The 576,716-nt window shown below is 38.6% G+C and overlaps 2 protein-coding genes and 1 long non-coding RNA gene across 8 annotated transcripts; all 3 read left to right on the top strand.

The window, feature by feature from the left end:
- The first annotated feature begins 25,237 nt into the window (after positions 1–25,237).
- On the top strand, positions 25,238–40,485 carry LOC128087918 (uncharacterized). Of its 2 annotated transcripts, XM_052697931.1 has the most exons (3): positions 25,252–25,323; positions 37,830–37,910; positions 38,498–40,485. In XM_052697931.1, exon 3 carries the CDS (start codon positions 38,523–38,525, stop codon positions 39,306–39,308), a length of 786 nt encoding a protein of 261 aa, XP_052553891.1. In that variant the 5' UTR covers positions 25,252–25,323; positions 37,830–37,910; positions 38,498–38,522; the 3' UTR covers positions 39,309–40,485. The 2 variants fall into 2 exon arrangements, with proteins under 2 accessions (XP_052553890.1, XP_052553891.1); XM_052697930.1 differs by lacking the exon at positions 37,830–37,910 and having other exon boundaries at positions 25,238–25,323.
- An 86,965-nt stretch (positions 40,486–127,450) lies between these two features.
- On the top strand, positions 127,451–521,104 carry LOC128087916 (uncharacterized). Its single transcript, XR_008210070.1, has 2 exons — positions 127,451–127,577; positions 512,876–521,104. It is a non-coding gene; the product is annotated as an uncharacterized LOC128087916 (long non-coding RNA).
- SLC35B3 (solute carrier family 35 member B3) lies at positions 490,972–511,216 on the top strand. 5 transcript variants are annotated; one of them, XR_008210069.1, is made up of 10 exons: positions 490,972–491,221; positions 493,704–493,979; positions 495,290–495,411; positions 497,043–497,197; positions 498,401–498,508; positions 501,222–501,319; positions 503,644–503,736; positions 504,141–504,252; positions 506,333–506,452; positions 508,734–508,803. XR_008210069.1 is itself a non-coding variant. In XM_052697920.1 (10 exons), exons 1-10 carry the CDS (start codon positions 491,027–491,029, stop codon positions 510,026–510,028), a joined length of 1,380 nt encoding a protein of 459 aa, XP_052553880.1. In that variant the 5' UTR covers positions 490,974–491,026; the 3' UTR covers positions 510,029–511,216. The 5 variants fall into 5 exon arrangements, 4 of the variants coding, with proteins under 4 accessions (XP_052553880.1, XP_052553882.1, XP_052553883.1 ...); XM_052697920.1 differs by lacking the exon at positions 506,333–506,452 and adding an exon at positions 509,878–511,216 and having other exon boundaries at positions 490,974–491,221; XM_052697922.1 differs by lacking the exon at positions 506,333–506,452 and adding an exon at positions 509,878–511,216 and having other exon boundaries at positions 491,057–491,186.
- Positions 521,105–576,716: the final 55,612 nt, after the last annotated feature.

The following is a 576,716-nucleotide window of genomic DNA, read 5'->3' as shown; positions in this document are numbered from 1 at the left end:
TTTCTGATTTTCAGCCTTCCTCTTCTACCCTTGCTGTGGACATAAGCTCTGTGAGCACAGCTGTGCCACCTGAAGTGATCATCTGCAGCTGCTTTCTCATCTGGGAGCTGCTCCCGTGAGAGCTCTCCCTCACCCGTTTCAGGATGAGCAAATGCCTTGCCTTACAGACATCCAAGCTTTGCAGGGCCATTTTAACTGAGACACCTGCGAGAATATTCACATGAATGGCTCCACCTGCAGATCTGAGTGCACTAATTTTCCAGAGAAGGGTGGTGAGGACTGGTGGGGCTGATGATGTTATTCCTTCATCCAGCACAGCTGCAGCTGAAATGGATTTCTGCTTTGTGTGCATCTCTGTGTTAAACGTGCTATTTTGGAAGTCTTGTGTTTCTTATTTGACTGCAAATGTTGTGAGTGGTAAGGAAGGTCTTTGAGGTGGGAGTTCTCACAGATGGTTATATGAGTGGGGAGAATACACAGATTTTAATGCTCATTTCAGATAGATGAAAAAAAAAAAGTGCAAGCAGTCTACGCCATGAGAATGCAAGGGAAAACAGCAGCAGGAGACTACTGTAGTTAGCAGTGGTACAGTACAGTAGGAGCAGATCCACAGTGGAAAATAGCTGGTGCTGCAGGTCTGGCATCCATGCCACACACTGTGGAGGTTTACTTCAGATTATTTTCATCTGGCCCTTTGATGGGACAAAATGATGCCCCAAAAGTTTATCTAAGTTACTAACGTAGTCACCTCCAAAGCTGCCCAGGACACGTGGGTAGGCAAGACACAGAACGTCCATCTAATTGATCAAAGCTGATGGCTGTCCACTATGGGAATTCTCTTGGCTCTGTAGTATTATAGTCTTATAGTCCCAGACCTACCACAGTTACCAGCAAAGTCATTAAGTAGCTCAGTGTTTTGAAACTCACAAATAGTCCCACAGGATTATTAGCTTTTGCTCTAATATCACTGGTGGCATGTGTCCTCTTTCAGCTTTGTCAGGATATATGGGGAACTTAATGGATGTTACTCTAAAAAAGGCAAACCTGCTATTGGCTGTGCCTCTGGCTTCTTCTAGTGTACTTGCTGGCCACTCTTTGTAGCAGGGATTGCTCATCTGCTGTAGATGGGGGAGTCCCATTCACCTTGTAGGCTGCAGTCTTTTGCAGCCCACTTAGCTGGAGCTTATGCAGTCCTAGCTGTGATATTCCCAGCTGAGATGAAACAAAAACATGCTGGGAATGATATTGGTTCAAGTGAAGGACCTGACCTGATGACTTCTCAAGGTTTCTGATAAATGGGACCTGAATGGCATCATACAAGGTCAGAATCAGGGCTGCAGTGATTTTACTGGATTTACAGTGTTCCTGAAAGGGGGGTGATTTGTCTGGGTAATTAGGTCAGGATCGTAATAGTTTGGCTTTCTTTTATCCTTGTTATGCGGATAACTGTTATTCTCTTATTTGTTTTTTTCTTTTGCACAGGCTCAGCTGTACTGAGCTCAGGCTCAGTACAATTTCAAAATTGACATGGTCCTTATCGGAAGTTAGTAATTGGATATTGCAACCTATTTGTTTGATAAAGCTGAACTGTTCATTTTTGGTTTCTAAAAGCTAATAGGCATTGTTCCTTCTTTGACATTTGATTTTAATGGCTGTAATGTTGCTCCTGTCTCAACAGCTATATGTCTGGATGTTTTTTCTTGACTCCCTGCTTTCTCTGCAGACTAACTCTTTAACTCTTCAGCTTCTGGCATTGGAGGTGGTATCCTCATTGCTCCAAATGCTGCAGTATTGTATGGACTTGTCACAGGCAAAGCGCTGGGATTCAGTGGTGAATTAAAGCTGAAAGCAGAGGTTTCGTTTTTTCCCATGTCTGCTCAGCTTTAGTTAGTTCAGAAATAATGTAATCATAAAAAATGCCTTTGCTATAGTTCTGCTTCATTGTGATCCTATGAAAGTTGCCGAGGTGGGAAAAATCTTTACTAAAAAAGAGGTACATAAAATTCCTCTGACCATTTTGCTTACCACTGATAGAGTTCTTTGAGGTACCATTTTTTTTCCTACAAGACTGGCTTACTGCAGTTCCTTTTCCTTCAGCCTTCAAGCAAAATCAATTCATGAACTATGCAACACTGCTTTAAGGCTCTTTTTATGAGGCAAGCCTAATCTACATATGGCATTGTCCTCACTTTACAGTCTTTTAATTGGCTACAAGCAGCTTACCATATTGATTGAAAAATTCTTCTTGTTACATTTAGAGCTATAGCTAATTATGATCTTTTTCCTCTCCTTGTCTTCTTGATTTGTAGTTCAAGTCCCCTTTTCAAGAACTCCCTCCTCTCTCTTTCAGCCCAGAATGTGCTCTACTAGAGCACGTTTCAGTGCTGGCTTTCTAACACCTCATGTTTAAGATGCTACTGTTAGCAAGACACTGAATAAAATGGACCCCTGCTCCAAGGTCAGATGGCAAATTCTACATTCCAAATAAATACAGGGATGCTTCAGAAAATATCATTGTGTTAGCCTAAGGTTGGATGTTTAGAGAATATTTCACCAGTGAAATAGAAAATATAAGTTAAAAAAAAAAAAAAATAGAGCCTAAGGGTTTTGTGGTTTTATGGGGGCTAAAGAGAGGTTATGTAGAAATGTTCAGTCAGTAAATAAAATGCATATTTCATTACTGTTAAATACAGGAGGATCCTCACTGAAAGGGTTGTTGAAAACAACAGTTGTCACTCTTGATAACTGTAAATATGCAGCAAAGTTAATTCATTAACTTATTATTATGGAAGGAGTAGCAGAATAAAACGTTATGATGAAGTATTATTTTCCAGCAATTTGACTGTAGTAATTTCTCCTAGAATATGATCCAATGATCTACGAACTTCTATCTCCAGCAAAAAAATGTGTTGAATATTGCAGAAAATTCATCTTATTTTTAAGACTGGGGCATCAGATTACTGTACAATCCCGACTGCTGATGCAATCAATGGGAAATCTGTCTAGAAAGATGTGAAATGGCATGCCACACTGTGTCATGAGTAAAGCTGATTGAAAAAAATTCCACTTGACACTCTGTCACAGAAATTTTAGCATAATTCAGGGACTCAAATGAGAGTTATTTAAAGATCTGGAAAACGTTGTCATCAATCTCTTTGGAATATAATGTGTGAATTATTTTTATTGTTCCATGTCTTTGAAATCTGTATTTCCTTCTTTTATGCCTTCCTTTATGTTCTTAATTCAAATGAGATCAAATACGTTCTGGCTCAATGTCATATACATACACATACACACTATATATAGTATATAGTAGAACTATGATTAACTGTATGAATAATTACTAGTTGCAACTGAACAATTCAGATGGATAGTTTCATTAAGAAAACAACATGGGGTCATTATAAGGTTCTGGTCCCCAGTTTTAGAAAAAAATATAGTTCTCTAAACCACCAATCTGAACTGGTGATAAAATATCCCAAGTAGGCTCACATTAAGCTGGATAATATGCAGGCTGCTTGATTTGTATTGAATATGTGTCTGGTGGCTGGAACCCACTGTAATGAACTAGCCCACAAATCACAGCTTAATGGGAATCTACTTATACATATTGCTTAATTAAAAGTTGTGAGCTTATTAACATGTGTCTTTGGCACTGAGCTTTGGGGATGTAATCTCTGTGCAAATAAGACTAGGTAGTAAAACTTTTATAGATTGACAATGATATTAAATTCCATACTTTAATAACCCATCATTTTCCCAAAGAATGGTTTGTATCTTGTATTTATTCACTGCTTTGACAAATCATTTGTTTGCAATCCTTTACGGTGTAACACTTCCTGTGCTTTTTTTTATTTTGAGAAGGTGGGGCTGCTGATATTTCATCTGTCTACTTCTGTTGCTTTTTTTTTTTTTTTTTTTTTTTTTGGATGTCAATAACTATTATGGCTGACATGCAGGCTCAGAAACTTTAGCTACTACAAATATACTACACCATTAGTTAGCGTTGTGCCAGTGTTTCTGTTATAGACTTCTGTTTTCAGGGCTTTATAACTCTACTGTGAAAATTTGCTTGGGGTTCAAGCTTGGAGTAGAAGTTCTGAAAATGGGAGAACATTTCTGAGCAATTAATAAAAATAATAAATCCATATTATGTTCCTCTTTGCTTAGTTACATGACTTTATTTTCCATTTCTGCATAGCCAGCTTAGAAACAATTTCTTCCAATTTATTTTTGTTTGTTGTACATAATATTCTTAGCAGGCTGCTTCTCCTCCATCATCTCATCATCAGCTAATTCCACAATGTTTAATATTGCTTTCATTTTACTTAAAATAATAATATCAGAGTAAAGCAATCTCTTGTAAGCCTCTAAAAACATGACTTCTAAATACTTCCTCTATAAAAAAAAAAAGTTAGGTTATTCATCCTGTTTGTCATGTCTCCTTAGATACTTTGAAGTAAGATGGTGCCACATGAAAGAAAGAGGTAGAAAAATGGTAAATAGATGAGCTTTCCAAAGTTTTTGCAAGTAGCTGATTGCAGTGGTTTTCATGAATGTACAACATAGTTATCCATTCCGAGAAGAATCACAGGTTTTCATATTACACTCTCTGAATCGCAGGCCCATGAAGGAGCAATGAAACAGAAGTCTAATTCTCACTAGCTTCAATGGTTTCCTCTTAAAAAAAATCAGAGGAAGGGACTAATAGCTGTGATATACATCCTCCATCTCACCCTTCAGCCCATGTCCCAGCTGGGGCTATACGTGATGAAGAGCTTTGGTTATCGCCAGCTGACCTCTGCCAAAAAGGGAGTGGAAACTACTTCAAATAATGTGCTTCTTCACGCAAGAAAGTTGTCTTTGTTGATAGTGTCAGGTAACTAAGTAACAGCAAATAAAATCAGCTTTCCTTGAAGAACTTCAGTGTGGGAGGTAAGGACTTGACTGTCTATGAAGCAATTGAATGTGGGGGTGGAGAGACCACTCTGAGGGGAAGTACAGTAAGGAGCATGATGTTTACTAAGTTCTTCTACCATTGAGGAGACAGGAAACTGTGTGCTTAAGGAAATCTTTGTCTCTGTTTCTTTGTGCTGTTCCTGAAAAAAATATAAGTGGTGAACAAACAGGGATGGTTCTCTAAATACACAGGGAAATGAGCATGATGTTGCTATAGCAGATCTGTCATATCTGACACGGACAGTTTGAGATCTGTACATCTGTATACAGCCTGGATACAGATCCGCATTAGCATGAGTACCATGCAGTACTGGAGCAAATCCTCCAAGTGCACCAAAACAGAATTTGTACTTATCTTTGAATATTGGTGCTGTTGCACGAAGCATGGCCTGACACCTCAGAAGGTCTGTGCAAAGGCATCTCTTCTGCTCTTGTATTTGTGGTCAGTCACAGTCTACTATGAGGCCTAAATGCCCTTGTGACTCCTAAAACTTTGGGCTGAAGGCTCTGGATTTCATCATTACAAATACAGGATTTTTTAGGGAAGAATTTCTGAAAAGGGTTCCTAGATGACCTCAATCTGGATTCTACTCTAAGCCTTTATCACTATGGATGCAGCAATGGGATCCCATCACAAAAAGCTGAGGTCTAGCAGACCAAGGAGTGACATTTCACATACCTGTGTTGTGACACAACAGTTGGTGTATGCATGAGTTGTTACAGCATTATGATGGAGTATCAAGCACAAATGACTAACTACTAGATTTTTATTCCTAGAATATGAAGTTTATGAATATGTAGTAATTTAAGAAATAGGAAATCGTTTTCAATATACATGCTAAGATAAACTGATAAACTAAGCTAATCCATATCCACTGCTTATGGCAACTGAATAAACTAAGGTATAATAAAACAGTCATGAAGGATTTCCTTTTTATAGCCCTCAGAGTTTGAGTCAGGACAGCTTTTCTTGCAGTTGCTTTTTTTTTTTTTTCATTCTTCGGTAGTTCTGACAGTTTAAAAAATAATTATTTCAAAGTATTTCAAGTTGGCAATAAGCTCAGCTACTTTGGCCAATTAATTGGAAAATATCAAGTCAGATGGGGTTTTGATTTCAGACTTTACAACAGTATAACAAAAAGGAATTTTGAAACAAGTAGTTGGTTCAACCTGAATTGTAAAAAATGTTTAATTAAAAAATGTAGGCACTGACAGAGCTGAATATTCTTGAGGGAAATTATTTTGACAAAGAAACTCAGCAACACTTCCACATATATTCATAAATCCATTTGATGGCACCTTTTTGTCTAACAAAATTTTTCCCTGCTCTAATCCCAAAGCTACACTCTTAGGACCTGACTCAAGAAAGCAATTAAATACCACTGAAGTCTGTGGAACTTGAAAAAGCATTTGAAGTCTTGAACATGTTAAGTTTTTGGCCTGATTCCTTCTGAACTTCATTCTTTAGAAATCTACTCTTTCTTAATTAATTTGATTAAGTAGCATTTTGTCTGAGACACTCTCCATTGTGAAGAAAAGTAAGAAGAGCTAGTTGGCAGTTAGACTAATGAGAAAATGATAATTTCTCTAATGCACTGCCAGGGTCCAGTAAAATACTACTCGCATTAAAATAAAAGTTATATTTCCCTAATCTTTTAGAGATATGTGATTCTTTCAAAATGATATTCAAATCAAAGACTTATTACTGTCCCAAGCTTCAGCTCATTTGTTCTAAGAGGTATGCTTGAATTCCAGCAAAGAAAAAGGAGAATGAATTGTATCTTGCCTGACTCGCTTTTTATCATACCATTTCCACAATTAATTTCATTTATTTAATTTTATTTTTATCAGCATAGACTTATATATGCCTTTTGAATGGTCTTGCTCCTTAGTCAGCTAAGCATTGCATTGAAAATAAAGTTTGCCCATTATTTTACCTGGATAAGAAGCCCAGAGCCAATAACCCCAGCCGTCAATGTGTATTGCAGACAGCTGAAGTGATTAACCCACTACTCTGGGTGGCTCATGTGGCTTTGTGGCTCATGGCTCTAGAACTACTGCTGTGCCCATCTACAGCTTCCATCCCACGGGCTGTGCCTGGAGAGGCCTATGGCAAAATCACATCCTCCCACGCTGCCACATTCAGTGGCTCACTGAGGTACTGAAGATACGTGCACTGGTGCCACAACAGGAAAGTCTAGTTCTGGAGCATGTGGGTACAAATACCAACAAAACACGCAAGGCTTTGGAGAAACTCAAGCCATCAGAATGGCTGTCTTGGCCAGTAGATTTTCTGCTGCTGCTCCTTCTGTGTTTCAGCGGCTGAGCACAAGGCGACACGCTAAGAGGTAAATCCAAACCTCAGACGAGATCATATTCACTAGCCTTCACACAGATGACACTTCCGCCAAATAAAAACAAGGTAAACAAGGTAAAGCCACCTTTTCAAGGCTCTAATTGATATTCAGAAAGAACATTCTCAGTCTTAATGGCATTCACAGTTAATCTTCAGGGGAAAAAAAAAATCAACATTTTTATGTGAAATTAGGTATATATTGCTAAATCAAGCCTTTTCCAAATTAATTTACTAACAATAAGTATTCATTTTGGTTCTCTTTCCAAAGTCCCTTGTTTCAATATAGCTAATAATTTTTACATATATACAGCTAATTATCAAAGAAAAACTAATGAGGCAGCTCATGATTTAGTGCAAGAAGTACTTCCTGTAAGATACTATACTATCTTTTCAGAAATACTCACATTATTTAGATTTGAGCTTTTTCCATACTGCAGGTATCCAGGGAACAAATAATGTTTTGTCTGCTATTCCAAGAGGGGCACCATTGAATAGAAATCCATTTTCCACAAAAAGCAAAACAAAACAAAAAAAACAATCCTCCTACATACTTCAGAACTTCATGGAAAGATGAATTACATCCTTCCTTCTTTAGTACCACGTCAGCTTTCTGCCCAGACACTGAGAACAATGGAAAAGATGTTATGCCATCCAGACCAGGATTCGCTGCAGAGATGTACTAACTTTTTTCTCCAGCTCCCAGAATCAGTCTTTAATTAGGAGTGTTCAGAGACAATCCTGGAAGACTGATAACCACAGGCATGCCATCATGATAGCAGGATAAAACTACATTGACTCCAGTGCCTAAAACCTGACACAGAGTTGGCTTCAACCAAGTTGATGTTTACCAAGTGTGAAGCATAGGAAGAGTTATGTCAAAGAATTTTGTCAGATAGCTATTTCAAACAGCATGCCTGACTGTACCCCCTTGAATGAAACCCCACCTACCTCCTAAGTCAGCCCATGTTGCCCATATGTGCTAGGGAGCCAACACCAGTACTGCACCCAAACCATTATACAGCAACTAAACAAAAAGGTTTGTTTGGTTCAGACTGCTTAAGTAATTAAGGCAAGCAAGGTGGGGCTACTGGTGTAATGCTCTGAGAAATGCCACTTGTGATAATAGTGCACATGCAAAAAAAAATAAAAATCCTACCTATATTGCCTAAATGTCTTGAGCTTACTGAGCAGGAACTGGAGAAATAAGAGGCAAATTTTCATTTATTCTCTAATGGTCCCAGAGGAAATCAGTGCAGTGAAGAAATTAATGAAAATGTTTCTTAATTTTTTAAGCAAAATTTGTGCTGAACTGAAATTGAATTCCAAAAAAATCAGATTATCTAGTTGTAATATAAGTCCATATACCCATCAGGATTTATCTAGAAAACATATTGAAGCGTTTACGTTATGTTATTGATTCCATTGTTATTTCTGGCCCATCAGGCACATACCCAGAAATGAAAGTTATCTCTATCCACTGTGCAAATACAGCTTAAGTGTTGCTAGTACAGGTGTTTTCTCCTTGTCCTGCTAATCTGTGTGCCTCTAAAGGTGGGATGACCAGGATTACCACTCATTATCTGTCCTAGAGCATCCTGGGCTCCAGTACTAAATGGGAAGAGGATTATGTGATCTATTTCAGAGCAACACAAATATCAGTATTTTCTACTGGCCACTGAGAAATCATCCAACAGTAACACACCTAGTGCCTCAGTGTCCATAGAAGACCAGGCAAACTTTTTGATTACCTTAAGTGGGATAGTTGGTGTATTCTTGGGCTACTGGAATATCTACTGGAATCCACTGAAGAGTTATCTGTTCTGTAATAGATGTCACTCTTCTAAAGCAACTACTCAAAGTTAACTATTTCATATACACTCCTTCATATACTTCATATACGTTTGCAGACATGGCAAGTGGTTTCTGTGGCTACCCTTTGAGGTACTCTATTTAGAGCTCTTTGGGGTGCTTCAAATCTGAAGTATCCAGACACATTAGCAGCTTTTGAAAATACAGTACTGATTAAAAAAAAAAAACAATTCCAAGTATCCATAGCCCAAGTCCAAAAAGAACCAGCTCAGCTCGTTAGATTAAGGATTGTAAACAAATCTTGTAAATACCTACAATTAAATTCTTCCAAGTTAATCTTTTTAAAAGAAAACATGTATACAAGACCCAGTACTTCATTCTTTCCAAGAATAAATATGCCAAAGTATAGGGGAAAAATTCTTATTGCATTTTACATTCAAGCTCAGTTGAGAGAGAAGCCTTGGCTTCTCACATCCAGTTTTCACGGGATTTCCTGTGTAATAGCACATGTTCAGGTGGCTTGAATAAGCATCCTAGCATCTGAGATTTGTTAATTGGTATTTATAATGAGCACCTGATGCTCTAAGATGATGCAGTTCCTTTTCACCCTTCCCTTGGGAGGTTATATTATATTGTGTTTCTCCAAGTTAAATGGAAGACAAAAAATTGCTACTGGCATAAGATACTTTGCAATAACTTGACAAGCAGTATATGTTACTGCTCTAGCTTTCTCTGCTCGTGGCATCATTTGAGGAGTTCTGTATGAGTCTGCCTGGGACTGACAGAGACGGACAGCAATCAAAGCAGCCATTCTTGAAGGAGCGGTTGTAAATCTGACAGAAAATGAATTTATTTTCTCCTTTGCTTTTTCAGACCTTCCCAAAACCCTATGGGAATTACACCAGGATGGATATGTGAATATGATCACTGTGAGTCTGTTTACTAGAAAAGGTTTCTTATGTTTAATTTTGCAGAAAATCAGTAAATGAAACTTTCTTGGGAACATGAGGTATTAAGGATCTTCCCTCTAAACATCTCAAAATGGAATAAAAGCAATGCTTTATGATAAGAAAGAGTACATTTAGGCCATGAGTTCACTTACTGTTGCTGACTCCGCATTTCAAAATTGATAGATCTAGAAGCAGCTACTTTCAGAAAGTGAAGCCTGCATTGGATAGAAGTCACGCAGACCAGCCTTGCTTTAAGGAGGGAATACCGCCTGTTTTCCATGAAGCCTAAATTCATGTTTGATCCAAGAGGCTTTGATTTAAGAATTACCAGCACTGGAATGGATCCCTTTGCTGCTCGTAAATTCTGGTAAGAGAACAAACGTGTCTTTCACTTATTAACCTTTTCATATGTGACCATTCTCAGCAGTGCTGCACATGACTAGATGTAGCCCATCAAGGAGGCAGTGTCCAGCTGCAGGTTCTCAGGCTTCAAGCAGCAGGCTTAGAGTTATGCAGGGGACAAACAGGTTCCATTACCTCCTCTCTGGAAGGAGAAACCCTACTCCAGTCTTTTACCTGTAGAGGTATAATGCCACAGTGCTATGTTTATGCCTAGATCTCCTGTTGACATACATAAATGTATTGCAGTTTTGACGCTACTGTCCTTTCCCAGTTTACTGACATGTTTGCATCAAAGACTGCTCTTGTAGTAAGCCATTGCTGAGTGCAGGCATCCTTATACAAATTTGGCTCAGTGAACATGACTTAGACATGGCTTTGCCTAAAGATCTCCATATAGGTGAAGTTATTCTAGCTGTTAGTCTTTGCACTGCTTAGCACACTGATGTTATCTGCCTCTTACTGATTTTTCAGTAAGATGCTTCCTCTGTATTTAATGATTTTTTTGAACTGCATTTCAATTGAAATTGTAGTTTAAAATACTTGGATGAAAAACATTTGAAAATGGGGTATGGATATTACTGGTTGTTTTTTCTTTTTTTTTTTTTTTTTTCAGTTTCTATGCATTTGAGATTCAGCTAAGTCTGCACATAAGAGAACCTGAAATGCTTTCTAGGTTCTCCTTGGGATTTGACTATTTACTTCTGTGTGTCAAGCTATTAGTGCATGTGCATATTGACATTCATTACAAATGTATTAATATCACAATTTTAGAATATGAATTGAATTACAGTGTCTTCTAGCAAAAGCAGTGTTATCAAGTGGCAACAGTGTTATCAAGCTTTGGGTACAAAAGAAAGGATGAGCTCATAAGTTCAGTTCAGTAACTACTGTAGATCTTAAAATCTTCATGTTGGTAAAAATCAAAATGCTCCTAACGAAACAGCTGATCTCCCGTTTCTAAAATTTCAGGCAAATCCAATGATGAATTCTTTATCTCTTCTTTTCTTTTACCCCTCAACTTTGTGTTTCTTCCTTTCTTTGTCTCTTCTCAGTTTACTTCTGTGTATTTTCAGCTCAAGCACCAACTTGGCTTTTTTCTTTTTTTTGCTCTGTGATTGATTCCCATGGCTTTCCTGATTCTTTAGGCCTGTTCCCTTCCCCCCTAAATTAACAGCTTCTCTCTTGCTCTGCCACCTCCAAAATGTCTGAGATGCACTCAGAAGGTCAGCTTAAATTCTTCAGGACTCACACGTTTCTCCTCATTTTTCTTGTGCAATTTACCCTTCCTCTGACTTTTATCCCCACTGCTTGGCCTCCGTGGGATATGTGTCTCCCCCGCACAGTTCTTCCTCCTGACTCCTTTACATTCTTCCTTGAAATTTCTCCTTGCTGCTAAAGGCTGCCAAAAAAATCCCAACAAAACAACAGCAACAACAAAAACCCACTGTGATCTGCAAAGTGCTCAGCACGAGTCTGACACGGATTTACTATTATTCTGCCAAAGAAAATGTTACTTCATGATGTGTCCCCCTTCTGTCTGACTCTACTCTTGTGTCTACCAATTGCATTCAGAGCCCACACATTTGTGTTCTGTGGTAGGGGCTGTGCCATTTTGCTACAGATATGCATCTTGTAGCAGAAATGCCTGGTTCTGGGAAATGCTGAGCCAGCAGCAGGTGTTGTTAGTTTAAAGGTCTTTGCTGTTCTCTTCTGTTAATTCTGGGGAGGCTCACAGTTTTGTTTCTTTCTTTTGCATTGTTTTCTTCTGAATTCAATCTGTTCATGGGGCCAAATTATCTTAATAGTTATGAATCCTACTGTTGCTTTTGAGACTTGTTTTTTTAGGTTAAATGAATGGAGAGAAGCGGAGTGCTACAGTGTGGAGTCTGCATGCTAACATAACTGGGTGCCTCTTAGTTGGCAGAATAAATGCTAACAGAGTCACCAATGCTGCCATACAGTATTTAAATGTAAAACATGATGTACATATGGAAAAACTATACATGATGACATTGCAGTTTTTTTTTCCCCCTCTAAGTCCTTCAGGGTAGCAGCTGGATTGGTTTTAAGATAGGAGCTTCTTAATCCAGGCAGATGTAGCTCTCATCAGAAGTTAATTTGCAGGGATATTCACATATGCAAATCATGTCACAATGTTGAAATGCAACCATGTAATGACTGGAAAATGTTATACCCATAAATCACGCTACCACGATCATCAAAATTTCCACTCAGCCAGGACAAATTCAACAGCATTTATGTCTTTCCAGCTTTTAGCCCATAAAAATTCTGTGTTTTTGGAGAGTGTGTTACACTGGTGATCTTAAAACTCCCAAGTCTGGTATAATGAGTCCTCAAGTGCGTTATAACTTACCAGTAATTACATTTCAACATTTCTGCTTTCAGCAGTTAGTGTTTTATTCATAAACATTTAAACACTGAATTAGGCATAAAATAAGTACGTTGGCAACAACCTGGCTTAATTTCATTAACTATTAGGTAAACGTAGTATTGCTTCTTCAAATAATCCTTGGTTTGAATGCTAAAGATGTAATGAACTTCATGGTTCATAGCATCTGACATTGCTTAATTAATGGGTGCATTTATAGTACATAGGCCTTGGTAATTGATTTATATGCATGATTTGCACATACAGCTGTTAGTTCCTGTAGGAAAGTCATAATTCAAATGTGTGCATATTTTCTAGATACGGGGATAGAGGGGGGTGGGGGGTACATCTCACAAACTTGTCAAGTTCTCAAAAAACATGATAGCAAATAAATAGCACAGGAAAAATCCTACTAGAAAAACAAAAAACATTGATGTTATAGGATTGAGTTTCCCCAGCTCACATGCTTCCAATGGAAAACATGACAAAATGCTTCTCAGCATTTTTTTTCTTCTTTACAGTAGATGTGGTTAAGTCTATATATGCCCACACACCTCTGTGAGTCTGCTTGTATTGCACTGGATGCAGGGTGAATGGAGTCCACATTTTCCGTTCCCGTTTGAGTTTATCACGTACACATAAACACACACAAGGTATGCATAATTTAGATTTAGGAGTGAGTACAATAAAGCTAAGAAAAGGTTATGCTTGATATTACACATGTTTAGTCTTGAGGCAAATCTTTTCCTAACCGAAGCCAAACATTGGAGACAAGGGAATTCAGTGCAGATTTCCTAGCCTGTCCAACAGATTACTTGTGAAAGCCAAAGTGGTGTGTTGAGAAGTCGATGCTGAAGAATAACTGAGCTCTGAGTGGAAAGAGGTCTCCTGTGGCAGTTTAAAAAAGGTTGAGGAAGAGAAACAGCTGTTTCTGGATTATCCATTACCTTGGAGCTAAGACTGCACCCTTCCTAGTCCTTTTCTCATTGCTTGGTGTATTCCAAGCAGCAGTCCCATGCACTGAGGCAAACATCCAAATTCTAACATGCAGAATTCCATCTTCCCCTTCTTTCTCCTTTATGCTGATGACTACCCTACATGAGTGGCAAACCTTATTTCAAGGACTCTCGCAGGAAGCACTTGCTGTTTTTAGGTCATTTGGTTTCGGTTATCAAAGCATTGTGTTGTACATTAAAGAATGCACAGTGCAGGCAGCTTGATGACTTTCACAATCCTGGCTCCATTTCCTGGTGCTCTGAGGCAACACTTAGCTTTTCGCTCTCAAGCCCCTTATATTTTCTACATCTGCTATTCTAATGCCTGCATTCATCAGTAGACTGGCAACAATAAATTTTCTATTTTCTTTCTCTTTTCTTCCCAAAGGCCCTTCCTTGTGCACACGTGTGTCATTTCTTAGCTATTGGCTGCCGATTGGTCAAAACTCTAAAAAAAATAATTCTATTATTATGTAAGCCAGGGACAGGACTGGCTTTATGATTTGACTGGAGGCAGGTGAAAGGGTGGAAAGGAGATTATTTTAAACTCTTAATCATCACTCATCTTTTTTCAATATTCATTGACAAGCTGCAGTGGAAACTATATATTTTTTTCTTATGAATCTGGGCGCTCTTCCAGACTCTTATTCCTAGTATTAGCCCAATGCTTTCCTTCTGAGGGTGTTACTGCAGCCTTCTGGATACAAATCTTTCCCACAGCATTAGTGGCCACATCCACATGGCCTTGCACTCAAAGTGGAGGGCTAATGTGCTCTACATCAAAATGTCATTCTCATCACCAAATCCGCAGAGGTGTGAAGAAAACGGCTGAGAGCCTGAATTGCAAGCCTTGTCCTTGCATGTTACAAAGGACTTTGTGCCATTTGGATGGAAAATCCAGAACTCGGTTTACCACTTAAGAAATGCTGAATGTTGCTGTTCAGTCTGATTTTTGTTTGAGTGCAGATAGGCTGGTTAACAGTTAATACCAATGGTGATGTAAGCTAGCCTATGCCTTTCTCCTGCAGTGAAGAGCAGCAGAGAGGCATTTTATGGGGCTGTAGAGTGGTAAGGGCAGGCTCAGCTGTTAACATGTCTGTTGTGCCACTGGTGGGCACAGTAGTGCTATCACAGAACCATGGAATTACAGAATAATAATTTACATTGTAGGATGGGGTGCAATTTTGGTATGACATCAATACTTCAAGGGCAAGATCACAGTGAAGAGCCAAGCTGTATGACTATAAATATGTCAGTGTTCATTTTAATGGTATGTCCATTTTATGGCATTTGTGTGAAACAGCAAATGCTGTACTAACTTTCCTGTAACTGGATGGTAGTTAGGATTCAGACGATGGAGGAAATTGCTTCAGTTGCTGTTATCTTTTGTAGCATAGGACACACAGAGATGTATTTAAGCTATGTTTAAAAGCAGTATTGTTGACTTTATTGACAGATTTATATCCTCTACATTCAAAGAGAAGTCATTTCAAATCCTCAAGAAAAAGAAAACAGTAAGAAGAAAACAGAATAAACACATTGCAGTCACGGAGGTTAGATAATTAAAGAGTATCTTCTAATTCTCTTCAGCTTGTTTTTACTGATCTGAGACACTTTTTGTAAGCATTTAGAAAATGGATTTGAATTTCTAGTGCATTTGGCCACTGAAATGATCTTCAAATCATTACATATTTTTCAGAGAAACAAAATGAGTTTTTTCTGGAAGACATAGGCAGAAATGGTAATTATCTAAGATAAGAAATAATCAGTAATGTAAACATTTTCTCCTAAAGCTTTCTCTTCTCCAGCACATAATCCAGTTCTCATTGATTTCAAGAGCAGTTGTTTCATCATCTGATCACTAGCTATTAAACAGCTTCCAAAGTCATAAAAAAATAAAAAATAAAAAATCAGACACTCTACTAGGAACAATTCTTGTTTTTCTCACAGACTGTAACAGTAACAACAATTATATATAAGCATGCATATGTATGTATTTCCTTTAGCTTTTATATCTTCAATCATCTGGAGTTCTTCAAGCATTTTATACAGGTGAGTAAAAAATAAACTTTGTTTTGCAGGCACAAAGGGGATAATAGTTAAAATTGGGAGAAAAAGGAGGAATATCATGAATTTCTCACAGAGATTAAAAAATAGTAAAAATAACCTTATTATCTGAAACATGTTCTGGGTTTCTGTGACCAAAAAAGACTGTTTACAGCCTTTTCACCCTTTTCCAGCATCATGAGTCTCCTTGAGAGGTGTGAACATATATGACATCCTGAGCTGTATCCTCAGTGTTAAGCTAGGCTATTGGTAGAGTATCTATCAGGTATGTGTTCTCTCTGTTCCAAGAGGATGATTTTTAGGGTTATCATCTATGGTATCCCATTTCCAATTTGCATGCTCTTATCTGGTGTGCTCTTCCATTCTGTGCCAGGTGCTGGCAGAGACACAGCATGGTCCCTCACTGCCTGTGCCCAGGCTGTGCAGACCAGCAGCATTCCCATCCATGGGCAGAAGTGGACTGCTGGGGCACATTATGCCCAGAAGCTCCTCCATTGGCTTGCACAGGCACCACCAAGCTGTCCCTTGTCATCTGCCCACGTGGCACTACACTGCTAGGAAGAGACTGCTTTTCCACAGCATGCTGCCACGGTCCTTCCCCTCCCAAAATGTGTCCTTACCCATGCGGAACTAGTGGTGTCCACAGGGATGAGGATAGTTGATGAACCAGCCAAGACTGAAGGCGTTAGCCAGTTGATTAATGTGGCAGGTTGCTGGTTAGTATGCATCTGGTAGTGCTGGAAACACCTGATTTTTCTGTCAGTGTTCATGCTTCTTATTTGAATGGTGAATCTTGCTTTGTGCATGTTTTCTTGAATGACTGAAGAAAGTGTTCTCACCCGTGCAATGGCTCCCAAATTTGTGGCTGTTTACACAACAGAGACATGTGCTCAAATCTTTTCTGGTCTCCTTTGGTCTATGTAAAATTTTTGGGATGTGATTAAAAATAAACTTTAATGTAAGCCAGTTCCTGGGGAAGTATTTGGCTATTCAGTAGTGGAATTGCAGCTAATTCTAACTAAGGAACACTTTAAAACTATTAGGAGACAGTCATTCTAGCAGTTCTACAGATGATTAAAAAGCCATTTTCTAAAATATTCTCACTGGAGGGTTTTTCCCTTTCTTAAAGAAAACATTTAATTGCTCCAATCAACCATAACTACTTCCTCCTTATGATGTAATTTGTATACACTGATCACAAGGTACACGGCTATTTTTCATAATTGTTTATGAATGTATTCCCTGCAGTTCCTATCAGTCACCTTTAATTGACTGTAATTCACTGGTCGTTAAAGAAGGAGGGATGAAAATGAGGTGAAAAGGGAAGCACTCAGTGAAATCTTCTCAGCTCCAAAATTATATGTGGCATTACCCACCTGTATATTACAAAGCCAAGCAGAAGAAAGCCTCGCAAGCATATGCTACCAATGTATGTTAACACTTGAAAAGGTAAATAGATCAATTTGATCTTCAGTGATCAAGGAGTGGGACTCTCTTTGCATCCTGGGAGACACAGATAAAAAGCTCCTACATCGTGAGGCAAGGGCAGCCATTCCCTTCACACCACTCGTTGAGGACATAACATAGTAAGTAGTGTCCACATACCTTCAATGTCTCATCAACACCCTATCCAAGCCCTCAGTATTCCTTGATAAATTATCACTGGATCATCTGAGTTGGAAGAGACATTTAATGCTCACATATTTCAACTCCCCCGCAATAAACAGGGATACCTGCAGCTACATCAGGTTGCTTCAGCCTGACCTTGAATGTCTCCAGGAACAGGACATCCTTAACACCCTTACTGTAAATAACTTCTTCCTTATATCCAATCTAAATCTCCTCTCTATTAGTTTGAAATAATTTCCTTTTGTCCTGTCACAACAGACCCTGTAAGGAGTCTGTCCCCTTCCTTCTTATAGCCCTCCTTTAGATACTGAAAAGACACTATTAAGTCTCCCCAGAGTCTTCTCTTCTCCAGGCTGAACAGCCCCTGCTCTCTCAGTGCTCAAAGGGGAGGTATTCAGTCCCTTGGATCATTTCTGTGGCCCTCCTCTATATGCGTTCCAACAGGTCCATGTCTCTCCTGTACAGAGGACTCCACATCCAGGTGAGGTCTTAGAGGTGGAAAGGATTGCCTCCCTTGACCTGCTGGCCATGCTTCTTTTGATGCAGTCCAGGATACAGTTGGCTTTCCCGGCTGCGAAGGCACATTGCTGGTTCGTGTCCAGCTTGCCATCCACCAGTACCCAGAAGTCTTTCTTAGTAGGGCTGTGCTCTAACTTCTAGTAGACCAGCTTGTATTCATAGTGGGGATTACCACGACCCAGGTGCATGACCTTGCACTTGGCTTTGTTGAACCTCATGAGGTTCACCTGGGCCCCCTGCTCGAGCTTGTCTAGATCTCTCTGGATGGCCTCCCATCCCTCAGGCATGTCATTATCTTGAGGTATTGAATGAATAGTGCCACAAGTGAATCAGGTTTCCAGGCAGTGTACAGCAAGCGCATCATCAGTCTTGCCTGCCTTTAAATCCCAGACGTAACAAATCCAGTCTTTTTTTTTTTTAATCGGTGTTGCATTAGCCAAATGCTGTTGTGATCTCAACTGCTATAATCGGCATTTTTTCATTAGAGGACAAGGAAACAGGCAAATTCAGTCATTTCATCTGGCAGCTCAGATTTACCGAACATTGACTGTAAATACAGTAAGCTCTATACTATAGAGCTGTGTGCAAGGTAGGGTGGTATGGCTGTCAGCTTGCTGTATCTTCTTCTCAACACAAACAACTCACTTTTATCATGAAAACAGAACATGACAAGTGAGTGCAGCTACAGAATTTGATGTTTATTCAGTATCAAAGATCTGCATTATCTCCTGTCTTGTCCATGGGACCAAACATTCTGTAGTGTCTTATCCATCATTTTATGCTTGTTTTCTTGTAGATTTGTTTCCTTGCTAGAGTAGACCCAGAAAATACCAGGTGTGTTTTCTGCAAAATAATTCTGAATCATTTTCTCTTTTTTGAGGGAATTGTTTTGCCCTAAGGACCATTGCAAGAACATTGAGCTTCTGCCCACAGTGGATCAGTTCAGTAAATGAACCTCTGGCATGATATCTAGCACTTCTGTTGCTATGGGAAATCAGCTGCCAGTGGTTTAATTTCTAGGACCACTCTGAGATTGCTTTCTTTCAAGGACCCACAACATGAATTTCTCTCAGCGTTTGAATTTTCAGACTTTCTGTAAGAGTTTCTAGAAACCAAAATTTCAGCTTTCCCCCGAGATCTCACAGATATTTTGAAAGCTGAAACATTTTTATTTGCCTTAAAATAGTTCCCAGGAGCACCTGGCAAAGACTGGTGTCATAAAAACATGAAACAACAGAGCATCTGAAAGCAAAAAGCAGCCTCGGTGCCAGGCAGCAGAGCACTGGCAGTGACTTGTTGGGCTCTCCCAACTCATGTTCATGGTGCCTGGAACAGCTTGGTTAGGCCTTTGAACTAGGAAAAAAGACTTGCTGCTGCCCAAGCTTTCCCATACATGCCTAGCCCTGCCAAGTTCGAAAGTGGCCCCTCCTTCTCTTGTAAACTTGGACAGGAAGAGCTCACAGTGTTCACACCGACACTCCAACCTGCGTTCATCCTACCGGAGTTCTTTATACTTTCCCTACGTGCAGCAACCTGCCTAGTCTCCAGGCGGTTCGCTGAAGAAGCAGTGCCCACGTTTGTGCAGCTGTGATGGTAGCTAAGCTTCTGCTGACACAAGCAAGACTGTCCGTTTGAGTCACCGTGAAAGATTGACCTCACCCAGGATGACTTTTACCTTTAACAGCTGGAGGACTCCTTGCTAATATAAGACTTGGCCTCCTTTTCTACCTTCCAGCTCAGCACACCACAATCTGATCATCAATAAGGGCAGAGGAAATAAACAAGAGATCCTGTTATTAGTCCATCACCTGTTCTTTCATTGCTGCAGGGCTGCTGCTTTCTGTGACTAAAAAGTTTTCAAGATGTTGTAACACAAAATATTGCATCTAAAAGGAGAGCAAGGCTAAGGAAAGCAGTATATTCCTCTGTAGTCCCTCTTTGTTGTGTAACAGTAAAACCTGACACTTTCCTGTGGTGAATGACTAAATAGTACATTTGTATTAACTACTTAGCAGAGCCATTCTTCTCACTGAAGACCAAATAATTTTGCAACATTTTAACCCCTGCATTTTGGCTTGAGATGTAGAATCCTCATCAACCTCCAAACCTTCATCGACCTTTTCATCAAACCCTTTGCCCTATGTACTTGTACCTGGTCTTACCAAAGAATTCTCCCTTCTTGTCCCTAGACATCTGCCTTTCCACACATCAGTTTATTTTGGCTTCATGGCATTTATGGACACTTACCTGACAAGCGTGAAAAGAGAATGGGGAAGAAAGAGCAGAATATAACACAGTGATAGATAGTTTAATCTAAAGCATGATGGAGTGAACATCTGACTTTTTGCTGAAATTAGTGCTGAGATGCAATGAAGCCAGGATTTCAGGTTAACAATCTTGAAAGAAGAATGACAGCCATGACATAGATTTCTTGACTTTTCTTATACACTTCTGCACCGGACTGTAAAAACAGAAAATGTAATTTTCTATTAGGGTTTACAGGATTTTTCAAAAGAACCAAACAACAAAAACACCAAACACCACCACCAATAACAAAATAAACCCCACAGAAAGAATAATTATTGATCTATTATGTTGAAAGATTTTTCATAAAGGAATACTTGAATCCTTCATTCATGATTTCACAGTCTTTCACACACTGCATTTGAAGTACATTGCAATGCTTCCAGAAAATGCAAAGAAAAACTAGAATGCAGAAATAAACTCTTATTTCCATTTTAATTAGAGATGTTTACGTGTTGATTCATTGAATCTATAAAAAGGATGTCATGCTTCAGTCAATTACGTGTCTGAAATAACAACTCCATCCAGACAAGTTTTGTCGTTTTTTTCAAGGGAGACAAGATGGCAACAACACAGGTGTGTTAAGGCACATGTGCAGAACTTCACTGGTCTCACCATGACTAAAAATAGGGATTTGGGACTGATGGCAGTTTTAATAGTGCCTAAAGTCTCTATTAGCCTAGAGCCTGGTCCAAGTCATGTAGATGTATCATACTTTCTGTATTCCTTGAGATCTTCAAGAGAAAGGAATTAGCAGACATCCAATTTAAGATGATCTTTTTTATAAAACAAGCTCCATGGAGAATCAGAATCTCTTCTTCCCCAGTTATTTTGTGTCAGACCTATAGAAAAGATAAGTCCAGCTAAATAGCTCACAGTTCCAATTTTCGTAAGGAATGATCCACACAGCTCAAATAATAACCTCAGGCACAAATGGCAGAAAGTAAAGCTTGTTCATGGAGAGTGGCAGCTCTTTGAGTTGTACATTCAAAGCTATTTGTCCACATAGTAAAAAGCACCATGTTAGTAGTATCATGACCAATATCAAAGATGGCAAAGGCACATCTGCAGTGCTAATAACATCCACAGTAATAGTATTTACCAATAAAAGTCTCCAAACATTCCCTGTTTTTGAATCAGATTATGTGCTAGAATAGCTGTAACAGACCAAACTGTGCATATCCAGTACCTGCTTATCACAGCCAGTCTGGCAAAAAGACAAAGAGAACAAATCAGCAAGTCTCTCAATCTTTGCATCATCTGTCAGCAACCAAAGCTGATGGATGAATATGAGGTAAAACTATCAGAATATTTAGCTGTATTACAGCCAGGGCTGTTCAGCCTGCAGAAGATAAATATTCAGGAAGTCCTAATAGTGGCCTTTCAGTATCTAAAGGGGACCACCATGATCTGGGTGTAGGTGTCCCTGTTCAGTGCAAGGGAGTTGGACTGGATGGCCTTTAAGGGTCCCTTCCAACTCGAGCAATTCTGTGGTTGTATGAACTCTGGTGGTTAGGACACTCAGATCTTTATCAGAATTTCATGTAATTGTTTCAGGAATGTTCACAGCCACTTGTTTTTTACAGTGATGAGACTGAACACTCTTAAGCTAAACTGGTGAAATTCATCCTGGGAAAATGTGCTAAACCAAGCTTGCATTTTAAAGAATTTGTTTCCAGAATGTTACTTGTTATTTATTGTATTGAATAATTTTGGTCCCAGGGACGGAGACAGGGTTTTGTTTATTTGTCTGAAAATCAGAATTTTGCAGAGCTGTGCCAAGCTATAAACTTTTCAATTCTCTGATCCTAGCACTCAGCACAGTGTCCAACAAAAGGCTGTACATAGCCAGAGACCACTCAGGCTTCGCAGTTGCTGGCTTCAGTTGTCTTTACAATTGTTTATGTGAATGCAGACCAGGGAACAGTGGCATTATGCCAGACCTTTCCCAAAATTGCTGAGGGCTGATGCAGCTTCTCATATTAATCCGCCTCTGACAGTGCCACAACTGAGAAAACCCAGAGGGTAGTTGTGCCCTGACAGTGTCCCTCTTGCCATGCCCTACAACACTGCTGGGGTTCTTACTTGATGGAAAAAAGGATTTGGCACAGACAGCCTTTGGTCATCTGGGGATGCCTTGCCTTGCTAAGTCTTGTATGGAACAGAGATGTGGCCCTTCATGAGTTTTTATTGTATTTTTCTGATAACATCAGATTCAACAAAGAAACACGGAATATTATGGCAAGGAAAAAAAGGAGATGGGTGTGAAACATCAATAAAACTGAAAGGAAATTCAGTTTTAGAAGTTTAAATGCTTTTACACAGCTTCACTGCAGAGTCTTGATAGTCAAATATTAAACATTACACCATCTCACTGAATTTTATGTCATTATAGTAACAATGTTATTAAACTTGATATGGCTTTACTTTTAATTTCAATGAAACATATTTCCTGATCTTTTCATGAAAGTGACCTTTGGGAACCATAACAATCTAGGTATTTCTTTATTTATCCTGCTGCATCAGCTAATACTTCCAATCAGAAGCTATATCAAAAAGCAAATGAAAGCCCTCACCATAATGTTGCTAGCTTGATGTTTTATTAGAACAAGATAAAAGTTGGGTTTTGTGAAATTACTTTGTGTTACTGTGAGCAAGATGGTGTCAGTGAATCTGCAATCTGCTTTTGTAAAGATTACTTTATACTGTTCTTGTTTCTGTTCTGTACTTGATACTACTTTTTCTGCCTTGAAAAGTTTACTTTTATAATACAGCCTTTTCACTAAGTAAAAAAAAAAAAAAAAAAAAAAAAGTAAGTACATTTGTATGGTATCTAAGCAAGCCATTATTTAAAAAAATATATATTTTTTCTTGCTTTCCATGGACTGAACAGTGGTATTAATTTCCACTGTTGGTTGAATTTTAGAGACAGCTGGTGTTGCTGAGAGCCTATGGAGTCCATTAGACAGCAAGTTGTGCAAGAATCAGAAGAACTTGAATCCTGCATTCAACTCAGTTTTCCCACTGCCTTTCTCTGCACAACACAGTGGAATTCATAGAACTCAGGATTTTTTTTACCTCAGTTTTGGGTTAATGAAAAAAATAAGCCTAAAGGACATAAAGAACACTGAAAGCATTGTCTGCACTTAACAGGCTTTGAGAATGCTTTGAATATTTGAAAATCAAACAGTTGTCTGAGCTGGACCCAGAAACTGCCAAGTGTCCAAAAATCACAGGGAACTGCTCATAATGTGGACTTTGAAATGCAGGCCAAGCCACATCGCAAAAGAAAACCACTCTAATATTCATAAATGGAAATGGAAAATAATCAGAAATTCATCTCATTTTTGAGAATACATAAAGTGAGAAGAAAAACGTTAAAAAGCAGAAAAGAAAGGATCCCAGCCATGCAGCATTCAGAGTAGAGATTGGTCAGGAGAAGAAAGGGGATTACATTCCACAAGCTGCATTGCATTATGGACTAGAAATAGCAATAAAGAAATAAAGCAATAAATGCATAAAAGGGAAAAAGAGAAGCAATTTTCAGAATTACTGTATTAATTTGGAATGAATATGCTCTAGCAAAGTTGCTTTCTAGCTTGCCAAGTGTCATAAGTACTAGGAATAGTACTGATTCGAATTTACACATGATTATTTCTTTATTGCATTCTTGGATTTAGTGGAATTTAGGATGAAGCTAAATCTCTCACATTTATGATAAGATCAACAAAATGAATTTTTGCTAGCATTTCTTTCCACAGTTGCCTTGAATTGGCTGGGTGATCATAAATGGAAATTACTCTATTGAAGTTCCGAGTAGAAAGCTGAATTTCTTGAAAGAAGATGCAATAGGAAAAAATCTGCCTTCACGTGTAAAATTTCCAAGAAACATGTTTCTGTGTCAGTGTAATAAAAGGAAGAATTAGATAATAATATTTTTCATAGTTTTTTGACATCATCATTTGATTTTAGGCCTGGATCTTTGTTAGCGCAAAAAATGCTAATTAATTTTGCTGACCACAACATCATGCTTAGATTAAATATTACTTAACAACCAGTATCTGGCTTATTGCTGGCCTGAGATCATTCCGACTGTTAGGACAAGTGAGGAGTTTGGAGATCTGCAGTACATAACAGTGGTAAATATTGTCATACAGAAATTTACTTTGATTTACATGAAGATGTATTATGATCACAGCCTGTTTTTTCACATTTGAGGCATACTGGGAGCAGCCTAGACAAAATATTTCTCTATGCAACAGCAGAGTCTCAGCAGATTCACAAACTATTAGCTTGTCAACTGCACAATTTTCAATAAAATTACATGGAAGTTTAAGCCACATGTATAATATGGTACAAACATACCCAGTCTGCACCCACTCAAGCACTTCTTATTAGGCCAAATTTCCCAACAACAAACACACAAATAGATTTTTCAGGAGTTGGGAATGCTTCATCAGACCATACATGTCTATGAATAACAACCTCAGATTAAGTTGTCAGGTGTAATGGGATTATAAGCACCAAAAGCATGGAATGAAGGCAATAGTGGTACAAGGTCTAACTTTGTTCTTGCTTGGTAAGAGATGAAATTCACTGAAGGAGGAAGCAGATGGCTTTCCTTGAGCCAGAATGTCATCCATTGTTTTCAAGCAGCAGAGGTGACTGATAGCACCCTTGACATGAAAAACTAAGGTACTTTTATCCTTCAGAAAAGGCTTGTTTTTCATAAAACAGGATAGCTGGATGGAAGAAACCCTTTCTGAGAGGTGCTGGGGGTCTGTAATGCTGCATTCCTGTCGCTGTGTGGTGCTGTTCAAAGTTATAAAGCCAGTCCTCTAGAAACTGCCTGCCTAACACTGGGCGCTGAGCAAAGGTTTGCCAGCAGGAGGTTGTGGTGGCTTCAGTGTGCACCATCTACAGCAAAACCACCAAATGCTGATGGTAAGCACATATTTCTACTCTTGGAAAGGCTTTTTCATATTATCTTTGTTAGTTGCATTCAAGATAAGGAGAGAGGTGAAGTTTGCTACAGTCCTTGGAGGTTCCAGCTTTCTCCAGAGCCTATGTGTTAGGTTTGGTAAGGGAATTTGGTGTAAGAAGATTTTAGGCGGATGCAGCTGTTTTTCTGGAATTTGAGTTTCTCTGCAGTGGCTGCAACAGGCCAGAAAGAAAAATGGGGAGATGTAAAGTTTCAAAAGTAAATGTTATGTTGTACCTTATTTAATATGCTTTTTCTTGGAAACCTCTTTGGGTCAGGGGTAGCTACTACAGCAAAGAGAAAGGAAAGGAAGAGAGACACTTACAGTATTGCAAACTCCTGTTTGAACTTGATAATGTGTTGAACTTGTACACGAGTTTTGTTTTGTTTCTCCTTCAAAAGAGACTACAGAATGTGTGGCATTTTAATCTGTATTCTTTGTCTACTTGGTCACTCTTTGTTTTCTAATGAGAAACTGATGATGTTTGACTAGCCTCTTTGAAGGAGGTGGGGCTGCATCTGTAAAAGCAAGAAGAATTTTTCAAGAACATTTTAAGTCGTATCGGAGTGCGTTCCTAGGCTATGGCTTGATAATCTGTCAGCCAGGAGTCAGTGCTGTATTCATCCTTACAACAGGAATAAGGAATGATCCATAACACTTGTGACGTGGGCACAGGGGCTCTAAGTATTTGAAGGGAGCTGACCTATGAAAATACTGATATTCCATTGCTGCTAGTAAAAAAAAAGAAAGAAAAAAAAACTTTTTTTTTTTTTCCAGAGATGGGAGTAGAAAGAAATATTACTAATACTTTAGTAAGATCTATGTATTCTAGTTGCAATGAAATGAGAAAGGTCAAATTTTCTTTCACATCTCTCCCTCTCTTTTTTTTCTTTCATATTTCTAACTTCTCACCCATCTTTGTTGTACTAATGAAATTAAGATATCCTTCATGATATAACTGTGAGCTAGGGAGATCTAAATTACCTTCATCTGGCATCATTCCAGGATACTATAAATGAGGTAATTGTCCTTGACTATAAAATTTGCATTTTCAAGACTTAATTGCTATCATTACATCTTTTTGTAATTCTATTAATTTAACTGAATGGAGCATTTGGTTTTATGGTAAAAATTTGCATTAAAACGTTGCACATCTAAATAGAATTTTAATATTTGTGTCAAAAGCTCAGTACAGTTGTCCCACAGGACCTAAATAATTTCACAAGAAGAGAATAGCAAGCAGTCACACTTTGGGTCAACAAACAGGTTTTTCTTTGGTGAATATTAATAGAACTTGCTGTTAGAGACAGCATGTACTGAAAATCACTCCTGTCCAAGTTCTGTAAAAGCCTCTGTGAGCTCTGAGCCGTAACTGCTAACAGAAAATGTATTTTAACAGCTACACTGTTTGTTCACAGAACAGAAATGTGCCCAAGAGCTCTGTAATCTTAAGGAATGGTCTTCCTCTTTTGAGTACTCCTACCCTACTTAGGCTGTATGCTTTGGTATGGCCTGAGAAAGCACTGAATGTGCAAGCAATGCCTTCTGTACGACCGTCTGTCTGTTCATAGTTGTCTAGCCATCTTCCACTGTGCTATAAAATGAGGTAATTTGTCAGTATGCTGGCATCTTTTTGGGAAATATTTACAACTACCACAGATTGATGACCCTGCCTGCAGCAGGGGGTTGGAACTTGATGATCCTTGGGGTCCCTTCCAACCCAGCCATTCTATGATTCCATGATTCTGTGATTTGAAGGAACAGAACGTCATATCTCGTCTTCAAAGGTATTTAAGTCACTAGATCCCATGAGAGGCAGATTGTGTGTGGGTCTGGAGTCCCTGTCCTGGCTGGGCACTGCAGGTAAAGTCGTGTATATGGATGTGCAGACAGAATTCCACGCTGGTCGGAAAAGCCTATACTATTCTCCATGCTGTGCTAACAAATGCTACTGAGTTGTATAATGTATTTGTGGAATTAATCAAGCTTTGTTTTATATTGAATGCGTCTGTATTTTTTTCTCTTGAGTTTTTTTCTGCAACATGTGAGTAATATTTCACAAGAGAGAGTCTGCTTGTGATGGAAATCTCATTAACTACTCTTAATATATGTCGTATTTACTGGACTTCATAATCATTGTGTAATTAAGCTTCGCAAGTCACTTGTGAAGCAGAAAAGATGAAGGATGCTTCCGTTATAGAGATTTATGGGATAGTGAAATTAAAGACAGATTTCTGCAAATATACAGGTACCACTTCTCATTGATCTCAGTGCCTAAATTCCTATGAGAGCATGAAGATCTTGCAAAACTATCTAGTGAGCCAGCAGAACCATACTAAACTCAGAACTGGGAGAACAGAATGAAGTCTTAATGTGGCATAATGACTTTAGAGCAAGGGGCACAGTTGTTTTGCCTTTTGCCCTTACGTCTTGAGTGGCAATCACGTTTCTTCACTTTGGGGATTGTTTGATACTTCAGTGTATTCTGAGAATACAATGTAAATATGACTAATTTAAGAGCAGGTAACTCTCTCTTTTTCTTCACTGGCCATTTACATATGCAGTATTTCTATAGAGGTTTTTGTCTCCACTGGATTCTGAGTTTCACAGGCTGGGGAAAAAGGGCTGCCGAGAGCTACAGCTCAGTGCTGAGTCTCCAAATCCTACAAGCACTAGATCTACAATGCAGTTAGAATCAGAGCTGTCTTTTTGGGCATGTGCACAGGGTAAGAAGTCTCACAGGGCATCTGTTCTACTCAGAGACTGTTTTTTCCACTTCAGGGAGGACCCTGTGTATATTCTTACTTAACGGGTGAATTTCATTTGATCTGAACATTATGCTAAGGCTGAATTTCTAGGCAGTTTATATTATATTGCATTAGGAAAAACAAAGAAACAATAACGCTTATTCCTTTGAAAAACCCAGGTCTTGCTGTTAGTGTCAATTATTTTAAACACCTTCTGAATTTTCTGGCATATATATCTCCTTGAATCTTGGGCATGATTTTATGTGCTTTAAGCATTTGATCACATAATCAGTTTCTGCAAAGCAACACACAGAATCCTGAGCATTGTCCTGGCGGATAGTCACGTCAAACCTGACACAAACAAACATAAGGGAACAATTGTTGTTAAAACACATTGCATCACATTGCATGTTAAAGCATTTGCTCTGGTAATCCACCATGCTGACGTGTCCCAATGCTGATGCTATCTGAGCAGGGACTGTATCCTTAAAGTTGACATGTGCATCACATTACAGCTGTGATTTTGTTATGTATCATTGGCATAATGGATATTCAGAAGAGATTCATAATCTTGAAAGGTGGCTTGAATCCACAGATCTCATCCATATTCTGGTGACTCAGAGCATTGTGGAAATTCATTTTATAACGTCTCATGCTATCTTGGGCAAAGTAAACAGTTGCCTAGGGCAGCAGACTTGAGAGAGAGGCTGTCCAGGTCTTGTTTTCTACTCCCTCTGTGCTGACGAAGATAGGAACAAAATCTCTTTAACCTCCTTCTCCTCTCTCCTGCTCCCATTTCTCCAGTTTAATTCTGGTGGAAATCCAAAGGCCTTTTTCTGCCCTCTCCCAGTCTCTTCTTCTCATTCACCCTTACTTTAAAGATTTATCCTGGCTTTTCTTCTCAGAGTCTCCACTGCTTCTTACTCAGGGTGTTCCAGCACTGAGAGGATTCACTATCCTTTCTGCATCTTTTTCTATTCCTGCAAGTGTTTGTATTTCTTCTGGTAGGGTGAGCTATGTGAGAAACGTGCATTCCTGCACCGAAGTATTCTGGTTCACTTGCCCATTGGTAGCTGTTGCACTGAAAGAGATTTTTCACACTGGAAAAAAACAGACAGACATGGAAATCTTTGCTGTGGTGCTCATGATTCATGAGATTAAACAAGACAAAAGTAAAATGATGTCAGCATATTACTGAATCCCTGGGAAGATGTGGCCTGTGCTGTTGGCAATGCTATTCACACGGCATAGAAGGCAATTGCAGAATTCATTGCCATGGGATGTTATAGAAGCCAAAAGGCATGAGTAGCAAATCATTCCATAAATGGCTATTAAACACAATTATCTAGATGCAGTATGATGCTCAGAAAACACCTTTAACAGCGGTTGCCAGAAAACTATTTGGCGATACCAGAATCACCCTCTCCATGCTCTGCCCTCATACTGTCTGTAGCACTGACTGTCGCTCCCTCAGCTCCTGTATGGGATATTCAACCAAATTCATTTTTGTCCGTGTCTGTATCATAGGCTTTTGTTCTTGTGAGTTGCATGACTAAAGAGACTAATAATTAAATCCATTGCGTCTTCATCATTGCGTCTTCAGAGACTTTTAAGTTCTAGCATACAACAAAGAGTTCCTGCTGTAATGGTGCTAAGGCTTGAGCTTTCAGTCTGAAAGTCAGATGTGCCTAATGGTTAAGGTGTACTACTGCAGACTTAGTCATCTGAAAGTGACTTTCATGACTTAAGTCATTTGAAAGTGAAGAGAAGCCTACTCCACATGGCACATGCATGTTGAAAACCATCCTTAACACGAGAAAAATTATCAAGATTGAGCCTTCTCCTTCTCTTATGACTTTTGTACTTTTGTCCAGTGAGCTTGGTAGCTTTGTCTGCAAAACGAGCAGAGTTCCTAGAGAAAATGCTATTTGTTCTTTCAAGCAAAAAAGCAAGTCCTTAGGTGGTTGCATGGGCATTGTTCATGCATGTAGTACGTGTCCTTCCTAATGGATTTCTTTTTTCTTTGTCTCAAAGCTTTGGGTTGTCTTAACTTGCTGTACTTGTCCAGTTCCACTTCCTTCTGGCATACATGTTATATACTCATTCAGACAACCTGCATCAAAAGAAGCTGCAGAGATGTGCCACCCTTTTACAATAACAAAACAGCAACTTTTCTTCTGCAACTTCCTTAAATCAGCAGACTGGCAGTTTGAATTATCACTTACCTGAATGGTGACAGAAGTCTGTGGAAGGCTTCTTCCACGTTGGTATATGTACAGCAACAATATACAAAATTGTATGTAAAAAAGCTGAAGATATTTCACTCATTTGACACATTATTTTTGCCTAAGGAAGTGGAGAACACATATGGAGGCATTTATATATTTATTTCCTGCTCTTGCTGTGTCAGCTCTCTGCTGGCAATTGTCGTTATCAATACAATCTCATGTAGGAAAGCAAGGAACTGCAGTATGCCAAGTGTGAGGTCAGACAGGATGATTTGGCTTTCTACTCTCAAAATCTTAATTAGTACAATACCTCCACTAGCTGTTGGAATCTCTTTTGAAGCAACTAAAAGTAGTGAGGCTGGTGCTTAAGCTGAGAAAGCTTGCAATGTGGCGAAAAGGCCACTGATAGCTGATGATGTTCTTGCTCTGCGCTTTTTATGTTGGTCAAATAGCTCTGAAGGAAGCTCTGTGGGCATAATCGAGGAGAAGATTTTGTCCTACTGTCACTGGAGTTTAATGGCAGATTGCTGGCACCTTCTGGGTATGACCAGGATTTAGGACTACAGATAACAAATTCTGGCAGGGCCTTTGCCTGGGGCTCAGGGTGGGAGCCTAGGGAGGTTCAGCAGGGGTTCAAGCAGGTAGAGCTGCCAAGAACTTCAGAACGTTACAATTTTGACATTCAATACCTGACTACTCCTTATTTCTGGGAAGCACTCTTTATTTCAGCTCGAGACTTCAGAAGGGTACTGTCTCAGATTGTTCTTTCTTATCCTATCTTCTGTTCAAGCAAGTCAAAATTGGACTCCCATATCTATTCTTCTGTTAAAAAATAAGTGCATGTAGATATGTATCTCTGAAATAAACCTCCAAACATTTGGAGGCTTGTCCTTCATTAACTGTATATGGCTTCTCTGCTACTTTCTAATCTTTTACTTAGAAGGAAGAGATAGGGATTTATCTGATAACAATTCTATAGGCAGTGGGTTGGACTCTGATAAACTGAGCAAAGGACCTCTAGATGTGAAAGTGTAATTAAAAGTGTAGAAGAATTTTCTTTGCTTAGGCTAACCTTTGGAAGCAGGGTGCAAAAATGCAGACTGCTGTGCAGTGCAGTGTAAGGACGTGGTTATGTACCTCAATCCCAGTGGTCCATGTGCCTTCTCTCCCCATTAGTCATCTGTTTGCTCTCCTGTAAATGAGGTTTATATCAACAACGCTACGTAGTGTTCAGTTTGTGGGTTTTGGTGATGGCTGTGTATCGTGTTTAGTCTCATCCATTTCAGTCACACTAACAGCTTCAAAGGTATTAAGGTCCTTCTCAGCCTCGAGTGAACTTAGGCAAAGTTTTTTATTTTTGTGTTGAACACAAACAGTATGTGGTGTGTGCAGTCACTACAAGTAAAGCTGGATGGCTCGGGGTGCTCTGCAAGGATTGACGTGTATGTTTAGCAGGAAGGCATACTGACTGAGAACACAGAATTTTTCAGATCTTTCCAGATGCAATCTTTTTTTTTACCTCTTGATGATAATCTGTGGAGTTGGGGCCTCAAGAGTGATCTTAAGAGTCACAGAAATTGCTAGTCTCAAAGAACATGAATACATTTTTTTTTTCTTTCTTTTGCCCATTTAATGTAGAGATATTTTTAACAACAATAACAAGAAACAATGCCTGTAGATATAATTTTCTTTGCAATCTTGCCTCTTAACATTCTGGCTTAACAGATAAGAGACAAAATGTACACAATTTTAAAGCAAACTTGTTAATTATTTTAAATGCATTTGACTTCTGAAAAGTTCTAAAAGTTCATTTGATATTGTGGTGGAACACCAAGCTATTACTTGTCTGCCCATTTGCAACTTAGTCTCACTGCCTCAGTTCTTCCCCCCACGTTTTTCTTCTCTTCCATCTCTCACAGTGCTCTGTTTATTGTTCTTGTAGCTTAGTTGTCTTCTTTCCTTAGCCATCAGTATGTCAGTTATGGTTAAATGTCAAAAAGAAAGTAAACGTAAACATCAATCATCAAAAATTACATGCTCTGTTTACATATTCCTCAGCAAAAAGGATTTTTCCCTCAGTGCATACCAAACATGAACCTTAACTAGACACGTGAGTCTATACTTTCATTTTCACATCTGAAATCTAGCAGCTGTGTTGAGTAATCCAGTGTTTACCTGCTAGGCATGGAGTTCTAACAATTTTTGAGCAATACTTATGAATCGTTTAATACTGGAGGTTATTCAAATATATTTCAAGTACCTTTTTTTTTTTTTTTCTGCATGAAGATTTTTTTTTAGTCTCTCTTCTCCATCCGAAGAACGAAGACTATAATAGCATGCCAGTTACCTCATCTTTCTGCTTAATTTTTTCTTTTTTTCTTCTCTTCCCATTCTCTTCTACATTTTCTTGATTGTTGAACAAAATGGTAGGCATCCCTCCAAATTAAGATATTTTTTTTTAAAGAGAGCAGGATGACCATCACATTGAAGTTCACCTTTAATTTTGATATCATTAAACATAACTTTTTCTTTATTCTATTATATGGGAAAAAATAATCAAATTCTCACTGACATTTGGAAATTTTTTCACTCTAACATCTGAAGGAAGCTGATATTTGCAATGTAGCCTTTTTTTCAGCTTATAATTGTATTTTCCTTCTTGGTACAATTGTACTGAATTACAGACAACCATTCTTTTCCTTGGAGGAAAAAGAACTCGCAAATTTTAAATGGGGTAAATCTGTTGTTCTCAAGATTAACGTTTCTTTCAATTCAATATAAAGTTTCCTCTTTTCACCTGTTACCTCACAGAGCACGTGCTCCAAACTGAGTATCTAATGCTTCCTCCTTTACTTTCTGTTATGGAACATTCTTAACTTACTCTAGAAATGCAGAGTTCACTTTGCGTTGAAAGAAGTCAGCCTGCTTCAGTCAGTGAACTGATGCACACTGAATCAAGCATGACTCCAGATCAGTGTGCCCATTGATCTTCCAATTCCACTTCAGCTTCTGTGCAGTGCTAAGTGTCTGCTGTTACAGCTGAAGATGCCTGAGTTCACAAGACTTTAGAAACTTCTTGGTGACTATTTCAGTGTACCAGCATGGCTCCATGGATCAGATGGTGGGATACACATACTGTGTACTTGCTTAGGCAAGGACAGCATTATTCTTTTCTTAGTTAAAATGGATTCAAATCATAGACTAATGTTCTCTATATAGACAACAGGGAGAACAGCTGTTGCCTCGAAAATCAAAGCATTCTGCTGTTGGATATCTTTATGAAGCCATATCAGTATATATTTCATTGTATGTCCCTGGGAATATTTGGGGCTCAAGCAGGATTATAAGTTGAGTTGCTGAAATACTGTGGTGAAAGTTGTCATCAAGCCCTATCTAGCATTCAAGATGTTTTGGTACCTGCTGTCATGAGATTTTCAAGCTTGCAAATTCAACTCAGAACTTAGCCTGAGCTACTCTTTCAGGGATTTGCATCTCTCATAGGCAGTTCTGCTAAAACTAACAGCAATCTTACTAATTTTTGCCAATCATGGCAGATTGTTTCAGTGGTTTTTTTGTACTTAATATAAAGATGGTTGATTGGATTCCTATATGTTCATTTTTGTGAAGGCGCTGAACTTTTCCCCACAGGTAAAATTTCCCACAAGTAAAATTACATATCCACTTTTTGTCTAAAAACTTCCTGGTTATCTGCAAATGTGATTACATTGCAGCTCTGTGCATATACCAGATTTTCTTCTGCCAGGCCATAGAAAACCATTGTGATGTCCCACCATGCTTCAGCCTGCCACTTGAATACCTATAGCACATTCCAGCCTCTTCAGTAGACTTAATGTGAAGCTGGGCTGCATTTATTTTGCATTTCTTTGTGGGTGTAAGAGGACTGAAAGAGAAATGATGAGGAATGGATGAAGGTGAGAACAGAACGTGCTGAACAATGGTAATCTCTGGCTGGCAAGTGACCCCTCTGGGTACTGTTACCGTCCAGTGTAATTCGGAGCAGCAGTAATAATTCATGTCTGGCTTGGGTATAGAGGCAGAAGAAAGGGAATACATGACTTTCTTCTATGACTTACTGCTCTGTAAAAGGATTTTAAAGAATCTTTGGGGAGAAATTTAGGTCTCAGACGCACACATGTGGATCTCATTGATTTCGTAGGAGACCATGCAAGTGTGTACATTAACAGATAGAATATTGCTTTTGATCTTTAAGAGCAATTAATATAAAATATGGAATTACACTACTGTGTAATAGGATATTTTTTACTACCTTGTTAAAAGAACTCCCCAAACCCAAATACAAAACAACGTAACATCCCAGGCCGAAGTCTTGTAAAGGCATATCTCCACCAACACTTGTTACTTTCTGACACTGCTTGTGTGTTTGAATGTTAGGCTTTGAACTTCAGTAAAACATTTGTACTTAATAAAAAAACAAGTCTTCCTGTCCTCACATCTGTCCAAGCTGGTGAATGGCCTTACAGTGGAAGGGGGGAGTTAACTGTTGTGACTCTGCAGGAATTCTCTTTGACCCTTTCCTGTCCCTGTGTGATGTGTTGACATAAACCCCAATCACAGAAATATGCAAGCATGGAACACTTGTGAACACAATTATGGTTCTGAGATTGCAGGTTACCAGGTACCTATCATAGCTAATAGCTCATGGAGGCGATGGATTAAAAAAATCACTGTTGCACAGACATTGCAAGGATGTATAGGACTGGTAGCTTAGAGGTAAATAAGTAGAGTCTACACCTTGAAACTACTGTGGTCACATCTACCTGTGAATGGTTAGTAATAAAATGCAGTGACTCTCAACTGGAAGTGTTTTTGCTTTCATTCTACCTACCTGAAACACTTGTTGTATTGGACTGACAGGTGAATTCACTGTGAAATTTGAAACAGCTTCTGCCTGGAAAGCTTCCCACAGACAGAACCTTGGAAAGCAGGTCCAAAATGAGCAACAGGCATTCAATAAAGGCTACCACAGATTCTCAGTTGGAGCTGCAAACTCTTCCAGAAGTTTCCTCATAAAGTGAAATGGCACAATGTGCTTCTCACAGAAGAAGCTTTTACAAGGTCTTTTCTTGTCTCTTTATTAACCTGTTGATTTGTAAATAAAAGAGAGCTAAATTTTAGGAGTTACTTTGTGCAATTTTGGGAAAGTAGGATTGTTGTCAAGAATTGAACAAGAATTTATGTGTTTCCATTTGAAGTAGACTGTGTTCTTCCTTATATCCCAGCTATAAACACAGAATGCACTTCTCCTGAAAGGTATCCATTGGTCTCCCTGTTTTCTTGAAAAGTCCTTGCTTTTGTTCCCGCTTTCGAATTTAAGTATCTCAATCCTTGTCTGAAGTGTTCAACAGATACTCACTTTCAGGCACCATGTGAATCTAGAAAAATTCAATCTGATCATATAGATGAAATTTTAGAAAATTATGAATAAAGGAAAACAAAGTAAAAAAAAATATGGATTGGATTTCAATACTACTCCATATCTTACAGTATTTTTGTTGTGATAAAGCTCTAAGTTTAAATGACTGATTTTTTTTCTTATGTTGAATTTCATAGATCACCACAGAAGTAGTCACATTCTGTAAAGAGCCATCTAGCTCAATGAGTTTTGATTTTGTTTATAGTTGTTGTTTAGGTGACTGTATCAAATCTCACTTATTCCATCTAGGTCTACATCTATAAAAAATGAATATTTTTTTATTTAAAAATCTGTTGTGTGGCTTTTTTAAACCCCTTCCCTTCAAAGAAAAAGCCTATGAAGATTTGCTGAAAAAAATGAAGCTGCAGAGAGATTTAAAGTTAGAAAAATATATATCCTCTTATCTATCATGTCCTGTTGGACTACTAGAAAATGTTGATTTTTTTTTAGCAAATTGCTGCAAAGGTAGAAGGGAAGAACAGAATATTATGACTGGTAGAAACATATTGGCACAGCTTGAGACCATGTATTACCTCACAACATCCATCCACTGTCCTCTTTGTAGTTGGAAGACAGGGCAACAAGTTACCCGGAGAGGTGGTGGATGCTCCATTCCTGGAGACATTCAAGGCCCGGCTGGACTAGGCTCTGAGCGATCTGATCTAGCTGTAAATGTCCTTGTTCATTGCAGGGGGGTTGGAAGACACCTTTAAAGGTCATCTAGTCCAACTCTATGGAGTCTATGGTTCTATGGTAAGACATACCTGCAGCGCTTTGGAGAGAGAGCAGCCAAAACTAGGCTTATGCACAATGCTGTATTCGAATGATCCTTCTTGGAGTAAAACTCCTGGTATCTGAGTTTTGTGCTTGTCAATTACCCTAACTTCTGATTCATACAAATGGAAATTACTAAAATACAGCCTTACAAAGTTTACTTACTCACAGTATGTTAATTTCTTCATAGTCTAGTTGCAGCATACTTTGGCGCATAAACACAGTAGAATTAGTTATTTCATTGATTCAGTGCAAAATATTTTTTAGAACACACAAGAAAACAGTGTTCAAGTAGACTTTGGTGTATAGATCTGTGTTAGCTGGAGTTCAGATGTTCCACCCTTGGAATTATATCTCATTTAACAGATTAATTAGAGAGAGAGAGATAGTCAGATGAAACATTAAAAAAAATAAATAACTAAAAAATTATCTCTGTTGTATTGTATATAGAAGTGGAGATAGAATCTACCCTCATTCTTTCCAGCTCCAGGAAGATTCTAGGAAATATTTTGGGTTGGTTCTTTCTTTTATTCATATTAAGAGAATAAAGTAGAGAAAGCCTCAGGGCAGCATAAGCCCTGTGGCAGATTCACAAAAGTAGATGCAGATAGATAGTTTTTGAATTTTGTTCCTTACAAGTGGGGGAAGATGCTGAAGATAGCTTTTCTAAACATCAAAGGTGCAGATGAAGTTTACTGTTCTATTAGATATTTAAGTTGGCTGCACTATTTTATTTTCTGAAAGATTAGGTCACCATAATTAAGTATAAGTGTGTATTAAACACTTAAATGTACAGCTTCTAGCTGCCTTTATGCTTACCATTTATTTGGTGCCAAAAGCTTGTTTCATCTTGGGTTCATGCATCTAAAGTTTATCTAAGCTTGTTTTCTCTGAAGAAAAACATGTATGCATTGGAGTCCAGAATGTCCTGCACTCTTCTGGGAGCTGTATTTGCTCCTTGCTGATTGACAGAGACAGGATGGGCCATTTGTATCATCCCCGTATATTGAGTAAATTAGGTGTGTTTGGATCTGTGGTTGAAAAATAATGTCATCCAATCCCAGTTTTCATTTTGGTACTCAAATATGACATAAAAGCTCAACACTAGGGAAGAATATTCTCTTAATAAGGAAGGGGGGAGGGGCAGGGGGGGTGAAGTCAGCCCTTCACTTCTCAGTGATTGGGATTCACTCTGTTGTTGCTGGGTGAAACAGAGTAGTGCTATTGCTGCTCCTGCTTCTTCACAGTGATGTTTCTGTTCCAGTTTTTGCTGACTCATATTCGGGAAAACATGATGCGCAGACACAATGCACTGTAACTCTTTTTCTTTCCCCCACTAACCTCGGTAAGTATTCTTTTTTTCCTGTCTATGGCTAGCATAGTACTATTATCGCTCTGCTGACAGAGTTAGTAGGAGGGAGAAAGGCAACCTTGTAAACAAACTGCTAGCAGTCTGATTAATCTCAGAGAGGGCATTTAAATGAAACCTGCTGTTTGTGGTACATCCACCTCTTTAGGGCAGATCAATCCTGATAACTCACCCGTCTCTACGAACTACACTTGCTAGAGCTGTGTTCTTAAATGGGAGAAGTGCTTACAATAGCCATTTACAACTGTATTCTGTTTAATTAGTCAGCAAAGCCAGTGCTGCAGGGATAGATCACTTTGCTTTAAAGATTTGAGAATGTTAATAGTACAGTTTATCATTTTAATTATTATTGGATTAATGTTGTGTCTCGAAGAACATCCAATGCAAATCACAAGAAATGGCCTGAAGTGACCCAAGGGTTGTGCTTTATTAGAAAATTAATAGGTCCATTGGTTAAATACAAGGAGAGATTCTTTCTTCAAATGTCACCCTGCATAGGTCTGCTGTGTGTGTGCCTCTGTGTATGTGGAAATGAAATCCTCATGCTTCCACTTTGTCCGCAGAAAGTTTCTGTAGCTCATGCAATAAATGGCTGAGGAAACATGTGCAGTAACAAGAGATGAAGCGGAGACCCAGAAAAACTGTGATGAAGACCCATTTCACGATGCTGAAACAGCATTCCCTGATTGTTATGACAGCATTAGTGAAGGCAACAGAGGCTCAGAGATGCCAGAAAGACTGTCTGTCCTCTCTAGCAAGGCTGTGGCCCAAGCACTTGCTGGACCATCAGTGGTCATCAGTGGCAGCCATGCACAGAGCAAGGCTTCTGCCTTGGCCAAGCACCACCTGATGGCTGTCAGTGCGTCAGCAGGAGGCTCATCCTGCTCTACAACAGTCTATAAACCCAAGGTTGGGGGCCTTGCCTCACCATGCTCTGAAAGCATCTACTGTAGCTGTGACCAAGATTCAGAAGCATCGTGTGTCCCTGGGGTGCCTGAGGAGGCTGGTGAGCCCCCCAGGGCAGTCGTGGCCCTATTGGAGAACAACCTCAGGTGCTGCCACGTGCCTGCTGATAGCGTGTGGCCTGTGGAGAGCTGCATTGAGGGCAGCCCTTGCGGTCTGAGTTCAGCCATCTGGATGAAGACCACAACAGTAATGGAGACCCTAGAAAGCAAGAAAAAGGAGGAAAAGGAGAAGTACCGACTCCAGCTAGCAATGTACCGAAGACTTGTGCTGTTGCGTTCCATCAGGAGCTTGCACAAGCAGCTGGAGCAGCAGCAGGCCAGGTTACAGGAATGCTATGGCATGGTCATAAATACCAAGAAAGAAGTGTTAAAGCACATTCGTTCAACCTTGCCCTCTCCTTCTCCGTAATCATGTTGCTGCATGCAGAAATGAGCTTTGTAATGCCACTGGAGCCGTCAGTAAGCTTGCATGCCATGAGATGGTTTCTTCTGAGCCAAGAGAACGTGCCCACATGTGCTGAGAGCAGAGAGGAAATGGCAACAGCAGAGCAAGAAGAAAGGGAAAGGCAAAGCATGGGCCCCTGAATTTGTCTGCAGGGAGCTGGAATAAGATTATATCTGCAATAAGGAAATGCTTGATGTGCACTCAAGGCTTCAAGCCCATGTATGACATGAAATAGAGGAAAAAAAAAAAAAAAAAGGAAAAAAACTGAGAACATAGTCTGACATGATCAGTAAAGGTGATTTGATGCCAGAGTTGCTGCCTGCTAAGCGTGTGATACAACACATCTCCCTTGGACATCTAGTGGTAATAAAATGAGCAAAATTAGGGTTCAGTTCTCTTCAGGATATTAGGAGCACTTAAACTCAGGCTTGATGATGTCCACCGAGCTGCCTGCTTTTTAGAAAACTGCTGAAGCTATTGCATGTTTGTGATCTCTACCCTCCCACCAAAAAGAAAAAAAAAAAAAAAAAGTATTCATATTGTCCAGAAATCTTTCAGGGAGGTAGAAGAGTCAAACGCATGTACAGAGAAACTGCAATTGCCTGAGCCTCATTAGAAAGGCAAGCTAAAAACAAAGGCCTCATAATCTGGCATTATGCTGGAAGCCCAGACTGTCAGTGCCAGGGGAATGTTCAAGGTCTGCACAATTATTAATCTGCTGCTAACTCCCAGTGGCACTAGTGTCTGCAAATCAAGCACATTTTGTGCCTTACTGCTGTCATTTAATGGAAGTTGGTGACAATTAGCACTTTTTATCCAGGTGTATTAGATGCCTGGAAAACCCCAGAGCAGTTTCTTCAGTTGCTAAGGTAGGATGCCTGCAGGAAATTTGATGTCAGTAAGTAACAAACAAACATAGAGAAAAATAAAGGAAAAAAGATGCAACTTTTCATGCATTAAAAAGCCAGTCTGGTCCCTATTATCAAACAGCAAATTGAATTGTTGAATGTCTTAGAGTCTGAAGCAAAAACTATGTAAGAAGAGCTTGAAAAGCTCCCCTTTCTGGGCCTTAGAGTAGCATAGAAAAATCTTTTTTTTTTTTTTCTTTTTTTTTTTTTCTTCAGATACCCATTTCTGATGATGCCAACTTTTCTTTTACCCTGTTGTTCTTTGTTACAAATGTGCAAGTAGATTAAGTATATGAGCAATCAAACAAGTTTTTGGCATGGATTTGTTTTGTTTTGGTTTTGGGTTTTTTTTTTTGAATGAAAAGGCAAGTCTGTTACTAGAAGTCCCATCTTTCTCAGAATAGTGTTCTAGATATGGGATTTTTTTTTCTCTTGGCTTTTTTGTGTGCTCAAAGAGGAAAAGTGTCTGTGTTTGTGTGCACACACATGCACCTACATACAAATGATCCCCAACGGGTGGCACTTCTTTTTCCGTAGTAGAAAAAGGAATAATCTCTCAAAATAATCTTTGCTGTCTTAGAGGAGTTGCTTGATTAGATTCACTTGCGCACATCTGTGAGCAAGGTATTGAAGTAATTTAACAATTGAAGTGCAGCACAACATTGTTATTATTCCATCTTTGTATTTCCTTGCACCCAAAATAATGGAAGCCCCCTGGGTATGCGCAACCTTAGATAGGCTTATTCATCTCCTTGGGCCCTCGTGCAGCCTCTTACACAGCACAAGCCTGTAATTTTGTATGCAGAATTACCATAGAAACATTCTTGGCATCAAGGAGATATTTGAAGGAGCATCCTGTACTGTCTCATTTGGGGGATTTGGGTTGCCGGTGGCTGTCAGTGGGCTGCTGAAGATAGAGCTGGGGATCTATGTGACTGGAGGACATTACTCCTAAGCCCTGATCCCACCCAGCTCTGTTCAGCCTTGGGAAAGCTGTTCTCAACCAGTAATGCGCATTTACCAAAGAACACTAAACTCACCTCAAAGGTAATCTGTTCTGTCTTATTATGCCTCCTAGGAAGGCATGGCATCATTGGATCATGGCCAAGAGGACTATGCAAATATTTGATTTTTTGAAAATTATTATTATTATAACATTTTTTTTTCAATTCCTGACTCCCCCGAAGTACTTGTTTTGTTTTCGTCCCCCTCCCCCCCCATTAATTAAGAGTGAAAATAAGAGTTCTATTAACACAGACATAGGCAAACCATTATTAGGCCGTCTCTCATTGGGAGGGAAATATTGGAAAAGGGGTGCATCTCTCAAAAGTAAATAAATGCAAAAGTACTGAATTCTGAAATTAAACGTCAAACTGTTTCTGTTAGGATGAAAATTTAAAAAAAAAAAAAAAAGTTAATTATTCGTAGATAATTTTGGCCTAATTTTATTTTTTTGTCTTCTGAATAAGATTCAGCTTTGCTAACACTATCATGCTGAATTTTCTGCTGACATAAAATACATATGCACAAAGGTAAAGTGGTATAGATATTTTGCCTCAGTAGCTGCTGAAGTAATGTCCTATCCATCACTATATAGAGCTATCAATTCCTTTTAAAGGTGACTGGAAGATCTCTGAAAAATATTTCTTACACCATACACAGTGGAAATAGTTGATTTGTCAATCTATATAACTGCGAATACTTTGAGGCAGAACTGTGACTTCTTTCTTGGTATGGCATCTCTTGTAACTTTTCTTGGTTCTTATTGGAATCAGTAGATGCTTCTGCACTATGAATATTAAATGTCAAGAGGTCTGTGCTTGAGCAATGCTGCCTGGCAAGAAAACGAAGCCAAGACTTGTTCTGTGTATACACAGTCTTTCCATGTAGTGATTTTATGGATACGTGCAAAATAAATGTTAACTGAAGAAATAACAAGAACACTTGTCTTTGGAACTGTTTGCTGGTTACCTGGTGGTTCTAGTGTGGCTTCTAATAATTGTGTTTGGCCAAACTAATTGAAAGCTACAGGATTTTAAAATAAACCTACTCTACAAGCTTGGAAAACATGCTTTAACAGCAATGCTTTTCTCCTGTGTATGTCAGCAGTTGAAGAGAAGCAGGAAAATGCTGAGTAAGTAACCCATGGAAGTATTTTCATGTACACCAGACAAAGCAACAATCTCAGTTTTAGTAAAAACACATCTTCTGAACTGTTTTTATGTCTTTGTATGGTTAAGAGGTTTGGTGGTTTGGATGAGGTTCAACTAAATTTCTTAAACTTTGTGTTTCTTTCTGAACCCAATCTACATGAGTTTAGTTCTAATCGAAGGAATAAGCTGGAACTACTGACACTTCATATATGTATGAAAAAACTGTCAGGTCTTGGGTAATGGTGACAAATTAATCAATTTCAGTAGGGTCTTTCTCCCCATTATATTACTGCCTGCCAGAGCACGTCAAGCTAACAATCTCTAGGCAAATCTCTTTGAGCCAATGTCTTGTTAACTACTTCCACAGCAAAGGTTGAAGTGAAATTGCACTGTCCGAGCCTTGAGGTCCTACTGCTCACCTAATTGCCTGATATGGCAGGAAATAAATGGATTTACCATGGAAGAAAGAGATGTTCAAAAGATACTGGCACCCTCAGTCATTACTATCACTAAAGAAATTGCAGCATATGCCTACCAAAAGACAGGTATTTTTAAGAGCTTTACCTTTTATAAACAATTAGTGATAAAATGCATTACTGTGTTGGTCTTCAATGAAAGGTCTTTTCTTCCACACCTCTGGCATTTTAGCTGCTGTCCTGGAGGCTTGTCAGAGCTGTCCTTTTTCTATTTCTGTTGTTGATTGCCATGATTCTATGAGCGGGCCAAGATCAATTTTGTTCATTCATTATTTATTGTGATGGAACATCATACTAGGCAAGGAGTTAGCTCAATTCTTTGAGATTTTGTGTCTTTGCTTAATTAGAACAATGGTGGCTTTACCCACTTATAGTACATTTGTGGGGTAAACTTGTGAGCTATGCACTACTAAATCCAGATCATCCCGTGTTGTTCTTAGCTACATGAAATGATGGACTCTGGTCATGACATAAATACATACAAGATTTAAAGATGAGGATGTTTACTCCTAGCTGATGAGTAGACTTAGAGAAATTTTAGAGAGTGCTTGCTACAGTTTCTCTATATGAATTCTGTGAAACTAGAATAAAAATGCTATGAAATGCACGTTCTGCTTATGACTCTTGAAAGCAGTGCATTAATGCAAAAGTGAATGTCAAATATGCTTGAATGGGACTCTACTGTGAACATGCTGGGTAAGGAGTAAATTTTCTTCAACCAAAAGCTCAGATGAACATGATAGCCAAAAATTCAGATATTGGATAGATAATAAGAATGAATGGAACTAAAATAAATAAATAAATAAATAAATAAAAATCAGGGTTTGATATTTAGTGTTGCTGAGATTCACACGTATGCTATTTGTCCCAGTTGGCCTGGCGTTTGCCTAGTTTGAAACATATTGAAGTCAAGCTTTTAGTCATGTTAGAATGCAGCCCATTACTTTGATGTGGTGCACCTTGTTGAATGCTCTTTTGAGGATTTATATGTCTCACTCCTGGTATCTCCAAACAGCCATAAATTTTTTGGATGGTACTCATCTTTGTCTTTCTGGGAAAAGATTTGGAAGCAGATAAAGATCATAATATGAGTTCCTTGCCCTGTTGAAGAAAGAGGCAGGTAGTCAGCATTTGTTCTTAATGAAAACTTCTCGCAGGAAAAATGGCCCTGTGAAAGCATTTCTAAGAGTTTACTGAAATATAAGTAGCTCTTACAGAAATAAAAATCTATCTGAAAACAAGTTTTTCAAGTTACACTGATTATCTTGTCTCAAAAATTTTAGTCAAGTTTCTGAAGCCATAAGTGTTGCCTTCATCTCTGAAAGGCGAAGAAGCAAGGAATTCTTGAGAATCTCAATAAAAGTTACAGTCTTCCTTTGATTAGTGGGGGTTGGAGAGGAAAGGGAATGTGTGACCATTCATCACAGCTCCAGCCTCATTAGTACCCAGGAACTTTCTACTCTAAATGACAAAGAGTTTCACTGTCGCCAAAGAGAAATTGCTGCTGACCTTAGACCTCTTTTTGGAAAGTAAAATAATGGAGCACAGGAGCAGAGTTTGATATTTGACTGAATTCTACACAATTATCATGCATGTGTATATAATAAAATTAATTCTGTGTCTCTGCATTGTAGCCTCCGGCAAGCAGCGTACAATCAGTTTTGTATGTATAATAGATCACAGAGTTGTTCATGAATAATACAAATGCATTGAGCAGATACTAGTGAGTGAGGATGTTTGTCTTTGCATGGAATCGAAGTGAACATGTAATATTGTGATAATATATATTTGATGAATTCAGGTCTGACTTGCCTTTGCCATAGCCTGCTAATTCCTTGACAAGGGTTGCCACAATAATTGAGTTTCCAATAACATTATGATTATTTCCACATGATAATTTAATTGTAGGTATTTTTTAATATTGTAATAATGTAGATTTGTGATTATTATGCATTTGCATGCAGATTTTCATGGTGACTTGGAGCACATCCCTACATTTATAACTTAATTTCCTATATTATTGCAAATATATTTTGGGATGAACTCATTAATGCAAACTAAGGGAAAAAAAGGCCTTTTTAGTTGTTTTGCCTTTATTATAAATGGCTGAAAGCTTTGCTCATTTTTTTTAGACCAGTCTAAACAAGTGAATAAACAAAAGACAACTGTAATTCACGGATGGATTAATTTAAAATAATAATATAATTACAAATCGTGGCAGATTTGTCTGAGGTAATCGGGCTGTAGACTGGTACAAATTTTTCATTTGTGAAACAAAACTTGTTTAGATGAATCACCAAGTTTCGTAAGGGCTGCTTTCCATTCTTCCAATTCCCCTATTTAAGGCATTGCCAAAGTAACTGTGGCTCAAAATTAATGCATTCCTGTATGAGTGGAGGTAGCAGCAGCAATGCCTGGGCATCTGGATCCAACTAGGTATTATTTTGTCACATGGTACGCCCGACAAGAACCAAATTAGGTGTAGGGCGTCATGATGCTAGCAGAGTTTTTAATTGTTTCTTTTGGCCTGCTCTGGAAAGAAGCTGGTTGCCTTGCTGCTATCAGCCTTTAAAGTACAATAGAAAATCTTTCTGGAGACTCAGAGAGGGGCAAAGGGACATCGCCATTTCCCCGAAATAAACTCCATTCTTACTAACTGGAGCGGATATTCATATCATCCTAATAGCATCCTGCTTCAGACAAGAGAGCTCTCTTCCAGTCATATCTAAAATTTGTTTTTAGCACAGTGCTTCTGTTTTGAAGAAAAACTTTCCAGAAGCAATGACATAAAGCTTATATGTTGCTCCTTCTACGTGTTCTTGAAAAAAATGAGAAAACTGAACATCTTTGGCACGTTTTATCTGTAAAACCTCAGGTCTTCAAAGTGAACCCAGAAGTCACAACGGTGGAAGAGTTCCTGGCCTCCTCCAGGTTATCAGTAGCTGACAAGATGTATTTTCATTGCATGGCAGGCATGTGCAATAGGAGCTCAGAAAATAGCCCTAATTTTTTAATGTGGATGTCTGTAAGTAAGGACTGAAAAATATAATTTACAGCTATCCTTTTGCATTGCTCTTCAATGTGGGCAGAATCTGTTGGTTTTGTTGTACCTGTGCATGCTTCTACTTTGGGTGTATTCTCTAAATTACCTATGCAGGTCACAGGACCTGTACAAGTTCCTTCTCTTTCATCTTTTCTTGCTGTGTGGTCTTAAGGCCTGTACAGAAAAATAAAAGATTAACCTAGACAGCAAAAAGATCAGCTACACAAAGGTTGGGAATTGCAAGAGTTCAGGAGTTTGGCCCAGAAATTGAAACTTGCAATTTCTTGACACCGGGGTTCCCTTCTTGAGGAGGGTAGAGGGCATTCAGTTCAACTCCATTCAGAAGTGGATTTGCATCCAGGTAGCAGTCAGTACCATGAGGGGTAAGATGGCTCTCTCTCCTCCTATGCCGTGACTTGAGGGCAGTTGTGTTTGCTGCTTTGCTCTGAGTACTTAGGAAGGAAGTGTTTAGTATCAGGTCACTTGGAAGGCTTGTTTTGATGTAAAGCTGTTTGTTGTTGCTGTTGTTACTTCAGTCAAGGGGAACAAAAAATATATATATCACGTTTAGTTTTCTCACAACTGTTTTTTTTTGTTTGTGAACCAGTGGGAATATATAACTTCTGTGTGAGGTAGAGGTATGGCCTCCTGTATACGCACTGACCTTTCCCAGCATGTTTTGAAAGAAAGAATTCTTCAAAAATCATTTGAATAAGAAGCTATTTATACATTGCTCATTGTCCCTCGTGCTTGAAAACAGATTATTCATGCCTACTAGCTGTTCTCCTTGTAATGGTGAAGGTTTATTGGCCATAATCCTGGAGGTTCCCCATGTATCAAGTGATCACTGATTGTATTGAAAAAGAATGCTTCTGTGGCAGCAGGCAGCTCTTGGGTTGAAAGAGGTGTCCCTTGTCCCTGAGCAATTACCTGTAAAGATGATTGAGGCTTGTTGATAGACCTCCATGGAAGGCTTGCCCGGTGGTTGGGGCTTAGCAGTATCTGACTCGGTGAGGGATCCTTCTGTGCAGGATATCTAAACTTGATGTGTTGCCCTGGTCATGGAGGGCATAAAAGTAGACAAAAACAGAACATGCCTTGAGGACCAGGCAGATGCAGATTTACTGCAACCTCTGTCTTAGGGGTTGGAAGAGGTAGGTAGAATTTACAAAGTACAATTATTGACTAATTGCTTCATCGCTGAGACTGGTAAGGAATCAGTGATACATCTCCTGAGAGATCAGTGGTGTCACCTCACATGTCCTCGGGGTGCCAAGTGGTTTAAAGAGCTCACTTTGAAAACACTGAACCGTGATAGGCTCCAACTCCCAAGGGATGCGTTGTGTGTACATTTTGTTATATATAATGATGCACTGAAAAGGCAATGAAACTGTTAAGGGAACTGCGTGCCTAAAAAGAACATATTTTTCTTTGAACTAATAAGAGAGAGAACGTCTTTCAGAAAAGCAGTTAAAGTAATATCATTTACATGTAACAAGTGATAAAATACTAGAGAGAATTCACCTGTCAAATGGAAAAGTTTAAAACATGAAGTCTTCTGTGTAACATATACATTTCTGATTGGACCATTTTCCTGATAAGGTAATAGGCCTCTTCCAAAAAGTTTATATATATAAATATATATATATATATATATATATATATATATATATATACAAAATTTTGAATCTGACACAACTGGCATAATGAAAACAATTATTTTAAAAGGTGGATATGAAGAATAAATCATTAAATATAATCATTTCATGTAGTCATTCTTTACATTATATGAGATGCTATGAGATTTAACAAGAGCGAAGTTGTGAGACTCTGGGAGGTTTTCAGCAAAGGTGATTTTGTAATAAAATAGCTCAGTGCATATAAAAAAGAATACCCCTAGAGATGTCTAACAACAATATTTTGAAATTAGGCTAAAAAAAGGCTCATGTTCTCTTCAAAAAAATTCCATGTGGACATATTCAAAAATTTTGTACGGCCTCAGTGTGCTTGGGACTATTTCCCTGTAGAAATGTTTTTACTTACAATATGTATGGAAATGTATGTGAGTGTTTTCTTTTGTTTCTAATGCAAAAGCAGATGCATTCCCTAAACTTGACACAGAATGAAATCTGAAGATATGAAATCCCAGCCAGCGAAGTGACAGAGCAGTTGGGCAAATGTGTTTTAGATGAACTTTAAATGCAAAATTCAAATTGTACAAATAATCTATTTGTTGTTATTCAGAAAGAAACAAAAACTCATAAGAAAAGTGAATTGGATAGAATAGCATGATCATATCTTCTGTTACCTCAGAACTGGCCATCAATCACTGTCAGTTAATTATCATTAAGATTGCATAAAAAAAGGCTCCTGTGGGAGCTGCGTGGTCTGTGGGAGCTGCATGGTCTGTGAGAGTTGTTCTTTCATTAAAACAAGGCAAACAACATAAGCTTTCTTCAGTATTCTTATTTTTTCTTCCTTTTTTTTTGTCTTTTTTCCTCCATTTGAGCCTTTTGTATATAAGGAGATAATGTGGGGAAGATGAATCTCGAAGTGAATAATTGTGCTGAGTTACCATATAGATTGTAGGGTCAAGGTATTAGAATAAAGGATTCAAAATTAAAATAGTCAATTGTCGGGAAGTTTAAAGGATTTAAAGGATTTTTTAAATTTTTTAAATTACTTTTTGCTGAAAAAAACACCCACAAAGAGAGACGAACAGTACTATCGCACTTTCTAAAGTCAGAACTTGTGAGTTCTTTCCTTAGTTCTCACTTCATAATTAACTGGGCTGCTTTTAAGCCTCTAGGGTTCATACTTATCAATGAAAATGAGCAGTTTGGAAACTTTAGTCTGAGAAAAGGGATAAAAGTTACCCATCTCCAAAGGGTGATTCTTTGACAGCGCGCTAGCCATCTTGAAAGACAGCGTGAGTTGCAAATGCAGAAACCTTCGGAGTTTATCAGCTAATGTGGGGGACTCGTGCACTTAGCTGCTTGACCATGGCAGGAACAGCAGTGTGCTAGCAGACAGAAGCAGCTATTGTTATTTCCAGGGTATTTCCCTGCACTGCTAAGCAGCAGTTACACTTTTTGAAGTGTCAAGTTTCATTGATGGTGCTCTTCAGAGTTACAAACTGGCTAGTACTTGAGTTCTGCAAAAGCATAACTAATAAATCTCAAAACAGAATGAAGACTTCAGCAATGGTGACCAATGAGAAGTAGTGAGTGACTTAAACAAGAGTGGAATTGCCCCATTTAGGGCAGCCCATCAATTCAATCCATCTGCCCCCTGTCAACCTTTCTCCTGGGGAGGCCCTTTTGTCTGCATCTATCCAGTTTTCAGACAGCATTTAGTGTATGATGAGCAGCTAGATGGTTGCAAGGTGCAGATACGTGTTAAGATTGGATCAAGTAACTCACAGTGCATGCATCTCAGTTTTCTTTATTGGCTATTTGCTGACCTGATGGGACAGATTGTACTTTGGTTATGATCTCATCAAGGAAACTGATTTATACTCTTATATGTTTGGTGTCTGTCATGTGTTGAGTTTCTTCATTCTTATTCAGCTATGTTATTAGAGAAAGAAGGTCTCCCAGAGTCTATTTTATTTTGCAAGTGGTGGGACAGTGTTAGCAAGTAGCTAGAAACTACAGAGGGGAGTGTTAGGCCACAGTAAGAAGGGACAGTGCATCTTGTAAGAAAACTAAGATGTAAACCCTAACCTCTTCTAATTTACATATGGTGACATTTTGCAGAAATATTGTAACATTAGCAGTGGCATAATGAAATTCTGCCTATCAGCTGTGGAAGGAATAATGTTACTGTAGAGGTAACCTGTTCACAGTTTGTTATTAAGAAAATATTCATGCCAAGAAACATACATTTACCAATGAGTGTTAAGAACAGTGTTTTCTTCCCTTATATTTTTTCTTCGTGGGCTATCCATCTTTCCCTCCAGATTTACTGCATGATCACTCCCTTTACATGCTAATTATGTGCAGCTCTGGTGAATTTGTTAGTAGTGACACTTCGGGCACCCAGTGGGACTGCAACTCATTATGTGGCAATGTCCAGATATATCAGATATTATTAGCTGTCATTAATCTGCTGTGGAAACATTGAGTGCACAGCCAGGAGAGAGACCAGGAAATAGAGTAAAAATGAAGTCTGCAACTGCCCTGGCCCCCAAAAGGTCAGAGAGCAAATCAGCAGGGGAGAAGAATACACCTTAAAATGGCCAGTGCTTAGTAGCAGATTTTTAACCCATTGTAAACCAATATTTCTCAGCACAGGAAAGACAAAAAGAAATGATACTGTTTGTTATGTAGGAAGAAGGAAGGCAGTCTCTCAAACTCCGGCTGTCTAAAGGGGCATCTCAGAAAGAACAGAAGTGCATGAAAAGAAGAAAGAATGAGCAAATAGCAATATCTGTCTCAATGTAGACAGAACCAGAGCTCAGATCTTTGAAATTACATGCAGTGTAAACTCAGAATCTGATTTGGCCTGCTCTATTTTTGAAGGTAATGTTATATGGAACCAGACTTGGCAGCAGCAAAAATCCTGCGGGAATCAAGAGCTTGCTCTTGCTCTTCATGTAGTTCTGGAATTATATGCCTGTGCTCACGACTGCTCACTAGCGTCTCTTATGCAGCTGAAAAACAAAAATCAGAGTACATTTTTGGCATCAATTCTGAAAAATAGTCACTTGTAGGAGTTATGCTTATCTGTTAATTACATTGTTTGGGTGGCAGCAGTAAAAATGAAAGATTCTTCCCAGAATGCTCCAGGGTATTTTCAGTCTCCAAACTGTCTTGCAACACATAGCCCGGGACTGCAGGAAGTCATGTCTTCTTTCTTTCAATCTCTAACAAGGTTTGAAGAGACCAGCAAGCTTTAAGACATGTAGAGTTATCTCTGGTCTGAAATAAAAACAGAAAACACCAAAGTACAGGCTGGAAATTGAGTTTGGTGGTGCTGAAAAAAGGTAATCATTGATTAGTCTGCATGCAGTTTGAAAATTCAGATGTTACTGACCTTAAAAAAAGGCAACTGTCCAATAGAGGGATTCAAGATACAAATTATAATTTATCTAAGAAAGTAAAAATAATGTTTGCTTTGCAAGGGAACAAGGATCCTCACTCCTTTGTCTAGAAGCAGTGTTCTTGTTAGCAAGCTTATGAAAACTTAGAGGAATGAAATCTCTAAAATGCTTCAACAAATTGCATCTCATACAGAATTGTGGAAAGCTGGAGTTGAACTTCTGGCAGTTTCTTGGAAACTTATAGTGAGCAACATGTCTGAGTTTTCTGAAGGAATTTGGGAGATAGTGGTTTTACTTTAGTTAAAAGAATCTAATCTGATGCTGTGCAATCTTTCTTGTACTGTGACCTTTGCATGCTCTAATCTTATCCTAATGAGGATAATAACAGGAAAAAAAAAAAAGGACTTGATGTTTTATTTATAGACCTGTCTTCAATTAGGCATGCTCTGATAAATCCATAGGAAAATAACCACCGTGCATCCAGTTATAGATTGTCTTAAATTCTGCACAATCCCGTGAAAAAGAAAACAGTGTATTTGGTCAAATGGCCCCCATTAATACTTCCTAAACTAATAGTCATTCATGACCTCAGATTCTAGGAAAAGACTTAGAGGTCATTTTGGTGGCATTGTGGGCTTTGTGGAAATGAAAGCATTATGGAGTACAGTGTTAGCCATGGGGCAGGTGGCAAGTACCCAGGGAAATAAACAAGAAGCAGTTTTATCATTGGTCTCGGACCTTTGCAATTCTGGTGTAACAGGAGAGTTTGTTTATTTTATCTGAGAGCACTGCGGTATCAAAGAAGAGTTACAGTCTAATGGCGTTAATGGGGAAAAAAATCACTAACACTGTTCTGAGTGCAGTATGAATATATTCAATAGGTCAATAATAGGTTCTTTTATAGTCTTTTGCTAGTGTTTACAAAATTTTACAAATATGACATGCGTCTCTGTTTTTCCAGAGGAGGAGAACAAAAATGCATTCCAGTTTCTTTTTCCTTTGACTGCTTCAGAGAACCGAACATGAGGTGAACTCTCTTTTAGTGGTAGGTTAATGAGTTACAGGTCAGGCTTATAGTGGAAAAACTGCAGTTGGCCTCCATGGTGCTGTTTTCCAAATTTTCACTGATGAAGCTATTATGACGGGCATGCTTTTTTTTTTTTTTTTTTGCCTTTTGCATGGTGGAACATGTTTGTTGTTTGCCCACTGACATTACACTGTCTTTTCAGTGCCCACATTGCTCCTTATGATCCTGCAGGCTCTTATTTTCACATTTAACATGATATGCATGAGTTACCCTCACTCAACTGGTGAAACTAGTCAGGTGTAAAATGCAGATGCATGAATGTCTGCAGGGCTGGGGCCTGAGCAAATTCCACAGAAAACAGAAGTGTGTTACATTTTACAGAGGTCTACATCATTTCTTACTCTGTTGTTTATAGCAAAATTAACAGTTACACAAATAAACTTGTGTCCACATTGCTACCTAGGATGTCTGCACGGATGCCTGTGAAATTTACAGAAAAATGATGTGTTAACTGTTTTCATATTTGGTCCTTTAAAAGGTGGCTATTCAATAGTAAATACTCAGAAGCACTTTCAAAATAAATTCTTGGAGATTATAGGTTTAAACTGAGTATAAGATGTAACATAACAAAAGAAGGCTGCCACATCGAATTTGGAGTGCATAGAACCAATAAACAGAAAGTGCCGGATTGCTCTTTTCCTCAGAAAATCAGGAAGTATAACATAAAAGCCCCAACAAAAATTACACCTCCTTGGGCAAACATGAGTATCTTTAGGTATACCTTAACAAACTTTCTTCTTTTAATGATCAGCTTTGTAAAAGATAATTATAGGTATAGATATGTACGGGGTGAAGTGTGCAAAATTAGCTGTAATCCAGATTATACTTAGTTTTCTGAAAATTAAGAAGTGATAGCAGCTCTGGATTGACTGACAAGTTTCCTCAGGAGCTGCTTTGGTGTGTGCTGTAATATTTCTCCTCAGAGGCTGTGATAGGGCCCTGTCTCCAGAATTATAGGGGAATTACACCAAGATTCTATTCTTCAGTTCCTTTGCAGATGACTGCAATCGGTAGGGCTCTATTACAGCTCTGTTCTTGTTAACTCATGCAGTGTTTTACAGCATGCAACATGTGAGTTGTAAGTGATAAGTGCCATAAGTTACACTACTTGGGGTAAAGGATTATCAATTAATATTTAGGGAGATGTCACTGTTTATGTGCTTACTGAGCACATACTGATGCTTACTGAGAAAAATGGAAGGACAAAAGAGTCGAGCTCTGGATTCATTGCAGTTTTCCTGATGTTCTTGGCCATTTATTCATTCAAGTTAGGGGATGACCTATTGTAGAGGAGCTGAGCCAGCAGCGTGTCCTTGCAGCCAAGAAGGCCAATGGTCTCCTGGGGTGCATGGTCAGCAGATTGACTCTACTCTGCCCTGGTGAGGCCACATTTAGACTACTGTGTACAGTTCTGGGCTCCCCAGTTCAAGAAAGACAGAAATCTCCTAGTATGACTGCAGTGGAGGGTGACAAAAGCGATTAAGGGCCTGGAACATCTCCCCTATGAGGACCCCCTGAGTAATGTGGTCTGTTCTGGGGAAAAGAAGGCTGAGAGGAGATCTGATAAATATCTGTACAAATCGAAAGGGAGGTGGGAAGCAAATGGATGAGACCAGGCTCTTCTTGGTGGTGTGTAGTGATAGGACAAGGAGCAATCACCTAGAACTTGAACATAGGAAGTTCTGTACTAACATGTGGGAGATCATCTTTACGGTAAGGGTGATGTTAACTGGAACAGGTTGCCCAGAGTGGTTGTGGAGTCTCCTTTTATGGAGATATTCAAGACCTGTTTGGACACCTACCTCTGTGACCTACTGTAGGGGGGTGCTGCACTTGATGGTCTCTTGAAGTCCCTTCCAACCCCTATGATTCTGTGATTCTGTGATCATTTGTTTGAGTGACTTATGCTCTTGCAGAATGAGACACTAGTTTGTGGGAGTGGAGGCAAGAATCTGACCTGAAATTTCGTAGCTGTGAGTTCTCATTAACATTTTACTTAAAAGCATACCTGAGTACACTTGATACAGGAACAAGAAAAATCAACCAGAACAAAACACCACCAAAACTCAGGGTGATGTTTCAAGAATATTTCTTGAAAAATCTGAAGACTGGTAGTGTACTTCCCAGAGTTGGGGGTGATTGCTTGTACTATTGGAAATTACTTACATTTTTATTTCATTAGCATGAGAAGAATAGAAAACAGCATCTTTTTACTGTTATTTTAGCAAGAAAAAAAACCAAGTCTTTTGGATGTCAGGAAAATGTATTTAAAATAAATGAAAGAAATTAGAGAGAGGCTGACGAACATCTGAGAGTTTGAGTTTCATCATCACAAATGGCTGCAGAAATTGAGCTGCCATCCATGTGTCTGTGTATAAATATGCTGAAAGTGCAGACTGTTGGATCAAGGGTGAATAACAACTCCAAAAAGCTTTACTAGCCAGTTGTAACTGGCAAGCAGAGTTCATTTCAGATGCAGACATACTACTCCACAACAAACTGTAGATAAACAAACCTGAAATTCACTATGTATCCTTTATTAAAGTTACACTGTACATCACCGAAACATCATAATTTCCTAGAGTTATTGTAATCTGTTTCTAAACATAGCAAGTCTTTATTGAGGTTTTGTTTTCTTAAAAACATTGCGGCTATGCGTTCAACTTTGAACCTCATTCTGCACAGTGAAGTAGAGTCAGCTGCCTCTGAAGAAAATAAAACAACAAAACCTTTCAAATATTTTCAGGGAGGAAAGCAGAGAGATTGAAGGGGAATTTTGCGATCCTCTTTAATGAGGGTAATTCTGCTTTGGTGGCCAGGACCTGGCTTTGGCATAATGCTGCATTAGGCAAATAACTCTTGTGTGTGTGTTAAAGAGACCACTGATCTGTCCTACTTTCTTCCTCTTCTGTGCACCTGAGCCGACCCTTGACAGTGAATTTTGATGGCATCCCTTTTGAACAGCCTTATATGATTACTTCCATCCACAGGTTACTGCTGTTCAAGTGGATTTGCCACAGAGCACTTGCCCATTAGCAATCTCTTCTGCAGCCTGCTTTAAAATCTGCTTATGGTTATGGCAAGATAAAAGCATGTGAGGTCAGTTTGGTGGAGCAGAGACAAATACTTTAACATAAGGTTTTCTATTCTGTGTGAACAGCTAATAAAAGTGCCCGCAGGTGTTGAGAATTATCCTTCTCTTGGAGATTTCTTTACAGTCTGAACCTAATCTTGGCAAAAGCTTTGGCTAGGATATCTGGCACATTAATTAAATGACTTTCCCTCCCCCACAGGTCTTGTGCTGTAACTTTGATTAACCACTTCTGTGCCCAGGAAACGAACTGCTGGGTAGGCATTATCAGTTCTGCAGGTGTATGGATGTTAGAGATAACATGGTATTCCTCCTTTATCTGGATGGATGCTCCTTACTGTTTCAGCGCCGCACAGCTTTTCCCCCAGCTGCAGCTACAGAGATCCTGCAGGCATGTGATGAGATTTTAGTACAAGGGCCTTTTCATTCAGTATGTATCTCTGAATGGCCTCTGCTGAGAAGTTTCTGATCCTTGGGGAGAAATGCCTAACTCCTCCAGAGCTTGCCCCCTATTTAAATGGCTTTTCCTTGCTGCAAAATCACACCTGCGACACATCAAAGCCGGTAGCTGGTGTGGCAGGACATACATTCCCAAATCAGCCTCAGTGACGAAAGGCACAAACACAGGTGATTTGCAGTGACGGGTTTCATATCGTATGGTGTCATTTTCATGAATGATTTGGTTAATTAAATTTAATGTGGAACAAGAGCTTGCTTACATTATGTCAGGCTTAAGATGCTCTTACTCGCTCCTTACTTAGAGAACAATTCCTACTGTTGAATAAGGTCTCCAGGATTTAGCCCTCTGTTAGCAGTCTTCCATAAACCCTTTGTTTTGTTTTCCCAACATGTTAAAAACCAAGTCTTAATGGGTTCATGATGACATCAGTTATCAAGATTTGTGTGGTGTTGGCAGATGTTGAATTTTCAGTGGAAAACCATTAAACACATTCGAGTCAATGCAAGTTTCACAACACGCACGTATTATACTGGTGGTTACATGTGTTGACTTCAGCTTTATTTATTACAAAGGAAAACAGGCCTGTACTTATACAACAACAGCAATGAGAAATTAATCTTCCCAACAGGAAAATCAGTCTTGTCTTGTTAAAGGTACTCAAAGTTACATGTTGAGCGTGCTGAGCTTGCAAAAACTGCATCTGCAACTTTCAGATTTAATAAATGTAAAATTAAATTAAAAAAGGAAAAAAAAAAAAAAAAAAAAAAAAAAGGAATCTTTATTTTCAAACATTCAGCATAAGGAAGCCAACATTTCAGAAAATGCTGAATATCCCTTCTTTGAGAACTGTCCTTGTCCACATGTCTCAACTTTTGAGCACCTTTATTTTTATATGTGGTCAATTTGCCACTTTTAAATGCTGATGGTCTATCAGCTTACAACATGTTAGTTCTATATTAGTTATGGAGTTCTCTTAAATTAAAAAGATTCCTTGTCATCTCACTGCAAAATCTGCCCAGTTATAGAGTCTCCAACAGTGATGCTGTGCAGGTCTTCACGTTTTGTGATGTGTACACGATAAATCTATGTACTGAAAGCAAATACATACGGAGGGATGATATTCTGATATAACAGTAGCGATGACAAAGCAAAATAAAATAAGAACAGTGCCATTCTCTGCATTATTATTGTGTAGTAACTTAGAATCCTTTCATTTTTTTTCTTACATTGTTTAGGACATGAATTTGTAGAGATAGTCACGGAATGCACCAAAACAATGTAGTCTGTTTCTGTTCAAATCTAAATGTACTGAAGGCATTATACTTTCTTGGAAAAGAAACCGTACTCAGTTATTATTTTTAATAAATTCAACTTCCTTTTGTGCAGAAGAAGGGCCTCTTACCATGGTCTTTGTTAGAGAATACTATTAAATTGGTTCTTATATTGAACTTTTTGCTCCTGAAGTTTGTTCTGAGTCATTGATTGTCAGTGCTGCTGTCAAGGCATGAATTTTTCTGAATACCAAAATTCTTTCTGACTATAAAGTTTCAAGAGGTAAAATCATTTTTTTTTTTTTAATTGCTTAGAGAATAATAAGAATAAGTGCAGATATTGCACTTCTGCATGTTGAAAAAAGTAATAAGTTAGAAAATAAAAGGAAGCAGCTAACTTTCTAGCTTTTTGTTATGGAGCAGAAAATAAACTCTCTTAAAAATCTATATAAATTAAGTCAATTAAAGGACATTGTTCATAATATGTAGATTTTTAAAAACTGAAGTCTTTTGTGAAATTGCTTTTATCCAAAAAGTCTTAGACAATTTGAAATATTGCTTCGATATTTCGTGATTCAAACAGTGTGATTTTTCATTTTCAGCAGCTTCTCTTTTCTTTTTCCTTCCCATCCGTCTTGTGCTATAGCTGGACAAAATAAGATCAAAGCGTTTTGAACCGAGGGTGGAATTTTTCCTCAAAGATGATTCCGTTATTTTAGGTTTTGCTCCAATTTAGAATGAGGTCAATTTTTCCTATCCTGCAATCCTGTTTTTCTTTATCAGGCAAGCACCCCCAGAATATCCTTTGTTGGATCTACATAAAACCATTGTTTCTTATCCGCAGTAACACTTCCAGTATGTTAAACCAACCACTTGACAAGAACGATAGGGCAGATGAGAAGCTCTGAATTAGGACCTCAGTTCTCAGCAGATCACGAACAAATGATCACCCACAGATGCAAGCGTGCAAAAGAAAAGCATTCCCTCCCAAACTTTTCAAGGAAAAAAACAAATGATTAAACATTGGATATTTATGATTTTATGAGTTACGTGATCTCCTAATTATTACAAATGTGTAAATAGAAAGACTGTGATTATTTGTACTGCTGACCTGTCCCTGTTTTATGCCATTCGTTATAGTCAGTAATGTTTACAGCAGATTTTTTCTTAACAATAACATTTATAATATTTTAACGTGTGTGTATGGAGGGAAATAGCACATGAAAGAATTTCAGTGCAAATAAACCAAGACTTTTTTTTTTTACTTTTGGAACTCTGCTGTATTATTTCAGGCTCCCAGTCCTCAAAACACTTGTGGTTAATTTTATTCACACAATTCCAATGGGACAACTCATGTGTAAAGCCAAAGTTTTTCTTAAGTGCTTTCTTGTGCCCTTTCCTCTTCCCAATGGGTGGGGTGGGATAGATGCATCTAAGCAGGTTCCTGTACACACTGAGCTTTCTTCATTCCCTTCTGCATGTCACTTTAATGATATAACGATATACGGTTTTGTGTGTGGATGAACCTACAGATGTTTGCGCAAGTATTAATTAATTTATTCCATGGGCATCAAGTAATTATCTGTTTTGCTGCAAGGGCAATTTGTTGCCATCTTAAGCAGAAGGCACTCTTGTACCAAACAAAACAAGCATAGCAGCATTTTCAGCCACGTGCTGAAATGTTTGCTTATTAGTAAGATGTGTTGAGTGTGGCATCATTGTTCTAAAATGAGCCACAGAGATATAAAATGCACCATGATATTGCAAACTGAGTACAGTTTGATTGTTGGACATTCGGGTAGAGGGTTTTTATATTAGAATATACATCATATCTATAATGCCTTCTCTAAAATGTAATTAGCTTTTTTTTTTTTTTTTTTTTTTTTTTAATGAACTGGTAAAATATAGTACATAAAGGACTCAGGGGATTTCCATATAGCCACATTTATTCCCACATGTCTTTCCAAATCATAAATGGTTGTCTTCCTTAGAAATGGATTAGGACAAATTGCATTAGGACACGATCGTGAATCTGATTAAGCTGGAACCACGATCAGGTTTTTTCTTTTGGGCAACCATGTTTTCTTATAACAACCAGAAGACAAAAAAGCCTTTGGCAAGATGTTTCAAAGACATTTCTCATATGCACATAAAAGCAGTTTTCATGGTAATTCAAAAATTGGTCCACACCTATAATTTCTTTATATAGCCAAGACAAAGCTTTGGGCAAAATTTTGCAGTAGTATATGTTTCAGATACAGACTTGTGCTTTCAGTAAAAGCTCATAAAAAGGAATTTCCATGCATAATTTCCTTAAGGAGAAGATTCTGAAGGCAAGCTGCAAGAGACATGCAAGATCAGACATTGATTCCAAATCGGTTAAGTGAAAGGAATGCTGAGAACAAAAACATCCCAAGTGGGAAAACTGATTTAATATATTGAATAAATATCTCTTTGAATGAACACACTCTCAGAAAGACCCAAACCCTTCTTTTGTTTTAGTATCTGACTTAAGCCAAGCACATTACATGGCATTATTTGACACAGAAAGAAACATGCACAGATATGTCGATAAATGTACAAAACTGCAGATGTTTGGGGAAAAAAAAATGCTGTTAATGTTCCTCCTCACTCCTTCCTTTTATTATTATTATTATTATTATTATTATTATTATTTTAAAAGACAGTATTTTCATAAAGCTGAAGGGAGCTTGTTTGCAGTCTTGATATCTTTGCATCCTATTCAAAGCCATTGGAGCTCTGCTGCTACTACAAGGAACTAGGAGAGTTAGGAAAGTTGCCTCCTTAGAGGTCCGTTGCCCGTGAGTACCTTGATCTCTTGAACTAACAGGGGATTTGGCTGAGAAGTAGAATGCCACTGCGTTAGGAACTGAAAGTCTGTATGAGGAAAGAAGGCCTCTGCCTCCAGGAGCTTGCATTTGATGTATGAAAATAGAGTGAACAGGTAGTGAATAAATTCTGGAAGCCTGAGGAGCTCCATAACCTTTGTGTTTAGTATAGTAAGTATCAGTGTTACTATACTACCTGAGTAACTGTAGTTATCTGCTTTATTTCTAGCCTTGCTGGTTTTAACAGATTTCTCTTTCCAGTTTAGGCTCAATAGGTCCAGTTAGGTTCAATGATGTTTATTTTAAATTGTTCACATTCAGTGACCTGATATTATCAGTGTGTTGGCAAATATGAGAAATAAAATAAATGCTTCGTGTCTCAGGCAGCCAGAGCCCAGATAAAAAGAACAGATCTTAAACCTGGTCCAAATTTCAGGGTGTACTCATCTGAATAAAATTGTGTTCTGGAGGCTGGGAAACATCTATTTATCTCTTTTCTGTTGTTTTTGGCTAATCATTGTGGTTTCATCCAGAAGCTGAAGACCTAACACAAATGTGGTTGGAAGCTAGAGCTAGTGACCCAGCGAGTGAATTCTTACCACTCTTCCAGAGTGACAATCATTGGGTAACCCTCCAGATTTTGCATGTTTATACAAACTGAATGTCTGAATGCATTATGAATCACTAATGTTACTTTATAGCCCAGTTACAATGACCAAATAACAGTATTTAAAATTGAAAGCTTTTTTTTTTTTTTTTTTTGGTCTTTTTTGTCCCCTGGCATTTCCAAATGGATTTGCTCATAACTAGGACTGTAAATATGTGTAGAGAATGACCGTATTCAGAGGGACTGAGAATCAGCAACTGTGGGATTCTCAAGTTCTGGATTCTTGGCCAAGCTGACTCAGTTCTGAAGCGTAAAAATGCATGTTCTCCCTCAGACAACTTCTAAGTGTGGGTTTGGCTACGTTACACAACATCCAGTGTAATGATGTCTTGTTGTAGAACTCAGGTTTTAATAAAATTGTTAGAAAGCAGAAAATAGAAAATAATCAAAGTAAACTGGGTAATAACTGGATTAATCAGAAATAAAACAAGCCAAAAGGGGAGAAAGAAGAGGTTGGCCGGTATTGTCATACTGAATTGTCTTGTCTGTTGGAGTTTCTCTCAGGTTTATCATTCAATGTGTGTAAGCACACTTACACTGCATATGTATGTAAAGAAGAAAATTTTAGTTCAGAAATCCAAAATATAAATTTTAATTATTACAGATTGTAAGAGTCAGACTCTTCAGTAAATTCCTGAGGTGAATAATCTGTAACAGCAGTTACTGTTTACAGGCAATTTAGTCCTCTTCTCTCAGTAATAAGTAGCCTGTTCATGCAAATGTTATTGTTTTTTAAGACTTAAAGATTTATCTTAAAAACAGAGCTGGTTCGGGAGTCAGGCATTGAAAAAAACCTGTCTAAAAATTATACATTTTTATATATATACCCAGAGATTTTCAGACTCTTCCCAGTTCAAAAGCTAACTGAGCTATTTGATAAAAGGGGAGAAATTTTACATTGTGTTTATTCTGCTCATTTTTCATGACCCTTTTAACTCTAATTTTAAATTCACAATGAACAATTTCAATAAATTCAGGCTCTTCTTTTTTATTCCAAAATGTAATTTTTATCTGAAATGTCAAATGGAGAAACAAATTCAATTACATGTCATGTAAAAAGTATTCATTTGATCTTCCCACAGATTCTCTGCTCGGAATATTCCTTTGAGAATTAAATACTTCATACAATCAGATTGGTTATCTAAATTATGCAGTTTCTTATTTTTTCTGATTGGGTAAGATTTTATAAACTGCTTTCACTTCTGCCTAGAATAAGGTTTATTTGTTTCAAATCACAAATAAATTAATCTCAATTCCAGAAATAAAAATTCACCCTCTCGTGGTTTAGCTGTTCTTTAATTTCTCTTTAAAAAAAAAAGACAAAAACTGAAAAAAAAAAAAAAAAGAACTGGCAAATTAGTCACCAGAAGGCCCTGCAATTCAAAGTATGTGCAGAGAATGATTGGAAAACCTGACTCCTGGTTGTAATTATTCGTATGATTTACCTACAGTCATGTCACTTTTATGGCACTTACAGATATGCTATGTCTATTTATTCAGTTAATTGTTTCATCAGTTTTTGTGACAAATGTACTTTAATCCAGTACAGTTGGGTGCAGGATTCTTAGCTAGCTTAAAGCTTTTCAGAAGTGGGTGGAAATGCAGAGGATTACGTCAGATAGAAAATCTGGCTGTGATGAGGTTGGAAAAGGGATGGGATGATCCTAATGGACACCTTTCTCTTTATATAAATATATTCCAAGGAATTTTTAGTGAAGAGAATTACTAGGAAGACGAACAATCAGAATAAATCAGGCTGAAGGGCCTTAGGACGTCATCAACTCACACGTACAGCTTCAGTCCTCAGCTCATCCCAGAGGTCTTCAGCAGCACTCCCCACTTCGTCACTCTCTTTCTTGCACTGGAGGGCCAAAAATTATATGTGGTGTCTGCTGCTTTAAGCTAATGAGCTCCAACCACTGCAGTAAGATAGATATGTTTGTTAGGTTTGTTTCAGAGACTTCAATGTAAAAAATGCTTTTAAGAGAGATGGCTGTGGCCTCTCTGACCAGGTATTACAGCTCAATGCCTCATTTACAGATGATCCATCCAACATTGCCTTGTGCTACCTGATCACACTCACCACTGAGGAATATCTATACTCTGCTCCCAGCATCTCTGGCAGCTTGCAGTCAAAGAAAGGCTCTGAATGAATTTGGCATCTAATGTGAGTCAATGGAGTGGTGGATCTAACACGTCACTTGAAATTGGGGCTGGACCTGGAAAAAGCATCCCTGAAAGGAAACTGATGTCCCAAAGGAATAGAATCAAATAGTTGACCCTGTAAATTTTGAAAATGACGGAGGTGAAATCATTCTGCTAAATGACTGAGTAAAAGCTAAGTGCAGTTATGTATTAAATATGTCTGTATAAGTATATGCAAATATGTGCACACATAAAATTTGATTTTTTTCTACAGTATTTCAGCATTTTTTTTCAAAACAGACAGCAACTTAGATTAACAAGTCCACTTAATTTAATCATTTTGCAATTGCAAAGCTGGATATCTTAAAGCTTAAAAGATAAGTCACAATTATGGGCAACGATGATAATATGATTAATACCGGAATTGAACTGAAGTGGTTCCCATAATGTCTTACAGCTATATTGGGTGCAAAGCAGTGGAGTTTTCTAACAATTGTGTTGTGGAATAATTATAGGATTAAAAAGCTGAAATAAGGTTATTTCAAAACCAGTGTAAGGTAATGTGAGCCAGAACTCTCAAAGTCCCTTAATAGGTGTTCTTAACTCAGTGTTAATACTTTATTTAACATAACGTGCTGTGCAATCTTTAAATTGTTAGCTCGGAGCAGATGATTTATGTTGCTCTTGCATCCAAACGAGAATTAACGCCGTTATCCTATTTGACTGGAATTGTTAAGCACTTCTGTTCTCTGCCCTATATCAGAATGATAATAAAAACATAAAATCAACAACCTTTTTAATGAACATGGGGTTAATTTGAAGTGCCCTGATTTATAGATATTACTGATCTCTTTCAAGTATTTACCAAGGTGTTAGATGGTTTGTGTTCCCATTCAGCTGAAAGAGTGCACTGCAGTTTCTTTGTTACCACAGTATTAGAAAGTGACAGTTAAGAAACCTATTGGAGCCAAGTTCCCAAACAATGATATATTTCCTTGTTTTTTTAAGGAAATACGAAGCAAATACTATAGCTAACTCATCTGATCCTATGCAGATCTTGTTTCTTCAGGTTTCTGTTGTTTTTCAAGTATTAGCTTACATTTTTCTGAGTAGTTTAGCTTATCTTTGTGCATTTCAGACCTGCGCCGTAGCTTACTCATCTGTAATTTTATTGACTAACCAATAAAACAATGGGATTTTCCCAGTATAAAGAGAGTCAGTGATTAACACAGTGAGCAACACTGTTACCTGTCAGTATTTCACTAACGGGTATGCAATACCATGTTCGTTGAACGGAGGGCTTTCATTCTAGTTAATTTTAGCTGCTGGGGTAAAAGTATGTACTTTGATTTCTCTTCTGGTTATTGCCCCTGTGCAGGTTCTGCTGGTGAGAGCAGGAGGAGCCATTGCTTGCACTGCTACTGCTGGCTGTTAGAGCTGCTTTCGGGTTCTAAAATGCAGGAGGTGCATTTTTATATGTGCAAACCTTTTGTCCAGTGTTTTAAGAAAAGATAAGCTGTTTAATGATCTGGTATGGAAGGCAAGAGAAGTTTTCATCTTGCATAGTTTTGACATAAAACTTAATGGAACAGCTATTAAGAACTATGTAGAACATTTAAGTGATGACATGCTTACATATCTTTTGGAAAAAAAAAAGAAAGAAGAAACATGAAGCAATGAAGGTTTCACGTGAATGGAATTGGCAGGAGAAAAATGAAAATGAAAGTTCAAGTCATGTCAATGTTAAATCACATTTCCTATGATACAGTAAAATGTAGGGCACACACAAGGAAAAATGCAATGAGAATCTTAAGATAGCATCACTGAAATTGTCCTTGAGGTAGAAATGACAGAATACATAAAGATGGTGGTATGAGACTGGTACCAGCAGAGACTGATGTTTTCTTAGAACACTTTAGATTTCTGTGCTCTGCTGGACTTGCCTGAAGATTCAGCAGAATGTGACTTCTGTTGATTGCATGGGTTAGTATCTCACCTCAGTCTGAATGCCAGAGAGAGGCTGGTGAAGGTACAGAGGCAGCACGCAGTGTTTGAACCTCCCCAACAGCTAAACTCACCTACTGAAAACTAAGAATTAAGGAAGGGATGAAACACCCACTTCTTAGTAAACATCTTTCTGTTGTTACATGCATCTTTTAATGAACTTGAGAAGGAATGAAAGTTGGTGAAAACATTGTGATATTTCAGAATTATTCTAGCTCCCACTGGCTTCATCTGATAGTTTACCAGTTTTGCAAAACTCTGGTAGTCCATAAAGACTTTCTGTACAGGTCAAAGTTCTGTGAGCTAAGTCCTGGAGCAAGCTAACATATCATGCCATATATACCTTACATCAAATAGCTCTGAAGACCTGAAAGGGTCAAGAACCAGAGATTCCAGGAAGTCCATTGAGACATTTACGTTTGCTATTGGTTATACATGCAAAACAGTCAGATACTCGAGAGATGAGAAGTAGAATGAAAGCCTGAGGAAATAGCATCCATTTCTGAAAATGTTACAATAAGTGACTTTGCCAAGGTCACTCAGGAAATGGGAATCAGACCCTATAAATACAAAGTTTTTAGTCATGCTAGCCCTCCAAAGGCAGCCCTTTCTTTTCCTTCAGCTAGATCTGCTGCAAACCACATTTGTATTCTAGATGTGATCCAAAAGAAAGGAGTAATGAATTTTCAAATTTTCTTTCTCTTGCATTGTCTGTTTATTATGTACAATGTTGTTGCACATAATGCCAGGATACAAAATGATTCAAGGACTAACATCTTCATTCATAATGTGGGAAAACAGAGAAGCAGTTGGAGAGTAATTTCTCACACCATTCTGCCATGGCAGTTCCTTCTGCTATGATTTAAGAAACTACAGGCAATGGAAAAGGTTCCCTTTGAAAGTGTTTTAAATGTCAAATATAAGATTCATTTCTGTACTACTTTAATCCAAATGCCAGAGTTCTGAGCGAAGCTATCAATCTGACCAGAGCTTCATGAGCTTTGCCTATCCAAACAGCTATCTCTTGAAGTCCTGCTAATGCATATTATCAACATATTTTTTAGGAAAAGACAATCTTTATTTCTCTGTGATTGCATGGGCTGGCATCCTCAGACTAGTTGATTGGAGCTGTTTGTGAGGTGTATTGGGGCCTGGGCACTAGAGCAATAGGCTGGGAATACAGGACTCTGGAAAGGGAAGAAACAGTGGAATTTTTCAGGCAGCATGAGAAAATTAAGAGGATCAGAGACAATTGTTATAGAAATGTTACGTCTGCAGCAATAGTGGCCATCATCAGATGGATTCATGATCATCAGATACAGCCTCTGGAGCTGATTCTACTGATGCTGCTCTGAGAAAACTGTGGAGCTCTCTTATCTGTATAGATGGATCAGTTATGGAACATTCTCTGTTTGACTGTTGCAAAGGAAAATGCAGCTCTGCTAAATATATGTTCCCTTTCAGCTCAGTGTTTGACTACTGACAGCAAATTCTGATTTCTCTTTTGATGCTAGGTGTCTTCCTCCAAGAGAATATTAGATCTCTTATTTTTGGCATATTTTTTCAGTCCTTTAATTTTGTGATTTTTCTCTTAATTTTTTTAAAACGATCTGTCCTATTCATTAATGAACACGAAAGTATATGACCTACTTGCTTCTCCAGGGTACTGTTCTGTATGTGCCATCAAATTAGCCTAGCTAGCCAATGCAGTATGCTAAGATCTCCTCCCAAAGCCATTCAGTATACTTTCTTTTGAGCCTCTCTTTTCCTTTCTCTACATGAGGGCTATGTTCTCTGAAAATATTTCTACAAAGAACAGTGAACTTTGGTGTCTACATAGAATTATTTTTTGCAAGATCATCCACACTTTTACATTTCAATAGAGTAAAAACTTCAATAAAAAGACGGTTCCACTCTGGTCTGTGAGTAGTCCTAGAACAAATAGCTCAGTAGTGTGAAATGGTTCAGCCACAGAAATTTGTCTGACATTTACTTCTACTGAATTGTAAAGCCTGCCTATCATGAGAGTCAGTGTTTTCCAATCTAAAGAAAATGATCTCAAATCATTGAAAAGGTTGTTCAGACTGGGCTAATTTACATGAATCTATCTATATATGTATCATTAAAAAAAATCTACCTCTGCATACAAGTTACCTAAATCATAGTGAGTTGATGATGGGTAGCCAGCCAGTCTTCTTCCAGGATGGGCTACTCACTAGTTTTATGTTGCAGAAATGCAATTACATTCTGTGGGAACCAAATTTTAAATCACCAGAGTGGCAATGGGAAAAAAATATCTCCAACCACATCTCAGAACCAGCTTGTTTGAAAGCCCTTTACAATGTCTTCTTTTTCTCAGCACCCATCTTCTAACGTGAATACCCAGGTGTGATTGTTTCCACAAATATTGCCAGGTAAGTGGTTTTTTCCTATGTTTTTGTTTGTTAGAGCAGACCTTGTAAAGCAAAGACACTTACTTTAGAAGAGACTGTGGCAGTGCTCTCTTGCTCCCATTTACTTCTCAGATGTGTTTTCACTTCCAGTAAACCCACAAAGCTATTACATGTATCTCTCCACCTCCAGTTACCACTGCTAGTCTTGTGGTAAGGAGTCCGTGGGATACCAGTTCTATCTTGCTCATCAGCAAACCTCTTGCAGGTGGTGTGAACATTCTTATTTCCACAAAGGCCAATTTGTTTCAGGTAAGCCAAGTTGTTTAAGTAGCAGTTAATCAAATCAGAGGTGAGTCACTCAGACTGAAATTACACTGACCACACATGGGCTTTGCCCTAGTTAACGAACTGAAAACCTAAACTAGTCAAGTTAAATTTAGTTACCTTTTAAAGCAGGGTCTATAAAGGCTTCCCATCGAAATTGAGAGAGCTGTTTTTTACAGAAGACAACTGGCCAAAAAGACAAAATGTTCTAGACAGGAACAGATGTGCTTTGTACAAAGGCTGCTCCAAAAGTAGTGCCTCCTACGTTATACTGTTGGCCTATAACATCAGAGGCAAATGATGGTGGTATGGCACTAGAAGTTGAACCTTCCAACTGATATTACGTTACATTTTGTTGTCGCGTGACAGATGGCAGCAGAGGGGCAGTCTGACAGAACGGCATCTGACAGCACAAGGAGTAGTGACATGTGAATTCCCCACCAAAAAAAAAAATCAAGCTAAAGATGAAGCCCTCAGTGGGTAAAGTGATGTCTTTTGGGATAAGAAAGGGATGATCCTTCTGGATTTCCTTAAACCCAGACAAGCCATTAACTCTGACCACTGGCTGCATCATGATGCTATGACTAAGTTGAAGGCTTGAACTTCCAGAATCAGGCCAGAGAAGAAAACAACCTTCTTCTTGCAACGCGATAATGCCAGACCCCATACCAGTATGAAGACTGTGAAGTATATTACCAGTCTTGGCTGGACTGTCCTATCACACCCACTGTGTAGTCTGGGTTTGGTGCCTTCTGACTTCTATCTATTCAGGCTGAAGAAAGATGGACTGTATGGGCAACAAATTCCCAGATGTCAAAGGTGTCATAGCAGCTGTGAAACAGGTTACCTCCTCTGGTGCAGATTTTTATGAACGCAGCATGGAGGCTCTTGGTCATCACTGGCAAAAATGCATTGCTAATGTTGGTGACTGTATTGAAAAACAGCGCTTTGTAGCTGAGAATTTGCTCTGTCAAACAGTGTTATTGTTCCTTTTGTGTCTGTTGTAATTTCCACGGAGATAAATAGGAGGGCTTTCAGAGTTACCTCTGTATAACCATGTGCAGGTAAAGTAACTTTTTCATCTAGAACAGGACTGTGCACATACAGCTATGCTCTAGAAAGCAGTTCTACTCTTGGACAACTAGTACCATAGGTAGGTATATGCTTTTTTTTTTTTTTTTTCAGGTAAAATCAAGTTTAAAAATTAAGTAAAGTTCCTTTCATCTTCGTGCTTTTTTAATAAGCAAACAAAATAAGTAAAATGGCTAAATAAAAGCCACATAGGCATGGTTAAAAGAGAAAAGGAAGGATCAGAATACTGCACAAGATGTTTGAAGTTCTCTTTTGATCATGGTTAAATTCGAGCCAATGACAAAGTTCCATGCAGCAGCTTTTCTTCATGGGAAATGTGTCAGCCTTGAAAACTAAGATGTGAAATATTAGTTCTGTAAAATAACTTTAAACATTTCAAATGACTTCAGGAAGACCAGATAATTATCCTAGATTTGTATAATGATGAGTGTTCCTAATTTTTGCTGAGTTAGGTAGAGCACTTGGCTGTGGAAGGAAGTGTAATCAAGACACTGACTTATGTGGGTTTTGGAGTAGGGACAGAAGATCTGGGAGCTTTCTGTTTCTTGTTTTGTTTTGTTTTATTTTTTGAAGCAGAGTTAATAAAAGTGAACTGACAGATTACAAAGCTCACCATTCATATTAAGCATGTTCCGTGTAGATATGTTTAACCTATATGATACAAAAATGCCATCAATACAAAGACTGTTATTGTCATAAAAGTATGGTAGTGTAATTTATGCTGAGCTAACATCTTGGCTACTTATCTTGAAAAGGTGGTGGTTGTTGAGGTTTTTTTTTTTGTGTGTGTGTGGGGGGGGGGGGTTATTTGTTTGTTTGTTTAATTTTTTTCCCATCCTCCCTTTAAACATGAATTTGTGTAACACAAAAATACTGACAGTAATTCCTCACTGCTGGCAGATGTGCTCTGTATGACTCAGTGTTCCATTCTTGTGGTCGATAGCTATTTAGTCTTGAAATGTGAACTCTGGAAAGACTCACAAGTTTAATTTTTTTGTTGTTGTTGATTGTTTGTTTTAATGTGTAGTTTAAATGCAATGTGGCATGTAGAAAGCCAGCACTCTGGGAAATCGATTCAAATAGTAAGAACAGCTATGTCTAAAATGGGATTTCTTTTGGAAGAAGATGATCCTATTCCCGCTGCTAGGGAGGAAAATAAATAGTCAGAAACATCTGATTTTTTTTTTTTTAAATCAGAATTCCTCTGTCAAACTAAGGCTATCCAAAATGTAATGTGAGTGATGAAGGGCCATGCCTTGCTGTTTTCACTCATATAAATAGTTTATTTGAGCCAGGTGATTATACTATGTAGACTGCACCAAAAGCAATGCCTCCTGTTTATTTCCATTGAAACTACAACAGATACAAAGAACACATTAACACTGTTTTGTAGAGTAAATTCTCAGCTACAAAATGCTATTTGCCAGCATAGTAGATAACATTAAATGTGCATTTTTGCCAGTGAAGAACAAGAGCCTGCATGCCACGCTCATAAAAATCTGCACAAGCTATTCATGGTCATCTGAAACATGGCTTGTGTTTCATGTTGCCACTGCTGAGACACCCTGCCACGCTCACAATGCCTCACTGTGCTCACATCCACAGTTTGGTCTCCCTCAACATTTATCAAGGATTGATAGATGCCAGTGGGTGCCATCTTTTTCCACAGGGAGGAATTCAGTTCTACCGCCTTGCTTCATACGCACTTCCCCATCAGATGCTACAGTGTCAGTGTGACCCTCTGCTGCCGTCTGTTGCGTGGCAACAAAATGTAATGGAATATTAGTAGGAGAGTTCAACGGCTGATGTCTCAGGCCAATATAATAAAACAGGAGGCATTACTTTCAGAGCCCTTATATGTGTAAACGTATTTATTTAAAGGCATGTGTGTGTACATACTGTGTGAAGATGTTGTTAGATGGTCTTTTAGAAAGCAGAGTAATCTTTGGCAATGACAGGAGTCCAAATTCCCTTTTTAACAGCCAGGCTAATCAGCAGCAATTAAAAGACAAAGTAGCTGACTAATGTCACCAGTTGTCATCTTAGTGAACAGTTCACACCTCCACGACAATAACATCAACCCTTCAAGTGCTCTAATGACCCTGAATCCCTAAAGTGACAGAAGGATTAGGGCAGCTATAATGTGCTAGAAAAGTGCTAATGAAGTGGTGGGGTTACAAGATGAGCTTCATCCTTTATAGACAGAAAAACAGAGTGTTGAGTCCCACTCTAGCAATGAAGTTCACATGGGTAGAGTCTCACTGACTTCCACATCTACTGATGATCAGGAACTTAATTAATTTAATTAATTAATTAGGGTTTTTCATTTCTTAGTTAGATCAGAAGCTCACATCTGTGGCGACTCCTTGTTTCCTGAGAGCCGCAGATATTTCTAATGCTGTTCACTCTCCTTTGTTGTTTTCTTTCTTTTCTTTGAAAGTTGCACTTGTGTCTTTGGTACTTCGTGTCATTTTAACTTCCTGCAACTAGTTCTAGAGAGATTTAATTTTTTTAAGTAGAAAGTTCCTAACTGCTTTACCATGCACTGATTGTTTTAAGAAATGAGAAATTGAGTATTTAATTAGAATATCGTATCATACACACGTTTTGTATCGAAAGTGCCATCTTGATCAGCATTACAAGCATTTGTGTATTTATAGTTAGATACTTTATACAGTAGAGATTTGAGACACTGATACAGAAACTGTATTCTCTCAGATGCTGTTGAATATGTATTTTAAAATGCCCGATGTGTTTACCATAAAACCAAAAAGATCCTCATCCATCTCAAATTAAAATGGAACTATATTCAGAACTCATGTCAAAAGAACATGTTAATATTGAAGAAGGGGGAAAAGAATACAACAGGCCATTTCTGTTATATTTTAAGCCCCTTCCTTCATTAGATGCTGCTCTGCTGCCTCACTGCAGCTAATTAACTTGTATATTGAAAACCCTTTAGAATGATTTGATACAGGGAGGTGTGGGAATACATCGTGCTGGGATTAGCACGTTATATCGCGCTGGCTGCATCCCTGCTGCTTGGGTGCTGGGGGAGGGAACCATTTACAAATTTAGCTGTATTAGTGTAAATTAGTGATATCAATTCTATTGATAGCAATTCTGTGAGAATCTGCTTTATTTCAGTGGGAGACATACAGACAGATAATTTGCTGCTGTGACAGAGTCTGACCTAAAAAGATCAGTCTTGAGAAGGTTTGCAGACCAAATAATAAGAAAATATACATGAGTACTAGCAAAAAACAACCTTGTTGCAGACAAATTATTGTAACTTCTTTGATAAGCCAAAATATATATATTTTAAATATATCTGTGTATATCTTTCTAGATTTTGAATTTTCTGCCCTTCAGCTTTACAGTTAAGCACTCAGATATCTTGGTGAGCTTGGTCTACAAATATTTCCTTTTGACTACTTTATACAGTGCTATTAATAAGTCTGTAAAACACTGTACATATGTTAATTAATTATCTCTTAGTGAAAAGCTCAGCTTTTTGTGGAAAATTGGCTCTCAGGACATTTTTTCCCTCTATTTTGGAGTAGAAATGAAAGCAGACTGTAATACATAGCACAGGTGCAAATTTCTGAATTCTGAGTTCAAGCCAAAGAGCAAGTCTCAGAAAAGTCACGAGCGATGTGTTTCAGCACCAGTCTGTGGAGCAGTGTGAACTTGAACCAGGAATGAATGTTGTTTTCTCTTAACTCATCTTTTTAATAACATGATTTACATTACATTATGTATTTTAAAATAAAAACAAACAAGGCATTTCCATTCCAGTCTTTAACCTTGGCTTGTAGCACTCGTTTTGAGAGGACTACTCTGATGCGTCATTTCTCTATACCTCTGGAGAGAAATTGAGCCACAACGACCCACTTTGCATAAACTACAATTTTTTTGGAGAGAATTGCTTTTTTGTCATCACCACCAAAGAGCTGGAAGAGAACTGACAGGCTAGTGTGGCAGAAGGTGGCACTCTGTGCCAGTTCAATTCCACAGGTCAACACATGCTATGGGATGTAAATTCTGAAGTGCAAATGTTTACTGAGGACACTTCACCATTGGTTTATACAAAGGCAGATTCAGATCCTCTCATTTATGTAAGGCTGCTGAGTTTGGTACATCCCAAATGTGAGAGGGACTCAGCAAGCAGAGATGCATATGCAATAGCAATCTTTACTGCAGGAATGTAATCTGAATATTTAATATCTGTACACGTGAACATGTTTTATCTCCCTGTAATTTTCTGTTGCAGTTCTTTATGGTTGCAGTATGCTGGGGGTAAAGACACTTTTATTTTGCTTTGATATAGTGTAGAGAGCTGTTCTGGAAACAAAGCGCATAGTCAGTCTTTTATTTATTATTTCCTTTTGTGTTCAACAGATTGCCTATTCAAAATGGAAGAGCATGAACACTGTTGCCTCCTCGGTCACCTTGCTGTGAAGTTGTAACACAACAAATGGCTAATGTATGCATACATGCGGGGACAGTTTTAACCCACATTTCACACCACCACAATCAATTCATTGGTTTGGGGGAACAAAGCAAAAACTAACAGCTCTTGCCCAGCTGCAGCAGGCAAGAGCAAGAACATATGTCAGTATCAAAGAGGGGGTAAGGCAGGAGACCCATACCCCAAACGGCAGAATAAAGGGCACCCAATTGTCTTGGCAAGGCATGGGATGACTTAAATGCTCTATTGTATGAAATATGAATGGGTCGGCATTGTGAATCGTGGTGTGGGGGGCTCCTCCTTGCTGCCTATTAGCCACATGATTAACCAGATTACACGGGGAAATGGCCAAGGTAAATAAGGCGAGCCTTCTGCTGCTTCCTCCCTGGGGCTGGAGAGCATGGAAGCCCACTGCTTTCCCCATGAGGAGGAGCTGAAAGGAAAGGGGTGGAGAGGATGGAGAACTGAGCTGTAAATGCTGCAGTCAACAATACGAAGGATTTCAAGGGCAACAGTGCAATCACGTCTTTCTGGTCAACTTACACATCACTATTGTTCCCTGTTGCCACACAACGTGCAAGTAAATTGCTTGGCCTTGTGTCCTCTCTATTTTTTTTCTGCCCTCCCAGATTAATGGAGACCCATTAAGTGGTGACCACAAAGTATGAGGCAGGCACTGCGCCTGTCCCCTCCATCACCTTCATATGGACAGATCAGCTTTCTGCTTCCTCCTCACCATGCATGTCTTATGGTACTGGGATAAAACTGCGACAACGATGTTCATCCATTCCAGGGCAGCTCAAAGTAAGGAAAGGCTGTTTTCCAATGCTGGAGCTTTATGGCATGTATAAACAGCTGTGACTCAAAATAAACATACGCCTATATTAAGGCAGGCCAGGCTGGAGCAATCACACTTTCAGCTTGTTCACCCTTCAAATTGTCTGTTTGCTACACTTAGAAAATCAGTGGTAAACCAAGCTGCAGTGCTGACATTGCCATCCTGTCTCCAGTTCTGTGCGATGATTTCAAAAGAAGCCACATTAGGAACTATCAGCAGTACATGTTCACTGTATGAAATGTATAATGCAAAATACATATGTATGATGTGTTATATATATATAGATGTCAGCTGCTTCGAAAGAGAAGAGGTTTATGTCTCAAAGAAGCTGTATGTTATTCTAGCTTTCCAGAAGAAAAGGCTTCTAATGTTTGTAGGGCATGGAGCATCAAGCTCTGCTCTTTGATCCTGTGGAGGGTTAAACTGGAGGCACTGTGTGACTCTTTGCAGTGTTACCGTCAATACCTAAACTAGGATGCAGCATCCTTGCAGGGAGGAGCCCTTATGCCAGGAGCTCTTTGACGCAAGCAGTGTGCCCAACTGCACATCACTCAAAGCTGTCAGGTTCCCAAAGGAGACCATCACTCCCTGAATGCTTTTAGGGAGATTTTGGTACCTGAAGTTGTAGATGCTCAGAAAGTATTTAAGTGGGTTAAACAGAGACCTGGTTCTGACTGGAACAGAAAAGAATTTAGAGATAATAACTGTAAATGTGGTTTTGAAATTAGGGGAAAAGGGGCAGTCTGACTTTTGTGAATTTCTTTCTTTTTAGTTTCAGGTGACCTACTAACAAAACTCAGCACAACTTTATGAATAGTTTGGCTTGGCCCATATTTGCATTCTTTCCTAAATAAAATATTCAGCTGAAGCTTTTTGCCCAAGACAACTTGGACTAGTGCATTGAGATTACCAGTTAATAGCTAAAGAGGTTAAGAAACGGAGTGGTGAATGAGAATGGTAAACTCATCAGTATTCCATGGATTAAGATCCATACATTTTCAAATAGTGCTCTAGTTACGAAAATATTTACAAATCTTAAGGTTTCCTGGATGTTTCACGGAGAAAATGGTGTAGTTTTTGTTTTCGGTTTGTTACATGGGTGGTATCAATACTGGTCATGCAATCAAGATATTAAAAACATAGTCTATGTTCGGTTTTATAGCCACAGAAAGAAAAAGACTGGAGTGGAAACCAAGTAACTCCAAAGTAAAAAGGGCACTCATCAAAACTTATGTGTAAAAAGTAAGTGGCACCCCTTTGCTTTTGGCTCTTTACAATCCTGAACTGTTGATAAAACTCCCAAAATACAATCTCACGTGGTTGGCTTCCTAATCATCAGCTGGAGTGTCCTATCGTAGTTTGCCTAAAATTTCTGGTAGAAGTCAGCTCTTTGCTCCTTGCACTTTCAATGCTGAGAATACTGATACCAGCATCCTGACCAGTAATCTAAACTCAGAATTTTCACTTCTTGCCCTAATCTGTGGTGCACTGTCATTTTGCTTGGTTATACAGTAACTGTATATTTTGCTCACAGATAGATGGATGCTTGCCTATATTGAGGCAGCCTCTGAGTTCTGTACATGTGTTTTGAATAGAAGATGTGACCTCTTAATAAACATGTTTTTTAATACCACATTTGATAACGTGTTTGATTTGCAAACACAATGAATTTACAGAATTTCACTGAAATGAAGAGCCCTCTGTTTACAATCATACTTTATCCCAATACATTATTTTTTTTCCGCATAGCAATCTTCATTTGCAAACTGAGGATACCTAGAGCTTTGTATATGGGCAACTTCTTGTTATTTTTATCTAACTAACTCAGAATAGCTCAGTGGAATATCATGGTTTTCTACAGTCTGTATACTGTCTACAAATGGCACACTTTGTTACTGTACCTTCAATTTTCCAGTAGTTCCTATATAGTGAAAGTTTGCATTCTCTTCTTGCTCATCATACTATTCCACTGATTTTTGAAGCAGCTGCAATGGTTTTGGGAATAAAAGCTCAGTTCAGATCTCAATGTTGACTTTAAAATTTGATTCTCTACAGCATCATTTTTATTGTTTTCCATGCTTTGAAACACCTGGAGTTGAGCCACCCTTACGTATGCAGTGTGCCAATTCAAAGGAGAGAAACTTCCTAGGCAGGTTTTCTTCTACTGGGCTGCTTTGTTGTTACACAGAGCCACAGGAGGAGCATATTGATTTCACCCTGAGAAGGAAAGGTGAATTGATCTGATAGTGAAGTGATGCATTTTTGCTGAGAAGGGAATTTTTTTTCCAGTAAGGAAGGAACAAATTGACTTATTGGTTAATTGAAGGAGAAAATTGACTGGGAGAGGCAGTGAGAATTTGATGAATGCTAACTGCAGGAAAGAAGGGCTTTTCAAATATGTGGACAAATATTTACTTCTTTCCTCATTTGTCTGCCTTGATGGTTAAATGGAGATGGGTCTTCACTGTGACTCCTTGTGGCATACTCTGTTTCCCTGGACTTCTGCAAGATAGGCAAGCTTGGCTTTGTGTGCAATATTTTTAATTCTGAAATATGACTGGAAACATTTCTCCATTTAAGTCTGCAAAACTTTGTTACTGCTCTTTTTTTTTTTTTTTTTTTTTTTTTTTTCCCTAGAGCTGCAGTTTAAGCTTCATTTGGAGGTTTCCAGTAAATGTTCTTTGTCATTAACTGCAATTGCTTAATCCAGGCCTGGATTGCAATGTATGTTAAGTACCTAACGCAACTAAAATCAATAGGAATTAATACTTTTTCCTTTAAATAATCCTCTAGACCTCACTAGGCAACTCTCAGCTTTGCTAGGACCAGAACTGCTTCCACAGATGTGGTCATTGCCCTTTAACTCTTTGGAAGAAGTGACTTGTTCTGCTCTGCAGGCTGCAATACCTGGTGCCACGGCCTTCTCATCTCTGGCTAGGCCTTCTAAGTGCTACATCAATAAAAATAAAAATAATAATAATAAAAACTATGAAGGTACTACCAACACAGTAGTAATAAATAGTTATATATTAGTGCCACATAAATATTAATTACTCCAATGCTTAATTCAATTTCTAATTAATTTAGAATCCATTTCCTAACTTCTATCTGGTGCAGTTGCCATAATCTTCTTTTCAGAGACCTTCAAGAGAGCAGAAGCATTTTAATTTCCATTTTACAGACCTGGCATGGAAAGGCTCAGAATACTGTCATCTGAGGACTTAGAGCAACCTCTTAGAGCAAGGAGGTGTCTGTCCTCTCCTTGGGAAAGCCATGTTTTTAATGGGGGTAGGGAAGGAGCCTATTCAGGGAATTTTCTGTGTTGTGGGACAGAAAACAGCAAAGTCTCCAGGGGCCATGGTGGTTATTGGAGCTCAGTGCTGTAATGTTACAATAATTTCCCTCTCGCAATGACATTACCTTAGGGACTGGGGGTAAATGGAATGCTGAGGACTGCTTTGACTTGTGAAGAAGCCGTGTTTGTCCCTTCTTCCCCTAGAAATCTTCTGGCAGGCTGAGACATGTCCCGGGCTTGTTTTTGTCACCGTTAGGTATAACTTAGTCGCCTTCACTGCGAGAGTATCATAGGAGTGAGTTCTGTGAAGAAATGATATTTAACTCTTGAGAAGAGGAGAAAAGGACCTTTAATTAGCAAGTGACAGAGCTTGCCTATATGCTGTCTCCCAAAAGAACTAAAAAAGAAAAAAGTCTTGAAGTAATTTGTACGTAAGAAAATTCTTGGGTGTGAGTCAAGGATGTCTTATTTTGAAGTATCACATATTCAGTATGTTAAAATCCTAGGAGCAGCTTTGCTGCAAGTCGCTCATCCCAGGCAACCAGTTCTACCTCTGCGCAACTGCAGGAGCACCAGAGGGAGGCGAGCGGGGGAAAGGTATTAGGGGAAGTTTGTGCAGCTGGAAAAGATCTTTAAATCTAAATCCTTAATGGGAAACTTATGAATGCTCCAGAGCTGACCAAATATTTCACAGTGAATAATTTATATGACAGTACTACTACTAATAGTGAGCTGCTATGGTTCATTGTCTGGCTGGGTGTCACCACTGTAGGACAGCCCTTGCTCTCCCCGTGCGCTGCCTGGGATAGCACCTTGGGCTGAGCCAATCCATCATTCTGCCTGGGGAAGAATAGCAGCTGGGTTTCTCCATAAAACAAGTGAGTATGATTGAAGGATGCTTTGCTCTGCTTTTCTCTCTAATAATTTACAAGTTTTCCCTTGCAGGAAGTGGAACTGGAGAAAGTTTCTTCCAAAATGAAAAGCTCGCTCGCAGATTGACTGTTAAATGTGCGCTGCGCGTTTGTCAGGGATGCTCTAAGTGGTACTAAAGCTGACAGAATACAAGCAGGAGCTGACAGCTTCACTCCAGTTACAGCTGATTAAAGGCTGCAGGGGCCTGGGGGCCCCATCTCTAAAAGAGGACCTCTGCAAATTCACCACAGCGCTTGCAGTCTGCGTGCTGTACATCAGCTGGCACAGAGTATGCAAAGTATAGTGCTCCTTAACTGACTTCTACCTCCAGTTTTGGAGTGTGTGATAACAGAAACAGACAAGTCATCAAAAATGCTAATGAGAATTGCATTATATTAGGTACTTATGTTGCATTGTACGTACAACAAACAACGGAGTAAGATGTAAGCACTGCAAATGTTGAACTTTGGTGTAGGTTTTAGAGAGTCCCCTCCCAACCTGCTCTCCATTTCCATACCCTTTATTTATAGCATAATAAATCCTATTGTTTCTTGGTATCAAAAAGTGCATAGTGCTGCCTAGTAAGAAAGGAGAAAGCACATTATCTGCTAACTTAGTCTGGTATGTGCACCTTGTGCCTACACCTATGCTGAGCCAATTTATCCCTCGGGAGAACTTTTTTTTCAGTTCTGTCCCAGGTCAGTTCACGACAATGGATTTCTTTATTTTTTAATTTTTGTTCCTTCACTGTGTTCTTCTCAAGTGTCAAGAGAAATGCTTCACAATTGCATATTCCCTCCCAAATATGGGTGACAAAATATAAGAGTGTATCAGTTTTTTAAGTTTTACTGAAGCCATTAGAGATTTTTCCTTGAATTTCTTCTATCAGGAACTTTCCACTAAGCAAAACAACAACAACTGTGTTTTCCCCTTCTGCCCTAAACTTCAGTCTTTTTTCATTAGCACCAAAGGCCAGATTCTCAGAACTGCTGATTAAAAAAAAAATCCATTCAATCTTTAGAATACTTTGGTAAGGTACTTTTTATAACATGTGAAAATAAATCACAGCTTGTGTCTTAAAATCGGAACTGCAAGCACAAAATAGGTCGAGTAACAGTCATTTGTTAGCTTTTTTTTTTTTCTCATTAATCCATTAATGCATTTTTAGAAATGCTAAATATTTAAAGCTCCAGACTGAGAGCTATTTTAGGATAATTTTTTTTGCTTAAGGTGAGCTCAGGTAATGCTTTGGATCTCAATTTTCGTTCACCTAATGGGAAATCACTTCCGTTGTCGAGAGGAAAAACAAGATGTATGTCTTCAAATAAAATACATTTAAAAAGCAAATCATTCTTTATCCCTTAGCGATGGGAAACTGTTTGTAATTAGTTTAAGCAAACGGTTTAACTGTGTAGCAGGGTATCACAAGATCCTATTCATATTCTGATCTTCTTGGTGACTTCTTAAATGCAGTCAGGAATACTTGGGGGCTTTTGAACTTCAGGACTCGAGGACTTTGTTGATTTTCTAGTGGTGATCAATGAGAACTTGTATACACATATTTCAGTATGTACTGCATATATTTATATATATATATACACATATGTATGCATTTAAATGTCTGTATATGTAACTACATGTAAGTTTATGTGTGTAGAACTTGAATACATGAAACAAATGCGTACACATATAGACAGTATTTGCCCTCATCTTCCCCTGGTTCTCCTTGAGATTGTCTTTATATTTATTTGTTTAAAATTATTATTTTTTTACTTTTTTTTTTTTTTTTTTTTTTTTGCTGGAACAATTACACTCAGCCTTAGATAGTATTTCAGGTTTATTTTAAAATAAAGATAATATAGAAGTTAATAATGAAAGTAGGAGAATGTAACTGCTATTAGCGAATGGGTTTATATATATACATAACGTATGGGAACTGCTGAGTCACGGCCTGAACCCCTGATTGATCACCTGAGGCGAGCAAAACCAGAGGAGCACAGGTGAAGGCAATTCACCTGTGCTGCCGGAAGGGGTGGAGCCTGGCTGCACCTCTCCTAGACCTATTTAAGAGCTGGCTACCAGTGGGGAAAGATCTCTTCTGGAGATCTGCTCTGCTGGAGTTTTGTAGATGAGCCCAGGATAGGGGTAAGTCTTCTATTTATTCTCTTTTTGTTATCGTTATCTGCTTTGCTAAGCTCTCTTGTTTATTTTGTAATTATAGTATCTTAATATTTATTGATTATACATGTGATATATATGTATGCATAGAAAGTAACACATAAGTTAGACTTCACATGTGAAAATTGTATGTGCTCTAGGAAAGATGCACTGGTCTATTGACAAGGGTTTGGAGTAGACGAAAATAGAGGGGAGAAAATGAGCGCTTAGGAGATACGGGAAAAGAGGGCTTAAGAAAAGCAATCATGTTCTGCAGAAATAGTTCAGTTTGTATAATTTATTTCAAATATGGATCCTCTCTGGTGTGTGAATGCACTGTCCCTTGTGCCCCCTCCCTCTTTCTCTTGCTTTTCTTGTAAAAATAGGAATTCCTGTACCGCTTGCATTACAGCATCTCACTTCAGATGGGGAGCCTGGCAGTAGCTAAGTACTTGACTACTTACTGCTGATGAGCCCTGTTGCTGGTAATCTAGATTTATGGTAAATCTACCCTTTCCCTTCATCTACAAGGTCCAGGGACATTTGGATAGCCAATCTGCCCTTAAATATGTCTCTGAGGAAATGGTGCTAATTAGTATTGGAATTTACAGCCTTCCATTTTATTGACTTGTCCTACTTTCTTCGATAATTAACTAATGAGTAAAGTAATGAGCTATGTTAGTCAGTCATGATGTTCAATTAAACAGCAAATCAATTATTGAAAATAGTTTCGGACAGCTCTTTTGCTGTCATAGGGTGTGTGTGTGTGTCTGCACAGCCCTGTCTCTAGTGCGCTCCCCAGATGTGGCAGCATCAGCCCTTGGGGGGCACCTTGCTGCAGGGAGGGGACTGTGTGGTCACAGCCACAGCAGCCTATGATCCCCTTTTGCTCGCTCTGTCTATCCTCTGCTCAGCTCTTCTGTACAGCGCCGTGATGCTGGGGCTTTCCAAAGTGATCTGCGTTGGGCAGGGAGAGATCACAGAAGTCTGAGAATACACAGAAGGGATGGCAAAGAATTTGGAATGCTTTCTCATTGTGACTGTTACATCACAAGTCTCTTGCACAGCATGCACCCAACCTGAGGGAACAGGATGTCAAATCCTGCAAGGCCAAGGGCAGGGCAGGTTGTGGTTCTTCACAGCAAAGCAGGAACTTGGGGCCTGACCTCAGTCTTTACAACACAGGCAACTTCATTTTCCATGGGCTGAGCAAAGATCTTTCTGAGAAATAAGTAGATATCATCTCTGATGTGGAACTGCAGCTATGAAATTTGAAAACTAACTTGCATCATCACTTAATCTCTTGCCACTTCTTCAGTATAATTGTTCATTCATTTGTCCTTTATACCCCTACTGCTTCCATCAGGTCCTTTGCTCCTCCTTGGCTGCTGCGCCAGCTGATATGTTCTGCAGGGTGCACTTGTCACCCTCCTTGTGACACCCAGACTGCTGCATTTGCTCTTTGGTTTAGAATCATAGAATCGTTAAAGTTGGAGAAGATCATCCAGTACAACTATCAGCCCATCACCACCATGCCCACTAATCCACAATCCTTAGTGCCAGCTCTGCTTTTGTTGTTGGGCTGGCTGCAGCCTTACTGCTGCATACAGCAGGCAGACCTGTCCAAAACATTCAGTCTAGGAACAACTTTCACCTTCCCACTCTTAAAAAATAAGTTTTGACTCTGTTGAAAGACCACTTTTCTGTGGGCAGCAGAAATTTTTTGCAGGTGGCGGCAGTACCACATTGAGCGGTTTGATGGTTTTAGAAAGGCAATAAAAAAGCCTAAGTTCTTAGTGGAAAAAATTAGGTTGGCCTTAACATTTTAACCTAATACTGTCAGACATGTTGAACCAGAAATAACACTCTTAAAGCCTTGACATGCTCTCTTGCGATTCTGTTTGCGTAGCAAAGTGGCACAAATAGTGACATGCCAGGCTTGTGGGCACTGCATCATACAGGTTTTCCCTGTAATTATTGGCTGTTAATAATAGTCATCATACAACTTTTTTTTTTTTTTTTTTCCCCCCAAAGACAGCAAGCGAACAGCTCTCCCCATCCTAGATCTGGGAGGAAAAGCAGGCCAGTGAGCAAGGTGCCTGAGTATGGAGATGAGAGGCTGAGTGCTGGCCATGACATCCAATAGAATGGAGAGAATTGGAGAAACAAGCCAAAACAAATCAAAGACAGTTCAAAAAAGGCAACATAAAGTTTTCATTTCCAAACAGTTTTAATTCACTGTTTGTGCTCTTTACTGAGAATATGCAATGAACACAAACATTCCCATATGAATTAAATTACAATTTACATATGAATTACATTAGAAATATGAGCTACACTAAAGAGATAATTAGTGCTGTCCTGGGTTATGTGAGCGCAAACAAAATTAAATAAGAACAATTTCAAAGCCAAGTTTTGCTTTGCCTTTTCAACTAAGCCGGTTTAATCAGCGATAATGACTGAAATAAATCCACTTCGTATAAAACAATGCACGAGGCAGCAGACTGTGTGAAATGCCATTACTAAGTCCTGTGCCTGGGTAAATCACGCCGCCAAGCAGGAGCACAATGGCACAGGGGCTATGGACAACATGCTTGCGCCGGATGCCAGTTCCTGGGGGTGGTGGTCCTAGAGGGCTGGGGAGGGAACCACAGGCCAGTACCTCTGCTCTACTGATAGCAGAGGGACAGGGGGGCTGCAAGGGGATTCTTTTAATCCTTATATAGGAGTGAAAAAGGGCTGCTACGGGAGCATACCAGCTCTAAGAGCGGTGAGAGGGAGGGGAGTGGGAGAAGCAGAGGAGGGGGGATGAGGAGCGAGCAAGGAGGATAAAAATACCCAGCAGAAGCAAATACCTGCTCATCGGTGCCTCAGCCCCTAAATAGAGCAATGCTTTATGACTGCCTCGCCTAATGAGCTAAACTCTGGTGACCATAAAACTGAAATATAATTATGACATTAAAGATGCCTATATTTGAACTTAATTATTAATTAATTTAATGAGAGAATAGGAGGCTGTAAAATTGCTAATTAAGCGGCTCTGTAAAACTGCAGACGGCGGAGGATTTACCAAATGATGAATCCCACAACAGTATTTGGGCTATATCAATATTCTATTAATATACAGTGTGCCAGAGGTACTGGCTAGCGCGCTACTCACAGTTAAGCCGATGTGACAGGCATACAGAGTGAAAGAAAATGAAGGACATAAAATTCCAGATGACAGCAACCTTGAAGACGATCTCTGCCCCCACCTCTGTGGCAGCTCCTGAAATCAGTTAAACAAACTCAGAATCGCAGGGTGAAAATCAATCTTGCCATCGCAAAAGCGAGCAGACGACGCACTTAAGGTTGCAGGCGCCGGGGCGCTGCGTTGCTGCTCTCCACTCGCATGCAGGGATGGTCAGAGCTGATCTGGACTTTGTGCCAGGGAATGGGAGAGGTGCAGCCCCAGCGTGTGCGCTGTCTGCATGTGTGCAGGGAGCTGAGTGAGAACAGAAAATAACTGTCCCTGTGTGATTAGCAAAATTAAGCTCAAGTGAACCTGCAGGGGCTGCTTGCGAACCTGCGGGGGACAATTTTAGAGATTCCCACGCTGCTCTGTGAGCGTACAAGGAGTTTCACTGCAGTGTTTGAATGGCAGTGCTGCCGGGATGACATTCGTTTTAAAATACAGGGAAGGAATGAGTGCAGGAAAATGTTTTCTTGTAGCACTGAGCCTGATTCAAGGGTTATCAAAAGAGAATGCGTGGGGATGTATCACAATGCATATGTGTTATGTCAGCCACGACTGATTAGTGAGGGGTAAAAAAAATGTAGGCATCCCCATATAGTTTCTTGGAAAGAATGAAATACTGCTGGGCAATGCAATGGAAAAACACCAGGTTAAATGTATGAGGTACATTTTAATATTAGCATGAATGCTTAAAACTGGTGCTTTTTGAACCTGCTGCATGGCATGGATTTTCTCTTACAAATTTTGCTTTCTCAGCGCGTGGCTGGCAGCAGCAAATGGTGATTTGACAGGAAAGGTTGAAGGAAGTATACCAACAAAATAGGAGGGGAGATGCATACCCTACTCGAAGGGGAATGTCAGAGGCATTACAGTAACATCTCCCAGTTCTGGAAAATTGATGGAGGATCCTGAGGTTAAGACAGGAGCTGTGTTCTTAGGTCCTTTATGAATTCTGAAAAAAGTACGTCAACTTTTTCTGCATCTGAGTTTCTGCTTTCAAAGCTAGGAATAACAGCAATTAGTTGCCACTTATTTTCAGGTTTTAGATCACTAAATTTATGAGAAGGTAATCTCAGGTAATCTCAAAGTGTCATTTCTTACTGACTGGTTTTGAGACAACTTTAGGATGCTCTACTTTTTTTTTTTTTTAATATCCATTTGAGACACACGAATGAATGTTAAGGAGCTTTGTGCTTCATGTGATGGTCTGATTAAACTGATCTCAGATACTAATGCTGCTCCTGGTCTCTGGACATTGAGAAACCTCACTGGTGGGTTTTATGTGAAAATCTGCAGCTGAAAGAGCTGCTGCTTTAAAAAATCTTGATCCCAATTTAGAAAACTGCTCTGGCTGGTTTCCATCTTATAATATGTGCAATTAATAAATATGAAAGCTTCTATGCATTTATTATCATTGTTTCATGCCCTGCAGTTTTATAGATCCAATTTCTCAAAAAGTGACTTCTACCAGAAATAAATCCAGGCAGATTTCTTCTTTTGTGAGCCCAGCTATCGAGCCTACTCCCATGGCTGCAGGCTTTGTGAGCTCTGAGCTGTGTTTCTCTGGCACAGGTTTCAGTTCCACGAAGATGGATAGTGACTGGATAGTTTGAGCTGGTGGGTTTCTACTAAAACTGGCTTTCTAGTAAAAATGAAATGCTGAATGGACTCATAATCGCTCTGTTGCAGGTTACGTTATTTGGACTATTGAAGAAAGTTACTCTCTGTCCCCTCTCACAGAGCTGCCACAATTGAACTTGATGACTGATAGCTCATACTCCTTGCCACAGGAATCCTACCTGCAGCACAGTGGCTGTCCTGAAACAGGAAAATGAGAAATATTTGAGAAAAGGAGAGTTACTGTCAAATCTAACGCCTGTTGGGGGTTTTCTGTGTTACTTTCTGCCATCCAATTGTGAGGAGGTCATGGGCAGGGCCTCTTCATTGCATGGATTGTGAGATGACCAACTGACAGCTCTGAAGCTCACAGTCAACTTCACAAGCCAACAAGCCCTCGCAGAATGTGTTTTTGGCTCCTTGTTCTGATCTGAGGGCTTCTGGCTGGTCACTGTTGTATGTCTGTGATGGTAGTAGAAATGAGCCTCTCTCTGGGTACCAACACCCATGATAGGGGTGCTGTTTCCAGCCATGTGCTGGGTTTGCCCTGACATGGACCACAGACCTCTGATAGCAGCTTGGCCAGTTTTTGCGTATGTCACTGTGTGCATCCCTTGGGGGTTGTGAATTCTGTAAGTGTATGGGTAAAATCCAGCTGCTGCTCGGAGCAAAAGCATAAAGAAAGGGAACTGTCAGGCTTGATTACCAGGAGAAAGATCCAAAGAAAGAACAGGCATCATCAACCACTACTGGGATTGTAGTCACATGCCAGGGCCTCACTGAGAAACTTGTGAAAAGCCTGTACAAGTCCCTAAATTTCACTGATTTGATTTAATTCCTGAGGATTTAAAATGTTTATTTTAACTGGGATTTAAATAATCAAGGAGGCTAACTTGGTTTAAGTTAGCTGTTACTTTTGTTTGCATTTGTCCTTTTACCCCCATTAGAAAGCTTGACTTTCATTGGTTCATAAGCAGTGAAGTATGTGGCTTACTTCATAATAAGCCTCCTACTCCATGCATTTGTCACTGATCATATGCATACAGTATATCTTTACCCATTTTTAAGTCAGCTTTTTTGTTTAATATAATTTAACACGTTCTTTCTTTATTTTTTACCTTTACATAATGTTAGCGTATGATGACTACATCACCTCCCCTTTATGAGGTGAATACTGTATACTGTATATTTTGGTGATGATTCTCTATAAAGGATGTTATAGAACTTGTAAGATCTTTCCTACTGCAGGAAACATACTATAAAAATAGACCTCACTAAGTAATTCCATCCTGAAATTGATGAGTGTGAAGAAAAGAAGCACAAATTCAATTGAACAGATTTTTTTTTTTTCATTTAAAGCCAGCATATCAAGTAAAAGAAATAATGTTACGACATGCTTAAACCAAGTGTTTCTGTTCATAATAACCGTCAAGGCCTTCAATTTGTCAGAGCTCAACTTTTTTCAATCTATGATATATATCACAATTGAAAGAAAAATACAAGCTCTTTCTTTTTTTTTTTTTTTTTTTTTTCAGTTTCCAGATTTCTCATTGTTAAAGGAAGTATATTTTGAACTGAACTAATTGAGTTTATTGCAACAAACAGCAAAATTTCTTTATAACTGAACGCAAAATTACTGCGGTTAAAAAGTACATTGATGTTCAAATAAAATTCAGTTTATAGCTCTTTACCATTGATTCCCCAAGTCTGGTGTTTTGACTCATTTTTAAAATTTCAGAATAAAACTAGCACTGCTTAAAATCATGTGGCATTGCAAAACTAAAAGATAGAGGAAACACAAGGCACAATTAATAAAAATGTTTCTTTCTTTATCTTGAAGTCTGTAGATTTGGAAGTTGAAATCTGAAGGGAAAGGATTACCAATTTGTCAGAAGAGAACAGAATTTGCATTAGTTCATCTCACTGCAATCTTTCTTTAAATCAGAAGAAAGGGCACAGAATGAAGAAGATAGGAAATGTTTGGATTCAACTTGTCTCTCTCAGGAAAACATGCCATTTATTATATTTGGCTTAAAATCTGAAAGCTAGAAGGTGTTCTGTCACATATATCTTTACCTTATCAGCATGATGAAAGTTTGAATTGTATTAAATCAACAACTCTGTTGTTCCACAAGATGAACATAATAACATGAGCTCTCAAGCTAACTGAAATAAGTGGGTTAGCAGTGATGAAATATCTATATTTTTTTGAACACACAGGAAGGAAATATGTGTAGCATGACGATATTTTTTGATAGATGTATGTATGATTACATAACATTGGAGGAGGTAAATGATCTGATTTTCTTGTTTTGTTGGTTTTTGATGAGATCTTTTTTCTGGAAGGAAGGTAAAAGAGACAATTTTGGGTCTGCCAACTACAGAAAGCTTGTCCTTGCTATTTATTTTGCCACTAGATTACACCTTCATTTTAATCTCTCTAGCCAGCATCATTCACCATTTATTTATGAATGCTCTGTGAACTTTTCCATACCCTGAATTAGATGATTATCATAAACCCTCCTCCAGATGCAAGTAGAGGACAGCGAATGGATTTCATCTGCTTAAGCAAGCTGCCATGACCTCTGTAGATATTTTGCTGCAGGAAATTAAACAGCCTTTCAGATGATGTCAGGAGGAAGGTTGAAGTCTGGCAAGCCTTTATGGTTGGCACATGCTTGAGAAATCTAACTGGATACTTTTCTTTTGTTCCCAATCAAAAAACCGGGCAAGCATCACAAGCAAGATTGAGTCAGTCTTTCTCGTCCCAAACTCTGAGTGTGTTAAACTTTTCCTTACTGTCAGTTTTGATTTACTTTGGAGGAAAAGGAAAGTAAGAAATCAGCCTGGCTGAGGTTGACTGCCCTCTCCTGCAAACCTAAATAACAAAGTTTGAGCTCTCCCTCTGTCTTCTAGCACCAGGAAGGAAACTGAAACACTTCAAGTGTTCAGAAATGGTGGTCCCTGCAAAGCCTTTTGCTAGGAAGCTTCTCTGCCTGCTGCTGCAATGTTAGAGTGCTTTGACAGTGCTTTATCCAGCTGAAGGAAGGCATCAGGAATAAAATCACCTTACAGGAAATCCAGGACAAGCCAGGAGTCAATCTTTTTTCTTATTTCTTCTCTTTCTGTGGCTGTCAATCGTGTTATGCTTGAACACAAAATTAGTTAAAAACCCAGTTTTTCAGAAAAGTGTTTAAAAACTGTTCTAAATAGAGTTCCCTGTCCTAGATTTCAGTGAGATCAATCAATAGTTAAGCCCATGCACCTGTTTAAGTGCTAGACTGTGTTTATAGGTAAATTTTAGCTTTTATCCCCACCTTAATCCTTTTGTTCTTTTTTTCCTTTTGATTTACAAAATAAGTAATTGTTATTTGTTGTATAAAAGGCTTCCCATACATGCTTTCAGAGAAAACCATAGCCAAGCATGATGAATACATTAACAAACCCTGATAAAAAGGAACGTAAATATAAAAACAAAATGGAAAGATATGAATTCTAACTATAAAATAATGTAATTATAGCAAAGGTGCCTTCTTTACATATACAATACAGTTCAAGGCGATCCTTTCTACTTCTGAAAAACATATTTTAATGTAGACTATATTTAGTTGAAGTAAATAAGTACATAGTTTAAGTAAATATTGCCTGAAAAAAAAACCAATCACAATTGTCTATGTTTTCAGTGTTTTCTCTTGAGAAACTAATGGTAAATCAAAAAAGATTAGCAAAGTATCTCAGAACTGCAAGTGTGGTAGCAGGGAAAAAAAAAAAAGATTAAAGATTTGTGAAGAAGTAAAGGAAATGACTGCAATGTGATTTTCTTTCTTACGTGTAGAGATGGCTTGAAGAGGGTGTTAGAGACAGGTATGTCTTCTGTGAATGGCTTCTAACATCATGAGTCCCATTGATCCATGTGTGACTTCAGATTTGTGGGTGTAAGGGAAGCCATAAGAACGGGGAGATAAGTCAGTCTGCATTCTAGGATAAGAGAAGAAACCCCCAGGTTCTTGAGTTCCTACCATCAACAACAGAAGGGATGCCTAAAATAGTAAATCAAATTGGAAGGATTAAATAACAATTTGGTCTTTGCATTATGAAAAGGAGGATGCCATCTGCTATGAGTTTGCTTCTTGTTTACAAATGACTTAGTCTGAATGAAGATTATAAAAAAGAGCTATTGCACATTCCCTCAAGCAAATGGAAAACCCAACTGATGACGGTCCTCTATCGTAGGCAGAATAGCAGTGTGCCATTTATAAATGGCCGTGGATATACTGTGGATGTTTCCAAAGATAGCCCCATAGATTGACATGCACTTAGCTATCCTTCAGCTTGAACTCTCTTCAAATATACCTCATTTCCTTTTGCATTCTGTCACTGTAATATTCTCAGTGCATCACCAAATGGTATTAGGACACATGGGCATAGCTACTGAACTGGATGACCTTATTGTGACCTTACTTTGATTTGGTTAAATCATTTCTGGTGACTCTGGTGTATAATGCAGTTCCCAAGAGTGGCTGAAAAGTTTGCTGAGCTGATCGTATGGGTTACATATGCATCTGGGAATATCAACTGCAGTGAAAAATTGGGCAGAACATGGCCAAAGTGTGCAAAAGATTTAAGTAATACTTCACAAAAATAAATTTCCCAAAACCATACAACCCCTAATCGGAAGTTTAAACATTTATTTTTCTCCCTGCTTTCTTGCTAAGAGGTGAAATTTGAAAAAGCAACCCACAATCAGAGCTTTAAAGATAATAATAGGTCTGTCTAGCATCCTTCTCATTAGAAAAATGTGAAGGAAAGCCCTCTGTGTACACATGATAAAGAGACAGAAATATAGTAATTGTAGCAATGCCAGCACAGGTTCTCCTGCTCCACTTACACACTTGTGGTGTCAATCAATTTACATTCAAATTTATACTCATATAAATAAAAGCAATTCTTTTCCTATGAGGAAGGAGATAATGACTGAATATTATCAGTTGCATGTTTGGTTCTGTATTATGTAAGCCATCATTAGGAGTAGTTAGGGAGCAGAGGGCCTCATTCATATTTACACTAATAACATAATAATGTAAACTAAACTTAAACAAGGGTGCAAATCAAATTTAAGCTGTTCAACCTGATACAAAAGGGACAGCAGTATAAATGAGAAACTGTCCCAGAAGCTCTTTCTCTGCAAATTGATTAATATATCAATGCTAGATGCAATTTAGGTACCCTGTGAACAGAAATGACCTAGTATTGTAAGAGGATAGGAGCTGCTTTTAAACTGCTAGACTTGAATATTGGGATAATAATAATACACCCATGTACTCTGTTTGCTTTTTTGTTTTTGTTTTTATCTAACAAGGGAAGTTGCATTTTTTAACAGGCTTTCCTTCGATCACTTTACAACAGCACAGCAGCTATAATTGTTGCAATAGAAGTATATTTTTTGTTTCAAAACTGCAGCGAGAGAGAAAATTTTTAAAGTTGCTTTGCATTCCCTTCTGTCCCTGTGCTCAAGTTCTTCTGCATCACTCCTTTTTTTCTTCCCTGCATGTAAGGTTTATTTCTACTGCAGCAATACATTCTAGAGGCGGGTGGATCAGTTGTGTGTTAAATCATGAACAAAACCAATCTCTCTCTTTTTCTCCCCCTTTCTTGTTGTCTGTCCTTTTTACTTAAAAGTAGCTTCTAGGTTAATGATTCATTCTTCTAAAAGGCTGCTGCGCCCACCAGATTATACTGTAAAATCTGTCATTCTGTTTATGTTTAAAATACATGATTAAAGCAGTGGTCATGCTGAGGGAAATGGTTCTCACACACAACAAGAAAGGATCAATCCATGTCTGTCTATTCCAGGCTGTTTTAGTAGAGGCTGCCATTTTGGTGTGCTGCCAGAACCCAAAGAAATATGTGTGAGCTTTGAAATTTGGTAGCCGCTCTTGCACTGAGCACAGAGAAGACCTAAAGTAGGGCTTATCACACACTAACGCACTTTTGAAAGCTACAGCAGCCAAGCTGTCTCTAAATTGCAGGGAAAGCACCAGAGAAATATATTATTCAGTCCTAATGGGAAGTGAAAAGGTAAAAAATTATATTACAAAGTGGCCTGTATGGCACCCTTTCGGGTATTTGGGGATAGGAATTTGCAGCTGGTACTTTGGAATCACTATTGGATCACATGTAGCCAAATTGTGAGTGATGCTAATGCCTCTTTATAGCATCACGCACTGGCATAAAGGAAAATAAGAGCCAAAAAAAAGTACATTCTTTTTGTTACTAGAGTCTGACTTATTCACCAGATCAAATGGGTTGATCCATAGAAACTAGTCGAGTATGTAATTCCAGCTAGATATTAGATTTGAGACTTGTATACACTTGAAAATTTACAAAAATAGCTCATTTGAAATAATTGCTCAGGAACAGCTATTTAGGCAGAAAGCTGTAGGGATATTTCTCAACCATTTTAGATTAGTTATCTCAGTAAATTTCTAAGTATAGTTGCTCTCATGATGTGTCCTGTCGAATGAAGATTGTGTTATTCAATTAGCTCTCATTAAGGAAGTAAGAGAAGGGTAAAAGCAGATTCTCACCGAGTACAAATTTTTAGATTTATTAAGCAGAAATGAGAATATACAAATTTAACTTCAAATGTATTTTTACCTATTGAGTGAAGCAGGCCTTCTAAAGAAACCACGAGTCTACTCACGGGAGACATAAGTGTTTTTGAAAAGGTTGTTAGGTGTCTGAGGGACCTAAGGTGGTATAGATGCTGCAGTTCTAAATGGGAGTCAGAGTTATGGCAGTGAATCATGATTATTAATTACAGTTATTCCAAAGAAAGGTGACTGTGGAAACTTTTGTTGCCCATCCTCAAAATTCCTAGCTCAGTTTTTAAGCAGGAGAGGAATTAGATCTTAAACAAAAGGCAATCTTTTCAATGGAAGGGTGAGGTGGAACTGAAAAGGCCATTCATCAGATGTCAACCTCTTCATAAAAGCCAGTACTGCACCTAAAAAGTGGGCATCTCCAACTGCAGGGTTACAAGCAGTGCATTTAAGCACTGGGGAAGCAGAGTTTCAGTAAGAAATCCAGGCTTTTGCCCCTTCCACTTTTCTGTCTGTGAGCGGAAAATGCCAGTGCCATTGTATTATATACATTTCTTTGTTTCAGTCGTTGGGATAACTGGTACAGCCTTCAAGATTTCTGTGTTCATGCACTGCTGACCACAACCTTCAGCTATTTCAGAATGCTCTGTCTTAGAGGAAAAAGTTCATAATCCTTTCTAAAATCCCATGACTAAAGAAATTACTACATGCGTATGGATTAAAAGCTAGACTGTTTGTTATATATATTTAGACCCTAATTGGAAATAGATTACTATCCAGGCTGGAATAAACACTTTTTTAATTTACCAAACCGCTGCTGACTATAAAGAGAGGGTGAAATAAATGTTTAATATATCCTATATCATCTTTCCCCAAATGGGTTCTATTTATCATCCAAATACCTAATCAATGCAACTACATATAAAATCCACAGATTTCATAGTGCAGTAATAAGTACATGCAAATTATGTTGTCATATAAGCATAAGGGCTCAGGAAAGATGTATAATACCTATCAGACTAGTTAGCCGTTATCTTAATTTTGAAAGGATTGTCCTTGTAAACGCAAGGCCATAATATAATAGGAGTTCTGAAATATGAACAATCTCTAGCTATGTTTACCATTAATGCAGACTGCACTTACATTCCCATTTCCCCTTTTCTACTGTTTATTTTTGTTAATGTTAGTGTGTCCTTTTCTAAGCAGCAATATGGTACAACATCCCATCAAATGCACTATGAAAGCTCTGAAGAGCCATCCTAAGTATATTAATTCTCCATAAAAATAAATAACCTATATGAGAGAGAGCGTTTCTATAAGGCTTGAGTTAGTACTGGCAGCTGGAGCATGAGGTGGTTAGGATTGTGTGTGCCAACTCTGAGATTCATGCATGAGATAACTCTTTGTAGTATTTTTTCTGCGATGGGTTTTGTTGGTGAACTTCTAATTTTTTTTATGCTCTTCCTAAAGGCTTTTCCATAATAAAGATAATACTGTCTTTTTTCCCCCTTGCAGTGGAAGTTAAAAATGCCTTCTGAAGGTCAGGTGGAAAGATGGGGGAGTCTGAAAGAGATCAAATCACACAAAAAAGACATTTCACAGCTGGGACTTTGCAAATACAGTATAGAAAAAACAACAAATATAAGAAGCAAAACCCCATCTCTTCGTAACATTACATTTGCTCTGATGTATTTTCTGAAAGCCGCCCAAGTATAACTATTTATTTTAACTAAAGTAATCAAGATTAATGTCAGCAGTTATGACACACGCTGTTTGCTAAAGAACACATAGAACAATTGCTCAAGGCAAGCTTCATTAAGAAATCAGATAAAATTAGTAAAACTGATTATATTTCAAAACTCAGCAGCAGCAGCAGCTCAAATTGCCATTCAGGAGCCTCCAATTAACACAATTGGTCTTGTTCACAATCAGCTTTGTAATCTCATTAGCCTATTATATTTTAATCATTGGGATAGCTGCACAACAAAACTTATTTTATTTTTGCACTGACTGCAAATGGCTTAAGTGAATGTGCAACATACTTCTTGCTTCTCTTGCTTTTCCTTTTCCTTTTCTTTTTTCTTTTTTTTTCTTTTTTTTTTCTTTTTTCTTTTTCTTTTTTTTCCCAGAGAACAATGCAGACTCTTTGGAGCATTAGGAATTATCCTGGTTACAGATTATTACCATACACTCTGTCAGTACTAGGGAACGCTGACAGCAGGCATCTAATTTGGCATTAATTGGCAGGGGACTAATTGCATAACTGACATTGCTAGTGATACTCAGTGTAAGGTAGGGTTGGTGCAAAGTATCAGGAATGAGAAAGAAAAAGAGAGCAAGCAAACGCCTGCAGACAGCTCTGTGGACACATGCATATAACTCGTTTGCCTCCTTGGTGTGCTGCCTTGTTTCATAAATGTGTTCCAGAGATATTGGCCCTTGTAAAAACACAAAGTCTTTCTGTCCTTTAGGTACTGGCAGTCTGCAAATACCTACAACACCAGTGTTTCATTGATACTGAGTACTGCCTGCTGCAATGAGATTATGTTCTATTGATGGGAACTGGGGTGTAACATAGCCATCTACAGAAAGCAATAGGTTGCCCTATTTTCAAGCTGAAAATGCTATGTATTTTATGAACTGCCTCTATCTTGCACACCAGGGATGTCTCTGTGGCTAAAGCCATAATAGGATTTTCCTAAATGATACAGAAATACAAATATTCTGACTGAGCACTTTTCTGGGTTCGTCTTATTTACCAGCAAGCTTTGATACAGTATTTTGCTTCCATCTTTTAAAGGACATTTTCAATTTCCCATTTCCCTTATGAGTGTTTCCTGTAAAGGTGTCAATAACCACTAATTGTGTTCTGCTTGGCCAGTCTGCAAATCAAAACAGCAGAGGCAGCAAGCCAATATGCATTCAAATCCCGTTACTTGGCTGCCTCGATCTCAACTGGAAAGATATGAGAAGGCAAATATTCATACAATTGTATGCTGAGAAATTCAGAGTTGCTTCTGTGATCAACAAAGATACCTGTGCTGCAGCTGTTCATTCTGAAATTTTAAGTGGGTTACTGCGGGGGGTGTATTAGTGCTGGTTCTTTTATCCTCAGTCCAGGAAATGGTGCATGTTAGGGCAGAGCAAATGCAAAAAGAAATAGTCCTACAATAAGAGCCAAGGGTCTGTAATGATTAAATTAGGATCCTGCTTGTACAGGCAGGCTAGTGGTAGAACATGGCTACTTTACTGGTATTGGTGGCCTAAACAAGTGATGGAATTTGGCACTGAATACTGTACAGTGAATAAAGTCTTGTATTTGATTAATTTTGCTCCTGTTTCTTGAGTTATATCTCAGCAGAGTATTAATTTTCTTCAATTGATTACTATTCCAATGTATTAACTGATTAATTTCTGCTTGTAATATTTTTCCTGATGTTTGGCGAAGAACAGTTTGTTGTCGGAATTTGCTACTGCAGTTCCAATTGCTTTGGTTGCACACTTTTGAGTGGGCCATTTTCCTTTACTGTATTGGGGAATAAGCTTTCCAGCATGGCTTTCTGCGAGTGAAGATTCCAGAAACATTTTGCACAGATGTTATCCCATGCAGGATTGCCAACCAGCAGACCAGGCTGCCCAGGGCCACATCCAGCCTGGCCTTGAATGCCCCCAGGGATGGGGCATCCTCAGCCTCCTTGGGCAACCTGTTTCAGTGCCTCACCACCCTCTGTGTGAAAAACTTCCTCCTAATATCCAACCTAAACCTCCCCTGTCTTACTTTAAAACCATTCCCCCTTGTTCTATCACTATCCACCCAAAAGAGAGTATGAGAGGATAGGATATCTTTCTTCTAGACTTCTGAATAGCATATCAAACTGCAATTATAATAAGGAGGTATTTAGAAAAGAAGAAAAGGTTATTCCATCACTTTCTTTGGGGTGGGGAGGGGGAAGGAAGCAATGGTTTGAGGAGATGTGGATTGTTTAATCAACTTAAATAACCTCCAATGCAAGTTGCCTTTAGTAAGCTATTTATGATCTTCTAGCCTATTTTGCTTGTTTTCTGTAAAAGACGAAACATACAGATTGGGTGAACAAGTGATATGATGCTTATTCTAAAACTGAAAATTGCTGGGAGAGGAGCATATAATATGGACTAAAATTCTTGCTTACCGCTCCTGGAAATCACAAGCATGGCACAGTGGGACAGCAGCTAAAGATGAGGCAAATCTGGCACCACTTTTCTGTTATGAGATATCAGTGATGTATTCACAGATGTTTCTTTTGTTGTCATCACAGATTGAAGAGTTGTTATTGGCTTCATAGTGTGTTTTGTGCAGCACCTTGGAAGAAAGCGGGTTCAGAAGGACACTGATTTCTAGACATGGCTAAAACATGGGTGCAGCTGCTGCCAGCTGTCCCCCTCACACCCTGTGCATTCTGCATTATTGCTTCATTGCACAAGTTGGTTGATGATGATTTCTGCTTTCCCGTAAAGGTTTTCTTGGTGGGGAGCTGAGGCCAGCTCATTCCTCATTCTCAGTATCAAGTGATGCTGTACTACGTAGATATTGCAGAGTGTCAGCCAAATCAAACTGATGCTGTTTAATGCTATAAGTCATGGTTTCTGACAGCTGCTGGCTTATTGGTGTATTTTGTTCATAGTTTGCATGAGCTGCAAAGGTGATGATGATATCAGTAGAAGTGTGTGGAACTGCAATGGCAGGCAGAAATGCACAGAACATCAGCAGAGCACTGGGAAGGTGAAAAGGCTTGGGGTGGGAAAGGGCTGTTGTAGCATTTTAAAGAGAGCTGAATTCTGCTTCAGAATTTGTAATGGAGCATTTCTGACCTGTAAAGGAGAGCTGCTGCTGCAGTTACTCAAACTGACCATGCCCTTATCTTTTCCTTTGCTCCAGAGGTTTAACCCTGCTGACCTTGAAGCAAGCTGCTTGCCAGCAGCTGCAAGTCACAGTGTGTGTGCATATACTCCATCACTCTATCTGGAGGGTGTATTGGAAAGGAAGTCAATGAGGTTAAGCTGCCAACTCCCACAGCCACCCATGAGACAAGCTAGCTACTTCTAGGCAGTAGACTGAAGTATTCAAAGCCATGGTACTGCTTCAAAAACATGCACCAGACAAGCTGGGAGTAAATTACATCACCTTTATGTAAAACACCACTGTGATATGATGTCAAAAGTCTCCATGGGTTAAGAGTTAAAGGGAATTTTCTACTTAGGTATTTTCTTAAAAGCAAAGTCTTTGCGGTAATTGTGAAAGGCTAGCACAGTGCACTATGTGTGGCCAGAGCTGGCTTTTAAAAGGCAGCCCACGTTTTGAAAGGTTTGTGCCCTACAGAACATTTGCCCCCTTCAGTCCTGCGGTGCTGGGGTGTGATGTGCCTTATGCCTGTTATCTGCTTTGCACGCCTGTGCTGCTCTTTTTGTCTGCCATTTTCCATCTCTTCCCTATTAGTCTGGGTGCACAATCACTCCAGAAGACCATAAGCAAAGCAAATTAAAATGATGAGCCTTGGACTGAACACCAGCGAGCCTCAGTTCAGCTTCAGAAGTTCCTTGTTAGTATTTCAGTGTGGGATCAGCTCCCTCAGCAGCTTAGGCAGCGGCAGCAGATGGGCCTAAGAGTTATACTCCTGCCCCTCCTTGTTCTTCCTGCTGGTCCATGCACTCACATTTTGTGTTGTAAAATCACACAGTGTGCATCCCAACACTACCCCATGACAGCCACAACAGCAGCACCCTGGGACTAGCAGAAAAGGCATCTGTGGGACCAAAAGATACCTCAGGATCCCAGTATCCGCCTTCTGCAGTCCCAGGTTGCATTCCCTAGTTAAGAACCATCAATATCAATACTTAATGGTATTCTCTCTAAGCTCAGGCAGTGAAGAAAATAGGGTTGTTATCTATCAAAGCACATTTTAGTTTTTGACAAGTAAAAAGCAGCATGGGGAATGCAGTAAGTCTGAAATGAAAGCCTAAAAGAAAACTCATATAACATCTGGTGTCATTTATCCCCTGTTGGCCTTTCATAGTGTGATATGATGAGCTTGTTCTGATTTAAGATCAGATGATGTGGTTTGAAAGAGGGGAGTGGGGGATGCAGCCAGTCTGGCAGCAAATTGGGATACAAAATCTGCTCAAATAATTGGAAACACGACAGATTTTCCTTAACTGATGCCAGTGGCATCTTAGTTTATCCATCTCTCTCAGCTGAATTTGTTAAGTGCATTATCTTATTGGTTTTAAAGTTTTCATCTCACTTATTTGCAGGGGAAAATGTGAGCAAATCAGTCATGATGGATTGCCTAATTTTCTGGGCTGAATAAACCGATTTTATAAGACTGTTGATTCCTGGGTTATTAGTTAATAGAAACATTTATCAATTTCTTTATAGAGAAGGGAAAAAAAAACTTTAACCAATGACTGCATTTTAAAACTTTCATTAATGTTTCCACATAGTGCTTAGTGTTAGACATGAATATGGTAATCACAGATTTAGGATTGGCTGCAAGCATAATTTTTTTCTGTCCTTCTTCCCTTTTCTCTCTCTCTCTCTTTTTTTTTTTTTTTCCAAAGAGACGTGAAAAAATAGTCAAAGCAAAATGATGTCATTAGATAGGTAATCATATTTACGTGTTCTTTGATCAAGAAGAGGGGCAGAGGAAGAAAAAAATCATGTCATAGCTAGCAAACATTGTGCTTGCTTCTATTACCAATTTTCTTCACAAAAAATGGGGTCTGGCTCTGCGCCCTGGAAAGCCATTGACTGAGCAGGCTCTGTCTCTTTATGGGGGTACTCAAATGGCACCCAGGCATCAATTTTGACTTCTGTGTGACTTAAGGAAACCCTGAAAGTTACCTACTGTTCCATCAGTCCCTTAGGGTTCTTTGATCCTAAATAAAGAACTAATTGTGCAGTTCACACACAACAGTGAAAATGTTGGTTTGTTCATGAAGATCCAAATGACATCAGGTCACCCTATGTAAAAACAGTGATGGATAATAATTAAAAAAATAAAAATAAAAAAAATATTTTACCTTCTAAAGAAAAGAGCTCTCTTTTCCATTTCAAAGTGTCAGGTTTGATTCTGTTTCATTTTAAATGTAATGTCTCCAAGCAGATGAAGCCACAGTGTAATGGGAAGGGCCACATAGCCTGTTGACTACATTAGATGTGGCAATACTCACCGACCCAATTAATGCATGCATGGAAGAAAAAGGTCCCCTTGCCCTCATCCAGGGTGTAGCTGTACCAATTTACCTACATGTTATAAAGCCCTTTGCATAAAGGACATTAATGTAACAAAGGATTCTTACACATTGATCAAACCGAAGTATCATTTAAAAAGACATCAAGTTCAGAGCAAGGATACATCACGTGTGGGCTGGTGAATAATGAGCTCATGATCTAGATGAGATGCAGTATGTCCATTAAATTTTTTAAACACCTCTATTTCCTTCTCCATCTCCTTTTTCACATCTCAGATACCTGTGTTGAGCCTTGGTTCCAGGAGTGCAATAGACACTTCCTTCAGAATAAGAATGAAGGGAGTTAAAAAACTTTTATGCAAGTAGACTTTGCTGTGAAATGTTATCTTTTGTTAGTTCAAAGGTTTCTGAAGATATAAATTCTTCACAACTGCCCTGAGGTACTGAGAATGTAAATTGAATACTTTACAATTTGTAGACTGTTCCTGCAGTAATGTGTATCTCCTCTGTGAGTGAGTGTTTGGGGATTTTTCAATTACTGTAGTCTGAAAACTCTCTGAGATTCTTTAGGGCAGAAAAAGGCTTCCTTCTCGAAGTTGAGTCACTGATGTTCAAATTAGCTGCCAAAAGCATTCTAATGATCTGTGTTCCAGATTTTGCTAAACAGTGGAAAAAAATTGGCCCATTTCACCAGGGGAAAGATAAAAAAAACCCAAGCCATTCCTCCCCCACTGTAAGTATTCAAGGGTTAGGTGTTCCACCAGAGTCAAAAATGAGGTGAATTGTTGACATTACATAAGCCTTGTTCAATAGGTCAAGGTCATTATTAAAGGATTCAAGTGAACTTCTTTACATTTCCAGAGCTGTAGTATATGTGTGGCCTCCAGGCTCAAAGTGTTGTTTAATAGCTTTAGCGAAGCCATAAGTTAAATGATAAATTGGTTGAGTATGTATTTAAACTCAGTACATTTCAAAATCTTATACAGGGCTCTCACATTTTTATATACTGTGATCAAATGCATTTTACAGAGCATAGTGTGAATGGTCAGAAATACCCGCATAATGCCAGCTGATTATGACTTAGCTGTGTTTACTGTAGTCTGCTGCTCTTGCTACACTTTATTGCTGCTAAGGTCAATAACTAATACAATTTAACAGCTACTGCATTTGTAATGAGTAAAAGATCCTGGTGTATTTCTAAGTGCGACATACACTGAAAATAGTGTGGTTAAAAACATCCAGGCACTAAGGGCAAGGGACTCCATAATATTAAGTAACTCCTTAGGACATCAGGAAGGAATCTTACTCTACATGATTGTCCATGGCCAAGCTGCTTCCCAGCTTGAGAAGGCAACAGTGCACCGATCATTTGCCTCTGGATGCAGCACTGACATAATTAATCCTCAGGTGAGCAGATGTGATTTGTTTGCCAGGGTCTGAGTTGCTCCTGCCCATGCTGCTTTGGCTGCACACTTGGTCACTTTGAGCCACTGCTGACCCAAAAAGAGGGGAATGTTCTCTGAAAAGAAAGTCATACAATCTAAATATGATGAGAGGATGCTTGCACTAGGGGTAACCTGTGGAATTCATTGATGCAAAGCAACATGTTCTGAGAGCTGGGTAGTTAGAAATGAAAGAGAAACTCAGTGGTATTGGAAAACTGCTTTTTTTCTGGCACCCTGGCTTCATTCAGGCTGTGTCTGCTGCCCTGACATTGTTTGAAACACATAGCAAGTATTTCAGATCTCCTAAATACTGTCTTTTTTTCCCCCCCCGAGCCAGTGGATCTCTGGCAAACCTTGTTTTCACTCAAATCTTACCTGTTAGAGTGCCTGTAGTGCCTTTGAAAGAGGAAAGTCTACTAACGTGGAAATCTACTGATGGTTCACTCTTTCCAGTTTAATTACAAACTATCCACCAGCACTGTTTGGTGGCACAATATCACTTGTTACACATCTGTGAGACTTTTTAGGTTTGCCCAGAGACTTTGTGGGCCATTTAAATTAAGCAACCTTTGTATGCTTTTCAAAAACAAAATACACGGCCTCACCTTTCCAGCCAGCTTGTGAAATTCAATTATTGTGGATTCACATCTTTAGAGTGGGTGAATTCAGTTCACTGTTCCTGGTGAACTTTGTTGTCCGATCTGTGCTTCTCCTCCCCCTGCCTCAGCTCTGCAGGCAGCCCTTTCCTGGACCCTCGGTGGGCTGGTGTGCTTTTGGCCATGCCAAAATTGACATTCACCCTTCCCAGAAGCTCTGCCAGGGGTCAGGAAGCCTTCCAGCATGCTTCATGGCCATCTGCACAATGCTTGGTTTTCAAGTGTGTGATCCAGTAGAGAGATTTGTCAGCACAGGAATCCTTTATGTGATTCAATGAATGCATAATGTAAGGGGTTTAAATGCAAGGAAGTATTAAAAAGATAACTCTGAGTGCCACGTTAGGGCTAAAAGTCGCAAATGATGAGATGTCCTTAACTGATCACTTCTTGACCTTCTCACTCCTCAGGTAAGTCTTCATCAATAGAATCACAGGATCATGGGGGTTTGGCAATGTAGGTTGAAGCAAGGAAATAAGGATTCTGACAGTTGCATTGTATGCTACAGGTAAATCCTTTGATGCACAGGAAATGAGGCGTCAAGAGAAACTTGGTGAAGGCCCTGCAGACATGTTGATATTTCCCACAGGGGTTTTTCTGCAACCCAGCTTTTTAACCCTTGCCTTTTCTCTAGCACTATTTACTTGTACAAATTACCCTGAAAAAACTGAGTGAACAGGCTGGATCGCACAGTTAGGTGGGCTTATTTCTTGGCGAGCAGTTTCTGGGTCCTGTCAGCAGTCATCAGCCCAGCATTGGTAGCACCCACTCTCCCCATCTCCTGAGCATGCCTGCGTTTCTCCCCACCAAGCCTTTGCCTGTGAGGAGCATTCATGCCACCGTCAGGCCTGTTCCTTGGCAACCATCCATTTCTCAGCTTTTTCAGATCTGTCTGAAAGCCCCTTCGAGTCGCCCTGCACATTTTCAGTGTATCAAACAGACACAGGCCTGAGTTAATCTTGTTAGCACAATGAGGCAGTTTTCAAACATTGCAGCAAATCAAATCATCCCTGAGGACCAGGAGGGAGGGAGGAGAGGGCAGGGGGAGAAGGATAAGCATCCTAGGTGGCATTAACACGGATGTAGCCTGGCTGCTACCTTCCATCAGTCAGCTCCTTGGCTTTGCCTGGCTTTCCCAAGTGTCACCTCCTCCCAACCAATCCCCATGTCTGTGCCATGTTCAGCACAAAGGCAGCAATGGGGAATGGGGGTGAGGGAGCCTATCTATATGCAGGGAAAGAATCAGCTTCGATGGCTCCCCAGCGGATGTAATTGTGCTCATTACTGTCCATTTACATTTCATCACTCGATTATCGCAAATGCCTCATTACTGTTGATAAGGGTGTGCTGTTGAACCGCTTGCTAACTATTCATTCCTGAGCTCTGCTGTCATCAGGCAGACCCGTGTGGGGCTAGGGGAGAGAGGGGAGCATAGAGAAGGCATGGTAGGGAGGAGAGACAGGAGGTGAGAAAGGTCTTCTATCAGATTTGATTAAAGGCTGTGATTTAAATCGATATTTAATAAAGTGGCTGCTGCCACATAACGCGTGCAATTCCCCATGCAGGCAGAATCATGAATCCAAGGGCCTTGCTGCCTGCTACATAACTCAATTGGGTTTTGTGCACTGGTCTGGCACCTGTGTCCCTGAGCACAGCGCCTCCGAGGTAATGGGTTTATGAGCTGATGAACAGAGCTGATAGGTTCTAAATGGATTAACTAGGTGTCTGCAGCCTAGTGATGAATACATAAAGAAAAAAAAAAAAGAAAGAGAAAGGAAGAAGAAGGAAAAAAAAAATTGTCTGCATAAGCAGAGAGTGATAGAATGTGTTGACAGCCACTGTGGCTGTTGTGAGCCCAAAGGGTGAAATGCTGCTCAGCTTCTGTCAGTCAAGTGGCCTACAAATAATGAGTGAAGATCTCAGGCAGTGTGGCTTTGCGAGCCTGCAGGTGCCAGGTAGCATCACCTTGCTGCTGCTGCTCAAAGGCTGCTGCAAAAGGCTTATGTGGGACATGACTCGTCTCAAAGCTATGGCCTGCTTGCACGTTTTCAGAGGCACTGCACACACCTCCTCAGCTGTCAGGCCTGCCTCCATGTCAGCTGAAGTGCATGCTCCAGCTAACCTGTGTTTGTATTTACATCTGGAAGTAGACTATTGTTGCTATTCTTGCAGTCTTGCAGTGATTCCTTGAGCAGGGTTGGATTTCTGCAGTGCCAAGCCCTACACGCAGGCATCCACTGTAGGGCAGTTCCTGCCCTTAAGTGCTTTAATACATGAATAAACCCTCAGAGTGACAAAAGAAGTATTACCATCTTCCTATTTGGGGAATAGGAACAGACGCATTAAATAATTTGCCTAAGATTCCATAGGAAAGCTAGAAATTGAACCAAAATATCTTAAACTCAAATCTAATGCCCTATGAAGTCATCCCTCCTGCTGTGGAAGGGGCCATGAAGTCTCATAGTCTGTGATTGATGTACAGAATATGTGGTAAGTGGAAAATGAAATCATATAGGCTTTAATGCTGACCTCTGTTTACTACTATTAAGCTACCAACAGTATAGTAGTAGGTTGGAGAATTTAGTGGAGTTTTATGTCTTTCCTCCAATGCTTCATATCAGATAACAAGATATGTGTTTTCCAAGTGCCGTAATCTGCCACAGTGCTGCAGAAACAAACAAACAAACAAGTTGTGCTAGTATATGCAAATATTGTACAGATAAAGGAGCTGGTGTCCACTGTCACAGTCACACAGGAGAAAACGAGACTGAATTTAAGTAGGCAGCTGTTCTTTAGAATATGCTAAACTTTCACCAGAAATTGAAAAAATACTTTTATTTAAAAAATACTTTCACAGAGCTCATGGGAGTTAAATTTTGGATCTTTAGCCCACCATTGTTCTTGCTGTGTGATGTTCCCTAAAAAGATAACATTGCATATAGTTTTCACGTCTCGCTGAGCTGCTGCAATGAATAATGGAATCCATTTATTTTCAGGGGGAAATGGTGTCTCAAATACCTGTACCCCACGTATTTACATAATGAAATTTTTGGTTTTAAAACAAATAAACAAGGAGTTTAAAAAGGCTAATTTTGCAAGAAACAGCAGATTTTCATTTTTTTAAGTGAAAAATTGAGTCATTGCTAACCTTGCATATGCACCATGTAGAACAGGGTAGGCAAACCAGGTAGCTGTGTACTGAGTTGGTGCATCTATACTGAAATTTAAAACCATTGCTATGATTTCAAAAATCTGCTCAATCAAGATGCCTTCAGGAGATCAAATTCTCTGAGGATGCTGAACAAGAACTCTTTATTTCTGATATTGCCCCGAACCCAGAACTACTGGTTGCCTTTGAAATTCTTGTTCCAAATTTTATTAAGTGTTCTTCTGAAAGGAAAAAAAATAAAATACAAGCTACACTTTTTTTTCTACAAAGCAACATCTACAACAAAACTGCCTGAATTAGAGTGGCCAAAATAATTTCATATTATTCAGACCATCTGTGTAAACTATATAATGCCGCTCTGTCTATAGTAAACTGCATTCAAAAGTATTATGGGAAGAAACAGATTTTTCTATTAGGATGCATTTTGGAAATGAAAGTTCTGGGCATGAAAGTAGTTGAACCATTAGTTGAACCAAAAAAATGGTTAACTTTGTACAAGACAATGCAAGCAAGCTCCTTTTTCTAATCATAATGCTTGTCTGACACACTGAATTTGTTAAGAACTACCTGCTCATTTTCACTGTATGTAATTCAGTTAGTTGATCTCATCTCTACAGGCCGCTTAAAACTCTGGAAATAGACATTCTTGGGTTCAAAAACCTCTAAATTATGTTTGTGACTATAAAGATAGGATAGTAGCCGTTGATTGTAGGTAATCTCATACAGGTCTGCATTTAACAGCAACCCATTAATTAATTACACCTGGAGTGCATGTTATTGTGCCCAGATCTGTTAGGAGTTTCTTCCTGGTGGTTGGTTCATTGTTAAAAAAACAGATTAAACTATAGAACTTCCTATTACTCTTTTAGGATATTTCCTCCTGGAAGTTGAGAGAAAAAAATTGAAATATCTGCTGAAAACAAAGACCGACTCATCAAAATGAAAAAAAGTATTTTATATTGGAAATAACAGTGTGACAAACTTACAACACAGTGGTGGACTCACTATGGAAGGATGTAGTGTACCATTGCTCATAAATTGGCTAGGGAGCAAAAGGCCTCAACATTAAAGTCTGAAGTTAATCTACAGTTTACAGTTCTCATCAGGTAATGGGGAGATTCTGAAGCAAAACTTTAGACAGCAACAAAACATGGATGTGAGCCAGCAGTGTGCACTGGCAGCCAAAAGGACCAACTGTGCCCTGGGGTGCATTGGGCACAGCACTGCCACCAGGCAAGAGGAGATGTTGTCCCACTGTGCTCTGCCTTGTGGGTGCAGGTTTGGGAGCCACAATGTCAAAAGGACATAAAACCATGAGAGTAAACCCAAAGGAGGGTTACAAAGATGGGGAAGGGTCCAGAGGGCAAGATGTATGAGAAACAGCTGAAGTCCCTGGGTTTGTTCAGCCCAAAGCAGAGGAGCTGAGGGGAGCCCTCATGGTGGCTGCAGCTCCTCACAGAGTGGAGGGTCAGCGCTGAGCTCTGCTCTGTGTGACAGCAACAGGACCCAAGGGAACGGCATGGAGCTGCATCAGGGGAGGGGCGTGGGTGAGGGAAAGGGTCTGCAGCAGAGGATGGTCGAGCCCTGGAACAGGCTGACCAGGGCAGTGGGCATGGCCTGAAGTGCTGGAGTTCAGAGATTGTTTGGACAATGCTCTCAGAGACAGAGGTTGGATTTTGGGTGATCCATACTAAGGATGTCCAATGATTCTATGAAAACGTGTATTTTTTATTTCCTGGTGCAATGCTGAAAATGTACCAAAATGCATTCTTGATATTTTCTTATCAGAATGACTCATCCAATTAAAAATATCAACAAAATATACTTGCCCTGCCCCTTTGCATGTGTATTTCCCTCCAGAATAAAGACTGTTACAAAGGAAGAGTAGCTGCCTCCTGGCATCAAAACATGGGCTTTGTGCACCCATCTGTTCAATGGAAATTATTGAGCCTTGAGTCACACTTAGTGACTCAGAATTAGACCAAAATGACCTTGAGAAGCTCTCCAACAAGCGCGCTCTGATGTTTTTGTTGTGGTTTGTGATCCCCGATCACACTCCATCTTGTCTCCTATAGGGCCTAATCTTTGTCTTCTGGAAAGTGCAGATACAGCCAGAATTAATTGCTTTGGGCTCACCAGGCAGTAATGTGCCATAAGGTGCCCTTTGGTTCTCCTTAATAAAGATTCTTCTTCTGTTTGCTGCTCTCTTTTGAGAGGGAAGTCCTTGGTCACCCTAGTACCTGAATCCCTCCAGCACAGGCCTACAAGTTTATCTCAGATGCTTTAACCAGCATTCACTTCCTCTTGCTCTCCCATTCGTGCAAGGAGCATGAAAGTAATGTCTCTTCTCACCTCAGTGTATGAAAAATTAAGGGTACTTGTATGCATATATGTTTATGAGGAGTGGTCCAAAAGTACTTCTTCTGTAGATAAATTTTTCAACCTTGAGATAATAGACAAAATTACCAATAAAATGGCTTAGGGTGCTGACGACTCACAGTTCTTCTTGCAGGAAGAACAGTGTTTGTATCCAGCTTCTCTGGTTCTTGGCCATATAGGAAGGGTTTACTCATACCTCAGCTGAGAAATCTTTTGCAGATGCAGCTCAGTGAAGGCATCTGGACCAAAGAAGATAATTAAACCAGGACAGAAACAAAGACAAACTCTTTTCATAACCTAAGGAAGATTTGACCGATCGAGACCTTTTGTTTGCATCAGCTAAACATTCATGCACAGAAATTCAATGGTTAGAATAAATATTTAGTGCCTACCTGGTAATATTCATGAAATGCATTTACTTGTTTAGATTTTTCCAAATCTGCATACCTAAACTTCAAGCATATGTGCAATCAGCTTCAAATTTTCCAAACAAAAATAGATCAAGAAAGGGGGAAAAACAGCATCTGCTCCTGAGTTAATCAAACCACCCAAGGAGATTGTCTGCAATTGCAACTACCATGCCTTCATGTTGCTTCTTATTCCTTACATGTCACATTGTGTAATAGTCTTTAACTGAAGACAGATCACTGGAGATCGCTAAAAGGTATTTTCCACCCCCAGTTGGTACAGTAATGATAAGTTTCTCTATTGAGTGTCATACAGCTTAGTCTTCCAAGTAAGGCAGTCTGGGCCAGATCTGAAGTCAATGTAAATGAGTTTAGCCTCTTTGAGATAATGGAGGTTTTGCCAGTTTTTGCCAGTTACTGTAGATTAGGCAAGAATGGCACTTATTTCCTGAGTAGTTTGTCCCACACCGCTCTCTCTTCCCTTACCACCCCCCAGAAATGTCTGCGCAAAGGCAAGCCCATTCCAGCCTCCTTGTTCAATTGCCTCCAGATTTCTGTTGGTACAGGCAGTCAAGACAGTGAATGGGAAAGGATGTCAAGGTTTTGACAGTAGGTACTGTTGGGCTGCTGTTTGAGATAAGAATGGGGCTGTCCTATGCCATAGACAGTTTCAGATGGCTCCAAAAGTCTCACCACATATCATGGCTTGGCTCAGCATGGTGTAGGAGGTTATTTCAGTTTTTCATCTTTGCTTCTCACTGTCCTACGCTTATTTTCACTGGTGATACATTAACTTTCAAGTCTGAGAGTAACTGGTAAGTGATCTTCCTGTATTTATCTTGATCCATGTGGGTTCTCACCCTGTCCTGGTGAAGAAGGAAAGTGACAGACCAGTTTAATGGATATCTGGACAAGGTCAGCCTAACAAGAGAAGGAAAACTGTGACAAGGAGGCAATGACAGGATTTTGTCACCTATAATGTTTTTGAATTGCAGGAGGCAATCTATGAGTCTGTAACATACTTCATAGTAAAATAAATTTTATTTTACATTATATTATAACAAAAAAGTGGGAAAAACCATCCAGTATATGTGCAAGGTCCTGCCTCGCGCTAAGCAGAATTTCATCTCTTCCTGGCATATTTGCATATCAACTAAGAAGACTTATCTGGATCTTGTTTAGTGAGTGCTTGTGAATCACTTAAAAGAAAAGGGGTCTTCTGTATTTGTGTTGTGAATGTGACATTTTGAGTGGCAACTGTGGCTGGTAAGCTCATACCTTCAAATGAAAAATATTTTAATTTACTACGTGACTATGTTATGTGCTACTTAAAACTGTATCCCATATAGCACTATGGGAAATTAAGATTAAGAAACGTCAGTAGAGAGAAAGATAAGGAAAAAGTGTGATGTGTGTAGTACAGCCTAGCTGTATTATCCATTCCTATTTCATACTACCAACAGCAACTCATTCACTGTTGTTTGTTGATGTTTTTCTTCTTCCTTTTCTTTAATATATTGCTCATATATTGGTATAAGAAAGTATAAGAAAGTATAAGAAAGACATTAAACTAAGCATCCAAAGGAGGACTATGAGTATGTTGAAGGGAGCAAGGCTGAGCGAAGGCTTCATGGCAGCCTGCAGCTCCTCACAAGGGGAGCGGAGGGGCAGTGCTGAGCTCTGCTCTCTGTGACAGCGACAGGACCCGAGGGAATGGCATGGGGCTGTGTCAAGGGAGGGTCAAGTGGGGGTCAGGAAATGGTTCTTCACCAGAGGGTGGTTGGGCCCTGGAACAGGCTGCCCAGGGCAGTGGTCGTGGCCCAGAGCTGCTGGAGTCCAAGGAGCATTTGGATAACACTCTCAGACGCAGTTTCTGAATTTTGGGTGGTCCTGCATGAAGCCAAGAGTTGGACTTGATGATCCTTGTGAGTGCCTTTCATCTAAGGATATTCTGTGATCCATGATTCTCATGGCACCATACAATGCATAACAGTCTGTCAGCTGCATATTATGTTTGTTTTTTTTGTTGTTTTTTTGTTTTTCCCTGGAGTGCTTCTGGCAGTCATGTTATCATGTCAAAAGCAGTAGAGGGAAAGAAATCGTCCTTACTCACATTGGAAATATTCAGCATTGAGCAATAAGCAAAATGGTTAGGGTAGAGCTAATGTGCATTTCCCCATTATAATTGTTGCTCGATCTGTTAGTCAGAAGAAACCCTGTACCAGTAAGGAAAGAGTGAAGAGGGGATAAGAGCTGCTGCTTGGAGAGGCAAGGAGTTACTTCACTTCCTTCTACCATGGTGGTGCCAATAATGTTGCAACAGCCCCAAATCTGAGTATCTGGCCATTGTCAAGTGTGCAGGAATATTATGTCACTTCACATTTCTTTCTCTTCACTTCACAATTCTTTCTCTGCCTGACTGGGATGGGTTGTTCTGGACTTGTTAATACGTGGTCTGCAATGGAAGTTTGTGCCTAAGTGAGATATTTCAGAGTAGAACCATCAAGTCATTCTTGCTTAGTGTAGCAGTGTGCTGTAACATACAGAGGATGTAGCTATAACTTTTATTTTTCTCTCTGTTAATGCCTTGCCACCTGACTGTGAGCAGAGCTTAAAAGCAGTAGCCAAGATGTATAGAGAAATTACTTCAGATTTATTTGCACAGACTCATTTGTGTTGAACTAGTGGTTTCCTATTGTGTCAGCAATTCTCTATTGCATTTATTTGTTACTGTGACATTAGGCAAGAGTACAATCCTATTAAACCTGTACATTACATTTCACAGAATTGTAAGCCTTTTCTATTTCTAAGAATGAGAAGAAATATGAATTCTCACTGAGGAAAATTCCCGATACAACACTGAAGAATAAAGAATACAATCATGTGTAATAATGTTTTGTACAGAATTGTTGAGTCAAGCTGGTTATCATTTTCTATTCCTTTATAGGTGAATTATTATGCAAACCTGAATGAGTGGACATGTGTCTTCCTTATTATTTTTTTTAATGATTTGCTGAGTTTGGAATTTCAAATCCTATATGGATAAATAATTACATCAACATATAGTCTATTTGCAAACAACTGTTCTGAATCACATGTGCTAATATGATAATTGTTTCAGTGTATTTGAATGGTTGGGATATTAGTTGACCTTTGAAATCATAAAAACCTCTGAAAGCATAACAACCTTACATTTAATGCATAGGAATGTCGTATCTTGAAGAAAGCTATATGTAACAGTAGGTAACATTGTCAGGATTCATGTTATGAAGAAACGTATATAAGACTACAGCATGTTATTTGCTTCCTTTGATTTGCTCACCTATTTTGCATTGCAGCATTTCACCACAGATATCCTGGGTATTAATGCAAGTTATTTTACTTTACTTGTATTAGTGTCTGTGTGAATAAGCTTATGCAATTCATCTATCTATATTTGACACCATATGTAGATAGCAGTTCACAGAGATAAGACACTGCAATACGGTGTTCAGTAAAAGAGATCTTTACACTTCTTTTTCTTTCATGATTTAGCATGATTAAGCACTTTTGTTAGGAAAGGTAGAGGACAAGTTTATTAATTTCTGCTGATGGTGAATCTGGGAGGTATGGTGAAAATTGTAACAAGTACAAAACCATTAATTTGTAAAACATCAGATACAACTTCATGAAATAAGGTTTTTTACAGAGTTAGAAACCAGATGCCAATCTGTGCTTACCTAAACTGTCATCTACCTCTCTTCACATAATGATGGGCTTATTTTTTAACATTTTGAAGGGTTGAGTTGTTGTTTTTTTTAATAAATATGCTTAACATAAGTGAAATGCTAAACACTGTTCATCTGGAAAAATAATAACAAAAAAAACCTGTTATTTTCTGAGGAAAACACTGCATTTTCTAGAAAGCCGAATTCATTAGCTAAATGCTGATGAGCAGAAAAATATAATACAACGTGTAAGAGACCATTGGGAAGACACAGATATATGCATAAGCTTTTAATAAAATAGACAAGGTAGTATGATTTAAGATTGTTTTGCAGAATTCCTTAGCTGAGAAAGAAAATATTTCAGGGCTCAGGGAAGGCAGATTATATCTTGGAGTAAAAGTGTAATAAGTCCAATTAATATACAAGAATGTTAAAAATTCTGTTAACAAATATTTTATTTTCTTTGCTAAAGAAGGGATAGGAGATGAGTTTGCTGAGATTTATAAAATAAAAAGAATTCCTCATAAGTTTTTTTTTTTCAGTACAAAATCGTCTATTTAAAAGAAAAGCTGTCATTAAAAAGTCTCAAAAACTTTTCTCTAATCCTGAGTATGTATTGGTCATCTGTAAAAGATCAGTTTTTACTAATAATCTTTTATGCAATAACACTTGAGATCCAGAAATAACGCTAGAATTTGGAAACCACTCTGCGGTGACTGCTGGCAAACACCTCCTTCCTTAGTGGCAGTCCCACTGTTACATGCAGAAACATATGCTGGGAGATGAAACAAAAATTGTGAGGACAGCTCAGAAAAATCCCAGCTTGTAATTCATTTTTCAAGATGAATTCAATTTGTTTGCTACATCAAAAAAAAAAAAAAAAAAAAAAAAAAAATCACCAAAAAGAATAGCATGAAACATAAAAGAAGCAGCCAACAATTGCAGTGTGGAAACATCGTAATTCCCCTGTGTATTTCTCAGAGAATTGCTCTGTTGAGAATAACAGTGTTGTGATTCTGTATCAGCAGTTCTAAGACATCACTGTAAAGTTTCACAGAGTCACAGAATGGCCAGAGTTGGAAGAGATCTCAAGGATCATGAATCTCCAACCCCCCCCCCACCACCACAGGCAGGGCCACTAAATTCCACATCCAATACCAGACCAGGCTGCCCAGGGCCCCATCCAACCTGGCCTTGAACACCTCCAGGGATGGGGCATCCACAACCTCTCTGGGCAGCTGTTCCAGCACCTCACTACTCTCACAGTGAAGAACTTCCCCCTGACATCCAACCTAAATCTTCCCTCCCTCAACTTAAAACCATTTCCCCTTGTCCTGCAGTTATCAACCCTTTCAAAGAGTTGATTCCCCTCCTCTTTGTAAGCTCCCTTTAGGTACTGAAAGGCTGCAATGAGGTCACCCCGCAGCCTTCTTTTCTCCTTTTTCTGAGGCAAATAATTTTACGTGACGGTAATTTAACAAGAGAGAGAAATGAGATTATCTTAATGATGAGATGGCATCAAAAAGGCCCAGAAGATTGCAAAGGTAAGAGTGATCAGTTCTGTAATAAAAAAAAACTAACACACTTGTAGAAGAGGTTCATGGGCAGAAGAATATCAAATACCAAACTGCTGTGGTCAGGATGGCACTGGAGTTGTTACTGAAGTAATGAATAGGTGACTCTCTGAGCAGCAGATCAGCAAGGATGTAACATCCAAAGCAGTGGAGCACGGCACAAATCTTACCCCAAACTACCTTTTACAAGTGATGTCCTTTTGTCCTTTACAGCTTATTGGCATTCCCATTTGTAAAAGAAGCCAGATGGAAACTGTAAATATTGACATCAAAGAATGTTCCAAAATTACCATGCCACAAAGGAAGTTATGTAACTGGAATAATCTCTGTGCCACAGACAGCACTCTCACCTGAACCAATGGCACCAGAGGATTTCCCGTGCTTATTGCCTTTGTCCAGAGATATTTCTTTTTAGGGCCACTTTAACTGATGTGTGATTCTAAGATGCATTTTCCCCACTTTATTAATTTTAATCCAAAATATACAACAAATATATATATATATTCATTTAAATATTATTAATTATAAAATACTCTATGCAGATTTGTTTCAAAGTTTAGAATTCCCAAATAAAGCAATATTCTCAGGAGCATTTTCTTAGTTCAAAATTATTCATATTACTTCCCCAGGATACTATGAAAGTAGATAGCAGAGGCTTTTTATGTACAGAGTATAACTGACAAAATCAGATTCCTGGCATCCAGATGAAGAAGTGTCTCATTTCTGCTAGATGCACATTCTGAAAACTTATATGGAGTTCTTTGATTCACTGTGGGCAGAATAAAGCTATGGCTTGCAAAGAACTGGGATAATTTTGGGGAGGGAAGAGGCTGGCCTTTCAGGAAAAGTGATTACATGGAATGCAGACGTCATCTGGGAACTGAGCAACAGAGAATATGGGTGGTCTGAGGTCAAGTGTCCCCACTGTTCCATATAGTTCCATGTTGTTCTCTCAATAACTAGTTTTTCTGCAAGCACTGTCTTTGCAATAGAGCCAGGAATAGAGGAAGGTTTTAAGAAGGCATCTCACCGGTGCTCACATTTGCCCCTCCTTTGAATTTCACAGATGCTTTACTATTGCTTTTGAAAATGATTCCCGCTTCTTCTTGCCCCTTTTGCCCTGGGAGGGATAGGAAAACCAGGGGAGGGATGAGCTCTTTGCTAGAGAGGTGCTGTGAGGCCTGAAGAAAAACATAAACTGTTGAGCCTGACTTGCATCATGTTGTACCCATCAACTACTGGTTATGCTTCTAAGGCAGCAGACACTGTATCTGGGGCTGAATTAGACTATAACTGAGTTATTTTCAGTTTTAAAAATGATATTGCTAGACTTTTAATCTTTTAACACTGTCTGCTTCTTTGGAGACACAGTGGTCTGTGAGTCGAATTATTTAACACTTTCTGACAAAAATTTGGGACCACAATGGCTAGCTGCATTAAATCGATGGGGCATTTGAGGGGTTTATTCTGAAAAATGCATAAAAGCCAAAGTTAATGCTACTCTGTAAATGTTTCCCAAACGTTACTCTGAAGATGCTATGTTCAGTTTCAGATGTTACCACAGGCACTTCTCTCAACTTCTGGGAGATACTGGATGGGCTAATTTTGTTGGAAAATATTGTTTCCTTGTTGGGAGACTTTATTTCAAAACTTTATTCTGAATATCTCTACTAGAACTTGTCATCCAAAAGCCCCTGGGCAGGTAGAAGCCTTCTATAAGAAAAGAAGGTGGCACATCTTTTTGTTTAATAGTTCTAATCAACTTTTCTTCTAGGTACCAATATCTAATTGCTCTTTTAACCTTTTTATTCTCTTTGGATGCAAAATTTCCTGTAGTGATAAGCTCCATAGTTTAATTACTTGTTAAATGAAAAAGTATTTCCTTCCGTTTTCTTTAAAGTGGCTGTGATAATTTCATGTTCTTAGCTAATGAGAACTAATGACTATCATCTGTTCATTCTTCCCATGCCATTTGTGGTATGGTTTACTTTTCTAATATCCTCATTTATTTATTTCTGAAGCAGTGGAGTCCTAAGCTGTTCTGACACAGGTCTACTGCAGTGCTGATTAGCTGTGTGGTCCCTTTCTTTTGGGAGGGAATGCCATGGTGAATTTCATTACCTTATGCTCTTTTGGTCTGTGCTAAACTTGGAGTAGAGAGCAGAAATATTTCATCTGATTTTAAGTGCTTTGATGTAACATAAGGATAAGGATAGTCCTGTATGCACTTTTCCTTACCTTTTAAGTTTCAATGCATTAGTGGAGCAGAACATTTGCGGCTTTCCAAGAAGAGTGTAGGTCTGATTCACACAAACCTGTCTGAACGGCGAGACAGCAGTCACCTTCTGCAGCCACAGCAGCTTTCTAACCAGTTTCAAGGAAACCTTGATGATGTGCAAATTGCAATAATCTGGTCTCTGCTAAGTGTACATAAGCAAATATAGGTTTATATTGCATATTGCATGACAGATTCTGCATAGTTTTAAGGTGATGTCTTACTAAAGGTGTGTGAAAGGGAAGGGAGATCAATATCAGGAAACAGTGAGAACCTGGCTAAGCTCCCCCTGTGCCACATTTCACTGTATAAGGACTTGGCTAGAGGTCTGTTTGGGTCAGGCTTCCTGCTGGAGTACCCAGCCTCCATTGGTGCACCCCTGGTGTGCTGTGCCATAGTAAGACTTTGTGTCAAGCAGATTGAAAGGATAGGAGAGAGCTGAGAGATGAGTAGGCTTCAAGAGTAAGAACAACTGCAAAAAAAAAAATAGAGAAATAAGATTTCAACATCAATTTCACTACAAATACAGCCTACTTTGGAGCAGAATTTCTGGATGCTTTAAAGCAAAAAAAGAAAAGTATTTTTATCATAGTTGTATGTCTGAGCTAATCTGAGATAAACAAATGCTTGGAAGCTAAGAATGCTGGACAAGGACATCTTTTTAAGGAAGTAATTTTAAAAAATGGATTCACAATGATGTTATTCTCTCATTTTAAGTTATTTGGGATCTCCTGGATATTACAATCCCCAGGTCCAACAGGTCAAGAATTGTCTATATCCTCTGCTATGTACTTTCAGTGAAATAGAGCCATCTGTTCAAATACTTCTTTTGGAGAGTTAGATATTCTTTAATAAATAGTACATGGGTTAATCTAAAAGTAATGCCTCCTGTTTATTTCTATGGCAACTACAACAGATAAAAAGAGAACAATAACACTATTTGACAGAGCAGATCTTCAGCTATGAAACACTGCTTTTTAACATAGTCACCACCATTAGCTATGCATTTTCAATAGCAATGAAAAGTAGCCTTCACGTTAAACCTGTAAAATCTGCATGGCTGCCTGGAAAATGGCTTGTCTTTCATATCACTGTTGCCACTACTGATACACACCATCCACCACCTCACTGTTCTCACATCCACTGTTTGGTCTTTAAAAATGTTCAGCAAGCATCAATGAATGCCAGTAGGGGCCATTTTTTCATCCATGCTTCCATGTCAGACACCATTTTCTCACAGTGCCCCTCTGCTGCCATCTGTCACACGGCAACAAATATAATGGGATATTGGTGGGAAGGTTCAGCTTCTTCTACCGTACCAACAACATCTACTTCTGATGTTGCAGGAAAACACAATACAACAGCAGGCATTACTTTTGGAGCAGCTCTCATACACAAATCATCCCTATTCAGATTTTCTTTTCTGAATCATTTCTTTTTGGGAAGCAGAATGAGGCAAGAAGGGAAAGAAGAAAGATAAAAATAATCACAAGTTGAAAGTCAGATGATTATTTTCATTTTAATGTGGGGAAAAAATCAGAACTTTAATAAAGTTCTTTATTTCTGTCATAAGATTTCCTTCTAATTCAGAGCAGGACTTTGCAGAGCAATACAGAAGGACTTTGCCTTCTGTATTGATCTAAAGCAGTGAAACAAGCCTAGTGCAGATTTCTTCATTGGACCACACCGATCATTCAGCAGACAGAAAACTGTACTTGCCTGAAACTAAAAAGGTAAAGGTTTGAGCCCATGAACTGAGACAGTCACATGAATTCTTCTAGAGTTGTGGTTGTTTGCATTTTTGCATTGTATTTAATTTCTCCACCCCACACAGCAAGCTAGAGAGACAAAAGGGACACAGGTTGGAGATACGTTAGAATGCCACCAAGGTAAAACACTGTAGGTCTGCCCTCTTCTGGGCAATAGGGCTCCAGAGCCTGCTGTGATGGCAGATTTTGGTTTCCCTCATTCTCTGCTAGAGCCAGATATGAAATATTTGAGGGTCAGTGCATGGATGTTGAGGGATGTTGAGCAATCAGAGCTATCACCAACCATTACTCATGCTGTCACCTCCTGTCTGTACCCCATGTTGTCTCAAACAGTGAGGCTGCCATTCCAAAACCTAACAGGAATTGAAGAGATAAATGAGGTCATTGGCACATGAGTTTGCTGAGAGAAAAGGTCTTCTCTGCTCTCCTGTACTGCATGCTTCTGTAATACTTGGAGTGCTCCTCAGGAGCTGCTTTGGGATGCAGCTAACACAGATCCCAATCTCTCCACGTGTCACGCTTCCTGTACGATAAAACTGATCTTGAATTCCATAATACAGCAATTGGCAGATATCTTCTGAAAGTTAACATATATATCTACATTAAGACTGGACCAACATCAAAAAGAAAATAAAGTTCAAAAAAGGAAATCTCAACTGAAAGACACCACACAGAAATAGTCTGTCTAATTGTGAGGTGCAGTTTCACTGGGCATAAATAACTGCATCCTGAAACCCAAAATGAGCAGTCACTCAGAGCCAATTAAAATTAACTCTTCCTGTCTCTTCCATGGGTAAGTGAACATGAAAGCATTTCACTGTGCTGTTATTTGAGGAGCTTCCGTTCACTGGATTCTCTATTGCAGCTATCAAAATTGTCAGTGGTTTACCAAAGATAAAGGCTTGGGGATTTTTTTTTTACATTTTTTCCTGCCTGTGACCATCAGGCACTTGGTACCACCTGCACTCAGCTGCGTTTGCAGGCTCTGCAGCTGATTTGTGGCACAGCCCATGCTGTGCGATGGCATGGTCAGCCTGCCTGGGTTTGCTCGGAGGAACATTGTTTGGGGCCTGATTGTGGGATTATCCCAGCATCTGCAAGGGGCTGTTGGCCATTCCAAATCGTGATCTCACATCTTGTTATAATCTACCTTACTTCTGCACATGTCATCAACCCTTGGCAGTTTTCTTCTCTCTGAGACGCCGTTTGTCTATCAGACTACAGATGTGGATGTCTGGAACTAAGAGCATTCCCACCCCTCGTTTCGCTTTTGTAAAGCTCAGTTTTCATGGTCGCTTTCCAGAGAGACAATTTGCATATTTCATCCATTGTTAGTAAACAGATTATAAGGCATTCGTTTGCGTGCTAAATCACAGCAAACTGCGCTTTGCGAATCTGATTCTCATCTCCCCTTCATTTTAACCTGGCTTAACTCCATTGATTTCAGTGGAATTACTGCTGATTTATGCTGTGAAAGTGAGAGGAGAATCCAATGAGCAAATTTCCCTTTTGTACATGAGCATGCCAAGAGAAGTCCTGATTTACCACCATGAATCTCATCCAATATTATGCTGGCTTAACGTCTTTTGAGTTACTTCACTGTTATGCTACTGCAGTGAATCACAACCGGAATCCATATAATTCCCTTTTGTGTGTTTCTTTCCTCTCTTTCATTCTTTTTCCTTCTATGTTTTCTGAACTCTACTGTCTGGTTTGCAGGTGTTTTGCATATGACTCCACAAAAAAATGTGTTTTTAAATCACAGTGTCTGTTCAGCAGCAAATGACTGCTACAAACGAGAATTCCAATAGTACAAATCCTTCTGTTTCTGGTTATGTCATTATGAGATCAAAATAACTACTGAAGAAGATTGAAGAAAAATTACAGGTATCTCAGTGTGCACTGTAATTGCTGAATATTATGCTATAACATACATTTGATAATGACATGAAAATGCTGCTCTGCCTGTCCTTTTATCCCAAGTGGGTAACAAAATATAGTTAAGTAAGTGATAACTGCTTACCTGCAATCACTTGTAGCCAGCCCTAACTGCAGAAAAAGTACTGTTTTCAGCACTTTCTTATGGTTCTTCTATCTCTACGTACAGTAAAAATCAGTCCAACTTTTAAAATCCAAGGGAACTGTACACACAAATTAATTAATGCCACACTGAAATCAAATCAGCAGGATTTGAATCCATGATTAAGGCTCTCAGAGCTCTCTTGGTCTCTCTTTTTGTGAAAAAAGGACCAGCTGAAGAAGATATTAAAATTGAATCCCACTAATTTGGCCATTACAGCGTGGACACTAATGATTGGAAAGAAGTCTGTAAGCACGGAAAGATGAAGAGCACCCTCACCCATTGGCAGTGGGGAAAAATAGAGGAATCCTTTGTAACTAGACTGTCAAAGAGTTGGTCTTCTACAGTGTTAACATTATAATAAAAAACAATTTAAGTAGAACAATTTGAAAACAATATTAACATTCTAACTGAACACCACATGGTGAGTAACTAAGGACAGTACTGCCCCTTCATAGCCCAGCTTCACACAACAGAACTATTGGAAAATAATTTTCCTGCAGACCACTGCCCCAAAAATGTTTTGTAGTAAATGGCAATGTGAACATCTTTAATTTAATTTTTAAATCAATAATTGCATATGCTATGGAGGGAGAATAAAAACATATTTGAAATGGTAAATACTTTTAAACATTTCCTAATTCAATGTGTCAACACTATTTTAAATACTGGAATACATTTTCAAAGTAATGTGGTTTGTTGAGTTACACCCAACTTTGCACATTAATTGCACATTATTTTCTCTCTCATGTACTCATAATCACATCTGAATTCAAGAAGGGAAGACATTTTTGCACAGAACTGTGGATGGAAGGCTATCTGGTTCTCTAAACAGCCTGTACAAACAGAATGTTTGTAAAAGGAGTGGAGGAACACAATTAAAATGAAAACCCAATTGTTCCTAAAGAAAATAAACACTCTGTGGTAGAATTGCAGTATCAGTTGCAACACGCTGTTAACTGTGTGTTTCCAGTGCCAGAACAACAACTACAAAAAAAAAAAAAGATGAGAAAGTGAAGTATAATCTCAGTACCATTTGGAAAAGTCTGATCTGTCTTATGGTTCGTTCCTGGAAAGTGCAGGGCAGTGCTGTTCAATTTTTGTCTGCTCCAGGACAGCATCTGTCACACTTTAGGACTGGGCCATCAGTGCATAGAGAGGATAAGCAAGAAGCAGTCCAAGGGAAATGAAATTGGCCTAATGCCAGTTTGCAATGCTTGAAAGGAATGAGCTACAGTGCAAATACAAAATCAAATGCCAGGACGTGCTGTGGGACGACATGCAAGCTGGAGGGTCAACTTACTCCCTCTTTACTATCAGAACTAATGGTACAAATATACAGCAGGTTGTTAGTTTAACACAGTCACTTTCTGCTTGATGTATTTACTAGCCTGAGTATCAAATTATATTGTCCCCTAAAGTGTTTGCTGTACTACCCTTTGTGCTCCCTCTGTTCCAAGGCCAGGCTTAATCAATCAGTGCAACAAACGCATGCATCTTTTCTCACAGCATCTGAGGTTTTACTGTGTATTTTACAAAGGAGAGCAAGGCATGTAACAATGAACAAGAAACAACTGACATGCAGTAGAGTAAATAGGCAGTGACATGGCATAGAATTCATTCCACCAACTTCAGTCACCTATGAAGTTAGGTGGTGGTGAGTCCCAAACACTTATATCTAGCCAGTGGAGAGGGAAAGCTCCCACAGTAGGGCAGTTCAGAGAAGGTAATAAAATCTCCCATTGATTCTATTGCTTGCACAAGGTAAATTCACCTGGATATTATGAATACCATCTATACAAGAGCAATAGGACAACTGCTGCAGTAAGTGGAGCAGGGATCATGACACCACATCCAATTATCTTCCTTCTAAATTAGGGGGATAAATATGTTTTAATTAGGTGAGTGATACTAGTTAAAGCAGAAGATTCTGGAGAAAAACTCCCTGCAAATGCTGTAGCAGATTCAGAAACAAGACGAGCACAGGAAATTCTCTAAATGTATGCAAACAGGATTTCTAAGTGGAAGAGAAGATATGCCTGCAGGAAGTATATGGTGTTAAAACCAGAGCCTTGTGATAGCTGTACGAGCCTGGGTTTTAAGAACAGAAAACTCCACAAAGCATAAATAACTCCGTAACTTGGATTACTAGTTTTATCTTGAACTGAAACAGAAGAAACCAGTTCCATGTTGGACCAGAAGGTGAAATCATGTGTCCATTACATCCAGTCTTTTTCAGATTTGCAGTTTGAAAAGGAGGAGAGGGGGGAAAGAAGGGGAATGAGGAAAGGAAGTCTGGATTTGAGATGTGAAAAAGGACAGGACTGAAAGAATATTGGTACTGTCCTTCAAACACAACCAAGGGAATATTCTCCATCACTCATGCTTGGACTAGCAGGAAAGTAATAAAAGGAAAAAAGTGTGGAAAAATCGGGGAAAACCTTGTGCACAAAGGAGTCTAGATTGGGGATGCAGCAGAAATTGTGTAAGGATCAGCTTCAGTTCTTACTGTTGAGAAGTAATATCAGCAATAATTTATGTGACTGCCTATTTCTGCCAACTCTGCCTTCCATTCAGGCTGGAAGGATATAATAATACTGGCCAGTGCTTTAATGGCACAATCTGGCCCAAGGTGGGCATTGATTCAAAACAACCAACTCAGAAGTGAAATACACTGAAAGGGAAAAAGCAAAACAAAACTCCATGTGAAAGGAAAAAGATCCAAACAACTGATGGTCTTTTTGATCTCTGAACAGCCTCCAGTTGTCCTGAGGCACTGAAGTAGCCAGCAGACAATCCCAGGACTTTGAAAGGCATCCATATCATCACTCAGTCAAGCATAGGAAAAGGAAACAGCATGTTAAAAAAAAAAAAAAAAAAAAAAAAAAGGTTAAAAAGAATCCCCAGTTCTCTGGGATCAGAAACCTTAAAAAAAAAAAAGCCCTGCCTCTGAAAATAAAATGGACCTCAGGACAAATTTCTGTTCTGTCAGCCAAAGCCACATTTACCCCACCATGCCTGCTCCCTGCTCAGCCCATGTTTATGCAGCAATCCTCATGACCCAGGAGAGCTAACTATGCTAAGTAATGAAACTACAGTTTGGTAAACTGTGACAGTGAGCACATGGGGCACAATCCACGGAGGAATCAGCAGAAACTCATGCTTGGCCATTTTGTGTTTGCGTGCTTGTTGGGGGAAGAGGCGTAATCATCCACATTTGCAGAGAGAGTGAGCAAGCTTTCCAGATCAACTGGCTCGTTCATGACGAGAGCAGGACACAAGCCAGACATGTCACTCTCACTTTCTGCCTCTTTTATCTCTCGCCACAACTAGGGACTGCAGTGAGGAGATTGTTCTGGCTGGAAGCTGAGGGACACAGGTGGTACCAGCAGCTGCAAGCTCTTTAGCTCTCGTTGGCTCCACTTATTAGAACATGCATTGTATGTTTAATGCATCACATTTCTTTGTGTTGGAATGAGAGTTGGAGGCTGGTGGTGCTGTGCTATGGTCTTCTTGTATTGCTGGGCAGGGAAGGTGTAGGCTGCTCCTAGTTAGAGATAATTAGAAGCTGGGGCTCCTGAAGAGAATTGGGTAACTCTGCAAGACAACCAGCTGTCCTTGATTACAGTGATAGATTAGTCACTCTAAAATAAGCCAGTTAGTACTTTGCAAACAGCAAATAATGCACTGATATTTTCAGGGTATATACATGGGGATCAAGCTTTATGAGTGGTCTTGAAATAGATTGATTTGTATGTTTGTTTATTTTTTAATTGATGGCCTTAAAGAATAATAGATTTCTGGAAGTCTCGGTCTAGCATCTTTCTTCTATTTGCATTTTACATGTAAGCATTGCCATGTTTTCGCTCTTGCCAAAATTATAGTGTGTGGCAGTGCTGTTGACCTATGATGCATATGGGGAACGTATTTCCAGAAATAATGTGATTAGATTTAATAAATCAACATGTGTCTGGACAGTTAACAAAAATTATATCAACAGTTATTGTTAACGGCGTGAAAATGTTTTCCATGCTTCTTACTTCTGGTAAGCTCTTAACTGGTATTGTGAACTGTTTCTTTATAATCTTTATTTTAAAAATTAGTGGATTTTGATTTGTTATTCTTATTAAATAAAGATTTTAAAGCAGGAATCTGGGTAACTACAGGTCTACCACTTAGATTTTGCAGTATGTAAATCTTTAGAATATTTTTTTGAGAAAAAAAATAATAAAACATGGAAGCAAATGGAAAACAGGAAGAAATATGCACCACAGACTTACTGATGTACGTGATTATTAAACACAACTGATATTGCCCTTTGATATCATTTTCCTAGAGAAAGGAAGTGCAGGAGATTTTATTTGTCTGGAATTTTGTGAAGCACAGATACCATATTGATGGGAAATTACTGATGTATAAAGGGTGGATTGGGTCAAGAACTTTGAGGTGGGGCAGAACAAATGAAAGGCAATATGACGGTACTTTGTGCTGAAAGGAAAGATGTTGCAGTCACAGGTTCCTGCAGGCTAAGTCTTAGGACAGGTTTTATTTAATACGTTCATGATTGACCATGTCATAAAAAAGCAGAAGGGCACTAATGAAGCTTTTGAGGTTTCCTCAACCCTGGGAAAACCTTGTCCAGGCTGGAGAGAAATAGCGTACATAACGAAGAGGCAGAATTGGAGTCTATCTGTCAAAATAGTCACTGATAATTCATTGGAGTTCTCCAGATTGCCAGATTTTATTGATTTTATTTAATCTTTTATTGTTATGTTAAACTTGAGTACGGTCTTAAGTGCTTCTTCGTTTATCTTGCATAATCGCTATGAATTTTCCCCAAAAAGTGCTTTTATTTTCATTTCCCCTTTCCAGTTCATTGCATACCTAACTAAGCAATAGGAGATGATTGTGGAAGCAGTTTTGAAGTATAAAGTTGTTTATAGATAGTAAGAAGGCACTGGTGTTTGATATCAAACTGAATCTCATAATGGGTTTTGCTAGAGTTTCTGCAGTGCCACAGTACTTCCCTTGCTACATAAACAAGACAACACACATCCCATGAACTTCTTTCAGTCTGCTCACACTGTCAATCAAGCCACTTCCACAGTATCCAGCTTATTTTATTTCTGGATGTAATGTGCAACTGTGTAATTTACTGTGGCTTGAGACCTAACATATGTATTTCTCTAGGAGACTTTGAGGAAACTGTACTTGAACATTTACAGTTTCCCTTAATAATGAGGATGGATCATAATGGTGATTATTTAAAACAATTCTACTACAATGTGTATTCTCAGCAAGCAAAGTGTTTTTCTAGTTTAGCAAATTCCAGACTATACTAAAATATATACTGCCAGTATAGTGTGCTTTAAGTCCAACACAATAAAAACTCCCACGTAAGTTAGACCCAGCTTTCTCTACTTGCTGCAAAGGTGGTGTTTTTTTGTTTTTTGTTTGTTGTTGTTGTTGTTTTGTTGTTGTTTGTTTGTTTAATACTGTTCCTATGCTCATCTAGAAGATAAAAAAAATGATCACTTTCTAACTTTTCTGCTATTTCTCTTAGCCCCACCCCACAAGAGGAGACTAAAATGCACAGCTAGTAGGAAAAAGTAAAAGAATCATGGAATCATAGAATCCTTAGAGTTGGAAAGGACCTTTAAAGGCCATCTAGTCCAACTCCCCTGCATTGAACAGGGATATACACAGCTAGACAGACTGCCCAGAGCTTGATCCAGCCTAACCCTGAAAGTTTCTATGGACTGAACATCCACCACATCTCTTGGGCAACCTGTTCCAGTGCCTCACCACCCTCACTATTAAAGAGTTTTTCCTTGTATTCAACCTATATCCACCCTCTTTAAGCTTGAAGCCATTTCCCATTGTTCTACTGCTACAGACTAGAGTCTGTCCCCTTCTTTCCTGTAGCTCCCCTTTAAATACTGAAAGGCTGCTATCAGGTCACCTCAGAGACTTCCCCAAGGTGAAGGTACTTTAACTTTTTACTTAGTGTCAGAGCATCATACAGTCTCTAGAACCAAGCTTTCCATGTGCAGATTAATATTTCTTGGGATGTTAAGTCAAGTCATTCTAAACACAGCTTGATTACTAGATGTAATCAAAGCCAGGCTTGCTGTTTGGACCAGTTTTTTTCCAGCCAGAGTAAGCACTGTTATTACCAAGTCTTGTTTTTCCTGGTTTTCATCTCATTTACAGGGTAGAAAAACAAAAATGTCATAAGCAACTGAGGGAAAGCTAGGCTAAGTAGAAACTTGTCAGGGACTTGGCCTCATTTCACACACACCCTTTCCCAATATTGCAAATAGACTCCTGAGAGCAAGCATCAATGGCATGCAAATCTAATTGGAAAAGTAATAAACAGAGACCTACATGAACAGATTTCTTGTTGCTTATAACCCAGGAAGCAACCTAAAAATTGAATCTGTTTCACTTAATCCCTGTCAACGTTAAGAAAAAAGGGAGGGGGAAGACATCAATTCATTTTCTGAGGCCCCCCAATATTCATATTTTTTGTTGCAGTTGATATTCAGGAGAGAAACGTTAGCTGTATCTGTCTGCAACTTCTTTGCATTTTCCCTGTGTCCTATTCCTGTGCTATTTTATTCCTATGGAAGATTAAAAAAAAAAAAAAAAAAATTAGCAGTCTGTAGATCAAGTAATTACAATCATGAGGCCACAGGTTGATAGGGCCTATGGAGAAATGTCTACCTTTAAAAATGTAAGTATAATTACTGCATTATGCCTTGGAATAAATGGGAGAGAGGGGGAGCTGCGGACTTCTGTCAAGGATATTGAATCAGAATGAGGGAGAAAGGAAATATCACCAGTTAGGGCAGAAATTAAGCAAAAAAAGAAGGTTTAAAGAAACTGCGCATCAGCTTTGGTTCATCACCTACCTTTACAATTATGCTAGCATTTACATTTTGTAGTTTCGTAAGATGTGAGAGGCTAATTTTGCATCTGTCTCAGCTAAGAAGTGTTACATGTGCTGCAAGAATAATAGTGCTGTGGCTTGCCCACAGATACAAGTAAGTCAGCATTGGGGTGAAATCTTGTCTCCTTGCTCCATTATTCTCCAGATGACTGGAGCCATTCATGATCCATGTAGGAGGATTAAGGTTCCAATCATTTACAGTCGATTCCCAGATGACTAGTATGTCAAAGTAAGATGGCTGTTCTGTTTTTTCTCTGTAAATAGTCATCCATCCTGATTGTGCTTATTTGTGTGAAGGCTTATTTTGTCTGCATTCTCTAGAAAGAGTAATTTTCATGAAGTCTGAGGAAGTTTAAATGAAGTTGGTATATTTGGAAACCATTACTTATTTCTCTCCACCTGAGGTGACTTTTCCAAATTTAAGGGACTGTGTATTCATTGAAGTTTTTTGCATGCTATATACATATGCAGAATCCTGAGGGAATTTGCTGATGTAGTTGCCAAGCCACTCTCAATGATATTAGAAAAGTCAGAAGTCCCCAGTGACTGGAAAAATGGCACTGTCACACCCATTTTTAAGAAGGGTAGAAAGGACAAGCCAGGGAACTACCAACCTGTCAACCTCACTTCTGTGCAGGGGAAGACCATGGAACAGATCCTCCTGGAAGCTCTGCCAAGGCACATGGAAGAGAGGGAATTGACAGAAGAACCAGCATGGCTTTACTAAGGGAAAGTCCTGCCTGATAAACCTATTGATGGTGTAAAGCTGATCTGATCTATCTGGATTTCAGTAAGGACTTTTGACACGGTTTTCTGTAACATCCTTCTCACCAGTAGATACAGATTTAAAGGGTGGATATTTCAATGGACAATGAACTGCTTAAATCAAGGCAGGAAGATGGTTAATTCATGGATTGTGAATTTAAAATACCATAATATGCGAAATGCAGTAACACTAGTTGCTGGAAGTAGAGAAGATAATTTGCATGATGTCACACTAGAAATATTTATTGCTACTGCTACTGTTAATTTCATTACCTCTCTTCCCTTTCTTCTGATTTGTTGTGTAACTTTACACAAGGCAAACAACGTGCCAAGGCCTCTGCTCATTAGTGGAGTAGGTATAGTAGCATTTAACCTCCACGGTTAAATGATTGAAGCTTAATTAATGCTTTCTTCTGCAATCTCTTTTCAAAGATACTACACAACTACAGTACTCCTATTGCATTATTACCATTCTTAAATTTCATTATACCTTCCTAACCTTTAGGCTTTGTTGTCACCATGCTCTCTTGGTATTTATTTCATAAAAAGCAGCTTGAGAATACTTCCAAAACAGGAACAAAAAAATAATTATGTAGCAATGAAGAAGCTATAGAATCACAGTAGGAACATTTCCATGTGGTGGATTCTAAACAGATACAGATCCTTCCAAGGTGGGGCTGAGATGGGATGTGCGCAGTACTCATCTAAAGATGAGGAGGCGTTTATCTTGCTGTAATGCCCATTTGTACAGTGCAAGGCTGCAAGTTGGGCTATGAACTAAAATCTCAGCTTTTTCTTGGATGTAAATATGTACGAGAAAGTTTGTCTTTGAATATTCTTACAAAATTCCAAATCATTGACACCTCAAGTCAGTAGCTTGAGACTTGTGCTTCTTTTTCTCTTAATTACAAAAACCAAAGAAAACAAAGACCATAGTACATGAATGGACACAGAAAGATGTAATTCTGGATATTTGCTTTAAAATTCTAAAATAGGAGTGGGCTTTACAATATGATCATTTTTGTTCCTGATGGAATTTAAGCTGTACATGCACTGGATCATCTGGGCTCTTACAAGACTTGACCGTGCATTTCACTGCCACATACCCTGTTCCCAGGAGCATTAAGGGAACAAGCCCACTATCCCAGCAGGCATGGAACCATGGAATAAGAGAAGTGAACATCAGTAGTTGCTAGAGGCTGGAATTGCATTCATGGGAAAAAGTTACTACAAGCCTTACCCCTCACTCCACATATGTGCATGAACAGAGCTGTACTCTTTACTGTTGGGCACCTATAAGAAAGCAGAGTACCAGTTAGTGAAAGGCTGTGATCAGGAGGATTCAGCACATAAAGAGATAGTAAAATGGGCAACTGAAATCCTCCTTGCTCCACTGGATTAATAAAGTAATTAGTAAAAACTGAGCTGGAAGGAATATTATTATTCTATTACTAGTGTTAATATTTACGTATTACAGAGAGAGTAATGCCATCCTAGAAACTAGATAGCTTGGATTGAACTGGAAGAATTTTCTTCTTAATTTCTGATTAAATTTGGAAGAAAGTTCTTTACAGAGAGAATGGTGAGGTGCTGGAACAGCTGCCCAGAGAGGTTGTGGATGCCCTGTCCCTGGAGGTGTTCAAGGCCAGGTTGGATGGGGCCCTGGGCAGCCTGGTCTGGTATTAAATGTGGAGGTTGGTGGTCCTGCTTGTGTCAGGGGGTTGGAGATTCATGATCCTTGAGGTCCATTCCAACCCTGGCCATTCTGTGATTCTGTGAAATTAGTCCTCCAGATTTTGGACGGTGTTCTGCCACCAGAAGGAGCAGGTGAAATCAAAACAAATCTCATGGGATTTTTTTGTTTCTTTTGTCTGGATCTTTGAGATCTTTCATTTCTGGAATATTTTTGAAAATGTTTCCTGGTTACCTATGATGCATGAGTTGAAGCATACAGCATGCTTTTCAGTCCTCTTGAGATTGCACTGTGCTGGCATTGAGCAAAAACCTTCCTTTGAACCTCAAACTGAGCGAACTTCATACAAAACTAACTGAGATAGGATAAACATAGAACCGCACTGTGTCATTTTTCCCAATCACTTTTCAGAATATAAATTAACTGAAAGATTTCCAGAAACTAGAAGGGCATTGCTGCCATTTCTTTCTTTGTGCGCCACTAAATAAATAAATAAATAAATAAATAAATAAATAAATAAATAAAATAAAATAAAATAAAATAAATCTACAGTGAATCTATGCATCTGTGCACTCAACCTTCTGGTGATTATTTTATGATGAAGGCACTGGTCTGAATGAGACCTGGGAGATGCGTGTCAAATTTCTGATCGTGCCACAGACCTCCTCTGTGACCTGGGGCGAACCAATTAATGTTTCAGTGATTTCATTCTCTGACTGTTAAATGGAGATGATACTGCCTTTGCCTATCTACAGGGGTACATTGCCAAGCACATCTTTCCAGCAACAAGATAACATTTTGGAAGGAAAATTGCTCTCCCCTTTATACTCCTCCTCCTCCAGACCTGTAGCTGCATTAGTACAAGTATCTGCAGGATGAAAAATGGGGTGGGGGAAAACTTAAGGCATTTAACCTGGATTAGATTACTAATTTGATGGATACCAAACACACTGGTAGTGCTGAAACATAGTGGTAGTGCTGGGGTCTTTGCTTGAAGCAGAAAAGACTCAACTCTGCATCTTTGCTGAGAGAAAGATGCATGGTTCTGTACTCTGTCTTCTAGTTGTACATGAGCCCCAGAAGCACAGTTGTTATTTACATCACAGTAGCTAGACAGCCAAATTGATATTGGACTCAAATTGTGATAAACTCTAGAAATGTGAGCATTTGTTAAATGGCTATTGTCCTGAACTGCTACTGTAGAATTAGATATGTTGAACAAAGGAAATGTTATCTCTGTTTTCCAATTGGGATAGTGAGCAGAGGCTAATGAAGTAATTTGTTGACAATCAAAATTGCGACGATGCTAGGAAATGAAATTGGTTCCCTGCAATCTCTGTTTTGTGTTTCTCTCACAGGACTCTCTTTTCTTCCTACTAGCTTAAAGATTGTATCCATACTTTGAATGGATTCAAACTGTGCCTTTTGTGGAATACATAGCTGTTTCTGTCATATAAATAGTGATCTCCTAGGATTTTGTTTTGGTCAGCACCTCATAGTATCACACAAACGCAAAAAACAGTAAAACTAATTGAAGTATATAAGGTTATACTCAAAAGTCAGAGAAAATAAAGCTTAGCAGATCCATAAAGCATAAGCACTCCCATTCTGCAGACCAGCATAGCAGCTTCCAAGAGAGGGAAATAGCTTAAAGGCAGCTTTATTGGGTGGAAGTTTGTGGGTTAAGCAGTCAGTGGCAATTCCCACTCAGTGGTTCTGATGCTCCAGACCATGAGCTTCTGCCACCATCTCTTGGCCTATACCGAGGCTGTCTCAGTTCTCTTACTGCACTGCTCAAGAAAGCTCCAGGATTTCCATAGCAGCAGTGATACTATGCCTTCCCAAGGGCTTCCTTTGATGCCCTTCCCCATGTGTAGGCCAGGCAGTAGTAGCATGGTCTAGCAGGGTTGCCAAGACCTGCCCTTCTGCCCCTTGAGCAAGGCCATGATGGTGTTCCTCTTCCAAAGCACGCTGGCAGAACTCTCTAGGCTGGAGAGCCAATGAGTGGGAGACAGGCACGCCAAGGCACGCATGCAAAGCTAACTGCTTTGCTCTTCAACATCCATAGCTGAAGAAATAGCTTCGTCAGTTGATTCCCGACATAATTACAGAGTGAGTGCACAGGCACCTTCTCCTCTGGTGAAGAGCTAGAACCTACTTGCAGTGTTATTAGTATTCGTGTATGGTTGTGTGCTGTCTGCTTGGGCAATTATATTGCTTTAATTTAGGTCACTAATGATATTATAAGATAGTTTGTTGATGGTGTAATTTCTTTTGATGTTTGTTGTTACTGGATATATCAGCTGGTTTTGATACTATAAAACACAACATTTTGTGTTCTCCCAGGGAGGAAAGAGGGGGAGAAAAAGGTTGGTAGCAAGGAGGCAGCTGGAGGGGGGTGAGCGGAGGAAAGGGAAGTCATTCAGCGCTTGCCCGATCTGCTATTTGGAGTGAATGATAATCTCTTAGTACAGCAAAGCTGGCAGCAGTGCTTTTGCTATCAGGATTTTTACCGTGCTTCTCTGCTTATCTCTCAGCGTGACCACTGAAATCTGTGAGATCACACTACGAGCCGTGGTATCCTGTCAGGTTTGAAATTATTTCCGACAGGCTACAAAAACAATTGGGCCCTCACTTTGGCTGCTTTTACCCTAGTTGAAGTCTAATTTATAAGATAGATCATTCGCTTCACTGGGTCTGTCCTTGATACTTTTCTAGCTACGGCTGGTGTTGGTGACTTTTGTTTTCTGCTTCTTACATACTCTGTGGGATTTTTTGTGTTTTTTTTTTCTTTTTTTCTAGCTCATATCTTTATTTGGTAGGGGCAACCTCTTCATTCAAATACATTATTTCTATGCAAGTAGCTATCTCATTGTTATATCAGCTTTGACCTTCACGATACATCACAGCCCGACTGTGCTGAGATTTATTTAATAATCTCTAGAAAGCTCTTGAGTTAGATTTTAATAATATTGTTCTACCTCTGTGCATGAAAGAAGAGAAAGCTTGTTTTCCCTTCAGAACACAGGGCAAGGTTACAATTAATGTTTAGGGACAGTTAAAATGTTAGGCAGGAGTCATTTAAATCGACAACGCTGCTGAGCCCTGTTAGACCTGTCTAGTTTTTAAAACCTCTCTTTTCTGGAGAAATGCATACTGAGACTGGACTTAAAAAACACACAAACTGTCATACGCTGTTCCTACCAACATGCCTTTGAAAATCTGACCTACAACTGTGGGATGGAGCATAAGTATTTGATACTCCTTGTGGTCCTTGTACCTCTAGCATGGAAGATGGTGACTCTTTCAGTAATATGCCAGAATTAAAACTTGCATCATGTTCACATTCCTTTTTGAATTGAAAATGTGCTAGGTTTTCATGACTATTGAAATACACCTATAATTTCAAAATGTTCCATTGTACAGTGCAGTATTACTGGTGATATTATGAACACTTGTAAGGTCAGATGGGAAGTGATAGCTGTCTCGATAAAACAACTTTGAACTAATGTTCCACCCTCATTGTACTTTAATCATCCCCTACTTTCTAAAAAGCCAGGAGTCCATTCAACATCCACAAAGTTGAATTCTTTGCACCTAACATCTTTTAAAGGTTGTACAGTCATAGCATCATCTGGCCTTCTGATTCTGCACTGAACCCCACATTTAAATACAATGTCCTAACAGTCTCCACAGCTTGCTCTTCATATGTGGAAGGCTCAGTGGAAGGAGACTGTAGTCAGATTGAGAACATACAGGTTTTTTTCCGTGTTCCTGCATTTACTTGTCATTTTGCTGGACGGAGAACTCAGCTCCACAGAGCACCTTGTTCTGTTTGAGAGATTATGCTAAGCCGTGATACAGTTCTTGAGTTTCTGGTTTCTCTTCCACAAAACAAGGAATACATTACTTAGCATTTTAGCAAAGTGCATGGACAGTTTTCTGATGAACAGCATCCCATAGTGGGTAGCAATTACTCAATGCTGGATAGATCATTATGTACTATGTGATATGTTCTGTACTGTCCTCCCTAAAATCAATGAGAAGACACAGGAGCTTGAATATATTCTTTGCTAAAGAACTTCGCTGTAACATGGCCAGAGTTTTTAGTGTTAAATAGGATGTTAATCAGAACACAGAAGATGCCATTGAAGACACTGTTTATTACAACACAGACAGCCAGTTCTGAGACCATTCCTCTCACAGGCAAGATTGTTCAGCACAAGAGACATGAAATTTTTGTTTCCAGACTTCTCTGTCTATAATGTGTCTGACTGATTCCAAGATGACAGACGACTGGGTGGCAGAATGTATGATGGATAGCTTGATTATTTTAACAATTAAATATGTAATGAAGAGCTGGAAAGGTTCCATGTAAGTCTCATTTTCACCCTGGTTAAATATGGTGTGCATAATTAATTTTCAAATATGAAAGGGCTCCAGCAAGAAAAGAAATGAAAGAAAGTTGAAGAGATAGTGAATATTTTATTAAACGTCACTCATTCAAAACTCATTAATATACATAGTCCAAGAGCAATCATCTCATTTAAAGTTAAACACAGTAGTGCTTATTTTCTTGGCAGATTACCTAGTTTATTGTTAAATGTAATAGCTTAATAGGGGACACAAATCCCACCCTTGGCCTTTTCCTAGCCAAGAACATCATTTCCCAGGTTACTTCTTCAGCTTGATGCATTTGGAGACAATTATATCCTCATTTGCTTTCTGAGACCAAAATTCATTCACACAGCAACTGGTAAGAGAGAGAGAGAGATGGCACAATGCTCTATCACAGAGTATTGGACTTAACAGAGTTGTTGATGAAAACTTGGATGTTAATCTTGAAGGAAATTCCATTACTTCAAATTTTATGTGTTCCATATTAATATTAAAAAAGCTTTTCCATTTTTTTTTTTCTTATTTAGCCACATAAAGTTTTGTGGGTTGTATTTTTTTCAAAGAATTTCCAAACAGATTTTAACAATAATCAACTAAATATTCTATTTCAAAAGTTTGAGAACTTTTTACATGTCGTTCAATATCCTTCTCAACACCTCTCAGCTGCTTGGATGGGCATATTATGGACTTCATCTGTTCCTGCAGGAATCAGGTTGTTTTCTCCCAGATATTTAGATTCAAATATGGTCCAGAAGAAACTGTCCATCTCCACACCATAAAATGTTTTCCTTCAAAAAAATTCTGGCTAGTTCTATAACTAAACTTGTGAGCAGTGTGATTCATTACTAGAGAATGCTTTGAAGATACAAAATGTTATGTAAATGCAAAAACATTATTATTATTATAATTAGAATATTATTAACTATGGGAGGAGAGAAGATTAAACAACTGGGCTTCCTTACAAAATCCATTTGAATGAACTAAGGCTGAGGACACTTATTAAATGCAGTGCTGTTCCAACTGCAAAAGAATCCTTGCTTCTGCATGCAGCTTTCTGATCTTTGTGAACATCTTTACCCTTTCAGCATGAATCAGATATGAGCAAGAAGCACAGTATAAGGAGAAAAAATGAATGTAGTAACAGAGGCACTATTGTATTCTTGCTGCCAAGAGGAGCCTGATTTTACTCTCCATTACCCAATCATGGCTGGCCACCAACTTGCTAGATGCATAATCCAAAAGATTCTGAGCCTCTCAGTGCAGATGAAAGCAACATTCTCATCCATATGAAGTATTCAGGATAACTCTGCATGTTGATTTTTCCCTATCTTACTTCTTTTGACCTGCTGCTATGGACAGCAATTTCAATTTTTCAAGAATTTCTTTCTTCTTTGATTTTCTTTATATTTGACGATGTAAGAGACACAACTGGTTGCTATGATTACTATTTACTAACTTTGTTTGCTGTCCTTAGAAGCTGTAATCGAGCTCAGAACACCACTGTGCTATGTGCTGGTTCCCAAAGGGTCAGATAAACCGCTAATTATCAGATTGCAAGAAAAGTGACCTTTACTATCTTGCTAAAATAAGATTTCAATTTCAAATCAAGGGAAGCAATAATACTTCATATCTTTTTAGTCACTGTCAGCCTACCTGTTATGGACTCCCTAACTCTGGCAGTTAACTACAGCTGCACAAACCCTCTTGGAATAGGGTTTTGTTCTGCAACTCTGCAAACAGCAGATGGAAGAAGACAACTTCACCAAAAAGAATGTGTAAGAAAATACTGCACTGGCCCCTGCTAGCCACTACAATTCACCTTTAAATGCACTGCTGCAGTAGGCAGAAATCAAAAGGGTAATGTAGGTGCCTTAGAAGCTATTCTGTTTTGTGTGAACAACTGCAAATGCATGAAATATGGCCCCTGTGGTAGTCAATAGCATCGACTTCAATAGGCTATGATTTCGCCACAGTTGCTTATTGTGTCGTATAGCCCAGACACTAATTGCCTGTGGCTGATGGACAAAGACCCAGTCCGGGTGTGGTGGGCCCAAAGGAGACAAAACTGGGAGGCAGTGTGTGGAGAGTCTGATGGCTGACTTGGCTTTGTAGCTTTTTCTTTTTCTTTTACAACAGTCTGTGGCCCCATACGTAGCAACAATAACTGAAATTATTTGTGTCATACTTTAGATGGATAGCAAGCTGAGATCTGGTGTTCTTCTGAAGTTATTTGTGTCATACTTTAGATGGATAGTTTCTGTGGTGTTTCTGTGATTGGTTAGATTCTCATTTTGCTTCTCTGTCCTTAATGAGCCTTCTTCTGCTACTACTGAAGTCAATAGTGAAGCTTATGTTGATTTCTCAGAAGGCAAAGGTAAACTCTCATCTGCTAGATGAGCACAGTACATTAGAAATTTTGATTCATTTTTGTTAAATTGTGTTACACAGCAAATATTCTGTAGCCTCAGAACAGTTCCTGCTCAGGCATCTGATTAATGCTTTGGATCTCCAGTTCATTACTGGTTAAGATATAATATTGAAGGATTTGTTGATCCTCCACATAACTATCTAACATTCCTGATGTGTTTCTCTAAAAACTGTTATCTTGTTTTTAGCATTTTTTTTACTATATTTTATCTGAAATTATAGTGTAATTATTTGGCTTTGTATAGAGAAAAAATACCGAATGCCTTTTCATCTACCTTTCATTTCAGTTCAGAACTCCAGTTCTGGAATGTCTTCTGTTCTTCAGAGTATCTTAATATGTGCTGAAATCCTTACAGGCAATTGACCAGGAACATTCATCTATTTTCCCGAATGGGAAGCAATTTATAGAAAGGCTTGTTATTTCTTTAAATTCAGGCTCAATGAAATGAAATTTGGCCTTCCCTTTTCCATCCTTGCCTCTCATGCAATTCTCTCTATTGATAGCACATACAAAATCAAGGATCATTTTGACTGTATCTGAAATGATGACGCTTTGCAATATGATTGTAATTTCTGTACCTTGGAAGTGATTTTTTCCCAATTTTTTGTTGTTGTTGAATTTAGGACCTCTCCAGCTCATTTCATAATGAGGCTCCCATACACTATTATGAACAGAATGTATGGTGTTACCTTAATTAGAGGCAGAGAATAAAAGCCTTCAAAGATTTTGTATGAACTGAAGGATGGGAAGATCCTATTGTTGCATGCATTATAAAGTATATTACGACAGCAGAGACTTTTAGAAGTTACTTATTCACATTTGTTCTTGAAAAAAACCACCAACACATGATACTTGAATAAAAATATAATTCACACCACTGATCTTCAAGAAGCAGCTTTGAACAATTGTATTCAGTTTCCCCATGTTTGTTATGTGACATTGAAAACCATAATGAGAATTATTAGTCTACAGTTTTCAATAATATTTTGTTGTTAGCATAGCAGACTACATTAGAAAGTCAGTTTATGTTTTTTGCTTGAAATGCTTTTGGGATCTTGGACTGCTTTGCTCTAAAACCCACATAACTTCCATGCTCAGATATAATAAGCAGGTATGCCTTGGGCTTTTGATACAGCTGACAAATTGCAGCAAAGGCATAGCTGTAGCATAATGAATCTGTCTAGAATTTCTCTAGAAATGATATTTAGCAAATAATTCTATTGATTTGGAGTCTTTACTGACTCCAGCTTGCTTTCCTGTAGCTACATGGACTTTGTTGTGGTTAATAAATAAATGTAAAAAATAATGATCTTAATGATGCAAATAGATGAAGAAATCTTTAGGGAGCTATTTTTTCAAGCAAGATGGTGCCATTTTTTTAGTCAGTACCATGTGTAGCCATATTGGCAAGAGACTGTGCAGCCACTGGCTGTTGGTAGAATGGAGATCAGTGGCTCTCTGAGTCAAGGTCACTGATGATATAGTGCCAAAGACCTAGCAGCAGGGACAGAAGGCCTAAACATCAGATCAGTTTCTATGTCTTTCAGAATAATTTCAATATTTAACTTCCTTTTCTGCCAGAGCCTTTGAGGTCCACAGAGGGTAAGAAGTCACTCAAGTTATCGTCTTCGTCAGTTTTAAATCATTCTGTGAGATGCAAATTGCTTCCTAACAGGGGCCCCTCCTGAGCTTTGTTTGCATTTTGCAGAATAATAACGAGGACTTTTTAAAGCTTTCTACTTGGCAAGGGGGCTAACATCTTCTGTTCTCTTTGTCAAGTGACTTTTGAAAGAATATGTGGTACCTTTGGAGCATTAAAATGAAAGATAAAATAATCACTTATTCTGCAGGGATTTTGACACCAAGACATAGTAGATTAAAAAGAGCATCTTGAAGAGATTTGCTGATGTGAGGCTATTACAAAACATCGTCTTTACAGAGTTTGGGTTACATCAGAGCCAGTTTCTTTACGATTATTGATCAATTCCAGCTATGCTTCCAGTTTGTTTAGTGGTTTTCTGTCATTATATGTAAAATATTCAGATTGTGCCCAGTCTTGATTTGATGCTCTTTTAGAATTCAGTTGGCATTTTTGACATAACGTGCATTTTCGGACTGTGCCAGATAACAATGGGCAAACATTTGGACAAAGGAAAGAAGTATACCTAGTAGTATGCCGAATGATGTATCTACTCTAGATTGCTTTTAAATAACTGTGTTTAATCACAATGGCAAAATCTGAGCTGTGTACTGCTTACAATCTTCTTAACTGAAACTGGCAGTAGAGGAATAAGATCCATTTAGCAAGAGTTTCCTAGTCTGATGGAATAACATAAAAATTCCAATAAAAAAATTTATTTTCCAGGAGCATTTATACTAATCATAATAAACCTCTTCTAACTGCATCCCAAAAACAAGATAGTTTGCCAAGCAGATGGTGGAGAAAAGTTAGGCTGGCCCAAAACCAACAAATTCCATTTAATGACAAATTCTGAGGTTTCAAGATCTGTTTTCATTCTAATGTAGAATGAAACCAAAACCTTCAGGAACTTTTCTCATGCACACACAGACATTCAAGCAAAGACTGCTTTAGGGCTGTAGAGAGTCAAATTAGCAGTTTCACCTGAGATGTGAGGAATAGAAAAAAGTACAGTGTGTTAAAGAAAAAAATAAATAAATAAAGGAGGAAAAGAAAATAGTACAGCAGAACCACAAAGGAACAGGCAATAGTGTCTTTACCCATTCTGTTGATCTATCTGAGATTGGATAGTAAAGGGGAAGAATTCTGGTCCCATACAATCTTTATGAGGGTTATTTTTCAAGAACTTTGTCTAGAATTCAATGTGCACCAATTTTAAGAGTAAACACAATCTGGATGTGTGGTAGATTTTAGTGATATTTCAATTAAATGAATATAATTCGTCAGAATTGTATTTTTCATGTTTTCAGACATTTCTGATGGTGAGCATCCTTGGAGATTCAAACAGTGTTTCTGCTGGCCTGCAAGGTTTAAAAAATTACGAATTAACTGACTTCAAAATTTAAGTGCTACTATATGTTTGTACTTCCTTAACATCACATAAGAAAAGAATTTTTGGCATAGTCTTAGAAAAATGCACTTCCTAACTAGAAAAAAAGTCGTCCATTGTCCATCATATTTTCCATAATTTCTGTTTTGTGCTATGTAGGTTGTAAGTACTGTGGTGTTGTGATTGTCTCTAATTCTATAAAATACTCAGCAGAACATAATCCTCATTAGAGCCTAGTGCTGTAACAAATATCAGATTGTGCAAATAAAGAAAATTGCCAAGTAAACAATAAGATTCCCAAGTAAGTTGTACATGTATAAAGATATATGATTAAATATACACTTTTTGCATTTGCATGCAAGTTGTAGATTTTTGTTATATATTTGGAGAAACAGTTAAGGAAAAGAAATGTACCTACTTGCCTCTATCTCTGGTGAAGAACCATGCTGAGAATTCACAGAGGGAAAGGCAGAAGCTTGAGTATCTTGCTTAGCTTAGAAGAAAAGAAAAAAAAAAATCAAAACAAACCATCAGCTCTAGGAGACTTAAAGGCCTGCTGTATGTCAGAGGAAGAAGGTGGATTTAAGAACCTGCCTACAAAAAAAAAACATTTTCATCTAGTCAGAAGCCTCCTTCTGGATACTTATAATCCAGATATAGTTGTCTGAGAAGTAGGAGAGTATCTTACTGTCTCACTTAGGACACCACCTGTGCCACACCATAAACACTGAGAGAAGATCTTCAGCAGCAGAGGAGCACTGTGCCCGAGCAGAATTAAGAGGGCAAAAAATTACTTTTATCAAGTAGATGACCAGCTGTCTTCACAGCATCTTGGCTTCTGTCGGCCCTGGTAGAGTTAGGATGCTGCAGTGCTCTACAAAACACTCCTTCATCTCATTTTTGAAAGGCTTCCTTGCGCCTTATCACATCAAAGCAAAGCATCTGCATGTTTCAGTTGTGGGGCATCATGTGTCTGGCTCCCCTCTGGCTCTCACTAATCCCCTGGATTATCACAGCTCTCTAAAGCAGCTCTTAAAAACCCTGTGAAAATAGGACTCCAAGTGGGTGTGTGAGAAGCAGCAACTGAAGCAATAAGGCTGCCTGCGCCTGTGGAATTCATATCACCCTGTTACTCAAAACAAGGTGTTGAAAAGTCTGCTTCTGCACAACCTGATCCCAAACAATATCAGCTCCCAGAGAGACAAAACAGAGTCCGAGTCTGGTTCATTCATTTGCCATGGCTCATCCAAATGGCTGGCACAAGTTATGGCTCGTGCTGAGCACGGCTGTATGCTGGTCCTGAGTGGGCTTCCATCCTTTAGTTTTTTCACTCTCCTGCTCAAAGTTGGGACCAACTGGACCTGGTGCAGGCTGTAAAGGGAGAGGAACTGGGAAGGCCTTTCCATGGAGTCAGCACACGTTCCTTTAGTTCAGAGGGGAAGAGACGACCTCACAAGGTAGGGCAGCTATCTGAGCAACTCAGGTATGAATAAATGGAGGACTCCAGCCTGTACCATCAGCCCAGCACCTTACTTAAGTCCCAGATCTTCTGAAGAAAGAAGCAAAGTAGCAAACAGGAGGTGGGTATGTATAGACGAGAAATTCATGCAGAGAACATGGTGCTTCTCTTCCTTAGCTCTCTTGACTTTTCATTCTCAAAGAAGATGTTGTAATTCCCATGAAAGTCATGGTATTGAGAGCTAAACAATAGTAAAACCTAAAATCTTCAGTAGTCCCTGAGATTTCTTTTTTTTTTTTTTCTCTCTTTTTCTCTCATTTATAAATAAAAAAAAGATTATGCGTGTCTGACTTTGACATAAAGTCTGGAGAACTGACCCGTAAAGTAATTAGAAGAGGAATTCACCCTCTTGTCTGCCCCCTCCCCAGCCTTTCCCATCTCAAAGCCAGATCAGATGAAAGGCGAGCTCTGTTTACTTCCTGATCTGTCTAATTTAAGTAACAAGGACCATCCCAACTTCATCCTCCTGCAGCTGCTAGAAGTGAAACTCAAGAGGCTGCCCCAGGCACTGCAGCACCTTCTCAGAACTGCTTGACCTCAGTGGATTAGCTTTTCCCTGAGCAGGTGGCAATTTAACAAGAGGAGACAAACTTTTTACACTTAGGAGACCTCTGGTGAATGGCATCAAATATCAGAAGATTGAAACAGAGCAGAGATTTAGGATGCCTTCCCACCTTAACCCTGTGCCACCTTAACCCCCTTGCTGTGCTCATAAGTTACAGCTTTCCAGTTAGGATCTGAAGTCCATTTACTAGTGAATCAAAGTAAAAATGGCCTTATTTTCTTAACATGTCATACCCTCACAAATCCTATTGAATTAAAGGAGAGCAATTGATGCTTTGATTTCAGTCTGCTTATGTCTGAGTGTCTGAACAGAGTGTTAGGAGTAATGCTTCATGTTCTTTATTTTGCAAGTATGTGCCACAGTAAATACATCATAGTAAAAGCAATAATAATATCCTTTTGCTTATGAAGATGTAGTTCTACCAAATAATTCACAATTTAAACTATCAGTGCCAAATGCATTTATTGTCCTGTGTGTTTTCAGTAGGTAGAAAAGGGCTGCAGGTTGTAGGTTTGCATATAAAACAAAACAAAACAAAAGGCACTGCTTATTGATTCTTCTTGCAGACACAGGCCCCAGCAACAGACAAGTTTCTACATTGTTCATGTGTGTCTCCACTGTCTACTATGATCTGTTTGTTTAAGGATTTATCATAATAATTACAAGTCAAAACTGTCAAACAGATGTCCAAAACCTGATAGCCAGGTGTCAGATACCATATCAAACCTGAAGATAGAGATAGATACCTTTACTTAGCCTTCTCTCTAGTAGGTCTGCATTTCCATAGGAGCTCAGTACCTGCAGCTCCCATCACAATGATTTACAAGATAAGATTTTGTATGTTTTGAAACAGAATGGTGCCACTTATGACTACATTTTCTAATCAGCAGCTAAGAGTTATGGGATTGATTTTTACCATGGTATGAAGGAACATTTCAAGGGGCCAGGAAAGAAGGTTAAAAAAGACTGAGTGACTCAATTATAAATGTCTTAATTGTTATAAATAAACCTGCTATTTTCTGAATAGTTTACTCCTGTCAAAAATCCATAGGAATATTACAGACGTGCTTATTAATACACATATGTTGATGATTGGACTTGAAGATTTTTTTTCAACCTAAGTGATTCTCTGATTTTATATGCATATTCGTGTTTACAAATGTGCTTTTCTACATGCATTTTTGTGTAGCTGTATATACATTTAGTACCAACGCTCAGTAAGATGGCAGATGATAAGAATGTAGGTCAGAGTGTTGTGTTTTTGGGTAGGCAGGCTTGCAGAGGAATCTGGATAGGCTGAACCAATGGGCCCTGTCCAGGCAGGTGACATTCAACAAGGCTAAGAGCTGGGTGATGCACTTGAGTCACAACAACCCCATGAAATAATGTAGGCTTAGGGAACAGTGACAGGAAAGCTGTCCAGCAGAAAAGAAGCCTGGGGGTATTAGCTGACAGTGGGCTGAACATGAGCCAGACATGTGCTCAGGTGGCCAAAAAGGCCAGTGGTCTCCTGGCTTGTATCAGCAGGCCAGCATGGAGCAGAAAGGTGTCTGTCCTCTTATATTCAGCACTGGTGAGACTGCACATCAAACACTGTGTTCAGTTTTGTGCCTCTCACTACAAAAGCATGGACTTGCTCAGCTGTGTACAGAGAAGTGCAACAGAGCTGGGGAAACAATAAGAAAACTACACTTAGAAGGAATGACTGAGGGAACTTGGGCTGTGCGGTCTGGAGAAGAACAGGCTGAAAGGTGGCATCATTGATCTCTACAGCAACTAACAGGAAGTTGCAGCAAGGGTCTCTTTTCTCAGGTGACAAATGATAGGATGAGAGGAAATGGTGTTGCACCAGGGGAGGTTTAGGTGCGATATTAGGAAGAATTCTGCACAGGGGAGGATGGTCAAGTATGGGAATGGTCTGCCCAGGGAAGTGGTGGAGTGCCCACCCTTGGAGGTAAAGAGATGTGAGGACATGACACTAAGGGACATATGATGGAGCTTGGTAGCTCAACCTGATAGATGAACTTGATGATCCTAGAATGCCTTTTTCAGCCTAGATGATTCAGTGATTCTGTTTCTATATACTTACACCTACTCATGTATATACCCACACATACAAGTCTATGTGTAAATCCATAGGTATATGTGTGTATAAGAATATATAGTGCTACAAGATATTTATTCCTGAGCTCCACTAGTTTATGCATTTCTTTATCAGTGGAACAATTTTGCATGCTTTAAAGTTGTCATTTCTAATGATTTCAGTGTGAAAGTGCTGACATACTGTTAGCCTGTATTCCCTTAAAACATACGGTCATTCAAGATCAAGGATATTACCCTTATAACAAAATAATGTGCTGGGAAGCATTGCTTCTGGGAACACAGTCATGTGTTTGTTCAGTGACATCCAACTTCTCTGAATATATCTGGCTCTGTATTGTCCTGTTCCATTATACCATTCATGAATATTAAAAGCACGGTTATTCTTTTCACCTCAGCATAGCTCATCTGTCTTTACAGATCTGTATGTCAGTTATTTTAACTGGAACTGTCTCCCTGACTAGTACCTCACATACTCGTATGGTATTTGCATGGCTTTCTGAATGCATCAGAATTGTAGTGTTGCATGTCCTACTTCCACATTTGTGAAGTTTTTCAGTACTGGTGAACTCCCCAAGGCCTATGCAAAGCAACTGGCAAAAAGATCAGCAAAGATGAGATCAGTGGATTTCTCACCCATTGTGGCGGGGACCCCTTAGTCAGCATTTGTTGTTGCCATGTTGTGGCCATGATGGTTTTGTGGGAAGTGATGCATAGTTTTGCAGTATGACCACACTAAAATATCTCCCAACATCTAATGCAAGAAAACTACTGTAGAGAACAGCAATAAAGAGAACAGTGAGTTTCATTTTTTCCCCAGATCACTTGTTTCTCTTCCCTTCACAATGGATTTGTGCTCGAGGACTCTATGCCCTCAAAGACTACTTTTGTGGACAACTCAATTATTACACCTCCAGCTTGATGTACTCTGGTTCTTAGTCAGCTGTAGATAGTAAAGCTGTTGTGTAGCACAGAATATTACAGCTGTATGTCCTGGGAGATGGAGAGGAGAACAAATAAACAACTCCCTTCACACGTACTCAAACAGTAAATAACACATTTTGTCTTTCACAACAGAGAAATTAAAAATACCTCTTTCCCACAATTGAAACTAATTTGCATCAAAGCTGTGATTTCCTAAACATCAGGAAAAAAAAATCAGAATTAATGGAATGTAAGAAAGATGTAGATTGTTTTGTCTCATGTCAACCAGAATAATAGTGAAAAATAATCCCTTTAAATTAGCCTGGATAAGATCCTGTTTTAGGAAGGTAAGGGCATATACATAATATATGTATGGATAATTTTAACTATAAATTTCCCTTACACCAGTGAATCCGGACACAAGTTAGTTATGACAGATTAAAAAGCATCACTAGAATTTAATTTCTAATCAGTCAGTTTGTTTCTATCCTCCAAAGTGTAAAATCAAGCAAATAACCATGCCTTGAAAATTTTCAAGAGCTAATCCCTAAGGTGTAGATGACATGAACCAATAACTTATTTATATTAATTTTAAGCATCCATTAATGTGAAGATGGGAGAGGTTATATCAGTGAGGTGAGAAGCCTTATTTCCAACATCCAGCACATAGTTGTGGCTCCATCAAAAATTTCATCATCTAGCAAGATGCATTTGAACAAATACTGGGAATTCTTTACACTCCTTTAGATTTTGGGATATATAAGCTAATTAATGGGTGGAACTGTTTCTAGCACACAGTAGGTAGATTTTTTATTTGTGGCAGATATTATGATGATAGTTTCTTTCATTAACTTTTAGTAATTATCTTTATTTAATAATTAATAGACATAATTTAATACAGCACAAATTAAAATTATTATTCATTTTTCTGTAGTGTTTCAGAAAATACTGTCAGAGGACAAATGACAGTAATTGCTTACAAAACATGCATTAGTCAAAGTCTACATAGACATTGTCTTTGCAGTACTTAAAGCCCTGATCCTGTCGATATTTTACAACACAGTTTGCTATTTTAAATACTTCCTCTCAATCTATCAAAAGAAGATTTTGATCTATGGCAGATTTGATCTATGTTCCTGTAGATTATAACTTAAAATACCTGCAGTTATTTTTGGTTGGTACTTTACGCTGTATTTTGAATTGAACAGTGGTCAGGTTTCACCCAGAAATCTTTCAGTAGTCACCATTTAAATGATGGCGTAAGTTTTATAGAATAAAGTAATAGATGACTCTTCCATAGTTAGATAAACTCTGAGAGTTCTTCTCATGAAATTAGTTATGTGAAATGACCTTCTCATGAGCTACGTAGAAACTTCCCATTAGCCACAGCTTTGCTGACTAACACTTCACCTTATTGAATGGGACAGAGATATTCCCTGAGCATCGCTGCTGTAGTTATGCATTAACCCTGCAGAGTCTTGCAGTATTTACTTTAGCACAGTGGAAAACTCATTCTGTTGTAAGACTGCTGCATCTTTCTCTCCTTAGGAAAATTGAAGCTTCTGCCTTCAACCAAAACCTTCATTTAAGCCAAAAGCGAATAACACTCATATGTAGTAAAGCTACTCTGACACCAGCATTTAGTAAGGCCTACATACCTTCCCTTAAAATATAATTTGCTTCTCAACCTGTCTTCCAAAATCATGACACCATAGCAATTATGCTGTCCCAGTTTATAATTTTGGTAGAGGAAGAATAGGATCAGGTAGTTCCATATGACCAAAGAAAATTAACAAAAACTTGTTCATTCATCCCAAAAATTAAAATGGAAAATATTAGCACTTTTGCAAGCTTAATTTGAAATTCTCATCGTTCTGTCACATGAAGTACTCTCAAGTGAAAAATGTATGATTGCACATACAATATTAGGATGGATCTTCCAGTGCAAGTGAGTACTTGCTGTCTTTAAAAGTGCTAATTATCAGAGTGCGTGTATACTGGAATATTTGTGTTTTTTTGTGTGTAACTATTGGAGACCATGGCATTTTCAGTTCAGATGTTTCCTACCCACAGATAGTATCTACATTCTGGCTGTCTTTTCAGTCAAAAAAACAGGAAAGGAGTGGCAAAGGCACTGAACTTTTATTAATAAGAGTATCAACTTTTCATCTTCCTTACTCAACAGTTGGAAAAGACTGAAACATTAAAGAAGCATAGGGTGAAGGTGTAGAAAACCTAGCAGGGAAAAAAAAAAACAAACAAAACACAAAACAACAAAACAAAAAATAAGCTTCTCTTAGCTGTCCCCTTACCAGGTGTTCTGTTTTCCAGGTTCAGCCCCAAATCTGCAAGTAGTTAATAAGATGAGGATTTGCAGATTTGGTACAAAAGGACCTTCTGCTGTAAGAGGACCTTCTGGTTAAACCTATTGCTTATTAATGAATATGAATGTCTCAGGCCACTTGGATTTCAGCCCACAGCTCTTCCACGGTTCTTATATTTCTCTAGCTCTTACTGTTTGGAGCGAAGAAGAAAATTACAAGAAAATGACAGTATCAATTCTGAAATGGAAAAAAATTGGTTATTATGGCTTAGTTGCTTTCCTGGGGACATTTGACTGTTTTGCGTAAACTTCAAATGCTGCAAAGCAGGCTGTTGAAACAAGTGTCTGTGGGGAAAAGGCCTGACTTGGGAAGGAAATCAGAGAGCTTTGTAAAAGAAATGTCTTTCCTCACCTTGGGAAAGATCCTTATTGTGACATGAGCAACTCCTACATGTTACACCATACGTGCATGGCTGTCCTATATGAAAAATGTCTGCTTCCATTATGTTGTTAAGGAGCCTTGTCTCAGGCCTAATTAAGTTAGCAGAATACCTCCTCTGGCTACTACAGATGCTGTTGCAGGGCCTCTGTGCCCTGTGGATTGAGCTGATCAAGGTAGTGGCTGCAATTCTGAGAGCTTAAAAGCAAAAAAAAGTACATCCCTAAAATTTATAACCTTAGGGCTCTACACTTAGATCAGCAAAAAGCTCAGTACTTGTAGAAGGGACCAGGTCCTCAGATGATGCAAAACCTCCTAGCTGAGATTTTTAAAAACTTGTTAATTTGATATATCCAAAGTAAACACAAACTGAAGGACTTGTCATTGGTGTGCGTATCAGGCCTTAAAATATTGCATCTTAAAACCCTGTCTTCTATACGTCCCAGGACATTTTTGGTTGTTTCATATGTTTACTGCAGTAAGACGCTCTTGTGGTTTTGCTTTGTTTTTCCCCATTCTGCTGCTTCTAGAAAATGTTCAAATAACTTCACGACTCTGAAAATTCCCTCCACATTTCCACTTGGCTGCAATATTCTGCTTTACTTCCTCTCCTAAACTACTGCACAATGGTGTGCCACACTATGTTGAACAGCTGCTGAGCTTGTCCTTGACTCTGACCATTATTCTAGTCTCGCATGGTGGCAATCACATCCTCACCTTTAGACACAGGGATCAAGTTTCTCGCTGCCAAAACTTCTACTGGGAGGTTTTTACTCTCTAGTAAGCCGGCCTTATATACCTCATGAGGTATTTTATTAGTAACATGATTTGAGAAAAGTATTTTAAAGAACCTGTCACTATGCTAATGGACTGAAACATCTTCAAGACTCTTTTTTCCCCTCTTTAAAAAAAAAAAATCTCTGTTGATTTAAATTCAACTTGTCTAACACTTCTGAGCACACAGTGAAGCTTGTTTTAAAGAGATTTTGCTTGCCTTGGGTTTCTCAAACTCTTGACTCCATCTCTGACTCATTGCACGTGGGAGTATTTGCAAAATTCTTAGTCTTTGATTGACACCACCATTGTTTCCTTGCTATTTTTATCTACCTTGTCAGGGCTAGTACAGTGCATCATGTCGATTCTGAGTCAATTCTTCATCAGTGTTATGCAGCTTGAAGGTATTAGTGAGGTCTTTAAATCTGCTTAGTTGATCTTTATGTGGAAGATTAAATAAACGCTGCTTGCATTAGAGCTGGTAAATCTGAAAGATTTCTAGCCTTCATTCTTTGCTACCTCACCAGCAGTAAGGTGCTTTGCAGGATTTCAGCCATTGCCTACGCAACGTTTATATGTATTTATTGGTATCCTCATGATTCATCACAGGAGAGGGAGAGTTGCAGGGAATTAGTGAGGAAAGAGAAGGATAAAGATAAAACTGTACCCTGCCACAGTTTTCTTGTGTAACTTCCTGCATATTACTCAGCTTTTCCATCCCTCTTGTCCATGTCTGTGGCTGGAGATTCAGCATGCATTTCTCTCTGAGATTCAGAACTCAGTTAATGCCTGCTGTTGAGGTGGAACAAGAGCAAAGTTTAAGTAAATCCTGAGGGAGAACCTGAAAAGTGGGGTTAACCTCTATTCTGTTGCTGTCATCAAAAAGGGACCTGTAAATATATAGGCTACTATTATGTTTAATTAAATCCTGAAGACTCCAGGCAGTATGGCCCAAATCCAGCTTCCACCTCTGCAGGCTTTGAAGTGCTGGAGGAAGCGTGTCCTATGTTAGTGTAATCAATTTATTCTCACAAGGTGAGAGTCCTTTAATGAAGAAAAGGATGATCAATGGATGTTTTCCAGCACGCTTGGCTTTGCTTCACAAGTGTTCTCATTGCTGGCATTAAACCAAGCCAAAGGATCCACTTATCCACCCAAATGCTCCTTACTCATGGTGGGAGGAAAAAGAAGATGGTGGAATGAGAGGAAAAGATCACATTTCCTCAGTTTTCCATCCCACAGTGTTCTGTTCTTTTCAATTTCCTGTGTATGGGTCTTTCCAAAATTTCACCTCTTTTTGTTGTTGTTGTTGTTGGGACTCTGAATTTTCTTTGTTGCTTATTTGACCCCCAAAACTATTTGTATTCTTGCTCTTGTACAGCCTTGCAAGCAGCTGCAGGATTTTGGCCAAAGAATAGCGCTACAGTCAGAGTCCATGGCATCTGATGCATGGACTAGTTTAAAATGGCTCAGCAACCACTTGCTGAAATCCCTGCTCAGACAGCTGGTCCTTGTGGTAAGGCAGCCTCAATCAGATGCTCATTGCCACTTCAGCTTTATTCCCTGCTTATACATGGAGGACTCCCTATTAGACAGTTCTACATTCTTGGCACAAGAACCAACCGCTGGAGCAAATCTCTTCCAACTGATCATAGTACACTTAACAACTTCCGCCACTTGATTACTGAGGAAATTATTAGAAGAAAGTGTGTAGATCTTTCATCATGCCTGCCTTAAGTGAAGGGAGGTCAGGAATGGTAAGAGAAGCAGAGGCTTGAGCAGTCATTTAACTTTCTTAAAAGTTTTTTTTTCCCCACTCTTTTCTCCATCTTACTTATTGTCTGCTACGTAATTACTTCCATATCAAGTTCTTTTACTCAGTGTTCAACCTCCTGCAGGCTTTTAAAGCTTCATGCAAGTCTGCATCTGGAAGCTGCAGTAGTTTTCTCCATTCAAAAATCTGGAGTATTTCACTTTCAAACCCAGATGCATTACAGCTAAGACTTTCACCCACACTTGGTGTATCCTACTCTTTTCCTACCGATGTTACTGAGACTGCACAGTATAATCAGGTTGTCTACAAACATTTTTTTCTGAAGCTGGCCCTCTAATGTGCTCACTTGTGGTCCACCCTATATGAAATGTCAGAAACTGCAATTACCAGTGAGGGTTTAGGTCATATCAGGTACTTCTTATTGAGACTTTCGATTGGTAGTACATGAAGTTGATTGCCAGGGAATGAAGAAAACCCTCAACTCAAGTAATGAAAATGCCTTTCTCATATCTGCAATACAAGATGTACAAGATGTTGTTTCTATTCTTTGGAGCAGATTTCTGAGGTAGAGAAATTCAAGTTTCAGTTCCTATATCTTAAATCATACAGAGAAAGAAATTAGTTAAAAGAACATAGGAACAGATGGAGTTTCTGTCACTGTAGAAATGAAAAGGACTCTTAAACTTCACATAATGGGGAGAAAATCTCTTTGACAAGTATTCAGTCTCTTACCTGGTGCTGAATTTAGTGTTGAAAGAAGCAAATATGTAACAGTTATAATCGGTGTCATTTCAGATAACAGCATTTATTGGGCCCAATAAAAAGCGTTTAAAAACAAATATTAAACTATATTTCAGTTCAGCTTCCCTTGCTTCTGTCTTCAATCTGTCTACATAGGCAAGGGCTCTGTTTTCTGAGGGCTTTTTCAGGCTTCAGAGCCTAATCTTGTATGTGCAGCATTGTGCTCAGCACTCAATTCAGTCACAATCAAGAGAGACAATATTTGGAAGCTAAAACAGTCTTTACACATACAAACGAAGTAGTTTGTTAGCTAAATGCCAACTACTGTATTTGTAACTGCTGATACCCACCTTCCTTAAGGCTAAGACTGACACGTCAAACCTTTTGGCTACAGTATTCAAGAGCTTAGGGTTTTATGTGCATAATTCCCAGTAACGGAAAAGTAAACTGGTCACCCGGGTCCTTCAGTCACCTTTGAAGATATCTTCGCAAAATCCACTCTACTTCTTTCCTGTTTTATCAGCGTGGAGAATATTGGACAAATTTTGGAACCAACTCTTCTGAAAGAATGAGCATTTGGCCTAAACAGCATGCTTAGACAAATGAACATGCCTGGCCAAGGAAAGAGGCAAAAGATATTCTCATTTCTTAAAGTAAGGGGAAAGAGTCATCCCGAGGAGGAAGAAACGACAGAATAAGACTGACAGGGTTCTTTCCAACTCCCACATACAAGCTAAGTATGATGATCTGCCTCACGGCCCCAGTGGTCTTACAACAGTTTCAAAAAGAGTGTTTCTTTTCTCCACAGCAAACTTTTCCAATAGCATGAAAATGCCCTGTCAATGAGGTGTGAAGTTTTTTTCTTGATTTATTTATTTTTCCTTGACAATTGGCTATTGCAATATTCCATTTTGTTTCGTATTTTCTATGCTGTGTAATTTGAGCCTTGTACACAGTGTTAATACATGCAATAATTATAATTCTCCTTGACTGCATCATATTTAAAGGTGTAAGCTTCTCAATCCATCTCCTTGAGGCAGATTACCCAGGAGACAACCCGCACATTACAGATGGAGCTGCTCTGATCCCATTAACTGAACAGTGAGGGGAGCATTTGATTCACAGACTCCAGAGCCTAGTGAAACCCTGATCTCATTAAAAGCAAAGCTGGCAAGACTGTACCATTGGGGTGCCACTTTGGGTGTACCTTTGAACTCCAGGCTGTATCCAATGGGTAAGTGTTGAATGGAGATGGGACTGAGACACTGGGATGAGGTCTCTCACACCATAACCACCTGTGCCTGTGAACTTCTGATCCTTCCTGCCAGACACCTCTCAGCAATCTCTGAACGTGCCAGGGGGCTCAAAACACCAAAGTGAGGCGCAGAAGGAAAATAAAAGAGCAGACAACTTGAAGCAAAGTGGATTAATTAAATAATCTATATATTTACCAGTGATAATTCCATGGTAAAAAGCCTCCAGGGTCAGACATTTTATAGAGATTTTAATTCCTTAATTTGGAAGGTTTGGAGCCCTGGAGATAGTACCTTTTTTTTTCTTTTTTTTCTTTTTTTTTCTTTTAAGTGATTTTGTAGAATTGTCATGGTGCAGGGCTTGTCTTTTGGGCTGTTTGCTGTCAAAACAAACATCTGTCAAGGGCAAGCTGTAGGAGAGTTTCAATGCAAACACATCTCTTTGTCATATTGCATCATGTAGTTCATCGATTTTGGCAGTGCTGATACACACGCTGATCTGGAGACTTAAGAAATTTGGATTACATCTAAGGCTTTGCCAACAATACCTACGTTTTCCATGACTGAGAGAAGAGACTATTTTAGCAAAGTTTGCAATTTGCTGTGCAATTTTCTGCCACGGATAAAACTATTCTGTGTAAGAATTAGGTACTGAGTATAGATAGGTCATGTTGTAATTCCGTATGTGGGTCAATATTTTGCATTGAGTAGCACCAATTCTGAAGATGAACTTAAAAATAAAAACAATATTGATCTCCCTTCCCCTCTCTGCTTCTTTGTTCCAAATGATCTAATTAAAAACAAAACAACAAACACACACGCAGACAAAACCCCCAAAATTCCCTACGTCTTCATCGTCTGCAAACTTAACCTCAAATATATTTTCCTCTTTTCTCTCCCTTTCTTTTTCCATCCACACACATACAACCTTTGCTGTTCCTGTGAAAAATGAATGTCCTAATATCCTGCTTAACTGGCAGCCTTATCCAAAGACTGCCTTGATTATAACATAATGACAGCAGATGTGGAGGCATAAAAATCTTCATTGTTTCGCAGAGGACAAGGAAAGGCTTTAGAAGAAAGTGTCAGTGAATCAGCTGCTTTAAGTAGATATGCAAGTTGTATTCAAATTCCAGGTGGGCATTTTTATCTAGAGGAAATGGCAGCAGTTAAAAGATGCAGTAGTGTTTCAAGCAACTCTTGATCTTGAAGAAGCTGTGATTTTTCGTCATCTGATATCTCTGCTAGTTCTTCTCTCAAACAAGTCTTGTGTCTTCCAGCCCTGCAGAGGGAAATCACAAATCCTTCAAAAAATCAACCAATTTTTCTCTTTTCTTTATAATCTTCGATAAAATTGCAGAGGTCTTTCTGCACTAAAAGGGAGTGGGAACAGAGCCTTATTTTTTTTTCTTGTGGACATATTTAGAGAAGAAAGCAAAGATAGACCAAATAACTAAACTAAATGAGAGCTAAGCTTACTTTGGGGAAAAAGGGAATCAGAAGCTAGAAACAATATTTGCTCTAAGGAGAGATGTGTTAAAGATTGTTTTGTCCCACAGGTGCTCTGTCCTTGAACATCCTCATAAGAGTGAAAGGAGAGAAATTATCCAAGTAAGTAACATCTGCTGTTTAAGTCAGGAAATTTTTGTACAGCCAAGGAAAAGTGAAAGCACTCTGTTCAGATAGCTGGCAATACCCTGTTGCTGTGAAAGGGGATATCTTTTTTATTTATGTCTACTAAGTTACTGTATATTCCTGTAAGAATAGATCAGATGGAGTCTGTGAGGCTGGGGGAAATACCCAGAGTGTTCTGCTGAGACGGGATTCATTGTGGAGGAGCTGGCTGCCCCAGAGATGGGAAAGCAGCTCCAGGAGGTCAGATCAGGTTCTGCTGCCAAACAGTCACTGCATCCACAACATGGAAAATCACAAGGATAGAAGGGATAAGATCAGAGATGCATTTAAATATATATATATATATATAAATTAATTTGCTACCTATTTTGCATATCCATTTTGTAAAGCTAGTTTTTATTTAAAAAAAAAATCTGTAGGTTTTCTTTCTTTTCTTTGTTTTCTGTTGTGTCTTTAAGTAACTCATTCAAACAGTAGTCAGAGCCATCTCCACTGCTGCTAGACAGGGTTTCTTTGGGTTCCTCTCACAGCTGCATTTTTCTGGAAATAGGCAAACACTTTTTCCTTAAAACGATATTGTCTGTTGACAGGAACAACATGGTATTATTATATATGAGGGTTACAACAAGCAGAACTTGTCACTGTGCCAACATACTTTGAAAATACCTGCCATTTGATTAAATCCAGCTCATTGCAGGGGTAAAACTAATACTTATGGATCAGTATTTTGAAAAAGGCAAGGAGAGGTCATTGCTGACAGCAGTGTTTTAGCCTCTGTCCAAAGTCAATGCATGTGGGACAGATCAGGGACAAAGAAAACATCTCAAATTTCCTTCTTCTTGGGTTGCAAAATTTTAGAAGGAGGCTGCCTGGATCCAGCCTTAGCACATCAGCAACCCTGGGATGTCCATATCAGCATAATGGCTTGCTTTATTCTTTTTTTTCTTGGAGAGAAAAAACTGGATGAGAGCAATGCGTCCTGCCCTACTCCTCCCCACACCCCAGGCAGCCTCTCAGTTCAGACTCAGCTCCAAGTGTCTCCACTGTTGTCCTCAAGGTAGCAGAGCAGAGTTGCTGGAGAGCTGATGCCTTCTGAGCACAGTGAGGTCAAGTTTTGTGGAAAGAGGGTATTTCATGCATGCAGCAGGGTAGACAATGCAGGCCAGCAATAACATGCATCCATTGTACATCATGAAAGAGGCTTCTCCGCAAAGAGTATCGTTTGTTTTCCTTTGTATCTCCCCAGTTGCCAAACACAGGCTGCTTCTTCTCCCCTCTCATTGCCAGCTCCCACTCAGCATGCCTCCTTAGCACGTTCTGTGATGGTGACACAAACTCCATTGAACCCTGTTGGAGTCTGAAATTCCCCAGCATGAGACAAATAAACAGCATCTTTTTCCTTTTTTTTTTCCTCTTTTTTTTTTTTTCCTTCTCTTTTTGTCTCTCTTCCCAGACTGACATGCTGTAAAATAAAATAAACAAGAATCTGAAACTTATGTTGATCAACACTGGTGTGGTATGCAGAAAATATGTTGTGAAACAAATGCTTTGAATTAGGACACATGCAAAGGCTCAGGGCTGATTAATAGCTACCGTAGTCAAAGACTTCTGAGATTTTTTTCTAATTCTGTGGACCAGGATAGAATTTCAAACATATTAATTAGCAATAGTGTGCATGTTTGTTGTTGAACCATTAAGCAAAGGAAAGTGCTAGAACAAGCCAAGAAATAGTTTTGGATACTCTGTCACAGAGAAACCAAAGCAAGAGTACAACTGTCAGTCTCCAAATTAATTGCTCTGTGGGAGTGGGCAACTTTGAAGATAGGGAGGAATGAAAGACTGATAGACTAAGGATAGATTTCATTTGCTAGTCATGCACCAATATTTGATTGATGGATTGATCCGGCCTGTCTGATGAAAAGCACTATCAGCCCCATGTTTCATCAAGATACAAACGTGCAATCTGGTAAAAAATTTCATCTGTGCAAAATAACTGATCTAGAGGTATACGAATAGGATCTCCACAGCAACTGTGAGAATTTCTTACTGTACAAATAATCATTTTCTCTTTAAGGGTGTGAATTTTTGCACATACATTTGAGAAATACTGCTATGATGTTAGCACCCTACCCATTAGGAATGAATTGTATAGTTATTCTTTTTTACCTCCTTGCTGGACTGGAATTCCACAGGATAAAGACAGAGAGAGAATAGAAAATTATTGAGCCTCTAATAATCATCTGTTCACACAAAGTTGCTTGCAGGTAATAAATTGGCTGCCACTCAGAAAAAAATCACCTGCCAGTAACTAAGTAACTGATTGTCTGACAAGGAAATCTGGCAATTACAAAGGAAAAGCTCTTCTGTCATCTCATTTATTGAGAGGGAGAAGTGCTCGGCTACCTCACTGGTTGCAGGAATAAGACGGGATGCCAGGTGGTCAAGGCAGAGCCATACAAGTCTTTATGCAAAGGGAAGGATGAGATCCTGAATGGCCTGGTAGATTCAGATAAATGCTTAAGAATGGAGAGAAAACTCAGGAAGTGAGTGGGCATGTTTACTGCAGTATTTGCATGGGCTCTGTTTGTCTTTTAGACTTAACTTTAGGCTAATGGCATAAAGGACATTTGAAAAGTTGTGTTAATCCTTCGCAGCATCTATGAAGAGATGAACTACAAATCAGAGCTATTACAAAAGTGATGAAAGATTATGAGCTTAAATAATTGGGTTACAGAGAGGGTGCAGCACTAATCCCATTGGATACGCTTCTGAGTGACATTCCCCAGTCACTTTGCATGTATCAAAAGACTTGGACCAAAGAGCACAAATTAAAAGAGTACTGAAACATACTGCAGTCAAGAGAAGTAGAAAAGCATGCATGTCCACTATGGTGAGACCCACCATCACAGACTTGAAGGTATTTACCAAGGGGCAATTATTGACAGGATTGAGGAGTTTCTCCATCTAGTTTATCTCCTGAATTAGAGCTGAAACAGGTATTTTGATGTACTCTTGAGCTCTAATTCAGGACAGGAGATACATGCTAGGAATGGAAAAACATGTCTACGAAACTGCTCTGCAAGACAGTCATGATGGGAAGTTTCTTCAGTTCTGTGCCTATGTTGTTACCTGGTCTGAGAAGTTCTCTAGCAGTTAGCAGCAGTAAGAGACCTATCTTTTGCTGCCCTTGAGAGAAAAGAGTATGGGAAAAAAGCTACTGCCTATTTCAAGCCAAGAGTGGTAAAACAGAGGCAGGAGTTACTAAAGATATATCCAGAAATTGTATTGTTAAGGCTCCATCTCCTGGAATCATGAGATTGTGCAAAACACTCATGGTTTCATGGCCTATTCTTCTAAAGCCTGATTGAAAAGACAAGTTGGATATGAGAACAAAAGACTGGAAAGCACAAGGCAAGCACAGGGAACTCCTGGGTTCATTGGTTGATTCTCCTAATTCAGGTGAGGGGCTATGGGAGCATTCAGAAAGGCTTTTCTTCAGCAGTAGTGAATGTTTCTGTGAGTGGATTTTTGTAGGAAGACCTGGTGATTTCTACAGCTGTTCATCATTTCTACAAGTCCATCACCACCAGGGTGATGCTGCCACACAGACTGGCCCTTCTGGTTCTAAAGCTGGGGGTTGTAAATCATTAACATCAACCTTTCCATCAGAAAAAATGGAAGACAACTTGTGATTATTCCAGTACCTAAGATCACGTTGGATCTCTGTAAGTAAGGAGATCAAAGTGATCATGAGATCTTCAGTGGCACTTGGGGATTATAGTTTTATGATAACACGGGAGCTTTCTCATATTCTCTGTTTTAATTGGTATGCAACATACAGCTCGCTTATGGCTGTTCATTTCTTAATGATTTTCTTGATAAACAAACGAAATGCTGCATTTTTTGTTGTCCAGTAGCAATTTATAATCAAGATGCAAGAAATTGGCATCCTAATCATTTACCCCCCTCTCACCCTTTCTCTACTGTTTCTGAAAGGTGATTGGAAATACACTGTTTTGCTTTCTAAGCTATAAAAGCATTTTTAAAAGTTCAAATATACTTAATCCATAAAACTAATTTACAGCCATGCAAGAAATAGAAACAAAGGTTACCAATTAATGGTGTGAGTTATTTAAAAATGACTGAGGTAGGCACTTTTCCTCCTGATTTTTGATGACTTTTCACATGCAAATGTTGGCTTACATTGTACATGAGCTTACAAAAAATAGACTCATGCAGATATGGAAATCATTGCCCAGTTCTGTAAAGAGAAATTTAATATGCACTCTGACTAAACTGTAATGCTATGGTAACCTAAAATACATCTGTTATGCATGAGCATTACCCAAAGCATGCAAATGGCTGTGAAAAGTGTTGAGAAAAATTCTGGAACTAGTAAAATAAATACCCTAAATTCCCATTGACTTTGGACAAGGAACAGTTTTCCACTGCATTGTAATGTTTAACAACTGGCACTTCTGATGTTAGATCGACCAAGAGCCATTTTATTTAATGAGAGGTTTTACTTCACCCACCTGAAGTGGTAGTTTGTTTCTTTTTACTTCTTTAAATGGGATTACTTTCCCCTCTCATAGCTATTAAATATGTTATTTGTTAAAGAGTCCCAATTAGTATGAGGGCTGCTTAATAAGTAATAGCGTCTCTTTTATGACTATCTGCAGATATCCTGAGGTGACTCCATAGTAGCGATAAAATCAAGTAATTTCAGAGATAACAATAATGAAAATCTGCCTGAAATGTCTGCTTCTACAGTGATATTACAAAAGAATTCTTCTGGTGAACAAATATTTTGGAAAACAGTTGTAAGGGAGGACAATGATGGGAGTCCAGCATCATCCACGTCCTTCTGCTGGTTGTATTTATAGGAGAAAGCAAGTCACACTGCAGAGCAGTCAACAGCAGGACACATCCTGAAATGAGAAAATAGATGCTTGCTAACAGAGTTTCCTAGACGTACTTAGGAAGAACTTCTGTGACCCCAGAGAGTAAGTCCTGCCCAAGTATGTTATTTTATGTGAATAATATTGAAGCCTTGATCTGCTAATACAGGCTTGATTTTATCTGTGCAAACACTATTGCTTTATTAGGTACACCGAGCTCTAGATCACAGCCCAGGAGAGGGAGGGGGGAAGGGGTTAAGAGCTACTGCTTATTCACATCTTTAAAGGAATCCCTTATGAAATCTTTAAGGCATTATGTTCAGGGAGGGGAAATTATCTGTTGCTCAAAAGGTTCAATGCAGAGAAGCTAAGTGGCTTTAATTAGTAGAAATGTTGGTGGGTTTTTTTCTCTCTTTACCTCTCTTTCTTTCTCTTCTTTTTCTCTTTTCTCTCTCTCCTTCCTCTTCTCCTTTTTTTTTTTTTTTTTTTTCTCTCTCCTGTTTTCTTCCTTTTTCTCTGTCATTCTCCCTCTTTTTTTCCTTCCTTTCTTTTTACTTCCCTTTTTTTCTTTCCTTCTTTCTGTCTGTCTCAAAGAATTTTATTTTTTTTTCCTATGCCCTACTAAAAAAAAATTACAAGATATTCTGGATGGACTGCAGCTTCACAAGGAGAATAATAGGCATAATAACTATCATACAGTTAGAGAGGAAAAGAGGCATTCTGGGTATATCTGTCTCCCTATAGATGCTGTTCCATTTTTATTCAAGTGGAAATTGCAAGAGTTGTGTAGATGGGTCCTCTGAAGATCTCTGAATCAAGCCAATTTTAATTAATCTTATCAATCATTTCAGAATAATCAAATTAATGAAAAAAATGTGGTTGACTCTTTGATTCCAGCAGCAGCTACATTTTATCATATGAAAAAATGGCTTTTTCCTTTGTATTTCAAATGACTGAAATTTGAAAAATAGATTTGTTAACTTCATAAAGGGCAGTAAATGTTATTACAAAAGTGGTTGGTTAACTTGTCACTGTTCTGTTCTGAGGCTTGGAGTAACACTCACAATGGGATTATTGATATAAATAGCGTCTTTTTAGGAGGAGGAAGGCAACATGTTCCTTTGCAGCGGTTCATTTATTAAAACCTCAAGTAATCTTCACCCTTTCAAAAGACGGGAGTGCCCTGAAAGTAAAGGGTATATTAATGAGAGGAATATAACTCATTCAGCTTGGAGATATTATATCACTCTTTAGGATATAACTATGGATTTTTGATGGAATCAGGTGTATGATGAAGGGCCCTGATAGCTGTGTTGCACTCTGCAAAAGCAATGGGAGTACCTAGCCCATCTGCTAACTGCAATTTAATAGCTTGACTTCTGGCACATTGCTGGCAGAAAAAGTGACAAGCACTGCTTTATACACAGAGCAGTATGCGCTCTACACTAGTTCCATTTTATTTAGATAGTAAACTCCTTGGGGCAAGGTATCTTTGTGCGCTGTGTTTGTCAAGTACTTTGCACGGTGGGACTCTGCTTTGTGACTGGATGTTTTTACATCACACAGAGATGCCCAAGACAACAGCACCTGGCTCCTGCTGGGAGCAGAGACAGCAGTGTAGTGCTGTGCCACATTGCTAAAAAACCATCAGCTTCTTGCAGGCCTCTGTCAAGCACCACTTGCTGTCCCATTGCCATCACACCACTTAGAGATCCATCTTGGTACAGCTGTATGGCACGGAGCTGTGCCACATGGATTTTGCCAGCTTTGATCTCCACTAGCTCAGGCCCAGTATAGCATGGCATGTGACTCCAAGGCACTGCAGTAATGCTGCTAATAAATATAGCCCTGCACACATTTCTCTGACTTGGATCCCAAGCACTGGCAGGCCCTTCTGCTGGACTCGTCAAAGCCACTCCAGACCTCCCACCTACCTGGACCTTGGTTCCACCATGAGCCTGACTTCACCAAACTCTTAGACTTGGAAGCTGCAGAAGGGCCTTTCTGTAGGAGGCTGTTTCTATAAGAATTTGTCTGAATTTTTGGAGTGCTTTAAGATTTACAGTGCTCAGAAGGATTTACTGATGTCCTGCATATCCAAGGAGTACTGACTACCCCCTGTGCATCTATGTTCCAGGGCTAGCCTACTTACATGTTCTCAGTGCACATTCTGGATTTCCATTCTCTGTCCCTGCAGTGAGCATTTCACCAGAAAGCACCATATCACACTACCATTAAAGATAACCCTACTCTGAGCCCTTGGGCAGTGGGATTGCAATGCAGTCCATGGAGAAAAGTTCTTCTGCTTCTCCTTCATTCCCAAACCAAAAGATCTTCCACTTCTTCATCCCCATCCAATCTGTTCCTGCCGTATCCAGGTCCTGCTCCTCAGGGACATCACAGTGTTCACACACTGCAGTATGGCAAGATCCCACAGAGTTTGCAGTGCACTTCCAATCTTTTTTGCTTAGTTGAATATTTCCTTTTTTGTTTCTACAGAGTGAAATGTTGCACACTGTCAGCATGGGGTGAGATTTTCAAAGTAAATGGGATATTCAGAGGCTTACATGACACTGACTTTTATCACGGGGGGATATCAAATTTTTGGTCCATTAAAGAATTGACATCGTCCAATATATTGGAACAGGCTGCACAGGGGGTGGTGGAGTCACTGTTTCTGGAGGTATTCATGAAACCTGTAGATGTGGCACTGAGGGATATAGTTAGTGGGCATGGTGGGGATGGCAATTGGACTAGATGATCTTAGAGATCTTTTCCAACCTTAATGATTCTGATTCTACTGCTGTATATTTATGCAAAGAGCTGTAGCATGTCCTCACAGTTTACCTTTTTTTTTTTTGCTGGGCTTTTGCTCATTTTTATCTGGGCTTTGCTGCTGATCCTTGGTTCAGGAACATCCAGCAGCTTGGACAGTGCAGTAACGACAATAACACTGAAGTGTTTTCCTTGACTAAGTGGTGATGCCAATATTATGATGTGCTAACACAGTAAAACTCATGGCATTAGTCTTGTGTCCTTCTCTTTTTATGGCATTTATGTTTTTCCATAAATGGTTCTCACCATTCCCATTGTTTTTATATGAATTGCCCTGGAGCTGAGAGACTGCTATCTGCACTTCTCCCCAGTGAGGAAAGGTGAAAGAGAAGCTGAAGACAGGCATATGCTTCTATTCTCTGAATGGCTCCTCAGCTGTGCCAATTTTGAGCTGCTAAAGGGCTGCAGAAAGAGAGCAGGTGAGGGAGGAGCAGAATGCTAGGATGGGAAATCCTGTGTCACAAGGGACTTGGTCAGAGACCAGGGTCCAGGTATCTCCAGTAACAATTTGCTAAAATCCTTTCCAGGGAAGGCTGCAATAACTCAGTATCAAATAGTTGTTGTTTGTTTTTTTTTTGTTTTTTTTGTTTTTTTTTCTCTAAAGGACTCTAATATAAATAAGAAACACCATGCCACACAAATATCAAACAGAAGTAAAATAAATATTTTTGCCATTTCCAATCATCCTAATTGAATGTGAAGTCTGTGTATAGAACTGTAATTCTGTCCAGAGGCTGCTTGTCAAGTCATGTTTTTATTGTAATTACCTGATTTGTTCAGCTTTAATCATATTTACTTTTGAAGGTCAGCTGTCCTGCTCTGAAATGGTTAGTGAAGGCTGTGAGAATATGCATCACCCACAGGGAGAAAAGCAGAGGGCACATAAGCTTCTTTAATTTGGACTTCACAGCAATGGAGGTAGTATTTTCCTTCACTTCTTAGCAGTTCATATTTCCTCATCAATACTCTTTGTTATTTGTTCCACAGTAACTCTTAGAAGTGCTGCTTGTGTCTGTGTTCCAGTGCACACTGTGAAATACACATCTACAACCAGTCAATCCATACCTCTAAGATCTTGTTGTAATCTAAAGCTGCAAAAGAAAGCTTGAGAGAAATAGTATCCTCTTCCTAACACTGATATATCATTGAGAGCACGGAAGTTTCTGCTGTAGCCTCTCAGCCCCATTCAACAGCAAAATCACAGAGTTGTCTGTTCTGTTTACATCAGAGGAGCACATAGGTGAGCGCATCATATTCAGTCTTCCTGTCTTGGCAAGGCACGTGCTCAAAAACACTGAGTCTCTGTGCTCCAAAATCATAGAATCACAGAATCATAGAATGGCCTGGGTTGAAAAGGACCACAATGCTCATCTGGTTTCAACCCCCTGCTACGTGCAGGATTACCAACCACCAGACCAGGCTGCCCAGAGCCACATCCAGCCTGGCCTTGAATGCCTCCAGGGATGGGGCATCCACAACCTCCTTGGGCAATCTGTTCCAGTGCTTCACCACCCTCTGTGTGAAAAACCTCCTCCTAATATCCAACCTAAACCCCCCTGTCTCAGTTTAAAACCGTTCCCCTTTGTCCTATCACTGTCCACCCTCGTAAACAGCCATTCCCCCTCCTTCAAGTACTGGAAGGCCACAATGAGGTCTCCCCAGAGCCTTCTCTTCTCCAGGCTAAGCAAGCTCAGTTCCCTCAACCTTTATTCACAGGAGAGGTGCCCCAGCTCTCTGATCATCTTAGTGGCCCTCCTGTGGACCCACTCCAAGAGTTCTATAAGCAAATCATTGCTATAGACTGGAAGAAGACAAGTAAGATAAAAAAGGGCACTTACACACAATCAAATATACAATATGTGTTTCCAAAGGTGAAGCTCTTAGATGTAGTTCATTTGTTTGCAGCATTATAATGTCATAAAGTTACCTGTTTGAGAAAGCACATTTGTTTTTTGATGAAAAAAAAAAAATTGAACCAGTTTCTGTGGGAAGATGAGTTATTATGCCTCTATCTTAGAAATAGCTCCAAGTTTAGAGTTAAACTTTGAGGCTCAAACCTTTGGTGCTTGGATGCTCTACAGGGTAGACCTGTGATTCAACTTTCACATGATATGAAGGAGAGAGAGTACCTCGATGCTCAAATACACACATACACACACACACACACACACACACAAAAAGAACCAAAAAACAACAAAAAAAAAGCCCACAAATCCAACCAGCTTGCTCATTTTCTCTGTTCAGCACTCATAGTTTCTAAACTCCGGCCATGCAATGGAAGACCACAACCATAAGGAGGTCTCAGTGGCAGAATAATCCAACATATAAGAGGAGCAGCAGACTCCTGAATGCACTTAATTATTTTTAAAGTTCTTCTGTTCCTTACAATTTGAGCGGAACGTTAATGCATTCATAAGCACTAACCTTAAGTCAATGCTGCATGCTCAAGCACAAATTCTATTATCAGTGGATCTACTGCAATTCTCAGAAGAGTGAAAGTTGCTGACTACTAACATTGTTGGCAGTTTCTTGATGAATACAAGCACTTTTCCATGAGGTCACCTAAAGGGAAAGAGACGTCTGGAGTACCTTCTCCTATATCCTAATTATATTGAATATGTTTTTTTTAAAATTAAAACTTCTTTAAAAAATTAATTAATTTATTAAATTCTTCTTTAAAATAAGATTACAGTAGCTTTCCCAAGGAAATATTCTACACTACTGATGTTTCATGGTGGGCTTTTTTTTTTTGCCTCCAAAGTGCTAATGTGAGTAAAATGTCTAGCTAGTCATTCAGCTCATGTAGCTGGACAATTTGCTGTTCAATGATAATAGTGGTAAAACAACAAAATGGCAGAAATCACATGCTCTTCCAAAGTGGACAATCTGGGATTCATTGCTCTATCTTAGAAACATCTAGAAGAATTAAATTCTTCTGTATTAATCTTTGACTTCAGTACTCAGTACCCAAGCTAACCCAAATTTCATTTCTGGAATTTAAAAATGCTTATTGTAGTTTCTCCATTTCTCAGCTGCCATCAGGCTACTGGCACTTCTGTTGCAGGAGATACGTTTCCAGTTTCTTTTCTAACGGAGTTCTTAGAGGACTGGAATAACGATTTTGTATATCGCCAACATGCAAATCTGGGAAGGGGAAATGACACCACACCTGCCTAAGCAAAGATATTTCATATCTCTGTAACTGTGGGTGTTCATTCACAGCATCAAAATATAACCTCAACTCTCCTCAATTAAAGGAACTGTGAAGAAGAGGGAGAATCAGATTCTTTACAGGGCTTATCCCAGTTCCTCAGGTACTGACAGCAACTCTGGAGCATTTCAAGTGTTATCAGTACAGTCGCTCTTGCAACAGAAGATTTCCTACCTCAAAATATGACTAAAAGAGCCCTAAAGGAGGCAGTAACAATTGAAACCATGTAAATAAAGATAGAGGAATTCATCTCAGCTGTGATCTTTCCCTTCATAGGACAGGACAATTTAAATAAAATGGAGACCAAAACTGAATTATTCTCTTAGCTGGGATACCAAGGAAATGTATACAAAACTCCTTTACTCTGTTTTATTTTATCATCAGCCCAAGGTATGGAGTAAGATGATACCAGTAAATGACTCCATAGTAAGTACAATAATCATGAGACTATTCTTTTCCTTTCACCAAAATGAGATAGTGATGCTTGACCTACTCTTAAAAAAAGGTATTCAAATTTGAATTTTTTTTTTTCCATAAAATCCCTTTGCTAAATTCGACCCTTATCTACTCACAGTGCAAACAGTGACAGTGCTACCAGCACTTCAGTTTTTGACAGGATGTACCCTTCATCCACAAATCTGATCCAATTCTGCACTTTCACATGTGTATAAACAAAGTCAGTCTTCATACTAGTTGCTCCACAGTTCATCTGTCTTCAGCTCTGACTTCTTTTAGAGTGGATGCTACATAATGATACTTTCAGGTATGAGATTATAGGGTTAAATTAGGCAAGTTCTATTAAGAAAACAAAAACAGAAACAAAAACTGTTGTAGAAACATTCACACTTCCTTATCTTCCTTTCAAATTGTAACCTTATATTCTGTTTTCAGGCCTGTAACTCTTGCTCTTAGTTCTATTTTACGGTTAACAGTTTCAGATTGTACCTTGTTTCCTCCCTCATTTACAAAGCTTTTGTTCACTGCTTCATCACTGTTTGCATGTAGAGACAGGTAATCACAGTCAGTAAGCTACATTAATACCACCCTAGATAATATCACCAAATCAGCTACGTGCCACAAACACTTTTAAATTTTCCATGCTTCAGTACTATTAGGAGGCTAGGTAATATTATGAGTATTAGGAAACTCTTCATTACAATGGAATCAAGATATGCCAAGAAAAAGTGGAGCATATGATAAACAGTTGTGGATGTCTGCTTCTTTTTTTTTTTTTTTTGCTTTTTATGCCTTTTAAATGGCACTTTACTTCATGGCCCCTTACCGCTCTCCAAGTCTGCCTGCTCTGCATGGAAAACATCCGAAAAGGGGCAGGAAGGGGACAAAACACAGATGAAAAAGAAAGAAATGGCAACATAAAATTAGGCACACCCCCCTTCCACTCCCCCTCCCCCCATCAAAAAAAAAAAAAAAAAAAAGTAAGGATGTGAGTTGAATTTTAAGACAGAATCCTTTGAGCTGGAAGGAACTTTAAATGTCACCTCGTCCAACTCTCCTGCAATGAACAGGGACACCTACAGCTACATAAAGTTGCTCCGAGCTCCACCCAGACTGAGCTTGAATGTCTCCAGGGATGGGGCATCCACCACCTCTCTGGGCAGTATGTTGCAGCACAGAGTAGAGGAGCAGGATCACCTCTCTTGACCTTCTGGTCACGCTTCTTTTGATGCAGCACAGGATACAGTTGGCTTTCTGCTCTGCAAGTGTATATAGCTGGTTGACCTTCAGATTGCCATCCACCAGTGCTGCCAAGTCTTTTTCAGCAGGTCTGTACCCTATCCTTTTGTCTCCTGGCTTGTACTGATAGAGGGGGTTGCCTTGATCTGGGTACAAGACTTTGCACTTGGATACCAGATATAAGGTAGTTGACTTAACACTTATGTGGAACATGGGTTGGGAAGAGATAAACTGTCTTTTAAAAGTAAAGAGTAACATGTGGCTAATGAAGAAATAATTTCCCTTCTCAGCTTGTGTTTTCAAGAGTCTCTTACTGATCATGGCTGTTCTTTTCAAAGGTGTGAACTAAATGATTTTTATGAAATATGGTTGAAACCAAATGATTACATAAAATTCAAAGGAAGCTCATATGAGCTGAAATTTTGGAGATGTTAAGTCATGTATTCATTGAGTATAAGGTCAGAAAGATCACTAGAAAATTGAGTCAGATTTCTTCTATATCCTATACTCTTGCAATTCTCATGCATTACCACGTATCAAGATCAATCATTTGTGTTTGATTAAAGTATATCTTCAAAAAAGACATAAGGTATTAATTTGAAGGCCCATCAAAACAGTGTTCAGCTGAGGCAATTTATTCCACTCCAGCACTACTGCTGAAGATGTGCACGTTATTTTCTCTCTGAATGGCTGTAGTTTCAGCCTTTGATTATCCCTTTTTTTCCCTCTTCTTTAAGTAGCACTAAATATTTTTCAACAATCCTTTTGATCAAGTCAAATCCCATCCTTCTCATCAACTGAAAAGACTATGTTTGCTCTGTTCTCAGAAAACATTTGTGTTTCTTTCTGTACCTCTTCCAGTATTTCAGTGTCCTTCATTTTCATTTTTGCTTTTAATAAAAAACTATGGTCAAGAGTACTCTAAACCCATTTGCCAATGCATATGAGACCACTTTCCCGCATATGTTCTCTGTTCTCTCCCCTTACATGTGGATGGCAGTAGTTCCTTCAGCCTTCCAGCCATTCTGGAAATTTGCTGAGAGCTATTTGCCTCATATGCTCTATTTTAGTTGCATTGTTTTCCAAGCAACAGTCTTTCCCTTCTCTCACCCTAGTATTGTCATGAGATCTATTTTTCTTCTTAGATAAGACTAATTATCTGTATTCAAAACAGTTCATTTGAATAATCTTAACTACAACTGATTCAGATCTTTTTGTGTGCCTGCCCCCACAATTTCTCTGTCACCTAGAACCTTCCAAAGCTGGAATTCATTATTTCCCAATCACAAATGAAAATGCTGAACAATACTGGCCCTGCATTAATCCTTATGGTAACATCTCACCACTAGGACACAAATACTCAACAGTGATGCAACACTGATCGCTGCTGACTGCAATTGTGAGAGCTGTCATTTGGGCAGCTCTTAATCCATTTAACATATTCTTTATTGATGTTGCATAGCATTGGCTCTATAATCAGAAAATTATGCTTCACTAATTCAAAAGGTCTTACTAAAATCTGTTACACTTACAGAACATCCTGTCAATCAAACCTGCAAACTGAGCAGTAAAATCATTATTTCTATTCTCAATTTAAAAGATGCTTGTTATCTAAAAGCTGTTTTTTCTGTTCCACTAGCAGAGATAAAAATTGGTAATACACATCATCATCTTAATTAAACAGAAGGATATCGCTTTCCTTATTTTGAAATGCAAGGGAAAACATTTCTTGAATATTTATGTCCTTTTTGCATCCTGAACAATACTACTATTCCTCTGTTTTGTGCCCAGCTTGGTGGGAAAAACCTTTTCAAAACTGCCAGATATGCATCTATTCCTAATTTTTTAGTTCATCACATTTCCACATCTGTGACTTCTACTTATTTATCTAGACTTCAGTAACACCTTTTACATGGTCCCTCATAAGATTCTTCCTTCCGAATTGGAAAGATATGAATTTGATGGGTGAACTGTTCAGTGGATGGAGAGCTAACCACAAGGTCGTACCAAGAGAGCAGCTCAGTGTCTGGATGGAGATCACTGGCAAGTTGTGTCCCACAAGGGTCAGTACTGGGACCAATGCTCTTTAATATCTTTACCAATGACATCAGTAGTGGAATTACGTGTACCCTCAGAAAGTTCATGGATGACACCAAGCTGTGAGGTATGGTTGAAACACCTGAGGGATGGGATGACATCCAGAAAGACGTAGACAGGCTTCAGCAGGAGAATCTCATGAAGTTCAAAAAGCCAAGCGCAACGTCTTGCACCTGGGTCATGGCAACCCTTATTATCAATACAAGATGGAGGACATATGGATAGAACACAGCTCTGCTGAAAAGGACTTGGGGACACTGGTGGATGGAAAACTGGACATGAACCAACAAAATGCCCTGACAGCTCAGAAAGCCAACCATATCCCAGGCTACATCAAAACAAGCATGGTCAACAGGTTGAGGGAGGTAACCCTGCCCCTCTACTCTGTGCTGATGAGGCTCACCCTCAGTAAAGGAAAGACATGGACCTATTGTAACGCATACAGAAGAGGACCACAAAAATGATCCAAGGGATGGAGCATAGTGTAAAAGTGCTAAGGCTGCTTGGCATGGAGAAGAGAAGGCTCTGGGGAGACCTGGTAGCAACCTTTCAGTACCTTAAGGGGGAATATGAGAAGAAGGGGACAAACTTTAACAGGATCTGTTAAGATGGGACAAGGTAGAAATAATTTCAAATTAAAAGAAGTGAGATTTATCATAAATTTAGACTGGATATAAGAAAAAAAGCTTTTTACAATAATGGTGGTGAAGCACTGAAACAGGTTGCCCTGAGATTCGAGATCGGGCTGGAGGAGGTTCTGAGCAACCTGATGTAGCTGTACGTGTCCCTGTTCATGGCAGAGGAGTAGGACTAAATGACATTTAAAGGTCCCTTTCAACTTAAATGGTTCTGTGATTCTACTTTGTATTATCTGATATCTTCTTGTCCTTTATTCTGACATATTTTTTTGCCTTATTTCCAATTCTCAATTTTGTTTAGTATAGTTTTATGTCCTCTTGTATAAAACCACAATTTCTGGCCATGGATTTTATTTTAGAGAATTCTAAATTGCCATTCATATATTTCATTCTAGATTTTGTTTAGGACTTTACCAGTTCGGGAATTTTCTCAATTTAATCATTGTGTATTTATGTGCATATAGGCATCATTATTATCAATCATTGTCAATATGAGAGTTACTGGCATGATAAACCAAATCTCTTCCAGTTGTCTGTTATTAATCTTGTTACCTGATTGGAAAAATTGGTATGACAAGAGACCTGAAATATATGGAGCATGTAGTTAAAATGACAGTCCCACAAAAGACCATCACTGAGGATATATGAGAGGAAAAAGAAAGAGGGAACTATGTGAACTAGATAAAGGACAGAGGAATTAATAGAACTGAGAAGCACTGTGACTCTTAATTGCTGCAGTGAAGACAGAACTGTGAGGTTTTATAGGTTCTCTACCAGGTCCTGGTCTTAGTTTTGTATATGGCAATTCTCTGTACAATTTTCTTCAGAAAAGTGATATTTTCTTTCATTTGTTTTTGAGCTGAGGTTTCAATTTGTAATGAGTCTTGATCTGACTTTGTCATGTCTAATATTTTCCAAAAATTCCTTTCATGTGAATTATCCTGACTAAGGCTATACACATAAATGAGTTTTTCATTTGCTGAAGCTTACATTCTTGCTAAGAATCCTCCGTGTTGTTCTTCCTCTATCAGAAACAATCCCCTGCCAAAAGCTTGTAATTCCTCTGTGAACAAGGCATCCAGTGGTTTTCCTTAAATTATTAATAAACCTCCTACCTGTTTTAATTATACTTTCTAGCAGTACTTCCTCATGGCCATCTGTGTCATGATACTAAAGAGATAACGCAAGAACAAACCATGACCCTTTCTGGAGTACAAATCATTTATATATATATAATTATTTATATATATATATATATAAAATTATTTTTATATTATATAATTATTATTTTTCACAGTGATGTAACGTCAAGTAAACACGTAATGTGTCAACTAAACATGGTGAACATCCTCTCTCAAATCAAAACTTTTTCTACAAAATCAATGCTTTAAAATCAACCAAGAAAACATATAATTGCCACTATTCTAACTTCTTTTGACCTCTTTTGCCCCTTCTACATCTGACCAATACACGTTTGACAAATGTTATCTTTTGCTTAACTTTGACCTTCACCAACATTTCTTTTGTATGTGATAAATGAAGAAACTCCTCCAAGTTGACTTTCTGTACCAGAATGTGTATTTATCCTACCTACTAATCTCATTTTATCACATATAATACAACTACGCTTTGGGCTGAGGCCACCCTATGTTACATGTAATCAAATCAAGTTCACTGATCCTTAGACAACCATTGGTAGTTCCAGTCAGCAAAGAATTAATTGCTTAGTTATAATGAAGTCTAGGTTATAGTTCAAAACAAAAGCATTTGGAAATATTTGCAGTGAACATCCTTTGACTACAATGGGACCAAGATTTTTTCCCTGACAAACCTTTTTGTTTCCATTTGGAAATGCTGAAGAATGGATAATCCATCAATACTGTCCACGCAGTTCAAAAACTATTGTCAGAACATATAAAATATGTCTGAAATTTGAAAGCTTGACACAATGCACATTCATGTCAATAACAGAGCATTTTTCTACAGAAGTCATGGACTTTGGATCAGATTTCATCACAAAGGAAATGATAAAGTGTTTCAGAACTTAACTCCTGTTCTGTTAAATTAAATTAAATTGCTCTAGATCAAAGGAATGCCCAAAGAATTAGTTCATAAAAACAAAAGGATCGTGCATTCTTAAAGAAAATGGAAAATAGTAATCTCATTCAGAAGAAAAATGCAATAAAGAAAACAATTTGACGTAATATTCTGTTGGCAAAAAAGATATCCCAATTTCAATTTAATATTAAAAAATTGCTCACATTAATTCTCTTCAGCTTTCCAATATACATGCATGAGCTGCAGATTGAGCTGCGCAATTCATCATAAGTGTTATTTGCCAATATAATGTCCCGAATCTGACTCTGACAAGAGAGAACAACTTACTTGCGACTTTACATCCTTCATATTCTGAATTCCTTGCTCCCTGTGTATGTTACAGTTTAGTAACACTATTTTGCTCATAAATAAATAAATGAAGGTATGTGACACTGCTGATAGTGCCTGCTAGAGCATTTTACAAGCAGCAGTGGAAGAACTATTTGAAGTCTAAAGTGAGGGAATAAACTTGACTTGGAGTTATGTAAATCAAGTGTTACACTGTGGGTGCACATCATTCCCCAAATATGTAATTTATTTGTTTGTATTCAGTTAATTTCATTTCTTTATTCAAATAGTTCTTGGCGTTGTGCAGATAGGATGGCAGACAGAATGGCAAAATGCAAATATTGCTGAGAAACAGGTCAGAAATAGTTCAGGTAAAACTGATTCTCTGCCCAAATTGAAGAACATAGACAAGATGATCTATGCATCATCCACAGCTGTCCAGAATGTCTTTTATCTTCAGTTTTCCACACAGAATGCAGACTCATGTAATCCTAAATAAAGTCCTGACTTTGCTGTCTGTATACCTGTAGATTTTGAGGAAAGCTTGAATTGAACATAGGTATTAAAAGTATACTGTGTAGAATGCTGAGATCCAGTTTCACAAAGAATCCAGCACATTGCCATAATGGTTACACACATAACCATTCATCATAGTAATAGGATACTCAGTATAGACCACACTGGAAACACCGTTTGCTTTCTTTTGGAGTTCTGTTGTGCATTTGCTGTTCCACAGCCTTGCTTCTCACCTGCTATCCCCATGTGTCTTTTAAATTGAAGTGATCACACACACTGTTGAAAATTTGTCTATGCTACTTTAGAGGGGAAAAAAAAAACCAACAATATAATGTAATATAATATTATTATATATCTATATATTCATTAAAATGAGAAAGATACTCGAGTTGCAGTTTTGCTGTGGAATAATGCATATCAAGATCTGAGGCCCCGCAGAACTCTCAGTAGAAAGTCTAGGGTTGGGTTTATTTTTTATATATCTTTTTCCACTCTAGAGCAGTCTCTTGTTCGCAGAATTGTGGTTTGGACTTAACTCACCCATATCACAAGCAATACTGTAGCAACCCAAATGTTGGACTGTTGCAGCTAATACCACAAAAACAGCATTAGGTGGGGTTAATCCTACTCCTCAGTTCTTGGTCACTATAACTAATTTTCTGCCTACTTTATTGAGAAGTCTTGACTGGGTCTGACACCAGCTCAGCTTTAACCACTTCAAAACCGTTATGAATACATCAGCACGTAAACCAGGCTACAGCCTGAATAACAATTTGTCTGGTTTATTCTAATTTTACAAAGATTATTTTCTTTTTTTTTCTGTCTCTGCTTGTACAATATGTTGGCTTCTCATACATAAACAATTCACTGGAAATAGAACTTAATTTAATCTCTTTTTTTCTTTATGTTAACCAGAAGATAATTGGAATAAGTGGGACCATGGGAATAAGTTCCCAGAATAGCCCCAGAAAGCATTCAGAACATGGGAACTACACTAGAGCTCTTCCCCGAAAAGTTACCACTACAAGAGAACATTTCCTTTTGCTAACACTTTGTTTTTAACCAGATTGTTTCTGAGGTCATCTTCAGCAGCCAAAACCATGCACGAATTATGAGAAACTCAAAATGATCATAATAATACTAAAACAGGCTAATTTTTGCATTACATAACTTAGTGGGGAGAGGAAAGATACAAAGATAGCATTGGAAGAAATACATGCAGCTGCAGCCCACTGTAGTCAGAATAATTTGTTTGCCCTCATCTAGTGTATGATCTAAATGGGAGAGGGTATTTTATTCTTTCTTAATGGATCCAGCTGCAAGTAATTGTGAAGGAACTAAATGGAATAAGCAGTGATGGTCTAGGAAAGAAGTAAATGCTGTTTGTTTGTTTCTTTCTGGGAGGAAATGAAATAACCAGATATTTCTGAATTTAAGACAAGTCAGGCTCTATAAGCACAGTGCTCCTGTCATTATTTGCTAAGATGTCACAACCCCAAGAGTCAGTTCTCCATGAGGCTACTGAAGGGGGACATACACAAACATTAACTGAAGCTTCAGAATCACTGATCCCCTACAGCGTTTCCAAACTCAGTGGGAAAAGACAGCTTCTTTCAGAGGGCTGTTCAGAAAAAGAACTTAATCTGGCTACACTGATTCAACTCCTAGGGTATCCTGTGTCTCTCCACTGCTGGCATTTCCCCCACTAATTTATCTCTAGTGACTGGCACTTACTCTTCTTGTTCAACTGCTGCAGAAATTAATCCCGATGAACCTCATATAAACCTTCCCATTAATGAATAAAAGCTCTCCTAAATTTTAAATGAAAAGAATAAAATCAGGTAGGAACCCCAAGTAACAACCTGCAAGACCCATATATGGGAAATAGCATTTCCTGGTTGAACTTGCATGTCTGTAAAGAGTTGAAATATCCTGTATTTTCTAACAGTACATTTCACTGGGATTTTACATAACTGGTTTCCAGTATCTCATTTTTGTGTACCTAAATTCTGTTGTGATCCACAAACCAAGTAATTATCTCTCAGTATGTGCAGTTTTAGAGGACACTTAGTAATCCCTCCACAATACATTGACATGGAAAAGGAGAATAGGAGTCAATTAATTCTCCCCAGAAGCTGTAGGGCATTGCTCCTTTTACCCCTCCAACTGAAAGCATTTCAACCTGCATGGAGTGATTTACTGCATCAACCCATCCTTAAGGACCACAGTAATCATGTTGCTCTTTAGTGAAATGGAACTGTCACCTTTCCTCCACTGTCTTATAATATAGGGCTAGCTAAAACCATAAATGCTAGAGAGAGTTTATGGCCACGAATCTCCTCATGGTATAACATTAAAGTGCCTAACTCTTAGTGAAATAATTAGATGCCTCTTTTGCTCCTTCAACACAACAGCCACCTCAGAACATTTCTTGTTGATTGTCCACTGCCCTCTTCAGTGCAAGGCAATGGCATGGCTTTCAGCATGAGTAATCCCACTGACAGCAACAGCACTGTTCAACTCCTAGCATCCTCTCTGCAGAGCTGGGCTTCACAGATCCATACAGCAGAACCACAAATTCTCTTTGTAAAGTGCAAAAGGAGGGAGAGAAAGGAAAAGAAAGGGATAATAATGCAGATTCATTTCCTGCTAAAGAAGAGGGTAATGTTCACTGTAGCTTTGCAAATGCACCACTTTACAGAAGTTTGAAAGAAGTCATGAGGAAACACAAACTGTTACAGGATGTAATGATCATTTTCAGCTTGATCTGCTTGTTCACAAGGCTCCTACTTCATTCTTTAAGAGAAGAAATTTTGTTCTTTGTCTTGGAGATAATTCATTCTACTCTAAAATTTGAGAATTACTAAAATGACCCCCTTCAATGACACTCCAAAAATACAGTCTTCATATCTTTTTGCCCATTTTAATCAATAATAGTTCAGAAACATCACGAAGTCAGCCATCACTTGTTATGATCACACCGAAATTAAATGTGGAGAAAGTCTAAGTTGTTCTACTGGAATATATTATTGGTAAGCCTAGCTCTCATAATTATTTTCTATGCAACATGTAAATTAACTTTTCTCCAAATGCTAACTTACAGAGAAGAGTGCAGACTGTGCTACTTTATTACTCTGATAAACAGTACAAATTTGGCTATACCAAATTCAGTATCCAAGTATGACAAATAAAATAAACAGCCAAGCAATTTGCAAGTGATTTATCTTATGAATTGCAACCCTGCATGTGAACTATCAGCCTCTAGAATTTTGATGTTTTTTTTTCATGTGCTACCTGTCTGAAACATTATAATGTTTTAAAAGTCATTCTTAGCCAGCCATTTGCTCACCATTAGCTCATGGCAAGTACTAGCTGCTCTAAATTAGAACTGATTTAATTGAGATTTAGCTCATATTTCACGTTTCTTTATAGTAACAGATTAATTCTGAGTGTAGTTATGGTTTATAAAACTGGTCCTTATTATCAGAAATGCAGATTTCACTTTTTTTTCCAAATTACCTGAATTACTTCCTTAAAATCTGTCATTTGGACAAACATTCCTGCCAATAAATCATTCATTAGGATGATCAGATAAAGCACACATGAAATATGTATGAACACAGTTTAAATTAGTTTATTTAAAAGTTGGAGTGAATATTTGCAGACAGCTTTCTGAAGCATTCATCCAGCACAATTGAAAATGGCACAACTGTTGGATAAAAAGAAATAATACTTGAAAATTGTAGGGCTGAAGGCACACTGTCAGAGAACTGTAGAAGATATTGCTGGGATGGCAAAACTTTCCACGGAGGAAAAAAAACCACCAAGCAATTAATTCTCCATTGCATATTCCATGCTGAGAATGTTCATACTTGTCTGGGCAGACACAAACTTGTGTTTTTAAAAGGGGAGTTAAAATCGGAAGGAAAAACACATGGTGGAGTCATCATAAATGCCAGTAATTCAAAATGAGAAGATGGAAGATTGTTTGATAGAATTGTAAATTACCAGGGTGTGTTCCAGAATAGATTTATTCAGTCATTGGTTCTTTATACTCCACAGCAGCACTGATTTCACATTCAACTTGTTCACTCTTGCTTCTGGGTGAAAAAAAAAAAAAAAAAAAAAAAAAAAAAAAGATTTTTATATATTTATATATTTTCTTATTTATATATTTCACCTCTGCTGCATTCATCACGTTCCTCCTGTAAAGAAATTACTTGGTGACTTGATGAGGATTCAAACATTTTACAAACACTGACTAGTTAAATTTCAAAACACTTTTCTGAGGGAGAAAATTAAGCTTTCTCATGTGTTGGATAAGAAAGCTTAGAGACAAAAAATAAGTGATCTACTGAGGCCAAAGGAAATAGCATAAGTAGTGGAGTAAGGAGCTTCTCTAGCCCATTCTTCTAGCAAGTAACATACTGGGCCATAGGATGAATCATAGAATCATAGAAAAGCCTAGGTTGAAAAGGACCATAATGATAATCTAATTTCAACCCCCCTGCTACGCGCAGGGTCACAGTGAAATTTTATCCTCTGCATCCATAGTCTGTCTTTTTACTTCTTTCCCTTTCCACACACATTTCTATTTCTGTCATCATTTTAGCTCGAACAATTCAAACCAATTCTGTACACTCAAGCTTGTCTTTCTGTCTGGAATACAAAGTGCCAGAGGATACTGAAAACATTGCCAAATGTTGAAGTGACCCAGAGGCACAATAGCACGGACCACTAGTGATGACTCTACAGCTTTGTTGGAGTCTTGGAATAATGAAGGCTGAGACATAAGCTTAAACAGGTGGCTATTTATTTTTCAAATGTAAAATGCCATTTTATTGAAAACAAAACCTATTTTAAAAAAATTACTGTAAGATTTTTTTCAAGTACTTCAGACTGCAAATTTTGAAGTTATATTAAAATTCTATTTTCTAACCGAAAATCTTTATTGTGGATTTAAAAGAACGTTACGTAAGATTTCTCTGCTCCTTTCCTTATCTTCGACAGGATAGCAATAAAATGGATAAGCTCTGGATGTATTTCTCTTGCTTTCCCATATCTCTCTCCCATCTTTCTTCTAGGTGTTCCTCTATCCCACTGTCAAATCTTCAACTTTAAAAGACAGAAGGAAAAGTGGAATTGTGTGAATATGCTACTACACTCTCCTGAAACACTGAGAAAAACAGGAAAAATTACAAAGATGGAAAAATGACATTTCATAACTGAAAGGAGAGCATTTTGGGTTACAACGACTTAGAACAAAAATATCCCTTCCAAGCAAATTTGAAATGAATGAAATATTATTGTTGTATGTATTGAAAACTCCCTATGAAGCTTTTCTGAACAGGAGAAGAGGAAGGATATTTTGGGCAGCTTTTTCCATACAGGAACCTGAGACTTTAAGGGAAGAGTATGGGATTATAAATGGAGAGAAACTTCCCAGAACCAATTAGTGTGTTGGGACACATTTACTGTGCCCACCTCTGACTGCTTTCATTTTTCTGCATTCAGCTAGCTTAGTTTATACAGAGCACAACAAGAAAAAGTAGTTATCGACAAGTTAATTGTGCTGTAGTCCTTATATAAACTTACACAAAAGGCCCAGGCACCATTTTTTCAATTGTCTCCATTTTCTGCAGGTATCTTTAACATACATACTTGGTGTAAGCAGTGTACTTCGCTCTATGGTTAAGGCTGCCTATAGGAGGTCTGTTCAAAGAAGAAGACAGACCTTGGCTGGATGCAAGCCACACTAAGACACCCAAACTACTCTATGAGACAGCACCATGTGATAAAGCAAAGCAAACTCAGGATGCTACTGAGAGGAGAGCAGGACAGGAATCTTGGAACACTACAGAAATACAGCTGGAGTTGCAAACATTTCAGCAGTGGTCAGAGTTGCTGTCTCACAGGCAGGACTTTGTTGAGAACATCTCATAGATGTAAACAACCCCTCAGCTTTTTCTCCCAAAGCTTCTGAAAGGCATTCAATACCACTCACATCTGAGGCCATTTCTTCAATTTGTATTAGATATAAGAAAAAAAGCAGCTAGCAGGAAAGACTTTTTTATATTCCATTTCATTTCATTTGAAAAGTGTATTTCTTGAATATGCTAAGCCAAATGGGACATAACGCTCTCTGTGCTTGACGAAGTTTCTCTGCTATGTGAATCACAGCAGTGCATTTCAAATAATAGCAAATTCCTGGCGGAATCAGATTCATTTAGGTTATACCACCAACACAACACACACACACAAGAAGAACTACCTGAGGCTCACATAAAACACTTGCTAATGCATGTGTTGGTTTAATCCAAAGATGTAGGTTAGTTTTAAAAGGCAATTGGAACAACTTGCAACACACGCCAGAAAAATGCAGCAGGCTTCCATCTGTACTTTGCTTCAATCTGATAATATTCAATGGATTTTCATGTGACCACCCTGACCTATCAAGAACTCCTGCTGACTTTCAAGATTGACAGTAATGCCAGGGAGAAGCTTATGAATCAGGGCACATCTGCTAAGGCACGTAAACCTAATTTTTAATAACGCCTGAAGCATTTAGGCACAGATCTTGGAAGGGATATTAGCAGTAATACATTTTTTTTAAAGACCGCAGCCCTAGTGCCTAAATTGCCCAATCTTCGAAATAACCCACCCTGCCAAGGATGTTAAGAGTCTAGATGATAAACAAGCTTAAAGAGTTTTGAAATCCACAGTGCGTGCCACACAATATAAACCACAAATACGTTTCCTTGACATATCCCAAAAGCATTCTGAAATGCTTTACGTAATAAAGTACAGCAAACTCAGGACTTAACTGAGAAGCACTTATATAGAAAATGGACAGTTGAACACACAGAGAAAGAAAACAAAGACTGCAATAGTAAGGATGTGTTTTTCTGGTATGGGGGTGTTGGGTTGTTTTTTTTTTTGGGGGGGGTGGGGGGGTGGATATTTGATTGGTTGATGGTTTTTGGGGAGCATGGAAGGGTTAAACTGTAATGTTGTATATGGTGGTCTTCACCTGAACTTCTTTGCAACCTTACAGCCAAAAACCGTGTCTGTTTCACTACTGAGGAATTCTTATTCCTAAGGCACCATGAAGTTAGTGTGGGGAGTCAAGAGCAACGACTCTGCCCACGCTTTGCTCACGCCTCACTAGACTACTCACAAGCGAGTCTTGTAATTGAAGGTCTCTAAGAAATGTGTTAGATGTTTTTAATCTGCCCTGAATGCATCCCAGGGGCAGGGCTGCTATGTTTTAACTAAACATTTCACTTAAGAATGCCTCTGTGGTTATCTAAGGTGTTGAGATCATGTTGATGAGGGAACCCAGGAGAATAAAGTGAGAAGAGACTGAAACAAGAATGCAGAGATAATGGTGAGAGATAAAAAAGAGAATATTAAAACTAAAGAAAGAAATCTAACGGCAGAAGATAACTAGAGAGGGGCAAGTCTCCCTCGAAGAGGGTGTGTATTTTGGAATGATGCATTGATCCCCACCTCCATTTCTACTTACAAGCTGATTCAGCACTACCTGTCATTCAGATCATGTCTCAACAAAGCAAAGGCACTGTTGTGAGAAGCAAAATGTAAAGCCAACAGGTGCAAAGAACATGCTGCTGCCGCTATGTCTCACACAATAAAATAAAATACAAGTCTTACATTTAATGCCAGCTACAAAAACTTGAGGTGGAAGAAATTGCTGTAAGAATAAAAGCAAAAAGAAAGCATCTACCCTGCAGTGCAATGATTATTATTATTATTTTTTTCTCAGCACACTTCCCATGCAGTATCTATGTGTGTTTGTGTATTTGCATTATGTATGCCTTTTTTCCCCTTTTATTCTGCCTTTTTCCATCCTATTTTTCACTGGTTTCTCAAATAAAAGGCTTACTTCTAAAAGATAAAATCTGCCTTCTTTTTCTCATTATTCTATATTTTGTGAGTTGCCTAGAGACTTCCTGGCCTAAAGTGTTCTATTCATTAAAATTATTATTATTGTTATTATTATTATTATTCACATTAGTAAAAATACGAATGCTGTGACTGGAAATGCATAATGCCTCAGTCCACACATTTGGGTAGCATTTGTGACTGCATGCAAAGGGGAGCAGCTAACCTTACTAACTAGCACAGCTTTAGCCTTTCAGATTGCAAACTGTTACAGATTTTATGTGAGCGCTTCTCCAGCATCAACAACAGCAGTCTCCAGGTGCCAAAATACTGCCGTATATACAGCCCTCCCCACCTTTTCGCTGTGCTCCCCAGCAAGCACCCATGTGCCTGCCCATAAGCATTCCCCTGCAGGCAGAGGACCCTCAGCAGAGCCTGCAAGCCAATTCCAGAGGTAACACAGCAAGGGAAAACCTCGCAGGAACTGCAGTTAGCCAACTGCCATATGCCCTGACAAAGCTACCAACAGCAGTGGCGAGCCCAGGGAGTGCTTTTATCATTAGCCCCTCACCCAGCAGTAGAGGAAACTCATTTAGCCCCATGCTGGACTTTCATTAGGAGAGACTTGCATCAGATGGTCACAGTGTTCTGGCACCGGTGTCGCCTGGTCCGTTGCTGGAGACGTGGCCATATCTCACCTCAGCAGGGATCCCCAGATTGGAGCGCTCTTCATCGACAGATGCCAAGACAGCAGCAGTAGCAGCAACAAAGGCAGCCTGGCTTGGTGCTATCTATCTTTTAGGCTGGCATGTTGCAGCCCGGAAACTTTTCAGAGGTGGCTTTTTAAAAAAGGGCTATTCCTGTTAAATATACGATTGACAGGTAGGCAATCTGTATGGATGAGGAGAAATAAAGAAAAATAAAATAGCCCTGAAATTATGACTTGAAACTAAAGCAAGCAGCAAAGAAGCTGTCACTGACAATTCTTATTTCTAACCTTGGGACTGTAATAAAAAATCAATGAAGCAAGAGATGTCAATACTCTCATAACAAAGATGTGCAACCACCACGTTCCCCTCGTAATATCTTAGTTATTTATGCTAAAACCATTCAAAGTTGGAAGCCTATGTATCACAAATAAATAATTTTCTCTTTCCAGAAATAACCCGTCATTTTAGGATGATTGTATTGCTCACAGGAGAGGGTTTCTGAGATGAGACAGACTGAAACATTATTTTTTGACTCTGAGATGTGAATTTTTCAAAGTCCATAGTGATTCTGTCAAATATGACTAAAAAGAAAGAACAAAGTCATTAGAGCACCTTGAGTATTTTTACTGTCATCCTGCCAGCTTCTCAAAATGGATATTAAGTATTTAAATCCCTCATACCTTTTGGAGTAGACCACACTGTACAAATCTGCACTGGGCAGATACTTTACAAACTGATATGAGTTAACAAAGAAACACTTTAAATAAATCTTTAGATTTTATCAATGTGTGCCAGAATGATCTTCTGTGTTTAATAAAAACAAACACACCCAAAATAGAAAATGAGCTTTTAAAAATCTATTGTTTTTCTCACTTTCTTTTCCCACCACCACAGGAGAAAGCTATCCTATACCATTCAGAGCATGTGCCTTACAACAGCCTTTGGGAAAAGCAAAATGTTGGTAGTTCCCTTTTACAGACAGGGAAAAAAACAGGAAAAGATAGAGCTGACATCCTGGCTCCTTGAGTGAAAATTGTAGCCTTGACACAGACTCTTTGGTTACATACAGGCATGGATGTAGGGTGTATAAAAGTTGTGTGCTGTGGTGCACAGAATGAAGCAGCCAGGAAGCTGAGATGGGATCTGGGAGGAGAGGGATCTATCTTCAGTCTGTGTTAGCTAAACTTGGTGTCTAAGTTTTCCCACACTTCTGCTGGGAACCCACAGCCCAACACGCCCTCCTAACATCACAGCTACGTTCCTTTGCCATACAACTCCTCACAGTCTGTCCCAGAGTGCATGCAGGTAAACAGAACTGGATTGGTGGTGATTTGTGTCCAAGGCAGGTGCTCTGAAACTGGCATCCACTTTGCCTTTAGGCCTGGGTACCATCTGTGACCACCACTGGTGCTCTGCACACCTCACCAGTGTGCAGAACCCTTCCTTAGCTGTGCTGCAAAATTTTGCGTGACCAGAGGTTGATGGAACAATAGAGGATATTGTTTTCTATATTTAATACACAAGCTGTTATTTATCACTTGTTATTTTAAAAAGGAGTAGATTCACCGTTCCATTAAATCAGCTTTATGCCAGCATAGTACAACTGTGCTTGGCATATAAACACAGCTGATGTGAAAACCTGAGAACACAGTGACCTACAGGCCACACAGATGATTAAGGGCCTTTAGCATTTCCCATATGAAGAAAGGCTGAGAGACCTGGGACTGTTCAGTCTGGAGGAGAGATGGATCCAGGCAGGAAAGCCTGGATGCTTTTCTGTTCAACCAACTGTAGGAAACCTGCTTTAGGAGGAGGATTGTGCTCACTGATCTCCAGAGGCCCCTTCCAACCACTACGATTCTACGGTTCTGTATCCTAGGCTGTAACCAGTGACTGGTTATTTTATATATATATATACATATAAAATATTTTTAATTAACATTTTTACAGCGTTTCTGCACAACAGAAACCTGCCAGGCCAGACTGAAGGGAGGGCATCCCAGGCACAGCTTTCTGAGTGCAAGCCTTACTTGGGGAAAAAGCTGCTTTTCTTTATAAAGATCACCGAGAAGAAGCAAGCACGATGTCGCCGTCGTCCACCCCTCCTCTTCCACCGCCTCCCCCCTCCCCCCCTTCCATCACGCCACGGGCTTTTGTTCTCTTTTGCAGGAGGCCGGAGCCCCAACAAGATACAAGTGCGAAATGAGCAACAACAACAAACAAATAAATAAATAATAGATATTATGATGCTTTAAACACCGCGGTTAGCGCCTAACGGTGCTGTTACACGAGCCCAACTCGCCGCCGAGCCGGGCCGGGCCGAGCCAAGCCAAGCTGCGCCGCCTCCGCCGGTGTTGAGGCGCCACCTACCGGGAGGCGGCGGCAGCAGGCTGTAAGCCTAGGGGGGGAGGGTCGTGCTGGGGGACGCACGTAAATACAAGTGTAAACACGTATATCTGCACGTATATCGGTTACGTTGTAAAAAGAAAGGTGAAATTTAACGCGTGTAAGGTCAAATTAAAATAAAATAAAGAAGAAGAAGAGGAGAAAAAAATAAAAAATAAAAAAGCGAGCGTTTATTTCCTCAGTAAGACCCGAGCCTTCGTGAACCACTGCTTAGTGATCAGGCAATACCACACCGCTGTGAGGTTCATGGTCTCCTCTCCGCCTTTGCTCCCCTGGAGTGGCCCTCAGAGTGTGAAATGGCAAAGGCTGGGTTATTTTACACCAGTGACGTGGCAGCGTTATGGGCTGGGCAGTGGGGAGGGGGGCGGGGGAGGATTCTTGTTTATAATTGCTTCCATTTGTCCTCCGCCTTGATTGAGAATGAAATAGATTTAAGCGAATGTGTCCTGACCACAGGAAGGAATGATGTTAAACGTTTTAATTATATGGGGAGTAAAACAAAGTAAGAGCAGAACAATGAAGACAAAATATAAAGAACGGGAAGCTAATTAATGAAACATTAACATAAGAATTTAATGTAACCAGGCCGAATCTGGTTTGTAGAATGAAAAGAAGGAAAAGAGCTCTATTGTCCTTAAAAGAAGTGAGCACAACCCTGAGCTCATTGCTTTGCATACATCCCAACTGCCTTGAAGTGGGTTGTTTCCACTGAAGAGATGGTTTACGATTCGGATTTTGAATCTTTAGGAAGCTGTGGAACAACCTATTTAGGCTTGAGATGAGTCGGAAAGCCAGGCACACAGTAATTTGACAAAATCATTGCAAATCTCTAAGCGAAATGTAGGTGTGGATGTCTTCCTAAGTACTCTTTAAGTAAAAGCACTTGCCATGGGCCTATATGTGAAATAAGACATGTTTTGTTGTGAGCCATGCAATTGCCAGGCGTAGTTTTTCACACATGCTGTCCTACACCCTAAACGTAGTCACTTCACACAGTGTGAGGGCCCACCTGCCTCAGCTCCCTCTGTCGTCAATGGAGAGGTGAAAAAGAAGACACTATGCTAATGCCAAAATTTGACCTCTGCTTTGAATCAGCCTGAGGAGAAGATTCATTCTCTGTCAATCCACTGACTACAGAAGGAACCCAGGGCACCCACCTGGCTGGTTTTGTTGGTCAGTGTTGGATTATAGAGTTTCCACAAACAATTTCTTTTCAGGTACCTCAGCTAAGATGTATCCTCGATGGCAGTTGTGTTCAAATATGTCTCCCTTCCTCTATGACTCCAGCTGATAACAAATTGATGCATGAAGCCCATTACTTAGGAGAAGATTTTTCAAGTAAATTCTTACCTATTCAAAGTATATTTCTTTGACTTTCTCACACCAGCACTAGGTATTATAATGTATGTGCATAAGCAGAGGAGATGGAGGTCGTGTTGAAGATTCTTAATTATTTGGCCCAAATGGTGTCTCAGCTTGTATGACAGTTGGTGTTACTATGAAGTTATAATTATATTCCCTGACTTTTAGCCAAGTTTGCAGACCTGTTGATGACACTTAAGAAAATGCAAAGAACTCAAAGCATTTGAAAGGTTTCACACGTCATGATATACATATTTTAAGCAGAAACTTGAAGATCTTAACAGGCTGTGACTGGTTTAGTTAAACATCCACAAATCCATGTAAAATGCTTAGTATCCACCTCAAAAACTTACCATATTTCTACAGCTAGGTATGCCAGTGCCTAGCTTGTCTGGCCAAAATTTGCAAAATGGGTCAAAGTGCCTCATTCTGTGTTTAGGACTTAGTCTAAAGCATGATCATCCTAGTGGGGGTTTTACTATTGCCTATCATGTGAGACAAAGCCATCCTTTCTCAGGGAGGGGAAGAAAACAAGAATCATACTTAGTACAAGAGGGAATATAGAAATTCCTAATTCATACTGTAATCTCTTGAACATTTATTTGTTTTGATTTTTGTTTTTTAAAGAGGCTAACTAACTAGCTAGTAAGTACACAAATAAGTCAGTAGAGAAAATAAATCAAAGAATGGCAGGTTTTTAATCATCTTAAGATATATTTGTGCCGTGTACATACATAGCAAATGCACTGCAGATTTTTGAAAGTACTGCTAGTGAACAAGATGCTAAATTGTGTGTATCCACTTAAAGTGCTATTGTACTTTTCCAAACTTCATTTCAATGTTCAGACTCAGTTTCCTGCTGAATAGTAAGACCTATTACTAACGTCACTTCCGGAATAAATGGTAGAGTGTTACTTTAGTGGATGTTCCAAATCTCAGAAAGTTGTAAATGATTTGGATGAGCCTAAGCCATACCTGACTTTTATCCCACTCTGAGGTTAGGGTCAAAATTAACATCCCGTATCCACAAAACTTGTAACCTAAAAGCTATCACTACACTTCATAAAATTTTAACACCAGAAACATATGTAGCTCTGACTATTTCAACATTATAAGCCTAAGTGCTGATATGGGAGGAATCTAAGCAGTGGAGAACAAGCTCATTATCTTTTTGTGTCTCTTACCTTGTAGTTTATTGCATCATAAATACCTGTACTGTACAACATTAAATGTAAAACTCAATAAAAGTTAATTAAAATAAGCCATTGATCAGACAAACCAGAGGGAATACAGATGGCCAGATTTTTGTGTTTCTGCTAGAAATTTTATCTACCAATCTTACTGCACCGTCACAAAGGCTCTGCTGCTCCATGTCTTCCAACCCTACGAAAAGGTGATCTCAGAACTACGCAGCCCATGTCTTTTACTTTCCATCATCCAAATAAATGAAGAAGCGAATGTAAAACTATCTGGAATTATAGCCTTGTCAGGGACATTTCCTATGCCTGAGTATTAGAGGATATGTTTGTGAAAACAGCTTCCAAATCAGCAAAGCTCGGAAAACTATTCTTCAGAGGTTTGCCAGCTCCACCTTACATTCTCCCACTATCCATAAGCTCTCCACCACAAACTATCTAGTGGAAGCTTGCTTTCAAGCATCCCTGTCTTCCAAGCTTCCTTGAGAAGGCTGCAGAAAGCCAGACTTATATTCTAATGGAAGAAGAACAAGAACCCAATGCTTTCAGGAGGAGCTAGGTCTGCTGCAATGGTTGATATAAGACAAGCTGCTTTGGGGCACCACTATTAGGGCATAATGAATGCAGGGGCCAATGGTGCATGACATTTTATTTTTCTTACCTATCAGAGGAAAAAGATATCTGTTAAATAATATTCTTCCTGGTAGAGAAGAACAGACCAATAAATGCAATATTCAAGAATGACTAGATAACAGTACAGATCAATGTGGTAAGCATGTAAAAAAGCAGTATTCACTAAAATCAAAATGGGAACATATCTGAAATCAAAGTGTGTTGCATCATTTGTCTCTTCTGGTGATGGATTAATGGCTTATTTTCTGCAAATGTAGAAATGCAAGCCAAAGCCAAAGGAATAAACTTTTTATCTTGGAACTAGTAACGTAAATAAGCAGTAATTCTAATCACTCTTGGATACTCTGTTGTATTAAAGTGTTCCTTCTGGACTGGATCAAACCTTCATTTTATTGATGAGGATAGTCAGTACTCAGGTATAAGTGTACTGGAAGAGCAGGGGGTGTGGTATCACTTCACTAAAAGCAGGACAGTTCTAATGAGAGATTGTTCCAGGCCTCAATGGAAGCAAACTACTCTGCTGTTTTCATATTTGTTTTACATTTTCTTTAGCACATGCACTGTACCACAATGTTATCACTATCTCAAAGTATGAAAATGCAGCAGTGTCATCTTTGCAGTGACTACGTACGAGGTAGCAAATCACCAGCAGTAAGGAAAAGGAGCTATGCAAGGAATTATTCTTCTCCACTCTATTGTGTTGACAGTTCATGAGCACAAAAGATGAGGGACATACAAAGTCTAGCCAGTGTATCAGTAATAGCTGACACAGGGTACATCTTCTCTTAGAAGACAGGTGAGCCAAAGAAAGGTACTCAGGTACAGCCTTCAAAATCAGGGGTGCAAGTAACTGCTGGTAAACTACAGCAAACTAAACATACAACAGTAGTGGATAAATTTAGTTCTGAAGTCCAGAAAAAGTTGAAAGGCTGCAGGGAATGTTCTAGTGCTAGAAGACACAGAAGTTACAATACTGAGGAGAAATAACATACTTGCAAATCAATTTAACCATCTCACAACTTCTAATGGTGAATAACTACAGTGTATGTGCTGAAGACTAAGATATTGATACTTTTTATTGAAGTGCTACTTTCATTTTTATGAATGAAGTGTAGCAGTGAGGCAGATATGTTTGTGTATTTGTGTGAGATATCTATAAATATCCCTACAAAACAGACTTACTGAATAACCTTTCCAAGATCCTGAAATAATATATTATGGTATTAAGCTCCCAAATACCAAGTGATTGCCACAGATACAGAGAACTGTCTTGAATGATTCTGATTTAACACCTTCTGGGATGTATTTATAGCAATCTAGAAGGAATTCTATAACAGATGAAATTTCATTTAGTCAGAGCAAATCAAAGTACATCTTAAATATTATTTGGCATCTAGCCTCACCCAAACTTGTAGTGTTCTTGATTTAGAGAAGTTGGATGGATGAGCCCAAGGATTCTTTCCATCTTCCTGTCTTCTCTCCATCTTCCATTTTTCTTCAACCCAAAGCCAGCCTTCATCAGCTTCAAGATAGGGATATGGCTATGGAGGCATAGGCTTTCCATGAATACAGCATAAGTCAAGCAGGCCATCTCAGTATTGCATAGATTTATTGTGAGATTAAGAGATCTTTAGCTTGCCACACATTAATATCAGCTGGTGTGAAACATGGCTGCAAAGAGCTATGAATTTAAATGGGGCCTGTGCTTGCTCCTACATTTAAGAATTAGCAATCAAGTTAGGCAAGGAGAGCATTTATTAATTACAGGGTACAATGACAGCCAGGGAGAGATAGTCATTACTGTCACAGATGTCAGAGTGTTACAGACTGTAAACAGCGAACAGTGAGATACATGGGTGAATTGCTTCTTACATGAGAGTCATGACCAACCATAAGTTCCTGAGTGCAATTCCTCCAGGATTTCACATGACATTTCATTGAGAACAACCAGTAATTTTTCAAATGAAAAAAGTTGTCTGCCACAGGCTTGATAAGGTTGCATGCAGAAAACGAATCTATTTGAAAAGGGGGGAAAAAAAAAAAAAAAAAAAAGGAGAAAAAGAACAGGAAAAAATGGGGATGGAAGGGAAGTAGAAAGTCCACAAATTTGGGTCATTATTGAAGTTTTTCCTTTAGACTAAAAGTGGTAGGAATTGGAGAAAGAATGTGGAAATATGCCAGAAGGGCTGTTGTGGTTTAACTTGGCAAGTACCTCAGCATCACAGCCATTTGCTTGCTCCACTCACATCACAGTGGAATGGGAGAGATAATAAAAAAAAAAGTGAAATTCATGAGTTGAGGTAGAGACAATTTAATAGAACAGAAAAGGATGAGAAAATAGATAATGATAAAAGGATATAAAGAACAAATGATAAATAATGCAATTGTTCACCACCCACTGACTGATGCCAAAATGGTCCATGAGCAGTCCTCCCGAGCTAAATCTCCCTCTTTTGCTGTTCAACACGATGCCACATGGTTTGAAATATCCTTTTGGCCAGTTTCGATCAGCCCTGGTTGTGTCTCATCCCAGCTCCTTGTGTATCCTCAGCCTGTGAGAAGCTAAAGAGTCCTTGGCTCTGTGCAAGCACTGCTGAGCAATGACTAAAACATCAGTGTGTTACCAACATTATTCTTACCCTAAATCCAAAACGCAGCACCATACCAGCTACTAGGAAGAAAATTAACTCTCAGTTGACAACTGAACAATATTCATCCCTTATTCCATACTATCTACATCATGCTTGGATCCTACACTTTCTAATATATTCCAATTAATCACCACCACCTTTCCCGCCTTTTGGTGTATATACACAGACATATAGTTCCCTTAGTCTATGGGTCATCCCTCTAAAACGTCCATGAAGTGCATCTAGTCTATGACTTTGGGCTCCATATGTCATAACAGCCCTTCAAGATAGGAGAAGCGTTCTATGGGATCAAATGTAAATTTCAGATACAGTGGTGAAAGTATCTCTGCATGATTTTTTTTAAATGGTTCTAATGAAGAACAATTGTTAATGGTTAAGTTTTCAGCAGAATAGTACTGGTCACTGACAAGCCAGGCACTCTCTGAGAGTAGCTGGACCCCAGCCAGAATGACATGACCATGATCAAGGTCATAGGTCCTTAAGTGCCAAGTAGTACAGTCTGGTTCATAATCTTCACAAACTCCTTTTCCTCCATGGGGAAGCAAACTGGAAGTGTACTCAGCTGTACATGTTCATATTTCAAATCCTTATCTCCTTTTGATATAAAAATAAAGCTACTAGTTATTTTTTGTTTCATTATTAAGCCCTTGGTTTTTACAGGGATTTCAGAACTTGGCCTAGATTAGAAGCAAAAATAGTAAGAGCTCCTTTCCACAAGAAATAAGATTTAAAGGTACTTAAGGGGTATATGCCCTCCTTTTTACCAATTACCACAGGGAGTTACTTTTTTCCCCTACCCGGAAAAAAAAAAAAAAAAAGGAAAAGAAAAGAAAAACAACCAGTAGCTCAAACCATTTCTTTTTTCACTTTCGTAAATACTGTTTGTAGTAAGATTCCACTAACACACATAGAAGAGAGTTATGTCCTTTCACAGCTTTTTTTTTCTGGCTAAAATTGGACTTGCTATGAATAGTTGGTATGCAGCCCAGCGTGGGGGGAGATTGGACTGAATGTTGAGACAGGTGTATTTTTGGCTCAACCGCAGCCCCAGCATGTAATTGTGGTCTCTTTGCATCAGTTTTCCTTTGTATCCTAGTTTGTCTGTTCTACTTAAACAAAAGCTTTGAGTTTCAAGCTGTGGCATCTTACTACTTATGCCCCAAATATCATTCTATGCTTTAATCCTTCTGCTCTGTTAATATTAAATAACAGCAGTCTTTTAATGGTTGCCTCTTTAGACTAGCCAGACAGCTTTGACATCATGCATTATTATTAAGTTGAGCTTTGTTTAGAGCTGCAGCAGTTAAGAACAAACTATTATGTGAATGCAGAAACAAATGGAAATGGCTGCATCGTGTCTGGAAATCATCATGTTCCTGCCATTACAGGCAGCCCCATTTTACAGTTCTTTCCAGAATCAAGGCCTCAGCTTGAAACACCACTACACTCTTCAGGTTCTGCAGAAAGCAGAATGAGGTTGGTTTTTTTGAGGTCCCTGGTGATTGCAATGGCATATCCTTAACCACTGCTGCTGTTAACTACTCAGAGACCTCATCAATCTCTGACTCTGCTGTCAGTCAGTTTCCCTTCCGTTACTTGGTGTCGGCAACCAAATTCTGATGCAAGATTCAATCAGGCAGTCATATTTTCACTTGATTTCCCCATCCTGATTCTCTCTCCCAAATGAAAAAGTCTTTGGAAACCAATGAAGAGCCAGACAACATAAGATTGATACTTAAATACTCCAAGCACCTGTTCTCCAGCTCTCCAACACAGGTGTAGTTCTCATCTTGGTATCTACGATAAAAGAATTAAATATTCATATGCAGCTTTGTGTGGTTTAATCTGTTTTTCACAAGAGAAGTGCAATTACTTTGCTTATTCTTATTACTGCTCAGATGAATTCTCTCTTCTGGGTTCCCTTGTTTAGGCATCATTTCAATCTGAAATGCATTTGTTAACTTGCCATTCAAGCATGGGTTATATTCTTGCACTGTAAGATGCTTAATCTAAACCTTTATCTAATACTACAAATATACACTCTTTTCCCTTGTTTAATTATAAAAGGAAAGGCTTCCTCATTAGCTGGTCAAGTTACTTGAGACCTTCCATCATGACTTTTTCCTTTAAGTGTTCTTTAATCTTGCAATATTCTTTTGAAGTGTCTGACCACGCAATGTGTCTTAGATCAGGCATTTTTAGTGATTTATGTAATAATACGACATTCTCCATATTGCTGTTCAGATCATCACTAACTCACACTGGCTGCTTTTTTATGCATAGGTAACACAAAATGGCAATACTGATTTCTGATCTTCTCACAATTGCCTGCATTTGTTTTGTCTCATATAGTCATTATTAAAGGCAACAAACAAAGGCTAATGAGTTTAAGAAAGCCCAGTTCAGTACTGGTGTGTAATTTTTTCAGCAGACTCAAAAAAACTAACTTGTTTGTTTTGAGGCACAAGGCTGAGTCACTTCACAGGGAATGCCTCTCCTCCTCCTTTTCCTCTTGTGCATTCTGGAAGGGCATAAAGTCAAGGGCATAAAGTCCAAACAAGACAGCACAAAGTCTGCATGTCAACAGGTTTCAAAACACATCAAGAAAGGATACCAGGCTAGACAGTTATTAAGGAAATAAGTTGCTGTGTTGGATCAAAGAACCACCATCTAGAAACACTCCAGAGATAGGGTTTGTATAATCAGTGAATATACAAATATCATAATTAAGAAATATAGAGGAAAGTTAGGCTAAACAGGCTATCACACCAAAGAAGATTGGATGGAAAGCTTACCCTTATCCTGGGCTCCCTTAGCAGACTCCACAGAGAACAGTCTCCAGAAGAGATCCTCCCCCAGTGGTAGCCAGATCTTAAATGGGATCTAGGAGAGGTGCAGCCAGGCTCCACCCCTTCCAGCACAGGTGAATTGCCTTCACCTGTGCTCCCAGGGCTGACTCATTGCTCACCTCAGGTGATCAATCAGAGGTTCAGGCCATGATTCAGCAGTTCCCATACTGGGTTTCTCAAGTGGTACATACTCCTGCTGCAGTAAGTATTTGAAAAAACATTCCTTTCAGAAGACTTGGCCAAGTGGACTAGCTGTGGCAGTGCTTGTCAAGTTTCTCTAAACCACATAGTATTTTTTCTATCGCTGCCCTCATTTTTACCCTTTAGAAAATATGGCTTTTCTCTATAGAACTCTGACAATCATGGCAATTCTTCTCTGTTCTTCATCCACTCTCAACTTTTACATCTGCTGATTCACAAGAAAATAAAGTAATTTTAACTACTATTGCTACTACTGCCTTTTCATTCATTCCTAGATTTTTACAACTTAAAGGACTGCTTGCCATGTAAATTGCCTGCAATTCACAAAATACAGTGAAAAAGTGAAACAGAAAGACTGTTTTATCGGTAGGTTAGAAAAGACAGCTACTTTACTTTTATACTGAAAAAGTGTACCTGTTGTCTGAACAGACAACTTAACCTGCTCTCAAACTTCATCAAAATTTCTGTATGCTTGGCAGACAGATATGAAAGATTCTGGTTGTTTCATGTTTGAATTCCTGACCTTAAACTTTGGTCTTCTGGGACAACAGGGCTCAGGCCCAGAAGCCTGGTGTTCTGTATATTGCTACACTGACATAAAAAGCAACTGGGGCTCCAGTCTTGCACTGGAGACTCTTAACTGTTCTGCATTCATGGAAAAGTGAGTCCCAGAAGCCAAGCTGATGGAAAAATAAATATTCTGCCAACTGTGCATATGAGTTTAATGCACAGTCAGTTGTGTGGCAAGCATGCCTGCATGCCTGCAAAACATGAGCCTGTGAGCCATAGACCTTGCTAGCAAAAAGGAAAATAGTCACACAAGAGAAGTGTTTCAGGCCTCACTTTTTGTCATCATCATAATGTAGTTGGCTTCTCTAGAGAAATGGAGCAATTTGCCTCTTTATCCTCAATGGTTAAAACTACATTTCTTGGGAAAGACTAATAAACTGAACAATAGAACCCGGGAGCCTGCAGAGATTGGGTCCAGTTTGTACAAAGAGAAAACAAGAAAAAAAACAAAATACAAATCCAAAAACGGACGTCTTCTTAAATTTGCCACCACAACCTCATGCCTAGAACTGCAGGAGGAGGCCACACGTAGTTTGACCATTCATTATTATTTTTTACATCCTTTTAGCTGTGTTTTTTAGTGGCAGGATCAAGTAGAGGAAATCAGGAAACAGAGTTAGGGACCATTCGGAGTCACTTCTTGCTTTCCCTGTCTTCTCTCGGGGCTTGGTAGCCCCTGGACTTAATTCTGCAATTTTCTGCACATTTTCCATGAAGTGCTAACTTGCAGTTGACAGTCTGTATCACTTGCAGCAGTATACAGCATAATGAAAAATCAGATCCCATGGCTGAATCCAGAACTTAGAACTTGTCAGCAATAATCCACTGTGAGCAAAGAGACAAAGTACCAAAAATTGGCATGGCTGGGTGGTTGGTGTGTGTCCTACATCTTTGAGGCACACCATGTGTTATCCTAATACATTCTGACTTAGTCTTAAGGTAAAGAATGATCATTCTTTTTCAGTCTTTTCACTGTGGCTGAATGTTTACCAGTGATCTGCAGGAGTGCAAGTACAGACTGCCTGTCATACTGGGGCATGAGACACTCATTTAACTATTTGTATTGTCACATACATTATTAGCTAATCTACAGAAGAGAATGTTTACCACAGGTATGTGTGTTGAGCCTCATTTGACCCTATTTTGCACCTATTCCACAACTCACCTTGCTTTGGGTAATAGTGATGTGTGAGCTAGGAAGAACTGCTATTGACTTTCATAAATATACTGAGCTTCCAAAAGTGGCGAAAGGAAAAGGGGAAAGAGGGAAGGATGAAAGAGGGAAGGGGGTAAGGGAAGGATGAAAGAGGGAAGGGGGTAAGGGGAAGAAAGAAGGGGGAAAGGGGAGGGGAGAGGAGGGAAGGGAAGGGACAGATATTACTTAATTTCTAATTTCTTACTGGTAAATGCAGTGTCGATTAACATGTTGATTAACAAAGACATAATGCCCATTGCATCCCATGAAACAACTATTTCAATCACATTTTAGAAAATAAATTTGCTTTAACACTTAATGTTAGAAAAGGCTCAAAATCAGACATGATGTTCCTTGAAATCCCAAAGCAGGAATTTCATTCCAGTTTCATATTCAGCACTATTTCTCACTAGTTTCTTTAGTGAATATTAAGTATTAAATCATTGCCATACTTCATATAGAGATTGATGGATGTTAAACCAACCTGTAATTGCTGAAAATATCATGGCCACTTCTTTAGTAGTCTTTGAAATCAGTTGCTAAACAATTACAGACAGATAGCAAACAGGCAGTTGAAAAATAGCATTCCTTATGTAGATTAAATAGTTAATGTCACAGCCCCATGAGGACAATGCTTACCACATTTAAAGAAATCACTGACATTTCTCAGGATTAAAGAAGATGTGTGAAAGGCCATATCTTTAGTTTTCCATCTTGGTGCCACAGGACATGGGAACCTACTCAAGCCTTACAGGTATGGAAAGATTCAGATCAGCTGGAGAGAGTCCAGGCAACAGGAATGGCAAGAAACTCAGTGTTCGTGCACCGTAAGGGAAGATTGAAAGTCTCATGATGGTCAAAGACAAGTAAGGGAGACTTGGGTTTAGACTTCAGGGAAAATAATTTCTCATGCTGAGAGTAACAAACACTGGGATAGGTTGCCAATAGAATCTGTTGAATTGCACCCACCAGTGGAGAATTTGAAGAATATGTTGTGCAGATACCATCAGGAATAATGTATATATAGATGCTTGCATTAGAAAGTTAGACAGATGGCATCCTTCTGAAACACAGAATCCTTACAGGCAGCCTATTTCTGTCATGGTCATTGTATTTATGATCTGGCAGTTGACCTGAAGAGTCGAGGGAAAAAAAATCTTCTTTTATTTCCTTTTTCCCATTTAATTTTTCATTCCTTTGCTCTCTTCTTCCATTTTGGATCACTTGAAACAGAAACACTTTGCCCTACTGCTGTCTGAGCCTTCAATAAACCTCCCAAATCAGTACAAAACTGTACTCTTTTGTTCTTGTGTGTTTCCTGAGTGTATCCCTGCAAAGCTATACAAAACCCATGAAGTCTGAAGTCTGTATTAGAATTATCCAATTTACAACAGCAAAAACAATTCTGTTCTTGCAGGAGATGTCAAGATTTTCTCTCAGCTTCCAATCTCCAAATTAACAAAAGCAAAAGTTTTACTATGTACAGCCTGAGCCACCATCAGCTTGACCTTTAAAGAGGATTGTCTCTTCCTGACCTGCTCTGGATCCTTTTAAAAATCAGACATATGCCAGAACTTGAACTTGTCTGCTGCTCCTCCAAAAGACCCCAGAAGTTTCATTATACATTTCCATAGCAGTAGGACTACTTTATTGTACTAGGAAAAAAATGATTTCCCCTCCTTATGTTTTTTTCTTTGCATGACAGTTCTCACAGAATACTAAATAATGCCAGCAGGATTTAAAATCGAATTCAGAATTATTTTAATTACCTTAAATGTTTTACTTTTTTCAAGCTAAATGCATAAGTAGGATCTGCTCAAACATGCCTAGCAGGATGCATTTAAATGCTTCACGCAGATAGGCTGTTCCCTGCTTCCTTGTTTGTTTTCTTTTCCCTTTTTGTTTAAAAAAATCTAGTTGTGAATGAGTGAAAAATAATTATGCAAATATGCTAAATCTAGTTGACAGGCAGGATGCAGGCAATGCTAAAGCAAAGCTGGTAAGCTGAGGGCAACATCTACATTTCAGTATTTATTAGGGGCCAGATCTGAAAAGGCATTTAGGCACCCAGGGAGACAGTCAGCCAGTCAGTCATATTTTAGAGAAACACCTCTGGGAAGTAGGTGTTCATTCCTGTACTATTTTACTGATGCCAGAGTGGGTGAATTAGTTGGCTAAATTAGTAAGTAGGGACACTCCACACTAATCTATGGCATTATTTAGCAGCTGTTTGCCTTTCTATGAAAGCAAAATTCGAGTTCAAAACAAGTGTCATATTTATGCATACACATACGCTCCCACTTTGTATGATTATTGCATGCTGTATGAAGGGAAAGAACATTTTGTACTGCATATAGAAACTCTGCTGGTAATGGTTTTACCTGCTCTTATTGAAATACTGTGGGAAATTATAGATCATGAACTATAATTTCAGTGGTAAAACCAAAAATTATTTCCAAGCCTCTCTGTAAAGGTGTGTCATAAATCAGAGCAAAAAGTATATGAGAAAGGGCTTTGCAGTTAGCATTTTTCTCCTGGAAGAAACTGAAGAAAAAGTAAAGGAAAAAAGCAGTGACATTGTTTCTGCTTGCAGTTTAGAACAGACATATTTGTTTTGACACACCTATTTATGCATGCTGACATTTGTGAAGGGATTTAATCATAAGAATTACACCATAAGGATGTATGAATTCGTATGTTGATGTATGTTGGTAATTATGAATGAATGAAACAATTGAAGGATTCTAATCAAAATAGACCTTAATTTTGTCATTTTTTGTGGCATGCTATAAAACACACAACGGATCTGTGCTGGGTCCATCCTAGCAAATAGTCACATTACTGACATGGGCAATGGATTAAGTAACAAACACATAACACTGGCAAATGGCATCTTTCTAGGATGGATTCCAAGCACTTGGTCAGACAAGGTTAGCCCTCACAGTGATCCTAAATTGTTACTGAAATAGTCCAAGACCAACAATACAAAATTCTAAGGAGAACTACATTTGGTAGAGTAAGAAAAGAAAAAAAAAAAAAAGCCAACCAACCACTAAAAAAACACTATCAGAAATAGTGAATTTAATAGTCTTATATATGATCAATCTATATGCTGAGTAAAAATGGACAGCATAATTCTGGAGTGCATTAACTGATGGGTCTTAAGGAAGGCATGGAGGTCTTCATATGTAGCAGTGGTTGGGTTTTGTATGTCTATTGGAGGACAGATGCAGAGAAATAAGAGTCCAAGCAAGAGCAGAAATACTGCTGGGAATTTAAAAATGTGACAGAAAATCAAAAGTTTGGGAAATGGAAGACCAAAGAGAAAATCAGTAATCATCCCTTAATATGAAAAAATATTTTACAAAGAGAATGATAGCCAATTGCTCTCCGTGTTCAAACAGTGTAGGAAGGAAATCTGTCTTAAATTTTGAAAATGTGGAAAGAGATCAAATTATTTAAGATTATTTTATATTATGTCTACAAAGAAAAACTTGACAGCCATAAAGACAGTTCAGGGTTGGAGAGGTTGCCTACAGAAGGTATTTAACCTCATAGTTGAAAGCATCTATGAACAGATTAGAGAAAGATTAAACAGATGGTCAGAATATGTTTGACTTCTTGTTAGAGCAGGAAGGTTCAATAGTTGACTTTTAAAGATACCTTTCAGTCCTACCTTTCTATCACTTAAAAATTAATATTCTTAAATTATCCTCAATCCATTTATTTAACTCGCTTTGTTTTAAAAGATTCAATGGATCGTATTGATCACTTCAATGTTAGATAATTCATTTGAGATTTGCATTCCAGTTTCGAAGCCCTCATTTAAACAGACAAACAAACAAACAAAACCAACGCTGTAGATAAAGAATTTTTATCTTTCTCAAAAAAATGAAGAATCTGTACAACTCCCTTTGAAATTAAAAGCATGATTTGTATCGATTCAAGAGGAGATTCTCTGTTGCTCAGGATTCAGATTTCTTATATCCTATCATGGAGAAGTGCACCTGAATTCTCATCAGAATGAAAATTTCAAGTAGAAGTTAGTGGAACTGGCTAATCAAACACCTTTAGAATACATACACCATCACATGTCTTCCAATCAAATGTTAACTTTAAATATTATGGTGGAATTCTATCAAATTAATTTGTGCATAGAATTTTCAGAAATATTTCTGGAGGGGCCAGATATAACCTTGCCACTGAAGCACTGTATCCTCTTAAACTCATGCAGCAAGGCAGCATTTTCAGCAAATTCTTTAGCGTGCACCATTTTTGACTGCTGGTGCCAAAAAATTCTTCATCGTAACCTTACCTGAACCTTCATGTCATGACAGACACATTTTGAGGAGATTAATATCTGTAATCTACATGCAATCTGTAATCTACATTTGGTTTAAAAACAGTAGGACTTTCAGAAGGAAACATTTTCCGGGTTTAAATAGACTTTAGATGTGCTTTAAATAGACTCCAGTACATAGCATGCTATAAGTGTTGCAATTACATGCATTTCAAAAGGAGAAAAACACCTTTTCATTTTAACACTCAGTCAAGTTAATTCTTCCTAAAATCAAAGGTAAATCTGGCTATTCTTCAGACATCAGAACTATCTGCAGTGTTGATACCAACAGTCAGCAACAACTGGATAACAACAGCACCATGCAGATTCCTGGCAAGACATACTGCAGCCTGCTAAAAATTATTTTTATGCCTTTTTTTTTTTTTTTTTAAATCATGAGCTGTCTCTCCCTGCTTTCTTGCTGTCTTCTCCTTCCCATAGCTGCTTCATTCAGATCCCTTCTAGAATAATGATGTTCTCATCGTGTGCATGTGTTTGAGACCTTACTTATACCTTATAAGCTAATGATTGGCTTTTCCCCTCTGAACATGGAGGTGTCAGTAGGTATTAATAATACTGTAAAAGAGATAACAGTATTTCCATAAATTGACCTTCTCTGATGATGACTTCACCCCATTTTCTTCAGTTCCATTTAATGACTTGAAGAGTGCTCAGTGATGAAACCATTCCCAAGCATGAATTATTCACCACAGGAAAAAAAAGAAGTTCCATTTCACTATTTCCCATCAGTGACTGAACCTCAGTAGGTGAATTGTCTGGAGAGGCAGAACAATCTTTCTGACCCTTGTAAACTTATTCTCATCCTTTTTAAAAATGAGATTACGATAACAACAAAAAAGTAAGCAATGGGTAGAAAAAAATGAGCGGAATTTTGAAACATTCATTTCTGCTCTGAATAAGGAAGTATTCATTTGCAACATGCAGAAGGAAACCCATCTTTTTAAATAGTTTTACTGTATCTCATTAACAAGGAATTTCAGATTTCATCTAAATATACAAACAGGAAAGATCAAATAACTGGATTAGAACCAACATGACCATAAATATTTTAAGTGCTTGACATTACATACCAGACACAAATAAACAGTGGAGTAAATTATAATTTATATTTCTAAAGATAAAAATATAAGCCATCTGCATATTCTGTACTAGCTCTTCAGTTGCACTTTCTGAGAGGATGTGTTCTCTAATATCTGCTCATTTCTTGTGTTACCAAAATAGCAAATTCAACTGAAACTCAGTGTATGGAAGAAATCTCAGCTGGTTGCATGAAGAAGTGTTCCAAGAAGTCCCTCTTGGTATCTGATTGTCCCTGGTGTTGCTCCTCACCATTTCCTTGCCCTCTCAGATCTGCTAAAGGTGCAGCGGTGCAGCCCACATGCTGCTGGGTGGCACTGTCTGCCACTGTGTCATTTTGCTTAGACTGGGAGAAATATGCTCTGGGATGAGCCATAAATTCTCAGCCAGCAAATGAGAGTGCTCGCCATACAGGGGAGCCTGTTTGCAGTTCCAAAAGATCTTATACGTAGGGTTGTCTGTTTTCTGATTATTATTTTGACATACATCACAGCCTTACCAGATTGAAAGCGTGAGCCTTTAGGGGTGCAGCAAGGTCTGCTTAAGCATATACACTGCTATGAATGCAAACTCGGTTTGAATTTATGTTGTGTATAATGTCAGAGTGTAGAGTTTTGGTTTTGTCAGCACAACTAGGTCTTATGACAGTAAAACAGTAGAGGATGTAAATTTTGCAAAGATTTTTGTAAATTACTCTCCCATGCAGGTACATTAAAACACCAAAATAATTCCTTCCTCTTTAAGATGATTCCTTTCAAATGTACCTCTTTCCCTATTGCTATTGGGACACTTGTTGTTAAGCCACAAGACAGAAGGAATGACATGAGGAAATAAAAGGAGAGCTGTTGTATATATGCATTGTAATCTTCTGATACTGGAGAGGGCATTATTGTGTATTAGGAACTACCTGGCTGTTCCAAGAGGTCCCGAATTATGAAGATCTAAATCAAGTCCAGTAGACCATCATATTTTAGCAATTTGATGGATTTCCTTTTGCCTTTTACCCTTATTACTGTGTAACCGCACAGAAGTTGTAATTCCTGAAGAGTCCTGGAATGGTAAATGCAGTTCAGGTCTGGGCACTTGCTAGTTTCTGCACTTTGAAAGGTAATTGAATAGGAACAAGTACAAGTGCAATTGAATATGTAGGCTAGAGGCACTAAGTTGCAGCCTCAAAGAGGTCATGCTGAAATGAATTTTTAAAAAGGACTATAAAATTGCATCTAAGATAGATGGGGTGCAAAAGCAATATTTAAATGAAATTGTTATGGATATAAGTCACTTGCCAGGCATTCTAACTATTTCCAACATAAAATATGTTTTCACTTCATATATAAAACATTGTTATTATTCACATCCTGTGTCATGTTAACATATTAAAACTTAAATGTTTAATGCATATATTAAAATTTTGTGTCATCATTAACACCGCTGATGAATACCCTTTAACAAAAATAATGGAAAAGATATGTCAAGGAAGATAATTTTTACAATTAGAATAAAAATATGTAACTTAAAGTGTGATAAGATAAAACCGTTTAATTCAAAGTTTCACAATCCCCTCTCCTTGCTCGTGGGAATCCAACTGCCATTTGTTTTCCTATTAAATGACATTTCAAATACTTTATAATAAACATAAATCACATCTCCTTTTGAGAAGGCAAATGACAAACTAAATTTAAGGTCTGACTTGCATTTCTATGCCCTACCCCATTCTAAATAGATGAGCAGTTGCTTTATAGATTGTATTTGATGGATAAACAAAGAGAGGCAGTAGGTTATGGGAAACGTGTCACTTGGAACTGACGTCTGCCCTCATAATTCATGAGTGCCTTACCCTGCCATGTCACCTCCACAGACATCAGTTTCCCATCCTGATTCACAACATCCAGGGGGAAGGATTTGGTCTTTTTTAAAGTAAAGCTACCTCTTGTAAAATGCATAGCCTCCCTTAACGGGGATGTTCTGCTTTTGTTTGGTCAGGCAGGCAGTGAGAATCACAGAATCACAGAATTGTAGGGGTTGGAAGGGACCTCCAGAGATCATCGAGTCCAACCCCCCTGCCAAAGCAGGTTCCCTACAGCAGGTCGCACAGGTAGGCATCCAGGCAGGTCTTGAACATCTCCAGAGAAGGAGACTCCACCACCTCCCTGGGCAAAATGAGAGAGAAGTCCTTGGTACAAGAATGGCATACAGTTACATAGAAAACAAGGCTGGAGATGCAGAGATGTGCTCAAGAAGTGTGCTTAGACTGTCCTTTGTAAGGGAATGCACAGTTTGGGCGTTACTACTCCAGCAAGTGAGATGCTCAGCATGAGGACATACTGCAGGTCAGACCTCGGAAAGCTGGCATGTGCTGACTTTGCCATCCCTTTGACCCATTTGGCTGTGATGTGGCATGGTTATGTTTGATTGTGTTATTTCTAGATATGCTTTCTGATCCTTTTCAATTTATTTGAATTAATGGAGCAAGAGTTTACCGTAATTAAGGTTTTACAAGTGGAAAAAGAAAATCAATTATCCTAAAATATTTGAAACCTTCACGATGCAGCATCTTCACATAGAAGTTCCTAGCATTTGCACTGCAGCATTCTCAGCTTTTACATTTTTATTAGCAGTTTTGTGAGGATTGGTGCGTTTGCATATTTTTTACCTGAAAATAAAGTCTGATAGCCAAGTGGTTAAAAGATAATTTCTACTTTCATTTAAATGTGGTGCATTTCTTGACCATGCAGCTGCAGAGAAAAATCGAAGTATGTGGCTCTTAAAGATCCAATCAAAATCATAAACTTTAAGTATCTTTTTTTTTTCTTTTTTTAAAATGCATGGGTTGTAATCCAGTTTTAGTATTTTGTAGTCTGACTCAAGATGTTTGAAAGCCTGGCATTGGCACTGCTCTCACAATGAGAAGATTGTGTCAGTACATATTTGGATTGACATTTAACTCAAACGCACGCTGAGACAAAATCTTCTACCACAGCATTCATTTCTATTTAGCTGATGCATGTTTATAAAGTATAATGAAGAAATACTAGCGCCTCTCCGTCTTGCAAGACTGCAACATCCCATTGTGTATCACTTTTAATTGTGAGGGACAAAATTAGTTTAGGCAGATTATTTCTGAATTAATTGCAATGGTAAGGGGCCTGTCCCGCCAAAATGGAAAGCACAAACTTGAGCTCACTGTTTTTATGATGCGAGTTAAGAAACGGTGTTAAATATTTCCTATCTTCTACAAGCACAAAATGACTTACAAAGATCTGCTCAGTGATATTTGTTTCACAAAGATGGATCATATTTGTTTCAGGGAGAAGGAGAGCCAGAGAGCTTTGTAGGACTGTAAAAACCCCTGTGCAGAACTATTTTACAATTTCACTTTTAAAAATCTATCATTCAATACCTTTTAAACTTTCCTCTGTTACTTAAAGACCTTCCCCAACTGGATCATTCTTAGAAAAAAAAATGTTGGTATGTTTTTGTTGTTGATGTAGGTAGTAGGAATATCAGGAATATTACATTTGTGCTCATTAAATTGGGCTTAAAAACAAGTTTTTTGAGTGAGTTAATGTGATGCTGATGTACACGGTACCTTAAAAACCAGCCAACTACAACAACTACAACTACAACAACTAAAGAAGAAGCACATCCTTATCTTTTCTGACATCATTTGTCTGAGTGGTAGTTAATTTGAGGGGAAATAAAATGAATCCTAATGACAAGAGGATGGAAGCCAGTTTGAAAGAAGGTTTTGTCTAAAGAAATTTCCCAACACAGAAAAGTGTGAGCAAGTTAAGTAGGAAAAGAAGAATATTTAGTTCTTATAACTAATGTTGAAAATGACAGGATATATTTAAAACTTGTAGCAGAAGACATCAGATTGTAGAAAATTCTAATTACATGTGCGATGTAATATATAAATTTCTGACACTTAAATCTTCTTTCTGTAAAAAAAATCTGATTTTGTAAATACTACTTTTAAAATCAATTATGCATAAATAAATGTTTTTTTAAAAAGGAAGTCTTCAGAAAATATGTTCTTAGGATTTGGTATACAAGCACTTGTCCTAGAAATCATTTTTTTGCAAGCAAGTTAAATTGTAATTTTCTTTTATCCTGTAATATATCTAAAAAATCATGTCTAAAATAAAATTAAATATATATATAAAATTGACAATATATAAATATGACAATATATAAAAATGATACCTAAGGAAGGAATGCCAGCTGAAATCAAGTAATGATCATGCAGAAGAAAACTTAGAAAACACGTCTGTAATTTTCACCTCAGTATTGGCATAAATATTCAAGAAACAAAAAGGGATGCATTGAAATAATGAATATAAAAAAATGCCAAATTGAAAAGAAGAAGAGAAAAATATCACAAAACTTATTATAATCCTGATAACATTGTGAAAACAGGGTGAGTGTATCAGGAAGACAAAGGTTAACTATTACCCAATTTCACATCTTCATGTCAATTTGGGAAATTTATTTGAAATATAGTAAGTGCACATCATTGATGTCTGAAAAATCATGCATACGATTCCAACTTTGTAATATTTTGCTGTGATATGTTAACTGGGTAGATTTCAAAAGAAATCAGGCAGCCATTCACTGTAAATATTTTTCTGGAGCATTTATATACTGAAGCAAAAGATATTTCTAAAGTAAATTAACAAGGACCATGAGAGAGATACAATCACCATATCTTATTGAATTGGGCTGTGTATTCCCTTAGATTATCTTGGAAAGTCCTTGTGTACATGATCAATACAAATTAAAACAAGGGCTGTTCTACTCATTGCACTATGCACAGATACCTGCAGCAGCCAGCACAGGCTCCCCAGGTTGTCAGTTCTATAAACCAGGGCAATGGAGCTCATGCATTTTTTTTTTCATGTTCTCAGGATGCAGCTTCATGGTGTTTCACAAATCACTGTTCAGCAGCTGTTCTCCACCGCAGAATTTCACCACTGCCTTCAGCATTCATGTGCATAAATCTGTAGAGAACCAGGCACACATACATGAATATGCCACAGACCTCAGATTCTTAAATTGTGTGTGCTTGGCCTGATTACTACAGCCCTAAGCACCTGGCAGCCCAAATCATCCATGCAGCTCCTGGGCCAGCTCAGGTATTGGCATGGGCAGCCTCTATGCTGGTAATGGGGGCAGACTGGGGGCCGTTCTCCAATGACGTCAACCAGCACAAAACAGCTACTACCACCTGAAATAATCTCCAAGCTCTCTTATCCTCTAAAATGGAATAGCTGTATGCTGACAGCCTATGGCAAGTGCCCCTCAGAAAACTCCTTCCACTACCTAGGATTTGCCTAGGATAGCATTTAATTAGTAGTGCTAGCCAGCCCCAGCCATGGCACAGCCTGTGCTGACAATTCCATAGCACATGAGGTCAAGGTCCAGTGTAAAGGAATACTCCATGCACTTTATAGTTCAGCAATGTGAATCTGGCCACAGAAACTTCACTTTATGATTATTATGAAGAAAGGTTCAGGGAACTGGACTTGTTTAGCTTGAAGAAGAGAAGGCTCCAGGGAGACCACATTGTGGCCTTCCACTATTTGAAGGGAGCATATAAACAGGATGAGGTACGGCTGCTTACAAGGTGGACAGTGAAAGGACGAGGGAAATGGTTTTAAACTAAGACATTTAGGTTAAATATTAGGTCCTTTGGTAAACACGAGAGTCTCACAAGCTTGGTGTGATGGTTGTTTAAAGAGACTGAGCTCAAACATTCAATTTCAAACTGGTTCCCTCTTTCCCGAGGAGCAGTCTGTGACCGTTATTTTCTCAGGAGAGTTAATCCATCTCAGCCAAGCCAGCTGTGCTCTCCTTTGCTCTTCAAGGTAGGCTGGCTGCCCCAGTGATGGCAGCTGCCACTTCCACTGTGTGCAGTAAGGAAATTCAGCTTGACTCAGCATAGGGAGCCCTCAGACTATGACTGCATCCTCAAGAGCCAAGGGGAAAGTACTTAGGGAGTGGATGAAGAAGTCTGAAGGGACCATGAGAAAAGAATGCAAGAGGCATGAGGCAAGGGTGCTAGGAAACAGACAGTGTGCATGTGAATGTAGAGCAAAAGAGTCTGAGGTATTCAGGCAGAATGTGAGATGCAATCTGTAGACTGAAAAACAACTGCACTGTAAAGCCTCTGAAGATCATAAGGTGTTAATGTATATTAATTGCTAATGTGTACAAATATATGCAGGTATCCTTGTAAAATGTACTTATAAATGCCATATTATTGAGTAATACTTACATATTGAATGCTACATACCTTCTTGGTTATATACGTCTAGTTAATGATTTGGAGGTTTTCGGCGGGACAAGGTGTTAGGGTGGTAAAGCTGGTCTGATGTTCCTCCCTGGCCCACTAAGCAAACAGAAAGAAAAAAAAAGGAGCAACAATGGGGTTAAGAAAGTACATCTCCCTCTAAGCCAAGTAAAAATCTGAGGGCTCTTCAAAGACCTGCTGAGGGCAGGCTGAGAGTAAAAAGGTAGATGTCTGTGGCTTGCAAGCACTACCTAACCTGGGCACAGGGCAGTCATTTCACTCCAATACAACCTAAACACTGACTTTTTCACACACAGGAATGTGAGTTGTCTGGAGCCCTCAAAATATAAAATGCAGTGCAGGCAGATAGGCATTTTCCTTACGTCCATTTGCTTTTTATGCGATTGTATACCTGTGTATAGGGCTCTAACTTCACAAAGCATAGACATATAGTTAGCTTAAAGCCTGCTAAGACTGAGCTCGTGTACAGATTCACAGTATTTAATGAGAGAACTGTTGCCTCTTCATCTCTTTTGAAATTTTATTAAAGCTTTTCATATTGAAAGTAACTGATTATGCAGAACATATTAGTAAGTCTCAACCATTTTACTCTAAACTAACAAAGCAGAACACAGTCTGGCATTGGATTGTACTGACCAGGAAGACCTTAAAAAATGTCCTCCATCCAACATCATTTCAATTCATTTTATTTTTCTTTGCTAGAAAGTGTGTCTTTGTAACTCGCGGTGCTGGGCGACGTGCCCTGCTGTGACATGAGACGTCGGGTTCTGTCAGTCACATCAGCTGATGTGATGTGACGGAGCCTAATATGATGTGACCGCTGCCCTGCCGAATGCACACTGTGTCACTGTAGTATTCAGAGGCTGGTTTCTGTGGGAAGAAATGCAGTGATGGAAACCAGGCTTCCCGTGGCAAGTAGAACTAAATAATTTCATAAATGAGAGTTCATTCAAGTGTTTGCTGCTTGTGCGTCTACAGATAGCATTTATTTAAGATGGCATTTTGATGAGATCCAGTTAAGAATTTTGCACGAGATGTCTGTCTATCCTATTAAACCCTAGACAGGGACTGTATGAGAGTGATACTCACGCTCTTGGAGTGCTTTTCTCCTTCCAACAAATGCAGTTTATGGAAGGTTCTCTATCTACATCCTGGTGGGTACCACAGAGCAGATCGGAAGATCTGCTCCTTCCACCTCCTCATGTTCAAAGCCACCAGCAGTTGGTTTTGCTATCAGCTTTTCAAGCCTACCTTACTTCCCCAGACCTTGGCAACTATCTTGAAGTAGCTAACTGTACTGGTAGTTCCTTTCAGAAGGCAAACCAAAAGCAAGACAAAAGTTTACTCTGATTGTAAAAAGTTTTCAGTGTACTTCCAAGGATATAAATGTAGAATCTTCTTCTAACCTGTCAAATTGAACAGAAAGGTTGGTTTTTAGGAGCATGGCTTTTCCCACTCTCCTGGCAGTGCCAGCTCTCAGATCTGTGCACTTTGTTCCTGCTAGCAGTCCTCCCACAAGAGCAGTAGCCACATGAGCTGCTGAAGCCCAAACAAGAAAATCCTGTCCTTGTAATCTGCCTGTAGTACAGCTTTGAGTGAAATTGGATGGATGATGAGAGTAAATTATCACTTTCTCAAGTTGACTCCAAGTGACAGCTCAAGCAAGTATTACTTTTATTTTTGCCTAAGCGATCGATTCTGTATGTGAAATACTGATCATACCAACATTTCATTATCACTGGTTTCACAGTAGCAATCTTAAAGAATTGCTCTGTTGTTATACAGATATTTCAGTTTAAGATAAAGCCAATTTCTGACAACTTTAAAAACAACTGTAATGATTTTGCTTAAATAGGTCACCTAAACTGCAATTTATATACGGATTATATATATAGTCATAAATTATACAGTTAAACAATTTATTTTTCCACTCAAAGTTTAAAATCTCATTGGTACTCTATTTTCCATCATGATATTTTTATTTTTATTATTATAACTTTTTACTTTCAATGCTATGATCTTTGCACAAGCTAAACTAGGCACTCTGTAAGAGAAAGGCAACTGCAAAAAGTTTGCTTTTCAAGAAAACAGCATTAACCTTGTTGCCAGTACAAGAGTTATCTTGGTAGAAAACAGAAAGAAAGAAAGTCAGGTAGAGGAGCAAGGAGAGAAAGACACCAAGCAAACTTCTCAGGAATTTGAAAGAGGCTTGAAACAAATCCATTTCCCTGAGCAAAATTTGCAAAGGCAAGTTCCACAGACAGCAAATAGGAAAAGCAGTGTGACCAGAAAAGCCAGTCCCAATAGTCCCAACATTGAGCTGACTGGCAAAGAGGTTATCAAAAACAAGCTCAGAACAAACACTGCATAGAGCGTATGCATGAGACAATCCTTCTCTGCCACTGGAGCTGCCAATGGTGCAGACTGGAATTAAGCAGCTTTTTAAAGCTCTTACTTGGAGACAAGGAGCAGTGACTTGTCATTAGGACCGTAAGTTGGTCTTTTGAATACAGACGACTGCCTCATTTCTCTGCATGGGAAGATGAGCTGGTGGAAATGGTGTTCCTCCTGGGAAGAAAGTTCAAACAGTTTCCAAATGGGGGCAAAGCTCAGGTTTCCCAGACATGCACAAGGATTAGAACCTTCTTATCAAATCCCATTTTGCAAAAGGCAGGCTTTCCTTCATAACCCTGACGTCACATATTTCTAAATGACAGTGACTGCATTGCAGTAGTGTCAGAGCTGCCAGGACTACACCTACATTTGGGCCCATCAGGAGGTTCACACGTTGGCATGGTAAGGATGTGAAGCCCCAGAGGGCTTAGGCTCTGTGATGCTCAGTCCAACAAAGATGAGAGCTACTCTGTATGCATGTAGTAATTCTACTTTTAGGCTATAAATAAGCTTTGTGGTGTAAATATGGGTTCTTGAACAGCCTCTCATACCATTGATACTTAAGATAATTGTTATTTATTTTTTAATCATTCTCTTTGATTTAATTGCCTATTTGCTCCCTGGGGTGATTTTTAATTTCCAAATTGCTACTTTGGATCCTGGCTGTGTACTTAAACACAAAAATGAGTCTGAATGTTCAGGGAAAAATGGCTTCTTCAGTGCTGGACAAGAGCTGGCATTAGCCCATAATTTACAACTCAGGATTTGGAAGAAGCTGTAAGTGAAATTCTCTTCTTCACAAAGTACTGATTTATATGGATGTGGGAAGTCATTTAAGAGGGCTTCCAATGTCTTATGACATCTACGTAGTTCCTCCTCAATAAGTGGATGACTGTGTTGATCATACTCTGATACATGCAATGTTGGGTAGATGTGGTGCATCAGATGAGAAAGAAAGATGAAGAAGGGCCATTTTCCAGTTACTTTGCTACATCAATTTCTGAAGAGAGACATCTCGCAGGCAGAGGTTGGCAGGGCAGATTTGTCACTGCCATTGCACAGGCAATGCAGCTGCTTGCTTCATGCTCCAGCTTTGGGAAGGGAGATGGCAGTTCCATATGCAGGGCATCATTGGGCTGACTCTGGGGAATGAGGGCATATTTTTGCCTTGGATGCTGTCCCTGACAGGGTGCAAAGCAATCAGCATCTTCTGAGATAGCTCTGGGAGGTATCTAGGAGGGGGAACACTGAGGGAATGGCCATGCCTTGGTGAGGAGATGAATTGCATGATCTCACTGATCATGCAATGATCTGGCCTTGTACTTCCAGCCTTTATGACTTCCTGACAAAGAATGAGGTAGAGTAAGAGACAGCAACTGATGGATTAGGATGCTACTTAATTTTTATTACATGTCTCTTCAGCTGGAAAATGAGGCCTTTTAGCCATCCCCATGCAAGCATTAGAAGATCTGTTGTGGATTCAGTGATGTTGTTTAGGCACTTAAGCGTACTTCCCCACACTTTGTGTGAGTAGTGGTTAAATGGTGCTATTATGTTTATATCTAGCAGTTAGGCAGTTGCATTCTGCTTATGTCGAGAGATTAGTAGCCTTGGTGTAATAGGCTGTACTGCAGGCAGCAGTAAAGATGTTTCTCTCTGTGTAGCTTGACTGGTCTTTGTTCACTGCAGGGGGGCAATTGTAGCCATAGCATCTGAGGGGCAAATATGAAAATTAACAGGACTGTTACATTTTTTGCAAGGAAAAAAAAAAAAAAAGATTCTATAGTTTGATAGATTTCAAATAAAATAGTTTGTTTTTGTTTTTTTGTTTTAGTTTTTTGTTTGTTTGTTTGTTGGCTATTTGTTTCTAAGATACTTGACTTTCTGCTATAAGTGACTGAACAACTTCAGGTCCTACTACAATACCCATTCGTTCTGAATATCTTTTCCACGCTACTGGTATATGCAATTCCTCCATTAGTTTCAATCCTGAAGCACTATGTTACAACAGAATAAAATTTACTATCTTTAGTACTTTCGTGTGCATACAGGCCTCAAGCGCTTTGAAGAGGAAGGGAAAATATTGTTTTGCCCATAACTCCTAACAGGCAAAAGAAAAAGTGAAAACAATTATGTCTGAAGTGTGGACATTGTACATAAAATAATTACATTTCATGCCTTTTCCTTTTTGGAAAAAAAAAAAAAAAAAAAAAATTGCTGTTATAAAAGTAATTTCCATGAGGGTGAAATTTTCAGAAAGAGCCAAGCATCCACAATTGGGACCAGATTTCTAGAAGGCTTAGCTCTGGCATAGAAATTAGTGGCCAGATGTCCAAACAGCTCTAAACATTAGATTCTGAGCATTTATAAAAATCTGGCCTGTATTTAAGACCATAAATGGGAGCTGAGCTCTTTGGAAAAATCTAGGACCCATGCTGGGTGTTGAGCTGGCTTGAAAAAAAAGTCTGGGTCTGAAGCTGTTTTGGTGGGGTGATTGGTTTTTGTTTGGGGGCTTTTTGTTTATTCTTGTTTGGTGTTTTTTTGTTGATTTTGTTTTTTGTTTTTAGGTGTTTTTTTTTTTCTGTTGTTTTTAAAAGAGAACTTGTGATCTTGCACATCATTAAGTTGTTTATTGGTTTTGTTGAGCTTTTCACTACTGAGCACATATTTTGGTTTTAGCATCCAAATAGTCCGGTTGCCTTTAAGCAATATAGATGGGCTTAAAATTAAGCTTGTGCTTTGCTGCGCTGAAGACTGAATTTACCATTTGAAATCCCACCTAGTTTAGCTGTGAAATGGAAACTGTCCTTACCAACAGACCACAGGCTTGTAGGAGGAGTGATTGAATGGTGGCCAGTTGCTATAAGCAAAGCTTATTTAAATGACTGTGGCTACACCTCTGAAGTTTGGCAGCATAACTCTGAGAATGCCCTCCCAATAAGTGCTCCTGATAATTCCTAAATACTGCAGCTGAGCCAGAAATAGCATGTGAAAGTTCTTTTAGAAAATATATTGACAACAGCTCTTCTGTGACTGGCCTGATCAACAGGAGTAGAACAAACCAGCAATGAAAATTCAGATTTACTGAGTTTATTATTTTCCACACTTTTAGTAAGCATTTGAGTAGGGTGGGGATGGCTAAGATATGAGATATGAATTCAGTGACAAGGTAAGCTGTTTACCCCATAGCCTGTATTTTGAGGCTTAGAGAAAGTTTCCAAATTGTTTCATTCCAAAATAAATTTTCAGCATTTTGCTCTGGGTCTCCTTGGAATATCTATGTAGGTCTGACAGTGACAGCTTCACTGAAAAGTATGATATTCCTCCCAGTCTGAGGAAGAAATTTGTATACCCATTTGTATTTGTAGCACAGCACTGTCAGAGGACATTAGAATGAGAGAGTATGAGAACATTCGTAAACCTCATTTAAAGATGTGAAGGTGAATGCAGTCCTTTCAGTGATAAACACATATATCCTGATGGCTTGGTCTTCCAGCTGCAGAGGAAGTGTTACCCACAGAAGAACTTAAGTACAATTTCATTATATATAAAGGGAAGTCTAAAGAATGCATATTCTACTGCTTTTTCCTAGTGCTTTAATATATTAATCTGAAAACAATTGTAACATTGAGGCTGCTAAGGAAAGTGGTGGAGTCACTGTCCCTGGAGATGATCAAGAAATGTGTGGATGTCACAGCAAAAGACATGGGCATGGTGCTGATGGGTTGGCAGTTGGACTTGATGAGTCTTTTCCAACCTCAATGATTCTAGGATTCTATTAGAATGGTTGAAATACAATATACTTAGCTATCAGTTATAGACTTTTATTCTGTGTAACCTGTGGAAGCTAACTGATATCAGTGATGAGCCAAGTCAGTGCTTTGAGAAGATTTCTATTTCCATCCATCCATGGATCTCTATCATAGGACGCTCTACCATAGTGAATGCAAATGCTTCCAGATTGTGAAAATAGTTAGAACTGGATCTGTTTGTGGATGTGTGCTTCTGAATGCATCCCCCTTCCATAGCTCCACTGAAGTCACTGAAGGAATGGACAGATTCTTTGCCCATCATTAAGATAAACTAATATCCCCATATTTGTGCATGTGCTTTCCCTTATCACCTTACTACACTGCTGCCCTCTTTTCCACTAAAATGGATCCATACCAAAACAAACAGGGTACTTGTATCCAAGAAAATTATTATTCAGGCTGTGAAGTCTTTTCAGAGAGTTGTTTTAATGAACAGTAAAATGGGCAGCCTTCTTTCCCTCTGAACCTGAAGTGTTGGTTAGAGCTTTGAAGGGTAAGGTAGTATATCTTCTGCTTCTTTTAGAGGAATATATATCTACCGTAGGTATCAATTCTGCTCCAGAGAATAATTTAATCATACTTGTAAATGGCTTTCCAACAAAAAAAAAGTCATGAGATCTGACAGCAAACTGAATTGACTTATGGAAAACTAAGGCTAACTTGCTGGTATTAAAAATATTAACCCTTTTTCAGGAGCTGCAGATGCCAGGAATCTACTGTGAGTTCACATGAAGACCAAGAGAAATAGAGACTTACAACTGCCTACAGTGGTAGGAAGTCACTTCAGAACAGTATAGAGAACTTTTCTTTAAATGTTTAATCCTATCTAGAAGCCTGAAACTCTTACTAAATGCTGTAAAGCCATGGACAACTCCTAATATACAAAATTTCATCCCAGGCGATCTCAAGATTAGCCAATGGATGAGATAAACACCTTTCATCACTGGGACAGATCGGTCCTTAGTTAAGTGCTAGATTTATGACTAATGCTCCCATCCGTTTTTAGATTTTTTTTTTCATTGTTTCTGCTTTGGCTCAGGGCCAGATTAGATTGTTCTTCTCTAAGTCAGTGTTTAGGACTCCAGGTCCTGGAGTAAATATCAGTTTCACAACCTCTGCTTTCATTTAAAAGAAAATACTAAATTTTTGAATTCAGTTTTTGTTAGTGTATAACATATGCTGCCTTCACATGTCCAACCTCTCTTCTCATAGCTTTCAAAACAATGCATCATTCTCACATTTTACCCCCAATAGAGTATTTTCAACTTATGGGTAAGGAAATGTAAGAAAAGGAGAGGTGCACTTCTGTCATAGATATGTTAGTGTGCTCTACAGCTGAGGCTACTGCAACCCACAGCCCCCATAATATTTTGAATGAATTTCAGTGTTTCCCTCCCACAGAAAAACTGATATGCCATGGGGTGCCAAGAATCGGAGTCAGTAAGCAGCTCCTGTGTTGAAATGTCACTCATCTATGGATGTGACCAACCTTTGACCAAGAGGTCAGCATCAAAATATCTCGATTTTCCATTCTCAGAGCTTTCTTTTTCTGTGTAACCAATGTATTTATTATTATTTTTTTTTTTTTCCAACAGAAAGCTGCTAAGCACTTCCACATGGCTTCATTTTCTGTCCAGCAGTGGCACAGTGCAGGCTGACTGCTATGTCAGTCAGCTACCATGAAAGCATTCCTTGCAGCTGCACCAAGACTTTTGCCCATCAAGAGAGTATTGTGTTCTCCTTCAGGTACTGAACAACTCAATAGGCTTTGTCAGAACATTTCCTTCTATAATTATTTAACAATGCACAAAGCAGCTATTCCTCTAGCATTCAGCTATGCCAATTCAGAAAGTTTCATTTTAAAATTCAAAAATACATTGTCAGCTGTGAATTAAAATGACTAAAAGTGTTATCCAACCTAGTTGATAGAACAGCATCCAACAGAAAGCATACGAAAAAGTAATCCAGCCCAGAGCTGATAGTTTTATCACTGTAAAGGTATTAAGCATTCAAGTATTTCAGTAGATGGGTCAATAGAGTATCTGGGCACACTTCTTCAATACTGTGTCTCATAGAAGTTACATCCATGCTGATCTTCTCTGGCTTGGCTTGAAAAAGCTTGGGAGTAAGAGTAGAAGACTCCATGCAGATCTTGTGACCTCTAAAACACCCTTCTAGTTGGACAGGTAACTGATATTGTTAGCTCTCAAACAGAAACAGAATATTCTGAAGCAATGCTTTGTATCTCCAAAGCATGCCTTTAGGTAGGAGTAGTCCTACCTAATTTCAGAAAACAATTCCTACAGGCAAAGTGAACAGCAATTGCTGGTTTTGGGTTCAGTAGTATTTTCAAATCCAGATGAAAACAGTTCTACTCTTAGGCTAAAAGCTTGGTAATCTTCACTAAAGAAAACTCCTGATCCCACAAAGGACTGCGTATAGTATAGAAGCTGAAAAGTGTCCAAGGTTATTAGTTTCCTATCAAAACTACAGGTGCACTGGTATAAAAATACATTCAAAGACCACATTATATCAACACAATAATGCAAACCAATATTCCTTACTCACCACAACATGAAGGATTTTGATAAGGCCAAATGAATTCCCAGATTCACATTTATTGGAGATTTCAAAATGATATTTTAACTTATGTGAGATTTATTTGAGATCTAAATCAATGTCCCAGTCTGGGCTGTAGGAAAATTTTAAATGTCTTGCATGGAATTTGCAGACTAAATCCTTGACACTAAGAATTGATGGAAATACAGCTATTCCTATGTGTAGTTGCGCAGCACTGGGGCCTGTCTTCCACAATATGCCAGAAATGAACAGAAATGAAACACCTCAAAGCTGCCACAGATTACAGTTTCTTTAGAGGGGGAACTCACCTGCTTCTCCTGTGCTTTAATCTGCCATTGTCTTTAAAGGCGTTTTAAGACTGAATATATCCATAATGATCATGTAATGTACTGAACAGGTTGTCAATTCTGGGGAGTAGTCCATACACCCACTTCTAGCTGGGATGCCAGTCCTGAGTATTTGAATTCCCTCTTTTGCCTTTCATGCCTTTCTTCTCTGCCAAGTTGTAATTTCCATACTGGGTTGTGTTAACAGTGGTGGGAATAACGCTTCTAACTGTATCTCTGCTTCTATTAAAAACAAACGTTTCCACATAAATCTGCTAATGTAAGGCATGATATTCCTTACATTTTTTTCCCTGTTAATGATGAAAACAAATGAGTAAGATTTATCTCTTTGACAAGTCATGTGGGTGTGAATCTTTAATTAGCATATAACAGGTTTAGACTTCAAGTCCCTATAGGCGTGGGAATCACTTAAATAAGAAAATCCCACTTGGTAAATCTCTGGCTCAGAAAGCCAAGAATGTTATTTTAAGAGATACCTGTAAAGATGAAGATTGCAATCTACATGCATGTCAAGGTAAAAAAGCAAGCCATTTCATCTCCCAGAAACTCAGTGACCATACTTTGATGACAAGCCAGATGGCAGCTGTTCCCCAAGCCTGGTGCCAAGAAAGATGATTGGAGCTGCAATTTACCTTCCGTGGTGAAGCTCAATGCTGGAGCATACCACAGCTGCGAATTTGGCTGCTGCCAGTAGGTGTGTGCACAGTTGGTTTCCTCCCAATTTGGATTCATCAGGTAAGAGGCTGTATCAGTACCCAGCAATTATGGAATTGGCATGCACTGGATTGTTTACTCACAGTAATATTCCTACTGGACTTTATTAAAACACCATCTGTTGTCAGTGCAGACAAAGAATCAAACCAGAAATATCCATGGAGAGAGGGAGAGAATGTGTGTGTGTTTAGCTGTGTTGCAGGATCAGGTCACATCTCATATTCTCTTTCCTTCTTTTCTTTACCCTTACAGGTAGCATTTCACAGTGCACCTAAATTCGTAATCGGTATTGCCCCTCTCTTAATTCCACCTAGAAAATTAAATTACAACAGAAATGAAGCCGTGAGTCATGCTGGAATGGAAACAAATGCATCTTTGCATGAGGGTGGAACTCAACAACATTAGCTTTACTACAAACTAAAGTGAAATGATTGAAGAAGTCATCTGACTGAATGATGCTCAGTTCGAACAAACTTCTGAGTTAATGCATAGTATATAGGGTGAGTAATAAAGGGTATCTGCCAATAATAATATCTTTGGGGCTTAGAAAATAGGAACTAGCTTTTACAATCAGCTGTTTTCTCTTTCTTTTTCTTTTTTTTTTCTTTTTTTTTTTTTTTAATTTCAGATGGGGATCAGATATTCCTAATACGCAGCTGGTCTCCACAAATGGCCAAGTATAATTTTTCATATACCAGCATATAATTCCAGGTGAAATTAATTAGTTGGAATTCTTCATCAGGTAACACACTAATAAAATATGATGCAAGTAATTAAAAATGCAAATACAGGGAAGAGAGCAGTAAAACTTAGATATGTCATTTCAGTTCTACAAAAAGGCATCTGTCAATTTAGAACTTTAGTGCCTGCACTCATACACACACATACACAAAAAAAGCCTTTAAAAATAAAAATGTAAACAAGTCCCAGTTCACATCGTAAGATTAAAGCTGTAATAAAGGGAGAGAACACAAGCCAAGAACACCCCCCGGGAGAAGAAGGAAAGTGTGTTAAAATGCCTGGGTTGTTTATGAACTAAGTGTTTGTAGATTCTCAGTGCTGAATGAAGGAGTTGGGGTATTTTAGAGGACCCACAGGGAGGTTGTTTACTACTACGGGGAGTCACTGAAGCCTATTTCGTTCAGTATATCCAGCCATCAGAAAGAAAACATTAGTCCTGATACAAGTGAGTGCAATCTACCACCTGCAATGGGATTGTGCATAGTCAAAAGGGAAAGGATTTGCCCCACATATCAGCTCATTTTGTTGCATTATTTAATTTCATTTACCCATGGGAGTAAATTCTTTCCTAAGTTAAAGCCACAAAACTTTGCATCGCAGAAGTCTGACTCTGGGCACAGTTTCCACAACTAAGGTATAATTTCCTGTTCTCTTTCTTCCTCCACATTATCTCTGTATCTCTACCAAATGACTTGAGTTGTGAGTCATGTGATGACACTCCTTTCTACTCTGTCTAGCTTTGGATGGACCCAATGCCTTAAAGCAGCAATTTCTCCAACAGTGTGTCCCCTGAAATCTATGTCCTTTTTCTTTATGACTCACAGATGACGAATCTCTTCAAGTTCATACCAGTGTTTCTCACATCAAAGGGTTACAGGAGTCTGCTTTTATGCTTTGATTTTATTTATTTATTTATTCTCTTATCGAGAAGAGCATAACATTTTGCATTTACTTATCACAGAACCACAGAGTATGGACCTCTGGATCCTTTTGGTCCAACCCAAGCTCGAGAAGGAACATCCAGAGCAGGTTGCTCAGGCCCTACACTGGACTCTATCTGGTATGTCCCCGTGTCTCATGCAATGGGAGACACAGAATTGGACACAATGCAAGGTCTGGCCTCACCAACACTGAGTAGAGGGAAAGGACCACCTCTCAACCTGCTGGTAGCACTTTGCCTAATGCAACCAAGAATGCTGCTGTTAGTGGCAAAGACACATTACTGACTCATGTTCAGTTTGATCCAAGTTGGACCTGCTTTAGGAGGGAGACTCTAGAGGTCCCTTTCAATCCCTACAATTTCTACAATTTTGTTGCTCTGCAATCTTGTCCATTACATCCTTTAGCAAATATAAGGAACAGGTTTATCTTTTTAACTGTGTGTGTATCATCTGGTACAGGTAAGATGCAAGCCTTTTCTCTTACCTCTTTCTAATAATTTGGTGCTACTCATCATCCACAAAAATTCATTCTGCTCTGTATACTGGAGCTGTGGAGTTCAGTCTCCCAGCAGAGAAAGGCTGCATCCACAAGTGGCAGGACAAGGGTGGGCTCAGAGATAAACAGGCATAGACTATATTTGAGGGACTGTCCTCTGTAAAATCAAAACTCCTATCCCATGAAGGAGCCATCTTAAAGAATGATTTTGTAACATGTTCAAGCTGAAGCACTAACCAGAGTTGCAATTTAGGTTTCCCAGATCTGACAAATGCTTGAAATGAATACCTAACAGTGACTCATATCAGACTTTCTCATACAGAACAGGTAAAAAAGAAGAGGCAGGTTTCATATCAGTCCCCCTGGAGTCTCAGACACTGAAGGTTTATAAAATGGCAACACTTAGAAAAAGAAGACACTTGTATCAGTACTGCACCAGTTAGACCAGATGGACTCCCACCATTCACTGCATCATGAAGCATGAAATATCTTTAAGCTACTTCTGTTGAGTCTCTTAGAGGGAAAACAGCACTCACAAACTGACCTTCCAATAGCTTATTCTTCCCAAATGCTAACATTTGAAATGCCATTTTAGTTGACTTGGAGGACTTCAAGTGCTCTGATAACACTTAAAAACAAAAGCAAACTTCCCAAACTTCCTGTCTGGAGAGAGAGAAAGATGGTTCCCATTGCAAAATATATTTTTATTCTGTTGATTCATTCAGAATCTGAGCCTCCTCGATGTGAGTGGAGGGACAGGGGGAAAGAGGGAAATAAATAAAAGCATAAAAAGAATCTGCCCCAAATGGAAACGTTATTATGATCTACAAACTCATTAGGAATTCAGCAAAGGCTAAGAATCAAACAATCCCCTCCTTTATGCAGCATGCAGAAATGACCTGTTAGATAGATGGATGCCAAATATGTTTACCAGCAGCAGGGGCCAAGGTTTGCCCTGTGTTGGATCTGGAAGGGCACTGCTGGCACACACAACTGTATTTCTCTCTACCTGTGCACTGACACTTCCAGAATAGTCGGCCATGCTGTGCAATGCAGACATGCTGAGGCTGTATAACATCTGTGCCAGCACTTCTGCATCCTTATAAATCATTTCCCAGCTCTTTCTGGGGCAAGAAGGAAGCAAATGTTGGTATTTAAATGTAAATCACGGTATGTCCTCTGGAATAGAATAATAATTACATTGATTTACCAATGTTGCACAGTTTCCAGAGATGGATGGAAAGAATTGGCAAAGGACGGTCTTACTTCCAGTAAAAGAATAAATTTGCTGAATTACACAAAAGGGTTTGGAATAAACACAGAGGCTTCTGTCTATGAAATTTGTTTTCCATTAGACAGCATGAAAGCTTCACCTCATTGCAGGTGGATATGTAATTACTTCACCTCTGGTCATGTCCAAAATAAACACATACAGGGGCATGTTTTAATCAGCCACATGGTGAGCATGTAAGGGCAAATTTCCCCTCACCTGTGGGGACCTGGACACCTCAGGCTTCACTGGCTGCTTGTATTCCCAGGAAGAACTGAGGGACTGAACAAAACATGTAAATGTTCCAAAATTTTGAAAGCATTGTTCCAGGTAAAGAATTCACCAAAAAAGAATAAATTACAATTTACTTCTTTTCCTTGCCTTTAAACCCAAATAGGAAATCTCAGTTGAGATCAAAGACAGAACTCTCACTTGGATCAAGATTTCACCTATCAAAACTAATTTTTCTCACAATTTTCTTTTTAAAACAAGCACACTATCACGTAATCTTTCATCGCCAACAAACTTACCACCAGAAGAACACAGTTATCCTAGCACACAATAAAAGTGTATAATTTAAGCTGTACCAATGGAACGAAGGGTATACCACTCAATTCTTGCTTTCTCATTGCCTTTTAGTGAGAACGCTTTGTATTATATTTTACATATCATACATGGACTATATATATCTACAGTAAAATATGTAGAGAAATTCTGCAAATGTCCTAGGAATTCGTGAGAGATTGGCAGACTTCTTTTCTTGTGTGATATTAATGCCATGCTGATAATTATTATCAAGACATACAGAGATATTTCTTAATTACATTACATATTTCATGGTTTTTTTCTTTATTCTGTACACATATTCATGAACACACAATCACACACAGAGTCACTGCACTCTGATGGCTCAATTGACAACCCTCACCTTCCAGCACAAGCAGAACTCTAAGAAAAATCATGTGACACAAAGGGTTTGTTCTACTGCATTGGGACTGGAGTTTAAAAGTATATATAAATACGATCTGTGAAATAGCAATTTCAATATAGTACTACAGCATTAGTCTGAACACTCTGCAAGTATTTCTACTGAGTTTACCAATACATCTTTGTCAGGTATTTTTGTTGAGTTTTCTTAGATTTCAGAGGTCCCAGGTTTTTTTTGCTATTTATGTAATCCCTTTATTGTGAAAGACCTAAGCACTTCGTAAATCTTAAGCACCTACACAGCAGAACAAAGTAATGTCCAAGATCAAAATTCCAAATGATAGAGAAATCAACAGGATTTTTATGAAATCTATATCGAACAAAACCTGTGATAGTAATGTTTGGTAGCAACATTTATACAGTTATATGCAGATATCATATCAGTATAAATAAAACACTATTTCATTATTATATACTCTACATAAATCTACATTGTTACGTATTTTGTGATTACAATCATTATTATATACTGTTCTGTAATAAATCAGTAGCTTACTGTGAAGATCATTAAAAAACAACTGAATCAAATTAAAAAAAAAAATAAAGTCAAAAATAAGAATATATTTTTACAAGGAAAAAAGTGCCAGACTTACTCTAAGGTATAATGACTGCTTCAGTAGACAAAGGAAGAGCAACTAAAGTAATCTACCTGGACTTCTTCATAGCAAGGCCTTCAATATGATCCTATATCACCTTCTTATTTCTAAATTGTAAAGATACATGTTTGAACTGTTTTGACTGTTTGACTTTTCCAGTGGATGAGGAATTGATTAGATGATTATAGCAAGAGAGCATTGTGGTCAATGGCTTTATGTCCAGGTGGAGGCTGGTGAGGAGTGGTGTCTCCTAGGGGTCCACCTTGGGATCAGTGTTGCTCAACATCTTCATCAGTGACCTGGATAGTGGAATTGAGAACACCTTCAGCAACTTTGATGATGACACCAAGATGAGTTGTGCAGCTGACACAATAGGGATGCCACTGAATGGGACTTAGACAAGCTTGGAAAGTGGACCCACATTAATCTAATGAGATTCAACAAGATCAACTGAGTTGTTGAACTTGGGCTGGGGAAATCCCAGATATGAGTACAAACTGGGAGAAGAACTCATTGAGATTAGCCCTGTGGAGAAAGACCCGGGGGGCTGTGATGGACAAAAAGATGGACATGAGCCAGAAGTATGTGCTTGCAGCCTGGAAGTCCAAATATATTCTGGGCTGCATCATAAGACAGGTGGCCATCAGGGAGACAGAGGTGGTTGTTTCCTTCTACTATGTCCTTCTACTACTCTTCCTGAGGTAGCACCTGCAGTACCACTTGGATATCTGAGCCCTGAACAAGAAAGACGTGGAGCTGTTGGAGTGAGTCCAGAGAGCCTATCAACTAGTCTAAAGAAGTTATGAAAGTTGCATCTTAGAAAGAAAGGAGTCATCTTCTGACACTGTGAGCTTTCTTTTCAGGAGAATTGAGCAACTTGCATAAGTTAGAAATTAATACAACCAAATTTTATCCAAGCAACAAGCAGCATGCATAAAATATTTGACAAAAGTAATGATGCTGTTAAATGGAGACCTCCTCAAGAATGACAGAATTTGTTTTCATAAGGCCTACTCAGTGGTGATAAACACCATATGGCTTGTAGTTTGTGCTTTGTAGATCCGTATTCCTAAATTAAAAATACATATTTTTAAAATATCTGTTCATTAATTCAGTGTCCATACCCAAGAATTAAGTTAGCAGATTCAGAAAAACAGATACTAAATGTGTGGGTCTTTACTACTGCTATGTTACAGAAACACGAAAGACAAATACCAATCTTGGCCCATCTTTTCCCAAAAGGAAAACTATTTCATACTTTTCTTGAAGTTTATCTACTGATGGTAATGACTTTATCTGCCATCATTGGATGAAAAGCTATTCCATATTTTCATCATTGGATTAAAAGGTATTCCAAAGGCACAGCTTTACAGCTATCACCCAAAATGTAAACTCCTTTTCCTAATAAGAAATAAGAATAATAAAACCAGAACACTGATGCTGTTTGGCTGGTCTCTCAAATCTCTGGCAAGCAGATCTGGGGCCAAGGCTCAGGGATTTAAAGCTCTCACACAATTCTACACATTCTGTGCAGCATACTTAATGTTTCCTATCATCTCATAAATCCTTCTTCTATCTCTAATACATGCTCCTTCTTCCTCCAACAGAAAACAGAGTTAAACAGAAATGAATTTAACATCCTCATATATTTTTTACCAGATCAAACTCATCAGCATACTGAAGTCGGACAGGTCTCCAACATCACGTGAATCATCGACAGATTTCCAGTTGATCCTTTCCTCAATATCCTATTTCACATCTGACATGAAATCATGAAATGAGCTGGTAAGGTAACATATGCAGAAGTTCTAGTAATACATTCTCTTTGTTTTGGATGCAAATAACATCATCTCCCAGCATTCACTTAAAGCCAAAGAAAAACAATGCCTAGATGAAGGCCAGCTGGTTAAAGCAATTCTCATATCCATACAAATAAACCAAATCCTATAAATACTCATTAAGATACTTCTCTCAAGCTCCATTAAAAATGAAAGAGAGATTGCTATTTGTTGTTATTCTATCTGTTTAAAAATCTTGGGACACACTCAGACAAGACAGTGCTAAGGGACACATAAACAGAGACGGTAAGAGACAGAAAGAAAATACCTCCTTTTTTGAGCTGAGAGTCACTTTATTGAAGAAATAAAGGTTTACTATGTAAGGTAAAATGGTAATCACTGCAGTTTACATAAAAGCTCTGCCTATGCAGTCTAAATAAGAGATACTTCTCTAAGTTCTGCATTTCCCTTGCTCTTTCTCTTCTTTTATTATTTATTTGTTCTTCAGTTTTAATGATAGGATAAAGAAAAAAAAAGGATGAAATGTGGGCAGTTAGGCAGCTGGGAATTGTCGGCTAAGGTTTTGTTCATATTTTAAAGCGATCACAACACAGCCCAGCTATTACTTTGACCATGTTCTCAAATAGATTTGATTAAGTTGAAGAAGATATGCTGGAATCACTCTAATCCTAAAGTTTGATATTCAGATCTGCTGCATTTGTTCATGCATTCCTGGGTATTGACACTTCCTCCTCTACAGGCACAATGCAATATTAATAATCAACAGTGAACCAAAGTGCATTTTATTAATGCACTGTATTAATTTTAAATACAAAGAAAATACAAATAAACTGAGACCACTTTGAATTTTAAAAAATTATTTTGCAATGACCCCATTGTTTCTTCTACTGATCCTGATGCCTTGTTTTGATCGCTTACGATATATTGCTTGATGCAATATGTCTCAGTACTGAAGGTATTTACTATTTATCTGGACAGTTCCCAGAAGAACAGGACTATATGTTCTGCTTTACTTTTTCTAATTTATAAATATTTAGACAATTATTGTAACAGATTACAGATATGTGGTATATATTAATGAATGCATCAGTAAATGTCGGAAATTATTTGGAGTGTGCGTTTTCATTCACTGTCAACTAAAATCTAGAAACTTGCACGTGAAAATATAATAAAGAACAGTCACATGACTCCGAACTCTTTTCAGGATCTTCAATTTTAATTAAAAATCTTCTAATGTGGGTTAAATCCTGGTCAGCAATCGAAAAATTCTTCTTTGCTGTTGATTTATTTTGCTTCCACTACACCCAGACATCAATTTTAATTCTGAAATACAGATGAGTTTAGCAGTGGTATGGAGATTCATTTTCTTTGAGGACAACAAAACATCCTGAACAGAAACAAATAACTGTGCTGCTTTGTATGAAGCAGGCACCTAAGTTCACCATTTCTGGTGAAAAAGCATTTATTCACACTGTGGATGAAGCATCATGATTGCAAAGCAGGCTTCCGCAATGGACATTGGTCAGGGAGATGGCAAGGCTGCTTGGACCCTGATGTTTAATGATAGGTCCTTTGCCTTGAATAATTACAAATCTTATATGGCTGACATGTCTTAATTCATGGATCCTGGTGTGTATAATTGGATAGAAGTATGAACTTGATTACACTAGTGAACTTGCTTTCCAGAGGGGAAAAAAAGTGATAACTGGCTTCTTTGTCATCAAAGGGTAAAGAAATGTGACAATCTGGGAACCAGTTTTAGGACCCCATCTGCTAAACCAGAGAGAAATCAAGATTTTACAGTTCTATAAATATTTTAGTGTATGCCATCATTTATGAACTCTGGCAGCTATCATAAAATCTCTCTGACTTTTGTTACAACTGCATATAAGGCCAGAAAATTGCATCTCATGGTAAACCATAAAAACCTAAGTAAAAGCACCATTCCTTTCAGTATATTCTAAAAATATACAACCTCCCTGTCAGTACATGGCAGGGTAGTTACCATCCCAAGATGCCTGTTTCTCTCCCTTTTTTTTTATCTGATCTTACCCTGGTCTTTTCAAACCCTTTTGTATTTCAGTATCCTTTTATGTTCCATAAATAACAGCCATCACAATATAATAGCTGAAATAGCTTTTAGTTTGTCACAACGTACTGTAAGCAAAAGACACTTGGGTGATGATAATGCCATGGATACAGGAAGAATTTATGCTGACCTTTTGTCTAATTGTTCCTGAAATGATTTTCATTCAACAGTGAGTTGCATTAGAGCCCTGAAAGGGAGGTAGCCTCAGAGCAGTCGCTGATGCCTTAATCACCATCAGAAAAACCTCTGTAGAAAAAATATAAATAAAGAGTTATCCCAAGATTAACAATGCCCCATTTAAACACGAGTCTTGCCCTTTGTTACAGTGTCCCTAAAGACATAGAGATTACATATCATCGGGTTTGTGACTGCAAAAGGTATTCTGATATTCCAGATAGGGTCTGCACAGCTTTAATTACTAGCTGAAATGACCTGTCAGCCTGCCTAGTAATAATTTGTAATTTACCTCTGCAAAGTTTCTATAATACATTTCCTTAACAATTCTTAGGGTGGCAGGGTGAGAGGAAGCAGACAAGCAGGAAGGCAATCATTCTATAAAAAATAAACACAGAAGTTAAAAGGTTATCAAAGACCTCAAGTTCAGCAAAGAAATTTTTGAAATTTAAGGCTACATTTCAAAATATGTTTAGACAGCACTAGTTGTAAAAATTTTTTACATAGGCAGAACTCAAAGCTGAACATTAAAGTCATTGCACATTCAACTGTTTGCAAAATAAATGCACAAATCAGGTTTCTAATGTACCAGTTACACACCTGAGACAGGTATACGCTTTTGAAAGGCAATTGGCTAAAACACTGGACAATATTTAACCAGTTCAGAACTTTTTACTAGTCTTACTGTGCCTGAGGGCCTGCATTTGTTCTTATTTAAGATATGCTCTGATCTTCCATCAAAAGTACAGAGTTCTCTTGCATATGTATATGTCTGCATATATATATATATATATGCAACATGCATGATGTATGATGCAACTTGATGCAAATTCCTAGTCAGTAGATCAAAAAAATGAATATGGGAATTCATCCTTGAGATAACAATCCCATTGACCTCATCACGGTTAACAGAGAGGTTAATTTAGTGACTGGTGTCTAATTTAGTGATTGATGTCTAAGTAAATGTAAGAGAGATTTTGGTAATTTTTGAAAGGTCATGCTCCATTCAATAGCAATTGTACTTCTTTGTCAAGGAGAATTATTTTTCCACCATTATTATACTGATTCCTATATACAGTGCATTCATTTAGTACATCTTTAAAGCATTCTGGAGCCTGTTAGAATAAAAATAGTCTCTTATCAATTTCAGGGAAGGTTTTTCTTCTGTGCATTACCTGTTCTCCTCATTCTAGCTCCATTAGCTCCTCTGAGTGATCGTGGCCAAGAAAACATGATGCACTTAGAGAAATCTCCATCACTGTATTCTTTTTCATATACAGATTCATTTAGGTCACTGTCTTCAGTCTTTAGATGTTCTAAGACAAACTGATTTGGAATAGAAATGATAGATGTGGGTCCTTTTTCGTGCCTGGAATCAAATTGGTTGTTTTAATCTCTTCTACTGCCCATTTCTTGAAACATTATTCATTTCATTTTTATGCAGGCTTTTCCTTAAAGCCCATGTGTAGGTCCAAACCTAGAATATGTATTCCAGGTTTCTGAAATTGTCATTCTGAAAATAATGATGTATTCAGGAAAATAATTATGTAATGTTCTCATCAGTGATTTGGATGAAGTACTTAAAAAGCACTACGTTTGTAGACAATAAGAAACTGAAAAGAGCTGTTGACTCCCTTGAAAGCAGAGGGGCCTTGGAAAGGGATTGTGACAAATTAAAGGACAACCAACAACTACATGAAGTTAAACAAGACCAAGTGCCAGATTCTGTACCGGGGATACAACATCCCTAGCCATATATACAGACCAGGGGATAAGGGGCAGGAGAGCTGTCCCATGGAAAATGATCTAGGGGTTCAGGTTGCTGGCAAGTTGACTGTGATCCAGCAGTGTGGTCTAGTAGCCCGAAGGACCAACCATATTCTGGGGGTGTGATCCACACCCCCCTATGTTCTATGAAAACATGTCCATCAGGGTGTAATCACCACACTGCCTTCCCTGCTGCAGTGCCACATGTCTGTGGAAAAAAGGTGGAAACATTATGGAAGAACATAAGAAACAGCAGGCTACATATCAGCTCAGAGTAATCACTTCTAACTGACAAGTAGACTTGTAGAAGATGTATTAGTAGAAGGAGACTTTTGTAGATATATTAGACTGTGAACTGATGCTTAGGCCTGGGAATGCCTCTGATGAATGACAACAACTTCAGTCAGCCTGGAGATGAAGCAGACGCCTTGGTCATCAGCAGTACACTGGGTGGATGTGAGTAAGAGCCCTCCCTGTGCACAAAGAGGTCAGTACTGATTCACAGCCAGTGGAGTGCTATCTTTGATTTTCATTTCTGTTTCTGACAGTAGTCCTACACGTCTTTAATTCTAGCCTATGATTAAGTTGTACAGAGCTCACTCAAGCAAACCTTTAAAATTAAACAGATATTTCAGGGCTTCCCTCAGTTTCATCCTTTATCTTGCAATGAACAAGTCCAAATTAATAGATCTGCTGCCAGTCCAGGGATAATCATCTCATGACGGGTATCTTATGTCTTCAGGTTCCCAACAGAGTAACTGTGTGCACATCTATCACACCTTTCCTGTACTAACAGGCAGAGTTATGACTGATAAGGGGCATGAGTGTGATAAGAAGTTAATTCCCAAGCAGAAAGTGCAGCTGGACAAAATCTAACCAAAGTTAGGTGTGTTGTTGCAAGTGAAGGCACTACTTTGTTTACCTGAAGGTCTCTGGTGAGTCACCACCCCAGCACCAGGATCCCACATCAAAATGTCCCAGCAGTGTTCGACTTCCTGTGGTGTGCTCTTGCACCCCAGATGGTCAGAAATGAAAGGAAGACACAATTACTCCAGTTGCCTTCTGGCCTCACAATTGGACTAAGAGATCTGTAGGTAAGATCTGAACATCCCTGAGAGAGAACATGGTTTGCAATTGAGCAAAGGTCATCTAGGTCCTCTGCTAGCTGCTCCGTGGGTTCTCTAAGAAACACTAGGCAAGCAGATCAACACAGATCCTTACAGCCCTCCTGTCCCACAGATAGCAGTTCCTCCCCAGCTTGGGGACACAAAGTAGCAGTGCAAATACAGCTAAGGTCTATAGTTAATTAGCCTTCATTTGGTCAGCTTATTTAGCTGGCCATGAGCAAGGGTCTAGCCTTTCCCAGGCACAATTAATTACCTCAAGCTTTTCTCCCTGCCACTTTGGGTCATGGCTTGGCTGTCCAAGTTCATGCAGATCATCAGTTAAGACAACTTATTTGGCAACTGACACCCTGATGTGTTCGTGTATTTACACCATGCTGATACTGCAGAGCTATAGAAGTGGTCAAGCTTAAAAACTGTGATGTGTGATCTCTAGAGATGGATAAAAATATCTTAAATAGAAATAAGTAAAAATATGGAAGTTTCACTAGCTGGGAATAGGCTACATCAAAGATAACTACACACTCGTAAAACAGATGTCACACCAAAATATTTTTAAAAATGGCAAGCATCTTCTAAAAAGACAGAAACCAAAATGAGACGTCCTTCCACATTCATACCGGAGACAAAAGTGGGAGAACAAAACAACAGATGCTGAATCCTTTCTGCTCACACAACGGCATGGAGGAAACCAGCCAAGAGCATTTAGCATCTGGCTGTGAAGCAGGCATTGGTGCCAACAGTAGGTGAACCAGGGGTCAGCAGAGAGCCTGCTAGGTCTTTAATGATAGGCCTAACCATATGTGTCTCATTGTACATATTAATATCATGCTGGCTGTGTACAGTAGTCTCCAGCCTGGGTGCTCTGGGTGATGTGTTGAGACTCCTTATTCATGAGGTTTTGTTGGAGGATCAGGTGCGACCACACTGCACTTTGCTGTGGTCTTTGGGCGGCAATCACCCAGTGCTAATCTTCTTGATGATCTTTTGAGGGAATGGGGACTGTTATTAAAATCTTTAAAGACATGCATCACTATAAGCCATATTTCAAACTGATAGGCTTTCAAGAGGCTTGGCCTATTCAAACCTGCCTTATTAAAATGTCTCTTTTCAGTCATCGTTTCCAAGACTATTGACACCAGCGCATTTTCTTTAAAGCTGCTTTTAAAGCTCTCAAAATTAGTTTTGATTTTTTTGTTCGTTTATTTCCATGTTTTTAGGGGCAGATCATCACTGTCTTTGTCTGGGTATGTAGAGGAACTATCCACTTAGAGTAGGAGTTCATTCTGCTCTATTTTTTTTAGAATCCCCTTTGGCTGAGGACAAAGTTCCTTCAGGGGACTAGCTATATGGACATAATGAGCAATCATCTGATTGCTGCAACAAGCCCTGTCACATGAGAAGTCTGAGATTACAGAACTCAAACCAGAAAAAATTGCACCTTTTTATTGCTAAATCAGTGACAGAACTTTTTAGAAAAGATTCTATTTAGCCATTAAACACATTTCTTTCTATGTATACTATTAGCAAGTTTTCATGACACCGTTTTTTTAGTATAAATTGTTTCAGGAAGCAATCTTTTAAACTAAACATTTATAAAAATATCACAGTACAAGTATAAACATTTCAGCCAGTGTAACTAAATCATTCAGAAAGGAAAAAAGAAATGTATTCCTAACACTTAAGGTACAGAAAATTAATATAGCCATCATCCATTACGATTGTTACACATTTCCTTATAAAGCCATAAAAAATGTCAGCAATCCACATTTTATCAATTGAAAGTATAGATCTAAAGGGCAAAATCTTACCCTGAAGTTCAAAAGACTTTTCAATAAAACAACAAGAACTGATGAAAATCAAAGACACGTTGCCTTTTGCAAATTATTCACACTGAGCTTCCTTGAAATTGACAAAATATTTCCCTGGATGACAATTCTTCAAGTCATGCAGAAAATTCCAAGCCTATTGACTGCAAACTATGGGAGACTTCTCCCAGATATATGCGAGAAGTAGATCAAATCCTCACCTTCCAAGCTTGCTCTCTACTCCAGCCCCAGAATCCAACCATAGCTAAAACCAAATACAGATAATAATAATAAAACTATAGTTGTCTGCTTCATACTGGGAATATATGTTTCCATCAACACATGCTGGCACTGTCAGAGTGAAAAAGAGCTCTAAGGAGAGTGCATAGGAAATATCAAAAGTCCATAAAAAATGAAAGTTCTTTGTATAAAACCATAAATGGCCTTAAAACAACTAAAAATGGATAACTGATATCTCATGTTAAACTGTCATATTTCGAAGATACAAAAACATTGTAATGAAACCTCACTCAGTGACAACTGGGAATCACAAACGCAAATTTATAAAGATTTCCAGCAGGAAGAAATCACTGCATACATGTGATTATGGAGCAGGGTATGGCTGAAATAGGGCAGATGGTTTTAGTGGTTGTGTTTACATGCTTTTTCTCTGCTCCCCATTTCTATCTTGCCCATTGGACTTGTTTTTTGGTTAGATTTTTTGTTGTTGTTTGACTGATTGATTGTTTTTTCAATATCTGAGCAGAGTAGATCTCTATCCTAGCCTTCACCCTCTGCACAGCTGGATACCCCCACCACATACCCTCAATGTTCAGCTGATTTGTAGCCATGCAGTGCCCCCATCCAGCTGTTAGTTCCCATCTGAGTTTTGTTCATTTTGTTTAGATTTTACTCCAGAAGAAATAATGTTGTGTATAATACACGAGCTTGCACCTTTATAGCTCTAAGTTCTTTTCATTTCAGTACATTAGTAATGATTATTCTACCCATTTCTTCTTTACACTATTAATATCTTTAGACTCTCACCATACTCTACAATTGAAATATTGTTATTCTGGGATCTTCTCCACCTTCCTTCTTTTCCAATTCATAGCCACATATTATATGTTCCTTCTTCCAGAGTGGTAGAAAAGATGCTGAAAAAAATAGGCTTTCTGCCAATTCCTACAAATCTCAGTTTAAACTTTCCTGCATTAGAAACCTGTTGCCATTCATCCCAACTTTTCCTCCAGAAATATTTAGTCATTTTCAGCCAATACAATGTGTTCCTGCCCATGATATTTGGTCTTATTTTCCAAAGGTGATTTTCTTAAGCACACAATCTATTTACTTGAAGTCCAGAGATAGCACCTCTGTCCTTTTTCCTTCACATACTTTCTTTCATTCAGCTGAAAACTTCTGTAGTGAATAAGCTTTTCTGTCACAATTTGCAATAGATAGTTGCTATTCTTTGGTACACCTTTTTACTACTGATTTTCAGAGTTCTGATTCAAATTGCATGTATTAGATACTAAATAATAGGATTTCTCTTTTCCCATGCTCACTTCCCCTGCACTTTACACTCTTCAATCATATTCCAGGGGCTAGAGGCTTAGCTTTCAAAATACTTCTTAGTGATTTAGCATGCTCACAAATTTCCTGAAGATGAAGGAACTCACATCACTGTGTTTTCCTCCTTTTTTGTGTATTTAATTTTCTCACACATTTACATACATACCTGCCTTTACCAATAGCCATACCAGCTTGCTTCTCACTTGCCCATACTCTTTTATTTCCCTTTAAATGATAGACTCAAAAAAAAGCAGTTTAGTGTTTCAGTCATATTAAAATCATAATTGATTTTGCCTGACTCCTCATTTATTAATGGACTTACACTACCTTCTTGCTAATAAACCTCCCAGTAATGAGTTTAGTCCACAGAGGATACATTTCCACCTCAAGAAACCACTAAGCAATTTAGGACAGTTGGTAGTCTCTGCTTTAGGGAGTCCGAAAACTGGAATAGAAACACATGCAGGCCATAATTAAAGTACTTTTACAGAGCTGCGTGGGGAGCTTACTGACATTCTTTGAACTGTGCCCATCTGTGGTCAGTGTAATTAATCCTTCATTCTCAATCCACTAAGAACTAATTTTCATTGACTTTCTTTTTTTCTTCCAAATACTTCTGCTGTGATCAAACAGGGTCGTCTTTTTTTCTATGAACAGAAAACGTTCATGAAGGTGGGGGGGAGAACACATTTAGATTCCTTTGATACAAACATTAATATTTTTGTGAGCCCTGGAATGGACAATGCATATTTCTCCTCTTGCCATTTTTTTTACTGTTAAACACACATAAATACAGACATCAAAAGGAGTCTGGCCCAAGACTTTATGCTCTTCTATATGCAAGTAACCCACATACAGTTTTTTATCTTTAGTAATTCATTGCTGATAATTAACACACACAAATGCAGGTGCCAATCAATAAGAATAGCAGCAAATTACACGTCCTTTGCATTGAGATAAACAGTTCTATTCAGTGCAGAAGAACGTAAAATCTGGGAGAAGAGCACAGGAAAATACAGCTTTTCTAACAGCATTTTTAGTTGACATTAAACATGGTGAGGATTTCCAAAGCTAAAGTACATGTTAACACATTCCAAAGCACTTCTATTAAAATATTTTTTCAGTATTTTAGTACAGCAAATGATGCAAAGCCAAAATTCCCCAGACAATGCACAGAACATTAGAGAATTAGTTTAACATTCCGACAACCCTGCAATTTTATTTAAACAAGTTCTTCCCTACCCAATTCCCTGCAGAGAAGTATTGTACCCTTTTGTTGATTGTAGTGGACATATTGCAGATCTCCGATTACCTTCCCAAAGGACCACCCACTACAAGAAGTTTTTGTGTTGCAAGCACAGCCTTGCTCGTTCCTCTTCCCTCCCATTCACCTTCTTTTTTCTTTTTTCTTGGTCTTGGGTTTTTTTTTTTGTTTGTTTTTCTCCCAACCCTTTAATTTTCCTAGCATTCTCATATGCTGTAGATGAGCTGACAGACTAGCCTGCCATCTGTTCTTTCATGACATGGTGCAACCTAATCAATTATCCCCAAACCACTTTGGAGTAAATAAAATGTCTACAATAATAATAATTAGTCAGTTAAAAAGCAAACAGCATCACAAGATTCCTGGTGGGAATTAGGTAGATTTCAGAACACAGCATTTTATTAACTGAGACTATTAGACCAAGAGATGACTATTTTGGGACAAAAAAAGTCACCCGCAGTAATTTATTCTGAGACTTGAGAATAAGGGAGCACCCCTAGACTGTGGATTTCTTTGACCCATTGTAACCCATTGTAATGATGTCAGGTTCAAGTAAATTTGCCACTGGTGTAGCAATTAATAGACACATTAACATAAACATGAGAATTTGTATTAGCATTAGGTCTGTATTAAAGTACAATAGATTTTTAAAAAGAAACAATGACCAGCAGTTGACATTTATATAGTGTGAAGAGACACACATTTCTTCAAGCACACACACGAGGCATGACATTTCTTCAGGGTGAGGTTTGTCTACAAATAATAGCACGAGTAGAAATCCCTGACGTAAGAGTGGATTACACACGCACACAATTCAAGAACAGGCAAAAAGCTGAAATACGAGCTGTTACAAACAGAAACCAGGTTTGCAATGTATCAGGAATTAAGAAAATTGGAAGATTGCTGTTAACATTGTTGAACACTCAAGATCACACAAAGCCAATACTCACAAAGTTATTCAGGCCACTGTTTTCCACAATGCAAACAACTGCTGTGTTAATTTTTTGACATTGATTTTGTTAGATTACAGTAGCAATTATTCAACTTAATCAATTGCTGGACATTTGAAATTTATCTTTGCACTTGAGTGACAATTTCAGAACTTTTTTACTATTGCTACATGAAGGAAGCCAAGGATAAATCAGAAAGTAGCAATATTCTAGAGAGATCATCAGAAAATTGCCAACTAAAATTTCAGCCAAAGGATCAATATAATCTCACTGATCACACTGATGAAATGAAGGAAGAACTGTCTCATTATTCTCTTTATTTTCAATGCAAATGATTATCACCTATGTTCTTTGTGTCCTGAAAGATGTCAACATGTATAGCTTTGCTACCTAATAGCATTTTTTATTAGTAAACTGTAAAAAAAAGAAACAAACAAAAAACTTCTATACCATATTTCTAAGTACTGAGGACACTGCAATAAGTAAAATAACTTCAGGTGTATAAGTGATGTATCCAGTCTTCTGTAAACTGTAAAGACTTCACACCCTATAATTATTTTCCTCTGGACTACCAACATTACCAGTAAGTTAACAGACAACAAAACAGTGTGAGTCTGAACTTTCTGCACAAAACCTGACTGTCTGATGATCATCCCAAGACAGAGGAGACAAGTGAATTCTGGAGAAAGAAAACTTGCATGAACCATCTCAGCAGCTATGACATATAAAAATACCAGACCACCTACTACAGTACTATAAAGTCTAGGCAGCTCTAAAAGACAAAGTAAAATGCTGACAATCTATGTAACACAGCATCTATGCGCTGATTTTCACAGTGACCCACCATGATTGTTGCATCTTGGTGGGAGATGGAGACAATCACCCATAAAGCATAATGCGCAGCAGCAAGAAATTGCAAGGTGTATTTTATGATGCTGTTTTTTACATGCCAGATTAGGTCTGTCCTTAAATATCCACACTGAGGCAGACTGAAGTTTAAATATTCATGGCCTCATTGAAAGTTCAGGGAAGAACATAAACAATCAAGTGGGAACATGTACAGAGGGTGGAGAAAAATCACCGTGATGCAGGCCAGTGAAGATAAAGCAATGAATCACAGAAGATCTTCCAACATTTCCTCTATTACTACTCTACTGTGATTTCTTTGACACATATGTACCAACATATTTGTCTGCATACATTCTCACACTCCTCCTGCAGTAGCCAAAGGCTTCTGGAATCCTGACAATATGTTTCATTTCCAATTTTCTAGGTACTTCAAAGGAACAATCTCCTTCCTATTGCAGCCACTAGCCTCTTGTGTCTGCACGTTTCTCCATGTTTTACTATCCACTTCAGAAAAGGGCTAGCAATTATTCGCCTGATGTTTCTCTAACTTTGACCACCTTGAAATGTGATTTTGTGATTTTTGTTGAAATGTAGGACATGGATCCCTTGCAGGCTTTTACAAACATGAGAGTTCCCATGTGTCGTTGACACTGATGAATTGCTAGAATGCTACAGAAGAACTTGGAAATGGCAACAGAGCTGGCTCCACTGGAGTTAACTCAAGCTCCTGAGAGGGACCAGAGGGGTTTTGATCCTTTTTATTACATGATATCAATTAAGTGTTTAATAATTTGCAATATAAAGCAACTTTCCAATGGAATTTTTAACAAAATGGAAACAAAGTACCTTTGAGATGGTTATCATTTGGAATCTTGAGTAGAATGAAAACAAGACAAATGCCAACACACTTTCCTGTTGTCCAAAACAACTTGCCAGGCATCCCTGTTTCAAATCAAGTAAATCTGTGCAGCTTCTCTTTGACAGCAACACAAAATCTCATGTGAAACACACTGAATGGCACAGCTGATGCAGAAGGCTAGCAGAAATACTGCCTCAAACAGCTTTTGTTTTGAAGTGGGTACCTCTTTTATGCAATTCTCTTAGATTTAGAAACTTCAGCAAGCAAAAACCACAATTACCATACATTTCTCAACTCAGATATTTCCAGACTTAGGAAAGGTCTATTCACAACACAACATTCTATTCTAAAATTCTGTCACTGGCAGAGACTGCATTCGTATCCCTTGGCTGGAGTAAAGGACCAAATGGTGCAGTATGGGTGGGGGGAAGGTGTTTACTGAAAGACAGAGGTATTATCCATTCCACTAAAGAATGATGACCACAAACAAAAAATAGCACAATAACAGCAATGTGCTGATTAAGCACATGGACAGCTTTAACAACTCCCTTCTACTCTGAGGCTTTCTGCAGTCACTAGGAATATGAGGCAAACTACTGTGGACAGCATTGGTAGTGTAATAGCATGGAGCAGACCAAGCTGTACTGAAGCACTAGCACATGTGAATTTACGATCTCGTCCTTATGCACATGGATAAGAAAAATCTAAGCTTGATATTAAAAAATTCTGAGCTGTTAACCAAAAATCATTTGAGTGACAAATGGTGAACGAAAGTGCAAGTGATGACCATTCCCTTACACTTTGGACAAAAAAGATGGAGTTTTGTGCTCTTAGGCTATGGAGATGAGTGTATTTTTTTCTTTCTGTCTCTTCGTTATGGGGAGGAGGGGAGGAGAGAGACAGTGGAGAGAAGATGAGGTGGTGTGTGTGTTTTCTGTCCATGCAGATATGAAAAGTAAACTGGACTACAAGAGAAGGAATAGGCAGCACTACTCTGAAGATCAGTATAGGCTCTACAGATCACTTGTCTGGGAGAAATTGTCTTGTACTGAGCATACATTTGTACAACATCTGACACCATTCCTTTGCAACCTCACTCTACATATGTTTTCTCACCAGTGTACAGAGTTGCAGACACCATTCCTCCTCCCCCAAGCAAGAAGATACTTTCATTTCTCCAAGCTGTTTTGTCATATCTGCAGATTCCTGCTGCTTTTTTCTTTTTCTTTTTTTTTTTTTTTCTGGTGTGATTTCCACATGCACATCACTTCCAGAGATGTATGGCTTTCTCTGCAGTACATACAGAAGGGTCCTCTCCCACATCCAACACTCTCAACAGCACACATTTATGAGTGCTTCTTTTCTCACTTGCTCCCTCTTTTCCCTGCAGTTCTTGCAGTGTATGCAACGTGATGCAGAGTGTGCTTGGCCCTTCCCCAGACTCAAGAGCAGTTTTCACACCTGACCCCCTCCCCTAGCGTTTCTGCCATTTTCTCAGCCCCTTCTCACTGGGCAGGAAAGAAAAGCTCCACGCACACGCTTGTGCTTCCCCTTGCGCTGCTAGATGCTCCTCAGCCTTTGATCTTTAATCAGAAGGAAGTCGGCTGAGGAAGGAGGATATGATCTTCCTTTCACGCTGATTCCACTTCTTAGGCCTAATAAAGAGGACAGCACACGGCTGCTCAGGGTATTAAGTGCGAGATAATCAAAGAAATGAGTCAGAGGGATCTGCGGTCCGAGCGCTTACCCGAGTCTTCCCCTTTCCTGATGCGCCTGAGCTGTGGGGAAGGAGGGCTTCTCTGCTAATAGGACTTAGTGCCTCTGCCCCCCTCCTACCACCTCACGCTCGTCTTTATTAGCTTTTTCACACTACACAGTCCTCTCATCGATTACAAGGGCCGGCACAAAGCGACCTAATGATGGGTCAGTCTTAATGAGAAAAGCGGCTGCTCTTGAAGTGGTGTGGCTTCGTCCTGCACCCCGCTGAGCCCCGGCATGTAGGGCTTCGCCTCCTTTTAGAGGGAAGAGCCATGGAAAATCAACAGTGAGCAGCCTGGTGCCTCTGAACAGAAAGGGCCATGTGCATGGCTATTTAGTGCTGTAAAAGAGAGAGCATTTGCACAAATGGGAGTGAACATAAGGAGGCCTTCAGAGAAGAATGGGGCCTTGGCAAATTTATAGACTCCCCTGAAAGAAAGTGATTACAGATCATTATCCAATTGAGGCAGATTGATGGGTTAGGGTCAAAGTAATACTGCAGAGCTCACTGGAGGGACAATGCCTGCTTGTCAGTTCTGTCCGGGAAAAGAAAGAGAAGGGAAACTACCACACAGAGAGGAAAGACTTAAGCTTTTCCAGCCTCTATTTGAAAAATCGTTACTTATCTTGAACGCGTGTTCTTTAAATTAAAAAAAAACAAAAAACAAAAAACAAAAAAAAACCCACCAATACACACACACAAAACAACAAACCCTGACACTGCAGTATGACTGAGTTAAAACTGGGCCTAGAATTGCAAATTATTGTGCAAATACTGTGCAAACAGCACACAGGAAAAGCCTTGTGACTCTTACACTCAGGATGCAGTGAGGATTAATATTAGTAACAGAGAAATCGTATAATTGTTTCACTAAGAAGCTAAAGACATTTTCTAAAATAAATATGGGTTTTTTGTTGTTTTTTATTATTTTTGTTTTATTTTTTAGTGAAAAAGACCATTTTGTTAACAGCTATGGTTGAACAGCTTTGAAACCCTGCAACATCTGGTCAAGCAAAACTCAGCAATACTGACATTGAATAAAACAAGAATAAATGTGCTTCTATTGTTTCTTCTGTATTGATTTTTAGAGTGTTTAAAAGTGCTTTGCATTCATGCACTTTTCAAACAGCCGTAGAAATGGAAACAACATGGCTCAAAAAGCAGCTCACAGCTTTTATTGTGCATTTGCCTCCCATTTTCCAATATGATTTTGGAATGTAAAGAATTTGAGCAAAGAGAGAAGACAATGAATTCATGAGAGACCTGATTTGTTTTTTAATTGTGTTTATTTATTAACTTCTCTGTTGTTCCCAGCATCTCAGAAGCAGAGCACCACAAGCGCTCTAATGGATCTGCTGTCCCAGCGGAGAGCAGGGTAGCACTGGCCCTGTTTCAAATAAAGGCTCAGTAGGGCAGCTTGCCTCCGGGCCACTGTCTTGAGAGTTTAGCAAGGGTTTCCTCCAATTCCATTTCACAACCACTGCAGATACTGAAGTTACGGTCCCAGCATTAGCTGTGAGTTTGCTGGTACCTTGGTGTGCTCTTGTAGAAGCAAAAGGGTCTGTCCTGATTCAGAGCCTGTTGACAAGCACACAGTAATTTGCTTTGCTGGATTTTGGCCCAGGCATGAGTTTGTCCTGCTAATCATCCAAAAAGTCTCTAGGAATATCAGGTACGGGTACTGGTACCCCAACATCTATTCTTTGATCTGTTGCAGTGATGGAAAGACCTGTCCTGCAGCAACTAGATAACTGGCTCAGCCTTGCAAGTGACTGGATTCATACAGTCTTGCTCTTTCTCACTTAAAGCAGTAAGGATAGCATTTCTGGCTTCACATCCATCTGCAATTTCTAAATCTGTTAACAGCTTCTGAAGAGACTTCCCATCTCTCACTTAATGCAGTACTTCTGTACAGCACACACATTTATTTATCTTCATTTTGTAGCATGACCGTGTTCTTCTACAGAATGCTTCATAAAGGACATCTTTACTACTTTTGCTGGAAAGAAAGATATCACTCAACCAAATTCATGTTTTTGGGACATCCCCTGGACTCTCCACTATTCACCACTATTTTATCTTCTCTCTTATGATTCTCGAATCACTAATTCTCAAGACTAAATTTTCAGCGTAACTGACAATCCTTCTCCACCACCCCGAGGCCATTTGTCATCTCACCTTCTATCTATAAAGCAGAAAGACCCCCAGATGACATCCATCCAAGAAAAATAACTAGAAAGAGCCCTGGGGTCTGTGCAAGATGATTCCACACAAGGCATCTTCCTTTATCTCAGCATCTAGTGAAATGGGGGTTATGTTGCATGGTAGAAAACAGTTCTGTGGTTCTTTTCCTCCCTCACTCGACAGAGTGCTGGGCTGAAGTTTTAATTTACATATATATTCTTGAATTAGACTAAACACTTTGAATTTGTCCATATTTTTTTCCTCAGCCATTTCATTATTGGATGTGACGTAGGCTCCTCTATGTCACATACTCTTGAATCTTTCAGTGAATAGTGGAATTGTAGCTGAGACAAGATACCAAGTATGAGCCAGCACACATTGTAGTAATGGTCATTTTATTTGTTGGGATTTTTTGGTCTTTCCTTCCAGTGTTTCTCTGTTTTGGCCTAGCTGCATTATTGCTGGCTGTGCATTGTAGCTACTTTTCATCTGATTGTGTTTGCTTTCACTTGCCTCCTTCAGTTCTGCAGAAGATGTGCATATGTGCAGGACTCCATATGTTTTCAGAGATAATCTGCTTTTTACTACCAGTAAGAATAACCTTGAGTACATATTGCACTGTCACAACACATTTTCTGTATGAATCAGAAAGTAAAACCAGTGCATTGCAAAAGCAGACCATATTTTTAACAAGCAAATTCATAAACCATGCTTTATGAACAGAGCAAGCTGGAGGATGGGGGCTGGGGTTAGGGAGATCATAGGAAAACAGATGTGTGTTTATGATATGAACTCTCTGTCCTACCAACTTCATGTTACATCGGGGTCGATCCATGGAGAAGTGTCCTTCTAATGATGCTGAACTGTCTATACTGTTTTATTGAAATCAGTCTGAGCACACAGACAGGAAATCAGCACACAGCAAGGTCAAGGTGGGGGGAGGAGGGGAATGGCTGTTCCATTCTAGTCAAGAAAACTATCAGCTATCCAGGAAAAACAAAACAAAACCACAAATCCTACATGCAGTCAGCTGGGAATAAGGGAAGGAAAAGAGTGTTTTTCCTAAGGACACTTTCTGCTCTGTTTATAGCTATAGTTTGTATGGCATTTAATACTTGACCCACAGGGTCACAGGTAAGTAAGAAATGCATGGACAGTTATATTTCATCCATATGTGCAAAATGATCATAGGTGAGCTGCTGCATACACACTCGAAGTAGCAACCTTCCTAGTTCAGGGATGGTCTGAATCATCCTCTGTCTGTCATCGGGCAAATCGTGAGTTTCAGTGACAATTCTGCTTGAATGAAAACTCAGAGCATAGGTCCTGAGGCATTCAGTGTTGGTGGAAGTTCTGCCACTGAGTTTATAAGTTTGAGCTTAGCCTGAGTAAAAAACCTTGCTCTCTAGTTTTTGTTTTCATTTTATAACACTGACAATATTATAGTGGCAAAGGATTGAGTAAGCAGTCTTTCCTCAAAGAATGTACTTATTTAGCTTCCTAGTCAGGCTAGCGTGAGAGGGATGAGAGAGAATCCAAAGCGTTTCATATGTTCCAGTATCTTGGAAGAGTTGACTTATTCTTACGTTCTTGAGGCAAAATTATAAATAAAAATAAATCTGTTTAATACGGCTTCCTTTATTTTTAGTAGCTCCTTTTTTCCTTTTTAAAGAAGGGAGGCATATTGACTCCACAAATGAATTGGGCTCTCTGAAACATGTTTCTGCCTGCTGAGTCTGATTGTAGCAGTACATGGTGTTCTTTGTGTTGATACAGCATCCCCTCTACATACAGCTGGCAGACTACTGACAGCAATTGCAGATATATAACTTGTTTATGAAAAAAAAGCCAAAATTGGTCTGTAACTATTATCCATTATCAGTTTCTCAATTCTGCCTACAAACAGCTTGAATAACAAAACAAACTTTATGGTTTAGTTCCTTTTTCTCTCAGGGAAGAGTACCTTTCCTGTTCTTTTGGGTGGAGGAACTCTCAAAGATGCCTACATAGCAGGCATCAACACTCTCTGTGTAGACATGGAATAACATAGAGTGCAAAGTTCCCTGAAGATCTGATGAAATCTCCTCTCTAGCGACAGATCCATCTCTTACTTCATTTGTACTGGGCTACTGTCTTTGATTTACCAGAATATATATCCTTGTGTTGCATTACATTATGGGTAGCATTACTGTTGTGTTTGTAAAGGCTAAGGATATCAGCAGTGTAAGATTTATATGGCTTGTATATAATTTCTATTTAAAACAATAGAAGTAAGGCCAATATTTTTGGAAATACTGACCAAAGGAAACTTACTACCTTTCCATAGACACTTCTTTATGCATATAGCCATGAGTAAATGAGCGTTTTACTTTATTAGTGAAGAGAACGTGAAGACTGTTCTGTCTATAAATGCCATTATATTGTATGTTTCCTGTCCCTAAAGACATGTTTGATCAAGATCACGACTTAATGCACAATAAAAAGCTGAAGGACCTTTCTGCCCCAGGTCACCCCTTCCAATCGAAGCCAGGTCCATAATACAACTATACTCCTGCTGTTCACAGGATTGCATAGGGGAAAAGGTAGAGACACTGCAGCAGGTAGACAAGCTGTAACACACTAAGAAAAATACTAAGGAAGAAAATTTAGCAAAACTGTACTGACTACAAAGGATGAACTAGATCCTTTGCTCTTCCTAATGGTCCTTCTCTATTGAGAGTGAGGTACATGAGTGATAAAAATACTGAAGCCTGTGCTTTTGAGCATGCTTAAACTACTAAGCAAATAGAGCAAGACTCCTGTATTTCCAAGTTGCAAAAAACTAATCTAATTTCCTTGGACCTACACAAATAAACTGCAGAAAAAATGTTGCCCAGTTGTCCCACAGGGGACCTGGTATATTTTAGTCCCCAAGTGTACATGGTCTAATTAAAACTGCCATATAACAAGAAGCCAGTCAAGAAACCCAGACAGTTTGGTTTATGAGACAAAGAGCAGCTTCGTATTAATTCCATCCTAAACAAAGATCTGAGGAAGGAATATAGGCTGTGGGGGGAGGGAGCAAAAGAAGCACAGCAGGCCCAAAGAGAAGAGCACAAGCGGACAGTCAGTTGGGCAATGCATCCAGTCCTGATCTGAAGACCCATGGAAAACAGAGCAGCCATTCATGTGCTATGGCACACGGGTGAATAGAATTGATCACATGCTTGCCTGGAACTTACAGCTACGTTTGTGAAACATCACATGGCAATGCATGACGAAACTCAGCCTCTCACCACAAACTACGCTGGCAAAATGACAAATATCTTTGAATTCTTTCCTTTTTTTTTTTTTTTTTTAACCAATGATGTTTTTTAATTCAGAAAATGCATTTTTTTTCCTCATTGAATCTCATCTGGCACTGAATTTTAAAGAAGCCACCATGTCTCATGTCCCGTTTCTGAAGTAAATCTCTTTCTGATTATCTGATGACTTTTATTTTCCAGAAAAATACATCAAAGTCCTCCATGAAATGCACAGATGCAACTGTTCTTAAACACAAGACAAATCTGTTGTTTCTTTCAAATCACACATTGATCAAAAGAAATATCAGAAAATAATTTTCCTTCCTATTTGGTACTACTTCCTTTTTGGCCAGATGCATTATGTTGTTTGCTGTTTCTAAAGCATCTGCTAGCAGTTATGCCAGAAACATGATAATGACCATGTTTGACCAGTAGCTTGAGCTGGTGGAATCTGTGTTCTGGGTCTCAGACTAAGCAAATTGCAGATACTGTTTTTGCTAACACAAGCAGTGCATGTCAATGAGCACAGCGGAAGTTTGGGCTCTGTTTTCTACAAGGACAGGCCTAGGCCCATAGACAGCAAATCAGAAAGCCACAAAATGGAAGGAATCCAGGATAAAGATTTTGCAGTAAATAATCATGCTACAATAGCATCTATATCTTTCTTTGAGAGTTGAGTGAGTTAACCAATTCAAATCACTAGCAAGTTCGGGCAAAGAGGCTGCTTATAGGCCAAGCCCTAAGAGCTCACAAGCAATTTTGCAATCTCTGAGCTTACCTGCAAGGCTGTGTTTAAAAAAAAAACACAACAGAAAACAACGGAGTAAGAGAAGGAAATTAAAAAATAAGGGTAAGTTAGCATTCTTCAGGCAGGGTTTTGGAAACATTGGTATGACCATCAGAGAAAGAAGCTGTTCAATGTTTCTGTTCTTTTCAGAAGATGAGTTTAAGAGACAACCTTCTGTGAAGATCAAGATTTCTCCTCTTTCTTTCGTCCTCCCCCTTCCTTCTGATGTGTGGTATATGTTTGGCATCATGAGACAAAACAAAGAAAATGAGAAGAAACAGCAGCATGAGTCATCAGTTTTAAGTGGGGAAGATTTTCTCAGCATTTGTTTTTCCTAGCAATACCTTGAAGGAGACAATCTAATCTCCAACAGATCCCAGGAACTGTGTTCTGCCAGTGGGTTATGAAGAAAAGAAGAATAAATATTTGAAGCATAAATGTGCTGGTTGCAAAAGTATGGTCATGAAACTGTTAGCAGACAGAGGGAAAAAAGGAGAAGGAAATAGTGAGACCTAATTTGTTAAAACTCTGAAAACCAAACTGAAACAATTCAGTTTGCGTGGTATCTGAAAAATAAAAGGATGAAATTTAATTCTGCTAGTACAAAAAGTTCCTCAGCTATTGTGTACAACCAAGCATGCCCTTCATTTTGGTCTGGAGTGCGCCTCAAAAGCTGTAAAAGATTTCTTGCATGCCTCTTATCATCTTGAAATACACATGATTAGAAATCTGCTAGAATTAAGCTGCCAGAGGCAGCAGTCCTGTTATATACTGTTGGCCTGTGTGTCTGATATGTGACATTTTCCTAAATCCTGTCAGACATAATCTATCATGTAACAATCTTTTGGATTATACTTTGAGACTATGGTCCTTTAGCACAAACATGAATATGCTTCAAATTGTTATGCTCCCCATTAGAAAGATGATCAGCATTCTTGTGCAAGGGAAAATATTAGCAGATAACCAAATGCACACTGAAGACTAGTGCAAAGTATCAGGAATTCACATAAGCACTAACCAGGCTAGTGTTGAGATGCTATATCAGCCAAAAAGGGATTTTGTCTCCTCAGCTTGTGCTGCAGAAATGCACGATTGTATATTGCATCTATTTTTAAATCCATAGGTCTGAAGGAAGGGCAGAATTCTATAGCATCTATACCACAAGCCCATCTCTAGGACATATCCAGATGATGTAATCTGTAAAGACATAGGATACTCCAGAATACTGCTATTTCCTTAACTAGAAAATGGAAAGTTCTTTTGCTGAGTGCCTTTGAATCATCTCTCTTTCGCCTTCTCCTCCTCCAAATCAATTAATCTTCATTGAGTTTTGCATAGTGCCTTACGTTGGTAGAATTTGCCTTGGTTTAGTCTGAAGCCTAAGGTCTCCGGATTCTGAACTTTCCTGTGAAAATAAAATAGCAGACAATGAACATATGCATAACAGAATGTCTTGGCGTGGAAGAAAATGGCCAACAGGAATTTGGTCTGATATTAATGCATTAGGAAAACATACTGAATGGCATTGTACAACTCAGCCCCTCTTGAAATTGTGGAGAGTTGCTCTGGAAGACCCGTATAGACAGGAGACATCAAACTTCCTGCTAGGAAGGCTGTCTTCACTGATCAAAGGGGACTGGGAAAGCTGACAAGGAGCTTAGTAGAACCAACACAGAAGGAATAAATACTAAAAATTTAGCAGAACAGTTCAAAGGAAAGAAGCCTGCAAAGTAGACAATTATGGCAATGATGAACAGTTCACACACTCTACAATGAATTATTTAATTTTGTCTAAAACATAGAGAAAATGCATTGGATTTTAGTTGTATGATGACATTATGTGAACACATCGGGTTACCATTCTGGGACATCTGTTGTTCAGCCTAGTCATGAGTGATTTCGAAGACAGGATGAACAACGAGGTGACTAAGTTTGGTGTTGATACAAAGTGATCTGTGGTCATCAAACTGACTGTGGACAGCTGTAGAAAGATATCATGTGTTGCATGACTGGATGAAAATAAGGCAGATGGAACGTCTTGGTAATAAGTTCAGAATAATGCATATGGAAAAAACAAATGCCACTGTATACAACAGCTGTGTCCAGGACTGTATCTACTTCTAGATACCTTCACACCTCAGAAGGGATGCTGAGGAGTTGCAGCAGTGGGGAGCAGAGCAGAAAAATTTATCAGAGCTGTAAAATAGCTGCCTTACTTGGAGATACTAAATAATCTAGGACACTTTGGGAAAAATCACCTAAATCAGAAGAATATGATCCAAGTTCGTATAATGATGGATGTCATGAAGAAAAAAGCATACAGTTTGCTTTCATGTGATGGAAGTTATATGCATGACATGTGTGTACACATTATTTCCCATAAGCCAAAATTTTGGGAACAGAACTGAAAGCAACAGGCAGAAGAACAAATGGAAGTTCTTGTTTTCAGGAGATACAGCCTTATCAATGGCTTCCTTGGGATGTCAAAAGTATAAGCGAGTTGAAAACACAATTAGATGTATTCATGAAGGAAAGATCCTTTGGGACATCTTAAAAAACAAAGATAGAAATACAATACCCAGCTCAGGAAGTCCCTGAAGGGCAGGTTTTCAGGCCTGGAAGGTTTTGCCAGAGGCAGTGTCTGCTCTTGCCCCACTGTCACCCACATTCCCCAGGCTCCCATTTCTGACTGCAGTCAGGCAGAGTTGCACTTATACACACATTGCACCATCAATGTAAGCCTCATCTGTATTTATGTATCTATGAAACTTATTTATAATTCTAAGATGGTGAAACTGAAAGGTTGGATCGTTTCGGGAGTTCAACTCAGGATTTCTTGCTGTAACTTCAACTATTTCTTGGTATGCGTCACTTTTAATAATTATATTTGCAGTTGAATCCTAGGCTTTAGTAAATACCATCCCAAGCACTCCAGGTCTGTGAATGCAAAACAAGTCACACACAAGTAAGCCAGGAGTGGACATGCTTGGTTGCCTGGTTGTTTAATTAGAAACTGAAGCAAAAGGCATCCTGCCGCAGGGAGACAACTGGGCTGCAGACTGTGACGCTGCCGTAGCTTAGCTCTGTCTCTCTTTAGCCTTAAGCAAATCTGATCTTGGGGATCCTGACCCTGACTAATTGCTTACTGTTTCCTGTGATGCTGAGAAGCTCCTTCCACCCATTGCTGGACTATTAAGCTTCTCTTCTCTGGATGATAATTAAGCAGCAGAATGCCAAACTTTTTTTTGTTGCTGTTGGTTTTTGTTTTTTGCATCCTTCTTCCCTCCTCCTTCCCAATTCCCTGCTACACAAAGGCCAGCTGGATGCTTCGTTTGTCATTTTGTCACACCGTTCAGAGGCAAAGATGTCATATCACCTTTCAGAAGACAAGAAAGGTGATAAATGTGCTAACTTGAGAGACAAAGTGTCGGAACACTAATGAAAATCTCTAGTGACTACCTAACAAGGAGGACTTAATTTTAAGCAACCCAGTAGACAACTTTATCAGCCTATGCAAACGTCAAGTCTGAAGTTTAATTGGTTTAATGTGGGAGAAAATATATATATGTAGTTTTTTGTCAGTAATGAAAGTGCATGCATTTTACAGAACTATTTGCAATTAACTCTATGTATAAACAATGTAAAATATCACATGTAAAATAAATGAAATACCAGTATCCTCTGTTATCTTGATATCTAACTTTATAAAATATAACGTGGTCTAGGTTAGAGGATTTGCTCTTCAGATTTTTTTGTTGTCGATTTTTAATTGAATACAAATTGTGTGGGAGAATGATGCAAATTTTTGTTATACTGATGAAAATGGTGACTGAAATCACTCATCAAAATTTTACCAGCCATAAAGGCTTCACTAACCCATTATATGAGTTTATTAGGTAAAATTAAATAAAAAGAGACTTTAAATGAATTATAACCAGCTTACAAAAGAACAAATATATTGTATGAGAAAATTAGCTCCATCTGATGTGCACCAGTCACCATATGTAAAATGCCCATTATTTGTCCTGTCCCTTTGAAAATCATTTTATTGGAATGTATCAGTTAAACTAAAACACATGACCTTCCTTCTTGTGACATGAAAGAAACCACTGAAGAGACGTCTTCCCCCCCCCCCCATCCCTCCTCTACTAATGTGAACTTTCTGGGAAGAAAAGCAGCTTCAAGGATTTTTATCAACGTCTGTGTAATGACAAGTGCATCACATGCATCCTGAACCATTAGCTGCCTACATCTGAAAGAATTTGGTCAACATTTAGGAATTTGCTTAATGAAAGGCTGGCCTATTAAAGCTCTACTAGCTTTGAAAGTTGATTGAGCCTTTCTTTTCAACTTCCTGCATCGTTGTAAATGATGCTATGCAGTGCCCTCATGTGATATAGTCTAGACAACAAGCTTGCATTGTAACACCAAAAAATCCAGATACCAGGTGATACACTTATTGGAGATGCAGCTACACAGTATAAGGCTCTCTACAAATTTCCATGTGAAATCCAGAATGAAAAAAGTTAACAGCTCCAAAAAGCCATCTATTTATACTCTGGAGAGATAGAGAGACAACATTTCCCTTCACACAATACTTGAGTCAGTGACTACAGAAACAAATAGAAAATGAGTAAAAAACTAAGAGCTAATGGACTACATTTCTTCTATGAAACCACTAATATCAAATGAGATCCCTTGACCCGTCTTTTAATTTCTGTCTGAAACGTGAATTTTCTTTTTCTTTGACTTGATTCTCCTGACACTTCGAGACCAGTATGAAGTGGGCTGCAAGGGCACTGGTTTCTGCTTTGTGTAGGCTTTGAAGCTTCACGCTATATGATATCTATCATGTAGGGGAACATGCAACAGGATGGCATTAAAGGAAGGAGCAGTTTGCATGGGGGTGATCTACTAGCAGAGGAGCCCAATGGCTGGTAGAACACTTACCTTCATTCCAAAACATCACCAGGTTTATGTGACAAGACATGATTTATCAAAATTGCAGATAAACTGGTTTCCTTTCGATATGACCTCATTTTCTTTCAGGGTTTTTGTGAGTGTAAGCACTACAAAACAATGTCAGATGGGTGGTGACGTTGGAGATTGGAATTGTTTGCAAAAAGAAATCTAATCTTGGCAGTTTGGGATTTGCAGGCAGAGTGCCCATAAATGAGGATGGGATTGGGTTTCATTTCCATAGGATAGGCAAAGCACAAGGGACAACACGTAAGAGTTATTCCCCTTCTGAGGCTTGGAAAGAGAGTTGTGTCACATACATTTGGCACAGGGTCCCTCAATGAGACATCTGATGAATAGCTTATGAAATTACATTTATGAAATTAAATTTAATTTTAGAACAAAAGTACAGACAGCACACATTCCAGCTAATTTTTCTTCAGGCTCCAAGGACTGAGAGTGTTGGTTTTTTTTTTTTTTATTTTGTTTCCCAAACTGATTACCTACTTAACTCCTCAAATAATTACCCCTTTTGACTTTGATCTGTAGTTACTAGTTGGAATAACACCTCCTCTGAGGAGGGCAGGGTGCCAGCTTCCTTCAAATGAAAGGTCTGGGCTTATGAAGTCATTTCTTGATGATCTCACCAATTATCTTCTTGTCTCTGATCTTCCCTTTTGGGTAAGGTTATTGGGAAAGCTGAGTAAGGTAACTCAGTCTCAGTACAAATTTATCCTCGTCTACTGTAACTTGCGTTCAAAACTGGATGCAGCACAGAGACTTTATTGCTCCTGTGTGGGGAAGACCTCAACATAATGACACACAGGAGACAGGGCAAACATAGATGTTTAAGCATAGCAAGAAGACAGATTTTATACCAATGATCAGGAGATTTTCTTGTGATTTATATACAAGTTTTGAGGGGAGATAAGGTTGTAGGGTTCTAAGATATGTTCTACACCTCTCATAAAAAAAGTCAGTAAATAGCAATTGTTATCTGCTTGAACATCACCAGAAGCAGAGCTTCTCCAGTGTAAATTCCATTCAATGCACACAACACCAATGGCAAAGGACATGCGAACATGTATCATAATAGTATTATGCCTATATTACCAGAGTTTGGCTGAGAGTGAAATGAAGAAGCTGCTCCTTGTAAAATCCTTTTTTCCCAACTTCCATCCTATCCAATAGAGGGGGGAAAGAAGTGGCTGGAAATAGTGCAAGCAGTAATAATGGCTGGAATTGAACACTGGAGGGAGACACAGTCGCACACACTAAGCCAAAGACACTTTCTAATCTCTTCTTGAAGACTGCTGAGAGCATGCCCTAAGAAGGAAGCATGGAAGCCCATTTTATCAGCTGCCATTCCTTGTTCTCTACACCAATAAGGAAGAAAAGACAAAAATGTCTAGGCAAGTTACTGAATTATAAATCTTACACTTTGTTGCTGGGGGAGGAGAAGCATGCAAACTCCTGCACAAAGCCGGCAGAAATTCAGCACCAATGGTGTGGAACTGTTTTTTGAATCAAGCCCTGAGAACCTATCATGATTTGCATTCATGTAAACACCTACATTTTTTTGTTAACTGAACTGATTTAACTGCTAATTAAAACTAGTCAGTAAGCACAATGCAAAATTAATTAAACCATTTAGTGGGTAGATGCAAATGAGGCAAAGCTACAGCTTGGACACAACTGAAATAAGTACAAGTACTACTCATCATCTGGCAAAATGATTCTTGAGGTAAATACTTCCCCCAGAGATGATGGAAAGCAACAAAACATAGTAATAAAAAAAATCATACTGCTGACTACATATGATCTTTTATTGATAAAATATGCTGGAATCCAGCTTTTTCTCTTTGAAACAGTGACAAATTGGTCTCTGTGGGTTTTAAAAACACTCTCCCATACAAGAAATGCTTCATAGGAAGGTCTGGATCTCCACAAAGTCAACTCAATCATGTGAAGTTGCTTCTGTCCATTACTGGCAAGAGTTTTGCTTCAATCTGGATGTTATATTTTGGATGGTTACTTCTACAGCTTTACATTTTCTCAGGGGAAAATATCTGCATACATATATTATACATTATATTGTCTAATATTAGGTGGAAACAGCATTTTCTGACAGAAGAGTCCAGGAATGTGTGGATCTGTCTGTTGTATCCCTACACTGTCTCCTCTTTCCACACTATTCACGTGCTTCACAATCGCAATAGTATTTATTCTCCTAAGACTCCTGTGGGACAAGGGCACGCAGATACTCACCTACGTTGCATAAACTCTGAATTGAAACAGGTAAACAAACATTGGAACAAAGAAAAGAGTCAAATGCCCAATAACGTGATTCTGCTGCACCTAAACTGTGGAAGCCTGGATCCATGGACAACTCAAGTTCTTGTGAATCACCTGAGCTCCCTGCCTGGTCCTCGCAATACTCAAGAGAGTTTCATTAGACAGGTTTAGATATCCAATAGGTATCTCAGTGAGATAATTCAGAGCTAAGTTAGATGCCTGTAGTTTGTCAATATATACTGTTTTTTGCTCTTCCCCTTATTTTAGATGCTTCAGAATGATACTGAAAACAAGAGCACGAAGAAGAGGAGATGTCTACCCTTGAAAGGCTCAGCCCAGGAAGAAGCACTGGGGACAGAAGTGAGAATCAAACCTCATCCATTCCTCCTGTTCTCTATGGCCACGTCCACTCTCCTCTCCAGCACACATCTTTCTGCTGAGCGTATACAGATTATGTCTCATTCAGAAGCAGGGCAGGACTCGGGCTTTTCCCTTTTATGAAACAGTTGTCATCAGAGGCTTCACTGCCAAATTTTAAGGCACTCATGCAGTCATCAAAACAATCACTGAGGTTGCAGGAAGCCTTCCTTCGGTTCCTCTTACCAACTGAGGGAACTTGAGTTTGCATGCCCTGGTCCTTGTGAGGGATAGTGAAAGGATGCACGCGTCTCTTCCATCAAGCATGCATTGATCCAGAGAAATGTACTTGAGGACCCTCAGGTCAAATACATCCACTCCATGGCTCCATAGGCCAGCATGAGAGGACTGGGTGGGAAAGGATGGTTCTCAGCGGTGGTCCCTGCTCCCATGACCTGACCACATAAGTACTTCACCAACAGCTGTTGGGCTGGCCTTGGGGGAAACCTCTAGCAAAGCGTACAGTTCCTGACTTCCCAGCAAGGTTAGGTGTGAGATGGCTAGGAAGACCAAGCCACTTGTATGAATGAGCAAAGCCTGATCTGTCACAGCATCTGCAGACAGTTAAGATGAAGTAAAGCATCCGTGGAGTCTGCATGAGCAGACAATTTGCAATTCAGTCTTGTCTGAGGCTTTTCGGAAAAGTAGGAACCAGCTGCCAGGCCTCCTGCCTCACCCACAACCCCCAAAGCCCTCTTACTGCCAATTCAGCTGTTCCTAGTCTCCTTTGAAGAGCAAGATGCAGCTGAGCACAGGGGGCTGCAACCAGCCACACCTGAAAATGTGGTGCTGGGTTCCCTCCAGCCAGCCAGATAACTTGACCAATTGCTGGCACATCAGTGATACACAAACCATCATCCTGATCAAAATTCTGTCTGCGCTACTAAATTGTTTTAACCCAGTAGGAAAAACTGAAAACAATAGCTTTTTTATTTTTAGCTAAGTGAAGAAGTCTGCCAGCCCCACACCTGATTGCTGGTTGGTTTGCATTTAATAACAGTCTTCTGTTTGAGAGGTTATCACATCTGTTCGCTGTTCTGACCCACTAAGGTATCTTTCGTTTCCTTCACTTTTTTTTCAGCCACCCTTAGATTAATTTTGGTATTTAACTACTTCCATTCTAACTCAGAAAGCATGTGTCAAGCAGAAAAATGAGTGAACAAATGAGCACACTCCCCTTTCCTCAGACAATCCTGTAGAGGAGACAGGGCAAGGTCAAGCCAACATTACAACATACCCCTAGGTTTTCCATCAACAGCACCTATATAGAATCATAGAATCTTTAAGGTTGGAAAGACCACCAAGTTCATGTAGTCCAGCTGTCAACTCATGCCTGCAGCCACTTTAGACTATGTCACTCAATGCCATATCTACCCTCTTCTTCGAAACCTCCAGGGATGGTGACCCCACAACCTCTCTTGACAGCATGCTCCAATACCTGACCACTCTCTAAGAAGAAATTTTTCCAAATATTCAACCTGAGCCTCTCCTGGTGCAACTTAAGACCTACCACTGTTACCCGGGAGAAGAGGCCAACCCTCATGTCACCACAAGCTTCTCTCAGGCAGTTGTAAAGATTGATAAGGTTTCCCCTGAGCGTCCTCTTCTTCAGACTAAACAATCCCAGTTCCTTCAGTCACTTCCCATAAGATCTGTGCTCCAAACCCTTCACAGCTTCATTGTCTTTCTCAGGACACATTCCAGGGACTCAGTATTTTTTTTGTAGTGAGGGGCTCAAAACTGAACACACTGCTCAAGGTGCACCCTCAACTGTGCCAAGTAAAGAGGGACGATCATCTCTCTGTTCCTGCACTACTCAAACCTTACAGGCAATATGATGTGCATCATGCTCTGTCTCTCCTACTTACACACAGACCACTGGGATCACAGGAGTTTATAGACTGAAGAGCGTGTGGTGCTCCTTCTAGAACAGTATCTTATGCAAGACACCTGTTATGGCTGTTATGTACTAGGCTTGCTGACTGTTAGCTTTGAAGCAAACCTAATAAAGTTATACTGTTAAAGGTATGGTACTTATCTGCATACTGCAAAGATGGAAGTAATGCAAGCCAAAATCATTTTTCTTTCTGTAAATACCATCACTAATATATTTCACATGGTTAAAAATGCATTATATTTAAGCTACTTATTTAAATGTTTGCATAACTTTTGCATGGGTACTGTTAACTACAATGTCAGGCAGCAGAACCAAAGCAGTGTTTTGAAAAACAAGAACAACAACAACAACAAAAACATTTAAATTGAAACAAATGCATTACAATTAAAGTTTCATGAAACTTTTCATGTCTACCTAATTTAGGACAGTGAAAACCAGCTTCATCTTGCACAGTCCCCACAGTACAGAATACTTACCTAAGAACTGTCCCTTTTAAATTGAGAGGCCACAAGGCAGGAGTTACTGAGCAGAGCTGTACAGGTTAAGGGAGTTGGGATAGAGGTGGTAGGTGCACTTGGTTTCTCAGCTTGAAGGGTGATACAGTACTCTACAGAGTTACCTGGAGATTAAGTGCTGAAAAACCTAGTGCAAATATCAGGAACAGACTCTGCTTTGACTGCTTTCTCCTGTCCCAGTCCCTAGAAACCCAAGTGGCTGCTGCTGCTATCACCAGTGAAGGTAGGATTGGCTTGCGTAGGGTTTCCAGAACACCAAAACCACTACCCCATTAGCAAATGTCATTTTCTTCGCACTTTCCAACCCATCCCACATCCTTTGGATGATACACTAACCCATTTATGGTTTATTAAGGGTGTTCAACATTGCTCTGCTGTTTTCTCCATGTCTGTTGCCTCCAGATGGCCCCTTCTTGTTTTTGCCTACACAGCTGAACTGGATCTAGGAAGCTCTAAGACATTAACTCTGGCTAAGTACCAGGCCAGTGTGGTTGTTCTGGGCTTTAGGCTAGGTCAACAGGGTTACAAATCATTGCATTGTGCTATGTAGGTTATGTAGATATATTCACTGAATTAGTCATCTCATTGTCTGCAGAGAACAGGGCTGTGACAGCCATTTGAGCAAACTACTTTTCTATCAGCCTTGAACATGTATTATTTAGCTCACCAATCCTTTGGAACAAAGATTGTCCTCTGTTGTATACCTGCATGGTGCCTTACTGAATAAAGACTGGTTTTGGCCAGTGCCTCAAGGTAGCTCTGTAACACAAATGATTATTCATAATAAAATAAATACAATGGCTCACGTCAAATGTCTAATGATACTGTTCAAGGGATCCTGGGGGTGTTTCTCAAATGTGTTCTTATCATATTAAAAATGTAGGATCTGAGTATAATTTCATTCCCTTTTACTGTATTTTAGATGACCAAGAGGCTATTTTCTCCTTGTTCTACGTATATGCAATCCTACAAGTATTGCAGAGGGAGCACATAGAGACTAGAAGCCATACATATGATTATATGACTGTACATTTTACAACAGACACCCCTATCTCTCTCTCTCTCTCCCTGTGCCAGAATAGTATTACGTGAGTTGCAATATCAAGCATTCAAAAATTAGGAAGTTGAGATTGTCTCTGCAGATCTAATTCAGCCACTCTGTTTATCTGTGTTACAACAGCATGCGAGTAATTAAAGGCTATTATTGTCAAGTGAAATTTCATGTTACCCAGAGCAGACTGGATGGCGCAAACTTAATGAGCGACTTTGCAACACTATTTCTCTTTATTACTCAGTGTGTGGTCCCCAACACTATGGTTGGCACCCTATCTAGATCTTCAAATGATTTCTTCACAGTCTTTCCTTTACCTTCATCATTATTTTACACCGGTGCTTTACAGGTACCTCTGTATTTATTTTCACAGTATCCCGGTGCGATAGCAATTGATTATCTCCATTTTACAAATGAGGAAGTGCGACACAGTAAGACTGAGATCAAAAGTACAATCTCATTCCAGATACGGAATCTGAGATGCCACCGGTTTTCACAGATCTTTTCAAGTGCAGAGCACTGCCATTTACATGCCTAAGCATGGCATTTTTCTTCTGACCTTATCCTGACCTCTCCTCTTGGGTAGACAAAAGAAGGGAGACAGCACAATCAGAAATCATCCCTGAAAGCAACTTGTCTGAAGTCATAGGAGAATCTGATGGTAAGGGTAGAAGAGCCCCCGTGATCCTGGCAATGTTTAAGTGCCTTTATCACGAAAGTAGTATCTTCCACCTGCAATCCTTTGCCCTGTGCTTCCACATCCTTCAAATGATCAGAAACTATCAAAAAAGCGTCCTCCAAACAACTTTTCTTTCATTACACAGACTTGATTTAGGCCCATCCCATGCACCAGCTAACCTAAATAATGAACTCTACAGCCCCACATATAGTTATAAATGAGCTTCTGCATATAATATCAAATACAGAGGCATATGGAATGTTAACTGAGGCATATAAAGCAAGCTCAAGTTAAAACACTGACAGATATGTTTGCTCCATCGGAAAAAGAACAAGCCATATTCACTAAATGTAATGTGAAACAGTAGCAAACAAGAAAGATTGGCTGTGGAACACATGAAAACAAACAAAAAAAAACACCGTGTGAGTTTTTCCAGTGGCCGTCTTCTATAGAAAACAGAAAATGTGCATTAGAGAGAATAGAGCTTAGAACATCATCATTCTTCTTATTGTTTGTAGCAGTAAAACATTCACATCAAAATCACTTAAATTGCATTTTGCAGTGAAGCCATAACTTGCGTGTTTGCCATAAAATATGTCTAGATTTGCTATTTTGCAGACATCAGAGCATCTCATCTGAAAGCTGGCAGTAGGTCCCCATGCCATCAGAGATGCTTGGAGTCACAGGGAGAAGGGAACAAGAGAGATCCCCAGGTGGGAGGCAAATTCCCTTGGGTTTTGTTGCCTGCTGCCAGCACTGCCACCCAACCCAGTGGTGGCTTGGCACCAGTGTCTCGCTGCAGCTCTACACCCACAGGAGCTCATAAGTCTGTCTGCACTATCAGGGTGATAAACCACACTGGCAACTTTTAATTACCTGCAGCTGGGGTGGGGATGTATGGGGAAGCTGCTGTCATACAGAACAAATCATGCCCTTCCTTTTTTCTCTTACACATCAGAGGTGATGAGTCTGGCTACTGAAAACAACAGGTCCAAGACTTCTTAAGTCTTAAGAGCAAGAGGTTCAAACCTGAAATCATGTAAAATTTTGGCAATATTTTAGATAGATTTCATCCAGCTGGGAGCCCTCGATTTTGATCAAACGTTCTGTGCATTCTAGCTCAGCAGAAAGTGTTAAATTGGTGTAGGATCATACCCGTCATCGAGAGCAGCAGTGGCTTTATTCTTCTGCCCGCCCCACAACATACTTTTGTTTAGTCTGATACCATCAGGCTTTCTGAAGTAAAACCTAACTGCCTACTCAAATCAGTGAAAGGAGAATACAAAAATGCACTGGGAACAAATAGGTTTTTTTTTTTTTTTTTTTTTTTTCTGGAGACAGAATTTTTTCTCATCCCTCACAATATTCTTTTTTTTTTTTTAAATTTTAAATTATCCATCAATTATAACAGTCAGTACCAAACACTGAAGCACTATACAAGCAACAGAAGTGACTACAGAAGCCTCAGTGTGGACAGTGTTAATGAACACCGAACGTTTTTTAAAACTCAGGATCCCCCCAAGGTAAGCTATGCTGAACGTTCATCTGCATTTATGATTTCTGAACATTTGAACAGATAATCAGTGTTAAGACTACACTGGCAATTTGCACAGTAACAAGGAAATTCAGTTCAATCTTTTAAATATCATTTTATTAATTTTGAACTAGATACTGTTACCTCATAACTCTCTTTACAGAGAAAGCTTATAGGCACTGCAATTAATGAATTTCTCTTTCTCAAGTTTACCTCCACTACACACCTGATCAACAATAGTTGAGCTCTGCTCCTTACCTTTTATGACCCTACTCTGTTAAGGAAACAGTTTCATGCTCATTCTCAAGATATTTTTCTCTCTTTTTCCTATCTTCACCCTGCCTTACTGTCTATGTGGAGGATGCACGCAGTCTATTTTCTATGTAAACTGGCCAGCTACATACTTGCATGCCACCTGGCCAGGCAGCCTCTGTTTCTCAGCTTCTGGGCCAGCCATGAGCATTGGGAAAGGACTAAATTTGCCATGACTTTTTTTTTTCCAGACAGAGGAGCTGACAGGATTGTTCTCTGCTTCCCAGTCTGTTTTTGCAAGGCATCTGCTGCTCTGAGATTTGGCTGATGTCCTGACTCTCAGGTTCAAAAGTCTCTCTTCACAAGAAGAGTGATTAATGGACACAGATAACTGGGAAATACTTAAGGAACCAAGCCACAAACAATTAGCCAGGAAAGCTACATGTTGATGAGAAGTTTTAGGATCAAAAACTTGCAAATGTTGGAAAGTATAGAAAATAGGTACCCAAAAGCATTGCAGAGTCAGTGCAGTGAAACAAGATATGCAATTGCTTAAGTATATACCAAGAGAATTTTTATACCATTTAGGGCACAACATAGTGATATTTTGAAAAAAAAAACAAAACAATCCTTTTGATTTCCATTACACTAAAAATTTGCCATCTGTTACATGGAAGTTTGTTTTCCCCTTTCATTGTAATTAACTTCTTATTGAATTAATGACTCCAGGTGAGCTGAAGTGCCTCACCTGGTATGGCTGAGCACACCCATGCCCAGCCTTGCCATCCACCATTGAGATGCAAATTGTCCCACTCCCCACACGAAATTTTTGGCCATCACCCAAAAAGCCTGCCAGCTACAAAAAGAACAGTAACATGGCAGGCAGCTGCTGCAGCACAGAAGGGACAAAAGTTTTACGAAAAAGGAGATATATTCCCTGCTTGGTCATTTAAAAATGTGTATTTTAGCGAATAAAGCAGGTGAGAAATTATCCAAGATAAACACCATGAATTTCAAATAAGTTACACACAGCATCTACAGGTCACCAACTCTTTTCCTGCATGAATAGTTTATCTAACTTGATTCCTTAATGCGTAAGTGCATTTTTCTGAATAGCTGTATACACAAGCACACCAATAGTGAATTACAGCTATCAGGAAATTAGAATAAAGCAGTTAGCTGAACTGAATTTATCATGGAGTTCTGTTAGCAGCAATAACTTTGCAATTGAGCATAGAAAAATAATCGCAGTCCTTGTTTAAGGGCCTTTTGTCTGGAGACAGTGAATGAATTCCAGGCTCATTTTTAAAAGTAGGACACAAAATGTAAGGTGAAGACATGAAAGCTTCTTAAAATAAAGTAACATACTGCATGCACTATTCTCTCCCTTTGTGAGAGCAAAAATGAATACTCTGATATTAAGTTTCAGTCAATTCAGCTATTCATTAAAAGATCCGTTGGTGAAGACTGGGATAGAAGAGAACCGAATTGAGTCAGGTGGAGTTGAGAACATGATTGCAGATGTCGGACTCTTATGGACAGATGATTACTGTGCCATGCTGCACAACCTGTATTTATTAAGAGCGTTTTGAGACTTCGTGGCAGCTTTTCATAGCAAAGATGGCCTCCACCTTGCCATAGTCCCCAGGCACTGCAGCGATGTGGCCTTTATTATCCATAAGACAGCACTCACTGTTCCTTTTTCTGCAGTATCTACAAAGTCAGTACCTCTTCATGTATTTTTCCTTTTTGTGGCTTTGATGTATTTTTCCCCTTTCTCTTTAAAACCTGTTCAAAGCCTAGGTTAAAGCTCACCCTGCTGAGAGATGGATGCAGGGATGAGGTCTCTATTATCTGAAGTACTGAGTTGTTCAGAGCCAGCAACAGAAGCAAAAAAAATAGGATCATGCAGAATAGGCATACATGTCATCACCGTTAGTAAAATAGTTACAGGTTTGGCACTGGTACAGGCTTTCTGCTTGCCAAAGCACTGGATGGAAGTTTAAGAAGCAAATGATTATCCCTATTCAGGGCAAAGCTGGTCAATCAATCCTATATCAATTCCCCTGACGCAGCAGCACAAGGCTGTGGTTGACTTCTGTGCAAACACACAGGATGTCTCCACTTAGTGGAAACCCACTTCTGAGCATATCTATCCTGAAACCACATGACTCTTGGAGGCAACGACTTCCAGTGACTCGCTAGAAACAGTAACTCCATAATGAGATTCTTTTCTGGATGGAATGCAACAAGGCAAAAAATGTGAAAACACAGTCAGGAGAAACTCTAATTCAAACATTCTACATAGACTATTAATATTGCCAATCACATTTCTGGCTAACTTGTATGCTTTTCCAAGTGCTGTTATGAAGCTCAGGTTTTGCTAGGGATCATCCCAGTCACAATTTCCTTCATTTTGTACTTTGACATTGCCAGTAGAATAACAGCTGCCCTGAATTTGCCTTTGGGAAAAAGAGTTATATATTGATCCCATTATATTTCAGAACTTCAGTAAATCCACTCATAGTAATAGGCTGTTGTTTTTATTGTTGCTTTTATTTGTTCTACAGTAGGACCTGAGAAGAGTCAGATGTGCTCAATATGAGCAAGAAAATATTTTCTTATACTTAAAGCTTCCAATCATTCTAATTTTCTGCATATGACAGAAGTACCAAAGTACATTTTGAAAGTTCTTGTCTTATTACTGACTTGGACTTTTAAAGTTTTTTGAGGCATTAAATATGTGCTGAAATGATCAGAAGCGTATGTGAATAATAAAGATGAAATCTATCACAGAGAATATCTGGCAGACATGTCAGAGACAATGGAGAAATGTAGACAGATTGAACATGGGATAATATTTGTGCAATACGATGCTGCTGGATGCCAAGCCAATACCTCAGCGTGACACTGCAATGCATAGTGTGGACATAGAGCTCAGAGCAGGAGCAGTTTCACCAGCCCTGCATCATTGCATGGTGCAGATGAGCCAAAGAAGTCAACATGCAGCCAGTTGGCAAAGCGCTGAATTGGAAAGACTCCCACGAGGTTGAGAGGCCCTAAGTGCAGTGCAAGGGAAAAGAATGCAATGATTAGGCTGCCTTGGGACTCACCTTCATGCTCAACCCAACATCATCACACAAAGGAGTGGTGGATCTCTCAGCAAGTTTTGTCATCTCTTCTTTATAAACCACATCAGGTGATTGCTGTCCTCTCAGGAATATGTCTTGTGAACCTAACCACGCAAAAGTTTTAAAATATCATCTACAGGGTCAAGAAAGCAGGCAATTCTGAGCTAAATCTTTCATTATTTGACACAGGAAATAACGCATGAAACTTAAACTATAATTGGTCACAGCTATTAAACATGTCATTCAATTTTCAAGAAGCAAAGTGAGAATACAATTAGACCCTTATTACACAAACATGTGAAAGGATAGCTAGAGATTCATGACATCAAATTTAGATAACTTCATATATTATTAAGTAAATTTATAAAAATTATAAATGTCTATTTATAAAAATGTAAATACATGAATACATAGCCTTACATACATAAATCTTTATGTAATGCATATGCTCTAATATGTATATTATATTTTCCTCTACAGACAGTCTCTTTATTTATTTACACAGGCATTTATGCATCTGAGCTATCCGATTTTTGCACTCTTAACACATTAAAAGTACCTTAAAATACTATGTTGCACCATTAGCTCATAGCGTAAAATTGAGAAAATACGTACTTATTTGATTCCACGAAGGCAACATAAAACCTTTGATGGCTTTGAAAGACAGAATTTTTCCAGCTGTTTAATAACACAACTAGAGCAGATTTTCACTTGCCGCAAACAAGCTTAATTCTATCAACTGTAGTAGGAGTAAAGAGGTCCACAGTCATGAAGCCAATATTCCTGAATGTTTGTTGGATACACTGAGTAATGATCCCAGAACACATTCTGTGTCCGCACACCACTGATAAGGCACAAGCACAGGAGTCAGCTGAACAGAAGCCCTTCAGCTAAGCAGTGAAGATTTGCATACACTCTATGTGAGCCACTGGATCAGACCCATGTATTCCTGACTGCACGGAAAACGCTGAGCCTAGTTCTAATTGTAAAAACTGTGCCTCAAGCAAAGCACACTTAATCCATGCTGCAGGTGGTATCCTCTACTTGCATGAGTAAAATTACTCACACGAGCTTTCTCTTGCCTCCTGTCTGTTATGTGTGCATTTTGGCAAACTACAAGGTGGTACAATAAGGCTCAGATGGACCATAAATAATATTTATCACCATGATATAAGGCATGCATACAGAAAGGAGTGGCTGTCTCTTTTTGAAGAGGAAAATGTACAAACTATAAAGAAATAGTGTTCTCTTCAAATCTTGCCTTCCAGAAATTTGTGCTAATTTTAACTCCTACCTCTATCTGAAAAGAGCAAAGAGGATCGAGGCTATGATGAGCACAACTGCACTTTTCACTAAGCATTATTTGTTTCCAGTTATCAGAAACAAAAATATATGCGTGCAGCCCTCTTCGTTCAGAGAGGAATGTCAGTGAAATGTGTTTACATAGTATTTCCCCAGTGACACACTTCAAAAACAAACAAACAAAAAAACCCACAACAACCCAAAACACACCAATGATTCTATATGTAAATAAATGATTTACTACAGCTGAACACAAGCAGTGTTGCTACTGTGGCAAAATCTACCGATCCCTGGAAAGGCACTGGAGATGATTTCCAATATGCAGGGTTTATGCGAGTAGATGCAGGCATATCCCAGAAGGTTGCTAAGGAACTAGCAGATACATGCATTTTCTGCAGATCTGACATGTAAAATATATCCCTATTTCTTGGATTAGGCAAACTGAGAAAGCTATAGGAAATGAGATGCTCACATCGAATTCTCCTTATTTTCCTTAATCAAGAAACCCCTGAGAACAATAACTATGAATAATTCAATCCTTCACTAACATTTGGTGCAATTAATAACGGTACTTTAAAGCTGCTAGCTTTGTATATCTTTTTATGCATAATTAAAGGGTGTTGATATTTAAGTTTTCAGCCAAGGAGAAAGCTAGGTTTGGTTTTGCTGGCAGCAGCTGCTCCTGGCTTCCCTACAATGCGATAACCTGATGTTGCCCCATCCCCATACATCCAGCACAGTTAGCTTTCTTCTCTGCCACCACTCCTGGGCTTTCTTCATCATGCTGGAATTCTGTTCTCTGTCTGAATCAGCAGCTGCCTGTCTGCTTCCTTCTCACCTCTCCATGCTGCACACACTAACTGTTTGGAGCTGCAGTCAGAACACATCTCATTTTGTTATGGTTGCTTGTCATTGAGGGCATGGTCTTTGCAATGCAATTTTCTGATTTGCGCTTTCAAACAATTCCAAATGTAAATGTAAAATAAAGAAGTCTAAAAAATGGGGGGCTACTAGTGCATTAGATTATCTGCTCCTGTGACTCAAGGAGTCCCTGGCTTTGAAGTGACCAGAGATTTCCAGAGAAATTTCCCTTTTTAAAAACATGCTCCAAATTTCTGTGATGACACTACATGCTTTGTCACCTCAGTTTCCTTTTACATCACCGGAGAGTTCCCCTAGCACATTACTTTATTACTTTTGCCAAAGAGCAACCCTCAGACAAAAGCTCCAATGAGAGATTTTATGTCATTTTTCCAATGTTTTTTTTTTTTTTGTAAGGGATTTCACTTCCAGCACTTCCTGGCAATTAGGAAAAGTGTTAAGTTAAGAACCAAAAGCTACGGATGAGTGATTTGTATTTCTCCTTTATACCAGAACTAAAACTACTACTAAAACTAAAACTACTATGTCAGGTTTATAATGAACACAAAGACTTGTCCTTTGCTTTCTATATAACTTAGCAAGATTTTGAAGTGGCATACATGAATGCATCACCATTTTAAGTCCCATCTCCATATGTGAAAACTATTACATCTTGCAGCTTTTGCGACTTTTAAGCTCAAGGAAGACAAGAGCAGAAACGTGCCCACCTTTCATCAAAACGCCAGGCTGCTGCCAGCACTCCACAGCCTTAAAGCAAGCACTGCTCCTAGAGCTACAGCAAGGACAAACTTTAAGTGCAGTCTCAAACTGTAGTCAAGGTAAAGTGGCTAATTGCATTCAGTAAGTTCTCATTTTCTTGTGACAGAATGATTTGTAAAGGAAAAATAATTACAGGTTAATGAGGATATTGGCTGATGGACTACAGCACAGGGTTGTGTGTATTCATCCTCTCAGTTTCCTCTCTACAACAATTGTTCCTGGTTTTTTTTTTTTTTTTTTTTACACACCTTATGTTCCTGAAATCCCTTAAAGTATTCCAGAAGTTTGCAGATCACTGAATAGTCTGAATTTGATAAAGACTTTCTCTGTAACTGTGGAATAAGTTGCATAAGGGAACCCTAGTCGTTCCTACAGACCCAGTCTGGATTTGTACTGTTGACTGCACAGAGAAAAAACAAATTTTGTTTCCATTTATTGTAATGGAACAATAGGATCATGAAATGACTTGGGCTGGAAGAGACCTCAAAGCCCACCCAGCTCCAGACCCCTGCCATAGGCAGAGCTGCTCCCCACCAGCTCAGGCTGCCCAGGGCCCCAAGCTGCCCTTGAGCACCTCCAGGGATGGGGCATCACAGCTTCTTTGGGCAGCCTGTGCCACTGCCTCACCTAATTTGAGAGAAAAGCCTATGTTCCAATGCTCAAATCCATAGTTATATACTACAAAAGGGCCCAAATAGCTGCAAAACCAGCTGCGCTTTGGGCACAGAAAATCAAGGCTAATACTTTTAAACATGATAATGTCATGCAGAAGTGAAAGTCTGCATTCAAAAATGGCATAGGACCAGAAATCTAACAAATGTATAGGCACCCAGACACCTTTTATAATTCTGAGTCCTTAGAAGGGCTGTGATGACAGGCTTCCGAGGGTTCCTAAATGCTTGAGCAACTTTTGAAATATATTTAGGCTCTAGAGGTCACACAGACACCTCAGAATATTTTTCTCCCAGATACTAAATATGTGATTAAATAGTCAGCTGCCTGTAAGGCTATTGGCTTGTTTCCCCAACCCAGGAAGGACTAATATCATGCCAAAATCTTTTTCAGGCTCTTCCCTCAGGCTCAATTTATTAATTCAGAAAAAAAAGGAAAAAAGAAAAAGAAAAAAAGGAAAAAAAAAAACAATCACCATCTCTCACAAAACATGGGGCTGCCTGGGCCATTTTCCCATGCTGCAGCTCCCCCTGCTCTAAAGCCAGAATTTAATGAGCTTTCTCAGCTCTTAGGAAGCACACCCTGACCCAAATGAGTCAGGGGATGAGCAGAATTCGGAACTCCTGAAGCTCTGCACCTTTACAGCAACTTTGTCTCCTGCTGGAGTGCATGACCTCAAACTTCAGGCCTAGCATCAAACTTTTTAGGAAAGTAGCCCAGTAGATGCATAGTTAAGCTCCTACTTAGAAATCTGATTTCTTTTCTGGGATTGACGTGTGCTGTTTAATGTTGTCCCTGTCTCTGTTAGAGCATTTCCACTAAGATCTTCTAAATATAATAATAATTGGCAAGTTTATTCCAAACATGGTCCCAAATTCTGAAGAGCAGGTAGAAAAAAAAGAGCCAGAGTCTGGCACTCTGTCATTTAAATGACATGAAGTGCAACGATGGGTGTTGCATGTGGCCACAATGGGCAGAGCAAAATCCCCATTCTGTATTGACCCATTCTGGCCAATAGTGCAGCATTTAAAGATAAATACTCTAAGTCACTATAAAATGTGGAGGGGAAATGGATAAAGATGATAAATACAATGCCATGCAGGGCAAACATGGGTAGAAATGAACAGAAGCTATTTGCCTCTTTAAAATTTTCCAGATTACTATCTCCTCAGTCCTGCCTAACCTTGCATACTCTTGAAAGAAAAATATTAAGGATCATGAGCTCTCAAAGTCCCCCTTAATAGTACTGATAGCCCATATTTTTGGGCCTAACAATGCATACAACTCAAAGCCAAGTTCAAACACTGAGAAATCCTTTAATGCTTCTCCCTACAGTCAGGGGAAAACTTGAAGTTTTTGCAGCGAATGAGTGAATTAGAGAAGTAGACTCTCCCTCTCAAATATACACAAACACATCAAACAGACAGGAAAGACAGACAGCCAACTTTGAAACAAAAGAAAACAAAACAAACACAGAAACAAAACAACAGGATTCTGACAAGAAAGCCATTCTGTCATCTCAAACATTGCCAGTATCTCCCAGATGTGCATTAGCAGGTATGAAGCACACCACTGTCAGCCTTCAAAGCACCACCTTTTCCCCAGTGCAGTTTCAGTTACCTCCAACTTTGGCATCACGACATCTCATTCTTCAGTTCTTTCCTCCACAGCCAATATGTTAGTATCTTTAGATATCCAATATTTACCTCCCAGTAAATACTGTGTCTACACCATGTCTTAATAGCATGGCCAAGCACTGGCTTTTGGCTCTTCTTCTGCAAGAAGGATGTAATCAGCTACAGTCCTCAGATCTAGGAGAACAACTTAAGCTTGTTTTAGTTTATGTTAAAAGAAGAATGGGCCATCAGTAAATGCTTACTGTAATTACAGGAAAAAGATCGTGCAAGAAAAAATTCATTTTAATTAAACTCTATGCCTTTTAACTCTTGAGAAGTTTTTTTTTCCATTTGTTTTTGTTTTGATTTTGTTTTACTGCCATTTAATTTAACAGAAGGGAAATTTTAACACAATTCAAAGCAGCTCATTTTTAAAGCAGGCAGAGAAAATATAACCTAAATAGGTATTATCTTTTAAGCTAGAACAACCAGAAAGGTTTGATGCGATTGTAATTTACCCACATGGGCAAAATAGAGAAGAGAGATAAAAAAAAGTAGACTTATTTTTAAAGGTGCTGTTTCAATTGATTTCTTCATACATCACTACAAGTGCAGAGAAAACAAATGGGTACTCTATCATCCCTTCTTCCACCATCACTTTGATTTTTTGGGTCATCTGAAAACTGTTACTGTCACGTATTCAGTTCAGGGGAACTTGAATTGGAAGCGACACCTCACAAAACACATGAAAATACAGACTTCACCTGACCTAAATGTTCTATAATCCAGGGCCAAATCTTTATAAATCCCATGGCTCTGCAACTCCCACTGATTCCACAAGGGCTCAGGAGCTCTCAAGAGTCAGCATTATTCAGCTGGATCGTTCTTGGAATGAAGTCAATGGGAATGCTGCCAACGATCGCATTAGTTTAAGGCACAAACCATAATTCAGTGGACTGGGATGTCAGAGCCAGCATTAAGCTTAGAAGAGAGAGAGAAACTCATGAAAAAGAAAACTTGGCAGCACTCATAACTCTTCTGTTTGAGGTGGGACTTCAGCTCGTTGGGAGATAATAACCTGGAGCAAGGGGAAGACTGTAGAAACAAATCCATTTTGTGCTACTCCCATGAATATCTCCATTGACTTCAGTGGGAGTTACTTTTCTGAGTAAGGTGAGGATTCAGAGGTGAATGTTCCTACAAAGTACAACACATGAACTGTAGAAATTTACAAGCATTTCAGGACTAACACCCAGCCTGTTAAAACTAGCAAATTAGCCACTTGGGATTAACCTTGCAGTATGATATTCATTATTCACCAGCACAGCAATCCAACGGAGACTAACTATGAAATCTGATATTCATTAAACCTCAGTACAGCATCTCTGTGGTGGCCTGACATGCAGCCCTGTGTGTGTGCAGTTGTGTGTGTGGTTACATACAAGTACTACAAAATATGATGGCAAGGGGGAGGGACGTACATTTTATAAAGGACACTAATTCAGCGCAAGCAGTGGCTGGCCTCACAGGGTTCTCCAGTGATGATGCCAAGTAACGTTTGTCTTCCAGGTCAGACAATTTTTTTAATCCTAAATCTACTCATGCAAAGACACAGCTTATAGCTTGCAGATGGCTCGTTCTGCTGATCTGCCAGTATTCACACTCAGAGTGTGGAATTATATCACATGAGCTAGGGGATTGCTGTCTTTTTTCATGGCTTTGTTATTGCAGGAAAAAAAAAAAAAAACAACCAAAAAACAACAACACAAAAAAACCCCACCAACACAGCTAACCAGAAAATAAGAAAAAGAAGGATACTGAATTCATATTTGTGGGGGAGATTCTTAAATTTAATTTAAGAAGACAGGAATAAAGGCAAACATGAGGTTCCCATCAAACACTATCTCTTACTCATATGTTTATCAAGACAGCTAAAACTGGGGATGCTGTACATATTTTAAATAATGGATGCACTAAAAGCAAGAGGAAGTTTCTTTCTTTTTCTCTCACTCTGGGGTTTACTCACATTTTCTGTTTTTGTTTTTGTTTTTTTTTTTTTTTTTTGATTTTTTTTGTTTTTTTTTCTTTTCCCCTAACAATGTCAATATTTAATAATAATTGTTATAAACATGAAAAGCCTCAAATTCTTTAACAATATGAATAATGGTATACGAGTATGAAAGCTTAAATTTAATCCCAGATAAAGAATAAGGTTGCATTTTTGTAAAGCAGGGGGACTGTATTAATTCATCAAAAAGCATTCAGAGTCTGTACCAGTACAGCTCAGAAAGACTAACCTGTGTGATCTGTAGTCTGAGAAATAAAATAAATTCATTGCTGCCAATAGAGCTTTAAAAAAAAAAAAAAAAGATGTTTTTTTTTTTCCCTTTGGAATATTATTATTATTATTATTGTTTTACATGAAGATCTATTTAAAAAAAAAAAACTGAAGATCAAGATGTCTCACAACAATTAAAGGAGAAGAGAGATATGGACCACTGGAGAGAATAAAAAAAAAAGGACCATGAAGACAATTAAGGGACTAGAATAGTCCTCCTGTGAGGAAAGGCTGAGAGAGGACTCTTTAGCCTGGAGAAGGCTTTAGGGCAATCTCATCTATGTGAGGCCAGGCTCTTTTCAGTGGTGCATAGTGCTGGAATGACAAGCAACAGGCATCAACTGAGAAACAAGAGGTGCTGTCTGGACATCAGGAAGCAATTCTATACCGGGAGAGAGACTCAGCACTGGCACAGCTTGCCAGAGGGGTTGTAGAGCCTCCATCTTAGGATATATTCAGAAACTATCCAGATGTGGTCCTGGGCAACCTCCTGCAGATGGCCCTGCGTGAGCAGGGAAGTCGGACCAGATGACTTCCAGAGGTCTGTTCCTACTTCAACCATTATGTGACGCATCATGTCAAAGGTGTCATTAACCAACAATGAATGGTTGGGTGAGGAAAGTGAAATGAGTTGAATCACAGTATTTTTCCCTCCTTCCTCCATTCACTCAACAAACTTAAAAATCAAACTACTCTACTCACAGCATAATTGTAATCTGATACCATTCCTGGTTCAGTTTCTCTTCTGTCAGGAACACTAAAATAATTGGTGAGAGAGGTGTACCTGTCCAAAAAAAAAAAAAAAAAAAAGACTTTTGAATCATCATGTGATACAAGCCCAGAAACAACTAAAAGTTTTGGTACAGAATATCGAGCTAAGAAAAAAAAGTGAACTATGAGGGCTGTTCCAAAAGTACTGCCTCCTATTTCATGATGCTGGCCCCCAGCATCAGGAGGGGGATGTTGGTGGTATGGCAGTAGAGTTTGAACCTTCCTGCTAGTATTCCAATGCTGTATGACAAATGGCAGCAGAGGGACAGTCTGACAAAACGGCATCTGACATGAAAGTGCATATGAAGCAATGATGTTCCACTTGAATTCCTCCAAGTGGAAAAAATAGCACCCATTGACAATCACTGATGCTTGTTGAACGTTTCTGGAGACCAAATAGTGGATGTGAGCACAGTGAGGCAGTGGATGATGTGTTTCAGTGGTGGTGATGGTGGCAGTGGGTTGGATTTGCTGGTGCAGATTTTGTAAGCCCAGCATGCAAGCTCATACTGAAAATGCACAGTTACCAGTGGTGACTATGTTGAAAAAAAGTCAAATGCACAAAGTATTTTTCTAATAGCTCTCTAAGAAAGTAGCATGTCTGCTATTTCTACAGCCTTCCTGAGAGATTTTGAATGAGGAGAAGCTGGTAACACCCATGCTTGTAAAATCTTGTTACAAGAGTGTCTATTATGTGAAAGTATTCCAGAGCTTCTGCTCTACAAGAGGAAAATCAAGCTACACAATGTACAAGGACAAACTATCTTTGAGAGCATTTTGATACAGCCTCTGTCTAGGACAGAAACCAGCAACAACAGTCCAATCTTTTTCAAATCTCATAAAAAATTCAGTGCACAGTTTAAGAGAGTATTGGGTCTCTTTTTTCCCCCCCTACTTTTATCTATGCCAGGTTACCAATCCCTAAAGAGGATAATAGTTTCTACAGCGCTCCTTTGGGAGATTTCAGCTAGGTGTGGCCTAATTGTGAGATGTGCCGCCACATGAAAGCTTCTGCAGGGCAAGGAACGGAGATTATGTTCACATTTAAATCATTCTGTGGTAGGCAAAACAGCAGGATTTGTAGCCTGTAATGTTCGCAGCACCCTTCCAAATAGGGCTTAAGTGACACAGTCAAGTTGGGATACGCAGAGTGAGGAAAATGCATCAAACAATCCAGGTGGAAAATCATGTCAAAACTTCCTTAATTCCAGTTATGAAAAAACTCTTAAAATGTTTCAGAAGCCCACAGAGAGAGTAAGGATCTGGCAGATTGATGGGAGGGGAAAAAAAATAAAAATCAATTATGGGAACAGAGCAGGCTGTAGCTCTTGTTACTGTCCCTGACTCATGACCCTCTTTGCCCATCAAGTATAAAAAGAACAGTATTAATTTACAGGGTGGGGGCTGTGAACCCTAATTTGTTAACATTTTAAAAAGAATTGTGAGGTCCTGAGATGAAGAGGCCAAATTTAATGCTCATTGTTTAGGCTTTAGGCTGCCTGTGCTCAGACAGAACTCCCACTGAGACTGGGAGCTGAACAACAGTTCCATAAGTTGGTCCATTTTTCCTAGGAAAATGAGACACTTGCAAAGTACAGTTTGCTCACTGCATTCATTCAGCACTCTGGAGATACAGCATGATGGCTTGTTGCACATCTCAGAAAGCTTCAGCAACATTGCAAAGGCTTTGAATTCTTACAAGGCTACGTTATCCAAGAAAGACAAAGCTGCTGGCAAAAATAATAAACCAGCACTCCACACCTGATTAAACAGCATTGTTTTTCAGTCCAATGCCAGGCCAAGTTCTCTGGTCAATGAAGACACACAGTAACTGAGAGCTATACAAACTGCAGGTTTTCCAACTGCAGCACTGAGCAACTTGCTTTGGAGAAGTTATGCACCAAACTGTTTTTAGCTCAGCAACTTTCAGGATCCAGCCTCCTCTCTCCACAAAAAAAAAAAAAAAAAAAAAAAAAAAAAAAAAAAAAAAACACCAACACAAAAACACAACACCCCAACAAAAAACAACCCTTCCACAAATCCCAAAGGTGCTGGAATGTAAATAAGGTAAACTGAACCCTTAAATCATCTGCACATGCATACACTACCTACAGCATTTTGGTTGCTAACTGTAAGCAGCTGCCAATTTCCCGCTAATGCTCAGACAACTTGCTAACTGATCTGCAAGTCCCAAAAGTGTGTTATCTTTAATGTGCCTCTAATTTTGCTAAGAGCCTATTTATAGTGTCTTTTATTTACCTTACAACTAATTAAAGCTTTTTTTTTTTTAAAGTAGAGAAAGAAAGGCACCTGTGCATGTGGCCATTTGTCCTTGGTGAGAGGAAGAAAACCCAATCTGTTCACTTAACAAGATGGATGTTACAAAAGTTCTGTTTTGCTTGGAAAAGAAATGCATGAGTAAAAGCTCCAAACCTAGCATTATTATCTCTAATTACAATTGGCAATATGTGGCAATCATAATTATTCATTTATGCAAAATAGCTTACAGTGTGTCTCATTTTTTATTCCCTGTTAAAGGATGGCTCGACAAAAGAAGAAAAAAAAGATTATAGTGCTGAACATAATTGTGCTAAATGCTCAGTCATTTTGTTTAAAAAATACTACAAAACTAAACTGCTATTTCTGCAGAGACAGAAAATAATTTAACAAAGATATATAGTATACTCTGCAGGTGGCAATCCATCCAGAAAACATATTTCCCTGAAAAAAGAGAGATATTTCACAGCGAAATTGAAGAGCATATTTTTTTGCCATTTCTGTCTTTCTTTAAATAAAAAAAAAAAAGAAGAAAAAACTCTCCCTTTTTTAATCTAGCATATGCTTCCCCTGTTAGTAAAAAGCTAATTTGCAAATAGTCAGAGGAAAGACCATGACCATAATAACTTGCTATGGTTCTACAATATGACACTCTTATTTCAGCTGTACCACAGTACACTGAGGCAGTGGAAGAAAATCAAGTGCTCTTCATACCAAAAAAAAAAAAGGAAGAGGCAGTTCATGCTGCTCACAGAGATAATCTCTACTTATAGATGTATTTTGGAATAACTCTCCAATTCAGGCCTGCAGAACAAAGTGTGTAAAAAGGCACAACCCATAGATGATGTTAGTCATTTTCCTATCAGGTGCTGAGGTTAGGCACTGTGCAAGATCACCTACCCAGCACACAAAGACTCAAATTCAGACATCAAGAATCCAGAAAATCATAGAATCACAGTATGGCTTGAGTTGGAAGAGACCTTAAAGATAATCCAGTTCCAAGCCCATGTTGTGGGTAGAGTTGCCACCCACAAGGTCAGGCTGCACAGGGAAACAACACTGGTAAGGCTGTTAGAAAAAAAGGGAAAGATACTCCAAACCCTGGATGAAATACACAAAGAGGCTTCCATTCTGACACACTCCACCAGATGACTGATGTTTGCGTTTGGCTCCAGTCTCAAACTGATAGAACAATCCTCCCCCCTTATTCTGGTCTAAAAGCAAAACTGAAGGCAATGGAACAACAACTGTGAAAAGGATTGCTCACAGAACCAAGGGTTTCCTAGATGGATAGGCATTAAATAACTTTTTCAAAATGTCTTAGATTTGTAAAAACCTAGATGACTAAAATCAAATAGGAAGCAGATTTTTTTTTTCCCCTGCTGATGGTGTTGATTAGAGAAGAGGAAATGGAGATCACCATTGGAATGCATGGGAAAAGCCAAGCTTCCAGAATAGTAATGTTAAGTTGCTCTATGTATTTAAAAAAAAAAAAAAAGTCAGCTTCATGCAGTGGTTGAGACAGTGGAATTTGTCTCCTGAATTAGTAAGTGATGGCAGAAAATGAGGAAAGTATGGTTGATCGGCGTACACAGAAAATTTACATAAAGGAAGCAAAAAATAAATCTGGAAAAAACAAAATATGGCATTGCCATTACTTTCCACTTTGCTTTTACCGTCAGACACAGTAAATGATTAACACACGAGTTTGTCTCTCTTTTTCTCTTGAGAGCACATGTTTGGGTTACAGGAGGGACTAACTAGGCCCAGCAGTGACTTCTTACTGTAATTAAATCATTGTGTCTTGATCCATCACCACTAAAACACTTCTACCCTTCACACAGCACCAGGAGAAAGATCCTGCTTCTATTGATGCCAGTGATGAAATTCCTCCGTTTCTTTAACAGGAAAATAGGATTGGATCCTGCGTACAGTACATGATGAAGCAGACAGTTCAGTCATGCATGCTCAGTTATCTGAGCTTGCGCTTTACAGAGTGTTTGCTTAACTCAGTGCATTGCAACACTTAAAGCATGACATACTTCAGTTACAAAAATTGATTGTTTTATTGTTTTATACCATAGATTGCAATCAGATGGCACTAAATGCTAAGACATTACATGTGAGATCCTGAGATGAAGGAAGGTATTACATTTGCCTTCGGATCTGTGCTATGAAATGGAAAGCACCATTGTCTAATTTAGCAATGGCAGAACAAATGGATACTGGATCTACAAAGCATGTGTTGAAGTGAAGAAGGCATTCACTTGCAATAGCTGAGAACTGCAGTCCAGCCCCTTCTCCAGTGACAGCCCAATATAAAATGGTGAGGTGTGCAGACAACCAGGGATGAAAAGACATTCTTTTGCCAGCTACGTTCATCTAACTCCCCATTCTACTTCCAGCGATTCACGTAGGTGGCTAAAAATGGAACATTATCACTCAGTCATCCAGACACTACAGACAACTTATTTGTCAGTTATTGTCACATGGATCAGTAAGGATGGTTTATATGAACCACCAAGGAGACATGCAGAGAACTGCATATATTTTATAAGGATAGTTATATGAAATACAGAATTTTCTCCACAATGAAACTGTTACTTCTTCATCTTTCTTATAATTTTAAATGGAAGTGGCAACTCATCAGTAACTGAGAGTTGCAAACTACAGAATGTACATTAAGAAAAACAATCTGGAAATAGCAGCATCATTCATTTCAGTATTTATTTCAACATAAAGCAATCACTTCAGCATTTTTGATACTAGAATGCTTCATTTTAGTATAATGAATCAATGTGAAGTGTCTCACTGGTAGTCAGCTGCTTCTAAAATGCATAGAAATGTAGAATTATTAAAATTGGAAAAGACCTCTAAGATCATCTGGTCCAGCTATCACCACCATGCCCACTAAACCATGTCCCCAAGTACTGTATCTACATGTTGCTTGAACGCCTCCAGGGACAGTGACTCCACTGCCTCCCTGGGCAGCCTGTGCCACTGCCTCACTGCTCTTTCTGAGAAGAAATTTCTCCTGATATCCAACCTAAATCTTCCCTGGCACAACTTGAAGCCATTATCTCTCGTCTTATCACTGTTCTCTGGGAGAAGAGACCAATCCCCACATCTTTACAACCTCCTTTCAGGTCACTGTAGAGAGCACAACCACTCCGGTTGTGTTAACTCAGGGCAGCTAGAGTTTAAACGTACAACATAGTCATTCTCTCCTATAGATCAGGCTTCCTGACCAGACTTTATGCTCCTCATGGCATTCAGAGACTTACGACAGTTGTAATATGTCACTTCATAAAGTCAAGAGAGAATCTTCATGGGCATACAGAAAAATTAGGGGAATCTCCAACAACAACCTTATAGGACTGCAGAACTAAGCTAAAACTCCTAATGTGATTGTAGCTTAATGCTTCATTTAATTCAGGTCAGATACTACAGTTAAAATGAAAATGCTTGAAAGAGAAAAAAAAATCTGGCAAAAGAAAATTTTTTGAAAGTTTCCTACATAAAATTTCAAGTTTGCAAAACAGTGGATTGTCCATCTGGAAACCACATGCTGGAAATTTCCAACAAGCCTTGAACATAAGGCACATTCTACCCTCAACCTCATAATGATTGGCTACTACAGATAATAAAACTGATAATCAGTAAATTTTAAAATTCAAAAAGGCAAAATAATTTCATTTTCACATTTGTTAACTTAAACCTATGGATTTCTAGGTAACTTTTTGCCACAGCTATCTCTACTATTTCACATGCCGCATTCTTTCTGCCAATATTATCATGGCTAGTATCAGCCTCTCCAAATATTCTTCCTTTCCACTTCATTGAAGACACTAATTATTCTGGCCTTGGAACTATTGTCTTACATTATTCAGAAAGTTATTTTTTATTATACAGAAGTTTAAATTCTACATTATACAAAATACAGAAATTTTAGGTGGGTTTTGTTCTTCTATGCCTTCTTAATACAGCTTCCATCAGTTAGCCTCCAGCATGCCTATTTTTAAAGAGGACTGGTAAGGCAGCTCTCTATTGTACAGATGATTTTTGGAATCTTAAATGGAATTTCTCCAGAGTCTTCCATGGTATTATATTTACCATTTGCAAGATGCAATCTGAATATTAACAAATCCATCCTCTGGCTGGGAATTAAATTGTCTTATCTCAGCTTTTCATATGTGAAAAAAATCAAAAGGGCTAATATCAGATGTGAAGAACATTACATGAAATTCATAGGCTTGGTGTACAGATTTAGGAAAGGCATAAGGTGTATGGTTAACACGATTCCAGAGAAATCAGAGGTTATCTTTTGTACAAGTCCTTGAGTTTTATCCATAGTGGCTGTACAACCTACGCCTAAATTTGTTGCTAGACTTCAAAGCTGAGAGTGCAGCAAACTCACACTCCTAGCTCTTCAGAAACTGTTTAGCTCTTCTTTGGAAACAAGCAATGCTCATTATAACTCAAGCATAGGAAACCCTTCATTACTCCTTACAACCACCAAACAGCATATCAAGTAATAAAAAAGCTTAAAAAAGGTTAGGAACTTTCGAAGTATAACTTACGCATTTTTTTGCAGATAACCAACACATAATGAAATGATATCAAATTCACTGATTACTTTCCAAAAAAATTTACCCTGATGAAAATGCTGCCAGTGGAATAGCAAATCATTTGATTTAACTGTGCAAAAAATTAGCTCTTGGAAAATAAAGAGCAAAATCAGAATGTTAACTCATAAAAATATGCAGGCCTCAACACTAGGCTTTCTTGAATCTTTCCATCATATATTTCTTATTCCCATCCTTCAAAATTCAACTTCAGAAGAGACAACAGGGTGTGCTTTGGGACTGAGCCACTCAGTCTGTGTAGCCCTGATGTCTTGCTTTTAGCAAACACCACTGTACATTCACACTGTACAAAAATAGATAAAACAGGACAGGTGGGTGCAATTGTTTCCCATTTAGTCAAGGACAAAACTTCCACTGACTTCAGTAGGGCCGCCCTTTCTATCACTGCCTGTCCAATTCAATAAGTACACATGCCTTTTCTTCTAAGAAGAAACAGGTTCCCTTCAGGATCAGTAGTATTAAGATGATATAAGAATGGGTATGTTTGTAATTATTTAGCTTGAACTGTACACTGAGGACTAATAAACAATTACTAGCATGGCTTAACAGTTTCTAGAACACTGAGATAGGTTCTGAAGAATCAGAGGTTACCTGGGGAAACGTGACTGTGTAATTCTCTGGGTAGCGTGCAATTTCTTTGGTTTCAAGTTTGAAAACAAAGCCAAAGAATGATTTGTCATGTTCCATATTTGCAAACCAATATGCCTACGCTCATGTGGTTTCCATCTTAGGCAGAGTGTAAAGAGGAAGTAAAATGTCAAGTTGTTTATTTCTGTGCAATTTTCTTATCTCAAAATAACACAGAATTTTCTAAATCAGATCTGTCTTTAATAATAGTCAGAGGAATTCCTTTGCTGGGCAATGTTGCTTTTACATAAATCTTACGATCTGGAAATAGAGGAGTTAAATCCCTTTTGACAATTTTGTCAAACCCAAAGACATCATCTGAAACAGCAGCCTTGTTTTTTAAGGAAATAGAGAAATTGTTTTTCTTTAGTTCAGCCTGCCTATTGCTTTTTCTTATTCTTTCTTCTTTTTCATATTCTCCTGTTGCAGATGAAAACAAAGGCAGAGACAAAGAACACCTAGAAATCGACTCTTCACAATCATAAGCTTTATTTAATAGCATGCAAAAAATGAGTGTGCTTAGATCAGCAAATTGTTCTCTACCTCCACAGAGCAATCATCACTGTCAGACATGTGATCAAAGTTCTAGAAGTTGAGAAGCCAAGTGTTTTTCTTAGACACCTTAGGCCTGATTTCAAAATATAAGTGACTCAATTACATCATTCTTTTTGGAAAATATGTATTTCAGCATCTAAGCAAATGCTCCTGCCTCATGCCCTTTTTAACTATCCATTTCACAGATTAATGAAACAAAGGAATAAGTTCCCTATATTTATGTGTATTTTACTCCAAAACCATTCTGCAGATAAAACTGATGTCATGTTTACGGAAAAGACCGTTTCCCAACATAACTACCACCAATTCAACACCTTTAAATGTTCTTGTCTGTGCATGCATATGCTTTCAAACGTGTGTAAAAATGCACACTTCCTCTATTCTCAATTCAGAAAGAGAGAGGTCCAGCTGCAGTGACATGGAGACACAAGTCTCAAGGAAACAAGAAAAAAGTGCTCTTCAGAGAGACACAAGAAGACTCGCAGAGAAATGCTTTTTTAACCTTTCTTTGGATACTTTAAAGTTGAGCAACTAGTTTAGGCTAGATATCCAGGCACCTGTAGGGGGTGATTCATCTTCTTCAGAGATAGGACTCTAAAACGAGATGTATTAGCTGCCTACTGGAGGTGCCTATCTCTCGCCATTGACTAGAGAGGGAGTCTAGATGACTAGCTTAGATTAGATACCTAAGTTTTAGGCAGATAAATTGCCTTGCCTGAGGTTACATCATAAATATGTGGCAGAACCATGATTTGAACCTATGCATTCTGTATATAGCTGGTAGGGAACTATTTAGTCAAATCTAGCACTTTTATTACAAAGATTTTGCATGTGCACAGTAAACTATTAGACAAGAGACACACACACACACTCACACACACACCCACTCACCAAGAAAGCATGATAAATTGTCAGTCAGTCACCAGTCTCCCATACCTAGTATCTAGCTTAAATGTCTAAAACAAGCAGCAAGTCTGTGGTCTCAGATCAAAAGAAAAAAAAAAAATCATTAACAACAAAACAAACAAAAGAAACCCAAACATCCCCAATTCAGTGGTGCCTCAAAAATATCCAATTACTTTAGGAGGAATCACTTCTCATGTATTTAATACTCTCCTCAAACTTCTCATGCTTTTTGCCAAGAGAGGAAGCAAAGTATTACACTGAGAAACCACGACTGCATGGAAAGATGGTCACATTTCTCTGACATGCTTAGATTGCATTCCTATGGTTTGAAGAATTCAGTAGAATCCTCAGGGATAAGCACAAACGCAACCGTCCTAACTCCAGCCTCAACTGGATTGTGGGCATATAACCAGATACAGAAACATTTGTTCACATAAAGCTGAAATCCTCTGTAAAAACAACTGAATAATTGCATTTATGAAATGTTTATGTCACAGAGGAATTGAATTTATTTATACCAGCAGTATATATGTTCTATTTTCTACATTTTGTTTCTCATCCACTTCTCCAATCGATCAAAACATGCTGTTCCCTTGGAGAACTAATGCATGTGATAAAACGGTTTTGCTTATAATTTGAATATTCAATTATGACTCAACAATATTTTTACTTCTTAAATATGATTTTCTTCATGCTCTTGCAAGCCAGAACTACATTCCCTGTCTCTACAAGTTTAAAGGAATGCCCAAAATACTGAGAATAAGATAGACATCTATGTAAAAGTTACTCTGGAAGAAAACTTAAAACCTTCTCTGCAAAATGAAAGGGCATTCAAATATGTAACCAGAATTTAAGACTTTTGTCATGAAACTGGCAAGTCTTCCATGATATATTAATAACGTTGAAATATTACTTAATTTAGAATGATTCATATGGAGTCATTTAGTGGAGATTTCGTCATTTTTATATTTTTGAGATACTGTGTGCCCCGGCACTTGCTCTATCTTCAAGAAAAAATATATATATATTAAAAAGGAGAAAATAGTTCTCTTGAAGTTTAGCTGCAACACACTAGGATACGAGAAAATATTTTAAGAGCAAATAATGCTAATAGCCCACTCTCAGAGTCCAGCCCATGCCTAACAAAGGTACCATTCTAAATGAAGTAAAAATTCATTTTTTCCACAATATAAACATTCTGTAACCTTTCCGATTTCAAAGGTTTCCAAAATACCAGAAGGATTTATTACCTGTAGATTTATTATTACCTATAAATATTGCTTATAAAACATCAGGAATTCTTAATCGTGTCAACAGATTATGGGACAATTGGGAAGGGAAGAGATAGGAAGGGAGAGGGAGGAAAAGAAAAGTGAAAGAGGGAAAAGTAAGAAAGGGGAAAAGGGCAGGACAGGGTAAAAGGGAAGAGAGAGTCGTTTGGGTTCTTTGTGAAATGCTGCCATCTATGGAGTTTCAGTCGACGTTGCTTTCTACAGCGACGTCAAGGGAAACCACATAGCTGATTACCTCACAACGTGGTTAGTTCAGTAAATGAAGCTGTTCTTGGGCAATAAACAAGAATATAAATTTTAGGTTTGGCTACAGCATTCAGTTGGCATTAGCTTCTACTGCAGTTATTTCTTGGATGTATAGGCAGCATTGGTAGTTGTCTTCTGCAACATTTCATGAAGGCTTTCTTATGTTTGGTTTTGTTATATATACTGTTCTTATCAGTTGTGTTGCCCCTACTTTCATCTACAATTTTTTCCTAAATTTCAGGGCACACAGTGCAAATTCTTTGTGCTCTTCTGTGTTCATTGCTGCCTGAATTCTCAAAACGACCAAATAACTAACTAGTCGCAGTAGTCTCATTTTAGTTGTGTTATCCCTAAGAACAACTAATGCACTTGAAGGATTAAAAACATATGTGTATAAACACAATAGTCCTTTTTAACATTTCTGCTAATGACAAGGCAGGAGAGCTGCACTTGTGGGCAGCATAAGTGATTACAAGATGATAAGCTTAAAGAAATAGAAGTATTGGAATCATTTGTTACTTACAACAAACGGTAACTAATTCAAATATTGCAATTTGGAAATTGTTCAACTTTTCAGGAAGATATAGTCCATTTTCAGAAAAAAATCCAAAACTGTGGTTATGCTTACTAGAGGAGAAGATGCAAATGAAAAGTCATTTCAAAAGAGTCATTTTGTTTACTTAAATAATGATTAAAGAAAGACACATTTAATCATTAAAATAGAATTACTGCCCTATGCACTCATGCCTAAGACCAATAAAAATCTGGATCCCCACAGCTATCTGGTATCCAGAAGCTGTAATGTGAAGTCAAGAGTAACACTGTAAGTAGGATATCTGAAAGATGCCTCTTCTGGATAATGCTGCGTAGGTCTGTTTCCATAAACTCTCTATCCCTTACCACACCTGCACCTTGCCACCACTTCACTATAATGAAATGTTACCTACAGGAGCGCTTGTTATGGCAGGAAAGATACTCCAGACATAGCTCTCATTCACAGCTGCTCTCAAACATGGGGCCAGTTCAGCTCTCTTACCTAAGCATAAGCCACATCAAAAAGAAGTGCATCAGCAGAACAAAAAATTAAACCAACTTTATACTCACTTATAAACAGCCACAATGTAAGTAGCAAAACACCTGCTTTCACATTCACTCCTTCTATCCAGAGCTCAGTACCACCAAATCATCCTAAAAATTAGTAAGGCTACCTGCAGGAGAGCTATTGCATCTCCCACTTTGACTTCTGCCTGTTGCTTTATTTCTCAAATGTTTCTCATTTTTATACACGACAATGACCTCAGAGAGTTGTACTTAGTAGCAAGCTGTGACAGAATTATCACCCCTTGAGCACAAGCATCCATGGACCAAGTTACTAAACACCTGTCCCCTCTGCAGGACATTCAACAGAAAGATGCTGAAATTAGTGGAATTCCATTATTAACAAACTGCGTAATATATATAAAGATTCCAAGAGAAGCTAAACTTTCACCTCCTAGAGAAACCTTCATAGAGGTCAAAGATGAAACGTTTCTAGAGAATACCTGAAAGCAAATGTTGTTGTAAAAACATTCATTTCCCTTATTTGACTTCCAACCCTCGAACATGAACCCTGTTTCTTTTCTTTAGTGGAGGGACAGTGGCCAAAGGTGTATCAACAGTAGCCACAGTAAGCATCTAAATTCTTCATTACACCACTGGTGAGACAGCCAAGTTTACTTCCAGTGCTTAATACGGAGTGGCAGTTTTACTTGCATGTCTTTTGGTGATAGAATTTTTAAAAGATGGGCCTTATGGGTTTTCCTGCTTGCCAACACCCAACATAATTGCATGCAATAATCTCTCACTGCTTTTGGAATGATCTGGTTTGCATTTAATTCAAACTCATCTAAACAATGTAGGTTCAGATATCACTGCCCACGTTTCAGCAAGTGTTTCATTGGGAGGCTTGGAAGAGCCCCCAGTTTGTTGCACATCATGAAGGAACAGCTTTCACCTCCCAGCCCAGCATGGAGATGAGCCATGGCATACGACAATGCTGTGGCAGCTGTTGGGCTGTAAGCCCAGAGCATTGCAACCATCAGACCTCAGGCCATGCCAAGAAAGAGCATGAATGTTCTCCAGTCACTCAACAGGACAACAAACAGGCTGACAGCAGGAGCTACAGACAGGAAAATAGGATGGGGAATAAGACAGTGGTCTCCTTTGCTAAGATGTAGCAGCAGTTCAGATGAACATCCAGTTTCACAAGCAGAATGGGCTGAATGCAGCTGGTACAGAGTTCGCAAATGCTCAACCACAATCGCCTCCTGTTATTTTCTGCTGAGCTAAAATCAGCCACTTTGCTGTGGAGTGGGGGAACAGATTCTCACCATATACCTGCCCCACAGGTGTAGAGGCCATGTCCTCATGAACCATGCTAAGGTGGAGCACCACCTGTGATAACATTTTAAAAATATATTTCTGTGGGTTTTTTTTTTGTTTGTTTGTTTTTTTTGCAGGAGGAAACCATGTGTCATCATACTCATGGTCAAATACGTAAGCCCATAAGTCTAAGGAGCTACATTCTTAAGTCTATGGGTCCTGATGAGATGCACCCCACAGTCCTGAGGGAATTGGCTGATGTAGTCACCAAGACACTCTTGATGATATTTGAAAAGTCATGGATGTCAGGTGAAATCTCTTGTGGCTGAAAAAGAGGCAGCATCGCATCCATTTTTAAGAAGGGTGGAAAAGATGATTCAGAAAATCACTAATCTGTCAGCTTCAGCTCAGTGCCAGGAAAAAAACACAGACAAGATCTTCCTGGAAGCAACATTAAGGCACATGAAAGAGAAGAGCAGATATGGGTTAACCAGCATGGGCTCACCAAGGACAAGCTCTGTCTGATCAATCTTGTCACTTTTTATGGTAGCGTAACTGTGTAAATGAACAAGGGAATTGCTACTGATGTCATTTATCTGAACTTCAGTAAGGCCTTTGACATGGGCTCCTAGAATGTCCTCTCCAAAGGAGAAAGATATAGATTTGATGGGTGAACTGTTTGATGGATGAGGAACTGGTTGCGAATATTATTCAGAAAGTCATGGTCAATGGCTCAGTGTACAGATGGACATTTGTTGTGCCCCACAGGGATCAGTACTGGGACAAATGCTCTTTAATATCTTTATCAATGTAATAAACAGTGGGATCAAGTGCATCCTCAGTAAGTTCGTGGATGACACCAAATTGTGTGGAGCCATCAACACACCTGAGGGATGGGATGCTGTCCACAGAGACCTAGACAGGCTCAGGCAGTGAGCCCAGAAGAACCACATACCACATGAGGTTCAACAAAGCCAGCTGTGAGGTCTTGCACTCGAGTTATGGCAATCCACACAATACAAGCTGGGGGATGTATGGACAGAGCACTGCCCAGCTAAGAAGAATCTAAATATGGATGGATAACAATCATGGATTACCATTATCTCACCAAGTAGAAAAACATTATCTATGTCAGCTAACATGATCAGAACATTATTTGGTCATTCTGATCAACCTGGAACACATGCCCTTAACAAAATGCATTTTCCCTACTTCCCTTGTAAGCGAAGAGAGCAAACTGCCCTGTTTTGTTGGAAAGATTCAGGCTCAAATTTCCATGTAAGCTGGGTTTCCTATCTGACAAATCTCTCAGTTACTGCAGATAACTTCCCATTTCCAGACTGAACCAGTGAAGTTCCCATTGCTGAAGCTACTGTAAGCTACAGAATATGTCTTACTCGAGAATTCAGATGTCACCCACCTGCCATTAGGCACAACGCACACCTTTTTATAGTCAGCACAGCTGCCCGGAAGGCAGAACAAGAGATGAATAACCATTCCCTAGCCCATTTTATTCACCTGCGAGTCTTCTACACTGCTAAACTGCTTCAGATATTAAGACAGAATAACTAAGACCAGATAAAATATATGAGACAGTATCAAATGGCAATACTAAGTAGTAACATACATGAATAAAAAGTGATTACAATAAATATGAGTCAAATAAATTAATATTTTGCTTCAGATAGGATTCTTTATGTTTGGTAACTATTGCTTGTGGTGATGATATAACACATGCTGACACCAAATATCAATTCTAGGTAAATCCAATTAAGCCCAGAAGCAAAACAGCTGGATTAGTAGTTCACTGCATAAATTATTTTTCTTCCATTTACTTTGTCTTTTTGCAAATGAGCCTTTTAACATAAAAAAAATTTAGCTCTCAAGTTCCCCTTTGCTTATTAATCCCAGATGCCTAAAATGAAAAAAAAAATATTCTTCCTTTGTTGTTCGCATGCATTTGCTGTTCAGCTCTCTGGTGCAATCTCCCTAGACTGTAAGTAGCTTTCCTTCTTCCGTGAATAAGTCTTCTCATTGCATTTATTATTGGATGTAGGTCTTATTTTTTAATTTTTCTTTCCAGATGATGTATTAATGAATACTTATTTCATATTTTATCTTTATTCCTGCTTCCTGATACTAAATAAAACAAATATAAAACTGATGTGGCTGAAGTTCAACACATGTTCACCACTGCATTCAGTTACAGCAACACAGGCCACACAGAAGTTGTTTCTTATTATTTTCCCTCATTATATGTCTGCCAGCATAAAGGGGAATATAGCAATTGGGAATCAATACGAGCTACTCCTGTAAATATGGAAATAATCAAAATTGTAATCACTGATTGATTCTAAGCATTCTGATAGCATTGCACTGTGTGGAAGGGACTTTGATCTCAGTTGTGCTAGGGGAAATCTAGAGCAGTGATTGACCACAATAGAGGACTGGCTCAGAAACGTTTCATTGACTGAGATGATACATGTAACACATCTTTGCAGACAATCGTCTTTTCCCTTCTGCTCATGGTAAGGATTGAGAACAGCAAACATACAAGAGGCAGAAGCTTGAGCCTCCAAGGCTGGATGTTCCTGACTCTGAATATAGCGACAAATACTGCAAGGGGTATGAACAGAAGGGCTCAGTTCACAGCTTGCCCCACATCGAACGCACAGGTCTTGATATTACCCCCATCACACACACCTCCCTCCTTTTTCAGTCCCCTAAAAACATAGTGGTTTGGGATTCCTTTCCCTCTATTTTCACAAATCTAAGATCATAGACTCAGAACACCAAAAGTTGGAAGGGGCTTTAATGGCCACTCATTTCCAACTCCTCACTGTGGGTAGTCTGTATAGGTGGTGGGATTGCCCTACTCAAGTGCACCACCTTTTACTTGGCCTCATTAGGTTCATATGGTCCCACTTCTCAAGCATGTCCAAGTCCCTCCTGACAGCATCCTTACTTTCTTTTATGTCATCTGCACCACTCAGCTTGGTGTAATTAGCAAATTTGTTGAGGGTACACTCAATCCCCCTTCCTATGTCATTGATAAAGATGTTGAAGAGTATCAGTCCCAACACAGATTCTTTAGGAACACCATACAATGAGTCAATGATTCTTATGTTACATGTTTTTCCAAAGACCTGTAACTCCTTCCATAAATAGAAGCCTAATGCCTAGTTTTCACATTATACAGTTCACATATGGGCACACAGGAAGTTCCATACAACTATGAGGAAAAACATTTACTGTGAAGATGACAGAGCACTGGAACAGGCTGGCCAGAGAAGTTGTATCATCTCGTGCTCTGCAGATACTAAGGACTCATCTGGTTACTTGCTTCTGTGAACTTCTGTAGGGAACCTGCTTTAGCTGAGAGTTGAACTAGATGATCTCCAGAGGTCCTTTCCAACCCCTATGATTTTGTGATTTGTAAACCATCTCCAGCCCAGAGGGTCACAACCCATACAAAAGGTACATACCAGCTATCAGATCTGCAACAGGTTCACAGTATAAACAACTGACCATTACCAGTTAATCTTCACAAAAATACATATTTTTTTTCCCCTGAAAAGTGATTATGCTGACACAGAAAATATTTGACATGACAGGGCCCATGTCATGACATTCTTACCTATTGAGAAAACCAAAGAAAATTGCAGAGTCTTGAGCTCTGACAGAAAAAATTCTGTACCTATTGTACTTTACCAGTGCTCTTGAACTTCCTAGCCAGTTCCTTGCCTGTTTGCAAGGAAGTAATGCTAACAGTATTATTTTTAAAAAAATAAAATCTTACCAATCATTAAATTGCCAAAAAGCTTGATGTTGGTGGGGGGGGATGAGGGGAAAAGGGACTGTGGAATGAAACAATCATGAAGCAGTCATTTTTTCCACAAGACAAGTAGCACTGATATTTGTTATGTGCAAAAATAGTAATTTTCAGTTATGTGCATGTTCATATCCAATTCATTAATTTCCACACAAGAATGAATTTCACCTTTTGTCCCTGTCTGTATTGGTAGAAAATTATGAATCTTCAACCCGCATCAAATACAAATATCTACAAAAACTGCAGCTGGCAGTTTCAACTGCTTTGTAGGGGGAGAATGTAATTTTGCTTATAAGCAATATAAAGGGGAGACTGAGATCCATATAGGTGCCACCTCACTAGCTGCTCATTCTGTGCTGGGCAGCAAAGGTGAACAGGTCCAATCTTCAACATCCGATTACACGATTAAAGTTACACTTGGAGATGGATTAAGTTCTCATGACAACTTACTTCAAGGAAAAAAAGTGCTTTGATCTGCATATGAAGAATGACCTGTTATTTATTCAGTGAATTAAACTGAAAAGTTGGGCAAATGGCAATGTATGGAAAAATGTTAGAGATACAGAGAGGTATCTGGAAGCAGCTTAGTACACAGTGGAGAAGTGAACGTACTTTTCTCCTTGAATACTGAACCAAGTTTGTGCTGTATTATTAACCACATGAACTTGCACATTTTCACAACGTTAACTGAATAAATAGCTGAATCTGGCTAAGGCATCTACAGAAATCATTAACATCTTTTTATCAAGAAAAAAAACTTTAGAGTTCTCAGCATTTATTATGTATATTTTTACCTTTAGATATCAAAAACACACAACTTTCTCCATTGGAATTCCTGATTTACAGATTAAATCAACTTCTGTGATGGTATGTGGACTAAATACAGCCCTGATGGGGATGCTGTGGTGGCTCTACGCAATTACATGACAAACCTCCATTCTGAATTTGGCACTGATATGGTAAGAGTAGGTGACAGGACAAGAGAAAGTGGCCTCAGGGGAGGTTTAGGTTGGATATCATGACAAGCTTTTTTTTACAGAAAGGGTAGTTAAGGACTGGAATAGGCTCCACAGAGAGGTTGTTCAGTCACCACTCCTGAATGACTTTAAAAAAATCAATCTGGACATGGTGCTCAGGGACATGATTTAGTGGAGGGTTGTTAGAGTAGCATGGTTAGGTTGCAGTTGGACTTGATGATCTTTATTTTATTACTACTAATTCAAATTCATTCTCTAACCCCATAAGAAATCAGATAAGTATTAGCAGTTAATATCCTCCAACTCTTATCTAATGACAATGTTACTTTCCTTTTAGAAAGCTGTGCTCAAGAAAAAAAAAAAGGGGGGGGGACTGGAGATGTTTCAGTACAAAAGCTTCCAACTATCTCTGCTCATGATATCTCAAAAAAGAGGAAAAATAGCTAGCCCATAGCTATCTGTGTACTTGTGATACTGATAACAGAAGATCGTGAAGGTAGCAAGTACTCCACAGTGTCACTGTGAAAAATATGAGAAAAATATTAAAATGTTGTCCCTCAAGACACAAATATGTAAGAATCTGTTTGGGAAAATGTGGTACTCCAGACAATACCATATGACACTTGTAACAACAATACTGCTAAACTTCATCTGGTAACTGAAAACCAGACAGAAGTAATGGCATTTACTGCTGCAAGAGCAGCAAAAATTTGCAGTTTTAGAGACAGTTATCAATACTGGAAGTTTTTTCTGTTCTTCTCTCTTCAGTTACAATTCCTGTATGCTCATAATAAACCAAATGCAAGGGCTGCTCTGAGACTAATGCCACCTATTTTATTACGTTAGCTCATGATGTCAGAGGTGGATGTTGGAGGTATGACAGTACCTTCTCACCAGTATGCCATTACATTTTGATGTGGTGTGACAGATGGCAGCAAAGGAGCAATCTAAGAAAATAGCATCTGATGCGTGGGTGCAGATGAAGCAAAGGTGCATCATTGAATTCCTCCACTGCACCTACTGACATTCATCAACACTTGCTGAACTTTTCTGGAGACTCAACAGCAGATGTGAGCACAGTGAAGTAGATGGTCACCTCCACTAGTGCAGATTTTTAGGAGCACAGCACACAGGTTCTTGTTCATGGCTGGTGAAAATGCAGGACTACATTGCAAAATAGTTTTTTGTAGCTGAGATGCTGCTCTATCAAATAGTATTATTTTGCTCTTTGTATCTGTTGCAGTTTCCATGAAATAAATAGGAGGCATTAGTTCCGGAGCAACCTAAGTACTTGTACTGGTATATGACCTAAGAACGGTATTTGATGAGCTAAATACCAGTGCACTGAGCAAGGATTTCAAAAATACAGGTACATTCTTTTTCCCCAATATTCCTTCCAAACACTTTAAAGTATTTACAGTTCAAATTAGCTAACGCTGTGGGTATGTTTCATCTACAAGCAATACGAGCTTTCTTCTTCACAGCCTCCAATATCATACTTCTCTGCTTTCTTAAGTCTTCAAAAGAGACCCTTCCCTTGAAGAATGAGGGATTGCTTTCACAGCTGTGATTTAGCCCATAATGAAATATACTTTCCTATGGTTTCTTGCCTTAATTTCTTAAGAATACTCCTACTTTAGGCTACATTAACCTCTCATTTCTACATTTCAGTAAACCCTAAATGGATAACAGCTGGTGATCTTTGATTTACTTTAAAACATCTTCTTGACTACTCTCTAAAGTGTGAGTACTTGATGCTTTTGCAAATGGAGTCAGTAACAATTATTTCACGTAGAGATTCTTATGGGAAAGTTTTTTTTTTTTTTTGCTCCAGACTCAAAACTGCAAGTAGAATATTCAAAGAGGAGCTCTCTCAGATTTGTCAGCAGTAGATGGGCTGCACAATTCACTAACTGTACTAACCCAGATAGGTATGACTTGTAACAAACTATGCTACTAATATTCAATCCTGTTTTACTTCCTTACCAGCATCTTCACAGAATCACAGAATGGCCAGGGTTGGAAGGGACCTCAAGGGTCATGAATCTTCAACCCCCCTGCCACATACAGGGTCACCAACCTCCACGTTAAATGCTAAACCAGGCTGCCCAGGGCCCCATCCAACCTGGCCTTGAACACCTCCAAGGACGGGGCATCCACAACCTCTCTGGGCTGCTGTTCCAGCAACTCACCACTTTCTGGGTAAAGAACTTCCCCCTGATGTCCAACCTAGATCTTCCCTCCCTCAACTTAAAACCATTTCCCCTCATCCTACACGTATCAACCCTTTTAAAGAGTTGATTCCCCTCCCCTCTGTAGGCTCCCTTTAGGTATTGAAAGGCTGTAATGAGGTCACCCTGCAGCCTTCAACAACTCTCGACCAGCTCTCACTGAACCTTACTTGACCACACCTGTCACTGCTTCTGCACTCTCATACTAGCAAGCCTAGCAGGAATGGAGGGTTGATAACAAGAACAGCAAGAACACCTTCTACAGTCTATATTCTAAACTACTTTGTTGACTTATAGAACTGGATTTTGTTCTACCAAAGCAGTCAAGATCCCTTTCTAGTTGAAAAGTGCTTTTTTCACTCCTCAATCCCAGTGATTATTACTAGAGACAGATAAACTGTTCAGATTAACTGTTCATATTGGAACAACAGTTAAGTAACAACAGTCACTATTTATTGGTTCATTTCTATACTATGACTCTTCATTCAGAATGCAAAGTTGTTAATCAAGCTGCTCTTTCTGCCATGTGTCTGTATGTATTTATATGTATAATACTGCTCTTATATATATATATATATATAACATTTTTAGCATTGTAATTAGTTGTAGCTTAATACATAAGAAAGGAAGTTCACTATGCTCTCACTGCATTTTAGAAATGAAATCTTACCACAAAATGTAGTTGATTTATATTAATTATCAGTCAAAGTGTTTCACCTGGTAAAGGTGTTATAATACTACTTGTTAATAAAAGGTGTGAACGTACACTTATCATATCCATCAAGAAACAACCAGCAGATCCTAACCATCCTAACACATAAACCCAAGAAGTTATTACAAAGGTCTTTTTATTGCCCGCAACTAAGCAAAACATAGGTACTTGAATGTTGACCACATTGAAAAGACCATTTTTCTCTATTTAAATAAAATTAGCAGCACATGATTAAATGAATTTACTCTAATTCTGTTAAATTATAATACTCACAAAACATTCTTATAAGTCTCAGGAAAGAATTAAAAGGTATGAAACACCAAAGGAAATTTCCAGGTTTCCATGACATCAACATTACTAGGGCAGTACTGGTGCAATGCTATAATGCAATTGAAAGTATAGCAGTGATAGGGGAGTAACAAAGTCCTGAACTGCAGCAAACAATGACAAGCTCAAATGCAGCAGCTGTAGACACAAAAATGAAGGAAAAAAAGACTGCTTACCTTAGGAACATCTCAAGCATACAGGGACCTCCAACAAGATGCTCCCACCTCCACTGCCAACCCTTAAATGAGGTCTGGGAAGGGATGGATCCTGGTTCCACTCCTCCCGGCCACTCAGGTACATTGCTTGCACCTGTGTGCCCTTGGGTTTGCCCTGCCTTCCCTCCAGGTGTTCAATCAGTGGTTCAGGCCATGACTTAGCATTTCCTCTACAGGTGGAATATTGTGAAGTATTTTTAAAGTAATTTAAATGAAACAAGACCACTGAAGATATTTTCGAAAGTTGGTAACCAATGTAAACCACATTCTAAACCAGTAACAAGGTCTCATCGTTGTGCAACTGAGCATAAAAACATAACAATAGTAAACACAATTATTTTTTGGTGTCGTGTCTCCCATTCTTTCAGTTTAATGCTTGCTTTATGCATTAGCAAAACCTTGAGGTCCTCCACCAATCTGGTGTGGTTACTGACATGCTTTTCAAAGTCAAGGTACACAGCTGACATCAGTAAGGCCAGAACTTTACCCATTGCATTGAACAGATGGAGGCAAAGCGCAGCCTAACTCACTGAGGTAATCTGAATTTGGCTTCTTGCTACAGTTTGGAAAATGAAAAGGATCTTAATCAATTGCTTACATACTGCAGTCCCAGAAAACAATAAAGTCTCAGTTCTGAAAAAACTCACCGCAAAACAAAAAGAAGGATATAATGAACAGAAAGCAGAAAAGGTCTCAGTGCTTTAAGGAGAAAGAGGAAAACAAAAGAAACCTCTCTTTAGAAAGATTCTGTGTAGTAGAGTTTTCAGAGGGTACTTTTTTTTCGGGAGTAAAAGAAAGAATCCAAGCAAGATCAGCAAAGTTTTCACTGCTCTATTAATAAGTTTTCTTTACATCTTACTAATCCAGAATCATATTATTTTTATGTCCAAATGCCAAGAAATCTGGTTACGAAAATGCCAGATTCTTTTATTTGATTTTATTTGATTTCATTAGGGACCATCAGCCTAGCTGCTTAAGTGCCTGACTACTGTTTGCATTTAAACATTCATTAGGGAATCCCCAGTGGGTTCATACATTTCACTGAGGTCCAATTACAGTGCCACAAAAGCAGTTTTTGCAGCAATTAGCTGATTTTTCCTGTTTATGTTCTGTCTCTTTAGGAAGAGGACTATTTTGTGGAGGTCAGATTTTTAATTAGGCGCAATTTAGGGCCAATAAGAAAACTGATAATTTACTAAATGGCTGTGGTGGACTTAACTGCTCAGAGCAGAGGTAAATAACACAACAGGGACACCAGGAATAAGCTCTCCTGGTGTGCACAGCTCAGAGCCCTACACTGTAAGGAATAGATTACATGTTAAATGGCTGTCAGGGCTTTCACTGCATTGCCTATGTCACCAATTGACCTAATCTCGAAAGCCATCATCTTATTAGCAATGGGTATAGGGAAACCAATCTGGAACAGGTCCTGGAGAGAGCTATTAGCTTCAGGTATTTGCAAAAAAAATCTCAGAGTGAAAGCAAACAAAGACATTAGACTTCACTCACCAAACATTTTTTCAGCAACTTCCTCAACTACTGCATTTTGTGAAACCTGAAATATTAAAGCATGTATGAGAAGTCCTCACACCAACTCTGATTATGTTTTTACTACAGTGGATTATCATGTGAACTACCAAATCACAGCCTGAACCTCTGATTGATCACCTGAGGCAAGCAACGAGTCAGCCACAGGAGCACAGGTGAAGGTAATTCACCTGTGCTACCAGAAGATCCTAGATCCCATTTAAGTGCTGCCTGCCACTGAAGAAGGATCTTTTCCTGGAGATCACTCCTTGTGGAGAATATTGCGACCCTACAATATCAGTAAGTATTTTCCATTTGTTATCTTCCTGTTGCAATAATCTTACTCAGTCTAACTTTCCTGGATATTTCTTAATTATAATACCTGTGTATTCATTGATTATACATGTGTTACCTTATACCTTTCTAAAGATCTGTATTTTTGCCTTATGTTTTTTCCTACTCAATGTGCACACATTGCCTTACACCTTAAGAAACTAAGAATCATGATAGCTGATGAACAGTACACGTTTATTATGAGAAGTAGGATCTTAGTCTTGTGATCTCTGTTGATAGCTTCAGATGTTAAGCAGACTTGCCACCTAAGAATTTTTCCATCTAAAGACAGTTATAGTTGAGTTTCAGACACTATATCACAGCAGAATTTTGGAGTGGCTTACAGCTGGTTGAAAGATTGCCCTCTTACAGGAAATGTGTAAGGAAAGGCCAGAAGGTCATAGCATTTTATTTGGAAACCTTTGACCTAGCACTGAGTTGGAACGTCATAGCAAAGAACATAAAAAAGCAGTAGCAGGAGGAAGCGTTAGTTATGAAGACAGAAGTTTTGTTGCCCGTTATCACTTCTGGCAGTATTTATAGAAACACACCAAATATTAGGACAGAGATTCCTGTATCTTCCAGTAAAAAAGAAAATGTACAATTTAGCTGTAAATGCACACAGAAAATGTATTAATGAGTTGTGTGGGTGTATTTGAAAAACAGCAGAATAATTTCAGAAAAACTGATACCTGGCTTGAAACACAATAGACACGGGAGCTACAAGCCAGAGTTTAGTGAGGGCAGTACCTTCTGAAAGTTACTACTCCAGATCACAATTTCAGTCCTTTCCATCAAAATTCCTTACTATAGCTCTGAGTCAAGTGTTCTACAAACAAGAACAAATCACAAAACAACCCCAACAAACTAACCAAAAACCACAGCGAACTCTGAAGAAAACATAAGGTTTCAGAAATCTTTAAAACATGAAAATCTGTTATTAGTCAGTTACTCTCTTTCCAGTAATTTAGAAAGCCAACAAGCATCACCTTTTCAACAATTCATCTGGTTTCCTTGTGCAAAGAAAGAAGACTGCAAGGTGCTCTAAAAAGGAAGTTAAGCAACTGAATTTTGAGAACCTGAAACCAAATTTCTGTCCACTGGTAAACCAAAGGACGTATCTTTAAGAAATTCTGGAAAGAATCTATGATACGGGTATATAGATTGTGAGTATGTGGTCTAAATTGCCCAATACAGTGTAAGTTCTGTTCAATGTTACATCCTACTTCTGTTGAGGATTCATAAAACAATAAATTAGTAGAATGCCATTTGCATTGTTTGATATTATTCTGTGCCTAGAATTATTATACACCTAGATATGTATTTGATATTATATGCCTAGAACTGAGGAAGGCCTTTCTCTTTCTGGTTTTAAATACTTTCTCAATTTTAGAGATGGTTTTTGAAGCTTTCAAGGAAATGAACAAGCTATTTACAGTTTTCTTACAAGAACACAATACTGTAAGCAACACATATTGCAACATTAACTCCTAATTACTTTGGAAACCAAATTTCATTTGGAGTCCAGCTTGAATTGCAAGGAATTCAGGATGGTAATTAATAATAATCAGCCACTGAAGTAAATATGTATAAATAATGTGCTGAACTGCATCCCAGCAGGGTTAATACAAACACATGTAGTTCAGAATCAACTCAGACAAATTAAAAAAAAAAATCTTGCTAGTGACTGAATTTCCTACTTTTTTTTTTTCTTAGCTGTTCCCTCAGATTCATTACCCATCATATCTCACAGTCCAGGTTTGTTGTCATTAACGTAATCAGAAATGCAATTTTCTTAACACAAGTCGTATGTACAGTGAGCTGATGGCAGCTAGCTGATAGGTGTCATCCACAGCATGTAGTTTGGGTGGAAAGACAGATACAATTAAGTGACAAGAAAGTATTGCTATTACTGTGAGAATAACTTTCAAATCCATGAGATAAAGAGACATTTTCACATCTGGTGAGGCATGTCAGCTCACACTGCCAAATACTCTGTTGTTTCACTGTTCACATCCCTCGGCAAGAAGAATATTAGAGCAGTAGGAAGTAGAGATCGAAACAAACAGTTAAACCATGGGATTGTGTGTCAGTTCAGGTTGGAAGGGACAAAATTTAACCTCCTGGCAAAGCAAGGTCAGATTCACTTACATCATTCTCTTGTGACAGTATATAAATAAACTAATTCAGCTAAAATAATATACATAAGTATACTAATTATAGCTATTAAAAAGTTACACAACTTAAACCTGGCTTATAGAAATGAAGGTAATGGGATCATATACTGTTTATTCGTAGGTATTGGCCCATTTCATGCATATTTTGCTGAAGGCTTAACTTGATCCACACAGGGGAAAGTCATCATGAACAGCCAGCCTAACCACAACAAAAGTTTCATACTAGACTTATACCTTGGTAGAGTCAGGATAAACCAAATATGAAACACTAAGCCAATGAAAAGCAGTCCTCATATATGACTCATGCTCTTTTCTTGCTTCCTTTTAAATGTCCCATCTCTTCCTTAGACGAAGATGGAAAATAGCAGGTCAGGTATACTCAACATTTTCCATTTAACTAGAAGAACAAAGCCCTGGAAATTCCACAAGACAGGGGATTTTATGGTATTAACAGCTTAGTTTGGCAACTTGAGGTGGTCTCAATGAGTCTATTTGAGTACATCCTTGGGTCTCCAGATTTTCCTCCTGAATATCAGCTTCCAAGTGAGTCAGGTGCATCATCAAGAGTCCAAAGAAGACAGCTTAACTAAGAGCTCTACTTCATTATTTAGCTCTGTTCCTGGTGAAAACAACACGACATTCCCAAAGACTTCAACTTGATGAAGTCTTCAATCAAGCCCTGGAAAGAAGTGTTGAAATAACCACTTGACTTGAGTAAGCGGTTAACCACTTTTTGCAGATATCTCTTTTCTTTTGCAGTACTGCTGTTGAGGACGCCATCACATCAGGATTGTTATCTTTTTCCATCTTACAGAATTATAGTTCAGGGAATTTTAAAACTCATTAGGTACCAGTACTGCATAAAAAATAAAAGGTTTTATCTGAGTTTAAAATGACATTTGGCAGATAGTTGAGTTCATCTGATATTTAAGAAATAAATGAAAATAGGAAACTGTTTTATTACTGTAACTGCACACTTCTTAATTGACTGGTAAGCATCAATGCACCACCAGAGATATACAAGCTGTACGTCTTCATAAATAATATATCAGTAAACTTGTAGATAAATACAAAAGAATAAACATTGAATATTTGTTAGCATAGCAAGAGCCTTTCAAGGTTCTTCTGATGTCAAACAACAGAAGCAAGAATGATTAACAATGAATAATATAATCAAACAAAATAATCTGTTACGTTGAGGTACATAGCAAATATGTGCAATGTTATGTGTGTACGAACAGAAGGGATGATGACTTTTGACAAAACGTTCTCACGTGTAATGATTTAATGCTAGATGTGAATTGTTAAACACCTAAAGAATTTGCTGAGAAGTTCCCAGTTATGGGATACCTGTATCTAGTATCTGTGTTTTGGCTGAGTCAGAATATTCACTGTTAGTTTTTGCCAAGTATTTTTGCCATTGTATTTTGTGTATAGAAAGAAAGAAAAAGAAAGTGATTTCCTTTTCCTTGCCTTCTTGCTGTCATTACATGGATAGTAGCTATCACATCCTTATCACTGAGCATGTATGCTCAAGTAGTCAATCTGCAAATATGATTCATTTGCCTTCATTGCCAGTAGATTTAATTTTCTAAAATTGCCCGCTGACCTTAGTCCTTTTTCTTTAATGAACCTGTTTTCAATAAAGAAAGAATTAAGGGAAAGGAGCAACAGGGAATTGGAGGAAAAAAAAAAAATAAATAACAGTTTAGCTGATCTGCTAAATTTTGAAACAAAGAACATAAGTACAGTCCGAGGTATAATAACCCTTAGATACATGCAAGCCAGAGTGCTATTCTGCACCTGAACCATAAAATCACGTACTGAAAACAAACTTCACTGCCAAGTTACATGCCAAGGAACCATTCTAGATTTAATGAAATTGCATGGGATGTAAATCAGTCCAAAAAACTTTGGTTTTGATTTGAAACTGACAAAAATTTAGCTGTAAAGAAGCACAGCTGCTATTTAATACTGTGCTGTATTCTGCATTTATTTAATTATTTTAATTATTATAATCATCACATGGGTCGTGTCTCATCCCAATCTTTTTTTGCTGAAATTGTTACATCTGTTGTTTTCATACCCAAATGGGACCACAATTTCAGATTCAGCAACACAAAGCAATTCAACGTTCTTTGTCTATAAATTTCCCTCAGAAAAGAAAAAGAGACCAAAAAAATTTCAAACATCATCTAGATACCAGCAAACTTCAAGAGGTTACACCGTGCTCCATGTGAAACCCCAAGTGCATGATTAGTACAATATTACTAGCTAGAAAACAGACCACTCTGGAGTGCTGCCCATGAGGCTGTAGCAGAATGAAGTAGACACAGCTGTGAGAACTGTGACATTTGACATCAGTTTTGCCACTGAACCAGACAGGAATGACTGTGCTTCCTTGATTTTTGAGGAGAGAACTGTGTTTCCTGCATGGGGAAGAGAGAGCAGATCCAGCCATACAAATTCTTTAAGATTTTGTAGTGACAAAAAATAATGTATCCATTATAAAACCAGCTTTCCTCTTCGGTCCTGTTTCTCTCCTCCATCCAGGTGCCCAATATGAATTTTCAGTGTGTTTCTGGGACAGTGGCCAATCAAACTGCATCTACCCTTAAAAAATGTCCTCACAACATCCCCTTTTTACCCAATTTCTGTTTTTTAAGGTGTAACAAAAAGGAGTTTTTTGTCGCTGGAAAATAGATATGCGTTGTCTTCGTGTTTGTACATGCATGTTTGTGTGTGCAGCCTTGTGTTTGGGGAGTTTCTGGCTGATGCCCAGAAAAACAGTCTGGGGAAACAGTCTGCAGGTATTTTCTCCTGAAATGTTTGTTTTTCTTTCCCACTGGTTTCAAACATGTTCAGCATATCAGTGAAACAAGAGGTAAACATAGAGCCCTCTCAGATTACATCTGTTCCCCAGGCCATCTCCAAAGCAAACATTGGTCTCCCAATGAAAAATACAACTATTACCCATTATTGGACATATCCAGTCATTGCCTGACCACCGAGTTGCACAGTTAATGAATCTGCTCATTTCTAATAAAAATAAACCAGACAGAGGAAGTGGTCAGCTAAAGCTGAACTTGTGGAGAAGAAGAAAAGAGATTTAATAAAAAATTCTCAAGGTTGACATTTCCTTTTTTTATTTGAAACATGCCTTTCTCGGGAATGACACGATCACATAGATACTATTAGTAAAGCCACACACTGGCGCCGGATTTTAAGATCTTTACCCATATGACTTGATTTGGGAAGCAATAAAAACCAGAAGGGAAATTCCTCTGCTCCTGTTATTTCACAGTTCAAGCATCAAATTAAAGTATTTCAAAAGAGAGCATAAGAGTATATCACTCAAAATGAACCAAGCTACTTCTTAAAGCACTAGCAGAAACAATATTTTAAGATTGTATCTCTGTTCCCCAGTTCCCTTCCCATCTCTTCAAGTTATTTAGGAATCAAGTCAGTTTATATAAAGCACTGATCAAGAAAACCTCAAGCTGCAATGATCTGCAAATCACAGTTTTTAAAAACCTTTTCCAGGAAAAAACTTGTATTTTTCCAGAGAAAAAGTTATCTCACACAGAGAAGATTCCCTCCAAATTGAAATACTTGTTCTTAACAGTGAATCAGTATTTCTGCTGAGGATAATTCCAAGTGTTGTAAACATAAACGTATGTAATTATGTAGCTTTTTAACTCTACTCAAAATTATTTCTAAGTGAAATTGCAGATCAACATCCTTGCTTCTGATTCTTTTGTTAACGTTTCCTAAAATTGTCAGACACTGATCCTTCTTTTCGTGTGAATTTTGGTTATGCAGACTTACTTTTCAGCAAGAAAACTTTCAACAAGAAAAGGCAATTTGCTGAAAGAGATTTCTCTCTCTTGCAAAAAGCACTGAGAAGCTACAGAAATGTTATGCTTTCATTACATTTGTCCACAAGAAAATCCCTCCATTATTTCAGTTTAATTTTTGACTGATATAAGGAAAATAGGGTGGAACAAGTACAAAAGAGAAACAAAGAATGTAATTCACTATTGCTTTCTCAAGTTTCCAGTTTGTGTTCTTCAGCAGTGACCTTGATTCCTATGAATGAAATTATCAAATACAATCAAAGACGGGAACTGAGCTTCCATTTTGCAAAAACTGGCATGTTCTGGTGGTAACTGAAGGTCTGGCTTCATATAGAGAAAACTCAGAGTGATCAAAAGAAACCAATGCAGTGGGCTTTTCTGAACAGTTAGCAATGCAAGCAGGCAACACCAAACCCACAACCCAGTGTCATCAATCAAAAGTAGTCATCACTGCTTGAGAAGAGTGGCTCTCACCCTTCATCCCCTCTGCATCCGGCTCCAAAAATGTTCCACGTCAGCTAACTACAACACTGGTAGTACAGAAAAAGGATGTGATGTGTGTCTGACCTTTATGAATGCCTTTTCTCCTATCACAGATTGATCCAGTCAGCTCTGGAAAAAAAACAACAAATCAAGCCAGTGTTACCAGTGTGGCTTAGATTTACTTGAATTTCTTAATGTGTGAATGAATGAATGCTCCCCTGACAACAGCCCTCATTGGGCAACATGAAATCCAAGGTCCCTTTATTCTGTTTCAGTACCTCTGAGCAAAGTGCAACTGATCTAATAGGCTTTTCCTGGAGGAAATAAAGATAGGCTTTCTCCTCCATTTTCCTCTTCTAATTGAGCATATCCAAAGCTGTATATAGACAAAGAGCAGCACTAGTGTCTGGTAAATGCATTTTATTTCCTTTTCTGCGTTCAAAATATTGTCTGTGACATCATATTTGTAAAGCTAAAGTATGTTGCCCAAGGAGGCTGTGGATGCCCCATCCCTGGAGGCATTCAAGGCCAGGTTGAATGTGGCTCTGGGCAGTCTGGTCTGGTTGTTGATGACCCTGCACATAGCAGGGGGGTTGAAACTAGATGATCTGTGAGGTCCTTTTCAACCCAGGTCACTCTATGATTCTCTGATTCTGTGATCCTATGTCTTTCTCTTCTCCCTCTCTGTATACAGATTTCAGTGAATTCTGATGTTTTCTTACTGTTGTCATCACATCATTACCTTTAATTTTTAAAATATGAGTGAGGCTGCCAGCTGACATACATTGATCTGTCTTCTTTTATCTCAGTAGAACCATTCCCAGAAGTTGAGCCCAAGACTATAGTTTCATAGATGGTCATCATCAGCAAAGTATATTGTTGATCCATATCATTCAAATCTAACTCACTCTTTGTTTTGTTATCTTCTTTAGCAAACCAACATATAAAACATAAATGATTGGCAAAAGTTAACAGTACATCTGTACTTTAGCTGAACAATTTACATGAAATTACGGTGGAAAAAGATTTGTTTTTCAAGTTATAAACAAGCATTATTTTGCAATCTTTGGCCTGTAATTGAAAGATAATAGTTTTAATTTGCATTCAAATAAAGTAAAAGACTTTTTACAGTTCTCATAAACCAGAAACAGATTAAAGTGTAGACAGTGTAAGGAGGACAGGAGAATAAATCAAGACAAACAAGATGATTAAAAAAAAAAAAAAAAAAGGAAAAAATAATCCCTTCTAAATGCTTCTCGCTCAGCTTCACAAATTCTGTGCAGTACTCAGAAGTGTCCACTCTCTAGGTTTCTGCCATTAAAGTCTTGGCTTTAGCTCAAATGACAAAGACCCTTGTTTAGGGACATCAAGCCTGGGAGCCTTGGATGTACTCCAACTTTCTTCTGGTAATTTTGAATCATTTTATTGGGAGTCGTCGTTCGTCTACCAGGAAGGGCTAAAATACTGTCAGCTCTGTGGTCCAAGTTCTTAGAAATATCCCAGTTTTATACCTTTCCTACGCCACATGAAACATGAAACAGATGATTTTCTATTTTGGAAAGTGCAATGTTTCCATGGTTTCCTCTGAAGTCAGAAACAATTTATTGTCCTGAAGCTTTGAAAAGACCTGCCTGTTTTTTCCCCCCAGGGGAAGAAAGGTTTGAACAAAGTATGTACAACACTGAAAACTATTTTTGTTTTGTAGTTTGTTAAAGTTGATGCACATGAACAGCTCCAAGAACAGGGTGAGGAGGAACACAGGATACCCATCTACAATTCAGTAACCAAAGCAGAACAGATAAATAAGCATAGCCTCATAACTTGCTTCGTATGAGCCAGACTGCTGAGTTTTCCCAGTTTCTGTTCACTGCCCAATGCCACCTGAAAGGTCAAACTGTTTTTCCCTCACAATCTGGGATTTAAGGCATTCACATGGGAGATGTGCACATCTCCTTTGGGAGAAAGGGAATGCAGAGCTTTGCCTCTGGATGAATACATTAATCACAAGGCTAATTTACAAAAGGTTTGCTTTACCTGCTGGCTATCTTTCACAAGAGTTAGCTTAGTTCAGACCTTTGAAGGAAACACTCTTAGGCCCCTTCCCTCAGGAAAGGGTGCCAGTGTCTGGATTTTGTACAGGTGATACAGACACCTGCAGAGCAACAGAATTTGAAACCAATACTGTCTTGAGAATTTTGACCTTGTTAGCTACATGCACCTTCCTCATTTTTCTTTCCTTCTGCCCTTTGGAGAAAACCACTTTTTACCAGAAGCTACCACAGAAATAACCACAGGTGTTATCTGTGAGTCTGGATACCACTTAGAGCAGCTGCTACCCTAAAGCTTAACAAGGCACCTAGAACTAATTGGGCTTAGCACTGGGTTAGGTGAAAATAATCAATGTCTTTCAAGTTTCAAAATAAGAGAAATGAAACTCTTAAAGGGACAACTAATTTGAGAATTCTATTTAGTGTTAAATTATGTTACAGTGTGGTGAGTCCCTGAAACCAGAGACCAACTCCACGAAGCCCCATTCTATTTAGCAGCATAAGCATAATTAGGGAATAATTTTTAATTATGCAGTTATTGATTAAATATCATGCCTATGTTTAAAGGTATACATTTTCTAGCCAGGACTGTAATTCCACTAACTCCAAAGAGATGTGTGGAATTGATCTGCCTTAACTGAGCTGAGGAACAGCACTTCTGTGACAGGGATCTTCCACCAACATAAATCTACTCCAGTACAAGTTTTGAGTGAAATCATGAATGGATAAGGCTCAGTTATTATGTCTGGCTTCCTCTCTTGGTTGCACAGTCTTTTTTAAAATACATACACTCAGTGAAAGAGAAGCCTAACAGATTAAAAAAAAAAAAAAAAAAAAAGTTTTGAGAGATCCAAAGCTCTTTTTCCCCCAAGGGCATGTACTCCCATCTCTCATTGTTATCAAGGACTGAATTTGGCTTCAAATCATGGTGTCATCACCTGTGACAACAAAGACTGAGGAAAGGTTGTGCCTTCTGTGCCGTACGTTTCAACACAATGAGCAAAAAAGCAGTTGGGGGATTTTTATTTTTTATTTTTGCAACAGAAGTTCTTAAACTGCTTTAGAAATAAAGTGGGAAACTGCTTTCTGAAGTCAAAATTTGAAAGTTTGATCTGTGGTTCTTAAAAGTATATTCCATAAACAGTTGCATGCCTTTTAATTAGAATGAAGAAGCTCTGTGGTATTTGATCAACTGCAAGCTAATAAAAGCAGAAGTTTCATGAAAATATAACAAGTCAAGGACAGTTCCTGACTATCTGACAGATTATGTGCGTTAGAAAAATGTTTTTAAGAACATCTGTCATGAAAAACTGTAACAGTATTTGGCATTGCATTGTTTGGACTTCCACCTTTATGAAAATGCTGTGTTTTCATTCTAAGAGTATCTCTCTCTCCCCCTGTATCTGTATGCATGTGTATGTGTACATAGATATATATATACATTTAAGACTGCTTCTAGAATCTGTTAAAATGTTCTAAAGAACTTTCTGAAAGAAGAAAGGCTAATTGTCGCATGCTTCCTGTCTCAGGAAGAGTCTGGATTTGAAGACTATATACTCAATGAACAAAACAAAATATTTATCTCCTCAGCTTAATGAGCAACAGCTTCATTGACTTAAAGCAGAAAATTGCAATTTTTAAAATAAAAGGGAAACAGCAACCAAAGTGACAGGACTTTCAAAGTACACTGTCTCCCCTTGTATGCTTGCTACTAAGGGCAATACTATTATTTGCATCCTTCAAGTTATCTGCTTTGATGACTGAAACTGCAAACCAAATCATGGCTCCCTGCAAGAAACTATCCATAAATTTCATACGTAAAATAAGTCCTTTTCTTTGTACTCCTACAGCATAAGAAACCATGCAAACTGAGGACAAGAATAACAAGGAACAGACGATGGGGGTAGGAGGAGAGAAATAGAAGCAGACTTGGTAAACAGAACAGGTACTTTTGGATTACCCAGGGGAAGATTCTTCCACTTCAGGTAGAATAAAAACCTCCTAAACATCTTATCCAGCCATGGTCACGTGCATACAGGTGCAAATTAACAAAACAAAATGGAAATAAATCTTATTCAGCTAACTAAAACCACACTGATATTGTGAACCAGATCAGCTTTGGATTTCTCTCTCAGTAGGTAAGGTTTCTCTACAGCACAACAGAAAAAAAAGAAAGAAAGAAAGTGAAGGAGAACCCGCTGCAACCTCAAGGATAAATGCGTCTTGTTTGGAAAAGAGAATGCTTTACTTTGTAAAAATGGAAAATCTAACCCAGTAAATGTGGCATTAAAGCTGGTGTCTGTTACACTTTATTAAAACTGTAAGAACTAATACAATATAAAAAACAGATTTACTTTGAAAAACATTACAGCAAAGCAAAATTGGCTATTACTTAGATTTCTAGATACAGGAAAATAAAATGTGGAGGCCCCATCTCTCATTACACCTGAGTGGCCTTTGCAGTGTGTGCATCAATGGCGGAGGTCTACATTCAGCACTGGTGTAAGTGGGTGCAACTGCAGTGAGACGATTTATCCAGCGTCAGTGGCAAGCTCAGCTCACAATGTTCAGAAGGGAAGGTTTTATAAAACAAAATAGAATCTGCTGATATGGGTCCCTTGAAAATTATTTAATGACTAGAAATCTGTGAGGGAACAGACAGATGAAGTTCCTCAGTGGTCTTTTACAATAGCCACTCCACTAATGAACATCTGGAGTTCGTGCTGCTTTTTTACTTTTATACTATCTAATCCATATTGCATTAGGCCTTTATGTGTTCATGATAAACTGGCAGTGAAAACTGCCTTAAATAGAAAGAGAGGATGAAGACAATTTTTCCATTAACAATACATTTCCCTTTGGAGTCTGAGGTACAATATTGGTTTGTTCCAAGAGTAGAAACCCCAAGTAAACTGCCTTCTATTTGTGAAACGTTATTATTATAGCTTCTACCTGGAGATTTTTCTTGAAACAAAACACTCAAAACTATTTCTGTATATACATTGAACTAAGATACCACATTCAAGCACAGAACCACCATAAGAAGGATTGAAAGAAATCATTCACATAAATGACTCAGTTTGAGGTGTGTGGTTCCCACTGATCTGTCTATCAATTAGTTGCTCCTAAAAGAAGTGTAGTTTCAGTTGACTCCTGGGTGTGAAATAGAAACCACATGGCTCTATACATTACACCCTGTTAGGAGAAGGCAGTGACCACAAGCCACAGTCCAATCTGCTCACAGTGGTTGAACTACACGGGTTTTTGATGGTTACAGTCTCACAGCAATTGAACAGAGAAGACTGCATCTTCTTTCAGTGCTTTAACATGGCCTGATTGCAAGGCCATTTCCCGAAATACCAAAGCAACACCTATAAAAATTATTCTAAAAATATGCTCTGCTTCCCTGCTGCTGTCTCTGAAGTTCCTCAGCAAGGAGGCAGCAGCTGTTGTCTTTCCCTTGCAGCATCAGGGTCCTTCCTGAGAGCACTTGAGCATCTCCCTGAGGCTCTCAGTTTCTTCATCAGCAACTCACTCACAGCAATCTGGTGACACTCACCTCTCTGAATCACTGTTTATGTTTTCTTTGCAACAATTAGGCTATAAATAAAAATCCAATCCAATGCTCATTAATCAGAAAAATACAGGGCTTGTAAATCCGGCGACGCCAAGCTGAAGATTTTGTTTGTGAGGATATTACTGAAACCTTTTATTTGCTGCATTCAGCCAAGCCTGTTAAAACTCTCTGCTCACTACTTTCTGTTTTTAGTTTATAGGTATTGATTCCAAAATTTCACACTTAAATTCCAATCTCATTCAGTTGTTTAAGTATTTCACTTTTCTCTTCAGCCTTCTCTTCATTACTTTCTCCACAGATTTTAACTTATGCCCTTTTGAAGCTCATCATGATACCAGTTCATTACAGCTAGATTCTCCATACTCCTCTGGAAATCCCAGGTCTACTCTTATATACCAGTGCCCCTTCAGTCTAGCCAAGTGCTCCATGGCTTTGATATTTCATCATAGATTCTCCATGGTTTTCAATAATCAGGCCTTTTGAGTTGCAGTGAAGGCCTAAGAAAACTTTCCTAACTTTCCATAAGTATCCTTCTTTTTTTTTCTTTTCTTTTTGGCAAGCAAGTGTTGTTGAGAGTTCTTAACTCTGAAGCACAAAGGAATTAAAACTTGCTCTGTATGGGGTAATGCTTTGTGGGGCTTCAGCTCAGAGCCTTAGCTCTGATGGTAGGGAAGAGAGCACATTAGTAGTGTATCTCTCTGCTCCTGCTTTTCTTTTTGGCAAGAACTACAACTCTGAGCCAGCAGGTGTTTAATGCTATTAAATTTATGGGTAATGAAAGCTGTTGAATTTCAAAACATCTGGGTAACATAAATTATCAGAACTTTCTTGCAATGTAAGGCTGAAAAATGGTTTTGAAATCTGCAGAAAAGCATTAGCAGCACCGACAAAAATGCACTTATTTTTGAGCATTTGACCACATGACTCTGGGATCCCACAAGTATCCTCATGTTCACAACTACAGTGCCTACGGCAAGTGGGTTAGGAAAAATGAGGAAGGCCGGCAGCTGCCAAATCTAACCAAGATTCACATTTCAGTGGGTTCCAGGTGTATCACCTGGTCAGTTAGAAATTGTCAAATCCATAACTGTCTCTCACATTGTGTGCAGTCTCATGGACCTTGTTCTGTTTAGTCCATGCTGTTCTCCTGTGCATAGCTTGGGATGCTTTTGGCCATAGTATCTCATGGCTAACACAATGCGGGGAGAGGGAAGATAATAGGGAGGAAAATCTTTGAGTTGCAGAAGTTCACTGACTCCCATGCTGTGGAAGCTACTGAACAGAGAGAATGTAACATGAAGAGTGTAAAGCGAAATGCTTCATTTACTTTGCAGCCAATAGTTTTCACCTGAGTAAAAGTAGCATGAATTTCTGAGACACCGAGGATTTGTGTCTCAGTGGAAGTGAGAAGGGAAACTAGCTACTGGAATATGACCTGTGAATGATCTGCACCTTGGACAGTCCTGTAGGCTGCCCAGTACCGCCACAGAACTATGAATGCATTTCCATCATCTTGAAGTTAACATCACTTAGGCTGGTGCACACTCTTCAGGCTAAAAAACATCATGGTCATGGCTTGATATCTTCTGTTGGAGTAGAATCAAGAGTTGCAATTAGAGCTGCCCTATCAGGCTAAGCAGCTGGTCTGCACAGACCTGCCAAGAAGAGCAGAAGATGAAACATGAAATCCACACCCAAGCTAGAAACACAACTGCTGTGGCCTGCCTCTTGATGCTGTGTTTTCCTCTAGGACACTCCCTCCTGTCACCTATTTCCTCTGAGACCCTTATTATCATTTTTTCTCCCTTCCTCAAGATTCTCTAGAGATTATAACTGATGATCTCTGTGAGAAATTATAAGACCCTACATGTAATACGCAGAAGAAATACCGCAGTGAATTGTTAACAGCTAAATCATCAGCACACAAGGCAAAAAGAGCCAAGGAAATGATTGTGTGCTTCTGCTAAATGCTTATTTTAACAGTATATTGTCACACTAACGTGGCTTGTGTAAATGTAAACTAAAAAGATACATTTCTATCATTGGTATTCAGACTTGCCTGTTCAAGATTATCAATAACATGGGAGAGAAGAGAAGGAAGATGGAAGACATAACTGTCCTATAGCAAAATGTAATAGATAAACTCTTTCATTAAGAGTACATACCACATACATAACTAAATATTTTCTCTGGTATGACTGAGGCTGGAAAAGCAAACTATTTTCAAATGGTCCTGATTCAGGGGGAAGTCAGATGCAAATAAAAATATGATGTCTGGCCTCTAGCTTTATGGTAAGCTGTGTTTGTTCAGGATAAAAGCAGTGTGAGATAATATTACCAGCTATGGACAAGGAGCAGGCTGAAAATCTGACTTCACATTCCCTCCTGACCACCCTCAGTCACATTACAGCTCTGAGCTCCCCCTGTAAGAAGAAAAAAATATCAGATAAGCCTGGGACTTACCAGGTCACCCTGGTTTGAACACCTGCTAATGGACCTGAGCATTTCCCTTCTGTGGCTTTGCAAATCTCAGCTGAGCACTTTCCCCACATGACCACATTTTCCTCAATGAAGCAGCGCAATCTGCTTTCTCTGCTGCAGCTGCAGAACATCTGGGTGGGAAGATCCTTTGGCCCCGGGACTCCTCAGAGCACAGTGTGGTTACTCGAGTGGTGCACAGGGAGTATGATTTGCCTCTCTACATTTCCTGTTGTGAAATTGTAACTTACTCTGATTGTTGTTTGTTTTTATATGACTGCCAAACTAGTGGAAGTTCTCCTCCTCCCCTGGCCTGCCTTGGATGTCGAGCACACACACATACAAATACATTATTAGACTTGTTATAACTTGAAATAATTAAGACACATGCTTTGCAATTAAAAAAAATCTTAATTTCTTTGTGGAAATTCTGCATGTTTAGCTCCATACACAAAAGTTTAACCTTACGAGCTATCAAAATTCCCAATTCAATCAGTTTTTACTTTTCAAATTTGAAATGACTTTTAACTGAAAGCAAAACAAACACAGGGAGTTTCCATTGGCACATACCCTACACTTTTTCCAGCAGTTCTGTTACCATCCATTCCCTTAAGCTACATTTCAAATCCACAGCTTATTTTTCCTCCCATACAAGTGAAAAGATTCTATATGTCATTTTCACAACTACATGAGGGTATCTATCATCATTCTTTTTAAGCAACTACTTCCTTTCATTTATCCCCAAATCCATCTCTACTGCTAAATATAGTGTAATACAGAACAAACCCCTACACAATAGAGGGGTTACTTCATCTAAAAGTCAGCCTCCTTTGTTAGCTACCAATTTTCCACTACTTTCAAAGTCTGAATAATATCTTCAGAGCTTAAGGCAAAAGATAGTACTTGAAGGCAAAATTCCATTTATTAAATAACAAACACTCCCAAATTATTCAGTGAATGAACTAGAAAAATATTAGGCTGCAAGTCACAAGCCTACATTCTCTTACAAGTCTTTCCCCTCCAAATTCACAAGTTATTTTGCAATACTAAAATTTCTGTGAGCATATAAAATGTGTATGAAATTTAAGCTTTCTCAAGCAGCAACCGGTCCTCTTTTCCCTTTCCTTTCCAGATTGCCAGACACAAACTGTGCAGGACTACATGGATGACAATCCCACATAGCTGCTGCAAATTTTACAGCAAACCTCTAAAACCCTGCAGTACTGCTTCAATCCTGAAAAGAGCATAAGCAAGAATAGTTCAATCACTACAGGATTGTGCTTTTCCTCACTGTACAAGGCACGTATGCCCTTTGTGCAGTGTTACATATATGCAGCACCATTATTTATGACAGCAGGTTACTTTAGCATGCCTCACTCTTCAAGCATCTAGGCTCTGCTTTCCTAAGCTACTCCTGTTTAGGGTTCAGAATGGTCAGAAAAGATGAGAGAAATACCCATTTCAACCCTCCAAAGGCAGCAGAGGAGTACCAGCAACCCAGAAAAGGGGTTGAAAAGGCTCATTTGTTCTCAAGGACTGTTTTGGTATATAGTAAGGTTTAGCAATTTGGCTCGAGGGTTTATCTTAAATCAGCTCTTTAATCAGAGGATGGTACAGCTGGGAAACTGAGGCACAGATGCACAGGACACTCGAATAGATGCAATTCAGCTCTATCACAGAGACAATTAAAGAGTAGGGAATTTAGGAATCTAATAACATGTATTGGAATTTAGCCAAGACGCTGAAGCAGATGCACAAAGCTGTTGCAAGGATGCTTTGTGTATTCTTTATCATTTTAATATCTTATGTATGTTATACCATATGCTCCCACATTTCAATCATTGCAATCTAAGTCACAAAAGAGGTAAAGGAAAATGTTGACAAAACATTTATAGAGATTAAACTCCCTAAGGATCTTTTGGGGATGGGATTTTACAGGCATTCCATTTTCAAAATGCTGCTAGACTTAAATAATCCTGGGGAAATATTCCTTTCTCCAGGGAACAGTCAGAAACACAAGACATAGACTTTGCCTGGCGATCGAGAAAAGTCCAGAAACCAAAGAAAAACAGGGCAGAAAGGAAAAAAAAAAAAAAAAAGACAGTAAATCTCATGAGAAGGCCTGTGGCAAGAAAAGGAAATATTCAGAGCAGGGGACATTGGGCCAGGAAAGAGCATGGCCAGGGGATGCAGCCAGGAGAGCACGACGCAGCTGTTTCCTATCCCGCTCCCTTCTTGTAGCGCTTTGTCCTTTTGCTGACTCTGACTCAGTCTGCTGCAGCAGGCTTCCTGCTCTTGGTAGATTTAAACAATCCCTCGTTATTTGTTTATATGCTTTTGGCTGTTTGCTTTGCAAAATGCCTTTTCGTTCCCCACATTTCTGTCTCGTCTTTACCTGCCATCAATTAAAATCCTCTTCACCAACCGAGTTCTTCCTTTCCTGTAAAGAGACGTGTTCAGCTTTTCCAGAACGTTGCCTTTACCTACACCTATTAATTTGCAATGCTGCTCTTTGAGTTCCTCTTTTTTTTTTTTTTTCCTAGGGGTAGTCATTTATTACTCATTTTATGGGATGTTTAAGTAGCCCCCATGCTGAGCTGCAACACTTTAATTTCCTCACTTTTCACCTTAACATCTTTTTTACTAGCTTCCTCGTTTTTAAGCCTTCAATTTAGTGCTCAATTTAGCATCAGTATACTGGCACTCAGTACAATTCACCCTCTGAGGACACTACTTGGAATTATATTATTACTTAAGTACATCTACATTAATGTCACTTTGGTGTGACTGCATCACATAGCAGAGATACACGAGCTTGCTGCGCTCTGGCCAGCTCAGGCCAAACTGCCTGCTATGACAGCACGCACTGAGTGCAAAATCTGCTCTGAGCTCAGAGGGGCTACTGGGAGCTTTGCCCCCAGAGCTTTTGTCCAGATATTCAGTTTTACATGCCTTGTATACGGGTGCTCCCAAAACAGAAATCTCGGACAGTCTGTGGAAGCAGTGGTGGTACTGAAGGTTAGGAGCCATGCTTGAGGTTTGTTTTTTTTTCATTTTTGTGGCTGTGTGTTCAGTTTGCATTTGCTTGGATATATATCTACATGAGCTCTTAATAAAGCAGTATCACATCCCATTTTGTTAACTACAAGGACAAGTAAATAGAAAGGGGAAGATGAGGCAGGTTCTCATGAAGGATACAGTCACATTGAGAAACAGTGTAGAAAGAGAGCATTGAGTAAAAAACCAGGGATACCATTAGCTCTGACCAATGTCTTGTACTCTACTGTATTGCAAACAAGTCTCATGGCAGACAATTCTGATGAATCATAGAATGGCTTGGGTTGGAAAGGACCTCAAGGATCATCAAGCTCCAGCCCCCCTGCCACAGGCAGGGCCAAAATTTCCCCCAAATTTTGGAATATGTTGATTTCCTTACAACCCTAATTTCTGATAGTTGCTTTACATCTATTTTTTCATCATAACTTTATCTGTGCTCTCTTTAGGAGCATGGCCTTCTGCTGTGGAAATTGATCAAGTGCCTCTTCTAAGATGGCACTAATCTCTGTTTATTGTAATGCTAGTTTTTAAGCCATTCTTATTTCAGTTTTATGCCTGCATTTCCTGCTTTTGCTTTCAGATGAGAATTACCTGAGCACTGAAAAATAAACAAAGAAAATAGGGTATAATAGCATTCATCATGAAGTGGTTTGTTCCTCAGACCATGGTGTTGCCCAGTAAAGCTGGCCACTTTATTTTTTGAAGCCAAAATCAGGTGAAAGTTCAGATATGCATTTATCACAACAACGGAAAACAGAAATTCAACTTCTTTTCCTTTTCTTTTGTATGAAGTCATTACCAAACATATTGACTTGGAACTCTAGAGACTTGGGAGCAGCCAGATTTAGAACAGGAATAAAAATACTGGGATTTTTTAGCAATAAAAAAGTGAACTTGAAGCTATGAAAGAAAAAAAGAGAGCGCCAATAGCAGTTGGAGAATTGAGATGGATGACTGGGCAAGTGAAAATAATGCAGTTATGAAGTTATTAACAGACTTGGAAAATATTTTAGACTCAGCATTAAAAATCCATTCTCCTTTAAAGTAAAGATAGGGAAGGACCGAACCTGCAAGGAATATAAATCCCCATTTTCTTTGGTAGGAAAATGGCTAAGATATAATGGGAAGAGCAGAAGGAAAAAAGGCAAAATCACAGCATTCCTTGATTTAGACTTTTCTTAACCCTTACCCTAAGCAAAAGAATGAAGATCCCCATACAGATAAAGTATATTTTCACCCCTCTTGGCATCACAGTCGCCATTAACTGTGACTGGGCCAGCGTTACCAAAGGCTGCCATCTCAGCTCTGGTCCTTCCTGCAGCAGCAAGCAGCCAGAGGCAGGATGGCAACAACCAGCATAGCAGTGACCTCACAGACCATATAAGAGCCTTGAGAAGCTAAGCTGCTCCTGCTGGGGAAGGCATAGAGTGAGACCACTTTGTGCAGTAGGAAAAGCAGCCTCTCCCACCTTCCTATCACTATCTCCAGCTGGTTCAGCTTGTGGCCAAAGCAGAAGGTGAATCTGATCCCAGCTGCTCCTTGCTTGCTGGGCAGCTGCTGCCTTTCCAATTATACACTGAGGAGGTTTTCAGCTTCTCTAAGTGAAAGAAAAGCATACTCCAGTGATCAGTCTTTTAGCTCTATACCCTTCCCTGTTCAAAATATTCATCATGAAGTTAGAAATGCTAAACCTTTCTCTACCCCATAATCTGCTTAAAAAGACATCCCAGATCCAGTTGCTTTATGATGCTTCTGGTAATGCACAGCCTTAGACAGCTACAGACTTATGTTCCAAACCCTATCCAAAATGTGCCGTAATCAATTTTTTTAGCTCATAGGAGATTCAAAATTCAATCGACTGGAAGCCTAGGCAGGATAAAGCTATGTTTAAACATCATCCCCTGCATGCCTGCAGAGTATAATACTTTTAAAAAGCTCATTTGACATATAGAAAAACATTTCACTATCCATAAACACAGTAGCTGTGTGTATAAAAGAGCAGGTAAATTAAACTATCTGAGGGGAAAAAAAGCTGAACAACAGGAGCAAAAATCAGCTGAATTGAAATGAGCAAAAGTTGAAGCTCTTTCTATTAAATATAAGAGAGCGAGGCAGGAAAAAATTCTCTCTGAAATATTCATGTTCTGAAAACACACTTTAAGTATATAAATCCCAGTTTTTATCAGTTATCAGGTCATGACTTAATCCCCGGATAGGCACATTCTGACCCAATAGTTCTCATTGTAGGATCAGGGCTTAAATGACCTATTTGGATCTTAGATAGAGCAGCTGCTCTGGGGAAACCAGAGCTCTCCAAAGCATCTGTCTTCCTTAATGGAAAGCCACTTCCTATTTGTTTACCTGCAATAGGCTGCAAGTGCCATTACAAGTGTGCTCAGGCCAATTTCGGCGTCATGTCCTGAGATATAAAATTTTCTTTGATTTTCTCCTTTGGCTTCAGTCAGAATTTTCAACCTACTTCCATTTTCCTCTATTCTATTCACCAAACAATAACAGTAGGAAACCTAAAACATCCCCAGTGCTACTAGAGTTGTGAAAAAAGGAGATACTCGGCTTACTGAATTATTTCCAAATACTACAGTAGTTCTCCATGCCTGTCTGGTATTAAGGGGAAAAAAGTGAAACCTAATCATTAAAAGAAAACCTGTTTGTATTGCTTGAAGTGTGAAGGTCTTGTGTTTTGTAGTCAGAAATTACACTTCCTTACATGTCTGTTAATCTGATGCAGGCTTTTCATTTTCTTTTATTTTTTTATTCCTCTCGCTTTTAATTTGACATGCCAGTCAAAGTTAACATTAGGGAAAACAGCAAATATAAACCTTGTAATTTATATACCTTCGTGTTGTACACTGTAATAGCTCTCATCTTGGCAAAAGTCAGCAGATTGTTCACTGCTCTCGGGAGGAAACAGCATTCATTTTAGGTTTTAATGGAGCTTTAGGGTTATAGTAACTCAAATTAAACTAAATCATCATGAATTATTTCTGAATCCCATGTTATGCATTCTCATTTTTTCCCTTTGTTGGCTTATGACCCTGTGAGTTTCAGACACTGGCAAGTTCTGTGCTAAATAACACACACCCACAGTTTGGAAGAGAACCGTAACACCTCTGAATGTGCCAGCAATGACAGGAAGCCTCTCCTAGCACCAACAGTACAAATGCATGTCTTTTATGGGCCAGGATGATGATGGTGTGGACTCAGGCAACTAACTGTTACATCAGTGATACAAGTATAAATTCTCATGCAGAGGTACTTCCACCAGAACACAACCATAGTAGTGTTATGCCTCATAAATAAATCAGTGAAGAAACTAGTCACAAACTTTGGAAGAGTATTCCAGAATTATTCTAGAATACCTTTTCTGCCCCTTAAAGAGCCAAGAATTCAGATCTTTCTATAGAAATGTTCAGGCCATGTTTCTCCATTTACTTAAAATCTCCAGGTTTGATCAGGAATGGGAATAAACAGACCATCAGCTCTACCACCATGGTAGTACAGAAGAGTGTGCACGCATGTGCAAGATTAGTTTTAAAGCTTAAATTATTGCTACATTAGCCATAGACACCCCAAAATAACCTCATTTTAATATTTTTTCTCATGAGGCTGTCCTTTCCAAGATACTGTCCTGAAAGATTTGTTTGTAGTTGTCATCATGCTTCCATATGTGAGAGGTACTACAGATCTGTGGTACTTCTGGATGACATTGGTTGGACTCAGATAGTCTAATGAGGAAGTAGATAAACTCCAGTTCTTATGAAGCACTTAGAGCCTGACAGTATGTCAGATGTTTTGAGGAGTTTCTTCTAATCCACACATCTCACAATTTCTGTAGTCTCTCACTACACTAGATCCAGGATATAATGTTACTGACTTCAACCCTTTTCAATTAATTGGAAAGTTTAAAATGTATTTTGTACTGTAGCTATTTAGAAATCATGAGATCCAGAATTTCATCAGACTTTCACATTTTAGCAGTATACTTTACAAGTTTATCATTCAAGTTTATCATTATCATTATACAACATTTATCAAATCTGCAAGGTCTTGCACCTGATTAGAGGCAACCCCCATTATCAATACAAGCTGGAGAATGAAAGGATTGAGTGCAGGCCTGCTGAAAAAGACCTGGAGGTACTGGTGGATGGGAAAATGAACATGAGCCAGTAATATGCCCTTGCAGCTCAGAAAGCCAACCATATCCTGGGCTGCATCAAAAGAAACGTGGCCAATATGTCAGAAGGGAGGTGATCCTCCCTCTCTGCACTGACTAGACCTCACCTGGAGCACTGCATCCACATGTGGTATCCTCAGTACAGGAGAGACACAGACCTGTTGGAAAGTGTCCAGAGGAGGGCCACAAAAACTATCCATGGAAAGAGGACAGGCTGAGAGAGCTGGGGCTTTCAGCCTGGAGAAGAGAAGGCTGCAAGGTAACCTGATAGCGGCCTTTCAGTATCTAAAGAGGGGGCTGTAAGAAAGAAGAAAACAGACTCTTTAGCAGGGTCTGTGGCAATAGCACAAGGGGAAATGGTTTCAAGCTCAAAGAGGGTAGATCTAGGTTAGATATAAGGAAAAAGTCTTTTACAGTGAAGGTAATGTGGCACTGGAACAGGTTGCCCAGTGATATGGTTGATGCTCTGTCCCTGAAGACTTTCACCAAGAGGCTGGATCAGGCCATGAGCAATCTGACCTAGCTGTGGTGTCCCTGATCACTGCAGGGGAGCTGGATCAGGTGGCCTTTAAAGGTCCCTTCCAACTCAAAGAATTCTATGATTTTATGACTCTATGGTTGTGAGAAGTTATTGTTGTTCCTTCCCTGGTATTTGATAAACATTTACTCCATACTAGATCACAGGTTCAGATTTGACATCAGTTTAAGTTGTGGTTTGCAGGTATATTTTGTGAATGGATGTTCTTGGTTAAAAGCCATCCAGAATGAATAAGAAACAGGATAAATAAATTTTAAGTTATCTACACTTGACATGTTGTATTTGTTATATGTAATTAGCTATGGAAGAACAATCGGAGAACAAAATACATGTAACTAGCAAGTTATTTATTGCTGTGGATATTCAGCTACTTGGCATTAACTACATATGTGGCAAACCATTTATAGATAAGGAAGAACTATTGGCTTCCTACCAGAAATACAGCTTTTTGTGCACTCAGCATAGCTCCTCACACAGAACAGATTCTTGCCAGAACAGCAGCATAGCTTTGGATAAAGAAAATCCAGACACTTTGGAAAGCCAGCAGGGAGGCTTATGTATTCATCCCACATCCAGCACAGGAGCAACTGTAACTCTACAGACTGAAAAAACCCACAGTTTTTACAATATTTGCTTAAATCTATTGATGTAACTTGGCAAAAAGTGACTGTACAATAGCAGCGATGTACCTAACTCCCTGGTTACTCCCATTGACCTTCTAAATAGCTGTGTCTTCAGCTGACTGATGACAGCATGCTTTTACTTTGTGGGATGCTGTGACTGACGCCACTTGTCTCATACTTACTAGGAACTTTCTTGCTGTGAGAAAGGATATTACTGGGAGGAAAGGCAGGTGTAATGTATAAATTAACAATCACTAGTATCTAACTAAGCCAAGAATACAAAAAAAAAAAAAAAAAGTTTACTTCCCTTTATGATCTCATTTTCTGAAGGAAAAAAGGCTTATGCAATTCTAGATCTATGAAGGAAAATCACACTGAATTCTGAAAAAAACAACTCACCAAAAACTGCCTTTCTTCAGTGTTTACTGACAAACTCTGGAGGTTAGTATCTCTGTATGAAACATGCTAGACAGAATGAGTATGGCAATCTGAGGGAGGCCTTGAAATGAAGGGGCATATAAAATCAAAATTGCTGTGCCATCTGTTTTTGGATATGCCAACACCCACTCAAAAGTAGGCGGCAAACACACAGCCACGTGTTCCTTGCTACTTTCTCTCCTTCTTTCCAGTTACTTCATTTGTCCTTTAAGCACAAACTGTTTTCCTTTCCAGTCATTCATCACCATAACCATGGCTCCCTTTTCTATTCTGTTTTTTCTCCTTTCTTTTCTGATATTCTAATAAAGGCCTCTGCTGCCCACGATTACTATTTGCCCTTTCTTTCTGACACAGTATTTTCCAAGTCCATTCCTTTCCTTTCCTCCAAAGGTTAATCCTTCCACGAAACATTTAATTATCTCAACCAAGCATGTCAAATGATCCTCCCACAAGTCAGAATACTAAAATGCAAAAGTTGGCCCCATCATGTTTATTTTACACACAGAAGGCAGAAGAGAAGCCTGTGCCATTGGAAAAATATCAGAAGAAAAAAAAAATTAAAACTAGCACTTGCAGTGATTTCGGTCCCAGTGGAAAACACACATTTATTGGGAAGAATTCTCAGCAGCAATGCTGGAAATCTAACATTTTCCGGTTCAATTACAACAACGTATCCTAGATATTGGTAAGAGGCTTGTTTCTCAGAACTTTGATACTGAATCAATACTGTGCTAACTTGTGATGCATTAAAGCAGTGCAGAAGGTGTCCAAATGTTATTAATAGTTTCATTGCCTTGCCATATATTCTTGCAGATATACTTAGTTATTGTTTAAATTACTGTTTTATTGAAATAAAAACAAGCATGTTATAGGCTTACATGAAGTTGCACTTTGAAAGGCAGCCTAGTGAGTGCTGCAGAGTCTGGCTGCAAACTCTATGTTCTTCCTTCACCAGGCACTGTCACTCTGGAAGTCCTAATGCTTCACTTTCAATGTGGTCTGCTTTTGAGTAACAGGAACAACGGTGACTCCCAAGAAATGGTCATATTCAGGGCCTGATGCAGGTTCAGTGACCTTTAAGTATGGACTACTTGCAGGAAGTGCTTTGGTCAGCTATGACAGGCAAACTTCTCAGCGATGGGATTTATATTCTCTAAATTCCCAGGTCTGCAGTGGAGGTGCCTATGTCCAGCCTACTGATGCAGGCTCCCTTCTTACTACGTGGAGAAAAATAAGCCTTTACACAATATGCTGCATCTTAAATGAGGAGAAACAATGCAAAGACATACTTGCTTTTCTTCACTCACTTGCCAAGAAAGATGAGGTAGCGAATGCAGATGGAGACATGAGCTGGTGAGGTGCTGGAACAGCTGCCCAGAGAGGTTGTGGATGCCCCTTCCCTGGAGGTGTTCAAGGCCAGGTTGGATGGGGTCCTGTGCAGCCTGGTCTGGTATTAAATCGGGAGGCTGGTGGCCTGCATGTGGCAGGGGGTTGGAGATTCATGATCCTTGAGGTCCCTTCCAACCCTGGCCATTCTGTGTGATTCTGCGATTCTGTGACTCCTGATTTTGGCCAAACAATTCTAAGTCACTGGGTTTACACTCAGCAATATAGCCGTTCCTTTAGCACCCTGTGCTGGAGCAATTCCCAGTTCTTCTAAAAGCTTTCTATCATTTTTCTTCTTTTTATCAGTGTCTTAACTGCTATTTCATTGGACTGAATTTGCTTCTATCACATTTAGCAACTAAGATAGCTAATTCATTTCCCTCATCATGATTCCCACTTCATAGAAGAAATTCTACATATCAGTCTCCTGATGGCTAGCTGATTCAAAAAATCCCATCTCACACTTGTCCCTTTAAAATCTGGTTCCTTGTCTGGCTGTACAGCATAGACTTCATTCAGAGCCTGAAATGATATAAATTAAGTGTCATGATGGAGAACTTTTAGGTTTATTTTTATAATGTGGATTATTCTCCATAGGGACCTAAATGTTGACCTATTGATTTTTTACCCATACAGGACACTAATGCATCACTGCATTGTATCAAATGTGACTGGACAAAATGAAAGCTGGTGAACTTACCTATACCCACTGTTGTGTGTAGCAGCTATCAGTCTGAGATTATCCAATGCACATGACAAAGTTTCTTTAGATGTTGATGGAACATCAGGAAAATATCAGAATTTTTGGCCAATAATATGATTAGATGAAGGGATTTCATAGGGAAAATACTGATCTGGATTGTTTTTAAGGAATGGAAGATCTGTATAATCTTCATATTGTTAAAACAAAAGAAAACCAATTAGCCATTCTGCTCCTCTCTTAAGAATTCATAGCTAAGTACCATTCCCTTCTTTAGGGCCACTGCTAATGAAGTTGCATGCTTGAAATCTAACCTAACAGTATTTGCAAGAGCTACGTTCCACTGTGAAATAAATTAATAATTCATCTATGATGGTGAGGTTTTTCCTCTCATCCTTTCTTCCTTTCTTAATCCTTGGGTTTTACCTATAGCCTGCTTGCAAGTAATGCACATTAGTCAATTAATAGGCTGTTAAATGACAACAGTTCTGGGCAATTTAATTACTGTTGGTAAAATAAGAAATGAATTATTGCATGTCAGTAACTAATTTCAGCTCCTTTACTTGGAACAAATCAACTTTCAACATGATGGCTTATTTTGAAAAAATGATTGCTTCCTTGAAAATACAAATTGCTGAGTCATTTCTGGGAAAAAAATGTAAATGCCTCTTCAAAATCTTCTCCCCTTTTTCCTAGTGCCAGGCAAAATGTATTCTAAAAGCATGTCACTGTTTCTGCAACTAAATGTATTAAAAAATAGAGTCCAAACATTAATAAAGAAAAAGAACGCTCAACCCAGAATGCTCTTCAGAATACACTTCTGCTTCAGCCATCCTATATGTTTATATAGTAAATGTATTAAGAAGAATTAACTTTATCCACCAGTTAAAATATGTAATTCTATGGTAAAATAGACTTTTTTGCTCTAGCTGATGGTATTACAGCATGGTTTGTGCAAGAGATATCAATGGCATTTTCTTAATTATGCATTAATTTTCTCTTCTGAAGCATCAAGAAATCATTCAACATGAATAATAAGCCTAGCAGAACAATTTATAATCGTAGATCTTATCAGCCCCCTATAATATAAGGACATGACTAGAACGCTGGTCTCAGAAAGTACTAGCATCACATAGAATCTGTGATGGCAGCCCCTATTTAGGAAAATCTCCCATTAATTTCAGTAATTAATACCAGAAGGAACTGACTTAGCAGCACCCTCACCTCAGTGGTGTATTACACTCCATCACATTTCTGGAGTGAGGCAGCTCCACCATGACGGTACGACCAGAGGACATCTTTCTCAGAATGCTTATTTCACTTGTCCATGAAGCTTTCTGTGCTAAAGTAAATGACTGTTAATGCAGAGAGCTTCAAGAAAATTTCATTTTTCTACCCTCGCATATGCGTGAACTGTTAAACAAATTATTAATGGTCTCTTGAACGAGTGTCCAGAAAACAAGGAAAAAATGCTGGAAATGTTATTTTAGTTTACAGCTCAGTTTATAACTTCTCACTGCTGGTACTCTGTGTTTGACTAATGGCTCCTCACTGAAAATGAAGATAACATAGGTGGGTTTCATACAAGCATTAGTCACTGCAAAGATAGTAATAAAACAAAAAATCTATGACACTATTGTTTTTGTAAAATCATGCAAAAATATGCTTCATAAAACAGAAGATGTAGCTATTTCTTGAAAATTTGAGAAGAGTTACATAATAATCAAACTGCAGCAGTTCTCAATGAATAATCAAGATAGTGGTAAGAAAGAAATTAGCTCCATATTAAAGTTTAAAAGCAGAGACATTCCAAAGATCTGCATTATAACAGTTTTCACTAGAGTATCACCTGTCCAGTTCTGAAAAGAAAACAAACTGTATCCCAAATCCTTACTGCATGCACCTCCATGGGCTGAAATCCTGTGTATACTAGGGCATCCAAACTACTTTTTTTGTCTGGCTTCAATCACTATAAAATAGCTATAAAAGGGGTTAGCAAAGAACCTTCACTAAGTCTCGCCTGGACGCCTACCTGTGCAACCTGCTGTAGGGAACCTGCTTTGGGAGGGGGATTGGTCTCAATGATCTCTAGAGGTCCCTTCCAACCCCTACAATTCTGTGATTCTGTGATTCTGTGAAGTTGAATTTGATTCCCCAGTGCAGCAGCTCAGATCTGCAAACCCATACAAGTCTTGATAAGAAGAACTAGTTGAGCAAGTGTCAGACAGATTTCCTATCTGGTCAGTGAAAAGGTCCCTGTTTCTCTTTTGTATCCTTTGCTGATTCACAAATGAAGCCTTTGCACAGAGATCATTTTGTGCTACTAGCATTTGAACTCGTTGAAGTCCCAGAATTTCCCTGCTGTATGCCATTCTGTATTTTATTAATACAACAGACACCTATTATAGGCTATTTATTGAAACCCTTTTTGATCCTGAATTCTGGTACACTAAGAAATGGAAGAACTGTTGTGTTGTACTGCAAACCATGCCATATACAAACCGAGGAAACCTAACAGTTGTTTCTACCTTATGTATTTATTTTCCATACTCTTTTGTACTATACTATCCTTTAAAATTTTATTGACAATTTTAAGTGAAAATGAATGCACATTAATAGCACAAAAGGAATTAAATGCATGGTTACCAGGAAGTACTGCTCATAAGGGACAGATATCAATAGTAATTTTAGTGCAGGTAAAGTCTAAGTAAGTTCTCTGAAAATACATACAAAAACTGTGAGGAGACAAAATTACCATATTCACTTTACTGCCCAAAATAGTGATTTCCTAGAAAAATCACTATTTTTCTGTGATTTCTGCAGTAACACAGCACCATTACTAACAGTACTCACTTCCACTCAGTAGTTTCCTAACAGTTCATTCTTTGATGTAACAACCCACTGATCATGCTCTAGACATAGGCAAAAGATAGAGTAAGGAAACAGTTCCTTACTCTAGAGGAGAGTTGCTACATTCCCACTCGTGTCTTTGTGGATTATAAATTGTTCTGCTTTAGTTGCACTGTGCAGTAAAAATAAATCTGGTATGTTAGGACCGACCAGCCTTAACAAGAGGTGTGTAAGCAGTGCATCAGATCCGTAACATCACGTGCATTGTGCAAGCACTTAGATCAGTGCTTTCTAAGACTTGTTGTACTGGTCTGTAGAGAATTCATGCACATTTCCTAAAACTAACCTGCTGCAGTCACGTTTAAGAAATTCACATAAACAACTGCACAGACAGATTCATCCTGCCAGTTAGAGCAGACTAGTTGAAAATCCATCTGAACTCTGCAGTTCAGAAAATTTGCTGAGACTACCAGTTTCGGTCAGACCAATTCAGCTCCTCTAGTCGAAGCTTGAGTTAATCCCAGGCCCAGACAACAGGAATCTGTGATCTACTGCCCAAAGCCCATGCCACTCATCAACTATAGAAATGGATTTCTTGGTAGCAGAACCTTCCACCATCACAGTGCAGGAGCTTTAGAACATCACGATGATCACCAGAGGTTCTGGGTTTGTTCTTTGCCAGTTATACAGATTACTGTGGCCTTTGATAGAAAAAGCAAAAAGATAATTTTAATATTTATGGCAAGGAATAACTGAACATGCAAATTTGCCCTATTATAAAGAGCTCTTGAAAGCTCATATATTCCTTTGGAAATAGAAGGATCCACCCAATCCACATTTGTGTCATCTTTAATGGAATTATCGTGGACCATAAACATTCTCTGGTACTCCCCAACAACTCCAAGGGGTGGAACCGCACTTATGAGAGTATGCTTTGCCAGAGATAAACTTGCTGCACTTATTTCTTCTCACAATGCACAGGCATCAGGGATGAAACTGATAGCTTCCTTGTATGCTCTGAACACTTTTTGTCCTTTTACTGCTTCCTTAAAAAGCAAAAACTTGTTTGACAAGAGGTTTTGCTAATGAGCTATCTGATACCCTTCTATCTTGAAAGGAGAGTTCAGCCACTCTGGAGTTCAGTCATACCCCAGTTTCTTCAGAAACATGCTCTCAATTGCCTAGCACCTTCTCGTGGGTTAGTAACTCTCCATATGTTTTCATGGCAAATGCCAGCAGGAGAATCAGCAAACAAAGAAGGAGAGCAGGAGTAATAAAAGGAAAACTAAGGTCAGACATAGTTTTGTGCCACAATGCATCATCTACTTATTACAACTTATTTAGTAATAGATAAGAACAGCCAAAGGCATCCAAGTAAACTTGGGATGTGTGGGATAGATGAGCAGACATTGAGGCAGATTGAGAACTGGCTGACTGGCAGAGCTCAGAGAATTGCGATCAGCAGTGCAGAATCCAATGGAGGCTGGTAGCTAGTGGTGTGCACTAGGGATTGATATTGGGTTTTGTCTTGTTTAACATCTTCATCAATGACATGGATGAAGAGACAGCATGCATGCTCAGCAGGTTTGCTGATGATATGAAGCTGGGAGGAGTGGCTGATGCACCACAAGTCTATGCTGCCATTCCACAAGACGTGGACAGGATGGTGAGTTGGACAAGGAGGAATATGGTGAGGTTCAACAAGAGCAAGTGCAGACTCCTGCACCAGAGAAGGAATAACTGCACACATCAGTACAGATTAGGGGCTGGTCTGCAGAGACCACATCTGGGTGTGCCAGTGGGCAACAGGTGGCCATGAGCCAACAGTGTACCCTTGCAGCCAAGAAGGCTAACGGTATCCTGGGTGCATTAAAAAGAACGTGACTGGTAGATAAAGGGAAGTAATCCTCCCCCTCTACTGTGCCCTGGTGAGGCCACATCTGGAGTACTGTGTCCAGTTCTGGGCTTCCCAAATCAAGAAAGAACAGAACTTCCAGGGAGTCCAGTGGAGGGCCACAAATATGATGAGGGACCTGGAGCATCTCCCTTATGAGGAAAGGCTCAGAGACCTGGAGCAGTCTAGCCTGGAGAAGACTGAGTGGGGATGTTATTAACATTTATAAATGTCCGAAGAGCAGGAATCAATTGGATGGAATCAAGCTCTTTTCAGTGGCCTCCAGTGACAAGACAAGGGGCAATGAGCAGGAACACAGAAGGTTGGATCTGAACGTGGAAAAGAACTTCCTTACTTTGAGAGCGATAAAACACTGGATTAGGCTGCCCAGAGAGATTGTGGAATCTCCTTCTCTGGAAATATTCAAAACCCTCCTGGATACTTTCCTGTGTGACCTGCTGTAGGGAACCTGCTTTAGCCAGGGATTGGATTGAATGATCTCCAGAGATCCCTTTCAACCCCTACAATTCTGTGATTCTGTGCAAGTCTGCGATAAGGGTGAACAGCAGTCTATCTACAGAACAGAAGAAAGAAATGAGGGAAGAACTAATCAAAAAGGATTATTTCAGAGTCTCTTCTCACAGGCACTATCTTCTATCTTTTATCTTCTGTCACTAAAGGCCTCATAATGAAGACGACAGGGCCAAATATGTCCTCAGGGCATAGACTACCCATTACTGGCTACTTCAAGGAACAGAAGGCAGGATTTCACATTGGCATTAACAAAGACACTTACCATTGCAGAAGGAACTTTGCACTCAAATAGCAGCCCATGGAATTTTAGGAAGTACCTGATTCTAAGCACTCTCAAGCAAGTTGTCCCTGATATCTGTCTCTTTATCCTTTCTCCAGTTAACAATACCAATAAGGAATTACTGTATCAGAATATGTTCAATATCAAATTATTTAATAAAAAAATCAGTGTATAATGCATATTATTATTATTATATTATATGCATATTATTATATATGCATTATAATACATATTTTGAGGACTTATGGGGCAAATGAATCCAGGAGTTACTGTCCCTTCATCCTTTGACCTCCTATCTTCCAAAGCCTCCAGCACATCTACCATTTTCCTTATGCGTTAGAAAGTAGTGGACTTTCCAAGAAACTCACATTCAGTCCTCTATTTGTAATAGAGATTTACAATTTAGTTATCTATTGTGAATAATTAGTCTGCTGGCAATTGCTTTGGTAACATTTAATGTGACATGGGTTCTCTGCTCCGCTCTCTTTCCATATTTCAATTTTTTATATTGTGACTTGCTTTTGACAAACCCTATTAACCAAACCTTCCAGGCCCTACTGAAAATGTCAAGCTACAGAAAACGGACAAGAATTGTCATTCTGCAGAGGCCTGCTGACTTGAATGCGGCAATGCTTTACAAAAGCTTTATTTCCCAGAGTAAGAGAAGCAACAGTATCAATTGCCAGGGCAATTGAAAAGTGAAGGTGGCAGGATGTTTTACAGTTTCCTGTGTTCTGTAGTTAGCAGCTAGCTTCCTTTTCTCTGAAAAACTTCTGCAATTACACTCTTCAAACAAGGCAATGATGAAGTAAAATTAAATAAGTATCTGGACTGCAGTGCAATGACCAGTACAGGGCTCAGTATTTCAGAAACATTTGACCGCAGAATCACTTACTAAAACAGAAATTTTAAGAAATGCACCTAGCTTTCTGTGGCCTCATTTGTGGAAGTGCTTTTAATATCATCAACAACTGAGATGAAAATGGATGCATTTAGTAGACCATCTAATTTCAATATGTTAAGGATTCCACACATGATGATTACAAGATTTTTTGTGTGATTTGAAAATCTGTGGCCTTCGAAGAAAGAAAAAAAAAAACACACACACAAAAACACGTACTGCCTGAAGATTATAGAATCTTCAGAATGGTTTGGCTTGAAAGGGACCTGTGCACATTGCCAGGTCATGTTGGGACATTCATCAACCAACACCCTCAAATTCTTCTCTTCAGGGTTGCTCTCAAGCCATTCTCTGCCCAGACTATATTCTGTGCTTGGGATTGCCCCGACCCAGGTGCAGGACCTTGTACTCGGCCTTGCTGACATTCATGGAGTTGGAATGGGCCCACCTCTCAAGCCTGTCCAGGTCCCTCCAGGTAGCATCCCTTCACTCTAGCATGTCAGAAGCATCACTCAGCTTGGTGTCCTATGCAAACTTGCTGGGGGTGCACTTGATCCCACCGTCCGTGTCACCAACAGAGATGTTAAATAGCACCAGTCCCAGCATCGATCCCTGAAGAACATGACTCATCACTGGTCTCCACTTGAACATTGAGCTGTTGGCAGCAACACTGTGAGTTTGACCATCCAGCCAATTGCCTATTCAGTAAGTGGTCCATCCATTAAATCCACTTTTCTCCAGTTTGGCAACTAAGATGTTATGAGGGACAGTGTCAAACATTTTGCACAAGTCCAGGTAGATGACATCAGTTGCTCTTGCTTTATCCACTGACCCTGTAACTCCATCATAAAAGGCCACCAAGTTTGACAGGCATGATTTGTCCTTGTGAAGCCATGTTGGTTACCACCAATCACCTCATCTTTATTTTCCATGTGCCTTAGTAGGCCTTCAGGAGGATCTGCTTCATGATCTTACCAGGCACAGACATGTGGCTGACTGGTCTGCAATTTCCTGGATCTTTTTTTCCCTTCTTGAAAATGGGGGCTTTCCAGTCAGTGGGAACTTCACCAGACTGCTATGACCTTTCAAATATGATGGATAGCAGCTTGGTAATTTAATCTGCCAGTTCCCTCAGAACCTGTGGGTAGATCACACCAAGTGCCATGAACATATGCACCTTCAAATTCTTTAGACTGTCTTGAATCTGATCCTCACTTACAGAGGTTAGACCTTCCTTCCCACAGTTCTTACCTTTGTTTTCAATAACTTGGGTGGTGCAGCTAGAGCTCTTGCTGGTGAAGACTGAGGCAAAGAAGTCACCAAGCACCTCAGCTTTTTCAGCCCTTGTGACCAGGTTGCCAGTTTCCTTCCAGAGAGGGCCTATACCTTCCATGGCCTTCCTTTTGTCAATGATATATACATCAGTAGAATTTCTTCTTGTTCCTCTTTATGCCTCTGGCTACATTTAATTCTATCTGGGTTTTAGCTTCACTAACCTGATCCCTGGATGCTTGGACAACTTCTTTGTAGTTCTTCCAGGTAACTTGTTCCTGCTTCCACTCTCCATAGACTTGTTTTTTGTACCCAAGTAAGATGAAGAATCTAAATTTAGAATTTATTACATTTGCTTAATCTGCTGCATGTTTATCTGCTCATAAGACTAGGCCTTGGAAACAGAGCTCTTGGGTCGCATTACTGCCTATGATGGTTCCCCACACTGGGGTCCTGAACAGCAGCAGCTTTTGGCATCACAAGCTTCAGCATTTCAAAAAAGCAGATACCCACTGCACTAACTCATTGTAGCAGCATTCAAAATGCCTTACAGGGACAGCCTGTGGTATCTAAGCATACACCAAACCAGCAACTTTGCCTTTCTCTCAGAAACATGAACAGCAAGCCTAGAGTGGAAGGTCTTTCACCTTGACCTTGAACCCCAGCTGATATCTGTGCAAGATGCTGCCCATCATTGGGGTGGCAGGTAACAGTTATCTCTTGTGAAACAGCCTAGCAGGCCTTGTCTTCCATCATCCCTTCGTCTCTTCCTGTGGGAGTCCCACAAACAAGCTACAATTGAATAGAACTTGCAGTTTTTGGCCATGACATCAGAAGCAGTTAAGGAGGCTACAGTTCAGGTCGTAGTCACTATTATTTCCCTTGCAGAGCAACCACAGTGTGTCTTGGGAAGCAGACTGAAAAAAAAGTGACAAGGCTTCTCCTCCTACCAAAAGCTTTTGATAACAGCTGGATACATTAAGTCCATCTAACAAAGCCAGGGCTACCACATTTACATGTTGCTATGAATGAGTTCACTTTTTTAAAAACAAGAAAACATAGCAATTACCAAAAAGATTATTGCTTGCACCACATAATATCCTGTGACCCTGGTAAGGTAGACCAGGTGATCAAAACCAGAAGTCCTTATCTTTCCTAAAACGTACTGTCAGCAGCCGCACTTCCCACCAAGGCTTGCCACCTATTTTTTGTGTGATGGTAAATGATTATAGGCAGACAAATCTGCTGCTTCATTTTAATCAGTTACTTAATCAACTGGCTTGGAATGAACTGCTTTTGCGCAACAGACTGAGTGACAAAATGTGCCAAATTGGAGGGCATAATAAAAATGTACTGATAAATCATGGAAAAGGGATAGCATCATTCTTTTTATTTATCCCTTTGTTTCTATCAGAACAAGTTAACCTCAGCTCCTTTCATTCATCTTTTGTTGTTATCGCAGGGAAATTTAGAATTTAGCTCAAGATGTTTCGCATGATGAATTATTAAAAATCTTTAACTGTTGGACAACCTTCTAGAGGTATAAGATTATTTTGGAAAAAAATTATCCTTCGTTTTGCTGTGAGGGGAGACAGCTAATGAAAAATGGCCCAGAATTATTGTGAAACAATTGTCTGTAGTGTAATCAAGTCTGCTTCTGCCCTCCAACTACTCCAAGATATGATGATACATGTATCATTAAGCAGCTGCTATGGATGCCTGAGGAAACTGGTAGAAATTGTACCTGTTGCTTTTCTTTCTTCACTTCAATCTCCTCTGTTACATTACTTCTGCTCTCTTTCCATTGCACTTTTTAAATGCTTACAGACAGAGGTTTATATATACTTTAGCTTTGATCTGTCATGGCCAATGCCAGTGTAACCCTTCACCTGAAGTCATGCCCGATGGGAAAGAAAGATTTTCACGTTCCTGGACTAACAGGCTGCTTAATTGTGGAATCTTTAGAGTAAGCTCTTTTAGGGTTGTAATTTTTAATACAGCAAATAGAGGGCAAGGGAGAATGTGTGACTAATGTGTAATTAGATAAGCTTTGAAACGAAACAATTGTTTGTTTAATGATTGCTAAATGCTGTGTAATACTAAAGGTATGATTATGCTGTTTGGGATTCTCTTCCTCTGTCCCCAGTCCCACGCACATGGTCTCTGGTTAGCAAGCTGCCCTACACAAAGCTCAAGGCATGCTCTTTGCAATAGACTCCTACTAGGGGGAAAACACACAGGGTGACATTTTTGCCAGTAGTCTACTCAGAAAACTTATTTGGTACTTTAAAAACAATATTTAACAGCAAGCTAATTTTTTTCTAACAAAAAAAGTCACCTTGATCTATGTTCATCTTGATTCCTCTTCGAGCAAGTGGACTCTTAGAGCAAGACCCCACAGCACAAGAAGTAGGAAGAAGGAAAACACAAGGAATATTTATTGACTGGGGGAAGACATAAAAGAAGCATTTTCCAGAGCTTTTAACAAAATAATTCAAACCTGGTTCATAATTTTTTTTTTTTCCAAAATGAATGATCTCATTCTCCAGGGTGCCTGCCAACAGAAATTTATTTCTGGCATGTGTTTTACAATGATATCCTTCATTTTAGTCATCAACAAAGACACTAATACCATCATGCCAGCATGTAGGTATTCAAGAAGGTGGACACTGATGAGTGGGTGTTATGGAAATTGCTACTGAGAGGCCTCTTTAATTTGTGGAGGAGGTTTATTTGCAGATGGCAGAAATCCACAACAGCTTGATTTTTCTAAGAGAAAAACAAGCAGCTAAGCATCTCTCAACTCAAGTTTTGTGTGCTGGTAAAAAATAAATAAACAAAAGAGACACCAGGGTAAAGCTACATCAAGTGTTTATGCTGAAACAGTGTTAAATCAAGTCCAAACCTTATTCTGGGAGTTGGTGAAGCTCTGGAATTATTTCGAGACAGGTATTTCTCCTAGATTTTGACCCTGTTTAAGGATAGAGCCATACGCCTCCTGTCCCAAATCCAGTGGCCAGACACCTGATCAAGAAACTGCAGAGTTTCCCAATCAGCTTTACTCTAAATCTGCTCCCATTAACTCAGTCATGGAAAGCTTTTCAAAAATTCCTGCTCATAGGATCCTTTTACTTCAGCTAAATAAAGAAAATCCTAGATCTTTCCCAGTCAAATGAACTAGGATTCAGCAAATAAGAGTCAGAACAGAGGTCCAGACAATGTGGGAAAGACTCTGGCAGCAGCAATGATTTCTGATGGACATCCTCAGAAAACATCTGGCAGTTACTGCTTAAAGGGCTGCTACCTCCATTAGCCTACTTAGCTGGGTAGACTTCTCCTCTAGGACTTATCATCCCAGGAGAATTTGCTCGGCTGATATTTCTTTATGCAGAGATAAAAATGGATCTGCATTATTTCACCAGACTTCGAGTCGGCCAGGGCACAGATAGTTGTTACCTTCTGCTTTCTCTTTCAGAAGGCATAGGGAAAGGAGAGGAGCAACCACCCAACAAGGCTCACCCACGATGTGAGATGTTCTTCTACCTTGTCACAAGCAATTGTGGCTGAAGAAAGAAGGAAGGCTACAATTTTTCACACGTTTAGGACTTCAAAAAACTTTGGACAACCCCAGCCACAACTGCATCCAGATGTATTCTGACAGATATGCTTGTCTTCAGCTTTGACAACACTTTTTTCAAGAGAATACTGTCAATTGGGTGTTGGCAAAAATTATTTTCCAAAACATAATTAATTTAAAAAAAAATGCAGCAGCAATCTGTAAAACATCAATAGTGTTCAAGTCTTGTGACGCTCTTTTATTCTTTTGTCATGAATTAGTAAAAGAAAAGGAAAAAAATGTCTATTTAAAAAATTATTATTGATTTTGCTTGTCCATATCACCTCAACTTTGACCCTTGAGATTTGTCTCTTCTGTAAGATCAATACAAAGCATTGGACCTTACAGGATACAATTTTTCACATCCTTTAGATGACATGCTATAGATTCATATTTTGCTCAGAATTTTCCCTTTGCATTCAAGCACTAAGAGATTTTGAAAGCACTGATAATAATAAAAGAGAAATCAGAATTAAGATCAAATGAATGCTAACTGCACTTCTTGTTGGTTGGGGAAAGAGAGACCATACTTAGATTTTCTCTTCTGAGAAAATTAGAGAATTTAGATTCTATTGTAAGATTTCTCATGGATGAAGTGATCCGCAAGCACGTCTTCAAAAAAGTCAGTTCCAAAGAAGCTGAGGTGATGTAGAACTAGACAGTTACTTTTATTGTGTAGGAAATGTCAGTAAAGAGAATGCAGAGGGACAGATCAAGCCTAATCTTTCACAGAGTCAATCTTCAAACAGCAAAGCATCCTACAGTGCACCACATGCTGACAGGCCATTTCTAACCTCCAGGCTACCCTTTGTGCAGCCCCTGAACTTTGAAGAACTTCTTGATGCCAATTATTCCCCAGAACAAAGAATTCTCAGGGCAGAGATGCACACTGTCCCACCTTTGCAATAGGAGCAATGAGGGTCATCCATTAAAGTCACAAGTCAGACTCAAAGCCGAAAGTGGGAGAAACCAGAAGATTGCTGGTCCTTCCCTATTGCATGGACTGAGCTTTCAATGTGGAGAAACTTCTAAGCAGCACAACTCTTCTTACGAACTCTGTGTTTATTTTGAGAATTCTTCAGTACACAAGACCGAAGTGAAGACAGGAAGATTTTTAATGTCCTGCCCCTCAGAGACCAAAAAACTCTCCTTCCAGACAAATTACTTACTTCTTTTTAGGATTGGTTACACAAGAATTTCAGTCTGACTTCTGTAAGGAGCCATATTTTATTTTGTTTTTTTACTTTCTGAATAATCAATAAAAGTTGTGGGAAGCACAAGTTTGGACTGCATATTAATCTTGCACACACAGCCTTTCTTGCCAGTTTTCAACAGGACCTATCCATCTTGCTGAGTTTATAGCAGTGATTTGTTTCATCTGTACACTCCACACACCACTAAATATAAAACCAACTTCTGTTTAATAAAGCAGATAGCAGCATGAGGCCCTTTTCTGACAGTCTGCACCCTGGTTAAAGTGTTGCAATAAGTCTGGGAAAGTGTCTTGTTTATGGTACTAGCTGCATTCAAGGGCACATCAGTTTCGAAAAAGAAAACCACTGTGCTTTTAATTTCTGAACAACTCCACTGATATCCCATAGACACTCCATGATTTAAGATACTTATACAAAACCATGGTGATTCTGGAGACTAGGTGCAGCCAGACTGGATCAAACCACAGGTCTGTTCAGATCATCACTGTGTGCCTGACAGTGCCCAAAAATGAATGCTGAGAGATGCATCTGTAACAATGAGCTGCTTATAAAGGGACTTCCTCAAAATAATCTCCCACATTTTATCAGTCCACAGTTCAGTAGGTTTCTGTGTCTGTCATAATCATCACGGTTTTCAAAGAATCACAGAATCATAGGGGCTGCAAGGGACTCTGGAGATCATCCAGTCCAACCCCTTGCTAGAGCATGTTCCCCACAGCAGGTCATACAGAAAAGCATCCAGGCAGATTTTGAGTATCTCCAGAGAAGGAGACTTCGCAGCCTCTCTGGGCAGCCTGTTCCAGTGCTCTGTCACTCTTACAGTGAAGAGTTCTTCCTTGTGCTTGTATGGAACTTTCTGTGTACCACTTTGTGCTCACTGCTCCTTTTCTGATGCTGAGCACCACTGAAAAGAGCCTGGCTCCATCCATTTGGCTCCCACACTTCATATCTTTATAAATACCACAATAAGATTCCCTCTCAGCCTTCCATTCTCCAGACTGAACAATCCCTGGTCTCTCAGCCTTTCCTCACAAGGGGGATGCTGTGATTTAGTGAAGAATGAAATAGATCACATTTGTGTGTTTTCTGAGCACAGTTCAACAAATAGAACATCCACTTCTTTGTTCACAAATGTTTACCAGGGAAGCATCATTTTATGCGGTGAAAGTAGAAGCAGGGAAGACATCCAGGTCATTTTTCATAAAAATTTATCTACATAGTCTTACTAAGCTGCAATGTTTTTAACAATTTAAATCAATCTTAATACTGTTGTGTGTGTGTGCGCGCGCGCGTGTGTGTAAAATTAGAGACTGAGGAAAGAGAATGAGGATATACTTACATTTAATGAGTCAATGAGAAAGTAAAATCCTCCTTTTAATAAAGTTCTAAGGTAAATTATCTTAATTTTCAGGGAATCAGAGAACTGAAAACTTATTTCCTTACTTTTTCCTGACTACTTCAAAGACTTGCTTTCTTATGCACAACATTAAAAAAGAACTTTATCAAAGAATAGCCATATGTATCCTGCAGAACAGAAATTTAATTTTTTTTTCCCCATAAATTTCAGATATATATGGTACTCTCCAAAAGCTTTTCTAAACACTCACCAGTGCTATGGTGGACTACCCAAAAATCTTCTGGTTCTACAGTTTTCTAATCAGTGCTTTTCAACAAAGAGTAAAGAACTTATCTGTGAGGTCAATGTAATGTGCACTTATTTTCTCAGGGTCCTTCCAGACATCCTTGGGAAGTTAAAAAAGAAAAATCAACAGTAATATTCATTTCATTTATCATCAGGAATCACCAGTGAATATGTAACAATAAAATTTGAATGCAGACCACAGAAATATTGACTTAGTGCTATACTTGTTTAACAATTACAAAAGCAATTAGTATGTTGCCTTTTTTTCCTGACAGCCAACTAATCAACTAACAGAAGCATAAAATAACTGAAATGAAGTGGAAGACAAGTAGTTTAAATAGCTTTTTCCACCTGTTGATGATACATGGCTGCTGGTATTTTTCTACAGAAACTACAGAAGCATAAGGAAACTTGGCAGCCTAAACAAGAGGCTGTACTTTCAGAGCTGTGAAATGGTGAGTCAGCTCACAGCAGTGAAGTGTGGTCCATGTAGCATGTGTTTGCACATTAAAATCACTTTGGTAGTGGAAATACCTACTTAGAAAAGTGCCTGTCATGGCAGGATAAGGAACTGCTCATCCTCAGGTTAAAATCAAAGAATATATCTTTGATTCACTGAAATCACTGAAATACCATGGTTGGAAAAGACCTTCAAGATCATCCAGTCCAACCATCCACCTATCACCAATAGTTCTCACTAAACCATGTCCCTCAACACAAAATCCAAACGTTCCTTGAACACCTCCAGGGTCGGTGACTCCACCACCTCCCCTTTCAGAAAAGTAGCATTTCCTAACATCCAGCCTGACTCTCCCCTGGCGCAGCTTGAAGCCATTCTCTCTGTTCTATCACCAGTTACATGAGAGAAGAAGCCGACCCCCAGCTCACTACAACCTCCCTTCAGGTACTCATAGAGAGCAATAACGTCTCCCCTGAGCCTTCCTTTCTTCAGACTGAACAATCCTGGCTCTTTCAGCCACTCCTCATAAGCCCTGTGCTCCAGACCCCTCACCAGCTTTGTTGCCCTTCTTTGAACCCGCTCCAGGGCCTCAATGTCTTTCTTGCAGTGAGGGGCCCAAAACTGGACACAGTACTCGAGGTGCCACCAATAAACCAACCAAACAAAAACCCTACAATACTTATTTTCTGTAGAAGATACCATGCAAAGTGCCACAGTTTTTGCAAATTTACACAATGCTTATCATGAGGCATTGCAGGTGAGATGCAGTTCCAGAGAAGCTAATGGGAAAGCTCTCGTTTACTTCAATGATGCCAAAACACCACCACTGATATTTACAGACAGAAGCTCAGGTTGCTTCTACCATTTCCATAGATCTAATTCTTGGAAAAGGGTTGGTTTTGTGCCTGGGAACAGATGAAGGTACCTCAAGAGATCACTGAGTCCAACCCCCTGCTAAAGCAGGTTTCTCACAACAGATTGCACAGGTAGGCGTCCAGATGGGTCTCGAATATCTCCTAGAAGGAGACTTCACAACCTGTCTGGGCAATTTGTTCCAGTGCTCTGTCACCATTGCCATAAAGAAGTTATTCCACATATCAGTACAGAACTTCCTATGTTGCTCCTTGTCCTATTGCTACACATTACCGAGAACAGCCTGGCCTCACCCATTTGCCTCCCACCTCCCTTTAGACATTGATAAACATTTATTAGATCCCCTCTCAGTCTTGTTTCCTCCAGGTTGAACAGACCCGGGTTACTCAGCCTTTCCTCATACAGGAGATGCTCCAGGCTCCTCCTCATCTTTTGGCTCACCATTGGACTCCTTCCAGGAGATCCCTGTCTTTTTTGAACTGGAGAGCCCGGAACTGGATGTAGTCGTCTAAATTTGGCCTCACCAGGGCGCAGCAGAGAGGGAGGATAACGTTCCTCTTTTTAATGCACCCCAGGAGACAACTGACCTTCTTGGCTACAAGGGCACACTGCTGGCTCATGGCCAACCTGCTGTCCACCGGGACACCCAGGTCCCTCTCCACAGAGCTCATCTCCAGCAGGTCAGCCCATAACCTGTACTGATGATGTGTGCAAGAGCCTGCACTTGCACTTGCACTGGCAGCACAGCCTTCTGGTGTGGCAGACAGACTTCCCAGCTTTGTATCATCAGCAGACTTACTGAGGGTGGACTCTATCCCTTCATCTAGGTCACTGATGAAGGTGTTGAACAAGACTAGACCCAGAACTGCCCTGGGGTACACTGCTAGTTACAGGCCTCTACTTTGGCTGTAGGGGGTGAGCTGTTCCTATCAGACCCAGGAGCTCTGGTTCTCATGCCAACCCAGGCAGATTGCCCCTAGACAAAAGAGGAGTTGGACAAATTAAATAAGCAGCGATTTAGTGCAGGCTACCACTAACTGCAAGGGGACTCTGGCAATTCCTCCCTGGAGATGCAAGAATGGATGCAGAGCTACCATGGACATCTGAGCAGCTGACTCTGCTTCGCTGCAACTACCAAAGGACTTTTTGGGGGGACTTCCAGATGTGCAGTCCCCATGCGGTCTCAGTAACATAATTAGAACTGGGATTTATTTAGCACTATTCAACATGCTTTCAGCAGGGCTGATTATGTGCCATTCCCTTAGGAGCCCTGTTATAATTTGGAGCTTCCTCAGAGCTGCAGGGATTTGAAGGGGGGGACTTAAATAGCATTACATTTGTACTGCTGAGGTATTCCCTTTTGGGCCAGAGGTAGCTTAACCGCCTACCATACCCACAAGATTTTCTTCCTGTCAGCACATCTACAGTTGATAATTTGAAGCATTTTTCAGGGAGCTGGATGGAGTTATGCCTCCCAACAGTTGTTATTCAAACACGTTACGGATATTTGGACATTTTGGCAGAGAGTGGTTTGATGTAATTAGGATCAGTTTCTGGTTATGGCCATGCCAGGCCAGAGGCAGAGGGCACCTCTCAGAGTGGGAAGAGGAAAAGCCAAAGGCAACGATTAAAACAGATTATTATACACTTTTGAGCTAACATGTGGAATCAATAGCAAAACATTAGCAGCTGTGCTCAGCTGTAGAAAACCCTGCAGTCTTACTGTAACCAATAAAAATAAATTATGGACTGAAAGGGAGGATGGAAAAAATGGTGGGGAAACCATTCAAACAAAAAATGTAATATCAACATTGAAAATAATTTCTAACCTGAAACAGTGCATTTGTTTCATTTGTCTTCTGTTTGTCTGTACATAATATTCACAAGTTGAAAGCATGCCTTAATTAGCAGGCTCCATGATAACAAGCACAATAACAATAACAACCCACAAGCTCAGAAAGTGAAAACTGAGGAAGTGATAATCAAGTTGGTGAATGCTAAATGTTGCATCGTGTTTTCCTAATAAAGTGGAATGAGAACTTATCATGACTTTCAGATGCAGAAATATGAGCAAAGAAAATGTCAAACTTGAGAAGTCTGCTTAGTATAAAGGCACTGCAGTTTGAGTAGGCTGACAAATAGAAGGCATCAGGTCACCTAGAAGGACAGCAAGGGTCTAAATTGTTGGTTACAATTAAAAAAAATATAATTTTCTTTCTCTCTCTCTCTCTCTCCCCTGCCCTCCCCCCCCCCCCTCCCCTCTCCTCCCCTCTCCTCCCCCCCCCCCCCTCTCCTCTCCTCTCCTCTCCTCTCCTCTCCTCTCCTCTCCTCTCCTCTCCTCTCCTCTCCTCTCCTCTCCTCTCCTCTCCTCTCAAGTTTCTGCTTAAATAAACCTATGAGTTTTGGTGATCAGTTCAGTGTGACTGGTCAGGAACGAAGCTAACAAAATAACAAGTGATAATTAACTCAATTTTAATCTACTCTGATGGTCAAGACTGAATAATTAACTTTATGGAACAAATGAAGCCCTTGTTAAATATCTTAAGTTCTACATCCTTTCCGTTCTTATGCTAGAGCCCTCAATAAATCATTTCAGACATTGCCAAGACATCTCTAAACAAAATACAGAAGACCAGAATGTATATTCATGGGCTTCATAAGGCAAGAAAGGAAAGGGGGAAAGTAAGAATAAAGTACTTAATGAAACAAAAGAATTAGGTGGTAGTTACTTTTAACATTGATCTGAATTCAATATGCAGTCACACATTTTTATAGGAATAATTACTATGTAGGTAAGATGAGGTACAAGAATAATACTAGAATTTTATTAGATAAAGAATAAAGATAGTGAGAGATGATTTGCTGACTACAAGGAGTTCAAGGCAAAACCAGAGATTGTACCCTTCTTAGAGAAAGGTTCTAAATGTTTTTCCCATTCCACAAAAGTTTTTCACATCTTGAGAGTGATTCTATACTTTTTTTGGGAACAAAACTTAGTCTACCAAAAATTCATGCAAGGCAATTAAGAAACAACCTTCACTGTCCCAGAGCAGCTCCTAACTTGGAAGACAGAAGATTCAAATTCCATGTCCTTTTCTACTTGATTCAGAAAACAGACACAAACGTCGCTACAGCCTAGACTTCTGTTAATAGACAATTTATGCATGATTTTAGAATGAATATCTCTCTTTGCTAATAGACTTTCTTAAAACAAAACACTTTCATATAAAAAAGTATAATTTCTCCCAAAAGGTAAGGTGTTTGTTAACCAAAATTTTTCTTTTAAAAGACATTTTTATTTAAAAATCTCTGATCTGCTTTAGGCACCAGAGTCCAACTCTGCAACCAAAACCACATTATCATTCCTTTTCTATACTTGCCTTGATTAGTTTATTTTCTGATGATTCATTAGAAACCTGCCAAGATAAGTCATGTCTGAGAGAATTAGGATATTATGTAATAGCATCTTAAATGCACATATCACCTCTTATCTTGCAAAACATCAGTTAACAAATGCACCCGTCAGAGTCCTACCACGTTCTATACCAACAGGTAATCTCCTTAACATATACAGATGGACGTAATGGTGCAGGATTGTGAGTTGAACCTGTCTGTATAACAAATTGCAGGAAGATTCATCTTACAGCCACCCATATGGAAGATAGTTTCAGTTACACAAGTTTGGGCTGGCAGCTCCACCAAGAAATCTGAAGGAAGCTGAGTTCATCCCAGGGAGAGATGAAAATACACAAAGCAGAAGTTCCCTTTGTTCTCTATTATCAGCTATGCATATATGCATACTTCTGTGTTTCCATACTGCAGAAAGGATATCATAATTCAGACTCTTCCAGGAAACTGTACAAACTTCAGCAATTCTCACAGGAAGCATGCACTTAAATACCAACCTTTCCATTCTAGCTTGACTCCTTAGTGATTTGTTCAAAGTTAATGTAAGTCTAGCTCTAGTTACAAACTCACGGATCCTTTCTGACCTGCCTCAGAATATAATTCACTCTATTTCATCGTTTTGTTTTTTTCCCTGGAAAAGGGGTTTGATACCATGCTGTATGTTTTCAGCTGTAGGTCTCAGTTCACTTTACAGTGCCCAAATGCAGGAGTAATCCCCCTGAGATAATACAATTAACACACCTATGATACCTGAAAATCTGTGCTCCCCCTGCAAAATCCCAAAACGTTTTTGTTTGTTTGTTTGTTTATTTGCTTATTATTATTTAATTAATTTTCCATAGCTGAACCTCTCTGTCTTCATGGTGGTTAAACTGAAAAGCCCAGCTTCATCTGTCTGCAGTTACAGAGCAATAGAGATCATTCACATCTGTAGTTAAATGCAAAATAATATAAAAATTTATTTTTGTACTGTCATATTTTTGTTAATTTAGCAGGATGACAAATTCCTTGTATGAATTAGATATCATCTGAATGTCATTATTCTTCATCCTTTATACTATCTTCATTCCATTCCCCATCAATTCTTAAGGAATACATTATTCTACCTCTTGCTAATTAATACCCAATATCACTCATTTAGGCTCACTCATCAATTAAACTGTTCAAGTATTTTATTTGGATGCTCTGACCAAAACCCCTCCAATTCTGGGAACAATGCACAGAAAATCACATAAAACCTACAGAAATGCTGGAAAATAGAAACTGGATTTGTAACAAAAGCCAGTTTACTTAGCATGTCATATTCAAGTAGTTGAGTCATCTCTACAGCTGGAGTAAAAAACTTCTGGAAAAGAGTAGGATGTATATGGGGAAATTAAAATCTACAACCATTCAGAAATAATGTGAGTTAGTATCCTGGGCACATGCGCTGGAAAAGGAGACAGTTAAGTACTTCACCTTCTATATATTAAGTTATTTCTTGAAAAGCTTGAAAAAGTTATCTAAGATAGAGCATCTTCTTTCACAAAGTCTTCAATTTCAGGAGGTGGTGAAAGTGCAGGTTTAGTTTTGCCACAACCCTAAAATCCATAGCAATCCACTGAAAAGTTAATTATTATGCTTATGATGCACTGGGGAGATTTTCTTGATAAGGATACCAAGAATACATCCGGATTATAGGATTTTGAACTCCTCCCTTTTTCAGCCTATCTGTCCCTCAGGCTCAGACAATGGAACAGCTTCAAATGACTTTATAAAAACAAATGAGTAATCCCCTGTATTTGTATGCCCAACTCAATTTACTTGGGATAACACACAACTTGAAAAACATCAAAGTCCAGCACAAAGATGGTATCGGTATCTTCCTAGTCCTGGTTGTTCTCAGAATTATAAGAGAAACTTAGTGCTGTTATCTTTGCCCTGTTATCTATGTTAGCAACTCCATTAAAGACTAGGCTAGCCTCTCAGAAACTTCTTTTACTCAATCAATGACCTCGTTTCCATGGCAGGCTAACACAAGGTGCCACTGATGATGACTTGATTTCCTTTCGCATCTGAAGTGGAAAAGGAGAAGACAGACTAAATGAAATCCCATCCATCTTAATGAAATACAATTATATTCTCCTTATTAATCATTTAAAAATCAATATGTCTCTTCTTGGCAAACCCCGACAGAATTTGTCATTCCGTGCCAGGCCTCAATACATCTTGTCCTGTAGTGATTTTTATAAGTTCAGTCACCTGTTTCCCAGGGTAAATAACAGTGTTTCTTTGTGCTGTGATGAGAGCAAAGCACGGCACTGTCAGGGGGGCTAAATATGCAGTCAACAAATTAGCAGAAAAAAAAAAAAAATCTGCTCTCTGCATACATTTTTAAATGAACACTTTGATTAGAAAAAAAAACAAAAAGACTTAGATTAAAAACAGAGACGGCAGATGATATATGCAGTTTCTTACAGAATCCTAGAATGGCTTAGGTTGAATGTGGACAAGGTTTCTTATGGGGCATTACCTCTTGCCAGCAATAGTACCTTAAAGAATAATCCTGCATATTGTCTAGGACAGCACTATTTGTAAAAGCTTGCTTGCAAGTCTCAAGGCTGGAAAGAAAAGTGTCACTTAGAATTCTTCCTACACTAGTTTCTGCTCACTTGTATACATTTAGAAAGAACATTCCTTACTGTATCCAAAAAATTCCGTATTCAGCTAATCTACTTCAGATAACAATAAAAATGTTAAATCATCAATTTCACCTCAAATAAATGTATTATCTCAAATAAAATGAAATAATTCATCAAGAAGAGTTTTGCAAGAGGTTTGTCCCACTTTAGTCCTCCAGTGACGACAAACAAGAATGTGAAAACAAGCAAGAATGAGGAAGACAAGAATGAGAAAGAACTTGCTAATTACTTGGGGAAGGGGAGTTGAGATTCCAAGGAATCGTATCACTCTGAAACTAGTTTTCTTACAGGTGATGCCTTAGCCAATAATTCATATATTGGTGTTCCCTTGAGCATGTCATTAATGTGTCTCCAGTTGGTGAAGAAAACAACTCACCGCAGTGCCTAGATATAACCTTGATCCCACTGACTCCAGACATGATGTGTGGGAGTTGCACACTACGACTACCCTTAAAGTGCTGTTCCTCTTGTTACTTATACTAAGGAGGCTTGTGGGAAGCTGTACAAACTTCAACATCTTCACAATGACATTTTACAGTGGCAATGAAAGTTTCAACTGTTCAGATTTCATCTGTAGCGTGTAACTGTGAAAAAGAGAAAGCCAAACTAGCAGACTTCTTCCAAAAAGAAATGAAAAAGAACTGAAATAACTGTCAGGGAAAATAACTCACAGATGGGTTTGACAAAATTATAAAAGCAACCCTCTAACCCCTCTTCATCTCTGTGAGGCTTGTGACACTGCAAAGTTTGCTTTGCATAACGATGCAAAAGAAGTATCGCTTGCAGTGTCAGAAGGGTTAGACAGTAACGTGTGTTACCATTTACCATTGCTGTTGATTTCCTCTCTTTGTTCTATTAACCTCCTCTGTTTTATGTTCCAAAATGGAGTCAAATACCTTTCATGACAATTCAATATTTGCCTGCCCAAAGTAAATAAGAGATCTCTAAAGACCTACATTCAATATGTATCGAGTTTCTAATAAATCCTGTTTGCACATGGAGATACAGAACTTGCCAGGATGGATGATATTTCAAAAACTATTTAGTCCAATATTCTACCTTTGTAAACAGCATGAATGTGCTTTAGAGGAAGGTAAAAGAAACCCAGCAATAAGTATTTATACAGAATTCAGGTTGGAAGGGACTTCTGAAGGTCACCTGGCCCAAACCCCCTTTTTCAGATCAGATTTGTTGTGAAGAGAATGTACAAGCATTCAAGAGCCCAAAATACAGTGTGCACATGAGCCCTCACATGCCCTGTTCGGTTTAGCACACTGTCAAGGAATTTGGTATGCCTGTGATGAATGGTGATGAGTGGTACGTGGTGGCCTGCAAACAGCCACACTCCTCATACACACAAGGATATGTGAAGGACACAAGAGAGCATTTGTACAACATCTGAAACGAGTTCTAGAACTGCTATCAAGTGCTTTTCTATATATATTCCTTACATTAAATAAAAATAAATGTTCTATCAAAGTGTCACCACCTGGAAACCATTATTAGTGGGCATCAGCAAGGTGCAAGAGTACACACAGTGTTCTGGTACTCACTGCCACAAGTGTCCATGGTAAATATATACAAGCTAGCAATGACTTCTCCCTTAGGAAAAGTGTTTTAACAGTTAGTAATAAGTGCAACTGGGGGATTAAAGATGTTTTTTTGCTCCTACTGCCTGCTGGAAAAGTTTTTTCCTTTTTATCTCCTATTTCAGATTACACCATTTGAGCATCCTAGCATCAACATGCAGCATTTACTTTAGAGAAAACTAGAATAAATGCTGCCATCAAAAGTACTTTTATATGCGTGTGTGTGTGTGTGTACATGTACATATCTGCTTGCTCAGTCTTGTGGTTTCTGCTATAGAAATAGGCATAATCTGACAAGTTTGAATTAGACTATTTGGATTTTAAAAAAGGAAAACAAAGGATAGCTGAATCAGTCCTTAATTCCGGCTCTCAAAAAGGTTTGTCACCTATGGCACATATGAGATTTTGGTGAGACTTTTTTGTTAAAACATTAATGGGCATTTCCTCACAATGAAAACCTAACAGCAGAAAGCCTCTTTTTGCTCAAGTTTAGTATTTTGTGGTTCTGCCTGGAAAACTAAGACCAGTGCCTTTTGCCACAGGGAGCTTTCTCTCAAGTCCACAGGCTTTAGCTCAGCAGTGAAACTGTACATCTCACTGTACAGGACCCGTATTTCATCTACAGTCTTCAGTGGCTGCAATAGCTCTAATGATCAGTAATGAATCAAAAGACAGGAAAATGTTAATGGGTCTACTGATAACATGGTCAGGAGGCAGCTGTTGTGACAGAAGTGGTTGTCACACAAAAGAAGACTGATATGGATGACCAATGTAAGTATGATACCAACTCAAATGACAGCATCTCCATTGCACTTCTTACCTTACTGATGGACATTTAAATGTTTGGTGCTTCAGCCAACAGAGAAACCAATGCAGTGGTCATTTCCAGAAGACAAGTAATCCCAGCCTAGGATGGAATACTGTGCAATAATTGGCCTGGACATAATGCCCAATCTTCAGTTACTGAATTTACATCAGTAGAAATATTTCTTCTGTCCTTTCAATCATTGACAGTTCATCCTATAAACTATGGCGTCATTGGGGCAGGTGATGGAGGAGAAAGAAACGGATAAAAAGTCAGTTCCAGGACAACTACTAGTCACCACTGAAAAGCAGGAAACATTTTCCCAGGGTAAGTGAGGTTCATTGTTTCCAGAGAAGAAAAAAAAAGCAAAAAAAAAAGCAAAAAAATTATATATTTTTAAAGCATTTATGAAGGAGGACTCATGGACCACTAAGTCTCATTATGGTCAAATGCACGTAAAGAGGGAAAATAGTTTAAAGAGTAGGTGCCAAACTGAAATAACAGAAGGAAAGAAGCACTTGTTTTACTAGAGAAGACTAACAGAGCACTGCATGTTTAACAGAGCAGAACAAAGGCTAAAAGGCACCATGATTACTATCTATAAATGTACCGGGGTACACAGCAGGGAGGAAGAAGGACGGTGGTAACAAAACAAATAGGTGTAAACCAGTCACAGTTACGCTGGAAATTACAAGAGCATTTCTAAACATTGGGGAAGTGAAATATTTTCTCAAAGGAATAAGGGGGACGACATTACAAAGATTTTAACTTTACAGTTTAATGTGTGTATGAATGGGATTAGAGATGATGTGATTATTCTCCACGTTCAAGGTCTGGCTTAATGATCAAGGAAGTCTCCTCCCTTCTTTCATCCCTGGTATTTAGCAGGTTACTGCTTAAGTACAATAGATTCACAGTCATTTGCATTTTACCCAGTGCAACAACTCTGTTACCTACGTAAGATTTATCCCAAAATTTAATATTTACTGAACAATACACTGCAGTTCCATGTTTGAACAAGAAAAAAAAATCACACAAGGCCTATTCTTTTCTTTATTCACAGTCTGCTCTCACAATTTTCTCATGCATTTCTTCATATTGAGTATTTCTATTTAAGTTACTACAGAAACATTGAAGTTATTTGTGCAAGTACGTACTTGTGTGTACAGATCTCTCTACTGCTGTCCCAATAAGGCCTTCCTGTGCAATTGGTGCTCTAAATAGATGCAGATGATTTTTTTCCACAAAAACCTTTAATTTATTCAAACGGATTTAACTATATTTTTTGTCTCTTAGTCTCAAGTATCAGCTTACTTGCAATGCCCTACTTTCTTTCCACTCTCCCCCATGTTGTCCAAACTCAAAATTGGTGGGAAGAAAGTTACACTGTTTAGGGCCAAAATAAAGATATTTTTCAAATGCCACGGAAAGAGAGCAGGATTATTGCACTTTGATGTTAATACCATGCCTTTTGTAGTTTTCCTGTTTGTTTGTTTTCATCTTCCCCTATTGTCAACAGTGCACCGGATTTTATAGGCAGTCTAACACAGAGCAGATGCTGATTAAAGGAAATGCGGTTTTGAGTGTGGCATTTAAAAAAAATATCACTTGCTCTAGTCTAAATGCTATATTCCTAATGAGTTTTATTTTATTAACTGTTGTGTGAAACTACTACAAGCTTATATTTAATTGAACCAGAAGGTTTTACGGCCAACTTGATGGACTGTGACTTAGGCAGCTACCATTGACCAGAATGTTCCTGCTGTCTGCCCTGGGGGCTGGAATTCAAGGTGTGGGCACACATGGCCATTCAGTCCCACACATCCACCAGAGCGACCGTTTCCCTTCCTGGCCTGTGCTGGCACTCACTACCCTTGCTCTCCAGATCTTTTCCCCTTCTTTTCCTCCTGGTTTCATCAAAATCCTTTTACACAGGCCCCAGAGGGCAGAGGCTGGCTATTTTTAGCTTAATATAAATGAACCCTAATTCCAACCAGAGACACTATAGACATTATCTCATCGGGCATTCACAGAACCCACTGTACATACTGTGTGCCTGTAGATCACTCTATGCCTTTTATATATAAGAAAGACATTCGTTGCTTCAAGTGCTGGTAGCCTAAACAGACACTGCAAATAAAAGTTAAGGAGAACTGAGAGAACTTAAGTGTGAAATAAAACTTAACGGTAGTTAAAAAAAAAAAAGAGAGAGATGCTTATGTATGATTTTATGACACTGTGAAACACGTCTGCTTACTTTGGCTTAAAATCCAATTCAGCAGTTTGGCTAAAAAGACAGTTAATTTTACCTGAGGTGTAGGTGGAAGACATGAGGATATGCTTCATTATGTCTTAATTTTTGGATTAAGCTCCCCTATAGCACAATGTTGGGCAAACTGTTCAGAGTTAGACTTCAAAGGAACTTCATGAGCAGGTCACTTCAGACCCAGTCCTGGGATGACATAACTCAGTAAAATGACTACTGAATTTGAGATGACCATGATCTGATCTTCCCACCTGCAAAGGAGTGGCAGTGTTCACACCTTTCCATAATGAAACATGATATACTTTTCCCGCTATGTCATTTGAATTGCACCCTGTGTGGCAGGTAGTGACAAAGGATTTTCTTAGTGCTATACCTTTAACAACATCTGCATTCATAAAGCAACGTGCAAACATAGATGAAGTAATTGAGAAGGTAAATTACCGAATTTCTAGGTGTACCCTTTGCTTTTGTTGAAAAAGCAGGAAGCCCAACCCCAGTATTACATGTTATTTGCACCTCTGGTCAAGAACATTTGAAATAGTCCACAGTGAATAATGATTAAAAAAAACATTCAAAATCCTTTTGGCTTGTAAAATGTAAACTTCACCTGACTTAAAACTTTTTTTTTAAATCTAGTGAAACCATCTTTTCATTGTACAACAGTAGCCTATAACTGTTTTTTCACCACTGCAAGAGCTGAAAGGCTAAGCGGGCCAGATGATAGAAGCTCACAGAAAGATCTAACCACCAGGTCTGTTTTGGAGGAGAAGAATAAAAGGTATTTGATTCAGGCTTATAAACTTATCTTCCATGTTTATGTGATGACATTTTTAATTTCCCAGCATAGTATTTCCTTTTCTTTAAGGCAAAACCCAGGCAAGCAGTGCATATAAACCAGCCTTTAGAAAGACTACTGGCGTGGTCCCTTGTCCAGAGACAAGTTGCCTTCAAGACTCAAGTAGGCTTTTCTCTTCACTGGCCCTCATAATCCTCCCTCCTTAACCTATTCCCATTGACTGCCTGCCTTCAAACCTCTTCAGCACTGTCACCATATCTGCTGTTGATCTTTCTCAATGACCTCCTCCAATGGGACAGCAGCCATAACACCAGAGGGCAGACAAACAAAGGTCTGGAAGGTACTGCATTTAAACTTAGTGATGTTTGTATCCACACATTAGAATCTGTGAAAACGATGGCAGTGTTGTGTTAAGGATTCATACATCACTACTAAGGGCTACTCTAATCAACTTTTAATGTAAAGGTGCTCATGGTAAGCAACACATTTGAAGTCTTAACAGCCCACTAAGACTTTCTGCAGTGCAAGGCATCTCCTACCTGGTGACTTCAAGTGCTATACAAGAATCGTTATGGACAGATGAAGCATCTCAGAAATAATTTCAGGAGATTTGAAGTGTTATGCATGTCTCTAAGTTGTCTGCTGATTACTTTACTGTCACACAAAAAAACCATTTATTGTGACTGATTGATGAGGAAGAAGGGGAGAGCATGGCACAGACGTCCAAAGAACGAAGCTTTCTGTCACATTTTCCTGGCATTGAAAGAAAAGATGTATCTCACTTGACACACTGCTCATTTTGAAGCACAGGGTTCACTGTTCTGTAGTAATCTATAGAACATGATTAGATATTAGCATATCCTCTGCAGTCAAGCCTAGCTTATGTTTGCAGCTGTATATCAAAAAGAAAATTCAAGATTGGCTCTTATTAAATTATAATCCATGTGTCAATATACAATGAGCCATAGCAACTTATCATTCATACGTTTTCTGCCACAGCTGGCAGCTTATGATTATCACAGGGCTTGGTCCTGCCTTATTCCATCTTCCTACAGAAAGCAATACAGCTTCTGTGAAGCATATTGGTTTGCCTGACACCTTCTCTTTCTCCAGGTCTGAAATATAATTACTACTAGCTTCTTCTGTATCCTTTGGGCTTCTTGGGGTTTCACCTCCTCAACACTGTTGTCAGAATTCTCTTTCTAATTGAAACCCCCAATAGGCATTTTAGCAGCTAATGTATGTGATTACAACCACTCACTGCTGTCAACCCTACAATTACAGGAAATCTAATTTTTCCTTGTCTGAGGTTTCAGTTATCTGAAGTTCCCTGACAAGAATGGATGAGAACAGCCAAAAAACAAAAACACAAAGCACAGTACTAAGATACTCCAATGTAATACAGTTACAAATACAAAAATAAAAATATCCACAAAAATCTAGCTAAAAATTTAGAATCAAGGAGATAATAACAGTTTTGGGGACCAATCCTGCAGCTGAATCAATGAAGAAGCCCACCTCATTTTGTTTAGATGTTTGCATTTGGAGAAGAAAAGCTGCTACCCATACAAATTTAGCAGAAAACAGAGAGGCAGATATCCCAAGAGTCTTTCTAGATTTATAGGATGCCCTAATGATGCAGCATTTTCATAGTCCCTACCTGAAATGTCAGGGGCACCAAGATTTCCCAGCCTGGGATTTCTTTTTGTCCAACATCTTCCATCTTGCTGAAGGAAAAGACATTGCATGTAGACTCCAGAGATATCCAGGAAGCTAGTTTTGAGAAAGAAAAGGTTAAGTGTTCAAGTGGATTGAAGCTTAAAAATCATGTTTCCTACAATCCGAGGGAATAAATCTCCTGTGTTCAGGGTATTATTGCCAAGTGTGTATGGAAGGATTTATAAATGCATACCCAACATGGGGACTATTTAAATGTCAGATTCATTTAAGATCCAGGTTGGAAAAACAGACTGCCCAGACTATGCCAAAATCCCAGATGTGTGATGATCCTTGAATTCCTCTTCCATATACCTCACTTTTCTCTATACTTTCAGGGACCAAATATAGAGCAAGGCCCAACCACGGCAGTAGTATTTGGAGCAACAAATCATGTTATCAGAGTCACAGAGCCATGCAGAAATGATTAACTTCAAGGCAATATCCAGCCTGGATATTTTTTTGCAAGCAGCCTGTCACTTCCTAGACTCACCCTGATCCACATATCTGGTCCACTCTGCCCTTTGCTTTTGTAAACAACTGTAGCCTGTTGATGTCCGCAAAAATAAGAGTTCTGTATGACGTAAGTAGAGGCAGACAGGAGAAGAATAAGTGAAGGAAATACCCTTAACCACAAGACAATAAAGATACTGTGAATCATTACATTTCACATTTAAGACTGTAGTTTAACTGAGGAAACACGACGTGAATTTGCAGGGAAAGACAACAGCATAATTTTGTGCCAGCTTTATGCCCACAGTTTAAAACACGGATATACTGAGGGAAAGATGGAGTAAGACACCTAGAGAATCACAGAATCGTAGAGGTTGGAAGGGACCTCCAGAGATCATCGAGTCCAACCCCCCTGCCATAGCAGGTTCCCTATAGCAGGTCGCACAGGTCGGCATCCAGGCAGGTCTTGAACATCTCCAGAGAAGGAGACTCCACCACCTCCCTGGGCAGCCTGTTCCAGTGCTCCGTCACCTCACTGTAAAGAAGTTCTTGCGCACGTTTGTGCGGAACTTCCTATGCTGCAGTTTCTGGCCGTTTTCCTTTGTCCTGTCTCCACACACTGCAGAAAAGAGTCAGGCCTCACCAGGGCTTTACCAACCCTTTGTAGCCCCTGGTTCTAGTTGTACACAGTGCGCTCTTTTAGATTATTTTTCTGGGCAAACTGTGCATACACAATTTCTCACGTGCATGACTCTCTGAAGCTTTAGAGACAGCAGGTTAATCGCAATCAAATTTGCCAGAAAGAATAGACTCAAATTTAAGAGAGGACTACATGTAAAGAACTCAAATAAATCTCAAGAGAAGGAAAGATCTGAAAGAAGGGCCTTGTCTGAGGTAAAGACAATAGCTTTAGCAACTGCACTACTAGCTAGCAGAAGATCCATGCGGGAGCTAACCACAGATTTCAGAGTTTCATTGCTCACAGAACAGTTTCCTATTGTGTTTTCTGTTATCTAGCATGAATATCTTTTCCTCACTTGCTTGACAGAAGTTCATAATATTTCAAAATTTTGGTAGCAGAGGAAAGAGGACTTCAAAGCCCGGCTCATGTTCAGACTCATATGTTGCAGACAGACCTTATCTTCCCAATGCATTAGACTAAGTAGGTGTGAGTAACCTCAAACTTAATTGTTCAAAATCTAGATACAGCAGTCCAGACTGAGGATTTCTACAGTACCAAAGCCAAGTAGTTAGGTATTTTGTTGGCTTTTTCTTAAACAAAACAAAATAAACAAAAGAAAGAATGATTTTGATATCTTTCAGGAGCGTGGGCTTGAATTCCAGTTCCATCTGGGACAGAAATCAGATGAATTACTTTCACACAAAGTTTTGGGGAAAAAAAACAACTGAAATTTCCTTGTTCATTTATGCTGTTACACGCATGTGCAACACTTCACACTACGGGATCCTGCTGTGTGGGTGAGGATTCTCTCATGTTACAGTATTTTGATTCTTATTATCTAGTTGAAGATTAATAAATTTAGTGAAATGTTGTGTAAAAATCAGTGGTAGGACACACAGTAAAGACTTCAGATAATTCTTCTTCAAATTCACAACGAAAGGAAAAGGCACCGGTATACTGTGCTAACAAAATCATCTCCACTGAATCCCCCAAGAACAGGACGTGTTTCATAGTGTGACATAACAGATAGCAGTCCATCAAAATGATGCAGTCAAACTCAAACAAGAAGGGTGAGAAGTAGCATTTATATTTCTTTATCACAGTTGAAGCACTGAAGGATCTGTGACAGAAAGCACTGAAAATGCACATTGCTTTACACAGAATTGATCTTCTATTGTTTTGCTCAGTCCAGATTCTGTGTATCACCTTGTGTTAATTTCTTCCTCGGTCATGGATTATCACTATCAAGGTGATACAAAAGCTCAACACAAGAGAGTTTATTGTTTTCAATATTTTCATTTAAGCACTTTAATCAATATCTGCCAAGACAATTAAAGGGCTCAAATAGTTTCCCAGAGGAATTTTTCCTTCAGAGTTCATCTCTTTTCTTCTTTTATTTTGTATTTATTCCCCTATTTATTTTAACACTAACAAAAAAAAAGTTAACATCATTTCCCCAAATTTATCCACTTTTCTGATTCTTGTTTTATAAGGGAAATGAAATTTGTCATGCTGCTATACATCATTTGCACTGCAGTACAATGTCCCATCTGTGTGTCAAGTACAAAACAAAAGCATTTTGTGAAAAATTGCTAAAGTAGTAATGATTTTTGTCCTCAACTCTTTGTTTTGCCTTTCAATAAAGAAGGCGACATGTGCCACAAATGATATATTATTGTTTAAGTACAACCCTAGTAACACAGTGCATAACCAAAACCATGTTTCACAGCAGAGAAACTATAGTTTACTGCCCCTATGGCTCTGATGAGAATATAATGTTCTACAGTTTATAAATGCTTTGAGGTCAACACATGATTTACTTCAGCTTGTTCATCCAATGAGCAGGAGGTCCAAAAATATATCAAGCTATTAGACAGCCCACTGGAAGCTTGGCGGAGGCTCCCCATGATGGAAAGCGTGCCATGGAAGCCTCTCTGTCAACTGGAGATGAGATAATTAGATCCAGGTAATACATTGGAGCCCCATCAGGGAGCAGGACAGCAAACATGTCATCTTTATGACTTTTTCTTATCCTCCCCAGCAACACTAGCCTGAGATAGTAAAAAGTGTGAAGGATTCATCAGTTCCTAGCAAAAGCACAGCAGCGGGATAATCAAGCTATCATCTCTCCATCATCCTCATTATCCAGAGACCTAGTGTTCTGTATAAACAGCAAAACAATGCCAACAATAGAGCAAGCAGTCATGCTAGTCAGTCCCAGCTTTTGCTTAATGTTCCAGGGTAACATCACACAACTCTGAAGAGCTGGAACCTGGTAACCACCAAAAAAGCTTGAGTGCACACATTTAAGTTACAAAACAACTCGTGCCAAAGTGGCTTTCTTCTAATTACAGACCTCCGCTTTACAACCAAATATATCTAAGTTACTGGTGGATCAGATACTCGAATAACATTGATCTTATGCATTTTATTGATATTACGGTTCTTGCTGAACTGAACGTGAATTCAGCTAGAACCATGACACCATGGTCCTTGGCACCTGCTCACACTCACTACTATATGAACACTTTTGGAGGTCTCTGTAGATGGAACTTGAAAATGGAGAGTTGCAAAAAGAGGAATCCTTGTTCGTTAGAGTAGCGGCCCCTTTGAGAGAGGATGGGAGGAAACACCCATCCACACACCAGTGCCAAAACACTAGTGCTTCAGATAAACTGGAGATCTAGAAGAAGCTTATACTTCCCTTAGACATATATATATTCCTGAAAAACAGAACAAAGGACTTAGGAAAGCTGTGGTGAAAAATAAAAATAGCTTTGAATACAGTGAGTAAACATTTTCTACATTCCCTATTTTTATGTCTGTACACCTGTGATGGTAAAAAAAATAATCTTCAGGATAATTTAAATTACAATGGATTTTGTGTTAAAAATATTACGTTGTACATTGCTTATTTCTAGCACATCTTAGAAATTTTTACTACTTTTTACATGATCATGTAAAATGTTGTCATGAGACCCCATCTGCAGTACTGTGTTCAGCTCTGGACGGCCAAAACAAGAAGGACATGACCAGGCTGGATGTGGCTCTGGGCAGCTTGGTCTGGTGGTTGGTGACCCTGCACTCAGCAGGGGGGTTGAAACTAGATGATCATCATGGTCCTTTTCAATTCAGGCCATTCTATGATTCTGTGATCCTGTAGGAGAGAGTCTAGAAGAGGGCCATGAAGATGATCAGAGGGCTGGAGAACCTCTCCTGTGAAGACAGGCTGAGGGAGTTGAGCTTGTTCAGTCTGGAGAAGAGAAGGCTCCAGGAAGACCTCACTGCAGCTTCCAGTATCGGAAGGGGGCCTACAGGAAAGCTGGAGAAAGGGCTCCATATCAGGGAGTATAGTGATAGGACAAGGAGGAATGACTTTAAACTAAAAGGCACCAGATTAAGATTAGACATTTGGAAAAAAATATTTTCTATGAAAGTTGTGTGGAACTGCAGTAGGTTGCCCAGGAAAATTGTGGATGCCTCATCCCTGAAGGCATTGAAGGTCAGGTTGGATGGAGTTCAGGGAACCTGGTCTAATGGGAAGTGTTCCTGTCACTAGAACCAGATGATCTTTAAGGTCTCTTCCACCCAACCCATTCTATGATTCTCTGTTTAGCTACAGAGGGGTACAGACATTACCATTTTGTCAGTACATTTTTATCTGTACTCATAATATCTTGATGCACACGAGGCTGATTTATGTTCTGTTTCCTGTCCTGTTAGTTGACATCTAGAAACATTTTTCTTTTCCCTTCTTTCTTTCATTCACACAGCACACATCAGTAAAGGCAAGAGATTATAGAAAAAGAAGGAATCGCTCATCCCAGCTACAGAAGACTTGTGAAGCACTACTGACATCAGTGGCACAGCCCCTTACTAGGGGAACTAATGAACACCAACGTGAATTTAGTTCAAAAGAGAATCACAAATCACAATCAGCCAGACAGCTCTTCTTCTGTCATATCACAGAATCACAGAATCACAGAAGTATAATATAGAAGTATATATTCAGAAGTATATAATATACTTCTGAATAAAACATCCTGAAACTAGAATACAGGAGGAAAAAAACACATTTTTTCTACTTTATAACAATGACAGTATCTTCATAGAGGTCCAAGAACCAGAAAGAGAAGTTGTGGCAACCGTTTTTTATGTCACCAAAGATGAGTAAATTTAAGCCAGTGAAAACACTAAAGGAAGAAGAATATAAGTCCACTATAAAAAGTGCTAACATTAAACATGAAAAACGGGACAAGCTAGATAAAAATCAATGTGACTTTTCCCAAGGAGTTCTTTTCTACATTACTTTGGTTTTCTTTACCACAATAAATACAGAAAACAGAGTGTCATTTTGATAATCCCACAATCTTTACTGCTATGAAGTTGTTCATGAAGGTTCAGAAACTGAGTGGATTTAGTACCAGAACCCTTTCAATGGCAAGTCATGTGTCTTTTGCATTACAGTTAGGGAAGCATTTGGCATTTGGGATTCATTGCTTATAAATATCACTAATGGCAGTTATGAATTACTCCTTCAGTTATGGAATCCAAATTCAAATTCTGCAGTAGTACTCAGGAAGAAAGCTTTTCAAGTACAGCTCTTTGCAACCAGCACGGATTTGGCTGTGGAACACTGGCCAAATTACAGAAATGGCAAACTTAAGAGTTTCCTAGGCACAGCAAAAATTTAGAATGCATGTGGATAAAAACAGTACACAAAAAACGACAGGCTAAATGGAACAAGGCTTAAGATTTAAAACTGGGCACCATCTACTTCCAGCACTAGGAAAAGAAATATAAAGACCATTCTTTTTTCCCTTTTTCTTTCTTCATTTGTTACAATCAGGTACAACATTTATCTCAAGTAGTCTAAATTCAGGAAAAAGAAGTCTTCCCAGTGGACAAAATATATTTGCAGGCAGGATATAAGAAAAAGCTTGGTAAGAATTTCTCATGAATAGCAGCCATGCAAGAAAACAAGTCTAAAACAGTAGATGTTGACTAATTGTATGATTTAAACCAGAGAAGAGAAAGATATTTGAGAATTTCCTAGAAATGAAATCTGTAATGTATTCCAGTAACTTTTACTCATGTAAAACAATGTCATGGTGAAGAAAAAACTGCAAGCTAAACCAAAGCTGAGAGACTGCAACAAAGTGGAATCAAGACTTGAGGCAACTTCATGGTAGAAAGGGATTACTTAGGACAAGAGGAGAGAAATACTTCCAGAAGGCGCAGGAACAAATAGACAAATTAGAAGAAGGAAAAAGAACTTTAAAAGCACACAGATATTCAACATATTCAGAAGTGCATAGCGAGTGGATGCTAGAAACAAAAATTAAAGCATATTTGGAGGAAATATGAATATCCAGAAACAGGGCAACAGAGAAGAAGCAGAGCCCCGGTAACAGGTAGACACTGCACTTTTACTGAGGGTCATCATAACATGATAAAACAAAATTTTCATTTTTTTTCCTCCCAATTTTTCTTTGTATAATTCTAAGTTGAAGATGAAACACCAAATAAACAAATTAGCTGAATCAACCCAGAATCTTAAATGTTTTCTAATAATTAATTACTCAGAATGCTGCCTGAGCTCCATTTTGAGACAGCTTTTACAATTGTTTACTAGCCAGCATGACCAAAGTGACACTCAGTCCACTCTGTTGGTCTGTGATCCTACATAGGATTTACTATCTTCACTCCCAAAGAAAACTGATGTAATGAAAGAGTGAGAATCTTCTGAAGGCCAGGGAGGCTCTGTAGAAATCTTCCCATTAATTTCAACAGGCTGGGCTAGCACAGGCCTATAATTTTACCTATTATAAAGAAGAGGGACAGTAATATTCTTTCTAACCTGTACACCATCCTCTGTGAAACACTCTCAGCTAAATCTGAAAAAGCATCAGTCACAAACATCAAATAAGGAAAAAACGACAAAACTATCGTAACACCCTGGAGGCGGCAGGGATTATTCTGTTGTACAGTATTAAAAAAATCCTACTTTAAACAGGAAACACACACTTAGAAATAAGAATGCTCTCAGGTAAGATGTCTCTGAATCAGGCTCCAAAAAAATTAAGCGGATGAGCTGTACTGTCAGTCGACAACAATGTGCAGCATCACTACAGGAACCTGTGTGACTGTTATCTGTTGCATGCAGAAGTGATAGTGACCACAAGTGATAAAGATCATTAATCTGCTAAACAGTAGAAAAGACTTCAAAATAACAGATTTTTTATTTTTTATTTTTTTTTAAGTATAATGATGCTGGAAGAAATCAAAGGAATTGGTGTATCACATTTACCCTAAGCAATAATAATCTCTTAATGATGACAGTTGAATCTTGCTATGCTATACAGTATACTGTATCAATTTCATGCAAGCTACCTTCCAGCATTCAGTAGATCATCTTAATTAAACTATAGTTTCTCAAAAGTATAGAATAAATTTTATTTTGTACCATTACACAGATTAATATATATGTATTTTTTGATGTGGAGTATACAGACTTTGGAGTAGAGTTTTCCATGAAGATAGAGAAAATTCACTCTAAAATATTAATTTATTACCTTTGTCTTTGTTGGTGCAATAACATTTAATAATAAGTGTACTTTTACACTGACATCTAGCAATGAGAGGGTCAAGTCAGCTCAATAAAGCTGACAGACTAACACAAGCGTCTGTGGTTGTGTTATAAATATTACATAGCAGATATTTCATGAGTGAGAGTGTGAAGGAAAATTCCAGAAAAGGAATGCAAATTTACCACAAAGTGAAACACCAGAAAATTGAAACAGCCACATGAGTTCAAACACCCATGAGTGTAAAAAGTAGAACCTAAAGTGTCAACACTTTGTGTATTGATGCGTTCAGAAGAATACAGCCAGGAACACAGCACATGCATATATGAAGTGCCATAAACAGATGTTTTTATCAAAAACTGTACGGGTTATTACAAGACAGTTATTATATTTGTGAAGCGTTTGTTAAGTGCTCTCATAAAATGCAGATTAGGCATTTGATTAGTTTGCCACAGTTCTCTGAACTCCCTCCAGAACCCTATCAACATCTTGTAGATGGCATACGCTTTATGACACAGCTGAAAAGAGATAATAAATAATATGGCAGGAAAGTATTAAAAGTTAAAGCTGAGACTTCAGATTGCATCACGTATTTTCCTGTTTCTTAAAGAACAAGCTGTTGGATCAGAGTTCTTACAAGCCTGAATTATCTGGTACTAGTCATCAGTAAAGATCAGCTACCAAGTCTTTGGTCTAGGGTCTGATCTACTAATAAGCTTGTCATGTTCATACATGCTACATCATCTCCAAAACCAGATCTCCTCCCTTAAATATAAATCTCTTCAGCCTAAAAAGAGGCTACCATTCTTTCTCTGTAGCAGAAAGTCTATTTCTCAACTGAACTGCCAGGGACTTATATCACTCTTGTCTCTTTATCATAGAATGACACTGAATATGCATCTTGCCAAAGGACAAGATACCATTTATCAATACTCACTAATAACTGTAGTGTTTAAGCTCCACATTCAAAGCACGCTACACATGTGCACAGCCTTACCCATGTTCCCTAATACAAACATAAATCTGCATGGGGCAAAAGCCAGCAAGACAGAGAAAGCCATTTGCTTGTGATCAGAGATCTGAAGTCTGGATCACGGTGCACAAGTTCCCACTTCTGAGTGCTGTGGAGCATTCCCTCATATTTAGTACTTCCACATGGCAAGTGTTACAGTGCATCCCAGATGTGGTCCACTGGTGACTACAAGTGGCAGTGTCTCATTGCAAACTTTTCAGGCATCTACAGCAAAAAGAATCAGTCAAGTGAGAGCTTTCACATAAACACAATGCTGACAAACAGTAGCTTGAAACTGGGGATTGACCTGGCTATCCACCACACTGGTAACAGCATAGGCAATTTCACTTTGCAGGCATAAAATCATGGCAGCATGCGAAAGGAGGACACTACCTCTTCACAAGTTCTTTTGCTGTTAAGTCTGCTAATTCCCTCTGCTCTGTTTAATTACATGAACTATCCAGGATACTAATCAACATCTTACATCATGATGATGCAGTTAGAAATGTAATCATGAACGCAACATGAATAATTTCATTAACTACCACATGTCAGGCTGTCTAGTTCTCTCCACTCCCATTTTTGGCAACTCTATGGGTCTCCTCAGCACTTCTGGGAATTAGGCCATGCACATATGACATGTTTATACTTAAAAGCAAAATCCTGCAGACTTGAATCAAGTAAAAAGCATCTTTGATGTCTGTTGGAGCTTTACCAGAATTAGGACTGTGGTATTTAGGCCACTGAATCCTGAGGATTGTGAAAAAAAATGCTTCCTTACACATAAATAAGTAAAATTAAAATCTGATTTTGAAATTGTGATTTCTTCACCCAAATGGCAGGACTGCCAGTGGCCCTGTAAGTGCAGAGCTGATAATTTCCATTCTTCTTTCTGCTACTCATAATCCAGCAGTACCTGGCAGGCTACAATGGGGAGAGCGGCCATGTCAGTGATGTACTTCACAGATAAAGCAAAGTCCCAGAAAACACATAATCTAGGATTATGGAAGGAAAAGACAGAAGGTGAAAGGTTGTTTCTCCACTGAAAAATAAACCAACAAACGAAAAATAAAACAACCCTGTGCCAGAGACGGTTTCAACAGTGCCAATGGAATTAGCTTTTAAAATCTGCCTCCCTGCTGCCTCCTGTCCTGACACCCAAACCAGTTTTGCACCCTTTTCTCCCTTTCTCCTATTCTGAGGCTAAACCTTCATTGGTTTCAGTTTTGCAGCACGTGTCACTAGTGAAGGCAAACAGGAGCCCACCAGAGTAAGTGGTTTTAAATGCTCACTATGACTCAGTGCTAACCACAGATTGTCCACTGAGGTTGTGTTAGGTGATGTAAGCAGTCCTCAGGCACTCAGCTGTGCACCTTCAGCATGCTGAAACCCTCAGGCTGCATCCATGCCGCAAAGTGAAGAGTTGGTTTAAAAGTGACTCTGAGCACAACAGGCTCTGTGGTCCGTGCACTTCCTACCCTTCTAAAACTCAGCTTTCATCCAAGCCCAATGCATGCTCCTACACATCAAGAATGTGGATGGTAAATGTGCCCAGAGTGTGATTAACCATGTAAATGCAGCCGTCATCTTACACAACAGTGACAGAGGACATTTGGTGCCTGATTCCTGCCCTGAGGAGCCCCCCGGAGCAACTTACTGTCTGGTTTTAAATCCTACAGATGCTGCAGTTAAATAATACAACATCAAAACATTCCCACCCAACTACTGTTTCTATTTATCCATGGAGTTTTGCTGAGTTAAAACTGGGTGCAGTTCTTTACTAGATTTATTTATGTCTTGCGTTTTCATGTGCCCATGCGATAGTGATTATAAGATAAGAAGTTAAAATAAATACATTATGCAGATGAGCAATGAAAATCAATGAGAAAAAAAAAAAGAAATGGCTGGCATACCGTGCTTGACTCAGTCCATCGCTATGTGTTGTATAATAACACAAATTTTTATTCAGAGATCCCACAAGGGAAGAACACAGAAGCTGGCTTTTCGAATAAGAACTACATTAAGCTCATGAACATCTTTAAATCCCTCTTTATATTTATATCCAATATAATGACAATTTTCTGAGTTAGGAATGATCTTAAAACAGGAAGCTTGAATTACATGGATAGCTGGGGGGATAAGGTTGAGATGAATCCTGAAGAAGCATGAACTTACAACTAAATTAAAATAAACACATCATTAAATGTATGAGAACAGTCTATTTCATTGAAGTATTACTTTTCTTGAAGGCAGCTTCAGTTGGGAGGACAGTGATATTAGCTAAGCAGAAGCAAGAAAAAAAAAGGAGAAAAAAACTGTAATTGTATTTTAAATGAAATATGTGATTTCAGAATCGTGTTAGGGAGTTTGTAATATATGAATGTGACTTGCACTTCTTAAAGCCACACTTACGTGATGGTTGGCTAGCCTTCCCATTACAAACCTTATTGTTATTTATATGATTTACTTACTAGGCATAACATTTCACAGCATGACAGAAGCTGTCAATAAACGATCTCACCTTGAAAGAACATTGCTGTTTTCTTTTGCTCTGTTTTTAGATTTTAAAAAGCTTTTAAAGAAAGGCTATGACTAAGTGGTAGGGAGGCAACAATTAAAAGTCCATCCTTCCCATGTGCTTTCTGCTCTTGTGTAACGAATAAAGAATTTATGGCTCTGATTCTCAGTTTTACGTTAGTGAAACTGCAGTGATTTCAGTGGAGTTATTTTGAGTTACAGCCACAGTGAAAGGAGAATTTGGACCTATTGCACCAAATAAACTTAATACACAATATACAATCCCACTGGATTCAGCTTTAAAGAAAAACAACACACACACACACACAAGAAGCAAAGTAAACATCCACAAGAGTTCTGCAATAACACTTAGCAAGAAAAATATTAGCCTGAATTTCTGTTTTTCCTTGGCATTGAAGAAAAACTCCACCGAAAAATTCAAAGTGTGCATGGAAAAAAGATATGTGGTATCCTAGCCTTATAATGGCAGCAAAGAAGTCAAACTTTGCCAAATCTGGATGGCTGTAAGCAGGAACAGCTCTAGGTTCACATCATACCTGCTGATGCTGAACCTGGCCAAGGAAGAGATTCTAATTCTCCACATTCATCACCAATTGTGGGGTGCCCAAAACATTGCCAAAAAGTGCCATACTCCACAGATAGCACATGTGATCCCTCTCTCACCGCATAATCTCCAGGCCCAAAAACCAGTAATCTGTCAAAGGAAATGAAGAAATGCTGTACCTTGAATGTCCAAAGCATACAGCTATTGTTTGTTATCTTCAGCCATGTCAGAAGTTTTGCTTGCATGTATCAGAAGAAAGCAGGCAAATACGGAGCAAAGCAAGGCTTGACAGTCCTTGTACACATTTAAGAGGCAAAGGCTGGTCATTCACACATACCTGAACACAAGAAGAAATCCACAGACAAACAAGACTAGCGTATATCACCAACCTCAGCATTTATAAAGGAACCATAATGCTGCAGTATATCAAGCTGTACTCTTGAAAAGTCAGCTTTTTTGCTGAGGAGAGTTTAACAATAAGCAAGTAGAATGATTTGGCCTTTCTAGTAAGCTCCACCACCATGTGAAGGGAAAAGTGAAATTGCAGGAAAGTTTTTGTGTGGCAATTCTGTTTCCTATTAGTTTGTTTTTTGATATGAAAAGCATGAAAACTAAATTATTTACTCACTTTTGGTCTGATCAATCTCATATTGCAGGTTAAATTGGAAAAGACTTTGAGCTGAACTCTACAAGTAGGGATTGTGCTAGGCTGTAAAACACATAGCCCTTTTCTTGTGACAGCTGGGGGAAAAACTCAAGTAATTTCAAAAGGACATCATTTTCTGTGGGAGAAATAGAGAACAAGAGATGTGTGCAGAGCAGCTTCATTTTTTATCTGACTGAGAAGACCAGGGTATAGGGATTCTCAAAGAGCATTATTCTACACTTGGAAAAATCACTGACAGTGCAGATCATTTCAGTCATAACTAAAAATTATACATTAGCAGAGTTCCAATAAATCACTGATATTTTAAACAACGACAACAAAAAATTGTATTTAACATTGATCTGAAGATAAATATCACCATTAAGAAACCTTCACCCAAATCAGAATGTCAAAAATTCGGCCACTTGAACATAAAGCCCCAATTACACAAACCCTTCTTCTTCTCCAATCTGTGATCTTTTTCTTTCTTATATTAAGAGAGAAGATGATCTGCATTTACAAGTGTGTAGGTCACTCCAAAAATAATGCCTCTTATTTCTTTCAATGGAAACTACAACAGGTACAAAGAGCACAATAACACCATTTGATAGAGCAGATTCTCAGCTACAAAGCACTATTTGTCAACACAGTCATTGCCATGAGCTATGCATTTTTTTTGCCAGCAATGAACAAGAGCCTGCATGCCATACTCATGGCTTGTCTTTCACACTGTTGTCATCACTGCTGAAACGCACCACCCACCACCTGCTGTGCTCACTTGCACTGTTGGGTCTCCATAAACATTCAGCAAGTTTTCATGAATGTGAACGGGTGCCAGTTTTTCTGCATGGAGGAACTCAGTGATACACCTTTGCTTCTTCTGCCCTTCCATATCAGCTGCCATTTTGTCAGACCACCCCACTGCTGCCATCTGTTGCACAGAAACAAAATGTAATGGGATACCGGTGGGAACATTCAGGCTCTACTGCCATGCCACCAACATCTGTCTCTACGTTATGGGCCGACATAATAAGACAAACAGGAGGTGTTATTTTCAGAGCAGACCTAATAGAATAGTTTGTGGTTGAATGCAAAAAATATTGAGCACTTAAAATATTATGTACATTGTCTAGATTCTCCCAAGTAGCTTTCCAGGCTTTAAACATATAGTCCACAGTGTGTAAATGCTGGAGTTTAATATGCTTTTACAGAAGCTCCTTGTCACCTTCTGCTGAACAAATGCTGTAAAACAACATTCTTGAATATTTCTCCAGTCTCCAAATAAATAAATAAATAAATGTATATGTGCTTCACTGGCAAGCATGACCCTTTAAATAACTTTTGCATGATACATCCCTCTCAAGAATACTTACCAAAGTGAAAGACCTTGACATCTCTATGCAAATATGTTCTCAGAAAAATTTGCCCAAGGGATGACTGGCCTGAAACCTGTTTGCAAAAGTATCTTAGGCAATCTAGGGGAAAGTAACAATGCCCTGTCAGCAAGGTGATCTATCACAAACTGCAAACAAATAAGTCAATGAAGATACACTCAGAAGAGTTTGCAAAACAATCACAGGCTTTAATATATGTTTCCATGCAGGCTTTCTGACCAGTTTCAAACCAAGCCACTCCTCCTCCTTCAAAAAAAGAAACTGGGGTGAATTCACCAGATGCATTATTTACCACATCTGTCACCTTGCTGTCAATCTCCTAACACTCTTTTTCCCCACTGCTATCAAAAAGTTCAAAAGGGGAAGATCATCTGATTTTTCTTGACAATCCTTTTTCTATTTCCCAATCTGTAGGCATATACATTTGACACACTAGCTCTGACTGGTTTGTTTCAGGTTTGATACTTTTCAGAGGTTTACTGTATGTGTGTTACCATATATGTCTCAATATGTATTTAAAAAAAAAAAAAAAAAAAAAAAAGGAAAGAAAGGGGAAAAAATCATTCTGTTTCAAATAATGAGCATGTGCACCTTTTTGCCTCAGGCCTTCATACACAATTTAGCCAGAAAGCCAGGGCAGATCATGATTTAGCATTTGACATCTCTTGCCTTCAGGCCAGGGGAGACTAATACAGATTTCTGACTCTGAGCACACCATGGAAAAAAAAAAGTGAGAGAGAGAGGCCTTTTATTGACTAAATGATAAAGAGGTTTGTAATGATAAATAACAGTCATTTTATTGTGGAATTCCCCAGAAAAGATGCATTCTGCAGCGTCTGAAGAAGCCTAAAAGCCGAAGCTGGTTCCCTGTGGATCCAAACCTGTTAAGCTCCAATCTTTCTGGGCGGAAATAGAGGTCGCAAATTGCATAGGACCTGCACTATTAAAATCGTATAAGCACGATACATAATCACTGCTGCATCCAGGACAGTTAGCACTAAGAGGATTAGCTGAAGGCTGCTTCTGGTTCTCTCCCCCTCAGTCTGCATCTCAAACAAGACTGGTGTAAACCCAGCTTGCTTGAGAATTTTCTGCCAGCTTTGATCGATAGTTTAATTGTAAACTTTGGGAGCAATAATGGATAATTCAGCTTGAACCGTCCATTATAAGCGTTGCTGCTGAGGATGCAGCCTTCAAAATTAAACAAGAGTTGTGTAATATTATTACATTTGTACCACTCACCTACAGTTAAATTCCATTTACAAATACTGTCTTGACAATGTATGGAGTTCAATAAACATAGGCCCAGGTGGGTTGAGTGGGGAAAGGGAAGAGGGAAGAAGTTGAAGACAATTATTTGCCATCTATTCTGGAAAGATTTTTATTTTGACCTCATATTAAAACACACGGAAGTGGAAACAGGGAGATGAGGTACAGATTCAAGGATAGTGCTTAGTTGTGGTTACTGTTTAGACTGCTGCAATGCGATGGCAAAGCACCTAAATCACTTCAAATGTGGTAGTTGTAGAGCAATCCTGGCATTGCAAAAAGCTGCCCAAAGAAGTGGTGGGAGTCACCATCCTTGGAGACATCCATGGAAAGAGTAGATGTAGTATTTAGGGACATGGTCTAGTGGACAATATTGGTGGTTGGTGGACAGTTGGGCTAGATGATCTTAGAGGTCTTCCAATCTTAATGATTCAATGATTCTATGGCAGTACTGGTGAGGAAATAGTTTGGAGAAGCAGCAAATACTCACTTCTCCAACCATGTGGCCTGTGTTGACATAACCAAACTGGTATTAGTACCTAAACCAATTTGTTGATCTAGCTTGGAAACAGTTGTGCTAGCATGTGGGTCATTTTCTATAGCATAAGAAGGAAGAGAACAGTTCTATAATGAAAAAATCACCCTGTCTTGGAAGATGAATAGACAAAATGGCCAGGAATTTAGCTATCAAGTTTTCTGGCAATAACACTCTATGGTATTACATATTCAGACATGTTCATTCAATTTGAAACAGCAGTGAGGAAGCAAAATGTAGAAACATAGATCTCGAAATAAAAGCAGCAAATTTACATTTTCCAAATGTAAAGTGCAGGCACAAACTGAGTTCTGTTCACAGGACCACAGTCCACACTTACATCCTAGTTTTATTATGTATTTCTAAATTAGTTACATGCACAGAATTTGTTTAAAAATGTGATTTAAGTTAGAAAAGTGATTCTTGCTGCCAGCTTTACATTGAATTTAAGATCTCAAAATCAAGTATACTCCATGTCCAGGAACATCAGTAATATACCATAACTAACTTCAACTCAAATCCTTTCCCTAATCCTAACCAAACATCCAAGTTTGGGAAGCACATGAAGCTCACAAAGAGCTTTCCCACTCCTTAACACTGATTACTGCCTTCCATCAAAAGTCTCCATGCAGTTTGTATTAGTTTTCTGAACTAAATCTCAGGTTATGTGCTAATCATTAGAATGATTATGGCAGTGGGTTGTTAGAAGTTAAGTTTGTACAGTCAGGTTGGGGTTGGACTTGATGATCTTGAAGGTCTTTTCCAACCTGAGCAATTCTATGATTCTATGATTCTATGATTCTATGAAAGGTCATAGATGTTCTGGATTGCTTGTTCTCTCTCTCTCCTCTCTCTCTCCTTATTTAACTATATATTGTATAGAAAAGTCAGCTAAAGCTCTTCCTGCAGACTTCTTCATATTCTTGCTGTCTTTCTTACCATGCAGCTAGGACAATGGATAGAAAACTAGCATGCTAAAACAAGTTAAAAGCAAAGAGCTGGTGTTTGCTTATCTGGAAGCCAAAAGCTCCACCTGAAAAATTAAATATGGAGAAAATAAAATGTAGCAGTTTGATAGGTGGGTTTTGCAGATCAGGAGGTTGCTGAGCTTGGTAGATTAAGTCAAATAGCATTAACCTCTGCAAGAGCCCACCACTTACTCTGTGAGCAAGCCATTCCTGCACAGTGCGTCTAACTTTCATGGTTCAGAAGACTTCAAGGAAATCTTCATCACACTGCACTTCTTTTTCAGCAAACATATATTTGTTCTGGCTGTAACAACTTCTTACTAAAATGATGCAGATGTTGGCATCGTAAAGGAACTGGAGGTTTTTAGCCTTTTATTGTGGTTTCCTTTTTTGAGGGAATGAGGCAAATAAAGGTTTTCTCTGCTAATCATTGGTTTACAAAGCTACCATATTGCTGCCAGCTTCAGCAGAGCACGCTGCAAACACTCTTGTATCATCAGAGTCCCAAGTACAAAACAGAACAGAGTTTGCAAATGCAGACTGTGTTGCAAGGAATCTAGGAATTACCTACAGATATAATGGTGTATGCTCAAAAACAGACATCAACCATATCAGTAATGCAAGTTTAGGACTCAAAGGTCAGTCATTTTTCCATGGATTAAGAGCAGAATCTATAAGCAATTGGTAACTTACTTTCTGCATTCACATACAAATCTCAAGTACAAGCATGCGCTTCTCAAAAGGAGGATTACAGGCTAGGAAACGTTACAGACCAGAATCTGATAGTCTTACCTCATGTTCTGTAGGCTATCTCTTTGCATCCAGTATGACAGTACTTCAGATTACATGCTAACCAACATAAGACTATTGGTGTTACACTCTGATTATAAAATATTTACTCATCTTAGAAATGAGACAGCTCTGCACTGAGGAATGGGGGTTTGAGTTCTTACGGTCTCTCTCTCTATGGGAAAAAAGAAGGAGCAGTATTCTATCCCTCCAAAGTTAGTGCTTTAAGGCCTCCTTTAAGACTGCAGACAACTTTCCAGCATCTCACCATGCCTCAGTTTACTGTCAGCACAGTCTACACACGAATTTTGTGTGCCTAACAGAGCAGTTGCATTGCAAATGGAAGACATTACAAATTGCAATTTGATGTTCAGTTTGATTTGAAATAATGAAAATGGTCCACCTAAAATGTCATGCCTATGATAAATTCCCACTTCAACCATTTTTTATCACCGTTTATAGTTCCATCTCAACTTATTCTACACTAAGCTCCCAAGTATGTAGACATGTAAATACTGTGATTTGCACCAAATTAATGATACCTGTGTATTTATAGAAAATCTTGGATTTGTTCAAGAGTGCGATTTGTTTTTTCCCTTCAGACAATTTTTTTTGCTGAATCTTTACTTGATCAGACAAATGTAACATGAAGTTATTTATCAACAAGTGCAAACCAGCTTACAAGCAATTCCATTTGGTTAAAAATGTGAATGCATTGCAGCTGATGATAAACAGCTGTTTTTTGAGGGATATTGTGATTACATAGGAAATACAAATAAAACCAACAGAATCCAAACTGTTTTCCAGTTTTTACACGTCCTTCAGATAAAAAGGAATTAAAGCAGAGTTCTCAGTGAGAAAGTAAAGTGGAAGCTCTACTTGGCATAGTTACCGTGGTGACTGACACAGTTCAATCTATTAAATTGTGTCCTGTGGTCATAAGCCATCAACTTGTGCTCAGCAAACAAGGATAAGTAGTTAGCAGCCTTCAGAAGGGAGACAATGTTACCCTATTTAGTAATTTAATAAATGCTGGAGATTTCCTCCTCTCTTTCCTGAGAAACAGATTAAGGATGATATGTAATGTTTGAAAAAAGTAAGCTCTGTACATAAGCCAGGTCCTTTCAATCATGTAAGTATCACTGCAGTTCAGACATTAGGATTCATTGGCTTTGTTTAAAACAGGCCGTAACACACACAAGCCAATTGAAAGATCACCACTCACTTTAATGACTCTCCCTTCTTTCTCTTTTTCTTAGGGCAGTCATCATTCCAGGACTGGGAGGTTTGGTGAGCCAAATTCCTGCAATTTACCTTTATCAGAAAGCTCAAATAAACAACAATAAGAAGACATACAGAACCAAACCAACATAGGTAAGCATGTCTAAATATTCAGTGCATATATGCTCATTCCACATAGAATCAGAGCTATTGCCACCCAAAGCTCTGGGCTAGTTGATGCTATGGGATGAACCCTGATCCTTCAAAGCTTTCATCTCTTCCTCCCACTTGGCACACAGTGAATGTCTGCAGCCCTCTCTCAATCAAAACCGGGCAGTGAGGGGGTTACAAAAACATTTCAGAGGGACAAGCATTCTGCTCTTTCTCAGCAATCTTGCATTCATGTGAAATGAACTAAACCAACATTTGCAACTGTGGAGTTTCTTATTCCCAGTACTCCATGGCTCTCAATAGCATTTTTGATCAAGACTAATTTCATCTTGGTAAATCTGATAAAAGATTTAAAGAAATACACATTTTTGGTAGAGATACAGTATTCATGTGGGCATCCAGCCATCTCTTTCAGAAAGAAAAAAATGCATTTCTGCAAGCTCTTTAGTTTTCTGTTTGTAGAATAACTTCTTGGCAGATGCTGGTTAATTGATATGCACATTTCCAAAGTCACTTTTTACAGTGAAATAAGTATTTGCCTGTTTCCTTTCTAAATCCCTGTATTTCCTCCACGCTGATATCTGAGTAAACAGGATTGTGTGTTTGAAGCATGGGGTCACACTCAAAATTTTCCAGCATACACCTTTCCTTGGAAAAGTCTGCACCCTGATGGCACATAATGACAGACAGAACGGCTTAGGAAGAAAAGAGTTGCAGAAATCTGCCTCGAAGAATATACTGGTTTGGAAAGAGCCTCATTTGCTGGTAACAAGGCTTATAACCACAAGAAAATCGTCACTAAAAAAATACTAGTCTTGTGATTCACTGTTTAGAAGGATTCCGTTCCATAGCCCCCAGCTCTGGCTGAGCTCCACGTCTTGATCAATCCATTATAAAGCTCTTCATTTTAACAGGATGAGCTATGCAAGTTATACTGTCTACTTTTAAACTTCCTTCCAGAATATCCATATATCCAGATCAGATATACTCAAACAACCAGGCTTATTTGTTTCCTTACCGTCTTTCAGAGATTCACAGTTCGCAAAGTGTAGATTCATGCTTGGCTCTGGCTTCTCCAGTGTCCTGCTTCCACTCAAGTGGTGGTGCTACAAGAGACATAGAAGGAGTCAATCCTGATCTGAAGACCTCACTGTTCTGTCTTTTATGGAAATGATTAATGAAAAGGATAGTCTAGAAATATGGCCAGTCACAGAGAACTGCAGAGAGACAACTCAACAAACTCTTAACTCACACCTTAATGTTCCATACAAGCTCCACCATTTTTAGCATCTGTTCAAGAAGAAAACAACTCTTTCAAGGCCACAATGGGATGGGAGTCATGTCCAGCAAAAGCATACTAGTGACTCACCTTTGAACATGAAATGGGCCCTAACCTTGAGTTCAAACTTGTAATTTACTGCCATCTATACCCCAACAGAAGGCAGGCACATTAACTCAGTTGTGTGTTCATACACAGAAAACAAGAGACTGTCCACACCCTGATGATCTTGTTGCAAGAACAAAGGAGGTGAGCTGTAGAAGAAACAGACATATTGGTATACAGAAGATTTACATTTCACATCAACTTCAAGAAGGGAGGTCATGGCCACAGTTCTGCCTGACCTTGCTCAGAAATGACTCTTTAGCAGAAACAACAATGAAACATGCTTAAAAGTTCTGAATCAGGGTTTCACCACACCTTCACCAGCTCCCAGGGCCACTTAAGGAAATGTCCTGTGGAAATTCATAGACGGAGAGCATTTACATACATTTTGTGAAATTTTGAAGAAATAAAGAGACAGTGGAATCCAACAGTAGAACTCAAAAACATACAGATATGTCATTTTTTGCTTTACTACACGTGTTAGTAGGTAGACTTTCATTGAAATGTGGTGGCTTGATCTCTGAGATATTTGCAGTACAGGTGACTTTCAAGTCTTGGCTCAATCACAGTGGGAGAAAAATTTTCATGGCAGTTTCTTGACATCTGCCTCTCTGACTAAACCCAAAACTGTGAAATGACTCCTGGGAAAGCTGAGCAGGCTGTTCTGCTAACAGGCTCTGTGAATGTGGGGGTCACTATTCCAGTCTGAATGCTGAAACTGCAATATGCACACATCCACACTAAGGCTGATTTCCTTTGCATGATGCTTTTATGAAGATCAGCAACTGAAAGAAACAAACGTTGCTCTAAGCTTTTGGCAAAGCATAGAACAAAATCCTCTAGCAAAAAAAACCTGACAATAATTCCCTCGTGCTGACATCCACTTCCAGTCCCTGCTGTAGTGGCAATTCACCTTCCCGACGTTAAACATATTTCCATCTGTGGGCTGCCAAAAACCAGCATTTGCTTTTGAGCAGAAACAAACTGTCTTTAGAGCACAATAGAACCTTTTTTTTTTTTTTTTTTTTTTGCCTTTCTGTGTGGGTGTTTCTTCACTTGAAAGAAAACTCCTGTATAAAACACAAGGAAAGCATCTTTGATGTGCATGTGCCATTTTTAACCGAAGGCTCCATCTCGTATACTCCAGAGTTTTACCAAGAAGTAGCAATTACAGGATTATCTGTTACTTCAAACATGAATTCTTTGGATGCTGCTCTTGCCTTGCTTTGTCACATTAATAATTATGGTTTAAGCAGTCTGGCATTAGTGTGCGTGTGTGTACAAACTGTAGTTTAGTATTAGCTGTGCAGTCACAAAATTGCTTGCCAAAAGGGCAGTTTGCTTTTTGTCCTGTTGAAACAAGTTTCAGCAGGTAGCTGACTAATATAAAAATGTTTCTTCAGTCCCTGTTCAGGATGAAAGAGAGTAACACAGGTGATGAATCTCTGAACAAGGCTTTCATTTTTGGCTTTTTCAAAGACTCGATGGAGTAAGCATTCTTATTTCCCCATAAAAATTTTCATTTTGAATTTGGAAAAGCTATTCCAAAGCATTCAGAAAATAATGCAAGCATTAAGTAACTCTTATCAGGAAAACCACCAACCTTTATTAGCATTCCCGCCTTGATCAAGAAGATAGATATTTTTGTTCAAATAGCTAACTGCAACTTAGCTCATTAACGAAGGCTTCTTCAGGCCTTTGGGAAAGCTGGTGATGAGGGTGGTGCTGGTGATGAGGCTGGGGCAGGCAGTGATCCACACAAAAGGACAGAACATGCAGTCTGCAAGGCCTGAGCCAAATGGTGCAAGAAAGGGCTCTAGAGCTGCCTTTGAGGTGCTGTATATACACACCAGGATAATGACATGCCCTGAATTCTAGAAAGAAGTTTCAGCCCTGGCATGCAACACAGATATATGGTCACTGCTGTGATTTCTTGGGAAGCCCCAGGAGAGAAGACACAACACAAATATCTATAAATCAGACTAAAGTCCAAAGGTTGCGAAAGTACTTTGAAGTACTTTTGTGCACTTTAATAAGTTGGGCACTGTTATCTTTCAAAGAATTTTGCTGTTATAAACACACACAGCGGTTCTGATGAAAAAACATGGGAGGGTGGACAAAGTGAAATGGATTCAAACTAGAGTGGTGATTTAGGCTGGATGTAAGGAAGAAGTTTTTCACAGTAAGAGCAATGAGGCACTGGCACAGTTTGCCCAGAGAGGTGGTGGATGCCCCATCCCTGGAGACAGTTCAGGCTGAATGGGGCTCAGAGCAGCCTGATGTAGCTGTAGTGTCCCCTGTTCATGACAGGGGAGTTGGACTAGATGACATTTAAAGGTCCTTTCCAATTCAAACAGTTCTCTGATTCTCTGATTCTATGATATGAAACAGCACTTTCTCCTCCTCCCCTCCCAAATAAAGATACTTCAGAAATGCCAGGAGTTTCACTATCTGAAAAGCAAAAGACATTTGCTTCAACATTTTCTAAAGAAAAAACTTCTTCCCAGATGGGCAACTTTCATTTTAAAATTGGCCTGAAATGAATAAAGAAACAAATCGGATAACTTACTACATGAAATGGGACAACTCAGTATGTGCTGGGAATAACAAGCAGTGCATTGGTTCATTGAAAATATTATTTTCTTCCCTCTCCCTCTTTTTTTTTTTTTTTTTTTTTTTAAGAGAACTAAAAGCTGCTTCAACTCACGACAAACAAAATATCCTTTATTCGCACCAACAGTCCTAACACCTGTGCAAGGCACAGAAATAGTATTGTTCTCTTCTTGAGGAAGCTGAGTACACAATAGCTCAGTGACTTAACCAACATCACAGAAGAAGTCAATATTATTGCAAAGAATTATTCCCTTCCCCTTTCCTTGTTAGCAAAAACTATTAACAGGGCCATGAGAAAAGCTGTCATCTCATCCTGCTGTTCTCTGCAAACAAAAAGCCCAAGTGAAAGAAGAAATGAAGACTGATCCCATCAGAGCCATCTTACATGCACCACATGTATAATTTTGCATTGTTAAAATAGTTCCTTGCTGCTATAATTTCTTAAACCTACAAAAGCTTTGAGCATAGTCCTAATATCAAAACGTCCAGCAATATTTCACATCAGATGGAAGACTACTTTTTACCTTCTGAGATTTTCCTTCTGAGATTTCCAGAGCCATATTCTCTCTAAAATAAATACTTCTACCTACATGAGATTTCATACTTGTTTACACGACATGAAAACCAATAATAATAAAGCAAACAACACTACTGTTCAACAGTAGCTCTGAACACAGCCGGAAAAAAACAGTTCTTGGCGAAGCAAGAAGATCAGGGTATAGATGAAGAACTCCTTGGGATGATAGAGTTTCAATAGGCCAATAACACACACCTCTGTCTCTGGTCTAGTTCACCTTGAACACTAAGTCTCTGCTCCAGAGAAACATTTGAAGGATACTACCTAGGGAAAGTGGAAGTCATACTTTTGGGTAAAGCAATGCTTCATTTGCCACGATTACTGCTTTTGTTGTTAAAAAACACAATTTCATCATCACCCTTTGCTCACTATTGACAGTTAAGCTCATGCATTAGGATTGCAGGCACCTGAGAGGCACAAATCCTGTCTTAATTCCACATTTGTGCAGCATGTTCTACCCTGAGATCTCAGTCTCTCCCTGGATTCCTATATCCCACCAGAATTTCAGCAAGAAAGAGGTGTGAATACTATCTTAATCAAAAAGAAAGGTGTTGTCCTTTTTCCTCCAGCTAAAAGCATGTCCACAATGCCTCACAAGTAGTTTGAGTAAGTTTTTCAGTTTGACCAAGAGAAAAATAGTCATTTCAGCTTTCATAATTTTGTACATACCTCTCAGAAACATTCCTGTTCTACCCTGACCACAGAAATCCCTTGCATTCCAACTACAGGCCTGTGTTAACAAAGTCTGGACAGAAATAGACCTAAAATGAGACCACAACATTCATTTTTGTTATTTTTGACTCTTGGCACGGCAACTCAGGTTTGTAGAGATGCCATAAAACCATTTTGAAAATACTTTCCAGAGGACAAAGCTAAAATTGGTGCTTCACTGATCTTTGTCCTGTAGACAGAAGTTGATGGAGATGGCTTCTTCCCTACAGTGTTTACAGACTATGCAGAGGAAGCAGAGGCAATTTGCCTATAAAAACTGTGAAAAGTTGACAGCAAAGTGAGGAACTGATTCTGTTTTGCCAGGGCTCCATCCAGACTAGCCCAGATTGTATAGCACATTTTTATTTGCATGAATATTTTGCTAGCAACAAATAGCTCTGTTGAAGAAAAGACTATGAAATGCTTACTTTTGAGAGGGAGATTATCCCTTCAGAAAATATCAACAGCTGAACAGACTCCCAGGTCAGCTTTTCTTATATCTCTATCTTAATTATTGCTTCCTGGCGTCTGATTCTAAGCAGCAAGAATAAGTAATTCAAGACATATTTGTTGCATGTGTTGAGATTATTGAAAAGTCATATTCACATGTATCAGTTTTTGAAGGTGGAATCCTGCAATCTTTTTTGAGAAGTTCTATGGTTTATCAGTTGTGTGTCAGACTTTGTGTCACACTCAAATGAACTGACAAAAAATCCCACTACGAGATCTGGAAAAGTAGTTTCTTCCTGCAATCATATTTTTTAAGTATTAGATCCAGACTACACAAAGAAATTTGCCAGCATTAAATTCAGTAGAGATACATAATAGCTGTAATAGATTATACTTGTGGTAAAATGTAATGAAATAATAAAATCTAATTAATGCATAATTTTGCACTACAGGTTTCCGTTTTCATTTTTGATCTTAGGCAGTAACTCTATATGCACTACAGTAACTTCACACTCATATTTCAATGAAGGAATCCTAATAACAGCATACTGTGACATTTAATTCTAGTGGTGGGCATATGTCATGAGACAATCATGGTCTTGATCAGTCATCCAGAACACAGGTTGGCAGGATCCTTCAGTGGGAATTTCTTTCGGGTTGTATCCCTCAGATTCCTTACCATGAAAACCAGCATGTCTACCAGGGGTGCTAGAAGAAAGCTGTTGTATGCCACACCTGGGGAAGATGTGCTTGGGGTTAGAATGCTGCCTGGGACACAAATCTTGCCTTCAGGTCTACTGTTTAGATGAAGCCATAAAGACTATGCATAAGATCATACATGAAAACAAGAGGCCATCCACACCAATAGTTGATTAGAAGTATTTTTCCCTCTTAAGAATGCAAGATCCTTATTTTACTGTAAATAAGCCTTTTCCAGCAATCACGCTAATGGAAAGAAAAAGGTCTCACATTTTCTTGTGGCAGCTGAAAAACATTGCAAACCTTACAACCATAGTCTGGGAAAAATTCCAAACAGAGTTCTGCTCACAAAAGGCCTGCTGCCTTAGGCAAGATCATTTGCTGTTGGAGACCACAAGAATCGGGGACTGGAGAGATTTACTAGGCTTCCAGAGCTTTGTCCCTTGCAGATATATCACAGGACAGCAACAGCAGATGACCCACAATTTAGCAATATGGAAAATTCTTCAAAGATTTCAATGTCACAACAGGAAATGTTGGAAAAATGTAATCATTTACAGCAGAAATCAGAGGCATCCAACATCGTGTGACCAAAAGTCTAGCAAGAAGTTTCAGCTGCAGGGTTAGAAGCTCTCAGTGTCCTCGCACTCAGCTCTAATTCAAAGGCTCCTAAATGACTTACAAGACATAGAAAAACTCACCACAATTGCTCAAGACATTAAGAAAAATGTGGTTAAAGGATATTTTGATAGTTGACAAGATTTAAATCTATATATATCAGCATGGTGAAAAAAAGAGCCTGTTCAAGAAAAATAGGAAGAATATTGGTGATATGTACTCACATTGTAACATGCTGTGAATACAAGCAGCATATTGAAGAGTATTGGTCTATTAATAATGCATTAGTTCTTACTGGGCAATGGTTAGCCTACAGTACTAATTTTATCAATATATATTTTTCTATACAATGTGAATTAAAAGGTGAATTTAAAGTAACCCTGGATTTGAGAATAGTTCAGTTAATAGACTGACACAAAAATCCAAGATCCAGAACAAAAGCGGTCGAACATAAATTTCAAGATATAAATTTATGAAGTGTCAATGCATAGAATCACTCACTAGGGTCGAGTATTAACAAATAAATAAATAAATAATCTGAAAGGGCATTTGCTGAAACAGTACATCTAAGGAAAAAAAGAAAATTCTAATAAATCTCAAGAGGCAAACAAAGTAAAAGATTAAAGGAATGTTCTGTGATTTAGAAATGAGTTAACAGTTTTTATTCTGTAAACATATAGAACATGCGTGCAACAAACTATTAACAATATGTATGATGGAGAAAAGTGAGGTGAGAGTGTGGTTGAAATCTGTGAGCTAAATTATGGGATTTAGCCAATACTAACAAAGATTAATAGGAGATCTGAAAGGACTCAGGAAACTCAGGGCTCCATGTATTTGAAATTCAAAATAGAAAATGAACATAACTTCCTTGGAAAGGGGGAAAAATGAGTTAGTTTCACACATGTATAAGTAGCAACTACAAATCAGAGAAAAAGATAAGAAAATGCAGGATATTGCAATAAGGAAGAAAGCCTGGACAGCTGTTTGAAGACATCCTATCTCTGACCACCTGCATATATGAAAATGAAAAACGTGCTCCATTTAGGAAAAAATATTGATAGCGAAATAGCAATTACTTAAATTGATTATGTTTCTTTACTTCTAACACTGACTTCATTTTGATACACTCTCTCTCATGAAGAAATGTAACAGAAAGGGAATCGAGATTGTTGATAGTACTGGAAAACTTCCCCAGAAGTAGAAATGTAGAAGTTTATCATTTTTTTCCTTTAGTGAAAAAATTAAGAGTTCATACAACAGGGGAAAGAATTGAGCACTGATAGGCAACTGAGGGTTTAGCCAATAGCCTAGCACAGCTACAGTTCCCTTCTTGTTGGACTCAGGGGAAATGCTATCTTTACTCTCAACATGTTGATATACAAAAAGTGGCTGTGTCTGTCTTACAACCTATATAATGCGTGGCCATAATGTGTAAAAGTCTGTCCTTCCCTCTTAATCACACACACTTCCAATTATTGCTGGTTCACAGCTGTGCTGTGTGACTGCTGACAATCTTAAATGTAAAACTTTACCTTTTTCGTATTGTGATTTTTGAATGGTAGTAAAACATCTGAGCACTGTAGATTGATAAAAAAATATGTGAATATTGCATTTTTAATATTCATTTCATAAACAGCACAGTTGTTCAGAATATATTTTTTAATCTTTTCATCTTCTATTATTAATTGAAACAATTCCTAAATTCACTACGCTTTCCTTCTTCAACTAAAGCTACAGGAATTTCTGAATGAATGTGGTGCAGGGACCAAAAGAACTGGGTCACGATGTCTTTCACTTTCAAAGCCAGATTCTATTACTGTGGGCACTGATTCAAGGCTTGTGTTAAAACAGGCAAGAAATGATGAGTGAGTTAACAGCACAGAACTGCCATGCTGAAAGACAAGGGGAACTGTACAGTGCAGGTGCAAAATTCTGGGGGCTTGAGGCACATAAAGCCAACTCTTGTAAGTAATCATCTTCTAACACTGCTATTATTTCAGGTGCTCATCACTATTTACATGGAAAACAGTTGTCATCATTTCCTCATTCTGGCCACTCAGCAGGATTTAGATAATGCTTTTAAAAAGAAAAATGGCAAGGATTACTGAATTATGTCTAATTGATTGGTTGGTTTGGGGAAGGGCACTGGAGAAAAAAGAATCTCCTTGCCATTACTCAATTAATTTATTAGAGGCTGTTCACCAAAAAATATATATATATATATTTAAAAAAAAAAAAGATGCTTTATTTTATGTTGTGTGGCAAACTTGAAACCACGAGTGTTTACATGTGTTGCACGCATACACTTTGGGGTTTTAATAGCTGGTTGACAAGAGATTAAAGGCAGAAATATGGCATTTTATTAAAGCAAACATATCAGTATGCCTACTATGATAAAATGATCTAGTTTTCTTCAGACACAAAAGTTTCTGTTGAGTGATACCTTTGAAATTCCTTGAGGGCACCCTATTATTCACTTTCCTCAGCAGAGAGCAGCTGCAAATGGTCTCCAATTTTCAAAGAGTATTGCCTGGTCATTCTTTACTGTCAAAATGAAGAAGAGCATAAAAGTTAAGTCAATAAAGTAATATGAAATGCTTAATATAAAAATTCAAGAATGAATGATTAACCATTAAAAACTTGCAGTAGCTATTTCAGCCAGGAAAAAAAATTAACATTTCCCTTGAAACCTATTAACACTCCTTGTAAACAATATTCTTTCTTGAAATATATGACCTTTCCTAATGCTCTCCATACACATGGCATTTTTCTTATATCCACTTTACCTTCACTGATATGCAGCTGAATTCCTCAGGAGAGGGTATTTAGAGCCCCTTCCTCTGATGCACTGAAAAAAAATGCATTCCTTTATTGCATTCACCTTCACAAATACACCTAATCTTCAGCTTTAGATCTTAAAATCCTTTCTTGATTGGAGAGTCACGTGGCCTGTTGTAGTTCTTGACATTCTAGCACGTTTCCAGACACAGTCAAGTGCCAAGCACTGAATTGATCTCATTCATTTGGGCCAGTCACAGCTACATCTATGTACAGCAGATGAAATAACACTTTCCTGATGCATTTACCAAAATGGTGCATTCAAAAATTACACAATAATCTCAACATCTTAGCCTTAATCAAAGACAAGGTGACTGCTTACAGGGAATGCCACCTGTGTATCCTGCTGCACAGAAAACAGGAAACATGATCCAGTTGTAAGATTAAATGAGACTAATATTTTTAGGTTGCTTACCCACTCAATTTTCCTTAAGCACTGAATGTGGAAGAGAGGTTTTGCAAGGGGACCATGGGAAGAATATGTGGGAAGTCATGATATGAGGCCTCAACTGAAATAGATTATACAGGAAGGGAAGGGTGACAAACAGGGCTTAGGAAAATGTTGTGGTGATTGTGATTTCTCCTTCAGCTCCTCCTTCTAAATGGGGTTTATGGGAAAAGATCAGTGGTAAGGGATTCTGTGTAAGGCAAAATGCCACTGTGCCCATGACTGTAGTTGGCTTCTGCATTTCATGTCTGTTGGACTTTACCATTATTGTCTGGCACAGGAAGACACACAAATAGTTTAAACTTTGCTGACAGTGTCAACTTGGAGATCACTTGAAGTAGATTATCACCACAGTTTTGGGGTAGGCAACAGAATAGAGAAACACTGCTGAGGAAAGTCAAGTTAAACAGTTTGGACAATAAAAAACAGCAAACAGAAATAATACCAACAACAATTCAAAATCCTTCAGTTAGGAAAATAGTCTGTGAGAAACACAGCAGATTTCAGCTCAGATAATCCAAATGATTTATACATTCGCTTGTAATTGCAGTGACAGCTGCTCTGGAAGGTTGAAGAATATAAAGCAGGTGTCCATTATACGTATCATTCAAGAGGATAACTTTGAATTTAGACACAGGTGTCTAACAACAGATATAAAGACAGATATAAACACATCCTTATAAGATTGCTGGTTATCTGGGAAACCAGAATTCCCAGTTCCCTTTAACTGCATTAACAGGTTATAACAGGACAGGAAAGCAGTCCTCGTTTCTGTGCAGGTTTACAAAGCTATATGCAAATAATTACTAAGTAGGATGCTAAAATCAGAGAACCAAAAATATTACTGATCAATGTTGCATTTAAACTCACTTTTAAAGTAAGCAGTATAAAATTCAAATTGAAATTTGTTAATCTTTTGATCTAGTGTTACGGCATTTACTCTAATCATCTTGGAAATACGTGTTCTTCACATATACTCTTAATTCAGTTAGAAATAGTAGGAACATCTGACCCAAATGCCACAAAAATTTTCTACAAAGTTAAAAAAAAAAGAATCAGTGGGATGCTGAATTTATTATGAACTTTTTAATCAAAGTAGTCTTAATGAAAAGCAGCAGAAGTGAGGATTAGTCAGACAGGCTTACACAAGCCCAGGGAATGGCTTGCATCTCTGCTTAAACTAATGTACTTTGACAAGTCCCATTGAAAATGGGAGGGCTTAGATTAAAATCTAAGCTTTAAATTCTACACTTTCTGCGTTCCCTGACAAGAATCGTACTTACAGTGGCCTGACATCATTCAAAATTACCAGCCCCTCCAAAGAGTGACTAAGAACAAATCTATGCTTATTTTCAGCTATCCTTTGAAAGTTCATCAGCTGGTCTTAGTGAGAACCTTGCTGACTACCTAGGGTAGCAAACAACTTCAAATATCTTATTAAAGTCAGAGATGAATCCCACTTGTGAAGTGGATACATAATTACAGCAAGTGGGATTGGATCATACATATGGAAAAAGAGTGAGCAGCTCAGACATATTTATTACTTAAACTTCACAAAATTTATTAAAGCTTTAAAGTGGAAGGTCATCAAAGCCACCATAGACAGATGGACGCCTGCAACAGAAGAATCCCTGAAAGTAACAGACACAGGAAGCTGTGGGGAGGCAAATAGACAAAACACTATAATAAAAAGCAAGGCAGATTGAGCGGTGATGTGTGGTTATAATAAATTTTGCATGGTCTCAAAATGGAATGGAATTAGAGTGTAGGAGACTTGCTAATGAAGTCACATGAAAACTTAAAAGCAAACCAGAGACCAAGATCAGATTCATCTGAATAAAGTAGATGTGGATGATGTAGACTTGCACATCTGAGATCATCATCCAAGGATCTTCTTAAAGACAACAGGCATGTAGCCACAAGAACTAGCAGAAGCTGGGAAAAATATATCTTGTGATCATGCTTATTGTAATTACTGCTCTTTCCACCATATAATAGGAAAGAAGTGTCTAGCACAAAGTCATGACCAAAAAAAAAAACTGTATTGAAAAGTTGCTTTCATATCTTTATATTCTTCAGGACACTCTAAACACCATCTACATAGAATGAAATGTAAAGAACAGAAACTGACATTAATTACCTCTTAAAAATTTCTCAGACTTCTCTTTCATAGGAAATCTGTTATTTTACAAGCACATGCTTTTTTTCTAGATGGAGCTTCAGTAAGTTCTAGCTAAAAGCTACATTGCATCTCTCAACCACACTGTTGCCATCTAATTTGTGGTCACTTGTTTCATTTCTACAGGTAATTTTCCTTATAAAAGAATTTTAAAAAATGCTTTCTATATTGCTTGATGAAAAAATGGTGAAGATCTGCTGTGGCATACTTGAAAAGATTTCTTATGATAAACAGCAGCAACTTTCCATATTCTAATTGTTTCACTACCAACAAGACCACAACTATGTGTGAAACCAATAGCACTAGTTTTACTGCTGTCTAAAGCAGAACAGAACTATTGCAGAATACTTCCAATCATTTGTTATGATTAGGTATTTATTGCAACCAAAATTCACTTTCTAGTTGCATTCTATATATATTTATTGTCATTTTGCAGATGGCCACTAACAAGGATGGTGAGCATATGAGTGGTTTAGACATATATATATATATTTTTTTATTACACAGCCATACATTGTTCTGCTACCACAGTCATGTACTATTTGGTATAATTCCAAAAACTCCAAATCCTCAAACACTGTTTGAACTTCTCTCATTTTTTTAAGTTGTTCTCATAGTTTTGGAGGGTATGGGTTGACATGTGCATGCAGAATGCATAGGACTGATTGGGACACTGCACTGCAGTAGACACTATATATGTCAAGTCAGCCGTGCTTAACTAATATAGTGAGAAATCTGTGAAAGAATTGTTTAGGACACTAAGAAAATTCTCCTATAACTTCTTTGTAGATGAAACAATACAGCTCAGTCTTAATCAGTGCTATTTTAGTTTTGTTCTTGTGTTTATCAGTTAATTAAGAGTTTATATTCTTTGCCTCTGTAGTAAATCACAGTGCCCATTTCAGGAAGAATTTGACTGTTTTCAGTGGAATGCCACTTTTCTAACATTCACTTAAGGTGAGAAATAAATTTCTGAGACAGAGGATGCACCAGATCCTGAATCACGCTAACCTTAAGCACAGCCTACCATATTCCATTTTTATTATATCTCCCATTGCAGCAGAAGCACTCGTAATAGAAGATAATGCCTACAAAATGAAAGCATCTCAGGAGGAAACGCAATTCCAAATGGAGTTTTAGTCTAAGCTTTCTTTCATCAGCCTCATAATGCATAGGAGAAACTGCTCCTTTGCCATGAATATTCAGTTCACAGTGGTCTGTGGAAAAAATAAAATCATCTAGAGTAGTCCTGATAGAAGGTGACATCTTGATCACACATTGACACGTTACATTGCATCCCATCTTCTAAAATCATAAATGAAAAGAGTGGCTGCATTCCACAGTCTCTGAATTCTTTCAAGACAGCTCAGCAATCTACACGTGAAAGGTAGGATAAATTATTACAGGAGACTTCTCAGCATGGCTGTTCTAAATCAAATGCTGTCAAATAATTTTTAACTTTCTTTGATCTGCACTCAATCTCCGTGTGCTTTGCTGACCTATAGTACAGACTCTCCTTGACTTCCACTCCTATCTTTTTCAGTCTCTCTGCTCATAAACTTTTATTTTCCTTTTTTTATCATGTAAGTGTAGTAATATAAAAAAAAAAAAATTACATCTGATGGCTTGGTGAGCTTTATTTTATAGATGCGTGGAAAAAAAAATAGTAAGTGTGTTAGGAACCTAAAAAGAAATGAGAAAAAGGCACGAAGTAAAATAATCTTGCAAGAAGCAAAAATATGATGTTTTGGTCTGAGAAAGTATTCTCCCTAAGGTGTTTTATGGTTATAAGAGACACATCACACTAACTCTATATCTGATGGTTCTTACAATATATTTTATAGGAGTAATGACCGTAACTTAAAAACCTGGGCAGAGAATAGACTCGAGCAGCGATAGAAGAAAAGAGTAGAAATATTAATGAAGATTAAAAAAAAATGAGAGGGAAAGAAGAGAAGATATAGACACAGAGTGAGACAAAAGAAAAAATAAATGACGTGGATCAAGAAATCATAGAGTTATAGAACAGCTTGGGTTGGAAGGGGCCTTAAGATCACTGAGCTCCAACCCCCTACCATAAGCATGGCTGCCACCCAGCAGCTCAGGCTGCCCAGGGCTTCATCCAACCTGATCTTGAACGCCTCCAGGGATGGGGCACCCACATCTTCTCTGGGCAGCTGTGCCAGTGCCTCTTCACAATCAGAGTGAAAAATTTCCCCTGATACCTAATCCAAATCTCCCCTCTTTTAGTTGAAAACCATTCTCCCTTGTCCTATCACTGTCAGACCATGTTCAAAGCCAGTCTCCCTCCTGTTCATAAGTTCCCTTTAAGTACCTGAAGGCTGCAATGAGAAAAGCCTTCTCATCTCCAGGTTGAACAAGCCCATCTCCCTTAGCCTGTCTTCATAGGAAAGATGCTCCAGTCCTCTGATCATCTTTGTGGTCCTCCTCTTACCCACTCCAGCTCCATATATTTCTTGTGCTTGGGACCCAGAGCTGAATACAGTACTGCAGATGGGGCCTCATATGGGCAAAGCAGAGGGGAACAATCCCCTCCCGTCCCTCTCCCCGCTGGCCACCTCATTTTTGATGCAGCCCAAGATACTGTTGGCCTTTCAGGCTGCAAGCACACTGCTAGTTCATGCCCAACTTTTCATACACCGGGACCCTGAAGTTTTCCTCCTTGGAACTGCTCTTGATGAGTTCTTCTCCCAGTCTGCACACGTATCTGGGATTGCCCCGATCCAAGTGCAAGGTGTTACACTTGGTCTTGCTGAACATCCTTAGGTTCATGTGTTCTTACAAACAGTGAAGTGAAAATAAGCAAATGCATCCGGAGTAACTGCTGAAGGTATTAATTACAGTTGCTACTAGAGTACAGCTTAGGGCCTCCAAATGCATTGTATTGTACAAACAAACTACAGATGAAGCTGACAATCAAAGATCCTGACAGTGTGTAATACGTGAATATGCAAACAAGTAGAGTTAGGGAGAAGACGAGGTAACAGGACAGACAGGCTTGTCAGTAGGCTGTGACACCATCAGCTGGAAATGCCACACACTTCTGTTTACTTTCAGAAGTATGGAGTCACACCCTGAGCAGTTCTGCTTTACACTCTTTACACCTGAGTAGCTTAACATGCAGAGTAAGAGATAGAAAAGGCAAATACGCTTCCCACTTTCGTTTCCAAATGCACTTTTATAATATTTGTGTTTTCAATTGCCTCACCTGTGGTAGCAGAACACAGTCACTGCTATGCAGTGCACACCATGATTTGGTGTTCCACTGATCAACTGAAGTTTATGACAGTGTGTAAGTTTGGGATCTTTCCTCTTACCTCTCCAGCTCTCAGAACAGTAAAATGTAAAACATGAGAACCAGAAGGGTTCTCTCTTCTGTATTACAGCAGGTAGAAAACACAAGTAGGATTTTATATAATCTTCCTAAAAGCACCCACTCACAGACTCCGTAATAACTTTACTCAAAGTTAGAGAGTTCCTGTTAATATCAGTCACTCCTTTGTCAATTAATCCAACTGCTTCCTAAAATGACCTTCCTGGATCTGGAGAGGAGCCTTTCAAAAACCAGAATACTGTTTTGTGCCTCTAAACTTCTTCCTTTTTGAAGACATGAGAAACTTTTTTTCAGGTTTTCCTTTTCTGCTTGCATCATTTGTCAACCTACTCATGAACTCTCCCTATCCAGTCCACCTTTGTTCCTAAACATGATTCCAAGAATAGCACAAAAGTTAATCGAATTGAGTGACATAGATGATGTAGATCTTTGGTTTAATATTCAGTAATGCTAATGTAAAAAGAATCATGTAGAAGTGTATACTTGCTCCTGAACACAGGCATGAACTAGACGTACTAAATTCTGTTAAAAATGGTAAATGTCCTACAGAGCTTTCTTTCACAGAACAATGGCACACGCTGCTATCAAAATGGTGTCCTGTATGCTCATTTCTCACAGTCTTTAATATCAGTTTAACTACTGTGAAGTTGATTTGCACAAAGACCAGCAGTGACAACTCTAATTCCTTGTAAAAAAGAAAAAAATCATATATGACAACTCTAAAGAAGACAGTAAGTTGCTGCTCTTTTTTATCAAATAATCTAGCCATACTCAAGTACACCCACAGAGCTCCACCAAAAAGCTACTGAAGAGAAAACAGAATTTGGCAGTTAGATTGTTTTCACCTGCCAGCATATAACAGTCTCAAGGAAACACAGCACGGACTGTACCAGCTAGGAGGAGATTCCATGAGCTGTACCACTAAGAATTGCCTCTCCCCTTTCGTTACATGCTCAAACATCCTGGGACGCCAGTCAGCAAGGACAGAAATCAGTAGCAACTGTTTTCATAGTCCAGCCTTATTTCCTTTCACAGTTTTCACCCTTTCCAACTTGCCCTAGGAGACAGAAAGTTACAGCTACTGATAAAGAAATGAAGAGACTATTGTTCAGCTTTGCACTGTTTAAACCTGAGCAGTTTAGCGAGCAGCTACTGGAGTTCATATTTTGTTTTCCATATTTCTCCTCTTATGCATTCAAATTCAAATTGACAAATGCCTTTGTATATAATTTTAAACCCTCCCCATCTCTAATGCATCAGTATCTTGTTACATTGCCTTTGATTTCATTGTTTGCAGTGCTAGTATCAGCAGCATGGAATTGCCAAGGCACTAAGCAGCCCAATTTTTCTTTAATTTCTCAGAAAATTGACAGCTTTATGAACTGTCTCTTTACCTATGCCCCATAAACATGTCAGGCTGTGGAAAACCATTCTAATTAAATCCCGGGGGATTGCAATGGAAGATTATAGCTTCTTGGCAGGTTATTAAAAAACAGTTGTTCATATATACACAAATATCTGTACTAGAACCTAGCATTTGACAGAACAGCCAAAGAATTAACCCCACTGGCAACTCCAAATAGCATCCACCCAAAAAAAAAAGAAAAAAAAAGAAAAAAGAAAAAAGCCAAGGAAAAGTCAAGCTAATTAAATGTGTTTGGGGGGAAGGGGGGTGGGGGGAGGAAAAGGGGGTGTTGTTGTCCTGCATTTGATTTTTTTTCCAAAAGTTGGTAATTCAGACTGTCATCTGGAATCATCACCTTTCATCCTTGATTATCAATATCTGATATATAAGAAGGCAGAAAAATGCTTTTCAGGTCCATATACACAGCTCTGCTAACTACATAGCCTTAAAGTAAATTAGAATTGATGGATAATGTGAATCATTCAATTCAGCATGTACTCCTGTCTGCATCTGGTCATCCAAGAGAAGACATAAGAATCTCTGAGAGTAAAATATTTCTTTAGAGATCAAAGTGCATCATTTCCAACACATTTCTTAAACAACTCTGACTTTGAGCAACACTTGTTGTTCTGGATATTCTACCTGAAATAAGCTGTCCAATTACTTTTTAGAAATAGATATTCAGGATTTGGATTCTGGGGAATTTCTGATAGAATTCTGGGGAAGTTCTGATGTAGCAGAACTTGCATCTGAATGGTTTGGTTCCTGACAGCAACTACCAAATATGCGATTTTGTGCAGACTGTATCCTCACCTGACCAGGAATGTTGTAACAGGAAACTCTCATCTCTGTCCTGAGATCTGCCATTTTCAGGGCTGGAGCTTTGTTCCCTGAGAGAAGTGTAGTGGCACTGAGCTAGATGTGTATTGAGTTTTACAACTAACTGGACTTCCGAGAAGTGCCACTAGATTTTACTATTTATTACTTGAAAAATCTTCTAAATATAAGCTGTAATGCAAATGTTTAGTGCACCACCACTTAGATTTGTTGATATTCCACATTTATGTGAGCAAGATTTCCATAAATGTGAAGTGTGAGAGATATTCTATGTTTAAAATCATTAACACAGAACGACATACAATCTCACGTTCTCTGAGGAGACAAAGAATCACCCTACAGAACTCCATGAAGTTTTTTTCTGAAGAAAGATAGCATTAGTTGTCCTTTATTTAAAAAGAGATTTAAAAATATACCATCTGCCCTGAAAATATCTGTGTGAAATAATCAAAAGCTGTTTATCAGTTTGAAAGCAAGAAAGAACGACTGAATCTAGAAGTACATATGCACAAAACACTAGATTGACTCTAGGCATCAAGTACTGAAACAATTAAATATTTAATCATATATTTTTGTGTTCACTGACATACTGAAAATGATCCTTCTGTGTTTGTCATCTAAAAGTCACATCAATACCAAAAAGAGTTGGAAGTATCCAATAAATGTAGAAATTAAATTAAATGCTACAATTTAGAAATACATTGGACCTGACCGTCAATTTTTTTCCATCTTTGCCAATTACTTAGTTTATTAACTGGTATAATATGTACTTGTTACTTGTCTAGAAAATGACTGAGTGATTTGAAAAAGAGAAGAAATACACACAGACTCTTCTAATGCTCACAGAATGCATTGAAGCTACACAAGGGCTACTGCTAGAATTTGAACTCTAAAAAGGCTTCTGCTGAACTTATTTTCTAAATAATAGTTCAACAAAGTGCCACTTTTTCTTTTAAAATTTGATATATTGCTATCTTTGAAAGATGAAAGAGTATCTGACTGTAAGTAAAGACAGCTTCAAAGTGTTAGGGGCATTTCTCCCACACTAATACTTTTAATTTCACAATTTTCTTTAGTAGTGTATCATCTTCAAGATCTTTTAGGAACCCTGGATAGAAGTCCTAGTGGCAGATGAAGAGGAGCCTTTAAAGGAGCCTTTAGTTTTGGATGTCTCCATGAAATATCTGTGCTGTTGGTATGGGAACACATTGAGGAAGGGAGTAGAAAACTCAATGATCACTGGCAGTTTGATAGAATTTGTTTTACATGGTAAAGCTGTTTCATCAATCTACAGTTTTTATTCATGGCTTTGTTTGTGTCACACTCAGCACCTTCCATGTTATAACTGCACTAGTCAAACTACTGCAACAGAGTAAAATGAAGAGGGAAATCATGCTGTTTGCTTAAAAATAAAAACAAAATGAGCTAGCCAGGCTTTCTACATAGTCCAGTGCATTTTTTTTCAAGATCAAATGGAGTTTGTGGGAATTCAAATCAAGTGCTTCATTTTTAGGCTGCTTATAGCTAGATGGTACAGCTGCAGTTACAGTAAAATGGTAAATATCTGTAGGCAAAAAGAAAATCCACGAGTGGGCAAGTGCTAGAAGTGGATCATAATTGCATTAAATCACATAATGGGGAAATCACGATAAAAACTCACAGGAGGAAGTACTGCTTATAGACCTAAATCCTCACCCTCCTGAGACAATGCTGGACCAGATACCTGAACACCCTCTATGCCAGTTCAGCAAACTCAGGTCTTCCTCTGAACACACCAGCTAACAATTCACTGTTGAGAATAGGATGTTATTTGGCGGGTAGGTAATTTATGTTTTCACATGCTGTCACAAACTGAGATCTACTTCAGTTTCCTGAGGAAAAAAGCTGGGAAACAGTGAAAGAAAACCCGATATTACATACTTGCTTTGTATTATTATATTTAAAAATCAGAAAGGGGTAAAATATGTGACCTTCGAGTTATTGCACAAAACGGACACTTAAATAAGGCACCAACTGTATTTACCTCAGGATGCTGTCTTTGCCAGGGGAGAAAAATATTTTATTCAGAAATGAAGTTGTTTAGATCTGAGTCCTTTGAAAATTCCCATCTTTTTCCAAAAGTTACTTGTAGATGAGATAAATCTTGATTCCCTGCTTTCTAACAGCTAGGCTTTGTTACTTCTTTTAATAAATGCATAAATAAACTAAATAAAGCTTTTGATTGATGCTCTTGCAGTCACAGGATGGGAGAAAAATGTCTTCAACCAACAACAATCCCCAGTCTTGAGAACTAATCATCTGTAGGTTACACTTCAGTAGGTGTGGAGACCTACATAGTGTAAAAGAAAAATAATTTTCAGAAAAGTTTTAGTCAAAAATGCATGTTAAAATCTCTTCTGGCTCTCCGCTCTACTGGAAGAAGAAAAACAAAAAAGCACATCTCTATGAGGAAGAAGAAACCTTAAGCAAGAAACAATTCGGCACTCCTCCATATCCAGACACTGTCCATCTCAGTGAAAGCTTCACACTTCAGACTCAAGTTGGTACTTTTTTGGAGACACCAGGCTCTCGTTTGGCTCACTGTTCTTATCAGAAACTACAGACTTCCTGTATATAAGCATCAACATGTACCACCCTGGTTGCGTGCTTCTCAAAGCAATATCGATAAGAAAAGAAACTAGAATTTAAGTAGAAATATATCTGAAACATAAGCATAGTTTTTATCAAAGTTGATTAGACCCAGAAAGAAACAGAAATATAACAAGAATGACCTCAGGCTTCCTTTGGCAATAACCCATCCAGCATTTATAATTAATACTACTACTAATCAATAATTATGATAGGCTTCTCTGAAAGCTCTAAGTCCTGGTTCAGTCCTTTCCTAAACAATCAATGGTGAACAAAACTTTCCAAGTTCAGTGAAAAAGCCTAAGGAAGTTAAATTAGCCTTTGCCAGGGAGTAGGAGTGTGAACATGAACAGTAATTTTCTCTCTTTAGTATTCATTTATACAAGCCAAATTCTGATCCCATTCATAATAACATAAATCCAGAATTACTCCCTTGCAGTCACTGGAGTGAGTTTAGATTTACTGCACTCTGTAAATAGGATCAGAATCTAGCCCATGTGCATTTAATTATCTTGTCTAACAGAGTATGTCCCTCGATGAAAGAAAAAAAATCAACCCTCAAACAACTTGGGAATGGGCAATAAAAAGGGTAGAACAGAGCCACTTCTGCACCAGCTGTAAGGTCCCCAGGAAAGGAAGGTAAGCACAACCTGAGGAACAAACCTATTTCTTTATGTTTTTCTGGAGATCTTAAATTCTGTCAGAAGTATATTCACCTCTGATAAATCGTAAATATACTGTAGACTTGCTCCATTTCCTAGGTGTGTTGCTGATTGTTAGTAATTTACACTCAAGATATAGCAACGATTTGCCATTGGCTTGGGGGAAATTGTTTTGCTGCCTATGATTTATAGCTATGATTTGCCTAAGAGTTTTATGAGGCAGTTTTTCCTGAATATGCCCTCAGTGAAAAGCCCCCAAACAGAGGCAGCTCACAGAGACCCTCAGACACTGTCTTATTTCTCCCTTATCCAAATAACAAGAGACTGTTCACATTTTGAATTACTTTCACTCTTCTTCCTCTCACTCAAAAAAAATAAAATAAAATAAAATAAAAGCATGCAACAGAGTACAGCATTATCAGTGCCGTACTGACTGATTGCTGGCTTTACAAATATATCATGATATGTGCAAGTGACCCTATTGCCACTGTTACAGTTGCTATCAGCATATGCACATCAGGACGTGACATATGACATATCAGCTGACCTGGGTAAGTGATAATCTACTACTATATGAGTGAGAATTTCTACATGGAACATCTGCCTCCCATGTGAAGGCACCTAGTCCTTATCAGTTAAGAAGGTCTGAAGATGGGAAAGAAGTGCCAAAGCCTCATTTCTGGTTACTTGAAGTTTTGGTAAGAAGCAAGTGTTAAGAGTCCAATACTCTTCTAGAACTATGCCCAAGAATATGTGGTCTGGCCTGTGACTATGCCAAGTGCCTGATCAGCAAACATCATGGCTCTCTGGTCTTGTTTTGAACCTAACTCATTATTGAACTCAGAAAAAACATATGTCCATTTGCTGTAACACTTTGTTGTTGTTTTTTGCTTTGGGGAATGGAGTGGAGATGAGGAAGGGAAGGGGCACAGAGCTAAGGAAATATTTTTCTCAAAAATAAATCGTAACTATTAAAGAAACATAGCCAAAATCTTCATGTGAAGAAGTTATATGTTTACAGATGTTCAATGTTTTATTCAGTTAGGACATATTCTTTTGTAATTATTTTTTATTGCCACTACATTAGAACTTCTGAAGTAATGGGATCTCATTATCATGCTGGAGCTTAGAAAACATGGAGTAGATGAATTTATCTCCCAGTACCTCAGATGTAGTTGCATGCTGAATTTCCCAAAGTCACTGCCAGAACTGCAACCAATACAGCAGTTCCTGATTCAAAATTAATACTTCCGTGGATTTTTAAAATGTTAATAAGTAATTCCTTCCAAAATGATTTGTCCACATCTCTTTTGTACACACTCTCACAGAAATTTACACATTGACTAGTAACACTCATGGCTCATTTAAACCTTCTCCAGTGACCCTGATAATCAGCTTATAAAAACCAGGTGATCTATAAGTACGTCATACTGGAGTGCCAATATCCAAAGCACTTAATGTCAGATCTCCAAGCAAGAGGACCATTATACTAAATGTTTCCTTTGTTTTCTTAGTGCATTAGCTAGATACATAAACCAACTAGGCTATAAGTTAGTGTCTTAGGCATGTCCTGTGGTAGCAGCAGGGGAACAGTGATGAGTCATAAAGTTCTCAGCCTTACCATCTTGATTTGCAAACTGAGGTGTGCAATTTCACCACTTGGTATTTTAGCTTCATCATTTCATCAGTCTGCCTTACTTGCTGAAGCAGCAAGCTGGTTGGGCAGGATCTGTCACTTTCCAGGTGCATTCAGAAGGCAGCTATATGCTCAGCTGATGTCTGTCACTCTGGCATTGCAAACAAGTACAGAATAAGGCATGACTGCAATAACTGGTAAAACTCTCATTTGCTCCAGAAGGCTTTGGATGAGGTCCATCCTCAGCTGTTCTTTCTGATAATCTAACAGGAAACCTATTCAGAGAGGAAGCCATTATGTGAGCTGAAAACAGAAGGAAAAGGTCCCTAAAATATATGAGAAATTTAAAAGAAGGGGAATGTTCAAGGCAAATAAATTAGCGAATGTATTTATTCTGTGACAGACATACAAAATCCTCTCTTCTCTTCCAACTCCATCCTGGTTCTACTAGACTGTGCTTCACCAAACCCTCTAGATCCAGCCTGCCTCTCCTCTCTTGAAGATGTATGGGCATCAGTATAAGCTTTCAACGCCAGTCAGGGAAGTAGAGAGTTGCCAATTCTGATACCATCTGCTTCCTAAACAGCCATTTCCCTTATGCTCAGAAGTTCATGAGCTGAACTATGCATCACACTGTCAAACTATTCAGCAATTTCCCTGAATTTTGCTTTGGTTTCTGCTTGAAGTTCAGGTTTCATATTTAGACAGAAGGAATGATGATATACAGATTAAAGATTTCTATAACCTTAACACTACTGCAGTCTTTGATATCATGTATTTAGCTTTTAAATAAAAAAACTTCTCAGGCTGTAAATATCAACATTTCTCATCTCATTTGTTGTAGCCTTTTGAACAGAGGCAAAACCACATGTTCCCTCTTTGATCCTAGTGCATTTTGCCTAGAAGTTCAAAGTTTAAAATAAAAGAAGGATCACTGAGTGCTTTAAGTGCAGGTCTGTGGTTTAAAAACCATCTGACCTTGGTAGCTGATGGTTGGCAGAAGTACATAGTGTTCAAAAACACATTGGACACTCATGTTTTTGCTGTGCAGTAAAGTTACTTGACTTTAATTTATTCACTTGTTGCTATAAGGTCTAAGGGTTAGACATCTACTTGGGACATTCTGTGATTTATCACAAATGCAATGCACAGGGTGTAAAAAACAACAATCTTATTGTGACTGCAGATTACAGGAGGCAAACAGGAAGATGGCACTATCAGCAATGGCCTCCATGAGTGTGAAAAATGGCCTCAGCTCAAGTCCACTTTGTAAACAATCTGTATTTTCTTTACACAGCTTAGGAAAGGTACATGACCACATGTTACTGCAGGTGCTCATCTGAAGAAACGGAAGGTCTGTGGTTGGTAGACTGGCAAAAAGAAACCAAACAGATGAGTGTATTCAAGAGATCTAAGGGTAAATCTTCAGAAGGATCAAAGCAGATTAGAATTAGGAATACAGGGGAACAGCCATCACCCTCCTGCTTTTGAAGAGTGCAAGAAAGGGTGGAACTTATACTGAGTCTTCAGGAAGGTTCAGAGATTTGGCTTCTCATTTATCTGGGGCATTCACTTGAAAAAGTCCTATTTACACGAATTGCTTCAGAACTAACCTTTTTGTGTATAAGAATTATCACATAATCAGACAGCAACAAGTAGTTTTTCATCACACTATCCTCACAAAAGTGAGCTCCCAACTAAAAATGAATATTTAAATAAAAAACACTTCCATAAATAACCATTTGACAGATCAAGTGTAGATGAAGAGCTGTTGGGTCCAGTGAGATACTAAGTTCCATCTGCTTAGGTCCATTAACATGCCTAAAACCACGAATAAAACACAGATGCAAGAAATGTTCCAATAAAAACTATCAGCTCTGAATATCAATTTTATATATTTTTTTTCAATAATTTATAATAACTGGTAAACTACAAGCCACCTCCAGCTACCATCCATAAAGTACAGTTTTCTATACTAGGTATGCAATGAATTCATTTTGAAGCATGCCTCAACTTTTTTGTCATGAGCATCAGACTGAATGCCTGTAATAAAAATGACAGCTAAATAAGAATAAATGGTTTAACGTTAGCAAGAAATAGGGCTTTGCTGTTTCACCTTTGATGACAGAATCACAAGTTTAGCTCTCCCCTGAAGTTAAATACAATGTTCTCCTGCATCAAACCTTTAGCGTCTTTTTTTTCCAGGATTGCAGCAGCCCAAATGTAATTTGAGTGAATTCACGAAACGCACTTTGTAAACAGATGTTTATTGCCTGCAAGATAAATAGTCAAAATATATCAGATTTATTGATGTCCTGGGAATATGGTATTATGGTAGTTTAGAATGGAACTGTGAGCAAAACCACCGCAGTAACTGACAGTGGATCAGACTGATCACAGACTGAAAAAAGCAACAATGAAAAAAATATATGAAGAGGAGATAGCCATACTATAAACATTTGGGATAACATAACGGAGCGAAATGCAATAGAGTTGTTATGGTGAGCTTTTATCTAACAGAAAGTTGCACAACAAATGCCTAGAATTTACTAAAAAAATGTATTTTTTACCTTTAAGGTGGAAAGAAATAAAGAATTTTGCAAAGAGGAAGGGAAGAATTTGTTCAACTTATGCACTTTGGCAGGGACAGTTAAGCCACAAAACAAATTGTTTAGCTGGACTAAGGAATCTACAGTTGGAGGTTCTCATTGGGATACTGGAAATATATTTGTCATGAACAGGAAAAAAAAGTTTAATCTACTTCTTGATACTACTTCTCAGCCTTCTTTTCCATTATTCCATGAAACATCTATGAACGGTCTTATTAAATCATAAATACAATTGGATTTGGCATTAAAAAATAGCAAACAAAATGTCAGTGCTGAATAATTAGAACAATTAGGATTTCATTAATATCCTTTTATGCATTTTTGATTGCATCTAAAAAGACGCAATTAGAAGTGGTCTTGAAGAAGTGGTTAGAAGGGTTAGAAGTGGTCTTGTTACTGTTTATGCTACATAACCCTTATCTGTAGAAGACTTTAATCTCTGAGTACTGGAACAGGTATCTTATGGAATACACAGATGTTTCAAAGCCCAAACATGTTAAATGCTAGGATGGTCAGACAGTGATTACAGCAAGCATCTTTTACGGTGCTTTCAGATGTAGTATTATCTTACAGATCTCACTCTAGAAACATTGATAAATTTGACTATATAGATCTTTAGTTACAGTTATAACTATAATCATTGCCAGATTTAGTTGAGTATTGGTTAGCACAAAGGTCACAACCACGTGCTCCTCTTTTCTAACAGAAAGCAGAGACGAATTACCTGATAGAGACCTGGAAACCTGCGTGAAGATGCACAAGAGAACATCAAATCACTCCTTCAGTGCCAGCAGCATCACAGATGTCGTGTGGGTTGTGGACTGAGGCATATATTGATACGCATGCTAAAAAGATGCTTCTATAATTTCTTTAAGACTGTAAACCAGCTTCTAAATTGTAACAGCTTTCTTAACGATATTATAAGCACTGTCAATAGAAGCATTTAAAAAAATGAGTTATTTTATTCTTTCTGCCCTAACCAATGACCAGTCTTGAAATTTTGGTTTAGAAATTATTGCAACATTGTTCAATACTTAAGCTTGCCTTTCTGTGGAGCATCTTGAATCCTTTGGTTATCTGTGCCCACAGCAGCAGAAATCACTGTATTCCTTCTTCCCACCATAATGTCCTCAAATTTAACAGGATAATTTAATCCTGTTAAATTCCTATTCCCTGATCCTAATTCCCTGATTCCTAATCACAGAATCATTTCCAACCAAGGTTGGAAAAGACCGACAAGATCATCCAGTCCAACTGTCCACCTATCACCAATATTTCTCACTAAACCATGTCCCTCACTACAACATCTAAACGTTCTTTGAACACAATTTTATCTTTTTTTAACACATCTTTTTATTGTAACAGCCAACACACACAAGGCTCCAGGCACCTGCCCAGAAACACGGTTCCTGGGTGGCTCGTGGACCCTCGAAGGTGGATATGAAGCAGTCAATAATAATACTGGATTATGTATTTTCAGAACAGTCAAGCAAAAGATTGTATGTCCTCTCTTGCAATCTAAAGACCGTGTGCTTTGTAGTTTGAAGTCTGACTTTACCTGGACTTTAACCTTTCCACAGATGCAAGCCTTGAGAAGCAAACGTGAGCTATGCAGTGCACATATAGGTACATCTCTGCATTATACACATGTGCAGAAAGCACTCGGTAAAAACACTCTAGAAACTCTTCTCCACTGTCCCCTAGTGCTCTCAGTTACCCGCTATGCTAGCATGTGTTTTTCTGACAATTACAGGGGAGCCTAGGGGTAAGTAACCAACAGCATACCACCTAAGTGTATCGCACAACTGCTCTGATTTTCAGTCAGACCTTTGCAACAGTCTGGAGATGAAAAGCTGTCAACAGCCATCGCTCACTAGAAAATGTCTCCCGCCTTTTCTTCTTCTGCTTGGCACTGAAAATCACATCCACTCTTGCAACACCAGATATGTGCAGATTCCTCTGGACAAATGAAGCTCAGACAACCAGTGTGTAAGTAAACTGTTTGTTTTGAATTAGACAAAAACTTCCTTGAATCACTTCTCATAAAGCAAACAGATGGCATTAAAGAAAACAATGAATAAGCTGCTTTGGCTTAACAAGGGTAATGAACAAATGCCAAATAGATTTTCACTGATATTCCAAAATGATTTGAAACAGGCTGGCTATGCTATGACCTGTAGTGTTGACTAGTGTTCACTGCTCTAAATTTAAATTGTGAACTATCCTGTAATATCTACAAGCTGCTTTTCATGGTAAAAATATATATATGTCAGCACGGACTGCTTTAGTGAGGGATAATTCAAAGAGGCTTGTATGCACAGGATTGATTTACAGAGCTGTGCTAACTCCAAAACTTCCTGCCATTAGGAACTTCTGACCAGATCTGTAACATGCTCACTCTGCTTAAGCAAATTTAATAATCTTTCCGTAGCAACTTATCCCACAACCCTTCCACTATACCTGGAATGGGTTTTCCATCTGTGGATGTGAGGATTTGCATCACCCAGCTTTTCACATCTGACCAAAAGAGTTCTTTTCAAGCACCTCTCTGCTCACAGTTGGAGCTTTGGAGTTCAGAGGAAAGGCACAACCTCTGAGTAGTCAAACAAAGTCAGGTGGCAAGCAAATCTTACATCATGGATCATTCGACCATCTGAGTTAAACGATCGAATCCATGAGAGAGGAGGTAGATTTTTCAGCAGTTTTTGCTTCACCTTAAAACAAGACCAGAAGCAGGAGTCATCAAATGATCTGAGATTAAACAATAATCTTCCCAAATGTCCCCGTCCAGCAATGAAATGAATGAATTTTAAAGACTCAAAAAATCCTTTGCCTTTATCACCAGCGAAGCTGGGACTGAGTAGAAGAAGAAACACTAGTAGAAACAAACGAACAGATTAAAATCATGGAAGCATCTATCACTGAAGTTCTGACTCGGTTAGTTTAACTCCCCTGGCAGAGAGAAAAAATCTGTTTGTGCATAGACTCTTTGTAGACATGATTTTGAAGATGGATCTTGTGATATAGGGAAAGAAGAAAAAGAACTTCTATGCAAGTCTTTAGCTTCTCTCTTCACAGCGTCTCTTTATGACCGTTTCTTCTGCCTCGGTATCATACACCTTGATGTGGGACCAGCACAGGAAGCTGAAATGCCAAGTGACTGGAAGAAAGACTGTGCTTGTGGGTGCTTCTGACCACACCAAATGCAAAGAGCACAATGAGCTCATTCTCTCAAGCCTCCCAGAGCTATTTCCACCCCAAAGGGCTGTACAAAAGCCTCAGATAAACATCCAGATCTTTGATTGTTTATTCAAACTGAACACTTCACAGGTTTTTGGAGACTAGCCCATCACTAGAAGGAATAAGAAACTTTCCATACCCTGAATCGGAGTGCTTTTGTCTCCTTCACGGCCATGATCAAATAACTTTTTTTTCTCTCTCATTTTCCGATTTCCTCCAGCAGGCAGAAAAGCACACAACTACGATGATTCAGGTGACTTTTCCTTTTAGAATTTACACAGATGAACATAAACAAAACCAAACAATTTATAAGCGCAGCCCAAACAAATCACACAAAAAGCCCAGCACTATAGGTCAAATTCCATTCCTGCAACAATTTTACCCAAAACAGATGTATAACTAACCTTAAAAAAACATGTGAGCCCATATTTTGGCTGCTGGTTAAGAACCTCCTGTGCAGACTATCGCTAGCAAGGGTAGAAGTAAAATATTCCAGACAAAAAAAAAAAAAAACCAAGTACTTATGAATAGTGAAGACTATTGATTAAGGAAATTTATCATTTAAAAGTACTTATTCTTCCTCCAGCATGCCCTCCATCCCACCCACAATAGCGTTTTTACTATTATTTATTTTAAATTGGGAATGATGCTAATCCTCAAACTCCAGATTATTCTTCCATAATCCACTAGACTTTCCGGTCTACTTCTAATGACTCCAAGACCCTGCATTTGTCTCTGAATCTATCCAAAGACATTATTTAATTCTCCCAATTCCTGCAATAGTTGTTCAGTGAAAACTTGGCATTTCAAAACGTATGAGCTGGGAAGATTCATTGGGAGAGAGTTTATTAGGGACCCGTCTGCCAAGCACCACAGTATAAACCCTGGCCCTCCCTATACTAAAGTATGGTATAATCCTGGCCCTCCCTACACTATAGTGGGTTTGTTACAAACCCATTAGCAGGTGTTAAAGTCTTCACAAAAAAAAACAAATCCACAACATGAGTAGGAGCTCCCAGAAGTGTCAAGAGGCCCAACAAAGACAGTTGGAGGTGTGAGCAATTTGAATATGCGATTCTGAGCTGGGCCAGAGGAAAAGTCTAACTGACCTGTGCAGGTCCAGTCATATTTCCCACTGGGAAGAGAAGACAGCAATTGTTTGGAGCTAGAAGTAGTGCAAAGTGTCATGGGGTGTCTGTTAGCAAAGAAATATAAAGGAGAAAATTCTGTATCACAACTAATTAAATAATACTTACCTTTTTTCCTAAGATTAGATAATTTGAAGATAAGGGCTAGAGAGGCTTTTAGGTAAACCAAGTTGAAAGGCAGCTGTCCCAGCTCAATATGTATTGAGCTGGAGAATAAAGATCACTGAAGCATGAAAGGCATAGCATAAGAGTAGCTATGAATCTAATTACTTGAGTAATTGGATGAAAATATACCCCACCCTAGATATAAGCAACGGCATTTTTAAAGCAAACTACCATATAGGATGTCAATATGTGATAATACAAAATAGGTAGCATAGCTCTTGGACACTGTAGAATCAATAGATCTCCTTCTAGTGGGGTTGTAAATAGCTTCATTTGTATGGGTCTCTATATCATCCTTTAACCACCTTCACCCAGCCCCCTATTAAAAATAAATCCAAATGGTGTTCATGACTCACTGTGCTGAGCTGGCACTCAGTACACTGCCCTGCTTTCCCAAGGTGTGGATCTTACCACAAATCCACGTGCCCACTGGCACCCCAGCACGTGGGGCTTTGGATCTCTTCCAGAGTGGTGGGATCTTACATCTCTGGCCATTTTCACCGCTGACCGTGTAATTTCAGTTAAAGCTTTTGTTAAATGCCACTGTTAGTTAAAAATCAAATATATTATTATTTATTTCTCTTGCTGATTCTGTTCAAGACACATTACTCACACAGCATCTCTGCAGCCAAATGGCACCACAAAACAGCTGAGGTAAATTATTCTTCTCTGATTCTTGTGCCATCATTTCAGATTTCTTCCCTTTCCCTCTTCTTGATTTTATTTTAACTTATTTATGAGAGGGGAGAGTGAAGAGGTAAGGGAAGGGGTTAGCTGGGGTTGGTCTGAATTGGCAAGGGTCAGAGGTTTCAAATGATCTTCTCCTAAATGATTTATGCATGCTGAGCTTCATAAGGGAAAAAAAAATGTTTCACGCTTTCTCCAAGTGGCACAAAAGCACAAGCCCAGTTCTCTTGAGTAACAAAGATTGTTTCTGAGCAGCTTTTCCCGAGGCACTGAGTGATGTAAAGGATGATTGGCAGATTGCGTGGCTCTGAATAAATGAATAGCATACATATGTTCTTTTTTTTCCCCCCTCTCCTCTGAGAGGGTTTCAGTCTTGTTTCAGAGAATGCACTTGCAGAGCAGCACCTGTGGTTTGCTGGATCTTTCAAGAGCTGGGACCTGGCTTCCTGACAATCCCATGGCTAAGGGCTCACTTAATAAATGCTTCCAAGTCAAAAAGCCATTTTTATTTGGCTCGTTTCGGGCGCAGCGGGTCCGAGGGCTCGATCCGCACTCTCACACTGCCATCTACTGGCGCTCCGGCCGCCTCCAGCTCCGTAGAGGGAAGAGCACGAAGCAACTCTGCTCTGACAGGAAGGACGGGTTGTGGTCTCCTGTTAATGAGGACTGATGGCTGTATATTCGATCAAAGACAAGCTGGACACACGTTCCGTGCAACCCCATATATGCGGTTCATAAAGAAGTAACTCATGTTGTTTGAATTCATGTTTTAAAATAAATAATTAAAAAAAAAAAAAAAAAGGAAAACAAAGTTACCATTGTTTTTTGGAAAGGAGTAAAATCTTCCAATAGTATCCAGAAAAGAGACAATTATCTCTGAGCAGCTGGCCAGAGGTTTTTGCTTAGTGGTATTAATGATGGAACTCGAACCTGCTGACGGTGTCTATAACTGGGATAGCAAAGCACCCTGCCTTGTATCTGGCCCTAATCAGCTCTGACGGTTCACACGGGGTTTAGTAAATAGACGCTTTCCAAAGAATCATTTCCACTTATTGTCAAACACGATTGCAGACTGTATTTACTTTCTAAAGACTGTTATTGATCTGCAGTTGCACAGCGGCCATCCATTTCACTTATTCCCCACGTCCCTAACGACGGTGTCACAAGTTGCTGGTTTAATGGGATCAGATCGTTTGGACAGCTGCCAGTTCCACGTGGGCTACCTTAACTTTCAGCAGGCTACAACTGCTGCCACGTTGTCCTTCCCTCAACACGACTTACTAATAGCACTCAAGACCTGCTTCATCCTATCGCCCTCTACAGTCAGTGGCGTGTTCTGAAGTTCAGAGGTACAGGGATGCTCACTTCTGAGGCAGCACACAAATCAAGCCATTGGTAAAACGTGAATCAAGGCTTTAAAAAATAAATAAATAAATAAAAATCAGAACATCTTCCATGGTGTCACTGTCAAGGTCGTTTTCTTGACTTTTGCAGAATTGAAGGCTGAGCACTTACAGATAGTATTTGAATTCGCAGTGAAGAAGTAGCCATAACTTCTGAATAGAGTTTGGCTTTCAAGATGCTAACAGACCTTACCTTTGTGTGAGGAAAGTTTCCTTCATGCAGCTGTTTAAAGGGAAAAAACTTAGGGCCCACTACTCTGTTTGGCTGATCAGAAAACAGAAATGTATTCCACACTGAATTAAATCATGTTTGCATGAAAAGGGGTGTTTTAACATTATACCTTCCCTTTGGGTGAATACCGTAGAATACTGCTATGTCTCTGGTAAAGAGGCATCAAATTATTCTGACCATCAAATTATTCTGACAAACTTAAGGGAAAATATTCTTCAGCCAACTTCAGCTGTGATATCTCTGCAAGAATTCTGAAGAGCTAGGGGCTTTGCAATTAACTTATATTCAGTTAAAAAATCCTCTGTTGGTGTCTCGCTGACATCAGTCTGTCTTCTTACTCACAGGGACACCAAAACTACCCATGCATGAAGCCACATTGCCCTTATTCTTATCAACTCCAAATTTCTTAACATTGATTCCTGAACTCAGCACCTCCAGAGCTGGTCTCTAAGAATATCAAGCTAGCCAAATTTCAACTCCAAGTAAGACTGGAAATCCCTAGAGTATTCTATTAGATCCACTACAGAGGCCTAATGGGCACGTTTTTTTTCCTGTTTCTGAGTGCAGTCAGCACAGCTGATCAATAAGATAAAAGGCTTAGTAACTCTAAAATCTCTCTTCCTTGTCTTTCTAAGTAGTCATACATCTACCCAGTGATAATTGCTGCATACTCACAAGTTCTGGAATTCAATGGTCACATCAAAATAGCATCCCTGGTCACAGCAACTCCTGTGCCAGGTCAGCTTTTAGGACAGCACTGGTGCACTCACAGCCATTACCCATCCTCCAGAGCAAAGCAAGAAGACCATACATACCACATGAATTTATCCCCCTTTGAAATCATGAAAACATGTTAAAATGTAAGTCTGAAAGAAATAACCTCTACCATAAAAGTCCAGTCCTAAATCCTCAGTTCAGAAATTACTGCCATGAGTTCTACTGGTTATACCCCTAGGATCCAATCAGTATTTCTTCTTAGTTTTTGACATACTAATACAATATCAGAGGCTATCAGCTGTGATTTTGAATTACTGATAAGAAGCACTGATACGAAAAAAAAAAATGAGGGTAGAGAAGTCATTTCATTTATAATAGAAATGTTTTGGGGGCTTCACCATCTTGAAACTGAGTGTGCAAATGGAACACAAATACAAAAGGCTTATGAAGAACACTATATAAGCAAAATAGGTAAGTGCTTTGCTCTCAGTTAAATGCTCTAAACAATGAATCAACTTGAGTTACACATTACAATTTTCATACTTCTTTTTTGGAGCTGGCTCACCAGTAATAATAAAACTACATAGGATTTTTTCTTCCATATGAGATTTTACCAAACATTGCATTTTTTATTATATTCTTCAAAAACCAGTTAGAGAGTTTTAAAATGAAAATTTCATTTCAATACTGTGTGTGTCAGGGGAAGAAAAGGTTAAAAATATTGTAAGTTTAGCAAAGCTTTATTGTCTTTTCAAAGAGAGCAATGTTTTGAGAAACTGAATATTTAACAAGTGATCTATATCCACTTTTAATTAGATTTATAGTGAAAATGATCAGTGAACACTGTAATGAAAATAAGACTATGGGTCATTTTTGAAATCTCTAGGAGGAAAATAACTTTATCAGAAAAATCAACAGAACATCAACTAAATTTATTTGTTTGCTTTCATTCTTCTGTCAGTTTTAGGAAGGGAAGAAATTTACATAAGAAAATATGAGTACTGTTTTGTCAGTGTTTTAGGTGGGCAACCCAATATCCTGTTACTTTCACTGAGCATCTGAAACAACCCCACATCATTCATCAAATGAAACCTTTGCAGTTAACATTCCAGAAAGTGTTTGGGCAACATGCATTCCTGTTCACTGACAACTTCACCAAATTCTTTGCAATGTAGAAACCAGCAGTTACACACATGTTCATGTTGCAGAACTCTACAGCATTACAAGGGTGTGCTGATTCCAGCATGGGAAATGAAGATCCTCAGGAGTAACCCTTAGTCCTTAAGGCACGTGGACAACAGGCTCAAAATGACTGGTATAAAGAGAACATCATTTGCCAGCTCTGTTTTAAAGCAAACCTGGACATAACTTGCCCAGACTGCAACCAGATCCTGCTCTGCCTGCTCAGCGCCATGGCAGGGGAACAGAGGATACCTGGAGGCATCTCTCTTCCTCAGTTTGTATCCACTGACTGCCAGAACATTAGGAAGGAAAGGAAACAAGGACACAGGGGCCCTGAGTGTTATGACAGTGGTCTGACAAAAGCCTCCTGACTTCTAATTAGAAGAATGACATTCCTGTCATTTGCACCATTACTTGTAGCAGAAACAAATTTGACTCAGGTGCTTCCTTTGGCTACTATTAGATCAACTTGGACCACATTTCAGAAATCCTTGTTTTCAGTTTGTCAAGTATCCTATAAAATGGGCTTTGTAAGATTTATCAGCAATTATTTTAACCTTATCACTATGAATGATTCCGATTGTTTAATTAATTTGTTACAAAGCTCAATATAGAAAATAATTCAATCCACAACTCATAATAAAAGCAATCAGTAGAAAAATGGATGACATTTTATACTGCCTCACTAAATATAATATTTTTTTGCTAAGATACAACACTGCAACCCTCCCTATAGTGCGCTCCTTCTTAAGAGCCTGCTAATAGAAATGTCATAATGAGATTTTTCTGCAGTGCTGAATTTTGAAGTAGTATCTTTTTACCTACACTAATCTTTTTAGCAGTAGATCACAAGATCAAGCCCTCAGCTTGGAAAAAATAGAGTTAATAGACGAGTGAGTTTCACATTCTGTCTGTATGCTGCCTGGAACTCAGGTATGAGACATTCTTGCATGGATTTGCTTTAGAAGGTAACCCAACCAGTGGCTGAAGGCCTGTCACTGTGGTAATCTGTGGTAACTTCTAGTCTGGATAACAGATATATCAAGGTTATCAAGCCATACTACCAACCATCCCTGATTTAGACATTTTTTTTCCTACAAATGACAGTGAAACATATGGAGCCTGGAATCCTATGGCTCAGTACTCATGGTTGGATTCTCTAATGAACCATCAAAGTGCATCACCACACATTGAAGATTCCTTTCACTTTGGCAGATTCCTTGGTCTAACAAGCATGGCTACTTTGTCAGCATGGCTACTGGAACTGATGATCTGTCTTTCTTCTGAAGCTTGCGGCCATTTCATAACTGCTGAACTCTGACAGATTTGGCCAAAGCTATCCAAGAGTTTGGACTTCATTGGTATTGCCAGAAAGACAAACATGTTCACTTACAGGTACCGTGGCTGCACTCTCTTCCCTAGGAAATTGGTATGAACTTGTTTTAGTCAAATGGGTGGCTCTTGAATTTTGCATCAACAAAATTAGAACTACTTTAACAAAACACAACTTGTTTTAAAATACGCATCTCAGCACTGCAGTGCATCTGAGCTCATAGTTTTTAAGACACTGACAAGAATTTATCGTATTTTTTCCAATCTATTTCAATTACACTTTTATAGTGGCAGAGTAATGGCAAGATTAGTTCATTTTGTCATGATTGAAACTTGATTAACATATTAAATAACCTTTGTACAGTAATTAACTCTATTAAATGCAATGCTCAATACATTCTTCTGCTTCTTTTCTGTAGACTTCTAATGAAATAGCTACAATCATGAGTACAGTTACTTTTCTGCAGTGCTTTTAGGATCTAACACAAAGTTTCACCACAGACCATATACCGACAGGTATGATTGTGATAGGCCATTTGGGAAGACTTTTTATTTTGAAAGAATTTTGCAGATGACTTACAATATAAGCACAAATAAATATATGATTTAGGGGAGAAATTCCAAACATTCCCTGTGCAATCTGAGCACTATGAGGATACAAAATTTATATTTATATACTTCAGTGGGAACAGTGTGAAGCTGAATTTTAAAAACCTTCCAGTTCCATTATGTAAAGTGGCATTGTAGTATTTTACAGGATGTATTCACAAAAACCTAATAATAGTGATTTGTCACTATTTCATAACTATAGACAACTTCAGGCAAGGCTTCTAAATAGTGGTTAAAAATCCTTTAGTGTCCACATCTTGCAGAGACTTTTTATTCCTTTGGAAACACTTTAAACATCTAGCTTCCTCTGTCATGAGCACCCACAGCAACTCAAACATCTGTAGCCTGATTTTCCTGTGTTCCAAACACCCTCATGAAATCCAAAATGAGAGCAGCAGTCACTTCAAGCCAACCCATTTATGCCAGATTTTCAGCCAGCTTTAAATACAACTGGGTTGTTTTTTTCTTTTGTGTGCACAAAGACATGTGGAAAGAATTGAAATGATTAAAAAATGGATTTTCAAAATCTGACTATCCATTTCAAGACAAGCTTCAAGCTAGCAATGGGTGATGAAACAAAGTGTTCAAACCTGAAATAAGTAATAGCTGTATATGTTGCATCCAAAGACACAATTATAGTTGAAGAAGAGGTATGAATGCACTTTCTTCTCCACCCTGGTAGCATGGCTCTTTCTAATTCTCTTGGTGCAAACTCTACCTTGCAGGGAAGAAAGTAAACTTCAGCTTTCTTTTATGTGGCACCTTTCCTGCGGTCTCATCCACAAAACTGAGACTGCTGAAGAGAAGTTGCAATCAAAATATCAGAGAGCACTGAGCACTGTCTGCTCCCTAAGACACACAGTACCAGAAGAAAAGGATGATAACACTACCAGCAAGTCAGCGCCTCATCAGGAAGAGCATGTCCTGCTGCCCCCAGGCAAGGCAAGCAGTGCAGTCCCAGAGTTGGTGGCCAGATTCAACCAAAAGATCATCAAGTTTGAAGTGATGATGAATGTCAGATGTCAAGCCAGTAGGTCAACTTGCAGGTCAGGATCAAGTCCTGTGATGTTACTGAGTGATGGACACAGCCCAGTGGTCACACAGGAGTTCTGTAGTTACAAGAGTAGTCCAAAACTGAGCTGGGAAGTCAGCTTGTGGGTAGAGTCCAGATCAACGATGCCCTTGGCCAGACACAGCAATAACTATTAGTTGATCTGGCGGTAAGTACATCTGCAATACAGCTCAGACAGAAACTGAAGGACCAAAGCTGAGTTTAAATAGACCATCAAAGCTCATGTGTAGTAAAAACATGGACAGAGCTCATGTGTAGTAATGGACAGAGACCATAGACAAAGTTGATCAGAGCACGGCATAAACAGGTCATAGGCTATTTTTTGGGAAGGAACAGAATGCCAAGCGTTTTAACAAGAAGCTTAGGAATGAAGAGCAAATGAATGAAGGTTGTTCCCAGGCTTGACAAGCATGTGCACAATACATCACATCAGCTACACTTATACATTTGCCCTCTCCAAGATGATGGCATTTCGCTTATCAGCAGAACAGCAGCTCATCTTCTCCCCGTGCATCAGACATTGATGACTGGTCACCCTTCAGTCATGCCATTGGCTGCCGAGAGTCCCAAGTAAAGAGGTGCTGCACAGCAGCTAGGCCAACCATACCTTAAAGCAGAAACTTGCTCTCAAGACACCCTTTCACTCCAGCTTTCCCAACCAGTACAGCTAATGCTCTATCGTATCACCAGAGCATGTCCAACAAGAAGGTCCCCCTCCTGTCCCACCACTTTGCCCTCCTGTGCTCCCGATATAATCAGACGCCTTTCCTCCCATCACACGATACAAGAATGGCCATTGCACACACTGGGACTTGAGGATGCTGAGAGATCTGTCTGTGTGGGATGTAATCATGCTGAATATTTTCATACAGAAATGTAAACGTCAGCAACAAGTATTTTTGTCAGCTTTCCAAACAATGAACAATATGCTCATTCATGGAGAAAAGGGATTGTTTCTGAACACGATCTCTGCCTTCAGGCTTTAGGACAATGCCTTTTTAGTGGTCTCCATGCAAACTTTGGTTGAAATTATGTTACTAATTGGCAGGATTTTTTAATTAGAGCACCAAATGGCAACCTTAATGCACAGGATATACAGTCATTGGTTTTTACTTTGTATTTCTTTTATTATAAAAAGTAAGAAAATAGTCAGCAAGAAAATGAATTGGTTACTACAAAAGCATTATAACTGCTTCAATCCCTAAGTATAAACACACAGTAATTAATCAATTAATGTAGTTCACCTACATCAATAAAAAACTATAGTATATATTATGAAGTCAGCACAGCCTTTTCTTAATCATTTTCTGAATGATCTAATGCTGTAACACTCAAGTTACTCCATATTTAGAGCAGTATATAAGCACAGGGCAGAATTAGAACCTAAATAAAAGAGCAAGTCCTCACTAATAAAAGGAAGGAAAAAAAAAAAAGTAGATGTTTCTGGTGAACTTCAGAGACTTTGAGATTCATTGTTGAATAAAAATGTATTGTGAATTTCCACAGGCAGCAGAGCTTGAATCAGAAAGGCAAATTCTTTAAAGCAAGGACCTTTAAATTAATTACATGCCCACATAACTTTAGCACATGCTTACAACTAACCATTAGCTTGAATGTAGCAATAAGAAATACATTTTACTGAATTTAGGAATAAGTTAAAATGGTCACAAAGGCTCTTCAATGTATTTTTTAATAAGAAGCTTTATTATAAGTGGTGTTTTTAGGAATCATTAAGCACTACCAAGGAAGCACTTTCAGACCCTCTGATGAACTGTTTCTTGTCTAACTATTCTTTGCTATCCTTTACATTTTGAGTATACAATTCCAGGTCATTTCTTCATCGCTGTATTTGCACATATACATTGCACACTTTTTATTGAACTTATTTTTGACTGCAGCTGTAAAAGGGTAACTTCAAGAAAATTCAGTTCACCTCAAAAGTCTGAATGCACACCCTCAGTCTCTGAGCTCCAAAATTAAAGTGAACAACTAAAAACATCAATCTTTTCAGGGTCTCAGAGTTTCCTCTGTCTAAAGAAGGGCTAAATATACTTCTTTTTTCTTCTTTTTTTTTTTTTTTTTTTAACTTACTATCTGGAGAACACAAATACAGAGCAAGATGTACTGCACTGAATTTAACTATAACAACAAAAGTTGTTAGCACTCCATGTGTGGTAACAGCTTATGCTTCAAGTGAAACCGAGTCTACCACTAGATCCCTATCCATAGACTCAAACTGCAAGTCCATGAAAATAACTTACTTGATTCCTTGAAAAAAAATTAAATGGAATCAACGTTTTGTTATCTTTAATCTTGTCCCTTAAATTAAAAGAAACATTTTTTTCTTATTCCATAATTGGGTTTGCAGTTGAAAGAGGATCATGCGTTTATGATTCTGAACACTGCTTAGACTTTATAATCTCATCTGAAGACCTCCCCTGATGTTGTGTGTGTCGTTGTGTGGCAATGATTTCAGAATAAGCTTCTAAGTCAAGGTGTGATCTGTTATATAGACAGGCTCACTGCACCTTCTTATATCAGAAACATCCCTGGAGGCTTTTACCATTTCTCAATGTCATAGATGTTAATCTTTATGGAGCTGAAATCCAAAATTACTGAACATACAGTATCTCACTTACCTCAAGTACCACACACAATAATTACAATGAAGAATCCTATAATCCAAAATAACAGATGCATACAGGGACCAGTCCACAAGATACTGAAGTCATATCTCGTTTTATAAAGTTGCATTTCAAGATCACAAATTCAATAATTTGCTACAACTTCACTCTCAAAATTCCTTCTTGGAAAGAAAAATATTAGTATTTTATTCCATAATGACGGTGAAAATCATTTCAAATCCTGAATGTGTTCCATCTTAATGTGTTGTAATGAAGCCAAACAAAAGTCTTAATATTTCTGAATACAATCCAAAGACTGAAATCTTACTGCTTCAAATGTATACCGCGAAGAATAAGGACCTGCTTAGGCAGGAAGAAGAAATGCTGACTAAATTATTGACAGGTATTGACTTGTAAACTCAAACTCTCCAATCACACATGAAAACATCGCTGTATTCCAAACTCACCCAAAAGTTCTGTGACTCAAAGCATACCTACAGTAATGAGGTTAAACTACTAACCTGAACTGAAATGCAAAATGTAGCCGCCTGTGCACTACTCCTATCTAATCACACTACTTTTGTACTGAAACTAGATTACACCTTGCTCATTCCACTGTAGAAAATAATGAAAAATAAAGAGGTTTTAAAAGCTGATGTTAATCATACAAACATTAAAATTTGCTGAGCCTAATTTGAAAAATAAAAAAAAAGGAAAAAAAAGGAAGTTGCAGAGCTTTATAGTCTTCAGTAAATGGCAGGAGACTCCAGGGTTTCACTGACATTTGTGTTGTAGACAGGAAAAGCAGTTTTAAGAAGCCACTGAAACCTGGATTTGGTTAGATACTAACACACATTCTCACAGGAGATGAATTAGGTACTTAAGATGGGCAGGTGCTCGAAGTACCTTGCTCAGCACAAATGAAGACATTCTGTGTGCATCTTTTTCTTTTTGGGTCACCCACATTTCAGAGGAAGGGACCTTCCTTGTTCCCTTTCCAACACTGCATATTCTCTATACCAGAACCACTTCAGACCGTTTGCAACAATCTTTGGTAAAAGACAATGTCAATGTATGCTCAGGGAACTTGAACAGTTTTCTAATTATTTCCTGAACATTTGTAGTACAAACTACACATCAGCAAATTACATTCAGAGTTGTTTTTTGTTGTTGTTTTTAATTTAACTAGAAGAGGCAGATGCAGTTAAAGTCTCACAAGAAAAATATTTCTTTAAAGTGCACTTCTAGTAATTGCTATTTTTACAAGCCTCATCCTTGTATGTTTAGTGTTTGTCCTTAGTTAATTCTGTTTAAAGCTCAACAAGTGAGTGATAAATGTAAGAAACAGATTCTCTAGGCTTCCTAAGGACAGTTGAATACAAGACATTTTAATGTTAGATTCTCTCAAGACCACTATTGAGGTAGGGAGAAGGAAACAATGACATTATTTGTATCATAGAATCATAGAATCTTTTCAGGAAGGAACCTTTAAAGATAATCTAGTCATATGCCTATTCACTTCAGTATTTATAACATTACACTTAAAATTCTGAGCATTTCGCCACATTAAAAAAATCTCCAAATTCTACATTGAGAACAAAACCAGTAAACAATGCAGGAGTAATTCAGAACATTTACTCATACCAAATCACAATCCCACTTAGGTCTGTCAACCTTAATCCAGACTTGAATCAAAGGCTTGGATAGGGGTCTCATTCAAAGTCCCTATTGTGCAGCTCACAGCATGGAATCAAGTCATCTCCAGCAGGGAGGAAGTAAGGCCAGTTCTGCCCTGGTGTAGGTCCCAAATAGCTTTCTTATACAACACATACTATTCTCATACTTGAGGACTCAAGAAGCAGTGCCAAGTCCCTTTTGAAAAATGAGTTCTTCCCAGTCTTCGGGTAGTATCATTAAGAACACTACCAAGATGAACCCTCCTCTCGTCAAAGCAGAGGTGGTCTGCCCTGCCATCCAACAGCCAGGTCCAGTCCCACCTACCATAAAACCACTACTTTGAATTTGACCCCTGTGTTGAACATGATCTTTATTATGGACTGATTTTGCCTTCGTAATATACTTCCTACACAGCTAGCAACCTCCTTTACTAGCTCAGTTACCAGTCTCAGCATATAGATCGTGTAAAAGTCATTACGGTAATGTAATTTCTAGTACTTGCATTTTCACTATAGCAAACTCTCACAGGGATCAGACCCACTTATGGTCTTAACTAAAACTAGCCATCTGACTTAATTAACATTTAGAATTCATCAAACCTTCCAAGGCTCATACTGGGCTCTGGAGCAGCTTGGCAGTACTCACAATGGACTCCTGCTGGGTCTGTGTATCCGGTAGCAGCGTTATACCACCAGCCGACACACTTGGTATGGAGGGAGAGGAAGAACAAAACAGAAGAATCAGTTTCATAACATCTCCACATCACGCACAACATATCATGCAGTATGGAAAGCACACAGAGGACAGGATGCAGGAATCCTAGCAGTAGCAGTAGTCAAAACAAACATAACAATCCTGTGTAAATCTACTCCATGGATTCTAACCCAGCAACAGTTTTGTATTTCTGAAGACGTTTTTTGTGTAAGTAACAAATAAGTTCTGAATCTTCACTTCTCTCTATGTACAGACCTACACACACCTACATACATTATAATAGCAAAAATGTTGTTTAACTGAAGAAACCACACACCATTTATTTATTTATTTTGCCACAATTAGGAGTGAGGAAAGCAGACAGAATTAGATTTGGGCAGCGCAGAGAACCTAGATTTTCAAGGACTTAGGTTCTATGATTGGGAAAAAAAGAAGTCAGATGGATGGCTTATGCTCATGGTGTTTACTGCTTCGGTGAACCCTACAATTTTTTTCATGACCTTTTCAAAGCATATTCTTTTCACACAAGCATTTCTTCCTTCTCTGTCCCTGAGTAGCATCCAAGAACAATAATAACCTCAAGAGGTATAATAAGGCTTTGAAACACTTAAGATGTAGTGGATTGGTTAATTAGACTTTCTGACTTCAAGGGCTTTTTTTTCTTTCTGTATTATGCAAAAAATGCACTTGAATTAATAAATCCGCTTCATTAAGCACTATCAAGAGGCTAAAGGCAGCTAAGATATTTAAAAAAAGAGATGCTGAAAAAATGTCAGCAGTATAAATATACTTTCCCAACACACAAAAGAAAATGAAAAGTTTTCAGGGTTTGTTTTTTTTTTAAGTTTTAAAAGAAAACTTCAAAAATGTATCACAAATTTCCTCCATGATTTGAATCCTTACCTTCCAAAAACTTCAAGATTTATCTTGAAGCTCAAGACTCTCTGCTATTCAGGGAATTCATTTACTTCTTTTTTTGATTTCTTTTATAAAGAAAAGGATCAAGTCCTATATTTTGTCACAACTGAAGACTCCAGGATTGTCAAGATACAAAACCTGTACATTCTTTTCACTGTATACCAGGTGCTGCAGGCACTGAGAAAGGAGGATGCAAGTGCGTGTGGAAAGGCAAAAGTACTGAGTTCGAGCAGAGGTTTTTCCTCGGAGAATAATTTTCTATGGGACAAACAACAGATTTGGTGGCAGTAGAAATCTGACAACTCTATCTATCAATCCAACCGAGTTTATCATGAGGTTTAAGTGTTTCTTAACTGTCAAATGAAAACATGAACCTAGAAATAATAAACTACGCTCTGAAATATCTTCCAGAAAGCACATAGGGGAAAAAAAAGGATAGAAAAGATGACTTCCAAACCATAAATAATATTTTTGCAGTCATGCTTGCATCCTTATTCCTGAAACCAATTTAGAAAACAATTGGACAGGGCTCCCTGGGAATAAAGAATCATTTGCCATTAGACTTTAATGTGTGATTACTTAGTAATGTAATTGAAAGCATGACTGTAGTGTATTGCCAGCTTTCTATTGCCAGGAGATTACATCATAAATGATACAGAGTATTTCAAATCATTTTTTTTTATTCCGCATTTGTTGTGACAAGAAGTTTTACTTAATATTTAAATTTATTTTTCTTTTTCAAATACTGCAGGATTAAGGATCTGCGGGAAAGGAAGGATGGGAGAGATAGCTCACAGTACGTCAGATTTTCCTCATGTTATTCATAAAATAACTAATTGCCATAATTACTCTGGGAGATTTGCAGTGGAGGCTGGTGATGGCTGAATGTGGTCTCTGATACTATGAATCAGAGTGAAAACAGAGAGCTCCCTGTGCAGCCTATGTCTGTTGGAGTGGCTCCTTAGAGATTGGCTCAGCTGCATTGATTTTAATCTGCTGCAGATCTGACCTAAACCGCAGGTACTCCTTGTCAAACCTAATGACATCTCCAGGCTACATCCTCAGCCAACACAGCCACAGACAAGACAGTATGGACTTTCAGAGGAGACACACCTGTTCACACCTGCCAAGAATTTGAACTGCCACACAGTTCTGTAACAGCAGGCTTACAGAAACTGAGGGCTCTCCTTTGCACAGGTAGGACTGACTCAAAAGAGCATTTTCCCTCCATTTTATTTACAACCTTTCTTTAGAGCATTCTCCAAATTAGAGCAACTTTAGAGCAACTTTGCCAGCCGGCATATAGAAAATCCAGAAGGCTTTACTGGCAAGAGGAGCTTGTCCTCCCCTCATCAACTGATGTGGCTAAGACACCTGTCTACATAACTCATTCCCTCTACCAGTCCATTTGGGTTTGCATAAATGACTGTCAAGATAAAACAATGAAAGATTCAAGGGTTTTGGCCCACTGGGATTTTTGCCTGTGTAGACTGAGAGATAGTCTACACGTCTGCAGTTTAAAGGATCATGCACTGCCGGTCCTTTAACTTTAAAGAACCCACATCCCCCCCCTCCACTGGAGCTGTGCTCCCAAGAAACTCGAGCAGCCCAGCAGTTCCCTTGCATGTACACCACACACAATCAGTCAGCTTCAGAAGGTCTGTGTTGCCACAAGGCTATCCTCAAACGCTGTCATGTACATTTGATGGATATCTTCAGATCCCCTAAAATACGCACTAGAAAGTTTGAGGTCTGAAGTTCCTGGGCTTCAAAAAGCATTCTGAACAGAGAACTCAGGAAATTGAAGAACTGAAAATGCTCAGCATTTTCCTCTCCCTTTCTGCCCATTCTCGCACGTTTTTCATCAACAAGCAGGGAACGGAGCGTGAGTAAGGATTCTGGCATTTGGCTCACAGACTTTGTTTTGTCTTTATCCCTTTTTTTACTGAATGTCAAATGACCACAGAGGCAATACAAACTCCGAGAACAGCGGATGTTTCAAAATGGGATTTATTGTTCACAGGCAACTGTCTCTCTCTTCTCTCACACCACTGGTACTGAAGCCAGGAAGGAAAGAATAAAACAATAACTGCAAGGTGGCAAAGAGTCTTCCTTTCAGAGGCAGATTCTGGGTTAACTTTCCCTCCGGTAGAAAACATGACTGCGTCTTGAGAGTTCCCCTTCAACTAAAACACGCAATTCATTTTTCAGGAGAAACTTTTTATTACAAGACTCCTTATAAAACTTATTTGCTTCCCAGCTGCTTTTACATAGTTTCTTAAACTGTTTTCACAGCATTGAATGATTGGAACAAACCAGATTACTTTCTTCTAATTTGTCCTGGTGACCTACTGTATACGTTAATAAAGGGATATTTTCTGCCTGTAGCTCTGTTTTCACTGTAGAAAGCTATGCCAGTTGCATTAAAATACTTTTAACCTATTTGGTTCATGACAGTGGAAGTACCAGAGCCTTCTGGGCTTTGTAATATAATAGCACCCCTTTATCACGTTGAATGGTTTATTGGAACCAGCTTGTACAGATGATTTAGTTTACCACAGTGAGGCCACTACTGCAGGGCTCCAATCTCTGCTTGGGGACTCTTCTGCAATTTTCGACGTTTTCAGTTTGGCCTGCAAGTGGGTTTGCCTTTTGGGTTGTTCGCTGGGATTTTTTTTGTTCGTTTATTTATTGGAATAAATAAACTTCCTTTTAACTAAAATATTTTTCATTTAACTTCATTTATTCACCTTCTTTTCCCTTTTGATATTCCCAAGATGAGAGCTGTTCCGTACAGCAAGCATTTTGTGAATAGGTGACGTCCACTCATTTTCATCAAAACATAGGATTCTGTCCTGTCCAACAAGAGACAGAAACAATTTCAAGCTCTATGGCATTTAGAAATGCTAGTATGGGAAATATTAGTATTACATATAGCCTTATCCTTCTACAGAAAATAATAATCATGTCAGAGTTCTGAGACTGCACCCAAACTCTGTCAGCTAATGAACACAATGACCTTATGTAGCAGTTAGACCAACATAAGCACAGATAGCATAGCTCTTCATGTAAGTCTGAGAAATCTAACCAACGTTTGCTGTAATAAAAGTAGATCAATCACCTGTCTCAAACCACCAAACAGGTTTGACATGCCCAATGAAACAGCCAAATTATGCAAATAGTTTGTTGATTGTCAAGAAGTTCAAACATGTCCGGAAGTCTCAGGAACAAGAAAACTTATGAGTGCCATCAATGATTACAGTAATTCAGGAATTAGAGCACAGTTTGTGCAGACTGACCAGCAGTGAGGTATCCTCTACCCAATCTTCTCACTAAGAATGTACAGGAATACTTCTATGTCCCAAGTTCCCTGGTGCTCTCCAGAATGTCTCTACGGAAGGAACCCTACAGCCTTACAGCAGGACCATCTCACCAACGTCTGTAGATAGAGGACAAATGGAGAGTCCCCATGGCCCTGCACAAGGACAATATGTAGTACTGTTGAAGCAGCTACATGTACTCACCTGACTTTGCCCACAGGCCACAGCCTCTACCCTCATAACAGGGAGGTTGTGCAGGGAGCCACTATGCTGAGCTGCCTTGCTTCTCTTCTGGACTGCACTACATACTCCCAGAAACAGGGAGAAGTTGTGTAAATTGTAAAATTGCAAGTATCTGGGATCAAAGTGCACTGGTATCCAAATCCACTAAGGCCCCACACTGTCATTTGGTCTTAAAGAATAACACTTTGGAAGAGGAAAGTGTTTCTTCCAGGGTGTTTCACAGAATCTCTTCACATGATAATCTGCTGATGATCTCATAATATGATTCTGTGTTTGAGTATATTAACCATTATGTAAATGGGAAAAAAAAACTCTCCTCTTTTTCAGTTTACATAGCAATATTAAAAAATATCGCAACTATCTACATTTTTGTTATGATTATGTTTAAGTATGAATAACTTTTAATTGCATTACAAATTAGGATTTACCCTGAATGTATAAAAGAACGTCCAGTCAGACTCCATGTTTACTGTCTTTCTAAAGCAAAGGATTTTACCGTAAGATTCTCACTTACAAATGAAATATTGATTCCACACTCCCTTTCACCTCTAACGGGGGGTAACTGCCTCTTTACTTGGATCTGTCCAGCAGATAAGTTTGGCTCAATTTTACTTTTCCTTGGAACTACTTGTCTAGTCCACTTCTCTACTTCTTGAGTAATTTTGATGAGGGGCAGGCACAAAATTTGAAATTTGCTTCCTTTATCTAAAGAAATCCTTTGAAAAGATTAAAAAAAAAAAAAAAATTCTATTTTTTTTCTTTCATAAAGATCATATCTATCCATCAGAAAATTTGACAATAGAAACTGTGAGGTCAAATCCAGAAGACTTGGTAAGCACTGGTTTAGGAGGATTGGGAGTATAAGGAGATGAAAAAGAACAGGGAGAAATTGTCCACTAAGAAACAGAAGAAAACTCCATTATAGTCATACAATCAAAGGACTAAAAGTAAAAGTCACAAAGGAAAATTCCAATTAGACATAAAGATTGCTCAAAATAAGCATGGTTAACACTGGAACAGTTGCCCAGAGGCTGAGGAATTTCCATTCTTGGGAGCTTTCACAATCTTAGTGAGTGCCTGCTTATCTGAATCTTACTTTGAATAGGACAATCTCAAGCAGGAAACAAGACCAGATGACCTCCAGAGGCTGACTTCAATCTAGTTTACATACTCTCAAAAAAGAAGGGTGGTAGTAGGGGTAGAAAGCTACAGGCTCTGCTATCATAGGAGGATATGTGCTCTACAGTAACTGAGAAAATTGAAGACAGTCCTTCAAGAAGTCTAAACAACAGACCTTCAAGAAAGTCATTCATTTCTATCTGGTGTAGAGCAATTATGTCTTGATGCAGTACTAAGAAAAACCTACTTTGCCCATGGGCAGGATGTTGCTCTGTAAACATCTTAGAAAATACAATAGAAGAAGCTACAGATATGGACATTCAAGAAATTTAGAAGATGGGAAAAGTATCCATGTGATATGCATACCAAGCCATTCCAACAGCTTACATTCTTACAAAAATATTACCCTCATAACATATTTAAGGTCAGTGAAGCAACAGAATCTGCTATACAAGTACCACTTGTGAACATTAGATACCCAGAGCGGAGCTAATCTAGTTTGAACTCGTGCCATTTTCCTCCACTATTTGACTTCTCTGGATCAGAGGATTTGAATTGGCCTGGGCTCCATCAAATCTGGGTAGTTTGTCTAATATGGACAAATTTCTTCTGGTGACATGCTGGTAATTGAGACCACCAAATACATTATTCTATTGAACTCTCGCCACATGTGAGTCCAGGTTCACAAAATTACAAGGCAAAGACAGAATTCCAGTTGACCACAGAGCCTCTAGTATGTAAATTAGATTTGGCTAGTTCTTTGCAACAGAGCTATCAAGTGAACTCGTGAAATATACCATAAGAAACCAGATACAACAGCCTGAAGTAAACTACAGTTAGTTTGTCAAACATTATAAATACAGTTATGTTGACATAAAAAAAATTATCCCTGCCAGTTAGTCCAATTTGGGGAATTACTTAGGAATGCTAGCTCATGGCTCAAAAAGTTTTGTCATAGTCACGACATATGGAATGTATTAAATGAATATTCCAAAATTCTTGTGGGATTCATTTTTTATTAAAGGTCGTGACAGGTTTTTTATTTTCTCTTATAGCTTTTTGTCTTTTACTGGTTGTATTACTGTACATGAAATGCAGACTGCATCCTGCAGAACTCTAGCTTCTTATTCTTACTCAAAGCCCATCAGATACCACATCTTTACCCAGTGCAACATCCGTGACCTCACGAAGAACACAGCTACATTCTTTGTGCTTTTTTTATCTCACAACTAAATGAGTCTGTTGAAAGAACTACTTGCTGCAAAGAAAATACCACAACTTAAGCACTTGCTTATTTAAGTTATTATTCTCCTAGACAGTTATAGGGACAGAAAGTTATCTCCTGCAATATTGACACAGATGTCACAGGTCAGACCTCAGTTTATCTGTATCCAACTAGTTCCATTGAATTCTACAGAAATTACTCCCCCTGAAGAGAGGCTCCTACAGTTTTAAGATACAGTCAAGATCACGAGAATATTTTGGAGCCTTCTGGCACATTTAAAATAGGCACATCAACATTAGCTCCATCACCATCACTGAACTTGATAGTGGGAAATTACATCTAGAAGCTGGAACTGTATCAAAAAGAAATTCCTGTACAGCATCATTGTGTGCTCTTAAACCACCGTTATTTTTTTGCCCCAGAGACAGGATATACTTCAGTGATGTGTGAAGTAATCTCTCTGTATACTTTGTGGTTTGGTTTATAGTTCTCTTGTCATTCCTCAAGATAAAACGGTACTAGCCATAGGAAAAGGTTTATATTAGAGTAGAGTTCTTCTGTGTGATTTTTGGTTTTGGTTTCTTTTGCTTTGTTTGGTTTGGGGGTGAGGTGTTTTCTTCAGGGGTGTTTTTGTTATTTTCGTTTCCATCAGAACCAAGTTTTCCTACCTAAAAAGCCTTCTGTAGACTTGGCTGATTTGAATAAAATATTCCTTATTCTACTATCCTTCTACAGACTCTACAGTCTCCAACAAAGTTTAAATTAGATAACGGTCGTATCATCTATACACATTCACTCCCCAGACTGCAGCAGGCATCCTGGTAATTGTTAGACAACAGAAAATTCCCTAGCAGTAAACTGAAGAAACACTGCAACTGATGGACCATGTAGAAACAAGCTAGCATTCATAAGCAATCAGATATTGTTGCAACACAGGTACTGCAACAAGGTATTGCAATAAGGTATCCTGATAAACACTCTGCGGGCACATATCCTCTGGAGAAACATATGCTGAGCATGCACTAGCAAACAGGAGTCTATTAGTATGTCATAAGACAGGAAAAACACAATCCCTCCATTCTCCACTCAAAATCAGCTAATGCCAACTGGCTGATAGTGACAAGTCTGCACGGGTAAATTGTCACTGTGCTTGAAGCTGATGCCTGCTCTACATAAAAAGTCAAAGCATGAATGCAAAGCAAAGGAATTACATCAGTCTAACACTGTGTCTGGACATGCTGATTCACACACACCAAAATAAAACACATTCACAACACAATTTTCTTGTTGTTGTTGCTTAGTTTATGTTGCTCAGGAAAATGTTTAAGCTTGGCTTAATCTCAACTAAATATTTTTCCACTGGAGCATTTCCCATGCAAGGAATTGATACATTCAGGGACCAGCACATCTACAACTGGTAACTTTCATCGGTCACCAAAATAAGTTCTGATCAAGTTAATTCTATTAAATCTTAGACTAAACAAATAAATAATACAGATTTGCTAAGAGTTCCTTTACCATGTGTCAGTGTTTTCTTAACTCATATACAATCTTACAATTTTGTCATCTCTAATTTTTAGTCAGTCCTTCTCTTTGGAGCACAATGGTTTGAAGAAACATATAGACCACAATAGATGTTTGTTTTATCCTGAGCAAATTAGTAGCACTTAAAAAATTAGATTTAAGAATCCATATCTGATCTGGAAAGCCCACAAAAGCAGCATGAAATGTGGAGTTGAGTGCAGCTAATTCTTGGGGCCATGCTGATAAGACCATTTTTTGGTCAGAGTACCTTTCAACAGTTGTGCTGATGGCACACTGCAACCATTCAATTGTACATCACACAGTACTGTAACCTGTCATGATGCAACAGAGAAGTTCTAATGCATTATCTATCAGAGTAATATTTATCCAGGTGCTACTAGCATTTCATAGAATCATTTGCTTTGGTAAAGCTGTCTTTTTTTGTTTGTTTGTTTGTTTGTTTTTTTCCCAAAGCAGTGCTGATAATCATAAAAGAGTGAAGACTTCCCTAAAAATACCACAAAGTCATCAGTAGACATCATGCAAAAACTCACAAAATGTTAAGTATTACTGTCCATGAAAAATTCATATCCTTTTCCCAAAGACTTTATTTGAAAAACATTTGGCTCATTCTGTTCATGACAATTCACATGCTTTTCTTCACCCTTTTCAACCTAGCTGTAAACACATTTGGCTGATTAATATCAGAGAATGTCACTGAATATGAAGAGCCGCAGATTACAAGATTACAACTGTTCGTATTTCTCTGCCTATATGTATGCACCTATCAGTATTGTTACATCTCAATTTCAGAAGCAACCACAGTTAGGAATCCCCTGGAATACTGTAGTTGTAGTACAGTTGTAGTTGTATCCAACTTAAGTGTTCGATACAGATTTTAGTGACAAAAAACCAAAGATACTGATGTTATCTACAGCAGAGAATGAACAAGCACAAAAGATTAAAAGGTTGTATTTCACATTATGAGAAACTATTGATGAATATCTCCTATGCCATAGTCGAAGTTTGTATCAAAACAAGTAACTCCTCTCCACTCATAGAATCACCAAGGTTGGAAAGGACCTCCAAGATCATCCAGTCCTACTATCTTCCTATCACCAATAATTCCCACTAAACCATGTCCCTCAACACAACGTCTAAACATTCCCTGAACACCTCCACAGCTGGTGACTCCACCACCACAGATGCTCCTCTTCTTAAAATGGAAGAATAGAATGATTCAAAAAGTAGCTAAGTTGCTGGGGGGCTGGAAGGGTGCTGAGCTGTTCATAGGGCAGCTTAAAATTTGCACTTTTTTAATATTAAAAAAAATAATAATAATCACATAGTCCTGATTTCATGAGCTAACAAGCCACAGCAAATATACAGCACAGTCAGACAGACAATCAACCTAAATCTGTCCAGGTGGACACTGATATGGAAGAAAGTAGGTAAAGGAATGATTCTAGAAGCTAGGGTTTTCTGCAGCTGATATAGAACTATCCAGAACAAATTTCTCACTTTTTTTTTTTCTTTCAAATTGCAAAATGTCAAATTGACAGAAGGGGTTTTCCAGAGATTCGTTTTACAGACTCACTCTCTTAAAAACAGCTTACTATTTATTCATTCACAGTGAGGGACTGGAAGGGATGGAGCATTGGAATAGCTAGGGAACAGGATGCTAGCTCAGGGGTGGAAATAAAGGACAGCTTTTCCTGTCCATTCTGGCCCAGGAACATTGAGTATCCTCCTTTTGACTTCCATTTCTTTATTTCTAGTTTCAAAACCATAACAAGGACTACAAAATGCTCCACACCTACTTCAACGTGCCAGCCCCCTGGCAGAAGATAAAATAATGAAGCAGGAAAAGTAGTACTTAAAAAAATAGTGGCAATTGCTGCAAGAGGGAAAGAAAGAAAACTTAAGCTATTGCCTTTTGTTGTTGTTGTTATGTTTCTAAAAACACTTCAGAAAAAGTGCTTAGGGATGTGGCATAAAACCTTATTAGACAAGCAAATGAATGTCACAATCGTCTGTACACTCCTTCTTGAAGGCAATTAAAAGCAAAATGCATTTCCTCTGTATGCACTTACCTGGCCTGACAAGCCAACACCTAATGAGAAATTAAAGATCTATGCCTTTGGTTATTGTTAATTAAAACAGAAAGAATATTTCCATTGTTATCAATTACTTGAAGGAGAGCTCAGCCTAAACAGGAATCATCCAAGGATCTCAGGGCTAGTCCCACTATGTTACCTATAATCACTCTTGCCCTACATTGACTGAAGTGAATGAGATGTCAGCCTTCAGCTTGTTTGAACAGCCTGTTCAACCTACTGAAGGCACAGGAAATCTCCACTATCAACAGATTTGGGATAAACCCCATGTCTTTAAATTATTTTAAAGTGGATTTTGGCTGTTGGCCAAAAAGAAAAAGACTTAAGACAAGTAGAGGGGTTCCTGGAGATGGTCAGGGTATGCTTCAAATTTCTCCATTTTCTGTAGCAAGAAAAACTTTTTTTTTTTTTCAGCCACACCATTGTACCAAGCTTGGCATCCAATTGAAAAAAAAAAAAAAAGAAAATGTAGTTTATCATATAAATTCACTTGTTTTAGTGTAACAATTACTTAAGTATTTGAGTATTTATCTTAAGGGGAAAGAAAAGCTTTACAACTAGCTAAATACACTCTTAGTGCAGGTTAAAGTATCTTCTCATGTTTTTAAGGTTTAACTTAATGTGCAGCTTTACTTTTCAGAAGAGAAATTAAATGTAATGTAGTGCAATCTAAAGGCACATGATGTATCTAATCAAAGCTTAAGAGAGAGAATAATGCTTCATGGATAAGAGCTGCCACTCAAATTACAGTGTTTTGTATTCCTTTCAATGAATAGATGTTAAGAAGATAATCACTATTTCATGCCTGATATTTTAGTATTGTATTAATGCACACATATGCAAGGCACAGCTTGAGGATTCTGTGGTTTTCTGGTGTTTTTTGTGCATATGGTTTTGGGCTATATTTTGTTTGTCTGGTAATACTCTGAACTAATGAAGAAGTAAAAGAAGCCTCCCTGTGATTTGTAATACTTACAAAATAGAATTTTTCTAATTTCATTATTCAATCTATGTAACTATTTTCAGCATCTTCTAGATGCTGTACATTGCTTCCCTCCCAGTGACAACATAAACAGCACTGAATGTCAGTATTCTCAGTGATTTCACTGGAATGAGTCGTAGGAGCACTGGACTGCATAGGATCTTCTAGGCCACTAATCCCAATCCCATCCATTAAGCCAGAAAACTGAAACGAAGGCACAGGCATAACATTAATGTTACCAACACATTTGTCATGTTCAATCATTAGACTTTTATTTTTGTTACTCACACATCATCAGAATGATGTTCCAGAGCCTTATTCCACAAAACACAATATTAATGTCTCTCTAGTTTCATCACTAATGAATTTATGTCTGGTTTGTACTTATTCTTATGCCAATGTTCTCTTTTTCTTACTAGTCCATATTTCCTTACACAGAAAGGCAGTGATGATATCCACTGCCAAAGCTTTAGGCATAACAGATTGATTGCGCAGTGAAGTCTAGAGCTGAGCAGCAGAAGATTCATCCACTGCTGTGCTGTCCTTCTTTGCTTGGGATAGCAGGGTTATGGCTTCAGTTAACAAATTTGGTTATAAACAAAGTAGAAATCAGTCCTTGGCTAAAGGTGCCACTATGGGTCAATGAGTCACTTGTGCAGTGACTGTACTACTCAACTTGTCCAGTAAAGTAAACAACTATTTATGCTCTTTTGACTATGGGAGAAAATTTGTAGCTAGCAGTAAACTAAAAAAATAAAGATGAACAAAGTGAAAAAGATCTTTTAAATACACCAAAAAGCTAACAGCACAAAAATCCCCAACTGTCTGCCCTGCTAGGCTAAAGTAGAGTTTAAGAATTCAGAGTAGCCATCATTAGCTAAAAAAGTATTAGGTTTAAGCAGACTAAAAAGTAAGTTTCTTATGCTACCCCATTAAGGGATCTTCCTATTGGACTGCCATCCAATTGCAGTTGATACCCTTTAAAGTTCAATGCCTTGACCCTTCTGACACAAAACTCTGTTTCTGGTAAGTCTGTCATGTTTAAGAAGCAGACAGACGAAAGAGGAAGGGGAGGGAAAAGAAAGGTAGGGGGAGGGGAGTGAACTCTGCACTAAGCATCAAATGTCACTTTATGGAGTCTGGGGGAAGAGTGTAAAGTTTCCAACTCTTTTTCAAGTCTGCATTACAGATGGAATGAATGAAAATGAAGACTCGTGACTTTCTTAGCATAGCTTGATTGCTGGAAGGCGGTACTTAATCTTATTATTATTTTTAGGGAAGTACTCTTAAGTAGAAGAAATAATATTGAGAGTTCAGTCTGCAATTTGGAGTGTATTTGTGGCTTTAAAAAGATTGTATATTACCTCTCCAAGAACCTTCACAGATCATTCAGCCCATTCAGAACCTTCCAGTAGTACTTAAAAAGGATACAGAACTACATATTTGCAGAAAACAGAGGACCAAATCAAAGAAAAAATAAAATTAGGACTCACGTACTGGCAATTCCCACAATCTGAGCTACCTGTATGCTTTCTCCACTGATTTAGATAATTATAAAAAATATGAAATTCAAATAATCTCATGTCACTCGTCTCAGTACTCCACTCACAAGAGGATGTTTGCATGTAGGAAACAACCTCCTATCTGTTTTATTCCTTTCATAAGTACAGTCCCAATAATATCAGGCTACTACTAATTATCACATGATCCAAGTCACAAATGATCAACGAAGAGGTAGACTTTAATAAGCAGAATGAACCTTTTAATCTCAATCAATATAACAGGCTACAAACAGCTTTTCTTCCTTATCCTGGTTCCTTGATTTTACCTTTCATGTAAATAGGACTTGCCAATCAACAAACCACTAGAAATCACACTTGCATAATAGCATTTATCACATACATATTTCAAAATGTTTAAATTCCAAACATTCACCCATAAAACAGACAAATAATGGTAGCAGTTTTATTAACAGGCAATGTGACATAAAAACAATTTATTCAATTCTTTATCAAGTCAGGCTCTTGGTGAAGGCAATGAGAGTTAAGTGCAACTAGTCACGACACAAATTATCAGCGAATATTAGGCATATCCAACACTACTTGCAAAGTCAGTGACAGAGGTATGATTCTATTGACTACTCACCTTTCCTCCAAAGATGCTCCAAAAAAAGTATGTCAGCAAACGTACAGAAATAGGGGTTTTAACTTACTGCCCAGATTTGAAATATACAGTGACGAGTCCTTAAATCAGATAGCAAGCCTTTTGTACTGCAGAAAGCATGAATTATGATTTTTTGAGTCCTGGACATAAGCCAGCAATGTGAGCTTGCAGTCCAGAAGACCAACTGTGTCCTGGGCTGCATTAAAAGAGTAGTGGCCAGCAGGGAGAGGGAGGTGATCGTCCCCCTCAACTCAGCTCTCGTGAGGCCCCATCTGCAGTACTGTGTCCAGATCTGGGGCTCCCAGCACAAGAAGGACACAGAGCTGCGTGATATGGTTTAGTGCTAGTGGTGGCAATGGTGATGAGGAGACGGTTGGACTGGATGATCTTATAGGTCGTTTCCAACCTTGTGATTCTTGTGATTCTTGTGAGCTCTTGGAATGGGTCCAGAGGAGGGCCAATGAGATGATCAGAGGGCTGGAGCACCTCTCCTATGAGGAAAGGTTGAAGAAACTGGGCTTATTTAGCCTGGAAAACAAAAGGCTCCAAGGAGACCTCATTGTGGCCTTCCAGTACTTGAAGGAAGCATATAAACAGGCAGGGGAACGGCTGTTTACATAGGTGAATAGTGATAGGACAGGAGGGAATGGTTTTATACTGAGACAGGGGAGGTTTAGGTTGGACATTAGGAGGAAGTTTTTCACTCAGAGGGTGGTGAAGCACTGGAACAGGTTGCCCAGGGAGGTTGTGGATGCCCCACCCCTGGAGGCATTCAAGGCCAGGCTGGATGTGGCTCTGGGCAGCCTGGTCTGGTGGTTGGTGACCCTGCACATAGCAGGGGATTGGAACTCGGTGATCACTGTGGTCCTTTTCAGCCCAGGCCATTCCATGATTCTGTGATTCTTAAGGTAGCTTACTGTAGAGATGTGCTAATCAGCTATACTCAGGATACAACCATCAGATAGTATTTGCAATAGGAAGTGAATCTAATAGTCATTCTTAAATGCCTGCAAGAAACACCACTTGGGTTTTAAAATGGCAGCAAGAAAGCATGTAACTTGTCTCAGATGTAACAACTCTTAATAAATTTTCTTTATAAATTTTTTCCAGCATTCCCTACTATGAAACAAAATTATTTTGATGAAAGGGCATAAATTGACCATAGCTCTAAGATGAAAAGCAGAAGCATTATTACTTTCATAGCATGTACTACTAATGAAGCTCTTGTTGTTTATATAATGAATGTATCTGTCAAGTGATTATGATTTTCTCCATATACATTTGTCATCCTTGTAAGCATCCACCAAACAATTTGCACAAAATTTTCAAATAATGCATTCCTTGAAATGCCATTTATGATATTTGCCCTTTGTGTCCTACATTTTGTCACTTAATTCACATGCCACTTACTTCTCTGCCCTGATCATCTAAATATATAAAAGTCTATAGAAAAAAAAAAAAAAAAAAAAGGTAAAAAGGCATTAAATAATAGTTAAGACATTTCTAACAAAATCCATAACTTTTAGCAGATCCTCACACAATACTTAAATTTTTAAATACAGCAATTAACAGGTTTTCATTTGGGCCTAATTCTTGAAAATGTTCCCACACCATTTATTTACTGTTCTGCTATCAGAAAAAGCACGAACAGATTGGTAACTTTTTGATTCCTCTCTACATGTTGTTTCTATAACTTGTGATGGAAAGAGACTGGCCAGCTGATAAAAATGTTATCACACCAGAGATGAGAGAAAAGAATGACAAGTAGATGTATCACCAAATAAATACTTGCATTCTCACCATGTATCAGCATCGAATGTAAAATTTTGTTAAAATACTACTAAAATTATATGCAGCAAATATGTTTACTGGTGATCTGGCAAATCAGGCTTACTCCCTTTTTTGCTCTGCCTCAAAAATTTAAGCTGGTAGATTCATCTATTCTATACAGGCAGTGAGCTGGAGATAGAGTGGAATCCATTTCCACTGTGGAAAGTAACAGTAAGTTGTAGGGGGAAAAGGCACAAAGAATCATAGAATCACAGAATATCCTGAGTTGGATGAAACCCATAAGGATAATCAAGTCCAACTCCTGGTTCTATACAGAAGCACCACCAAAATTAGACCATATATCTGAGAATTTTGTTCAGGCACTTCTTGAAGTCTGTGAAGCTCAGGACCACGACCGCTGCGCTGGGGAGCTTGTTTCCTGCCCAACCACCCTCTGGTGAAGAACCTTTTCCTGATATCCAACCTGAGCCTCCCCTAATAAGAGTGATGAGATTAAAAAAACCGCATTATCTAAGAACTGCTGGAGAGATTTGTGGCTTCCGGGAACTAGTAAGCACTGTGAGCCTCTTCCCAGAATAATTTCCTTCAAACATCATAAATTTGATGCAAGACAACCCTCAGAAACACAGTTGATACAAGTTGGGACTTGGGCTCGCAACAAAGGGAAAGCCAGTCAAGGAGCACCTTTGGTTTAGGCTCAGTAAGGGTTGCTGATGCTTGCACTAAAAACCCAAACCACTTTGCAGTGACAACCATAATTGTAAAATAGATTACAAGTAAAATCAAAATATTTCTTTTCCTAGAAACATCTAATCTCTGCCAGTCCAAAGGCATCAGCAACAAGCATGAAACATGAATGTGATTTCCCTTGAGACTATGCGTTATTACAAAAGACAGAGGCTAGATTCTCAACAGCTAACTTCAGACCTGCTTTGACTGTTTCAGACCTCCTTAGATAATAGCAGATGTAAAGAAGTATCTCCTATTCATTTTGTTACCTAATTCAAAACAGAGCATTATTCCACCTCATATTTGCAAGACTATCAAATGAAATCTTGGAGGAAAAAAAGAATAATCAAAACCTTGTTCACCATAAAACAAAAACAGGGTAGTTCTTAGGAACTAAATAGTCACACACAGCCAACTACCGTACAAAAAGTGATCGTATGACTGCGCTGATATCAACAACATTCTGCTGCTGATCTTAAGCAACCAGAGTTTCACCTTGCCTTTTGTGATCTTGTAGAACTGATGCCTGGCATCACAGTACCAGTCTGTTTAACACAACATTTCAGCATTCAGGAGAAACCCATAGTTCATGCCCATTCACAGCAGACATAATTTGGCTGCCGTAACAGAAGCCAGGGTATAGTCAGGTTATCATGTGAAACAGGTTTAACACAGAGCCTATAATCAGCAGGATTCTTGGGAAAACAAATAGCCTTGAAGGGATAATCGTTATTTGGAAGTCAAGTTATGTAAAACAAATTTCTCCCTGTGTTATTGCTTCAAGTTGTTTGATTGCACCTAGTATGTGTAAAGAGTGGAAATTATAGAATCTTCACCCTGAGTGGTTTAGGCTCTGTTGTTGTAATAGCTACTTAAGTTTTAAAGGGTTTTCCTGCCTTTTTCTTTTGGTCTTTCTTCATGCAGGTAAAAGCTGATAGGAGTAAAGTAATGAGACAGGATAAAGAAATTTGTAGCCAAGGAAACTCTGCCAATTTTCTAAAACAGATGCCAATGCTTTTGGCACCATCTTGTAGTTGACTACAAACTGAGTCCAAATTTATCATCAAAGAGCTAGCCAGGCGTGCAGATTGCACACATATCTCCCTCAAAGGAAAAGCTTACAAACTTAGACAACTTCACAGTATCACTTTCCCTTAAAGCACAGATCAAATAACCCTCCTTCCTCCCTCCCAGCACAGACAACACAGTATCTGCTACAGTATGTGAAGAACAGTGTTTCTTCTCCTATTATCCATGTATATTGTACATATAAAACAGGATGCATTAGAAGTATAATAAATCCACACCTACCAGCATCTAGCTAGCATTTATCCCCAATATTCCAAGTGCATATGCTGAATTAGAAGAGAGAAGCATTAACAGAACAGAAAAATATTCCTTCTTTCATTCTGTCTGCAAGAATGCCAAAATCTGGCAACACGTCCCTCAAGTAAAGTGTTTCATAGCATGTCTTCCTCCAAGCAATTAACAGGATTGTACAGTGTAACCACAGTAACACTACTCCTAGCTGACACAGTCTTCAAGCACTGCTGGACCAAACCCAATTTCCTATATGCCTAAATTTTATTTATAAATAATATTCCTGCCAGTGCTTAAAAAGGAATACAGAATGGGAAGCATGATTTATTTATTTATTCTTTTTTTTCAGTCATCCATGTGGAAGAAGTATAAAGGCCTTCATCTCCCCTTCTGAACGTGGAAAACCTGCTACATGCCTAAAACATACTGACAAGGTTTTCTTAGAGCAGTTAAAGCACAGTAAATATTTCTTAAAGACAGCATTTTTTGGTGAGTATAGATTTTCCTGTATATGTAAGATATAGGAAATTAATAGTTAGAGCTCTAATTTTTTAATTTCCTGACTTGAGAAAGCAAGTTTATCCCAGTCATGCTAGGATTTCTTTCAGAATCTTTCTATTGCATAATCATAACAGGTATTATAGTCATAATAATATAATATGTATAGGCATAATATGATTGCATTGAATGCATGATATGCATTAAAAAGGCAAATAGAATGTATGACAATAACAGTGCAATTAGCATGGCCTTTGAACAGGCAAAATAGTACATAAATGAGGCAGATTCTCAGCTGGGGCAGATTGTTTTAACCCATAACTCAAACCTAAGAAGTCAGCTATGCTTAAAAGATGTTAAGAAAGAAAATAAGATACACACTGTTTGGGGGATCTTGTTGTAGTTTTAGTTTGCTATATACATACTTACTTGAGAATAAGAAGCCAAAATTCTCCAGTCTGATGTGTGCAAATTAAGCACAAAGATATGGGATGCAGAGCATGTACAATGTTTGTGTACAAATCGTACACACAAACTTACCAAAGATCTGCTTGTGATCTTATACAGTATATTTTTATAGGCATATAAAATATTATCCATTTTTTCATTATACTCATCATTCCAGGAAAACAGATTGTTGTCCAAGTCAATTAATTTACACATCCATTTTTACAAGATGGAGATTGTAATTTAAACAGATAAAAGAATGGGAATCTAAACTGGAGGCAAAAAAAAATACATTTTGCCAGGTTTGCTCGAATGTTATTAACACAGGAATTGAAGGTCATGCTTCTTGTCTTTCATTTGAAAAGAAATAGATAGTTTTTCCCTCAATTTGTATTTCTACATTCTCTTTGTCTGGACTGAGATCACTTTTTAATTTCCCCTAATTTTCAGATAGATGTACGCACACACACCCCAACAGTGCCTTAACTCAAGATAGCTATTTTAATAAGTTACACGTTCTCAATATAATTCTTAATGCATCACACATGCAGTAGTCTCTTAGGACTGTGCTCTGCCCCCCACCATGCAGGCAGCCTATTATTCAAAATATGCAATGAATCATTAATGATGTACACCCACAGAGGAAGATCAGAATTAAGCCCTTAGTCAGTGTGCAATATTTGCTCTCAAACTTAATCTATCAGTAGCAATGGTACTTTGCTTACCATTGCCAAAAAAACAAATTGAAAAAGCACGCATATACTCTATACGATTTCTTTCCGTGGCCTTGGGACAGATATTCTACTGAGAGACAGTCTACTTCTGCTTGTATACGGATTTAACAGTAGAGTTATGTATTGCTTACTGCACATATTTAGGAAATGGGTACAGGTAGAGTCATTTAGAAAATAAGGGCCCTTTCTCAAATAGTTTGTTATCTGCTTGTGTACCATTTTTTTAATTGAGGTGAAGCGATGTCTTTCAGAAAGTACTATTTTGAAGAACAATAAGGACTGAGTCAGTAGTGGTACATTTAGTTTCTTCTGCTTCTTCTTTACATCTGTCAGTCATCCTAACTGTGAAGGTATTACCTTTTTTTTTTTGTTGATTGCATTATGAGGAAAGCACAATCCTTTAATTTTGCATGCTTACTTCTGATCCATATGGCTCAACTCTTTTGCCTATTTCTATTTCCTTGCCACACTTGAAAAGACTAGAATTAAGGAGTCCGCTACAAATGAAATAGCAGAACACATCCAGTTTCCAATTACCTACAGACTTTTGAAAAGCCACAGTTCTCATTTTACGACTCCAGGAATTACTTTTCTGTCACGTAAGTTTATTTATTTTAATGGAAACTAGATAAAAGTGTTTAGAAACTTTGACTGAAATCTGTTTCTAGAATATTTTTAGGCTGTTCCTACAGTAGTTTGCCACAGTTGTGCTGTGAACTAAAAAAGTGATAACTAAAAAAGTGACTGAAAGTAAAACACAATCAGAAAATTTAACATTAGAAATGAAAAATGGTCTCAAAACGGTCTCAAAAAATGCTCGTTAATCTTTTTCCCCATAGAGACGTTTTTGTTAATTACTAATCATATATTAAGGTACTCAAAGTCCCTTCTCAATGTGCTCATGTTTTCTTCAGGGCCAGACTCCAAATGACAAATGCAACAGCACAGTAGAGTTAGTCATATCCAACTCTACATGTTGTATTTGAACCGACTACATTTAGAGCCCATCGGTCTGGAGATAGCTCTTTGGCTCTCCCTCCAATAGCTGCTTGTGAAAGAAAACAGAAATGATGGAGAGTGCATTGTCAACATACCGTGCAATTGGGAAGCCTAAGTCCTGAAACCCAAGAGTGGAGGGTCCCCACCACCTGTACCCAGAAGGTTAACATTCACTGCAGTACCAGATTTACTGTGTAATCAGAGATCAGAGAAGAAAACTCTAACTCCTGCTGCAGGTACTTTGCCTGTGAGTCTTTCAGTGACTTAAGATGGCAAAAAGAGAGAACATTAACTTCATCTCCAAATATCCTGCACTTGAATCTCAACCCAAAATTCATTAACTTTCAAATGTAGACCCCACGTCTAAAATGTATTTATCTATCTATTTATTCATGCATGTTGAAATAGATAGGATGACTGGTTCCAACATTGGCAAAGCTCTTTGAAGGTGACTGCAAACAGTTCCCAATATACATACCTCTCTCAATGTACATTTCCTTATTCTACAACAAATGATAGGACTGAACAAGAGGGAGAAGCCTGTGGGATTCACCACCTTCCAGAAACAGCTTTCTGGTAACACACAGCTTGATGTCTGCCGGACAGATCCTGACCCACGCTGTCTTTGTGCACAGGCACTACTGAAAGATCAACAGATTTTATGCAGGGAGATACCTTGGATCCAAACTCCTAACTGAGTGCTCCTGGTGAGCCCTTCCTGAGCTTAGTCATCTGCTACCAAGCATGAGACAGCTGACAGGTTTTTAAATGTTGAACTCCTATGGGTCACATTACTTAATTATACAGTACATCCAGGGATATGCACATGGGTCTTTTATGGTAAATGATATGACTGTCTTAAAAACTCATTAATATGTCATTAACCAAGCAGACATTTACTAATTAAACAATTAGCCCCTCTCTTCTATTCCTTTGTTCCACTCAGAGATGCTCATTTACCACAGTCCTCTCTCAGGTTTTTCTTCCTTTTAATTTCTTTTTCAGGAAAAACATCTATCTATGAAATACTTCCTTTTCTTTTGCCTCAGTTTAGTCAAATGGGAGACCAAAACAAAGTCTAGATTCCCAGCTGGTGAAAATCAACTTTATCTCGTGGAAGTCAAAGGAGTTATGATGATTTACCCCACCTGAGGATTTTGCTCCAGGCTTCCCAAATACGAGCAATGTATTGAGTTCAAATACTTGTCTACTGTCAATACGCAGGCTTTGCCTGTCCAAACCAATAGCAATTTCTACAAACTTACAGAAATGCACTCAACATCCATTCTGAGCTGCATAATTATTAAGTGCAAACAAAATCTCCAACACCAGTAAAGCAAATATAAATATGCAAGGATCAAGGCCTGGAAGCAGATCATTCTGAATCACCATATGAAGTTAAACACCAAAGGAGCACGCTGTATTCCTGCCTTTGAAATTCAAAGGATTTTTAATAATTTCACTTGAGCTGTTTTCTGCTGATAAATGTAGCTTGATCGTGTTTGATGTGTTTTAACTGTGTTAAACTCTGATACAAAGAGGGATTATCAAATATCTCAAATTGAAATATAGTGAATTTCTTTTTGGAGAGAAAATCCCCACTTCATGATCAAAAGGGAAACAAAAATGTATTTCTACTCAAATGGACATCATTATTACTGTATATACAGTACTTTTACTAACATATATATTGTATATGTAGATTGAAAAAGCAAAAAGGGGTGATTCTTTCACTTTTCACGTTACAAATGTTTCAGTTCCTATACTTTTATTCATTCTTACTTTTAGGAAACAGTATTTAGGAAGCTTTAGCCGATTTACAGAAGATTGTAGAAAACTTCAAGCAGGCACTGGCAAAGGGAGGAAGACAAGTATTTTAAATTACCCTTCCAGATACTTATGCCTTAAAACGCCCTTGCTTCCACCTCAAACGTTGAGTGGGAATGTGGAAAGAGCAAAAAGCTCATGGAATCAGTACTATGAATACTCCCTTGCAGAATTATGCCTTGCCTCTGATCCTTTCTTCAGTACTGAACAATAAAAATCAATTCACCAGCCTACATGCAACAGAATTTTACATTCTAAAAAGTGGATAAAAAATCTTTCCTTTGGCTTTTCACCTTCCATCTCACGTGGGATAATCTGTGTCAGCTGGAGGCTGGTGTGGTCCCACAGCACAAATTGCTAGGGATGATGAAGTATCTTCAGCACACTTAAGAATAGCTTACATCTCAACATTCACCAGGACCTAAGAGCTTACAACAAAGAATACCAAACAGCTTTACTGTAATGGAAGATGTGGTACAGAAGGCATTAGTATGTGAAAAGAAGAAGCGAAGCCAGCATTTGAGAAAAAAAAAAAAGATTTTCAAGAATTTTTGCTCTGTGTAGAACCTTGAGACAGAAATCTTCCATGTTTCTGAGGACAAGCATAGCATGAGTAACAACAACAGAAGTTTCCCATACGATGCATCACTGGAATGCCTCTCCTTGAACTGAATGGGTAATAGATCTGGAGAAGTCAGGTCCTATCCTCCTTGTCTGGAGTCCTTACTTTTATCAGGTCACACATTTGGGACCAGCAGCCTGTTGTAGAGCAAAGGTGACTCTGGTCTTGCTGGTTTCATTCTGTGTTCAATAAGCTGTTCTCAATTCAGTTACAAGCAACAGAAACCTCTGTTGCACAGTCACTGTTGCTGACAAGAGGCTCACTCAGTATCAGGAGCACAGAAGAAGCAATGAAACTTTAGCAGGTTTTCCTTCCCAACTACATATTACATACATATATACAAAAATACCTATTGTTTAATTACAGAGCAGTAAGCATAGTCATATTACACAAAGTCTATGGTAGGCAAGTCTTCTCTCCTTAACAATACCTAAGTAGCAATAACTACATGGCAAAAGTTCTTTTGCAGCAACCAGAGAGTACAAAAACACCTACAGCCCACATGAATATTGACTTATAAAGCAAAGCCCCTGGCTTTCAGAGTACAGCTTCTTCCTCCCAAGGATTTCTCCCTAAGGTGCCACACATTTAGAGATCAGAGCCACGGTGGGAACAGAGGCACACTTCCACTCTGAAAGATATGCAAAACACAAATAACGTTCAATAGATTTTCAAGAGGCCTTTAGACTGAAATGACTACCCTAGTAGTAATACCTAGTATTATAGTATATAATAGTATAGTATATAATAGTAGTAATACCTAGACTACCTAGACTAATAGAACAAAGCCAAAGTTCTGCATGCAAACACCAGTAACCATTTACTATTACACAAGCCAGCCTAATTCCACAATCAGGTAGTAGTGAAGTGCCATGACAAAAATCCACACTTTGAATCTTCATTTTTCATCACCGCCATGCAGGCAGTGAATCTGCAACTCCACTTTTTAATACTTGTTATATAGAAGGATAAATTTCCAGAACTGGAAACACAGAAGAGTGAAGTGATATTTGCGTGAGAAAGATTTTCATAAAGGAAAGATCAATCCCCCCTCCACTGACTGAAGAGAAAATTAATTACTGCAGTTGGCAGAGGATAAATGATTCCAATTTACAGAGTTGTGTAATTATAGCAGCTGCAGAGCCGAAGACTGGATGCTAACTTTGAACCTCCACCCCAACATGACATTTCTGCTCGCGTTTAGTTCTGCCACTTGTGAGCATGTTGAAAGTTCTCTCGCTGTGTCTTCATAATTATATGTTGGTTCAAAAATAATCACTGGCTTCACTGCATAGATGAAACCTTATCATCTGGTTAGCAAAAGGTATGTTGTATCATCTTTGAAGTGCTGAAATCCCCACAGTGGAAAATTTATTAGGGGAAAGTGATGTTATGGCAACACAATTAATTCTGCCATAACATGTAGAATTAACTACTCTGTTAAGAATTAAAGATTGCGAGAAGAGTTCAAAAGAAGAAAAATACTATATATCAAATCATAAAGTACAACCTTTGTATAGGGTCTAACAATACCTTGTTATAAAGAGACATGTAAGTGAGACAAGGTGAAAAAAGGAAAATAAATGGTTAAGGAGAAGAGGAAACATCCTTAGTGGTTTGGTTTTTTTTTTCTTTCTTTCTTTTTTGTTTTTCATGAGGGTTGTCAGTTATACTTTTATAGAGAATTCTGTTCTCTTTTTGAAGCCAAGAGGAAACTTTTTAATCTCATCTTTAACTTTAATCCTTGAAAATATGTAAGAGATTTAGACACGAACAGGGTAAATTTGGCAGAAGATCCTAGCTATGGAACTAAGGTAATTTCTTTCAACTACTGATTGCCAAGAGAGTTCAAAGCGTGCCACCTAAACTATCTATCAATTCCAGCTACAAGCTGCAATCTACTGATTTTTTGCATTTCTTTCTATTGATCAAAAAATGTGTAGAAAAGTCACCAGCTACAAATGAGTGAGACAGTGTGATTATTACATACAGGGATAAGGGCTCTTGAGTCGCTGCTACTTTTCCCAGAACAAATGAAGAATGAAAGGCATTTTCTCAAGCAATGTAAACAATAGTGTCTGTGGTGACTCTGTAGTTATTTTATGCAAGAAGAAAGGAGGTAGGACACAGGAACAGCTTCAGAAAGTCTTAGGAAACTGGTAACTGAGTCAGTCAGCTTTTAGTACAGGAAAACTGCTTTGACTTTAGCAAGCTATTTTACACCATCATATAGGTCATATAAGCCTCATACACAGAGACAAAGTATTTGCATACCATTAGTGAAATGGAAGCCATAGGAAGCATCAGGGAAAAATCATACTATCTGTTTAAAGCACTGACAAACAGACGGATGGAAAATGTTGATTTACCATATACTCGTATTAAGCCATTGTGGTTGAAACAGAGGTCAAACTTCACGGCATCCCCAAGACTACAGCTTTGTTCCATTGGGCACTTCATATTGGGAATAAAAAGCTCATATTCTTTCCCTCAGAAGTTTACAATGTAAACTGTAAACTTGTGGAAAAGTACATGTGGAAGTGCGGCACAAAACTACCCTGAGTGAAGCCACACAGAAATCCTTCAGAAAGCTGAACACTGAGCCAAATAGCTGAGATCTGCCTCTTTTAGTAGTGGTCAGGCTCTGATTTTAATTACTCCTATAGAAATCTATCAGCAAAACTAAACAAGTAGATTTACCTTCTCTCTATTTGTATCACCCTTATTTATTCTGCAAGTTAACCCTATTTTCAATGTCATTGCATTAAGACAGCTGAAAACTCTTAAAAAAAAGACTGAGTCAAAATGACTAAAGACCTCAGATTTTGGCCACATGCAACTACAGACCAAAAGATGAAGCACTTATATAATCAGATAGGCTTAGCCTTTTTACCCTTTGATCAATTCAACATGTGCCAAACCCATGCACAAGAATGAAAAATCTAATCCAGAATGAAATGACCATGTCATAAGAACGAAAAACTCATGCAAGAAGGCCCACATCTGTTCTGAGTCACATCAGACCCAGGACAAACTGAACCGCCATTGAACTCGATACACTTTACGTCAGTGCTAATAAGATTAGAACTTCACTTCCTCTCTGAATTGATGTACAGCATTAGCATAATTAAAAATCAATATGGACGAAAATAAAATAAAATAAAATAAAAATGCTGGATTACTTAATGCAGTTAGAATCACCTGTAAAATACCATGAAGTTGTTTCTGTTTGAGCTGCTTTGCACAAGGTTCCATCGTGTAGATGAAACCATTATTATAGTCAAACTTTTTAAAAACATCACAGGCAGGAACACAAACACTGATCCAGTGTATGCAATATGCTTGATGAAGCCTGCTAAAAACCTGAAACAAGTATTTGATATATTTACTCATACGAGTAACACACTTAGATTATAGATTAAACTTACGTAACTATATTCAAGTTGGAATATTGCAATTTGAATTCATCAAAAACTAACGGAGGATTCAGGAAGAATCTTGCCTGAATAAGGTGTGCAAAATCCCTTAGAGAGGTTCAGGAGTTAGTTTCATGAATGTTCTGCCAGGAGTGCATCCAAACCCTCACAAAGTCTCTTCACTCACCTCTGAAACACACTCCTCCTAAAAACAGTTTTTCTCTTTGAGCAAACATGAATATAAATAACCTTTAAACAAAGCACTTTTTTCTTTGCCTGTATTTTACTATTAGCCTTGTTATTATTTAGGGCTTTTTTTCCAAACATTCATCCCCACCACTGGCAGCCTTCTGCAGCTGGATTTTGCTCACCTTCATAAAACTATGACGTGTTGCCATGGAAATTACTAGTGTGTCACAAATGAAAATGTATGCCTCTGTGGAAGGGAACAATATTCTAACCTAGGAAAGCGCAAATATCTAAAACTGGAAATTGACACAAAATGAAGCAGCTTTCTGTGACAACTCAGACAATGCTGGAATGAGAAAGAGGCTTGAATAAACTTCTGGTTTTTGCTTTTGAAAAGTCCTGGTGTGATTGAAAAACATGTTAGGTGCACAGAAGTTTTGTGGTTATAACCTTACCACCTCCTGCTGAAAGAAAAACAGACCTTTATTAACTTTGCTGAATTAAAAATTTAAATAGATATAAAGAACCCAGAACATTACTGGAAGTTACTTCAAAATACTTCTTCGATAGACGTTAGGCAATTCTTATGTTACCTTAGAGCCCTGTTCTGACCTTCTGCAAAGAGAACAGAGCTTTCTAATTACTCTTCTTCCTCTGCCTGCTATTTTTGCATATGCTATCTATGAATGCTACTGGAATCTGTTGTGGCCATATCTGCAGTGAGAAGAAAAATATTTTTGTCTTTTGATCTACTCTGTTTTCTAATCCTCCAGACTAACATGAAATTCATCTGTGTGATGTCTTAAATCTCACTTGATGCGACTATTGCACTTGTGTCATTCTGTATGCACTTCTTTCCAATTTTCCATTTCTGCCTAGGATAGAGATCTTTTAAGTATAGAAGAATGTTTTATTATTTTTCTCCATATCCTCTTCTGGATCTCTATGCTACAGCTCTCATGAAATCTAGACAGAAAATTAGAATTGTATCATTTCAGATGGACAAAAAAATCTATAAATATGTTTTTCAATAACATGCTACTCATAGTGTTTTCCTGCAGGGATGCTTTTCAGTTGAAAGAAGAAGCTAAGTCTCATAAACAAGCATGTGCACCAGATAATAAAGGATGCTGAGGGAATCTGAACCTGCCAACAAGTGCTAGAGTTCAAAAGCTACTGAAGCCATCACTCTGCCAAAGGAATACAGAGGTGTTGATTTTCCTCATTTTCCTGCAGATCCTACAAATACAGATGGTTAGGCTTTTTTGTCCTTCATCCAGAATGAGAAATGGATATGGTTTACATATAATAAAGATCTCTACTTTTGTAAAACTGGAAAACATCATTCCTCTTCATAGAATCATAGAATGGCCTGGGTTGAAAAGGACCACAATGCTCATCTGGTTTCAACCCCCTGCTATGTGCAGGGTCACCAACCAGCAGACCAGGCTGCCCAGAGCCACATCCAGCCTGGCCTTGAATGCCTCCAGGGATGGGGCATCCACAGCCTCCTTGGGCAACCTGTTCCAGTGCGTCATCACCTTCTGTGGTTTTTCACTTTCCTGTGTGGAAAACTTCCTCCTAACATCTAACCTAAACCTCCCCTGTCTCAGTATAAAACCATTCCCCCTTGTCCTATCACTGTCCACCCATGTAAACAGCAGTTCCCCTTCCTCCACCCATTATCACGATATATGACCTCCAGATTTTACTGATAATACACTTCACTGAGGGAAATTTGTTTCTCCTCCCTTGTTTTCTTAGCCTTCCTTATTTTTCAACATAAAATATGGAAGGATGGAAAAAAGGTAGAAAGAAAATGCAGCTAGAATGTCGTAAAGATGTAGTCTGAAAAGAATATATATTCTATTACAAATCTCAAAACAGCAAACAGTCATATATTTTTCCATTTCGTTTCATTCTTTTCCAAGTTAAAATCATTCAGGTAACCAAGATTTGATTCACATGCATGTTTTCAGAAAGCTTAAGAGCAGCAGAGGCTTGCCTAAATTAATATTCCTGAAGGCATTCTCATCAGATATGGTCTTCCAGCCTAAGAGATTTTTAAAAATTATTAACACGCTGTAGGAAAAGAACAACAATATTCCTGAGAGTTTGCTAACATTCAGTTTTTAAATGTTGGGTTTTTTTTTAATTGACTATACCAAATAAATAAAATAATAATAAAGGAGACTGTAATTTGGGGGCCCAGCTGCTAAGACAAATAATGAAAACCAAGTGACAAATTCTATTTGTCAAGCAATCAATAAAGTTAAGGTTTGATGACACAATGCCTAAAATTAGAGTTCGCTTAGCCATCAATCTTAAAATAAACTAACACTGACTTCAAGAATCAGCCAGCCTCTGCTGCGTGGAGTTGAAGGATAAGATGCTGAAAGATAGCCAGGAAAGCAGGAATGCCAGCTGAGAGGAAAAAGTGCCTTTTTGGCTTAACTAGAAATTATGGTTAATATTCTTGGCCAAAAAGAGAAGGATGAAAAAGGGGAAAATCATGCTGCATGAATGACAAAATACACAGGAAATTCATACAGAGCTAAAAGAGCATTCTTTAACTACAGAGTGAAAGAAAATAAGGCACCAACCTGAAAAAGATATAGAGTATATAATTGTCCATACCTCAGTGCAAAGAATTCTACCACTGTAACAAAGTCTTCTCTACTCACTAGCATACAAAGGCTTTATCTGTCCTTCACAGAGTCATTACTGCAATGTCTGTTCTGTCTAGTACTTTCATTACTCCTATCTAAAAACCATTCTATCTTAAATTAATATTTAACTCCATATTTTAGGCTCTAAACTTAAAGTTCACAATTATGTACATGTGTTATGTATGTAATACAGCTGATTAATTATTTTAATTTATTGTGAAAAAAATTGTAATTTTATTGATCTCATTTGGTTCATGGCACTCCTTCATGTTTCTTTGCTAAGCTTTCTTTGGAAAATGTGACAACTCTTTTGATAGGAACATTTGTAAAAGCACAGAACAGTTAACGTGTTTCTTATGTTCCACTACAATTTCTCCTAAAGAGTCCACGTATTTATTTTTATTATTAGTGTAAGTGGAACTGTTCAAATGAATGTTTTTTAGTCATTGTCCACAGACAAGCTGTAAGGAGACTAACAAAACAGCATCAGTAATACTAAATTAACTGTGCAAGGCTTTGGACATCCTCTTGAAAATGTTTAGAGATCTGCAAATCAAAGAATTTCAAAACCAGCTGTGCAAGTATATCAGTATTTTTTAAAACAGATGAAAGTCTCCTCTCACACGAGTATATAATTCATTGGTGCCTTACAAAGCCTTTGTAAAGCATCAGCACTCTACAGAGTCAAAGCTTCCATGACCTGTCACCTGTTCAATTTCCTGGATCTTGAATGAAGTTTGATTCAGACTGGGATTTGACCTACATTTATTGATCATTTCAAGCTTTTTGTGTTTAGTTAGGTAGAATGCATGATGCAGCCCACAGATTTACTCTGGACAATCTTCCTTTAACAAAAGAAAAAAGCTCAATTGATATTCAATTTTGTTTTCTAACTTTTACCCATCAAAGGTTTGCAAGGCATTTCATTGGAGGTATGAAGGACATCAGTGAGCTTGTGAAGGTGAACTGCAGTTTGTAGGCTATTATGTATTTTATGAGACCAATTAAAAAGATACAAATCCCAGATTAGATGTAATTTTATATCTGAACTTGATTACAAATGTAATGATATGCACATCCTCAAGATATTTGAACTCCAACATAATAGAGTGCTATTTATCAGTCTGTTTGATTCACCTGATTGCAGAAAGGTAAATGCATCCAGTCCTCTATCTCACAAGGTTTTAAGGGCCAGAACAATAGCAATAAATCAGTGTTGAAGTACTTCAGGATGGAAGTGAACAGAACCTCCACACTTACTAAGGAAAGTACCTAGGAAATAAGGAGAGTGCATCTGAGCTCCCCTTCCACTACTTTTCAAAGCATACACATCTCAGTTTATGTGGGAACCCTGAAGAAGACAAGGTTTTATCACTGTTCTTTTAGTGGAGCAAATGAAATGCAGAAGTGCTGTTGTTTACCTCCTGATTAGCAACCCTGTGATCAGCAGGCTCCCCTGGGTCTTCTCCAAAACAATCTCCAAAACAGTCTTGAAGGAATTCAAAGTGACATCTCCAGAGAGCATTCTCAACACTAAAACCCCGACTGTTCTGGAATAACAAATTTTGTCTGTCTTTCCTTTTAAAGCTATGAAACTAGACTGGATGAAGTCCAGATCTATTGACCCAGGAAGACAAGATAAGTAGCCAGAACTTCTGTGTTAGAGCACATGAATTCTAGTTATTCTCTCAAGCACTGTTTAATGCAAAGACAGACAGTGCATCCAGCCTGTTCATAATATGCTTAATAGTTTTCTTTTTCCAGGTACCGAGATAATAGAAGAACTAATTTCTGCATCCCAAATGGACTTAATTTACTGGACATGCATACCTGATCAAAATGTCCCTTGTTCCAGGCAAGCACAGAAGATGACTACTAGCAGACTTGGCACACCAAAACAACTGTGGGAATGTTGAGTTTTGACATCTGCAGTCCTAGCCAACAGCTGAACAGGGCTATTCTGGAACATGGTTTGTGATTATAGATAGGTATGTCTTATTTACGCTCTTACAATTCATTACTGAACGTAGTTTGAAGTGTGTTCATGTTCACCCTTAAGGTACGACAAGGATGGGCACTAGCATATTCCAACCCTGACTCACTCACAGTAAAAATGTTATGTCCCAAAAGGATTTCAGATCACATTGCTCCCACCAAATTTCGGAGAAAAGTTCTCCATTACTTAAAGTACAAATAGGAGCGGATACCCATTGTTCAGAATTCTTTCTAAGCTTGCAATTTGTAGAAAGGGGGCATCATTCCAGAAACATAAACCTAGGAGAAATCAGTCTAAACACCTCCAGCCTCGATGTTATCACTTTCCATCTCCAAAACTATCCTTGAGATAATCTGTTCTCATTCCCTTCTACAGCTTTTCATCCATTCCTTATCTACTGCTGCACAACAAACAGCCTTAAACTTTAGTGGGTTGCACGACTTTTATTTCCTTCCTATTCACTGAATTTCAGCTTCCCAAGTTCTCATGTTTTATACTTTTAACGCAAAGATGCTTGGAGTTATGACCGTGTCTGGAAGATTGGAAAATACCTACCTTTAGGCAACACTATATGCATATGAAGACCTCAATACTATTTAAATAACAGTTAAAACCACAACCTTCAAATACAAAGCCAGCTATTAAAATATTGCTGGAGGCAACGTGGCAAGGTTTATGCTAGTTTTATGCAAGATACAGGAATAGGAGAGAAGGTTGTGTCATTTGAATGACTACACTGTAGTCCTCTCTATTTTCTAATTATCGCCAATTTAATCAACTTGTTCTGTTTATATATTTTGCAATAACCTTTTGTCTTCCCTTTTATTCAGGGAGGAGGAGAGAAATTGAAATAGCATAGTAAGTTTAAAAAATATGAGCTACATGGAAGACAGAACAGCAACTAAGATACTGTGATTAATTTCATAGACTTCCAGTAGGAAGTATTTAGTTTATCAGCACATAGTAAATGAATATTAAAATACGCATCCCCCAAGGCTACAAGTGAAACTAGATAACAGCTGTTGGTCTAAAATGTGGTTCCATAATGCAGAGATTGGAATAAGCTTGTAATTATGAATTAAAGTTAGAACAGTAAAAAAAAAAAAAAAAAAAAATTACAAACACGTTATGGAGATGCTCTTTAGCCCGTGCCATTTAAAACCAGCTCTATTCACTTAAAAATGGAAGGGGAAGGGAAGGATTTGCTCCTGTCAGGTTTAGAAAAAAACACTTCAGCAAAATCAGCAAGAAGCAGTTTCTTATTTTAGTTCATATTTAAAAAAAAAATAAGTATCTCAGTTTTAAGATCAACAAAACTTCATAGCAGACACTAAAAATTTTTTACCACTGTTTAATGGCAGATTTAGCTTTGTGTAGCCAGTAAGAATATCTACCTTAGATATTACATCACAGATCCAGAAAAGCAGTAAAAATCCAAGTCAAATAATCTGCTTTATTGCAGTAAGTACCTTATTGGCCCGTCTGTTACTCCTTTTACTAAGTATGCTGTCATTATGCATGAAAGATGTACATCCAGCATCAAAAAACCTGTTTATCAAATCCATTTTTTCCTTAGATACGTAGTGCAATGACTGTTTGAGGTTATGCCTGAAAATTTTCAAATCCTTACCCTATGAGCAGTCATTAGCAGCACGTTTAAAGCAGCGTTTCATGGAAGGAAAGAGGAGAGTATATTACATACAAAGCACAATGCTGACCAGTCTAAAAGGTCTTTTCTAACTAGCCAAAAGTTTTCCAGAAAAAGCCATTTTTGATCTGTTAGCTGGATTTTACTAGCAGCTAAAGATCCACAATTGTCACAACCAGAAGATGTGGAGATATGGACTACAGTTCAAAAGTTTACATGCAATACAGAAGGAAAAAAGAGGTGCATCCATACTAACTACAGTATAAAAATTATAAGATTTCCCTGCACACTGAATGGAGAAAGATAAATACCCTCAGAAGACAATACAGACAAGCCTGACAGCCCTGAATCACCTGAGGACTTTCTTTTCTCTCCTATTGCCTAAATCTGTCTCAGCTATGGGAGCAAACTAAAGTATGAATATTCTCCTATGACATGAAAGTGACACAAACCATAGCAATACATACTTACATCATACATAGGAATCATCGCCACAGCCTTGTTCACAAAGATAGAATAAGAAGATGGATCTTCTTCAATTGCATCTGCAGTCACTGAAGTATGGAGCAACCGTGCCCAAGCAGCTGTGCAGCCTGTATCTAACTTAATCTGCTTTCAGCCCACATGCTTGACTGGCACGTTCACATCTATGCTCCTGTGACTGTAGCATAACTATACCTTGCATATAAGTGACACAAACTTAGCAACCATTACAGGGAACAAAGATGATTCTAGGATTTCTGAGTTCAAAATGAATTTTTTATTTTTTATTTTTTATTTTTTAAAGAAGTCAATCTGGTCTCATTGGTCTCATTTCACTCAAATTACCTTTTGCAATTTAACTAAGTTTTTGAAACTTGACTTAGGATACACTATAGGTGTTAAGTTTGAAATCATAACTAAATGCAAGAACTAAATTTAAAAGGTAATACAATATTACTCCTAATATGAAAACAAACTTTAACTTGACCTAACAGGCAGAATTTTTCATCAACAAATGCATCCCACTTCAGTATGGCTAGGAGATGCCCCTTTTTTTTTTTTTAATCTTTTCTCTGCTAGGTTTGTATATTTCTGGCTTAAAACAGAAATGTCCTTAAAATGTCATTGACTTTCAAGAGATTCAGACATCCAGAGATTAGCACACTTGCAGAAGCAAAAGAATATGGGGCAGTCTTCAGAAGATCCTTTAAACAGCTGTCATGAAATGTTGAGGTATTCCGTCTTCCATGATTATATTTCAGAAGTCACTACAGAGCCCAGATGAGTCACCACATCATAACTTTGTTTCATGTCATCATGAAGTCAAGGCTTCCTTACGACATCAGGAAATATCGCTTGGAAGAACAACAGGAATTTTCAATCTCTATGCTGTTGCATTATGCTCCTTATGATGTCCAATAAGTACCTAATCTGTTGAAGACTGCTGAATTCAGTGTCTCCTTCAGAGAAGAATTTTAGTGAGAGTGAATGCGTTTTTAAACCGCTATTGATTATCACACAGCTAGTGTAAATGAACGAATTTCATATGAAGCAGACACTGTGCACCCACATGATATATATTGATAAGCAAAATCAATTAGCCACTCGTTCTTCAGAATGAGGAGGTTTACTCTATTGGATTGTTCTTTGCAAATGACTGTTTGATTAAGTTTTCTACAAAGAAAAGAAAATACGCTGACAGGAATTAAATTACAGAAATTTAGTAAATCTTTGCAAGTATTTTACAAAATACCATTCTTTACTTAATAAAGGGCAAGCAACATATTTTATGATTTCCCATTCATTCGACAAAGCTATGGTGTTTGTAATTGTGTATATAAAGCCATCAGTCTTGTAGAGCCGTCTTTAGCTGAGCGAGCCCCAAAGCATCCCGTCCATTCTGCTCAGATCTGATCAGCATCTTTATAGTTTACCAGCCTTGGGGTTCAATTTTGTTTTGGATGCTTTTATAAATGAGCACAATCACTGGTGAATCTGTTCTTCCAGATTGCAAAGAGAAAAATCGAGAGAAGAACTTTAGTAGATTACTGTGTCATTGAGGATAAAGTACAAGCACAAATGCACCTAAAGTAGTCTCAGAGATTATTTCATTGGGTGTACATTTTCAGTTTTATTTCAGTAAAATTAGATGATTGTCTTAGTTATTATTGTTTTTGAAGCTATATTCTGTCCCCAGGCAAAGTGCATGATCAATGCACTATCTAGCAAAATCAATTTGTTGCAAGTACTATTTATTTAAAAAAAAAGAAAAAAGAAAAAGAAAGTAGGGGGAGAAGAGGAGAGTAATGCATAGCAAATGTGAAAATAAGACTTTCTGAATTTTATCATTGAATCATGGAAGATAAGGAACAATATAACTGATTTCACAAATCCTGTACAAACCTAGTTAAATATGCATATTTAAACTGTAAGGTAGCCAGTCAAAAGCCTACAATGATATTTTCTGCTTCTTTTTATTTTTACCATGAAGATAAGTTTCTGACAAAAAAAAAGACAGTGGGTGATATGGTCTTAGCAGATATCTTCTGCTATGCTGACCAACCACGCAAGTGGTTCTATTTTTACGTAAACAGTATACAGGAAAGAATACATATATTTTTATATTAAACGGGATGGTTTTGTTTCTTTTCTGTAGCTATAAAAAATCTGTTCTTTCTATACTTTGTTATTCAAGAGATCATCAATATCACCAAATATCTGATAGGTTAAGGGGAATGTGATTTTCTCAAACAGCAGGAAGGCTGCACTCTCATGACAGATAGGGTCAATTTTGTTTTCAGAAGCTATTGATGCTCGTGTTATCTCCATCATGCCACCATATTAGAAACACAGTGGAAATCCATTATGTGCAATCTAAGTCAAAACATTTGCTCCTCTAAATAGTTACAGAAACACAAATTTCTACTCAGCTGGAAATTGAGCATTCACATGTTTAATGAGAAAAATTCTTCAGCAAAAATGGTTAATTAGAACTGGTGAGTTACAGTCACCTCTTCATTCAAGATCATCATCAACGAGATTATAATGGAATCTAGAAATATAGGAGATTGTGGTAATGGATGCAGTCTTTTAATTGTATTATGAATCTGAACTCAAACTAGTTTCAACCATCTATTGAGTGTAACTTGAAAATGTGACACACAGAGACATCTGCAACTGACATGCATAGGTGTGAATGCAACCAGTTCATCTTAAGACTTGAGCAGAGAGAGAGCTGCAATCAGGAGAAAGAAAGCAGCTGCCTTCAATGATGCTAAATCCAGATGTTTTTCCATTTCATAAGAAACGGTGCCCTCAGTACTGGATTTTGAGTTTCTCTTCTAGCAGATTAGTAGAAAGAGGGTGATTTGGAAAGCAGCAACAATTTCTAAAGGCACAACTTAAGTTACTGTTGCTGTACAGTTAATTAACTTGCCCTTTATCTGGAAAAAGGAGGAGGAGGGTCCATAGTTCTTATACAACAGTACAACCAGTTACTCTATCTGGCATTTGATATTAATAATGCATGTTTTCAGGCAGCAGGGATACATAATAACATTTTGTGGTTTTAAGTTATCAAATGATAGGTAGAATTGCTGAAATGGATCATCTAGAGGCCATGACGATGTGAGATTTGAATAAGCAGTTTTCAAAAGTTAAGATAGTATGTATTATTCAGAGCTGCCTCATGAAGCAACTATAGGGTCAGAGCAGCTGTGGGAGAGAGAGACATGGCAGCTGAGTTTAAGCGGCCTCATAGGGATCGAGACATCGCTCACTTTAGTCTTATGTGTGATTCTGTTCAAAGCACTGAACAGGAAAGCACTGCTAGTTCACAATGCCTATAACACACCCACCTGTTCCCTCTGATTCACCTACCTGTCCCCTCTGATTCTCCCTTCAGAACTCTAACTCTGAGCAGAACAGATGGAGGCTTGGCTAGGTGAATGGGTAAGAAAACATAACCAAGGAAACTCAGGGAGAATGCATAGACCCCATGTAAAGACCCTGGCAAGTTTGAATCTTTTGTTTTAAAAATATTATAATTGCTAAGGGAGAGGGAAGAATTCCAGCACCATCACTGCATTAACAAATAAGAACAGGATTTCCATTGAAATTTCAAGTTCAAGCTCTTTCTGTTACCCAGCCCCGTGATTGAGTTTCAGTCCTTCAGAGTGCAAATTACTTAACACACACACACACACACACACACACAGACCAAAGGACATATGCAGACACTCAGACACAGGTACAGATGTGCACAAACGTACACTTGTGGTCAGTGATGGAGAAATCTGAAAATTTCTTTTATTCAAGAATCTCTGCATCCTAATTTTATTCAAGAGAAAACCTGAACAATGATACTGAAGCGCAAACCATCTGATCACTCCAATTCTTTCTCTAATATTCCTAACTTCTTGACCAAGCTCTACATAAGCATGTGCTTAAATATTGCTGGGAGGACTTTTCTCCGAAAATATAAAAAAGATTTAGATATGCTGTGAAAAGTCACTTAGAATAATGTGTCAAAATGAAAAATACGTGCCAAGTTACTTAGAAAAGGTTTGCAATTCTGCAAATTAAAAGCATGGTAAACCATGGGGAAATTCCATCATGGACAGATAGACTCAGTTCTCAGATGGTCTCAGTTCTCACATGAAGTTTCTCGCATTTTCCTCTGGATTGTGGTGTGGCAACAATCACTGTTGAAAGGGAGATAGTGGGCCAGATGTATCATTGGTGAGGCAGCATGGTGATGCCTTATGTTCCTGACACTGAGGTCGTTCTTCAGACAAACCCACTCCATTCACCTGAGATCCTGTTTTAGAAGGGAACAGCTGCGACAGAGTTGAGGACCCTCAAAGACTAGAAAGCACAAGCTGCCAAGGAGGAGCCCCATCTGCATATGGCACAATACTGTACGTAGAGGAGGAAAGAATTAATAGATCGCAATCTGCTGTAGATGATGATATTATCCTGGTCTGACAGTTTTGGGTCAAGGACAGAGAAATACGAAATCTAAATTAACACACAGTGAATGATAAAGAAAAAAATGCTAAGCAGAACTATTAGACAAAGCAATTACATAAAAAGGTTCTATTAGAATACCTGCAGTAAAGTACTCAAACGTGCAAGACATTTTCATCAGGGTAAGCACTGTGGAGCAGCTTAAGAGATTTCAGCATGAATATTTTCCCTCATTTCAATTCATACACATCACCTATCCAGTCAGGTTCCAATGCGAGTTTTATGTTTAAGTAGACTCCCAATATTGCAGCCAGAGATACAATCGAAACAGACAGCATTTTTATGAGTTTTATGTGCATTCGATGACAAGTTGTAATATTCATGTACTTCTTATGCCTGCTCTCAAAGTGGAAGCCAACTTTAGCATATTTCCATGATAAAAATCTGAAAGGCCCAGTTTTGCCAATTCTCAGTTGTATCACACATGTTACAACACTCAGTGTTTTTCATCAGAAACAGATTCCAGTTAAAGAGCAAAACACAACCTCAAATATACATATAATTTCTGGTGGGGAAATTGTGGAGAATATGCTTGGAAAAAATAATAAAAAAGGTTATGTTATCATCCCCCAAAATCAAAATGCGAATAAAACTTCTAACACATTACTAAAAATACTGAAGGTAATATGGCATAAAAGACAGCAAAATTAGGAAGCAGATACAATAGTAAAGCAGCCATAATGGAGTTGTTTGTCTGTATTTAAACACACATATGATCCAGAAAACTAAAGCGTGCTCCTTTTAGAATCAGCATATAAAAACTTATGTGGCTCAGATCATCCACAGTTGGTTATGATCAGGCAACTGACATTTCTTTAAAATTTCACATTCAGCTCTCAATTCCATGCATGATGGACTATATAAACAGATGGATTTTAGTGCATATAAGTACATGTGGAGCTCACATAAGAGAATTTGGGATAAAATAAGGAGAATATATCAAAAAGTTCATTTTAGCACCTTCATGTTCCTGGAGCTGCATCTCTGGTGAGAAAATACATTAAACCTAAGTGACAAGTAAACATCAGAGCTGTTTTTGGTTCATTCAGACCCCCATCCAAACTTCTCAGTTCTTCAGCTGGGCTGCTGGGAACAGAGAAACCATTTACTTTACAATGGATGTGACTTGCCTTTCCTACATGATTCTCTCACAGCCACGTTTATATATGCAAGCAAGTTTTTAGTGTACTAGCTGGAAACTGTGACAAGCCTTGAGTGTGGTACTGCTATGACAGGGCAAAGGACTTTCTCTGAATACAGCTTTAGCGAGGCTGGACCTCCTCATACATAATTCCTCTCAGCAAAAATTACATCCATGAAAAAAGCCCAACCTAAACCTTACACATTTTTTGTGTGGTTGACCATCTCCTGCTCTACTTTCAGTTCCCAGTTCTGGAATAAATGATCATCAGGCTATGTCTCTAAACCTCAGAAAGTAAAAGTAGCTTCTAGCAGATATTTAACCCTTTAAATCTTTCCTGTCTGTTACATTCTGGGATTAAAAAAAAGAAAAACAATCATGAGAAAATAGAAGGTTTTCCAGAGCAAGGATATAGCAGGTTAGAAAATAAGAATAGGTGAAATTCCATGCTTTAATTACCACAAAGTATTAAGGTAAAGAAAAGCTCAAAAAAAAAAAAAAGCAGAAACATTTTGCCAGTCAGTCAAAGATACCTAACACTTATGGGAACTAACTGAATTTTGCATGGATATTTTTCTTCCCTTCAAAGATACTTTACACTCCTCAGAGCCCACAGTGATTGATTTAGCCCCAGCATCATTGCCACACTTCCTCTATCACATGCAAAAAAGGAAGAAGTCTGATGTACCAACATACACCATGTCACGAGCTAGAAGCCAGGAAGGAATACTTCTGCAAGTATCCTTTTTAATTGGATATGGTCATGCTAGCCAAATAGTTAGAAACCTGCTACAGATTACAAGTTTACCTTCAGAGAAAAATGATTGCATTTTGCAGTCATTCACACCATTGTTTTTGTATTTTTCAGCTTGGAACACTGTCGCAAAGAATTTCAATCTAACAGCAGCGTGTCAAGTGAATCCTAGCAAGCACTGGGAGGGGAGAGACCCTTTTCTTGTATCAGAGTGCTTTGTGCTCACACTATTACAAAAACCTACATATACTTCAAAGAGAAAGCACAGCACTGCTCCAAACTCAGTCTAGTTGTAACAGCTGAGGAGGGGACAGTGTGGGGATTCCTTGTTTGCAGACGAAAGCTGAGTAACCACTGCCAGACATCTTTGATGCTCAGAAAGTTATTTCTAAAAAAATGTTGCCTTGACTTCAAAACCTTATCAGCTGGCAGGAATTCTCTAAAAGGATGCTCTGAGTTTATTTTAAATATATACTCACACATCCTGACAAGCCTGCATCTCAATCTGCAAACTGCTCGCACTGCTATTTTTATTAAACTTTACCAGAAAAGCACCACAACAGTTCCAAAAAATCATTTTAGCTCTCTGTGCTATAAGCAGTGTTTCCTAGAAGTCAGCCATGTAACACTGGCATTGGGTCACAGCAATGGTTCATGTGAACCCACACTTAGTCCAATGCAAGTCACTAGTGTCTGTTCAGAGAGAGACCTACAAAATGGCAAAATTAGACTGTCCAGTATAGCCTTACATCTTCTAGTCATGTACCGCATTACAGAACCACAGAATTGTAGGGGTTGGAAGGGACCTCCAGAGATCATCGAGACCAACCCCCCTGCCAAAGCAGGTTCCCTAAACCAGGTCACACAGGTAGGCATCCAGGCGAGACTTGAATATCTCCAGAGAAGGAGACTCCACAACCGCCCTGGGCAGCCTGTTCCAGTGCTCCGTCACCCTCACCTTACAAACTACCTTGATCCAGAAGTTAAATATCTTTCGTGCTAGAAAGCAGATCCTATTAATGTTACAACTGCATCAGATGCAGAAGGTTCCTTAGACTCCTGATGGTCTGCAGCAAGTTCTGACAGACCCTAAATGTGCTGGTATCTCCCACTCACATGGTACAGATACATTGCTGCATCAGCACAATTACCTCAGCTGAATATTGTGCAGGCACAGCAATTTGCTTGCATGCAAAATCAGGACCACCATTTCCATTTTTGTTCATACCTTAATTTTTACTCCTGCTATTAACAGAACATGTGACAGATGCGGCTTTTAACTGCATCATAGTTTGGTTGAGGGACAGCTGTGCTGTGAATAGGTCTCCTAATTTAGTTATGCAAAGGACTTACAAAGTTGTATTTGACAACACACAGTGTGAGGTCCCCCTCAGCATATCCTTCAACCTGCCCTCAAAAATCAGGGGTCAGCCTCTACGTACATGCATATGGGAGCTACAGTAAGTGCTGCTCACAGACAGTGAGGGAACAGAGCAGTCAGTAGCCATGTAGGTGGCCATTATGAGAGTAAATGTAACCTCTTCACTCTTAAATCAAAAAATGCATCCAGACACCATTTTCCAACTAGGAAGACAATTTTGGAAATATATGAGAACACATTCATACTATGGATATTTGCTTTAGCACTGCTCCTGTATAACTGAGGAACAATTTTGGTTCATAAAGAATGATTAAAGCACCAATTATTTTGACTAAACACACGTTTGAAACCCTGAGGCTGGCACGGACATTAAGCCATTAATTCATTATTTAGGTGTCAGTGTGGAAAAATGTCACAAGCTTAAAGGTTTAACAAACACTTCCAAACATTAAAGCAAATGGTTACATTTGAAATTTCAGACTATTACACAATTTTATTTATTAGATAGTGTAGATTACCTTTTGTACACACATTGCTTGCAATGTATCCTGGAACAATTTTGTGTTGAATAGAATCTAATCATATTTTAAGCTTAAATTTAAATAAAGAAATGGAGAAAAGACCCCCTCAAGAGCTTTTGGGAAATCATTTACCAAAATCTTTGAGGCTCAGGTGAAACAAGTTGTGCTGTGGGATTTGAAAGATCTGTTGAAGTGTAAGCTATAAAATCACTTCATCTTGGATGCTTAGAAAGGTGGTTTGGGAAAGAAACTCTACTTTTTCAATGCCTCAGTGATATATGGCACTGACACTAATGGCTATAAAATCTTATTAGGGAGTGCTGTGAAACTCAAATATATGAGTTTCTTATGTGGAAAGATTTGAGTATTCACATTACAGTGGAAAAGAGGACATGTCCACGTTCATCTCCGGAAAGTGGATTGATTCTGGCAATCTATTCGGGTACATACAAATATCTTAGCTCTCCAGGACTGTGACAGAGACAGGCAAATAGCACAGCAGCCACTCTTAAAGCTCTGGCAAGCCTTCCTGATAATTTGATACAAAACTCAACTTTCACTGAAACTCAGGTGTGTGGCCTTTACAAATTAGGAATGTCACTAACTAAGGTCTGGGCACTACAAACTTCAGCAATGAAGTCAGTGAATCCTTCACACGTCAGGTTAATGTTAGGATATCAGCTTCATGTTGACTATATAATACCAGCCAATAGTGCACCTCAGCAGAATTAAGCTACACAAAGGAATGAACAATTTAATTCTCAAAATAGAGAAGGACATGGAGCAAATCTCATTTGCACCTCTGGCCATCATGTACTGTCATGCATCATCTGGGCTTTGAATTAAATCAGGTAGGAATGCATTCATGCTTATGTGAGAAAACTATTCTTCATTTCTAAGCATTCAGAAAAGTTTCTTCAGATGGGTGATTTTAATGAAGAGTACATAAAGGCGTTGGTTTTACAAAGTACTTTTCAGCATATACAAGCAGTAAGAATACTAGCTGGATCTTCTGGTCCTATTACTAAAAAAAATCTCAAGAAATAAACATAATCACTCCATACTCACAAGCAGCACAGTACCAATTCAGCACGGTTCACATGAATTAGCAAGTAGGATGTAGTACTCAGTACTTCCACAAATTCCAGACATTCCTTTCCTATGAACTGACACTGAAGAATCATGGGCTCCTGTTTGCTGCAATGCATACAGGATGTTTTATTTATTATTAAACAAAAAATAAAGTGAACCCAATTTACACAAATTAGTCAGCAATTAAAGTGGCACAGATCTAAATACAGTTTGCAAAATAACAATCACTGCTAAAGACAACAGCAAATAATCAAAGCCAGCTTTGTATATTGAGTTCTTCCTCTAAAACTAATTGTCTTCTAATGCTTCTTTCAGCCTTATAAATCCAAAATTTGGTATCCAGCTTTCCCTTCTTTGTTCTGTAGAACTGAGAAGTTTTAAGATTAACTTGCTTGCTAAAGAAATGTAACAACAAGGTTTTGAATGTCTGCCATAGTAATCTTAATACTAAAAGGGACTGTTGGAGACTTACTACTAAATTAGAATGCAGAAGTTACTTAAAGAAAAACAAATCTGTGAGATCATTTTCAAGCTTAAAAACAGGATATCTCACACTTCTCCATTGTGTTTCAAAGGATCTAACACAATGGCACTATAACTTTTTCTATTAACTGCTGTTAAATGAACCTGAATTAAATGTTCCTGAATTAAATAGTAGTGAGAGGTAAGAAGTGGAAAATTTTGGAAGGACACTTGCCACATGTAAGCAATGACATTTTCTCAGTGGTCTGGTCCCCTAAGAACTCCAAAACCAGATAAAACTATCTAGAAAATACTGAGATATTGGCTAGTTTCCTCAGCTTTAACAGAGGCAAGCAGATCTACAGGTATAGCTCTAGGATACGGAACAAAAATTACAGAGCTGTGCATAAAGGAGTCAAGGCAGCCTGGTCTCACAGGTCTCTGCGCTTTAACACTGAGATTTTCTAGTGTCTAACAAGGTGTGACTTACAGCTGAAGGGTTGTTTTTTTTTAATAGTCAATGCACTGGCAATGACTCTCTTTTGCATAAGTTCTTTTACTTTTGGTGATGAGCATGTTCCCATCATACACTGAGTAGGGATATCAAGTTTATTCCTCTATCCAGTTGCCTGGGTATGAACGTGCAGAATATTATCACCTTTGATATCTCCAAATCATATAGCTTTTTTCATCAAATAATACAGCCAAAATTAAGCAGTTAAAACTTTGAGGAACATATACGTGGGTCACTCCAAAAGTAATGCTTCCTATTTATCTCTGTGAGAAAATACAACAGATACAAAGACCACAATAGCACTGTTTGACAGAGCAAATTCTCAGCTGCAAAACACTTTTTCAATGCAGTAACCACCATTCATTATGCATTTTTGCCAGTGATGAGCAAGAGCATGAGCGTCATGTCCCTAGCAACCTGTACCAGCAGAGGTGACCCACTGTCAGCACTGCTGAAATGTACCACCTACTGCCTCACTGTGCTCACATCCACTATTTGGTCTCCGTAAGTGTTCATCAAGTGTTGATTAATGCCGATGAATGCTATTTTTCCACACGGAGGAATTCAGTGACACACCTTTGCTTCATAATTCCATGTCAGATGCCATTTTATCAGACTGCCCTTCTGCTGCCATTTGTCACACAGCAACAACATGTAACAGAATATGAGGAGGTTCAACCTTTACTGCCATATTACCAACATCTGCCTCTGACGTGATCCAACATAATACAATAGGAGGCATTACTTTCAGAATAACCCTCACACATAGATATTTGCTAAGAAAGAAATGTGGTTTTATTTCCTTCTGGAGCCATGTTAAATTATAATATTCAAAGGTTATACTGTTTTCTTCTATTAATGAATCTCAGATTGATGACATAATAAAGAGCCCATTGCAGGCTTCTTGTTATGCATGGATGGACAGCAGCCTTGTGTAGAGGAACCTGGGAGTCCTGACTGACAACAAGATGACCATGCATCATCTGTGTGCTACTGCAGCAATGTAAGCAAATCTGATCCTAGGTCACATCTGCAGGCACACTGCTAGCAGACAAGTGCTAGTGCTGGAGCGCTGTGTTTACTTGTAGTCCCCAGAATTCAAAAAATGATGTGGGCAGACTGGAAAGATGCAAAGGAGGGGCACAATAGCGATCAGAGAGCTGATGAACACTTCCTCTCGTGTAACTGGTAATAGGACTAGACAGAATGGCTTCAGGTTCCTCCAGAGGAGGTTTAGGCTGGATGTTAGGAAATACTACTTTTCTGAAAGAGTGGGCAGGCATTGGAAATGGTGGAGTCACCGACCCTGGAGGTGTTCAAGGAACATTTGGATTTTGTGTTGAGGGAGATGGTTTGGTGAGAACTATTGGTGATAGGTGGATGGTTGGACTGGATGATCTCGTAGATCTTTTTCAACCTTGGTGTTTCTGTGATTCTATAATTCCCAGGACAAAAGACTAGAGAAGATGGATTTTCACCCTGGAGAATAGAAGGCTTAGGGGGAGACTTCATCAGAAACATCTTAAAGAGTGGCTACAAAGAGGATAGAGGCTGTCTCCAAAGGTGGCCGTGGAGAAAAAACATGAGACAATGGGTACAAGATGCACCTGGGTAAAATCTCATCTCTATACGAGAGTTTCTTGTCTTATTTTTTAACAGCAAGAACAAACTGGGACAGCTTCCCAAAGAACTTAGTAGAATTGAGACCACTGGAGGCTTTCAAGCCGCTTTTGGATAAGGGGCCAGATAACATCTAGGCTCCCTCTTCCAGTGAAAAGTTGGACCTGATGATCTTTCAAGAGGAGATGGATGGCTCTAGGATCCTAAGAGCTAGACTTCTAAGGCCAGCTGAAAACACTGGAAGAAAATCAAATTCCAGATCTAATGATGGGCCTAACAACCATCTCCTTCAGTGCATACGTCTCACAAACTCACTTGTTAAGCTGCATTTCACAGCCCTCAGTGCAAGTCTAGGCTGACAGAGCACAGATAAGACAAGAGCTATTGCAGCACCACATTCCTAGAACTGCAAACCCTGAAAAGAAACTGCTTCAGTTAGCAAGTCAGTCAAGGGGCTGGAGTTACTAAAACAGGCCTTCAGGGTTGTCTCTATTCGGTCAAGAGTCTCAGCAACCTCTGGAATAAGCCATGCTGGAAAGGTGCATAAGTGGTTTTAAATTCTTAGTTCTCCGCCCCACAGGCCAGATTTGCTGTTCAGCTCTAGAAAGAAACTCTCCCTGGGTATATTTTGCTGATGTTGAGTAGTCTGGAGCGACGTTTACTTTATTTATTTAATTTTGATGAGAATCAGTCCCAAGGCCCTCAGCACACTGCTAATTTATTCCTTTCCCACGAGGAGAAAATTATTTCTTTCATTATTTTTAACAGCTTTCAAACAGAGTGAGGGTCTTTCTGGCTGCAAGGTAATTACAGAGCTACTGCTCACCTAAATCCTCTCTTTGCACAGTACAGTTTTAGTATGCACTACATCCTTGCCTTCCTTTAAATGTGTCTGTAATTAAAGGCAACGCTGCCAAAAAGATGTTGCAAGCTGAACAGATAAATATTTATTTGCATGAGTAAGCTGGCTAATTACTTGAGCAATCTCACAAAAAATATACTTTCCGTAAGTTATATTTAGGCATGGAAAATGTACCCATAAAGCCAAGCACGGAGAGGAAAAGAATTAGTGTTAAAATACAGCCACTGATTTAAACATGAGACTATTCTACACTTTTTTTTTTTTTTTTAAATAAAAAGGAGATCCATCGCAAACACACCCCTGCACGTGCATGGACAGTTATTGCAAAACTGCAATTTAGCCACTGGAAGCATTCTCATGCACAAACACTGCTTGAAAAAAAAAATAAACAGATTCAGACTGTGTTGTTAAGCTGCTTACCAGCCCCAGCAAGAACTCCAGGTGCTATTAAGCTCTGTGGCTTCCACTGTATTACTTCATCAGAGATGTAGGGAACTCTAATTTCCTACAAGCAAACAACTCTGCAGGCTGGTCATACAGCTTCATCTCCCTCGATCACATCTACTTATGAATTATTCAACCATGTTCTGACTTCAAGAAATCCAATCTGGGACAGTAGAAGCTAAGAGAGGGAAGACAGGCTTCTGTTCACCAGGGCTGTCAAGGCACTAGTTGGAACAACACTGATGCCTTTTTCCTTACAAGGAAAGATACCCGTTTCTTTTACACATTCTGATCATAAAACATAGAAGAAATGTGAAAATTTTAGCTCTGCAAATACAATCCAGAAATTGTACTCATTCCTTGATATTTGAATTTGCATGTGAAAACTTAATCGAGTGAGACATTTCATTCTACCACCTGGTTTTCAGACTTCAGCCTCCACTTGGTTTGCTAAGGGAGTTTCCCCTGTTCATTCAGATATTCTGGGTACTAATCGACAACGAATTTCCCTTCCACTGCTTTACATTGTGTTTTCCTGGTGGTCCTTCATTTTGTCCATTCCAACTCAGTTCTTTTTGCTAAGTACTGAATACCCTTGAGCTATGTTACATCACCCACAACTGCAAATAGTTTGCAGTGATCACTCTTGGCCCAACTTTAATAAGAATGCTGTAGAAGGGACTGGTCATTCTGTTTTACATTTTAGTGTTTGGGTTACTCGTGTTTCCGTAAGACTGTATGTGGGAAACAAACAACTGCCAAATTAGATTCGTAGCCTTAATACATGAAGTTCATCTTCACTGAGATATGATTCTTGTGACACATGAACTCAGCCACAGCACCTTAAATCTCTCAACTGATAAATATTTACTTTGAAGGATTGCCTCTGTAATAAACAGAATTATGCAAAAGATTACGCAACTCAGTGCAGCCATGCATCTTTCTGTACTTACACTCCAAAATTACAGCAAAGCAAGTTTTTTTTCCCCAAAAGTCTAGACTTAGCCATTGCAGAGAGCAGTAACTAACAGCTCAGAGCCACTGAGAAAATAGAGAAAGCAAAGACAGACTAGTTTGGCATAACTGAAGACGAGCCACTTTTGAGTAGATATGAATGACTCTCAGCCACATTTCACATCAGGCACTGACAAGCACATGCAATTCATCCACACAGTAAGCCAAAAGAATGCTGCCCAGCCAACATCAGTAAGATTGCAGAAATAAAATTTAGGCAAAATTTGTAAGAACACCTTGAGCTTTTCAGAAATGAAAATGCTTCTAGGAAATCATCGTGGATAATATCAGTGGCACGCTTACACATTCAAGTATTTTATCAGCTGGATGATACAGTGAAAATTCTTAAAAGAAATGTGTCCACCAAGCTTTTTGAAAGGAATTGTGCTACTTCTTACTTTGGAAAAATTTACATAAGCTATTTGTTTCACAGGAAGGACAGAGCACAGTTTCTTAGATATTCCTACCTTCAACAATGAGCTTAGTTCTGTTAACGTCTCTAGCAGGGTTTTTTACCATGAAATGATGAGGAAAAAAAAGGAAACAGAAGAGAGATGACAGTTTGTGCAGTACCTTGCTTAAAGACAATGAAAGGTTTAAGCCTGGGATCAAATCAGTATTACTTGTTCCAAATAAAGCAGTACATCAGGAAGGTTTAGTGCTCTACCTGTCAGATACCTGCAGACTCTTTTAGCCAGTACTCAACGTATTTCATCTTACAAATATCACGTACTGTTTGCTAATGCTATATACCAAAAGAAAAACAAATACAGAAACCTGGTTCCCCTTAGATTGTTATCTGTATTAAATAATGGCCAAATGCACTGCTGGCTTAATTCCATCAAATTCAGTAGAGTCGTGCCAGGAAACATTTCGGCCCTAAGCATTTAACGAGCCAGTTACTTGAAACATCAGGGGCCAGATACATTGGTATAATTCCACTGATTTCCATGGAATTATGCCAGTTCACAACAGCTGAAGGTCTAGACATACAAGTAAAGTTACTTTTGCCTTAACTAGTGTAGGTAATACATATCCTCGTATACATTCAACTTGCCCAATATTTCTGTAAAGATCAAGCCTAGACCGTGAACCTTTCCTGTCTAAAGAAGCCCAAGCCATAATTTCTTCAGTTCTTACATATCACTTTAAAAACACTGCATTTCCTTTTTCCTCTCCTAAGCTTTCAATTGAGAATTCTGTCAAATTCACACTCTTAAATCATATACAGTCTGGCTCTGACAATCAAACAGTCATAGTCACGAAAAATGATTTCACATTAAATTCTCAAATACGTAAAAGTCATAATATTTTTTTTTTCAATCCAACCTACTTACACAAATCTTAGTCTTCTTTCTTTAATAGGATACTATTATATCTCATGCTGTAAGGAAAAACTAAAAATATGTCAACTGTGCTCTCATTCTGTAATGAACTCCATTCCACTGCATCCAATGACATCCAAAATAGATCTGCTGCTTTTTTTCTATTAAGAGCGGTTCAAATTTAGGCTTGTTTACCATTTTTTCCTCGTGGTTATGAGCACTTCCAGTTATTTTTGCTAAAGCTTATTCCAGTCAAAGGCTTTAAATTAACACTTTCAAAGTACAGCAAACATCTTTCATACTTTATTCCATACAAGCTACCTGATTTAATAAAAATGACATCTCTGAACCTTCTGAATATGCTGGAAAGCAAAGGGCTGGGCTATCAGCTTAAGTAAGTTAGTTCCAATAAAACTGATGCACACCTTCGATGATATAATCTCTTCAAAAGAATTTAAAACCATCTCTTGACTAAGGGAATAACATCGTGTTAGTAAAATCTTTGATTGCTTTGACAGGACTGTAGTTATGACTAGCTCTTCTGCCAGATTTCTGCTTTGTGGTGGTCTCTAGGCATACCACAGTTTCAAGCAAACAAAAATAGAAAAAAAAAAATCACTATATTCAAGTTCTTTAAAAAGAAATTAGAAAGTTCTTAACAATTGAGAGGGAAGACACTGATTTAACATGTAGCCAAACCTGAAGGGTACACTATCTGGATAGTCTATAAAGTTTTAGGCATGATATATTGTATTGGTCAATTGAGAATATCTCAGATAATCATTTTAATCACTCCAAAATATGTTGATGGAAAGTCTGGATAAGAATTGTCATATGGTCTTTCGTTAATTGAAGATTTACCTGATATGTGAAAGGAAGTATGCAAACAGTGCATTTATGTAATAGGAATGGTTAGCAATATAGCATTAGAGCACTCTAGGGCGTGTTTTATTGGTTCATTAAATCTTGCCTCAGGTGTGTTCTACCACTCGAGGCAAATATTAATGGACCAATAAAAAAGACCCTGGGGTGCCTTAATGCCATAATACTATGGCTGCCTACATTTAAATTAATTTTTAAAATAGCTTTTAAAAATAATTTTCCTCGGTATTTAATACATACTTCTACCATTTAGAAGTCCGTAGTAGAAAGATAGGAAGTGACTAGAAAACAAAAAGACAGAAAAGCTCATTGTCTAATGAAAATAAGTAGTTTCTTAACAGTAAAAGCATTAACCTCTTCTACATCAAACGTTTACACATTATTTATTTTACTTTCTCTTGTTTTCCAATTCACTCTCATATCCTGAATTGTCTGTGAAAGGTAGTTATGGAGAACCGTTCTGTCCTTATTTGAATGTGTTAGAATCAACTTGTCCTTCAAAGCAGTTTGATTTCAGCAAGCATCAAGCTCAGCCTTATCTCCCTTGGTGTCTTCTAAGAGAGTCAAGCATTTCCTGACTGACAAGCTGGTCATACGTTGAAAAAAAAGAACACAAAAATGAAAGAGCGGTTCTAGTCAGCAGCAGACACAGAACCAGAAAACTTAGATCACAGAGTTGGTCTATCTGGAGGAGAAAGGAACAAAAGGAGGACAGGTTGCTGGAGCTGTTCAACTTGAAGAAGAGAAGACTCCAAGGTGACCTGATAGTGGCCTTTCAATATCTAAAAGAAAGCTACAGAAGATCAGCATGACAGCAATTAAGATTTAATGTGTCCAGTCATAAGAAATGCTAGTTAAGGGTACTAAACCAGTGATCTCCATAGGTACATATTAACACCAGATGCATACTCTTCCATTTACTAAACAAGAATTTTCTCATCATTTTGGGACCAGATTGGGTCCAACAGGAGACCTTCATTTATCCCCCCACATTAGGTAACAGTCTTTCCATGAAGGTGATTTAAATGGCTTAGCCAAGGGAAGAGTTAGTAAGGTGATATGTCCCTTCATTTTAGCGACAACCAGTTTGGTACGTATTTAATAACCTCCTCTTTCTAGAGTTTTACCAATACACAGAATCAGAAATGAGATAATTCAATATATCCCGGAATTCTCCCGTGTCAAACACATGGATGTGCTGTTTCCTAACAACGAGAGAAAGCACTTCTTAACTTGGCATTAACAAGATGTACAGTCTGAGGAGGACTGGCAGGTTGGCCAAAATCTTTCCTGTGTCACCAGCCTAGTTCATGAAAATTAACAGTTTCAGGACTGGCTGCACTTACAAGTTGATTTCTATGTCAAAAGCATAAATGTTTTCCGAGTAATAACCAAGGAGCTTTCTGCAATTTATATGTAAATACGTAGGCATTACAGATACATTGGAGTTACAACAGTGAGGTGCTAGCATTGCTTGTTATACAGAAAATCTTCCTGAATGGCACACAGAAGCACAGCTGCCTTTTTTCTTCAGTTCTGCTTGCTAACTCCAGAAAGAGATCCCACCTATTTCGAGTGCAACCACTTGAATTCACATTAGATTTATCTCATCCTATAAAAGCACAATTCATTAAACAGACTGATAAAAACTGGTCTGTTTAAACTAAGACAATTTTATCACAGTCATTTAAATTATTTAACACTGCTTTCTTAAATCAGTACTTAAAGCTTTCTTTTGACAAGTATTCTTTTAAACAAATGAGCTGTAATTTAAACAATGAGAAAATAATGATCCAGAACAATATATACAATTAGGGAGATATTTTCCAAATACAAATGCTCACTTTTTTTTTTTTTTTAAAAAAGTGATGCACAGCTTCTTACACAATGAACACTTAAACACTGACGTGGCTTTCACAGCTGATACTGGAATCTTTCAAAAAATACCTAACTAGAGGGTAACTCCTAATCCCAGATTTTGACCAAGTTTTATCACAGAGATTACTAGGCTATTTAAGAAGGTTCAACTCAATCCATCCAATAGGATAAAAGGTGTGAGAACGGTGCCCTTAAGTTAATGTTACCTTTGAACAGAATTTGGTAGAAAGGAAGCAAAATTGTTAAAAGCCTCTCTAACTTCTGTTGCTACTGTGATCTTCTTCTAAATGTTTTTTGCTGTTTCATCTAATCAGAAAATATTTTTAAACAGAACACTTGCCCAAGGAATGCATCATTCCTTTTTGTTTTCAATCATGAAGCTTTACTTTAAAAATCACTGAAATGACATAGCTGTGATTTGTTTGTTTTTCTAATCAGTGAAAACCTCTACTTCAATGACCTGGTATCATTTGGTTGTACTACTTCAATATCCCCTTTATTCTAACTCGAAACTCCACCCTATTGGTGTTTGAAACAGCTTCTAGATCTTTACAGCACATAGCTCCATAGCTAATTTGCCTAACAAATTCCACTTCAGTAACAAAATGAAACATGCATTTTGGTTTTCAGACTGCTTGTAATAATGCCAGCCAAGCCAATTTTACTCTTAACTTAAACAGTTTCACATACTGAATTCACTATCAACCATATCCACTCTTAAATGTCAGATCGAATTTTAGCCATGGGGGAAAGACATTGCACCAACTCTATCCTAAATAAGTTCAGAGTTTTCAAAGAAATGTTTCAGATCAGGTACTTCCTTTAAGTTACCAATGAATAGTTAAGCATTCAGCATGCTCTAACAATTCAAATTTAAATATGGAATTGATTTCGTTGCTCAAAGATAGAGTAACAGCCTTTATCCAGCCACACGGACAGGGAATGGTTTTCCAATGCTGCCCCTCTGGACCAACTACTGAAGTTTTCACAGAATCACAGAATTGTAGGGGTGGGAAGGGACCTCCAGAGATCATCGAGTCCAACCCCCCTGCCAAAGCAGGTTCCCTATAGCAGGTCGCACAGGTAGGCATCCAGGCAGGTCTTGAACATCTCCAGAGAAGGAGACTCCACCACCTCCCTGGGCAGCCTGTTCCAGTGCTCCGTCACCTCACTGTAAAGAAGTTCTTGCGCACATTTGTGCAGAACTTCCTATGCTGCAGTTTCCAGCCGTTTCCCCTTGTCCTGTCTCCACTCACCACTGAAAACAGTCTGGCCTCGCCATTCTGCCCCCCACACCTTAGATATTTATAGACCTGAATCAGGTCCCCTCTCAGTCTCCTTTTCTCAAGGCTGAACAGACCCAGTTCACTCAGCCTTTCCTCATAGCAGAGATGCTCCAGGCCCTTCACCATCTTCGTGACCCTCCGCTGGACTCTTTCCAAGAGATCCTTGTCTTTTTTGTACTGGGGTGCCCAGAACTGGACACAGTACTCCAGATGAGGTCTTACCAGGGCAGAGTAGGGGGGAGGATCACCTCCTTCGACCTGCTGGACACGCTCTTTTTAATGCACCCCAGTTTTCCTATTTTATCATCCTTATCAGGGGATAAGGATTCCCCTCTTTGAGAAACTATGCAAGCCATGATAAATAACTCATTATTACACTTTATATGTACACAGGAACCTCTTTTAATTTCCTCTGATTAGTCTCCATCACATATTACAATACTTGGCTTGAACTTGATCATCGTGCTTCAACTTTATCCCAACCCAACTCTGAAAGATGGTGAGCAACATTCAGCTACCAGAACATCACAGTAGATAGCACTCAAGCTTCACATTAAAAAACAATTTTTATCTATAACAGCTTTGATTTTAAACCCAAACGTTTCAAAGCTTTCACATAAGCAGGAGAGCAACTTGACCATATCATACTGTTAAACAGTACAAACATTTTACTACCCCAGAATCTGAAATTAGGGGAGCAGTTCCTGCAGTAACATACTGGTCAGCCTCAGTGAGGCTGGCAGAATCCGATTCTCACTGACACTCAGATCATGACTGTAACTACCACTGCCCATATTAAAGGAGGCTGCATCTATCATCAATTGTCTAAGCTTATAAGAAAGAAAAAAACATTTAGCATAAACGAATTTCAAAGCCTTCGCACGTATCTCAGGTTCCTCTGAACACACACAAAATTTCTTTTCTGGTTTGAAAGTTGTGATATTGACAAAAGATGTATCAGTAGGGCTGAGATTAAAGAATATTGTAGCTCATACGTACCTTTCCTACTCCAGTTGCTGACACAGTTTTGAAAAATAAGGAGATTTATTTAATTGCTACATGGACATCCTGTGCAGTATATGTATATATTCTAACTATAAAAACAGCGCACAAAGGAAAATGTACATGCACTAAGGATTAGTTATAGAGGAACTAATGGAAAGACATTGCCTCCTGGGTTTACTGAGGAAATGTAATTTCTATAATGAATCTGCCTTTTTTTTTTTTTTTTTTTTTAAATCCCTGATAGTTTAGATCCAGGCAGTAGTGTGTATGTTCTAGTAAGAGAAAGTGGTACAGTGGCAATATTATGAAAGGACAGAATGGAATCCAAATAAATGAGCACTGAATAGTCAGACGTCAGAAGAAAGCAGAAAATTGCTGCTTTAGGAAGGGAAAAAAAGCCAAACCATTTTCAATAGTCATCAGTAGCCAAAAAAAAAAAAACCCACAAAAAACACAAAACCACCATCAGTGTTTGTTTATTGATGATAACTAGATACGCTTCTGTTAGTATTCCAAAGCCAGGCCTGCCACAGTAATGTTTATTATTACTATTTGTAGCTGTAGGCAGCTAGAGGCTCACTATGTCTATCGCTGTCTTATCATCTTAAAAGATTAATCTTCAAACAACGATCTGTTGATATCATTAATCTTAGTCTTGAACTTCTTTGTCGTTCTTGCCCAGTAATGAACAGTGCCACAAAATATGCCTCGCCTTCAGAAACAAAAAGGACCTGATTTGTTGGGACATTGCACTTTGTAATTTCTCACTACTACACAATATAAATGTAAAAGCACAAACTATTCTCTACATCACTGCCCCATTTTTACACCAAGCCAGCTCTTTTTGCATTCATACGATTACTGCTGCTTTTAGGGTAGAAAACCATTGGCAAGATTCAACGTTCATTCCATGGTAGAAATGGTTGCACAAAGTGCAGGTCAATAGCACAGAATCACAGAAAATGCCAAGTCAGAAGGGATTCAAAAGGATCACTGAGTCCAGCTCCTGGATCCACACAGGACCTGTCTGAAAATAGCACAGCAGCTTTCAACTTTGTGCCATGTGAAAAGAAAGGAGACAATTTTTCATTGACTAGGGGTGCATTTTTTTCCACAAACCAGAACTACACAAACAGCCAACTGCTCACATATTTCACCCTCAGTTAAAAACTCCACAGCTCACCTTTCTGAGATTTCAGCCATTCCCACCCTTACACAAGAAGGTACCTTCTTGTGTAAAAATTATCCCTACTAGAAATAAGTATTCCTTGTTATGCAGAAATACTTATAAGTCATTTTTGTGTCTTCCAAAGAAAATACGTATTTACATCACAAATTTCAACCCACTATAAATTTTAAAATGAATTTTTCCTTTAGTTCCCTTTTTTAGGGAAAAAATAATTGAAATATAGGATACTATTTCCATGAAAATCAAAATTCACAGTGAAATCTAGTTCTCCATATATTAGTACTGTTCTAAGCTGCTTATCTCAGTGGAACAGATAAAATAATTATTCTACTTCCCAAACTAAGCATTTTCCCTGAGCTAGTGCAGTGCTGCTCTGAACTGATGGTTACACAGTATTAATACATTTGAACCAGTACACAGCAGAACTATTAACTGTGTTTTTCTTCCACTCAGCACAGCTCAGCTCTGTGGAGTTCCAGGCAATGGAGAACTGAATGCAATAATCCTTATGTCGGATTGGCACCAATTGTCCTCAGTATATTCAATACAATACAAACTTAAGGAGTGGTTGAAGGGGAAAAGCTAAGTGATACTAAGGCAATAGAACCTTAAGAAGTTTCAAAACTTCTTATGATGAGGAGAATTATTGCCATTTTCTCCATTCAATTTAAGACCATCCTTCACAGTGTCTCCCTCAGTGTGGATTTCCCTCTATAGCATTCTGATTAGACCTACTCTCACATTCAGAGTAATTTCCATACTGTGCCACTCTCATAGACATTATAGAATCACAGAATGGCCAGGGTTGGAAGGGACCTCAAGGATCATGAATCTCCAACCCTCTGCCACATGCAGGGCCACCAACCTCCCCATTTAATACCAGACCAGGCTGCACATGGCCCCATCCAACCCGGCCTTGAACACCTCCAGGGATGGGGCATCCACAGCCTCTCTGGGCAGCTGTTCCAGCACCTCACCACTCTCACAGTGAAGAACTTCCCCCTGACATCCAACCTAAATCTCCCCTCCCTCAACATAAAACCATTTCCCCTTGTCCTGCAGTTATCAACCCTTTCAAAGAGTTGATTCCCCTCCTCTTTGTAGGCTCCCTTTAGGTAATGAAATGCTGCAATGAGGTCACCCCACAGCCTTCTTTTCTCCAGGCTTAACAAGCCCAGCTCTCTCAGCCTGTCTTTATACACTCTTTCTCTAATGAGTGAGAACAATCCAAGTTAAGTGCATACAAATAGGTTATGATTTTTTCCTCTCTCCTCATGGGCAGCAATCCACCAGCTGGAGAAAAGTGAAAAAAAGCAATGTGCTCAGGTGAAAAGAGAAGTGCCACACTCTACTTTGCCTAAATATTAAATAGTAAAGGACGTCTCCAACTTCCCAGATTATTCAGATTGAATAAAATCATGAAGCAAAGTCTTTGCCACTCTTATTGCCTATTTAATCAGTCAAATATAAAAGAATTCGCCAGAGCTATTAAAATCTGTACTACACTTGCCCCACAATCCCCATCTGGCAGAAAGCTAATTCTGTACTGTATGTTGGGCTCTGAAACAATTCCGTGGATTACCGTAAACTCAGTTATGTGTACTCTAAATAACACTACCAGAGTTTACCATACTTTTTAAAATCACCTGATTCTGGAGGTAAATGTTGCTACGCTCAGCATTTACCCCAAATTAAAATATCTTAATATTTGATCAAATAATCAAATTCCCTTTTTGATGTTTCTTATGTATGGGAAAGTAAAATAAAACACTCCAATTTGTTACAAGAGAACAATCTAACAATATATTTAGCCATGGCTAAAATGGTTGCATCTACAATGCTTAAGCTTACTACAAAAAAAGAATAATTTACATATGCTTAAGTATTTCTATCTCAATTACATGCATTTGCAAGGAACACAAAGAACTCCAAGTCATAAAAAAAAGTGCAAATGAAAAACAAACAAAAAAATCAAGATTGCTCTAGGTAAACAACATACAAATTCCACATAGACAAAGGATCTTATTTTACTCCCATTAAATTCTATTGCAAAATTCCCAGTCACTTTAACGTGAGAGAGGAAGAAGATGGACATATGAAGAAAACACAGAACTCAGCCTCTCTAAATACAGACTCTGCAACAGGTTATCAGTGCAATCTGTAAGCAGAAGACTCAGAACCCAATTCAGCCTGCAGGTGTACAATTTAGAGTTGAGGTTTGTAAGGAGTTCCCTCCCTTTCCATGTACACACAAGGATCAGGAGGAAGAAACTCAGTGGCAGAAGAAACAGAGACCCACAGTCCCTGCAATCCCTGTGGACTCCCTGCAAAGAACAGCAAGTTCTTCTCACGTTCTTCTCAACTCCATTCATTTGAATACTTAACATAGCTGGGTTTCCTGGTACCCTTTCAACAACACAATGAGTTATCTGATCAAAATAAGGTAATTCTTTGGGCAAAGTAGGAATAGAACCACGTAGCCTGTATCTTCCCTGTCACTGTTTCTCATCTGTAAAGGAAGAGGACACTGAGTTACCTTGCAATATCCTTCAATAGACAATTCAAAAAATGAAGCTTATCTGCAGATAAATAAAGTAATGGTCAAGTTCTGAAAACTTGACACAGGAAACATAATAAGATCCAGAGGCAACAACAACTTCTCTGTTTTGTGGGCAGTCTACCCCTCCCTATCTTTGTATTGCTCTGTAGAACAAGGTTATATTATCAGGTGATACAATGCCACAATATATCACATACTGTTCTTTGCTTCTTTCCCTCCCTCTCCCCCCCTACACTTTTTTGACATTACAATTTTTAACACCAGAATATTTAAGTTGGATACAATAAATATATATCATATTGTATGAAAATCAAATCTCTTAAGAATTTTTTTAATCAAAAAGTATCCAAATCTGAAAAATCTTGTATACACAGTTAAGTTCCCATCAGTGAAATTTCTTGTACAAATATCATCAGGCTTGCTGATGAATTCCTCTCAGCCAGTATGCTGTGAAGAATAAAATAAAAGACAGGAGTAAACAAAAAGTTGGAGCATTTAAAAAGCACAAATAAAGCAGAAAAACTCAGATGACCATAGAGGGGAAAAAAAAGTCAACTTCATTGCAGCAAAGGAGCTATCCAGCAAAATCCAGCCCCCAAAAAATCCTTGCTTCCAAGTTGTTTGTATTTTTAGTCCCTGTTAAAACATCTCTAAAATATGCAAGCAATGACTTTGAAAAGCAGTAATTGTGATATTAAATTTTATTGAAATTCGCTGGGAACTGATTTGTGTACAGGCTCTTGTACTGAGTTCCCGTGAAGCCGTAAAACGTTTAAAATACTGTCTGTGCAAATGCAAAATTTATGAATTCACACATCTCTGCTTGATTTATGTGAAATAATAATGCACTATTTAATGCTTAAACATGGCTAGGAGCAATGCTAGGCTATCAAGATGTACAATGAAATAATAGATTTATAAGACGGATAACCTTCCTGCCTAGAGAAGCTTGTTTAAAGGTGTTGTACAGATATATTAAACTATATGTAATTTTATACTAACTTAATGCTGTAGGCCTATACTGCAAGCAGTAAAAGATTACTGCCACAGTATTTGCAATAATAAAATGATCTGGCTATTCAACATAAGGTATCAGAGGAGTGGAAAAAAATACGATTTCAAACTTTTTACTCCTCTCCTTTGATTTAATTTAAACAGTTAGCAACTATCCTTGCTTTTCACTGCTCACTGTCAACAACTGTCATCAGATTTATCAAAATTACTGTTCCTTGCTTCTCCGGGGGTGAAATGTTGTCTTTTTTTCCTGACACTAAACAACACCATATTCAATTACTTTTTGCATTGGAATAGAAGGGACTTCACAAGGTTCACGGTGCCTCTTTCAAAATTAGACTTCTGCTAAGGTAGAAACTATCACTACAACCTTGTTATGAGTGGTAGCTTTCATCAGTTGCATATTCCTTGCAAGATGTATAAAAGTTGTAGAATCCGGTTCTTACTTCAACAAGTAGCATACAACACTGCACAGGTATCCATGCTATTGGCTGACATTAGCAGGACAGTTTGCAAAAGCAAGCAAAAAACAGAAACTCTGTATCACATCCTGGACAATTTGTATCATAAATTCAATTACATACTCATGCTAGAAAAGCCTCCATGTTCTCCACATAAAATACTCCCCCATCATAGAGTCTCTTCTCATAATCAAAAAACAGAGTGGAAAAAGTTATCAGCCAGAAGACCTTTAAATAAAAGGACCTGTTCCACAGTGTAAAGATTTTGAATAGCGCTCTTCCCTCAGAAATAAATTAATTGTAAAGTTAAGCAGCAAGCAATCCTATGGTTTTTTTTTCCTCTTCATCAGTTTTAGTCCTATTTATTAAGTGTTCTTGATGACCTTTTTTCCTTAATAAAACATAATCTGTATGCTATTAAAAGAAGTTGGACTCATGTTTTGTGAGAATTCCAGTGCATAAAAAGTCGGTCCAGATCACAGATACCTTACCTGCACTGCTGTATTCTTAGTTATGAAAGTGAGTGGTTTGCTTAAGTCAATCATTTTCAGGGTTGGAGGTGAAGGGTGGGGATTAAAAGGACTGTGAACATGCTTGATGGACAACTTTGTGTAGGATTTCCACGGACCGAATCCTGCTCCTTGATACGCTCAGACCATGAGATAGTTTGGAACTTACACAGAATGCGTTCAAGTGACTCCAGGTTTTGGTATGCAATTACTAGCTTATATACATGAATAGAAATCACACCAATTCAAATCCAGTTAAGATTTAAGCAGTCAGTACAAAACAAAGAATAAAGGCAGTGCAGTATAAAATTAAGTTGAAATACCTTCCCATTCAACAATTAAACTTAATAAAGCCATTCTGTCCGGCTTTAACTTTCCCAGACAGCTGTAGTTCTATTTCTGCACTCACACAAACCAGTCATATTCTCTACACAATAATATTCACACTAAGCCGATATCCATGATCTCTTGAGCACTTCTGCAGTTATAAACTTAGGAGATTGCCAGAAATTAAGGAAAAGATTCATCTTCTCAAACTGCAGATGTTTAAAGTATAGATATCCTCATGAGCTCATCAGTAGTAGTTGTGTGCTTGATCTGTCTCATCAGGTCAAGATAAATCATATCCTAGAGGTACCTATTTCTGTATGTTGATTAAGAACACAAACTACAAGTTGAATTTAGAGTTTTGCACTGCAGCAGTTTGAAGACACACCAATTCTGTTCTGAGCTTTTAACAGTGCTTACACCTTAGCCAAAGCTTTCCTTTATTCAATCTTAACGTGACTTAATAAAGAATATACTAGCTACATGATGAGCTTCTTACAGAGAATATCTGAAGCTAATGGTGTCCTCCTCCAGGTTTCTGTTTCTCCAGGGAAGGAAAGAATGAAGCAAACCAGAACTCACTGCAAAGATTTCTGCTGACTCAGCAGGTGCATCACAAGTCTGCACTGAGGTACGCTATTCACATTCCCACCCTCCTCTTAGCCTGTAAGAATCCTACATGGAAAAAGAGTCTCTTTATTCTCTGGCATCAGCACGTACCATACAAATTACTTCGGCTTACACTACATTGTTCTTGATGATTTTCCATACTGTCCAAGTATCCTAACAGACCTTTAACTAAACGTTATAAACACCCTAATGAGACAGGGAAAGTGCTGTTCTGCTACCGTGTAAATGAAGGAACTGAAAGATCAGTATTATTGACTGTGCATTTAAACCATTTGCAAAATATCTGCGATTCAGTTTCTGGACTTTTTGGGTTCCCAAAGCATAACTTCAAAATGCAATCAGTACCTATTGCTCTGAGCTCAACAGGAGCTGAGACCATTCCCCTTTCCTGAAAATCATGTTGAAGGTCTTTCAGAGTAGGCCTGCAAGAAGTAAATCCCAGAAAAATAGGGGGCTCTTTTGAACATGTTTTCCTGAATTACTGGCTTATAAAATAAAACATCTGCTAGCCACTCTAACAGTCAACTTAATTAACAGCACAGAAAGAAAAGCTATGTTTGAGCACCTAAATCATATACCTGCATGTAGCATAACTACTTACGCATGTTAGTGCTTCCGATTCCATCATTTATGTTCAAAATAAGGAGTTGTGATAACTTGCAATTGTAAATACTCTGGTTTACTCGCTCTTTTTTCTTTCATATTTATTTTTTTTCTCAGCAGTGGTTAGCACATAACAAACATTCTAAGGGGAAAGAACTTTGTTTTTTACTAATGACGCTTTTAATAGCCACTTAAGCCCAGATGAAGTAGAGTGTAGACAGTTTTATATATACCTAGGTGTTGAGCCTTCTCTCTAACTAGTAAAAACTGCCTTTGCAAAATTTAGAAAGAAATGAAGTCCAAACTAAATAATATTTTACTTCCATGAATATTAGCAACAGCTGAAGAATGTTTCCTGCATTTTCAGAATCTGAATAAATATTATTTTAAGCCAGTGCAGTACTGAGTATTTATGGCTGTGTGTGCTGCAAAGCCACACAGAAGATGGTGAAGGGAGGTGAAGGTAACATAGGCTTCATGAATCATGGTATTTCATCTGGTAAAAAGAGTTATCCTACAGTTCCCCATTTGGAAAAGAAGCAACTTCCAAGAGAAAAGCAAAATAACCCCCAGTGCAAAATTAACCATTCTCTTTTATCTGCACAAACCCAGACACTTCTAGCTTCTCTAACAGTGACAACTTGGACTTTAAAGCCTCCATTACACAAATTTGCAAAAAATCTAGATAAAAGATTTGCAACTAGAGTTCCACAATCAGAAAGGAGAAATAAGAAATGAACTATATACTAACATATATGTATTTAACAACTACAATTATAGGCATTTAGAGCAAAATTCATTCTTCCATTAACTAGAGATTTGCCACCAAGATTTGATGCAAGATACACGATGAAACTTGCCTTAGGTAACCACAGGAGAACCAAAAGAAATCCACGAGCTTCATCCAAGGTCATTTTTAACTAAGTTGTAGCAAAATTACTGTGAAAACTTCAAAAGTAGATAATAAAAATTATTCCATATGGGCATACTCTCAGAGGGAGAGAAAACTGTAATATGTAATACTAAATAATAAACTCTGATATAATATACCACAAACAGAGGGACTTCTCCATGCTATCATGCTCTCTGTTTTCATGATGCCCAGCCTCTGTAACAAACAGATCAGTTCACTTCCAAAAGTGCATAACTTCTGTGCAAGTCAACTCTGGATGCGCTCCAATGAAAATGTTTGAAAACACTGTAAAATATTGTAAGTGTAATAGAAAAGCAAAAACACTCATTACATGCAGCATTAGAAGATCAGAAATTTGGAGATTGAAAGCATCTTGCAAAAATCCAAACATCAGATACAAACAGATACATCTTTGTGAGAAGTAAATACAAGAAAGGAACACTTGTAAAATAATTCCTATTCTGGAAGATTTACTTAATGACAAAATAACATTAATCATGGAATAATCCCAACTTCAATTTCAATGGGATATAAACTGAAAGTGAAACATATCAATATAGGGACAAAGACCACATCTCAGCCTAAAGTCACTGTTTTGGGTATTCTACTAAACAAGTGCTGGCATTTTAATAGTGCAACAAGGCACCTATCACACACAAGATATGCTGTTGTAGTCTGGACCTTTATGCAAGTAAAATGTACCAAGATATGCTTCAAGAAAGTAGCACTCAATGAGAGTCGCACGCCAATACTGCTAAGGAATAAATACTGTAAATATTTAAAGTTATTCTGGTAACTGAGTACATACTGCAGCTTACAGTTGAAAGTATACCATAATACTGTGAGAAATCACTGCAGCTATGAACTAAATGTTAGAGTATATTATGCATTTTAAACAAATATACCTATTACTTCTTGCTTAATCTCCTTTTCACCAAAACTGCATTCCCTCATCAGAACACATCACATATCAAACTGGAAGAATAAAACGCATCAAATTCTGACCTCCATCATTAGATTTTTCTAAATTCAAAGTATTGCTTGTGAATTTGAGCCTGTATCATCAATGGATATTAAGATGTTACAATCACAAAATAAACAGGAGAGTTAGGTGAAGTAGATTATGATAACAAAAGAGAATAAACAAAAGGCTAACCTTTAGCTGGGCTCACCACAAAACACCAGAAGGAGGGATCTCCAGCACAGACCCTTCCCCACTGGCAGCCAGCTCTTCAATAGGTCTAGGAGAGGTGCAGCCAGGCTCCCCCCCTTCCGGCACACAGCTGAATTGCCTTCACCTGTGCTCCTGTGGCTGACTCAGTGCTCGCCTCAGGTGGTCAATCAGAGGTTCAGGCCCTGACTCAGCAGTTCCCACACAGAGCCATTTCTATTTGTCCCTCAAAACTCTTTTAGTTCCCACATGCCTAACTTCAGAAAAGTTTAGCTGAACTTCCTAAGAAAACGCTCCATTAAGCTATGACTAAGCATCTAAAGTTTCAGAGCCCAGGAGGGAATTTGCTGCAAAATTACAAGCAATTGAACATTTCCACTACAATTAATCGTGTGCCCTAGGAAATGTACATCTCAGACAATTAAATTTTCTCCTGCTTATTCTCAGTACAGCATTTTCAGTTGGTCATAACCTTTTCTTGACTCCATTTTCTTAAAGTGGATGGTCCTCCTAGGAGTGTCCCTGTGTCACTTCATAATTTTACATCTGTCAGTATGTTTAAGACTTGCACAATTAGGTGCTTAAAGCTATACTTCTATAGTCACATGTAGGAACATAAGGGTGGTTTTATTCCCTAGAACTTCAGGCATTGCAGCTCCAGCTGACTTCAGTAAGAGTATGAAGGTGCTATAGTCAGTACAACTAAAAAATTAAAACTTCTCTTGTTAAAGAAGTGGCTAATTTTGCTATAGTATGAATATTACCTTATGTTGAATGACAAAATAAGACCATTTCTTTGTGGAACTAGGATTGTTCTGATCCAATGAATGCAATGGCAGAATTTTATCAGCCAAGGTTCTGCTCTATCGGCCCTCAGTTCAGAGCCACTGATTCTACAGTACATAGTACATCAGCAGAATTACACACTTCAGTGTTGATCACATTTAATTTTTAAATAAAATGTCTTCAATTCGATGAGGAAAACGAGTAAACAGAAGCTTGAAAATAAAATGAAAAACACAAATTGATGTAACACACTAATACATTCCAGTGTCATCTAAAACATAAAGTCTTTTTGTCCCAAGGGCACAATATACAAGGGCTTCTGCTACTCATCTCACACCAAAGAGGCATCCTGACAAGTGAGTAATTTCAGGGACACAGTGAATCTCAACAAGTAAAGACCAGTTCAAAGCTGATTTTTATTTATTTTTTTTTTAATTATTTTTAACAGAATACTTTGGTACTTAGGCACTAGCATTACACGAGATGTGGATTACAGCTAGAAGGCCTGCAAAATAGCATGTTTCACTGCCCGGGTTTCAGAACAACATTGCAGAGTTCTCAGATATTGGGAAAAGGAATACAGGGACAATATTGTGTGCTTCTATCTGCACGCCAAATCATCCCTCAACACAGGAAAAACTAACCATGTGTATTAATTCTTCCTCTTCCTATCTACCTGCACTGATGGGACTGCAATAATTTCAGGCAGCTGATTGAAGCTGTAGAAACTTACCTGGTGTTGGTCTGATTACCAGTCTTGTAACAACTGCAGGAATGGGATGGAGGTTCCCTGTGCTGAAACACAGGAAAACTAACGGGGATTCCAGTATCTTTTAAAAGTAATGTTTGCGTGCAGATGTAAAACAAATCCTGTCCCTCTCCAGGTAAGGAAATCCAGTAGTTGCAATTATCTACAAGGAGGGTTTTGTGCAGTGAAGAACCATTATTTATTTCTGACAGCAGGATTCCCATTCTTAAAGCCCCTAACTAAACAGGTCATTCCTGATTGAGTACTTTCCATTCTCCACGGTCTGGAAGTCCTCTGGATGTATGAATTGTGTAACAAAGACCACATTAATACACACCCTGGATGACTCAATTTACTACATTCACTTTTTTTCCATTCACTGTACTTCTTACAGACACCACTACTGAAAAATAACATTATTCTGAGGGTGCATAAGAAAAAAACATAACAGCAACCTCTCACCATACAAAGTATGGAAGTTAACAAGCCTATATTAAGCAACAGGAATTTTTTCTGGTAGTAAATACAGAACACAATAAGTCCAATGAGATTTATAAGGTGTTAATATACCCTAAGGTAAATAAACGTATTTATGATCCTCAAGGAGCCCTGAGATGGCTAGGCAGTCTTAGATTCATGGATGCTTGAAACACAGGAATAAAAACAAAAGCAAAAAAAAAGTTTTAAAGCATGGAATCACAGAAGTGCCTGACACAGTGAAATGGTTCCCTCTTCTGGCCAAAGCTGGAGGAGACTAAACTCTCACTTTCTAACTGCAATTGGGTTATCTATAGTATTAAGAATAAAAACACGATTCTAATTTTACTTCACAGCAAAGTTATCTAAACACTGTTAAAACATCATCTTAAATTACTGCAGACAGGAGGCAATATTGAGAAAACTCCTTAGTGAAGGTCACATAACTGGCCTGCAGCACTTCAGATATAGACAACCTTACTCATAAGCAAATATTAGTGTAACGTTTTTTAAAATTAGTGGTCAATAAATGAATATGCATTGCTTCACAAGAAAGAAACTGTAAGAAACAGTTAAAGGCAACAAAGATCAGCTAACAGCATTCTTTGAAAAAGAGTCTTCCCACCCCCAGTTAACTACTAATTTCTATCAACACTTCAATGCGAACACCTGCTGGCATCAGGTGAAAGGCACAGTGGTCTTGATAGGTAAACACAAGCAAAAATGAGCAGTTCTGTGCAGACAGTTTAAACAAATGTACTCTTTTACCAAATCTTCTGTTACGTTGACAGATAGACTTTAAAAGTCTATGACAGTGCATAGGAAGTAATGATAAAGTTCAAAAAATAAAATAAAAATCCTCACTTCTACATATTCCATTTGAGAACCAAACTACTCTGCTAACAGTACTAGTGCTTGTTCAGTAGCACAATAACTTTTCTCCACAAGACAAACAGAAATATTTTAATATATTAAATTTGTAATAGGAAGTCAGCAAATAGCAAGTTGAACTGAAAGAGCGACTCCTGGGGCAATCAGTAAAAAATATCAAATTGAATAATATAATTTTGGAGTTGAATATGTAACTGACTGCTTTTCTACAGTCAGAGGCTTTTTTGAGCCTCATCAAAGGAAATATGATCAGTAAAATAAACAATGCAGAAATCAGAGGAGCTGCAAGAACTAAGGATGTTTGCAACAAAAAAACTCATGAAGAATCATGGCAATAATTTAGAGTGGTATTAAAGCCTGAGAGTTCATCCAGAGCACTAAGCATGGTAACAGTTAACCACAGGAACTAAATTCACAAGCAAACCTGCAGACATCTAGCAAAACAGTGGCCAATACCAAAGAACCAACTGAAACTCTGCAACAAAACACCTTTTACACAAATCCGGTCAACTGGAAGGAAGATGGAAGACACAGGAATTCCACAGGACCCTACATTTTATTCTGATTTTAAAGTTCTGACAAAGAATTTAAGGACGACGCTGACAAATATGTTTTTCTATTGAAATGCACACAGAATTAAGGATAGGTATGAAATGGATGCACTTGATGCTTCACTTTGTTATAAGCAGACTAAGTTCAGCCATTTGCCTACTCTGAACACCGTCTACTTGTCTCTGAATACAACTTCTTCCACCTTCATCCCTCTTTCTGTATCCCTTTCCTTCCCCCCTAACCCCTTCTAGCTCCCATTTATTGTAATACATTCTGACAAAAGCCAACATTCAGTTTTGGAGACAGTGAGTTTTCCAACTGATATTCTTCTGGGACTTTTCCCTCTCCTAGGAGATTTCCAGTTCCTCACATGCTAAAAATCCTGTCAGCTCTAACTGCTACAAGGAAACCAAGAGAAATCTCCCTGTGCAGCACAGGTTACTCAAGCCTAAGTGTCACCTGGTTAAGGATGACATATTGGGGAAGAACTTAAAACATTTATTCCAGTCTTTTGTGCTTTAGGACTTACAATCCTAGATTTCAATATGAACTCAGAGCATCGAAGTTCTTTGCAAAAGGATCCTCCTCTCCTCCACCAACTTAATGTGGCTAAGTAAATCTGAATCACTTCAATACCTCTTGTTTTCCTCCACCAGTCTCACTCATCATACTGACACTGAGTCTACAGGCTCTGATTCAAATCTGCTTTTTTCATTCAGCATGAATCAGAGCAGGCCAATTAAATCTTAGTATTAAAGCAAAAACAACAGTTAAAAGCAAACAGAGTATAAAATTTTGGCTGTACAGCAGCCCACAAAGAAATTGAAAGTGAGAATACGGAAGAACAAGAGGAAGATTTTGAACCAGGTGTTAGTCTGTGTGTTCACAGCTGGAAAAAATTAAGTCACTACTGAAATTGCTCCATAAAGAACTGTGGTAAAAAGGAACAAGCCTTTGCTTAGAATGATGAGTTCCTCCTACAGAAGCAAGTTGTGCAGGGCCAAGGACAGGATTGAGTATCAACCTATGGTCGTCCCTAGTATTCTAGCTGCTGGCATATTGCCTGCCATGGCTTCATGCCATGCCATGAGTGATGTCCCAGCAAAAATCCAGGCTTAGTTTGAGGGCAAACATAGGACAGCAGTTGTTCTCAATACACAGTACAAACGAAGGCAGTCTGTTCCAGAATACAGGTAAAGAAGGGATGAGTTTAGCTTTATGGACACAAACTACAAAATTTGTCTTTGTAATTTATATCAGAGGCAAAAACAGGACTTAAGCAGCACTTAATTTTTTGCTTCTCTTGCATTGAAATAAAGTGAATTTCAGTATGCTATCTAACCTTTAAGAACTTTTGTAAGATATACATTACTTACACAGCACAAAGATTTTCTTTCAATTCCATGCTTTTTCTCAATAGGACTTTTTGGAAGAAATCTATGAATACAATGCTACTATTTATATAAGCCTGTCTTCTTTTTCGTCACTTCGTATTGCATGAAAGAATGACACAAAGTTCAGGCAAAGCATGAGACAGGGCATCACAATGTTTTCAATGCTAACATTATACAATGATGAGCAATCCTGCACTCTGTCCAACAGAATAAAAAGGAGTAATTAATAGAAAGTTTCTATCAACCTAGATGTTGTTATCATCAGTTAGGATGCCTACTTTACGAAAACATTATCAGGTGCTTTATACTCTTCTGTATGTACGCTGTTTGCTCTGAAAATAAAGCCTCCTATTTATTTCCAGAGAAACTACAGTGGACACAAAGAGCACAATAACACTATTTGATAGAGCAAATTCTCAGCTACATAACAGTTTTTTGTTTTTTTGTTTTTTTGTTTTTTTTTTTTACCTAGTCACCACCGTTATTTCTGCATTTTCACCAACAGTGAACAAGGGCCTACACTTACACAGATCTGCACCAACAGAGGCGACCCAGTGTTTCACAACAGCTATAATGCCATTCTGTCTAGGAAAACATTGCCCACACAGTCCAACTTTCATTATCCCAAAACGATGGAAGTCAGAAAATGTCTAATCTAGACTACAGAGCGGGCACAGCAGGACAGTCAAGATTAGCAATGTGCTCATAATGCAATGGAAAGCACAACAATGACAGCAGAACAGCAAGGTCCTAGGCTGCAGCATGTGAGGATTTGCTCAGGTGTAACTGCTGCAGGCCCAGGAATAAAGGAAAAAAGCTGCTTACCTTCAGAAGGCCTTAGAAAGGCAGGGATTTTCAGCAAGACATCCTCACTTCCACTGCTAGCTCTTACACGAGGTCTGGGAAAGGGTAGATTCAACTGTTCTAGTCACTCAGTGCAATGCTTGCACCTGAGCTGCCTGGGTTGGCCCTGCCTTCCTACCAGGTGCTCAATCGCTGTTTCAGCCTGTGGCCTAGCATTTCTGCTACAGTGCAGTGCACTTCAAATCTGATACAGGCCTGGCGTTGTTGTGTTGCAAGAGAAAAGGTGTCTTCTTTGGCCTGCTTCTGGAAGTTAGAGCCTTTATCTTAGTCAGCAGGTTCCAGGAAACCCAGAAGCATCACCTATCCCAAAAAACAGCACACATCATTTCACCTGCTGAGGGCTGTGTCTTGAACTTTTCTTCAGTGGGGAATTCATATGTCACCACTCCATGGACTGCTGTATTCTCTTTGGCTCATAATGGTGACACCATGTCTCATCAGTAGTAATGATGCAATCCAGGAAACTGTGACCTTCAGCCTTGTAGTAGTTCAATAGGTCCTGACAAACTTGAATATGGTTTTATACCTATTCCTATGTGAACACTCATGGGACCCGCCCGGTGCAAACTCTGTGATATTTCAATGTTGCCACCACTGTTTCCTATGCTTTACAGCCGATATTCAGCTCTTTACACAGTTCCCTTGTCATAGTGTGCCATTTCATGAGGGTGAGCTGATTAAGACACTCTTCATTTTGTGGTGAGACAGCTGCGCAGGCCATACAAAACATAGCTGTCTTTCATTTGCTGTCACCAATGCTAAAATGCACCACTTACTGACTCACTGCACTCACATCCACTGTTTAGTCTCCAAAAATGCTCAGCAACTGTTCATTAATGTCAATGTTGTTTTTTTTTCCCACATGGAGGAATTCAACTGCACATCTTTGCATCACCCTCACTTCCATGTCAGGCATCTGTCATCCAGTTCTGTCAAAAAAAATAAAGAATGCAATGGAATATTAGTGTGAGGGTTCAACCTCTACTGTCTTACCACCAATATCAATCTCTGATGTTGTGGGCTAACATAGTAAAATAGGAGGCATTACTTTCAGATCACAACTTATAGATTCTAGGATGTTTTGATCAACACAGAACATTGGAAACAAAAATTTTATATTTTTAACTTCTCATGTCGTTTGTTTTTGAGAAAGGCAACACAGGAATGCTCAAAACTGAGTCATATGCATAGCAAATTTCCAGGAAAGTTAAAACCTTGGTATTTAGATCCACCACTGCAACCTAGTAAAGTGGCCTCCTAATAAAAGTCTTTATCAATCAGCACTTATTCTGATATAAGTTACCAAGAATTCTGTTAAAGACTTATGACATTACTTGTCACATGTGCTCCATACTTCACCTTTTAGAATCATAGAATGCCCTGGGTTGAAAAGGACCCAGTTTCAACCCCTCTGTTACGTGCAGGGTCACCAACCAGCAGACCAGGCTGCCCAGAGCCACATCCAGCCTGGCCTTGAATGCCTCCAGGGATGGGGCATCCACAGCCTCCTTGGGCAACCTGTTCCAGTGCCTCACCACCCTCTGGGTGAAAAACTTTCTCCTAATATCCAACCTGAATTTTTACAGTTTTCTAGAAAATAATAATAACAATAAAACAAAATAAAACCAGACCATATCTTCAGGGAAGAAAGAGAAAATCTACAGGTTTTAAGAGGTTTGCTTCTGACTTTTAGATGATAGCAGTTCACCTTTCTGTCAAGTTCTTGGACTGTTATGGTTTGTTATAATTCAGTTTCTCATTTCTAACACCAACATAAACTAGTGGAATCAAATTACAATTTAATGGCTTTAGACACATGGGTAAATTAAATATTTTGCATATTATCATATTGCCTTTCAGTTTTGCTTTTTAAATTTAATGTAAGAGGGAACAAAATATATTAATGTAAGAGGGAACAAAATTATTAGCAACCATAGAGAGACGTCAAAAAGAAAAGCAGGCTTCAGAGTTGAGTAAGATAAGATCAACTGCCACACAACTTAGGATTTTTCTGTGGTAGTTGATTTGGGTTTTTTTTTTATTATTTGTTGTTGTTTTTGTTTGTTAGATTTTTCTTCCAGCAAGGTCTAATGCAGCTCCATGTATCACCAACTTAGAACGCTGTAATCCCCAGGACTACTCAGAAGCATACACCAAAGTTTATAAAAGTGAAAAGGTAAACACAAGCGAAGTGAAAATCTGTTGATAGATCAATCTATAGGCTCACAGATGGTTCAGTACAATTTGCTCAGCTTTAGTTCCATGTCTTTTGATAGTGGCTCACTAAAGTCAACAGTAAATGACAAATTCACCTTGAGCGTCATTCAGTTTTGCACTCGATTGGTATTCACACCAGATACACTCCTACATGGAAGGCAGATGCAATATTTAAGCTGTGATGGCACTGCATGGTATTCCCTCACGCAGTACTCAGTCGTGACTGACATGTATTTCTACAGACAGCTTCTCAGGCAGGTCTGCATTTACAAGGGATGATGCCAAGCACTTTTCTTTTGTATTTCTGATGGTTTTCATGCTGAGAGGTGACTCTTGACGTTTTGGCATATTGATGTGAAGAACATGGATATATTTTCTTGCAGTTTTGCATAAGACATATGGGAACCAGAATGCACCTGTCACAAGTTGCCAGCCATAATATATAGCTTGTAAGAAAACATAACCTCTGGGAATATCCAAATGATATTAATATAGTATGGCTAAACGGACAGAGGCCATAGTCAGGCCTGGTGCATAAGGGTACAGCTGCCATTGACTTTGGATACTGTAACACTTTGTTACACCACAGTTGTACCTGGTCCCAAATGACTGCCCCTATAAAATAAACTCCATGTTAGAGCTAATCGCAGCACTACAGTAAAGACAAAAAAAAGTTAAACTGCTACATAACCTTCACTTCTTTCAGGGTTATTATGAAAGCATTTGAAGTAGAAGAAAACAGAAATCACCTTCAAACCATTGAAAGCTCTCTCCTGAATACCCTCACTCAGAACGTATACTCTATTTCAATGCTTAAATGATGGATCAAATAATCTCAACGTAAATAAAAACCAAAATATCGGATTCAGAAACACAATTGGAAATAGAAATAGTACATTTCTGCAAAACAAAACAAAAAAAAGATCTTCAATCAGAATTTGAATAGTGGCAACTGCTGGTAATATAGAAAGATATACAAACTTCCAATGCTAAAACAAATATTTTTAATTAGAGTAGAACTGACAGCAAAGAAAAAAAATCCCACATTAAAACTGTCTTTATCTCAACCCACAAGTTCTTCTTTCTGATTTTCTCTCCCATCCCACTTGGAGAGAGCAAGCAATCAGCTCTGTGGTGCTCAGCTCTCTACCAGGGTTAAATCACAATACTGACCCCATAGCAAATCAAACCAAAGGCTAGCAGCAATCTTCATCTACGTTAGCTCTCAAATCACCATATCTAAAACTGTATAAAGGCTCGGGCAATCTAAATTATCAGTATGCTAATGAAGACAACTGTGAAGCTTGAGGATTCTCACACCTGCAGCACATTCCTAACAGCCAAGTCACATAACCTCTTCAATAGGAAACACAAAATCATAGTAAAAACAAGTTTTATAGCCCTTGAAAGCTGAAAAACCTTCAGCCTCACAATAATCAACATCCTTACGAATCTGTGATATTAGACCTCATCTTGTAATACCAACTTTGTGCAATAGCTAGACAGCTGTGGGGAAAGCTACTGACTAAATAAACAACTGATAACCTACTACTCAAAATGAGAGGTCTCATTAGATATCCTGGGACCATGCTGACATTTGTTATCATCAGAATCAATCTGTCACGTTCTTGAGAACAGAAGTTAAATTAAAAAAATATGAAAACTAAAAAGTAAAGAAATTACTTGTATATCCCAAAATTTATCTCCCACTCATAGCTGACTTCAGATGACTCAACAACTAAAAATCACATGAAACAGTTTATATTTTGAACTCATATCTTAAGATGCCTAAGATGAATTATGGAAGAGCACAAAACAGAACATGCAGTTCTTAAAATGAGCATCAAACTCACAATAGATTAAATTTCTTTAAAGAAAAACACGCAACCAAAAATTTCAGACCTCCTTGAGATATCGTGCTGTACAGAAAAACATGGAGAAGAGGAACACTGGTTTTAGTTTACCTTTTAAGGGATGGCTTTGTGTGGGTTTTGAGTCTTTTTCAATTGATATACAAAGAATACTAACAGAAATTTCATCCTCCTCCATTTTTGTCATTTTTTATGATGATCTATGGTACTGCCTAGGTGATTATACTTTACCATCTGGTTAACCTTATCAGCAAGACACTAGAAACAAATCCTGTGCAGTACAATTTTATCTACACTTCAGTTATTCTGATCACAGGCAGTTACCCAAAACTATGAAAAATTGTTATGGAGTCTTGAAATGTGCTGCCTAAACCACTTGTGACTGAATTCAACTATCAGCTCCTACACTTTTCAAGAAAAAGATAGCCACCAAAGCTCCACTCATCATCGTGGCTCTGGTGAATGAGAATATGCTGTTAGACCTTAAACAGATTGATAATACCGACTGGTACCAAGGTACTGAGAAAGCAGAACTCAGAGAACACCAATGCAGGGCGAAGATTGTCAGAAGCAAAACAAGTTCCAAATATTCCAGTCTTGGTAACTTACCTGAGTCTGGGAAAAACAACCAGCAATGAAATGTTGCACTTAAATCTTCAGAGCAAAATGCACGTGTTAGCTAACCTACACAGTAAGTGTTATTTTAAAGTCTCACACACTGACTTCTTAGTAAGAAAGCTACTTTATTAGTGACATATTTATGGGTCTTCTAATACATTAGTGAAAATGAACTACTTTTCACAAAGAGGAAATCCTCCTATGTAATCATTGCCCCGTTGTCTGCAAAGACAGAAGCTTTTACAAAGTAAGGGCAAACTCCTAACTGGAGTTAGTAACAGAATACCTCTCCAAGAGTGATCTAGAAAATTTGTTTCTAGATCTAGATTTGTTTCTAAATTTGTTTGTTTTGTCTTCCAGCTTTCTCAGGCAGAAGTATTACAATCTTTCTATCTATTATAGGGCTGCTTTGCACCTCTTAGCATCAGAAATAAATGAAAAAACTGAGAAGGAAGAACATACAGAAGTATGTTACAACTACCTTAAAACCATCTTTCAATATTCAGCAGACAGTATTCCAAGTAGACAGACCATCTTAACTTCTTGATGCAGCATCTAAAAAAAACCACAACAAACACAATTAAAATTTATGATAGGTTTAGTTGCACTCAGTACCATGCCAGTACTGCGTCACATACAACAAAGAGGTTTGATCTGTAAACAAATGCAAGCTGTTCTACTTCCAGATGACATTTCTATCAGTTATGCAGAACTGATTTGGGTTTCTTCCACAGCCTTTATGCACCACTAAAGTGATAAGCAAGATAGACGAGTAAACCACAAGGAGGTAGGGAGAAATTCCCACAGGAAGGCAGTGTAGAGACAACAAAAGCTGCCTTATACTGTAGCAAGACCCTGGCACAGTGCATGGTTAAATATGTGGGAACCTTACATCTCAGTTCTACAGAAAATATATACTTTACTGCATCCACTGGCTAAGAAAGGCTGCAATGAATTATAGTAGCATCCAGAAACCATGCAAAAATATGGAGAATAGCACCAAGTAATCTGTCCTACTGGGTCACCTTTTACAGCAGGACTCCCAAGACGTTGACAGCCCACGCTATTTCTAAGTAAGCCAGTGTCTTGAAAGGAATCGTTTTTAAAACAGTCCAATTCATCTGTATTTACTGTTATTTAGATGAGAGGCCAATAACAGAATGCATGTTTACTCCTCATATAAAGATTTTAGAGATCAACCATAATCCTGCTTATGTTTATGCCTCGCCAACCTCAAAAATGACCTCAAAGGATAGCCACATTCTGCTAACACTAAACTTGGTCTGCATACTGAAGGAGTTCCATCGCTCTTAACCACTGCTACAGTGCCTCTCTTCCTCATACCTACAGAATGCCAAGAGCTTTGAAATACATTACTATGCAAATATCTTGGGTGCCTTTACTACACATTTATATTGCAGGGTAATCAATAAATTATTATTTCAATATTTATTGGAATCCCAGAATAAGAAAGAAGACAGATTACACAAATCCATCTTAGTTGATTAATGGGCACTCCAGCAAAAGGCATACACTGATGGAGTGGGTCAGTATGCAGACTATATTACTGAATATTTCAGCTCGGTTGTAAATATAGTATCTGTTTCTCTTAGGGACTGTCACACTGAGTGCAGTATAAAAGGCAATAAATTTCAACAGATTAATTAACTCTTTGGTTACTGGGGCTGTGTGTCACCTATCCTGGCACCTAATAAAAAATCCTTTAATGCCAAGACATAAAGAAGGGCCTCTTTGGAAATGAGTTATTAACAGCATTTTGTGAATAGATGGAGAAATTGTAGCCCAGCCATTTAAGTGTCATAAAGTGCAGCAAAGGCTGCTGGAGGCCTCTGAGGGACGCCAGGCAATACCATAACAATCAAATCTGAGATGGAAGAGGGATTGAGCTGTCCACTCAGAATTTTTATATTGTCAAAGAGCAGCGGGGAAATAATGTGATCAAGAAGTGAATTAACCTTGTGTGTGAAAGAAAGGGGATGATCTGATGGAAAAGGCAGTAAAGTAAAAATCACTCCATAATGCCTACATTGCAGACTGGTCATGAGGGGCCCCTAATGTTTGCAGGCTGTCAGGGAACAGATCCAGCCTTCTAACTACTGTAAACCCATTACCTGCATTAGTCTGTAATTGAAATACATTTATTCACACTTTTTAAGTTCTTCTGGTTTCGGTGCTGGATAAACAAAAAAAGAATTTCTACAAATGTTCTCTTTTTCTATTCTTGTGATAGAACATGGACAGTCTTCTGGGGCAATTAATCAGGAAGGAAGACTTATGCACCACTTTACATTTATACTTGTGTCTCTATGCAACCATGCTGCTTAGTCTGGTTTCTTGGCATCAACTCCCTCTGAAGCCAAGCTGGTATTTCTAGCCCTAGAAGCTGACACTGTTCCAAAAGGAAATTATGTGATAATCTGTACCAAACCTAACACAGTTACTTTGATCCACACATCTTTAACATACTAGCCAACCTAGAGTCAGTGAAAGTCATGCAGGACACTTCTGTCAGCTAGGAGTATGGCTTTTTTCCCTTTTTTCTGTACATAAGATAAATATTTTTCGAAGAAACTTTTTATGTCAGTGATGGGCAGAGTTTACAAGTGGATTCATCCAGTGGACACAAGCCTCTTCCATATAAATCACTCTCAATCAGACGTTATATCAGCAAGGCCCAGTATAAAGCAAAGTCATGCATGCTCAAGACTTACACTTACAGTGACCCACAAAGATGCAGAGAAATTATACACAGGCTGTACTCACTACTGATGTTTTGTCTTCTTAGAAGTATTTTCTATTATTAAATAAGGCTGCTTTCCTCCTAAAAATATATTCACTACTGTGATCAGAGCACAGCATATGACATTGCAGTGAGACCTAAGGAACATCTAAACAATTGATTGTAGCATCACTAAAGGAATTGAAAACAAATTAAACACCCTTTAAAGAAGGCTTTCATTTTATAAATTATGCTGATAACCAGAATTATAAATAAGTTCAGTAAAGATTGAAAAATGTACTATAACTGTCCAAATATTCTTCAGTGAGGAGAATATAGTTATCATCTATGTCACCATACTTTAGTCCATCTAGCAATAAAAATCAGATTGAGAAATGCAACCGCGCAAGATCTTCATATTTTTGCCAATAGATTTTTCTTTGAAAGAAGACCACGCTTCCTAGCCAGCCACTTCTCTCAGAAGAGCACAGGACTTCTGCTACAATCATCCTTCTTCACAGCCATGATCAGCCACCATCATGGGCATAGCACTTGTTCTTCGCTTACAAACCTCCCCAGTTCAGCTTCTAGTACTTCTGACTCTCAGAAACAGAACAGTTTTCATTTAACCAGGAAGGTTTACTAAGAACTACTCTTAGATCTTATTTTTCAGAGCCTAAAGTACATACTATTACAGATCTTGTAGTGCAGCCTTTTCTCCAAAGAAGTAACACTAAGAAAAAAGCACAACTGACATTTCTGTCAATAACACTTCTTAGACATCCTTTTGTGAAACAGCATGTTTATACTTGTGCAGGGGAACTTATTAAGAGTAGCAGAATGGATTTAAAATAAAACAATTGCATGAAGAGAATGTGAGTTTATTCTTACCACACTTCATTCAGCAGACCAACCATTCAAGCAGCTGGGTGAGTTTGGAAGCCATTGGATATGCAGATACTAAGAGATTACGTTACAAATATAACTGTTAAGTCCTGAACTGTTCCTTCAGGATTGTCTGCACACTCTTAAACATTCATGACAACATGAATAACATGACAACATTCATGACAACAAAAATACCTTGAGACACTGTATTATATCCACTTTCAGTTACTACCAGAAAACAGACAAAGATACCACTAGGGTTCTCTTTTCAGGGCATGGAAAGATGCAATTTAATCTTTTTCTCCTTTTTGTTCAACCAGCCAAACATCCAAACCAACTAAACAAGCAATACTAGAGATATGACATTCAAATCTACAGTTAGTTCTATCATTTCCCAAGTCTCAAGAACAAATAAATTGCCCAGGAAAACACACAGCGCTCTGTAGTTGTAAAAAGCACTTTCACCTTAGAGAGAAAAAGAAGTATTTGCAACAAAACAGTTGAATGAAAAAGTCCTTCTGCATGTCTGAAGAGCATCAGTGAGTGCCAAGCAAGGATCAAGTACACCAAAATTCAGTCTTGCAGAATTCCAGGCACAGATTGCCAAGCACTGTGTGCAGCAGGGATAGAGAAATCATTTGTCCTGCTTTCAGCATTCCAGTTCAGCATCAGGTGAAAAGATCTCGTCATCGTAGTAACCTCACAGTGAGAATCCAATTGCTTGAAATGAAAAATAGTTTTGCCAAAGAATATTAAATTCAGGAAGTATTTGCTGAGTCTAATGCCATTTGAGCACATAGCCACAAAAAGAATTAAGTCCAAATATCAGTTTTTCAGGCTCTTTTTGGTTTGGTGAAAAACAAACACTTTGCTCCTCAACATTGCAAAAATTGGTATCTATATGAAAAGCTTGTTTAGTAACTTTGTTGCATTTCTTTTCCCATAAAACGTATTACTGAATCAAAAGGCTTTATCTTCTATTTACAAAACAGGCACTTTAATCCATAATCTACTACCAGGAAAAATTATTTACCTCCCAGTATTTTTGTTGTTCACATTCATGACCTTAGCAGCTTTCTTAGTACACTGTTTAACTCTTGAATTTCATCCAACTAAAACCAAGTTATTTAAACATTTCCATTAAAGATTTCTAAAAAATTTTCACAGAACAGAAACATAAATATATAAATAAATAGAAATTGATAAATGTACAGAGACTGCAAATTTTTGAGGAAAGAAAGAAAGACAAAATGTCTGTCTCCAACCAAAAAAAAAAAACAACCAAAGAATTGGCCTACTTTTTAAGTTACACAACTTCATGTCAAACTCCCCACAAATCTGAAACATTCTGGGACAACAGTCATTGGCTGTGAAAGGAATTAATGAGCTGTAACAGTACAAGTACTGCTGCCCACTGTGTTATCAACATTTTGGTCACATTTTCAGTTTTCTCACCTACAAAAAGGAGTTAGAATAAAGCCAGCAAGGCGTTGTAAGATTACCTGCAAAGAGTTTTACACCATTATCAGAAATTATTAAACGCTGCAGTTTAAAGTACAGTCGGTAAATGGCTGGGATAAAAGACAACATTTCTATGCAGATGATGTTAAGGAAACAAGCAAATAGGAGAGTTTTCATTCTTTAGGAATAGAAATCATTATAAATGGGTGGCTGGAGTCATAAAACATCACTATTCATTGCTTACTAAGGTCATGCCTACCACCACGCTCCATCAATTTACTTCTACTCAGTTCAGTTTTGCAGTTACGGAATTTAAACATCTACACTGGGCACACCAGCATGTAAAGCACTGATCAGCAAGAGACTGAAGAAATCTATGGAAAAATACTGAAAAGACATTTGCTTCAATCTGAAATGAAATATCTGTTGGTTGGGTTTGGAACAGTCACAAATAGATCATCAGATATATCAGTCAAAAGCATTGATACTGGTTAATGAGGCCTGAAAAACCTGTTCTGGTGAATGAACTACCAGAGTTCCTGATACAGAAGCTCAAAAACTTGCAAAACAGGGTAATACCAGTCATAGCAGCCAAGAGTTTTGCCACAGCCACCACCACAGAAAGAACAGTTACTCATCTCAAAGAAACTACTTTTTTTTCTCTCTTTATTGTAATTTTCTCTCCTGTAGTAAATACAAAAAAAAAATGAAAAAGAAAGAAAAAAGATTATCTTCACGATCAAACACAATAGGTACATGGGAACTAAAGGCTGCTAGTTTCAAACTAAACAAAAATTGTTCAGTGCTACCTTTATTACTTTACAGTGAATCCTGCTGGTTCTTTCTTGGGAAAGGATTTTCTGCCACCAGCTTTTGTGCCCCAAGTAATTCTCACATTTCTCACACACCATTAATACTGCCAGTGCTCCAGGTATCACTACACAATATAATTAATGGAGCCCAACCTAGCCATGTTGAGATGTGATTTGGGTCTATAAAGAACATGCTGAATGCCTTACCAGAATTGGTCAAATTACCCAAAATAATAATGCTTCATAGGTTCATAAAAAGAAATTAAAAAAAAAAAATGCCAAAAGAAAACCCTTTCAATATAATCAAGCCAGTGGAATACAACTGTAATAAACTAAGAATAATGAGCATGTTATAATGTTACTTATTTGTAAATATCAGTTTAAATTGCTTAGCAAAGGAAAAAAACCTTGCAAGATGGACTGAGGGGGTGCAGGGGGTGGGGATGTGGAAAGACTTCAGATTATTGGCCTAAAATCAGCAGCAGAGTTAGCAATTTATGGACTTGATTATACCTTCAAAATGAACAATAACCCAGTAACTACTGCAGTAGAAAGGTACTAAATTTTTATGATATGGGGTAATCAGGTTGGCTACCAAAGACGTAGTAGACATGCTGCAAAGAAGAAACAATTCACATTAAAATAACCGAGTGACAAATTCCCTCCTTGAAAAGGGTGTTTTTCTTTAGATGATGTCTTTAGCAGACTGTAGGCTGTTTCTTTAAATGAATGCATGACGCACTTAATTTTCAGGCACACTTTGTTAGAGAAACAGGCACTACACTGTACATCATGTTTAGTGACAAATAGAGCTGTCATACCTGGATTCGTATTGACATTTCCATCAGACTCTTAAGCTGTATAGATTTGACGTACAGGAAAAAGTCAGACATCTCACATATAAATGATGCTTAGATATTCATAATCAAAATGTTCTTGATTGTTTACCCAGTAAAGCAAAACTAGTGTATTTTTTTTACATCTTTACTATGGTAGTAAATAGCCTGACATTTCAGCACGTTTGGAAACAGCATGCTACTTCATTGAAAATTAAGAGGCAAAATTTGTGGTGATTTTTTTGTTGAAGGTTGAAAATAATTGTATTCTTTGCTTCATGGTGTAATGGGTGCTCACAGACTGTGGAATTAGCAATTTGATGCAAAATCAGTAAACTTTATCTTTCTATTTAGTGCATGAGTTGCTAATAAAAATGAAATAAAAAATGAAGTAACCACGGTGTCTCAATAAGCTCAAGAGAATGTAGTAATACTTCTTTTTTAACTGGTTGATGCCTACAGGAGTTGTCTATAAATTGCTTAAAAAAAAAAGACTCACACACAGTCATTAAAAAAAAATTCAGACCTTAATATCCGAATTCTGTGATTCAACTGTGATTTTCCAACTTCTTGTTGTCTTCTAGAACTTGAGTTTTCATAATGTTCCATACTGTTATCATCCAAAATAATAATAATAAAAAAAAAGTGAATGCATAAGCACTCACTTGCATTGAGGTGAGCAAATGTTGGGCACCATCTCTGCGTACTTTGATGTTGAATGCATCCATATGGATTTTCAATAAAGATAGTGAAGCCACACAAGACAACTCTTGGGACACTCAAGCTTAACTTTCTAGATATCAATTTATTTTTGTCGGCTGCATTAATTGTGCTGCAAAAGATTTTTCTGTTCAAGCATTTTAGACAGACTCATGACACATCATAGCTTACCCTATTTCAGTCAGCACACTATGCTTGAGAAGAGAAAGCTTACCAATATAATTACTCCTAATAAAACAAAATCAACATAACGCCATTAACGTTGGTGAAGATCAACCTTCAGAGAGACAACAATGCTCTTTTCCGCAGGGTTTATGAACACATTTTATCCTTCCAGTTATTTAACAAAACACATGGGAAGGCTGATTTCTGTTTGATTTGTTTTTAAATCACACGTACCCAAATTAAGTGTTATAATGCCTGTTGACACACCAAAGAATCTAGCCACGCTCGTTATCTGGATAGATCTTAAAGCAATAAAAGTCCCAGCATAATCCACAGCCCAGGGGCTCAGATATATGCAAGTCAAAACTAGATTTTGAGCAGCACTCCATGGGATCTAAGTTCAAGTTTACTGAGTTGCAGTGAGAAAATACAAACTAAAGTGAAACTGCTGAAATGGCAATACTAATTCAAGAGCTTAAGTGAGAACTATCAACACAAAAATATATAAACTCCTGACAAAAAAAAAAAAAAAGCCATCAAACAACCTAGCCACAAGCTCCAGGTAAGCTACTAGAACAAGCTAAGGAACAGCATAAGGACAAAGACTTCCTAATGTATCCCCAGTTTCCATGCTCCACCCCTAGCCTCCATCAGAGTGAATGGACCTTGGAACCATGGAGTATTTTTTGTGAGGTTGGCTCTCAACAGACATCTCCCAATGTTTCATCATGGCACATATCACAAATCTTTAGAATGCATAAAAACCCATATCTTTACATAGCAAGTTTCCAAAACGTTAGATTTCCAGAAAAATGTTCATCAGAAGCAGGACCTGATGTCAAGCTTTGCACGGGCACGACACATCCTGCCATTTACAGCAGGTGTGTTATTCACACTCTGCATGAGGCCTGGCCAAGCCTGTCCTGCAGCTGCCCCCAACCCCGTGCCATTATGGTGGTGCTTCTTCTTTTGTCATCGATTTTTAGCAGCACATACATGTGTGAACAACTGTTTTCAAGGATGAAGTACAAGAATAGTAAAATTTCATCAGAAATCTCCAGCAAACACCTTGAGAGCTCACTAAGAACAGCAACCACTGCCACTGAACCAGTCTGATGCATTTGTTACACAAAAAAAAGGTAAAACATCCCACTATTTTTATTGTTTTGTTGCTCTCCTTTTTTAACTAAAAATATGAAAAAACAAAATGTTTTATTGCTTATAATCGTTAATTATATTACATAATCCATGAGGCCTGCTCTAAAAGTAGTGCCTCCTGTTTTATTACGTTGGCCCATATGATCAGAGGCAGATGTTGGTGGTAAGGCAGTGGAGATTGAATCTTCCCACCAATATCCTGTTACATTTTCTTGCTGTGGGGCAGATGGCAGCAGAGGGGCAGTCTGATAAAATAGTATCTGACATGAAAATGTGCATCAAGCAAAGGTGTGTCACTAATTACCCATGTGGAAAAAATGGTACCTGGTGACATTCCTCGATGCTTGCTGAACACTAATGGAGACCTGATGTGGATGTCAGCACAGTCAGGGTAGGTGATGCATTTCAGCAGTGGAGACAGCAAAAGTGGTCACCTCTGCTGGTGCAGGCTTTCACAAGCATGGCATGCAAGCTCTTGTTCATCATTGGCAAAAATGCTTACCTAACAGTGGATTATGTTGAAAAATAGTGTAGCTGAAGATGTGCTCTATGAAATAGTGTCACTGTGCTCTTTGTAACTGCTGTAGTTTCCACGGAAATAAGTAGGAGGCTCTGCTTTTGGAGCAACCTACAGAAACGCAGCCTATGACAAGTGCTCTTCACTCAGTGCAGCCCTGGCAAGCCCAAAGGTTGGACAGCCCCACACGAAGCCACGGCCCTGAGCATCACACTGACACATCCCTCAAACACCTCCAGGGAGCAGCAGGATGCACTGTTACTCACATGCTCTGGAGTGTCACTGATGTAACAGTTTTATGTTATAACACCTGTTCAGAACCTTATGAATAAAACAGTCTTCTTCTATGGAAGGTTCTTTGTGAACTAAACTGACCATTAATGGCGCTAACCTCCTCAGGTCATAAAGCACAACACAATTTGAAGATATTCTGGTTTAAACACAATTTTTCTAATCCCCGCCAATTACGAGTACAAAATTCCCCATGAACTTAGTTCCCAACAAGAGAGAGAATGCTCATCCACTTTCTCTAAAAAACAAGACTCTCTGCTTGCATTTCCAAGCACCAGAGATGAGATAGGAATATTAGGTTGTATCTAGAGAGTTAGCAACACTTGATAGATGATCTGTCTGCTCATATGTTAGAAGTTTTAAGTGCAATTTAAAAATTTAAAAATCAGTATTACAGTCCTTTGTTATTTCAGAGGAAAAACCTTAACTTTATAATTCTAAATACCCTGTTTGAATATGAAGTGATGTATCACGCACTTCAAACAGGGTATTCTATAATCATAAAGCCTTTTGTTACCATTAAAATTGCAGCTCAGTTTTTCTGAGGCAGTAAAATGCAGTACTACATGACATACGTTAGAAAAGCTTTTAAAAATCAGGCTAGGAAAAATCAGCTGGCATTAAAGTACAGCAAGTGATAGGAGAGGATTCAGAAAACACATAGAAGGGTAGATAACAGCAGGACAAGGAAAAATGGTTTTAAGTTGAGGGAGGGAAGATTTAGGTTGGATGTCAGAGGGAAGTTCTTTACAGTGAGAGTAGTGAGGTGCTGGAACAGCTGCCCAGAGAGGTTGTGAATGCTCCATCCATCCCTGCAGGTGTTCAGGGCCAGATTGGATGGGGCCCTGAGCAGCCTGGTCTGGTATTGGATGTGGAAATTGGTGGCCCTGCATGTGGCTTGGGGTTGGAGATTCAGGATCCTTGAGGTCCCTTCCAACCCAAGCCATTCTGTGATTCTGTAAATAACAGACATTACATAAGAGAAAATGTTCTTGCTTAATCAAATTAATATTATGACATCTAACTCAGTGTTTCCAGCTTCAATAGGCACTTATTCCCAATTTTAAAAATATTCCTAACAAAAAATCCTATCAAGTCTTTCTTCTGCACGTGGCTTTATTTACTTTGTTCTTGTTCCACAGCAGCTTGCTCCAATAGCAGCAGTAAAAGGCAGTACAAAACTGGCAGGAAAATCTTACAGTGAAACAGAAATTATCAGTTAAAGCATTATAGTCATCAACAGAAGAAAGCTACTGTTCTTCCCTTTTTCCTGGTGCTACAGAGAGAAACCTTCTTACTTCTGTTTATGAATTAAGTTTCTAGGCTCAACTAACTCCCTTAGATTCAGTGCATGACGTTATGATGAGCAAAAATGCCCTTCTATCTAATCAATACTTGCTTCTGCATACTACTTAGTTGTCTTACCTGCAGCCCTAAAGCACAATCCATACTAAAAATACTTTGCCTTGCAAGTAATTTTTGGTAAAGACAGTAAAACGATAAATTATACTGGTTTTAGCTGTCTAACTCATCACATACTGCATCCTCATTTGCATATGTCATGTTTCAGTCAACACAGTAGGGTCTGAAAATACTTACACAAAGCAGAAAACACACAGTTCTGAGAGGATGGGCACATGGGTGCTATGTTACAGTCGAGAAATTAGGAACACTCATATTCAAGGATCCATAAAACAATCCAGGCCACAAAGACAATGTCAAATTAAGCTGACATTTCTAAGTTGGATTGTAGTGAACAAAACTTTTGTCAATAGAACTGCAAGCATCAGAATTATTGCTTGTGCATCTTCACTAATGCATTAAAGATGAAAGACAAAGGATTAAGTTTGTGCACAGAGTAAACTTCCTCTTGAGTTAGTAAGTTCAAATAGACAGCATGACAACTTTGAGATCTTTAATATTTGCGCTGCCTCTGCTTGTGATGTACAATATCTATTTCCTGGATAAACAGAGAAGTTAAGTCCCCAGAGCCTGAATTCAGTTCCTTTCATAAGCCCTAACTTCATTTTTAAAAGTGATAAAAGAAAATGTAATTTGCTTTCCAGTTTTACCAGTAATCCGTACATGTTCATACTGCAGATTGCAGAAACATCTGTGAGATCAATAATAAGCATCCTACCCATGCTTCATTTTTTCTGCTTTATTTAAAGAGAACATTCTCCAGCATTCACTCTACTCCACACTTTTTGCAGTTTGAATAATGGAATATAGATAACAGAAATAGAAAAATGCACTGCAAATGAAAAAATGTATGTTCTTTAAACACAGACAAAAGCCCTTCTGAGACACAATCAAGCAGACTAATTTACATATTTATGAATAAAATAGTATAGCTATAGCAACAAGACTTCAAATTCTCAAATGTGAGGAACATCAGAACTACATCTGTCGGTGTGCCTCTCCTCAGCACTCCTCCTTGTCAATGGCCCCAAGCCCTTCATTCCCATTACAGGTTACTTAGCCAGCCTCAATTAGTGGCATGATTTGAATTTTCCTCCTACCTGCTGGCTTCCACTGAGACATCCAAGTTCTTCAGGACTGGGTTTAAATCTTGCCACCTATATATTTTAACTTGCTGCCAAGCATCACAAAGGTGAGAGGGAGCTTTGCTGTTACTGCTCTATCTACTTCCCACCTGGAGAAAAAAAAAAAAACCATAGATAAGTAATTACTTTGCTAACATCCATAATAATAAAGTTTATTACAGATAACATGTTTAGAAAACTTACTTAAAGGAAGCTAAAAAAAAGTGCAAGCTTATATTTATTTTCTTCTTTCACAGAGACAACAAAAGTGTCATCATTTGGCAAGTGGGAAATACTCCAGATTATTAAAAATAAAAAAAAAATTAAAAAAAAGAAAAAAAAGCACTGGTTTGGCAAGCATTTTGCAGAGTATTTCCATTTTACAATGCCATGTGATTAATAAGTTTATGCATCAAGGGCTGATCCGGAAGTAATGCCTCCCTTTTTATTTTCTTGGCCCATGACATCAGAGGCAGATGGTGGTGGTATGGCAGCACAGGCTGAACCTTCCCACTAGTCCATGTTGTTGCTGCGTGACAGATGGCAGCAGAGGGGCAGTCAGACAAAATGGTGTCTGATATGGAAGTGCATACGAAGCACAGGTGTGTCACTGAATTCCTCCATGTGGAAAAAGTGACACCCATTGACAATCATTGATGTTTGCTGAATGTTGATGGAGACCAAAGAGTGGAGGTGAGCACAGTGAGGTGGTGGGTGGTGCGTTTCAGCAGTGGAAATAGCAACAGTGGGTCTCCTCCACTGGTGCAGGTTATTACCAACATGGCATGCAGGCTCGTGTTCAAGAGGGGTGAAAATGCAGTGCTGGTGATGGTGCCTATGTTTAAAAGTAGTGTTTTATAGCTGAGAATCCACTCTATCAAATGGTGTTACTGTGGTCTTTGCATCTGTGCAGATTCCATGCAGATAAACAGGAGGCATTACTATTGGAACAACCCCCACGTTTGAAGTAACACCTAACTACTGCATAGCCCTTAGCTATCTTCCCTTTCTAAGCTTTTTACCTGATTCTTGCGTTCTCTGTGCTGCTATATTTCCTATGCACTTTGCTGTCACTGCTCTCATTCACCTTTTGCAAGTTATTAAACATTTTTATTGTTCTCTCCCCGCGGTCTCGCAGGGAAAGGGCAGAGCAGAAACTCTTGACGGCTGCAGCTACTTTGGTTTCCACGCTCCACTTTCACACACAGCCTCCTCCCAGCGCCACTCGACCACTCCATTTAAAACTCGCTTTCACACGTAAGAGCCGCCGGCAGCGACGGAACTCCCTCCTTTCGCACCGCTCCGAACGGGCAGAGCGCCGCCGCCTCAGGATGAGCAGCACAGCGCCGAGCGCGCGGCTCTGTGCGATCGGTGCTCGCGCCGTGCCCTGGCGCCACCGCCACTTCCGGTGTGCGCGGGGCGCTGCGGGAGGGGGCGAGCGGGATAGCGGTGGTGCTTCCGGTCCAGCCGGCCTCCTCCCTTTCCACGCAGGTACGCGGTGCGAGCGAGCGGGGCTGAGCGCGACGGTGAGGAGCGTGGGTGTCGCGGAGCGAGCCGGGAGCGCGAGAAGAAGGGGGCGGTGTTGGTCCTGTCAGCAGTGAGAATCTCCGTGGCGCGAGGGCCGGCCTGTCGCTGCTCGCGAGCTCCGCTCGTGGCCCTGCCTGGAGACGGTGCTCGGGTAGGGACGCTGCTCTGTGAGGGTCGTGTTGGCCCCGGTCTTGTTAGAAGAGTACTGAGATGCCAGTTTCTGCCGAACTCGTGTTTTTTCCGTGAGTGTTACAAGTCAGGAGCTTTTCAGAAGCCGAAGAAACGTTGCCTTTCCAATTGCGCCTTTATTTCCTCTTTTTCGTGCTGTAATCACTCAACGTTACTTGTGTGAAGTGTTGAAATCCTACACTGAATGGGGCACTTTTTTCCCAGAAGATTACGAATAGAAGGTATCCTTGCTTTAAAGTGGGTATTATTTACATTCCTACACTGACGAAGAAAAAGATAGGGAAACATGCTGTTTTACACATGTCAAATCCATTCCTTGAGGGAATTTTTCCAGAGAAGAAGATTAGTAGTGCTTTTGATACATAGAAAAATAACAGTTGAAAAGTCACAATAGACTTCAGGAGAATTCCAGTACTGTTGCTAATGAGATTGCTCCATGGAGAGTGTTTCAAACAAATGCGTACACTCACTGCTTCTCCAGTCACTAAATAATGTGCCTTGAGGGAGCTGAGCTAGTTCAGCCTGGAGAAGAGAGGGCTGCAGGCTGAACTCATTGCAGCCTTTCAGTACCCAAAGGGAGTCTATAAACAGGAGGGGAGTCAGCTCTTTACAAGGGTAGATAACAGCAGGACAGGTGGAAATGGTTTTATGTTGAGGGAGGGGTGATTTAGGTTGGATGTCAGGGGGAAGTTCTTTACAGAGAAAGTGGAGGGGTGCTGGAACAGCTGCTCAGAGAGGTTGTGGATGCCCCATCCATCCCTGCAGGTGTTCAGGGCCAGATTGGACGGGGGCCCTGGGCAGCCTGGTCTGGTATTGGATGTGGAAATTGGTGGCCCTGCATGTGGCATGGGGTTGGAGATTCATGATCCTTGAGGTCTTTTCCAACCCAGGCCGTTCTGTGATTCTGCTTAAATTATTGTGAATCATCTTATAGATGCCCTTGGGTATGACTGGAGCTAACAGTGTTACTATTGTTTTACTGCTAGAATCTGTAATAAATTAAATTGTCAGTTCATAAAAGCTAGTGTTGTTGCTAAGGAAAGATTTTGTGTATGAATAGCTGAAAAGTCAGAATTATGTTAATAAGTACACTTCTTTCTGCTGTTTTATACCCTTACTCTTTCTGATCTGACTGTGATGTTCTATTTCTTTTGCATGTCTTCCACAAATAATGTCTAAGTAGCTAGAGGGGGAAATTTAGATACAAAACTGCCTTGTACGCTCTTCCCTGTTGCTGAATTTGTGAAGTATGCTTGGCAGTGTATGGCTATGCATTGTGCTGGGTGTACATCAGTCTCTGTTTTCCCATTCAGATGTAAAATGAGGCTCAGATTCCTTTTTGAACTACACTTGTCGTTTCTTATATTGCATAATTGTTGAAGTCAGTGCAAGTTATGTTTACTACACTGATCTTCATATGCTAGCACATTTTCCATTTGCAAATGATGGGAAGAGTATTTTTCATTGATGTATAGTGATGGGTATTTTTAAGGAGAGGATTGCAACCAATTAAATAGTTGAGACCAATTTAATTTGATTATGGACTGCTGTCTGAACTAGAGTCTCAACTATGCTTAAAATTTGGGTAACTACTGATGGACCAATGTGCTTATTTTTGAGGCTGAGAACAAGAGAAGTCTCAAAAGTCACAATCTGTCCTGAACTTGGAATTAAAAATTGTTTGCTTGTCAGTCTAGTAAGTTGCTAACTTCATTCTCCAGACTTCCCTTATCAAATTTTGTTTTCTATTACACGTAGAAATGGCTGCGTGCACTTAATATTCAATGGATTGCCAATAGTGTACAGTTAGTCAGAAAACCAGGTTCATTTTTGAGACTCTCTTCTTTTTCTTCTTGTTTTAATCTTCAAGTTCTTTTCCTGAGGAGTGTGTAAGAAATAGCATGTAAACATGACAATTAAGGAATGATGTCTTTCAGTTCAACACATAGCCAATCACCATCTCAAATCTGTAGCTTTTAGCCAATTCTCACAGGTAATGGACTAGTCTGCTCTATTTCCTTGTGAAAATGAAGTCAACTTGGCAGAACAGCAGTGCCTCCATACCAGTGTTTTCACTGGGATTTGATCATGGGAATCATCCTTTGGCTAAGTAGCAACTGGTATAAAAAGGCCGTTTTGAGATACTCTGCAAGTGATGCTTGTTTTCTGTGCTGCAAGTAAAATAATACAGCAAAATTCTCAGACCTTTGTATGTTCCATGTAAATTTCACATTTGTTTAGTGTTACTGTTGGAAAGCTATATATTATGTCTTACCTGACTCTTTCGTTCAGCTTTCAGTCAGAGGACACGAGGAAAAAGGACAGAGAGAAGATAACAGCAGCACCGAATGCAGCGAACGTGGAGTCATGGATCTGAAATTCACTTCAACAAGAAAACACGTTTCCATCAGTGTACCTTCCAAATCTCAGACTATGTCACCCCATATCAAATCAGTAGATGATGTTATAGTTCTTGGCATTAATCTTAGCAAATTTAACAAGCCTGCTCAATTTTTCATCTGTGTTTCTGGAGTTTTTATGTTTTATCTGATCTATGGATATTTACAGGTAAATGCTATGAATTTGTGTCTTATTGTACTTCTCCCTTTTTAAATGAAATTCTTTAGAGTAGTAATATGCTACTATTTTAATATGTATAGACATATAAAATAGAAATTCACTGTAAAATCAAGCTCTTAGAATTTAAGAGCAATAAGCAGTTAGAATCTAACATTCTACAAAAATCACATGGGGTTGAGGTTTGGCTCAGTTCATTTTTATCATTTGTTTTTATTTCCGTGCTCGAGACATACTGTGTAATACATAATTGTTCTTAATGTATGTTTTGATATGTGATTTTATAGTCTTCTAAAAATAAATTTTAGAACCATTGAGACTGACATAGAATGGCTTGGATTGGAAAGGACCTCAAGGATCAACAAGTTCTAAGCTCTGAGCCACAGGCAGGGTTGGCAGCTGCTGGATTAAGTACTAGACCAGGCTGTCCTGGGCCCCAGCCAACCTGGGCTTGAATGCCTCCAGGGCTGGGGCACCCACAACCTCTCTGGGCAGCCTGCTCCAGCACTCGCCACTCTCAGGGGAAAGCTCTCCTGACATCGAGTTTCACCTCCATATCCACTTGAGTCCAGTGACTGCAGTACATCAACAAGTCTGTTCTCTCTGCTCATCGTTCAGGACAAGGCTGAAGTATATGTTATGGTTATTTGTTAAACAGAAGCATGGTGTGCAGGGAAATGCTAGGTATTTTATTATTTTCGTTAAGAATTCCTCTTCCTGACAGCTTTTTTGCATCTATCTTGGCTGGTTATATTTCTGTTCCTTTTTTTTTTCTTTGGAAGCTCAACTGAGTCTTCTCAATAAAGCAATGACTGAAAAGGTCCAGTTTTAAATGTCCCTGCAGCCCACAAGTTGACAAGCTTACAAGTTCTGTTAATTTAGGCACTCAGAATTTTAGATCCATGATCCAAAATAATGAGAATTACTAGTAAATGTGTCTCTTAGTGGAAATATGTATTTAATTTATTTTGAGCTATTTACAAAATCTTGCTAAAAAGAATCTGCTCAAGTAAATGAACTGGAAAGCAGACTGAAAGCCATCTGTAATTTGAGCTAAATCTTCATGGATCAGATGTATTCCCCTGATGAATCGATCCATTAATTTCAGTGGATTTAAACCAGCAGTACATTTTCTTATTGCATTTTGGAGGAACTAAATGGTCTTCTTCAGTACTGTGCAAGTTGTGCATGCCAAGTGAATTCTAGTTAATTCCAGCAAGGGCTGGATTTGCATGTACATGAAGAGAAAAAATAGTGTTTTGGTGTATGTATGTGACCTTGGTGGGGTTTTGTTTTTATAGGAATTGATATTTTCAGTGGAAGGTTTTAAACCTTTTGGTTGGTACCTCACTTTAGTGCAATTTGGATTTTATTCCGTTTTTGGACTAATAGAATTGCAGTTGATTCAGGACAAAAGGAGAAGGTATGTGTTTTGTGTTTTTTTTTCCAAACATTTTGCATGCTATCAGTCAAAAAAAGAAACGTTTTGATGCTTATGGTAAATTTATCTTCTGTTGCATCATTGTGAATGTGTTGAGGCACTGTTAGTAGATCCATGATAACAATCATCTGAACTTAAAGGGTAGCATTGGAAGATATTTTGTAAGCATCCCCTTAGAACCAGGCCTTTAAATGGTCTTGTACTGTTGCTTTGTCCCATTTGTGGAGCTTATTCAATCTGAAAGTGAATTGACACAGACTGGCTGTGCTGCTTGGTATTGTCGTGTCTGGAATACCCCGAGTGCACTTCACTGCATTAAACCCCAGAGATTCTTGCAGTCTTGAATCCTGAGCGTATGGGATATATTGATATGGGTCTGTTCTGCGGCTCCCTGCCCAAGTGCAGCCTCTGCAGTTTGCACATTGAAGCATTCTGTCATGTATGCAAATGTTAAAAGTACATTAGAACATGACTTCCTAGTTGAGCATAAGCATCGTTGCTTAGACGTAGTCATCGTTGGCTGACTTCTTGTATACTGCTTTTAGGTAACAGTATTATTTTATAACCAATGTAACTGAGGACGTTTTGAGGTAGGTGGCTTTCAGGCATGGATCAGATAATGTGTAGTTACCTGGTAGACACTGTGTTAACTAGTATTTATGTTTTCATTGCCAAAATATTTGGTATTGCTTATTGTCCTTGCCTTAGTAAGTGAGTTCAGTTGGAAGTGTAGCTCCTCCATATATTTTTACCTTTTGTTTTATGTAACCCAGGTAACTTCTTGCAGACATTAAAAATCTGTTTCCTAATTTTTAGTCCGTATTCACTCTTAAATTTTATTACAGAAATTGTTTGTTAATGAGTATGCCTGCATCATGTAATGAGTTACGGATCAGGCAGCGTTACCGCAGGACATCTCCTTATGTTGCTAACCGTGCCTTTGAGTGTGCATAAGAAATAGTAGAACACATGCACAGCAGTTAACACTGAAAAATCACCACGTGAACCCAGTGATTGGTAAGAGCTAGTGCTGGGTCATCTGTTATCAGATGATCGTTTCATCAAATTGAAAAGAACAAACCTGAAAATACTCGAGGAGGATCTCCTTTTGTAGCATCTAAATTCCCTTTTATTTCTGTTGAGTTTTTCACCGGTACTTTTCTATATTCTTCTTTCTTAGGCCATCAGTGTTAATATGAAACCTTAGACAAATTGACACTGACAATGAACCGACTAAGATGACAATGAAAAGACTAAGATTCAGGTTATCTAGGTGTGCTGACCTTTTGTGTTTCCTTGAAAAAAACCTAGAGCCTTTGTCTTGTTTCTTGTGTGATACACTTTCTCAGAAGGAGGTTAAAACATTCTTGTTTGGACACTGTGAGCCATGAAGTTTGTGTCTTCCATTTGAACAGAATGTATTGGCAGTAATTGAAGGCAGAAGTTTGAAACCAGTCTTTTATGTGCATTTTAAAATTTCTGTTATGGAACAAAAATGAGTGAGAAAAATGATCAAGTTCTATTATGAACGTATTCCTTAACATAAATTTTCTAAGCTAAGTCTCCTCTAAATATGCCTGCAATACCAACATTCTTATGTTTATATTTTGTAGAATTCCTGGCAAAACCTACATGATAATAGCCTTTTTAACAGTGGGAACAATGGGCTTGTCAAATACCTCTTTAGGATATCTTAATTACCCTACTCAAGTCATCTTCAAGTGCTGTAAACTGATTCCAGTTATGGTAGGCGGGGTTTTTATACAAGGTAAGTATTGGTCTTGCTGTTTTCTTATTTATTTATCTTTTAGGTTGCAGTCGTGTTCGGAATCCTGTACTTTGCTAAATCCTGCTGCCTAGAGAGGAACAGGTACCATTTCTCCTATAGGAGGTAAAATGTAAATTTCTGAAGCATCTTCTCAGAGAAGGTGGTAAAAAAAGAAGTTGTATGGGTTACCTGCAAAATTTCGGTTTTACGAAGGCTAAAGTGTTATTTTCTCTAAATAAAAACATTTCATAAATGAGAACCATTTTCAGTGCTGGCATGGAAAAAAAAATTAAACTAATTAAAAATTAAACTCATTTGTTTGGAAATCTTAATTTGTAAGTTGTATCATATTTATTGTTCAAAGTAGAAGGATTTAATTGGATGTATCTCTGACTTCTGTATCTTTGGCTAATCCCAAAATCATTGTTTGTGTCTGAAGAACAGTAAAAGGGATCTGGAGTAGATTGGGTAAAGACTATAGTTATGTGAATAAATGTCAGTGTTTCTGGAGTTAGTAGGTTTAAGTACGTTATGAAAAGTTAATGTTTCTTTGGTACACAAGGATTCGTTGAGTCAGTTAAGTTCTGCATATGAAAATGTTATGGAGCACTGTCAATAGTTATACTTTCTGTTAGTTTTTGATGTTAAAGTTGCAATAGACTGAGCTTGTATAGCGCTCCAGGCCAGCAAATATTGTTGGATAATTTTTATCCAAGCAACAATATACATATTTTTATTTCCCTGCTCTCTTTCTCCGCTTCTGCTTTACATCCTCTCAAACTAGAAGGCAGTAGGGTTTTAAAAGTTCCCAAATCGTCTGTTGGTGTTTGGGAATGATTTTTCTCTAAACAATAAAGGCAGCTGAAGTCTCTTGAATAAGAGGAAAAATTAAGAAAATATCCAGATTCTCCTGAATACACTCAGATGGTGATTTGTTAGGGAGGATGTGTCTAAGGAGTAAAAATCAATATCAATCACAAGAATCAGATAATAATCTGTTAAGATCCTTCTCTGCTTTAGGAACTGCTGCTATTGAAGAAACTGGTTTCAGTTGCTAAAGGCTGGAGCATTAAGTTGAAGTGAAGTGTTGAAGTGAAGGACAACTAAACAGTTTTTCCTTTGCCTTCTAGTCTGCTGACAGAATAAACACAGAATGCTGACAGTATTAGACTCTCATTCGTGTTGTTTTTATTGCTTTTGCAGGAAAACGTTACAACATTGCAGATGTGTCTGCTGCCCTGTGTATGAGTCTTGGATTAATATGGTTTACTTTAGCTGACAGCACAGTTGCACCAAACTTCAACTTGACAGGTAAAGATATATTTTTCTAGTATAATAAAATGCAGACTTTTCCTACTGTAAGGGTTCCATAAAAGTTTTAAGAGTTCTTGGTGTAGTGCCTCATGTATCCTACTGAAAAGACAGGGTTTTTTTCTGTCTTTGTACTGGCAGAAATGTTTCTGTGGCAGTAGAGATATTTACTCCAAGCCTTAGTTTTTTAGGGTCTTAAAGCTTAGGGAAATAACCACCCTTTGTGTTGAAATGTATTTCTTGAGAACAAGGATGTGATTTACTTCCTTGTGAATGTCTTACAATAAACAGGATAAAAAATTTAGTCTGAGGATTTTAAAATGGCTTAAGACTGTCTTTTCCAATTCAACCTTTCAGTCTTGTTACATTTCAGAACCTTTGTATTGATTGATGATTTCACTCTTAGAGTGTAGGCATTGTGAATTTTTGCATGCTACGTGAAATCAGAAATAACTAAAACATTCTTATGTTTAAAAACTTAATTGAAAATGTATTGCAGATGAGAGGGGAGAATTGGTTATTCCTGATTCTTGATTATTAGAAATGTTCACTGCGGAACTTTTATTTCTCAACAGTGAAAACATTAATTTATAAGTTCTGTTCATAAAAAATATTAATATTTTTAATTAATAATATAAACTTGTGTAATAAATATTTTAAATAAAGGCTTTTCATTCTAGGAGAACATTATTTCATCTAGAGTTGTTGATGGTCAAATGGAACTATTATTTTTTGCCTTGCTTACACGTTATGTAGTGTGACAATTTTAGTGCTACTGGTAATGGAAGACTTGCTTTTTTAAGTCACTCAGTCATATAACCTGCTGTGCATTCAGGTGTTTGTGGTGCAATTGGGTGGCCACTTAGACAAAATATCCTTATTTTGAGTGTAAGAAGGTGATATGCATGTGATTATAGTCCAGTGTTCTGTGAAGTACAGAGACATTCTACTTTTACAGCAGTTCTAGACAACTGCTTCTAAACCTTCAGAGAATAAACAGTGTTGTCTATCAGTTTCTTTTATACTTATCAAATGATTCTGTATATATTGAACTTTAGAGCACAATGATTTGCAGGACATCAGTTCTACGAAAATAGAATGTAGACTTTGATTTCAAAACTCTGGGTCTTCCCTTAATAAGGTAATTCAAAATTCTACTGCTCACCTTTGAGGGAGGTACATTCTGCACTTTTCTATTCCTTCTTGTCTGTTGTGTTTTATTTACACTCGTAGAATGCATCGTCTTTGTCCAGTGCAAACACTAAAGTAAAGCATGAGCAAATGTGAGTTTTGCCCATGTCATACCTTCAAGAATTTTACAAGTTGTTTATTTTCTTGTTTTGTTTTGATTTGTTTTCCTGTTATTGGATTCCAGCTTCAGTATTGCTGGTTCATAAAAGGTTTTCTTTACACGTGAAAGAGTTCAGCAAAGAAAACAAAAACTGTCTTCTGCCAGAACAGGTACATATTTGTAACTAAGGAAGAAATGTATTTTTCAAAATAGAGATGGTAATAAGAGCTCAAAAAATTTCCTAGCATTGCTAAATTAGGGAGGTAGATAACCTAAACAGTTACAAATAATAGAGAGCATCCAGAAGAGGAAGTGGAGGGGAAAAATGTGCCCAGGGAGACAATCTTGAAACATCGATGCTACTGAAACTTCCACAGTTCAGTCTGTGGAAATATATTTCCACAGTATATATAAGTGGATATAAGTGGAAATTACCTGTTACTTATAGCAAGGAAACAGTGGAAAAGAACTACTTCTGTGCAGATTTCTCCATTCTAGACTATAATGTCAGATACAGTTTAGCCTTTTGCAGACTGGAAAGCTGATGACAGTATTGATTCTGTAATAACTTTGTTGTGACCAGGTATATACAATTAAACCACAGGGTCTATACCTGAACAGTACTTTTTAAAAATGGGTTATTTCAGCAATGAAGGACTTTCACAGTGAATCCTCTTGCATTTTTCTTATCACTACGTCTAACATTTCCTTTTTTCAGGGGAAATAATAGGGCTAACTTCTAAAAAGAATGTTATTTGATTATTTATTAAAAAAATACCCAAATGAATGCAGTTGATGTACTTTCACTGTTTTTACTACAAGAAAATTAGAGCTTTCTATTTTATAGCAATAACCAGATACTCCTATCAAGCCTAGAGGCAGACAGAGCTTAGAGCTTGGCTATTGGGAGGAGTGGGAGTGGACACTGATTTACAGATTTGTTAAATCTTTTGTTAGTATAATGAAATTTGCTAACATTTGGAGATAACATACAATCATAGAACAGCTTGGGTTGTGTTGCATTGCCTTCTACGCCTACAACAGGGTTGGAAGGTACCTCAAGGATCATCAAGATTCAAGCCCTTACCACAGGCAGGGCAGGGCCACCAACCTCCAGATCTCATACTAGAGCAGGCTGCCCAGGGCCCCATCCAACCTGGCCCCAGAGATGGGGCATCCACAGCCTTTCTGGGCAGCCTGTTCCATCCAGCACCTCACCACTCTCATAGTAAAGAACTTCCCTCTGACATCCAACCTAAATCTTCCCTCTTTGAGCTTGTCAGGTATGGATTTGATATGGTATTTTTTTATTACTCTGTTTGCTGTTTCTGAGCTTTTTCAGGATAAGTGCAGAGTGATTTTTATCACTGCTCTGCTTTGATGATAAATATTCTAAAGAGGTTTTTGTTTTTCTTTTATTAGGTGTGGTCCTAATATCCCTTGCACTCTGTGCAGATGCAGTTATAGGAAACGTACAGGAAAAAGCAATGAAGTTGCACAATGGTTCTAATTCAGAAATGGTAAATATTAGTTTCTCATTTAGTGTTCTGTCACACAAAGTTCAAGATTATTTAAATAATCCGACGGATATTGTTATCTGGGCAGGGTAAAGGCTGAATTAATACAGAATTAACATCCTTTGCAATTTTGAAACATGTTTTGTATGCAATGACAAAACAAGAAGTTATACCTGCTTTTCTCTTTGATATGTGAACAGTTACTTTTTGTGTATGCATCCTTGTTTTTTTTGTTTTTTTTTCTGGTTGTTGTTGTTGTTGTTGTTGTTTCTGGGGTTGTTTGGTTTGGGGTTTGTTTGTTTTTTTTCTTTTATGGAAGCTTTTTATTCAAGTGCTGTTTTCTGTATCCAATTTCAAATGTATATCGGAGCGACAAAAACCACAGAGTCATAGAATGGCTTGGGTTGGAAGGGACACTTAAGATCATCTAGTTCTAACTCTCTGCTTTAGACAGGGACACCTCCCTCTAAACCAGGATGCTCAAAGCCCCATCCTGCCTGGCCTTGAATGCTTCCAGAGAGGGGGCATTTACGGCCTCTATAGGCAATGAGTTCAGTGTCTTACTGCCCTCACTGTAAAGAATTTATTCCTAATATCTAGTCTAAATCTCCCCTCTTCCAGTTTAAAGCCATTTTCCCTCATCCTGTCTCTATATACCCTTATAAAAAGTTCCTCTTCAGCTTCCTTGTAGCTCCATTCAGGTACTGGAAGGCCACTATAACAGTCCCCCTGTAGACTTCTCCTGCCTGAAGAGCCCCAGCTCTCTCAGCCTGTCTTCATAGTGGAGTTTCTCCAGCCCTCTGATCATCTTCGTGCCCCTCCTTTGGACCTGCTCCAATGTCCTTCTTCTGTTGGGGGCCAAAACTTTGCTTTTCATTCTGTATTGGATGGACAGATGTTGGTCTTGGTATTTTCTTCCACTTATAGAGAATCAGTGTGGTGATTAAGATCATTAAAGGCTTTGTTAGTTTGAGCCTAGATACTACATTCTTGGATTGTTTTCAGAGAATTCAGTGCAGAAATGCAGACCATTTCAGAAATCATCTTTCTAGACTTGAGATCGTGAGTGAGGATTAAGAGGTCCTTTCAGGGAGCAGGTTTAATGAGCAATGATCCCAAAATACAGTTGGGTAGTGAAGGAATGTGTCATCCATGGGATCTCTTGCAGAAGTTGGAGCTCACTCTTGATTAAGCAGTTATGAAAAGAGAAAAGATGTCTTGTAGATAAAATCATTTTCCAGAAGATTGGTTACTACGTCTGATTTTTGCCTTATATTTGACTCTAAGAAAAACTTATTTCCCACTTCCTTATGAGGAACTAGCTACGTGTTATTGAGTCCTTGTTCTAAGAAATAAGATCATAAATCTGGGAAAAAAGCTGGATGGTTGCAAAGGCAAAGAATTAGAGCCGAACTTTTGTGTGTATAAGCACTGTGCAGAATTAGAGTTCTGCATATCAGTCTGTTTTTTGAGAGATTGAAAGTAGTTCTGCTATTTAAACTTATGCTGATCCGTAGAGCAGTGGTGTTTTATCATCTTGTGGCATTATCAGTTGTTAATATGCTCATTTTTGCAAATAATTGAGATACTACAACAAGGAAACAACTGATAAAGCCCTTGCCAGAGGAAGCATGTCTACAATTGATACAATTCAAAGTGTGCCAAGTCAGTGTTTTCTAGTTGGTAACATGTGAAATAGTTTTGTTTGCTGTCTCCCTTTCTTGAGGGAAAGGGCCACTCAGGCCACTAACAGCAGTTGCTTCCCTCCACACCAGTGCGTACACAGAAGGGCAGCTCCAGCTTCTGAACTAGGCCAGAGCTAATCATAGGTCAAGATTTGGTATCCTGTAGCTATAATGGTGTAGGTGAACTGAAGTGACACAGGTGACACTTTGTGACACGTGCTGTGGCAGCTCATGGTGATTAAGTGCACATTTAATGTAAAAAGCTTCTTAATGTGTACAATAAATAGCAGAAATCTCTCTGTCTTTGGCATATTATTCAAGCTAATTATATAGTCTTCAGAAGCTTTATTTGGACTGTGAAATCCTGAACGTGGAGGATTTCAGTCAGCATTGACTTCAGGATATTAACTGTCCAGCTTACAAAACTTTTTCATGTAGTTGTGGGTAGGAAGAATGATTAATGCTTTATATTCATTTTTCTTTACACATAAGCTGTTACAGGAATACTAGTAAAAATATCTTCAACACTACAAATCCATCTCAGAAACTAAAAATATTGAAGTAGAAAATTAAATGCTTTCAAACATATGACCCTGTGAATATGATGTCACCTGGTAATTGTTTTCTTTTAAACTCTTGTAGGTTTTGTACTCTTACTCAATAGGTTTTCTGTATATTTTATTTGGATTAACTTGCACTAGTGGATTAAGCCCTGCAGTAGCATTTTGCTCACAGGTAGGTGTACAAATTTCATTTATTTTTTTTTCTGCAAATAACCTCAATAGAAAACATTGCTGTTTAGTTTAGAAAGTCTCACCATTTCTCTAATGTTATGCTTTCGTTGGTTGACTTGTGTATTTCATGCATTAAATATGTTGTTACAGTCTTTATTGTACAAGATAATGTGATAATGTTTAAAAAACAAGAACAATGAAATTACAAGATCAAACTTATAAGCTTGTAATTTCATAATTATTCTTCTCTTATTTAACTAAAATTAAATAAGGATATTTGCATGAACGCATTCTTGAACAGCTTATTATTGTTCAAGCAGTTGATTAAAGTCTGTAGTTTTGTCATTTTTTAATACCTCAGGGTTTGTTTTACATTTTCCTAACAGGCTTTTGTTGTTGTTGCAGCATCCAATTCAGACTTATGGTTATGCATTCCTTTTCTCCCTGACTGGATATTTTGGCATATCCTTTGTTCTAGCTTTGATTAAAATCTTTGGTGCCCTTCTGGCTGTAACAGGTATGAACAAATGATATCTTTGCTGCTTTTGGGATAAAAACTTGAAGTATTTTGTTATTTAGGACAGCTTCTGAGAATTGTTGTTTCTCTGGCCTTTTTTTCTTGTTTGTGCTGATGATGCTGGTTTGTTTAGTATGCATATTTCTGGTGTATGTTTGGGAACGTCCTCCTCCATTTCCTACTACAGTTTCAACATAGCAGAGCATATTAAGTAGCATTGTGCAGGTGGCCTATGCTGTGTTTTAGTACAGAAACAGCACTATTCTAAATGGAGGAATGCAGCCAAGACATAAGGAAAAGATGAGTGTTACTTGAAGCATGGAAGAAAAACATATTCAAGTAAGGCATGCAGACACCTTAAGCATAGAATTTCTGGAGATTTCCAACAAAAAATGTTGTTAGGAAAGGTATGAAGGATTTCACTGAAGATTTTGTGAATATCCACACATTTTTAATGGAATGCTGCTGTAGCAGTGTTAAGTGTACACTAAAAGTCAGTTCAAAATAAACTCAAATGGAACAAATTCTGACTCTTGTGACAGTTTATTCAGTTTTTTATTAAATGGAATGCAATGAAGAGTATTTGTTTTGGAAGTTAAGGTGTAAACTAAACAGACTTGTCCTGGACTGTAATGTTAATGGCAGAAGCAGACTGTCTGGCCTTTTGGTTCTTTTAGGCTTACACAGCAATTGGCCCAAAAAAGGAAGCGGTTGTATTTCTGTTGAGTCTTAATGCAGCATATATCAACTATGTCAAGAAAAAAAGATGTGAAATACAAATGTAAGGTGTCAGTAATATATTGAAAACATTTTTCCCAGTCACCAGTGTGACTAGCTGCATGTTTGTATAACAAAATGAATCTCTCAGGTATGTTAAAGGCTACTGTAATCCTCTCCAAGTTAAGAAAGTCACTGAATGCCACTGTACCTGTTCTTGCAACAGTTCAATTCACAGTGCAATTAAAAAGTTGTGATGTGATGCTCTGACTTCAGTATTTTTCTGTGAGTAAATGCAAGTCAGACCTATCTGTGCTGACAATCCCCAGGTATGTATCCTCATTGCTGAGGAAAAAGTGGACTTGAAAGGAGAGGCAGTCACAACCCTTATGGATTTTCAATCTCCATAGGTTGTCAGACTTGACTCTTACCCATCTATAACTGGGCATAACCTTCATCTTGAGTAATCAGTCATCTGGAAAAGTCACGTAGAGAGACTGAAATCTTAACAGTTAAAATTGTCAGGCTCTGTATGAGTGAGTAGACAGCTAGTACCAGTCTTAGCACTGCACTGGCAAGTAATGTCATCTAGTTGTATGTGGTCTTTATAAATATGTTGGATGATATGTATGCCTTAGAAACAATGGAAAAGTGTTAAGCATACTCCATTTTGAAGGCCAACTGTATTGCTTCCTAGAAACAAGTGAGCTTATTGATAACTTTGTCTACCTAAGATCCTTAAAGGAGGAACAATATGTAGTTAAATCAAAGAAACTACTGATAAGACAAGTAAAAGAAATTGTTTGCATTAGTCTGTTGTGTGTTGCATCTGTCTCTGCCAAGCTTTGACAAATTTTAGCATGAGATGCTTGCTACCTGAGTGTAGCAAAGCTACAGCAAAATGATGTGGTTATTGCAAGTGAATGAGTGTTTTCAACTTGTATCACAGTGAGTTTGCAAACAGTCAGCTGAAGTGTTTACATACTGGAATATCCTCACTGTCAGGATAAGCAGAAATGACCTCGCTGTTAATTTTAGCAGTAGTTAATTGTCATGTTAACATTTTCAATGTATCTCACAACACTGAAGGAAAAGTCTTAAGGAGCTTAATAGTTTTTCAGCATCTCTCTGTGTGTCTGCTTTCAGACTACCTAAAATTATTGCTCTTTACTAAGTGCAGTTTACTTACTGCTGGAATAGTGAATTGTTTGCCTGAACAGCACTGTTGCTTCCAAATTAAAAAAAAAATCACCTGTGAATTTTCCAAAAAATAGGCCTTGGCCTATCTAGCTTCTCTTGTTGCATGTGTGGTTGTTACAGCATTCTGTCAAGAATGGTTACATCAGGATCGTTCCTTCCTCAGGTTACCTTTTCTTAAAACTTCAAACATCAGTCACAAGGGACTGGGGTGGGGAGGTGTAGCAAGATGCCATGGAACTACTTTGCTCTCCTCCCTCTCCCCCCAAAAGCTGGTTTCTGTCAGGTAACGCTCTACTTCATTTGCATTAGTGGAGAGGAAGATACAAACAGTTGTTTTCTGGCCTGAAAATTGCATGCTCTGATTTTCTATTAATTCTTCTCTGTAGCACTACTGTATTTGTTTTTATTGAAGTTTAGTGCATCTAATGGCTGAACGTTGGCCCAGTGAGAGGCTTGGTTCATGTGTTAAAGCAGCTCTTAAAGAATTTTAGAAGTAGTATCTACCTGTGGTAAAAATTGCTTAAGAGTGCTGTGGAATAGCAAAACCTTCCCAGATTTCCTTGTGTCTGACTTGACAATCCTAACACTTGAACCCTTTCTGTGTTGGCCTTAGCAATGTGAAAAGGTTTATTGTGCCTTGGAAGAACAGCTGTGTTCGTTACTGTCCCCCTGTCAACCCTCCCCCTTATTGGAGAGAGTGGGGTGATGGAGTTTAATGAAAATTGCATTTCTATTAGCAGAATGAGAAATTATCAGACTTAATCGGGGGAAAAAGAAGAAAAGGCACTTAATTTAGAAGGAAATGGTTACATAAATATTTTAATTAATAACTGATTTGAAAGAGCAGAAGTAATGATGATTAGAAAAACTGAATTTAACCGTTTTTTTAAATTATTCATCTGTAAACTGTTTTGTAATTAAAACTCAATTTTTTTTTTCATTCCCGCTTAATTTTTCACGTAACAAAATCATTCTCTTTGATGTGCATAAATTTCTTAAAATGTATAGAAATTGCTACCAAGTGGTTGAGGCTGGGGCAGATAAAGCAATGATGAAGGCTGTTTCTTCCAGTACTAAATATGCTTTTAAGAGAAAAAATTTAATGGGAGAAGCGTGTGGGGGGTAAAACTTTGTTTAGTGGACAAAAAAAAGCATGAGAATACATCTATAATTATTGGTTCTTTTTGTCATGGTGTTATATTAGTAGTAATGTGGCTGTAGTTCTGAGAAGATATTTTGTCTGTTACAGCAAAAAGTACTTTGTGGTCATTGAAATATTTGCTGCTGCTAAAAAAAACCTTGGTTTTCTTCTGGTACAGACAATTGTACAAGATTCTTTAATAAACAGAAGCCTGTGCTGTCATGTAACACCTTCTCTGTCCCTTCATAGCTGAATTTGTACACCTGGCTGCACTGTTAACTTTTTGCAAGGTTTTCATCATACCTTTACTCATTTACTGTTTGCATGTTTCAGTGATAAATGATGCATGTTTTCAAGTATGCAGTTTACTAGCAAGGTTTCATTGTTAACCATAGTAAATAGCTTTGGCATTGCAAATGACTATCCAAAGTAATAGTTAGAGAGTAAGCCAAATAGTTCACATTTGTTTTGCTAGCAGAATTGTGCTCCCAACTTTTCCTACAACCTTGTCTTTGCTAATGATGAGATCACATGTGCAAGAAGGCCTTTGAAGAATTTTAGGAAAGCTTACTAATGCACGGTCATTGAAGTCAGGCATCCTCGGTCTTCGAGACTCCTAGCCAAAGTTACATTGCTCTGCACTGCTGTATAACTGAAATTGCATTAACTTCAAAAGAATTACAATATGGCTGTTCTCATTCCACTTAAAAATAAAGCCCAAAGCAACAGTCTAGACCACAGGACTGTGATAAAGTCACATGAGAATGGTGAGAGATTTGGAGTGTCTGAGTCCTGTTGGGCCTGAACCCACTTCTTTCAGCTCTAACAGACCAGTGGTTTTAGTTCACGTGATCAGTTACTTGCAGGGATTGTTCCAGATATTATGAACTGATTAGGGAGAAGCCATTAAACACAAAGTCTTGTTCTGGGAGTTTCTGTGCTGCAGATTCTGGGACAAGAGATGAAACCATTTGGATGGTGCACTTGTTTTGCGTAACATAGAATCATACAATCCTTGCTAGAGTTGGAAGGGCCCTTTAAAGGTCATCTAGTCTAGCTCCCTTGCAATGAACAGAGGCATCCACAGTTAGATCAGGTTACTTAGAGCCAGGGGCATCCACCCCATCTCTGGGCAGCCTGCTCCAGTGCCTCACTGCCCTTATTGCAGAGTCTTTTTCCTTACATCCAACCTAAATTTACCCTTGCTAAGTTTGAAACCATTTCCCCTTGTCCTGATTCTGGAGTTACTTTACACTGGAGAGGTGCATTTACAGTTTGCCTTTGTACCAAGGATGACAGTGAGTGTAGCCAGATCCCTAACGATCCCTAAGTAGTAAAGGTCTCTACTAACATCAAAGACCATCTTATATTCTTATGCTGTCAGTGGATTCTTAAAGAAATAATTTTCTGTTTTCCTCTGCAGTAACAACAGGAAGGAAAGCAATGACAATTGTGCTTTCTTTTTTGTTCTTTGCGAAGCCATTCACATTCCAGTAAGTATTTATAGTTTTAAGTGTATTTTTATATATTTTATTTTTAAAAAGTTGATCATGGATGTATAACAACAGTAGTTAATCATATTCAGGCTTCAGTGCTTTTTGTTCTGTATCTTCTACAGTGTTGACAGTCTGTTGTAGATTCTGTCTTGATGCTAATCATACTAGAGAAAATAGTTTCCATTTTCCTAAAGGTCTGGAAGATAAACTGTTCCATGTGTTGGCATTTTTGGTTGTTGGTTCTTAAGAAATACGTAATATCTGGGATTTATGATACTTAATGAATTGTTCAGGTGCTTTCCTCCCGGAAGGTTTGGCTAAAGGCAGGCGTTTCTGAGCACAAGCTTGAATTCTTAGCTAGCTTTTTTTTAACAAGTGGAAGCCCCTCCTGTCTGGATAGAAAATTAAAGTTAAAATGAAAGTTTATGGGGCTTTGAATTCTTCCCTGATTTAGATCTCAATGAAGAGGTTTTTTGTCCTTGAAAAAAATGCAGCAGAGATATTGCAATGATTTAAATTCTAACTTGAAACAATTTAATTTTATTGCTATGTGTAAAAATGAAACTTAAGAACAAAGCCCAGAGCTAAATGCCCAAATGCAGTTTATTCCAGGTGAAAATGTTGAGGCTTAAAATAACAGGGCTTAAACAAGAAGTGTGCATTAGGAAGTATGGGCATAAGACACTGAATGAGTGCATGTTTTAGACCAGTGATATAGGGAATGGTTCTCCTAAATATGGACAAGGAAAATGTATTAAAACCTCTCTGGTCTGTTTTATTCATATAAGAAAGAACAGTTAATCTTGTTTATTTTTTAACTATGAAGCCACAGTAATAAACTGTTCATTCAGTACAAGGAAAGGAAAGATTGCATCACAGTAGTAATGGAGATTGAAGGAAATTCTTTCTCCGAGTCCATCAACTTGTTTGTTGTTGTATTTTGTAGTGTGTTTTTTTTTTTTCTTCTTCTCTCATTAATTTGGGATTTTTATTTTTATCTGTATATTATAAATACTGTTCAGTATAAAGTGCTAATGGTAACTTCTTTTCCCCCCTTTCTCTCCCCTTCAGATACGTGTGGTCAGGCTTACTGGTCGTCCTTGGAATATTTCTTAATGTTTACAGTAAGAATATGGATAAAATCAAACTGCCTTCACTGTATGGTATTTGGAAAAAAAATGTGGAAGAAAGAAAAACAAGGACGTTGTCACAAACTGTATAGAGAGTGGTTTATGCCATGTCTAGACTCTGACTTCCTGTTTTATTGGAACAATCTTCAACTGATTCACTTTCCAAAGGGAACGTTATTAAAACCAAAGGAGCTGAAGGCATAGTATCTGCTTGCAGATAGCTGGAAATGCACGTTTTTGTGAGCCCTTTCTCCAGAGCACTTGAATTCATCATGAGAGGCATTGCAGGCCATTGTCGGTTGGCATTACCAGGCAATGAAGGACAGCAGCTCCTGGCAAACTGCTGAGAAGCTGCACTCCCAATGTGACACAGTAGAAGACTTACTTGGGCATTGTAATGATATTGGCCCTGTGTCTGATTCCAGATTAGTGTTTCTTAGTCTTCGTTAATTGTCTGGCTGAGGTAATTTAAATATAATACTGTATTCACATTTAATGGAACCTAATCAGCAACTGCTCGACCAAATTGCGGTTTTGAAGGTGCAAGGTTTAGAATATGGTATGTTGTCACTCTGTCACGTTAAATAAAAACGTTGTTTTTGTTTTTTTTTTTTTTAATAAGTTACTGATCAGGTCATCACAAAATTTATTTATTGTCATAATTTTCATTTTAATGGAAATTTTAAGGCGTCATTTCACTTGGTGGTCATTGCTTGCAAGTAATGAAAATAAGACTGTTTGAGCAGTCATCACCAACAGTCTTCCACTTTTACAACAGTGGAAGTGGACTTTGGACATCAGCTAGCTGAGAAGAGAGAATGACAGTGTAATGATTGAAACAGCAGTGTAAGAATTTGTCATTTGCTTATTCTGTGGTGAAGCAACAAACTTTTCGTGGCCTATGGCACTCTTTGTCAAAGTGGTGTGAAGAGATAGGAAAGAAGGTTCCCTGAATCATTATTATCAAATCAGAACTCTCTCTTTTCAGTATTGGCCTAAAGAATAACAGCATCTGAAACTGTATTTAAGGTATGTATTGTCAGTCTCTGTGTGGTAATGAATTTAAGAAGGTTAGGGTGCAGGCTGCAATTTTCTTCGTTTTATGATAGGAGGAGACAGTTTACTTCCAGTTTTCATTGTGAATTTGGGAAGATTGAGTCCATTTCTCTCTCCAGCTTTTGTTTTCAATTCATTTTGAATCACTTGCCTTCTCTTTCATTTTATGTGTGTAACACTGGCACTTTAAAATACAGATCACTTTACAGTTGATTGTTCTCACACGGTCATGGTAGTTCTTGTTGTGGCATCCCTCACGTGCTGTAAGCTTGTTTTGTGTTGTTTCATAAGAAATCGATGGCTTATTCAACTTAGACAACTGTAATTTTGATAATAGAACTGTGAGACCAGAAAGAATGTACAAAGAACTGAAAAACCAAGCAGGATGTTTTGCCTTCTGCCAAAAATGTTTGTTAAAGTACACAAAATGTGCATGCAAAATGTTTGCCAGACATTTGGGAAGAATTGCTGTTCCGAGGAGCTTGTAATCAAAGCATGGATCTAAAAATGTGCCTTAAATTTTGCTTACTGACTTGGTAGCCAGCATATGTCATATTAGGTGTGATATAAAATAGAGCATGGACTAACACAGCCGTGTTAGCATGATGGGACAAATAGTGCGGAGCAGCAGTAACAAATGTGTACTGTTTCAAATGCTCATGCTACTGTATGTCAGCAAAGCTCTTCAGCCCATACACACACATTGTCAGCAAGTCACGAGCTTTCATTGTGAGTGCAACAATGTTTTTTTTTAATTCCTGGCTGCTACATTATTGATTGTGTCCTGGGTTAGGTGGACAGGTGTGAATTTGACATATATGCACCCTGATATAAAAAGAGGAAGGACCTGCCATAGTTATCAGCAGTGTCCATACTGCAGTCGAAGTTGTGTGTAAGACATGAAAAAGTGTTACAACTTCAGGTTTGGTGGAAGAGTGGATTTTGGACCAAGTCTTTTCCCCCAGGCTCCTTTATTCCCATGCATTCTTTTCCCTAAATCAAGTTGCTCTTTGCAGTGGGGTTATTTGTCAGGCTTAAAAAAGAGGTGGCTTTTGAACCAGTGAAAAGGAAGCAATGACAGAACATTGGCAACCCAGATCATCTTCATGGAACTTTGCAATTGGCATTTGAGCATCAGTTTGGACAGTATTTCAGTCTCAGTTTTGCCATCAGTAAACTGTTACTAAACGTTACTGAACTTCCAGGAACCAAATTATGTGAAAGCTACCATACGTATATAAAGTCAAAAGAAACATAATTAATTTGCTATCTGTTTTCTATAAATACTTGAGAAATCACTCCCAAAGTTTCTCATAGGAATTAGGATACCTTACATAGCTTGCAGAACTTCTGTCAAACTGACCTGCTGAGTTCCACTGCTAAACCGAGTCCCATCGTGCCACTTCCACACATCTGATAATGCAGTTTTGTCTTTGTTTTATCTGGAGTGCATCAAGTTCACAATTGGCCTTTTAACGTTGGCCTTGTAATTTATTCTGTTGTGTACGAGACTGACTGACTGGAGCCCACATCACGAGAAGTTTGGGTGGTGTTTTTTTAACTATAGAAAAGGGTTTTTTACATTCTTTTACAGGTGCTTGGTACTTTGAAATCTGACTGTGTAGACAAATGCTAGATTTAGTGTTCACAGCATATATTTAGGAGTCAGGTTTTTGTTATCGTGGGTGTGAATTCAGCAATTGTTACTCAGCAATTGTTGGAGGGAAGGTTTAGGTTTGATGCCAGGGGGAAGTTCTTTATTATGAGAGTGATGAGGTGCTGGAACAGCTGCCCAGAGAGGTTGTGGATGCCCCGTCCCTGGAAGTGTTCAAGGCTGGGTTGGATGGGGCCCTGGGCAGCCTGGTCTGGTATTAAATGGGGAGGTTGGTGGCCCTGCATGTGGCAGGGGGTTGGAGATTCATTCATTCCTTGAGGTCCCTTCCAACCCTGACCATTCTGTGATTCTGTAACAATACGTAAGAAAGATAAAGAAGTTGCTTACTGAAATGAGAGGAGCTCGTGATTTGCCACTTGTCATGATCTGTGCAGTTTCATGCTTTTGTTGAGAAGTTAAGAAAATCTTCCTTGCAGTGAATTGTTGTAATTTTTTTAATGAGCCTTACAGTACCTGCCAGTAAGAGAACCTGACAAGCCTCAAAGTGTTCTTATTACAGAACTTTGGTTTAGGATCTTCTGTACTGTGTATATCTATTATTTTATGTTGTCTGTGAAAAACAAGTAAGGGCTTGTTTGCAAAGTAACTGTAAGTTCTTTATTTTTTCATGGGGAGAGCACTGACATTGGGGTGTTGCTGACTTTTCTTGCTGTTGCTATGTAGGCTAATCGAAATAACTTGCGATTTCAGATTAGTTAGCTCCTGGACTCTAGTTTACAGTAGGCATTATGAAACCAGAGAAGATTGATTCTGTCACCATAAAATTTACTGTCTAAAGTAAATTGTGAACTGGTTGTTTGCTATTCTTATGCTACGCATCTTTCTCCTCTTTGCACAAAAAATGTGTTACAAGATAGCGCTGTGAGGCTGAAGGTCACACCAAAATGTAGGGCAGTGTTTCTCATGTCAGCTATCTGCTACTGTGATACCATCCACTTCTGCCTCCTTCGTTGCACTGAGGGAGCTCTAATTTCCTGAATTGGTATGCATTTGCAGTTGCTTTCACATTACATTTTGCATTTATTTGGTACACTTGAATAGAAAAGTAATTGACTGTGCAATGGATTTCTTCCGTATTTCACTAGATCAGTACCATCAAACTGCTAATTATTCTAATATTAATATATATATAAATGGTGTAGAACTAATGCTCAGAACCCTTTCCTAAACCTACAGTGTTTCCTGACACTGCATTTGACTGCTGGGGGTTTTTGGTTGTTTTCTTTTTAACCTCTGCTGTGCTATGAATTTACCAAGTACTTTTAAGACTTGGACATACAGCATTCCTGTCTGTTGTCCTTACTTTCCCAGTTGTCTGTCTGTTTTCTAGATGCTCTTTACCTTTTTGCACGCTGTTTCGATGCACTGTGGGTTGTTTCAGCTTTCTGTTCCTGCTTTGAGAACTGCCATCATACTACTACAAATCGGTCCTGTTTCAGATCTGTTATGACAGCCTGGTCAATTCTTTTAAATCCTTTTTCTCCCTGAAACTCTTACAGATTCCATTATTTTGGAAAGGTCTTTCCAATTGCATTTATGGGTTAACTTCTTGACCTCATTCCATCTTCCAGGAAAATCTCTCTTCTCATTAGCTTGCCTTTGAGGACAGAGGAGATAAATTAAGTCTTTTTTTTTTTTTTTTTTTTCCTCTTTTCTTTTTTGGGTAATAAGTGCATTCCTTTCTAACCTTTGTTGTTTCTTTCTACCTCACATGTTTCCAGGCACAAACAAGCCCTTATCTTACATTTGGCCACTGCTTGTTCAATCATGGAAACTTTTTGGACTGTTTACTGTTCTGGAAAGTGTACAGAATTGTAAGTATATTCCAGAGGGCAGGAAATAATAAGAAAGCTAAACTTCACAAGTTAGGGAAGCAGTGAAATGAATTCACACCTCTGTTTTCTAGAGGGGTTTTATGTATGGTACAGGAACATATTCAGAAACTTAGAGAAAGATTTTGTTTACAATTTACCTGTTTAAAAAAAAAAATCTATATTGACATTTATACTTAATACAAAAATTCTGATTATTCAAGCTGTATACATTAATATACATTATATACATTATATATGTTATTTACATTATATACATTAATTTTAGACTCGCCATGAGGCAGAAAAATCTCTCTGTTTCACTGATGAAGCAGAGATGGTATCTTGTCCATAGTTGTCTTAGTGCTAAGTCTGTGGAGAACAGGGAGTAGATTTTAATACTCTCAGTTGCTCTATCTATACCCCAAGTCCCACAGAGCCCTTCCATACCAGAGATGGATGAAGTGGCACCATTGGTTCTGTTTCACACCAGTGTTTGAGATCTTAAATTGTTTCTACTTGCTGTTCTTTGCCACTATAATTCAGAGTGAAAATAAGGGAGATATGAAATAGGCTTTTTGCATTTTTGTTTAAAGCTTCTTTGCATCATGTGCATTGGTACTGATTTTTGGTTTGCTCAGTTTCCCACAATCAGTGCTATGGGGAGAGAGAAGCAGTAGTTGAAAGTGAAGGGTATTTTGCTGCTTCTGCAAGTGGCTGGTTTGAATGTTGCCCATTTTGCTACAGGTCAAATTCTGCTGCCATTTGAAAGCTAAAAAAGAAACTAAGAATAAAAAAGGACACATAGTTGCAGATAAGTTACTCATGCCCATCTTAGCCTTAATTTCCATTATCAAGTCCAGCTAAATTGTTCATCTCATGAGTGAAACAGTGATAGCAACAGGAATTGTACATATCCCTTTGTAACTCAAAGCATAGCTTAAAAGTTAAAAGTACTCTTTTGGAAGAGAGTTGAGGGGGAAGCATGGCTCTTGACTACTGAGACTGAGAAGAGAAAAGCCACATTATCCAGTGGAAAACAGTGTTGTTGAGAGATAAATGGCTTCTGTGCTGCTCTGTGTGTCTTTAAATGCAGCCTGCCATATCAGTATCTAATGCCTAATCCCATAAATCTGCTTATTCTTGCATGCAGGTAAAGGTATACCCATTTATGTAGAACTTGATGGGTGTTTCAGTGTGAAATAAACAAGATCATGGACATTTCTACAAGGGGGATTTGGGGCCCCTGAAAAGCTTTAATGCATAAAGCAAAGTTCACGTAGGCTTCAGGCAGAACTGCGCAGTATTTAAGCTCTTTAAGATTTAACATGCCTTTAATCTTTTGTTGAACTAGCCTTAAGTTAGGATTATTTCTTTGCCTACTATCCCAATTTTGGTACTGGAAAATCACTTTAGTGAGAAATAGGACAGGTTTTAGCCTTAGCATGCAGTTCAAGTTAACAGCTGGTGGTGTCCTATGCCTGCTTTATGCTATGCAGTACAGTGCATCAGACAGTGCTCAAACTTCTTCATTTGTAGATCATAGTCTTGCCGTTAGGCAACATCAGCATCTAATTTTACCAAAAGAAAAACTCTATGTAGCGATATATGTAAAAAAAAAATGGTTTAAAAGTAGCTAATCCTGAGCATGAATCACACCTAATTTCCCTGAACTCCTTTATCCTTAGTAAGGTTTGCAAACCCCATCTCCCCCGGGATTAAAGCAGCCCAAGATTAAGCAGTTGGGTTTATGTGCTTTGCTGGTATGTGACCAATGATAATCCAGATCACTGAGTAACAGAATATCTCAATTCGAAAGGGACCCATAACGATCACCAGCTCCAGTCCTGACTCCACACAGGACCAGCCAAAATTCGAACCCTGTGTCTGAGAGTGTGGTGCAAACAGTCTTTGAACTCTGGCAGCTCAGGGCAGTGACCGTGGCCCTGGGGAGCCTGTCCCAGCACCCAGCCACCCTCTGGTGAAAACCCTTTTCCTGATATCCAACCCGAACCTCTCCTGACACAGCCCCATGCCATTCCCTTGAATTGCATTGCTGTCATCATAAGGCAGAGATCAGAGCTGCTTTTCCATTCCCCTTGTGAGGAGCTGTAAGCTGCAGTGAGGTCTCCCATTATTCTTCTCTGGGGCTGAACAAACCAAGGGATTTCAGTGGTTCCTGACATGTCTTCCCCTTAGAGCCTTCAATGTCTTCACAGCCCTCTTTTGGATGTTCTGTAATAGTTTTATGACCTTTTTGTGCTGTGGTGCCCAAACCTGCACACAGAACTCAAGGTGAAGCTGCATAGCACAGCTTGGAGAGAGGAAATCACTTCCCTTGTCCAGCTAGCAAGGTTATGCTTGATGCACCTCAGGACGCAGTTGGCCTTCCTGCCTGCCTGCCTGCTCATGCTGTCATTCATTTTCAACTTCTTGTCAACCAAGACCCCCAAATGTTTTTTAGTAGAGCTGCTCTTCAGTCTCTTATCCTCTAACATGTAGCCAGGGTTACTTCTTCCCAGGAGCACAATATGGCCCTTGCTTCTTAAACTTCATGCAGTTGATGATTGCCCAGCCCTCTAATTTGTCTTAGATCTCTCTGCAAGGTCTGTGCACCCTTAACGTAGTCCCCCCAATTTCATATCATCATCAGACTTGCTCAGAACACCTTTTAGTCCTACATCCAAGTCACTTATGAAAACATTAAAGAGAACTGCTCCTAAACTGGAGTCCTGCAGAACCGTGATGGTCACCAGCCTGATGTAAGCCTATGTACTACAACATATTGGACCTCACCTATCAGCCAATTGTTCGGCCATCCCATTATGTTTTTGTCTACCTATGTGCTGGACATTTTGTCAAGAAGAATACTGTGAGAAACAGTACTGAAAACACACTGAAGTTCAAGATGTAAACTGGCTTCCTTTGGTCAATTAGATGGATGATCTTGCCATAAAAAGGGATTAAATTAGCTAAGCAAGACCTCATCAACCCACAGTGGCTGTGACCAATGACTACAGTGTCCTTCGTGTGTTTCTCAGTAACCCCCAACATAATTTTTTCCATAACTTTACCAGATGTTGAAGTCAGATGCACAGGTCTGTAATTACCAGGTTCTTCTTTCTTGACTTTCTTGAAAATTGGAACAATGTTTGCCAGCTTCCAGTTAACTCGGGCCTCTCCAGATTCACAGAACCATTTAAAAATAATTCACAGGTCTCCCAGTGACATCAGCCAGCTCTTTGAGTACCCTAGGGTGAGTTCCATTGCATCCCACGAATTACACGCGTCCAGGTGGAGCAGCAAATCCAGCAGAAGTTCTGGGCTGGCTGGCAGTTGGTTGCTACCATGGCTTGGAGCTGACAGAGCCCAGAATCAATGTTGAAGACAGGTGAAGAAGGCATTAAAAGTCTCTGCTTTGTCCATATCCCTGTTTGTAAGATGATCATTCTCATATCAAGTATCAAACCAATGTTCTCTCTAGATTTCCTTTTGTTGTTAATGTATTTAAAAACAACAATAACAACAAGAAGCTCTTTTTATTGTCCCTCCCAGCTCTAACTGAGCTTTGGCTGCCTGAATCCTTTCCCCACAAAAGCAAGTAGTCTTCCCATGTCTCCTGAACTTACTTCCAGTGTCCATGCACTTACTTTTTTTTCCTCAGATGTGCACAGCAGCAATAGCAACATGATAGCAATAACTACAATTCTTGGCTATCCTGATTGTCCGCGGCGTAATGTTGAACGCAGTACAACGCAACGTGGGTTTCAGTAATGACATTAAGAATCATGACAGGGATTTTTCAAAGCAGTTTAAGATAATTTTGTTGAACCCTAATCATTTTCCTGTTCTGAAAACGTCAAACTCAAACTGTGGGGTCACACCACAGAAGAGAGTGTTCTATGCTGTGTCTGCATGTGCAAAGCTTGCTTCCCTTATGGACACACAGCATGAAGACAGATTCGTTTCAGATGTCCACCTTGACCACAAACATTCATTTTCACCATTCTGAGACCTCGCTTTTGGACACAGAGTGGTTCCTATCAATTATCATCTTTGCAAATCCTTCAGAGTACATAGGAGTTGTGCCACGCTGAAAAGGAGTGAATCATATTTGGCAGATGTGCAGGTGGCTGAACAAGGAAGCTGTATGTGGTTTAATACGAGGTTTCTTTGGGCTGCTAGATTTTTTTCTTCTAGAGCTATGACTGTTGGATGAGTTTAACTGTTCTCTCTCTGCTAATTACTAACATTACTGAATTTTATTTATTATTTTTTTAGGAAGCACGGATGTTTGCCTGTACAGTTTACGGAGCTTCAGGTTGATATTTTCTTTGTATTTTTTTCCAAATTAACATTGTGTGAGGCAGAGAATTCTTCATAAGTAACTTTCAGTACTGACCCTTTATCCTCTCTGTTTAGCACATTATTGAGACTCACAGAAAGAGCTATCTGCAGCTCTTCTCTGTTTGTTCATTTCTATTATCACAATGGTTCTTCAATAGAATTGGTAACCTGTGCTATTTTCTCAGCCTCGTGTAGTAAATAATAGTACCTGCCTGAAGCTCATCAAAACAGCAAATAGGATGGCACGTAACACATCATCCTTTCAAAACTGCCACGGCAGGGAGGGATGGCAGTGCATCCATTACCTCTGTTATTTCTCACAATGAAAGCTTATCTTTTCTGCCTGCAGATGGCAAGGCAGCTACAGAAAAACCTGAGAGCTACACAAGGAAGAGTTCCTTCTGATGAAAATAGTTTCTTGTTGTCCAAAGAGTAACCTGCACCAGCTTGTTCATCATGTTATTTCTGTATCTGTGCCTCTGTTCACACCCTTTCCTTTTTCCCCCTCTGGTCTAACTGGAGATTACCACTTTAAAGCCTGGTCTCATGGTTGCTACTCTACAAGAAATTTCTCTATAATTTAGCACCACAACAACTTAGATGCTTTTTTCACAGGCTTATCCTTACTTCATCCTTTTGAGATAAGGGTATATGGCTGCTTATGGAAAGGCAGTCATGAATTGCTGAAAGTGCTGAAAGCCAACTGGATCCCCTAAAGTTTTGCTTCTTCACACGGATCTCAGACACGTAAGTTTGCCTCCATGATTTTCTGTGACATGAGACTCAGAAAGCTGCCACACAGTAAATTCAATTGAAATCACCTGTGTGCACACACTTGCTTACTGAAAAAGTTGAGTGGTTGAGTGAGTGTGCATCAGCACATAGGTTGTTCCTGAGGATAACCTGACTCCACACGATCACATGACTGTCACTTTCCTACAGTCCTACAGTCACTTTCACATCTGCAAAGTTCCCTTACAGATTTATGTCAGTAATTTTGTAAGAGGCTTAATGTGGGACTGAGCAAAGAGATACAGCTGTACTTGACTGAATACTCAAAACTCTTTGCAACAAAAGGTTGAAAGTGCTTTTGCTTGTAGAGTTAAAATCCAGCTAGCAAAGCAGTGATGGCAGTAGCCGGTGAGCTGTGCACTGTTGAGATAAATAACATTGTCCTCTCTCTCCTGAACGAGTTTATACTAAGCATGGATTTATGCTTGTTTTATTCCTCTTGTGATAAATAAAAACAACACCTTTTTTTAACAGGTGTAATTGCATCTTGGTTAATGTGTGAGCTACATCCTCAATGAGTGCGTGTAGGCAAGTGTTGATTTATTTTGGCTGCTTGGAATAACTGACACTTATGACTCTAACCTAATTTAATCTCTTTGCCTCTGGAATGCTGGTATCTGAAAGCAAACCAAGTGATTTTTTAGAGCTGACACTACTGCAGGTTTCTGTTTTGTTAGTTTGCAATATTTGCAATAACTACAACTTTGTCCAAATTCTGTTGGATGTAATGCATTGCATAACATGCCATAAAGCCTGTTGACTAATGTGAGCTACAGGGACTACAGATCTATTGCTGTTTCACTGCAAAAAGAGTGTAAGTGCAGCTTACTTTTGAGAGGAGAACAGAAATCTCAGAATATCAGAATCCCATACGTTTCAGTTTTTCGGTTGAAATAGAGAAATTAGTGCTTCTGTTGTGCCAATAAAAATATATATGACAAAGCATCTTTCCTAGAGAAGAAGTATGTAAGAGAAGAGATGTTTCTCTTCCAAACAAAGGGCAGAGGGCTGCGATCAGCTCGTGTCTGAAATGCATGTGATTTGGTTCTTGGGCTGAATAACTAATAATCATTTTCAAAGAAAACGTGAATAGAAGTGTGTAGAAATTCTTGAAAAGTAAGGATGTGCACATTGTTAGAAAAGATCACATTTTTCTTCCTTGGGACTGAGTTTCGGTAAACTTGTTCAAATTCTACAAACTAGTGGTAAGAACAGACAAGATTTCTACAGGAAAATAAAACCTGAAGAATATGCCCAATTTGGGCTTAACAGAAACAGAGGTGTGTGGGGGTGCGGGGGCAGTGGAAAGAAACTCCTTTACTCCTTCGATCTAAGATGAAATGCTGCATTTATAGTTAATGATACCATTATAAGTAAAAATAAAATAAAATTTTTAAAAGCTAGATTTATAGAAATGTTGGAGCAGGAGTCCTAAATCCAGTGGTCCAGTTATCAGCTGTAAAAAATAAAGTTGTTTGTAAATGTTCTGATTTAATTTTATTCTTTGCCTTTCCCCAGAATTGTGGCTGAAGCATCAATACCAGAAAATCTGTTTCTAGGACATTTCTCCTCTAGAACAGTGATGGGGTGAGGTATTTAGCAGGAGGTCAAAATTGCATTTCCAATGCAGAGAAAGGGTAGGCTCATTTGAACCTGATGAGATTCAACAAGGCCAAGTGCAAGGGGTTGCACTGGGTAGGGGCAATCCCATATATTCATACAGACTGGGAGAAGAACTCCTTGAGAGCAGCTCTGCAGAGAACTTGAGGTCCTGGTGGATGAAAAGCTGAACATGAGCCAGCAGTATGCTTGTAGCCCAGAAGGCCAAAAGTATCACTGGGCTGCATCAAAAGAGGGGTGGCCAGCAGGGAGAGGAAGGGGATTGCCCCCTTCTGCTCTGCCCTCATGAAGCCCCATCTGCAGTACTGCACCCAGGCCTGGGCCCTCAAGCACAAGAAAGACACAGAGCTCTTGGAAAGGGTCCAGAGGAGGGCCACAAATCAGATCAGAAGACTGGAGCACCTCTCCTATAAAGACATACTAAGGAAGTTGGTCTTGTTCAGCCTGGAGAAGAAAAAGCTCCAGGAAGACCTCACCATGTCCTTCCAGTATCAAAAGGAGATTATAAACAGCAGGGAAAACAACTTTTTACACAGATAATGATAGGACAAGGGGAATGGTTTTAAATTAAAAGAGGAGAGATTTAAGTTAGGTGTTAGGAGGAAATTCTTTTCTCAGAGGGTGGTGAGGCACAGCTGCCCAGAGATGTGGATGCCCCATCCTTACAGGCTTTCAAGGCCGGGTTGGATGGGACTCTGGGCAGCTGGTGCTTGATTTAGCAGTTTGCAACCTTATCCATGGCATTGGAGTTGGAACCTGACGATCTTTGAGTTCCCTTCCAACCTCTAAATCCAAACATAATTCTAAATACTGGCTCACTCTGTTTAGCTCATTCTTGAGAGAGCTGTCTACACTTAAACATCCACCAAAATAGTGCATCAAATGCAAGAGGAAAAAATGTTGTAATACTAACTTGGTTTTGGTTTTTTTTTTGCTCTCACTCTACATGTTTTTGGAGTAGGGGCTGATGTGATGTGTTGTCTTTTTATTTTTTAATAGCCTCTTTGTTCAAAATACCGTATCACCACATCCTAGGACTTCACTTGAATTTCTTAATTGGCATTCACATAAAAAATTTGTGATCGCTTATACGAAGGAAATTCTTGAGTTAGATTAAAATTGGGTTCAGGTTTTGATAACATCATGCACAGAATCTAAATATTACAGGGAAGCTTTACCTGTCCCCAGACAGAACAGTATTGTTTGCCACTTCACCCTCTCTTGGAAAATCCCTTCCACACAGTTTTTCTGCTTTGCATCTTTGCATGTAAAGGATAAAACATTGGAGAAAAGTGTATTGCACTGGCTAAAACCCTGCATTAAGAAGTTGGACTTCGGCTTCTTCAGAGTCAATCCTAAAGCTTCAAACAGAATCAACAGGCAGTCATCCTCTGCTGTAGAGTGAGAAAACATTTCTCCCCATTTTGCAGGCAGAGGAAAGCTGGCACAAGACTGCCACGCGGGGTGACTGCTGGGTGACTCAATCGGGTGCCTTTATACTGGGGCTACTTATCATACAGTGTTTTTCTTCTCTTTTGTCCTATGGGCTGTGCGTTCAGGCAGTGGCCGTTACAGGAAGCGGCGTTGCGTTAGCTCTATTCCCACCAGCTGACGAAGATGTAAGAATTTCATTAGCATGATAACTGCTCTCATTCTGGCTGATATCCCATGAAAATGTAGTTTGCAAATACCTTCCAGGGCTGCCGTGGTGGCCCAGATATAGCCGTGTCAGAGACCCCAATTCATTTCACAGCCTTTCAGTCCTCCAGGTGCCACGTTTGCTAAGTAGGCTCCCACAGGTTTCTCCACATCAAGCAGAAGGGCAGCTGGGCAAAGAGCTTAGTCAGTCCTTCAGCAAGTTGGACGTGTGCTGGACATTCATCAAGAAATGCTTCCAACACAGTGCTTCCTAAGGGTACTTTAATTAGCACAAGGGCTTGCCACCTTTTCTATGCCAGGAAGTTATCTCACAGCAGCAAATAGATCTTTCTTTTTCCTTGCTTGAGCTGTGAGTCTCTTATGCAACATGACTGCAGAACAAAGAATTGCCTCGTGTGAGTTATGGATTAAAACGTTCGTGCACACAACTTTATTTAGAGGAAACAAAGTTCAATTCTTGAAAGCCTGAGAATTCACAAAATCATCCTAACATCCCATTTCCCAGACAAAGACACAGTCATGCCCTGTGACTTCTGCATCCACTCAGAGTGCCCTGACTAGCTGCCACGGAGCACTTGGCTCCTCCTGGATAAACAACAGACTACAAATACATCAGAAAAATAGGCAAATAATGTGTAATAATAAATATACTTGAGACAATTGCACTGTGTTGGCTGACAGTTCATTAGAAAAGAAGAGTCGAAATTGATCAAATGAATTGTTTGTTACTAATTATTTGCCTAATACTAGCTGTGATGTGAGACCTTGAGGGGGAGAATAAATTATCTTAATGAGGGATTAGGTTAAGGCATGTTATAAATTCTCATTTCAAGAGCTAACCCCACCATTAATGCATTTGCCCATAACTGTGAATCTTCTCTAATAGCTGCCTGTCTCCTTTTGCATTTTGTACCTCTCTTCTAAACCCATGTTCTGGATAGCAAGCAGAGTCTACCTTTGTTAGAAATGACACTAACATGTAGACTGTAAAGTGTATTTTATTATGGAGAAATAAATGTTCACATTATATGGACAGAAGGAGTTCCAGATACCTTGTCCTGTGGGCTGACCACATACCTGCTCAGTTTTTGAAAACCACATTTAGGTACTGCACCTGACTTTAGAGGGGTAGTTTTCCAAGTGAAATTTAGTGGAGAAATGGGGATAAACTGCCTCATACACATTGGAGGAGAAAGAGGAACACGGATGCATGCACTGTTTTGCTTGTAGTAGAGTTCCATCTTATGATCAGAAAGCTGCACAAGCACATGAAGGTAATGTTAGCCTCAGACAATCCAAGCAGTAAGCATTTAAAACCTAATCTTCAACTGAGGTTCTGTAGCCACATTACTATCACATTTAATTACTATAACAGCTCTTAATAATTCATAGCAAAATGAGAGAAAGGTAGATCACAGGCCAATTGAGGTAGGAACCATTCCTCTTTATGTATTTTATCTATGCTCCCTCTCGGGCATTGCTTCCTCCAAAGATCAGCAACGTTAGTTATTGTGTAAACTGAGGGAGAAGAAGTGGGAGGGCATGTCAGGAGTTCTTGCCTTTCTGTGAACTTCAGTTGATTTAGAATTTATTTAATCAAAGGTCCTCTGTGTTTTTAAGACCTGATATAATGCTTCAGTTTGCCAAGACCCTTATAGCGTTTTACAAACGGTCCTTTACTTACCTTCTGTTTATTTTGGCAGATGCATGTGGTTGTTTTTTCCCAGTTACCCGTCTCCTCCTTTCCTCAGCACTTGCTGGGTGATCAGCAGTGCTCTGGGAGCACCCAGGCCATGGAAGGCTGCTGATGCAAACAGCCAGAGCCCCCTGGAAATGCTGTGCCTTTCACTGTAAACAAAGCAAGGCTGTCTGTGTTTCCAGAGAGACCCATTTCAGGGCACTCTGCAGCCCCTCACTATTGAAATTCAGAGGAAAAATGAACTTCCCAGCATTCATTATCCTATTCAGTATCAATTCAGAGGCAGCACTTGAGTGTTTTTGTTTGTACGCAAAGATTCATCACATTTAGAGGTCAGCTACCTTGTCAGCTCCACAAACCCATGCGCGTACACAGACACAGAGGGAAGGAAAAATGAGCTTCATGTACTCCATTCATGTCAGAACTCAACAACTTTAAGAGCACAAATATTCTGCAGTCACTCATGAAAAGAAATTTTTAATAATAAATATCTAACAATTAATGGGCTGGTAGCTGCAGTTGTCTTCAGGGCATAATATCTAATTTCCTTGCAATGTTTCATATCCTTACTTTTCACGCTGCAACAGTCTATCATTAAAACCGAATGCAGGTTTCTATCACTTTTATTTATTTTTCAAATCAACTTATAAATCAGTGCCAGGCCTTGTTACAGATGAGTTCCAATAAATTATCGGCTGCGGACAAATCCTGAATGTTAAACATCCTCCGCTTCTTCTCTCTTCCACTGCCTGTGCTCCAGTGTAGCGTTCTGAGCCTGGAGCACATGGCAGGTGGGGATTTTGCAGGATGTTAAAATAGATGAAAACCTGGCTACTTAATTAAGTGCTGTTTAGATCATGTATTTCAAAATGTATTTGGTTTTCAGGGAAAAAGAAGAAAAAAAAACAAACAAAAAACACACATTAAAACCTAAGGACAGTTTCACAACACAGCTAACACCTCTGAACTTCAGTAAGAAAGATATCAGCACTTTTACTTCTACCTGACAGGTAATTCCCAGAGCTGCTTTGAACCCTAACCTAAGTCATGTTAATTCTTCTCCCAGAATGCCATCGCTGCCCTTTGGAAACAGGCCGTAAGTGCTTTTGTGACCTAATGCTAGCTTTTCCTTAACTGATCTACCACTTCTACATTGGATTACTGAAATTAGGATGACAAGGCACTGGCACAGGCTGCCCAGAGGGGTTCTGGATTCCCCATCCTTGGAGGTGGTCAAGGCCATGTTGGATGGGCTCCTGGGCAGCCTGAGCTGGTGCCTGATTTAGTGGTTGGCAATCCTGTCGGCAGCACAGGGCTTAAAACCTGATGATCCTTGAGGTCCCTTCCAACCCAAGTCATTCCATGATCCCTCTGCTGGTTTCAGCATGATGTTATCAGCAAAGCACGTTTCTAGCTCTGCCATTAGGCTGAGGTACACACAGGGAACTACGGTGACACATGGAAAACTACTGTAATTAGTAAAGTGATCTTCAAAATATCTAGGAATGCAATTGCCCAAGGCTGTGGTGTGACAGCAAGTGATGTAGCTGCAGTCCTTAGTCTTGAAGAACTCTGTGATGAACACGGGTGTAAAGTAAACATGCCCCCAAAACCATACATTTATACAAAACCCACTCAAAAATATTGCGTTTTTTCCCATTTCTCCTTATTTTGTGTCCTCTGTTCTGCTTTTCTATCTTCTGTTTCAATTTTTTTTCTCTTTCATACCTTTCAGGTTTTCAATCCTCTTTGCCTGTTGCCAGGCACCACAGTTTCCAATCCACAGCCTGACTTGTTTAACTTGACTGCCATGAACTCAAGAAAAGTTGAGCCCATTACTTGAACCATAAAGAGAAGCAAGTGAAAAGTGTCCAGTATTCCATCTGTTCTTCTCCCTTCTTATTTCTTATTTTGTTTTAGTGTAAACCAAACCAAAACAATGCAAACAAATGAAAACAAACAAACAAACAAAGAAACACATAAACCTGTTCTGCTCCTAGGTTCACTGATTATTTATCAATCAGTTCTAGGCGTTGCCTGACATTTACTTTATTTGCTCGATAATTTAATTCATGTGGTGTGCTGTTGAGTGGCAGACAACCTTAAACCATGGCAAAGTGAAAGCAAACCCTTGAAATCCTAGAAGAAAAATTATGAACACTGGCACAGAGATGAGCCACATACTCTAAGACTGACAAAAGATGTAGCTTTCTCCTATGGGTGTGCAACTACTTTGCTCTATTTATCAGTTCATAGAATGACTGGCAAGGAAAGTTAAGAATATTTTGATCAGCAAAAAATGCAAACTTGAGGACAGATTAAAAATACTGGATGGACTTTGCTTTCCTGCTCTGACGTACAAAGTTTAACTCAACTTATTTACACTGCTAGTGCCATATGACAAGCAATGACTGCTAGTGCAATATAATAAGTACTAAACTAGGACTTCACAAACATTTTATGTTTGGACCCCATAAAAAAACCTTTTTTTTTTCTTTTTGGCTTTGCTTCCTCATAATTCTACATAAGCAAAAAGTATTTTCCAGTATTTTCCATCCTCTCCAGCGAAACTTGTGAGATTTTTTCAAGCATGCTTAATAGCACTGAATGGAGTGCACTTTACTAAGGAGTAAATTACTTCCTGTAGAAGTTAAGCTAGACAGGGCTGGGCAGATATTCTTATCACCCACTGTGGGCACAACTCTGAGCTTACAAAAGGGTTTATGTGCCTGAAAAATAACAACTGATATGACTTTTGTTGTAAAGAAATTTCTTTCTTGGTCTTCTAAAACCACTATGTTTCTTTGCACTGCACGCAGCAGTGCTGCCTTATAGGTTATATGTGCCAGGACTGCAGTTTATCTTACGAGCTCTCCCACTGACTCCATTGGAAGTGTGGAACAAATCTCTCTCCTTCTCCACCTCCACTCAATGAGTTCCTAAGGCGCATCAGTTGGGGATGCCACTGCCCAGAATTGCTGTGAGGCCTAATTAATTTGCAGGGTGCTTGGAGTTGTTTGAATGAAAGGCACTACAGAAGTGGCAAAGTATTAATTATTATTATTATTTCACAGGAGTCCTTTTCATTGTCCTAATGAACAATCTGTGTCTGGCAGAAGACTGCCTTCAAATCTTTCTAGACACGAGTTCTATTAACATACAAACGAACAGGTCACACTGCTCGTGCAGCAGAACTCTTTAGCATGTTAATGACAAATTCACACCAGTGGCCCCTCAGTGCTCTGGAGAAATACAGGTTTTGCTCAGCACTTAATAAAAAAAGGCCATCATAAAATATGTCACTTGGGGCTGATTAATATTGTCGCAAGAGATAAAATTGAAGAGGAAAATGGCATAAATTTATTTTTTCATGGGTGACAAATTTTCATACTGGAGTCGTAGAATATCCTGAGTTGGAAGGGACCCGTATGGAACACTGAGTCCAGTTCCTGGCCTCTCACAGCATCACCCAAAATCCAGATCCTGTATCTGAGGCCACTCCTCCCAGTTTAATGTCCTCCACGAAACTACTTAGAAAAACATTCAAGCTCTATATCCAAGTCATTTATGAAAACATTAAAGAGAATCAGTCCAAAAATACAGCCCTGACGAATCCCACTACTGACTGGCTACCACACCTCATTTATTATAACATGCTGTTTCCATATGTGCTCATCTGCCAACATAGCATTTCGTGGGGGGTTCTTAGCAAACAAATCCGTGGGGTCAAATTGGTAAGAGAAAGCTCACAAAAAGGCACCCACAATGTCTGTCAGTTGCTATGGCTTTGAAATGAGCTCAAAGTGAAGATGCACTGATGTGCCAAGAGCCTCCAAAAGCCTCAGGAGATGCAGGGCTGGCGTATATCAGACATCACCAGAGAACTGCAGCTCTGGATGCCTGTAACCTGAGTGTCCATCTCATGGTGCCAGTCACTTTGTTTAGGTCTTCAGTGCAAGAAGAGTATTTATATCACAAGCTGGCCCAGCCTGTCAACAGAGGGTCTCTACTTAAAATTGTGACCACTGCTTTACTTCACAGTTATCGGCGTGTTTTAGATGGGAAAAGAAATAAGGTAGGTTTGTGCTCCTTATCTCACGCAAAGAGTAGTGTAGGAGGTTGTGTTTTCCTTTGTTTTGTTTTAAATCAGGGTTTTCTCTGTGTCGCTTATGAGTTACAATGGTAAGAGAACTGTGCTCTAAGAACTTGATCCATGGCCTGACATCAGCAGAAAGCACTCTCCTTGACTCTCTGGGGCTTTGGATCAAGGCCCTAGTTAGGTAACATTTTATTCTTGTAAGGCATAGTTCAGTCGCAAGATTTTTATACATGCCTTTAGAAGCAGTCTTCTTGTTACATATATACTTCATTTACTTCCCTTTGCTATTTGTAATTTAGAAACCAACATCTGCAATGGAGTACTGGAGCACACAGTGGCATTACCCCAAGTCAGCGCAGGTTCTCGTTGCATTGTCCATGATGTATGCAGGAGAAAAAGTGAATTGATCCGTAGGGAGAAAACACTTCAGGGCTGACAGCCGCTAAGCAGAGCGATCGCACAGAGCCCTGCACCAGCCAAAGGCTGTCCACCTGCTGCTCCACTCAGAAACTCCCCGTGCACACACTGAAAATCATGGCAGGGATTTGAAGGCAGCGTACTGACACAAATGTTGCCGTTTGAAATTCAATCAATAAATATTACGGAGAGGTAAAATTGTTACTAGAGCAGATATACCGCTGTTGCCCTCCTAGAGCTAAACACCGTACCCAGTGCCAGTACAAGTGCTTTTCTGTGTCCTATAAAGGTTAGATTTTATCTTTCAGAATTTCACGCTATTCTCTTTCTGATTAGTTCTTATCTTATACTACGTATAGCAAGGAAGTTTACAGAGGAGTAAAGAACAAAAGGAAACTGAACAATTGTATAATTGGTATTTTAATTGCACAGACACCAGCTTCGGTATTCCAGTGGCAAACCAAAGTTACAATATTTACAACAAAAAGAGCAACAGAGATATTTCCTTACAGGCTTTTAATTGGAATACAGATTAAATCAGTTTATGAAGGCGTGGGACACCTGAAGCATGATGGGCAGGAAGGTGACTTTGTGCACCAGCATCTGGAAAGGACACAGCCAATGGCATGGTTTAGGCACAGTTCACTCAGAGATTCCTATGTGTGGGGAAGGTAAATTTTGCCACTAGGGAATGGAAAGTTTAGCCTTGGACATAGGAAACGAAAGGGATGATAACTGTGATTTTAGAGAGCACAGTAGAAACGTGCTTTTTGCATTTGCTGCCCCAGGAGAAATGGGAGGGATGGAAGATAATTCTGCCTCCTGAGTCTGCAAGGAAGGGTGATAGTGGCCAAATGTCTCAGATCCATCAGGTCCTCAGTCATCTAGCCTTTCCACAGCAGCAGCATAAGAAACAGTATCAGCGAGCTTTGTTTGCTAGAAAAATGAATCCACCATGCTTGGGTTGTTTTGCTCTTCCTAGCAGCTAGCCACTCTAGGAAGCTGCCTCCTTGCCTGTGCCTGCAGCAAGCCCTGCTGTGAGAGCATTCTGCCTGCATTCCTGCCCATGATGGCACTGCACCAAACAGACTGGAATAGACAAACTGCTGCTGCTGACACCAACGTGAGTCCTGTGGCTGAGTGATCATCTCTAGATCTGCATGTGGGCAAAGAGGCTGGTGAGCTGTTCACAGGCATGGAGGTTGGCCTGACAAGGAAAGACTAAACCTCTGCAAGCTCCCACTGTGGTCCACAGGGAAGGAGAGATTCCTCCTAAAGGGTGGTGGTTGCTACATGCAAGGACTCCTGTGGGCTAAGACAGTAAAGTTTTGTTCAGCATTCTCAGATGGTCGTATTTTTGCACCTGAAGAAGAGATCTGATTTTCAAAGGTGCCATCTGCTCACATGGAGTCTCATAGGAGTAAACAGAACTGCTTTGATTAACATTTTGGAAAACTAGAGAGTTGTTTAAAATAATTTAACAGGGTTCTGGAGTCCTACTTGAAAGCTCGCTTTTTATTTTGTTTTATCTATCTATCTTTTGGAGCACTGCTACAGCACAGTAAATTTGTGTTCGTATTACACAGTGTTTGTATTACATAGAAGAAGAAATAAATAAATCAGTCTGGCTGAAGATGGACATGACCTCACTTGTTCATCAACTGCAGTTGAAGTCAATGCAAAAAGTGTCAGTAAGTTCCTTTTAGTGAACTCTCCCCAAAGAACCTTTATGTGTAGAGATGCATTATTAAAAACTTTCAGTGTAGCTCACTACACAACAAATGATCAGTAAGACGTGTGAGTAGGAGTCAATTATAAGACAATTTTAGATTTTACCAAATCCACTGAAACGGTCCAGGGCTACTAAGACCTGTTAGAGTAACAGTAGCCAAGCTAAAGACCTCTTTATCTTCTGTTTCTACTAAATAACATCTATTAAGCACTAGCAAAATGAAGTTTTGAACTGGCCAAGGTTTTTGATTTTTTGGAAATGGTGAACTCAATTTTCAGTAGAAAATGCCCATTGCCATGCAAACATGTGAAGTCCTGATTCTCATCTTACATGTATTCTTTGAAAAATTCTGATTAACTTTTCGGTTTTGTTTGGGGTTTTTTTGGTGTTTAGGTTTTGTTTTTGCTTTGGGTTTTGTATGTATTTTGTTTTAATTAAGCTTTTATCCAAAGGTACAGCTGGGTTTTAACAAACAAGTAGTAGCCATCACGTGTCAGTGCCATCACATGTCTTGTGCCCATCTCCATTTCCACTGAGCTCAGGAAGAAGACAGAAGGAGCAGAGCGCTAAGCTGATGGACATCAGCAGACATTGCAAAGGTATTTCAAAGTTTTGGGAGTGCAGGATCCCATTTATATACATGAACTTCTCCCAGTGTGAAAAGCAGTAGAAGGGCAACAAAGAATATTTAGGGGAGTTACTGAGTGACATTTTGTGGCATATTTTACTCGGGAGATCATGATCTTCCATTCCAATCTTAGAATCTACTACCTATAATAAGATTCCTTCCTTCTCCCTCTTTCTCTGCATTTATATCTGCATATATGATATCTGCATTCTCCAAATATGAAAAAAAAAAAAAAAAAAACAAATTTTGAGACTATCAAATTTATTTATAGATTTAATAAGTAACTTCTTGCTGCATTAATACCTATCTACTTGCTGGCGAATATTCCTCTGCAAAAAACAGGCACTTTCTCTGATTTGAACAAATCCAGTTGTACACAAATTCAGGGCATTCAACCATAAGCAAATCTTTCTAGGAGTCAGTAAGTAAAACTCAAAACTTTACCTGTAAGAATAAAGCTGACTAGAGTATTTGGAGAGGTTGGCAATCGGTGTGACAATGTATTTAGGGGAAAATCCTGATTTTCTCTTGCTGAGACAGGCTCAGAACATGCGGAAGTGAGTGAGAAAATGTCCATTAGCTTCATTGAGCTATGGATGAAGATTCTGATCTAAGAAGAAGGATGCTGCTGCTCCACAGTAAGCCTAGCAGTTATCTTTTCCCCTGCACGTATCCAAAAAGCAATTTAACGCACCAGCAGCAGTTGCCTATTAATCGGGCTAGAAAAAAGGTAGCCTGGGAGGGTGGGTTTAAAAGAAGAATGTGGCACTATTATGTATTGCTTGCAAAGTAAACAAGCAGCATCAGTATAGTCATTTCCTAATTACGAGCTGTTTCATAAACTGTAAATGCTAACATGGGAGAGGTAAATCATAGCAATTTAATTAATAAAACACTTTAGACAATTAAATCCATATGTGCATGTCCCGGGGCACAACATCAATAATAGAAGCTTGCAGGCATATTTTGGAAATTTTATGCAATCATTTGCAGACCTTGTAGTCAATAATTGGTACAAACTATTTTAACTCTTCCTTGTCTAGTCTGGAAAAGGGAAATTAATTAGTAATTATTATTATTGTTATTGATTTCATTCCTGTTATTATGTTACCTATTTTCTTTCCATACTGTGTGTCTAATCTAAAATGATTTCTGCAAGGTCTGCAAGAGGAGGCTGATTTTTTCCTTGGATGTATATGAGCTCAGTAAGCAGTATAGTGAATTAACTTTGTCCTATAAAGGCAGTAAAATTGTCTTCCCAGCCTATAGAGCTGGACTGCAAATGGCAGACATGCTGGAACTTCAAGGCTCTGAAGTCTTAATCCAATTTCCAAACAAAGGGAACCTGTGCCCTGGAGGATCTTTCCATGATGAAAGCTGTTTTAAACAGTTCTTGGAGATCTTAGGCACGTTGCTGAATGGAGACTGTGCCAGCTATCCAGAAAAGCAACTGGTAACCGTATCCAAAGCAGTGTAGAAGACTTGTACAGTTTTCCTGTGAGATACGGCTGTTAGTTGTAGGATATAAACCTCTATAAATTGGAATACCTAGCACCCTACAGTGTCTGTTAATGTTGGGAATCCATTTAGCCACAATAGCAGCCACACGCCCTGCAGAAGTGGCCACACTCCATTCTCACACAGACAAGCTGCCAGAAGTATCCAGAACTTACAAAATGTCAAAAACTTCTGAGGAGCTAGCTCCAGGATGAAGAAATTGGCTGTGGCTAAACTCAGGCAACACTCAAAGGAGAGGCCAAGAACTGTGAGCCCACCAGCCAAAGACAAACTCCTTTTCATCAAGGAAATGCTGGAGTTTTTAAGGCTCGTTAAGTCGGGAGAAGGAAATGGTATCACTTTCCTGAAGAACTTGCTTCATCATTTTCCATCATCCTCCAATCAAAGAGGAAATTCTTTCCCTTCCTTCTAGACAAGGATCTGGCCACCGGCAAGTACTCGGGTAACAGAGACTCAGCAGAGCTGCTGACTCAGAGAGTGGATGGGCTGAAGCTGACAGTGTAGCTGTGAAATCTCAGGGTTCTTTCTGCTGCAAGCTCAGCATGACAGCAGTCACATCCTTCCACTGGCTCCCAACTAATTTCCCACGTCCATGTAAGGCTTTGTTCTTACAACCTCGAGCTTTAATGAATCCAACCCTGGCAACATCAAAGCATGGTATGATCTTTGAACTACTGTAACTGCATGTCTTCTGGGACAATGCAAATCATAAAGACTTTTAAAGCAATTAATGGATTCAGCCCCATTTACATCAAAGTTCCAATTCTGATTTATGCACTGCCATGACAGCAGCACTCCTTTGGGACAAGGCAGCTCACAAAATCCCAGAAGTAGCACAGAAATGCTGGGAACATCTCCAACTAAATGGATCTTATAAGGGGACAGTCTTCTGCATTGGGACAGTCTTCCAAACAGGAGTTAAACAGATATTAAGTTCTCCAGGGAAAACAGTCAAGCCACAAGAGAAGCGCCTTTCCCACACAGTTTAATCCCCTGGACCTTAACTGTCAACCTGTTCTGAAACTTAAACTTTCACCTTCTTCCTGATTAGAACCAAAGAAGAGATGCAACTCAAAAAAGTAGGCTTGCCAAAGACTTAAGGAAATGTACAAGGGTCTCCACCATTTCTGTTGATTTCACACGAAAATAAAAAAAATTAAAAAAAAAGGATGGTGATTTAAAATTGTTGAGTAGGTAAGTAGAGAGGTGAATTAGCTGGCAAGCCACTGCTTACTTATAAAAACACCATGGATAAAAATCCGTTCTATATTTGAGAGCAAACTGCCACTTTCCATGAATTCCTACTTCTCTTGTTTTCTTGTCCCAAGTTATGGACGTATTGCTCTTTCCTTTCTCTTAACACAAAGTCAAGAGTCTGAACATTTGTCCCTTCTCTTGATCTGTAGGGATGATGATTTCACTGCCTACTGTTATTTGCAGGATCAGGATTTCATACAGTGCAATCTGCTGAGTATTTCAGGTGTTCTGAGAGAATAAAGTACAAATCACTGGTACAGGTACTGACAATGATGCAAAAAAAGGTTGTCTGCTGGTCAGGAGGGAAAATTCAGTAACATTACAGAAATATGCATTACAGGAAAAGGTTTTAAAATGTCTTAGTTCAGTTGAAAATAATTTTAAGTTAAAACTTGGCTTTTTCAAGTTCCCTCTTAGTTATTATTATTCAGATATTTGGTAATACAACACACTCTACCACAGCAGTTTAATTTTAATCTGTGAAGGCATTTGCAGCATGAAATTCTAACATGGGGGATGTTAGCTATAACTGTGCTAGCTGTTATTAAGTTGTCGATTCTTAATGATGAGTATTTGCTTTTCATTCTTATTTACAATTTTTTTTTCTACCCAGTAGAACACAGTAAAACTTTATTGGTTCATACACACCGTCACAGCGTGGGCTAATATAAAAATGAATAATGCTGAGGTGGTTACTGGCAAAGCATTATGGCAAGAATGCTCAAATAACATTTATATGTAAATCAGGCTCCAGTTCATCAGATATTAAGCAGTTTTAACATCACTGCATTTGTGGCACATTTAAAAGAGTTTCTTCTATTGCACTTTGATTCCTGTCCAGCTTTGGTTGATGAGAGGTCAGCAAATGTCCTCACTACATTTCAAGTCCCGCTGCACAGCCATGCTGGCAAATGTTGCCTCTGACCACACTGCTGCTGGTTCCTGTTGCCTCAGCTTAGACTGTCTTGACACTGGGCATCAGTTTTCCCATATGTGATTCACTGGCTTCTATACTGCAGAAAATCTTAATTGAAAGGGCAGAACAAGCATGCAGCCTCTAGAACAGCACATGTATGGGCCAGCTGCTTTCTCAAGTTTGGAGATGAGATGTTACCTCACATGGCAAAAGTTAAGTGTCACAGAAAAGTCCTCACAAGAGACTTATAAGTACTACTTTCAATGGTTCCAGGCCAGCAGTGAATTTCACACCTCGTGTGATCAGCTGGGACATTCACCCAATGGATGCTCATCCACAGTCCTCTGAGGCCAACAGAAAAATGAGAGTAGAACAAAGATCTACCATGTCCTTCATCATCCAGTCCCTGAAAACTTAAATTAGCTTCACCCACGTGGCTCAGATACAATATAGAAGGCTGTTTTATTTCATATATTCACATTACTCTGAAGATCAACATCTTATTTTGACATTATTTTACTTCTTTTAGTGGTATACCATAAGCAATATCAGTAAGTCCAGAGGGTTGTTGGGTTTTTTTAATACTTTTTCAGTTTGTATCTTGAGGTGAACCATTGTGCTTTTAGAATCAACCCTTCCATTCTAAATGAGTAAATAATTCATTAAAAACTGAATTTATTTTAAATATTGCATCACTGTATGCTTTCAGAGAGACCATGAGTATATTATAAATTGTGTTTTATCAGTGAAATATATCACTGGTTGTTTTAGCACTTTCTTTTTAATAGGCAAAATGCCCTGAATTTTAAAGGCTACATACTCTTAAAAAATTAGAGATAATATTAACCCCCGCTCTACTTTTAATTTAAGCCAACAAATGGCCCAAAAGGCTGTGATATCTTTCTGTTAATGAAAAAGAAACTACTCCCTATGTAATCCCTTTTGTTTCCAGAATTATTGTTACAGAATGTGCTGCATATTTTAACGGAATGCAAAAGAAATTGAGATTCAGTATCGAATATCTAAACTATTTTATATTGTTTGATCTGAGAATTTTGGAAACAGGAAAGGTTTTGATTTTCAGTTCCACTGTGCTTTTCCAGATGGGACTCTTATGTGGAAACTATGCACACATTTCAAATTGGATATATCCTATGTGAAAAAGCAATTTCAGAGTGAAATTTAATTGTTCTCACGTTCCCAATTAAAAAGTTCACTATTCTTCTAATTTTGAAGAGTAAAATATAAATATCAAGATTGGATGCAATTTTTATTTTCTTGATTTTTCCAGCTGATTTGTCAGTGCTACAGGATGACGCTACAGGCAGACTTTGATATCTCTGATATTATATGGTATTATGCAACTGTATTTATTTGCTGAAACGATACCCAAAACAATTCACAGAAGGTTTTTAATCAGAAAATGTTGAAATTCATTACGATTTTTTAAAATCCATTCCATCAATATGGTTGTGGATTTGATTTTTATTGAGTGATTTATAGCAGAAATCTATCCTGCATGATTTAATTTGTGATACACAAGCTGTGTTAAGTTCTGGGCTTAACGTGAGATATGAATTATAAAATGCTGCTCCCAAAGTGAATAGGTGAATGGCTGGGAGACTCTTAAACAGGAATAATATGAGCCTTATCACACTACATGAACATGCTGTCATATTATCTAGAAAACATCCCTGTAAGTAGACAGAGATATATTCTCTTTCTTAGAGGGGAGAAGCCTCATGGCCATGTGTGAATGTAGGAGGAAACAATGAACATGTTAGACAGTCTTCCTTGAGACCCTTGAGCAGCTGCAGTTGTGGCACTTCCAAAAGAAGTCTGCTTGAGACATGGAATATTGTCTTCCTAAGCTGGATTCCCTCCCATTACCAGCAGACTGATGTAAGACGTGATAGTTATTGTAGATGTTGAGCACTTTTATGGGGCTGTGAAGAACTGGAAGAATATAATGGTGGGGCATGATCATCATCATCATCACAACAACAATAGCAAAGAAAAAAAATAACAAAGCCAACAAAATCTCACTGCTGTTTGAAAATGAAGTTATGTGGCCAGATCATACAGATCTAAGAGAACACAGGAAGTGTGTAATGCATAATGGTGAGAAATGCTTTCTTTAAAGGAAAGAATTTAACTGTTGTTACCAGAGAAGGAAAGTGGTGTGAATATGAACGGCTCATTGAAATGTACAAACATGAACACAGTCAAAAATTAGAGTAATCACTGGAAGAACAGAAGTTTTACGTAAAAATATTATTTAAATCTATGAAAGTCCACTAGCTGTCAGAATCCAACGCTTTTCCTCTCTTCACTGCATTTGTTAATAATAAAAACATATTTTCAGAAGATTGCATGAGATCATTGGGTTCTTTTTTTTGGTAATAATAGCTACATAGCTTTAGATATCTCTCCAGTAAATTATAATTTAATTTTCAGCTATTTAAAGGTCACTCTGAATAATATATATGCTGCTTAATAATCAGCTAAAATAATGGCACCTTTCAGGAGTGGAGGCTAATAGCACTACTGCCTTTGTGCAAGCCTTCACTGTTTTCATTTGTTGTATGATCGGTGAAGCAAGAGAGAAGTTCCTCTCCTGTGCTGGAGCCAGATCTTCAGTCCCTTTCTTTCCTTTTTAAATGGAAGTAACAAAAACCTTTCCGCAATCAGCACTAATCTCTCCAAAGGTCTTTTAATTTAAAAAGTCATAAGTGTTAATTAGCTATTATTAAGTGCCCCCTGTATAAATTAACGTGATTGATGAAAAAATTAAGGGTAATGAAAAATGTAGCAATGCATGTATTTTTAAGAGACTATATTAAAGATGAAAGTCCCTAAAGACAGAAACTAAGGCCTGCTGCACCCGTGCCCTGCCTTTATTAGTATTAATAATAAAAAATATGTAGATATGTTTCTCAGGAATGCACATGGACACTTTGGATATACCAGTTTTAACATATTTCTTACTTCACTGTGCAGTGAATACCAATTTGTGACAAAGATTTATTCCTTTGTGATGTAACGTTACCATTTTCTTCCTGTTTTGTGGATCAAAAGAAAGTTGTTTGAAAATGGAAAAAGGAATCCAGATGTACAGAGAAAAGAGAACTGAACTGGCTGATTGACTGCTTTTCTCATAAATTTTACATGCATCTCGATAGGATGCTACTACGGTTTACAAAATATTCATTCTCTGAATGCAGTTCTCTTTATATCTGTTATCAGAACGCAAATAAAGAAGAGAAAGATCCATTTCTCAAGAAAGCTGATACTATTCTGTGTTAAAAACTGTTCTTGATTCTGCATGCCATTTGTTCACATGAAGCTGATTCAACCACCATTCATTTTAGGCTAGAAGATGGGATGGTTGGACTGGATGATCTTGGAGGTCTTTTCCAACCGTGGTGATTCTATGATTCCATAATTCTAAGATTAAGCCACAGTCACTCCTCATCAAGAGATTTCTCCCAAAAGAGAATGTCTAAATAAATAACATCAGACCTGAACATTTTATTTGCTTCCTACTCACCAACTCAAAACATATTACCTATCTCACATAGTTGCTAGCTTACTTAGATTTTTTTTTAATGTAATGGCCTTGTTGAAATCATAATAATAATGTGATATACACAACATGAATATCCATTAAGGAACAGTTCCCACCAAAATGTAGATTTGCAACAAAAAAAGAAGGACTAAGAGTAACTGATTGCCAGCATTCTTGCATGATATAAATGCAGAATCCCTCTCAAAATGCCAGGAATTTAACCCTGCTTTCCAGGATGTCGTTTCTGCAGCAAGCAATTTCTCAATTAGTAGCTGTAATGAAGCATGATTTTCTGTGATGCCGTCATGTTATGAGATTGAAATCCTTGCTTGTTGCTCTGCATCTCTTGGCTTGGCTTGCAACTAGAAAAGAATCTACTTTTCTGTGGGCTGTGAGAAAAGTGTGGGGACAGGGAATGGCTGGTAACCATGTATGATAACTGGATTTAATGTAAAACAATAGTAGCCTTTCTCAAAATTTGGAACTCCTGTTCTTCCAGATTCAGAGGTATTTTCTGTTTATGAAATCTTCAGTGAGTTTTTCCTTTGTTATCTTGTCTATATCTTGAATCCTTGTAAGCCTCAAGCTTTGATACTTTCTTAAGGCAAGAAATTCAAAGAGGAAAAAACACCACTTTGTTTTGAATTTGTCCAATTTCTTTATTATTCTAAGAGTTCTAATACCAGAAGATGAAGTGAGGACTCAACCTCTATCCAATCAGCATTAATAGCATAATTCAGGTCAGTACTCTTGAGACATCATCTAGATGAACTTCCTCCCCAAAGCAGGGCAGGCTAGTCAGAGCTTTGTTCAAGCTGTTATGGATAAACTCCAAGGAAGGAGACTGTACACCCTCTCTGGGCAGCCTATTGCACTGCTTGGATTTGCTTATGGGGAAAAAATTTCACTGGGGAGCAGCAAGAGCAAGTCTGGGGTACTATCAACTAGGATGCCCATCACAGAGGGCTGGAGGCTGAGGCATGCAGACCAGGGTGGTGACAAGTTCTATAAAATGTTCCAGAGAATGGAAAGGGCATAATTGAGGTCCAACGTCCATCCATCCAGGGTCCTACTTGGATTTCCAGGCAGGAGCATCAAGAGACACAGTTAGAGAGGAAACTGGAGATAAGTCCACAAATCTAAGTCTGAAGACCATGCAGGAGACGAGCTCAGAAACTGTTCTGGAGAGAGGTCCAATAATGGTATAGTCTAGAAAGGAACTAACCTGAACTTAAATCAAACTCCTGGACCAACGTACTTTGCCATGATTCAGTTGCCTTCGTATTGGTTTCTAATTCCAGCTTTGTAGATATATCCCAGCTGTCACACCAACATACCATACATAGCAATTTCTTTATCCTATCTGCCAGCAACGGGTGAAAGTGTTGACTTATCAAAGATATCTCAGCTGGTTCTAGATAATTCTGTGTAAGCAAATGAATGAGGTTTCTTATATTCCCTATACAGGCATTCCAGCCCACATCATATCACTCTTGTCATCCTGCAGAAACCCCCCAACTCTGCTGGATCCTTTTGAAAGTAAAGTCATTAGAGACCAGAACTCCTCGTGAAGATACAAATACACAGAGGCCTATTAACATTTTCTGGTTTCATATCTAACTTTTTCTAGGGCTAACATTTGGTTTCTTTGACCACTTGGGAACTGTTCTGGTGTTTTCATGTAAATACAGATTTTGTTCTCATAGTATCTGGTTCCTGGGAGATAACAAGCTGAATATTTTATGTATGAATCTGGGACAGTTTTTCTCCCACATGTCAGAGATTTGTATCTACTCTTTTAGAAGAATCTGCCTATAGTCTTTATTTTCATTCTACACAGCCTGTAGTCATTACTAGTACTTTTTAACTCCAAAGCACTTCCTTTCATAGCCTTAACTTTGTGTATATGCTGTATGCATCATTTGAATCGCTTTTTTGCGAATGGGAAAAATACAAAACTATTTACAAGGCTCATCTTATACTCTCAGTAATTTAGTCTTTGAAAACCTTATTGCTTATGGCATAATACAAACTGAATAACAACACTTAATTACAAACCCAGCTACTGTTGAGAAGAAAATACAGTAAAGAATAGTTAAACAGAACTTGAATCTAGTGAAAACTCACCATACGAGCATCTGTTGTTATTGCAATTCATTATAATATATGAAAACAGTGCGAAAACTTCAGTTATAGTGAATCTCAGCTTGTGAGATGAGAAATACTTACACAGAACTATAGAATAATTTAGCTTTGAGCAGACCTCTGGAACAAGTTGGTTTAAGCATAGCTCAAAGCAGACTGAGCAGAGCTTTGGCCTGGCAAGTTCAGAGTATCTGCAAGGATAGAGAGTGTGCAATTTCTCGGCAATCTGTTTCAATATTTGACTGTCCTCACTGTGGCTTTTTTTTCCCTAGTATTTAATCAGAATTCTTCTTATTTCAAGTTAGGCCCACTGCTCATTATACTTTCTCTATGAACTTCTGAAGAGACCTGCTTCTACCATGCCTGTCTCTCTTGTGTAGTGTAAAAGAGCAATAAGATTTCCTCCAAGGCCTTTTCTTTCCAAGTGAAAAGTCTCAGCTCCTTCAGCCACTCCTAATGTACAGAGGTGCTTCCAAAACTTTTTGGCCTCCATTGAACTCCTCACAGTGTATTAAAATCTTCCTTGTACTGGGAAGACCAAACCAGAATAGAATGCTACAGATGCAGTGTCTTGATGCTATAATCATCATTTGTCTTTCAAGATAGTGTCACAGGGCTCCTAGACCACTGGACAAAAGTTTCATGCTGTTGGGATGATACGAGCACTGGGAAAAAAGATGGCAGTTTCTTGACAGAAGCTCTAGTGGAGGCTAGTTTCTGAGGATCCAGCAGTCCCTGAGCCTCATCTAGAATTAATCAACAGCATGAAAGCTATGCAAGTATACTAATTCATAGAAGTTTAGAAGATGCCTTGCTCCACAAGCCACAAGTGTGCATTAGTCAGTTTGTAGTGTTAGTAGGGTTTGTAGTGTAGCTCCATTACCCACTCTCGGTAATTCCAGAACAGCATAAATTATGATTCATTTTCTTTTAAATGTATAAAATCTTCTGTGAAGAGCTAATGTCTCTGTTGACTTGGTTTAAATTCCACCACATCAGCAGAAAGACTCTCAATTATTTCAGTGGATTATATTTGATATTCCATGAAATACACTCAGCTTACAGGTCTGATCATTCTTTGTGATTTATGGCAGAAATAATAAATCTGGCACACATTTTATGTTACTTGTCTGCATGGAATCTCTCTATTATTCAAGGGAAAAAAAAGCTTTTTTGCTCTTGTTTAATAGGTACCAAAAAGAAAAAAACAATTCAGCACCCAACACTAACCTAATACTTACAAGTGAAAACATTGTTTTGATTCAGAAAAAAAACAAAAGTTCCCCTTCGTCTCACTAAAGTTAATGGATGCTTTTAATTGCATGTGGTCATCCTCTGTGAAAAAATACCTTTGGTTTCTGTTTAAACATGTACAAAAAAACCTAAAAATGTGTGCTGCTCTATTCCATAAATCACTCCTCCATAATAATGCCTTTCTGTTCAAGCACACTAATCAAATCTCTTCCCTGTCACTGAAATTATTACATTTTAACAAGCACAGGATTTAATCATCAGTGCAGGGTTTTCATGCATTTACTTCAGTCAGGACTTGACAGCAAACCTTTACTCATGAGTTGTCCTTACTGTGGTGGTTTGATTACTATTTTGACTATTCATGTGAGTAATACTTTCCTGTTTCGGGCCTTTAATTAGCTGAATGCTTTCAGAGATATTTCTGTATAAAGCATTTTCTCTGTGCATTAACCATGGTATGCTTCCTCCCTCCCTCATGTTAATGACTTGGGCAGGTATGTATTTGTCTAATGTATCAATCACTTTCTCCTCACTTTCTACACATCTAAAATCTTTCTGATTGCTTCTCATGAATTTTAAGAAGCTTCCCTGATAGACTTAGGCATCTATATTACGTGTCACATAGGATTTGATCTTTTGTGATCCCAATTCTGATCAAAATAAAAGGCAGTGTCCGTGTGTAAAAATAGCCCACATTGCTTTCAAGCTTGCCAGCTGCTCTGCTTCTTTGTCTTTCTGATGCCCTTTCTATCCTTTTGCAGCTTGAAGGTCATCAGTGCATGTTCACAGGTCTCCATCACATACAGGAATGACTGCAGATGCTGAGGTGATTTCTTTAATTAGACATGTAGCTGCTCATTGACAGAATACTGTGCACCTGGGACTAACAATGGCTTCGTGTGATATATTAACCTATTCCTGATAGACACATGCAAAGACAGGAGAATGAATTTATAAAAGAAAACAAATGGTCCCCATTAATTTGTTATTCAAATGTTCCCTTTTCAGTATAAACTCTTAAAGATAATCAGAAGTTAAAACTCATCTGCAATGTAGGGGCTCTCCTGCAGCCAGGAGTTCATTTACAGACTTCTCTTCCATATGTGGAGTGAAGTCCAAACTAACAAGGTTTTACAAAGAAAAATGCCACGTAATGAAGAAGTTTTGCCTTTGTAAGGTTAGCTGTTTCTTTTATTATCATGGCCCCAATCCCACATATGTCTCTGAGTAGTCTGTAATATTCACTGATTTCAGATTAAGTCTGTGCAATTATTGCAGCCTACCTGAGTGATGGAATTTGGACAAGCGTTGCCTGGGATTCACTCAGTTGGGTTTTGCATAACTTTTCTTAGCAGACAGCTAGAGGGATTTCACATGCTGTTATCCCCTGGGTGTTTGTTAGTCTGGAAATGATTGATCCCAGAGCAAAGACAGAAGAATGCAGTATGTGCTCACCCTACAGCTTTTATCCCACAGAGATGAGTAGTTTAGTTCAGTGGGTTTTGCAGGAAAGCAGCTGAGGTGCATGCACATTAAATCTTGCTAACTCTTTGTGCTAACAGTAATATCTGAAGATGGTTGAAATGGACAGCCAGGGAGGTAACTTATTAGGCTCAGTTAGGTTATTCAGTGCTTACCTGTCATCATGCTTGAATTAGAAACTAGAATGGCAACTAAAAGTAAGAAAGTTTGACACAAAAATTCCCATTGTGTTCTGCTCCGTTTCCCCTAAACCCCTGAGATATATTCTTCTGCAACAGATTCTGACATGTGATGAAGATTTGGAGCTTTCAGGACCATCCTGGGGCCATTCTCTATGCTACATCTTTAGGGAGAATGAAAAGAGAACATATTTTGTTTGCCTATAAACTGTTTAATTTATATTCAAATGTGACTCACACTTTAAAATACAAAGCATTCAAACCCTATTCAATTTAGAGGGAAGGGAATCCAAGTTTTCACTTTCAGACAGGATCCTGTAGGTTTTTCTTTTTCAAATAAGTTTCAGAAGGGACCTCTTTTTCCAGGTCTGACTAAAATAGACCCCACAGATATTTGTTTTTGAATAGCATTATGGCCAAAACGGCAGGAAGTTGTCAAGGGAAAAAAAAAACCCACACAGGCACATAAGAATAACTCGAGATCATATAACTCAAATTTGCTCCTGGCTCATTTCTACATACATTGCTTGCCATGTTTCATCTGCATGATTGAGAAAAAGCTATACAATTTATGCAAGACTCCACAAGCAGCAAAGGGGATGTGGACTTTTCCTCTGACATGAGGGCCAAAGAAAATATTGGAAAAAGGAACTTAAATTAGAGTTTTCAGAACTCTACCCAAACACTACACAATGCAGGACAGCATCTTAGTAATGAAATTAATTTTCTAATGTATCTATTTCTATTTTACTGCTATGACTGTTCCTAGTGAGGATTTAAGGTCATCTCAAGCTGACTGGTCAGTCCATACCCTCAGATCAGATACAACTTCATCAAATTCCAAGTCCACCCTTGGGTATTGCAGATCATATGGGAAACAAGATAATTGAATGTTCTGAGAACCCTGGAAGCTGATGCAAGCAACTGCCCTAGATAAAACTGATAGGTGAAATGAGGAGAGAGTTTTAGCCTTAACTCTGAATATTCTGGCTTCCACCATTTGTACAGAGGATACTTTACTATGTAGGTAACTGCAGTCTTGGGAACACAAGGGGAATCTCAACAGATATTATGGGTCATTTCCCTTGACTTCAGTGAATGAAGATCTGCCACTTTATAAACACCCTCACTAGCAGTATTGGAGGAGTTCATTTTCCTTCTGTAAATATCAGCCGTTACCACGAACATAAACAAGCAAAAAATTCAGTATTTGACTCTTCCCATTCATTTTCAATTTGTATGTGCCCATTCTTCTAATACTATTTAATTGTGCCATCAAATCACAAAGAGAGATGTTACTAGAAGAGAAAACACACTAGTCTAATTTCTGCATCCAATAATAAAGAGTCCCTATAGGTGATATTCACTGTCATCAAGTTCTCTTTCAAACTTCTCCCAGAAACTCTGGAGACAATTACACATTGTCCCTCTGCAGATCTTCTCGTAAAGCTTTGGAAATTACAGATGCGTGAGGAAAAAGCATAGAAAACTGCCTTGCTGAAGGACAAAAGCAGAGAAAATCACTTATAGAAAGCCCCTCCCTGCCAATAAAGAGATTTTACACCAAAAGTATCTTATTTTATTTTGTTTTTAATCTGTTGCTATCAAGTACTAGCTGTCTTCAGGAAAAGAATGAATTTGACAGTTTTGTGTTGACTCTTACATTTCCCATTACTGACTCTTTTCATCTCTGTCCTGAAGCAAAAATAAATTTCCCTTTTTAAGCTTTTGATGATAAAAATCTCATCTGTAGCCTCATAAATGATCCTTTATTATCTATATTAATAATGAATAAATGTCTGTTGAATATCCCCGATCCTTTGCATTAATAGTGCCAGATGTATTATAGATAACCTTTTGATTTAACAGCACAAACTGTGAAACAATATTAAACCAGTAAAAGACTGATCTTACTGGAGTCAGTAAGGTCAAAATTATAAACATTTCTTTCATTTCTATTTGTAAATTTTCCCATTATGCAGCATCAGTCCCCATCATTTATTTTGGAGAGAGGTATCAGACTACATGCAGTCCTAGAAATAGAACTCATAAATAATACCTTGAATAATTTTTTTAAACATTTCCGTTTCTTCCACTTTTCCTTCCTAATGCCTCCTGATGGTGTTAATTAATAGAGCATTACTACACAATCAGGTTCACTTCCGCTTGCTGTACTATCATTAAAGACCGCATTGTTCGCCTCTTTTCCCATTAGTCCTGTCAGAATCAGGCGCAAATTTCATTCAATCATTTTCCAAGATGACACTCAGAGAGCTGTAGTTATTCCCGAACAAAGGAATGGAGATCCCTTCAGCTTCGCACACCATAAGTGTGACCAGTGGTCTGTTGTCCCACCCATTACATCCAAGAACCCACTTGCATGTAAATCAGGATAATGTCCTCCATAAGTGTTCCCTTCTTTCTGCCATCTTGTGACATCTATTCCAACTTCCAATGCCCCTGACAGAAGTGAAGTACATTGTTGTATATTGGGCAACAAATCCTGTGGTATCTTTTTCAGTGAAAACTAAGGCCCAATGGTTCCCACAGAAGTCAAGGGGGAAATATCCTACTTCTGTACTTTTTTTTTTAAGTGCTTTTTCTAAAATGAATTACATAAGGCTACGCAGGCTAGAGCAGAGACTGCAACCACTTACCTGTAGCAATAGCTACAGCTACAACTGTTGTCAGGCCGATTCAAAAAGACCTAGCAGTTTAAATTACTCATGCATTGCTCTTGTTCTAGGATAGACACACTTACAAATCACCTGACAAATGTTAGCATAACTGAAAACCTAGATGAGATATAGGATGGCAGCCTTAGTGCCGCCCAGCTTTTGTTCCCAGCTACACACAGCCAAGCTTGCCTAACAACTGTCTTTAGGAATACACTTCTAACTAAATTGTCAGAACACAATTTCTGACAAAATACCCAAGGCTTTTTAGAACCATTAAAATAACATTCTTCAGTAATAATTTGACTACTAAGCAGGGTTCGATATCTATTGGTTCAATAGCTAAACAGAACACAGTTTGGTGATTCCTTGCACTCTATTCAGGAACATAGAGTGGCTGGATTTTGCTGCTGATTTAACCAAAATTCAAGATGTGAACATGTAAAACGAAGTCAGGCTTTGGAGCCAACATTACAGTGTATTGCAACAGTTGTCTTAGAATTTAAGAGAGAAAAATGTTGTTTTTCATACAGCAAAAATGTATCAGATACAAATAATGGAATATGATGATAAACAGTAGAGAAAAAAATGTTTCACAACTACTGAGTTTAACTGTTGGTCAGTTTTTAAAGATCCTTTACCAAAACGCCATTCAAGGCTGTAATTTGCAATTATTTATGTTGTACCAAATGCTTACATATAAGGATTATTCCCAGATTTTATCGCTGATGAAGTTACCCAGGCACAAGAAAGCACAAGGGGTCTCAAACATTTCTACAGACAAGTCTCACGTGAGAAAGTAGCTCTGTCTGGGTATCTTAGCCATCTCTAAGCTGAAAAAAGACCCTTTTACTTATAGCTGAATTTGGACTTGCATGTCACTGCTCAAACCGTGCTGGAAATGAGGGTGAAAATCTCATCCATCTCACTGAGGTTAACAGCAGTTTACCAGATATGGCTATTTGACTGAAACTTAAGGGTCTGTCCTTACAAATAATAAAACAAAAACATCAGCAGCAACAAAGAAGAAGAAAAAAAACAAAAAAAAAACAAAACAAAAAAAAAGCAAATAAATAAAAACCAACCAACCAACGAAACAAAAAAAAAAAAACCACCCACAATTTAAAGAAAGTTAAATTGCTTAGAAGAGCATCCAAAGCTGACATTAAAATTTATGGTGTTTGCTATCTTTGTGAAAGCAAAAAAAAAAAAGTACCTCACTTCAGCCAGCATTCTAACATTATCATACATCAACTAATTCTGTTTGATTCATGACTTACATCCTTGAGTGTTATGGCCGTTAGGCAAGATCACTTTAAAGGCCTAATCCAACAAACACCTGCATGCTTAATCACTTTAGTCACATGCACAAGTGTTTTCTGTCTTGCGGACTTGTTTTCGATACTACATGCATATAGCTGCCAGGAAATGCATGTAAGACATATTTGGCTAAGTTCCCAGTTTATTTGTTCTAGAAAGTGGCATGGCAACGTTCTGACATTGTGTATCATCTCCTAGCATCACTGGATGATTTCTCTTTTAGCTACATTGGTGAAAACCCTGCGGGCAACAGAAGTAGATGAACACCTTTAAAAATATTGAAATAAAGTGCTGTTTCAGAGAATTCAAAAGTGGCTTTTGTTGCCAGCATGGAATGGACAGAGTTTCATTCCGTAAATACAGCTGCTAGTTCTTGTTATATGAGAGCTGCTCCAAAAGTAATGCCTCCTGTTTTATTATGTTGACCCATGGCATCAGAGGCATATGCCAGTGGTATAGCACTAGAGGCTGAACCTTCCACCAGTGACATTCCATTATATTTGTTGCTGTGTGACAGGTGGCAGCAGTGGAGCAGTCTGACAAAATGGTGGCTGATATGGAAGTACGGATGAAGCAAAGGGGTCTCACGGGATATCCCCATGCAAAAAAAAATAAAATAAAATAAATGGCATCCACTGACATTCATCAATACTTTCTGGACATTTAAGGAGACCAAACAGTGGATGTGAGCACAGTGAAGCAGTGAGTGATGTGTTTCAGCAGTGATGATAGTGACGGTAATTAACCACTGTTGGTGCAGAGTTTTACAAGCATGGTATGCAGGCTCTTGTTCATCACTGGTGAAAATGCACAGCTAATAGTGGTGACTGTGTTGCAAAACAGTGCTTTGTAGTTGTGAAATTGCTCTATCAAACAGTGTTATTTTGCTCATTGTATCCATTGCATATAAATATATAGAAATAAATAGGAAGCATTACTTTCAGAGCAACCTTCACATATACTAATAGCATACCAACATACCTATCTTACATCTCCCTGTAAACTCAAATCCGGGACAAAACAAAAAACATGAGAGAAAGAGATTTTCCAGTTTTTCATCACTAATTAGAGTTCAATATATAAGTACAATGCAATTTAATTAGGCTAAGCTCTGAAAGAAGTATTTGTATCAAAATGCTTATTTTTGGTGTATTCTCTCTTAACTGCATGACAAACCACTATGTAGTACATCCTTTACTTCCTTGTTGAATGACAAATAATGTCTCAAATTAAACAAGATTGTTCCCTGTGAAACTAAACTACAGCTCCTTAGAGGCAGTAATGACATTTCCTCTTTGTGTTACAATTCTCTCAATTTCCTGCTGATGAAAACCTTTGTCTGGATTGCCAAGTTTGGGTATTTCAGCTGGATTGCTGGCATCAAATTTATTTTTTTCCTTTATCACTATCTCACATGACTGTCATACACAATGTACACTCTCATATGTGGTTCACAGCACCTCTGACTTCATTTTATTTTTCTAAATTAACCTGTATTTCAGTTTAATGGCCCAGGCACCAAGCTGATCAAAATAAGTTCAAATCTGTTACTGTTTTCCTTGCTACTTGGTGTATGTACACTGTTAGTAACATTAGCAACTACTGATCTCAATCTATTTTTAATATTACTCTTCCTCACATTCAGTAGCATCAACTCTTGAAGGACTCATAATGAAGTCACTTAGAGATGTTCTGCAGATTTATTTAATAATAAACTCGTGACCCACTGCAGAATTTCTACTGATAACTAATAGAACTCTTATCTCTGGACTTCAGAAAACGTTCTCTTTTATCCCTGTTCACATACACCAGTATATTCTGCTTTCAGTTAGAAGTAGAAATACAAGTATGTTGTGAAAAAGTTTCTTCTGCTTCCAGAACACAGAATGCATGGCTAAGCAGCCACTATTCTTTCCAAAGATACAATGAGTGCACAATAATAAAATAATTAAACAACTCTCTGTATAGCTCAGGCATTTTCAATGTTGGATGAGCCCAATAAAAATAGTTTTTCAAGAGAGGCCTATGAGGATTTTAATGACAAATCTCCAATATAACCACTACAAAAATTCATAGTTTGCAGCTGATTTATGAGAACAGCATCACCTTCATACAAATATTTAAAATTCCTGGACTTATTTTCTATCTGTGAATATTTTCTCACAGTACAACACTGCAAATGAATCGAACTTACTCCATTCTTTACCTTATTATATTCTTCCCTATCCATAAGAGAACGTTATTGGCATTCAGCATCTTTTGCATCCTTGAACAGGTGCAGGTAAGATTTGTTCCCTAACACACAAAAACCACCCTGTAAAAATCTGTATATGCTAGCCGTTAGAGTTTGACAGATTTTTTTATTACCATATTTTTGAGATGTCATTTAAATGAGATGGCCTAAGACTGGCCTAAGTGGCAGTATATATTAGAATGAAATTCCATAATTGACAATGAATAAATCAGAAAAGCATGATCTTACTGTTACTGACATGTAGTGATGCCACACAAAGAATAACAGATGGTGCTTTACTGGGGAAAGTAGAAGCAAGATGACAAATCCTCTTCCAATTCTGGGCCAATTTATGGTAGCATGCCCTAAATGGTTTCTGATAAGAAATGGTTCTATGCCCTTTTCTGCTAGTTTTTGAGAAACCTAACTCCTCTCCTGCAGTGAACAGTCACATTTTCTGTCTGCACTCCTACAAACAGAATGTGTTTCTTTTTTAGCCTCCTTCACAGGCCTCATCCTCTCTCCTTCTGTCAGCCTGGGATATTATTTTAACCACTGCCACAGAACGCAGTGTATTCTTCTCCAGCACTCACTGTAGAAGGAGTGGAGAAAACTGAAGGGAATTTCCTTCTACAGTGAAAGCTGTAGAAGGAGTGGAGGAAATTGAAGGGAAAGGAGGATAAACAATGCAGTAAGTATGTGTAATAGTTGTTCTTCAATGAAGAAAAAGGCAGGAGAAAAAATATTCAGGCTCATCAGTAATGCAGGCCCTGCCATCCCCAGATGTTACAGAAGCATCAGAATTGCTCCCTGCAAGAAAAATTGGATTAGTCACAATCTTGTCGACTAATGGGCACACTCTGTGATCTTTAGAGCTTCATTTACTGGGTTAATAGTGCTTTGCCTGAGTTCCTTTGCAATAGGGGAAAAAAAAAAAAAAAAAAAAAAACTGTAAGAAGAAATATTCTGGGTGCAGTCCACAGCCACTGACACGAGTAATATCATATTCATCACAGACAGACCTCGTATCTCATTACTGCTGAAGAGTTTGCCCCCAAGGCATTTGAGCTCAGTCAGGCCAGACCCCTCATGTGGAACCGTTCAGGTATATTGTGAAATGATTTAATGCGATAATAATGTCCACTTTGTGAGATAGATTATGTTTTTTATAGTGGCTGATGGTTAATGAATGATACATTAGCAAACATCACTAAAACATTATTGAGAAAATGCAGATAAGAGATAGTTACTCTCTCATTCTCCACCCCCATCCTTTCCCAAACGCATAAAAATGAAAAGCAGAACTTACAGAAAACCAGGCATTTTTTGTGAAGCTACCAACTTACACTGTCTCTCTCTTGCTTGCTTGCTCTCTAGAGAAGGGAGAAAAGAGATATTTAAAAATGTTATAAACACAAACTGAAATATCTCTTCTTAAATCAAATGAGAATCAATGAAACTGCAAACCTGGACAAATACATTATATGTTGACCCAGTTTATTAGATGAAGCCGTTTACCCTGATTTGATTTATCTGGCAATACACTGCTCAGCTGTGAAATGAGATAAGAAGAGCCTATTCACCTTATTTACAATATTATAGTGACTCCCGCTAGCACTTCTATGGTTAAAGATCTGTCAGCAATTCCATTACAAACACCATTTTTTTATTTAGTTTGTAAGATGGCTGTATATTCATGCTTAGCTTGAACACAGCAATCCAGAACCTATAGATTCAATTAGAATCTTCTATAGTATACAAAGAATTTTAGATTAATGCAGTATGCTCCTAAAAACAGGAAAATCTCAACATACATTTCTGCATTTTTTAGTCATTATTGCTGTGTCTTTGGTAGAAATACAGAGAGTGCCACATTCCCTGACAGTGCAAGTCAAAAGAGTTGCAATGATTTACAGTAGCTGAACAGTTGATCCTTCTGTTAGATTTGACGTACACTTGAAAGAAGTTATTTTTGTTCTTTTTGAGTTACTTTGATTTTCTGTGCTTTTAGGTCTATGCACAGACCTAAAAGCTTTCTGTTTTTTTAACAAGTGTGGAGATGAAATGAGGAATAAATTCCATTTGCTTTCAGTGGGGTTAAGTAATATTTCTGAACTTGCACTCTAAACTTCACACTGCTGTATATAAACCTCCTGAAATGGTTTCTAGCTTAGGTCCTTCTCCACGAAAAGAACCTTTCCTGTTCAGGCCTTTGTTCTGTTTGGTTTTAGGTTTAAAGCCAAAACCTCCATCAAAATGCCCTATCCTGTTTTCCTTCATTTTAATTTGTGAAAGCCTTAACAGCTCAAACTGGAAATCATTTTCCCTGCACAGAAAGAAAATTAAATATATTTCCATGCATTTTCTACAGTCTGTATTCATACCAGGTGGGTACAGATAGATGAATTTGGTTAAATTTTTAAAGTAGAGTGCCACCAGCACTTTTTATGTCATATACGTGCACGCACAGGTGATTCTTAGTGTAAATCAGCATAGGTTCATCGGTTGCATGGTTTTACTGATTTACTGCATCTGGAGACCTAGTCCACCACATGCATAGCCCACAGCTCACACAGCTCCTAGTGCCAATATTTGATATGCACACAAACAGGCAGACAGATGTCACATCAATGTCATTTCTGCTGCTGAAGGCTGAAGTTAGTATTTTTCAACTGCATTCTTTCAGTTTTACCTTCCTCTTTTATAAGAGAAGCATATCTTTTAAGAAATCAGCATAGTAACAAAGGCAAGGTGTCACTTCTCACACCTTTTATCTTCCCTGTGCTTGCTGAGGAGGTCCAAGATGGCGGCAGTGGGAGGTTTGAGGCTTAAAGCTCACTTCACTTAAATTGTTTCTAAGCAGAAAAAGGCAAGTAGCATTATGGCAGTAAGGTTGTACAGAGGTAGAGATCTCTCAGGATTTGTGCTGGCAGGGCCCTGTCTCCATACTGGCCCTTTAAAAAACAGGCAGACTGTGCACATTTGGCACTGAGGCCCAGCCACGTCCAGCAAGGTAAAAAACACTTAGGCCAGGTTTGACTTGGGGGAAATGAACTTGCAAGAAGATACATTGTATGCGATCTCAGTTCCCTGAGCAACACCCCTACCCCTTGCTTGAGGGGAAGAATGTCTCCTGTGCGGCTGAGGGGAACATGACAGCCCCCGTGGAGAGTTGCCTCCATCTTGAGGGTCGATCTGGGATCTGAGCTGGGCAGACAGCCATGAGGGGGTGGAGCTTGGCTGCGCTCTGTGGGGTTTGGGCTCCTGTGTGATCTCCAACTCCAGAGGCCATCTTGTGTTTTTTGTATCTTGAATGGCTTGTGAGGCCCTCTCCAGATGATGCAGGCCTTGTGATGTTTCCTGAGGCTGGAGAATGGGGAGACAGTGAAAAGGTTCTGAACTTTATAGGGGGAAAAGAAGCAAAGTGCTTTAGAAATGCAATGTTAAGCCACTTCTCCATGTCAAGGGGTATCTGGGATTGGATCTTCAGGATAAGATAGTTTAGGGATACAGGGAAGCATTGCCTTTATTAAAGTGGACTTTGACAGACAAATGCTGCAGAATATCCCAGAGCACAGTCCTGCACTGAAGTGCATCTGCTTCTTCCAGGTGGGACCTGCCTCAGTGGGAAGCAGACGCTGTTGCTGGCTGCAGTCTGCAGTTAAAGATCAAGTTCATTTTTCTGTATTGGTAAGATTTTTACCTCTCTTGCTTACCTAATCAGAGGTTTAGTAGTTTTTATTTCTTGGTTGTCTGAATTTCTAATGATCTGAAACTTAGTATGCAGATTATCTGTGCTACTAAAATGCATCTACATATGTCTCAAAGTGTGTTTGTAAGCTCCAGCATGTGAACTGTGTACTACCTGAAAAAACACTGTGCAGAATTTGGTGGTTGTACAGTAGAAAGTAATCTTTTTTTTCCTTGCACTTATCATCTCATTAATCATTGCTGCCACCATGATCTCTTCCTTGTGATGGGTTTATTGTCTCTTTCTTGTGTGGAATGTTCATAAATAACATGTGTAGTGGTTTTTTATATCTCGTTCAGAGTCAGAGATAAACACGCTTTTTGTATTTTTAACATTCCTTTGGTCCTGCCAGTATGCACCAGCAAAATTTAGTCTGTCTTTATGAATTATGCATTAAACCCAAAACTCGTATCAAAACTTAAGGGAAATATGATTCTATTGTTACCTTGTTTTGGTGGATATAGACTAACTGGATGATAAGAAAAAAAGACATGCAGTACTTGTATAATGTATGTAATAAAATTCACATAAGCCAGATTTAATAACCATTGCAAGTTTGTACACATGTAAAATATTCCAAATCATAATTCAGAAATGTGTGGGATTTATTCATTGTGGCAGGAAGCTTGAAGAATATTCATAATATCTGGAAATAAGACAGAACATATCTGAAATTTGACTCCTAAAATCGTAGATAGCTGGAAAACATGGGTATCTCTTCACTTACTCTCGCAGTGTATGGCACTATCAGAAATAAGATTGTAATTCTTCTTCTAGTTATCATGGGAAGAAATTGGAAATGAAGCAAGAATTCCTGTTAGTGATAGGATGTAATAGGCAGATAGTAGAGGCCCGTAACTGGCAAATTGAGATGGCTTATAAAAGCCAAGATAAAAACATGGCATTCTTCCTCTCCAAATATGGACACTAATTATTGTCAGTCTGTTTGCTGCTACCATGTTTCATTAATCATTTGAATTGGGCATTTCCAGATTGTTAGGTAGAGTTGCAGATTTGTCTTAGTTAATGATACAGGAAACGAGTTTTTTAAGTCTCATAATAATATACTTGTCTTGCTCTTCAAGTGAAACGATACGATAAATTAATTGCATGCCTACACATTGACTTCAGATACTTTAATAATCAGCATTTCTGACACACACTTTACCATGGCTGTTATTTTTGAAAATACATTTTGTGAAGTGTGACTGTTTTCCTTCATTTCCCCAAAGATACTGGTATGTATGTGCAGAGAAATGGACTGCAACTGGGGCCACCATCAGACAAAATAACCTGTTAAATAACAGTCTGAGCAGTTAGAGAACTTTCTCAAATGTTAAAGTTTGGAGTACTTTGGAAATCTCATTGCTGTACCTGTTTTTTATTAATACCTGGAAGTATTAATACTCTTGGATTGATAACATGCCGTATCAAAGACTGAAAACACATAGAACAGAAAAATTTCTGTCTCAGTTTGTAAAATGAGAAGAAAAAAGAAATAAAATCTAGAAAATGCCATGCTAGGGAGCACAAGAAACTGTTGAATGACATAATAAAAACGCTCTGGGGAATCTTCCTATTCGCTACTGATGCATCGTAAGTGAAAGGCATTCTGAAACCTGCACATTCAGGACCAGTCAACAGGAAGGAGCAACACATGCCTGCATCCTTCGCAACCTGGAGGAAACCTTCAGGCTGCATTTGAAACTAGACATACACAGTTTTTGTATGGTGGCTGTGTGAAGGTTTTTCATTTGCCTTTTTTCCCCAAACCTGCTGTTACATACTTAATTTTTAGAAAGCCTCTGTCTATTTACAGTAAACACAAGAGAAATGGGTGAGTGTCTTCAAGTATGAGCTAGTTAGTGAGAAATTATCCCTTCTGCAGAGTTATAGCTGTAGAGACCCAGTTTCTGTCATTTGTTTGTCAGTTTGCCCACGTTAGTTCTCTCCAGGTGTTTGATGTTACTCTGTGCTTTTCAAGAGGACAGGAAAGGGAGGCTGTTTCTAAATAATACGTTGCCCTGACTTCATAACGCTTGTTTTGTCTGGCAAATGAATTATGTAAACCTTCTCCACCCGAAACTGTTTCAAGTCAATTAATTGTTGTAATTACTTAAGATTTCTTTTTAATGAATATGACTCTCCAGGGATTTGGTGATATCCTGTCATCTGTAGGCCTGATAAATGAAATGTGATTTGTGGCGTGCTGCAAACTGAACCCTTGTACTTGAACGATGTCTCTCTTTCCTATGCACTCTTTTAATGGAAGAAATGCCCTTGATGGAACTAGGAACATTTGCTTTCATTGGTTCCTGGTAAGGTAAATTTTGGCTTTTACCCATTTTGTTTCCCCTTTCTTTAAATGCAGGCCTTGTTAATGCATTGACAATTACTCAGGCCAAACACATGACCCCAGTGAGGCTGCCTATTGTAAATTAGACTCACTTAGCTGTTTCATCTCTCATCTCCATTAGATGCACTGAAATGTGAAAGATTAGCAGCGACCAATGCTATATAATGATTTCTTGTATTACCTTTTTTACTACCTGCTTCTCCCCTTCGATACCTTGCAGGCAAAAGAGCCAGATAAAACATGTAAGGAACCCTCCCTTTGTTTGTGTTCAATACCTAATTTCCAGTGTTTCTCAAGAAAAACTGTGCTGCATCAATCTGAGACAGCATGACAAGGAACCACGAAGTCTGCACCTAGTTCCTGTAAACAGTGCAACTGCTTGTATACCAGTGTCAGCTATCTATTTTCTCTTGAACTGTTGTGTGCATAATACAATCTAATCACCAATGCTTGCCAAGTATAAAGCAGCAGGTGGAATTTTCTTGATTGAAATTCCACTGATGAGATGAGGATTACTGCAAGACCTTTCCTGAATACCACGTGGGTACATTAAACACTGTAAAATACATAGCATCAGGCTTGATCATAGTTGGAAATGTAAAGACAATGAATTATTGTGTAAAGAGCACTTTGACCTTTCTCCATTCAAGAGAGGGTGTCTCAGACATGCATAGCTGTCTAAATCTGAAGTCACAGGTGCTAAAAATGTACAGAAGGGTCTGCAAGCCTGATAGTAGAACTGAATTAACAAATGGGATAAACTGCCACGTGTATTAGTTATTTAGGAGAAACAAAGGAATAGGAAGCATAGAAAAGCAATAATTGGGAGGAAAGAGTGAGGAAGCAACACAGCAGTATCTGGGAGAAAAAAAATATCACAGAAAAGGAGAAAACATTGGATTTTCACAGAAATGGATCTTGAACTCTGGGGTTCAGAACCTGGGATTGGTTGCAGTAGTAGAGACAAAAACAAACAAACAAACAAAAAAAAACAACAACAAAAAAAACCCCACAACTATTGCACTCTTTGCCTTCTTTTTATTCTGAGTTGGAAGGAACAATGGGCAGGAATACAGATGGAGAATAAAGTACAAAGGAACTGGTTCTCCCAGTTTGATGGGTCCAGCTGAAAAATCAGTATCTAGAAGAATTATAAAACTGGTTTTCTTTGGTGTCATAATTGGATGGAAGACATTCAGATCACCTTTGATTAGATAAACTTCTGAAACTTCTGAGATTTATCAGCGCACGGATCTTATTCTCAGAGGATTCAAGAGAAAGTGTCCCATTAACTTAATGAATCAGGCCGCAAGAGAACAACTCTTGAAGTCAGAATGAGAGATTTCCCATCAGTAGTGCAAATTCTGCCAATAAAGGCAATCGGATTTCTCAAGTGAAATGAGATTAGAATGTGTCTCCCCCGATTTTCAGTAGTTAAATGACTGACTATCCTGTAATAGTCTAATTATTAGATTTTCTTGCTTTTGTTTTTTTTGTTGTTGTTGCAAGAAGGAATGAAAGTTTTCTTTCTCTACTGAGGTTGTGTGGCAGCCATGGCAAGGGTTCACTCATGCTGTTGCATAGTCCTGACCTTTGAAAAGTGGCATGGTGCATTCATCTTTCCAACCTCATCTGCCTTTAGCAAGGTGTCCCCAGCCCTGGAACTTCTGGCAATTTGACAAAGGCGTCTTCTTACATGTCAGTTCTTGTTATCTACTCTGTCTTCTTGACATATGACACACATGTCAGGTCTCATTTTTTCACTGCTCGCTTTGTTAGCCCCTTCACAGGTGCAAGATTCCACATCTTCTTTTTTGACCCATTCCCAGGGTACTTCTTATTTACCTGAATTACCTTTGTGGCTTTTCTTGACAACTTAAAAAATCCTTTTTCTCACTGTTGGTTTGTGGTTTGTTCTTCCCAAAGGAAAACAGCTTTTCAGAGCCCTAATTAGCTAGCCAACATAAACCACATCCATACCTCCTTTAAAAATTATACTTTTCCAGCTAGGGCTCTAGGAAAAATACATGAGGGGTTAACTTAATATAAAGAATGTCTGAAGGCTGAAAGAGGAAAGAAAGTGTATTACTGACCTTGTTACTCGCTTGTACACCTGCAGTAGAGCATCCAATAGGAGATCAGGTAATGGGTAGGTATGGTTGAAATTGTACATATTGGCTGCACAGGCTTGAACTCACTGAAAGTGATGAAATTAAGAAAGAAGCCTTGTAATTTAAATCTCTTATTCCTCCCTTCATATGTGGCTTTTTGCACTACTTTACCATTGTAAAGCTTACATCAATCTGAAGTCAAATTGACATTGTAAATGAAAGCAGATACTTACAGCAAATGTCAATTTCGCAAACACTGATTTGCTGTGCTCTAATCTTTCTAGCTTTTATACCAATTAATATACTTTGATTTTGAGGCTTTTTAAGATTAAGGTTTCATTTCTACAATCTCTAGCATAAGTAATTACGACTGTGTCTGTTCCACTTCAGAAAAGGACAAAACTGTGAACAGTCACATTCATCTTGCCTTTCAGAGTCCCCCTGTTGATGCAGTCCACAGAGATTATTTAGACATTGACAAAGCCATTACTTTGTTTTTGCATAAAATTTAAAGAGATTGTTTTTATTAAAGAATGTTTTTTAGACTACTGGCTAAGTGGCAAATTGAGGATATCTGAAATTCTGCTATTGATTGATATCACAATATTCATATCGGTTTTTTTTTTCCACAAAATGAAGTTGTCAAACAGGCAAAACTGTCACACTGAATTAGAACACGGTTCAAATGTAAAATATAAAAGAATATTCAACCTCAACTTAGAAGAAAGGTAAATGACATTAGCAAGGGAAAGGTTAAAATATTCTTCCTATCAGGTAGCTTACAGCAATAAAACAGAGGTTGTAATATTTTGTTATTATAATCAGTATAATGCATTCCTTCAGAAATTTCCTATGGGCACATACTTTTGTGCTATAAACACTTTAAACTGTGTCTCAACAATAAAAACATGAAGAACCTACCATTTACATCTTATAAGATATTTGCTGGTATTTATGCATGGCTGAGTACAACAGTGCCTATCTCTCAGAGGTGTTAAGTCCCTTCATTAATTTATCATTTATCATGTTTTCACTGTTCTTAAATGCGAAAGTGTTTATATATATATGATTGCATGCATATTTTTAAATACATATGAAAAGCAATATGTGAACTTATTATTCTGGCTCCCTAGATCTTTCTTCATTCCTTGCTCACCTGCATAAAAATCTTATTTTAAGTAAGCCGTTGGTACTGAAAGTGTGAAATACAGTAAATCATTTGAATGTATATAAATCAGACATCTGTAATACACACTGTAGCAAGGAAAAAGGCATCAGGTTTGCCAGCCACTGCTATTCTGACAAATCTAATTTTAAATATAGTGTATTGCTAAGGCTGTGTTATAGCAAGTTTCCTGAATTTAAAAGGGCAAGTAAGTTGTTTTTCTCTTTACTAATCACCCTGCGTGAGGTGATGAAGCATAGTTTGAATTTAAATGTTGACTTCTGTAGTAAGTAAATTCTGCTGAAAGAATTTTAATCCAGGCTTGTGGGTTGTGGATTACTTTGCACACTACTGTAATCAACGAACCAAAAAAGATGTGCAAATTGATACCTTCTAGACAGAGCACCTGAGAAGACAAAGGACGGTGCTTTCCCTCAGGTAGTGTTGTAACCTTCACACCAGTTTATCTGGAAATAGATTTTAAGCATCAGAAATCTTCAGGAGCAAGTGTGGTTCTAAACAGGTTTAGTTTCTGATTTTGATCTCTGGGGTTTTTTAGATTATTTTTCATTAGCAAAAACTAAGTGTCTTGTCAAGGACAGCAAAGAGGATGGTTTCTGGTTATTACCTATCATAGAATCATAGAGTGGCCTGGGTTGAAAAGGACCACAATGATCACCTAGTTTCAACCGCCCTTCCTATGTGTAGTGTTGCCAGCCACCAGACCAGGCTGCCCAGAGCCACATCCAGCCTGGCCTTCAGTGCCTCCAGGGATGGGGCATCCACAGCCTCCTTGGGCAACCTGTTCCAGTGCTTCACCACCCTCTGTGTGAAAAACTGTATATACCAGCCTCATAGAGTACTGTGGTGGTGTACTCCCATTCACCTGAATTTAGACACTGTGAAGTGCTGTAATTAAACATTATACATAGTTTCTTGTTGGAATGTTCTCTACAAATGTGAGGATGATGCTGCCATAGTACTTTTTGGATTGAGTACATAAAGCAGCTGCAAAGAGTGAATGTATGTAAGACTTATTTACTGAAATACTAAAAGTATTTCACACCCAGTCTTCAAGTGAGCAGAAACTGCTTGCTAAAATATACAGAATAAACTGAAAAAAAGGGGGTTGAATACTCAGATTGCTTTTGTGGATAAATCTCCTTAACACTTGTTGGTCCTAACCATACATATAACTACAGTTATACTTCATCTCTGGATGTTCTTAGGAAGCCATGAATTAGTTTTGAGTGTGGTCATAACTAACACAGAATATTGTGCACTTGAATATGTAGATGTGCCTTTAATTATATCAGATTTGAGTTGACTTTATGTTGGGTTAGGGTGGTCTTTTTTGTTTGATGTGGTTTGTGTTTTATTTTAGTGATTGTACTAAGTTTCTTTCTATCAAGTTCATTTAAAAAAAAATAAAAATGAAAAAAACAGCCTATCTATATATGTACCCAGATGAAATGTAAGAATCACAAATACCCATAGAGGAAAATCAAATACAGTTATGTCATGCAATGAACAGAACTAACAAAAAATTGTTTCCCTTATTTCTTTTAAATCTGAGTACAATGTCTTTGTACAGTTCTTTCTCACTTTCACCTCAGCCACTTTCTAAGGCAGTGTGAATCTGTAGGGCCTTGCTTTTGCTGTAGTTGGATGTAGTGAAAGACAAGATTAATTATATACTTGAAGTGCCCTTTATTGTTTTACAGTCTATAACAGTACATCATAGATCATAATCAAATATACAATAATAAAATTTACCAATTAATTTTATCAAATAAACACCTTTGGAATTGATTTATAACACATTTACTATCTCTCCATGGAAAAGTAGCAAAGGTGAATGTTTGGGAAAAAAAGCTAGAATGCTTAGCTTTTTCTTGATCAAAACCCAGAGAATCCTCAAAACTTCTGCTTAATGGCCTGTTTCATCCCATACAGTATTTCACTTGATTTTCCTTCCTAAATCTCCCTCAGTCACTCAGTGCTCTTTGTACTGTGTTCACGGATCTCTACCTTTTCCCAGCTACCATTTCTTCTGTGGAGCCAGGTCTGTGATTTCCTGACATCCCCTCCCATTTTCATAAGAGTTATGCTTATTCACATGATTTTTTTGAAGCAGAATCTGTTTAAGCAAAGGGCACGATAACTCTAATTCATCTCATCTTGCCAGATAAAAACATTACACCCTACACACTTGCCATACCACAAAGTCATTGTAATTAGCAGGTTATTTCCTGCAAAGCATTTCTCATCTGCAAGGCATTCACTTGTGATGAAATCATTTCAGAAGAGTTGCAGGCATCTGAAAATATCTTCAAGTATGCCGACAGCTCTGAAAATTATTTTAATTACCGACCACATCATAAAGAAATAAAAGCATATTTCTTCATCAAAATTAAACAGGAAAATAAATATATACGCATATGAATTCAGTTATACACATAGTCAGTTTAAACTGTTAGAAATTGTTAGAAATTGTTAGAATGACTCTGGAGAGGAATCATAGCTACTGTAGTAGCCACATGGACAGGTGTCAGACTGGGATAAGTTTGTAACAGATGAGTGCATGGCAAAATAATTCATCCAGGAGAATGTACATGTTGGTAAAAAATCTATATGAGGAAACCATGACCAAAAGAAAAGTAAAATAGTTTAAAATAGTCTCATTTCATAAGGTGAGGGCTCCAGAGCAAAGACTGGGGATGTATGGTAATAGCACCACCAAATGTGTTGGAAAATGGCTCAAAAATAGTTAAAATGTTCTAAAAGTCATGCAGCTTTAAATAATTATAATAATTTTAAAGTACTTTTAATTAATTTTTTTAGGTTACAAGCCTGCGAGAATTTAATTCATGTTTTCATGTCTTGCATCTGCAAAGACAAGGCACTTTTAATGAAAGCGATAAAATGGAAGTTCATTTTGTACAAAATTTATGTGGTTTTAAGAGCTTACTCAAGAAGAGTAGTAACTATCATGGTAAAATGACAACTGAGCAATGCTGTGTACTCATACACATTTATACATAAAACATATGTGATATAAACTTACTGACAGCTTTCTTTGTGTTGAAAAGAAGAAAAAAGAAATGTGGTATTGTTTGTTTGGTTTTTTTTTCCAGAAATCTGTTCTTTTTCTAATGTGGCAAATACAGGAATTTTCTAGCTCTCCCAGCTTCTGGCCAGTAGCAAATCTTCAAGTGGGAAGTAAATAGTTCTTGTTGTCTGGCCTTTGTACAGAATACACATTTAAGAACCTGAAAGGTGACCTTTTAACTTTACAGTACTAAACTCTCTACCAGAGAAAAATAAAGGGAGGTAGAAAGAAAGCTGGACAGATGCATTATTTAAACATGCTCCTTAAGAATTCCCTTACACTCCTGAGTTCTTTCTCATCACCATAAGCTCTCTGCTAGGTGTGAAGCCATAAGCATATGAAAGCTTGTCATGCAGGTGTATTTCCTATACCTGCCACACTGTGAACTCACCATGTCTCTGGCCCTGAGGAGAAGTTCTCTTTCCTTGCAGCAAGATTATGTTTTAAAAAGCTGACTTTTAAACCTCTTACTGAATTTTTTAATGGTTTAAATTCATCATGTCACCAGCTGCTGTGCAGCTAATAGAGCCATAAAACACTGTATTAAAGGATTACCCATGCAAAATTTCCTCTTGTGCTAATGTGAATTTTAATACTTTTAACATTTAGTTGAGATGAGAATGTCCAAGAACAGCTTGTTCAATAGGTTGTTCTATAAAATTAAGTTCCTCAGCTCATCACAAATGCCAGGACTCCATTAAGTTAAAATTTTACAGAGAGGCTAAGATGATTCACTGTATAGCATTTGCAGGGAGGAAGGCAACATCTGCTTCTCCATTAATGCCATAAAACAAGGAAGTAAAAGACACATGAGCATCATAACTGCAAGGGAGCCAGCCTGAACAGCTGAGAGTCCTCTCCCCAAGTTAGTTGGAGGTCAGTACATGTGCCATCGGGTACATGGGGTGTAAGAACAGAGGGGGCATCCAATCCCACTGCCTGGAGCTGGGTGACAGCGGTAGGCCTGGACTCCACTCACATTAATGTAAAGTCAGGGTGAATTTTGCAAAAACAAATCATTTTTCTTGGGTAGGAGGCATGGAGAAGAGAAGGGATGGTCATACTTTTGAAGCTAAGGGTGAGAGCTTTACTTGACTATTCTTGACTATAAACAGTAATTAGCAAGGTAGTATTTATGCACCTGAAATAATGCAGTGACTGGAATAAGATATCAAAGGCTGCAATCTGGATTTCTTTCAATCTTTCTTAGTTACTTTGACAGTAGCAAAGTGGCCAGCTAGAAGCTGTCTCTCTGGAGTAGTTGAGGGATTAGATACATCTTCTGGCTCAGCTCCCTGCAAAGAGAATAGTCTGGGGGTATCCTAACCAAGTCAATGAAGAGCCTGACCAAGTCCTTCCACCCTTCTGTCTTTCCCATAAGGGTAACCTGTGGGAACCTCCATCCTTAACTAGATGCAATCTTTGTGGATTGTTGGAATTAATACATAGTTCAACACCTGGAACTTACTCAGAATTATTTTCCCTGGTTTCTCATTCTGGCAACTTGTTCCAGTACCAGCTGCACAAGCCTGTGTCTTACACTGCCAGTAACGTCTTGGTCATGTTTCCAGATGAAGAGGACTTTCCATGGAGAAAATGGTTTATACTGCTAAAGTGATGTACAAAATTTTGTTGTAGTAGTAGTGGTGGTTGTGGTAGTGGTGGTGGTAAAGGTTTCTGATGCTCACTCCAGTATGAAAACAGGACAGCTGTTTAGGGCCCAGCACAGGAATGGTGAGGAAGTTTTAATACAAATATGCTCAAGCTGCTGTTCCTTACCCCAACAGAATTTTCTCCACAGCTCCATATTTTGTTCTCCATGTGTATTACTGTTCTGAGAGCCTGTCATTTCTTATCAGAATGAGAAAGGCTAAAGAGATAATATTTCAATAACATACTGGCCTGATCATAAAATAACTCAATGGAAATGTGTAACTGCCTCAGGCAGCACAGCAGGATAGTCAGCAGTCAGATGATTTCTATTCTGGGTTTCTTTTTTTTATGGTTACATTTTCTGTTATATCAGACATACCCTCAAGTCTTAGTTATGCTTTTATTCAAAAGGAGAACCACAGTATAAAGACCTAGAAAACTTATTATGATATATTACTGTAAAGAAATAAAAGTTGGTGCCACGGTAGCATATTGATAAGGACAGGCCTGCCACATTAATTGACCTTTTTCCATCTCAGCCACCAGGGCTGAGGCCTAGGCATCCTAGTTGCTTAGCAACGAGGTCACTACTTTTCAGGCCTTAAATGCATTTAAAAAAAAAAAAAAAAAAGTTAAAAAAATCAAAAGATGTGATCTTATTATTTGACAGAAGAAAATATTTTTTCATACCTTTTTTTTTACCTCCATGCTCTATTATGTATAGAAGGAAAAGTGGGGTCTGAACTTTTACTGATCAGAACAGATCTAAAGAGACAGAACGATGCTGAAGCCACAGGCACACGTTCCTCCTTGCTACAAGTACTAACGAGATACTTTCAACTTTTAGAGCATCCAGAGATGTTTATAAATAATGTCCGTTTCTTCTATAAGCATAAAATATATGTATACATTAAAAATATTAAGTGATCCTGGACAACATACATAATTTCTTATGACATCAGAGTGCAGCAGAGAAGTAAAGAGGCATTCCTATTGTTTGGATGCCTTTTTTAACATTATATCATAAACATTAGTTCAGTGCTATGTTTAATGATAGGGCTCGAGGCAATACAACATCTCCTAAAGGTCAGCTCAAAGAAAAGTTTGTTTCTTCCCTTCTCAGCATGAAACATAGGAAAAAGTCACCACTTCTTTTAGACTTTATAAAGGCCATGGAACAAGAGAGTGTTTTCCTGCCAGAAAGCAAAATGTTTCTACAGCAACATGAGTGTAGCCAAATGTTCACTGCAGGTCTTTCCTGGAGAGGAGTCAGGAAATCTGAGTTATATTCCCCAGAAGAGTGATAAATGATTACAGGAATGCCAGTGTGCCTTAATTTCTCCAGTTGCTAGATGGAAACAATAATCCTTTCCCAGATAGTAAGTTGAGACCATCCTATTTTATCTCTGTTAAAGTAAATAATTGCATGGTTCTCAATGAACAAATTGTTTAAAATAAAATGAAAGTCAGTATTTTCCTCTCAATACAATATTCCTTTGTGGCTAAATTTTATGTTTAAATGTGGGACACAATGGAAGGTTTTGAATCTTGTTTATTTACCATGTTACCTGAAGTAATTCCCTAGACCTTCTCCACAGCATTTTAATCCTCCCTTACTGTTACTGCTTGAACAACAGAAGTATTATAGCTTTTCACAGAATCATCATATTGTCAAGATTGGAAGTAGACTTTGAAGAACATCTAATCAAGCTCTCTTCCACCCTCTCCTAATATCCTTAATCTTATGTTTGTGGCCATATGCTGTACTTGCTCCAGTCTTTCTTGTACTGCACCCATCACTCCAGATGTGGGCAAGCAGGGGTGAGCGGAGTGGAAGGATCATGTCTCTCAACCTGCTGGCAATGCTGTGCCTAATGCAGCCCACAAGACTTCTTGCTTTCTTTGCTACAAGAGCACCTTGTTCACTAATGATCAGCTCAGAGTCCACCAAGATCTGTTTTGCAGAGCTAATTTCCAGCTGCTATGTTTTTGCATGAGGTTATACATTCCCAGGTGCAGGACTTTGCACTTTGCTGAAATTTGTGAAGATGCTGTCAGTACATTTCTCCAGCCTGTATTGATAGTTGTGAATGACAGCACAACCACACAATTGAACTTTGTGTCACTGACACACAACCCTTCTTGCCTTTGCTTTTCAGTTGTTCCTAAGCCCATGTCACTGTCCATTTATCTAACTTGTACTTCATCAATTTCTCTATGAATGTGTTATGGGAAGTACAGTCAAAACTCTTCCTAAAGCCAAGATAAACAACAACTATCATTCACCAAGCTACCACCTCATCACAGAAGATGATCAGGTTGTTTCAGCATGTCTTCTCCATACATCCATGCTTTTTGTCCTCAATGTTTTTGGAAATGGTTTGCAGGAGAATTTGCTATTTCACCTGCTTAGGGATTGCAGTGAGACTGAGCAGCCTGCAGGGTGTATCTCATCCCATCCTATGGACTTGTGTGTGTCCTTTTTTTTCAAATGTTCCCTAACCCAGGCTTGTTCCACTGGATCTTCCTTGCTGTGGACCTGAGAAACCCAAGATTGCTGAGGGCCAGCTTTACCAGTAAAAACCAAGGTGAAGAGAGCATTAGGTACCTTCATCTATTCTATGTTATTTGTAACCAGAATCAACTGCCTCATTCAGCAGTGGACCCTGATCTTCCATTTGCCATTGATATACTTAAGAAATTTCCTGGTGTTCACATCCATTGCCAGAACATAAATTCTGTGGGCTTGCTTTGGCTTTTCTTACCCAGTGTTTGCATACTCAGTGTCTGTATATTCCTCCTGGGTCCCTGCTTTTACCTCTTGTACACTTTTATTTTTATATTTGAAAGTGTGTTCTCGATTCTTCTTGTAGGGATGAGTTTGGAAGAGTCCTTGAAAATCAGTCATCTCTCTTGGATCTACCTTCTCTCTAGGACCATATTGCCGGAATTCTTCCAGGGAGATCCTTGAAAAGGCCAAAGCCCGCTCTTCTGAAATCCAAAGTTGTAGTTCTGCTATTAATCTTTTGTGATCTATACCTTTTTGACTTGTTTTTTGCCTTTTCCCAATTAATATTATTTTAATGTGAAGAGAAAGGGACAGTGAACGGATTCCGGTTATAGATAGAAATGGCAGAAGTGTTGCATGATTTCAAATGATCTAGGATATGTGATGATTTTAAGAACATGTTCTAGACAGAAATAACATGGCAAGGTCTAGCTAGACTAATCTGTATACAGTGCCTTCACTTTCACATAATTTATGTTTCTAACAAAACAATGAAAAATTCCACTTTGACATTGTTCAGACCAGCAGATAGAATAAGCATCTATTTGTTCGCATTCTAATCTTAGTAATCAAGTGAGGAATTTACATTCTCTATTTTGGTACTCTTGCTTGCATACTAAATTCCACAATAGGCTTATCACTGACATATGTAAAGCATAAAGCTGTATCTTAGAGGAACTGTATAGGACTTAGTGGTCAGATGTTAGTCTTTGTATGATATGAAGTTGGAACATGTTGCCTACACAATACATTTACTGAAGAAAACATATTTACCTGAGAAAATCAATGTAGAAAATGTGATCAAGGATATCATAGACATTAATAATAGTCTGCACATAAACCTATCCAAAACAAGCTCCACTTTTATAAAAATGTACATCTCTGCACACACTGTGTCTAGGGATACCTTTGATAATATTTAACATTTCTGTGCAGGGAACGTAAGGATTCACACAGCTGTTTGATCATAGCATTGATTTTAAATAAGATCCACAGGATGATCACCATGAACAAAAGATCAGTCTTTGAAGAATTCCTTTTGGTTAATTGAGTTTAACCTTCTGATATCTTCCTGAACATCAAAATGCTAATCAGTTGTAACAGGTAAATCAGCATGTCAGAATGTCTGCACCAAGATGGGGTGTTAAATACCCATTAGACTTCAAAGTTAACTGCTTTTGGCATTCATTCATACCAAAGATGTCCAAATAGTTTTGATGAATTCAAAACTGCCCTACACTTCAGGGTTTTGTGAAAGTGTGACTTAGAATGCCAACAGAACGATAATGACTAATGACTTAGGTGAGTAGAAGTATTAATGTAAATGTTATTAACAGGCATGGATTACTTCCTGTTGTTTCATTCATCTAGGTGAATCTTCCATCTAAGTGTCTCATGTAAAACTCAGCAAAACCACACTTTTACTGGTGCAGGTAGATTAGACGTATATCATTCAGCAAAATGTTACTTCTCATATAATGTGTAAGGTTCAGTGTTTCTGGCTTGGACAGAAAAAAGACAAATGGAAACCAATTCCATGGATATATCAAAAGATACATATTTTTGCCTTTAACTGATGATTAATGATGCCATGAATTGTTGCTGCGTAAACCCAATTTTCAGTTCCAGCAGCTTCCAGAGACAAGTAATGATACGCTTCCCTTTTGTCTCACTGATGAGCTCCAATAAAGTTATGCAAATTATTTGGATCTGCAGGTGATGCTCATTATTATTCACCATGAAGGTGAAGTTCAAATCTGAGAAGTTGGGAAGGATCACAAATTTCCTCAGGTGTATCTCCACTTTTCCTACCTAGTTAAACTGACTCTCTGTGTTCACAGGTGCTGACCTTTACTGAAGTAGTTTTCAGGTCACTTTATCTTGAAGTAGGAGGATAAATATTTCCCCAGTCAGAGTACTGATAAAAAGAAGCAGAGTATTGTTGCTAGTGGTATGCTTGAAGTTTACATGACTTTACAAAGATGTGAAAGTCCACTTTTTTTTTCCCTTTCCAAAGGGAGAATTCCGTAATGCCTATGGAATATTGCCTGTTGCATGAACTCTTACAGATAATTCTTACAAGTATCTATTTCTCTTAAATTAGTATTCAGTTTTGATCATCAGTGCAGGATTCCTTCCAGGATTCTGACCTATCACTGATAGGTTTGTGTTTACTGCAAGAACTGTATTTGAGAATTTATTCAAAATATTAATTTAAGCCATTATTTTTTCTTTATGCTTTCCTCTTTATGCATTCTGTTTCTTGAGATTGCTGCAGAAGTGGTTTCCATGTGCTCCATTTGGCATAAACTGCACAATATAGAGCATAGAGGAGATTCTGTCTACAAATATTTTTGTAAAGTTTTTCATCAGGATACATTAGCGTTTGAAAAATAGTACGTCAATAAATAATTGAAAAGTTTCTGTGTGTAAATGCCAAGTTTTACTTACAACTGATGATAAAGCTTTTAACTACAGAACTTTATCATGTAGATTTTGTCATTGCACTTGCAATTATTTTCTGCATTTATTACAAGAAAAACTATGGTGGTGACAAAGAGGAAAATATCACATGAATTTCAGACTTCTTTGGCTTCAGAAAATATGAATCATGATATGGATAGTATTTGACCAGATGCAGCCTGGAATGTGGCCACCTCAAGGGCAATGAAGACCAGCTGTGAAATTTAGAAAATATTCCTGTGACAGTTAAGAGCATTTTAGAGGAACATGGGCATTTAGTGCACACTGAATGCTACGGGACATAAGAGCAACGCATTCTCCTCTACCAATTAAAAAACATAGCACTAAAAAAAATACTGCACAAACTCTGTTGTGTAAAACTTGATTTTCAAGTATTCACTCGCTAGTTAAATGAAAGCTATTTACTACTGAACAAAAACAGCAATGATTTCCCCTCACTAAGCCAAATGCCGACCTTTTAAATTCTGACATTTTATCAATATACTGTTTAGCCCAGAGTAAATGACCGTTTTCTGATGAACTGAGCATTATGAAAACCAAAGTACAGCAGAAACAAAGTTAACAGATTTGTGGAAGTTCTTTTTGTCTTCCTCATAACAGATTCTGATTTTTTTATACAGTTTGGAAAATTGAAGGGCTGAATTTGGAGAATTTCTAACCACTCTAATCCGGTGTGTAGCTAACAGGCCTGTGATCTACAACATCTGACATGCATGTTTAGGGCCTTATTTCTATACGAATTTAAAGATTGAAAAGCTTTTATTGCTCTTGTTGCTTTATTTTGTTGTGTTAGAGGGAAAACTACATTAACTGTGGAAAGAATACTCATTGTATCAGTCTGCAATCTTTCTTTCTTGTTTATTGAGCAAAACAGCAAAATAAAATTACTGCCCTTGCTTGGACTCTGGGATGTGAAGAATATCTTGCATCTACTGAGATGGGACTAGACCTGAAGACTTGGGAAAAAAAAAAACAACATCTTGAAATGATATTCAATGAGAGCCAGTGGTCAGCAGGAATCTACAAGAGTTCAACAGAATTATGCTGTTACTGTCAAATAATCAGTATTCTTGACATACATGGGATCTTAGTTCCATTTGAACCAAAGATTTTAGCAGAATCAGCAAGCACGCAAAAAAGACTCAAAACAAGAGCAAATTTTCCAATTAAAATCACAATGAGTAAAGAAATATTTTATCTCTGGGCTAGTCAAAGGATAGTAAATGCCTACACAGCATCAGTCTCATTTTACATGGTAGGGGATAATACTTCCCCTCCATTATTTTGAGGTGAAAACTACTGAAGAGAAATACTTTATTCTGCTCAGTCCTTTCAAATCACCTTTTCTTTTGTAACCTTACAGAAGGACTCAGTGAAAAGCTGCTGTGGTCTTCTTATTGCATGCGCGTAGAGATGCTTGATTATTTTTACCTTTTGATTATGCTTTTGGTCCATAGCCTACATGATCTCATTAAGACCATATTACTTAGCTTAAACTTCAGATACTTGACCATTTCTTACAGTAGCCCCGGGCTGGGTGAAGTGTAATATTGTTCACGTCGGCTTCCTGGCATGGCAACATGTCATAAAGTATCTGCTGGGATCTGACAGAAGAAGTAGGTTGGGGGGTGGAAGCTGGAATAAAGAAGCTCAGACACTTAATAGAGCTTGCAAGGAGAGGTCAGTGCCCATCAGTCGTTGGAGTACAGAATCCCAATTACTTAGGAATGCTCAGTATGGGCTGCCTGATGCAGACTGTAATAAATCTTATGGCAGGCATTAGGAACACCTGGTTTCAGATGAGAACACCTTTCTTTAGGTCCACCTAAATCAATCCTCTTTCTTCCCCATGCCTGCACTGATCTCTATCTGGTGGGGGAGGAAGGGAAAGAAAAACAGGCAGGTGATCTTATTATGGGTCTTGTCAGAATCACTAATGGGAAATGGGTAACAGGCATAAGAGACAAAGAGGAGAGGGTTTACCCAGTGCAATACCTCCTGTCATCTTCCTTGTGATTTGAGAGGAGCTTCTTTAACAACTGCCTTCAAATTGGCACATGTCACAACACTGGATTTTCTCCAGCCCATACTCAGATGTCAGATGAGCTTGCTGGTCATGAGTCCATCCATTAAAAGCTTTTAACATTGTTGACCTCTTGGATATCTTGGGTTCATTGTTCTATATGGAGAAGAAGGGAGAAGGTAAATACAGTTCAGCTAATGTCAGCCCTGCTGATATAAATCAGAGTAGTGATGGTCATTTCAGGGAGCTGAATCTGGCTACATTTGCTGAGGTCCTGTAAAAGGTCCGACAAAAGCATAGCTCCCACATTACATTTATTTAAACAAAGCCATGAGCACTAGAATTGGCAATTTACAGACTCACATCTTTTAGGTTTGCTGTCTGCAAAAGTATAGGCTCTGACTGAAGTTTTTTTCTTGGACTGGAATATCAGTAGGATCTTTCTCCTCCATCTTGCTCTTGTAAAAGATGCTTATACTCTCAGCAATCTACTGTTCTGTGAAATTCTACTAGTATTGGTCAGTACACAGAAAAATTACAAAAGAGACAGAAATAAATGCATCTGTTTGCAAAGAGAGAGAAAATATTTCCATGAGACCATTCCTTGGGAATCAACCTAAAAATCAGTCAGTGGCAATTGGGCTCAGGTGTAGTTCACTGTGTTGTTTTCTTTTCAAGTTTTATTATGCTGCTTTTCTTTTTTTTTTCTTTTTTTTTTTAATTTTCTTCCCAAGCCATTTTTTCCTTTTCTTTACTATGAGCTCTTCCCTCCACAGAAATTCCTAGAAACACCCAGAACTGGTTCCTCCCATGCAACAAATAAGCACAACATATGTACGAATATTCCAATTTTGGAGGCATTGTCCACATATGCTTCACCTTGTGGTGGCCTGTAGATGTGTATGCATCCTAACGCTGTCACCTGTCAACATCCATTATAAACTGTCATCCAGTTCCATTTATGGCTAATGCATCCATAAATTTCTGTGATCAGAAAGGCCAGTTTTAAGGCCATATGCAAGAAGAAGACAAAACAGTCTTCCTACTTGCACTCTGTGGAACACCAAAGTTAAGCTATGTGTTGAAATGCAATCACTCCAGCCATGGACATCCACATCCAGGACGATGTGGAGCTTGCTGGCTTTCCTATTGCACCTCATGAGCAGAAGCTAGATTCCCAGCAGCTCCAGGTGGAGGGCCCTCTTCATGTGCTGGAGTGAAGCAGCGTAACTACATACAATTGGCTGCTGCCATGTAGGATCATTTAAGCTATGTTTCTCACTGGACTACCTAACTGATTATCTTCTCTCCCTGGTATCTGCAGCAGAACCAGAACTCTGTACACACAAAGCTGCAGGAGCCACTGAAAGTCTTCACAGTAAATTAAGTACAAATAGCAGAACAAATATCACCACTGTTAGCCTTATAGTCTTGTAATTATTCTGATAGACATTATTTGGACTGTTTCTCAAATCAGTGGTCTTTGTAAATGAGTAACACCCTAAAGGCCCTTTCCAAATGCAGTATCATGGGATACATGTGAAAACTTAAGGTAGAAGGAGTTCGAACTTCCAGTTCAAGGAATCTTACCAAGTTCCACTCTAGAAAGTATCCATCAGACTCTCAGGTGAGTGCCAGAAGGACAGTCACAAAGAGAAGCCATGACCTAGTTCTTACTAACTAAAGCACTGTTTAGATGTTGCATTTTTGAGTCGCGTCCAGATGGTATTGTGATACCATCTGCAGGACACTGCAGGCGAAAATCTGGCAGTAATGGAAGGAGGAATGACTCAGCTGCACATTTCCAGCAACACATCCCTGTTGTGTTGGTCCTCATTGAGCCTGTGAAACTCTCTGTAATTAAGGGATGATGTAACTTAAGTGCATAGCCTTTCATACGTAGCTTAAGACAAAGTTTCCTACTGATGGATGTCCTGTTCATTATCCATTGATACGTACGAAAGCATTCTCTACTTAGCCTTAGGCTTGCACTGAACATCCCACAGCTAAAAAGTGTACCTCAATAGGAGCCAGCCTGGCTAGACTGAATACTGGGGTTTAGTTTCTGAGCATCTCAATGGGACTACAGAGACACAATACACTTATAGAACTGTCACAGCAGTAATCTTGAGAGCAGAATTGGGATGAGCAAGCATTATTAACATTTCAAACTCCTTATTGAAGCCAATGGGGCCTGTCCATCTTTTCAACTTCTGGGAACTTGTTAACTCTACAGCAGTTTTGTGCCCGAGTATAGATGGAGGTGACTGAGTTCAGACAGCAAGGCTTAAAAAAACTGTGGCTAGTACAGCTTCAAGTATAATTGTTTGGAAGGGTTCATCACCTTTGCTGCTATGTACTGACATCTCTACTGAGTGACAGAGTGGTGACAATTTATTCTATTTTCTACAACAGAACAAGGGGGAACTCAGGACACACCTGTTGTGAGCATCAAAATGACTAAATGAAATGTGACTGGAAGTGAAAGATTTCAACTCAGAAATGAACTGTAGTGAGAAAAAGGTTTCAATTTATGATAATTCTCCCTGCATAGCAGAGGCAAGGCATGGGCAGGTGCCTAGAGCGATAAGGGGTAAACGGGCAAATGAAAACTGCAAGAAAAGATGGTAAAGAAGAAAACTCTTCAGAATTAAGATGATTTTTTTTACTATTGCTGAAGGCTTCCAATGTATTTACAGACTTAATTTTACGTGAAAAAATCTTAGGCTAATTTGTTATTTAGAGAGGAAGAGCCACTAGGTGGCACAAAAGTTGCCCTAGTTTAAGCAAATTCTCTTTTCTAGTTGGAAAATGACACTCCAGAGGATGAATTACGGCTGTATAACTACAACATTGCAATGTAGTCACCAAAGGAAACACCTGGATGTTTAGAAGGATGATATTCTTTAAGTGCATTCTGTACTACTATGCACTGCAGCGTGGTTAATATGGTGCTATTATTTTTGCCCTCTCTCCAAATTAAAAAAAAAAATAAATAAAATTTAAAGACATGATTGATTTTTCCTCAAGAAAATAAAGCAGTTCTGCAGAATTAGAAGAGTAGCAAAATTCAAGCCAACACAATACTTTTTGTATTACAAACCATAAAAGCAAAGCTGCAAAGAGCTGACAGATTCATTGTACAATAATGTGGTGGTAAGTATGGTGTACCAAAGAAGAATATTGTGTATTGCTGTGTAGTGGGGTCTACAGAAAGCTCCCACTGAAAAGACAACCTGACTTCAGTGATACTGGAATATTTTTCAAAGAGGTGAGGATGACATGAGGAAAAAATACAGGAAGAATATATATAACACAAGAGGTTGTAGCAAAAAGTATAACGTGAAATCAGTCAGATAATGTAGAAATCATCCTTACCAACAATATCTCAGAGGCATTTAAATATCACCCTCATTAATTAATAAAACAGAAACAACTTAAGACCAATCCCTTTGGTCCCAGAGGACCTGCAAGGAATGTAATGTGAAGGAGAATTCTTCTGGCCTTTTGGGCATACAGAATGTTTTACAATTTGCTGCTGGGGCTACCAACTGTCTGAGCAATGCCTTACAAACTATATGAACATCCACAGAGTCATTCTGGTCAAGGAGAGTCAACATAGAATCTGAAATCAGTTTTAATGAGAATACTTTGATAGGCATTATGTCAGCTTCTTTCAACCTTGTGGTTTTGATTGACTGTTGAGGACTGTCCTCTAGATGATAACAAGGATGCTGTCAGTCCTGCACAGATAGCTTGCACCAAGCTTGAATGCAAAAGTAGCGTGTATGCCATACATGCTTTTTCTGCATCAGAATGAATTTCAGCTTGAATTTATTTCACTTCAGGTGGTATTTAAAAATAATTATGGATGACACCCCTTAAAAGAGAGTTGTTCCTGCTGAGATAAGCCATGGGTCTGACCATGAGAGTGTACTTCCTGAGATTCAGCAGTGTGGTATGCACAACCCAGTATAACCCAACTGCAACCATTATTGATGATTACAGCAACTTATGAACTGAGAATCAAAAATAAAAGAAATAAGACTGGCATCCTGCATTGCTTATGCAATAAAACATAAGATATGTCTTTCATAAGCACTCCAGTATTCTGTCTTTTTCCTTAAAGTCAATAGTGAATTTTATCTCTGTTTAGAGGGGAACTATGTTAACCTTATGCTGTGTGTTTAAAACTCTGTGGCTTTCCATTTTCCAGCTGCTAAGCAAAAATTTATTAGAATTGGTAATGCATATGTTCAGAGCTGGTTTAGTGTCAGGAGAGGAGAGGAGAGGAGAGGAGAGGAGAGGAGAGGAGAGGAGAGGAGAGGAGAGGAGAGGAGAGGAGAGGAGAGGAGAGGAGAGGAGAGGAGAGGAGAGGAGAGATTGAGCATTTTGTGGAAGGTGTTGGAAATGCTCTTTTTAGACTTTTAGCCGTGGTACTGCAAATACGACAAAGTGAGATGTGTCTTTAAAATGTCATTAATGGCATTCATTTTTCTTCTAGTCCACTTCTTGATTTCTTACAGTTAGTGTTATCTGCTAATACCTGTGTTTCAGATGTGAGAGCAAAGTGATTTAAAAATCCCCAGGTAGAGAAAAAAATAAAAACATTAAGACAGAAAAAAAGGAAAAACCTTTGTCAATGACTTTTTTTTTTTCTTCAGGGCAAATAAAGCTTTGTATTAAATATTCATAACTGTGGAAGCTTTAAGTATTATTTTTATAATAGGAGTCATATGAATGGGGTTTTGGATTCTACAGCAACACCTCTAAGAACAAAGCAGTTACATACTCCAAACCACATTTGTAAATGAAATCATGACTAAGGCATGCAGTAAGCTGGGACTTAATATATTTTTCCTGGAATGTACAAAAATAAAGGGATTCTGTCTATCTATACTCTTACTCGTGAGATGCAGTTGCCAAATGATTAAGCTGCAAGTACAATTTACTTGCTCACAAAAATTATACTTGGTTTCCACAAGATTGTTGTTGATATTAACATTCCACTTTTAAATGGTTTATAAAGGGTTAATGAATAATTAATAGATGATATGCACTCATTTCAGATACGATCGGTGGATGCAATAGGTGCATATTAGGATGTGGAATTGTAGGTAGTTATACACTACTGGGCTGTTACAGTCTATTGAAACCCTCTCTACTTTTCTCATATCTGTAAGAATTGCATCAAATGGGAGAAATATTCCCATCAAAATAAAATGATTCTACTTCCTCATCAGTACAAGTCAGTT

The sequence above is a fragment of the Tympanuchus pallidicinctus genome, unplaced genomic scaffold (assembly GCF_026119805.1).
Source record: "Tympanuchus pallidicinctus isolate F22 unplaced genomic scaffold, pur_lepc_1.0 scaffold31, whole genome shotgun sequence".
Taxonomy (NCBI): Eukaryota; Metazoa; Chordata; class Aves; order Galliformes; family Phasianidae; genus Tympanuchus; species Tympanuchus pallidicinctus.
The sequence above is the reverse complement of the archived record's forward strand: the minus strand, read 5'-3'. Positions and strand labels throughout refer to the sequence as shown.

What these genes read in the sequence shown, in the direction of transcription:
- SLC35B3 (XM_052697920.1), top strand. Translation starts at nt 491,027, where the DNA reads ATGAGCAGCACAGCGCCGAGCGCGCGGCTCTGTGCGATCGGTGCTCGC. An exon ending in GAGCGGGGCTGAGCGCGACG is followed by an intron (nt 491,222 to 493,703) that starts GTGAGGAGCGTG and finishes TCTTTCGTTCAG; the next exon opens with CTTTCAGTCAGAGGACACGA. An exon ending in ATGGTTCTAATTCAGAAATG is followed by an intron (nt 501,320 to 503,643) that starts GTAAATATTAGT and finishes AAACTCTTGTAG; the next exon opens with GTTTTGTACTCTTACTCAAT.
- LOC128087918 (XM_052697930.1), top strand. Translation starts at nt 38,523, where the DNA reads ATGGCTGAGGAAACATGTGCAGTAACAAGAGATGAAGCGGAGACCCAG.